At 37.3% G+C, this 499,802-nt stretch overlaps 4 protein-coding genes and 1 pseudogene across 10 annotated transcripts; 3 read left to right on the top strand and 2 right to left on the bottom strand.

The window, feature by feature from the left end:
* Nucleotides 1–5,031: 5,031 nt before the first annotated feature.
* On the top strand, nt 5,032–9,396 carry MARS2 (methionyl-tRNA synthetase 2, mitochondrial). Its single transcript, XM_026002599.2, has one exon. The coding sequence runs from the start codon at nt 5,109–5,111 to the stop codon at nt 6,888–6,890; it is 1,782 nt and encodes a 593-aa protein (XP_025858384.1). The 5' UTR covers nt 5,032–5,108; the 3' UTR covers nt 6,891–9,396.
* A 14,245-nt stretch (nt 9,397–23,641) lies between these two features.
* On the bottom strand, nt 23,642–72,641 carry BOLL (boule homolog, RNA binding protein). Of its 2 annotated transcripts, XM_072741281.1 has the most exons (12): nt 72,489–72,641; nt 68,374–68,517; nt 65,600–65,691; nt 63,715–63,769; nt 61,700–61,775; nt 57,508–57,635; nt 52,347–52,418; nt 47,853–47,900; nt 46,933–47,061; nt 44,074–44,172; nt 26,421–26,516; nt 23,642–25,327 (listed from the first exon to the last, which is right to left on the bottom strand). In XM_072741281.1, the coding sequence occupies exons 1-11, from the start codon at nt 72,507–72,509 to the stop codon at nt 26,424–26,426; spliced, it is 957 nt and encodes a 318-aa protein (XP_072597382.1). In that variant the 5' UTR covers nt 72,510–72,641; the 3' UTR covers nt 23,642–25,327; nt 26,421–26,423. The 2 variants fall into 2 exon arrangements, with proteins under 2 accessions (XP_072597382.1, XP_025858263.2); XM_026002478.2 differs by lacking the exon at nt 26,421–26,516.
* An 18,006-nt stretch (nt 72,642–90,647) lies between these two features.
* Nucleotides 90,648–422,549, top strand: PLCL1 (phospholipase C like 1 (inactive)). Of its 6 annotated transcripts, none has more exons than XM_072741275.1 (6): nt 90,648–91,276; nt 347,392–349,866; nt 352,184–352,387; nt 370,011–370,086; nt 372,372–372,481; nt 420,907–422,549. In XM_072741275.1, the coding sequence occupies exons 1-6, from the start codon at nt 91,034–91,036 to the stop codon at nt 421,087–421,089; spliced, it is 3,291 nt and encodes a 1,096-aa protein (XP_072597376.1). In that variant the 5' UTR covers nt 90,648–91,033; the 3' UTR covers nt 421,090–422,549. The 6 variants fall into 6 exon arrangements, with proteins under 6 accessions (XP_072597376.1, XP_072597377.1, XP_072597380.1 ...); XM_072741276.1 differs by lacking the exon at nt 90,648–91,276 and adding an exon at nt 91,345–92,014; XM_072741279.1 differs by lacking the exon at nt 90,648–91,276 and adding an exon at nt 91,353–92,175.
* On the bottom strand, nt 407,407–410,146 carry LOC140596018 (tubulin alpha-1C chain). Its single transcript, XM_072743078.1, has one exon. The coding sequence runs from the start codon at nt 408,858–408,860 to the stop codon at nt 407,511–407,513; it is 1,350 nt and encodes a 449-aa protein (XP_072599179.1). The 5' UTR covers nt 408,861–410,146; the 3' UTR covers nt 407,407–407,510.
* Nucleotides 422,550–454,369: 31,820 nt separating the features above from the next.
* On the top strand, nt 454,370–499,173 carry LOC112922808 (large ribosomal subunit protein uL16-like; annotated as a pseudogene).
* Nucleotides 499,174–499,802: the final 629 nt, after the last annotated feature.

Here is a 499,802-nt window from a genome sequence, read left to right as displayed (position 1 = left end):
TTTCATATACCCATAAGAAACAATTAAACCCCCATAATTTTCAGAAAAGGATGCCATTTGCATTATCAATAAACTATGTCTATTGAATATAAGTAAGCCAGACTTCTATGTATAAAATTATAAAACTATTGAACAGCATTAGAGGCAGGTAAATGGAGAGATACATGATACATAGTCCTTTTTAGGAATATTAATATTGTAATTATCTCTCTAGTTAGCCCTTGACACCTGTTGTTGACTATAGATTTAATGCAATGGTGACCTAAGCCCAAACAAGTTTTTTTGTATGGAATCTCTCATTGATTTTAATATTTATGTGAAGGATAAAAAGACCAAGAATGTCTAATACTTTCCTTTCTTTTTCTTCCTTTCCTTCTTCCTTTCCTTTCTTTTTCTTTCTTTTTCTTTTCTTTCTTTTCCTCTTTCTTTTTCTCCTTCCTTCCTTTTTCTTTTCTTTTCTTTCTTTCTTCTTTCTTTCTCTTTTTCTTTTTCCTTCCTTCCTTCTTCTTTCTTCTCTTTCTTTTTCCTTCTTTCCTTCCTCTTTCTTTCTTTCTCTTTCCTCTTTCCTCTTTCTTTCTTTCTTTTTCTTTCTCTTTTTCCTTCCTTCCTTTTCTTTCTTTCTTTCTTTCTTTCTTTCTTTCTTTCTTTCTTTCTTTCTTTCTTTCTTTCTTTCTTTCTTTCTTTCTTTCTTTCTTTCTTTCTTTCTTTCTTTCTTTCTTTCTTTCTTTCTTTCTTTCTTTCTTTCTTTCTTTCTTTCTTTCTTTCTTTCTTTCTTCTCTCTCCCCCTCCCCCCCCCCCCCTCTTCCCTTTCTGTATAGAGCATGAGCAGGGGAAGGAGCATAGGGAGAGGGAGAAAGAGAGAATCTCAGCGTGGAGCTGGATGCAGGGCTCAATCTCAAGACCCTGAGATCATGACCTGAGTTGAAATCTAGAGTCAGATGCTTTATGACTGAGCCACCCAGCCATCCCTAAGCTACTTCTGAAGAAGAATAAGGAGGAGATATTAAGACTTTATATTAATATTTATTATAGAGCTGTAGTAATTAAATCTGTTTTAGCAAGGCATAGACAAATTAACCAATATAACAGAATGAAGATCCTAGAAACAAAAACCTGCATATGTGGAAATTTAATATATGATGGGAGTGGCATGACAAATCAATGGAGAAATGGAGCTGGGACAGTTGATCATCTATATGGGGATGAAACTGGATCCCCACCTTGTATCATACCTAAAAATTTCAATTTTACATTAAGTATTTAAACATCAAAACCAAAAATTTTAAGTTTTCATATGAAAATATGGATATTTATTTTGACATCAGAGTACTAAAAGGTATTTCTAAAGCAAAGAGATAATCAGAAAAATAGTCATAATGATTAATCATAAAATGACAATAACAAGATAATTTTTTTTAAAGATTCCATCTATTCATTCAAGAGAGACACACAGAGAGAGGCAGAGACATAGGCAGAGAGAGAAGCAGGCTTCTGAAGGGGAGGCCGATGTGGGACTCGATCCCAGGACCCTGGGACTACACCCCGAGCCAAAAGCAGATGCTCAACCACCCAGGTGTCCCTAAGATAAATTCTGATAAATTCTACTCTATTAAAATCAACAACTTCTGCTCATTAAGAAGTTTAATGTGAAGAGACAAGATACAGTTTGGTATATGATACTTGTAAAATATCAACCAATAAAGGAAGAGCATCAAGAATATATAAAAACCTTCTGAAAATAAAAAGCCACGTCAATAGAAAAACATACACAAAATACAAATAGTTGCTTCACAAAGAAATTTATATAGTTAATAAACACACAGAGATGCTTAACCTCACTTCTATGTAGATAACTGCAAATTAAGACCACAGTGAGATAACACTGTATTGTAGTAAGATACACATAAAATTCATCATTTTAGCTGTTTTTTAAAAAATATTTTATTTATTTATTCATGAGAGACACACAGAGAGAGAGGCAGACACAGTCAAGGGAGAAGCAGGCCCCATGCAGGGGGCCTGACATGGGACTTGATCCCGGGTCTCCAGGATCAGGCCTTGGGCTGAAGGTGGCGCTAAACCCCTGAGCCACCTGGGCCGCCCCATTTTAGCCATTTTAAAGTGTACAATTCAATGGCATTAAGTACATTCACAATATTGTATAATGGTCATCACTATCTAGTTCCAGATCTCTTTCATCACTCCCAAAACCCCATAACCTTTAAGCATTCAATCTCCATTCCAACTTTCCCCCAGCTCCTGGTATCTACTAATCTCCTTTCTATCTCTATGCATTTGTCTATTCTGGATATTTCATATAAATGGAATCTGCAATATTCAGTCTTTTGTGCCTGGTCTCTTTTATTCAGCATAACACTTTAAAGTTTTTTTTTTTTAACATTTTATTTTATTTTTTAAAAGATTTTATTTATTTATTTATTTATTATTTATTTATTTTCATGAAAGACACAGAAAGGGAGAGGCAGAGACACAGGCAGAGGGAGAAGCAGGCTCCGTGCAGGGAGCCTGATGTGGGACTTGATTCCAGGATCATGCCCTGAGCTGGAAGCAGACTCTCAACCGCTGAGCCACCCAGCTGCCCCCCCCCTTTTTTTTTTAACATTTTAATATTTACCTGTATGATAGCATTTATCAGTAATTCATTCCTTTTTATGGCTGAATAACATTCTATTATACGGATATACCGTATTTGTTTATTCATTCCTCAGATAATTGATGTTTGGGGTATTTCCATTTTTTAGCTATTGTGCATAATGTTTCTATGAACATTAGTGAGATAATATTTTATACTTATTTAACTGGCCAAAAATTAAGAAGTAGCTACTATCAAGTATTGGAAAGACCTCTTCAATGGTATGTTCCTGATGGGGATGTAAATTTGTTTAACCATGTTGGAAAACAACTTAGCATTATCTTGTGAAATTGAACTTTCATATCCTCTATGATCCAGCAATATCATTCCTAGATATATACCTAGAGAAACTTTAGCATGTAAGTACCAGGAGATTTATATAAGAGAGTTAATAGTAGTACTGTTTATTTATATATTTTTAAAAAGATTTTATTTATTTATTCATGAGAGAGAGAGAGAGGCAGAGACACAGGCAGAGAGAGATGCAGGCTTCATGCTGGGAGTCTGACGCAGGACTGGATCCTGGGTCTCCAGGACCGCACCCTGGGCCAAAGGCAGGCGCCAAACCTCTGAGCCACCCAGGAATCCCCGGTAGAACTGTTTATAAGAGCAAACAACTTGAACCACTCAGATGTCCATCGATAGCCATTTCTTTCAAGGAATCTGCTATAAAGAAAAGAAAAATAATGGAGCAGCAATGGGTACAGGAGAAAAGCTAGCATATTTGTATGCTAAAGAACTGACTCCATGGAAAGGAGGTGGGGGTGTTTGGAGAGTTACCAGAAAACTTCTTAGACTTTTAGCCTGGATTTGTCTATCTGGAAGGTGCTGTACATACCCTCCAGTTTTCAGCTTTACCCGTTCTTCACTTTCCCTTCTTAAACTGCTGGGTCAAATAGAGCATATCAATCAAACACTCAAAGACTATTTGCTATACCTATTGTGACTTACATAGAGAATTTGATTGCTCTACTTTCCATATCACCAGAGAAATCAGATCCAACTTACCAAATACTTCCATTCATAGATGATTATTATTCAGTAGTCAGAATGAAGTAACTAGACTTACAGAAAGAAACATGGATGAATCTTAGTAACAAAATGAGTGAAAATGGTTGGTGGAAGAAGATCCCATGTAGCAGGATATCCTTTTTTTAAACAATATGTTGCTTAGACATATTATATATGTGATAACACAAATACAAAAAGTACAGAATTTAGGACAATGATGACCTCTAGAAGGTCTGCAAGGAGAAAAGGAGAAAAGGAGCACAGGGCAGCCCCGGTGGCTCAGCGGTTTAGCGCCTTCAGCCCAGGGCGTGACCCCGGAGCCTGCTTCTCCCTCTGCCTGTGTCTCTGCCCCTCTCTGTGTCTCATGAATAAATAAATAAAATCTTTAAAAAACAAAAGGTGCACATAGATGGAAGTCACTGGTCATCTAGTTCAGTGGTTCTCACACTTCTCGCCATCACCTGCAGAGCTCACTAAGACCTGGACCGCCGAGCCCCACCCTCAGCGTAGGTGGGGGCCTGAGGCCTAAGAATGTGCATCTCTAACAAGGTCCCAGGTGCTGCTAATGCTGCTCTCGTGGAATCACAGTTAGGGAACCACTTCTAGTTGTTAGGTCGGGTTGCAGGTTCACAGGTATCGCACTGCATTTTCATTATTAAGTGAACACAGTATTTCAATGAAAAAAAAAAGAAAAAAAGGAAAAAGAAAAGGATGGGCGATCATAGACCAAACAGGAGAGTGTTTCCCGAACCTCAGATTAATAGTAATCTAATTCTGGGCTCCGGATGCACCCGCCCCGGCAGAGCCCGGGTTCCATCACTAAAAGCAAACGTGAGAAACCTGCAGGAGAACTGCGAGACCACCTGAATGGACAATCACTAACGAGTCCTCGGGGCAGTGGGGTCGAAGGCGGATTCCCCCTCGTCCGTGACAGCTCGCTGCACTTCCCCTCTCTGGATCTGACTCGACACGTAACACAGGTACCTCCTTCACCGATTCACCAAAAATTGTGTTCGGAGGGGACACCTCCCTTACTTGGCCGGTTCTCAGTCTGCCCTCGAGCGCGGTAGGTGATTACTTTTCCTCGCTCCCCCGCCCCCGGATCCACCGCTTCCGACCCCCACGCCGGCCGGGCGCCTGCAGAGCGTATCCCTGCCTCACCCCTCGCCCGCCGCAAAGGGCGCTGCGGAAGCCTCGGCGGCGCTCCCGACCTCTCCCGCGCCCTCCCGCCCGCGGCGCCTCCTCCCCGCGCCCTCCCGCCCGCGGCGCCCCCTCCCCGCGCCCTCCGGGACGCGCCCGCCCCCCCCCCCCCGCGCGCACACGCCGAGCGCCCCGCCTCATTGGCTGGCCCGCAGACCGGAAGCGGCCGCGCGCCCCGGCTGCGCATGCGCCCCTCACACGTGCGCCCCCACGCCGCCTCCGCCGCCGCGGCCCCGCCGGCATCATGCTGCGCGTTCGTGCCCTGCGGCTGCTCGGCCGCCGGCGGGCGAGCGGGGTCTCGGTCCTGGGGTCCTCCGGCCCGCGCCACTGCAGCTCGGGCCCTCTCGGTGTGCGCGACGATGCCCCTGGCGCCCGCGCCTTCTTCACGACACCCATTTTCTACGTGAACGCGGCGCCACACATCGGACACCTGTACTCGGCGCTGCTGGCGGACGCCCTGTGCCGCCACCGTCGCCTGCGAGTCCCCAGCGCGGCCGCCACGCGATTCTCCACTGGCACCGACGAGCACGGCTTGAAGATCCAACAGGCAGCGGCCGCCGCGGGCCTGGCCCCCGCCGAGCTTTGCGACCGAGTGTCTGCCCAGTTCCAGCAGCTTTTCCGGGAGGCTGGCGTCTCCTCCACCGACTTCGTCCGCACCACCGAGGCCCGGCACCGGGTCGCCGTGCAGCACTTCTGGGGCTTGCTGGAGGCCCGGGGTCTGCTTTACAAGGGGCTCTATGAGGGCTGGTATTGCGCCTCCGAAGAGTGCTTCCTGCCCGAGGCCAAGGTCACCCGGCAGCCGGGCCCGTCGGGGGATGCGTGTCCCGTGTCTCTGGAGAGTGGGCATCCCGTATCCTGGACCAAGGAAGAAAACTACATTTTCAGGCTTTCCCAGTTCCGAGAGCCGCTTCGGCGGTGGCTGCGGGACGACCCGCAGGCAGTCACTCCCGAGCCGTTTCGTCTCGCAGTTCTTCAGTGGCTGGAGGAGGAGCTGCCGGACCTGTCGGTCTCTCGAAGGAGCAGCCACTTGCACTGGGGCATTCCCGTGCCCGGGGACGATTCGCAGACCATCTACGTGTGGCTGGATGCCCTGGTCAACTACCTTACCGTAATTGGCTACCCCAACGCGGAGTTCAGAGCTTGGTGGCCAGCCACCTCTCATATCATAGGCAAGGACATTCTCAAATTCCATGCTATCTATTGGCCTGCGCTCCTCTTAGGGGCCGGCATGAGCCCACCTCATCGCATCTACGTCCACTCCCACTGGACGGTCTGTGGCCAAAAGATGTCCAAAAGCTTGGGTAACGTGGTGGATCCCAGGACTTGCCTCGATCGCTATACTGTGGATGGCTTCCGATACTTTCTTCTTCGGCAGGGCGTCCCCAACTGGGACTGTGATTACTATGATGAAAAGGTGGTTAAGTTGCTAGATTCAGAGCTGGCAGATGCTCTGGGAGGCCTTCTGAACCGGTGCACTGCCAACAGAATAAATCCTTCCGGGACCTACCCGGTTTTCTGCACCAACTGCTTTCCCCCTGCGCCAGGGGTGGCGGGGCCATCGGCTCGCGCTCAGGCTGAGGACTACGCCTTGGTGAACACAGTGGCCACCTTGCCCAGGCAGGTAGCCGAGCATTACGATAACTTCCAGATCTATAAGGCTCTGGAGGCCGTGTCCAGCTGTGTCCGGCAAACTAACGGCTTTGTCCAAAGGCACGCACCATGGAAGTTGAGCTGGGAGAGCCCAGTGGATGCCCCCTGGCTGGGTACCGTGCTTCATGTGGCCTTGGAATGTTTACGAGTCTTTGGAACTTTGCTCCAGCCTGTCACCCCAAGCCTAGCTGATAAGCTGCTATCCAGGTTGGGAGTCTCTGCCACAGAGAGGGGTCTTGGAGAGCTCATTTTCTTGCCTCGATTCTATGGATATCCATGTCCTTTTGAAGGGAGGAGGCTGGGACCTGAAACTGGGCTCTTGTTTCCAAGACTAGACCAGTCCAGGGCCTGGCTAGTAAAAGCCCATCGGACCTAGAAACTTAGTTCTTAATTGGCTTGTGATAAAAAGGCAAATGTGTTTCTTATTTTGCATTTTCAGGAAAGTTATACTAATGTTTTCTAAAGTGTTGCATCATATGAGCACATAAACCATGTCCCTGTGAAAAGAGGTTTGTCACCTTTCAGGTGCCTACCCCCCTACTCTTCAGTTTTCTGTACCCATTAACCACTATCCTTTGCACACCAATGTCTCTACGATGTCTCCAAGGTAAAGATGGGGAAGAGACAACTTTGCTGATACTATTCCTTCTCATTGTGCCTCCTTCCAAGCCACAGTTAATGTTATTTGCCCAGACTACCTCTTATGGCTTTTCATTAGCCTGGCCTCTGCTGGGCAAGTTAGTGGAGAGTGGGGGTTGGAGGCTCCCCTACCTCAGCTTTTACAGAGTAGACCAATTTTGTTATGTATATTGGGTTTCCTATTAAAAAGAGATTTTTTTTTTATTAAACCTTTAAAAGCCATTGTCCTCAACTAGATGGTTTTTGCCCATGTTTGTATTTTCAGTTCTTAAAACTGTAACTCTGTACTTTGTTAATAGTCTAATAGTTGTGCTTTGTAACATTATACGTCAACCAGTAGATGGCTCCAAAGTCTCAAATAATTACTTGACAATGACATTTCAGAATATTTAGAATAAATCAGTTTTCTGCTTTCTAATTATGCAGAATTTAAATTTAGAGAAAAATTTTTATTGCTTTTCTTAAAATAAGGGATAACTGTAGCCACTGCAGTTTCACACAAAGCAATAAAAAGATCAGAATCCTGTTTTTTTCACTACTGAAAAAGGACATTTCCTTTATTAATATTTAGTAATCTAATAAGTAAACTTACCAAATTTGTTTGGACCATCTGTGATAAATTATAAAGCTCTCGAGGTAGTTGGCATGTTAAAAATTTTAAACTTTAATAACATTAAGTTTACACATACGATTTAAGAAATCTGTAAATAGTTCAGAGTGGTTATATTTTTTTTATTTCTTATAATTATGTCACCACATACAGAATTTACTTTTTATTATTTCTTTTGGTCAATCAGAATCTATAATACAAGACAGACATTGTGTGAATAGTTATAAATGTTAATACATTTACTTTCAAGTACTTTTTACTTTTTTTTTTGCTTTCTTAAGTTATTAAAGTTTAAAAGTTTTTGAGTACCTTATTTAGATCTGTTCTGTTGAATTTGTTGAAGTGATGGTGAAGGGAGGAAATGATCAATGCTCCAGGAATCTCAAACTGGATTTAGGGATCTCTCCAAGCCTCCATAAGAGAACATCACAGAGAGATGTTAAGGTATCAATTTATACAATGACTACAACATAGTAAGCCAGCATTATATGTCATAGGTAATTGGACAGGTAGGCCAGAGTTTAAAAGGAGAACTTGCCTTGAAATATCCACGTTAAGCATGGTAGCAAGCAGAGAGGGCTTATTATGAGGTAAACTATTGTGCTGGTAGTTCCCCCAGATTTATTCTAGGTGCTACTATTCAGCTCCAGTTTCTTTTCATTAATCAATGTGGTGAGAGCACAACCACATTGTTGCTTGGAAACACTGCTTGGGAACATTGCTTAGGAAAGAATCCTTGAAGGCATTCTAAAGGGGAAGGACCATTTCAACAAATGTTCCTTCAGACCTTCCTTACTCTTCATAATGGAATCCTGGGCTTTCCACATGACATATTCTAGTTATCTGCTGGGATTAGTAGGGCTGATGACTCAGGCCTAGAAGGGAGAATAGTATCTGCTAGGGCTGGATAGAGCAGAGTGGTGAAAGAGATGAGATGTGTTTACGCGAATGAACAAAAACAGACTTGGAAAACCAGTGGAATGATAATAACCTCTGCCTTTGAAGTGCTCTTATAGCAGTCTTACTGAACTTATCATGAAAGGAGAGACACTCTTCCACTTGAATGTTCCTATGGTCTAGCGCTGGTCAATACACTGGACCTTGGCTTGCTGGGTGTAATGGAGTTCCTTTGTGCAGACTGTCATTTGTACAGACGTTTACCTGGCTACCAGAATATTTATGTTACCCAAGGGCATAAGAAAATAGAAGTATCAAAGAGGACAGGGCATAAATAACATAAAAGACCAGATACTTTGAGTGAGGAAGTGTGGATCTGAGTTACTCAGTAGAAGGTGAACCAGTTGGATTCTCTGTTGGAGGCAGGATAGGTAAAGCAAATAACCTTTGGCTACTTTGTTGATATGTTCAATTTGATCCAGCAGTTTAGGAATGGCAAGTGGAGGATAGATGAAACTTAAAACTGGAGTACATGTACTTCTCAGAGAGGACATCTTGTGGATCCTTTGACAGAAAGGTTAAGCGTCTGCCTTTGGCTCAGGTTGTGATCCCAGGGTCCTGGGATTGAGTCCTGCATGGGGTTCCCTGCTCCATGGGGAGCCTGCTTCTCCCTCTGTCTCTACCTCTCTCTCTCCCCCCCGTCTCTTTAATGAATAAATAAAATATTAAAAAAAAAGAATAGCTATTGAGAATTTTAGCCATACTTAGACTGTCAAAGTAAGGTGAGACAGAAGTACAGAAATTCTGTCCTTGGCTATTAATTGAATTTCACCATTTGGTTGATAGCACGGATTACTCACCATAGATTATTTAAAGTCTGCAGCTCCTCACTTAACAGGAAGGTATGAGATGTCAGGATGTTTCAGGAAACCAAGTGCACCATCTACAAGAAGAAAATTATAGCTCCAAGGAAAGGTGAGCCCTGTCTTCAAGTCATGAAGGATTTTTGGATGAAACATCTGCAGAGGACCTGGAAGACTCACTGGGTAAGCCGGAGGGACAGCTCTAGGAATAACTGAAGTAGATGATGCCACCTTTCTTAGTGTACAGTATGGGGAAAATGGTACTGTTCTCCTTATATACCATTCCTAAGGCCATGCCTTGTGCATGTACTCTTCATTAGTTGATAGTCACTGGTTTGTGGGATTTAAGATGAAGATGAGCCTTCAAAAATTAGTTTATGATTGACTGTTAAAGATTAGAATTTGTTCTTAGTAGAGTCCATAAAAATATGACCAATTACACATTTTTTCTTGATTAAAATATTTTAAATAGTGTAATAACTTTTAGTTTAGAAAACATTAAGATAATTTCAATAATTTGGCTTCCTTTGAACTAGCCTAGAAGAATCTTTTGGTTAAAAATTATAAATACTAAAAATATAAAGTTAATAAGAATGTTATACACTTTGGGTTAAATCACTAAAACAGTACAAATAGAATGCGTTTCTTTCAAGCCAGATAAAAAGAAATGTTAATACTCAATCCAACATAAGACAGGAAGGAGAAAAAAGGGCAAAGAAAAATGAAAAATATGGTAAAAGAAAACCTATAATAAGACAGTAGAAATAAGTATAATTACAAATATTTCAGAATTGTAATAAACATAGAATGAGCCTTCTGTCAAAAGACAGCAATGTTCATGCTTAGTTTTTTAATGCTTAAATTAAATAGTTATATGTACTTAGAAGGTATATACTTAGAAAATGAGACATGAAGAAACAACAGGCCAAAAGAAATGGCCAAAATAAACCAAAAGAAAGCTGGTATTGTAATATTAGTAGACAGTCTATATTGAGGGAAAACCATTACTAAAGATAAAGTGAGACTTAATATAAAAGGAGTAATGCACCAACAGGTTATAACACTTAGGAACTTGTATGATCTAACAACATATTCTCAAAAGGTAAAAGGGTAAAATTGAAAATAAGAAATGTTCAAGTCTGCAAAAAAAATGAAATCGCCATTCATGAGTTCAGAGAAGCCAGGCAATGAGGAAGTAAAAACTTACACTAGATGTTAGTACTTCAGTCTTTACTGCTCACTACCAAGTGTATCATTGATTACTGTTAAGTGTAGAAAAAAATAAAAATCTTATCGCAGGTATGGTTTTATGACTCTAAAACTTTGACTTTTTCCAAATATGCCTCTGTGAAAATAACTTGCTTTTTAAATAGAAATGCCAGCAAATATACCTATTCAGTAAATCTTCTCCCTTTGGATTATTAAAAGGGGAGAATCCCATGATCATTTTGCCAGATTTTTTCATTGTTCAGTAATAAAGGTGAAGGGAGAGAACCAGTGGTTCTATGTTCCTTGATTGTGTTCTCTCATCTTTTCCCATCAACTCTGAAGTATTTTTCTTTCTCTCCTTAGCTGATGAGAAGTTGGGGCACAGAGAGATTAAGTAATTTGGCTAAGGTTATAGCTTGTAAAACAGAAGAGCCTAGACTCAAACTTGTCTTGATGCCAGAGCTGCAGCACTAACACCACAATCAATCTCACTGAGTATACTAAGGGCACTGTATTATGGGGTTAGAGGAAGCAATATAATCAGAACCAAAGATCTGAAGACCTAAAGTCTAAGTAAGAACCCTTAATTGAAATAGAGCAATGAGTGTTTCAAAATGAGGAATTATTCTTGATCGCTAGATTATGAAATAGATGAGTGCCAAAACAGAAATTTAGAAAAAATACACCTTTATCATGAAATATGTTCTATTTCTCAGTTGCTTTCAGTAGTTTCCTTTATATCCTAAGCCTACTTATGTGTGCTGGTATAAATTGTTAAAATTTTAATAACTCTATAGTCTCTCTTTCTTTTTCCTTAAGATTACTTTCTTATTTCAGAACACTATTCCAAATTCTTGAATCCAACAATTCTCCTCTAAAGGGAAGTATACTATCGTAAATTTCTGAATCTAAGTATTTTGAAAGTATTTTACTAATAATGTAAGTACACATTAATCTCTAAACATGAAAACATATCAATATTCAAAAGTTTTATTTCAATTGACTATTATAGTAACAAAGCCAGAGAATTTTATTAGAGCTCATAAACACTGAAACTTTTTCATTTCATACATACAGTTTTAGTTTTAATACAAATGAACTTACGAAAAGACTCATCTATTTAACAATTTTAAGTTCTATGAATTTACTGAACATTTATTACTGTATTCTTACAACGTCTTTCCTAATAAGCCTGCAGAAACCAGATTATATGCCCTTTGACTCTAGTTATTACCAAAGCAAGTATCACCCCATTAGCTAATAGGCCACCTACTGAATAATTCCTGGTTAGTTATCTCATACACAAGTCAAGGCATGTTCTAATTCCCCCTAATTAGAGATTTTATTAGGAACTGCACAAAATGTCATATTTTACATTTTTAATGAAATGTAGGTATTAGGTTGGACATGGGCTACACCTTGAAGAAATGTGATAAAACCTATGTTTATATAGGTCTCTAAGCTATCATTTAAATTGTATTTTTAAAAATGTATAAAAAAGTATTAAAGTCCTTGCTAACTTGGGAGCCAAGAACACCTCCATCTTTTTTTTTTTTTTAAATAATTTCTTCAGAATTAGGTTTAAATCCAAGTTACAAAGTCCCAAGTTAGCAAGGCACGATGGGTGCCTTTTTGGTATTTTTTGCATGTAGAATATGACTTGTTAATCACACTGGTGTGTTATAAAAAATATATAGCATTTTTTAGGTTGTCCTTAAAAAATTACTTACTAAAGCAGTTTACAAGGGCTTTCACATTAAGCAAAGAATCTTCAATCCTGAATTTACTGCATTAACTTTTTATATTTAAATTTCTATAAAACTTATTTGCTGGAAACTCCCTACATTTTAAAAAAGTAAACCTTTTATTCCTCAGCTCAGTTTCATTTTATAACTCATCCCTGGAATGTAACTAAATAGAAATCAAGTAACAATGTATAAGAAGCCCATTTTGGTATTATAGAGAAGACTTTAAGCACAGAAATGAATTATTGATAATATGTATGGTTCATTGCACGAAAACTGATGGTTAGATTTTCACACCATTTAAAATATAGAAGGAGTATTTTTTGCTAAATATAAAGGAAAAAAATGTTTATGTCCATTATGACATTGTCTGACCTAGCTTTAAAAAATAATTATTAGTTAATAATCCTCAAACTAGAAAGATTTTTATTTAAATGTTGCCCACATAAAAATCAGCCTCTAGAAGGTAGTTAATTCATAACATTTTAAGTAAAATATTTTTGGATGTAACTGATGTCATTAAATTAGTTTTCTATCCTAAGGAGAATATATGGGACTTCTTCCTTTTTCCATAATCTATGGAGACCATCTAAAAGTAGAGCTATCCATTCTGGGGCACAAAACCCAATATAAATGTATAACTAACTGTGTATAGCTAAGTGTAAAAATTAGGAAATCAACCTGATCTCAGAAAAGCAAAGGAAAAGTAGCGAAAACTTACTGCCTAACATCAAGAGTGGTGAGAAGGAGACTACCAAGGTCAACCAAGTTATCAAAACCCATCATTGGTAAGTCTGTAGAGTTAGCTGTTTTAAATATTCATATGTGAAGGTAGGTTAAGTTTGAGCTCAAGAGTTTTAAATAATTCTCTAAAGATAGACACACAGGGCACAGGCATGAAAATCTAACTGGTAAACATAGGATTGTTGAATTTATTTTCATTTTTCCTTTGTCACAGACATTAGGATGTATGTGTTATTTTAATTGAAAACTGTTCTCACAAACAGTTGTATATAGCCTAAATAAAATAATCCTAAGGTTAACCTTAATGTCCAGCATTTGGATAGTACAGGAACAATTTACTTTATATTAGTATCTTTTAAAAATAATTTGCATAATCAGATACTAATAAAGATTTTAGAAAGTTTCTTTTATGTGTTGCTAAAAATATTTAAGTGGATATATTATATAATTTGCTTTGCTTTGGTACCAAAGTTAGACATGTTAAAAACAAAGACCTTAAATATGATTAGCAAGAAACACATTGAAATTATTAAAACCATCTCAAATTATTGATGTATACTTTAAAATTATTATCCTTTAGATGTTTTCTCCAAAACATCAAAGGAAAAAAATGCTTTTTTGGTAATACTTTTTGTGTTGCTTAAGCATTTCCTTTATATATTATCATTGGTCATTTCAGAATCTATGAGGCTAAAGATGAGGGTTTAGTCTCCATATCTCTGTCCATTTTGATATCCTAACTTGCAGCAAAAAAAAGGACGGGACGTTGGTAGTTAAAAGCTAGAACATTTACCTCTTAAAACCTATTACAGCTGTTTTTGCTATTATTGGTATCTTAAGTTCCCTATAAAATAAGAGCCAGATATCACAATTTAAGCATAACAGTGTTTGGGGGGTTTGTTGTTGTATATTAATGACTTTCATATTATCTCCATTTTTCTGTAATTTATATCTGGAGAGAAAAATAAAGTAGTCCCATCTTTATAGAGTTGAATTAATGTACTGTGAAAGTGCATCATGACCTTTTGGTTAAGTGTAAAACTGCCTAAAATAAATTAGCTAAGAAAAACACTTCAAATAGAAATCTTTCTCTGAAGGAAAATGCAGTTACTCTTGGATTCTTGAAACTTACAAAAGTTTCAGAAAAAATAATGCCTTGGTATATACCAAATAAGCCTGAATATCAAATATGGGATTAAAATGAAAATGCCAGACAAGTGGAGTATTAAATAGAATGTTTCATGATATTTTTGCCTACAGCTCTAATTATAGAATACTAGACATTAGCACATAGCATGTTACTTTCATAATAAAGGTAGCAAAATAAAATATTCTCAATAGCTGGAGTGGTCTTAGGATGTGCCAGAATAATTTATATAACTATGTTATTACATTTTATTTCTCTACATAGATATTTTAGCCCAGAAACATTTTGGCAATATACCCAAAAAGAAGATACATCAATGGATAATTCATTATTCTTTATGAGGCAAGATAAAAAAAATTAAGTTATAATTGGGTTATCTTCCTAACGTTATAGAAGGTTTTAATATATAATTCTTACTCTTTTCAACAGAAGTGCAAACTAGCTTTAGGTTTTGTAATAGACATGAAATCAAAATAGCGAAAAAAATAAGACTCTTTTCTAGTATTGTGCAATCAAATTTCAATAAATGCTAGATAAAATTACATGTAGTCCGTTTAATTGTTGCTTATTTATCTTACTTTTAATTGTTTTATTATTAATCCAGGCTTGTATATAAGGAATATAATGACATTAAGCAGGCAGCATTTAAAGAAAAGTTGGCATGGCCATTTTTAAATTTTAACCAAGTGTTGCATTTCTTAATCATAAAAAACTTATGTAAGAGCAGCCATAGCGTCTTTGTATTTAAAAGGTGAAATACGATGTTATGGGTTAAGTTCATTCAAAGTTAACGTTTTGAAAGCCTAGAAAACTCACAAACTAAGACCTGAATGAAAAGATAAAAAGGAATAACAATATTGTCACAGTGTTAAAGGAAAAAAATATGTATTGAATCTGACATGATATATGCAGCGAATGCTTATACCCCTTGCTGAGATGCTATAAGAACCCTTACACTTTTGGTGTGAATGACAAAAGAGGGTCAGAATAGATATAGAGATCTATTTAAGCACGTTTAAGAACAGTGTCTATCTACTCTGGTCATAGTAACTGGTATAAAATAAATGGTCATAATATGACAATTCCAGATATTATATATATAAATGATCTTTACATGTATTAATATCTGTCAAAATTTCTAATGTAAATCTAGAGTTTTATAAAAAAGTATTTTATGTAAGTAAAATATATACAAACTTAAATACAGCAAAGCCAAAATGATGTGGAAGCTACAATCCCATTATCTCCCCAGAAAGATAGTGTTTTTTAAAATTTGCTATATTACAACAAATGGCCTGTTGCTATGTATATTCTGTATATGCCGTGGTTATGTCTACAAATAATGAAACATCTGGAATAAATCTGAAAAATCCAAACACCAAAAATGTTTTTAAGTGCTTATTTACATTATCATGTTCATAAGATAGCCAGATAATGACAAAATTTTTCAAACTTTCTCAAGGTATTTGTTACTTTATAGAGTTATGACCTTTGTTCTCTTTGTTACAAGTTATAAGTCTGTTATTTAAATGTGTGTGAAATTAATAAAGGAAACCATGATTTTTATCCTGCACCTCCAATGTTCTGGCTACTAAGATTTCTTTAATGCCCTTAAGAAAGCTAAATCATCTTACATTAGGCACATCCAAACCCCATTTGTTACCAGACCGCACGTGGGGCCAGTTGTTTTCTATTATTGGATAAAATAGTTATCTAAGACTCTACTTAACAGAATCAGTAGAGGAAGATGGAGTAAGAATTGAATCCTCTGCTCTGAAATCTTTTCTAGGATGAGAGTGGGCTTCGAGAATATCGAGGTTTCAAACCTACAGATGAAGGCTGAGAAAAGCTGCTTCTCACGGAATATAACCTTGGTTCCTATTAAGAGATTTAAAGAAAATTAGGGTTTTAATGCATTTTAAATGGCTCTTATTTTACAATTAAGGGAAAGTTTTAGAAAATATTATTAACTGGGCCTCTATTCTGAGGAGAGGTGTGCTTTAGGAAATTCCCACTATAAATAGTGGGCTACCTTAAAACCTGTTGTATCCTTGGGCTATAACAAAGACTAACTACAAAGGGTCTGAGAATGGCCATATCTAATGGTATTTCTGAATTATTAGGTTATACTTTGTCATCCCTGAACTTTGGTAAAGATATGTTTCAAAGAGATTTATGTACTTAGTAATATATAAAATTAGTCAGATTTTATGATTGAGATAGCAACTATCCAGAGAAAATTGGAATTATTAAAACTGTCATATTAATAATACTATTTTGTCCTACTGTTAAGTAAAACATCCAATGAATAGACTCTTGTGTTCCAACAGATGATTTTTATTTGATCCACTGCTGAGCATAACGATAGAAGATACTGCTTTCCTCAAGGTAGTTAAGAATAGGAAACTTTCAGCTAAGATGTTTTTATTATGAGTAAATGCCTACTTCAGAGCCTCAGAGTTTAGCCAAATTCTTTTGCCTAAAAATCTCTTTTGTTCTATCTGCTTTAAATTGTCTGTGTCTGAATATTGTGATTTGAGAAGAATGCATTAATCAAGCTTGAGTTTATCTAATAAAGCTGATTAAAACTTTAGAAGTAGTATGAAGGCTAAATCAGTTGCCCAGCCTGAATCTGACTACAGAAATTTAATGCCAGTGTTCAAATACTTCTTCTAAAAACTTAAAAAGCAACTTACATAGTTAGGGGAGATGAACTGAAACTTCTAAGATAAAAGGTAAAATTTCTCTAAAGAGGCATGGTTGATTATATATTGTGCTTTCTGTGACATGGGCACAGATGTCACTCCACTGACCTAGCAAGACTCAGAGCATGTCTCCTAACAATGTAACAACTTGCCAAAGCTATAGAATAGGTGAATTATCAGGATTAAGTCATAAAAACAATAGGTAATTTTATGGCGTATCAAACCTAAATGCTTCTAAGGTTAAAAGTGTTTTTAAATTGTGGGGTTACACAGAGAGTTTATTCACATCACTTCAGGATAATTTGGGAAGGTACAAAATAGTCTAACCAGAAAAGAAACATAAGATAGAAGTTAAAAATAGTTAACAAAAACAGTGTTTGAGAAAATTCACTCCAGTGACATTAGGCGGTATGTAACCTTAGGCACTGTTAAAACTTTTAAGCTAAGGAGACTTTAGTGGGCAGTTATGATAATTATGCATTTATCTTAGAATCACACATTTTATCAGTATAAATAGTGGCATGAGTTTGGCCTCTGTATTAGGATGTAAAAAAAGAAAACTAGAATAGCCCTTTGTCAAAATAGCAAACAGTACATGGAGGGTCTGTACAAAGACTGATAAATGCCTACACTGCAGTTACTAGCAAGAAGAATGGAAAGAAGAAGAAAAGCAGCGAAAGGTTTGTTTTTGTTGGTGGGCTTTATGCTTCCAATAATACACGGAAATGTGTGATGTTCTCAAAATATAGAATAAATGGCACCACCTCTAGGTATCTGTTGATATCAGAGGGTTTTAAGTTTTCAGAGATAACTTGAAAGGCCCTTCTCATCTTGTATTTCCCAGAATACTGAAGTACACAGCACTTTTAAAGAACATTTCTGATTAACAGTCTAAAAAATTAAATTCTGTTCCCACTGTTTTGGTTAAGGAAATTGTTCATACTTCAGTTACTAGCTAAAAGCATGATTAAACAGTTTCATGTTTATCATAATTTACTTTAGATTTGAAATATTTTCTGATCCTGAGTCCCAGATGCTTAAGGGATTAGAATAGACATTTTGTGTCTAAGATGTAATTTGTATATGATTCAACAAAAAGTGGTCCATAACTCTTGGATTGGACAAAAATGATCTCCGAAAAGTTTTGTGTTCTTTGAGGATCTTCTCCCTCTCAGCTCCTTTAGTCTCTAGAAATCACTTGCCTCCCTACTGGTGAAATTTATTAGTAATCAAAAGTCTGGGTTCTGCCACTTAATAGGAATGTCATTTTGGGCAATTATCTCATTCTTTCTAAGCCTCACTTCTCTTATAAAAAGTTGCCTGATTATTTTATTTTTTATTTTTTTATTATTTATTTATTTATTTATTTATTTGCCTGATTATTTCTCACATATATCAAGTGGGCAAAATGAGATAATATGTGTGAAGAGCTTGTAAATTTTAACGTGCTATAAAAATGAGGTGTTATTTCTTGCTTTGAAATAATACAGTAAGCAAAAATGATAATTGAAGCAAGACTTTATAGCAAATTATCGACAGTTAATACAATTTTTATAAGGAATATTATAGACTTTAATCATTGAAGACAATGATCAAATCAAAGCTTTTCTTGAGAACTACTTAGTTATTATATAGCAAATTTAGTTACAAGGTTAAATTACCAATGTTTTAAGACTAATACCTTAATATAGTATTCCACAGTTTTAGTTTTTAGTTTTCAAGTTAATATGATTCTGTGATTTCATGTTTATAGCGTAGGGAAATAGGCTTAGACCTAAACACAATTCAATTTATATGTATATCAAAGTTTCAGTGGCTAAACCAGAAATAAAGCTTCAAGGAATAAAGTAATACAGGAAATCAGGCCTATCCCTTAAAGTTTAATCCCTTAAAGTTTAAACCCTTTCAGACTATACTTTTTGATCCCAATTTAATGTTACATTCATTTTGTAAAATATTAATAGTGTTACCAACATTTCAATTTCCCATGGACAGTGTAGGTTTATGCCTTTATTAGAATTTTATTTTTGAAAAACAGTCTGAATAGAATGATTTTATAGGTCTATTTATATGATGAACTTCTTTATTAGTTAAGAAGTGCATATTTCAAATATTATATCATTTTAATTATTTTTAGTGCCCCCTTTCAGTCTCAGGTATCCTGATTTAATGATGAATATATCATTCCTGCATATAGTAAAAACCTGGAGCAAAGATTAGAAGATCGAGAACTTTCTGACTTCTACAAAGAACAGAAGTGAAAGCAGAACTTCGTATGATTGTTAAGATGTCAGAGGACCTTGCGCATAGGTAAACAGCCTTGATTTCTATAAAGGTAATCAAATCAAGTCTGTCTGCTGCCCATCAGTGAAGTTAGGAGTGAGATTCAAGAGGAAATAAGTGCTGGAGAACAAGACTCCTTATTCTGATTCCAAATAACCATATTTCAGAAAAGGTTAGGCTAATATTCATATTGGGAGTTGGCAAATCTCTGAGTATGTATTTATTTCAGAGAAAAAATGCAGTTACATTCTTACACATGACCCTATTCAGGCAGACCCTAATTATAAGTTTGTCTTATAATAGAACGAGCTGTACTTTATTAACTATAGAGACAAGATTCTTTTGAAACTGCATGACCTGAGATTAAAGCATGTCAGTGAAAACTATATTGTTGGTTACTTTTACCTACAGATATGAATATATTTAATTTGAAAGATGTTTAATAAAGACCAAGTAGATGATTTATTTGAAGAAATGATCTTTAGAATGAATTTTAGATATTTTCCCAAATAATTTATCATTTAGAAGAAAATAGGAAAGCTGAATTTTTGTATTGGGTATACAACATTTAAGCAAAGGTGACAGTGATTTAGACAGTAGTTTTCAAGAAGCAAGTGATTAAATAAATGAGTTGTATAGTGTTAGGTTTATATACTAAATCAGAGAATCTTTAAAATAAGTTTTTAACTTCAAAAATACCAATCTGTTAAGTGCAATACAGAATGTCTGTATTTCATAATAATCTAGGGTTGTACCTATGAAATCTTTTGAGGAAACAGGATAGTCTTTTTGAAATCAAGAATAAGACACAGATGTACAAAAAAGACGTGTACTAGCTAAAATATTCTCTCTAGTTGTATCTGCTCTTTAGCAATTAGACACAGAAGTAACTCTCTGCCTGATTATCATCTTTTAAAATTTCATTTTATAATAATTATAATATATAAAGCAAAAGAAACTGAAGATTAAAAGGATATAACATTTCATGTTAAGCAAAAGCTATCTTGATTTTCTTTTTTCATACTTCCAAAATGCTCACTCTGTTATTGGAAATCACTGAGAAAAATGGAGCTTTAAGACTACCAATAAGCTCAGAAATGAAAGAAGGAAAAAGCTGTGAAAACCAAGGATGACACTCTCTTAAGCATGAACTAGCTGCTTTTAAGCTGGATTCCTTAAGTCAAAACCTCTTTCCCCACATTGCCTGATTTTTCTTTCAGGTTAGATTATACTGTTAGAAATTCTACCAAATTGGATTGTTTGGTTTAATGGGAATTCTCTTTTATCCTGTTCTTAGGCAAGTTGAGGCAAGGAAAGATCCTTTATTTCTCTCTTGCTTTTATTTCCAAAATCTGGAACTCAAGTTAATATTATTAGATTTTGTATTTAGTCCAGTGTAGATCTTTTGTAGGAATATCCTGTGAATTTCAACATCATTAAATATGGTTGGAATGGGGCAAACTCTCCAAAATTAAGTATACTTGATTGTATTTCTTTTCTTTTAGTTTAGAGCCACATTTGAAAATGAAACCAGAGATGACTGCATAATGACTACACAGTAAATACCTTTAAACCCTATCATTTTAAGTCCAAGAAAGTTAATTGAATTGGGTAGCTAAGAAAAGAATCAGGGTCTCTAAAAATTTGGAGAAATTCTATTCAAAATAGAAAGTAGAAGTACCTCAGAATGCTAATAGCCAGAATGGGGAAAAACCAGATGGAGGTCTTTCTCATTGTTAGCACACTTTTGTTATTGTTGTTGTTTTTTAATTGATTTAAACAAGAAGGAAATGGTAGTCAGAAAACAAGTTAGAAAGTAGATATTGAGATGAATAGACAGGGGATTCTTTCTAGATTGAAAGAGGTCAACTAGTAGGCTTAAGGGAATTCATGGGACATGAAGAGTAACAGTTTTGATTTTTAGCTTGGAATTTCCAAAAAGAACTTTTTATAGTACTGAAACCTATTATTGACAAAGATTTAGAGAAAATGCCACATAACTTGCTAATGGTAAGGGGAAGAAAATAAATCTTAAAAACTTTTGAGACATTTATTTTGAAGCTTAGATTTTAGAGCAGAAACTTGACTCTCCTTATAAAACAAAATAGCAAGAGAAAAAAAATTACCATCTTCTCAAAAGTGTTACTTTCCCCAAGAAATAAAAATTCTCTTAGGTATATTTTATCCTTTCTACTCCTTGAAGGAAGAAATGAGGAAAATATAAGTCTAATCAAAGGACATTCTTTTTAGAAATTCTCTCTTTAGGTCTGGAGGTATACCGGAATCTTGTAGGTATATCTCAAAGTACGGTGAGGATCTAGAACTCCCAAATTTTCTCTGATGTGGAATAAACACCAATAAATAAGAGGGTTGAAGTGAGGGAAAAAACTCTTAGTAGGGAAGGAAGGGGAGTGATTTAGTTCCTAGTAGATAGAGAGGCAGCTCCTCAAATCCTTGTTTTCCAAAGGAAAGAAGTACATCAAGACATTTATGACTCCTCTTTAGAGAAATACTAAATGACATTTACTCATGGGGTACATACCTTGACAGAAGTGCAAAACTGAGGTTAACAAATACTAACTTCATTAAGAAAATTATGTATCAAAATAATAGTAAAAAGTATTGGCTTCTTTTAACTAAGAAATACATATCAAATGTGGAAAACTGACAAATCAGTAGATGGAAAAATTTTTAATTACATGTCATAAAAATACGTCAGATGTCAACATGGTATTACTCACTAGCTTAAATAAAATTTTTAATGACTATTTATGTTCAGTCTGGCTTGATACTATCTTAGTTGATACTATTTTAAGCAGCATACCTAAAAAGAATGGTAAGACTAGAAAACCCTAATCTAATTTAAAATTGATGTCTGCTATTTTATTTTGCAGATCCTGACAGGTCAGAAAGTAGGTATCAAGATAACTGTATATAGAAAACTGAAGAAGGATTCTATCAAGTGGAAAGGCCAAAAATGACAATGTGTTTTGAATGGCACTTGATTTCTGAGACTAATCATGAGAATGCAGGAAATATTAAAAACTTTATGAAATACATAAAGCAAAGAGACAAAAACACATATAGCAGGTCCAACAAATAGCAATAACTGTAGCTGGCTAATCAGAGTGGTACTCAAAGTGGAAGGACAGAGCTGATAGTATATTTTTGGGAATTTACGCACAGGAATGAAAACACTGAAGAGAGTTGAAAGAAACAGCACCAATTCTGACGATTATGCCCATCATTTGGAAAATTTTGCTCCTTTCCCCAGAGTCTTTAGAGATTTCAGAATACATTTTAGTCAAAGTATAGATCTAGGGGCCAGCAATTTATTATTTTAACAATAGAGCATGTTGAAGCATGATATCAAGTTGGATTGGATGTCCCTGTAAAGTCTTTTCTAGTCCTTTGATTCTATATTTTAATACTATCTAAGCACTACTTCTGGAAAAGATATAAATTTTTTTTATGTATATGACCCTAATTCATTATTTTAGTTAAATATAGCATAAATCCATAAAACACATTCCCTACACCTAGGAGTTATGTATAAATTTGTTTGAAAATATTGTACTGCCATTATTGGCAGAAATGTATAAAGCAGTTTTAGAAACGAAATCATACCTCTTTTTCCTAAGCTATCTTCTGAAATCAGCTGACAGGAAAAGAAGTTAAGGTCTTAGTTTTCCAAGATCCTTTATCTTTTGATATGCTACCATCTTTCTGTCTTGATTGTATTAGAGATTTTGGGAAAACAGATTGCAAAGTTACTACTTTCTGATTGGTACATGTACTATTATTTATATTATCCATTTCACTAACACATTGAATTTCAGATATCTTCAGACTGGCCTTTCAAAATGGGAGCTAGGTAAATAAAAACTTTTCAAATTTATTTATGGAAGATATACTACAAAAAAGAAAAAATAAAATCGGCTTTACTTACTTTTTGTAAGAATTTTTACCCTTTCATTTCGTTTTTAGAAGTAACATGTAACATGTCTGGTCTATCAGGCTAGGCCATAAAGAAAGTTGATGACGTTCTCCATATATATAGGTTGACAATAAATTCTTCAGTTTTAATTAGCTTCTCAAAATAAAGCTAAATTCTAAGAAAATGTATATGTATGAATTATATATATGTATGTGTATATAATGTGAATATGTATATAATTTATACATTACATATATAAATATGTATAGTGTATGTGTGTATGCATATAATCTATACAGCTCTGTGGAAGAAACACACTTGGGTATCAATTATTATCAAAATTCCTTATCTAATAATACATCATTAACTTTTATTAACAGTCCAGGATTTGTTTAGCATCATGTTTAACATTTTGAAAATCAAAACAGTAACTTTTTTTGTTCTCAAGGACAGTGCTATTAAAAGATCTCTAACATCAGTGGTTAATAATGTTTACTTACAGAACAAAAACTTGAAATTTCTTTGTGGGACTTATTTATTTATGTTTCTAAAAACTGAGAATAATTAATGTACATGGGATACTTGTATGCTAGTATATAATCATATAGTCCTGCTCTACTCATGAAACCACTTGGATGGCAAACATATTCATTATGGTTTCAAAAAAACCACTCTCTTTGACTCACCAGGAAAATCTTTGGGATCTAAGTCCTCTCATTTCTGCTTCGCTGTTCAACATGTAATACATTTGGGGATGGAAAAGGGGAAAGGAAAGATAGATTTATTAGGGTAATGCCAATATTTATGGGTTTTCCTCTTCTTTCCTAAAATTAGGAAGTCAGTAAAAGAACTGCAAATGAATGTACAATGGATTTTTAAATATTACAGTAACTTTAGTGATTAAAAACACTTAACCTCTGTTCTGTAACTTTTGAACAGTGGCTTTTCCTTCCCACCTGTTTTCCAATTTTATAATAAGAATTAGCTTTAGAATCAGAATTTAAAGTTTTCTTTTGTTGTGAGAAATAATTTTGCTTTTTATGAAAATAATTATCTTTTTAAATATTAATAACATCTATAATTGAATATATTGGTAACTATAAGAAGAAAAGTTCAAAAGATTAAAGCATTCAGAGAACACCAAAATACAATGGAGTATCAGTCAGTGTTATGGAATCATGTCAGAGGTGAGCTCTTCTTTTATCAAAATAATTCTAGTAGGTGATCCATATTATATAAATTTTGATATCAAATGGCTTATAGGAAGGCTGCAGTGTTATCACAAATATGAGAGAAAAAGTTTAATGTAGTCAAATTAATCACATGAAAAAGTAAGAACACTGATCATGTTGAATTGTTTCTAATATTTGGAAAATGTTATAAAAAAAGAAGTATAAACATTACTCAAAGTTTGAAATCCATGGAAGAAGCAGAATTAAATAAGGAGTATCAGTAACAAATAAATAAAAACTTAGACAAAAGCATATTAAATGACAAGAATAGTAAGTAGTGGAATTGAATCATTAAGATCAAATGTACTTATCCTAAAACGCATGAAAGTATTAAAATTCTATTAGAAAGGCCTCATAAAAAAAAGGCCTCTCATCCCAAATATTAAAATAAATAGCAAATACTATTAAACATTACTTCTAAAGGACTGAAAGGAAAAGAAATAACACAAAGCAGAGAATATGAGACACCTCACTATTACCAATGTGGTTATTATTTATGGAATGGATTAAACATGTAGAAAATGTCACTACAGTTAGATTAACACATAAACAAACCAACATGCCACAACTACCTAAACAGTTTTGTAGAACAGCTGAAAAAGCAAATTTCATCAAATTTAGACAGCTTATAATGGAATAAATAAGTATGGCGAGGTATTAACTAACCCTAAGTGTCACAACGGGCAGCTTCTAGCCGGTTCGTTGAAGCTGTATCTCGGCCACACAAGGATCATTGGACAAGAAATCAGTTGAGCTGGACTAGAGCTGCCCAATTGTCTTAATAATGAATGCTCCACACTGTCTGTTAAGCAAAGAGAAAAAATACAGATCAGAAAGACTGAACAGGAAAGAAAAAGAACAAGTTAGGGTAGATAAATATAGGACATTAATGAACATTTACTCAATATTTGCAGAACATGTACACTAATTAGAGTGTTAAGAAGTGAGACACTAGAGATTAAGGAGGGCTCCAGAACTCAGGAAAGACGTGCTTCCTGCTCTCTGAGAGCTTACAATCTATTTTAGACAATCTCTAATCTAGTGTCACAGTACAATGCTTAGTATATAAAAATAAGGAACAGGTTAACACAGAAACAAGTGAGTTAAAACATTCCTTCTATTTTTGAAAACATTATTAGGTGAGTTTTAAAAACATGCTTTTAAAAGGGAGTGGGTTTGGCAGAAGGCTATTTAGAAAGCTGTTCAAAATCCAAAGGGTACCTTCAACCTGGCAATGGTAGGGAAGCCATATAATAGAGTAATTCCATGTATCTGTGTCATCCTGAGATTTCTTTGTGTGTGTGTTAAGATTTAGTTTGGGTCAAAGAAACACCTGGTTGCTACTATCTTTTTGGCACTTTGAGTGTTGGTCAGCTACTAATTTAGGTAACCAAGCTGTCCCATGACATATTTTTAAATTTTAGATAGGTTCAAAATTTTCCATATTTGTGCCAGTATCTCTAGAGAGCAGTATTGTCTGATAGAACTTGTTGATGCAAAAGTTCTATATCGATACTGTCAAATATGGTAGCCACTAGCCACACGGGGCTATTTAGCACTTAAAATGTGGCTAGTTGCACTTGAGGAACTGAGTTTTAAATTTCATTTAATTTGAATAAATTTAAAATTGAAATTGGCCTTATGTGGCAAGTGGTTACTATATGGGGGACAGTGTGACTCTAAGGGTTCAAGATCATCTCGTTTGTTAAACTCTAAAGACTGGGCTGGTTTTCTCTGGCTTGTTCAATACTGTCCAATACCACTCAGTATTGTTCATTGCTTTATTCTCAATATCCAGAATACTGGCTAGCACATGGAGGTACTCAATAAATATCTGGTAAACGAATCAAATTTTTGGTAATTATACAGCTATTCAAGCCTGGTTAGCTACTCACAGCTTATTGGCAATATGCTCTCGTACTCTCAGGAAAAATAGAGAAGTGAAGCCAAACTGTTCTATGTAAGTGGAATTGCTTGAAGACTTCATATGTCTAGAGAGAACAGGAGCAGTCTTGCTTCATTATAGCTCAAAGAAAAGAACTAGAAATAGTTGTATATAAATAATTAAGGTTGATAAATATGGGAATACTGAAGGAAGGATATAATATTTAATGGTAAGGAATTTGGAAAGGATGTGGATAACAGTTGATGAGGGTGATTAAGAAGGAAAAAGTTACTTCAGATTAAAAAAGACTAAATTCAGATTGTATTCATGACTGAAGGATGGAAACTGAGAGAACTCTTGAAGAAATCCATAGTAATCTGGTTAGGATATAATACAGCTTAAAAAGGATTTGGTAATGGAAAGACAAATGATATACTATTTTTATGAAGTTAGTGAGCTGAAAAAGGCACATAAAATAAGTAGACCATGAAGTATCAGAAAAATCATTGGTATTGTTTTGATTTTAGGAACATGAAGAGGTTTGGATTTTGAAAATAAAATGTAAAAAACTGTGTATTCCTGATTTTGAGTTAGAGGAGGGAGTGACCACTCATTCAGGTTTTTGTTGTTAAATTAGGAAGAGAATCAGAGCACTAAGGTCAGATTTCCTATTAAACACTATTAAAGTGCAGCAGAAAACAGGAAAACTCCCTTATAAAATAGTTTACAGGGCAAAGGGAATCATGCCAGGATTAGTAGTTGGTAAAAGAAAAATTATTATACTTTTAAAAGAGATACTGAAAACTCAAACTGAATGTAAGGAAAGAGAATGACATGTGAGAATTAATAAAATTTGAGCACAGGCTGTTGACAGTATTAAAGAGAATCTAAGAGGACAAGAACTAGGACAAGACCCTTGGAATTTGGCCAAGTCATCAAATCTTGGCAATAAATCTTACATGAGTAGTCTGAATAGGTAGGTCTCAATGCTGAAGGAACAATAATTTCATATGGAATGAAAAAGACACCCCTATGTTCTTCCTTCTTGCCTTTCCAAAACAGATAAATTTAAAATATCATTAGTGAAGTATGTAACATAATGAGCTTGTTATCATATATCCTTAAAGTAGGGGATGATGTTATCCAAAAAAAGTTTAGGAAACAATTGTGTAAGGGATTAAGATTTGATGAGTTCTTATGTTGTGAAAAAGAAGATGCTGATCCAAGTAATCTGTGTGCTAAGGGGAAAGAAAGAAGATTGAGTAAAATGAGAAAAAATGTCCAATTAGAGGAAATGATAGACTCAGAATGCAAGGGAATTAAATACTCAAACTCAGAATGGAAATACATTAACTAGATATGCAAATACAATGTGCCACACAATGAGATAGCTTTCCCCTCATAAAAGAAGCATACATTGGCTTAGAATACTGTATCATCTAATATCTGTCTTTGCACATTCATTAATAAATATCTCAAATTATCTTTAGCCACACTTATCCCCACAATGATTAACTGTTTTGGATGGTAAGAACTTATGCAAGACAAATTTAAATATTAAAGCAGTCCAGAGACCCAGGGTCAAAAACTCATGTTAGGTTAAAAATAGATTAAAAAGAAATAATTAAATATGGAAACATAGCAAAGCATTTGTACTGTATTTTACATTATACTTTACAAGAATGCCTGGGCTCAGCAATGGCTCACCCAAAAGTTGTGAAATTATGGCTTCAGGCCAAGTCTGGCCCATCTTTTGTTTCTGTAAATAAAGTTTTATTGGCACACAGTCAACTCATGGTTTATATTTTATCTGTGGTGGTTTTTATGCTACAAGTATCAAATAGTTGAGATAGAGACTGTGTACCCTCAAAGCTAAAAATATTTACTATGGGGCCCTTATATAAAGTTTGTTGACCTGACCCTGATTTAACCTGTTCAGGCTGCAAATAAATTTTCAGGCCAAGTACTTCTGATAATCTATGAAAGAAAACCTTAATGAGATGCCTTAAATTTAAAGAATGTATATACTCCACATTTTATGGAAATAAATGATCACCAACCTCAAATATATTGGATTCACTTTGATTAAATGGAAGTCAAAATCAGACATTACAAGCTTAATAGAAACCTTGAGAGAAACCAAGCTATTGAAACTAATGTTTTTGAGACTACAAAGAACAGGATTAACTAGGCACATGTTTAGATATATAAGATTAGAGAGTATCTGGGCACTAGTTACCAAAATGTTTAAGTTAAATCTTTAACTTACTCTATGTTTTACCATCAGAAATTGAGTTTTCTGTCTCTACAAAAGCACCAAAAACTATCCTGTAATATTGAAGTTTGTTTCTAATATTTTCAAGGCCTTGACTTTTTAACAGAGACTATTAGTGATTTTTAAATAGAAAACTACATTCGTTAGGATACTTGTAGAAAATTGTGTTTATTTAATGTGGTAAACTGTATTTGCAATGTCTGGTTGGTATTCCTTGTCAATCTTCTTCCTGTATGCTTATCTAGTTAGAATAGCCTCAACCAGGTAGAAGACTTAAAAGCTCTTACAATTAGGGACATGTGGCTAAAGACATTCCTCCCTGCAAAAATTTAAGTTAAAAATGAAATAAAGTGACTCTAACACAGAGGCAAACTTTTTGTTTTTTAATTTTTGTTTCTTCTCTAACATTATAGGTACAAGATAGATTTTCATAAATAGTTGCAAGAAGTTATGTTTTTGTGTATGTGTGCCATGGACTCCTTTGGCAGTATACAGAGGTATATGGAACCCCATTTCAGAACCATGTTTTTAAATGTAAAATATATAGTATTATAAAGGAAACAAGTTATACTTTAATACATTTTTATCCACAGTCTTTTTAGAGGGGTATCTTTGGACCAGATTAACTTTAAAACTCAATGCAGAATCTTAGTAACTCTTTTCCTTGAACTCAAATATTAAATGTGAATGATTGGAGGTGATTATTCTATAATACCATTATGAAATCAGTATGTAACTTTTTTGCTACAAAAGTTCATGACAACATAGAGACCCCACATAGTCAGCATTAACATTTCAACTATAAAAAGTGACATTAATATTCAGTTTGGCTGTCTTAATGCAAAATGAATTGCCATTTGTGTAGAAAACACAAAATTTCACCAATTATACATTGTAATGAGTAAATATAATATGTAATATGTGTATTATGTATAATACACATTATTTTTTAAAGAAGGTGTAAGTACAAAGAAAAGAATGTCACAATTATTACAGTATAATTATGGACTAATAGGAAATAATTATTGACAGTATTTCGATGTTTATTTTTATATGGGGCACATCCACAACTGATTATACTACTGAACATAGCAAATCAGTAATTAAAGAATAGATTAGAACCTGAGTACCTTAATAATTAAAAAAACCCAGGCTTTATTTTTTAGAACAGCTTTAAGTTCATAGCAAAAATAGGTCAGAAAAGTACAGAGTTACCATACACTCTCTAACCCCCCCCCGCCATACATGGGTAATCTCCTCCATTAATATCTGGCAGTCAGAATGGTGCATTTGTTACAACTGATGAACCTACACTGACACATCATACTTACATAATTACCCAAGGTCCATAGTTTACATTAGGATTTTCTCATGGTGTTATGCATTCTGTTCTATGGGTTTTGACAAATGTATAATGATGTGTATCCATCTTTATACTACCTAAAAATTCTCTACACTCTATTCACCCCTCTATTCCTCACCCCCTAGCAACCACTCACTTTTTCACTGTATCCATAGTTTTACCTTTTTCTAAATGTTACATAGTTGAAATCATATAGTACATAGTGTTTTCAGACTGGCTTCTTTCACCTAATAATATGTATTTAAGGTTCCTCCATGTCTTTCATGGCTTTATAGCATATTTCTTTTTATTGCTACATAATATTCCATTGTTTGGATGTACCACAATCTATTTATCCCATTCATTTACCAAAGGACATCTTGGTTGCTTCTAAGTTTGACAATTATGAATTAAGCTGCTATAAACATGTTTGCAGGTTTTTAAAAATTTTTTTATTTATTTATGATAGTCACAGAGAGAGAGAGAGAGAGAGAGAGAGAGAAAGGCAGAGACATAGGCAGAGGGAGAAGCAGGCTCCATGCACCGGGAGCCTGACGTGGGATTCGATCCCGGGTCTGCAGGATTGCGCCCTGGGCCAAAGGCAGGCGCTAAACCACTGCGCCACCCAGGGATCCCTGTTTGCAGGTTTTTGCTTGCACACTTGTTTTCATCTCATTGGGTGAATGTATGAAAGTGTGGTTAGATTCCATGGTAAGTATATGGTTAGTTTCATAATGAACTTCCAAACTGGTTGTACCATTTTGAGTTCTACCAGCAATGAATGAGAATTCCCATTGCTCTACATCCCTGTCAGCATTTGGTACTGTCAATGTTCTGGACTTTTGACATTGTAATAGGTGTGTAGTGGTATCTTGTTTTAATTTGCAATTCCCAGGATGCCTGAGTGGCTCAGTGTTGAATGTCTGCCTTTGGCTCAGGTTGTGATCCTGGAGTTCCAGGATCGAGTCCTGCATCAGGTTTTCTGTGGAGAGCCTGCCTCTCCCTCTGCCTGTGTCTCTGCCTCTGTCTCTCATGAATAAATAAAATCTTTATAAAAAAATTTTGCAATTCCCTAATGACATACAATGTTAAGTATCTTTTCATATGCTTATTTGCCATTCGTATATCTTCTTTGGTGAGGTGTCTATTAAGGCCTTAGCCCCATTTTTAAATCAGTTCATTATTGTTCAGTTTTAAGAATTTTCTGTATACTGTAACATTTATCAGATATATTTTTGTTTTCTCTCAATCTATGGCTTGTCTTTTCATTTTCTTGACACTGTATTTCACAGAGTTGAAGTTTTTAATTATAATGAAGCCCGACTTATCAATTATTTCTCTCATAAATCATGCCTTTGGTGTTGTATATGAAAAAGCCATTGGTGGGCTGCCTGGGTGGCTCAGTAGGTTAAGCGTCTGCCTTCAGGTCAGGTCATGATCCTGGAGTCTTGGGATCAAGCCCTGCATGGGGTACCTTGCTCAGTGGGGAGTCTGCTTCTCCCTCTACTTCTGCCCCTCCCCGCTGCTCATGCATGCTCGTACATTCACTCTTTCTCTCTCTCTCAAATGAATAAATAAAATCTTTAAAAAGTCATTGTCAAACTTATGGTCATTTAGGTTTTTCTCCTATGTTATTTTCTGGAGTTTTACAGTTCTGTGTTTTACATTTAGATCTGTGATCACCTTTGAACTAATTTTTGTGAGAAGTGTAACACCTGTGTCTAGATTTAGTTTTTTGTATGTGAAAGTCTGGTTGTTCCAGCATCATTTGTTGAAAATATTATCTTTTCTCCATTGTATTGCATTTGCTTCTCTGTCAAAAATTAGTTGACTACCTATGGGTCTATTTCTGGGCTCTCTATTCTGTTACATTGATTTATTTGTCTGTTCTTTTACTAATATCACATTGTCTTACTATAGCTTTATAGTGTCTTGAAGTTGAGTAGTATCAGTTCTCTGACTTTGTTCTTTTCCTTTAATACTGTGTTAGCTATTCTGGATCTTTTGCCTTTCTATATAAACTTTAAAATCTGTTTGTCAATATCCACAAAATAACATGCTGAAATTTTGACTGGGATTGTTTTGAACCTGTAGATAAAGTTGGGAAGAATGGACATCTTGACAATATGGTGTCTTCCTATCCATGCACATGGAATATTTCTCCATTTATTTAGTTCTTCTTTGATTTCATCAGAGTTTTGTAATTTTTGTCATCTAGACCTTGTACATATTTTGTTAGATTTATACCTAAATATTTCATTTTTTTTATTAATTGCTGGTAAGCAGAAAAGCAGTTGACTTTTGCATATTAACCTTATATCCTGCAGTCTTGTTATAAGTTGCTTTTACTTCCAGGAGTTTTTTTGTCAGTTCTTTTGGATTTTCTATGTAGATGATCATGTCATCTGCAAACAAAGGCAGTTTTATTTTTTCCTTCCCAATCTGTCGTACTTTTGTTTCCTTTTCTGGTCTTTCCGCATTAGCTACGACTTCTAGTACAATGTTGAAATGGAGAAATGCCTTGCCTTGCCTTGTTCCCCATTAATAATTTTACTACATTTAAAAATATAAAAAAAATAAAAATGTAGAAGTGGTACCTTTGAGTCCACTAAATGTTCACACATGAAAAATTTTTTAAAGATTTATTTTTCACGAGAGACATGGAGAGAGTGGCAGAGACATGGGCAGAGGGAGAAGCAGGCTCCTCACAGGGAGCTCCTCATGGGGATCTGAGCCGAAGTCAGATTCTTGGCTGAGCCACCCAGGCATCCCCAAATTTTTTAAATATAACATTACAAGTAACAGTTAAAATCAGGAAAAAATTAGGGGCTCAGGGCATGAGCAGAGCTGAATGTAACCTTGAGGGTGAAATACATTCATAGCACTTCAAATATTTTCAAATGTAATGTTTAATAAATGCTGATAAATTGAACTACTGAGAATGAGGTGTTACTTAAGGCTTGTCATATGGTAGAGTCCACATGACATGTCTATGCAAGGAGCAACTTATTTGATTTATTAATTAACTTATGGCCCATAATTTGTTTTAATCTGTCAGATTTGACAGTACATAGTAGTATGAGTCAGAAACAGTAATGAATAATTTTAATCCATTATAATTTAAAGTTTTTTATTTTAGGTATAGTTTCAATTTAATCTTCTAATTTGTCAGATTAGAAGGATAAACAAACTGATTTGATTTGGACTCCCTGCTTATTAAAGAAACTTTCTTAAAGAGCATTCAAGAAAGATTAAAAAATATATCAAAAGTCAAGACAGAAAGTGAAAATAAAGGAGTTGAGGTAATGTCCAGGTAGGATAAGCATTATGAAATAATGTAAAATGGTATTTATGAAAAAGTCAAAATTGATAGTATAAAATAGAAAATATAACCTATAAATATTTTTCAGGTAAAAATCATTTTGGCCAATTTTTAAAGTTGAGAGAGGAAGGATTTAAATAAACCTTGGTTAAAATTTCCTGAATGACATAAAAGTCTCTTCCTTAAAGGTTTACAAGATTAAATAGGAGACCTTTAGGTTAAGAACATTTCGCTGCAAAGAGAATGAAGGAAGATACGGAAATTTGAAATTTACAAATACTTTAAAATGTCACTAATGTGTTCATTCTAAGTTTTAAAGATAAGCAACAGACACACACTCTGTTGGGTGTTGTATGAAACAACACTGTTTCATGAAAGGTGTAACTAAAGTCTGAAGCACTCAAGAAAAAATGGCTAAAAAATTTCAATATATTTTATCTGATTTAGTTGTGTAACTCAAATTGATACAATCTTAAGTCTGACTAATGGAAAAGTAAGCAAAAATAACTGCTTTAATATACAAAGATATAGAAGACATTTCTAAGTGGACCACTAATGTACAGCATGGTGACTATAATTAATAATACCGTACTACATATTTGAAAGTTGCTATGAGAGTTGATCTTAAAAGTTCTGATTATAAGAAAGAAAATTTTAAGTATGTGAGGTTTTGGATGTTAACTAGACTTACTGTGATGATCATTTCATAATATATACATATGTTTTACAACAAACTAATATGTTATATGTTGATTATATCTCATTGCTATTCCTCTCACATATTACTTTTTTTTTTTTTAAGATTTTATTTATTTATTCATGAGAGAGAGAGAGAGGCAGAGACACAGACAGAGAGAGAAGCAGGCTCCATGCAGGGAGTCCCCTGATGTGGGACTCGATCTGGGGACTCCAGGACCACGCCCTGAGCCAAAGGCAGAGGCCCAACCGCTGAGCCATCCAGGCATCCCTTCACATATTACTTATTGTGTTGTTGTTCTCTGATGTTTTGTGGTTTTTGCCTTGAGATTTTCTCCCAAGGGTATCATCAGCTAAAGACGGTTGGTAATATTTAGATGGATGGAAAAAAAAAATAGAGGAATGGAGAGTGGTTGTAGCTCATGCTGTGGTTTGAGAAGGGGTGGGGACTGCCATGCCCAGGATATAGATCCCTTAAGGCATCATCATCTAGGCTGTAACAACTCTTTGTTGCCGTTTCAGTAGGCAACCTTGCTGACTGGGGTCAGTCTCTCAATACTTCTGCCTTGTACAATGCTCTCCTTTCATACATGTAACTCATCATAGTGAAAATGGCCAGTATATTTTATTGAATTTATAGAAATTTGTGTCTTAATTATTATCAACTTTTGTAAGTGTTAGAAAACATGTAGCTTTCTCTTTGTAAGGCATGAAATTCCTATGTATTATTCATTTATAGTATTTTTAGGTCTTATTTATGCAGATCTGAGTTATGATTATGATATTAAAATCTATCACAGCTGTGTTTCTTTCTCTTGGTTAATTTTCAGCAGTGTTTATATACATATTTTTTAAGTTTTTTATTTTTATTAAGTAATTTCTACACCCCAGATGGGGCTCAAATTCATGACCCTGAGATCAAGAGTTGCACTCTTTCAAATGAGCCAGCCAGGTGCCCCTACTTTATACTTTTGATGTTACATTATTACACTGACTTACTCATGTAATTAATGAAATGATTTTTAGAGAGATTTAGAGTGAGTGAGAGCTGGGAGATTGGGCAGAGGGAGAGTGAAAGAGAATCTTGAGCAGATTCCCCACTGAGTGGATAGCCTGACACAGGGCTCAATCTCACAAACCTGAGATCCTGACCTGAGCTGAAATCAAGAGTCATTCAACTGACTGAGCCATCCAGGTGCTCCTATTTTATTTTTTAAAGTTTTATTTAAGTAATCTCTGTACCGCCTGGATGGATCATACTCACAACTCCGAGATCAAGAGTGGCAGCTCCTCCAACTGAGCCAGCTCAGTTGTATATGTGTATATGTATACACATATACACACACATAAACACAAAAGATTTTACTTAATTATTCATGAGAGACACACAGAAAAAGAGGAAGAGACACAGGCAGAGGGAGAAGCAGGCTCCACACAGGAAGCCTGATGTGGCACTCGATCCCAGGACTATGGGATCACGCCCCGAGCCTCAACTGCTGAGCCACCCAGGTGTCCCATCCTACTTTATATTTCTGATGTCACATTATTAGACTTATTCATATTATATTTAACCTTTTTTCACAATCAACTGGACTTCTCTGTCTTGTTTAACGCTTTTTACTTTGAAATTTATTTTCTTATTAATATCATCCTGGTTTTTTTTCCCTATGCTGGTCACATTTGCCTGGTATATCTTGGCTGGAAACAATCTGGTGTTCATTGCATTTTTGAAGCTAATTTTTATTTTTATTATAGTATTTATATACCTAGTTTAAAAAATCAAATTGTGGTTAAAGGGTAAGGAAAAAAGGGCTTCAACACAGTCCTCCTCCCCTGCCACTCCACTCCTATTTCACCTTACTTTTTCAGAAATGGTCACATTCATTTGTATGAGTTGTTTCTTCTAGCATTTATTTCTGTATTTCTATCGTTATTAACTCAAAATTTCATTATCTAATGACTTCTTTATGATAGATAAGGACTTGACCTCTTATATTTCTTTTATTTCCTTGCCTATCCTCTTTATATCATAAGCTTTGCTTAAATTTATGTTAATTATTTTAATTATTATGCTTATGTAAATACTGTTCACTAATGAGCCAAGTGGTATATTATAATTATGTTTTCTTTCTTTTTTTTTTATGTTTTCTTTTTTTAAACAGTTTTGTTTTTTACTAATTGCTTCATGTCCCCTATTCATTCAATTTTCTTCAAATTTATGTTTAAGTCCCCCATATCTTTCAGTAGTTCTATAAGATACTTAATACAATTTACTACACAAATAAAAATTACTTCTACAGGGAATAATCCTGAATCTTGCTCTAATTCTAGACTGATTGTTCTCTTCATGCCGATACTTCTCTCTGTTGTCATCCTCAGAATTCCTATAGACTTTTTTTTAAAGATTTTATTTTATTTTTTTAAATATTTTTATTTACTTATTCATGACACACAGACAGGGAGAGAGAGGCAGAGACACAGGCAGAGGGACAAGTAGGCTCCATGCAAGGAGCCCGACGTGGGACTCGATCCCGGGTCTCCAGGATCAGGCCCTGGGCTGAAGGCAGGCACTAAACTGCTGAGCTACACGGGCTGCCCAAAGATTTATTTATTCATGAGAGACATGGAGAGAGGCAGAGATATAGGCAGAGGGAGAAGCAGGCTCCATGCAGGAAGCCCAATGTGGGACTCATTGGGCCCCATTCCAGGACCCCGGGATCATAACCTGAGCCAAAGGCAGATGCTCAACCACTGAGCCACCCAGGTGCCCCAGAATTCCTATAGCCTTTGCACTGTATTAGATGCCTGTCTTTTTGTTTTCTGTTTTTTTTTTCCTAGTTTATTCTCTTGTTTTGGTGAAATACATGTCTAGCAGCATCCTGAAAAAGGATACATGGGAAGTAAATTTTTTGAGACTCTACTGTATAAGACTATATTTTTTCATTTATACTTGTCTATTATAGTATCCTAGACTAAAATTTGCTTTTTTTTCCTTTTTTAAAAAAATATTTTATTTATTCATGAGAGACACAGAGAAAGAGAGAGAGAGAGGCAGAGACACAGGCAGAGGGAGAAGCAGGCTCCATGCAGGGAGCCCAATGTGGGACTCGATCCAGGGACTGCAGGATCATGCCCTAAGCCAGGCATCCCAAGATTAAAATTTTCATTAAATATTTTTAAAGCTTTGCCTCAGTGTTTTCTAGCTTCCAGTGTTGCTGATTCTTTGTATGTGACCTATTTTCTTGTTTTAGTTTTTTTTTTTTAATCTTTGCTATTCTGAAATTTCACAATAATGTCTGACTGTGAGTCTTTTGTGGCAAATGTGCCAAGTAATTGGTAGGCTCTTGTCCTTAACTTTCTAGGGGATTTTCTTGTGTTAACTTTTTGCTAATTTCCTCCAAACCATTTTCTTTTTCTGGAATTAATATTTAACTTCTTGAATTAATCTAATTAAAAAAAATTTTGATTAATCTTCTAATTTTATCTTTTTCTCTATTATTATTTACCTCTGTCTTTTTTTGTTCTATTTTCTCAAAAACTTCTGCCTATTATGTTTAACCCTTTCACATTTATTTCAGCTATCACATTAGTGGAAAAACTAGTAGAATTTGACTAATGTATACAGTTGAATTAAGAGGATCATATTTTTTTTAAGAGGATCATATTAATGCTCATTTCCTGTAGTGCCCTCCAGTCAAAGAACAGTAAGTAGGGTGAAAGATACACAGAAACTCTATTATTTTTTACAAATTTTCTGTAAACCTGAAATTACTTTAAAATACAAAAGTTAGGGGATCCCTGTGTGGCGCAGCGGTTTGGCGCCTGCCTTTGGCCCAGGGCGCGATCCTGGAGACCCGGGATCGAATCCCACATCGGGCTCCCGGTGCATGGAGCCTGCTTCTCCCTCTGCCTGTGTCTCTGCCTCTCTCTCTCTCTGTGTGTTACTATCATAAATAAATAAAAATTAAAAAAAAAATAAAAAAAATAAAATACAAAAGTTAAAGAAAGTTAAAGGGACCAATATGTTTGAGAAAAAATGAAGTGTTTGCCAGGATGTCTATGCATGGAACACTTCACATTAATTTTCTCTTATCTCTAAGAGGATATTAATTATATTATCTTTGATATTTTCTTCTGTTCCTGCATTAGATGTTTCTTTCTGTTTGTTATAGTTTCTTATTACGGAAGCTTTCTTCTAATGTGATTCCATGTCCATATTTAAGAGGGGGAAGCTCTAAAATCCTGATGGGAAGTTCTTTGTGCATGGATAGGTTTGTCAATGAACTTTACTGTTAGGGATTTCAGAAGACCAGCTAGGTTTTTCTTTTGGTAGAAAGTGTGCTTAGGTTAGAATCCTGGATCTTCCACTTATCAATTTACTTTTTATGCTTAAAGTGATCAAGGTTAATATTCCTAGCAATCAGATATACTGGCATCTTGTATCCCTTGAAATGATACACTGAGAAGGGCACATCACTTATGTGACATTCTTGCCCCAAGTGCATTAACTTCTATTTTTTTTAAAAAGATTTTATTCTTTTTAAAGTAATCTCTACACCAAATTTGGGGCTTAAACTTACAACTCTGACATCAAGAGTCGCATGCTCTACTGACTGAACCAGCTAGGTACCCCTGCATAACTTCTATTTAATCAAGAGAAAATACCAAACTCATATTGATGGATAGTCAACAAAATAATTGACCAGCACTTTTTAAAAGTTTCAGAGTCATGAAAGACAAAGAAAGACTAAATTTCATGAATTGGAGGAGAGTAAGGAGAGATCACAAACTAATATAACAGAAAAAGAACTGTTGTAGAAAAACTCGTGAAATTGAATAGATTTGTAGTTTAGTTAATATTATCAAAGCTAACTTTTGTTTGCTCTATAATTATATAAGTTGTTAAAATGAGGAGAAGGTGGATGAAGGGATACATAAATTATGTATTATTTTTTGCAACTTTTAAGTCTAAAATTATTTGAAAACAAATTATTGGAAAAAAAGTTTGAAACAAAAAAGACCAGGATATATGAAGGAGGGTAATGGATATTTACCAGAATATTTATACATGGATTGCCTCTCATTAATTTTGCTTGAAGGATGGTGAATCCTTTTTGACTTATATATTCAAAACAAATCAAGGGTGTTTTTGTTTTACTATTAAAATTTCTGCTCATTCTTTTTCAGTTTTTTTTCTGTATTCTTTTTGAGAATTACTTTATTTTTGGTTGGACTTGTCTCTTCTCTCTAGTGTAGTATTTTATCTCTTAGCATTTCATCTTTCATGTTTTCTTCTGTATTCTGGAAGATTTTTTAAAAATTGTTTCTACATCAAGGATTTGTTTTTATGTAGTAATTACTGGTCCTTTATAGCAAAAACAAATTTAATTTTTTTCATCATATCAACAGTTTCACACAGTGTTTTCTTACACTGGCCACCAACCATTTCATCTTTCCTGTTTTTCAGTCTGTAATTACTGGAAATACAGGATGTGTTTTCACAGGTTCAAGTTTTGTCTTAAATACATGTTCTTAATACAAATATCCATATGTATGCTATTTATCCTTGCCTTCAATGTAGTGCCATATGCAAAAATATTTTCATGGGACCTATACAGTGTAACACTTTTCTGTTTAGCTTGTCCTTGAATGGAGATCTGTCCATGACAATTCTGAAAGATTAATTTCATGAGTTCTTGATTCCTCTTACTGTCCTCCATCCCTGTTAGGCTTATAGCAAGAAAGGGGCTTGATACACACAGAGCCTATGCAATTTCTAGTGCCTCCCTTGGTGAGTTTTTTTGCTCCTGCTGCCAAGTTCCTTATTGAGTAAAATAATTTATTGTGCAAAATCTGAGACTACCTATAGTTTGACTATGTACAGTGCATGAAAATTTATATCCTCCTGTATGCCCAGAGCTGCAAGTACAGACTTCCTGTTTCTGCCCTCTAGAATACAGTGCTTTACAATTGTTGGCCTTTACTCTGAGGAGTTGCTGAATATGTGGGAATTTTAGTTTCTAAATTGCTTTATAAGAAGTGTTAATGATAGTGAAATGAGATGGTTAGGAAGAAGATAGTAGTAGAATGTTTTTGTAAAGATAGTGCCAATTTTTAGTTTAAGTGTATATTATGATAGGTCAAATCCTTTTTAATTTACTTTTGAATCACAGTGTTTTTCTAAAGGGTAAGATATAATAGGTAAATAGCTGTGTTTTTCATTCAAGTCAAATTGGTGCTTTAATTAGAAGAAATTCCTGGCAAGAAGTTAAATATTATCCTTAATATCAAATATTTTCATGAATAGCTATTATACATTGGAGTTAAATAAACATTTAACTTAAAGGTTAACTTCAAATTATAATTTCCCCAGTTTCCAGTATCTCAATTAATCCTAAGAACAAATTTAGTAGATAGTTATATTAATACAAAAATGGAAAAACACTATAAAACAGAAACACTATAATTTTCCACTTATACCATTTCTTTTAAAGATTTTATTTATTTATTCATGAGAGACACAGAGAGAGGCAGAGATAGAAGCAGGTTCCACGCAGGAAGCCCAATGTGGGACTCGATGCTGGGACTCCGGGATCATGCCCTGAACTAAAGGCAGATGCTCAACAACTGAGCCACCCAGGCATCCCCACTTATACCATTCTTACCTAGGGGTTTGATACTGATCTTAAAAGCATGACAGTTCAAATGTCCAGATCTACAAAGATTTTCCTTTTGTTCCTTCCTGTAGTCTAACTCAATGGGCTTTACTTTGATATTCTGTGATTTGCTTTATTGACCTCTAAATTTAATTCTATATAAGATGTGACTCTACTGAATTAAAAAAAAATGATACTCTAACTAATACCGTATTTCATCCAATAGATTCTATATTGGTCAACTTTACAATAGATATAGCTGATTTAACAGTATAGTAGTATGCCTGACAGCTGATGAATAGTTTGTGACAGTCTTTTACAGCAGTTAGACTTGTGCTCTGAGCTCTGAATAAGGTCTCTATTTTATTGATTAGATTTGATGCTCAAGATAATTTGGACATCTGAAATTGCTACTTTGGAATATATCCAATAACACCCTTAAAATTATAATCATTAGAGTTTAAAAATGACATATACTTATAAAAACAATATGTTCAAATTATTTTAAGGAATATTTCCACCTTTCAATTTTAACTCACCAAGGTATTTGGTATACCATGGAAAATCTGCATAGTAAAAACAAAGGCTAATATTTCAAATGTCAATATTTTAATATTAGTCTACTTCAATATGTTTTAAGGAAAAGATCATCTCCTGAAGATGTAACAGTTATATATCAAGACTTCTATAATACACATGTACTATAAACAAAGGTAGATAATTTTCCACACAATAAAACTTGGTATATTAAAGCATTTCTATAGGGTTATATAGTTTTAGTAAACTATAGAAGTGGTTTTGGAGTTTCTGTCCCTGAGTGGGGTAGCATTTTCTGTTGAGAGCCATCAAATCACCTAAAAAAATTACTGAGTACAAAATACATAGGGCATTAGATCTTAAAATATAAAAACAGGAAATCTAAAACTTTATACGATAGCCCCGTGTTCCAGTTTTGACTTTGAAAGTTTACTGAATTTTTTTCTCATCTCTAACAAAGAGGACTTGTTTTTTTCCCCTGCCCCTCTCAACATGACATCTCTACATTAAAAATAAAACGCTAGGGATTCCTGGGTAACTCAGTGGTTGAGCGTCTGCCTTTGGCTCAGGGCGTGATCCTGCAGTCCCGGGATCAAGTCCCACATCGGGCTTCCTGCATGGAGCCTGCTTCTCCCTCTGTCTATGTCTCTGCCTCTCTCTCTTTCTCTGTGTCTCTCATGAATAAATAAATAAAATCTTTAAAATAAATAAAACATTAAATTCCACTGATACTGAGACATATATTTTTTCATATTTCAAAACCTCTGAATAGGGATACGTTTACAATTGATGGCAATATTTTTCTTTTATAGTGATAAATAATGGCGTGTCTTATAATCCATGATGTTGCAGATTCAATGAAATCTGATATTACGGTTGTGAGAGACGTGATGGGCTAGTTTAGCACAGTTCATAGCTCTTCAACTCTTCCCTATTCTTTAAATCTTCCCTATTCTTTAAATCTTAACTCAGCTAGGACTAAAATATTCCCTATGATGTATCCCATAGGATAACCAGGATATTTATAACCCTTCCCTTAATGAGACAGATTAAGTTCCAAATTGAAATAAGTCAGTAGTTTCGTTCCCTTTAGGTTTGCAGTATGGTAGAGCAAAGATTTGTGTTAGGACAGAAGGGGCATTTCTCTAGATTTGAAGACAGAGGTTAATGGTTCCAGTTGTAAGCTTATATGCACAAAGAAAGATATCTATTTATACCTCTGTTATGATTGGTATTCAACGTAATGTGTATTTTCTATATGACTAAATTAAAGAGTAAGATAGCAATTTCATTGTATAATTTCTGTCATTTCCTACTCATAGATTTAAGAAAATGTAGAAAGTGTTTGTTCTTAACTACAGGAATTAAACTTTACATTAAGAATGTGTAGCATTTGGGTGCAGTGGCGGCAGTCACTTAAGTGTCTCTCTTTGGTTCAGGTCCTGATCCCAGGATCTAGGGATCAAGCCCCTGCACTGGGCTCCCTGCTCAATGGGGTGCCTGCTCCTCCTTCCTACTTGTGCTCTCTCTCTCTCTCTGATAAATAAAATCTTAGAAAAAAAGGAACGTGCAACATTAACATTTTTTGAAAATTTGTCCGATCCTAGTACCACTTCATCCTCTATTGGAATCATTCAAGTAGTACAACTGCAATCATTTATATTTATATATTTGATCTATATAATTAGTACTTATTTAATATGGCAAAGCTCTTTCAACTATTCCTAGAGAAGTATATTTGGAGAAAATGTTAACATCAGAGAAAGTCTGTTTTAGAAGATTTTTATACTATAATAATTCTCTATACATAACATTAGGAACACTCTAGGCTGTGATACTAGGTCAAATTATGGTTTTATTTCATGTGTGCAGTACAGTGGTAATAGCAGTGAAGGAATTCAGTATATAGTGATGGGATAAGGACATATGAGAGAGTGGGGAGGCTCCTTAAAGTAGACTGTCTTGGTATTGAGTTCCAATACATGGGACGGGTCAGAATAAATATGAGTGTGAAATAGCTCATCTCCCTCATTTTATTATAGAGTATGCCTACTTTCCTTACCAAAGTACGCGGAAGCAAGATTCATATTACCATTGCAATAGTTAATCAATCTGTGGTTCTTACAGATATAGTTCCATTTCCCCCAAGTAATGATGAAGAGCTTCACTATGAAACTAGGTCATAAGGGAATAAGCAGAATTCCCTGCTACACAGTAGAGAGCTGAAATATATTGAATATATACATAGATCTAACTAGATTCCCACTCTGGCTCCATCTGATTTAAGATGTACAAACGCAATTCCCAAACTGGAAGAATAGAATGTTAACTCTTTTCATCTCCCCATAAATGCTATATGCCATTAACACAACCAAAATCTAAGTATATGAAATATCTAGGCAAATTCACTGAGAACAAAAGTTGAGTAGAGGGTACCAGGGACTGGTGGGAGAAAAGAATGGGAAGTTATTGCTTAATGGTACAGATTTTCTATTTGGGGCAATGAAAAAGTGTGGAAATATAGTGGTAATGGTTTCACAGCATTGTGGATGTAATTAATTGGGTATACACTTAAAACTGGCAAATTATAAATTATATATATTTTATACTAAATAAAACATTTTTGACAATGTGTGGTATATAACTTATTCAAAACTAATTGTAGAAATTATAGTTAATTTAGAATTGTACATTCTTCACATGAAAGAATTCACTAATTCTGTTCTTCTGATCACAAATGTGATATATTGAAAATTATTTCTCTTCGGAAAAGAAATTTGAAAAGCTTGAAATATGACTGAAAAAAATAATGAAAAATCAAAACAAACTTCTTACTTTAATTGGTTCAGGCTGCATCACAGGTGCAGGCATAGCGATGGCACTTGGAGCATAAACTTGGTGATATGTTGCTTGAACTCCATGATCAGAATAAGGCTGTTAGAAAAAAAGGGAAAAAACTTTCATTTATTAGTTCAAAATATTTATTCAGCTTTGCAATGTACTAGGCATTCTGCTACACAATGGAGGAACACAAATGAAAAACATGTTCTCTATCTTTAATTAATTTACAGACTTATAAGGGACAGTTGAGTGGTCAAAATTACCATTAGTCTTCTGAAACATATATAGAAGAAAAGATTTGAAGAATTAGGAAAAGAAGGTGGAAATAGTACGTGCAAAGACAACTAAGAACACACCTCACAGGGCCCCTGGGAGGCTCAGTGGGTTAGGCACCTGACTCTTTTTTTCTTTTTAAAGATTTATTTATTTATTTATGATAGACATAGAGAGAAAGAGAGGCAGAGACACAGGAGGAGGGAGAAGCAGGCTCCATGCCGGGAGCCCAACGCGGAACTTGATCCCGGGACTCCAGGATCGCGCCCTGGGCCAAAGGCAGGCGCCAAACCACTGAGCCACCCAGGGATCCCCAGGCACCTGACTCTTGATTTCAGTTCAGGTCATGATCTCAAGATTGTGAGATCAAGCCCCAAGTTGGGCTTTGAGCTCAGTGCGGAGTTTGCTTGTCCCTCTCCCTCTGCTCCTCCTCCCAATCTCATTCTCTCTCTCTTTCTCTCTCACTCTCAAATAAGTAAGTACAATCTTTGGAAAAAAAAAAACACATCTCATATCACAAGACATGCAGGATTATGTTCAAGGGAGAAAATCAGGTTGGCTTCAGAATTCTTTATGGCTTACACTTAACACCAGAAAAGAGTAGACTAGAAGTTCTATAAGAAAATAGTTAAGAGTTGAATTTGGTTCCCTCAAAATATATGTTAAAGTCTAACCTCTGGTATATCAGAGTGTGACCTGATTTGTAGACATGATATTTACAGAGGTAATCAAGTTAAAGTATGGTCATTATGGTAGAACTTTATTTATTCATGAGAGACCCAGAGAGAAAGGCAGAGACACAGGCAGAGGGAGAAGCAGGCTCCATGCAGGGAGCCCGATGTGGGACTCAACCCCGGGTCTCCAGGATCACAACCTGGGCTGAAAGCAGCGCTAAACCGCTGAGCCACCTGGGCTGCCCATTATGCCAATCCAGTATGTTTGCTATTCTTACAAAATTGAGAAATTTGGACAGCCACAGAGATAGAAAAGATAATGTGATGACAGAGAGAGAAGATGGCCACCTGCAAGCTAAGAAAAGAAGCCTGAAACAGATGCTTCCCTCATTGGTCCAGAACCAATCCTGCCAGCACCTTGATCTTCAACTCTGGTCTCTAGAACTGGGAGACATAAATGTTTGTTATTTGTTGTTTACCTGTATACAGTTAGTGGTACTTTGTTCTGGCAGTATGATGCTGCTATTTTATAGCTAGTGTAACTGTCTTTCAGATGTATAGACAACAATGTTGAACAAACAGGCATATAAGAACTCAGAGAATATAGCACCTGCAAGCTTTCTTTAACAGAGAGTACTTTGCAGATTCAGTTAAGCAAGTAATGAATGGAGGGTGCGATGAAACAGAGAAATCTTGGCTTTCCAATTGTGGAAATTAATATTCAAGGACAACATCATAATGTTATAAACCTTAGCAATGTAAAAAAATAATATAATATACTCTAATTGGGAGGTGGATGCTAATTTTCTAATTTTTTACAATACTGATTAAAAACATACCTGTACAGATTCTGGCATATAGATGCCAAGGTAAGTAAGGGTTTGGGAGCGTAATTTAAAGACACTAAAGATGACATTTGTAATTTGTAGTTATAAAGTATTTTTTAAAAAGAATTATTTATTTGAAGGAGGGAAGGGCAGAAAGAAACTCCAGAAGACTCCCAACTGTGTGCCAAGCATGACAGCGGCCTGATCCCATGACCTTGAGATCATGACCTAGCTGAAATCAAGAGTTGGATGCTTAACCAACTGAGCCACACAGGCACTCCATAAAGTATTTTTGATTTACATATTTGAAGGGAGAAGTGTTTAGTATTTTTTTGAAGTTTTATATGCTTTTGACAGAATGTTAGTAATAATACAGATTGATAGGCAAAGGAGAAGAAAGAAGTTATTTGGTATCTTTTGGTATCTTATTCTTTCAAGGAAATCAAGTCAGAGATTAGCCTAGTATAGTGAACAGTTGGTTTTAGAAATGTTCAGAACTAGGGCACCTGGGTGGGCTCAGTGGTTGAGCATCTGCCTCTGGCTCAGGGCATGATCCTGGGGTCCTGGGGTCCTGGGATCAAGTCCTGTATCAGGCTCTCACACGGGGCCTGCTTCTCCCTCTGCCTGTGTCTCTGCCTCTGTCTGTGTGTCTCTCATGAATAAATAAATAAAATCTTTTAAAAAAATGTTCAGAACTACTTAATAAAGAAGTCCAAGATGAAGCATTCTTAGATACTATAAAAATGGGAAGAAGTGTGAAAAAAAATCAAAGAAAAAACGTTCAGTTTCCATGAGGATCTTAAACAAATATTCTTAGAAAAAGAAAAAGAAGGGATGACTGGGTGGCTCAGCAGTTGGGCATCTGCCTTCAGCTCAGGGCGTGGTCTGGGGATTGAGTCGCACATTGGGCTCCCTGTGAGGAGCCTGCTTCTCCCTCTATGTCTCTGCCATTCTCTCTCTCTCACTCATGACTAAATAAAATCATTATTTTTTAAAAATAAAATCTTAAAAAAAAAGAAAAAGAAATAAATGTTAGAATGAGATAGTTACAGATAAATTACCTTGAGACTAATACATACCTCTGGAACTGAAGCTTCCATCAGAGACAGTGGAGGAGGGACACATCCACCATCTTGTGCAATTTCCACTGGTTGATAGATAACCTCAGAAGGTTGCAGGTATAAGAATGGAGCAGTAGAGGCAGGAGACTAGAACACAGAACCATATTTCTAATTAAAATATGATTAGTTATTTCAATTAAACCAAATGTGACTTACAGATGACAAAAAATATTTGTTTCATATTTTGCTGGAAGTTCTTTTCCAGAAATAGCATAGAAGTGTCTTAGCAACAAACAAGGAACTCTTAGTTGTTATAAATCCCAATTGTGTAGATGTAATTAAAGAACTTTGTCACTGGTAAATATTAAAAAGTTCTTAGTGCTTCAGAATTTTTTATAAATTCAGAAAATAGTTACATTAAGATCACTATTACAGGTTATAATAATGTAACTTACAGTATTTGAGTTGTCATAAACATCTATTCTCAGCTTTGTGACTTCACATGGAAGTTGGAAATGTCATTAAATAGTCTTTTTGGTGGTATACTCTTTGTATCAAAAGTTGAGAGATGGGATATTCACTGAGGAGCACAAGTCAACCTGAAGCAAAATCTGAAGTACAACTGGAAAAATGCTACATTTTCCCATAATAGTAAAAAGTAATTTTTCATGTTTATGTAAGTACTCACTTTTTAATAAAATGCTTTCACTTACATGATCTCATGTGATCTTCACCAAGATCAGGTAAAGAAATTTACAAAGGTATGGTATCATCACTTCCATTTTACAAATGAGGAAGCTAAGAAATAGAGTGATTAAATGAACTGCTAAAGCCATCACAGTTACTAAATAGAAAAGGAATATCTCAAATCTAGTTCTCCTGACTTTAATATTCATACAGTCTTCACAAAAATACAATGAAAAAAAGTTAATATTTACCTGAGGAACACCCCACTGCCACTGTCCTGGTAGATACTGTGCAGGGGCCTAAAATGAAAAACAAAAACAAAAACCCCACCCAAATTATAAACAAGGGTCAAAAGTAGATATCTATATGCAAAAGAGTGAAGCTAGATCCTTAAACCTCAAATTATATACAAAAAGAACTCAAATTGGGTTAAAGACCTAAAGAGCTAAAACTATAAAACTCTTATAAGAAAGTATGTGTAAATCTAGGTGGGTCTGAATTAGGCAATTAAAAAATTTATGACATGAAAAGCACAAGCAACAAAGCAACAAAAGAAAAGAGATTGAACTTGATCAAAATGAGAAACTTTTGTGCTACAAATACCATCAAAGAAGTGAAAATAAACTCAAAGAATGGGAGAAAACATTTATAAATTATTTATCTGATAAGTAACTTGTATCTACAATATATAAAGAACTGTTATAACTCAATAATAAAAAGACAATCCAAATTTAAAAATGGGTAAAGGATATGAATAGATATTTCTCAAGATATATAAAAGAGGCTAATAAGCATACATAAAGATGTTCAACATCATTAGCCTCAGCTTATGGAAATCAGTGTGATACCACTTTTATCCACTGTATCCACTAGGACAGCTAATCAAAAAGGTAGATGATAAGTGTTGATAAGGTTGTGGAGAAATTAGAATCCTCATATACTGCTGGAGTGAGTATATAATGGTGCAGCCTTTTCAGAAAACCGTATGACACTTCTTGAAAACTTTAAATATTATAGATACCATATGACTCAGTGATTCTACTCCCAGGTAATAAGGCCTAAAATAAATGAAAACTTATGTCCACATAAAAATTTGTACAGGAATGATCACAGCAGTATTATTTATAACAGACAAAAAGTGGAAACATCCCAAATGTCTGTCATCTGATGAAAATATAAAATGTGTTATATCTATACAATGGAATGTTATTCAGCTATACAAAGGAATGAAATATGATATATGCCACCATGGATAAATCATGAAAGCATTATGCTAAGTGAAAGAATCCAGTCACAACCACTTATGGTAGATTACATTTATATGAAGTGTTCAGAATAAGCAAACCTGCAAAGAGAGAAAGTAGACTACTACTTTCTAAAAGAGGAGTGACTACTAATGGGTGAGTTTTTGGTGGGAGGAGGGGTTAATTAAAATATTCTAATACTGGGCAGCCCCAGTGGCTCAGCAGTTTAGGCCACCTTCAGTCCAGTGTGTGATCCTGGAGACCTGGGATCGAGACCCACGTCAGGCTCCCTGTGTAAAGCCTGCTTCTCCCTCTGCCTCTCTTTCTGTGTCTCTCATGAATAAATAAAATCTTAAAAAAAAAAAGTTCTAATATTAATGTAATATGGTTGTAAAACTTTGAATTTAGTAAAAAACACTATTGCACATTTTAAAAAGCTGAATTGAATGCTACATAAATCATGTATAAAAAAAGCTATTATTTAAATAAAAGGTCAAATTTTTAAAAACTTATTGTAAGATGACAATATATCAAACTTTTTAAGGATTTTATTTATTTATTTATGAGAGATACAGAAAGAGAGACAGAGACACAGGCAGAAGGAGAAGCAGGCTCCCTGTGGGGAGCCCAATGTGGGACTCAACCTCCCAGGACTCCAGGATCAAGCCCTGAGCCAAAGGCAAATGCTCAACTACTGAGTCACCCAGGTGTCCCTCAAACTTTTGTTTTTTAAACTAGTTGTATTATTTTAAATAACAAATGCTTTATTCTTTAGTTATTTTCCATTTTTAATAGTCTTTTTTCATTATAAAGTCAAACAGAAAAAAGTAAGAAGATGCCATGGACTTATCATCTAAACCAAATCCCTGTTAATTTACTGCTTACTATTTAAGTTGTTAATGGATAACATCACTGTATTTTATGACCAAGATAATGTGAAGCCTAACCTTCAAAAAGGCAAGATAATAATCAATCTCTTAATATTATAATAAATATTATAAAATAAAATGATTTAAATATAGTTTTTAGATAAATGAGATCTCTCCTTAGTAAGTGAGAAATATGGAGATAAATACTAATTAATTAGACCATGCCATTACCTGATTTGACTAATAAAAACTGATAAAGCTACACAACCTTAGAATTTGTAAAAAGAAAGAGCAAGGGAAGATTCTTATCCAAGAGGCAGAATGATGAATATATACCTAAAAAGAAATATGTGAAATGAAATGATTTTTTATATTACAAAATATTATTATATTATAAATTGGTACCAAAATCTTTCCTGAGTAATATCTAGGTAACATACTTCGAATTTAAAAATTTGTGTTGGGATCCCTGGGTGGCGCAGCGGTTTGGCGCCTGCCTTTGGCCCAGGGCGCGATCCTGGAGACCCGGGATCGAATCCCACATCAGGCTCCCGGTGCATGGAGCTTGCTTCTCCCTCTGCCTGTGTCTCTGCCTCTCTCTCTCTCTGTGACTATCATAAATAAATAAAAATTAAAAAAAAAAATAAAGTGGATTTTCCTTTAAAAAAAAAATAAAAAAAATAAAAATTTGTGTTAAGCAGAACACCAGAGTCAAAGTATAAAATTAAACTGTATTAAAAACTTTTAAGAATGTATTTGGTATGTCAAGTGAGCTATAGCTGTATGTAATTAATTAATGATTGATGAAGGAGGAGTTGGACTCAATGGGGCAAGGGCAGAAAGCAACTCTATATTCTTTCTCACCCCTTGATACTTTAAAAGCACTGTGTTGAGCTGTTCTTCCTTGTCCCAGGATAAAAAGTAGGACAGATCACTTTTTGGGGTGTGGCAGTTTCCCAGTGATGACTCTCTAGATAGGTAGTTTACTGGATTCTTTGGTGATCTCCCTGCTGAGAACTTTTAGCTGCAGTTCTAGTCCTTGATTCTAGAAGTTTACTTTACTCAGGTTCTTTCTTTATTGGGATCACCCTAACGTTTTTTTGAAAAGGGTCTCTTCTGTGAAGTTCCCATCTTGCTCTTGGGACACATAAACCTTCGCTTGTTTTGAGTAGAAATTCAGCACATTCTGACTGTAGTATTCTCGCTAGTCTGCCTCCAGAGACTAGTCCAGTTTCTTCTTTGGAATTTTAAAATAATTAATTTGTTCCCCCTGCCAACCCTCCACCTGTCTCTTTGGACTTTTTTAGGAGAGGTCAGGTCTAAGAGTACCATCTCACAAATTTCAGGGGACAAACATTAAGCTTTCTTAGTCATTCTCTGATGTCTTCTTTACCTGGCTGAGAAGAAGGGCACATACCATAACATTCTACTCTCTTGCAATCTCATCCTCCACTCATGTGTGCTCAAGGTAGGCAATAAGCTAAGGGTCCCCCAACTGGTTTCACAATATTTGGCTCATCTTATTAAAAAGGTCTGGTATCTAACATTCCATCTTTGGAGCTTCTGCTGAATTTGGAGGCAGCTTAGGGAAAGTGATACCACATATATATTTTAAATATATATCATTAAGTTGTTTTCATCTTTAATAAGTGAAGGAAACACTTTAGATAGCTTTATATTTAGCCTGGTAATAAGATTTACAAATTTATTTACAAATAATATAATAATAATATATAATATACATTAATATATAATCATATAATAAACTTAAATTCTGTTTAGAGTTTAAATACCACCATCCCCCCAAAACCCAGTCTAATACTCAAAAGAAGTCCAGTAAACTTCATATTCCATGTGGGTCTATTTTAAAAGTTCAAAAAGAAAAAAAGGAAACAAATAAATTATCTTTCACTATTCAGGGGTAGGAAAGAATGTGATTTTATTTGTGAATGCTATAGATCAGAGGTTGGCAAACTTCTTCTATAAAGGGCCAGTGTAAATATTTTAAGCTTTGGAGATCATAATATCTTTGTTTCAACTACTGAACTCTGCCATTGTAGTACAAAAGCAGCGTAGACAGTATGTAGACAGATATTCTTTATTTACAAAACACCAAAGTGGCCTGGCGTTATGGCTCATTTATCCCTAGTCACCCACAAGAATTAATGAAGAATGCTGGTTATCTAAACAGGTTGTCATAATATAAACCCATAATATATTACTTATTTTAATATAGATTATGTTAAATACAATAGCAAGAAAGTGACATACTGTTAACAATAAGATTAAAAAATCAGCCTGTGATTTTTTATGTGTTATCTGTATGTTGCTTTGGGAATTGTTTTTTTTTTTTTTTTTTTTTGGGAATTGTTTCTAAAAACTTTTTAGATTAAACCTTAGCCAGGGGAGCAAAACTGACATTACATTTGATTAAACAGAATCAAACATTCCATCTTCTTGTATGGTATTGTTTAGTTCCCCATAATAAAAGGAAAAAAAAAAAAACACTGCTATCAGGGCTTAACTATCTCTTTTTAGTTACCAGAGCATTTGCATGAGAAAGAATACAATGAAATTTACTTGAAAAGACTGATGGTATTAAAGAGAATTTTCATTATAATTTCATGTTTACCTGGTAGTGGTATGCAGGTTGCTGATAAACTGGCTGAGCTACCATCACAGGAGAACTAGATATAGAACGCGACTAGAAGAGGAAAAAAAATTGAAAAATCATTTTAGGCCTAGGCAAAATTCTTTAAAATAGTTTATTATGAAATTTATCTCAAATTGTTACCTAAACTCAGTCGAGTCATGGTCTCTAATTGGAAATATCATTTTTCTATCTCTTAATTGATATTATTACCAATTCCACTTAAATGTACTAAAATCATCACAGTATTGTACTTTTTTTTGGTTTCATATCCATGGTAATGCTAAAACAATACCAGAAAAGTTGCTTATAGTCCAAAGATTATGAAAACATAGTTCTAAGAGAATATTTAAAAGATAAGGCAGGTGGACTTAAGGTGACACTGCCTGTTTCCATCATGAGACCAGTAGTAGAAAATGTTTACATAACACAGAACTAAATAATCATATCTGATTTTGCCACTGATTTCTCACTGCTTACAAAAAATTAAATCCTACTCCTTTATTATAATTAAGGCAAATACATTACTTATTGAAACATTTATCAAATTCCATTTTATTAATTTGACATTTAAATGAGTTAATCACCCAATAAACTCCAAGTGATTTCTCTATGTTTGAAGTACATATAACACTTTATTATTCAGAGTACTAGAGTAAACCCCAAAATAGATTATTTAAAACCAAACCATTAATAAAGCAAGCAAATTGTAGGATAAGTAAAATGAACTTTAACGATAGCAATTAAAATTCAATTTCTAATTTTTTAAAAGATTTTATTTATCTGAGAGAGAGAGTAAGTGAGAGACAGCATGAGAAGGGGGAGGGGCAAAGGGAGAGGGAGAAGCAGACTGCCTGCTCAGCAGGACCATCCCAGGACCTTGTGGGGCTTGATCCCAGGACTCTGGGATCATGACCCGAGCAGAAGGCACATGCGTAACTGACTGAGCCACCCAGGCTCCCCTAAAATTCAATTTCTAACATGGAATCTACTTTATTTTGTTTTAATGTTCACTCCCTCTCCACCCCCTCGAAAAATGAAGTATCATGGTTTTCTGTACAATTTTCAGATTATCAAATGCTAATAGAATTATACCACAGATTAATATTGGAAAAGAATAATGTAATTTACTATATTAATTATTTGATTTCTATTAATAGATTAAAGGAGGAAAAAAATCTCAGCAGAAAAAGATTGGGATGCTGGATGGCTCAGCGGTTGAGCGTCTGCCTTTGGTTCAGGGCCTGATCCTGGAGTCCCGGGATTGAGTTCCGTATCGGGCTCCCTGCATGGAGCTTGCTTCTCCCTCTGCCTGTGTCTCTGCCTCTCCCTCTCATGAAGAAATAAATAAAATTAAAAAAAGATATAGGAAAAGATTTATTAAAATTCAATACCTTTTCATGTTGAATTCAATAGTCTTACTGTTACCAAACAGAATATGAAATAACTTCCTTAATTGATTAGGGGCAGTAATTCTCAATCAGGTGTGACTTTGCCCCCCTAGGGAATATTTGGCAATACTTTAGGTTTTTATAGATATAGGGAGGCTAGGACATGCTAACATCCTACCATGTACAGGGCTGCCTCCAAAAACACAGTATCATCTGGCTCAAAATGCCAATAGTACTGAAGTTGAGAAACCCTGGTTAAGTCTAAGATTACCTTCCAAAACCTAAAGTGTATGTATGTATAGGTATATATGTGTATATATATATACATAAAGCTTAATTGTGAATCCGTGAACTTGTTTCCTTTTTCAAGAACAAGATCATGTTATTGTATAAATACTACAGCAGAGACAATGCTAGTGTAATAACTCAATGGGGAAAAATGAGAAAAGAGCAGAAAGAAACAGAAGTATACTCAATCATAAAAGATTATCTAGATGAAGGTTACTGATAGAATGTTAACACTAAAAAAAGCATTATTACATACCGGTCACAATCTATTAGGAAGTATGATTTAAAAAAACACCATTCATAAAAGCAACAAAAACCACAGAGTACCTAAGAATAAATCTAATAAAAGACATGCTAAGCTATTTTACGGAAAAAGAAAATTTTACTGACAGATTGAAATAAAAGAGCTAAATAAATGTTTGTGGATGGTAAAATTCAGTATTATACCCAAATTAATCTTCATATTTAATGCAATTCTAATAAAAACCCAACAAAAGATTTTCACAGAATTGAACAAGCTGGATTATAAAATTTATATTTATAAAAGTAAAGACTTAAGGATAGATGAAAGACTCCTGAAGAAAAAAGTGACAGGGCTGCCCTATCAGATTTTAGCATTCTTTCTAAAGCAACAGGAATTAAAACAGAATTGGCAGGGCAAAAAAATACACCAACAGAACAGAATAAAGAGCCCATAAGACACCCTCCCTCCAGTGTGGAATTACACAGAGGAATCATCAAAACAGTGAAAGACGATGGATTAGTCAATACATGAGCTTCAGATTTAAACTCTAGATGTGAAAAACTGAAACACTACAGTATTTTAAAGATAAAATATATGGGATGCCTGGTGGCTCAGTAGCTGGGCGCCTGCCTTTGGCTCAGGTCATGATCCCGGGATCTGGGATCGAGTTCCGCATCAGGCTCCCTGCAGGGAGCCTGCTTTTCCCTCTGCTTGTGTCTCTGCCTCTCTCTCTCTCTCTCTCTCTGTCTCTCAGGAATAAATAAATAAATCTTTAACAAAATATAGAATATCTATAATAAGGGAGTGGTTTTTTTAAATTTAATTTTTAAATCTTTTTTTGGAAGTGTTTTGTTTTAAAAACTAGAGACCCAGGGATGCCTGAGTGGCTCAGTGGTTGACCGTCTGCCTTCAGCTCAGAGCATGATCCTGGAGTCTGGGGATTGAGCCTGGGATCAAGTCAGGCATCCAGCTCCCTGCAGGAAGCTGGCTTCTCCCTCTGCCTATGTCTCTGCCTCTCTCTCTGTGTCTCTCATGAATAAATAAAATCTAAAAACAAAAACAAAAACAAAACAAGAGACCAAAAAATGAAACCATAAAGGGAAAACATTAATACATTTGTTAACATTAGAACAAAGAAAAAGTATATGACAAAAAAATCCTGTAAAGTTAACAGACAAGCCACATACCAGAAGAACTCACAAAATTCAAATAATTACTTCAAGAGAAAGAAAATTCGAATAAAAAAAGATAAAGGATAAAGGATATGAAAAGGCCCCTCACAGAAGAAAGTGGAATGGTCAATAAATACATGAAATATGTTCAATCTTAACCAATGACTAAAAAATTAAAAAATACTATTTCATAATAATATTGGTAAAAATTTAAAATTAAAGGGTTGGCAGATTATGGGGAAATTGGAGCTCTCATAAACTGTTGGCTAAAGTGTAAACTGGTATACTTTGGAAAGCCATTTGGAAAATTTAGTCAAAGATGTATATATTTTATATGTGAAATTCTACTTCAATGCATATATTGAAGCCCTAGATCAAGATAGGGGAATAGAAAAATTTTCCAGTGGTACATGGGCATGAATAGGTTTAGAAGTATGAATTTTTATTTTCTTTTCTTTTTTTTTAATTTTTTATTTATTTATGATAGTCACAGAGAGACAGAGAATGTCAGAGACACAGGCAGAGGGAGAAGCAGGCTCCATGCACCGGGAGCCCGATGTGGGATTTGATCCCAGGTCTCCAGGATCGCGCCCTGGGCCAAAGGCAGGCGCCAAACTGCTGCGCCACCCAGGGATCCCCAGAAGTATGAATTTTTAGATCCTAAATTTCAACATGTACTCCTACTTGATTTGATCTGTCTGTGAATGTATCTGTGTATCATGTGTCTGTGTTTTTATTACTCCCCTTTCACAATTGCCCTTCTCCTTCATGATGAAAGGCACATTTATCACTCATTTTGGATTGGTTATAATACTTTATTTGGGAATATAAATGCCAATAGAGCATCAAACAAATAGACAATTCAAGAAGACAATGCCCTTGAGACATGAGAGAAGCAATGCAAAAAGAGCTTGTATAAGAAATACTAAAGGGGAGGGGTGCCTGGGTGGCTCAGTGGTTGAGTGTCTGCCTTTGGCTCAGGGCATGATCCCGGTCCTGGGATTGAGTCCCACGTCGGGCTCCCTGTTAGGAGCCTGCTTCTCCCTCTGCCTGTGTCTCTGTTTCTCTCTCTGTGTGTCTCTCATGAATAAATAAATAAAATCTTAAAAAAAAGAAATATTAAAGGGGAGATGGTCTCTTATTTCACTAACATGATGGTTACAGGAATACATAACTCATTTAACTGAACTTAAATGTAATTAATTAAAATAATTAAAAGTCAACATTTTCTAATAGAGTCTAATAGAAATGACTTAATAGAAATGAAAACTTTGATTAATTTTATTTGGCTGACTTACTTTTGTTAATAGAGTTCTAAAGCAGACATTTTCCATCCTTTTATTTGAGGTATAACTGACATATAACATTATATTAATTTTAGGTAAACAACATGCAGAATATATAATATTCCTAAGTTATTTAAAATTATGATAAATTTCAGATATCAACTTAAAAATGAGTATTCATAATTTTTCAGAAAATTTTTAGAGGATATACAAGTAAAAAACTTTGAAGACTACCTTCCTAGATAAATTCTCACATAATACATACAAGATCTGGATTCACTGTAGTCTTGATTACAGAAAAAACTTAAAATGTCCATCAATAGAGTAATATACACTCATACAGTAGAATATTGTAAAATATTAAAATAAGTGAGTTAGATATACTAGGATCAACGTGGTTTAATCTAAAAAACATAATGTTGAATAGAAAAACTAGATTTACATCATGTTTAAAAATCACCAAAAGTAATGCATTTGTAGTAAAAACATAAAATGATAGGAAAGATATTCTGGCTATTTCTGAGGAGAAAGAGGGTAAGAAAATGGGGGCAAGGAGACTTTACCTGAATTTCTCACATTTCCCTCTATTAAAAGAACTTAAGTAAACATGGTAAAATGTTAACATTTATTAAATTTAAGTGGCAGCTACATGGCTATTATATTATTATTTGTACTTGCCTGTGATTGAAATATTTCAGAAATAAATATTTTTTAAAAACCAACAGAATAGATGGAAACCCTGTTAAGATGAAAATTACTTACAGGCCAAGGTGGTGGGACAGAAGTTACCTCTGGAGTATGAAAATAAGCAACACCATTATGATAAGTGTAAGGATATCCAGTTGAAGTTGTTAGATACATTGTTCCAGCTGCTGGCATTATACTGGAACCTAAAGCAAAGATTAATAATAATTAAAATGCTCAATTTAACTTTTATTTTATTTTATTTTTTAATGTTTATTTATTTATGATAGTCACAGAGAGAGAGAGAGAGAGGCAGAGACACAGGCAGAGGGAGAAGCAGGCTCCATGCACCGGGAGCCCGACGTGGGATTCGATCCCGGGTCTCCAGGATCGCGCCCTGGGCCAAAGGCAGGCACCAAACCACTGCGCCACCCAGGGATCCCTCAATTTAACTTTTAGAAAGGTAATTTCTGAACAGTTAAAAATGTTTATCTTAGCACACCTCTATAGTTACAGTAAAAATTGAATGTTGCAAATTAAAAAATTCTATATGTTAAAGTATTTACAAAATATCTTTTTAAACTCACTTAGAGCTTTTATTAGCTTAAAATGAATTAAAAAAAGAAGTTCAATAAAGAATACTAAAAATTCACCAGTTTAGATTTTAATAGCAATGTAATCAAACACCAGGCTTAACAATTTAAATTATCACCAAGGTCATTATTTTTACAAATATAAACTATATATAAGGCTAACTGAAGACTATACACAATGTAATGAAGTTCCTAAGATCCTAGTAAGACTTTTTTTTTATTTTATTTTATTTATTTATTTTTTTATTTTTTTTCTAGTAAGACTTTTTATTTGTAAAAGGCCAAAGATGATGAAGGCAGTGAAGTTGGAAAAGATTACACACTTTCCTGAATACATTTTGGTTCCATCCTACAAATTCTTTGGATCCTACTATCGCAAGCATTCACTGATGCTATGACTCTTTTATTCTGTAGCCTCCCTTTGCTACAACTGCTGCTATTGCAAACATGACCACAAATCTTGTGGCTAGTTCTGGGTCCTCATATCTTCTCTCAGATCAAGTTATATATATATATATATATATCCCTTCCTCCCCGCAAATTAAAAAAATATATTTTTTTGTTAGTGGAACACTTGAAAAATTTATATAAGCCAAATCAAATTAAGTACTTTACCAGCAAGTTTATATAAACCACTGGAACTGGCAATCTTCTTTCCACTATACCAATAATTCTCAAATTTTAACCTACTACACTAGAATCACCTAGATAGTTTATTAGGATACAAATTCCAAGGCCACATTCAGGAAGTCTGGAATAGGACCTGAGGATCTGCATTTTGACAGATTCTAAGTGAACTCTTACTGTCTGCAAACCACACTCTGAGTAGCACTGGCCTACCACTTTAAGCAGCACTACTGCATCTGAGCTTTTATATTTTCACTATATTTCATCTATATTGTTACTGCTTATGTTTGTGATTCTTAATTCCATCCTTTTAAGAATGTGATGAAAGCCATGGAGCCTTTTCTCAGAGATATATACATTCAAACAAAATTCTGCACACAATTCAGGAGGTTTATAGATTTTCTTCCAAAGGTAATCAAGGAACCAAAGGTTTATTTAAATAAATAGATTTTGAGTCAGTACTATTACAAAGCATTGAACTTGGCTGGTGATACAGCCAAAAAGAAAAAAGAAAAAAACTGAACATACCATGTGGAAGATAGGTTCTAGTGGAGAGAATAGTTATTAGCTAATTACATACAATTTTGATAAATACATTAAGAGATAGAGCAGATTATTACACTGGGTAGTATGTACATTCCCGCTGTGTTTAATTTGTGAAGAAATGATGTTTAGACTGAGCTTTAAAAAATGATTGAGGGGCTGAGTCAGTTAAGTGTCTGACTCTTGATCTCAGCTCAAATCCTGATCTCAGGGTTGTGAGTTCAACCCCACATTGGGCTCCACGGAGGGTGTAGGCTTATTGAAAATAAAAATGATTGGGATGGAAATGTGATGGCAAAGAGCGTTCTAGGTAAAGAAAAATAATACATATCGAGTATGGTATACTGTGAACTGAGAGAAGGCTAAAGTATCTGAAGAAAAGGAAAGAGCAGGGGTGCTTGAGTGGCTCAGTCAGTTAACTATCTGCCTTAGGCTCAGGTCATGATCTCTGGGTCCTGGGATCAAACACTTATCGGGCTCCCTGCTCCATGGGCATCCTTCTCTCTGTTCCTCTGCCTGCTGCTCCCCCTGCTTGTGCTCTGTCAGATAAATAAATAAAATCTTAAAAAAAAGAAAAAAGAAAACAGAAAAAGGGCAGCTCTGGTGGCCCAACGGTTTAGTACCACCTTCAGTCCAGGGCGTGATTCTGGAGACCCGGGATCGAGTCCCACGTCAGGCACCTTGCATGGAGCCTGCTTCTCCCTCTGTCTGTGTCTCTGCCTCTCTCTGTGTCTCTCATGAATAAAAAAATAAAATCTTAAAAAAAAAAGAAAAGGAAAGAACAGCTCAAAATAAGCAGAGAATAATATAAAATGTACACTTCTGAAAGATCACTCCGGCTGCCTTGATGGGTGAGGGGTTACCAAGAATGGATTCAGAAAGACCAGTTAGGAGGCTCTTCCAAGTAATCAAGGCAAGCAAAATGGGTAGCTAGGATTAGAATGTTGGTAATGGAGATGGAAAAAGTAATAGATTTGAGAAAAAATTGAGATAAAAATTCCCCATATTTTGTTTCTTTTTTAAAAAAACATTTATTTATTAATGAGAGAGAGAGAGAGAGAGAGAGAGGCAGAGACACAGGAGTAGGGAGAAGCAGGCTCCATCCCGGGAGCCCGACACAGAACTCGATCCTGGGACTCCAGGATCGCGTCCTGGGCCAAAGGCAGGCGCCAAACCGCTGAGCCACCCAGGGATCCCATTTCCCATATTTTGTAAATCTACTTTTATACCTAATATTTATTTGCAGAAAAGTATAAAGAGCTTTGCAATCAACGTATCCTGGATTTGAAGGCTAACGTTACCATTTGGTTAAGTTATTTAACCCTATACTTCTCAAATTTACTCTTTGTTTGCTTTTAGCCAAAGCAACTTGTAGGTTGTAGTATGAACATTACTACTTATATCTACTGCTGGTAAAATAGAACTGTTATTACATGTTACATTTAACCCTGGGAACTAACAAGAAGTATTAACATACTGAGGATACTTCAGCTATCTTCTAAATTAACAAATAACTAAGTCAGAATTAAACTTGACTGTTAACCTCTAAGTCAAAAATAGAACAGTCTAAATGAATATAACTATCAATTTGTTAATATACAATAACCACCTTATGTTTTAAGCATCCCAGTAGACACTAGGACAGTTAGAAATAAGAAAATTTAGTTACTAATTTTATGTATCTCCTACTAGCCAAAAACTATTATAGAATTTGGTAAATATTTAGGTAATAAGCTAACTCTAAGGATGCCTAATATAATAAATAGGAAGAGTGAGAAAAAAAAAGTAGAGTTGAAAGCATTACAGAAGTTTGAAGAAGACACATAACTCTGACAATTCTTAAAGCTTTAGGAATTGTTCCCTCTGATAATTATGACACAACTATTTGGGCTACAGTACCTACCATGCAACTAGAGTTTCTGATATCAGTTCTATATTTTTACTTTCAGTATTTTACATTTCTGATTTCAAATTACTTTTCTAATTAGAAACATTTCTAATTACTCCTTTTTTTTTTTTTTTTAAATTCTTGAGAGATAGAGCCAGAGACACAGGCAGAGACAGAGCCAGAGACACAGGCAGAGGGAGAAGCAGGCTCCATGCACCGGGAGCCCGACGTGGGATTCGATCCCGGGTCTCCAGGATCGCGCCCTGGGCCAAAGGCAGGCGCCAAACCGCTGCGCCACCCAGGGATCCCGTCTAATTACTTCTAATCATCTTTGCAATTTTAAAATTTATTTTTATTGTAGAAGAGTTTTCCTTTAAAGATGTAACTATATGATAATATATATAAACACCATTATTTATGTAAGATTTTCTCTGCCCCCCCCAAAATCTAACATATATTTATTTGTGGTAAGAAATATTCATTTGATCACCAATTTTGCTAAAATAACTTTATTAAATGAAAGAAGCCTGATATTTTAATGAAGTTCTAGAAAAAGTCTAATATTTCAAAAAAGAACCATGTGAAAACATTGAAAAATACATTAGTTATCAATACATACGAGGGATTCCTACTTGTTGCTTTCTTATTGCTGGACCAATGTTCAATTTCTTATCCTTATAATTAAGTTTTTCAGCCTAAAATAAGAAAAAGAATTATTATCTCAGTATTACTGTTTTATAAAATCAATAATGAAAAATTAGTGAGAAATGATTTTTAAAATTCAGACTATAATAGTTTTTGAAAGCAGCTAGGAATATTGGAAAGGGCAAAGTCTTTGGCTATTAAAAGATCTGGATTTGAATCTTGGTTCCAAAGCTCTGACCCTAGTTCTTTAATTGGAATACAGTCAATCCTTTATTCATAGATCCCATATTTGGGAATTCATCTATTCACTAAAATATTTGTAGTCCCAAAACCAACACTTGTAGCAATTTAGTGGTTATTGGTGGACATGAGCAGAGAGGTGAGAAGTTGAATTGCCTGACATACATAGTCCCAGGCTGAGGTCAAATAAGGCAATGCTATGCTATGTCTTCATGTTTCAGCTCTTAAACAAGAGTTTGTTTCATGTTCTGTTTAGTACCATGTGTTTTTTTGCATTTTATGTTGGTGTGTTATTTTTATGTTTTATGTTGATTTTGTTACTTTTTAAAAAAAATCTGGGCTATTTAAAATGGCCCTCAAGTGTAGTGTTGAAGTGCTGTCTAGTGTTTATAAGCACAAGAAGATTGTCATTTGCCTTATGGAGAAGATATGTTTTAGATGGGCTTCATTCAAGCTCGAGTTATAGTGGTGTTGGCCAGGAGTTCAATGTTAATAAATCAACAATATATATTTAACAATGTCCTTAAACAGAAAAACACATAAGAAAAGTCATGTACTGATCGGTTGATAAAAATAATGTAACCAGAAACTTGTGGGAACCTAGTCTTGTACTTTTCTAGGAGCAATAGTCCAATATTTGCAATTAAGTGTTCATGGTGACTTTATAGTACATAACTACTAGGAATAATGAGGATCAGCTGCATGTGATTTAATAGTGTACAATTCAAACTCTATTTTTTCCTAAAAAAATTAAATGTAACATTTGCCAAATATAAAGTTATTACACAGAACTGCAGGCTATAGACTTTTTCTATGAATGTTGTTAGTTTATATAAAGTTTTTCAGAGGAGGAAAATAATCTCAGATAATTTCACTCTAGGAATCCATGTGTGTAGTGTTTTTAGGAATTCCAAGTACTGTTAACACTTCAGAAAAGATATTCCCAACTTCCTAGTTTAAACAAATAAAGGAAAAAAACATTACAACTTTACAAACATAATTATGTAATGATTTGGAATTTTTTTTTGTAGATAAAATTTAACCTTTTTTTAAATCTTTTTTTTTAAAAGATTTATTTATTTATTTGTCCATGATAGACACACACAGAGAGAGAGAGAGAGAGAGAGAGAGAGAGAGAGAGAGGCAGAGACACAGGCAGAGCGAGAAGCAGGCTCCATGCCGGGAGCCTGACATGGAACTCAGTCCCGGGTCTCCAGGATCAGGCCCTGGGCCTAAGGCAAGCATTAAACCGCTGAGCCACCCAGGGATCCCCCCTTTTTAAATTTTTAAGTAATCTCTATACCCAGTGTGGAGCTCAAACCTCAAGATCAAGAGTCACACACTCTACCAACTGAGTTAGCCAGGAGCCCCTGTTTAATCCTTTTTTAATTCAATTTTTTTGGAGACCAATGTCAATCTTGAGATGCAAATAAGTTAAAATTTTTTTTCTAAGGACACCTGGGTAGCTTATGGTTGAGGGTCTGCCTTTGGCTCAGGGTGTGATCCCAGGATCTGGGGATTGAGTCCTGCATTGGGCTCCCTGCAGGGACTCTGCTTCTCCCTCTGCCTGTGTGTCTCTGCCTTTCTCTCTGTGTCTCTCATGAATAAATAAATAAATAAAATCTTAATTTTTTTTTTTTTTGGTAATCGATCACTGTACTAGAACACTAACAATAAAAAAAAAAATCCTAAAGGATTAGTTTCAAAGAAGTTCCAAAGAATGGAGTTAAATACATTAAGAGATCTTACCTCTTGTAAAATTTTTTGTGCATCTTCTTGTGTTTCAAAAGTGACAAAACCATACCTAAATAAATATATTAATTATTTTCTTAGCACATTACATTAGAGTTATATTAAGATTAAATTTCTTTTTCTTTTAAGGATGGGCCACTGTAGGAATAAGCAGTTTTCTCTGGTGCACTAGCATGCAAAATTTAAGAGAATCATTCAGGGCTTAACACTGTCCCCTCCTCTCAGAGACACTAAAATTAAACAACAACAACAAAAAACCTCAAGATATCTTGAAACAGTTTCAGATCTGAGCTATATACAAGGCAGGAAAACATGAAGGATTCATGTTCTACCTACAAATTAGGATGCAATAAATTTTAGTACAGAGCAATAATCACCTTTTAAAATAACAGAAATTTAGCTTAAATAGGAATGAGAGTAAGAAAAAAACTTAAAAATTTCAACACAATGCAATTTTTTATATTGGTAAATGAATGACAGATATATTATTTATTGTTAGCACATATAAACTGATAATGCAATTACTAATATTTCTCAAATATAAATCAATAAAAAATATGTACATACCAGATTTCATATCTACTTCTCGTGTATAATTATTACCTTCAGAGTACAATTCATATGATGTTCAAGATACAAATACACTGTGTATGCAACATCCAAAAAGCCAACATAGACAAAAAGATATGAAAGAAATAAAGAGAATATCCCCCACCCCCCACAGCATAATTTCTACTTAGACGATTTAAGGAAACTATAGTAGTGTTAAATATCTTGACTGCTATTTTGATTTTTAATTATTATATAAAAAGTTTACTTTTTTAACAAAGGCATTTCTTATTTTTTCTATTTGCCCAAACATTAAACAAGGGATAAGGAAATATTTTTACGCTAATTTTTTTTTGGTAGAACACATACACCACCCAGTGGAAAAGGCATAAAATACAGTTACATGTCAATGTGTTTTTCAATGGTTAAAAAATGGAGATTACCAAAATATTGCAAATTCTATTAACCAAATACAAGAGGTACAATCTCACTTCATCCTATTTGTCAGTCTGAGGAAGTATCTCAATTGTTTAAAAATAAACTTTCTGCAGGATCTCATCTCTTCCAAAGTGCTTATCTGACATACTTAAATGTTGTTTCCCACTAGTATAATTTTCTATCCACCTCACTGATCCTTTCTCTTATGTCTATAAATATGTATGTCCTGCCTCTCTCTCAAGAAATCAAACACAATCCTTCACTGATCTCTACTATCTTACCCATTTTCTTTAACTTTGCTGTCAAACTTCTTAAGTGAGTAGACTATGTAAACTACCTCTTCTCTGAAATTTGGCTTTTGCATATAACAATCCACTGAAACAGCTCTAAGGTCTTTAGTTACTTGTAGCCAAATACTACCAATTTCTTCTCAATTTTCATTTGAAACCTAACTAGGTATCTGAACCAAAACCTACAGACATTTTTTGTGTCCATTTTTTTTTTCAAATAAAGCTCTCTCTAGGCTAAAGCAAGCATACAAATCCAAAAGTATCTGATTTCTTTAGCTTCTGATTCCTTAGCTACCAGATATTACTCAACATTAATAGCTTGCTACCTAACACTGAATGGTCCCTCAGCCCATGCAAGAAAAACTTCCTAACAAATTAAGGATTATTATAGTGTTCCCCTCCTCCTTCAAAATACACACACACACACACACACACACACACACACACACACACACACAAAATGGGAGATTAAACGTAGGAGGAAAAGAAGAGGGCATGAAATTCTCTTTTGAAAAAATGGAATCATAGTAAGTTATCATGCAAAACCTAGTAATCCAATAAAAATACAATTGTTAATTCTATGTACTTTCTATAGTGATACTAACCCTTTGGACACTCCAGCTCTGTCATTTACAATCTTCACTTCTTTTACAGACCCATACTGGGAAAAAAATTTTCTTAAATCATTTTCATTTGTCTAATGGCATAAAAGGAAAACACAAAAAATATTTTTAATTGCTAAAAAATGAAACAAGTCTTATGCTTGTTTTGGAGACAGAAAAGATTATAAGCAATAGTAATGTGAATATAAGAATGCCTCTTAGCATAAAAACAGTACATAAACCACTAAATTATTAAAATCAATGTAAATATATTGCTTTATGCTGTAACTATGTTGTTAAACTATTACAATCAATAAAAAACTTTTCAGTTGAATTACTTTAAAGCCACAAAGAAAGTCCACTAATATTTAAAGAAATTCTTGTTGGTTAGTTTTTAAAAAATAATTTGAATTGGGCATGGCTGTAACTATAGTAAGGGCATATTGCTATTGGTTCTTATGGCTCAGAGAGCCCATGATTGTGGCAGTGGAACTAGGATGTTCCATATATCCTAGTTGAGGCATATATCAGTCCCTCTATTTTAATAAGCAGTCTCCAGGAAGAGTAAGGTCTAAGGAAAGGAATATATTTCCAAAAGTACTTGAACTAAGTTTGTGATACCAATAAAGTGGTTACAAGATTTAAAGGTTTTAAGATAGTTTATGTACTCAATATACATTTCAGCTAAATGACATTATGATATTCAAAATAAAAATCTGAGTCATTATTAAACTATAATGTATAAGATATCTACAAAGATGGTTTTAATTGAAATAGTCTCTCAATAGACTCATATCATCTTTTCCTAGAGTATTCACACTAAATTCATTGCTATTTCATTTTCTAGCACAGGTATAATTACTTCATGGGGGACTTTAAATGTCTTTAGAAAAAAAATTTCTTTATATACTCAGAAAAAGACATGCCCAATAGCAGGAGGCTATGCCTCCTGAGTTCCACTGTTCCCTTACTACTTACATCATCAGCTATTAGTTGGTAATGTAAAGCTGCTAAACTGACTGATGACAAATACTAAGTTAATCTCAGAATAACTAAATACCTCTTATTTCAATAAACTTAAAATGGAATCAATGCCAGAATAAGAATTTCTATTAGATATTTAAAAACAAATTAATTTGGGACACCTGAGTGGCTCAGCGGTTGAGCGCCTGTCTTCGGCTCAGGGCGTGATCCTGGAATCCCAGGATCAAGTCCTGCATCAGGTTCCCTGCATGGAGCCTGTTTTTCTCTCTGCCTATGTTTCTGCCTCTCTCTCTCTCTGTGTCTCTCATGAATTAATAAAATCTTAAAAAATAAAATAAAAACAAATTAATTCAAACTATTCTCTGATAGAAGAATCACTAGTTCAGTTTTGTAGCTCTACTTCTTAGTTGAAAAGTAAGGAGACAGAAAGATGATTAAGTATTATAAGAAGGATGTACAATAAGCTTCTAAAAAGTTTTAAAGTTTTAAAAAGTTTGACACAGCTTGTTACTACAGTAAACTATTTCCTTGTTGTCATTTGTCTAAGTATTAGGGAGGGAAACCTAGCAAATACCTGAAATCTGTCACTGCATTTTTAACAATGGCCTCCAAAGTTCATAATGTAGCTGATAGAATTCAGTAACCTAGAATAACCTAGCCATACAAATGTTTTGATTTAATGAGGATTTATTTTAAAAATATACTGTTTGTAATATAAATTCTGAACAAGAATACTAGAATATTTTCCATAGAAACAAAATCTTTTTTAAAATAAACATTTCATTAGAAATCATTTTTATTTTTAGTGAACCAACCACATACTTAAGAACCATTATTCTGACAAATACAGTGAGTGTAACATTTCTCTTGAACAGAAAAAAAGTAATTTCACCCTAATTGTGGAAGACTGATTACAGATAGGGAAATAGTAATAAATTTTGTACCCTAATGGCAAAAGGATATTTTTAAATTAAAAAAGGTAACTATCCCTGTAATTTCCAGTACATAAAATGGAAGCTTGGAAATCCTATAGATCCACTTGGAAGTAAGGATATTCTACTTAAAATAGCCATGCAGGCCTTTCCTCTAAGTGTTTACTTCCACCTCTGAAATGGTGCTGCAAAACATCTAACAACAACAAACTAAGCCTCTCTGAAAGAATGAAATGGCTGATTACATAATTAAAATACATTAATGTTAAGATGCTTTATTCTGATAAGGTTACAGGCCTTTTTTTGGTGACCAAATTCTAAATTAGGTGGCAGAAAGCAATCTGTGAAAGATGGAAGTTAAGGAGATCACTCAGTAGGAACCTGAGTAGAGTAGAGCTGAGCTCTACTCAGTACCTCACTGAGTAGAGCTGGGATAAACAAACAGGATTTCATAGGACTAAGTTTTGTGTTTTTTTTTTAAATATTGAGTCTTTTTTGAAAATTATAAACATGATTATTTGATCTATTGGAATACTATGTAATAAAGTATAATTAATGTGGTATGGTGAAGAATATGAAACTATGAGTCAGAATACTGAAGTTCTAGTCTTCACTGTCACTAAGAAGCTAGGAGCCTACAGATATGTCAATGAGCCTCAATTTCCTTGTATGTGAAACTGGACAATTACATACGTTCTATTTAACCTACATTGTTATTGAAAAGATTTTTATAGTAAGACAATGTGAAACGTACTAATAATTATGCAATTAGTAAATATTTTTGTAGTTGTACAAAGTATTTGAGAAATAAAATAACTTCTATTGCAAAAAATACACTACGTTGCATGCATAAATAGGTACCTTAAAGTCAATTCCTCCTACAAAGATGCGATTAGGGATCACTGTTCCGTATCTTGGGGCACTTGTTGGGTTATTCAAAGGCACAGGTGACACAGGATTAGGGGATGGAGATAATGAATCTGTTTGCGTCTGATTTGATGTTTGCTGTAAAATAAAATTCTTTTAAATTTTTAGCATTGGGTATAAGTTTTGATGCAGGCTGAAAACATATATCTTTCAAAAAGATGAGTCACTTAGGCAAAATGTGATATTTTAGACTTTAATTTTATTCTAATATGAAAATTATAGTTAGAACTAATAACCCTTTGGAGCAACAAAAATATGGGAAATATAGAATCTATTCCACTACAGAGAAAATCTTAAATATATTATTTAAATATACTTATGTTAATTGTTTATTAAATATATTATTTAAATAGTATAAATACTAAGGACATTAAACTCAAAAAAGAAGTTTGAGAAAAAGAAAAGCAGACTCAGACAGCTGGGAACTGGCTTGGTTCTGGTGTTGTTAGGAGTTGGCCTGGAACTCACAGTAAGATTGTGGTGTTCTCTTGTTAACAGACTCGAGGCAAAGTTACTCTGTGATTGTGATGGATCACAATAAAAACAAGATCACTCCATGGTCATGGCTGAACCCTGCATTGTCCAAACCACAAGCATGACTAAACACCGCTCTATCCTGGCTGATACATGTAACTACTCCTTCTTTATCAATCATAGGTTTGGCCTCAATGTATTTTTCTTACCTTCTAAATAAGAATTAACAGACCCAATCCTAAAATTACTCCCACTTTCTGACAATATGAATTTCAGAGTAAAGCCCTTCTTCCCTAAATGCTAAGAAGAGCTTTATACAAGCCTAAATCCCATAGTGAGTTCTTTTCTAACACCCTCTTATGGAGAGGCTCCAGGGTATAGCTCTTCCTTGTGGCAACAATTCAATAGACTCAACTTTACTTAACTACAGGTATGCTCCTGGTAGTCTTTGGTCAAGGGCACTGACAAATTAATACATTCTGACATTCAAGTTCACCATTATCTAGCTCTAAAGTCAAAGTTTTAAATGCACTTGTCAATTTGAACTGACTTCATAAAAAAAGAAATGTATATACCTGTAACTCATAGGTATAAATCTGTATACCAAAGAACTGAGCTCAGTACATATATGTTCACAATTCTAAGTTGGGGGCCTAATTTAGATTTTAATAAATATATATTAACATATAAGCCTTTGTACAATGGCCAGACGGTAGACTCAACATATATCTGAAAAAAACAAGACTTGAGAATTTTGAAGAGAAACCAGTTAAAGCACTTGCTAATTACTTTCCTTCTGGGCACACTTAAAAAAGACTTCTGAGACAGTCTAATATACTAAATGAGTGCTTCAAAAAGCTTGAAGTCCATAATTTCAATTCTCTGAGAAACAAATACATGAAAATGAATCTCTAACTTAGATAATGGACTTCTTTTTCATATTTGCTCTCCTCTCTCACTTCATTGGCCAATAAAAAAACCCTAATCCCTAAATTAGCCTCTGTAAGATATACAGAGAAACGACTGGGCCAGTAGTGACTACGGGGCTGTACGCTGGACTTTACTGGGCTCTATCCTGCGTCTAGTATTAAGGGGGGACAAACAACACATATTCCCTAATAAGGGAGATCATAAAAACACCTATTAAGCCACAGAAAAGTTATCACATTTAATAATTGCTATGCTGCCGTTTCCCACTAAAGAAACTGGGAATCCAATCTTAACAGCATCCTCTCTAGGCATTTGGAGGTTATTTGTAACTTCAGTCACAAATAGTGACTCTGTGGTGCAGAGAATGGATAATTTGATGCTTAGGTTTATTTTTCAAGTGGGATTTGCATTGCTAGATGTAATAGTACAGCTCTAGTAGTTGTACTTGTCCGTTTAGAGAGTGTAGAATTTATGTATTTGCAAAATTAAAAAAATCAGCCTCTATGAAATTTTCTTCTTAAAAACAAAACAAGTTCAACAGATGAACTTGTTTGTCCTCCAATTTTTTAAAATAAAAGTTAATTCCATTATAATAGAGAGATGACATGAACAGAAGTGAACAGAGTGCTTTATTTCCAATCTTGAGAAACTAGTTCAATGATACCGAGAAAGGAAAAACATCAACTTTTTTTTTTCAACCCATTCACTTCATTTTCCAGTTTCTAAGGCTCCTGCTGTACTGTGGGTTCCAACTGCCTTATTTTTCTCCTTACCACCTATCACTTTCCAACATGCTATATTATTTACTTGTGTTTATACTGTCTATCCCCTTCCACTACAGTCCAACGTTTTACACGGGAAGGGATTTTTTTTGCCTGCGGTGTTCCCTGCGCATCTGAAGTAGAGCCTTCTTAGCAGGTGTTCAACAAATATTCGTTGAACACGTGGATAAATGGATGAATCATTTACCCCTTGCTCATATCACAACCATTAGGCTTAAGAAAACGATATGAAAACAGCCTAGGACGTTATTCAAGGTTAGCAGTAACAAGGCTCAAGCAGAAGCAACATCTCAATTCCTTAGAGAAGGTGAGCGATGAAAAGCGCATAGTGAAATAAATCAATCGGAGAAGGACAAACATTATATGGTCTCATTCATTTGGGGAATATAAAAAATAGTGAAAGGGAATAAAGGGGAAAGGAGAAAAAATGAGTGGGAAATATCAGAAAGGGAGACAGAACATGAGAGACTCCTAACTCTGGGAAACGAACTAGGGGTGGTGGAAGGGGAGGTGGGCGGGGCGTGGGGGTGACTGGGTGACGGGCACTGAGGGGGGCACTTGACGGGATGAGCACTGGGTGTTATTCTGTATGTTGGCAAACTGAACACCAATAAAAAATAAATTAAAAAAAAGAAAGAAAGAAAAGCGCTTAGGTAGGTGCTGTTATTTGGTCAGGAATGGGTAGGAAGTCTAGCAAAACTTCCAGCACCAGTTTATTAACAATTTCCTCTAGGGGCGCCCGGGTGGCTCAGTGGTTGAGCGTCTGCCTTTGGCTCAGGTCGTGACACCCCGGGGCCCCGGGATCGAGTCCCCCATCGGGCTTCCCGCAGGGAGCCTGCTTCTCCCTCCGCCTGTGTCTCTCATGAATAATAATAATGATAATAATAATTCCTGTGAGGTGATGTGCCCTCACGGACTTCTTCCCCTGAGGATGAACCTCGCAACCCATCGTCCACTGTGCCGACGAGGACGACAGGAAGAGGGCAGGCTAACCGTCGCGGTCACGGCCTCGGCGCTCCTTCCCCTCCGAGGCCAGCAAGCTGAGGCGCTGGGGCATACGGCCGCGGCGACAACTTCCTCGGGTTCTCTGGGGTCATCGTGGGCTTGGGGACCGACGCGAGGATCCCCCCCCTCCCCACCAAAGTGCGGGAGGGAAAAGAAGGCCAGCCAGCGAGAAATTTTGCCCCGCAATCCCGCCAGCAGCGGTGGCGGGAACCCTCAACGGCACCGACCCGGCGTCGGCCTCGAGCGCCGTCAGCCCCCCCCCGCCCGCACGTGGCGCGCGCTGATTGGCTGCCAGCGGGGCGCGGGGCGGGGCTCCGCGGCGCCTGCGTGCGCGCCCTCCCCCCCTCCGCTCCTCAGGCCTTGGCCCGCGCCCGCTCCTACCCCGCCAGGCCCTGAGGGGCCCCGGGCCGTCGCGGGCCACGGTGCCCCCCATCCCCGGGGTCTCTCAGGCCTTCTGGTCCCCACCGGCCCGTCGGGGGGGGCGTGGCGTCGGCCGCCCTGACGACCCCTCGCTGTCGGCGGCGGGGCGGAGTCAGGCCGGAGCGAGCGTCGAGGACGCCGCGGAGCCCGATTCCGGCGGGAAAGCTGTTTCTCCGGCGCAGCCCGGCCTGGCGCACGGGCCGCGCCCCCGCCGCCTCCCGAGGCCTCCCGAGGCCCCCCGGGCCGCGCGGTCCCGCCTCCCCGACGCCGCGCACGGCCGGCCGGGCCTGCAGGCGGCGTGCCCTGTGCCCTCCGCGGTGGCCGACGGGGCGTCCCGGCCGCGTTCCTCGTCCACAGCCCCGCGGCCCCTCAGGGAGGGCGTCCACGCCGCCGCTGCCCCTGCGGCCCGGGGCCGGGGGGCGGGGGCGCCGTACTCACCGCTCCGCTCTCGGGCTCCATCTTCCTCCGCGCGCTTCACAGCCGCGGCAGGGGCCCGGGGACCCGAAGTTTGAAAGCGTCTTCACACCAAGGAAGCAACCCCGCGCTTCCCGACGGACGCTCCCCCTGGCGGCGACGGCGGCCGCGGCAGCTGCAGGGGCGCAGGCTCGGACCCGGGGCCTGAACCCGCCACCCGGGGGGTGGGGAGGGGCAGGCGACGTCGCCGCGGGCGGGCGCCGCAAGCCGGGGAGCGGCGCGGGCGGGCGGCTTCGGCCGCGGCCCGGGGTCGCCGAGCGGGGCCGTCGGGGGGGCGGGCGTGTGGGGTGCGGACGAGGGCTTGGCCCTGCCTTCGGGCGGCCGCGCAGGGCACCATGCGCCGCCCGCCTGGCCTCCTCTGCGCTGCGGGGCAGAGCCGGCTGTGGGCCGGGCGCCTGCGAGAGGTGGACGTGCCCTCGGGCTTTGCTGAGGAGCAGGAGGCCGGCGGGGTGGGGGGGGCGGCTTCGGGAGGCGGGCGCCCGCAGACGAGGGCGGCTTCCACAGCCCGGCTCCGACCCCCGGCCCGACGCGCCGACCGCGGGGACTCCGCGCTGCACCTGCTGTCGCCGTCAGTCAGCGCGGGCGGGCGGGCGGGCGGGGCCCCGGGCGGTGAGCGCCGAGCGCCTGGCCCGCCGCGGCCCGGGCTGCCGGGGCCTGGGGCCCGCCGCGCCGGGAGAGCGCCCCGGGGAGGACCTGGAAGGCCGCGGAGACACACTGACCTCGCGGACCGCCCGTCCCGGCGGTGGCTGGTCCACGCGCGAGCCCGCTGCTCGGCCGCCGCGGGGTCAGCAGCTCAGGCCCCGACGCCTCACGGGGTCGCCCCGGCCGCAGTTCGGGGCTTAGCCGTTTGGACACGTTCTCCTTAAAAAGCAGCAGCAACTGTCGTGACTTCTGTCCTGTCAGCACTTTGACGTCTCAGGCTGATTTTACTTCAGAGATGAAGACTTAAAAGGATGCAGTGACTTTTAATCTTCTCAGAGATGAGATCTTTATATCATTTACCGAAAGTAAAAATAGGAAATGTAATTTCTTTTTCTTTTTTTGGGGGGGGGGGCACGGTTCAGCTAAAGCCCCCTAAAAGTCCTTATACATTTGTACGTGCAATTTAAGCTCAGTTCCGGCTTTGGTTTCTGTGAAAACAATACAGACCTATTCAAATTAATACATTCCAGAGCGGAATGATTTCACCGTTCGATAACATTAGAACTGAACTTAGAGTGGTTTTTGTTTTGTTGTGTTTTGTTGTTGTTGTTGTTGTTGCTTTTTAGTACTAGTAAGAGTGGATTTGAATAGCTATTACCATCTTCTCTTTTGTTCAAGTCTTTTTTGACTGCAAACCTTTATTTTTAAAGACTTCACCATCGTAGGTGTTCAGCCTGTGACACAAATCGATCAACCCGATTTAGGGAACATTGACTATATTTCAAGACCCATAATGGTAATTCTCTGTTCAGCTTTTAACTCTTTTAATTCCTTTTTTTTTTTTTTTTAAAGATTTTACTTATTCATGAGAGACACAGAGAGAGTCAGAGACACCGGCAGAGGGAGAAGCAGGCTCCATGCAGAGAGCCGGAAGGGGGACTTGATTCCCAAGTCTCCAGGATCAGGCCCTAGACTAAAGGGAGGCGCTAAACCACTGAGCCACCTGGGCTGCCCAACTCTTTTAATTCTTAAAGCAAAAAGCATTTTTGGTTTTAAAACTTGAGTAAATCACATGAAAGTATACGACTCAACTTCTAGACATTTGTAGTGTTCCTATTATGTGTAGTACCTAATGCTGTATGTTATGGGAGGTAAAGAAGATGAACAAGATCAAATCCTCATCTTGAGTTTTTTTTTTTCCAACCTAGAAGGGGAGAAAGGACTAATGGCTCAAAATAATAATTATAGCTAGCTATAATTCATAAGACACAAGCAGAATAGGTTAAACGATATATGAACTGTGATCAAAGACCTGTAGGAGCTCAGAGGACAGCATCGTGGAGTACAACATCCAGGGCTGGGTAAGGGCACCACCAGGCTGAAATTCTGATCTGGATGGGAAGGTGAGAGGAACGATATTGAGCCCCCTTCTCATCTACCCAGGCGCTAGACTAGGCACAGTCTTTTTTAGTCTCCTTAGTTACCATTCTTTCTCTCCCAAAGTCTGAGCCTTAGAGAGGTAAGAGGGACTCGTGTAGTTCCATTGCTAGTAACTGGGAGATGCAGTTTTCAAAACCTTATACTATTGGGCTCCATTGCCCTGGCATGTGCCTTCTGCCATGTTATTTATACTGTGGTAATAATGACTTAAGAGTTTTATTCTAGGGCAGCCCAGGTGGCTCAGCAGGTTAGCGCCGCCTTCTGCCCAGGGCGTGATCCTGGAAACCTGGGATCAAGTCCCACGTTGGGCTCCATGCATGGAGCCTGCTTCTCCCTCTGCCTGTGTCTCTGCCTCTCTCTCTCTGTGTGTCTCTCATGAATAAATAAATATAATTTTTTTAAAAAAGAAAAACCATTTCTAAAAAAAAAAAGTTTTATTCTAGAGACCTTTGCAAATAGATGACCACTGATGGCTATTGAGTCACGAAGTTAAATAATCAGAGCCAAATTTTAGGAAGATGTCCTCAGACCAGAGAACAGTTTTTAAAAGACAGGAAACAGAAAACTGAATTAGGAGCATACTGCTCTAGTGAAAAATAACAGAGGACCTAAACAGAAGTGGCAGCTGTAAGAATAAAATACTGGGAAAGGGTTAAGGAGAAACCAGAGAACTGAGACTCTTGGACATAGTGATGACGGGGAGGGATTGGCGAGGATGGTTTTAGAAGTCTCAAGTTTCAAATCCTGGAGATGTCATTGACAAAGATAAATATAAAAGTGCAACACATAACAAATTGCAAACCTAATATCCCGTTTGTTTATATTTTGTGCTGGTATCCCAACGTCTCTCATCTTTTTCCTTCACAAGTCTGTTAAGAGCATAGTTCTTGTTTCAGGGATTTACCGAACCCTGCCCTCCTTCTTGCTTGCGTTCCCTTACTGGCAGTTCTTCCACTGCTGCCCCTTGAGTTTTCCAGCCACAGACTCTAACTCCTGATATCTATTTTAGGCAGTCCTTTTCTCAATAATCCTTTGGATATGTTCTCTAGATAACCATTTGTGGGCTTCCTGTGAACCAGGCTTTACTTTAAGGGAGGGGATATGGCAGTGATTAAGACCTGGTTCTTGCTCTCCAGTAACCTGTGGTCTAGTGCAAGAAGGAGCTAAGTAAATAGAAAGTTTATACGCTCAATGTGCTAAGTGTAGCAATAGAAGAGTTGCCAGGTGCAGAGACAGCTCGGATCAGGGAGTGACTTGGTAGATAAAGCAACAAGAAAAGACATGTTTAAAAGATGCCTCTGTTCCCATTTTATTTCTCTTGTGTCTATGTCTATTAACATATTGTATTTTGGAGGATGATCAGATGCTTTCTTTTTCTCTATGATGATTGGATATTTGAAATAGAAGAGGTGAGGGATTAGACTTTTAAAAATCTGTCTTAAAGAAGCAGAGTCCAGTTTAGATCTCCGTTTCCTTTACAGAATGTAATACATTTAGAGAGGATGTTACAGAGATGGTCTAGACTGGAACCGTAACTGATTTATTAGAAAATTCATTATAAAATTGTTTTACTTGGTTATGCTGTTTATTCTGAGCGATTACTTAGATGCAGGAGTATACAATATAGAACCAACTATGCAGCATAAGGTAGGACCTCAGTAAATGTTTATAGAATAGAGACTAAATGAACAGGCAACTCTCACCCCACCCTTCATTTTATCCCCATCCCTTACCATTTTGCTCTTACTTCTGGAATAAGAATGAAAAACAGTCATCATCAGAGAATCTTTTTCTTGATTCACTCACACAAATATGGTTTAATAATTATACATGTTTTCAGTTGCTTTTCAGGGGAAGACCTTTTGTTTGGAACATCCCACTTGCAAAGTCCTTTGAACATTCTCAGATATCGCCTTAAGAGCAAACAGTAGCACCATATACAAAAATAAGACGTGCAGCAAGACTTCACTTCAAGAGTGATTGCCCAGAATATATTGTCCACTTGTGGACTCAGTCCTGCAGTGTTTGCCTTGGCTTGCCCCTTTATTTTACCCTTACCTGCTGTTACCTTTGAACTACCAACGGCCGTTTTTGTTTTTTGTTTTTTAAGATTTATTTGAGAGGGAGAGAGGGGGAGCATGAGCAAGGGGAGGAGCAAACAGAGAAGCAGACTCCCTGCTGAGCAGGGAGCCCAACACAGGGCTCCATCCCAGGACCGAGGGATCGTGACCTGAGCGGAAGGCGGACACTTACCCAGCTAAGCCACCCAGGTACTCACCCCCGACCTTTTAAAGATTTTTTAATTGATGTAACTGTTGTTTTTTTTTTAGCTTCTTTCCATTCTTACTCATTTTTAGATGTTATCTTTCTTGGAGGAAAATGTTTTCTATGACCTTCTTAGAGTTCCTGGCTGGGTCTGAAAATTAAACTGGCAAAGATTAACAGGAGAAAAGCATACAAATTTTACTGAATTTTTACATGTACATGAGGACCTTCCTAAGGAAATGAAGACCTAAGAACTGACCAGAGCAGGAAGCTTTTATACCTTTTAGACAAAGAAACAATACATTTATGAGTAATTGCTAAGATGAAGGACTTTAAGCTAGAGATAGTAAATGGTAAAGAAGTAACTAGGAAGATAAGGGTTAATTTAACAAAAGGTAAGTTTGCAGATTCCTTTGGTGCCCTGTCTTGGGGCTGGTAAGAGTCTGTATCCAGTAAAAGAATTTATTTCCTGCCTTTAGGCACAAAAGGGGGAACTTTTTCTGTATTCACTGCTTCTTAATTGCCTTCAACTGAAAATCATTAGTATGTCAAAGAGGCATATTTTGGGGTGACATATCCTGGTTTCCTTCAGATGCATGAGGTATCTGAAGTACTATCATGACACCTCTTAATTCATTTTTCTCCCACCCATAGGCATCTTGGCAATGCTTCATGTTCTTAGTGCCCTCCTATCCATGATGTTTCAAACATCTTTGTGTAAATATTCTTTTAATTGTCACTTGTCCACTCCTCCAGCAACTATGTTGTTTTTGAGTAGTGGGCAATTATTGCCTTGGTACACTCTGATCTTTTGAATCTAAGAAAGGCTGCATGTAGTGTTACATGGATTACTCAATACAGAAGGGTGTTGGGCCAAAGGAGCTAGCTGGGATGAAATCCAGCCCTTGCTGCTCCACTCATAGAACCATGTAGCCACAGGCCCCTCCATTCAAAGGGAGTGCTTTTTTTCTAATTCATAGAAAGATGCTGAATGGGCCAGTAGCAGCCCTGCCTAAACATAGCTCCTGTACTGTAAGATGGTGTCAAGAAACCCTGGTTTATATTCATCATATTTTACTATCATATTCTCAGATATCACTAACTGCTTGACATTTGGAAAAATATTCATCTTGGTGAATTTTGGAAGTGGGTTCCTTGGGAAACAGACTCTGAGATTTGCATGCAGAAATTTTGGGGAATCTGAGCTTGGGAAGAGTACCTGAGAAGAGTGAGGGAAGCAAGACTGGGCAGAAGAAATTGAATTGTGATTTTTGCAACAGACTCTCAAAGTCTAGGATGACCTTCGGAGTTGTCCCTAGAGACCAGGGTCCCTTCCCCCAGTGCCATACCTGCTCCTTCCCCCATACTTTCTATCCTCATCCACCTATCTATAGACTTTGGGTGCAGGCTGCTCCCAGACAGGAGTCTGGACTTTGGACAAGATGACTCTCTTTGGTTGAGGCCAATTTCTGGAGAGGAACTTAGCTGAGAACAGCCCGCACTCCTAGCATCTGGTGAAACAATGGCTTGGTCTTGAAAGGGGAATTGGGCCAACCACAGCACCTACAAAAGTGAGTTCATAACCATCAAATGACTTTTTCTCTACAATAGGATTAATTATTGAATTCAAATTAATTGAATTTAGTTTGCTTTTGGTTGAAGGAAAACATGACAAAAACAGAACAACTCCAGGAAAAATTCAAACTTGTTTTTTTCTTAAAGAAGGCATCTCAGATTACAGGAAGGATGATCTCAGGAGCACAGATCTGGTAACTAAGATTGTGATACTAAAAGTTTAGGTTGCATATTGTGTTTAATGATTGCAGGCTAGAGAACAACTTTCTTTTTTTCTTTTTTAAAGATTTTATTTATTTATTCATGAGACACACACACACACACAGAGAGAGAGACAGGCAGAGACATAGGCAGAGGGAGAAGCAGGCTCCATGCAGGGAGCCCGATGTTGGGACTTGATCCTAGGTCTCCAGGATCAGGCCCTGGGCTGAAGGCGGCGCTAAACCACTGAGCCACCTGGGCTGCCCAGAAAACAAATTTCTATGAGTTTGCCCTCTTTTGATTCTATGCTCAAGAAAATATCCATATTGGTCATTATGGAGGAAATATAATTAAAATGCAAAATCTTTTCCCAACTCAGGAAACCTCTCCATGAGGGTAATAAAGACAGAAACCAGTTTCATCATTGAATAAGCATGGACTCTGTGGTGCACGTCACAGGCAATCCACTAAAAAATTGCAAAGACACAACAAAGAAAGGAGTCTCACCCACTTATATTGCCAAGTAGACACAACCTGTTACATCACACGTAGATTAGTTCATTCTAATCTCACCTGGTGATTGTGGAGTCACCATCTTATTGGCTTTATAGAGAAGAAAAATAAATCTCATATCTTTATAAAAGGAGGTGGTTTTGCAAACTGGAGTAAGGCAAACACCAAAGTTAGGCTCTTAACTTCTTACTGAAACCAGGAAATAGGGGAACTATCTCCCTTGACGCTTTCATTTCAAAAAAATTTTTCCCCAAAATTTAAATTCTTGTTAGTTAACATATAGTATAATATTCAGGAGTAGAATTTAGTGGTTCATCACTTACATATAACACCAAGTGCTCATCATAACAAGTGCCCTCCTTAACACCCATCACCCATTTAGCCCATCCCCTGCCCACCTCCCTCCATCAATCCTATTTGTTCACTATCATTAAGAGTCTCTTATGGTTTGCTTCCCTCTCTCTCTCTCTCTCTTTTTTTCCCTTCCCATATGTTCATCTGTTTTGTTTCCTAAATTCCACATATGAGTGAAATCATATGGTATTTGTCTTTCTCTGACTGACTTATTTTGCTTAGCATAATACAGTCTAGCTCCATCCATGTGGTTGCAAATGGCAAGATTTCATTGATTTTTTTTAAGGTTTTATTTATTTGACAGAGCAGAGCAGGGGGGAGGGACAGAGAGAGAGGGAGAAGCAGACTCCCCACTAAGCAGCGAACCCAACTTGGGGCTCCATCCCAGGACCCTGGGATCATGACCTGAGTGGGAGACAGAAGCTTAACTAGCTGAGCCACTCAGGCACCCCAATTTCATTCTTTATGATGGTCAAGTAATAGTCCATTGTATATATACACCACATCTTCTTTATCCATTCATCAGTGTGTGGACACTTGGGCTCTTTCCATAGTTTGTCTATTGTTTTGTTTGTTTTTATTTATTTATTTTAGAGATTTTATTTATTCATGAGAGACAGAGAGAGAGAGAGAGGGAGAGACACAGGCAGAGGAAGATGCAGGCTCCCTGTGGGGAGCCCGACATGGGACTCGATCCTGGGACCCCGGGATCACACCATGAGCCCAAGGCAGACACTCAACCACTGAGCCACCCAGGCGTCCCTGTTTGTTTGTTTTTAAAGTAGGTTCCATACCCAGTGTGGAGCCCAATATGGAGCTTGAGCTCATGACCTTGAGATTGAGATCTGAGCTGAGATCAAGAGTTAGCCTTAAATTTTTTTTTTAAATTTATTTGAGAGAGAGAGTGTGTGCACAAGCACATGAGAACATAGGAGCAAGGAGTGGGCTACAGGGAGGGGGAGAATCTCAAGCCAAATCCAAGCACAGCATGGAGCCTAACCTAGGTCATGATCTCACAACCCTGATCTGAAATCAATTCTTAGGCACTTAGCCTACTGAACCACCTAGCTGTTCCTAGTTTGGCTGTTGTTGATAATGTTGCTATAAACATCAGAGTGCATGTACCCCTTCAAATCTGTATATTTGTATCCTTTGGGTAAATACCTAGTAGTACAATTGCTGGATTGTAGCTAAGTTCTATTTTTAACTTTTTGAGGAATCTCCATACTGTTTTCCCGAGTGGCTGCACCGGTTTGCATTCCCACCAACAGTGTAAGAGCATTTCCCTTTCACCATATCCTTGTGAACACCTCTTGTCTCCTTGTTAATTTTAGCCATTTTGACAGGTGTGAGGTGGTATGTCATTGTGGTTTTGATTTGTATTTCCCTGATGATGACTGATGTTGAGCATCCAGCCATCTGGATGTCTTATTTAGAAAAATGTCTGTTGATATCTTCTGCCCATTTCTTAACTGGATTATTTGATTTTGTGGGTGATGGGTTTGATAAGGAAAAAGATAGTTTTTGAAGAGACATTCCTAAGTTGTGAGACTGGCAAGAGACCTTCTTAGCCCTAAAGACTTATTTACATTTGAAAAGAACAGAGAAAGAAATTCTGGGGGTGGTCTGCTTAAGGTTGGATCTCCTTGAAGCACTGAAAAATTTGAGAAGCATCCAAAATTCAAAGTTATTATTTAAACATCTGGAGTAGGAAGAGAAGTGGAATAGCCAGAAAGGAAGCCAGGGATATAAACAAGAGCCATTGGCCACATGTGCCAAAAAGCCTAGACCCTATTCAGCTGGTACTGGGAAGCCAATAAAGCTTCATAGTGGGGAGTCAGACTTGTATTTTAGGTAAATCCTTCTAGCTATGATGTGAAGGGAGTATGAATATTAGAACATAATATGGTATCAGATCAGAAGAGATAACCCAGAAGTAGACTGAAATACACGTGAGAATTTAACATATGACAAGAGGGATAATTCAGTTCGGCAAGAAAAGATTAATGAAGAAAATAAAAGTGGCCCACCATCTTATTTTTTAAAAAATTTATATAAATGTTTGTATACACATATAAACTAAATTCAAAAATAAAGTATAGAAAGGCCAAATACGGGGATCCCTCGGTGGCTCAGCGGTTTGGCGCCTGCCTTCGGCCCAGGGCGTGATCCTGGAGTCCCGGGATCGAGTCCCGCGTTGGGCTCCCAGCATGGAGCCTGCTTCTCCCTCTGCCTGTGTCTCTGCCTCTCTCTCTCTCTCTATCTGAATAAATAAATAAAATCTAAAAAAAATATATTTAAAAAAAGAGAAAGGCCAAATACTTTAATGTTAAAAAAAAGTCTTGCAAGAAAAGGTAGGAGATTACATGTAAAACCTAGAGGTCTGAAAGTATTCCTTTTTTTTTTTTTTTTTTTTTAAGGATTTTATCTATTTATCTGACAGAGAGAGGGAGAGAGAGAGCGTGAGTACACAAGCAGCAGAGTGGCAGGCAAAGAGACAGGGAGAAGCAGGCTGATACGGGCTCCATCCCAGGATTCTGGGATCGCAACCTGAGCCAAAGGCAGACGCCCAACCAACTGAGCTACCTAGGCGCCCCTTGGAAAGTACAATAGATACCATAATGTCCATAAACAATAGTTTGGAAAAAATATTAAGGCTGATGACATAACAAGGATAACATCTATAATGTACTGGTTGGGTTCTCTGAGAAGCATGTGGAATTAGAGGTGAAAGATTTATTGGAAGTAACACTAGTGGAGGGAAAAGGGAGAAGCAGGATTGGGCAGGAGGAGTTCAGATACAGACTTGACAAAAACAGCAGGTGTAAAATATGTCTCCCTACCTCATTTTTTAGTAAATCAAACAAAGACACACACACTTTCTCTACACACGTGCATGAACACACACATGATTGTACACCGAAGCTGAAGAACTGCTTTAACCTGGCAACTTAGGTTGTTAATTTGAGTTACCTTGAAAGAAGTGGGAGGGTTAATGTGGGTGGAGGAGGAAAGGAGTGTTCAAGACAAGTAAAAGAAAAAATTATACCAAAAGAAGCATGCATTGATCACATTTATGGTGTCATTTCTAAACCTAGCAAGAAAGGCAGAATCAGAGCCTTACATAAGCTTATAGGAAAGAAATAAATGAGAAACATATATCACAGAAATAGAAATAACTATACATAGTTTTTGAATAGCCAAAAACATTTTTAGCTTTTACTAGTTTAGTAGATGCCAGGAATGTTTATTTGCTATATAAATCAAGTAGTATCTGGCCATATGGACCAACAACATGCTTGTAGAAAGCATAGAGCTTTCAGTAAACTTATGTATCTGTATCTGTTAGGAGAGGCTCGGTTATACTATAGTAACAGATGATCCCCAATTTGAGGGGTTTACCAAAGAGGTAGCTTTTTTGCTCATGTTACACATCCATTGTAGATTGACTTGAGCTCTGCCTGTGCCATTTTCACTTAGGATCTAGCTTCTACCTGATGACCAATTAATCGTGGCAGAGGAAAATGAGATCATGGCTAAGCATACACTGGCTCTTGAAGCTTCTGTTCATCTTTCATTGGCTAAAGCAAATCACATGACTGACCCTGCTGTCAACTGATTGAGGAGGCATAAACCCTGCTGCAGGGAGGATTAGTAAGCATCCCTGTGAGTATGAAGGTTGTCTTTAAAACAAAGAGTGTTAATGAAATATTTCCATGTGAGTCATACCTAATGGATATCATTAATGGCTGGTGAGTAAGGAGAATTAATAAATAAGAGGAATGCCTGGGTGGCTCAGTCAGTTGAGTGGCTCTTCATTTTGGCTGAGGTCATGGCTCAGCATCCTGGGATTGAGCTCTGAGTTGGGCTCTGCTCTCAGTGGGGAATCTGCTGGAGGATTCTCCCTTTCCCTCTGCCCCTTCCCTGACTTGCCCACATGCTCGCCCTCTCTCTTTCTAAAATGGATAAATCTTTAAAAGGGAGGGAGTTACCTGGGTGGCTCAGTTAAGTGTCTGCCTTCAGCTCAGGTCATGATCCTAGGGTCCTGGGATCACATCCCAAATGGGGCTCCTTGCTCAGCAAGGAGTCTGCTTCTCCCTCTCTCTCTGCCTGCCCCCCCCCCCCCCCATGCTCTCTCTCTCTCTCAAATAAATCTTTAAAAAAAAGATGAGAAGTAAGAAGAGTGCTTGGTTGGCTCGGTTGGAAGAGCATGCCACTCTTGATTTCAGGGTTGTAAGTTCAAGCTCTACCTTTGGTGTAGAAATTATGCAAGAAAGAAAGAAAAGAAAAGAAAGAAATTTTAAGATGAGAAGTAAGAGAAAATACTTTTTCTAATGCTATTTTTTCTCATCTACTGAGTGTACAGATAAGAAGTACTCCTTTTGATTTTAGTTTCAATTACAGATCATACATCATTCTTTACATTTTCAGTGAACAACAAAAACCTCTTTATTTTTAAAGATTTATTTATTTATTTATTTATTTATTTATTTATTTATTTATGAGAGAGAGAGAGAGAGAGAGAGAGAAGGGAGGGACACAGAGGGAGAAGCAGGCTCCATGCAAGGATCCTGATGTGGGACTCAATCCTAGGTCTCCAGGATCACCCCCTGAGCCAAAGGCAGACGCCCAACCGCTGAGCCACCCAGGCATCCCAACAAAAACCTGTTTAATCCATATTTTGAAGATAGGAAAAATTATATGGAAAAGATAAGATTCTATTATATTCACATATTTTATTTTTCTGATGTTTAAAATTATAGCTGTATGTTTATGAGAAATATAACATCTATCAAAAATCAGAAAAAATAGCCTTTCCTTTAGATAGTCCAAAAATAATGATGTTTAGTTTTTTTTCCTAGAGCTTAAGTATAGCTCATAAGGAATCTTCCAAATAAACTCTATATGCAGTTATCAGTTTAGTTACTAAAATTTCATTTTGGTTAGGAAAAAAATTTAAAGAAAGCTCTGTAACCTCTCATTATACTAAATGTAGTATTGTATAATACTTGTTGCTTATTATCCTACTTCACAGTTTCAGTTATATTTCAGTTCTTTGCTGCTGCTTAATATTTTAGGTGATTCCTGAAACATGCCTTTCTCCTCTCTTAATCTTTCAAAAACAATTGTGACATCATCTGAACAGTTTCACCAGTACATTTTATATAGAGCAGAGAATGGCAAACATCCCAAGTACAGTTCAGCAGCTGTTGCTCCTCTACTATGGGTAAGGGAAGAAGCAGTCATATCCATGGTGACCTATATGAGTCAGTGAGGATGGGAATGGGGGGGATTCTCACAGGGGTTAATGACCAAGGAAATGCTAGCGATCCAGTTTTCACAAGACATTTGGCCTCAAATGGATTTTTTTTAAAGGATTCATTTTTATGGCTTTTCATTTTGTAAAGCAGACAAACTTGCATTGTGCTTAATGAAGGAGCTATGTCCCTGAAAACTTGGAACTAAAAACACCTTGCAGAAGAGACCATACTTTATTCTCATGTTGTACTTTAATTTAGATTATGCATTACAATATTGTGTTTATTTAAATATTACACTCTGCTTCTTCCTCCCAAAAGATTTGAGGTAGAATGCAACACAAGCCTATCAGTAAGGTTAACAAACTAGATATAAGGCAGATACATCACAAGCAAAGGGAATGCAGTAGGGAAAGAAATATGACTCATTTTCTTCCATGGGTCCTAAGAGGTTAAAAAAGCATTAATAAGCCTATGTCTTGGTATAAAATGGAGGAAAATTCCTACCACATGCAGATGAATTAGATTATATTTACTTCTGCATTGTAAATGTCAGGCATTGGGAATATGTTTCATTTGATGAGGTTGCTACTATAACTTCATACCTGGAAGAGATCCAAGTTGCCAAATAAAATAGAGAAAGAAGAGAAACAAGTTTTCATGTGGGTCTCACTGGTGCCATTCCAGTGGTAGGTATCATAAATGCCTCTGTGGTTCTGCATTAGTGTGGACCATAATGATGCCATGAACTCCATCTTCCCAATCTATGTCAAAGTCCCTTAATACATAGAAAATAAATCAACACTGACTGCCTGTTTTATTTTATTATTATTATTTTTTTAACACTGTTTATTTTAGGGGTACCTGGGTGGCTCAGTTGGTTGGGTGTCTGCCTTTAGCCCAGGTCATGATCTCAGGTCCTGGGATCAGGCCCCACATGAGGCTCTCTGCTTAGCAGGGAGTCTGCTGCTTCTTCTCCCTCTGTGATATCTCTTGCTCTCTCTTAAATGAATAAAAACAAAATCTTAGAAAAAACCTGCCTATTTAAAAGAGACATTTGCCTTGCACATACAGACTGTTCTTGAATGATTGGCCTGGGACTCCCAATCCTGTATCTTAGCCTTAGAGTCCCAAAGGGGTAGTGTTAATGGACACCCAGGTATCCTGCTCTCCTGCAGGTAGTAGAGGATTTACAACATGGGAAAGAAGCAGCAGTCTTCGGACATTGAAGAACATTGGCTGTAATTAAAGATTTCTTAAATGTATTGTCTTTCAGTACTTTGAAGATTTTTTCACCTGGGGTTCTAGATCTGTTCTAAACAATTTGTAACTTCTCATTTTATAGCACCACTATCATGGTATGGATTACTTGTACTTTTAAATAAAATTAGTTTACGTTGTGTTTTACTGAAACTTCCTACTTAATTGCTAACATAAGGGACAAAAGAATACCTTTGAAGAAAAAAAAACTTGAATTTTAAGAGGGCATATTTAATTTTGCTTACCTTTTAGTGAAGTCATTTTTTTAAAGGTTTTATTTATTCATTCATGAAAGACACACACACACACACACACACACACACACACAGAGAGAGAGAGAGAGAGAGAGAGAGAGAGAGAGGCAGAAACACAGGCAGAGGGAGAAGCAGGCTCCATGCAGGGAGCCCGATGTGGGACTCGATCTTGGGACTCCAGGATCACACCCTGGGCCAAAGGCAGGCGCTAAACCACTAAGCCACCCAGGGACCCCCCTGAATTCTTACATATTTATTCTACTCTAATATTTATACCACAAATTATCCTACAAATTGTTTTCCTGAACTAGCAATTGAAATGATTACAATGTGTATTGAGAGTGTTATGACTGAATGTAAGGATATATATGACTCAGTTGAAAACTGCCATAGTCATGTTCAATGCATCTTTGAACTTATCAGGAGAACAGGCTTTTAACATCAAAATATTCTTTCTTACACATATGTGAACACAGGGATAAATCCATCAGCTCTACACTCCATCAAGATGACATAGAGGTAATGCTGATGTTAAAAGGAGAGGTTGTATGCAGAATGTGGTCCTAGATCTGCAGGAGTGGCTCTTCAGAATGGGTGAAGTCTCCAGGACTTCACTGGACTTCCACCATAGGAGAGCCTCATGTGGCAGGAAGAGCACAAACTTTGAAGTCACTGACTGGGATATTCAGTCCTGGTTCCATCACTTCCTTTTGACTCTAACTCTAAGCAAGCTAATTGACCCTTTTGGTCCTTAGTTTCCTTATCTGTAAAGTGGAGAACAGAATACTTTATAGAGGATTATCTGGTATATAGAAAGCAGTTATCAGTTCTCTACCCCAACTCTGATTTTCTGGTAGTGAATGGAAAGTCTTAATATTTTCACAGATTCTTCTTAGGCCCAGAGTTCTGGGGTGACTTCCATGGGCTGGAAGAACTACATTGACATATCTGGCCATTGATTCTGGGCTAGGTATTTTCAGGTTTGCTGGACCTGGTTAGGTTCCCATCAGTTGTCTTTCAGTGTAATTCTCAATTTCAAGTTACTCCAATATATAGGCGTCCTTCTACTTTTGCAGTTGCTTGCTTTGGGTCTGCTCTGATTTCTGCCCTAGGAAAGAATTCTAGAATCCCAGAAGATGAGAAGTCCTATAGTGTAGGCAGTGACAGAGTCACTTAAAAAAATCAGTTTTAGGGGATCCCTGGGTGGCGCAGCAGTTTAGCGCCTGCCTTTGGCCCAGGGCGCAATCCTGGAGACCCGGGATCGAGTCCCACGTCGGGCTCCCAGTGCATGTAGCCTGCTTCTCCCTCCTCCTGTGTCTCTGCCTCTCTCTCATCTCTCTCTGTGTGACTATCATAAAAAAAAAAAATCAGTTTAAAAAAAATTTAGTCAGGGGATTGCAAAGGTGAATACTCTGTTCCTAAGTATTTATCGAGCACCTACTTTGTGCCAGGCATGGCTCTGGAAGCTGGAGATAAAGCAATGAACAGGTCTTTTGCACATGGAGATTACATTCTCCATTTTAGTGAAGCAGAGATAGGAGGTCAGTATGATAGAATATATAAGTTAAACAATTCCATGGGGAGGATAGTTTATTCATGGGGATAAAATCCTATGAGAAAGCAAAACAATAACATGAGTAACATGGTATGGTTGAAGGAGCAACTTGAGATTTGTGGTAGTGACATTTGAACTAGTAATTCATTACTCTTATTCACGTCCCTTCCCCTTCTTCCTACTGCAGCTTCCAATTTGTCAGTCAAGTATTGCTGCCTTATTTGGTGAGAGGTTGAGAGGCAAGAATTGGGGTGATATTAATTTAGAAAGGGGGGATTATTAATGGAGGGGTAGGAATGTGCCTATGGCTGCTAACTTAACCAAATCTGGTTAAACCTTTATGTCCTGGGTGTGGGGCCAGAGTAGAATCTGTCCCCAGTTAGGAGCAGATTCAATGGGTGGCTCTTTTTTCTTTTTAACTGCAAATATGAATATCAGGAAAAGCCTACTGAGCTTATCCTAGAAGACAATAGTATGAAAGACTTGTTAGATTAGGGCCCAACTATTTTCTCAAAGCAGAATGAATTATATAATAGCTTTTATGAACAGATGCTCACAACAAAGGATTTAGTACGAGGTGTGTGTGTGTGTGTGTGTGTGTGTGTGTGTGAGAGAGAGAGAGAGAGAGAGAGAGAGAGAGAAGCTAAGACTGTGTGTGTGTGTGTGTGTGTGTGTTTGTCTTCATATGAGGGGGAGAGAAAAGCCTGCCAAGGGACAGAAGAGATAAAAGTTCAACTGGATAGCATCTAGTTGAAACAAAAAATTTTGTGCACTTATATGCTATATTTTTTTTGGCAGCTTCTTCCTCTTCTTTTGCTTCTTCTTTTTTGAATATCACTTACCTTAAATGTTAGTAAGGTGACACTAATTTTAATACTTTAAAAAATTATCAGAATTGTATATACAAACCTGTAAAATGGGACGTCTTTGTAGATGATATTAACAATATTCTAGAACACAATAATGAGTAAGATAACTGCCATTTACATTTCTTGGAGGACAACCCAAGAATGGGATTTTTATGAGGGTAACAAAGAAAAATTAAGCTCTGAAAGTAAACATATAAAGACAAAAGTAAAATATAGAAATAGTTGAATATTAAAGAAAAAATGATAGCCTACAATAGGTTATTTTTGTGAGGATAGCAAGTAAAGATATTTCCTGTACAAGAGGTAAGGATTCCCTGAACTAATGGAAATGAAGGACATGTATGGTTGTTTTAAGTCTGGGGGTCCCTTTTACTTTCTTCTGCTAGTAATAAAGGCAGATCACTTGAAAAGGTAACTTTGAGTTTCCCTTCCTGTCTTTTACCCATGAGAGAAGAGAGCATTTACTATTACAGATGCAGTTCTTAGAATCTCACTAGAGGGTGGTGTTGGTTCTAAAACCAGACATTGCTAATCTATAGTACATTCATTACAGGGCTGCATTCAATAACAAAAGGTAAACTTGAGCTTTCTGAATTTTACCTACAGGTAACATCAAAGCTGAAACCCCCCCAAGGGCCTTATCCTTTCTTCCATGCTTGCCACCTCAGAGGAGAGAGATAAAGTAGCTGAGATTACAGGAGGAGTTAGTGGTGGGTTCTAATTTGAGCTCCTGCACTAAGTAGTAGACAAGAAACCAAAGCTTCCCAGGCCTTTATTTCATTTGTAAATGATGCCCTAGATGCCCTAGATGATCCCTAAATCTTTTTGTGTCTCTGAAATTCAAACAAATTCTGAGTTTAAAAGGCTGAAGATTTCTTTTTTTTTTTTTTTAAGGCTGAAGATTTCTGATGTTCTTGGCCCAAAGGAACAGGTATCAACTCAAATTATCAAATTATTACTAATTAAAATATAATTTAATGTTATAAGTAAGGTTTAATATAGATTCGGATATTAAAAAGCCTTTAAACTCAGTTATCATCCTCTGTCCTACTAGAGAACCCCAGAGCCATCCTTTTTTTTTTTTAATATATCTACCTGAGTATGCTGTGATACTGCATTATCCAAAGATTTCCCTTTTCTTGGTTTAGTAACTTGCTGGAATGGAGCAAAATACGTTTACATAGGATTATCTAGAGAAAGGGGGTTGAACCATTATCACGTAGGGATGTTTTAGGATAGAAACTAACTTCTCCGCCTCATCCTGTAGTTAACCAACTTCCATCATATGTTTGCTCTGCTAGGAGTCACTCTCCAGAGGGATTTAAGTTGGTTTAGTTGTCTGTTACCCTCGCCTCTTTTATCTGATTCCCTTTCCTTGTTCCGTTCATTCACATTGCAGAGTGAACCGAAGATGGTCATTTTATGAAACCTGACTCGAAATGATTCAACTCCATGGCCCCAGGAAGCCCTGGTTTATCTCTACAAGGACTTGACCTCAAAGGGTAGGCGCGAGAGCCTGCAAACCCCCGATGGTGCGAAGCTGCGCCCTGTGGCCTCAAACACGTTGACGACTGGGGCTCGACACCCCGTTCCTCCAAATTGCTTTGCCTGGCCCACGGCTTCCCGCCCCCGGGTTTGGGTGCCCCCCGGGCTCCTCCCGGACACCCGGACTTCCCCGAGTGTGCACGGAGCGCCCGCGCTCGCCCCTTCGCTGGGTCCCCGAGCCGCGCCGGGCCGGCTCCCGCTGGCGGAGCACATCCTTCCCCGCTCCGCGCCCGGGCACACCCCTTGGCGGTGGGGATTGGTCGGGCCGACCCCTCCTCGGCGGCGCCGGGCTCCTAAGAGGCTCAGACGCCTGCCAATCCCCACGGGCTGTCAAAACAAGTCTTCCCCCTCTGTCACCGCGCAGCGGAGCGGAGGCCGCCGCACTTCCTGGGGCCGTCCGCGGGCAGGTGGCGGGGGCGCGGGCGCGGGGCGCGGGGCGCGGGCGCGGTGGGGCCGGCCTCCGAGCCGCGGGATCGGGCGCCGGTGCCCTTTGTCTGGCGCGGAGCGGGCGCTCGCCCCGCGTGCCGGCCCCTCCCTCTCCTTTCCGCCGCTGCCCGCTGGCGCCCGCGTCTCCTTCCCGGTTCCCGCCGCCGCGCCCCCGCGGACCGCCGGCCTCCCGGACCCGAGCGATGCCGCCTCTGCGCAAAGTTGCCGCCGCCGCCGCCGCCGCCGCCGCCGCGGGGCGCTGAGCAGAGTCCGGCAGGGCCGCCTCCGGGCGGGGAGCGCGGGGCGCCGGGGAGCGCGGGGCGCCGGGGCCGGACTCCGCGGCTCGCCGGCCATGGCCCAGGGCGCGGCGGGCAGGGAGGGTCCCGCGCCGCCCGACGCGGCCGCGGGCGAAGACGACCCCCGAGGGGGTCCGGACGCCGCCTGCGGGGAGGGCGTGGCTGCGGCCGCCGGGGGCCGCTGGAGGGACCGCCGCAGCGGGGTCGCGCTGCCCGGCGCTGCGGGGGCCGCGGCTGACAGCGAGGCGGGCCTCCTGGAGGCGGCGCGCGCGACCCCCCGGCGCAGCAGCATCATCAAGGTGAGTGAGGCCGAGCCGCCCGGGCGGGGCTGCGGGGCCCGTGGCGCGGGGATCCGCGCGGGGTGCGCGGTGCCGGGGGCATCGCCGGGGGCATCGCCGGCTCCGCAGCGTCCCCCCGCCCCCCCTCGCCAGACCTTCCTTCCTTCCCCGCCCGGAGGTTCCCAGACCCAGCTCTGGGCCGGGAGAAGAGAAGTCACTTTTTCTCCCCCGCCCCTGACAGCAGAGGAAAAGTTCCGCTCTGCGTCTCTGCGTTTTGATGGATGCTTTCCCTCATTTTCTCTGAAAGCTTCACTAAACCGTTGGCGGAAGGAGGAAGGAAGGATTCAGCGTAAATGCTGACCACGGGATGATTGTGCCCCGCTCCCCAGAGGAAGGGTAGCTGCCCCCCCACCTCCGGGCCCCCTCCCCCCGCGCAGTCTAGGAAATGCACGGTTCACCCACGGACCGACGCGCCCGAACAGCCCCCTCCCCAAGCCAGAATAACCCTCTAGACGCAAAAGGTCCCGAAACCCGGACAAGTGTGAACTTTCCCGGTAGACAGTTTTCAGGGGACCCTCCGGCCAAGTGAAGAGTGACGGTGGAGGATAGTTTCTGCAGTGCAGAAGGCGTCGGCGGGAGGCAGTCCGTGCCCCAAGCAGCATCCCAGGTCTTTGTGGTTGCCACTGCATGCGGGGAGAAGGCTTCCCCACCCCTCAACCACCAGACAAGATTTCTCCTCCTCTACTTGGCAAGAAACTTGTAAGCCTTTTCTTTCCCTTATCTCTTTCTGCCTTCCTTCCACTTGGGGCTTGCTTCCTGTTAGAGATTTCATCTTTTGGGTGCATGACATGTGGTAAGGTATCCTGGAAGTCAGAACTCGCCCACAGGCGTTGGAAAAGGGCCTCTTAACATAAACGAATGTGAGTAATCCTGTGCATATGAGATTAAAGTTGATTTTGGTAGTCAGTATGAAACTATATATATGGGTGTGTGTGTATGTGTGTGTGTGTGTATCTAGACAGCCAAAGATGATGCTGAAAGATGGACTTGAAGCTACTTACTACTTTCAATTTACTTGGTGTGCCTGTACATTCAAGACCCTTGTTCAAGGTGAAGCTGTGTAACAAGCCTCATAATGCATGTCTCTTTCTCAAGCTCAAACTCCCCTTGGCAGTGTGGGAAGACTGTGCCCACAGTACATCCACCCAGCTCCAAGTATTGTCTAAGCTTTTCCCCAACACTGACACATGGAAGTTTAAAACCAACAGGAAGATTTCTATATAAAAAGAAGAGTGGGTGGTAGTTGCAAATGACTTGTAGTAGTTTTTGTTATTTTGTGCCTTTAGATTATGTGAAAAGGAGTGTGCTATTCTGGGTGTGAATTTGGATAAAAAGGAAACGATCACTTTTTCTTCTTTTAACCCACAGGTCAGAAAGCATATTATTTTGAGGTCCTGTGTGCGTGAAAACAAACACAGCAAGATAATTTAAAATATACCATCATAAAAAGCAGTGGGGGAAAAAAATAAAAAATAAAAAGCAGTGGGCTCTATAGTGTTGTAAAAAATAAAAGTAACAGAGTGTAAGGAATATACAAATTCTTGCAACTAAATTTGCAATTTTTATTTATTTATTATTTTTAAAAGATTTTATTTATTTTTTCATTCATGACACACACCCACACACACACACACACACACACACACACAGGCAGAGACACAGACAGAGGGTGAGGGTGAAGCAGGCTCCATGCAGGGAGCCCGTTGCAGGATTTGATCCCAGGTCTCCAGGGCAGCGCTAAACTGCTGAGCCACGGGGCTGTCCTAAATTTGCAATTTTTAAATTGCATTATGTGCTGGTTTATATTCTCAAAAAGGCCCTTGCTGAGTAATTGTGCCTCTTTTGTTTTAAAGTTTATTTTTGTGGCAAAAAAGAAGGAGGCAACAGATTATCAGCTTGATCTCTCCCCATCTGATAGTAAAATAAACATGTAATAAATGGCCTTTATAATGAAAGATACTAGAAAATTACCAAATTGTTATTATTTTAAATTAGATTTTATTGAAAAAGTAATATAAGCATATGATAAAAAAAAATGTTGCAAGGGAGCATGAAAGGAAGACTCCCAGCTACTCCACACTCCCACTTACATAGACCACCCCCATAGCTGTTAACACTTTCTTAAGTATCTCTCCAGAAATATTCCATGCATATGAAAGCATATATATCTGTATATATATCTATGGTGAGCTATCGATCTTCTTGATTTATACAATAAAATTTTAACTTAAGTTTACAGGCCTCATATTTTCAAATTTGTTCCAAATGTTTTTTGATTCCTAGTGGGTTGTTCAAATCATTGTGATATGTCAGCTAATCTTTAGGAATAACCTGGAAGGTCATTGATGGGCATGGGTCCTTAGGGTCTGTTTTTAGAGGCCTTCATTCCCTTCCAGTGAGGAAAGAAGCAGGAGATGGGGTTCTGTTCCACACCACCTCTGACATCAAGGACCTTTCTGAGGACATCTTCAATCTGCTGCCCCATGGTTAGTCTACTCTAGCAAAATAAAAAGGAGAGTCTCTAAAAAGGTGTAGATCATATAGGAAATATGTAGCACCTGTTCTATATTGAAAGAAAAATGCCTTCTTCCGAGTTTGGCCGAAGATTCTTTTTATTTGCATTAAAACATACACAGAAAAGAAAGGCTTTAGTACATTTTATGTTAATCAAACTATTAAATGCTGTTCCAAATAGCCTTAGTATAGTGATAATTCATATTCATGATCATAACTGTGAGCCACTGAAAGATTGTGAAATCATCAAATATTATTTTCAGCTCAATTTAAGGTATTACTTCTATTCTAATTATTTTACTGCTAATTCTCTATTAACTTGAATATTAGACAAATCAGAATAGTCCATTCCTCTATCATGCCAGGAAACAGACTATCTTGTATATTAATAAAAGAAATGTCTTATATATTAATAAAAAGGATGTTTTCAGTAAGTTTGCCCTCTCTAATTTGTGAAAGCATGATTTTAGTTGAGAAAACAATTTTATTCTGAGCTAATGAAAACAATAACAATGTTTATCTTTACACATCTTTGTAAGGTCTTCTTTCTACTATAGTTGCGTTTCTTCCCTTATATGCCAGGTCCTAGGTTTTAAAAAATTTAATAGGAGACTTAAACTAGATTTTCTGGGGATCCCTGGGTGGCTCAGCGGTTTGGCACCTGCCTTTGGCCCAGGGTGCCATCCTGGAGTCCCGGGATCGATTCCCACGTCGGGCTCTCGGCATGGAGCCTGCTTCTCCCTCCTGTGTCTCTGCCTCTCTCTCTCTCTCTCTCTCTCTGTATGTCTATCATAAATAAATAAATAAATCTTAAAAAAAAAAACTAGGTTTTTTTTAATCCATCAATTTTTTTCCCTGTGTTTTTCCACGTGGTTATTTTTGATAGCGTTGACACTGACAAATGCTGCATGTTTTTGGTAAGTGCATTGTTGTATACCACAATATTGCAATAGACTGCATCTTAATTGCTTCTTGATGACTTGTGGTTTAAAATGACAAGTTAGTTACATGCAAGACTGGTAACATCTAACAATTATGTACTACTCTGCATATGAATATATTTCTGTTTAAGAGATTAGACCTTTTTTCTACCTAATATTTGACGTCAACCTTATAGGTTTAAAATATTTAACACTTTAGATTGTAGTTTATGGCTTTTTAACTCTGTGATGCTTTGGAAATTGGAAGCAGTGTAGCTCATTCCATATACTAGATAATGGGAACTGGGATACAAACATGTTTTCAGAATAGCAGTTGATTTTTCCTCCATTATATGCAACATATTGAAGGGTTCTACTTTTTTTGCTTTCAATTCTACGTAAGTATGAATTCTCTAGAAGAAATCATCATTTGGGTCTCATGGACATAGGTGTGTGGGATAAAGATGGGAGCTGGGAACGAGGTGCCAATACCTGCACTAAAGCAGCTAAAGTAATTGTTTTGGGGTGTTTTTTTGTGTCATTTTATGTCGTGGGCAATTCTCAAAACAACATTTTGTCATGTTTGTTATGGGGCTGGTGGAGTGTGTTTCTGAGCCAAAACTTCGAAGATATGTCTTGAGTACCTGTTGACACATGTCAACATTATGATTCTCTTCAGCGGGCAAGATGAATTGTATTCATATTTATCAAGTACCATTTACTATGAGTCAGGTGCTAAACTAGGAGTTTTTATACATTATGTCACTTAATCCTCACAATAAACCCTCTATAGGATTCATACCGACGTTGCTTAACGCCAGAACTTGTGCTCTTACGCTCTCAGAGGCAGGAAGTCCACAATCCGTGAATACTTTCAATTCACAATCTATGAATACAGTATGAACATTTAAGAGAGTGACGGAAGAGTCTGATTCTTGGGCCCTATGGCTTGGGAGAGAAATTAACCTTTCTTTGCTACCATACTTCCCAACCCAGAACACCTCGAAAAAGATGGCTCCAGGAATGGATGGCAAACCTTTCTGTCTTTGGTCATTTTGTGAGGCCAGCACTGTATTTTAAAAGGCAGAGCAATTTGGCAGATGTCCTATTTGTCATCAATAAATGGAGGCCACATCTGTTGTTTTACGCCAGACCACTTCTCCCATGCCCCTATATACAGTCAGGTTTGTGAGGGAGTGTATTCTCTTTTAGACTGATAGAGAAAGGGAAAAAAATACCTGGGGCATAGGAATCTGTAGTATTCTAGGAGAGTGAGGAAATGGGGAGTTGGAGCTCTGAAAGTATTTTGTATGACAGTTGTGAAGGGTAAGTAAGTATGATTGAAAAATAAAAATTTTAGACACACTATAAGTTAAATAGGCTTCTGTAAATTGGCTTGGGAATTAATCAGCATTGATAGACTTTTTTTTTTTGCCTGTAGAAATATGTGTTAAAAGTTCCAAGTAGCCAAGTTATGGAAATGTGTGTTAAAAGTTCTCAAATAACCAAATTATGGATAAATTTTGGAAAAACATCCTGATTGCACAGTGGAGCTGGCCAGCCTTTACAATGAATATGCCCTGGTGCCTTCAGTTGGGGGTGTTCCTAAGGTATGATTCAGCTATATAAATAGCGTTGAACTTCTTAGTTTGATCTGGTTTATTATCCCAGCAACTTCAGTCACAGTGTTTACTTTCTCTGAAATTGCCATAGAAACATGGACACATTTCACTTTAGAAGTGGTTGCCTTTCATTGTGGTGCCTTTCTGATCTGATTTCTTATAATACCTCTTAAGAGCATTAGGAATAAATTTTAGATAAAGAGCTTTGTCCTATTTTGATGAAAGATTTTAGAAGCACCTGCCAGTTAGTGTTTGCTATTGCTATCAGAATTTACACTATTTGTTTTCTTTCTTGGAAAATGTTTTAAGTTTCAAAAAATGTAAGCTAATGACATAGGCATTGAGAGGTGACGTATACATTGCAATTTAGACTAAATAGTTTTTTTCTCAGCCTTTTTCATTTTATAGTAAAGAAATTAGTAATTAAATTTTGTACTGTAAAATGTCAATTGAACACAATTGCCAGATAACACTTCAGGCACAGCAGGGTGTTATGAAAAAACATTCAGAAAACCCAACCTTACCTTTAGTGCGAATGAACAAATAATCCATTATTGCTTCTAGGTGGTGCTGGAGCAAGTGGTCAGGCAGTGGAACAGGGAGTAGCTCAGTCTGCTCTGCTCCTCCATCACTTTTGTTCAGCTTGAATAACTGTGAACATTAAATATAATTCATTTTCAGGAGCAATGTCCAAACTGATATATATATATCAGTTTCAAGTATACTATGTATGTATACATATATATATATATATATATATATATATATATGATTGTACATTAAAACATGCCAACTTAAAATGACTAAACAGGGGATCCCTGAGTGGCTCAGTGGTTTAGTGCCTACCTTTGGCCCAGGGCATGATCCTGGAGTCCCGGGATCGAGTCCCGTGTCGGGATCGGCATGGAGTCTGCTTCTCCCTCTGCCTGTGTCTCTGCCCCCCCCCCCCGTGTCTATCATGAATGAATGAATAAATAAATAAAATCTTTAAAAATAAATAAATAAGATGACTAAACAGCAGTAAGAGGCAGGAGAAACTTTGTGTTTGTCGATGGGGTCTCAGCACCAGTAAATGAACCATTGGTAATTAGATGGGAAATGAGAAAAATTTGATTGAACTTTCTATCTAAATTGAAAATAGGAAATCAGTACACCTTATTATAGTGAAACCCATAAGTTCTATAAAATCTTATATTTTGATAAGTGTTTTTAGTAATGTCAAAATGGTTTATTTGTAGTTTTATTGAATCTTATTTATCTCTGTATTCTAGTTCCTATAATAGAGTATAATAGACAAAATTTATTGTGATTATTGAGTATGCTAAAGTTATAATGAAAATTAGCACTAAATAGTCAACTTCTATAACAATAATTTTTGTCTTATTTTTAGTTGTCACCAACCGTACTGTGTATTTCAGCTAACACTTGATGACAACAAAATCATAGTATGGCAAAATATTGGAATAGTTTCTTGGATTTAAAATCAAATTTGATTTGTCATTTTATTTGTAACATCTTATGTGGGTGGGTTTAAGAGAGATATAATCTAGTTTATTTTCAACCATACCATTTTAACTCACTTCATTAATAATTAATCTAGCATTACTTTGAGAAAAGTGAGATTATACATGGTGAATAGAAAGGAATCATTATATTATCATTAACACTACAGGAAGAAGAAAGGCAGTTTAAATTTGAAGACAGTACAGTCCCTCTAAAGCAAAACAAAACAACCTAAAAATCAAAGTATTTTAGAAAGTATGCTTAGCTTCCAAAGATCTCTTAATTTGTATTTGTAAATTTACAAGAGTGTATAGCGATTACAGGCAAGGATGTTGTGTTTTTCCTTAACAATACAACTTTGTATTCGAAGTATTAAAACATCCTTGAAAGATGATATCTGCTTTGTTAATTTCTTTCATACAGACCTGTTCAAGAGCCCTTTAAAGGATGCTGTCTGTATTAAACTAAGCATGGGCAATATGCATAAGTTGGCGAACTTGTATTATTGTGTGGTACAATGCGATGGTTAGAAATGATTGTGAGATTGTATACAGAACACCTTCTCTGTGAGGTGTTGAGGGAGATAAATGCACAAAGAAGGCAAAAGAGACAATACCAAGATTTCAAGGCAGAACTCTAAGACATTGAACCGGATCACCTTGTCGGGGCTTGCCCCTAAGATACAAGTGATTTCAGATAGCCTGTGTGCTGAAAATCCACACCCCACATCCCAGATCTGACAGTCAATGATGAGGTTGGGCTGCTCAGGAGCACAACTCTTAGGGCCAGAGTCAGCAGTGGGAGAATGTGTTCCCTCTGAAGCCTCACTTGAGTCAGGCTGGGTTAGGGTTGCGCTCAGAAATAGGGCATCAGTGTTGGAAGAACGTGTGCAAACTGCACTGTTCTGATCCCCTTCGCGTCAATCCTCGTTGTTGGATTAAGGGCAGAGACAGGACACCACGGTATGTGCACTCTGACCTTTCTCTCCTTTGAAAGCTTCACTTCCATAAAACATAGTCCGACATAGTCCTTGGACTTGCAGTTTTCTTAATTATCAGGACTAATTTTTGGAGGAGGAGGTAAGGGAGGAGGGCATAGGAGTTTGTGCTCCCCCTAGGGGTTGACGGGTAAGATGCAAAGACCTCTTCAGCATTTGGTGAGCTGTTTTGAAATATTTTTTTTCCAAAGATTTTATTTATTTATTCATGAGAAGCACAGAGAGAGAGGCAGAGACACAGGCAGAGAGAGAGAGGGAGAACCAGGCTCCATGCAGGGAGCCCGACGTGGGACTCTATCCCGGGTCTCCAGGATCAGGCCCTGGGCTGAAGGTGGCGCTAAACGGCTGAGCCACTTGGGCTGCCCTTGAAATATTTTGGAATGATTGACTCTATGCTATAATTAACTATTACGTATTTAGAAATTTTATTAATAATTAAATATATTTGTTTTTACATTTAATCTAATAGATAAAACATCTTGAAGAGATTTTCCTATAGAGATATTTTCTTTATAATATTAGCAAAAACTTTTATAACTTCTATTATAGTCTGACATTCTAAGCACTAAATGTGTGTTAAATTTAGTCAAACCTCACAATAACGATGAGAGGGGTGTTTTTTATTATTATCTCCATTTTTATAGATGGAGAGATAAGTGACATGCCCAAGGTCACATAGTTAGCAAATGGCCAAGCTAAGAAATAGACTCAAATAGTCTAGCTCTAAAGGTTGCTTTAATCTTTATGTTATACTTCCTCTTAAATAATACTGATTTAATCCTCAGCCCCTGGGGATGGAATGGGAGACATTTTATGCTTACCTTGAAAACTAAGCTTAGCTGACAAATCTAAAGAAGTGATTCTGAAGATAGTTTTGGGAGGCTCTTAAGGATTATTTGAATCATTTTTTTTAGTACATTTTTAAACTTCCGTAACCTTTCATGTGAAATACCTTTACATGACTTTACATTAGTATTGTGCTCCACCTTACCTTGAGAGGAGTGGAATTCCTATTAGCATTTTACTCTTTGACCAGAATTAGCATCTTTATCACGAGACAGAGTTTATGATCCAACTTTGGTATAAATTACACAGGCTAAGGATGGATTGTTACTTAATCACTGCAACTTGATATCATTGCAGTTTATTTTATAGTTTGATAGTTTTGTCTTCTAGCATCAATAAATCAATAAGGAATATTTGAGTTTCTAACTCAAAGAAGTTGCAATTTTGTTAAGTGGTAGTGTTTATGATGTTGTATGATTGAGATTTCCTTCCAATTACATTTGAAGTAAGTATAGTTCCTCACACATAGGAGAAGCTTGGCAAATATTTGTGGAATTCCATTAAACTGAAAGTCTGTGTAATCATGTAATTTGGGGGAGGGTTTAGAAATTCCAAAGTCAATATGTGGGAAATTCAAATACATGATTATGTCAAGAAATTACTGTGCTTATGGCTGCTTTATTGTGTTAAAGGTAATGAGTCTATTTTGCTGTTTAGAGATCTAGTACAATGACCAGATGGTACCCAGAGGTTTGTCCCCATCACTTGGAAACTGGCTAGATATTAAAAGCATAGTCAGCTCTTTTGTTGAAACACTCATATGTTAGCGTTTATTATTTATACACAGTTAAATTATTATTATTTTTAAAGGTTTTATTTATTTGAGAAAAAGAGAGAGAGAGCACAAGGTGGGAGGAAGGAGCAGAGGGAGAAGGACAAGCAGACTCCACACTGAATGTGGAGCCCAATGTAGGGCTCAATCCCAAGACCCTAAGATCATGACCTGAGCTGAAATCAAGATTTGGCTGCTGCTTAACAGACTGAGCCACCCAGGTGCCCTGGTGTCTTTTATTGAAGACATTGGCCTTTGTCTTTTTCTTTCTCTTTCTTTTTCAGTTGCAGCATTTGCACTGTAAGATAATTTGTCATGCTCTCTTAAAGTGGATTTTTTTTGAAAGAAAAAAATAAGGCTTTCCCCAAACACCTGAAACTTAAAAGAAATATTTTTCCTATACTTTCTCATGTTCAGTAAGTATAGTATCAAGCTAGTTGTGTGATAAATGCAGTGGAGTGCACATGATGTGTATATGTGTGTACACACTTGTGTTAGATACAGTGAAAGTCCGAAGCCTCAATAGCAGATGACATTTTGATCCTATAGCTGTCTGTCCTACGTCTGAAGTTATCCAGAGATGTGTGTCACAAAAGTAGCTGCAAGGGCTATGAGAAGTCATACTCAGAAGTGTTAACAGTTAAGCTTGACCAGACGTTGAGATTTCTGGAGTTTGCCAGAAAAGAGAAAACTAAGGATCAGGGTGTGTTAAAGGGGAATAGAGTCAGATGGACCATATTTATAAATGGACAGGATAAATGGCTTAAAAAATGTCTCTTTACCTGGATCACTCTGCCAGAAGTTGCACATTTGGGAATTCAGGTTTTTTTGGATTTTGATGCTTTCTGGAGAGCCTTTTAACTAATTAACACCTCATACCTCAACACACCTAACCGTAATTGGTGGGCACAAAGCACTTTGAGCTGAGATTCCTGGGAAGGATCTAGGAAGGATTGGTCTAGGTTTTTGATCAAAATACTTGGCATTAAGGATAAGTTTTGTCTGCTTTGCTGATTTTCTAGCCTGAGCCCCAGGAAAGTCCGAGGAAATTCTTCATTGTTGCACCCTCAGCATGACAGTTTCACCACTACAGAGAAATGGCTTCTGATGAAAAGGCCTAATATAGAAGTTAGTGTAACCAGATAGAAGTAGCGGGGAGTGCTGGAATTAACTATTATAGCTTAAGACAAAAGGTCTGATGTTTTACAGCTTCAGGGGACCACAAACTGTTGTGTTCAGCCATTAGCCCTGTTCTTATAGAGAAGTGGCTTTCACTACTGCCCTTGCCCCAGGCTAAATGGGGGGACGACTGAGAGGGAGGAAGTAATCTTAGAGCTGAGTTATGGTTCCTGAAGAGCCTCTTCCTTTCACCTTCCTCATTGTTAGGGGTAAGAGCTCATGACCTTTGCTGAGGCTGAGAAAGGACTGGAGAGAATGTGTAATGGTGGTAGCATCCAACATCTCCCTCTCTACCAAGTCTACAAATAAGTTGGGACTGGTGCTTATCTCCTCTCTAGAAGGTACTGAGTCCCTCTTTGGAAGGGACTATCAGAGCCCCTAATGCTGTTCTGGGTGTGAAGAAAGGGGACACTATAGAAGATGGCCAGGCCTCTTGCTGGTGCCCCACCCAAAGAAGCCATTTGGGGTAGAGGGACTTTTAACAAAATGCTAGGACAGGGGCTGGGTGAGGGGTAAGAGGAGAGGTCAGTATCCAAGCCAGACCTCTAATGCCAGGATAATGAATATGCAGGAAAGAAGGAGACTGTGGAGAACCAGCAACTCTAGAGAGTCTGTATTTGGATGCCTGCCTCACAGAGAAAGCCACAGGTCAGTTTAGTATTAACCTGAGGAGCAGAGAAAACCAACCCAGTGAGGCCTGCAACATCCTTCTGGGACTACTTTTGGGAAGACCTGGACCTCTCCTATCCCTCTTCCAGCTGAGCTCTAGGAGGGAAGTGCAGAGAGGAAGAGAAATGGAGAAGTGGGTAGAGTAGACCAACCCCCAGGTCCAGTCACTATAACCACCATTCTAGCTTGCCTTGTGGGTAATAGGGTAAGGAGGAGACTTTGAATTGAACATGAAATTGACGTTTTAAAATGAATAGGACTGAGTTTTTAAGAACTTGAAAGAACCCTTCTAATAATTGAGAGAGACAAACAATATGGAGTCTGAGTGAGCTATTGGTAATAATCAGAGTATCCAGAGGAAAAGAAGACCCAAGATGGTATAGTTGGGAGAAACCAGTTGTGGGAAAAAGAAAACTCACATTTAAAGTCTTAAGAATTTGAGATTGCTTAATTATCAATGACATCATTATAGAGTTGGAGACCTTACAGATCATTCTCTAAATTTACCCCTTCATTTACTAAGCATGGCTGTCCACCAACTCCCCCATATATCCAGGGCACCATCATAGAGAACAGTTTGTGATACCATGTATACGGAATGGAGGATTCTTTAAAGATTTCATGGTATAGAACGATAACAGGTACTAATATTGTCAAGATCTTACATAACCTTTAATTCTTACCTTTAATTCTTCTGATAGCCTGATAAGACACAGCTATCATAATTTTAACCTTAGAGATGAGGAAGCTGAGGCTCTGAGAGGTGTGGAAACTTGTTTTAGGTCTCAAGCTATTAAGGTGGGTGGGAGGACAGATTTTTTTTTTGTCCCTATTTTCTTTTATTCAACAAACCTGCAAATTTCCAAAAAAAACCAAACCAAAACAAAACAAAAAAAACAGTGATTTAAGAACATATTGATCTGGTTGGAATGGGGCCAGGCAGAAAACAAAGTTAAGGCGGTTCAACCTTGCATTGTTCTGCAATAAAAGCAACCACCATTTATTGAGCTAGGTGCACATACATCATTTCATTTAAGTTGGAATTCAGAGGGATCTAAAAAACAGTAATAAATCAAAGGTGATTGTTTTGGCACACGTCCTAGATTGAGAGTTTGGGGTTCTTACTCATCCAAATGTACATTTTAGAAACCCTAAATATATAGCTGCTGCAAGAAATTACCACAAGCTTAGCGGCTTCAAACAACACCAATTTATTATCGTATAGTTCTAGAGGTCTGAATTCTGAAATGTGCCTCACTTGGTTAATATCGAGGTATCGTCAGGGCTATGTTCCTTTTAGGAAATTCTTGGGAAAATCTGTTTTCTTGATCTTTGTAGGTGTCTAGAATCTGCCTCCTTTTTTTGGGATCATGGACTCTTCTATCTTCAAAACTAGTGCTGGCTGGTAGAGTCTTTCTCACAGCATCTACCTTAATTTTGATTTTCTGCCTGTCCCCATCTAATTCTTGTGCCTCCCTTTTCCACATTAGAGGATCCTTGGGATTACATTAGGCTGGCTAACCCAGATAATCCATGGTAATCTTCCTCTTTTAAAGTTGGTTGATGAGCAACCGTAATTCCATCTGTAGTGTTAATTCCCCTTTGCCATAGAAACAAATGTATTCACAGGTTCTGGAGAATAGAACATGGAAATCTTTGGGGGCCAGGATTCTATCACATTCTAGTTTCATAACTAGGTAATGGCTATAGTGACGATTTTCTCCAATTTCAGATGAATTCTATGATTCCTTAAACAAAATGACAATTTGTTAACAAATATGAATTGTCCATTGTGTTAAGAGTTGGGATTTTGATAGTTTATTTTATTTAAAAAATATTTTATTTATTTGAGAGAGAGAGAGAGAGAGTGTGCTCACACGTGTGGTCAGGCACACAAGCAGTGGGGAGGGGCAGGGTGAGGAGAAGGAGAAGCAGACTCCCCATTCAGCAGGGAACCAGATGCTCAGGGCTCAATCCCAGGACCCATAAACCCCCAGGGATTATGACCTGAGCCAAAGGCAGATGCTTAACCAACTGAGTCACCCAGGTGCCCCTTGATATCAGTTTTAAAGAAAAACAACTAGTTTATGGATTTTAGGAACATTTCATTTCTAAATGCATCTGTAGTTTTACATGATCTACGTTTTTATGCCTTAATATAGAACTTTAATAGAAAATCAAACTGAAAGAATCCTTAGAATTTACTTAGTTGAATCCACCTCTTTGCAGATTTGGAAACTGAGACTTAGGTTACATACTTCCTCGAACCATAAAATAAATTGATAGAGAACTGCTTTTTATGATCTTACAAGATTTAAAAAAAAGAGGATTCACATTTCTGAGTTTATTCTGAATATATCCTTCACAACAGGGGCACCTGGATGGCTCAGTCTATTAAGCATCTGACTTCAGCTCAGGTTATGATCTCAGGGTCCTGAGACTGAGCTCTGTGTTCAGCTTCCTGCTCAGTGTGGTAGTCTACTTGTCCCTCTGCCCCTCCTCCCACTTGGGCTCACTCTCTCTCCCAAATAAATAAATAAAATCTTTAAAATATATATATTTATATCCTTCATAACAACTGAAGGACAATTTCCAGGTTCTCACAACATTCTTGCATGTTTGATTTGATTCTGAGTAGAATGTAGCTCTGAAACTCTCTGAGGAAAATAGATACCACTGATCTATATATTTGGGCAAATGTTCACCTCTACCCTCACTGTTAAAAGTATAAAACTTCCCAAATCATAATTGGTGAAAAAGGGATGACGTTGCAGGCAGAGGAAGATTTTCTTTGGTGAAGATGGGGGTAGTTTTGTTAGGGAATGAGACTTTATTTAATTTTCCTTTAAGAGGATGTTGATGAGTCCTGGTGGCTAGTTTGTAAAATCAACTATTTATTTTACCTTTTTCAACTTTAGTGAGTTCCACTAGAAGAATTACATTGTGGGCAGCCCAGGTGGCTCAGCGGTTTAGCGCCGACTTCAGCCCAGGGCCTGATCCTGGAGACCCGGGATGGTGTCCCATGTTGGGCTCCCTGCGTGGAGCCTGCTTCTCCCTCTGCCTGTGTCTCTGTGTCTCTCTCTTTTCTGTGTCTCTCATGAATAAATAAATAAATAATCCTAAAAAAAAAAAAAAGAATCACATTGTAGAAGTTACTTGTAAGACCTATACAAAGCACATACTTACCTGAGCCTTGGGTCATTATTTTCTGTAGATTGTCAGTGTAAGTACTGCCCATGTGGTAATGTAAAGTGTTAAAATAAGAATAAAGTTTACAGTCTCTTTAGTGCTGCATATATTAAAGTGTAATTTCCATGTAAGCTTACAACATAGAGAACCAATTGCTATCTGGTTTTATGGATAATAAGATCAACTGATGGAATGTTTTCTATTGTATAAAGCCTGTTAAAAGCCAGAAGAGAGAAGGGTACTCTCCTTTGACTTTGGGATCAATTGAGGACATAAAATGTTTATGTAATGGATATGGTGGCATTAAACAAGATTTAAAAAGTTGGCATTATAATATAAGAAATTCCTGGATGTAGATATTAGATATTTACTTACATAAAACAAAAACACTGCACAGGATATTTTTGTTGTTCTGAACTCCTTCAAGAAAAGTCTGGAGGAAACCAAACTGTGGCTTAAGTCCTTTAATAATTATGACTAATATCTTACTATCTTTAAAACATTTTTTTAACAAAGTACAAAACGTTGCTCTGAGGCTTCTTATGGACATAAAAGCTTAACTTTGTGTTTATCTGATTATGTCTTAAATCTTTCTGAACTCTAATTCATGGTTTTGATTTTGATTTTTAATTTTTGGAAAACAGTTGGAAATGGTTTGAATATTGTAAAGATCAAGTAGATGACTAAGGTAGATTATTTGTTTTATTCTTATAGGGATCTCGGTGCTATGACCTTCAAGGGACTATCTTTGTAATTTTTTTTCAAGTGTTTTTTTCTTCTATCACTTGGGTCTTTTCCTTCCTAAACTATTCTGTTTCCAGCTTTCAAAAAGTGTACCATTGGTGGTGGTACCCAGCCCTTGAAAGTACTGCTTGCTTTAAATGGTTGGCTTGATATACACCAGAATTTAAAATTTCACTCTAAAAAGCTTTATTAAAGGTAGAATTTAGCTGAGAATATTGTATTGAGAATATTGTACACAGATCTCTGAGCCTTTGAAATTAAGGAGTTCACTCTCCATATTTATAAATAGTTTTTCATTTCATTTCATTTATTTTTGTTTAGGAAGCTAAGTTGCTCTAACAAAGAGATCCAAACATATAGTGGCTTTTTTTTTTTAAACAACTTTATTTAAAAAAAAATTTTTTTTAAATTTATTTATGATAGGCACACAGTGAGAGAGAGAGGCAGAGACATAGGCAGAGGGAGAAGGAGGCTCCATGCACTGGGAGCCCGACATGGGATTCGATCCCGGGTCTCCAGGATCGTGCCCTGGGCCAAAGGCAGGTGCTAAACCGCTGCGCCACCCAGGGATCCCCAAACATATAGTGGCTTAAACAAGATGGTAGTTTATTTCTCTAATAGGTAACATTCCACCAGTAGGCAGACTATAAATCAGGTAAGCAGCTGTGCTCCATAAAGGAATTTAGGAATCCAGATTCTTTTGTCTTCTTTTTGGGCCATCCCCTTGGCATGTTTGTTTTCTTGTACCTTTGATTAAACTGTCTCACCACCACCATATCCCCCTTCTAGCCCATAGGAAGGAGGAAAACAAAGATGGAGGGCAAGTAGCTTTTCTAAAGGAAGTGATCTGTAAGCTGCACATGTCACTTCTACTCATATCCCATTGGCCCATTATTGATATGGCCATAACCCCAGCTACAAAAGACTGGGAAATGCTAGTCTCTACATAGGTGGCTGTGTGTCTCAGCTTAAAGTTTAAGAGATTTTTATTAGTAAAATAAAGAAGTTTTGTTAAGGTTAAAAGAATTAGTTATATATATATTATATATATATAAAATAAATATGTATATATATTTATTTATTCCAGTCGTGGAATATATATGTATATTTTAATGCTTTCTTTTTTTTTCCTTAAAGGTTTTATTTAATTGTTCATGACACACACACACACACACACACACACACACACACACAGAGGCAGAGACAGGCAGAGGGAGAAGCAGGCTCCCTGTGGGGAACCCGATGCGGGACTCGATACCAGGACCCTGGAATCATGCCCTGAGATGAAGGCAGATGCTCAACCACTGAGCCACCTAGGCATCCCAGTCATGGAATATATTTTTAACTTGGAGAAGGAATCATAGTGTTTTGTAATATGAGGGAGTTCAACATTTCTGTAATATGTTTTTGGATTCACATTGTTTGATTTGGTTAGGGCAACTGCTGAGAAAATAACTCATGTGCATAACACCACATTTCCATACCTGTATGAACCAGTTAACTTCAAAATTGTGTCTCACAGAGATGGACTGCACTTTTTATTGACTCACAAATGTATACCATATGTGAATCATAGAGAAACTCCAAACAAGAGCAGTACAGTATGTCTTGAAAAACTACTATGTGCCCCACACTGTGGGAAAGAATCTAATGGAGTATCTTCAGTGAGCCTTTGGAGGTTGTCATGTGCAGTTAACCACAGTAGAGCTGGAACCTCTGTAGATGGGTAGATATTGGCCTCCAGGCAGTAGGGAGCTCCCTCACTCACAGGGGAGCCAATTTCATTTTCAGGTGACTGTCGTTTGAAAATATTCATATGTTGAGCCCAAATAAAATTCCTTTCTGATGCATTTCCTTGTCAGTATGATTTCTATCTCAGTAGCTAGATTAATTTTAATTAATTAATTTTAATTTAATTAATTTAACTAATCTCAGTAGCTAGATTAAGTTTAATCTATCTCAATAGCTAGTTTAAGTTTAATTACTTATGTGACAACTTTTGACATATTTGAAAGGAGTATCCCATACTCCCACCATAATATAATCCCTGACATTTATCGAGTTCTTAACAGGTCTAAGTGTTCTAAGCATTTTACATGTATTAACTGACTTAAGTCTCACTGGGGTTATGAATTAGGGACTGTCTACTCCATTTCATTGATGAGGAATTTGAGGTATAGAAAAGTTAAATAACTTGCCCAGATTAACACAGCAAGTAAGTGATGTACTCTTCTTTATCAGTATTTTAAAACTTTGTTCTTCTGAGGAAGAAAACCCACCCATATTTCATTGATATAAGTTCAGCAAGTTGTCTTTGTATTCTAGAGGCTTTGCTCCTGAATTTGAGAGGATCTGATGGGTTGACTAAACACAGGCTGGCTATGGCAGCTCCATTAAATTTAATATGCTGTGGAAAGCCATTGTAATTTTCTTAAATGGGGGGAGGAGTAATTGGTTAAAAAAAAAAGTAGTTAAGGAAGATTTCCTTAATAGCTATGTGAAACAATGGAGATGAATTATGGATTAAGAGAGTGGCTAAAAGTTTCCAGAATTAGGTGCTAAGTCCAGGAGGTAATGTAGCACTACCTTTAAAGGGGTAGATTCTAGAATTAGACTACTAGAATTGGAATCCTGATTCTTTGTTTATGAACTATGTGATGTCAGGCAGGTTACCTAATCTCTTTGACCCTCAGCTTTACCACTGTAACAGAACCTACCTTGTAGGGTGGTTGGGCAGATGAAGTGAGAGAATTTATATAGAGTGCTTAGCTAAGTGGTTGGCACATGGTAGATAGTCAACAAATGTTAGTTATCATTTAGAAATGGAAAAGAAAATCTGAGACTAGTATTGAAGTAGGAATTGTCATGAATTTTCAGAGATATACAGGAATCAGTAAGTAAAAGTAATTCCTAAGATTCTGATCATGGAAGTCTTTGAATAGAGTGGTTTTTTTTTTTTTTTTTTTTTTTTTTTTACTATATATTTCTTTTTTTTTTTTTTTAAGATTTTATTTATTTGAGGGACAGAGAGCAAGGCAGGGGGAGTGGCAGAGGGAGAGGGAAATGAGGCTCCTCACTGAGTTGGGAGCCCGATGTGAGGCTCGATCTCAGGACCCTGGGATCACGACCTGAACCAAATGCAGATGCTCAACTGACTAAGCCACCCAGCTGCCCTGAGAGTGGTATTTTTGAGTTGTGGAGCAAAACTTGTCTTTAGCTGTTGTATAAAATCTAATTGGGTTTGGGATGATCTCCTTTCTAAAGTGTTGGGGACTCCAGTGTCTCTGCTCATGGTCTTTGGTGTTGTAGAGATTGGTTGTCATTGATTTTTCTCTGATTTCTTGCAGCATTACAAAGAAGAGTGCACAGAAACTTTGATTTTGGTTTATGTAGTTATTAAAGAAAATAAAGTTTCCCATCCCTACCAAAAAAATTCTGTAAACCAACCAGCAGTATTTGTAATTGTTATTTTCTTTGCTCCTTCTGATAAACAATTGTGCAGTTTTTGCTAGAGGGTCAAGTTTGTGCAAAGATGGGTTTCAACTTCCACAAATTCTAGAGTGAAAGAATGAGCATTTGTGAGTTTAGCGTAGCTCTGTTTATTTCAGCAAATGATTTTTTAAGTGCCTGCTGCATTTGACACACTGCTGTGTGCTCAGTTTTGATCATTCTCTTAGCTAAAATCTCATCTTAAGAACCGTATATAATAGAGCTTTTTTTTTTCTTGCTTCAAGTCGATTTAAAATTTAGAAAAAGCCCCCATAACCCCCACCTTGGCACTAACTCAGCCTTAAGGGACACCTAAGACTTAGTAAAGGTATGCATTAGAAATAGCTTCCTATTAATTTAGCTGAACTGGTTTCACCTTATGATTCAACTAAATCTGCTTTATATTGAACAAAAGACCTCTCATGGATAATTACTTCGAGTCTTTTTATTCTCGGAATGAGGCACATTTTGGGAAAGTTTGTGAATACATACAAAATGTGAATGAAAACTTGACTACGTATTAAGAAAATCATGTCTGACTCAGACTCAGGTTTTCTGTTGTTTTTCATGTTTGACTGTGAATTCCTTAAAAGCAAGAACTCTTCCAAGCTGTTTGGTTTGTGGTCCTTAGAAGGGTATAATATGCAAAGTATAATGCTTTGTAAAGATGGAGACTTTAAATAAATAATGACCAATCTTTAAATAAATCCTTAAAATTAAGGAAAGGAGTGAACTATAACGTTGGCAGCTATTGCTCAATTTATTATGAGTAATAGTATGGTTAGGGGCAGTGCTGTTTGTTTTTGTTTCTGAAGCCTTTTCAAGCAAGGCTGCTAAGAATCCACAGGACTTTTCCCCTCATCTTCTGTCTTAGGTGTTGCCACCTGCCAGGTTCTTATAGGTGAGGTGCAAGTTAGATTAGAAGAGGATATATAACATTTTCTGTCTCTCTCCTTATACTTATTAGATTTAAACCATAGCTTATTTTATAATTATTGTCTTTTTTGTATCATGTTTTTTATTTTTTTATTTTATTTTATTTTTTTTTAATTTTTTTTTAAAATTTTTATTTATTTATGATAGTCACAGAGAGATAGAGAGAGAGGCAGAGACACAGGCAGAGGGAGAAGCAGGCTCCATGCACCGGGAGCCCGACGTGGGATTCGATCCCGGGTCTCCAGGATCGCGCCCTGGGCCAAAGGCAGGCGCCAAACCGCGGCGCCACCCAGGGATCCCTCATGTTTTTTATTTTTATTGAGATACAACTGACATGTAATATATTAGTTTCAGGTATACAACATAATGATTTGATATTTGGGTATAGTGTGAAATGATCACCACAATAAAGTTTGACTAACATCCATCACCACACAGTTACAATTTTTTTCTTGTGATGAGAACTTTTAAGTTCTACTTTCTTAGCAACTTTCCAATATACAATACAGTGTTATTAACTATAGTCACTATGCTGGAAAGTATATCCCCAGCACTTAGTTATTTTATAACTGGAAGTTTGTATCTTTTGACCACCTTTACCCATTTAACCTACCCTCAACACTGTACCTCTGGCAACCAACAATCTGTTTTCTGTATCTCTGACTTTGATATTTTTTAAGATTCCATATATAAGTGAGAGATTTTTCTTTCTCTATCTGACTTGATTTACTTTACATAATGCCCTCAGGGTCTCCATCCATGTTATTAAAAATGACATGGCTTCCTTTTTTAACAATGGCTGAATGAGATATATTTTATTTATATCTATATTTCTATATATACCTATATATATCTATATGTCACTTTTTTAAATCCATTCATCCATTGATGGGCACTTAGGTTGTTTCCATGTCTTACCTGCTGTAAATAATGCTTCAAAAAACACGGAGGTGCATGTATCTCTTTGAGTTAGTGTTTTCATTTCTTTTAGATAAATACTCAGAAATGAATTGCTGGATCCACTGCTTCCTTTATTAAGGCATCCTGGGTATTTGGAATTTTAGCTAGAATCCATGTACAAACCAATGAATTCAATCTGGAAGTTTGTAGTAAGAACTAAAGATAATATATTGCTGCTGAATGACCTTGGGCTCAAAGTAGACCTATCAGTAAACTTAATTGAGGAGCCAGTGTTTCTGGAAATTTAAAGGCTGTAAACTCTTTTAGTAGAACATATAAGCACTATTATTTAAGCTTATCAGCTATTACCTTGATTTTGGCAGAAGGAAATCAATTAGAACCTATATTATAAACACTGGGAAATTATAGCATCCTTAGTTTATTATTATTAGTCTCATCTTGCCAACTTTGACAAGAGAGATCACGTTAGATTTTTTTTTTCTTGTGTCCTCTATAGCTCCTACTAAGCATTAGGCACAGTCTTGGTTTATTTCTCTCCCAGACTGAATCAAGATCACTTACTCTATTCTATATTCCCGAAAGAATTCTTTACCTGAGTTACACAGTCTACTATTGCTGGATTCACTTTATTTAAAAGGAACTTAAATCTTTGGGAGTCAGCTTGGGTGGGGAAGGGGACAGAGACTTGAGAATTTGATCTGGGATCCCGGAATCTCAGCTTTGCTACTTAAAAATTGTGTGTTCATGAGCAAGTTTTAAAACTTTTTCTAAGCCTCAGTTTCTTCTTTGTTAAAATGGTAGTTATGAAGTGAAATAAGTCTATCAGAGTAAGACAGTTATGATATGATCTCATTCATATGTAGAGTTTAAGAAACAAAACAGTATCATAGGGGAAGTGAGGAAAAAATAAAACAAGATGAAATCAGAGAGGGAGACAAACCATAAGAAATTCTTAATTGTAGGAAACAAACAGGGTTGCTGGAAGGGAGAGAGATGGGGATATGGGGTAAATGAATGATGAACATTAAGGAGGGCACATGATGTAATGAGCGCTGGCTGTTATATAAGACTGATGAATGACTGACCTCTACTACCTCTGAAACCAATAATATATTATATATGAATTAATTGAATTTAAACAAAATTTAAAGAAAAGAAAAAAATGGGAGTTATGACGCCTGTTCTTCAAGTTTGCTATAAGGCCTGTAGATGAGGGTTGCAAAGTCTATATAGATATATTTAAGATATATTTTAGGCTGTACCTAAAAAAAAGGAGGACTTGACAAGACATTTAACTAGCAGCTTCTTTAAGAAAAATATGACCATTGGGTAGTAATGAAAAGTCTATAATTCTTTTTTTTTAAAAGATTTTATTTGTTTATTCATAAGAGATACAGAAAGAAGCAGAGACATAAGCAGAGGGAGAAGCAGGCTCCCTGCAGAGAGCCCACTGTGGGACTTGATTCCAGGACCCTGGGATCATGACCTGAGCCAAAGGCAGATGCTCAACCACTGAGCCACCCAGGCACCCGAAAAGTCTATAATTCTATAAACTTTACAGCACATTTTATATGCTTTACTGGCAGCTGTGGTATTTCTTCTGTCTTTTCACTCACACTAGCAGTGTGCTAGTGTTCTAAGAAGCAATCCTGTGCAATCCGATGGTCTGCCACCATCTCTTGATCAAACCATGTATGACATTTATTCAGTCAAATTATACTTCTGTTATCATTAGATGCTTTCCCCACAATAATTTAAATTAATGTGTGCGAATATGGGCCATGTCTGACATCCGAGCCCTGCCACCTACACCTCATTCTGTGAGTTACAACTAAAATAAAAACGAAAGTAATTCTTTTGGTAATTATATATAAAGAGATTTCTTGGTTGTGACAAATTTTGTCTCTTTTGTTCAAATATTGAAAATTAATTTGATATATAATACTACATATGCCAGGGTGGGGGATGTGGGTCTAGTGTCTCATTATTCAATGTTTTATGTTATTGTATCTTTAAATATATAATTAATATCTCTGCTGTGGTGCCAAGGCCACCGAAATTTGACTTTTCTAACAGCCTTTTTGGCAATGCCCATCAATTTTTTTCATGCTATGATACATTTGGCAAAGTTACTTTTAATGATTGATTCATTCAACTGTTCATTGATACTTCTGCTATTTGTGATAAGAATATACTTTGTAATAGAAATTCAAAGGTGATGATGGGAGACATGCTTTGTACCCAATTTATTAAAACTAGATCTCATCTAGAAAATAAGTGCTTTGAAAGGGGTTTAGATCTGAACTCCAAGCTATGTACTTAAAAATGCTTATTGAACAAACGAATGTATTAGCCCCATATATCAGTTTGCTGGATATTTCCACAATCTCCAGATTTCCCCTTTTCTGTGTTCCGCATATACCTAGGTGCCCTTCTAGCAATCTGGACATGATCTTTGTTTCCTTCTTCTCTCTCCTCTAACATCCAATTTGTTATGTTTCTTTGGTTCTACCTCCTGAATGGTTCTCACTGCTACTCCAGTTTCAGCTGCTTCCACACTTGGCTTCACTACAGCATCTTTTTAGCTAGCTTTTTTGCCCCACCCACCTTCTTTTCCCTGATCCATTCATCATAATAGTGGTAGAGTCTCATTTCTAAAAGGCAGATCTCGTTGTATCATATTCCTGCTGAAACTTTTTGTTAACTTCCCACTGCCCTCAGAATAAAGTACAAATTTCTTTATACGGTTCAAGAGGCCAGGTACAATGTGGATCCTGTTAATTTTTCCACTCCATCTCCTACTATGTCCTACCTCTCACATTCTACTCTATGAGATGACAGTATATTAGAGACCACAGTGCCCAGCTCATAGCGCGCTCAATATACATTAGCTATTCTTTGCCTTCTCTGAAAGTGGCACGACTGGGAAAAAAATGATTTTAGGAGCATTAAACCAGGGAGATTGGGAGGGACAGAAGCTCAGAATTGAGAAGAGGGTTTAATCAAATAGGCTAGGTGCTGGCCACTAAATGGATAATGGATACTGTGATAGAGATTAAGAAATTATTAAATCCATTAAACTTTTGAAAAGCATTTTTGGGGTTGATTTTGAAAAATAATTTAGTGTAGCATATAAAAAGGACTTTGTTGGATCTTACAATTTATTGTTTCCTGAGATTATAATCTAGTTTAGCAAAGTTGCCAGGTATTCACTCTTCAAGATTTACATTGTTTTCCAGTGTCCCCAAATGGTTACAGTTCTGTTTGTTAAGTGTTTAGTTGGCTACAGAATTTCCTTAAATTGTGATTTTTAGTCAATGGAATATGATGACTCACAGGGAATGTAACTGTTTTCTTAGTTTACTGATCTTTATCTTTATGTGGTCAAAAGTCTATGATTCTATTAGTCTCACAGATTACCAAATGTGTTTGTGTGTAAGGGAGGAAATAAAATGTAATTTGGTTAACATTCTGTGTCTAGCATGACAAATATTAATAACATGAGGTTGAATCATGATTTAAAGATAGAGACAAGTTTTTCACTACTGTTATTCTGTAGTCCTGCTATACTTTGGATTGAATGTGTTTAATGATCAAAATTACCTTTGAGTTCAAAACTTAAGAAAATTGTCAGTAAAACAACCCATTTTATTTAATATCTTTGAATTTTTAAATTAGATTCAAAGTTTTAATTTTTTGCTAATTCAATATCTTTGACTAAGTAGAATTGTTTATCCAGCATGAGATTTAAAAATTCTTATGATTAGATGACTGTCATTTAACAATTGAGTATGGATCTTTTTCTTTTTTTGAGTATGGATTTTTGTAAAACATTTAGTAATGGTAATTTGGAAGTTTATAATAAATCTTTTAAAACTTCTCATAACTTTACAATGTCAGGGCCCTTTGTAAAATTATCTAAATAGTGATGTGAATTGCACTTTTATGGACAGAAAATTGATTACCAAGATCAATTTTATAATTATGTACATAAATCCATAATTGAATATTCCAGTCTTTACTATTTGGGTAAAAGCTATTATGCTGTTTTAAGAAGTGTATCAAGAGTAGATGGAAATAGAATGTCTTTAACTGTCCTAAAACAATTCTATAAATGATTATCACTTTCTTTCAAAAGTTAGGAATCCTATTGAACTCATTTCAGTTCTTTACAGTCTGCCAGCTGATTGTATAATTACATGCCATATAGCACAAAGCATGATTTATGAGACTATTTTTTTAGTGTACTTACTAAATAGTAGAATAAAAAATAGAAAGCATAGTATTAGTAGAAATACTATAGGTAGGGTTGTGAGACAAAATTTAGGAGGGTCAGTTAAATTTGAGTTTCAGATAAATAACAAATAATTTTTCAGGATAAGTTTGTTCTTTGCAAAAATTACTCATTATTTATCAAAAATTCAAATTTAGTTGGATGTCCTGCATTTTTATTTGTTAAAACTGGCAACTCTAGCTGTAGGTGATTAGGTAAAATATAGGTAATGGCAAAAGAACAGCTTTTCTAATGGAACAGAATTTTTCCATAAAGTTCCTCCAAAATCAAATAAAGACAATTTGGTCACCCAACTGGTAAGTCAATTTAGAGCTTGGATTTGAACCCAGGGACTTAGCAAGAGCCATGCTCTATCACTGCCTTTCATATAGTACTGTTTATATTAGTGAAATTAAAAATAATTCTGATATTCCACTTCATTTTATCCTTTATTATTTTGAAGTTTAGCATCATTAAGGCCATTAAAACACATATTTTATTTTATATTGAGAAATTAATTTAGTTAATAAATTGAATTATTTTCTTTTCTAAAGTTAAGTATTTTTGACTTGAGAATTTCCAAGAAACATGTAGATTGTTGCTATTCTAAGTGGTGTTCATTAGTTTAACCAAATGTTTTTGTTTGCTGTATGATTAATAGTGCTTTGCTTTTAATTTTCGTGTTAAGACTGAATTATTGTGCTAAGACTGAATTACTATATTTGCACCAAGCAACTGGGAAGCAGCCATGATTTGGAGCTGCACACTGTTTTGCTTGTTTCTTTAGCTTGGCTGGCCTCTGCCTCTTCTGCTGTAGCCATCAATCATCCAGTTCTCCTTCCATGCTATAGGACAGGTTTGTTTTTTTCCCGTGAGTGACAGTGGTTGCCTTTTATGACTTAGTGCTCATTAATAATTAGGTAGGTACCATATATGAGATCTCAGAATAATTCATGATCTACATTCATTCATTTATAAATATAAATGCATAAAATCTAACAGTCATAAAATTTTGAAACTTGAAATTCTTAAATACAGAGATGAAAACATTGCAAGATGTGTTAGTTAAAAATAAATTCTTGAGGAGTACCTGGTGGCACAGTCAGTTAAGCAACCGATTCTTGCTTTCGGCTGGGATTATGATCTCGGTCTTAATATCAAGCCTCAGGTTAGGTTCCGTGCTCAGTATGAAGTCTACCTAAGACTCTCTCTCTCCCTCTGCCCCCACTACCACCTGCTCTCTCTTTCTAAAATAAATAAATAAATCTTTAAAAAATAAGCTCTTGAGAGTGATCGAAATGATTTAGTTCTAATTTTCATTTTTTAACTTTTTTTTTTGACTGCCAGAGAATCTTTCCTCATAAGGACATTCAACAGTAATGCTGATTTAGAATTTTAAATGTAGAGAAGGAGACACTTTGATTAGTTAATAGAAAAACAAACTAGGAACTATTTAGAAAGATAATAAAGGGCTTTCTTACTAATTAAGTTAACACACTGATACTAGACTACAGCAATAAATGGACTCTTTTTCCAAGTTTTCCTTCTTAGTCTACATTTTATATTTTAAAAACAAACCTTATGAAAGAACTTAACAAATTTTAATTAGTTAATTAATTAATTAATTTGTATATATATATTTTGGAGTTCAATTTGCCAACATATAATATAACACCCACTGCTCATCCCATCAAGTGCCCCCCTCAGTGCCTGAGAACTTAACAGATTTTAATGAGTGGTATGAAAAGCATCAGTGACAGTGATAACAATATTTGCATTTAAAAATGTTTATCATTATTTTTTATGGTGATAAGATATACATAACATTAATTCACCATTTTAGCCATTTTGAAATTCACAGTTCAGTAGCATTAAGTGCATTCACATTATTGTGCAACCATCACCACTGTCCATCTTCTGAATTTTCTCATCATTCCAGATGGAAACTCTTCACCCATTAATTGATAACTCCCCATTCCCTTCTGCCTTCAGCCCCTGACCACCACCCTTCTGCTTTCTTTCTTCTTCTTCTTTTTTTCTTTTATATTTTATTTAAATTCAATTTGCCAACAACTCTTCTACCTTCTGTCTCTATGATTTTGTGAAGGTCTTTCTTAATAGTGTTAAAAATCGATACCCACTATTAAGAGGAGGTGCATAAGAAGATGGGAAAAATCTGGGACTGGAGTCAAACCCTTTCTGCCATTTTTCCAGTTTGTCATCTGGATCAAATTATCTGACTTCTCTGGGGATCAGCTTCCTCACCTCTAAAATGGAACTAGTGGGGCACCTGGGTGGCTCAGTCAGTTGAGCATCTGACTCTTGATTTTGGCTCAGGTCATGATCTTGGGGTTCTGATATTAAAGTCTGCATTGGCCTTCATGCTCAGTGTGGAGTCCACTTGTCCCCTCTCCCTCTGCTCCTCCTCCCACTTGTGCTCTCTCTCTTAAATAGAAATCTAAAAAAAAAAAAAAAAAAAAAGAACTAGTAATTTATTATGCTGTTGAGGGGGCAAAGATGAGGTAATGTATGTAAAGCATTTGGCTCATAATAGGCATTTAATAAATAGTATTATCACATATATAGCATGCTCTTAAAATATTAAACTCATTTCATTTACTAGCTTTCTGCAAGAGCTAGTAAAAAATAGTTTAATGTTAGGGTATGATGAATTCAAATCCATCTGGTTTCTATATGTTAGAAATGACTTTTTTTTTTTTTTTTTTTTTTTTACCTTGGAAAGTAGAAATTGCAAATGATTGCATTTCACAAATTTAGGTCTTATTTTTTATTTTTAAAGATTTTATTTATTTATTCATGAGAGACACAGAGAGAGAGAAGCGCAGAGACACAGGCAGAGGGAGAAGCAGGCTCCATGCAGGGAGCCCAATGTGGGACTCGATCCCGGGTCTCTAGGATTAGGCCCTGGGCTGAAGTCAGCGCTAAACCCCTGAGCTACCCAGGTTCCCACGAATTTAAGTTTTAAACAGTGTTTTGATTTATCTATAGAAATAAAATTTTTTATTTATTGCTAGTAGAGAAGTAAATAGTGATTTAACTTAGGAATTTTCACCAGTTTTTTTTTTTTTTTAAATCATTCTCTATTTTTCCTATTCAAATTATCCTGTTTGAAAACAGAAAGAAAACAGTCTATGTTCTTTCGTCCTGTTTACTATTTGTCATTTCTTAGAGCATACAGAGGAAATAAGAGATTTAACTTCAGTTTGCCAAATTTTGTTAGCTCTGGTAAAGATTTATAAAATAGTTCCTTTGTATTGCAGGAATCAAATATGTTAAACTCCCCAAATAATCAAGTTATATATACTAGGCAAATTTTTATATTGTTAAGTTACATATTTAACCATTTTTGATTTGACCATTGACAAGTATTTACTTAACACCTTAAAAAAAAACCTATTTATTTATTTTAGAGGGGTGAGGAGGGGCAAAGGGAGAGGGAGAGAGAAAATCTCCCTCCTAGGGAGGAACCCTACATGGGGCTTGATCCCACCACCTTGAGACCATGATGCAAAACAAAACCAAGAGTCAATGCCCACCACTGATTTTTATCTGAATCACCACTGAATTACCCAGGTGCTCTTACTTAGCATCTTTTTGTGAAAGAGTTAGGGAGTGGTTTCTTTTAAAAAAATTGATTTTTTAAGATATAAATTCAATTTGCCAACATATAGTATAACAACCAGTGCTCATCATACCACATTCCCTCCTTAGTGCTGATAACCCAGTTACCCCATCCTCCACCCACTTCCTCTTCTGCAACCCTTTGTTTCCCAGAGTCAGTAGTCTCTAATGGTTTGTGTTTCTCACTAATTTTTTCCCCACTCAGTTTCTCCCCTGCCCTTCCTTTATGTTTCCTTTCACTGTTTTGTATTCCTCATATGTGGACATTGCTGCTATGAACATTGGGGTGCAGGTGTCCCACCATTTCACTACATCTGTATCTTTGGGGTAAATACCTAGTAGTACAACCCCCTGGGTCATAGGTTAGCTCAATTTTTAACTTCTTGAGGAACCTCCATACTGTTTTCCAGAGTGGCTGCACCAGCTTGCATTCCCACCAACAGTGCAAGAGGATTCCCCTTTCTCCACATCCTTGCCAACATTTGTTGTTTCTTGTCTTGTTAATTTTAGCTATTTTCACTGGTGTAAAGTGGTATCTCATTGTGGTTTTGATTTTTATTTCCTGATGACAAGTGATGTGGACCATTTTGTCATATGCTTGTTGGTCATGTGTAGGTCTTCTTTGGAGAAATATTTGTTCATGTCTTCTGCCCATTTCTTGACTGAATTATTTGGTTTTTGGGTGTTGACTTTGATAAATTCTTTATAGATCTTGGATGCTAGCTCTTTATCAGATATGTCATTTACAAATATCTTTTCTCGTTCTGTTGGTTGCCTTTTAGTTTTGTTCACTATTTCCTTTGCTGTGCGACAGCTTTTTATCTTGATGAAGTCCTAATAATTCACTTTTGCTTCCCTTGCCTTTAGAGACGTGTCTTGTAAGAAGTTGCTGTGGCTGAGGTCAAAAAGGTTGCTGCTCGTGTTCTCTAGGATTTTGATGGATTCCTGTCTCACATTTAGATTTTTCATGCATTTGAGTTTATCTTTGTGTACGGTTTAAGAGAAAGGTCCAGTTTCATTCTTCTGCATATAGCTGTCCAATTTAAGGAGTGGTTTCTATGAAAGACTTAAAAAAAGTTTAAATTATGATCTCTTCCATCAAAGAGTTTACAATCTCCTTGGAAGGGGAGGCTGCCCGTGCATTAAAGTTTAAGGTTGTAGTTCAATAATAAGTTCAGGACCATGAGTTTTGAGAGAAAGATGACAATTTAGGGTGTACTCACATTGTATCTGCATTGAAGATAGAATATCCTAATTTAAATGAGGCCCTGGGCCTCATGACAAAAGATGGGAGAGGTAGCTACCTAAAGGGTTTATACACATTAATGAAAGAAATGCAACATTGACACAATTTGCAAATCTCACTCCCTAAATAATAATAAATGTATTTTAAATCTTCAACAAATTGATCCAGTTTAAGCTTTACTTCTCTCTGTGGTCTCCACTTGCTTTTTTTTTTTTTTAAATCACTGGCTTCTTTTTTTTTTTTTTTTAAATCACTGGCTTCTTAAAGGTAGAAGAATCTTTGTTTGAAAGGCATCAGGAATATATTAAGATTGCACCTCAAACTCAGCCCACTTCAGGCCATATATCTTCATCACTTCCTCTGGACAGATGGATGCCAAAAATCCAATTTGGCTGCATTAAGGGGGGAATATAAGTATGGGAAATGGAGAGACAGAATTGACTCAGGTGGATGGAAAGGCTTTCAGTAGTGTCCAGGGGATGAACCATTGAATCAACTGAGTGGAGAATTTCAATACGCAAAGTTAGAGGGTGGCATAGTCAGTTAAAATTAGACGGCTGGAAAATTTTAGGGATTTTATTTCAAAAGTTTGTATCATTTAGTCCATATTGAAAATGGAAGAAAACAGGCATCCTATGTATGTATGTATGTATTATTTAATTTTTTTTCTTTTTTTTAGGTAGACTCTGTACCTAATTTGGGGTTTGAACTCATGACCCTGAAATTGAGAGTTGCATGGATGCTCTACAGATGGAGCCAGCCAGGCACCCTCATCCTAATTAGAATATTATGCAATTTAGGATCACCAAGGAAGGGAAAGAGTAGCAATATTTCTGTTTGAAATTGAGGGCTTCTTTATCCAATTACCTTTTTCAAAGATTGTTATAATCTGACTTTTTCAAAGAACAAAATGTCATTAGTAAATTGAATAGCCATGGAATTAGCAATTCTTGTATTCTTAAATTTGTATATGATGCATAAGGTTTCTTTCCTCAGTGGCTTAAACTGGCAGGTTAAGTTAAAGATGAAAACACCTAATATGGAAACTGGTGTTAGAGGAGGCAGCTTATTTCTGAAGAAGCCCACCCCAGGGTCTGTGAATTTTTAAGTTCTATTGTTACTTGCAGTGCTGGCCAGCCATGTTTCAGGATTTTAGTTTCCTGTGGCTATCTCAAGAGACAGTTTGATAAACTGCCTTTCGCTTTCCTCACTTAGATGGGAGGGCCCGTGTGATTCGACATTTGAAGAGCTTTTAGCTTCTCAGAAGAAAAGCACTTAAGCAACTAATGAATCATAGGAGTCCTAATGTTTTCATTGTTAATATTTAAATTTTACTTCCTAGAGGCAGGAAAATCTAGATAGTAGTTATTTTCTCAGTTTTAGTCTTGGGAAAGGAGGAAGTTGAAATTTTCAGGAATTGAATGACTTTGTACCTTGAGAAGTATTGGATCACAAAGAACATGAACATGTTCTCAGTTTCTTTAAGAAAAAAATTCATGAATTGAAAAACTCTTAAGAAGCCTTCTGTTTATACTAAATACTTCTATACCATTAGAACCTACATCTGGGGACACTGTTCATGGAAATATAAACATGGACATCACAGAATGATTGAAATTTGACTTTAATGGATGAGAAGCAGTGGAGTTTCTACTGGATACCCTTTCCAATTTATAGGGGAGGTTGGAGTTGGTAGCCTAAGAACTGACTTGGTTCTACATGGATATGTCAGTAACATGAGCCAGAATGGGTCACATCCTAGTCCACAGTAGAAACAATGGTTCAGTTGTAATTGACCCAAGAATAGTTTTTTTTCTCTGATTCATCTAAAAAGGCCACTTTGAGAATTGTCTTAGGAACCTACTTTATCTCAGAAATATGACAACTAATAAAATTGTAAAAAGGAACAATTCACTGTTTTAGTTCATATACATTTAAGTAGAAAACTATTCAGTGTTAAAAGTATTGCCTTATATATCCACTCTATTCAATTTGAATCCCTAATGTTGTCAATTTTTATAAAAGATATGTTGAATACCACATTATCTCTTCTTATATCTATTTTTCAAGACAGTCTTTTTCAACACTACACCTAAATACATAAAAATAAAAAACATTTCTAACACAGATTTTTTATTTATTATCTACCTGTCAGTAGTGTACAAAATATTAAAAACTTTGAAAAGAACCATGAGAAATAGTCCAGACTCAGAGTTCATGTCAAACAAATTTTACACTCTAAATAATTTTAACAAGCTACATTAATATCACATGCAAGAATATAGTGCATTATGGAGTAAAATGTTGTTTAAAGAAACAGGTTTTGTATTTCATATCTTTAGGGAATCCTTTGAGCCAGTTAGACTATTCAGAAAAATTACCCATCTATTATTTTTAAAAAATTGCATTAGTATGTTCCAAAGCTGCATTTATTTTCCTTTTTTTTTTGTTTTAACTTTTGTAAAGTACAACTAGAAATACCTATTAGAGATGAATTCTAGGAAAATAAATGTAAACAGAAATACAGCCTGAATTTATTTTTCTTCTTTATAAGAATTGTTTAAAGCCTGGCAGCAGAAGACTGTTGTCTATATAAAGCATTATAGTAAAAATGCACGGTTATCTCTAAATACAAAATACTCTAGTTTCTTTTTCTTTTCTTTTTTTTTTTTTTTTTTTTTTTGAGAGGGAAAGAAGGGGTAGAGGGAGAAAGAGGGAATCTTAAGTAGGTTCCAGGCCCAGTGTGGAGCCCAACATAGGGCCCAATCTCACTACTCTGAGATCATGACTTGAACAGAAATCAAGAGTCTGACCCTTAACTGACTGAGCCACCAAGGTGCCCCAGAAAAGAATGTATCTTATGAAGGGTAAATGAAGTAGTTGGCTAGAAAGGAAGGGAAATTTCCTTATTTCACTCTGAAACTTGGCTGCATTTGAAGAACAGAGCTTGAAATTTTGGGATGTTTTAAAGACAGTTTGGTTCACTGTCTTTGGAAATTTTTCTGCAATTTACTTTCCCCGTATCACATCAGTAAGGTACTTCACCTTCAGAGATTTTACAAAACCTCACTGCTTGATTAAAATGCAGATAGCAACCTTTTGGTGAGAAAATATTTTCAATTTTGTCAGCTTTGGAGATCTGTCCATATACAGCATAGGTGAGATAAAATATGTTTTCTAATCTCAATTTTTATATAGTCTTGTTCATGAACTTCTGTTTGCCAACTGAAGCCCACTCTTTTAAGCTACTTTGCTTTGTGTGTTATGGGAAGACTTAGAGTGGGTAAGTAAGATATTGTCATGGCTCAAGCTTCTCAAACTTGTCTTGATGAAATGGAGAGTCCCACTCTTAGCCATCTTCTAGCAGGATGAAGAAACTCTCCTAAAATGTATGCAAAGTAAGGAAGGATAGGATAGAGCCACATGTATATATCTGAGTCCAAAGACCATTTATAGATAGGTAGGTTGGTAGCTAGCTAACTACAAAATGTATAGATCTTTGGATCTATATGGATGGATATAGAGCTAGAGATATATAGATGTATAGATGTAGATATACATATAGATACATAACTCTGTTCAGCTCAAGACAGATAGATGAGTGTTTAGGTGCTGCATATATAGGTTATAAGAGATTAAAAAGCTAGTCAATTTTATGGCTTTGCTTTCAGATTTGAACCATTTAATATTTGCAGAAATTTCATAAGATAAAAAATCAAGATATAGGGAAAAATAACATAGGAGCTCTAAATTCCTTCCTTTGAGTATATAATTTTGTCAGGAAAATGACAAATATGAATAAGATGGTATCCCCTAGGCCTCAAGTACAGAGGTCAAATCCAGTAAAAAGGTCAGGATAATTGGGATAAAAGATAAGATTTTGTGATGCATGAGTGCCTCACAATTTAGAACATAATTGTCTCTGAATTTAGTTTGACATTGGTAAGAAAGAAGTAGTGTAAATGTTTAGGGTAAAAAAGAAAAATTGTACAAATATAGTGGTTGGATGATAAATGTTAGAAGGCAGACCCATATACAGATGATAGACCCTCAAAGATGTTTTATGAGTTTAATATATTGATGATGAAAAATGAACCCTGTTCTTTAGGGAAGGATCTGGGGAATTGTGCAGTTGTACTGCTGGTATAAGACTTGTGGCTTCTTTTCCACATTTTATAACTATGAAGTAGAGGGTTGGGTCATTGAGCAAATGTGTGTTCTTTGGTTTGCATGAATGGTATGTACTTTGAATTCTCAAAATAGAACTCCAGTTTATTTTCTCAGTAGTCCCAATGAGAAAAGCTATATTTCTTAAATATGGTCAGAAAGCACTTGGGGAGGAATGTTTACTGTAGGAACCTGTGATTGTCTGCAGGCACCAGCATAAATATGTTTCCATTCCTGAGCCCAGGGGGATAATCTCATTACTAAGCCTGTGCAACATTCAAGTCAGTTTATTTCCTAATGCTTGTTTTAATATTGTAAAAGCAACAAGTGAACATGAAAAAAAAGTTATATAATATAATAGGGTATATAAGGAATAGTGAGCCCCAGATCCCCAACACCCTGGAGGCAATCACTGTTACCAGCTTCTAATGGTCTTTCACATAACGGATGTTTTATTTTCAGAGTGAGAATGGTTTTTCTCTTACCTTGGGACAGCATGAAGGTACCTATAGTTCCCCAGCAATGCAGTCAGTAAATGATCTTTAACTTTTCTTTCAACTTTGAAACCTGAGTTTTGAGGAGCAGGATTAAGCACTCTGATCAAAGCAAGAGATACTTGAAGTTCTGTGAAGACACATCTCCACTGATACTGACATTTGGAAGAACTAAACTTAATAGTCATTTTTCTCCTCCCATCAAAACATGGGCATTTAATGGTTTGGTTCTAATTATATTTTTTCATTTTAAAATAAAAATTTGAGACCACATCTCCCTACTTATAAGCCTCTCTCTCCATTGTACTTGTGCTGAAATGACAAGCTGCGTTTAAGACAGTAGAAAGGTTGGCAGTGTCTGTCTTAGAATAAGCTTTCACATGCAGCTTCAAACACCTTTGTGGTTAGGGTTGTATTTTGACAGTTGCTAGGTAGCTTGAATCAGAGAGTGCAGCTGTGCAATTTAAGATGATTTTTCTTATTCCAGCCTCTAAAGAGAGCTAAATGAAATGAAACTATAATCAGACTTCTAAAGTGTTGAGGTTAGCCAAATATTTGGAACCCACATGATAGAATGAAATAGATGAGTTCTACTAAAGCACACATATATATTAAAGTATACCAGGGAATTTAAGTCAGATCAATGTAGGTGGGCTCAGTGTACACAGATGAATTTCTGAACTGTTTCATTGAAAAGAAAACACTGGGTTTGGGAGGTGCAGACCTCTTGGCCCAGGTGAGGGCTTGGCATTCATTCATTAACCACAAAATTCTACACGAACATGCTGTTTATGATGAAGAGTTGCAGAGAGAGACTAAGATTTCTGAAGAGTAGAAGAAAATGTAGAAATCCAACTTACCTGGTAAAATGTGAACAATATAGAATTTGAAACTTAGATATGGATTCCTGGGAAAGAGGTAAAAGAGAGCTTGTTGAAACTTTCCTGTTCTGAGGGTTTTCTTATGTTGGTAAGAAGGAGGCTGAGGTATGTGTGATGTAAAGAGGGACAAGCATTTGTTACAAACTGTAATAAACTGCTGTTGGAGAACAGTGTTCACAAAAGAAACAGAGAAGGAAAATAAACAAAAACTTTGTGGAAAGTTATCCAAGGCAGATCCTGGAGAAGGGCAGATGGAGAAAATAAACCAGAATACATGGCTATGGAAACAGACAAGGTCAAGACTTGTTAAGGCAAGTGGCACTGTCAAGCCAGCTAGCAGGTGTTGTGTTGCTGTGTGGAAATTGCTTTAGGACTGATTCTTGTGATGGTGTTTGGAAAGCCAGACCCTTTACCTGGAGAAATAAAAGGCCATGAAGATAGTAGAAATACTGCTTGCCCTGGAGATAGAGCAGGAAATCAAGAGAAGAAACATTCCCTTCTTTAACTAGAGGGAATGGTCCTTGCAGCCAACCTAAATACTTGCAGATCTGTACGTCTCTGATAGACTTCGCAAAGTATCCTTTATGTCATAGGTGCTTGACTAAGTTGATGCTAAAGATTTGGTATTGAGGGAATTGAAGGGTAGGCCAGGCTCTGTTCCCAAGGCCACAGTCCACAGAGTATAACTCTCCTCCCTGCTGCCTTTAATCCCCGGATGATAGTAGCAGGCAAGAAGAGTAGCAAATGCAGGGAACAGTAGGTTTGCAGTACTGTTGGCATTCTGGCATTAGCATGGTTTAAAATCTACAAGGAAACAATAATAGAAAATAAAATAGCTCTTCTGAGGGGGAGGGTCTTTCTTAAACTTTGCCTTGAATTTTAAAGGGACATTTACTGATCTCGATCAAGATAATTATGGGATGTCTAGTTGATTCAGAGTAATGGAATTTTAAAAATATGTCAGTATTGCTTCCCTCCTCCCCCAGTTATAAGAATGATTAATGCTTAATGCATGAGATTTAGAGAAACTTGATAGTAACAAGTGGCATTTTAAAGTAAAATATTCTTTTCTTAAAATATTCCATAGTGGGGGCGGGGAATGGGTTGAGGGGAAGATGCTTCACATTGAGGGGTTCAAGAGGGTTCAAAGAGATCAGACACATTTTAGGATGTGTAGAACTGGCCTTAAGTTAGGTCCACCAAATGTAGAAATATCTACCAAAGAAAGATCTCTCTGGGGAGGTCATTAAAATGAGAGTTAGATCATCATTTGAGAAGCTGGTTCAAGTTTGCTCACTGCTCCCAAAGTGCCACTGACTGTTTAATAAGCACAGATCTGACATTACTTTCTCATCCAAATTTTCATTGCTTCCATTCAACACAAATGTGCATGAGCATATTGGCCACCAGGAAACCTGGCCCACTTATCAGGTAGTGGCATTCCCCTGGGCAGGTAATTTAACTTTTCTGAGGCTTAGCAGTTTCTTTATTAGCAGTGTGACAGCATAGAATCAGATTTTCTCCAAGGTCCCATTCTGCTCTAAGCCTTTTGTTCTAAGGTATTGATCTCATTCTCTCTCTGTTTCACCCCATCATTTCCCTTGCCTTTAATGTAATTAAACTATTCTCAGTTCACATGGTGAGTCAAGTGCTTTTCTGAACATATGAACTTAAGGAGTGCAGGAATGATTTGAGAAAGTGTAAATCTGGCCTGGAATCTAGAACAGGCAATTGTCAAGTTGTCTTAATGCATATGTGTACGTTTGTGTGACATAGAGAATGCATACAGAAGATGTGAACTGATGAGCCAGCTTACAATTTTTAGTGATATTTGGAATGAGAAAGATTAAGATTGTGTAGTACTTGATGCGAATATGGGTCTTATAAAGATAATAAACCAGAAAGCCGTACGTACTTCAGAAGAGCTACTTTATTGCTTATACTTTTCTCTCCCAATCTGATCCTGAAGAAGATAAATCATACTGTCTATACAACAGCCATACTTAGCTACTCAAGGTCTTTGTTTCATATGACTATAACTTTTGTTATATGGAGATAGGGTTTCTGGGAACTTCAGACTTTGGGGCGGGGCAGTTCTTAACATAGAAATAAAACAAAAAATTCAGTACATATATTTTTGGTAATGAAGTGGCTTATGAATATCATGGAATAACCAGCCTACAACCTGAAGAGTTTTTTCTACTGGACACTAATGGAAGTATTGTTTAACGAGTTGCAAAGGAAAATAATGTTATGCTTGGCTGCAGGGGTCTTTATTTGAAGACATATATGAAACAATTGGTGTTTATGAGAAAATGTGGTGCCTGAACCACCATGTTTAATGTCGTTGCTCTGGGAAATGTTTTCCATGATCCAAGTAATAACAAGAAAGACTTTTCCAATGATATCTAAAATATGGGTACAACTGAGAGGAGGGAGAGGAGATAAGAATGGAGGAAAGTGGTGCAAAGCAGCAGAGACAGTGGGGGAGAAAACACAGTGGCTTCAGGGGGAGACACTTTGTCTTTCACCCCTCACCTCGTGGGCCTGATACAGAAAAAGGCCTCTCAGGGGAAGCCAGAAAAGTAGGAAGGTACAGCTTTGGATGAAGTTCAAGGGACCTTTAAATCTACACAAGGTGAAAAAGGAGAACTGGCACTTGGCTTCTTTCACCTGACTCCCTTTTCCCAAGTTCTGATGATTACATATTAAGAGAATTTCTGCTCTAATCTGAGGTGTGAAAAATCGCTCATGGGCTGGCACTTGGATTTGCCATTAATAGTGAAAGGTGAATGTAGAACAACTTCCAAATGACTTTTCTCTCATGTGTAAATAAGGATAGTTGGCATTTGATTTTGCTGTGTATTTGAATCTGTAGCAAATGCAGTGAATGAATTCAGTGATGGCTTTGGCCATGTTTTTGATGTACTGGGTGGTGAAAGTTGGAGGTAAGAGACATAACTGTATGCAGAATGAGGGCAACAGTGTCATTCAAGGGAGTGTACCTCTTAATTCCTGGCAATCTCTGCTGCATAGCTGCAATGTGGGAAGGTAAGGGAGGGAGCAGAGAGGATGACAGGGAGATGGCACCACAGAGTACACAAGCCTACCTAGCTCAACAAACTGACACATCAGCTGGAGACTACATAGTTCTGGCTCTAGATTGTCATGGGATTATATATTGGTTTACCACCTTTCTAACTATTGTCTGTTTATTATACCTTTTGAATAAATCTTCATACATGTAGGGATTAAAAGATATGTGGCCCTTAATATGCTCATTCATCTGCATTGATGGTAGATTAAGAGATGAAAGTCTGTAATATGCTTTAAAAAAAAGATTTTTAATTATTTATTTGAGAGAAAGAGCACTAGAGAGAGAGAGATAGAGAGCAAGCCCGAGTGGGGGTCAGAGGAAGAGGGAGAAGCAGGCTCCCTGCTCAGATCTCAAGACCCTGACTTGAGCCAAACAGACACTTAACCCACTGAGCCACTAAGGTGTCCCTGTAACTATCCTTTTAAAACAGTTTGCTTTCAGGATTAATGCGTCCCATTGCTTCTTTTCATTTATAAATTTTATCTTTGCATTGACTGATTTTTCTTCAATATTCAGATACATGCAGAGATGTTGTAAGTGTAAGTCACTGATAGTGTTATGATTCTAAGGTAGTGGGATTGTTGGTAGCTTTGGCCCAAACTCTTTAAAAGTCTTTTATTTTGGCCTTGAGGATGAAACTAGATAGCCTCTCTAGGAAACAGAGCTATGCTTGAGTTCCAGTGCAAACACTAGGAGAAATGCTTAAAAAAAAATCCTTTAAAAAAGTTGTGGTAATGGAATATTACTCAGCCATTAGAAATGACAAATATCCACCATTTGCTTTGACGTGGATGGAACTGGAGGGTATTATGCTGAGTGAAAGAAGTCAATCGGAGAAGGACAAACATTGTATGGTCTCATTCATTTGGGGAATATAAAAAATAGTGAAAGGGAATAAAGGGGAAAGGAGAAAAAATAAGTGGGAAATATCAGAAAGGGAGACAGAACATGAAAGACTCCTAACTCTGGGAAACGAATTAGGGGTGGTGGAAGGGGAGGTGGGTGGGCGGTGGGGGTGACTGGGTGACGGGCACTGAGGTGGGCACTTGACAGGATGAGCACTGGGTATTATTCTATATGCTGGCAAATTGAACACCAATAAAAAATAAATTTATATAAAAAATAAAAAAGTTGTAAAATATATGTAACAAAATTTGCAATTTTTTTTTTACTATTTGTAATGTATAATTCTATAACATTTAGTGTATTCATATTGTGGCATAACCATTAACACCATCCATCTCTAAAACTTTTTCATCTTCCCTACCTAAACTTCTGTGCCCATTAAACAGTAGCTCCCCATCTCCTCCAGTCACTGGCAACCACCCTTCTGTTTTCATTCTTAATGAATTTAACTACTCTACATACTTCATATAAGTAGAATCATAAAATATTTGTCCTTTTGTGACTGGCTCATTTCACTTAGCAAAATGTCTTCAGGGTTCATCCATGTTATAGCATATATCAGAATTTCCTTCTTTCTTAAGGATGAATGAATTCCATTCTAGGTAGGTATCACATTTTGTTTATCCATTCATCTGTTGATGGGCATGGGTTGTTGTTTTCCATCTTTTGGCTATTGTGAACAATGCTGTTGTGGACATGGATTTATCAGTATCTTTTCAGGTCTTTGCTTTCAATTATTTTGCATATCTATACTCAGAAGTGAAATTGCTGGATCATATGGAAATTGCATATCTAATTTTCTGAGGCACTGCCTGACTTTGCTTGGGCTGCTATACAGAATGTTATCGGCTGGGTAGCTTACAAACAATAGAAGTTCATTTCTCACCATTCTAGCAGCTGGGAGTCTGAGAAAATGGTGCTAGCTAGTTTGAGATCATGGTTGACTCTCATGAGAGCCCTCTTCCTAGTTGCAGACACCCATCTTCTTACTGTATTCTCACATGGTGGAAGGGGAGAGAGAGAGAGTTCTCTGGTTCTCTTTTATAAAGGGCCTTGTCCTCATCCGTAAGGCCTTTACTTCATTACATAATTAATTCCCAAAGGCTCACCTCCAAATACCATTGGGGGTGAGGATTTCAACATATGGACTTTGGAGAAACACAAGCATTCAGTTCATGACACAGTCTTACTATTTCCTAAGACCAATTTTAATTTCTCCAAGCCTCACTTTCTCATTTGTAAAATAGAAATAATAATAATCCCTTCTCTGAAGTAGAATAAGAGGATTAGAGACAATGTAGATGAAATTTAAGCATCATTTCTTGCCTCAGGAGACTAGAGCAACAAAACATGTATCTTCTGCCCAAACTTTGCTGTTTCTCACCTGTCTTTGTTCTTGCTGCCCCTCTATGGATACCCTCTCTTGATGACTCCCTCCCACTTACCCATAAGACTAGCTCAGGGACTGCCTTGTCCAGAAAGTTGCCCTGCTTCTCCTGGAGCTATATTGTACGCTCCCTTTCATGCTTTTATACTCTATAATAATGTAAAACTCTACCTACTTTTTTGTGTAAGGATTGTCTCTTCCTTCTTCCATCTCCTGTTTGTAGCTTCATTTAATGCTTATGGAAATATTTACTATGTGCTCAGTGGTAGGGATCTAGTAGTGATGAACACATATAGAATCTTTCTGCAGGGAGCTCCATCTGGTTTCTCAAGGTGTGGTCTAAAAGACTACCTGCATCAGAATCACTTGGAAATTTGGGTGACCTACTCTGGGCCCTGGTATCTGAAATGTTAACATTTGTCTTGGATGGCTTCTGTGAACATTGGCCTGTAAGCTGGGAGATTGCATTAGTGTAGGCATCGTTAGCTCATCGTTAGCTCTGAGCACAAAAAATATTTGTTGCAGAAGTAGGGTATTCTGAACTGAAATGAAGTTGTAGCAACACGGGCTCCTTATGGGTCCTGCAATAGGCATGGCTAACCGCAGTATGGGGTGGGGGTGAACTCTACTTTTTTCCCAGCAATGAAGTATCAAGTCAGTCCAGGAGTTCTAAACAGTTATTGATTTCTTGCTGAGTGGGGCTTCTCTCTGCCTCAGCTTAGTCTCTAGGAGATTTCCTCAAGGAAGGAGATGGGTCATGTTTACCTTAAATTACCGCAGTTTCATGCCAGTTTTTTAAATGCTAATGTTTCTTTAGTTCCCAGGAAAAAAATCTTTTCAAATTAGCTTTTATTAAGGGTTGCAGTGCTTGAAAGGGTGTATTGTGCAAGAGTTTGAAATTAAGTTCTCTGAATGTCATAATTTATGTTAACATTTATATATGCAGAAGTAGTTTATACGCACAGAATATAAAAACTTGTATACTGGGATGACACTAGTATACTAGGACTTGTAGACTATACTTTTTTTTGCTGAAGTGTAGAAGAGATAGATTTATTTTTGAACATAAGTGTGAAGGAGAAAAGGTGGGTAGATATGAATTATTTAAGGGCCTGAAATCACTAGCAGTCAAGATCTACTTGAGTAAATTATGGAGTGGCTCAATTGGATGGCTTGACACTTCTTTTGGTATTAATAAAATGCTATGCTTTCCTCCTTCTTTGGTTTCTTGGTTTAGAGCTTAAGTTAAATACCATCCTGAAAATTACTTGTGTTTGAGATAAAGACAGAATTTTTGCAGCCAGTCTTCTGGTCATTGTGAAATATTCTTTTGAATAACAGAATTGGTCAGGCACTAGGATAAATATCCCTATGGTAGCCACGGCCCTCTTTCAGCTAATATCCTGGGAGCAAATAACTTAATAAAGACTCATAACTATTCAGGTCAGTAAACTGATTTCCTCATTTAGTTTAAGGAAAATACGGAAAGAATTTTGATAAACTGAGCATTGGACTAAGAGAATAAGCTCTTTCCTTGCATCAGTGCTTCTGATTGGCGCCTGGCATTAGTTTCCTCTCATCTGAAATGCTTACCCTTTCTTCTCTAACTAAATCTACTCTTCACATTAGCTTTGTCTTCTTTCCCAACGTGGCTTTTTTTTTTTTTTTTTTTTTCCAGAGCTGAAGCCACTTAATCTATACATGTCAGTTCTGCCATATTTTAGGTTTTAGTAACGGTCCTGTTCTTAATCAGGGGTTTAGTTTGCTTGTTTACAAGAAATCAACCTTCCATTGGCTTTGCTATGATTTTATCTGATTCTGATAATAGACATTTTTCTTATTCTTTGTGATAAAAACTTCTCTGTTATTGCCTTCCCTTCACCTTATCTGGTAGCCTAGTTATGCTGGGCCTGGATTCCTACTTGTTTTCTCTGGAACTGCCTAGTTGGCTGGTTTTAATTTACCTGCTAACACATCTTGCTAATGCCAAGAGCTTTCGTTACTCAGACCTTATCTAACTCTACTGGTTGCCTACATAGGCTTGGCACTTGATGTCCTTCATCCAAGGACAAAATATCTTCCTACCTGGGTGAGTCTACTTAGTCTTTGTGTCCTAGCCTTCCTTAATATGGCCCATTCTGCTTGTGCTGAGTTCTGATTTGGAGAACCATTCAGTGGTGAAATTATCAACATCTGTGCTTTTGATCACTGGACTGTAAATGTCCTGGTTAACCTCTGTGTCTCAGCCAGTTGTTCAAATGTGCCATTTGAGCCCAATAAAATAATGTCATTTTAGAATGTTCCTCAAGGGTATCTGTTTTAGCCTGCCTACCTCTTTTTGACCTAAAATAGAATTCAGCCACATCTGAGCAAGGATCACCAATAATTTTCTCCCATTGCATAAGCCTTACCTTCTAATGTGATTCTGAACTCACCTTTAAAAGCACAGCAGGAAATTTTGATTTGTTTGTTTAGCAGATCATATCGATCCTAGAGAAAATATACATATGCATAGCATTTTGTATATATTAGGAGTTCACGGACCCCTTAGAGGTTAATAGGTGCTGCCCCATAGGACACAGTAATGCTGTGATGTAACTTTCCCTTACTCTCATGGTGGTCGTATAAACCATGTAAAGGCAATCTATAAATGAGATGAAAATGGATTTTCCTGATTAAAGGCCTCTCTTGGGTGAAAAAAAAAATGAGATAAAGTTGAAATAACTTAGAGGAGAATGATGCTAACATTTCTGTAGCATTATGGGTTCTTGGATTTATGCCGTTTGGCTTGTTTTACTACAGTGATAGTTTTATGAATGTTACTTTTTAAAAACAATCTCTCAAAAGCTACATATGCATGGAAGGAATGTGAAAAAAATAAGGAAAGCACTTATTGTGAACAGAATGTTATTGTCAAAACATTTTTCATTTATTGTATGTATGCAGTTACAAATTATATAAAAATGAATTTTGGCTAGGAACCAAAGACCATATTTTATTTAAATCATTTGGAATTTTATTAAAATTTAGATCTGAAATATTTTAATTGGAAGTTGAAGAATTATGGCTAGCCCAGTGGTTTATATAATGCATTAGATACGAAAACCTCTTTAAAGGACATTTCACTGATTTGTTGCCAAGTTTCTATAACCAACCTATAGATAAAGGTAAAATGAGCTCTTATTTCACCTTTATTTGCAGTATTTGTGACTTAGCATTTATTATCTACATTATTCTGTTCTTTAAACTACTTATTGAAATACATTTTGTTAAGGCTGTTTGAAGTTTTTTTCAAAGTGGTTCAACTTTGAGAAGATTGTATATTTAGAATCCCCATACTTTAAAAATATTTCTTGAGGATTGAACACTTTTTTAAAAAGACCACACTGATAAGGATAAAGGAGAAAGTCAGAGTAGATTCATAGAATTTTACAGCTGAGGGGACCAGAAAGGTCACCTGGACCAACTGTTTCAGGTGGAGACTCAGAGATGGCTTGTGGCTAGTTGAAGTCTCTGATTCCTCCTTGCATTCTTTGTGCTACACCAGGCTGCCTGGCACTCTCACTCTTCACTTACCACCAGTACAACCTCTGTGGATAACTTCAGCTATTTTCCTCAGAAGCTTCATTTTTCTCCCAAGGTTAAACCTTATGCAGAGAGTATGTTCTCTGATACAAATAGGTACATTGAATAAACTACTGCATAACTGGCAATCAGGACTTCTGACCTTGACACCAAGGTGCAAAACAAATGATCAGCTGATTGGATTAGCTTAGTGAGGTTAAAAGCTAGGAATTCTGCACAAACAGCCTATGTAAATGTTAGAGGAGAAGAGATCTGGTTTCCAGGTTGCAGTAATGATTCACCAGTTTCCTAGTGGAGGTCATTTGAAAGGAAGGGGAGCAGTGATGGCTATAGCTGGACAAAGAAAGATTAGAAGTTATTAAAAGCTGGCTTCACTTAGGGCTTATACTACATAGGCAAGTTTAGATATATTCTTGTAGGAACCTGATATAAATAGACCAGGCATGATGAGACCTTGCTAGGAAATGAATAAAAAAAGTACAGTGGCAAGGGTATATACCTGATAGGAGAGCGAGATAGCTGTACTTAATGTTTTTGGCATTATATAATCTTGCCTATGAGGAAGTTGGCATATAGTGAAAGAGATCCTGAAAGAAAGGGAGTTAAAAGTGTCCCTGATTTAGGGCATTCATTCTGCAGTTGATTCATCTAATCAGAGAAGTAGGTAGAAGCCAAGTCCTCCTGCCCCTGCTTCATAGGGCTGTTGAGCATACTTAATGGGATGAGAAATACTTAGATGAGCTCTTTCAGAGAACTTCCATTTCCATGGGGATACACTTGGGGATACTGAAGTAGAAGTGTTTTCAATTGATATAGAACTTGGTGTGGAGTAGATCACAAGGTAAAAATGAAAACATATAGTACAAAGAGCTCATGTTTTGGAAACAGGAATCTGAGCTCAGATCCTGGTTCTTTAGCTCACCATCTGTGGGCCCTAAGACAAGTGACAGCCACTCAGAGTCGTAGCTCTTCTTTTGTAAAATGGATTAGTAACCTTAACTATTGAAATGAATTTCCTATGAAATTACTGAAGCTTAGTTGATGAAGTCACCCGGAAAGAGCACTAGCCATGTGTTCCCTTGCCATATGTTTTTATTAAGCCCCTTTCCATTCTTTTTTTTTTTTTTTTAAGCCCCTTTCCATTCTGATTTCTTCCCTATCACATTCCTCTTGTGTGAGGTGGCATTGAAGTACCATGGACATTTTTGGATTTAGTGCTACATGTTTATATCCTTTGTATTTATAATTTTGTATTATTTTCTTATTTTTGTATCATGTGTACTATTTTTCTTAAGGAGAACATTCCAAATTGGATAGACTTTATGCCTCACAAAACCTGGGTCTGCTCTGGTTCACATCATAGGATTCATACTAAGATTAAATGAAATAAGCATGTAAAGCACCGTATCAGTTATTTCTTGTTAAAAACAACCCACCTCCCAAATTTAGTGGCTTATAACAACAACAGTTTGCCACAATTCTGTTGCTCAACACTTTGACTTGGGCTTCAGTTTGGTTCTTCTGCTGGTCTTTCCTGGGCTCAATGCTGTGGTAGCAGTCATTGGTAGCTTGGTAGTGACTGGATGACCTAAGATGGCTTCACTCAAATGTCTGGTGGTTGTCTGGCTGACAGTCCAATTATCTTGTTTCTCCCCTGGGGCCCTGCTAGCTCAGAGGTGTTCATTGGCATAGCATTCCAAGAGAGAAAGAGTCAATGCTGCAAGGTCTACAGCTATTGCAGAGCTACTTGTGCTGCATTTGGCTTGTGAAAGCAAGTCACAAGGTCATCCAGATTTAAGGGGTGGAGAAATAGACTCTACTTTTTGATAGAAGGAGTGCAAAGAATATGTGGCCATTTTTAATCTACCACAAACTTTGTGCCTCAAATAGAAGGTGCTGATTTATTTAGCTTTCTTTTTTTCTTCTCTTTCAACATCACTTCTTATTTCTGCTAAAGTAAATAAACATGAATTCGAGAGAGGTTTCCAGGGAAGAAGAGAAAAATAAATAAAGCTTCCACCAAAAGGAGAAAAAATGAGTGGGAAATATCAGAAAGGGAGACAGAACATGAGAGACTCCTAACTCTGGGAAACGAATTAGGGGTGGTAGAAGGGGAGGTGGGCAGCGGGTGGGGGTGACTGGGTGATGGACACTGAGGGGGAGCACTTGATGGGATGAGCACTGGGTGTTATTCTATATGTTGGTAAATTGAACACCAATAAAAAATAAATTAAAAAAATAAAGCTTCCACCAATGTGTCTGAGATTTAATTTTATATATTCTTTTCCCCCAGTTTTATTGAGATATAATTGATATGCAGCACAGTTAAGTTTAGAGTAAACAGCATAAGGGTTCGACTTACATATATCATCATGAAATGAATACCAATAAGTTTAGTTAATATTCATCATCTCATATGAGATATATATGTGTGTATATTAAAAAATATATATTTTTCCCCTTGTGATAAGAACTCTTAGAGTTTCTTTTCTTTTAAGATTTTATTTATTTTTTTCAAAGAGAGAGAGAGTGTGTGTGTGTGAATGGGGGGGAGGGGCAGAGGAGGAGGGAGAGGAAGAGGGAAAGAATCCCAAGCAGACTTAGCACTGAGCACGGAGCGCAGAGCCTGATGCTGCATTCAACTTCATGACCCTAAGATCATGTTGGCCAAAACCAACAGCTGGATGCTTAACCAAATGAGCCAACCACATAGCCCTAGAATTTATTTTCTTTTTTCTTTTTTTTAATTTTTTAAATTTTTATTTATTTATGATAGTCACAGAGAGAGAGAGAGAGAGAGAGAGAGAGAGAGAGGCAGAGACACAGGCAGGCGCTAAACTGCTGCACCACCCAGGGTTCCCTAGAATTTATTTTCTTAATAACTTTCCTATGTATCACATAGCAGTGTTAACTATAGTCATCATGTTGCACATTAGATCCCTAATACTAATTTTTCATATAACTGGAAGTTTGTGCTTTTTGACCATCTTCATTCAATTCCCCCTCCCTGTAAATTTGTAATCTATTTAAATTAAATAGAATTTTAATCTATTCATGCCTTTAAAAAAATAAAATGCTTAGAATTTTTATGGTATTTTAATAACATTTATATAGGACATTAAATGTCTTGCCTTTTTTCAGTGTATATAAAAGAATTTTCTAAAGAAAGCTTAGTTTTGTAATGAAAGTGTATTAATAATTGAAAATACAGAAAAAGAGATGTATTCATCAGTTTATTAATAAAACTTATGACACTCTTCTAATTTGGTGGAATTGTATACCTGGCATTAAAATAATCCAATAAAACATGGCACCTGGGTGGCTCAAGTAAGTTAAGTGGCTGAATTTTGATTTTGGCTCAGGTTGTGATCTTATGGTCCTGGGATCAAGTCCCAAGTCGGGCTCCATGCTCAGCAGGAAGTCTGTTTGAGATTCTCTCTCTCCTTTTTCCTCTACCTCTCCACCCTGCTCTCTCTCCATGTAAAATCAATCAACCAACATCAATCTTAAAAAAAGAGCAATCCAGTAAAGCTAAATTCTGGGATTTTCCTCTGTAAATGATAATTATCTGCTTATCGAGTAATTAAACCAATTGGTCTAATGATAGATGAGTTACATGCTGTGTTTAATGATTAAGCAGCATCTACAACTTTTAAAAGCCTGTTAAATGGTTATGAGAGTCAACCAGGGCCTCCTGATGATGTATGATCATAATAATTATCATCACAACTAAAAACAATCATTTGGAGAATGAGTTTGAAGCACTTGTTCTTTATATAGTTGAAAATAATAAATGTTTCTCTTATGAATACTAACTTGACTTTATGACTAATGAAGAGATAGTAATGAGTGAAAAGAGATACAGAAATGAAAGGAAAAGGAGGTATAATCTATTAGTTGTCTTTAGTTTCTTAAATTGCAAAGGACAGAAAATGAAAAAGGGAAATGGCTTATTCAGGTGAGTCAAGAAGATGTTTAGGTGGAGCTGGGTGCAGGGGACCTCGTAGGAAATCAGGACCCAGTTTTTCTCTCTCCATGATTTGTGTCTCCTTCATCTGTGTTGGTGTCATTGCAGGCTTGATGTGGGAACAATTTGGCTATAGTAGTTTAAATCCCTGTATCCTTTTAGGTTTAAGTACAGTGGAAAAGAGTGGGTTGTTTAAGAAAAGTCCCTGAGATGAGCTCTGATGAGTTGCGCTGGGTTTGGCATGAGTCACACATCTGTCCATCCCCAGACAAACTTGTATGGCTGGGAGGATGGAATATATTAATTATTTCAGGCCTCTCATGCTTCACATGCTTTGCTTTTGGGACTCATTCCAACAGCACAGACTGAGGCTGAGAAAGAGTATATCCTAAACAACAACTGGGGGCTGTTGCTGGAACTAAGATGAAACTATGATGGCAAGCCAACCATAACTAAAATCTATTATAAATGTTATGCACATATTCCCGGCAAATAGTAGAAGCTCCATAATATGTTTTGAATTAGAGATAGCTGTAAGCAAAGGATATTTTAGGTACTTTTTTGTGTAGTTATTTTGCTTTCATACCTCTGCTAAGTAGATACAGATAAAAATTTGCACTTTTTTCACCAAGCATTTATTAATGACTATGTTCCTTCCACCTGGTTATTTAGCAATAATAGTGTTCCTATTTGATGGATAGAAGACACTGTGCATGATAAAGAGGCTTGATACAATTTCTAAAATGCAGTATTGGACGAATTGAGACAAAAATGTTTTCTCCATCAGGAAATTTTGTAAACTGTTTAGAAAATACTCAAAATAGATAACTATGTTTATTTTATTGGCACAAATAAATTTTTAAAGATTGTGACAGTTTAGTCTGATACCAGATAGATATATGGGATATGTTATCGAATGCCTTTGGGAAGCTTATCATATGATACAATTTATAGAAGTTTTGGACACAACTTATTAGAATAGTTATTATAATTTATTTTAGCTATTGGTAAAATTCAAGTCAGACATGAATTAGCTTCTGCCAGCTTGGGTTATTTAAAATGTTTAGAACTTTATATCATAAGGTATCATGATTTTGCCTCTTATATTGTCACAGATTAGTGTGTAAATAGGTGGTCATATGCTTATCACCTAAGCCAGGAGATTTTTGTGAATGAAAGGAGAAAATTTCACAGGGAGGCCAAGTAAAATCTAGACAAACCATGGCGTATAGTTACCTTATGTATAACCAATATAATTTTTATTAACTGTAAACTGAATATTAAAATCTATATTCAGGGCACATCAAGAGGAAAACAACTTGTTATGTCAAAGGAACCCCCATAAAACTATCAGCAGATTTTTCAGCAGAAACTTTTTTAAAAAAAGATTTTATTTATTTATGATAGACAGAGAGAGAGAGAGAGAGAGAGAGAGAGAGGCAGAGGGAGAAGCAGGCTCCATGCCAGGAGCCGGACGTGGGATTCCATCCTGGGTCTCTAGGATCATGTCCTGGGCAGAAGGCAGGCGCTTAACCACTGAGCCACCCGGGGATCCCGAAGTATTCAGCAGAAACTTTGTATGGCAGAAAGAAGTGGCATGATGTATTCAAAGTGCTGAAAGAAAAAAACAGCCAACCAAGAACACTCTACTTGGCAAGGTTATCATTCAGAAATGGAAGAGGGAGAAAGAGGGGCAGCCTGGGGTAGCTCAGCAATTTAGCTCTGCCTTCAGTCCAGGGCCTGATCCTGGAGATCCGGGATCAAGTCCCATGTCAGGCTCCCTGCCTGGAGCCTGTTTCTCTCTCTGCCTCTGTCTCTGCCTCTTTCTCTCATGAATATATAAATAAAATCTTAAAAAAAAAAAAAGAGGGAGAAAGAGTATTCTAGATAAGCAAAAATTAAGAAAGTTTATCACCACTAAACCGGCCTTACAAAAAATGTTAAAGGGACTTTTTTAAGTTGAAAAGAAAGGGTGGTAATTAGTAACAAGAATACATATGAAAGAATAAATCTCACTGGAAAGGGTTGAAAGACAAAAGTAATAAAAATAACTATAATTACAGTAATTAGTTAAGGGGTGCACAAGATAAAAAGATTTGATACGTGACATTAAAAATATAAAACATGGAGGGGGTGATAATAATGTTGACTTTACAGTGGGATCAAACTTAAGTTGTTATCAACTTAAAATAGACTGTTATAGATATAAGCTGTTATATGTAAGCCTCATAGTAACCACAAAGCAAAAACCCATAATAAATACACAAAAGCTAAAGAGAAGGGAAGATAAGCATAAAGAAAGTTATTAAACTGCAAAGGAAGAAAGCAAGAGAAGACAAAAGGAACACAGAGGAACTAAAAAAATGGTCAAAAATTTTAACAAAATAGCAATAAATACATACCCATCAATAATTACTTTAAATGCAAATGGACTAAATTCTCCAATCAAAAGGCATAGTAGCTGAATGTATAAAAAACAAGACCAAAAAAAAAAAAAAGACCTATCAATATGCTGCCTACAAGAGACTCACTTTATTTTTATTTTATTTTTTTTAAGGTTTTATTTATTTATTCATGAGAGACAGAGAGAGAGACAGAGAGAGAGAGAGAGGCAGAGACATAGGCAGAGGGAGAAGCAGGCTGTCCATGGTGAGCCCAATGTGGGACTTGATCCTGGGACCATGGATCACGCCCTGAGCTAAAGGCAGGTGCTCAACTGCTGAGCCACCCAGCATCTCAAGAGACTCAATTTAGATGTAAGTACAAACACAGAATGAAAGTGAAGGGATGGAAAAAGATATTCCATGAAAATGTCAACAAAAAGAAAATTGGAGTAGCTATACTTATACCAGACAAAATAGATTTTCAGACAAAGACAATAATAGACAAAGATCATTACATAATGATAAAGTGGTCATTCCAATAAGAAGATATAGCATTCGTAAATATTTGCACACATCATATATAAAACAAAAGTTAACAGATCTGAAGGGAGAAATAGACAGCAATATACTACTAGGAGACTTTAATGTCCCACTTCCATCAATGGATAGATCATCCAGACAAGATCAATAAGGAAACATCAGCCTTAAATGACACATTAGACCTGATGACCTTAGCAGATATTTACAGAATATTACTTCCAAAGCAGCCAAATGAATATTCTTCTCAAGTGCAGCATAAGGAACATTTTTCCAAGATAGATCATATGGTAGGCCATAAAACAAACTTTAATAAAATTTAAAAGGATTGAAATCATATTAAATATCTTTTCTGACTACATTGGTATAAAATAGAAATTAATGACATGAAGAAAACTGAAAAATTCACAAATATGTGGAGATTAAACAATGTGCCATGAAACAACCAAAAGATCAAAGAAGAAATCAAAAGGGAAATAAAAACATATCTTGAGAAAATGAAAATGGGAATGTAGTGTACTAAAATTTATGGGGTGAAGGAAAAGCAGTTCTGAGAGGCAAATTCATAGCATCTATACCTACTTCAAGAAACAAGAAAAGTCTCAAATTAACAAGCTAACTTTACAAGGAACTAGAAAAAGACTAAAAATGCTCAAAGTTAGTAGAAGGAAGGAAATAACAAAGATTAGAGCAGAGATAAATGAAATAGAGACTAAAAAGACAATAGAAAAGAAAATGAAAGTAAAAGCTTTAAAAAGATAAACAATTATTTTTTTGTTTAAAAATTATGTATAAATAAACCTTTAAGTAGACACTCATCAAGAAAAAAAAGAAGACTCAGATAAAAAAAGTCAAATACAAGAGATGTTACAACTGGTACAAAGGATCATGAGATTACCATGAACAATTGTATGCTAACAAATTGGACAACTTAGAAGAAATGGATAAATTCCTAGTAACATACAACCTATGAAGACCAGATCATGATGAAATATCAAATCTGAACAGACCAATTACTAAATCAATTATTAAAAAGCAAACCAATTACTAAATGAGGAGAGTGAACCAGTAATCAAAAACTTTTCAATAAATAGATGTCCAGAACTAGATATTTTGCTGGTGAATTCTACCAAACATTCAAAGAGTTAATACCAATTCTTCTCAAACTCTCATAAGTATTAGAAAAACAGAGAACTCTTCCAAATTCATTTTTTTGAGGCCAGTATTACCCCGATATCAGAACCAGACAAGGATGATACAAGAAAAGAATATCCAATATCCCTGATGAATATAGATGCAAAAAACCCTCAACAGAATATTAGCAAACTGAATTTGCTAATACATTAAAAGGATCATATACAATTATCAAGTGGGATTTATTCCAGGGATGCAAGGATGGTCCAGCATTTGCAAATTAGTCAATATGATACACCCCATTAACAAAATGAAGGCTAATAATCATATGATCATTTTGATAGACACAAAAAAGCTTTTGTTAAGATCAACACCTATTTATGATAAAAAATTTTCATAAAATTTTCAACAAACTATATATAGGGGATGTACTTCAGTGTAATATAAAGGTTATATATAACAAGACTACTGCTAGCATCATACTCACTGATGAAAAGGCGAAAGCTTTTCCTATATGATCAGGAATAAGACAAAGATGCCCACTCTTCCCACTTTATCCAACATAGTTTTGGAAGTCCTAGCTAGAGCAATTAGGCAAGCAAAAGAAATAAAAGCATTCAAATTGAAAAGGAAAAAGTAAACGTGCCACTACTTGCAGATGATATGATATTGTATGTGGAAAACCCTAAAAACTCCATCAGAACTAATATATTCAGTAAAGTTGAAGGTACAAAATTAATACCTCCAAAGTTGGTAGCATTTTTATTAAATAATAATGAACTGTCAGAGAAATTAAGAAAATAATCGCATCAAAAAGAATAAAATACCTAGGAATACATTTAACCAAGGAGGCGAAAGACCTGTATATTGAAAACTACAAGACACCAATGAAAGAAATGGAAGGGGCACTTGGATGGCTCAATTGGTTAAGCGTCTACCTTCAGCTCAGGTATTGATCTTAGGGTTTGGGGATTAAACCTCTGCTGAGCAGGGAGTCCCCTTCACCCTCTCCCTCTGCTCCTCCCCACTGCTCATACCCTCTCTCTCTCTCTCAAATAAATAAATAAAATCTTTAAAAAAGAAAAAAATTGAAGAAGACATAAAAAAATGAAACATTCTGTGTTTATGGATTAGAGGAATAAATATTATCAAAATTCCCATACTACCCAGAGCAATCAAATTCCAATAGTATTTTTCACAGAAATAGAACAAATAGTCCTAGAATTGTTTTGGAACCATAAAAGTTCTTGAATAGCGAAAGGAATCTTGAAAAACAACATCATGCTCAGTGATTTCAAACTATATTACAAAGCTATGGTAATTAAAATAGTGTGGCATTGGCATAAAAGGATGGTCTCTTCAATAAGTAAAGCTGAGAAACATGCAAAAGTATGAAACTAAATCACTATCTTACACCATACACAAAAATGAACTCAAAATGGATTAAAGACTCGAATGTAAGACCTGAAACCATGAAACTCTTAAAAGAAAACATAGGTGGTATGCTCCTTGACCTAAGTCTTGGTGGGCTTTTTGAATCTGATATAAAAGGAATGCAAAAATAAACAAGCAGGGTTATATCAAACCAAAAAGCTTTAGCACAGCCAAAGAAAGAATCAATGAAATTGGAAGGCAACCTATTGGTTGGGAGAAAATATTTGGAAATTGTATATCTAATAAGGGGCTAATAACGAAAATATATAAAGAACTCATACCAAACAATCTGATTAAAAATTAGCAGAAAATAGACTTTTTCCCAAAGAAAATATGCAGTTGGCCAACAGGTACGTGATAAGGTATTTTGAATCATTAATCACCAGGAAAAATTAAATCAAAACCACAATGAAATATCACCTCATACCTGTTAGAATGGCTAGACAAGAAATAACAAAGTTTGGTAAGGATGTGGAGAAAATTAAACCCATGCAGGTGGGAATGTAAAATTGGTGCATCTTCTTATGGGAAATAGTATGTAGGTTCCTTAAAAAATAAATTTGAACTGCAGTATAATCCAGAAATTCCACTTCTAGTATTTATCTGAAGAAAATGAATACACTACTTCAAGAAGATATATGCTCATTATTCATTTTATCTCCCATGTTCACTGCAGCATTATTTCTAAAACCAAGTTATGGAAATAATCTAAGGGTCCATTGATAGATGAATGGATAAAGACATTAAATCTTGCCATTTGTGATAACATGGATGGACCTTGAGGGCATTATGCTAAGTAAAATAAGTCATACAGGGAAAGATGAATTGATATATATATATATATATATATAAACACACATGACTGTCAGAGTTGACAGGTGTTGGTGGGTGGGAGAAATGGGTTAATTTTTTTTTTAGTTTTTAAAACTTTTTTTTAAAAAAGGAAGAAGGGCACTTGATGCAATGAGCACTGGGCATTATACTACATGTTGGCAAATTGAATTTAAATTAAAAAATATTTAAAAAAATAAAAAAATAAAAATTGATAAATTGGACTTCATCAAAATGGATAAATTTGTGCATCAAAAGATACCATTAGAGAAAATGAAAAGAGAAGTCATTGGCTTAGAGAAAATATTGGCAAATCACATTTTTTATAAAGGATTTGTATCCATAATATACAGAGAACTAATTAAATGGATCAGTTTTATGATCTGTAAATTACATCTTAATAGTTTAAAAATAGTGCACTCAAAATATCCATATGAGAGACAGTGTCAGAGTACTTTTTTATTCCACAAAGCACTCTAATAAGTGAGCTGTTAGTCATGTGACATTTTGGCATGGACTGTTTTTCCTTTAAGAAATATTGATATTTTACACTTACAGATTGTGATAGTGTTGGAAGTCCTTCTTTCTGCATTTTCTGGCGGAGAACTTAGTAAGATGAAGAATTTGTTTTTTGAGTGACAGATTTAGTTCTCCAACTATGTCCCTGGTCACTTACTAGATTAACTTGAATTGCACTAGGTAAATGATGAGAGTAATGCCTGATAAACACCTCTTGATAACCTAATTGATGATACCTCAGTAAGGCAGTGGAGGTTGGCAGAACACTGAGAGGTCTGCTACTGCTGTCCCCTTGGCCCTGCCAATATCAATGTCACACAGAAATTGTCTTTCCTACATCCTTGTCTCTCTGGGTGGCATTTGATTTTTTAGTATCTTGGTAATGGCCAAAGAATGAAGACAACAAATCTCATATTAACTTTTTTTCCCTTTTTTTGTTGCTCTGTTTCTGTTGTTTCTGTGTGTGTGTGTTTTTTTTTTTTTAAAGAATGGAGTGTCTTTGTTATATATGATCTGTTCTACTATAATAATTTAGTAATATTAAGTAGTGTGAATTCTTATGTCAATAACATTTTTAAAAGCCATAAAAGCGTGTTAAAACCTAGCAATTACAGAAACGGTTGGGATCTTCCTTGTGAAAGTACAGTGCACATAGTACTTATCTTCTAAGTCAGTTGTGTGCTCTTAACACTAATTGCACCTTGATCTGGGCCACTTTACATTAAGCCATTTTATTTAAAGTTAGTTGGATCTTGAGCCCACTGCACAGAGACCCTTTAATTCTGTATAATGACTTGCACTTTAGTGCTCAATCAGTGCTAGATTCAAGGTAATAAGCAGGACGCTTTTTTTTTTTTTTTTTTTGTAATTGAGAATCTAAGGTAGAGCAAGATAAGAGGTTTATTGAAGGGTAGGATTCATAATAAAATCCAAGATTGCTGTTGCCCATTGTAGTGCTCTGCTGGGAGGAGACCTCTTCTAGGCCTGTTGTCTTCAGGGAAACTGGAGAAACTAGCATGGGAGATAGGTCAAACATTTATAAAGGTGAGTTACAGGTAGATTATTTTAAGGGGCATTTCTTAGCACAAGAGAAATTCCAACTAGATTCTGATTTTCCTTTTTAAACTATCAAAAAAAAAAAAAAAAACAACCAAACAAACCCCATCACCAAGACTAGCTTTAAAAAATTAAAAAGCAGGGATCCCTGGGTGGCGCAGCGGTTTGGCGCCTGCCTTTGGCCCAGGGCGCGATCCTGGAGATCCGGGATCGAATCCCACATCAGGCTCCCGGTGCATGGCGCCTGCTTCTCCCTCTGCCTGTGTCTCTGCCTCTCTCTCTCTCTCTGTGACTATCATTAAAAAAAAAAATTAAAAAGCAAACCTAACTTCTTGTGAAATGTTTGACAAGATATATACCTACCCATATCTTTTCTAGCTTTAAACGCACACACACACACACACACACACACAGACATACACATATTTTACATTTATCTCATGAATCCATCTGGAATTTACTTTGTAGTATAATATGAATTAGTTATATAAATTAACCTTCCTCCAAATAGTTAAATGTTAGCCACATACTATAAGGAAGGATCCATCCTTCTGTACTGATTTGAAAAAGCAAGATGTATGTTAATTTTTTTATGTGTAGTAAATGTACTACTACTTGTTGCTAGGGTTCCATTGATTTTCCCACCTTTTCTACTAAAAATTGACTATTATCCCAGTTTTGAAAAGGAGGTCTTTTCTTTTGTGGTATGGTTGGTGGGGAGAGTGAGGGTTTTAGGGTGATCAAAGGTTGAACCCCAGTTATTCCCTCTGATGAGTGAGGGAGGTTCCCCATCTGTAAAATGGAAATAATAGTTACCTGTCTACCTTGCAGGATACTTGAAAATCAAGGACGATTTTGTTAAATGCTTAGTATGTAGGTATTATTCTTATACTACTTTTCCTAAGATACTGCTCAGTCACCTCCAGGAGATTCCTTTTTGTCTTCTCTGTTTGGCTTACAAGGATCCATCAGTCTGGCCCTCCTCTATGCCTATGACTCTCCATCGTTTATTTAGCACATTATCTTGCCATGTGGCAGGCATGTGCCAGGCACCATAAGTGACAAAAGAAGGCAAATGAGACCTCTACTTTTGTGGAACTTAGCTTTTAGTAGTGTAGTTGGATTAGCTTAATTAAGAATATTTCCAATTGGGCTGAATACCACAGAGAGACAAAACAGCATTTTATGCTAGGGGTGGTTGACATCTGAGCTAAGATCTGAATGAAGAGAAGAGGGAGACTTGCCAAGTTCAGGAAAGAGTAGTCCAGGCAGACAAACAGGAGGCACAAAGGACTGAGGCAGGAACAAAAATCAGACCAGAGGGACTGGAACAGAGGCAGTGATAGGAAAAAGCAAGCAAACAAACAACATAGAGATGGGACTCAGAAACAGAGGGGCCAGATCATGTAACTTCCCGATCTGTATCCCAGTTCCCTTTCAGAGAATCTCCTGGCAGACCTCTACCCTGTCATGCCCCCTAGAGGCCTTTGCTCATGCTGCTTTCCCTTTTACTGAAATGTTTTCTATTTTGTTTCCAAATTCTATCCATTCTTAAAAGCCTGGCTTAGGTCTTATCTTCTCTCATTTTGAATGAACGTAGCCCAGCTGGCCTCTTTTCTCTGAGTTCCTCTTGCTCTTTTGGCTGTATTCATAGTTTTTTTTTTTTTTTTTTAGATTTTATTTATTTATTCATGAGAGACACACAGAGAGAGTCAGGACACAGGCAGAGGGAGAAGCAGGCTCCATGCAGGGAGCCCGACGTGGGACTTGATCCGGTGTCCCCAGTATCACACCCTGGGCTGAAGGCGGCGCTAAACCACTGAGCCACTGGGGCTGCCCTGTATTCATAGTTTTTTATGTGGTTTTCCCCTTCCTCCCTCACCCTCACCCCCACCTGCTAAATTGTGATCTCTCTTAGGGTAGAGAGAGTCATCTAATCTTTCTTTTGTGTTCCTCTGTAAATGTTTGATATAATATTGGGAATCCATTGGACACATCACTGATATTCTAGATAGAAACAGGATCAGTGAACACTTCTTGAATTTACCCTACTTAAATCTTCAAAAACAATTTTGACAAAAAAAAACCTCCAAATATAGATGGAAAGCTCTAATGAGCACATTAAAATAAATGAATCATATCAATGGAACCAAACTTCATGCTTCAAATGATATATTTTAATATTTAAAATATTTATTGTAGATGAACATGAGCAAAATTGAATAGCTAGGCAGAAATTTATGATAGCTTTTCTTAGATTCAACACTAAAAATATCTTGAACATTTGCGTTGGCTGAAAATGTTCTGAAAAAAGCTTCAGTTTTCATTACTTTTTTAAAAAAAGGATTAGTTCTATTTCCCAGTACTTTCACATTGAATTAATCTGTCACTCATTCTAGTGGACAAATAAACGTAGCTAATTTACAGGAGTGTTGTGACAAATGCTGCTGGCCCCTACACTTATCTCTGGGCTCTTTCGCTCTGCTGTGGTGGGCTACCAGCTGTCAGGATCTGCTTCTCTGGGTCTGAGAGTTGCCCTCCCCTCCATCCCGAAGGACAGTTTGTCCATGGTCAGCAGGTTGGTTCTGAGGAATTAATACTCCTCTTCCTCAGCAGGCCTCATCCTGTAACTCTCTAGGGCTAGCATAATGAGATAATCCTGAGACTGTGTTTTGCACCATTTCCCCAGGGAATTCACCTCTAGGCACCCACCATCATAGCTGATTTGAAAGCTCACCCTTTATTGAGTGCCTTTTCTTCCTTTTCTCTCTTCCCACTTCCCTGTCATTGTTCCCTATACCTCCAAATAAATAATTTGCACTTGAACCCTTGTCTTGTGGTCTGCTTCTGGAGAAACTAAACTAAATCACAACATTATACATCACTGTGATCACACTTCCAAGCACCTTCTAGATTAACCCTGTGGAGTGCATGGTTCATGAGTTCTCAAGTGTTTTACATAAAAGCCATTGTTCTTAAAGCAAAAGAAGGCCTTGAAGGATCAATAGTTCACACTAATGGATTGGAGGAGTTATCTAGTGTGACCCAAGATGCATTAGCAAAAACAGGAAATCTGATCTTTGGAAGAAGCTTCTGCCCTGACCCTGGAGAGTAAGTCCAGTTAGAGTGATGAACCTTCCTTACACTGTCAACATTGCTTTGGATTTGTTGTGGAGCTAGTAGTCCAGGAAGGAGGATTTTTGCAATGACCTCTTTCACTCTTGTTATTTCCCTCCTTGCTTGACTGATGTTGGCAACAATCTCATCTTATTATTTATTCCTAAATTCTTCTCAGTGCTAAATACATAGATAGTGGATACTTGTTGATCAATGGGCTGCTACATGCTGAACACTGTGCCTTCAGGAACTATATCAAATTCTGTTATGTCAGTTACTCTTAGCATCTGTGGTTCTCTTTTGGATGATAAAGCTGATGGTCTTTGTTGCTATTATATTATAGAACATTGTCAGATATTCCATTTTTTCTTCAAAGAGTCCTGGCAAGATTAGCTTCTAATTATTTTTGAAAACTAGAGATGAAATAGTAGTGAAATAAGTACTACTTCTGACATTTTGTTTCAACTCTCATTAGTTCTATGCAAAGTCTTTTGAGTGGGAACCTATATATGCTAAGGAAATCTTCCAGCTTTCCACGGCAGCAGCCTGGCCAGCTGGTCCTGACACACCCCAGTCTGCACCTTGCTGTTCTGACCCTGGTTTGCTGGAATGCCTAGGGCAGTAGTTAGGTGAAAACTGTCATACTCTCCTCTGCTCTGCTTCGGGATTTCCGGCATGGCTCACCATCCCCAACCAGACATCCCATCAACAATTCTTTAAAGATGTCACTGTCAGACTGATCTCACAGAAATATTCACTGAGTATTTGAGAATTACTATATGCCGTAAATTGCTTTTCTCAGTTTGGAGTCATACCTCTTTAACTGCTCTTAATCGTCTTAGTGACAACTGGATGAGTGTACTGTATACTTTAAACGTGACAATGATTGATCCTATAAGTAAAATACCAAATGACAGTTGAAAAAGGGGCAAGGAATTTTATAATTGAGAAGCCTCTCCACCTCATTACCACTGCATTATTCATTAGAAATGAGTATAGTCTTAGTTATTATAACTCCTTCTGGAAGTTCTGTGAACCTTTTGTGTCCAGTCAAAACTCTATACTCTCATATGCTTATGGATATTGCTTCAAGCTAAACAATGTTCATATATATATATATTTCCACTTAAATACGTTGTTAGGCGTTTACTGGCAAGTAAGCTGATTATGGCAGCATCTGTCTTATCAGCTGTTGCTTATCCAGCAACCTCAACTAGATGGAATGTAGCCAAGGAATAGGTAGGAAGCTGAATTTGTCTTGTGAGATGACCTAAGAGGTATCTCAGTGTCTATGCAATGCCTATTCTTGCATACTTTATTTGCTAAAAAGCCCTTTGAAGACCTCCATGCAAAGTCTGTTCTTTTGTATTTTTTGTGTTTTTAATTTTTAAATTTTAAGTCTAATAAACATACAGAATTATATTAGTTTTAGGTGTACAATATAGTGATTTGACAATTCTGTACATTACTCAGTACTCATTAAGATTTGTACTCTTATTTCCTTCCCTTATTCACCCAACCCCCTCACCTATCTCCATTCTAGTAACCATGAGTTTGTTCTCTAGAGTTGGTTTGTCTCTTTTTTTCTTTGTTCATTTATTTTGTTTCTTAAATTCTACCTATGAATGAAATCATATGGTACTTGTCTTTCTCTGACCGACTTATTTCACTTAGCATAATACCCTCTAGATCCATCTGTGTTATGGCAAATGGCAAGCTTTCATTGTTTTAATGGCTAAGTAATATTCTATTGTATGCTTACACCACATATTCCTTATCCATTGATCTATCGATGGACATTTGGATTGCTTCCATAATTTGGCTGTTGTAACTAATGCTGCAATAAACATAGGGGCGCATGTATCTTTTCAAATTAGTGTTTTCATTTTCTTTGGGCAACTGCCCAGTAGTGGAATTACTGGATCATGGGTTAGTTCCATTTTTAACTTTTTGAGGAACCTCCCTACTGTTTTCCACAGTGGCTACATCAGTTTACATTCCCACCAACAGTACATAATGGTTCCTTTTTCTCTACAAGCTCACCAACATTTGTTGTTTCTTAGGTTTTTGATTTTAGCCATTCTGACAGGTGTGAGGTGATAGCTCATTGTGGTTTTGATTTGCATTTCCCTGATGATGAGTGATATTGAGCATCCTTTCATGTGTCTGTTGGTCTTCAGTATGTCTTCTCTGGAGAAATGTCTGTTTATGTCTTCTGCCCATTTTTAAATTGGATTATTTGTTTTTTGGGTGTTGAGTTGTATAGGTTCTTTATATATTTTGGATACTAACCCTTTATCAGATACATCATTTGCAAATTTCTCCCAGTCAGTTTGCTGGCTTGTAGTTTTGTTGATTGTTTCCTTTGCTGTGCAGAAGTTTTTTATTTTGATGTACTAATAGTTTATTTTTGCTTTTGTTTCACTTACCTCAGGAGGTATATCTAGAAAAATGTTGTTATGGCCAATGTTAGAGAAATTGCTGCATGTGCTGTCTTCTAGGATATTTATGGTTTCAGGTCTCACATTGAGATCCTTGATCCATTTCAAGTTTATTTTTGTGTATGCTGTACAAAAGTCTTATTTTTTATTTTACATATTATTTTAACAGGTGTGGCTTAATTAAATCATTTTCAGATTAGTAGCAAATGAGAAGAGGGTGAAGAGACTACCAGAGAAAAACACTAAGAAATTATACTTTGTTAATATTTAAACTAGCTTGTTAAATTTAGTGGAAGAAGGCATTTTAGTTGAATGTAATTGTAAAACTGGTAACAATTGTGTTAGAAAGCTTTTAACTGACCATTTATTGCATGCCTGTTAATGTGCCAAGCAATGCCATGCACTCTTTTTTTGGGGGGGGGGGAATGCAACAAATCACATCCCAGGCCGCAGGCGTCGCTAAACCGCTGTGCTACTGGGGCTGCCCCCCGCCATGCACTCTTTACTAATCTTTTCTCTTTGTCTTTGAGATAGACCTTATTACCATTTAAAAAAATAAGAAAACTGAGGCTCTTAGGAGTGACATGATTTGCTCAAAGCCAAGGAGTAAGTGACCAAGCCAGAATTAAAACTAGAACTGTCTGATTTAAAATCCTCAATTGCTTCTGCCATACCAGGTTGCTTCCATATGGAACATTTCCCTGCTGTACTTAATGGAATTATTGTTTTAAGAGAAATATACTCCTTAGAGGGACTTAATAGTAACCTCCTGTGAGCCTCCTGAATTTACATCTTGTCTTTTCTGCCCCTGAATGGATATGTAGAAATCTTGATTATTTTGGTTTATATTGGTATAAACAACTTTCCTAGTGTGTGTAGATTTAATTAGCGACTTTAATAATACTGTTTCTGGCCTGAGACCTGATGCTTTTTTGACTCATGGAGGCATATACTTGCTCTTTCAATGTTTGTTGTGGGGGATCCTGTGAAGGAAGGAGCATCCAGAAAAGCATCAGAACCCTTTTCAAGATAATTGGGCCATGGGGACTGGTTGTATGGTGATTAAAGATAACCGATAGTGATGTAAATGTAATTTCTTTGCTGAGCCATCACTGACTCAGAGAGCAAAGTAACGGAGACAGGTGTGACTGATAGAAGTTTTGATGTTACCCTAACGTTTGGTTTTAATCCCTCCCCAGCTCTTAATACTATTGATTTTTATCTGTCATGTGAAAACAGTGGTGACAACCTATAGTACAAGGTATGCTGCAACAGTAAGTTTCATGGTGCGACTTACATAATTCAGAGATCACATGAAAGAAAGCCACATTATTTTCTAGCTCTTATCTGATTTAGTATAAAGATTGGGAACGTACATCTTTTTCATGGTGTTATTTATCAGAAATCATAAGAGGTAGAAACCAAACTTTGTCAAACATGAAAGGTAATAACAATTACTGTGTGGCTGGGAGGCTAAGTGCTATAGAGCTTTTGTTTCGTTTCTCTCTGGAGTTAACTGGTTTTAATACTTCTAGTGAACTTCAGCTAAAAATGAGTTTTTTTTTTTTTTAAAGCTAATTAGAGTTGGTTTGTGCCAGAATTAGAATCAGTAAAGCATGAAGAAAATGAAGAAATTGAAGTAAACCTAAGAGGATGTCTTCCTGTTTCTGGAATCTTTGATCTGCTGTGAATTCTGATGTGGTCACTTACTACCATCAATCCATTTGATTCCAGAGGGATTCCATGCAAGAAGCAGCCAAGCACACACAGGCTCCAAACCTCTATCGTGAGCCAGATTGACCTTGTGTTTTGATTTTAGCATAAAAGTTCGGCTAGAGTTCTATTTCAGTTATTTATCTTGTTTTTCCTTTTTCTGGAGTTACAGCCCCACCTTTGACCTGTTGAATCAGAATCTCTTAGTTTAGTGCCTAGAAATGTCCATATTAAATATAATCCCCAGGTGAGTCTCATGGATGTTTGAGAACTACTGCATAGGCCTCCTAAGTATGAGAGCACCTCCCATATATGTGGCACACTTTTAAGCTTCAGAGAATGTTACTCTATTTGTTGGGAGGGAGGAATGAGAGAAAAGTGTCAACCTGAAACATGGAGCACTTTGAACTTCTCTATTTTATTTCCAAACAGAATATTTCCAAATATTTAAGCCCAACTGCCTTGGACTAATTGTGTGTTGTTAAGATTCATATTTTCCTTGTGCTGATAGAGTTCTTTCTCTTCAGGTATGGGATTGAGATGGGGTGGATGGGAATGACACTTCCTAGAACAGAGATTCCTAAACACTATTAAAAAAAGAAAAAGACCAGCTGCCCCTATGCCCTTCCCCCTTTCTCATTCTGATCATTCTGATTCATTATATCCAGTAACTGATTCAAATGCTTCCCCTTGGTTAAGACCTGTCTTAGTCTATCTGAACTGCTATAACAAAGTACCACGCACTAGGTGGCTTATAAACAGCAGAAATTTATTTCTCACAGTTTTGGAGGCTCAGAAGCCCAAGATCGAGTTGTTAGCAGATTTTGGGTCTGTTGAGAGCCCTTTTCCTGATTTTCAGATAGCCATCTTCTCTCTGTACCTCACATGGCAGATAGAAAGCAAGAGAGCTCTCTGGGGTCCTTTTTATAAGGTCACTAATCTCATTCCTGAAGGATTCACCTTTATGACTCATATAATCTTAATTACATCTCAAAGGTCCCATCTCCTAACTCCATCACGTTGGTGGGGAGGCTTTTAACATATGAATTTGTGGGGAGCACAAACATTCAGTCCATAGTAGAGCTGTTTTTCTAGAGATTGGAGTGTGTGACCAAGAGTGAACATGTTGTATTTGCATAAAATTCCATGTTTGGGGCACCAGGGTGGCTCAGTTGATTAAGCGTCTGACTCTTGATTTTGGCTCACGTCATGATCTCAGGGTTCTGGGATCAAGCCCCAAGTGGGGCTCCATGCTCAGGTGGGAATCTGCTTGAGATTCTCCTCCTCTGTCTCCCCTCTCTGGGGCACTCTCTCTCTTCCTCAAATAAATCTGAAAAAAAAAAAAAATTCCATGTTTGGGCTTGTGCTGGAGTTGGGAGTACTTTCCTGGATCTACCATAAAACAAAGAGGTTTGGTACTTATCCTCAAGTAGGAATGAGGAGATGCATTCAAACTTCTGGATTCTAATTTAGACTTATTCTGGAGACTTAGTTTGAGGGATGTAAATGGACTTTGGTGCTACAAACTCACTGGCTTAACCCCAAGCAGATCTCATGTTCAAGCTGCGAAAAAAAATTCCTGGCCTTCGCCATAGCCCTGGCTTCAGATGTCTCTTGGACTCATTCTCAGAAAGATGGTAATAAAAAGAGGGGGCAATGTAGCCTCCTGAGGCCAGAGGGAATAGGATAGGGCAGAGGTTCTCCTATGCTTATGGGTATGAGAATCACCTGGGCAGCTTGGTAAAATGGATTCCCAGACACCAACTTTTATCTCCTGAGGGTAGTGTGTTATTTTCCCAGGGCTGCCATAACATATTAACTGCAAACTTGGTGGCTTAAAACAGTTTATTCTTTTACAGTTTTGGAGGCTGAAATCAAGATGTTAGCAGGGTTGGTTCCTTCTGAAGGCTCTGAGAGAATCTGTCCTGTGCCTTTCTCTTAGCTTCTGGTGGCACCTGGTAATCCTTCATGTTCTTTGGCTTGTAGATGCATCACCCCAATCTCTGCCTCTAACTTCACATTCCTTCTCCGTTGTGTGTCTTCTGTGCTTTTCTTCTAAGGACCATAGTTCTTGAATTTACATCCCCCCACTTACCTCAACCCAGGATAGTCTCATTTTGAGATCCTTAAATAATTCTTTCTGCAAAAACCCTTTTCCCAATTAAGGTCACATCATATCTTCTGGGTAGACGTATCTTTTGGTAGACATATTATTATTCAACCCACTATAGGTAATGTCTAGGAACCTGCATTTAAACAAATCTCTTATTTTTTTAAAGATTTTATTTATAAATGAGAGACACAGAGAGGAAGAGTCAGAGACAGAGGCAGAGGGAGAAGCAGATTCCCTGTGGGGAACCCAATGTGGGACCTGATCCTGGGACTCCGGGATCATGACCTGAACCGAAGGCAGACTCAACCACTGAGCCACCCAGGCATCCCTACATAAATTTCTTAGTGATTCTGACACAGATGGTTTGAAGAGTACATTTTGAGAAACAGTGGGGTGGGCATGCCAGTCTCTGGGGTTGCCCAGAATGGATTCTTTTGCACCATAAACTCTTGAAAGAGCAAATTGTTTTTATAATTTTCTATGATAGTAGCTGCCAGTTATTATTATTAAAATATTTTATTTATGTATGTATTTATTTTAGAGATTGTGAGCTGGGGGAGGGGCAAAGGGAGAGAGAGAGAGAATCTCAAGCAGATTCCCAGCTGATCTCAGAGCCCGACATGGGGCTAGATCTCAGGACCCTGAGATCATGACCTGAGCCGAAACCAAGAGTCAGTTGCTCATCTGAGCCACCCATGTGCCACAGTAGCTGCTGATCATTGAGTACTGTTAAATACTTCAATGTACATGATTTTGTTTAATATTCACAATACCCTGAGAGAGATATTATGGTCTCATTTCAAATGGTTAAGGAACTGGCAGCCATTTACAATAGTAAGTGACAGTGTGAGGATTTGAACCCAGTTTTTTTCTGATAGCTAAGCTAGAACACTGAACCACTTTGCGATGCAATTTCTAAACACTATTCGTTTTAGGGATAATCCCCCCAGGAAACCTTTGGACTCTTCACACCCTCTGATCTCAAACAACATAAAACAGAAACAAGAAAATCTACAACCTAAATTAAGTTAGGCGATCTCCTTAGTGGCTCCCTCCTCCAGTGCTCTGCAGAAGACTCTGATCAGTCTGGTTGTAACCACTCAGCTGATAAGACAACTGGGACTGCAATGCAGATGTGTGTGATGACGAAATCTGTGCTCTCTCCTGTGTACAACATCACCCACCACCCCACAAAGGCCTGAGAAGCTCTTTAGCCAATCAACCCAGTGACCTTTCTAAGTACTTGCCTTCGATAGGTGACAGGCTGGGACTGATACTTAGCTTCTCTGACTTCTTGTTTGCTCAGCTGTGGTTGCAGATTTATTGCTGTCAGTACTAAATTCCAGTCTGGGTTAAAAAGATTTTGTGAACAACTCTTTGACTAATATTTACAATGCAAGAAGACATAAAATTAAAAAAAAAGCCAGTTGACTTGAAATAATTTCTTAGGTTTTTCCACCTGGCCCAATCCAAGAACTTTCTGCTTAGTTCATCTGGTTCTTTGGTGACCTTAGTTTAGTTTAGGTGGCAGATTTCCTGCTCCATGCAAATAGAGGAAATTCTTTGAGTTAAATAGAGCAAAATCAGCATAATGCCAATCACCTATCTAATTCCTTTATGCTGAGTCTGGAAGGCATTTGGGATCTCAAATCTCTTTGCCTGACTATTTCCTCCTACCTTCCCCATTTATATTCTCCATCTCAGTCTTTGTTTTACCTCTTCAAACTGTTCTAGACATCAATGTCAACCATATGTTTATATCAAACATATGATTGGCATCCCTTGTTAGAGGAGGTATTGCACCCTACTGGTTAAGGGCCATGGCACAAATCCAGGTTTGTATTCTAGCTTTACTATTTACTAGCTTGTGACCTTGGGCAGGTGATTGAACCTCTTTAAGCTTTAGGTTTCCCATCTGAGAAATAGGGACAATGATAATGATGGTGATAGTATTAATACCTACCTCACAGGATGATTGAGAAGATTAGATGAGGTAATCCTTATAGAGTTCTTGGCACATAATAAGCTCTCAAGTGTTAGATACTTTTGTAATGACAATTATTATAATAATTGTTATTTTGTTGTTGCTTGTGGTCCAAACTCTGCTTTCTCTATTCTGGTTAAAACATATATAAAATGAACTTGAAAAAATATTTCTCATAATAGGAAAGAAGTAAATGACTGTAGGATGATAGACTGGGTACAGTTATTTGGAAATAATGAACAGGCTCTTAATAGGTGGCAGCACAATTCTAGTGGACCTCACATATGTAAACTCATTTAATTATCATAGTATGGTAAGAACTGTTATTATTACTCCTTTTTCCTAATGAGGAAACAAACACAGAGAGATCATATAACTTGTTTAAAACTTCTACAATGTACCATGTTACTGTAACTCCACTGGTTCAACAGAATAATAGAGGAGACACTTCCAAATCAGTTATTTTTGTTATAGAATTGTTCAGTGTGGAGCTATGTTTATTCAATAAAAATTATTCACAACAACAAAATTATTCCAAAAACTTTTCTGTTAATACACACATCACAAACACATGTCCTTTGGGAGTATGGGTAATAAGCTTTGATATCTTAACCTCTAGGTAGGAACCTACAGGCACAGAGTGATCTTTTCTCTCTGGTGGCTGTTGAGGTCACATATCCACCATGAACTCCATGTGCCTGTGGCCAGTGGGCAGTATGGACCCTGTAGTAAAACTGTGCCATCAAGCTTTGGTGGTCAAGTTCCTAAATTGTGGTGGAGAACTCCCTTGCTTGGAGAGGCTCTTTTGGGCTGTTGCTGCTCACAACCAGGCTATAATTGGCCTCTGCAAAGTAGCAAGCATGTGGGCTCTGCTACCCCACCCCCCCCACCCATCTGCCTGTGAGGTTTACGCATATGCAAATAATGGAACCCTTATTTGTGGCTATCCCTGGGACTTATGAGTCACAACTCATGCTTCCATATGGTCTACGATGTCACACAGCCAGGGGTGGGGATGGGGGAGTAGAGCATTCAGATTCAGGCAGTTTCTCTTCATTACCTCTGTACCTTACCACTGTATCAGACCACCTTCCTTGAATGGGAAAATCTGAAAAAAGTAAAACAAATTAAAGGCCTGAAATTGGTGTTTCAATCTTTGCTAGATTCATGGCACACCACAATCAAGGCTTAAGTTGTGATGCAAAACATTCTGGGCAAGACTTCCCTAGATTGAAAAAAATAAAAACATATCTTTGAAGTTCAATGGCTTAGCATTTCTAGCTGTTTACTTATTTATTTCTCGTTGCTCTCCCACCCTAGTTCATTTTCATACTCAATTGTTAACTGATAACACTTTCTTCTTATAGGAAACAATATTTGTATTTTCTAGCATTGACGTGAGTAACACGATACAGTTAATGGTATCTAGAATGAGGTTCTGTAATCAAAATATAAGCATAATTTCAAAGCAGGCTTTTGAAATTTCACTTAAAATTTTTTTTGCCCTCCTCAAAGATGAAAATAAATGGATAAACCATGTATTTATTGATTTATCCAATCATACTTCATTCAGTGGGGAAAGGAAACTAGGTTTCTGAATATTGCAATTTGAAGACTGAGAAAATAACTTATGAAAATGCATCAAAGAAAAAAGTAACATAATAGTTAAAGTTTAGAATTTTTAGGATATATAGATAAATAAAAGAAGAAAATAAAATAATACTCTCTTTACCCAGAGAAAACCATTGTTAACCTTGGTTTTTAAAATGAAATGATTTTTTTAAATTACTATTTATTACAAGAAAATGTATTAACAGAAAATGAGATTATCTGTTTAGGCTAACCATGATAAATTTTTCAAAAGAGGTCTGAATCCTACAAATCACTAAAACATTTAAGAAAAATCTTATCTGAAATTTTATTTTATTTTATTTTTATTTTTAAAAAATATTTTATTTATTTATTTATTCATGAGAGATACAGAGACACAGGCAGAGGGAGAAGTAGGCTCCATGCAGGGAGCCTGACATGGGACTCGATCTGGGGTCTCCAGGATCAGGCCCTGGACTGAAGGCGGCGCTAAACTGTTGAGCCACTTGGGCTGCCCCTTATCTGAAATTTTAAAAAACAAAAGCAAAGCAAATTAAATATTAAATGTTTCTTACAGACTGTTTTAGACTTAGATCAAGTTAATGATTCAATAATTATATTTTTATGTTATGTAGCATAATTTTGTGTTGGGATAATTTGCTGAATTTGTTGGGATGATATGCTGAAGTTTCCTATACATTTATAGTACATGGTGTATTTGTGCCTACTTTCTAAGATTTGGAATATAATTTTATTTATTGAAATTTATAACAGTCAAAATGGTAGTCTTTAACAGTAGAATAAATAAATAATGGCTTGTATTATTATATGGAATGTTATGCAGCAATGAGAATAAGTAAACTGTTGCCTTGCAGAACAACATGGATAAATCTCACAAATATAATGTTGTCTGAAAGAAGCCAAATGTACTGTATGATTATATATATGTAAAGTTCAAAAAAAGGTATAACTAAACTACAGTTGGGATAATCAGGATAGTTAGGAAGTCAAGTATAGTTAGGAAATCAGTATATTTGCTATTTTGGGGGAGGCAGAAGGGGTTTAGTGATTGGGAAAGGCAGAGGGGAACATCAAAATGATTAATTTGTTGACCTAGGTGATGCTCACCTAAGTATATTTACTTTTAAAAATAACTCATTAAATTTCATTTACATTTTGTGTACTTTGCTTATGTATGATATACTTCAATATAAAAATGTAAATAATTATTAAAGAAGTCATATTTATTTGGTGTCTACTCTTTGCTAGCTAAATAACATTTAATCTTCATATCATTTCCTCAGGGAAACTGATCTACTTTATTGTTATTCATTTGTGGTTTCCAAGAATGCTTGGAGTTAAAAAAAAAAAAAAGCAGAGCTGCTATTTGTTTTTTCTCTATTATGATAAAATTTCCAACTTATTTAAATATTTTCAGATAGTTGATAAATTTTATTAATTCTTTTGCACAGCAGATGTGTGAGATAGGCTGGTATTGCTGTCTCCATTGTTCAGATAAGGAAACTAGACACAGGGAGGATGAATGTTTGGCCAAAGCCTGGAGTTGGAATGCAGTTCTTTTGACATTTCTCTGTGCTGTCTGATTATAGAGCTCTGCTACAGTCATAGATATCTCAGAATTTCAAAAAACCTTGGACTCTCAGGAAAAAAAGATTTCCATGAGCATGTACAAGCACTAACTCTAAAAATAATTTTGCAGATTAAATTTACATTTGTGTTGAAGGATAATGCCTAAGCACACTGCAGGTGTGGGGAAGGTACTGACTGATTCAGCAAACATTTCTGAGCACACGGGGATTGTGCCCACCTTTGAGAGGAACAGACCCAGGGGTATGACCATAATACAATTGATAAGTGAAATGGTGGAGGTCTGCACAGGACTTTGGGGACCTAGGAGGAAGGGCCAGTAACCAGCTTCATATGAAGAGTATCTGGGGAGTTTTTTGAAGGAGAGGATGCTTGAATCTAATCTTAAATATATGAAGTTATATTTAAAACTAGCTAGATCAATTAGATTTCCTACATTTCTGCCTTGTGATATTTCCAGTTCTCAATTTTAGGAAACTTTAGATTCTCAGAGTACATACATATTTCTGAATTTGAAACACCAGATTGAATTTTCAAAAATGGCAGCTGGAAGGTAAGCTCCTTGTTAACACTTTATCTCATAGGATCCAGCAACATTAAGACTGTTGTGAAGCTGGTTTTTTAAAGACTTAATTTTTTAAAGCAGTTTTAGATTCATAGCACAAGTGAGAGGAAGATACAGAGTTCCCATTTATCCCCTTCCCCAAGACTTGCACAGCCTCCCCTGTGATCAAAATCCCCCACCAGGGTAATATATTTGTTACAATTGATGAGCCTATATTGACACATCATAATCATCCAAAGTTCATAGTTAACATTAGGGTTCACTCTTGGTGTTGTACGTTCTCTGGGTTTGTACAAATCTGTAATGACATGTATCCATCATTATAGTATCATGTGTTTTCACTGCCGTAAAAATCCTGTGTCCTGTGAGAGGGGCTATTTTTGGTAGGAGTAATTTCTTTAGTTTTATACCATATTTGCTTTATTTGTCAGCAAATCTAAAGTGCTGAGCTATTAGGTTCAATGTTATTCAGATGTTTTATTTCAGCCAAATTCTAATGCCGTCAAATCATACATATTAAAATTTAACTGCAAATAAATTCAGTTGAGCTGCATAGTGCCTTTATGGTAATAATTTTTAAAAATAAGCTATGCCATGGATTTCATTTATAGGCATTTAAATGAGCTTAAAGTTCCCAGGTGAGGGGAGGGAAATTTGTGTATATAACATATTGCCAAAACAGGCAAGTTTGACATTTTTGTTTTTCAAATCTGATGTCTATATCTTCTTGTTGTTTTTATTAGATTCAGTATATGATCTCTTGTTTGTAAACTAAGGTCAGACCTAACCAAATCTCAGCAATGAGATTCAGTTACAGAAGGAAAATATAATAGCATCAAAACTTTTATTCAGAAGTATTATTTTGCATTTCCCAATAGACATATTCATATATTGCTAATGTTATTAACTAAGGTGTCTTTCTAAAATATTTTGTAATTGTTGCTAGTGAGATAATAAACAGGTAATTCCTTAAATCCTGTTTCTTTTTTAGTAGTAGTGCCTTGAAAGTTCAGGTGGGAAACAGGAGGGTATTTGTGATAAAGCAGAAGAGGACTTTTGAGGACTGTGTTTATTCATGGATTTTGAAAGTTGATTATACCATTTAAAAAAGAATGGAAAATATTGCCCCATCTTACATGTTAGATGAGGGAAATATCTTTTGACAGTGATATTCTTACACTTTGTACCTTTCCACTTCACTTATATATTTGTAACAATCTACTAATGGAAAAGGAAAAGCACTTATTTAATAGATTCCAGGTTGTCTCTTTAATTCCTGAATCTGCAAATAAAAAAAGTATACATTTAGCAAGTGAATGGTAACCCATTCTTAGCTAATACAATAACCTAATTTATCTGCTTAGGCCTGACTGGTTTAAAAATGTAATTCTCATACATGAAATATATATAAACAAGAGAAAAATGCATGCAAATACACTGCCTTAATTTCTTAGAGCATATCTCGAAGCAAATGTTCTTGGGAGGCAAGTGTAAGTTAAACAGAAATGAAATTATAGTGATTTTACAGTGGAGTTCTTAAATGAGGGCCTTTGGGTGGATTTCGTCAAGGGATCCTTGAATATTTTAAAATTTTATGCAAAATGTGGAAAATCAAAGCATTTTTTTTAAGGGACAGGGTGAGTCCTCTGGTTTTATCAGGTTCTTTAGTTAAGAACCATTGGTTAAATCAAAGTGAGCACTGTGTGTTTATTAGAAATAGTGGGTAAATAATTGGAAAATATAACAAGCCTGTAAAATACATCTATATATATGGCAACAAAGATGAAAGGTGCTTATATTTCTGGGAATGCAATAAAATGATGCCTATGTTATTAAAATGTTTGCATAGATTACTCTTGGTTGAGATGTAAAATTTTATTTTCCTCTGTGCCATGTTGTCTTGTTCTGTAAACAGTGAGAAATAACATTGTTTATTATCAGAGCTGTATGTAAGTTGAAGTTTGAGCTTTTTTTTTTTTTGGTTTATTCTTCTTCTGTTACCCCACTTTGCTTGTACCGCATCATGGACTGAATGATGAATAAATCAAGAGTGACCTTTTAGCAGCAAGCATTTTATTTGTTAGTAAGAATGAGCTTATTAGATTTTGAATGTAACCGGTTGCTTCATACCTCTGAGAACAATTTGCAGCTATTAAGTACATTTTGCTTTTTGTTAAGAGCAAAGACAACTGTAATTAAGGTCAGTCTATCTTTTGGGATATAAATGTGTTTTAATGGATTTCCATTTTCTTGGGTACATACAAACACGATATCTTTTAATTTAATGATGGAAGCACTTCAGAAATGATTTGTAATCCTGGATCTATGAAAAAAAAAAGTGTGTTTATGTGTATAAAATTTGTTGAAAAAATTATGGCAGAAAAGTAGTGTCTCCTTTAGGATCAAATTAAAATCTCCAAAGCATCTTTAATCCTCCTCTGACTAGACTCCCACAGTGATCTCCAAGACTGTGCATTACCAAGTTGGCGGAGGGAGAATCAAGGAAATATTTTACTTCTTTTCTTCTCCATAGTTTCCCTGAGATCTTAAACTGGCAGCCAGCTGGCTGAATCTGCCCACAGACTTGTTTTATTTGGCCCATGCAGTGCTTTTAAAAATTTTTTGCCAACATTTTAATAGGAAGGTTTCACATACTAATCTGCATTTCTGGCTTGTTTTGAGAAATCTGAAGATAAGAGAACAATTGGCTAGAGCTGAAGGGCAGCCAGCCCTCCACCGCCTGGGCCACAGTCTCCTTCTGTAGGTCTTTCAAGAGCCCCCTATTCCATCTGACAATGTACTTGTACAGTTATTTGCCTGCTGTACTGCTGAAAGCATCTGAATTTGAGACTGGTCTTAGGCTGCCTTTGAGATCACCTTAGTTTTCTGATAATAACCAGGTTTTAGGTAGCAACTATCTTCTTAATCCTTGAGAGCCTTATTATTTATTGTGTAACCTTGACATCTGGCCATCAAATCTAATAATTTTCAGGTTCAAAGCATTTTTCCTAATTTGGGTATAGGATGGGCAGTTAGTACAGATAAAGAGAACATAAATGCCTAAAATGATTATCTTCCCTAACAAACATCCAATTTCTGTTGTTGTTGTCTACCAAAACCGGTTGGATACTGTAATTTTAGTAGTGCTGTAACTAAATTGTGCTTGTTGGTTTTGGAATTTCATCATGAGTTTTTTTTCTTTTTGGCATTATGAAAAACAGTTGAATCATTTGAAAGGCACTGAAGCATGTAGATTTCCTAGGACATTATAATTTCTTTATGCTTTAAAGTACAATGAACGGAATCTTGAAAATTTAATAGATTTTTTTTGGTTGTCTCTTTAATTGATGAGGCTGCAAATTTCTAATTTCTAAACTTTCAGTTATTTTGGTCAAAATGAAGGGGTAGGCAAATCAGGCACCCTTTCTTTCCAATTCTTCCAAATAACTCTTTGTGGTGAAGATAGAGAAATCTTGCTAGAACTCATATTTAGCTTATTGGAAGACTAGCCTTTAGCTTGTTATCTAAGGTCTATGCAAACCATTTAAAAAATTTAAAAATCCCAGTAAATTCTGAAGTTTAGTTAAGATAAAGGGGCTGAAACATGAAGTGTTTAGTAGGATAATGAATGTAAAGGTAATTAGTATTTAATTTTTAAAAGAAAAATAAAAAACTTTATAAGTGTAGTAACTCAACTCCTTCAAAACAATTTGGTTTTTATACACTGCTAGACTAACAATGCTGTAGAAGCATAATAGCATAAATACCCAGGATTTGAATGTAAGGTTGGGTATTACATTAAATGTCTTCTAATGAAAGAAAGAACTATTATTCAACTTTAGGAATAAAAGGTCCACAGAATTATGAATGTCCAAATCAATAACATTTTTTTAGATCTATAAATCACTTTGACAATACTTATATGTGAACAGAAGTGATTTAATGATTATGAAAATAAGTGTCTTGAGTTTTTTCCTTTTTTTTTCTTTTGTTTCTCATATGGTCAGCCAAGGGACTTTGAGCAAGCCACTTTAACTTGCTAAATTTCCCTCAATAGTGAAATTTTTGGATATGTGGTAGAATGTTCTGAGTTCAACTTATATTATTTCTGTGATTTTTTTAGACTGACCGGAGGACACATCTATTTTTTTTTAAGATTTTATTTATTTATTCATGAGAGACACAGAGAGAGAGGCAGAGACACAGGCAGAGGGAGAAGCAGGCTGCTCGCAGGGAGCCCGACGGGGGACTCGATCCCGGGACTCAAGGATCACGCTGTGGGCCAAAGGCAAGGGCTAAGCCGCTGAGCCACCCAAGCATCCCCGAGGATGCATCTATTTTTATACGCAAAGTTAAAACAAGATACCTTAAGAGAGTTGAATTATTTTTACTGCTTTTTCACTCTTTAAACTTTTATTATTGTTTTATTGTCTTCAGATGATCTAATATACAGTCAAAACCAGAAGGAAAACATTGAATTCCTTTCCTAATCTATTAGGAGAAAGCAATCTACTCCAAAAGAACTAGAGATGAGACTGTGTCTGGTTAAGGTTTTATCTAGCACTTCTGGGGTTTAGCATGAAAAACATTTGTATACAGAAGGAAAACGGAACATTTATAATCTTGTTCTAGTTTATCCTGCAAGGACTAAAGGCATAGACTTTATCCTCAGAGAGCTTAAATATCCTTGAAAGTCACCCATATTGCTCCCTTCTGGGAACATCACCTGGGAATATATTCAAAGGCTGGGAATCATGATCAAAGGCAAACATGTACCAGTGCCTGACAGTTTTTATGACATTCCTATAGGTGCCTTATTAGTGCCTGATGATTTACTGGTTGGAGTAGAACCATATCTGGTTTATTTATTTATGCTGGTTTATTTCTTTAAATTATGCACATCTGAAAATGTCTAAAAGTACAGAAGTATACCTTTCAGAGGTAAGTCATTCAGAATCTGGAGCTATAATAGGAAATTTTAGATTGCTAGAGTACCCTGTGGTTCTCCTTCAGAATTATTGGATTAATGATTCTCTGCCAGTCTGTGAGCTCCCCAAAGGCAAGGACTGTGCTTATCTCTGCAGAACCTCCAACTCCTAACACATTTCTTAGCATATAGAAAATGCTTGCTGTATCTTTTCTGCATGACAAGTGACTGGGCAATCAGCTGCTAGAGATTCTGTTGCTCCAATGTGTAGGTCTTAGCACCCTGTGGGAAACTGTGACTTTAGGAGAGACAGAGGTTAACTCAACAATCATGCAAATAAACATAAAATTCTTGCCTTACTAATCAGATTTGTTCTCTTTTATAAGGGGGGCAGCCCTCTTGGTTTTGCAAGCAGAGCACAATTTGTGAAATAGCCCATGATTTTCAGCCCTAGGTGGTGTCTCTCTCTCTCTCTTTTTTTTTTATAAGGCATCTAGTTTGGACTAGTTTCATGGCTTTTTGCTGTATACCACTGCATTGCAGCAGTCTGACTAGAAGAAAGAGCAGTGCCTCTTGTGTGTGTGCATGTTTGTGTGTGTACAAAACCTAGTTTTCCATATCACTCTGCCACCAACCGTGTGATCTTGGCAAATCACTTAACCTTTAGGCTTCAGAGTCACAATTCTCTGGGGTGTTGTCTTGATTTTAAAATGTCAGGCTTCAGATTCATAACTGCTATGGCCCCTTTAAATTCCAGTTGCCTGCTCAAATGCATGAATTCATGTTTCTATTAGTCTGCATGCTCCTGGAGGCCAGAGGCTGTCTTACACATTTTTTTTTGTGTGTGTGTATTTAAATTTTTTTTAATTATAGAGAATTTTTAACACACACAGAAGCAGACAGATCAGCTTAAGGAACCCCCTAGAATTCATCACCCAGCTCCAATAATTTATCCATAATTTTATGGTCATTCCTGTCCCATCATGCCCCATTCTCTTACTCTCCTGTATTTAGGAGCAAGTCTTAGATATATGTTATTTAATCTGTAAATATTTCATTTTTGTGCGTTTTGTCTTTCAGGCATCTAACACAGAACCTTATACACATTAGACAACAACATGATAAAATTTGAATAAATGAATGAGAGGGGCCTGGGAAAGGGGAAGAATTTAGGCTTCCCAACTTACACCCAAAATTCTACATATTTTAAACATTTAATCAAATCTGTTAACTTTCAGTTTCTCAGAGTAGAGGAGGAGAAGCTAAGGCTTCCAGTTTGGAAATCCTTATGTGGCTAGGATATTAAAGGGTTTTTTTTTTTTTTTTCCTACCTATTTCAGGTAATTACCCCTCCCCTCCATGCTCTAAGAAGTCAAGATACATGCTAAAGATCAGCAAACGCCATCCAACTTTACAGGTGCATCCTGAGGAACTGTCTTAGCAGTAGTAGATGATACAGCCTAAAGGCCAGACTGTGATGGTCTAATTCATCAGGGACTTCAAAATTCATAGGAAGGACTTGACCCAGCTACTTCTCTGTATTTTACATTTTCTATTACCTATTTCCCAAGCTTTCTATATCTACTTTGTAGCAGCCTCTTTACCCCCTTTCTTTTCATTACTTTCCTAACAATGCTCAAGTCCCCGTGGGAGTTTCAGAGCATTGGATTAGGCACAATACATTTTAGCCAAAGTATGTGTGCTTGCTTTGGATGTATTACTCTCAAATGTGTAGGCAATGTAGTTTATATAACACCATGAATAAAACAAAAGAATAAAAAAGTCAAAGTGAAAAATATCTCTTTAGTATACACTGAAGGACTTGACAAGAATGTTCATAGTAGCATTTATAATACTTAAAACTGCAAATAATTCAAATATCCATTAACAGAATGGATAAATGGAATACTATGCAGTAATGAAAAAGAATAAGCTATGGCTATCTGGAACAATGTGAATGGTTTTTACAGCTAGAAATTTAAGGGAAAGATTATATATTGTGTTGTTCCATTTCTAATCAGGGAAAGTGAATCTGTGGAATCAGAAGTGAGGATAGTAGTTAACTTTATAGGAGGATAGATGATGACTGGAAGGTCATGGGGAAGATTCTGAGTACTGGAAATGTCCCATCACCTGGCCTGGGTGGTGGTCACACAAATATGCTCACTTTGTAAAATTTCATCAAGCTGTCCATTGAAGATCTGTATACTTCATAGTATGTATATTGTACTTCAGTGTAAAAGTAAAAGAAAAAACCTTTTCTTTTGACTACTTAAGGAACATCTAAAGTCTAAGCCAGTCATCTGACCTTATAAGAAACAAGATTTGCCTCACTTATTGATTTCTCTCTTTTATAGAACAAAATTGGTAGATTGAGACTGAGGAAGAAGTGATAGATGCATAATGTTTTTACTGTACAAAAACATTTATTTCTCTGCTTCACGAGATAATCGTCAATAAACTGTGAAACTGTTGTCAAGATGAACTGCTAGTCAGATCTGTTGGTGTTGGGACCTCTGGAGACCCTATTAGTATTATCTTACAAGGGGCATTATTAATGAGTCGTGTAAGAGAAGGTCCTGGCTTAGTATTGGAGTATGGATTAGAATCCAGAATTACCTCAGTATGGTGAGAAAAATTCAGAATGAAGTTCAGCATATATTTAACTGCAAGACAGAGCTTAAATATATGTACCATTCAGATAGCATAAATAAAAGTAGCATTTTATTTTTATTTATTTATTTTTTTAATACATTTATTTTTTATTGGTGTTCAATTTGTCAACATACAGAATAACATCCAGTGCTCATCCCATCAAGTGCCCACCTCAGTGCCCGCCACCCAGTAAAAGTAGCATTTTTTTTAAATTTTTTTTTTAAATTTTTATTTATTTATGATAGTCACAGAGAGAGAGAGAGAGAGGCAGAGACACAGGCAGAGGGAGAAACAGGCTCCATGCACCGGGAGCCTGATGTGGGATTTGATCCCGGGTCTCCAGGATCGCGCCCTGGGTCAAAGGCAGGCGCCAAACCGCTGCGCCACCCAGGGATCCCTAAAAGTAGCATTTTAATACAATAGAAATAAATCTAGAGCCAAGTGGATCAGGTGAATATCGTTAAAAATACATTGCCTTTAATAAAAGAGTAAAGCTAGCATGATACAATACTGACATGTAAATAGTGACACTTTTTATATGTTTATATATCAGACTGAATAGGGCTATATTGGGTTACCATGTGCACAACTGATCCTAGACATGATTGTGCTATTGAAACATTTTACTCTGGTGCTTTCTCTCTCCTTTTTTCAGTAGAGGATGATATAGTGTTAAAATATGAACTTTGAAGTGAGACTGCCTTTGATTTAAATCACCTCTATCTCAAGTTGTTTGACTTTGGGTAAATAACTACTTTGACATTTATTTTTCTCATCCTTAAAATGGGACTCTACCTAACAGGGATATTTAATAGGCATATGATATCTATCTTTATATCATTTAGGATTTTGTTTGGCTGCATGATCAGAAAACTCAAAATAATTGTTTTTTTTTTTTAAAGATTTTATTTATTTATTCATGAGAGACAGAGAGAGAGAGAGGCAGAGACATAGGCAGAGGGAGAAGCAAGCTCCCCACAGGCAGCCTGATGCGGGACTCCATTCCAGAACTCTGGGATCATGCCCTGAGCTGAAGGCAGACACTCAACTGCTGAGCCACCCAGGTGTCCTAAAACTCAAAATAATTGTAAGCACGCAATAATTTAATTGCACCTACAAGAAGCCCGGAGATAGGTAGTCTAGCACTGGTATGTCCACTCCCTGAAGTCACCAGAAAGTTAAGCTCCATTTAAATTCTTTAATCTCGGGATCCCTGGGTGGCGCAGCGGTTTGGCGCCTGCCTTTGGCCCAGGGCGCGATCCTGGAGACCCGGGATCGAATCCCACATCAGGCTCCCGGTGCATGGAGCTTGCTTCTCCCTCTGCCTATGTCTCTGCCTCTCTCTCTCTCTCTCTCTCTGTATGACTACATAAATAAATAATAAAAAAAAAATTAAAAAAAAATAAATTCTTTAATCTGCTCTTCTCCATGTGTGAGTTCCATTCTGAGGGTTACCTAATGACTTAGATAGGTACTGGATCTCTAGCCATCTTCCTCATTATAGGCAGCAAGAAGGGATGTGGAGCATAGAGCAAAAAAAGGTATAATTTTCAGCTGAGCTATCTTATAGTTGTCCTAGGAGTCCTATAAATACTTCTACTTATTTCTTATTGGCCAGAATTTAGCTACATAATATTACTTAGCAGTAGAAAGAGGATGGGAAATGTGATTTTTGAATGAAATGAAATTGGGGTTTGATTGCTTAGGAAGAAGTAAAAAGTGCATTTTGGGTGGTAATTAGGGGTCTCAGCCACAGTGTTCAAATAGAACACCTCTCCCCTGCTCTCCCTATCTGTAAATGGTACCACCATCTACCAGATAGCTCAGTCTGAGAATCTGGGATTAATTCAACTTATTCCCCATACCCCAATTATCACCAGTTCCCACAGCTCTGAAATATATCCTGAAATATGAATTTTCTCTCCATCTCCACTATAAAACCCACAATTTAAGTCACCATTATCTCTCATCTAGGTTCTTTCAGTTACTTTCTGACTGGTCTTTTAGCTTCTTGTCTTGATTCTCTACGGAATATTGTCTGCCCAATAAACAGAATTATTCTTCTCAAAAAATAAATGAGATCATATCCTCCTGCATAAAGCCCTCTAGTAGCTTTCCATCCCAATAAAAATGTCACCTTCTTATCTTGTCCTACAAGGCCTTACACAGTTTGGCCTCTGCCTCTCTACACTCATTATCTACTTCTCCTCCCTAGGTTCTCATGCTCCAATCATCATGGCCACCTCTCTGTCCTTTGAAATGTACCAAGTATGTGCTATCTCAGACTTTTGCCCCAAGACATTCTTCCCCATTTTTGCATGGCCAGTTCCTTTCTACAGTTTGAGTCTCAGCTCAAATATCCCTCCCTCAAATAGGTCTTCACTATTTTAAGTAGTTTTTTCTAGTCCGTGTTGATCATCCTCTGTAACACTACCTAATTATATTTAATTCAGTGCTTGATGTGTACCTCCACCCCGGTCAGCTAACTAGACAAAATATGTGGTCACGTGCTGAATTGACCATGGTGTGGGGAAAGAAGCACTCTCACACACCATCAGTGGAGAGTGCTTTGGTTAAAACCTGTTTGAAGGTATCCCTGGGTGGCGCAGCGGTTTAGCGCCTGCCTTTGGCCCAGGGCGCGATCCTGGAGACCTGGGATCAAATCCCATGTTGGGCTCCCGGTGCATGGAGCCTGTTTCTCCCTCTGCCTGTGTCTCTGCCTCTCTCTCTCTCTCTCTCTCTCTCTCTCTCTGTGTGTGTGACTATCATAAATAAATAAAAATAAAAAAATAAAACCTGTTTGAAGTTTTACAGTATCTATTAGAACTAAAAACTATAGCTTCATGAGAGCAAATCAGTTCTGAGGATTAAGTCACAAAACATTTGATTCCGGTTTTTATTCTCCTTTCTTCTTCATCCCCTATTTGGGTTCTCCTCTGCTAAGAGGCTAACATATATCCCTTAAAGTCAAATTCCTTAAACTGGTGTATCCAGGTTTTTGGAACAAAGCCTCAGGCCCAACCTAATATATCTTCCTGGAATATCAATTTAGTTAATTAATTAATTAAAGATTTTATTTATTTATTCATGAGAGGCACACAGAGAGAGGCAGAGACATAGGCAGATGGAAAAGCAGGCTCCATGCAGGGAGCCTGACGTGGGACATGATCCCAGAACTCCGGGATCACGCCCTGCACCAAAGACAGACACTCAACCACTGAGCCTGGAATATCAATTTTATTTGAAGGATTATGAGAAAACAATATTTTTTATTAAAAGATAGTACAGACATATTAATAGTTTGAGGGCCTTCCAGGTCTTTGGAGGACTGAGCTCAGGATCTTTGACATTAGCGGCAATTTAGTGGCGAGGTTCAAGAAACACTGCTTTAAGGTTACCTCTTGGGTGGATATTTGTATTTTAATACATTATTCTTTAATGCATCGTGAAGTGTGTATTGAGGAATTGTGCTTGCTGAGTCTAGCAGTAGGTTCTGGGCAATAAAAAGTGTTCCTGAACTGTGCATTTATATTTTCCCTTCAGTTGGCAAAATGCTTTAACATACATTATTTTATCTAATTGGATTTTTACCTCAACCAAGTTGAGTATAAGCATGGAAGCTGCCTGTAGCCCACAAATAACCACCAGGCATGCAAAGATTTAGACACTCCAAATAGTATTATATTTTAAAATAACTGAAATGTAAATCTTGCTCCCAAATCAGACTCCTGAATGCTCATTTTCCTTCTCTATAGGGAATGTCTTAGGAATCTTTCTAGAAATATTTTAAGCATTCACACCCATGTTTTAGGGTATGATTTCCTCACATTCTGTTTTCATATACAAAGGAGAAGTATACAATAGTGTTCTGCCTTTTTTATTTTAAAGAGTAGTGTTTTACATTGGAGTATAGTGTTCTACTATATGAGGTGCACAAAATGTTTAATTACTTTTGATAATTTAATTACTTCTGGATATTTGGATTGTCTTCAGTATTTTGCTGCAAGAGCCAATTTCTCAGGAACATCTTTTATGTGATGAATATTTTTTTCCTTTGCCCACATAAATAAAATAAATAATAAATAAATTCCTAGGAGTAGAATTATTGTGTCACAGATCGTATATTTTTAGTTTTGCTAACTACTGTAAAATGGCCCTTCAGAGAGGTTTTAATCAGTGCATTCCCCACCGATGGTATAGGGGAACAACTTTTTCCCTACACCATGATCATTTTAGCACATGACTAATTTTTAAAGTTTTATTATTGAGAAAGTGAGAAAAAAGTTGTTTGCTTGCATTTATTTAATTGACTGAGATTGAGCCTTTTTACTTAAAATATTTCAAAGTTATTTGCTTTGAATTTTTGTGGTAAACTCTGGTTATCTTTCTTTCCTACTATCCTAATTTTCTAATGAGTTGTTTTTTTTTCTTTTTTAAAAATTTTATAGGCTACAATGTATATTACAGATAGGAAATTAATGCTTTTCTGTCATATAGGTTTTAACTGTGGTGCTTATGAGCAACCATCTACTTTAAATTAGGTGAAAATGTGCTTCATTTGAAACATTACGGATTTATGAACTTGCAGAATGTCACAAAGAGAGCAAGAGATTTAGAAGGAACGGTCAGGAGGTTGAGACATGAATCTGGTGCTTCCTAGACTTATGACCTTGGACAGTTAATGTCAGGGAGTCTCAGTTTCTTCAACTATAGAGTGGGGATGATTATAATACTTAATCATAGAGTCATGAAGATTTGGTTATGCATATGGAAGTGCTCCATAAATATACTAAACGAATGTTAGCTTTTATTACTGATTTGATAACCAAGCTGTTTTGTACATTGGAATATAATATTTGGGTAAATGGAATTTCTGCCTTCAGTTATTATTATTATTTTTTTTTGGAAAACAAAACTAATTATCATTGTATTTCAGATATTTTTCTGCTGTTAGCTCATCTCATGATTCCTGCTGATTTAATAGTGAGGGAGGCCGTTTTTTTCCTCTAGTTATGGGAGTAGGAAAAAATATGGTTTAATAATGCTAATGAGTTATAAAGGATGATACTAATATTGAAAGGTGAAATAGAGTGGTAGAATTGTATCTTCTTTCCTTTTTAAAATTTTAGTGGGAAAAATCTGCTAAAATGCAGTTCTTTTATTTGTAGCTTTCATATAAAAATACAGTATTTGCAGGTTAGATATGTGTAGAGAGAATATATAGAATTAGAGCTTAAAAAGTTTTGGTCGAGAAAGAACTTAGACATCATCTAGGCCAATGCCTGTTTTTATAGATGAGGAAGTCAGGAATTCTGAGAAGCAAATGAACTAGCTGAGTCATGTGGTCACTGCGGAGCAAAAGGGAAGAACTCATTGTCTCCTTTCTCTTTACTTGGAGGCCCTTTCACTATCTTACGGTATTTTGGACCTATAGGTTACATGTCTGTGTGTTTGGGGTTTATAACAATGGCTGTACTTCTAAACTTGTTAAAAGAGCAGCCATGTTTCTTGAACCTCAGGGGTAGTGAGTTATAGTCATATTTTGCCTTTTTTGGTGAGATCATTTTGAACTAGGTTAAAAACCAAGCTGACTTTTAAAAATTCTTATATTTCAATTTATACTGAATTTTAATATTCTAGCAAGCCCCTGAAGGTTTTTTTCCTGTTTATTTTATGTTTTCATGGAGTCAGGACATTTTAGGAGAACCCAAATAAGAAATGGTTCAAGTAATTAAGCTATAACAATACATATTTTTCTGTTGATATTATGCAAACAGAATGTATATTTAAAGCATTTGAAATTAATGGAAACTGTAATAAAATCCTAGTAATGACTAACAAAATTATTATTTTTTCTTTGCAAATCTTCACTTTGCTTTTGTTTTAGGTTAAATGTTGAAATTAATGAAAAAAATACCAGATTGACATGTTCTTCCTATTGTTGGAGGTGTGACTTTAATTTATTTTAGTTATTTTTCTTTAAACCATCTTTATTTCATGCAAGATATTAATTGAAATGAATTTTATTTATAGGTTTTCCTTATAGTAGAGGAGAAAAGGTTGGAGGCATCCCTTTACCCTGCACACCCAGCCTTCTTATAGCAGAAGCAATTTGGTGATAGTAGCTGAAAGTCATTGACATCAGCTAGCACATCCAGTTTTGGTATCATGCTAAATAAAATAAAACATAGTATTTAACAAATTCCTCTTGGACAGTGAACATTCTGAAAAGTGAGAAAGAGCCAACAGGGAAGTGAGATGGGGTTGGAAGCTGGTTTTCACAACTGAAAAAATTGACAACAGTTTCTTTATGTTGAGACTAATTGATATTGTCAAAATTGTTTCCCCTGGAAGGCACAGTTTTTATTAGGAAAGTGTTATGTAATATTAAATATTTTTCTAAATCCCAGATAATAGGAGGAACATTGGTGAGAGCCAGGTGCTAAGGACTACCCATTTCCTACTTTCTCCTTCTTAGCAACAACATTGCCAACCGTCGAATCATTGCCAACCTTTGGAAATCCCTGTCCTTGGAAGGTGAATAAGTGAAGCTATCATTTACTATAATAACATTCATTCCACAAGCACTTAAAATGGGAATAGCTTTAAGAAATGTAGAAAAGTTATGCATGCTAATTGTAAGAAGTCCAAATCATAGATATAAAGAAGAAAACAATGTCATTCATAATCCCACCACTCAGAGATAACCACTGTTAGCATTTTGGTGTAGATTTTTCCCATCATTTAATACTGATTTTCGCAATTTGCCTTTTTTTGCTATATATATCCTGGGTATGCTTCCAATCAATTAGTAATCAGTGTCATCATTTTTAATGAATACCTAGCATTCCACTGCATGATTGTACTATAATTAATTTAGGTATTTTCCAAATGATGGAATCTAAGGTTGTTTCAGTTTTTCTTTTTTTCCTAGTATAAATAATGCTGCAGTAAATCAGCAAATATTGAATACTTACTCTGTCAGACAGCTGGAAGTTGGGGATATGAGGATACATGGTACATGTTTCCTACATTCAGGAACTCAAAGGGGAAACACGTAATTGCAATACTTTGTAAGGTGGGCAATAGCACAGCTGTGTATGGGACCAGTGTTGGTACTGAGGATGGAGTGATTCCCTCTTCTTGGATGTATCAGGAAGAGAGATGTAGGATGACAGGAGGGGCAAATGTTTCCCAAGAATCACCTTGGAGAACTGGTGAAGATTGCTCCTTTCCAGTTCTATTCCCTAGAGGATGTGATTCGGAAGGTCAAGGGTGCAGCCCCAGGTGGTTCTGTTGCAGGTGGTCTCTTGACACGTTGTGAAATAAGCATAGAGCACGTGAAGGGGTTAACATGGAACACGGAGTTGGAAAGGGGTTTGCTGTCAGATGACAGAGGACTTTGGCTGTAGAACTAAGGGCTTTAGGCTATTTGTTAGGTGATGTGAAGTCGCTGAAGGTTTTGAGTGTCCTTATTAGAACTGTGTTTTAGGTAAACTAATCTGATAGAATATTATGAAAGTGTTTTCCCAGCTTCTTGTGTAGAGGTAATGAATTATTCTTGGTTTCCTGGTTATTTTTATCAATAATAAATCAGAGCTAAATGCTGGCTGGGCAGGGATCAGTGTTTCTCAAATTTTAATGTGTCTAAGATTCACCTGGAGTCTTGTTAAAATGTAGGTTCCTAATCAGTACGTTGGATGGGGAAGTGCACAGAGATTATGCTTTTCCTACAAGCTCCCAGGTGATCTAACAAGCCATGATCTCTGGGCTATATGTTAGTGTAGAAGATGTGTTCAGGGAGGGTTTTTAGTGCAGTGAAGATTTCCATTTTAGTCTTTACATGTGAGTGTGCCCTATGATTTTAGGACTTCAATAAGTTCACTTTGCAGTCTGTCATGGTAACAGCCCCAACAGTTATATTTCAATTGAACCCCTTTATCAATGCAAGTAACTTCCTGTTTACTCAAAATGTACTACATGAAAGCTTCCGTGTAGAACCAACCAATATATGTATTTAACCCAGTCAATTTTTGAGATAAATATTAAGCTTTTCAAATAACAGGAAAATACTATTGAGCTTTCACAGATCCAGTGGTTTGAAGTTGGTTACTTGTACTGAGTCACAAAGCCTTTGTTGCTTATCTCTCGATATAGTTGTTCCTTAATCAAATTCAACCAACAGATGAACTGAAGAGTAGGATTTAAAAGATCTGTAACTTTAGAATGCCTCTTTTGTTTGCTAGACTATACTTATTCCCTCTGTCATTGGGTTTGAACCCTTTCTGGTGTACAGACGCTGTTGGCTAGAGGTACCATAAATATCTTCTAGGGAAGAGAAATTTAAAAACCTATTAAGTAGTATCTTGTTTAGTGCTCAGTAAACTCAGTGCCATAGTATATTTGCTATAGAATTTGAGCGTAGAGGAGATGGCAACTAGATATATACAAGGATCATACAACTTTTACATTCACATAGCACTTTAGGATTTATTCAGAGTCAAGCCCTTCATTTGATCCCTGTAACAATCATGTGCGATTGGCAGGGCAGGCATTATTATGCCCATTTTACAAATGTGAGAAGATGGAGAGGTGAAGTGATCTGCCTAAGGTCAAAAGCAAGCCATGGTCAATGCCTAGTTTAGAGTTCAGTGTATTATCCATCTCAATATGCAAAACACAAACTCAAAGTAGGTTAGATGCTTAAATGCTCTAGGTTAGTTGGGCTTTAGGTGGTTACTTACCACTGACACTTTATCTATTAGAGAAATGTTCAACTCACAGCAATAGAAAGCTTGACTTATGGTGGCTTAAATAAATAGAGGTTCAATGTTTTCATATAATAAGAAGCCTGGAGATAGGCAGTTATTGGTGCTAGTTCTGCTTTTGAATGATCCAGACTCTTTCTTTTTGTTCTGCTGTTCTTGTACTCATGGACTTTTGTTCTCATGCTTGTCTCATAGTTGCAAGATGGTTGTTCCAGCTTTGGGTGGAAAGGGGTTGGAGTGTGTGCAGTGGGTGTGGGAGAGTGGATGCTAACTTCATCCATTTCTTTTCAGGAAAGCACACAGATGCCCAGAAATTCTACCAGTTGACTTCTATTTAAGTTGACCAGAGAGCTGGCCCATGACCTTGAGTCTTATCAGGGGATAGAGACCTTGAGTTCCCTAAAAGTCAATGTTTAGCTTTGTCAACCTTAAGAGTAGAGACAGATAGGGCAGCCCCGGTGGCGGTGGCACAGTGGTTTAGCGCCACCTGTAGCCCAGGGTGTGATCCTGGAGACCTGGGATCGAGTCCCACGTCAGGCAGGCTTCCTGCATGGAGCCTGCTTCTCCCCCTGCCTGTGTCTCTGCCTCTCTCTCTCTCTCTCTCTGTGTGTGTCTCTCATGAATAAATAAATAAAATCTTAAAAAAAAAAAAGGAGTAGAGACAGACAAAGGAGAAAGTTACTTGGCAATGGTGTTGAGTGAGTTAGCCTACAGTGTCTGTCCCAAGCTTATTGTAATTCCTTTTGGAGCGGAGAACATTGAGTGAACATCCCTATACATTCTTGCCACTGCATGAATTTTGTGATATGTGCTTCTGGGTGGTAGGCAGCTTTTTCCTGATCACCTCCAGAGAAAGTCAAATTTAAATAACATCCACTTCATTTTTGTTGTTGTTGTTGTTGTTGTTGTTGTAATTACATCGAGTGGGGGTATGTGTGGGAGGGTGGGTTGTTTATCTCTGCCTAGTGGTTCTTTGCTTGCATATCTATTTCATGAGATTATTTGTGAGATAGTTACACATCTACTTTATCATCCTTTGTAAACATTTGTTTTCTGCATGCTTGTAAATTAATAAAGAATTGGAATTAAAATGTGTTTGCCATTTCTAGGAATGGTTATGTAGGATCAGCAGATCTTGGATTGTGTTGTTTGCCTAGGACCACTTTATGAGGAAGCACCGGCCTGTTGATGAAGCTACCTTAAATTGTAGCAAAGTGATAGCAGTTTACTTTTCCTATGTTTGTGGAGTAGAAGGAGAAGGTTTGGACTAGTGTTATAATTCCAATCACCTCTGGAACCACACTGTTGTCACTTTTCAAGTGAGGTAACACTGTTCACTAGAAGCTATGAGGATTTGTGGAGTGATACATGTGACTGGCAGCACCACAATACTGAGTTAGAACAGGTGTTTGTTGTCCCCTTTCTCTTTCTAAAGCGTTTTTTTTTTTTAATTTTTATTTATTTATGATAGTCACAGAGAGAGAGAGAGGCAGAGACACAGGCAGAGGGAGAAGCAGGCTCCATGCACCGGGAGCCTGATGTGGGATTCGATCCCGGGTCCCCAGGATCACGCCCTGAGCCAAAGGCAGGCGCTAAGCCGCTGCGCCACCCAGGGATCCCCCCCCTTTCTCTTTCTAGTTCCTTGTGTTCACTAAAACATCCTGGCTTGTTAAACTTGGAAGCAATTAGAGGCGCCTGGGTGGCTCAGTTGGTTAAGCATCTGAATCTCAATTTCGGCTCAGGTTATGATCTCAGCATTGTGAGATGGAGCTCAGAGTTAGGTTCTACAATGGGTGTAGAGCCTGCTTAAGATTCTCTCTCTCTCCCTCTGCCCTTCTCCCCCTGCAACTCTCTCCCTTTCTAAAATAAATAAATAAAAAAATAAAAAACTTGGAAGCAGTTTATCTATTTCCCTTGATAAAAAGGGTTAGTGTTTGTTTCTTACAGAAAGGGGAAGTAATTTAGAACTTTTGGCCCAGTGGACTTCCCTTATGATTCAATATGCAGCAATCCTGTCTAATGAAAGAAAGGCAAGTACCCAATTAAGTTATCATAGAGTTATCATGTTGGATAAAGGATACTCTCTAGCCAGGATAAAAGTGTGCCCTCAAAATGGAATCCATGCAGTCTTTCCCTTTCTTTCTTTCTTTCTTTCTTTCTTTCTTTCTTTCTTTCTTTCTTTCTTCTTTTTTTTTTTTTTAGATTTTATTTATTAGAGAGAGAATGAGAGAGAGAGCAAGAGCACACACACAAGTGTGAGGGGTGGGGGGAGGGCCAGAAAGAGAAGGAGGGAGACAAGTAGACTCCCCGATGGGCAGGGAGCCTGACATGGGGCTCAATCCCAGGACCCTGAGATCATGGCCTGAGCTGAAGGCAGACACTTAACTGACTGAGCCACCAAGGCACACTGCTACCCTTTTTCCCCTTCATTGTACCACATAAGCTAACTTGAGTCAGAGAAAGTAAAAAATGCCATTCTAGTATCCTTTAGAAAGGAAACAACTAATTTGAATGTGTGAGTCTGAAGGAGGAATAGAGGTAAATCAAAGATCATTTTAATTTTTATTTTTGTTGCATATTTTTCGTATATATGTAACCAAATTTTCATATTTAGAAATTCATCTCATTCTTGAAGTCAATGAGGGCTACTTTCTGAGGCAGTGGTTTTGCGATATTTATAAAGCAAGTTATAGAACGTAATTAAATGGTGCCATCACTTTGGTTTCCTGGTTTCAGTGGGCATTTTGGAAAATTTCATTATTTTTGAACAGTGTACTTTGAAAACATTTTTTTTACACAACTTTGGTAAACAACCAATAAACACTTCAGTAATAGGTTGGATCATACCATACAAAAGTCATTTGTATTTAGTAGAATCAAAGTGTAAGACTTTGTAGTTTAGTGTCATAGAATGATCATGAGAACAACATGTGAAATATGGACAGTGAGTGAGAAGGCATAAAGAAAAATGAAATATGTCAGTGAGCTGTAAGGTGTGGTAGCTTAAAGCTTGTTGGAACCATAGTCTGCAATTCCTATTCATTTGGTCATCTCTTGGTGATACTGCCAGAAACAACAAGGTATTTTTTTTTTTCAATAATTGCTGGTCTTTTACAAGAATTATATATCACCCTTTGTTTTTTACAGGCCAGAATGCATTCTTGAAATGGCTAGCTGAGATTAGAATGTTAAATTTGAGGAACAGAAGAAATCAAAATAGGTCTAAAAAAATGGAACCTATGAGTTTGATCTAGTTGTCTAGGCTTCACCGAATGAAGTGAGGCAGATTATAAATTATACACTGTTGGAGGCATTTGCATTCTGCTCACATTCTGAATTTGAAATTGTTGGCAGTTATTATTTTATCTGGTGTTCAAATACATACTAAAATTAACCCAGTGTAGTATATACTTTAAAACTCTTAATCTGATTTAAAAAACCCTTTATTATGGGGCATGCTAGATATATGCATAAATGAGTAGAATAGTATAAATAAAACATAAAGAGAACCATGTAGTGAACACTCATGCATTCATCCCCCAGCTTCAACAATTTACAGCCAACTCATGACCTACCTTGTTTCATCTACTCCTTCCACTCCCCGCTTTTCCCAATCCAGATTATTTTGAAGCAAATCATATCATTTCATCCATAAATATTTCAGTATACTTACTGAAATATATTATATATATTATATTTCAATATAATATATAAATTCAGTATATTTCAGTATAAATATAATATATATTTAAGTATATGGATGAAATGATATGCTAATTTATACTACAGATAAAGACTATTCTCAATGTTAAACAGTTTAAAATGGGTTTTTCATATGGTAGACGTGTAATACATGAGAATGACACTTAACATCAAACCTATTAAATTTCACATCCACGTGGTTTTCACGCATCTGTGTCCAAGCTTATTTTCTGCAAACTACCACTTTTGCTGCTTAATGTTTGGTGGTCTTTGTGTAGATATAATTTATTGAAAATGTTAAAACAGCTTTCACTTTTTTCCTTTCATTGGTGACTTTTTTTCCAGATGGAAATTTTTGTCTCTGCTGAATAGTTGATCTTGTTTTATATGGAAATATTATCTCTGAGAATGGTTCCACATGACCTCTGATTACTCTCCAACAGTGTTCTTCTGTCTTGAAACCACCTCCTGTATTTGAGAGCAGATGGAAAGGAGATAAAAACCCCTAAATTTAAGATTTGGGATTTTAAAAAGACATGCTATTTTAACTTGGAAAACTGTATATTGCTTTCAATATTTTCTGATCAAACTACAAATAAAAGTTGAACATTTTCATAATGACACTTTTAGAGACGGGATTATGACCCTCTTTTTCTTGGTTAATTCTGTTATGTGCAATATATAGTTGTGTTGGATTAGAGGATTTGATTTGACATGGATAGATTTGCAGATTATCATGTGAGGACCTACATTATCATGAAGTTTTCTTTTTGTAGAGAAGAGTGGAGGCACTCTTGTGTGTTTGTGTTTCAGGTTGTGGTTTCTGGCATCAAACTACCCAGAGTTTGAATATTTGCTTCACCAAGTAACAGCCATATGGACTTGCCTCAGTCATATGACTTCTCATAACCTCAGTTTCCTAATCTGTAATATTGAGATAATAAAAATACCTCCTATATTTTTCGCATATGGGTTGAATGAGATAAAAACAAACTAAAAATATCGTTAATTTTGGCTTAAATTAAATAAAAATATTTAAAAAAAAATTTTTTTTTTTTAATTTATTTATGATAGTCACAGAGAGACAGAGAGAAAGGCAGAGACATAGGCAGAGGGAGAAGCAGGCTCCATGCACCGGGAGCCTGACGTGGGATTCGATCCCGGGTCTCCAGGATCACGCCCTGGGCCAAAGGCAAGTGCCAAACCACTGCGCCACCCAGGGATCCCTTAAATAAAAATATTTATTTGTTAATGCTATAATTACTTGTTGAAAGATCTAAAACAAAAAGATGTTAAAACATAAGGATTATTGGTTTCTCTAGATGTCAGGTGAAGGTGCATTATAGGTTTAAAAGTAGTAAGAAGCAGGGATGTCTGGGTAGCTTAGTCGGTTGAGCATCTGACTCTTGATTTTGGCTCGGGTCATGATCTCAGGGTCCTGGGATTGAGCCCCATAGTAGGTTCCCTACTCAGCTTGGGATTTTCTTCTCTCTTTCCCTCTGTCCTTCCTCATCCACCCCCGCCACTCCCGCCACTCACTCTCTCTCTTTCTAAATAAATAAAATCTTTTTTTTAAAACGATGGATAAGGAAGATAGAGTATATTTTAAAAAAGATTATATTTATATGAGAGAGAGAGAGCAAGCACAGAGGGAGAGGGAGAAGCAGGCTCCCCAGTGAGCAGACAGCCCAACATGGGGCTCAATACCAGGACACTGAGATCATGACCTAAGCTGAAGGCAGTGGCTTAACTGACTGAGCTACCCAAGCATTCTTAAATAAATAAAAGCTTAAAAAAAGTAGTAAGAGGCAATTGAATATATTATGAATATATATGTGAGAATATATTATGTGATAAGTTCTGTATACTTCAGATCTGTGATTTCTTTTGCTCTGATATACAGCATATACAATGTTGCTTTCAGAAACATGTCATGGGAGTTGAAGCTCTTCTTTGTCATCTTAGAAGTGGCCCTGGTTTGCCTTAAATATCATTTAAATTCATTTAAGAAGCTCTTAAACATGTTTATATTTTCGGTTTGTGCCATGTGTTCTTGTAATGAGTTCAACAGGTTGACCATCTGTCTGCAGAACAGCCAGGAACTTCAGCTGAAAAGGTTTCTGTCCACTTTGAGGAGGTACAGCTTAAGCTAGCTGCAGTGTTCTGGTATTTGCTCCCTTGGGAATAGGGCTTGCTATCCTACTCAGAACCCCCAGCCTTTGATTAAGTAGAATTTCAGTTCTTGGCCAGCTTGTGGGTCCTTGAGACCTTTAGTCTTCGCCATGGGCTATGTTTTACCATGGGCTAGGATACCAGGCCCAAGGGCTTCAATAGGTCAGAGAACTGTACAACATGCTGAAACAGGGAAGCACTACTGAAACAGAAAGTGGAGAGATACCTACCTGCTTCATGGAGTTGCCAGATCCCATTCTTGGGTCCTGTGAACTTATAGCTCGTCATTCTCTAAGTATACTTTGTTTTATTTTTGTCAGGTTGGCATTTCACACCCCAGAGATGCTTACTGTGTCATTTGCAAAATTTGAAACATCAGATTACTCAGTCTCTTCTAGTCCATTTATAAAATGTACAGCGAGGCTGGTCTTGGCATCACTCCGAGAACCCTCATGTTTTGCCTTTCTTCCATCTGAGAAGTACCTGTTCACCCACAACACTGTGCTCTGTTCCTGTTTCATGTTCCTGTTAGAACATTTCCCATATATCCATAATTTATTAAAATAAGATTTGTTTGTGTGTGTGTGTGTGTGTGTGTGTGTGTTTCCTTGTTCTTTGATTCAACCATCCTGGGCTTAAATCTGAGCTCTGGCACTTAAAATTGGTCACATTTACCTCTCTCAGCTTCTGTTTCCTCAACCATAACATAAGTATAATAATAGTACCTACTTCATGAAATTTTATATAGCACACATGGCACTGCAAAGTGTTCAGCACAGTGCCTGCCATCCTTTATGGACTCACAAAAATATTACAAATCTTGTTACAGTCATCATCACACCAACATAGCCTTTTTTTGACCCAAATAATGCAACACATTTCTATCTCCTTTTGGTTTTATTCCTATTTGCTCTTCAATATTTATTGAGTGTTTAATGGACAGCTCCAGGATTGTTTTCTAGGCCCTGAGAATAATGTTGAGCAAAACAGAGTCTCCACTAAAGTCAAGCTTTTGCTTCCACTACTTTGGTAAAATTACATCAACTAACAACTCCAGCAAGCTTCCCCCCCCCCCCCCCCCCAAGATGTGCAGGATTCTTTGATCCTGCTTTTATTTGATGTGTTCTAATATATTAAACTGTTAATTATTCCCTTCTTTAAATTCTCTTCCTTTGAATGCTTTAATATCCTATTTTCTTTTGATTCCCTTCTTAACTTTCTGACTCTTCTCTTTGACTTTGGATCTAATTTCTTCACCTTTTTAAAATTATTCCCTAGGTTTCTGTTCCTGATTTATTTTCTTCTACCTTTCTTTTCTCAGAGATTATAAACTGGTGTCCTGTTTATAAATCCAGTATGCTTTTGTGCTTTTTTGGCCTGAACAGAATTTCAAAAAGAACTTTTAAAATGAGTTGTTAACTTTCAAAAATTGAGAGATTTCATATAACAATTTGAACTTTGAAAAATTTAAATTCATTTGCTTTTGAAGAAAGAACATCTCATTTCCCCCCCAGTAGCTCCTAGTACTATTTACATGTTATGAGACTAACATATTTTTCCTTACACCTGATGTTCTGTAGGCATCACAGACTCAATCTGTTCAAAATTGAACTCATTATATATTTTATTTTTCATGTGTATTATATATATTTCTCCCAGGAATATTCTTCTAGGTTTTTGTGAGGTATGCTTCCCCACTTTACTCTCCATCATGCTACTGCAAATAGCACTTTCTAGTTTCTTACCCTGCTTCACTTTTCTTTATAGCCCCAAACACCTTCTGATATACATATGTCTATTATCTGTCTCCCCCACTGAAATGTAAGCTCACTGAGAGTAAGAACTGTGTTTTGATCTTCGCTATATTCCTAGCACCTAGAGTAGTGAATGCCATATAGTAAGTAGCTGATAAATATGCACTGTGTGAATAAATCAGTGCAAAAGAGTTTACTGACTTTGCAGAGGAAATGTTTTAGAATGTATTAAGTAGGACATTAATTCTTAATACATCTTAGAATGTATTAAGTTTAAGTGAAATGGAGCTAAAGATCATGATTGCTTTTGTAAGAGGCGTAAAGCAAATACGGATTACCATGAAATAGAATGGACTCTTGGAGGACATGAAGTAAATCTTATTTGGGGAAATTTAGAAAATAATGAGAAAAAGGAATGGGGCAGGCAATTTAGTTTTATTCATTTGAATACATTGTCCAAGAGTATAAATATTCAGAAACATTTTAGTGCTGAAGATGCTATGGCTCTCATGAGTACGTGAAAGAACAAACAGTCCTTGGATCTTGGGATCATTGTCTAACTTAGCTCTGATATGAAATCTCTGAAGAATCTGAGCAAGATAAATTGAGCAATTGGTGTCTCATTTCAGTTTTTAATACTACCTCTTAGTCTCCTGTGCTCTTAATTGGTAAGTTTTTATTTCTCACTCAACTAATATTTATTAGTTGCTCACAAAGTGAAAGGGTTGCCATAGATGACTTTTTTCAAAACCAGAAAATGCTTAATTTTCAACAACCAGTAGAACCTAAGGGCAGGCAAATGCTTGTTTGAAGTGCAAGCGAAAGTTGATTGAAGTGCGGATATCCAGTCCTCACATTCAAAGTTTCCACATCCATAGTGATTTTTCTCTGCAGATTATAAACATTTTTCTTAGCCTTTTATTGCTAATCTCTCTTTTACTCCACTTTGTCAGCTGGAATTGAGAAAAATTCTCTAGAGAAACAGAAAAATTGATTAGGTGTATACACATTCAGATGTGATGTCTTTGGGCAATGAATCTGTGATTGACAGGTAATTTACCCAATAAGGATATGTATTTCTAAAGTGTATACCTTTCATGGTAGGGACTATAGACAATAGTAATTAAGTTTTTACTAATCAGAATCTCGAAATGGTACATGAGACTTGGCAATATATATAATCATTATTAGTCAATACCAGTTGAAGGCTCATTGTGCATGAGACATTATAAGATATATATAGTTGAGTAAGAAATAAGTTTATAATCTAGCAGAATGGATAAAGCAAATATACAATTTATTCATACCAAAATAAATGAATAAAATAGAAGTTGATGAGGCACACAAGACAAAGGGGTTCCTACTAGTCAGGATTTAAAAAAGGCAAGAGAGGGATCCTGGGTGGCTCAGCAGTTTAGTGCTGCCTTCAGCCCAGGGTGTGATCCTGGAGACCCGGGATCAAGTCCGAAGTCGGGCTCCCTGCGTGGAGCCTGCTTCTCCCTCTGCCTGTGTCTCCGCCTTTCTCTCTCTGTGTGTGTCTCATGAACAAATAAATAAAAATCTTTTAGAAAAATAAATTAAAAAGGCAAGAGGGAGGAAGTGATGTTGTACTGGATCTTGAATAAGATTTTCTGATGAATTGATTGGCAAACCATATGAGCAGAGGCATGGAAGTGGAAAATTATGAGCCATGTTAGGCAACAGCAATGATCCAGAAGAGGCAGAAGGGGATGCAGTTGAGAGCCAGGGTGGAATATTTGCCTGTGATAAGAAAGAAGGATACTTCCAGGGTTCCTGGGTGGCTCAGTTGGTTAAGCTCTGCCTTTTGCTTAGGTCATGATCCCAGAGTCCTGGAATTAAGCCCCACATGGGGCTCCTTAATCTTGTGCCCCTCCCCACTGGACTCATGCCCTCCCTTTCTCTCTCCCCCTCTCAAATAAATAAATAAAATCTTTAAAAAAATAAAAGAAAGAAATATACTTCCAATTTAGAGAGAGAAACAAAGACCTACTGGGTCAATCTTAAGAGTCATTTGAGGTAGAGGAGTTAGACCTCATTATATTAGGGGGTAAGGTCATCTGTTGAGAAGGAGAGGGATGGATGTTATCTTCAGATCCATTTATTCCAAGAACTTTTCTTCAGAGACATGTTTTGGGAGGTTATGGTCTTGTCCAAGGAGACCATTTATATAGGAAACTAGAGACCAGGTTTTATGATTTCCACTCCAAGTATTTCTTGGCAAAGGTCAAAATCCCCCAAAGACCTATATACTGAAAATAATTTTCTAAGTTAAGCATTTCTCATCAAATAAGTAATTTTGATCTGAGAATGTGATAATTCCGGCTATAAAAGAAATCAGATGAACCCTTATAAATATCTCTTCTTAGAGGAAAACAAAGGAGATTTATTGCTTTCAACTGAAAGACCACAACAGAAGCACTGTGTGCTAAATAAGGACAGCCTCTGGCTATGGCTCAGGAGACTACTGGGGTCCACTAAGTAGCCCCATTTTCTTTATTATCACATTGTTTTTGTAGGCCTGGTATCTAATTATCCTGGCACAACTAAGAAAGAAAACTATTACTCTTGTGCATCTGTGGACCCTGAAATGGATAGTTTTAAACAATGTCTTCATTTTGATTATTTTTGAGGGTTTTGCATAGTTGGAAATTACAGAGGCAAAATGGTTTGGGGTCATTGATGCCACTTCATAATCCAAGGATGAGGTGATAACATCAGTAGTTCGTGGGCTTTAGGCAGTGTGGCAAGTTTGGGGTTGACAGATGTCTGTCTTGTCTTTCTTTCTTTCTTTCTTTCTTTCTTTCTTTCTTTCTTTCTTTCTTTCTTTTCTTTCTTTCCTTCCAATTTTTAAAAAGGGTTTTATTTATTTACTCATTTGAGAGAGAGGGTGTGCATGCATCCATGGGGTAGGGAGGGCAGAAGGAGAGGGAGAAAGAATCTCAAGCGTACTCTGTGCTGAGTATAGAGCCCAATGACATGGGGCTTAATCTCACAACCCTGAGATCATGACCTGAGCTGAAATTAAGAGTCAGAGGCCTAACCAATTGAGCCACCCAGGTGCCCTGAAGCTGTCATTTCAAGTGTGAATGCAACATTGCATCACTGGCAACACAAGAGGCCTTAGAAGAGAAAAAAGAGTTAAGGGTATAGAGGAACAAGTTTCAGTAGACAATATATCCCTCTTCTTTATCTCTAGCAGAGAACAGCTCTCCAATGGTTTTATAATCTAAGGATTATTTGCACAGATATAAAAGTGAACTTGCTGGGATGAAGAGCAGAATGGATTTACCATCCTTATCATTTAAAAATGGCAAATGTCAGGCTTCCATGTGCAAGCATGTGTGTGCTAAGAGACGGAAAATCTCCTTCTGATATTCTTTGGGCCAGCAAATGGGGAAAAAATTGGATTAAGTCCGGGGAATGAACCATTCTGATTCTAAGTGAGCAGAGACTCTGCAAGAGGTTGTTTTAGGTTTTGAGATTTCCCAACTAGGATTTCAGTTATGAGATTTAGTTTCAGAGACAGACCTTAGCATCGAGGGCAGGAGAGTTCTGATTTTGGCATTGTGTTACTACTGATCTAGAGGGAACTATATTTTGCACAGAATTCATGTCTAAAATCTATTGATATAGTTCTTGAGATTTTACAGGATGTGGGGCAGTTGATCTAAACAAACCATTTATGGAAAGTACCCAAAAGAAATTTTGGTTGATTAATGGGCCAATTGATGTTAGCTTGTTTTGATACAATTTTCCCCCCTTAATATTAGTTTTTATTAGTTAGGAGAAGTCATAATAATTCTCTAACTCATGCTTTGGAGTCTTTTCTTAAAGGACCAGGTCACAAATATTTTATGATTTATAGGCCATATGGTGTCTATTCCAACTACTTAATGCTAGCTAGTCTTTTAATGCAAAAGCAACCACAGGCAATATGCAAACAAATGAAATTAGTTATGTTCTTTTTTTTAAAAGATTTTATTTATTTATTCATGAGAGACACACAGAAAGAGGGAGAGGCAGAGACAGGGAGAGACAGAAGCAGTCTCCATGCAGGGAGCCCGACGTGGGACTCCATCCTGGGACTCCAGGATCATGCCCTGGACTGAAGGCAGGCGCTTAACCACTGAGGCACCCAAGTGTCCCTGGACTTAGTTATGTTCTAATAAATCTTTATTTTTCAAAGCAGATGGTGGCCATAGTTTGGTGACTGTTGCTCTAGTCCAAAGACTATTTTACCAAGTCCCAGAAGTATCTGGCTAAAGGTTACACAATGGCAGAATTGGGGCAGAAATTTAGACATCTCTTTTTCTACTCCATTAAAAATTTGAGAATTGGTTTTAATTTTTAAGTAATTACAAAAGAATATTCACTGGATGCATAGAAGGTATAAAGAATAATGACAAAATGAACATCTGTGTTACTATCACAAAGTCATTTTAAAAAGGAGGACATTACCACTTCCTTTGAAGCTCTGTGTGTGCCTCTCCTTCCCTCCCTTTTTTCTCTCTACCCCGGAGGTATTCACTTGCCTGAATTTGGTGTTTTTTTATTCATTTGTTTTTCTTCATGGTTTTATCCATATATTTATATCCTTTTTGTGGTGTTTAAAAGTCATTCTTAGATCGGTTTTTTTCCATTTCTCTTGTGTTCAGAAGATAGCCAAATCTTGCTTAGTGAATAGCTGCACATTTCTCTTTGGGTTTATTCTTGGTAATATGCTGAGAAGGTCCAGGAAGCCAGAGTAGAGTACCTACATTATTTGATTTTAATTCATTTCATGGCCAAATTTTGGATTTCTTCTGCCACAATGGAGAACGTCACGGGCTGACAGACAAGTGTAGGAGTTTAGTGGCTGTCTACTCCCACCCTCCTTCCTGAGGAAATTGCTGTGGTAAATCAGGGCTGTTTCTAGGAATGGCAGGGTCTATTTAGTCTGACAGTGATTTTATTTTTGAACTAAATGTGTATGATAGTACCATAACTTTTCCAAGTTATAAGACTCAGAGAAATTTTTTTATGAAAAGTTTTTTGTGGCACATAATGAAAAAAGTCAATCTCAAGAATAATATTTGATCAACAATAAAAAATATAACTAGTGCTATTTATACGTATTAGATATGTGAACATTAGCTATTAGAATATGACTTAGATGGATACATTTCCTTGCTTTCTAAGAACCCAAAACTTTTCCAGAATTTAATTTTTTCAGTACATACTTTTGATGACTTTGTATGAAAGCATTTTGTAATCTACTTATACAAATGCTCTTCTTTCTTTCTTTCTTTCTTTCTTTCTTTCTTTCTTTCTTTCTTTCTTTCTTTCTTCTTTCTCTTTCTTTCTTTCTTTCTTTCTTTCTTTCTTTCTTTCTTTCTTCTCTTATACATCTGTAGATAATTTATCTGGTGCTCTATAGGTTATTCCAAAGGATAGTGAAAAATTTGAGCCAATTCATCCACATATCTTTGTCTGTCTGGTCCCTCTGTGAGATGACTGGTTGGTGGGTTATATCTCTGACCATGGCATGGGATGAAAAGAGCTGGGATTTTGCTGTGAGAGGTTGGTACCATTCTCTAATGTCTCTCTCAGTTATCTTAAAATATCTTTTTCAGATTGCCACCCCAGTTGCTACTTCCCTAGACTATCATTTCATATTTCAATTACTCTAATACCTTCCTGTCTGGCATGCTCACTTCTTTATCAATGGTTCTCAGTTCTGGCTGCATATTGGAATCACCTGAGGTTTAAAAAAATAGTAATGCCTCATCCATCCTGCAGTGATTTTGATTTAATTGGTCTGGGGTATGGTCTGGGCAAATTAAAATCATATTACATTAAAAAAATAAAATCATATTACATTTTTAAAAGGTCTCTAGATGAGTCTAAAGAGCAGCTAAGGATGAGAGTCATTGCTCCAGTACAAGAGGGTTATCTGTTTTAACCTATCATTTGATGTAAGAGATGTTTGGGTGGGGAAATGGATAGAACTTGGGGAGTGATAACATGTTTAGGATTAGGAAGAGTGAGGTGCATAGGACATTGCTTAGGTTTTAAGCTAGTTCAATGGATGAATGATGCTAACATTTACTGATATAGCAAAAATCGGCATGGTTCTTAGGAGAGAAAATGATGATTCAGTTTTGGATTGAGAATTTGAGCAACCCATGAGACATCCATTTGGAGATAAGAAAGAATATCTAAAATGTATGACCTGACCAATATTGGAATAGGGGTTTATTCTTTATTGCTAAATTTATTAAATATTCCTTGCCAGATGTTTATCAACTTCTGCTCAAATATTTCTAGCAATAGAGAATGAATTGCCAATTCTTTGTAAAATAATTCAGAAATCCTTCCTTATACTGGACCCAAATCTGCCTTGCTCCTAACCTCTATCCAGTAATCCTGTCTTTCCTTTGGAGCTATTCATAAAGAGAAAGTCCACTTTCTCTTCCATGCCTCAGAAGAAATTTATTCTCAAATGTTCTTTTCCTTGTGCTCAAGGTTACCAGTTCCTCACTTAATATGCTTGAAATAGCCATACTCTCTAGTAAACCTTCTTACCAAGTCAGCTAAAACATGAATGTTAGTTAAATACATTAAACTTGATTAGTAAAGGAAATAAACATTTCTCGATCAGTCTTCACCTAGTGGCATATCATAACTCTTTAAAAAAAACCCTCAATATATTCTTGCAGCATAGAAGAGGTGATACTTCTCTGAAATACATGTTTTTCTCTCTTTCTATACTCCATTACATTTAGAAAAATAATTGGATTTAAAGATAGAAAATTTATGTAAAATATGTTATACTTTGTTGAATAAGAGATCACTTTTAACTATCTTAAGAATTTATCTCAGTGTGGAAAAATATTTGACCTCGTTGTTTCAGGAGTGAAGATAGTGGTCATTTAAAAGTCTGTAAAGTTATAGAAAAGCATAGTCACTTAAAAGAAGGCCAAACATGAGATTTTTGCTCTTCCTCTTGTGGAAGATTTAATCTTCAAGGATTAATGTGGCATTCAGTTTCCCACTGCTTCTATTCCAGAAGGTATGCATGCACACATTTGGATAAGTGATCTCCCTTTTCTTCCCTTGGAAACTGTTTTGAGCTTGGAATTTGCTGTTTAGATCATGATTCATACGTCAGGGAAGAATTAGAGAGTCTCCTTTAGGTACTTGGCAAAGCCAGGACATGTTTCCATATATAGATGAAAAAAACCTTTGTCGCCCATTCTGGCTTGAGAGAATGTTATTAAAAGTTCATTCCTGAGTTCTTTTTTGCCAAGGAATAGCAGTGGACACTGAAAATTTTGTGCCTGGAAGAGTTAAGATTTGCTCCAACACAGAGGCCTGGCTGTGTGTTCTGAGAACCTTCCCTAGGTGTCCTCGGTCACTCTCTTCAAAGCACTTATGTGTACATCTGTGGGTGGCAGTTGTTGATTCTTTCCTGGCCCACTTCCTACTCATAGCTCTGGGGAAGCCCCATGAGAAGGCTTTACAGAGATGAATCAAGGCAGTGCCTAATCTCCTGAGTCATGGCCAGAGGCTCCTCACTTACTCTCTGAGGATGGGATCTGTTTACCTCAGAGTTGCTTCTCTGAGAGGATATTTGGAATTTTGGATAGTGGCCTGGAATTTTGGAGAGTGGAGTTCTCTAGGGAAAAGTTGTGCTGGTAGCAGTCAGCTTATAAAGTTTATACTGTCTGCCCTTTGATAAGGGTCATATGATGTAGTAAATATTCTTTGGGAAAATGAAAAATCCAGTAGATCTTCAGTCCTGGCTTTGCGCATACTGTGACCTCCAGGCATCAGTATGGGGAAATGAGAAGGGACCTCTCTTTATACCTTTTCTTCCAAATCCACCTACTGTGGTAGGTCCTTTGTAGGTAAGCTTGGTCCTTATGCAAAGTATAGAGCTTTGGTCAAAGTTACTTTGCTTCTTTGGACTTGTTTTCCTCTCTGTAAAAAGGGCTTAACAGAGCCTATTACACACGGTTTTAGGTGAGGATTACAGGATATTAGGTGGGTTAATGTATATGAAGTGGTTAGTAAATCTTCTTAGGAAAGCAAGTGTTTTTAGTCAACAGAGTATGAACTTTGGAACCATTCACATTTGGGTTCTATTCTGTTCTGCTCTTCCCTGGCTGCTTGATCTCTAACTAAAGACACCCAAGCATTTACATCCTATAATCCCCACCTTCATGTATGTAAAACTGTATCATACTCAGAGAGCTATTTCAAGATTTAAGTGGACCATCTTGTCCTTCTTACTTGGGCAGCACTTAAAGGACTCTGAACAAATGTCAGCTCCATCTCTTACTCCCTTCTCCAAAGGCCTTTCCCAACTCTTCCCTCTTCCCCCCTATTTCTTGTCTTGCCCTTTCAGTTTTTTGTTTTCATTTTTGTTAATGATCTTGCTTCATAATTTCTTTTATTCTGTTTCTTACTGCAAGTCTGCCTCTTCTCTACTTGATGCCAATTACTTGGAAAAGGAATCTTCATCTCTTTGTTTCAGTAGGCCTTAGATATTAAACCACATCTTTCTTCCCAGCAACCTGGAAAAAATCCCCTTAAATTCTCTTAAACTTGAATTCCAGCTTAAGCCAGAGTTAATTTTTTTTTATTTTTTATTTATTTATTTTTTTTCAGAGTTAATTTCTAAATCTTTCCTATCAAGTCAAATATCCTGCAATAAATCACTAGGGAAGTAAATAGCTTTGTGTTCAATGTAATATGTTTTACATTTGGTATTTACTTGTAAGTCCAGTAACTTTGTGTCTTCATTGTTGGTCTGCAAAATTTTAAGAGAGAAGTTAGAATAAAGACTATCAAGAAATAAAAGCTTTGCATTTTAATGTAAAATTAATGGACATGGTGTTCATTTAAAACAAACTAAGCTTGCACACATTGTAAAATGAATCCTAATCCAGAATGTTGGTGTCTTGAGTACAATGCACCTTATTTGAAAGCCTCAAGAACACATATTTGTGATATTGATTCACTGGTTTTATTAATAATAGTTTAGCAATTTGGAAAAGAGAAACATCTGAGAGAATATAAAAAAAATCAAATTTTTGTCAAGAATGAAAAAAAATCAGATTTTCTTAGAGTAAGTTTTCTTAAACACCCTCGAGCTTAAATACAGTTTAGAACTGCATGGCGCAATATATTTTATTTGCCTTTTGAAGATCATTCAGTGCTTGCAGATATCATGAGTATTAGGTAGGTGAAATTTGGGAGTTCCTGATACTGTTTATCATGCCCCTCTTCCTCCTCTTCTTTCTCTTATATTCTACTTAATTTGTGTGGAATGCAAAATATTCTAAGTCTGGTATCTGAACACTTTTAGAATCTAATATTGATTGGAACAATAATAGTTTTCAGTAAGATGTTGGGCATTTGCTCAATGACCTGTAACACAGCCTGTGCCTTTGTCCCAGGCTCCAGTATCTGCTGCCTCTGAGTCCCTGCCAGAACACACAGAGAAGCATTCCAGACCCCCCTAGAATGCATTCCTTGAATGCATAGCAATCTCTGGAAAGTTATGCTTTTGAAGAAAATGGAGGGAGGTGTTACAACTTCATACATCCTAACTGTTCTAGGGTTATTTCCTACTACCAGAGCCTTCAGGGGCCTCATTGAAAATTAATGTGAATTACACCATTGGACACTGCTACAGGGAATGTTGAAGCTATATTCATTCCCTTGGTATCACATGAAGTGATATTGAAGAAGAAGGTTCTGTCTGTGAACTATCAACTTGGTTTTCTGACTAGACAAGGAATATTAAAATCTTTCTCTCTTTCCCTGAACCTTCAGATTTCAGTTTGGGAAAGGTCCTTTGACTTTAACAATGTAAGCTTAAATATGCTGAAGTGAAATGTTGGGATCAAAGCTAAAACTGTGTGCTTTGGCATAAAGGATAGAAAGTGAACAGCTTTCCCTAGGGTGTGACTTCATGGGTCTTCCTCAATCTTTCCTTCTGGAGTCAAAGGTAGCTGTTGGTTACTAGGCAAAAAATGCCTAGTAACTGGGAAGGCTTTTGTGTATATGTTAATCATATTTGGTGCTCTCATTGCCACTTTGCCAAGTTGGAGTCCCATACCCTAATGTGATTGCTAATTATGTTCTCTATCAGTGATATTCAGCTGTAGAAAAGGCTGCTTCATGGAGCTCTTTTAGCATAAATGCAAGTGAAATAAAAGCGGGAACAAACAGCAGCTGGTTTACAAGGCTGTTGCAAACTGACCTAAAACAATTGTTATGGAGGACTACTAGGGTCTTTTTGATAGATAGCAGCTAATAGTTAGGGATAAGCACAAGTTAGCTTCTCCACTATATTACCTTACCAGGTTACAAGGAAAGTAAGACTTAACTAAATCCCATCACACACAGAGACAAGTTTTAGGTAAACATTTATTACACAACTTGTTCAAACTTGTTGATGGAGTTGTGAGTAATCAGGGAAGAAATGCTTTGTCCACACATCGCATGACAGCTTTACTCAAGGTAAAAAAGACAATATTCTAGGGACAGGATTCAGTTAACTCCTTCCTAGAATCTTCCAAACTTATGCCTGGACACAGGATTGTTTACGGATCAGCCTTCAATGCCACCTTGGAGGGTGAAGATGAAGAGTCTTTGGGTTCCTATGCCCTTTCCATGCAAGGGTGCAGAGTGTCTCCTATACTTTTTAACCCACCCATTCATATGTCTTGAATGTATTGAATTTTACCAATGACATTTTAAACACTCATTACATTAAATAATAGGCCATTTTTTAAACTTATGAATCCTCATTTCTAACATTTATTATGCTTATTAGTAAAGCCTCTAGTTATGACCAGATGTAAAGAGATTGGAAGATTGTTAGCTAACCTTTCCAGGAGTGTGAGTCCCTGATTAAGGTAACTGAGACACTTTAGCTTAAGTTAATTTGCACATTCATAATGTTAAAGCATTCAAGAGTAAATTACAACCCTTGTGAAATGGGGTATAAAGAAAAAGGGAAAAGTGAATAAAAGTAAATATCTGATTTATATTTTTGTCCAAATGTATAGTCCTATTTGCTGTTATATTATATTTTTATGTAGACACATGTCCTTAGCACATGAAAGAGATTGATATTGTGAAACAGATTTATTAAATAAGAGCCCTGTATGTCTCAGGGCTGTATTAAGTCACTTAATTCAATAAATATTTATTGAGTACCTACTCTGTGCAGGGGATAGAGATGAAAGGGGCAGTTCTTGCTCTCAGCCCATTTTTACTGGTACAGATAGGGTCAGGATGTAAGGCAATTGCTGCACAATTCCAGAAGGTACCACTTGGTATTTATTTATTTATTTTTAAAGATTTTATTTATTTGAGAGAGAGAGAGACAGGGAGAGCTTGAGTGGGGGGGAGGGGCAGAGAGAAAGGGACAAGCAGACTACCTGCTGAGCTAATAGTTAGGGGCTACTTGCCTGATGGGGCTTGATTCCAGGGGTTTGTTCCTAGGACCCTGAGATCATGACCTGAGCTGAAGTCAGACACTTAACTGACTGAGTGATCCAGGCACCCCAAGGAGACACCACTTGTTATAAATGAACAATGGGCATTGATGTAGTATCTGGGAGGAGCAATACGGTGGCTGAGCAGAGCTTGTTGTTTCTTTCTAAAGTAACCTGGAACATGACTCATCTTGTTGAAAGTAAGAGTTGGATAAAGGAGCATTTGTTTAAAACATTGTCAGGACATGGATCTCATCCCAAGGAGCCAAAATACCATTTAGAGTTCCAGAGATCCTGAATTCTTGTTTTGTCTATACTCCTTAGCTTACAGTTCAGGTAAGAACAATCCCATCTTCTTAATGAGATTGAACTGATTAATAAACTTGGAGCACAGAAGGGGTTTAATCTCCAACTAATTTGTTTTTTTTTTTTAAATCTTTGGAAACAATAATGATTCACGTGATTAAAGCTAATCTTAAGGATCATCCAGTAAAAAAAATGTCATGGCAGCTTCAACAATGCAATATAAAGTAGCAGGATTTGTATGTACACAAGTCCATTTTACAGAAAGCCAAGAAGTCTGAATCTTACTTCCTGATGGTACTTAAATGGAAAATGTGTTCAGGAGGGATTTTTAAGTGTCAAGTGTGAAATAAAGAGGAGAAATAGAAGACACTCTTTCCAGGAACTCTGTGAATAGAGGGAAGTTTTTACCCAAACTCAACATTTTACTTTCTAGAGGGAGATTAAAAAGGAAAAAAAAGTTCCTGTGATGGTAGTATATGAAATGCCCAGGTGAGTGGTGCTGAAGAGTGAAGTAGAAGTAGGTAGAGCATCTTTTTTTTTTTTTTTAATTTATTTATTTATTCATGATAGACAGAGAGAGAGAGGCAGAAACACAGGCAGAGGGAAAAGCAGGCTCCATGCCAGGAGCCTGACATGGGACTCGATCCGGGGGCTCCAGGATTGCGCCCTGGGCCAAAGGCAGGCGCCAAACTGCTGAGCCACCCGGGGATCCCCAAGTATCTTTCTTCTTAATAGCATGTGCTCCTTATAATAGTGGCTGGCTAATCCTCAGTGAGGATTTCAGACAGCCTAAAATTGATTTCTAGCTCAACAGCATTCACTTCCATGAGGTGCTGACACCCTTCTTGTGTCTGATAAGGGGGTGATTTCCCCTTCAACTCAAAGCTCCACCTCAGATGGCTAGAGGGACTTGATGTTGGGGAGGCTGGGAGGTATACAGGAGTCGTTCTTTTGCCAGTGACAGGTTTCTGAGGTATCTTAGATGCTGTAATTTTTAGAATTAGCATAAGGTTTTTCAGAGGACAATGGAGAAATGGCTAAATTGGTATCAAACAATAGAGCAGTTTTCGTTGCTGTAGCTGAGGAACCTTGTAGGTATAGATCTGTGCTGCTTGTGGTTATATAACTTTATTATAGCATGAATAAGACTAAAATTTCTTTGTTAAGTCACTAGAAGATGAGAAGTTCTTACATTTGATTGCTTAGGTTTGAATCTTGGCTACACCTATTTACTAGCTTAATGATCTTAGGGAAGGAGATCCCTGGGTGGCTCAGTGGTTTGGCGCCTGCCTTTGGCCCAGGGCATGATCCTGGAGTCCCGGGATCGAGTCCCATGTCAGGCTCCGTGCATGGAGCCTGTTTCTCTCTCTGCCTGTGTCTCTGCCTCTCTCTTTCTCTCTATGTCTATCATGAATAAATAGATAAATAAATCTTTTAAAAAAATGATCTTAGGGAAGCCCCTTAACCTCTCTATGTTTAAATATCCTCATGTGTAAAATGAGGATAATAATGTCTATGATGTAATATTGTGATATCATTGTGATGATGAATTAATATATGCCATCCTTCGACACAAAGTTAATAACAACTGGGTTCTTGTTTACCCTTTGGTCTTTTTGGTTCTTTAACTCAAAATTTGTTATTGGTCTTGCAAATTATATTTTTTAATGTAAAGAGTAAGTACAATGTTGTTGAGAATAGTATAGCTAATCATACAGGGTAGTGTTGTAGAAACAGATGTTCCACTGACTGTCTCAGAATGCTCCCTGGGAGGCTCACTTGTATCATCTTTCCTGCTAGTGCTTTTTATGTTGAGTAGTTTATGGAACATGAAGAAAGTGGATACCACAGGCTAGTATGAGATGCTGCATCGGTGACAGGCAGAGGACAGAGCACCTGAGGAAGATGGAAATTTCTTTCTTGGAATTGGAAATTTTTATTCTTTTTCTAGCTCCTGAAATAGTATCCTTATCTTTCAAAAAACTATTATTAACCAAATGACTGCTTTACTTGTAACATTTCTGCTAAGTGGAGTAATTGAAGTTAATGAAATGACTATAAAATAGAACAAGTATACAATAAAATATGATAAAGTATCTAATGTTGTTCACATAGGTCATGCATATTCAAACTATTATAGTTATTATGGATAGTGTATAGTATAAAAAGATACAGCTGCTATGGTCTTGTGCCCTCTAGAAGGATATATGTATATATCTAAGAGTAAAATGAGTTGGCATATTTTCTATAAATTTCTTGCGTCCGTTTTCCAAAAGTGGAGGAATATCCAACATTATTTGCAAGCCAATTTAATGTTCATTGCAGACCAAAGCTTGTAAGCCCTTCGTAGTTTGATTTATGGACAGTTTAATTTCCAGCTTAATGAAAAAGAATATAGAAATGAAATTGAGGGTATATTTATGCCTTTAGTATCTAGTGATTATATTTCTTCTGAAAAGTTGGTTTATATTGAATGATAGCAAGTGTCATAGTCCATTTGGGTGGCTAGACGAGAATCCCATAAACGAGGTGGCTTACAAACAACAGTTCTGGAAGCTAGGAGGTCCAAGATTCAAGGTGTCAGCAGATTTGATGTCGGTAAAAGGCAGCTTCCTGCTTCATAGAAAGCTGTCTTCTTGCTGTAACCTCACAAGGCAAAGGGGTCAGGGAGCTCTTTGCAGCCTCTTTCATAAGGGCAGTAGCCGATTGATGAGGACTTTGCCCTCAAGACTTAATTACCTTTGAAAGGCATTCCTACAAATATCATCACATTGGGTGTTAGGTTTCAACATATGAATTTTAGAGGGGCACTCAGATTATGTTAGGTATCTATCTTTCGAGTGTTATAATGGCATAGAACCTATGAAATATAAATGTAAGAGGCACATTTAGTAATAGGATTTAGTAATTTCAAAGTTTGGGAGGACAAAAAGCTTTTAGAGGTGGTAAGAATGCCTTGATCATCAATATTGGCATGCAGAAAATGTAGTCATATTTAATTCTTACAGATGTAAGCTTCTAATAAAGGCAATTTAATTAAATAGGTAAAAGTGAAAATAAAAATATAAGTAAGAAATTTTTAAAAGATTTTATTATTTACTCATGAGAGACACACAGAGATAGGCAGAGACATAGGCAGAGGGAGAAGCAGGCTCCTTGCAGGGAGCCTGTGGTGGGCCTAGATCCCAGGACCCTGGGACCATGCCCAAAAGCAGACACCCAACCACTGAGCCACCCAGGCATCTCTAAAATTTTAATAAATAAACAAACAAATATTCCTTTAGCTTATGCTTGGAGAAGCACACCGGTACTTACCAACCATAATCTCCATTTTTGTCACTTAATTTTTATGCATGCTACACTCTTGTTCTCACTTGTGTACTTTTGATCATACTATCTCTCCACAAGAAATGCACTTCTTGGAGCTTAAGGTCTAATAGAAATTGTGTATCTGTTCCAAAATATCAGCTGACTTCTCTGGCCCACACTGATCTTAGAATTTGTACAAATGTTGTAGTTGGTATTTTATAACTTAACAGTTATGCAGTCTTGCATTATTATAGCTGTATTTTATGTTTCTGTATCTTTTCCCCTTTGCATTTGGGCTTTGTTATTTAAGGAAAGCACTCTATACAGAATTCTGGACACTGATAGAGATATCAAGTGCAGGGAGATGGATAAATTCTTAATTGCTGGGAATCAAAAACAGTTATATTACAAAGATCTTTTCAGGTGAATCTTCATTGGTATTGACAGTGAAGGGAGCTCTGATATATTTATCTCTGATATATTCACCTTCTAGATTTGAGTTAATTTTGGTCATGGTAAATTCTAGTAACAAGAGAAGCAGCTAAAATATATGTAGTGCTTACTACATATGTGAAGTATGTTATATGAAGTATGTTACACACATTACTCCATTTAGTTCTCACAGCAACCCCATGAATGATACAATTTCAAAGCCACACTGCCAAGCACTATGCTGACCTGACTCTCACCATGGGACAGGTGGCTCTGTTAAACAAACATGTGGGGTAAAAGTAGAAAAATATTATTCATATAATAAGGATCTAAATGGTTGACTGAAAATTCTGAGCACTTACAGATTAAACATTTAGGGTTCCCACAATAATTGGGGGTGATCTGGAATTGAAAACAGTATAAAGTGAAGGGAATACAAGTTTCTAGCTCTGGTTTTCTTACCAATTTGTTGAATAAATTACAGCAGTAGGCCATCCTGACATGTAGCAAAAAACAGCTATTTTTAAGATGGAAAAAGTGGCTTATAAATAAAAAGATTAAGAATGTGTCTTGATTTTTTTCTGATAGACTTTTGTGAATAGTGATATAATTTTTAATAATCTTAACTCATAAAAAATGAAATTATGCATGTACTGGCTAGGAAATTATGAACAATGCATGCAGTTTCCTTCACTGAAAACATTTAAGCATTTAGGAAAAAGCCTGCAAATATTTAAATGATAAAGTAAAAAGTATAAATTTAAATGATAAAGTAAAAAGTATAATAAAATTTTCAGCGTTTGAAACATTTGTTTATATGCTATAAAAGTATGTTGGGGAAGTTTTAAAAATCAGTGGGATTTGGGATGCCTCCGTGGCTCAATGGTTGAGCATCTGCCTTTGGCTCAGGGCATGATCTTGGAGTTCCAGGATCGAGTCCCACATCCGGCTCCCTGCATGGAGCCTGCTTCTTCCTCTGCCTGTGTCTCTGCCTCTTTCTGTGTGTCTCTCACGAATAAATAAATAAAATCTTTTTAAAAAATCAGTGGGATTAAAAAATCAGTTAGCTTGAATTTTGGGTGGGGTAGCTAAGTTCTAGCCAGTGGATTGCTTAGTTAATCATCAGTGTTTAGCTTCTGGGAAGAAACTTCTTCCCAAGTGAGTACAGTAGACTCTTGGCTTTCCCAGATTTAAATTTTCAGTTTCCAGTATTTTGGAATGGATCTTAAATTCTGCAATGCATTGATTTATAACTGTCAAATTGTAAATATGACATTGAGAATGCAAGGCTGGTGTGTTTGAGCCTCTCACAGCCAAGGAGAGTCTGTACCCACATTTTTCAAGTGTGTATTTTTTTAAAGGATTTTATTTATTTATTTGAAAGAGAGACACAGAGACAGAGACAGAGAGAGAGAGAATGAGCACAAATGGGGAGAGGGTGCAGAGGGAGAGGGAGAGGCAGGCTCCCCTCTGAGCAGGGAGCCCGATGTGGGGCTTGATCTCAAGACTCCGGGATCATGACCTAAGTTGAAGGCAGACCCTTAACTGAGTGAACCACCTAAGTGCCACTCAAGTGTGTATTTTATAGAGGAAATCATATGATCTTTTGGTAATTACAGAAGCCCAAGTATATCCATCACTAATGGTAATGGTCTACTAATTCTACTTAAGTTACATTTTTTTCCATTCACTCACACCATCATTCATTCTCTCACTTATCTGCTCACAGAGACCTCTTCTGTACTTGCAAAACCTCCTGCCAAACCTTTCCTACACCTTTGCCGTTATTCTCGTCTCATTTTGATACCTCTTCTAATCAATTATCTGATTTTCCTGCTCAGTCTCAAATGCTCTTAAGTATAATATTTAAAGTTGTTTCTTTCCTAGCACATCCATCTTCTTTTCTTCTGTATTCCAAACATGTTCTGAATCAAAGTCAATCTTATTTTGAAAGTCATCTTTCATTGTATTCTAATTGTATTGTCTGCCTGTTATGGCTTTTGGTTTGTCTTTGCTTTCTTTCTCATTTTCATGAATCCTGTTTTCTCTTTCATCTTTATGGATCCTTATTTGCTGCTTTACAATATGTGTGAACTTCCTATTCATAGCATGTCAGCAAATAACTTGTCAAACTTCCATGGGCATTTAGTGATTTTTTTTTTAACCCCTCAGGAGTATATGGAGTAAACAGTATCAGGACATCAGTGGTACAGAGCCCCCAAACAACCCCTGTGGGAGAGGTCAGAGTTGCCCTCAGATCCTGCAATGAAAACTTAGGAATAAGTGGTGGCATCTGAAGAAGGCATCAGAACATATCAAGCATAGGCTGAGCCCACTTCTGGATCTTGCACTGCCATTTTACCTTTCCTAAATGAAATAATGGATTTCTGTATTCTGATCATATTTTCTTCTTTTAGGACCTTCCCATGTTACATTCTTCATCTCTTTGTGCAATGTTTCCCATATGTCAGCCATTCATAATCACATATTTTGTTATAAGCTTCCAGACTCAAATTTTAATTAGCTTGATATCTTAAAAATTTGTCTGAACTAAATATATCTGTATGAAATTTCTCTTTCTAATCATGATCACAAATAAAAAAACTCATTATCAATTGCCATAAACATAAACAAGATGGAAAGAAAATGTTCTTTTTATATATACTATTATTGGCTTGTGTAATTGCTAAACCTTAGCTTATTCTCTTTTTATTGAAAAGGGAGAGCAGGAAGTGTTCTGGCTATCACTTGCTGCAAAACAAACCACCCCAAATTTGGTGGCTTAAAGTAACATTTTATTACTACCTTTCAGGGTTTTGTGGGTTGACTCAGGTCATCTAATTGTTCTCACTTGGTGGTCTCTCATGTGGTTTCCCTCAGCAGCTGGGGGAAGAGTCTTCTGAAGGTTTGACTGGGATGGATGTCATGATGGTTCTCTCATTCAGAGGGCAATAGATGTTGCCTGTTTCCTGAGACGACTTCTGGGATTGTTTACTGCAGCACATACACATTGCTTCTTTATGTGGTGTGTCCTTCTCACACATGACAGCTAAGTTCCAAGAGTAAGCGTCCAGAGAGGTCTAGGTGGACATTCTGGGGCTTCTTATGACCTAGCCTTTGAAGTCCTCTAATACCTTAGTCACTTTATCTTGGTTAAGAAGCCACTAAGGCCAGTCTAGATTCAAGAAGAATGGCAAATTATCTTTAATCTACCACAGCTACTGTTAGAGTGGTTTTAAACTGGCACCAAACTGAGATGTTCCCCATGATGTAATCAGAACTGAAAGTGAACCAAAAGGGGGAATGGCTTTCTTCCTGTGTAATTCAATGTTATTTAATTCTGACTCCATTTATCACCTAAACTCATCTTGATGTGCCATTGGCAGTAAGCCCTCCCCACTTTCCTCTCTGTGTCTCTTCTCTTTGCATTTCTCATTCTGAGAGTAACCTTCTGCCTTTTGCTAATGCTAGTAATATAAAGAAGAAAGGTAGAAGGCCAAAAGGAGCATTATAATGAACAAAATTACCTTTTTCAAGGCAGACATCCAGATATTATGTAAGTCAACTTGAAGAGTGTCTTTACAAAAATTCTGGAGAAACAGCTACAATAATTTCTAGAAGTAGAAATTTTTCTGGCTCATTGGAAAGACTGTTTGAGAGGAGGATTCTCAGTAGACAACTTTCTTTGTGGGTCAGACTTCTGACTCAAATGTGTATGTGTGAAATATTAATATTTTTCCCCAGGGGATAGGTGGTATGGTTTTGTTTCTAAGATAAAATGGTTTGAGTACCAACATCTGTTTATTATGGAAATTTTTAAGGTTGTGCAGTTTGTTGGAAATAATAACCCAAACAAACACTTATAATCAGCATTAGTGAAGTTATGGCAAGCTCTTGTGAAAATTGATAAACAAATAAAGTGTAGTTTTTTCTCTTTTAGGAAAAGTACATAAAAGGACCTGTTTTTTGAGAAATGCAGAAGCTGTTAAGCTTAAATTTGGAATCAAAGTCATTTATACCGATTGAATATGAGATTGATGGTATGAGATTTTTTTTTGAATTGGTATATTGCTCTATATCTACATCTATGTTATTATGTGCATATATTTCAGCTAAAAATACACAAATTCAGAACTTTCCTCTCATGTAAGTGTCAGTTTTTCCTTTAGCATTGCTCAATAAAGACATTGAATGATATATTAATTCATTTTGAACAAGCAATTTTTTTCTAATTTACATTATCATTCAGCACAAATGGCCTAACTGTCAAGGTTAAATCTCCTTGGCTCTGAACTCAATGACATTAAGCAAGTAAATGTTTATTTGGTATTAAGCCTTAACTGTAAAGAGATGTTAGGAGCTTCCAGGCAGTTTCTGATACAGAACTTCTCTTGACCCCATTAGATATTTAAAAGCAAGATAGATACTAGCTGGTGCTTGAGATATGTTTTAGATAAATATTTGAGATGTTCTGAGTGAAATCCAGGCTAACATTGTCACTGTTATAGTTTTTAGCTCTGAAGATATCTGATGGATTATTTTTTGAAAGTTGTTAAGCACTGATAGGGAACTCTCTTTTCCTCTCTTAAATTATACTAGATCCCACAGTTTAAAAAGTATTTATGGGCACAATATGACAAAGTGTAAATTATGGAAATGTTTCTTTGAACTTTCTTTTTTGCGTGTGTGTTAAAGCACTGATGAGTCACTGTCTCTACTTTTGCTTAACTTCAAGATTAAATTCATTCATAAACATGATATTTATAAAGAGTTGTTAATAGCTTCAATGTTAAAACAGTAAATGAAATAAAGGATCCACAATTATGTACACATCCGGGTGCAATAACATTAAAAAATATATCTAGAAAAATAGCTGGAGAAAGTATACCAGAATATCCATAGTCATTGTCTTAATATATTTAGATGTTATCTTTTCCCTTTGGTGATGTTTTTTCTTTATGCTTTTCTTTAATTTTAACTTTTCTGGAATGAGAACATTTTTGCACGGGCATGTGTCAAATAACTAAATGAGATACTATAATCACTAATGTTTATTATTCAGCTTTATTTTTTATTTTATTTTTAATTTCTTTCTTTCTTTCTTTCTTTCTTTCTTTCTTTCTTTCTTTCTTTCTTTCTTTCTTATAGTCACACACAGAGAGAGAGAGAGGCAGAGACACAGGCAGAGGGAGAAGCAGGCTCCATGCACCGGGAGCCCGATGTGGGATTCGATCCCGGGTGTCCAGGATTATGCCCTGGGCCAAAGGCAGGCGCCAAACTGCTGCGCCACCCAAGGATCCCTATTATTCAGCTTTAATATTAGTTTTACAATTAGGTTCATGAATAAAAAATTAAAGAAAATGTTTCCAGGTCAGTCATTTTCTGGCTTCATTTGTGCTGTAGTGACAATTATTATACATACTTCTCTCCTTTTAGTTTTATACATTTACATTAGTGGTATTATGAATACTCCAGGGGGAAACAGCTCCACCTTCCAGGTGATGAAGCAGTATGTTCCTCTACTGATAAATGGAGATGCTTCCTCTCTTTTATTCTTGGTTCTGTGGCTACAAAGGCTCCCATTTTTCACTTGGAAATGATGCATCTCTGTTATGAACAGACTAGCAGGAGTGGCCTGGGCCATTTCTGTGACTCCAGTAGCTCACTGGGATCCTCAGCAAAAATTATTTTCTTACTCTTGTTAGCTTTCAGGAGCTTCAGAAGTTTAGGTAGAAGGAATGTGAGTGATTGAAGGATATTTTATAGGAATAGTCAAAGGCTGAGCATTTTATACATTTTGATTCTGTAGTATAGGACAGGAAAACTATGCATTTGGATTCTAGGCAGATGCAAATTCTCATGAATAACCATGGAAAAGGTAAAAACAGTGGTAGGTAGCTAGCAGAATAAATGATACACAATACTTTTTCCATGTGCTTTTTCCATCTCTGTTTCTCATTCTTCGACTTGTATCATCTCTCATCCTTTCTCTAGTCTGTCATATGAGGCTACAGAATAATGGAAAAAAGAGAAAACAATATACCTAATGCCAGTTACTGAATCAAACTTATTGCCTAAAGTTGTTTTTTTTTCCCCCCTGTAATAAACGTGTCTCGTTGAGTAAGAAAGAAGAGGAAGTCATTCCCGGGGTGGGGGGAGATCTACATGGAAGAGTGTACACTAGTTTGGCAAATGACTACTAGTCATAGAACTTTGGGAATAAATAAAAATTAATTACTACTGCTTTAGGTAAAAGCAGTAAAAGTAACTGAAAGTAGCTTGCAATGGAATATGTGCCACTTGGTTTCCTTTAACCAGATTATGCTTTTATAAAGAGAAGACAATGGCCTTTTAGAGTATAAGACTTACCACATATCCCAAAGCAACATTTAAAAAGAGATGCTTTTGAAAATATCAAAGAGAATCTTTAATTACTACATTGCTTCAAGAAGCCATACAATTTTGGTTGTTAGAAACACTAGTCCAATAGAGTAGAAACACTACTCCAACTTTTCTTCACAAAGTAGAATACATGCAAACTATGTGACTGAACTAAACCTCAGATGTTTTGCAGTTGAGCTATTTGGTGTGGTATATTGAGAGAAAGATTTTTGGATTCTTTTTTATTTAATGACTTTGTATGAAAAATAAAGGGTTAAAATTAAAATGAAATAACTGAGGCTTTTATTTTCCTTCCTAATAGTTTATTGTGTAAAGAGACTCTCTTTTCCTACTATGTTTTCTCCTTTGATACTTTTCATCTCCCTGCAAGCTTAAGAAAGGTGATGTATGTTTATCAATTTGTATCAAACATCTGCTTGTATCAGTGGACAGGCCTGCTGAGCTGTAAAGTAAGGACATTGAAATTTCTGAATTCTGTAATCCAGTAGGTCATTTGCCTCCATAATTTTTAGAAAACCATTTTTCACTACCAGAACATGTCTTGAGGGGCATTTGCTGTTTTATTAATTGCAGTTGTAACTCACAGAAATTCTTATATACGGAGAAGGATGGGTAAAGTTCTTCAGAGTTCTCCAAAGCCCTGGAAAGGGCTTATTTGGTTTATTGTACCTTCTGTTATCTCCTTTTCTATAAAGGTAGCCTGCTGAATTGTGTAGAAAGTTACTCTTTATGATATTCATGCTTTATTCTGTATCAAAGCTCTGAGAGAGCAGATGCTGTGGACATCAGGGTTATGAGGGACAGGTTGTCTGGGGTGGCAGGAAGGTAATGAGGGGTTAGGGCTAAGTCACATTCTGTGCTTGCTCTTTTAGATTTAACATGGATAAATTCTGACTGGAATGAAAATAAGTGCCACCTTGACAGGTAAATGAAAGTGGGTGATGTCTCGGAAGGCAGTGTCTATTGCCAGCAGCCACGCCTGGGCTCTCTTTGTCCCTCTAAAAGTGTTGAGAACAGGCCTGTGGAAGTAATTTTCATTATAGTCTTCCCTGTTGCCCCACTCCCTGCAGAGCAGCAGTCTGGAGTAGTTGCTGTTATTCATACTACTCAGAGGATATATTCTTTTTTTTAAAAAAAAAAAAAAAGAAGATAAAGTCATACACCTGGTCTAGAATTACAGGGGACTTAGCTGTTGCTGTGGGCAGCACCTTATAAGGCTGGTCCTTAATGATGTCATCAATTTCTCCACCCAAATTTCACCCATTCTTGTCCCTTTCATGGCAGAAGCTATCAATACCTTGACACAAATGGTCCTGATGGAGTTTGTCTTCCTGTTTAGAGATGGCGTTATTGAGTGTGATTTCAGGGGTATTAGAATGGACTTCTTGCCCTCCTCCAACTAACCTACCTACCAACCAACTACAAATCAACTCACCAACCAATCTTTTTACCATGGGACAGAGCCCTTTAGTCCCAGGTTTAAAGCCACTGTGAAGTATAAACAACTATGGTAAAATTGTTTCTTGAATGTTTCTATTATTATAAGGTCAGTTGAATAAGGCAGGGGAAACGGAGATGTTAAAGATGTTCAGGGAGGGGATCCCTGGGTGGCGCAGCGGTTTGGCGCCTGCCTTTGGCCCAGGGCGCGATCCTGGAGACCCGGGATCGAATCCCACGTCGGGCTCCCGGTGCGTGGAGCCTGTTTCTCCCTCTGCCTGTGTCTCTGCCTCTCTCTGTCTCTGTATGACTATCAAAAATAAATAATTAAAAAATATTAAAAAAAAAAATAAAAAAAAAAATAAAGATGTTCAGGGAAATTACTGAAGCTACAGAGCTGTGGTCACTTTATGTGTATATTCCCAATTTTATTTATGGCAAGACTATTAAATATCCTTCATGGATCAAAACTGGGTTATTTTAGAATAAATTCTCTTGAATGTTGAATGAGTAAGACATGCATGACCAAAGGATCCAAAATATTTCCAAGTTCTTCGTTTAAGCCTTCTGGGAGCCTCCTCATACTTCCTCTGTTTGACCCTTGCTACTCATACAGGGCCCTTCAATAGTCACTCATTACACAAAGTCACAATCTGATGATATGTGACTAGTTTCAGTGCTGCGGTCCTGTGGAAGGGGATTGTCCTGAGAACTTTAGTATTTTTTTTTTAGCTTGTGATGGTTTAGGAATTGCTATTCTGAGACATCTCTTTGCCATACCAGACACAGTTATTCTCCATTTCTAGATACTTTTGGCTTTCTTGATAACTCACTGTTGTGTGTGTGTGTGTGTGTGTGTGTGTGTGTTGTGTGTGTGCAGAAATGTGTTTTTAATATAGCTGATAATTCAAGAGCTATTCCTTAGTCACCTACTATGATGAAGACACTATTCCAGGCACTGCAGGGATTCAGAGTGAGAAATAGAGACTGTGGCCTGGAGTTAATATTACAGTGGGGTGAGGAGATGGGGTTTGGGATGAAGAAATAGATGACAGTATATTAAGCATTTTTTTGTATTAAAGGAAAGGAAGATCCCATCTACTAGGGATGGCTCATGATTTTCTCTGGTCTGCTGGTTTGTTTTGTTTATGCTTTCTCCTTCTTTGATGAGACTTGGGATCAATCTGTAAAAAGTAAAAAATTAATAAAGGGAGTATTTTAAAGTACCTGCTCCTAGGAACAAAGCAAGTATGAGTGGAGAGTTACTGGCTCTTTAAAGGGTTTGCCCTTGACTTAAAAGAGAGCTTTTAAAAAATTCAGTGAATGGGGTGGGCACCATTTCTTAGCTGATTCTTAATTATTCAGGAGCTCATTATCTAAGTTGCCCTCTTTTTTTCCTCCTTTTATTTTTGCCTCTCATCTGATCTTCATGTCCCTTTTATATATTAATTCCTCCATTGCTGGTAGGAAGGAGAATAAAAAGATTAATTACAAACCTCTAGGTAGATTTGTTAGGAAAAAGCTCTGATGTTTGGGCAAAATGAGGGTAATTGGTAAATTGACTATTCTGCTTCATCATCATCATGGATAATGATTGATGGAAACTGATGGAACTGGGCCTGCTGAATGCCTTAAAATCAAGGTGTAGGAGGAAGGTTCTTGACAGTTCATAATTTTCCCTTATTTTATATATTGTCCCACTAGCCTGCATTATATAATGATTTTGTAAAGTCTTTATGGTTTTGTTTTTTGAGTGCAGTATTTAAATTTCAGTCTAAAATAAACTTCCTGGAAGAGTAAGCTGGGTTAAAATGGTTATAGCTGCAAGGATACATGCTGTGAGATGCTTCCAGAAATCTATAAGGCAAATATGAGAGTATTTTTGGATTTACTGCACCTTAGCCAATTAGCATTTATGGCAGCTGTCATTTAATGTTAGTGGCCTGTAGTTAAATGATGAATACTTTAAAATGAACTGTTTATGGTTCCTTCTCTTATCTCAAGATAAGTGGTTTGGCTTGCTAGAATCCCTGCTAGGATATAAATGGACAATGGACAGGAAGTGGTCTTTCAAGGGATTCCTTTCCTTAGCTCTTTTAAAAGTAGTGTTAGCCAGGGATAATAAGATAAAATGCTTAATGGATCTCTGAACCTACTTTCAATGAGTTCATGGAAGTTTATAAATGTGCAGCTGGGGAGTCTTCTTTAGAGCCAAGAAGATTACCTTTGACTTTGTGAAGGCAGCACATCCACATCCACAACACCTTTCCCATAACCACAGCAGTCAAGTCAGAAGTTTTTCTTTCTCTTTCTTATATTCAAAAGCATGATTAACTAGCTCCTTGTATTGATTGTGGTCACTAAGCACCCTATGATGTTCTCTGCCATTCTGGCATCTAAATATTACAAAGATTGTTTGGATAAAGACATTTTAGAAATAAGCTTTAGACATAGAATTTTGAAAATGCACATAAAATATACACAATTACAATGAGAGATTAAATAGAAATCAATCAATGTTTGATACAAGGATTAAAGAATTTATTAAAAGTCAATTAACTCCAAACAGAAAAGGCTGTAAAATAAAATCAATAGAAAGATCAAAAGAATTATGATTTTTCCTTGTGGAGGAATGGTTGACTTGGCCCTCCATAGTGTTCCTTATGGTTGACTTGGCCCTCCATAGTGTTCCTTAAGAATTTAAGATGGTATTTGGATGGCTGTACTTGTTTTGCACATTGTACTTGGAATGGGTTGGACAATGATTCCAAGGCGATGATGAATAGAGAGGTTACTTTCAAATTACCTCTGGAATAAACTTGTTTCAATTTCAGACTTATCCCTTCAACTCTGATGTGACAGCTCCATGTTTATGTCTCACAGATATCTCAAATTTTACGTTTGAATTTCTTGATTTTCTCCTAGAAATATGCATCTCTTCTCATCCTCATGAGTAAATAATGCCTCTATCTTCTTAAAACCTTGGGAGCCATCTTTGATGACTCCCTCCACATTTAGTGTGCATCATCAGTTCACCTTGATTGCACTTCCAAAGTGTACCTTTAAAAAAAAAGTTTTCATTTAAATTCTAGTTAATTAACATACAGTATAATATTGGTTTCAAGTGTACATATAGTGATTCAACATTACTATACAACATTCAGTGCTTATCACAAGTGCACTCCTTAATCTTCATCAACTATTTAACCCAACACCCCAAAGTGTACCTTTATTCCACCAACTTCCCAATCCCACCTCCAAGCCAACAACTCCTAAGCCTGGACTTCTGTAGTTACCTCTTAACTGATTTTATAATTTCCATGTTTTACTGTTTTTTTTTAATTTAATTTTTATTTTTCAAAATGTATAGTTGGTGGGATCTGTTCATGTATGTATCTTTACCAGCAGATGGGCCATCTTCATCTTGGTGTTTCTGGTGTAAATTACTTGAGCTCTGTGCTTTGAAACCAGTTTACAGGGCACCTGGGTGGCTCAATCAGGTAAGCATCTGTCTTCGGCTCAGGTCATGGGATGGAGCCCCACACTGGGCTCCCTACTCAGTGGGAGCCTGCTTCTCCCTCTCCTGCTCCCCCTGCTTGTGCTTTCTCTCTCTGTGTCAAATAAATAAATAAATAAATAAATTTTTTTTTTAGATTTTTTTTATTGGAGTTCAATTTGCTAACAAATAAATAAAATATTAAAAAAAAAATAAGTCTTTCACTAAGAAGCTCCTGTCAGGCTGTCCTGGCCTGGGGACCTTGAATCTTTAGTCTCTCAGATCAGCTAGGGTTATAAGCTTAGAGTTGGGAATTTCCTTATAGAGTTTGTCATATGTTGCTTTGTTAAAGGAACCAGGTTATTGAGCTTGTCCTGAACTTTGCCTTTGGATCACTTCTTCTTTTTTTTTTTTTTATTTTTTTTTTATTTTTATTTATTTATTTATTTATGATAGGCACACAGTGAGAGAGAGAGAGAGGCAGAGACACAGGCAGAGTGAGAAGCAGGCTCCATGCACCGGGAGCCCGACGTGGGATTCGATCCCGGGTCTCCAGGATCGCGCCCTGGGCCAAAGGCAGGCGCCAAACCGCTGCGCCACCCAGGGATCCCTGGATCACTTCTTCTTTTGGTTCTTACCACCCTATTTGTTCACTGGGTCTTTGTCTTTTTTGCCGGACTTTCTGCATCTTTCTTTTTCTTGTTGTCCTTGTTGTTGGGTGACATTGTGAAGCTCAGAGAGCAGTGGCCACACCTGTAGCCTTGCTAAGATGTCAGACAAAAAGAAAGCTAACTTCCATGTTTTTCTTTCTTCAAACTCTTCTCCACACAATGGTTAGAACTAGATGAGCCACATTACTGTATTGTGGTATTTCCAAAATGGAGTGTTTCAACCAAGGTAAACATTTAATTCTCTCTCAAGTAATAATAAATCTAGGTGAGAGTTTTCAGCGAATGGTCTGTTCTAATATTTTCAAGACATGGTTTCTACTTTGAGCCCCAGATTCCAGTTATATCTTACCAGCAGGTAGGAGGGAGAGGGCTAGCGGAATACAAACCTTGTTCTTTTAGGAAGACTGCCTAGGAGCTTGGAGCATTTATGTAACTTCCTGAAGGTCACAGAGCTATTTGATGACAGAGCTGATTGGATCCGAGATTTGTGTGTAACTCAGAAGCTGTGAGACCACTCTTAGGGGGAAAGAAAACGTATAGCAGTTACACTCCAAATTAACATTAAACCTGTTAAAATTCGTATTTTGAAATAATTATGTAAAGTTTTGAATTATTTAGAGTATGGCACTATTAAGAGTGAAGAGATAAAGAGAAATAAGAATACTTGAAAACTGTGTCTGTGGATGATAGGAAATAAATATATCACCACCATAAGGAAAAAATATTCCCTTTCTGCTAATGATGTTGGAAACAGGTGAGAAAGGGTCTCTCTTGTGGGTGCTCTTAACTGTGTAGAGCAAAGTCCTCAATAAAATTAAAAACTTAATTTTCAATTCAATTTCTCGGCTATTTTCACTGAATATCTTTAGTAGCAAGGTGTTACAAAGTGTCAGTAGCTGGTCTCTCAAGTTAACATCAAGTAGAGAACAAGTGAAGTCAGACTTCATGATACCTAAAGCAATGGCCTCAACCCTAGATGCTGATCCCTGGCTATATCCATGCCTATGAAATCAGAATTCTGGGGGTGGACCCTATATTAGTTCACTAGGACTGCCATCACAAAGCATCACAGTCGAAGTGGTTCACAATTATTTGTTTATTTTTTATGATTTATAAATCATAAATGATTCTCTCATGATTCTGGAGGCTAGAAGTCAGAGATCAACGTGTCTGAAGGTTGGTTTCTTCTGAGGCCTCTCTTCTTGGCTTGTAGATGGTAGTCCTTTCCTTCCTGTTCCATCACATGGTCTTCCCTCTGTACCTGTCTGTATCCTAATATCCTCTTCTTCACTTTCTTCTCTATTTTTATAGAGATTTTGGCCTACCTCCATGACTTCATTTTACCTCTTTAAAGAACTCATCTCTAAGTATAGTCACATTCTGAGGTACTAGGTATAGGACTTCAACATATGAATTTTGAAGGGATACAATTCAGCTCAAAACAGGACCAAAGAACCATTGTTTTTAACCCCTATCCCCAAGTGGTTCCAAGGTGCAGCCAAATTGGACAGTGGCCTATATAGGATTCTCAAACCTAGCTCCATTAGAATCACCTGGGTAGCTTTAAGAAAGTAAAAAATACCCACACTTAGGCATGACTCTTAGAGGTTTGATTTGATCTGTGTGGGATGCAGTATTGTTAGTTTCTAAAAGCTCCCTGGTAACGTAAATATGAGGCTGGGTTTGAACACCACTGTCCTAATGGTTGTATTTCTTACCTGTGTAAATGAAAGCATATTTCTTACTCCTCTAAATTTTTTCTTTGAAAACTCATAAGAAACACAACTCCTTTTTTCTTTTTTTAAGAGTTAATTTATGTATTCATGAGAGACACAGAGAGAGACACAGAGAGAGAGACAGGCAGAGGGAGAAGCAAGCTCCCTGCAGGGAGCCCGATGCGGGACTTGATCCCGGGACTCTTAGATCAAGAGCCGAGCCAAAGGCAGACACACAACTGCTGAGCCATCTAGGCGTTCCCACAAACTCCTTTTTTTTTTTTTTTAAATGAAAGATGTGTATTCAACAAAATAGTATTCAGTTCTAAAAAAAGAGCTAAGCACTTCTAAGGTGGTATAGCTTCAAATGTCAAGCATGGGTTTTGCAATATAATTTTGCATTAGACTTATTGTTTTTCTGCTTAGTGAAAATAAATCAAAGCTACTTGGGCATATCACGCAGAAAGCCAATGAAGTTAGATAACTTACTTAATGATTAAGTTGACTAAGGTGTCAAAACTTTTAGTGAGGAATTTTTTTAATGTAACTTTTTTAGGTCACAGAATTTCCCTTTCAGCAAATGGAAAGTTTATTAAAATTTTTTTTTTATTATTGAAGTATAGTTGACATATAATGTTATATTAGTTTCAGGTGTACAACTTAGTGATTTGACAATTCTATATATTGTTCAATGCTTACCACAATAAGTGTAGTCAACAGCTGTCACCATACGTTATTAAAATATTATTGATCATATTCCCAATGCTGTATTTTCATCTCCATGACTTATTTATTTTATTAACTGGAAGTTTATACCTCTTAATCACTTTTACCTATTACAAGTGAGGAAATTTCTTGATTAAAGAAACGATGTTTTTCAGTTTTCAGAAGGAGGCTGGATTTTCCTCTCCAGATAATATCAAAATCTGATAGAAATTCATTGATTTAATCAGGCCAATTTCTGTATTTTGAAATGAAGCCACTTATGTAGTATTTTTCATTACATCTTGACAACAACTGGCTGCTTCCCAGAATGCAGTACTGTGGCAGAGATTATTTTATGAAATCATGGATCAGCTGCCTTTGTAACTTGCTATAATTGATTATGTGTACATTTCTTCACTCTCTGGGCTTAAAAAAGAAGGCTACACTTAGATAGGAAACAGTATTATTGTTTCATTGATAAAAGACCATTTCTATCATGCTCTGTTACACTGCCTTTCCTATTGTGCCTTAATGATATTTTTGGTTTCAGTTTATTTTGAAACTTGTTTTTATATACTATAATTTCTATTTTGACTGAATTACTGAATTAGAAGCAGTATTTAAGATCATAAAAACATCAGTTGAATTATATAAATATACTGTTCCAGGAGAGTGGTTGATTTTTATTTTTCCTTTCTCTCTGTTGATTTTTGACAGATCTGAGGAAGTGAGCTTTTAACTAAAACAAAACAAGCAAGAAAAACCCCTACAATTATTACAAATGTGCAGCACTTAATGACTTTCTAAAATTGTGGAGTACCCATGTCTTGCTGAAACTACAAGAATTCCAGGGGCTGAGATTAAACTAGACCCAAGTATATCAATAAGCATAGGTACCTCATTTAAGAACACTTAAGAATGCAGTCCTAGAAATTCATTATCAAAGCCCCCAGATGGGGGAACCAAATAGTATATTTTTCTCTTACTCAAACTGAGGCCTAACCTGGGACACAGGTGTCCATGCAGAGTGTGGTAGTGCTTTTGTTAATGAAGGGAGCTACTTCTGGTTAAAAACTGATTGAATAAAAAAAAAAAAGAGAAATGAGGTTTTGTGTTTCAGTTGTTTTGTTTTGTTTTTTGTTTTCTGTTGTTGTTGTTGTGTTTCAGTTTTAATCATTTTTACCATGGAACTGGGAGATGAGATTTGGTCAGCAGCTCAATGCGGCTGTAATTCTCAGTTGTTGTGTGGATTATTAGCCCTCACAGTTCTGTTTTCTCTCTCTCTGCCTTTTGCTGTTGGAGGAAATAACAAAACCTCATAGATATGGCACCTGGCAAACATTTGCACTTTGGCTTCACTCGTGCCTTTAATCTTGTTTAATCTGTATCTTGTGGATCACCATCCAGTGGCTTCCAGATTTAACTACTCATAAAGATGTCATAGGAAGCCTTCAAAAATTGATCCTCAGTTTCATCCTAGATCTATTGAATCAGAGTTTCTGAGGATGAGGATGCAGAATCTTTGTTTGGCTCTCCTCCTGGGTGATTGCTGGTGTGGCCAGGTTTTCAGTGATCCAGGAATGGTCTCTGGGGGCTTCTACTGGTCTGTTCCTGGAGAATGTTTGTTCACAATTCCTTCCACTCTTCTAAGTTTTCAGTCCTAGCTTCCTTCTCGGAAGATGACTGGGTTCTTCCTTTCACTCAAAAGTAAGGCCATTCTGAAAATATCCCTCATGTTCCCTTTTGTTTACCTCAGAAACATGTCTCTAGTTATTGTCTTGCTTTGAATTTCACAGGAAAGAGCTCTCTGGTCAAAAAGTAAAAAAGTAAACTCTTGCTTTTCAGCAAGAGTCAAAAAGTAAACTCTTGCTTTTCAGTTTATACATTTTCATCTTTTTTTTTTTTTTTTTTTTAAGATTTTATTTATTTGAGAGAGAGCTTGAGCAGGGGAAAGGAAGAGGGGAGAGAGAGGGAGATATACATTTCATTTCCCTCAGCAGGGAGACCAATTTGGGATTCAATCCCAGGACCCTGAGGTCATGATCTGAGCTAAAGCCAGACATTAACAGACTGAGCCACCCAGGTGCCCCTATCCATTTTCATCTTTAATTTCCCTTCACACCACCATCTAACTTTTTTCTCTTCTCTTCTCTTCTCTTCTCTTCTCTTCTCTTCTCTTCTCTTCTCTTCTTTCTCTTCTTTCTCTTCTCCTCGCTTTCTCTCTCTTAATTGCATCATTTCTCTTTGCCTTTGAACAACATAGATTTCCCCTATCTGGAAAATTCTTCCCCCCATGTCCCCTGATACCACTGAGTTTCTCGGTCTTTTCCCCCACCAAAATTCCAGAAAGAACGATGTGTTTCTTCCTTACCACTAAGCTTTTGGGCTCTTGTTTTTACCACTCTAAACCTGCCCCCCCCCCCCAGTAATTTCCTCTAATTATGAAATAAATTTTCTTTTCTAGAAGTTAGATTGACATTTCAAAGCAGGAAATAAAAAGTATGAAGAAAACTATAAAGAGAAATTTTTTCCCATCTTTAGAAAAGAAATTGGAAATACAAAAAGGATACATAAATTTTATCTATTATGAACATTTGATGAGTAAATATGGTTATCCCAGTGAAGATTCTGACCTCCCCCAAAAGATAAGTTTGGGAGATAAATCAGTTTTTTTTTAATTAAAAAAAATTTTTTTAAAGATTTTATTTATTTACTCATGAGAGACACACAGAGAGAGGTGGGGACATAGGCAGAAGGAGAAGCAGGCCTCCTGCAGGGAGCCTGATGCAGGACTCCACCCCAGGACTCCTAGATCAAGAGCCTAGCCAAAGGCAGATGCTCAACCACTGAGCCGCCCAGATGCCCCTAAATCTGTCTTAATTTATCCTTGACATAGTTATCACAAGTACTCTTGTCTAATGATCCATAATTAAGGCTTTGACTATAGTACCTGATGATAAATACTCAGTTTACTACAGGATGTTTTAAATAGATCTCTCCTGATTTGGAATTTTTTTTTGTCTTGTTACAGTGCAGGAATCTCATTCTTACTAGAATATCAATAATTACCACAGTCTCTGGAGTTGCCCATAATTTATAAACTATTTTATTTTTCTTTATTTTTTAATTATTTAAATTAAATATCATGGTGAAAGTATTATATGAAAATGTTTAAGTCAAATATTCTTATAGAGCATATATCAAAAAAAATATTCTTGTTTCTCTTCTCTTACTGCCGTGTTTCACTTACTAGAAGACTGCTTCAATGTTTTTAGCTATTTGTTCTGGCATTTACTTCCTTATTTGAAAATAATATGCCTCTTGATTAATCATTTCTATTAGGCTGTATGAGGATCTTTACTTATTTATACCTACTTCCTCTTTAGGTTCAAAATCCTACCTAAATTGCAGTTATTTCCAAGTGTGCCCTGCTCTGAAATGTAAATACATGTAGTAAACACTACAAAGCTGCACTATATAATTTGGTTTATGTAGTAAAGTAAAAAAACTTTACTTCCTCGTATATAATTTATTATGTCTAAATGTGTAGTTATATCTTTCCCCAGTATCTTCTTATGACTATGTAAATGTTTTCCACAGTTGAATGATCTGTATGACTGTATTTCTTTTCTCTTTTTTTGTTGTTATTTTTAGCTGGGGTTAATAATTGCCTTATTTTCCCCCCTTTAATGTTCTTGGATGCTATGTCTTCCAATACCCTCTAACAGTTCTGCAAAATATCCCTCAGTACAGTATTCTATATGGTCAAGCAGCCAGATAATTTGCGAATTTCCTTTTTCTCCTGCTTCTTAGAGCCCTCTGCCTCCTGCTCCAGTGTGCACTGAGTTCACAGGGCTTGAGGCACAGCTGTCACTCTGGGAATGCCCACTGCCTCTCTTCATGTTTCTTAAATCCATGTCCTCTTCCTTTTTGGTTTATTTTTTGGTTTGGGTAAGGCATAACTTGTAGTGACTTCTTGAAAAAGTGTGTTTGGGAAATTAATTTTTAGACTTTGCATGTCTAAGTGAACTAGTTCACTGTAAGATGATCAGACGAGTTAGCTAGATCCTTTGTTGAGGGGCCTACTCACCCACAAAGTATCATTATACATAAATCTTTTCTCTTGAGCAGTTTAGTTTCACCAGAGAAGGATCCTCAATCTCTTGTCAAGGGGAATGCATCAGGAGGGTGATGTTTGGAGTTAAAGGAATTCTGTGGTCATTTACAGATTTTCACATGTTACACTTACTTTTAGCATTGTACCTTTCACTTGCCCTCTTTCGTGACTGCTGTGCCATTGTTCCCGTTTACTGGAAAATCAACATCAGATTTCTAGTGGGTGATGAAGGTTAGGACTTGGGAGCTGTTGTGTGCTGGTAAATGTTTAACAACTAGCTCTCTAAAAAAACAAAACAAAACTCTGATTTGTAGCATTTGCCAGCTTCTCCAAATATTCACACTATAGTTGATTTCAAACTACCAACATGAGGTCGCTGCAGAGTTCACTCTTGCAAGCTGGTACAAACCAGCTGCAGGCCACCAGTGATTGAGAGTCTAAAAATCCCTTCATTTTAGCAACTACTTTCATCTTTAAAGTACCCAGCATCTCCATTTCGTAAGCATTTCTAGGGGCAAATTGGCTTGCTTTTTGTAGTCATTGGCTTGACTTTTCTCCTCTTTGCTAAAATGTTTCCTCCATCTGCTTTCCATCTTCAAATGTTGGATTATAGTCACTTCTTCATTTCACTAAAGCTGGAGTTTGTGTTTTTGTTCCCTGTCGTCTTTGTGGTTTCAGAATTTTGAGAGCAGAAGGGAGCAAAAATGCCTTACTTTGCCATCATGAAACCAAAAATTCTACTCATTTTTCTAAATAAAAACTAGAGTTACAAAATGACACCTGTTGTTGTTAATATTGTGAATGATTTTGTCTAAATCTTTAAGAATCTAACATATAGTAAAAGATGCTAAGAAGTAATTTTTGACTTTGCTACATAGACCACATTATTCAGTGCAACTCTGTAGGATGTACATTTCAGATCAAGGCATGCTTGGAAATTACAACAATTTGTGGTGGGGATTTGAACTTAAACGATGTGAAGGAATGTGGGTTAGTGGAGATATAGATCAAGTATTGAGTAACCTTGTGTTGGACCCTCATAGGTCCTTTATCAGATATTGTAGCCAAAGGCAATATTGAATTCTGAGGAAGGTAATTTTGGAGGGAGGTTGGGTGAGGGTGGGGATGGGGCATGTCTATTCAATTTTTAGATTGGAATTAGAAACATAGAATGTTCTAATATAAACTGTGTACATCTTGGGTTGTTAATACCAAAAACATCCTGTTGTTTTTTTCTATTCTGTGATCAATAATGATCTGCAAGACAGGATAACATAGTGGTTAAGGCATAGAATTCTCAGTGCTTCTGTCTCAGAGTACGCCTCTGCCAGATGCTTGTCATGGGACTTTGAGCAGATTTCTTCATCTCTTGGTGCCTCATCTTTTTCATCTGTAAAATTAAGATAGGAATAGAAACTCCTTATGGGCTTGTTTGGAGGATCAAGTAAATTAACATATTTAAGGCAAAGCGTGTAAAGCATGGTATGTGTTCAATAAATGGTAGTTATTGTTACTATTGTAATTGGTACTAGTGATAACCAAATTGGCATTGGCTAATACCTATTTAATAGGAAACCCTGTCTCTCATGATTCCTGGGACACAGAGTCTTTAAGCAGTGATAGTGGTGGGAGCAGCAGCAGCAGCAACAGCATCAACAGCCCGGACAGGACAGGCGGGCCAGAGAGCAGCTTGAACCACACGGCTGCTGAGTTCGGCCCTCACACCCCTCAGCCTGTTCCCGAGCAGTCTGCACTGTGCCAAGGCCCTTACTTCCACATCAACCAGACCCTGAAGGAGGCCCACTTTCATAGCCTACAGCACCGAGGACGGCCTCCAACATCAAGTGCTGGTAGTTTCTTGCCTTCTGTGAAGGGACAGCGCTGTGCAGATTTGATATTTCAACTTATGATGTTTTAAAAAATTGCACAAAAATATGCCTGTTGGCTTTTCAGTCTATATTTGAAATAACAGGTTAACAGGCAGTTGTTTACTTGTGGTTTTGCTGCACTATTCCAATTTCAAAGGGGCTTTGAAGCAATTTTTTATAGGATTCTTTTGAGGGTGAGTATCGAATCCATGTCAAGGTAATGGTATGAGGAAATCTCATCTGCGTGTTGAATCCATAGTTTGTCCAGTTCAGATAGATTTCCATATCTGTCAATTAGAAATTCTACTTTATGTATAAAAAGGCCTTTTAAAAATGCGGGATCTACAATCTTTTAAATTCAATAAACTAGTAAAGAGTAAAAAAAAGTAATTATTAATTACCTATTAATTACTTATTAAATATACATTAATATACATTAATGTCACATTAAAGTCATAATGCACACACATTTAAAAAATTATTTATTTATTCATGAGAGACACAGAGAGAGGCAGAGACATAGGCAGAGGGACAAGCAGGCTCCCTGCAAGGAGCCTTATGGGAAACTTGATCCCAGAACCTCGGGATCACAACTCAGGCACACACTCAACCACTGAGCCACTCAGGCTTCCCATAATGCACACACCTCTTACTGGAATGTGTTATTATGTTATCCATATTTCTTTGTAGCTTCATCACCCTTCCAATAATTTAGTAGAAATTCAGCACCTACTATGTATAATTTTACTCTGCTCAATGCTGAGGTTATAGTTTCCCAAATAAACTTATTCTTTGGATAAAAAATATTAGAAACTTTCCTCATTCTTTAAAAAAAAATTCTAATTAAAAAATATTTTATTTATTTATTTGAGAGACAGAGACAGCAAGTGAGAGCATGAGCAGTGAGGAGGAGAAAAGGGAGAGGGAGAAGCAGGCTCCCCACTGAGCAGGAAACCCAACGTGGGGCTATATCCCAGGACCCAGAGATCATGACCTGAGCGAAAGGCAGATGCTTAAATCAACTGAGCCACCCAGTTGCCCCAGAACCTTTCCTCATTCTTCACACCAAAATAAACTTGGGATGGATCAAAGAGTTAAACCGAAAAAAAAAAAAAAATAGAGCCACAGAAGTATGGTATGGGTGAATATTTCACCGTGTTTGGCATAGATGAAACTTTTGGATTTATTGACATAAAATCAGAAACATCAACGCAAAAATGGGTACATTTTACTAAATAAAATTTAAGTTGTGACCGAGGGAGGAATCATCAAAACAAAGTCAAGACTGAAGTGCAAACTGGGAAAAATAATGACAGCACATATAATACTCAAGAGTAAATTTAATTACCAATTAACTGGAAAATGGCAAACAGCCTAAAAGACAACTACAAGAACAGGCTATTCACAGAAAAAGATGTTACAAATGTAAAGATCTTCAAAGTTCTTCACTAAAATTTAAAGAAATTTATTTTTATTTTTTAAAAAGATTTTATTTATTTATTCATGAGAGACACAGAGAGAAGCAGAGACACAGGCAGAGGGAGAAGCAGGCTCCATGCAGAGCCCAATATGGGACTCAATCCCAGGTCTCCAGGATTGCCCCCGGGGCTGAAGGCAGCACTAACCCGCCAAGCCACCTGGGCTGCCCATATTTTAAAGAAACTTGAATCAAACAAAAGATATTTTTCATTTATTGGAAATGGTGGTGTGGTTAGGGTGGGAGGAGACACACGTAGGTAGAGAAAGCCACCATTTCCAGGTCCTGAGGCAAGGGAGATTATCCTTTGGAGGTGGGATTGTTTTGGTTCAGCCCCCTCCTTGTCTCTGCTTTCAATACACCTTCTTGAATGCTCTTTCCTTGCCGTTTTGTTTCCTTGGAAAAATGTCTTGGCAGGTTACCTGAGACTTAATGAGGCCTTCCAGCTGTGCATTAGTCATACATAGCAATTACTTCACATTCATATGAGCCAAGCATGTTCAACATTTCAAAAACTCCCCTTCTGAAGAGCTAGAGTTAGCTGGCATGTGGCCATTTGGTTTGATTTTGATATTGTTTTCTGAGACCTGCTGCTGTAGATCCCTGTATACATCTTCCTCTGGGGCCCTGATTCTAGAAGAAAACAAATAAAACCCTTAGAGCTTCTGGGGGAGAAAGGGACTAGACTGGTTTGTTTGTAGGTTCAATTATTCAATAAATATTTATTGAGTACTTCCTATGTGTCAGATGCTATTCTAATCATTGGGCATATAAGAGTGAATGTAAGTTTCCATGAAGCTTATTCTGGGTGGGGGGAGGGACAGGCAGTTTAAAAAATTATATAGAAATTTCAGAAGACTGCTGTGAAGAAGGTAAAGTCAAGTAATAAAGAGTAGAACAGTGGAGGTGGTCATATAAATATATACATATGTATATACATTACATACACACACAACAGTGCTTCTCAAACTTTAGTGCGCATCAGAATCACGTGTAAGACTTATTAAAATATTGAGATTGCTGTGCTCTCTCCCTCAGAGTTTCTGATTTAATAGGGCCCTGATATAGGGCCTGGGAATTTACTTTTTTTTTTTTTTTTTTTTGGAATTTACATTTTTAAAAGTTTTCAGGTGCTGTTGTTGTAGAGACCACACCTTGAAAACCAATGGGGTAGGTTATTAGGTGGTCTCAGAAAGCCACCAAAGAGGTAATTCATATATCTGGGTAGAGACTTAAATGATGAGAAGGAACCAGTGAGATGAAAATAGTCAGTGCTTGGGGAGTGGAGGATGGGAATCAACAGCTTTCCAGATAAAGGAGAGAAACTGTGGTTTGAAGAAAGCAGAGAAGCCAGTGAGGCTACTAATGAATGGAGAGGACAAGGACAAGAGATGAAATCAGAGAGGAAGACACAAGGAAGACCCATGGAGAGCAGAGGTCCTCTACTCTGAAAGCACTCTTAAAAATAACAACAAACCAATGTGGAATCCACCTCCAGAGACTCTGATTTGATTAATCTGGGTGACACTTAGGTATTTTTAAAAGCTCTTTATGTGTTTCTGATGAGCAGCCAAAACTGAGGATGATGGATATAGGCCTTTTATAACTGTGTAAAGTTAAGATTTTATTTCAGGTGTGATGGGAAGCCATTGAGAAGTAGAGGACACACCTGGGTTTAGTTTCTAGATGCTGGAATGGATTTCATAAGGGGTTAAGAATGAATGAGGAGACCAGTCAGAAAATGTTATAATTGTTCAGGTTAAAAGTGATGTAAGCTTTGTTTAGGCAGTCACAGTGGGTATGGTGAAAAATGGGATTTCGAGTAGAACAGAAGGGACTTGCTGGTGGATTGGATATGAAAGGAGGAGAGTGGGAGTATCAACTATCATTCTAAGGTCACCTTTCAACTTGATAAAAGATGACACCACCATTAACTGTGAACACTGGGATAGAAACAGCTTTGGGGAGAAATAAAAAAGCTTTTATTTTGGTTTTGTTAACTCAAAGATGGTCTTTAAGAACAATGAAGACCCAGATGTTTTTTAGGGAAAGAAAGTGGGAATGATGCCCTGCCCCTTTGACAGGCCTGTTGTGATAGCTGGCTAGGATAGGATTATTGTTCATGTAGATTTCACATGCTTATTGGAAATGGTAACCTCTCATGAAATGTGTGGCTTTTTAAATGGGTAATCACAATCATGGCAGGAGCTTTTTAGAAAACTTGTGTGCTTGAGCTGGTGGGCCCATGGTAGGCACTCAACTAATTCAAAATATTTTTTGAATTAATTAATGAATGAGTGAGTGAACTGGGGACTTTTATATATCAAGCCTGTTTATAATTTTGGTGGGTGATGTGTCTTCAGATTACATTATGTAGGGAATATCAAATATCCAGCGGTTAAAAATTATGTCCTAATTAGATTATCATAAAATGTTTAACCAGTCAAATAAATCCAAAAGGGCAGAAGGTTTTTGGTGTAAACTGTGTTGAATTCCTTGTGATACCCAAGGCAAAGGGATAGTAAGTTGGATCTCCTAAGACCTGTCTGGAATTCTAATTCCATGTCTCCTTGTCTTTTTGCTTTTTCTCATGAGCTGGTGTCATCTGTGGTTTTAGCAGGATCAGACCAGATATGGAACCTAATTTCACAGAAGGATCTCCTGCTTTTCTGTATGCCAGAGTGAGGACAGGTTTCAGGGGCAAGAATTCCTATAAGCCAGCTTGATGCAGTGTCCAATGTGGGATCATACAGGACTTACCTAATATTTCAAAGATGATCAACATTTGCCTTTTCTGATGAATCAAAAGTCAGAATTTATTTCTGAAAAGGAGAGTCAGTTCCCAGAAATAGAGAAATCAGAGAAGAAGCTGAGAATGGTTGCCAGACTGTATTTAGATGCCCAAACTTGTGAATGAGCATGTGGAGCCAGTCACTCCCTAGTTTAGGCTGCCCTGTTCCTAAATCATGGGATGGAGAGCTGCCTAAACTCATTTTTCCTTATTAGCTCCATTCAGGGACAAATGATTTTACTTCAGTCTTGTAAAATGTGAGTTAGAAGTTAAATCCATATCTTAATAACTATCATCCAAGTTCTTCTGAAGGGTGGGAAAAACTGTTTGTAAAAATAGCTTGATAATTCACTTAGAGGCACAAAGTGAAATGGGGGAACATTTGGAGGCTAGACCCAAGGTTGCAGGGGAGAAAGGGTAAGTTAACATCCTGCCGTAAGGAAGGGAGTTGGTTGTGCTCTTTCCAAGGAGGTAAACAGAGAAAGTAGAGGAGAGAGAAGCTTGCAAGTGCCACAAAGCTAGGTGAAGGGACCTGTGGAAATAGTCTAGTGGTAGGATTGCCAAAAGGTAAGAAGAAATGCTCAATGTTCAATTTGAAATTGTTTGCTTTGCCCTTGTATAAACTCTTTTTATATCTCTCTTTAAATAATTGACAAAGTCTCTCATATACATGGAAGTTTTATGTGAGTGGGGTAATGGATGGGGAATCTCAAGAAAGTGTGAGTTTGGCATTGGGTCTAATGGTGGAGGACAGACAAGGCTGGGGAAACAGGAGTTGAACTGAACTTGAGAATGCAAGTTCGGGCCCACCCTTACCCTCTACAGACCTAAGGAATCTTCAGAAATTTTGGACAGGGCTTTGGTGGGAGACTCAAACCCGAGGTGACTCTTGAGTTGTAAAATTTTGGATAGCAAAGATGATTTCTCTTGGAAAATCTAGGGTTCATGCTCTTTTAAAGTGATTCCAGCCCCAGTGGCTCTTCTTCAGCTTGACTAGATGGTTCATTAAACCCATGCTCCTGACTCTTGGGTTTTTTTCACTATCTACTTTTCCAACTGGTATAGTCTCCCTTATCTGATCTCCCTTTGTTTTTGGATCTGGTTCTCCTTTTCTTGCTCTTGTGGTCTTGTGGGAGATCAATTCTTCAGTTCTGTGTCTGGGGAGGGAACTATTGTACCCTGTCCAGCACCTGAACCTGGAAGATCACCCAGGAAGGGAGGTCAGACATGATTAATATTCTGGAAATTGTACATGTGTAGACATTTGTTTTCCAAAGATCATGTATACCATCATCACATGGATTTAAACAGGTAAGGATTTATGGCTTATCAAGTGATATTAAAAAATCATTTCACTTAAAAGAGGAAGAAGACAACAAAAGATTCATTATTAGCCATCGTGTAAACACCAGAACCAGTTCCTTGAAAATATTTTGTGTACTGCAGACATCAAAATCAGCATGTATGTTTTTGGAGGAAATAATTAAAAATGCTAATATGAGATAATTTAAAAATATTAATATTTCTACTGAGTCTATTTTGCTACTTCAGCATTTGCTAAATAGAAGCAGGCAGCATTGTAAGCTAGGAAAGTGTTTTATATGTGGATACTGACCTTTTGACTTTACCAGTTGCTTAATATTCTCCTATAATGAAATTGTTTCCAGTAATAAAATTGCATTGCAAAAACTTCTTAGGTTATCTGAGGCCAAAATTAGACACCTAGAATAACAAGAAAATAATTCTTGCCTTAAGGGCTGCTCTAGACAAGAGAAGCACGATTGTGAAATCATTGTAAATGCATTTCTTCCTGTAGAATTTGCTACTTTAGGAGGTTCATTGTGTTTCAGCTCAGAGTCTAGAGGTGGGAATGGTAGAAATAGTGAGCTGAGATCAGGGATACAATAGGGTACCTGACTTGATGGCTGTATAATTTATGGCCCATTATTAAATTTAGTAAAGGTTTAGGGGATCCCTGGGTGGCTCAGTGGTTTAGCGCCTGCCTTTGGCCCAGGGTGCGATCTTGGAGTGCCGGGATCAAGTCCGGCGTCCAGCTCCCACCATGGAGCCAGCTTCTCCCTCTGCCTGTGTCTCTGCCTCTCTCTCTCTCTCTATCATAAATAAATAAATAAATATTAAAAAAATAAATTTAGTAAAGGTTTAGTAACAAAATGAACAAACATATATATTTTCATACCGGCTGATTGTTAAAATAAAAATTGCACATAAATACCTGTAGTAGATCGTCTTTGTAGTCTATCCAGCAGTAGTCTCAGTCCTTCTTTGGGAGCAGTGTCTCCTTGCCTTTGGTAATGGCTCAAGCTTCCAGTGGGTACTGCCTCTTTCTTTATATGACTCTCACCAACTCCATCATTTCTCTATTATCACCACACTTCACACAGTGGACTGGTCAGTAGTGAGCTTCTGACTCAAGCTGGTCCTTTTCCTGAAATTTTCAAATGAATAAGGAAAGAGTTCCTTTGGGCTGAGGAATTTAAAAAGTATGAAACCCGAGAGCTTCTGATAGCCAGGTTGCTTCCCATAGAAGGAAACTAATCTACAGTAAAAGGGTCAGACTGTGGAGAGAAGCCTACTTCTTGCAGTTTGAGTGTTTAGTCCCTTTAATAACATAGGTAGGAACTTTAGTTTGATTCCTATATATTTTCACTCTGCTTAAGCTGATCTAGGCTTGGTCTCTGTCACTTAGCAAAAAGAATTCTGGTGAACACACAGGCACTGTACACAGGAAAGATGTTTTATTAAAAGCTGGAAGGCTGGCATCAAAGTAACTCTGAGGTTTATAATCCTCTGAATTGGTTGCTTGTTGGGCATGACTGAAGAACATGGACTTAGGTTGGTAGAAGTCCCTTTGATTAAGTGATTGTTTTCTGATAAATATTTAATAATCCACAAGGCCAGTCAAGAGACATAAAGACTAAGTAGTCTCTTTTGGTTGGTTCGGACAGTTGTCCAAACTCATTTTGTGATGAGTGTTCATGATAAAGTTACTGGGACTGATAGGACACTCTCACTGTGTCCCCTGCCTGAGCAAATAGGTCCTTTCTGAAGCTTGAGTCCAGACAGCCTTGGAGTATACACTTGGGGTTGTTTATTGGCAATATAGTCAAGTAGTGAAGTTTTATGTCCTGTCTTAAACCTTCCCAGGTCTAAGTCCATACTCTCTTGCTGATCAGCCAAAGAATTTGATAAACTGCTCTCTACTGAAGTGAAATTTATTGGTAATGGCTTATTTTATTTCCCTTTCCAGTTAGTGTTTAGCTTTTACTTCAGTGAATTTAACGTATGATAGTAAGAGGAGGGGAGAAGACTTTTTGTGTGTGTGTGTGTGTGTGTGGAAGCAGCACCCAATTAACGGTCGGAGAAACCATTAAACTGATCATTGCTGAAATTTTGCCTAGTGGTGAGCCTCTCATAGAGCATAACCACTCTTGGTAAATAGTATTTTATATCATATATGTATTCTGATAGGATCCTACATTATTGCTTTTATGTGAATTAATCGTATTTCTACATGGTATAGTCATATGTACCATTTGTAGAGAACCACCATGTGCTAGATACTGCTGGTGCTTTTAGACACTTTATCTCATTGAATTCAATCCTCAGAACAGTGTTATTTTATAGGAGAGGAAAACTAAGCACAGAGAAGTTAAGGAGCTTGGCTAAGGTCATACATCTAATGAGAGGGCATAACTCAGAGGACACTCATCAATGTGTTTTTTGTATTGGACTCCTTGCCTGATGAGTTACCACCTTACCTGGCTTTTTAGGTGGGGAGTGGGTGGTGGTTGCCATGGTAATCCCAAGGAAGAAGAAGTCCTCTGACATCTTGCATGGATCATGATCTAACCCAGCTGTGGAAGAGTCTTGATATGAAGTAAGAATCACTAACTCCTACACAGAGAATGCAGATTGATCATCTTCTATTTGGATCAGAGGCTAATTCCTTGGGGTTATTGGGAATTATTAGGTGGTACCTTAGGATGAGTGAATTACTGACTGAGAACTTATGGGTCTCTTAATAACTTCTTATGATTCTGATTCCTACAGGTATGTTAGAGATAGTTCATACCTGAAAGTTAGAAATGGACTAGAATTATACTCTAGCTTAATATGTTAATATGTCAATAATCAGCATACTTCATTTTAGAATCATCTGGGTTAAATTACTGATATTCTACTAAATTCAATTAGATCTATGAGGATCAAAATCTTTTCTATGTGTTTTATTATATTTTCTAAGTGTTTTTAATAACACTGTGTGTATTCCAGAGTTTTACTTTTATTTTTTAAATGTTGTCCTATTTTTGCTAACTTCCTAAGTAGACACCAATGCCATAGTAGGATAAACCTGAGTGAATCTTGATTGGTCCACAACCTGGATATAGTACACAACTCCAGGAGGGTACAAAATTGAAGCTATTTTACTGTTTGTGTGCCTGGTCTTTTATTTTTCTGCCTTGTGTCCCAGTACATGCACTGGAGCTGGTACCCCATCATTTGGGTACATGAGTAGTTAGAACCAAAGGCCTATAAGAAAGCTTTGCTGTACCAGCTGTAGAACCTTGATCCTCATTTTTCTTAACCTTAGAATGAGATGACTGAGAGAAATGATCAGCAGATTTCACTCCAACTGAAAAGCTGGAATTTTCTAATGCTGGAGAATTAGAGATTTGTTTTCTGGTATCTGATCACAAAGCCTTTTGGAAGTAGAATAAAACACCACAAATTATGTTATTCACTGTGTTGGGATAGAAATTGAAGACAGGAAGGTCTGCAGAGAGTCTCAACTTAGTTTCTCAGATGGCTTGCCCCACGTTTCCTTCAAAATGATGGGGAAAGATTTTAATCTTATTGTATTTTTACATGTGTGGTTTCTTTAATGAGCAATCAACATAGTGTTAAGAACTATGTGGTAGGGATCCCTGAGTGGCGCAGTGGTTTGGCGCCTGCCTTTGGCCCAGGGCGCGATCCTGGAGACCCGGGATCGAATCCCACGTCGGGCTCCCGGTACATGGAGCCTGCTTCTCCCTCTGCCTGTGTCTCTGCCTCTCTCTCTCTCTCTCTCTCTCTCTCTCTGTGACTATCATAAATAAATAAAGAAAAAAAAAGAACTATGTGGTAATTTACAATTATTCTGTAGCATCATGTAATATATTTGCATCTTGGGAATAAAGGTTTTAGAGAAATTTTTTGGCTAAAGTATGATTACATTTGGAAAGGAGAAGCTTTATAAGTGATAATAGCTCCAGACTTCTATGAATTTTATGTTTAAGTTCATTTATGGCAGGGACTGTTTTTGGTGTTCTGCAATGAGCACTGTGCTTGGTCTTTCTATATGGCAATTATGGGAGAACTTCTGACAGGTGATAATGGTGATTTAGTTTAATTTAGAGGCTATAAAGGTATTGAAAGAAATTTTCTCTTTTCCTTCTCAAGCCTACACCCATTACCTTAATTTAAACATTTATCATCACTCTTCTGGATTATTGTAGGAGTCACCTTGCTTTTCTTCTGGTTCTCACCCTTTTCTAAATACTACTTTGTACTGGATAGAGCAAACCAGCTACAATCAGATTAAAGCCTTAAGTGGCTTCCTACTGTCTAGCAAATAAAACCCAAACACTGTAGCTTAGCAGCTAAGATCCATGATAGTCAGGTGGGATTCCAGCCTTGTCCCCTATAACCCCCCCGCCAGTACTCTCTGTGTCCTAGTGGATTAGACTACTTGCTTTACTTGGTTGTTCTGTTTTTTTGTCCACAGGCATTTGCTTGTGCCTCTTCTTTATATATTGGCGTCCTTCCATCTTATAATTAAGTCAAGCTTCAACTATCTCAGAAACCCTTAAATCCATTCATTCTTTCTAATTCCACATCCATTAAAGTAATTTTTCTTTCCTTTAACTCAGCTAGAATACTGAAACTTAAACATTATTATTATTCCTTTGTGTTAGTGTTGTTATATGCATATTCTTTATGTTATGCCCTTTGACTGGATTCTAACTTTTGGGGACAGAGACCATCTTTTGTTTTGTTTTGGTTTCATTTTGTTTTTTCCTTAAATAGTACCTTGCACAGGATTGGCCTTGGTAACTGCTAGTTGAATGGGCTAATGGATGAAGAGTCCTGGTAAAATCCCTTCTCTTGCTGCTTCTTTCTTTGATTTAGAAATCTCTCACTAATGTGGAGTTGGTGAGTTTTGTGTGATACTGGGTACCTGTAGGTGTGTTAGTCTGCCCTTAGGCAGATAAATTGTAACTACTGTTATTCTCGTCCTGAATCTACTCCTCAGATTGCTGATGTTCTCCTATTTTCAGATCATTGCCTCTACAGAGAATAGCCACTTTACTCTTGGCCTATCTGCCTCTGCTCAACCAGGAGACTCCCTCCTGGAGAGTCCTTCCTCCTGATTTAGGTGCTCAATGGAATAATAACAGTTTTTATACCCAAAGCTTTATTTGGCCCACATCCTTATTTTCTTGGACATATTCCCTCTCTTCTAAGTCAAATCCTATAGTAATTGTTGGTTTCCCTTATTTTTATTTTTCACCTTCAACCAATCCCTTAATTGTGCCACATAGGTTCTGCAAAATATTTTCCATGTTTTAAGTTGTCCTAAAGCAAATCCAATCTGTTAAGAGAAGATTTTTGACCTTCTCAAACACAAAGAGACTCAATTTTTTTCAGTTCTAAATGATCAAAAAGACTCCCATGTCTGGCCTTTCTCAATTTTCTCTCATACGGCTTCCCTTTACTTATATACTAGCTTCTGTATTTGGGTAGGTTCAGTTTATTAGCTGATAACTGCTCTCTGATTAAGAGTTTGATGGGATAAAAGACTAAAATTCAGGTGAATTGAACTTTTTTGGGGGAAGGGGCATGGGGATTCCCTTAACTATTGAGTCCGAATTATTTCTAGCTTGCTTTTTACACTACTGTATGTATATTTTTCTTTAGATATTATCATGAGAATTTGTTAGTGTAAGAATGTTGGATCAAAGCTGTTATGTTAGTGTTAAAATTTAATTCAAGAAATAAGTTATTTTGAAAAAATATAAGGGAAGCTGTTGAGCTACAGGCTGGTGAGCTAAAACATAAATAAATAAACATCAACCCTTACAGAAATAGAGAAAATATCAGTGGATTGCAGAAAGACCATACTACCTAAGAATATTTCTGTCTTCACACTACATGGTGCACATATACAGCAGACTCTCTGTTATCTTGTATAGTCAAATGTGGTATTCAGGCTGTTCAAATGTTTTAATCTCCAGAAAGTTACTGTAAATATTATACACAAATCACCAAATTACAAAGAATTTATGTAAAACGAAATACTTGGCATCTAACCACTTTGATCTTTGCTTTAGAAAGTACTTCAAGATCTTGAAGTGCCACTGTGATCATCACCATAAATATTAATTGACATGATACTGAAATTGTGCCAAAACACCTGTAATGAGAGAGTTTAGTAGTAATAGCTGCCATTTTTTAAATGCTAATTACGTGTAAGTGTTCACAACCTTTCTTTGTTCAATCCTCACATCATCTCTATAACTGGCCCAAGGTCACTCATATAGCTAATAAGTGGTGGGGTTGGGCTTCAAACCCAGGAAATATGCCTCCAGAATCCGTTTTTTAACCACTAATCTGTATTGCCTCTTAATTACTACAGTGTTTTCAAATTTTGGTGTGCATAGGAATAATTTTAGGGAACTTCCAAGATGCAGATTCTTGGGCCCCAATGCAAGAGACCTGGATTCTATAGATCTGGATCTAGGCCCAGGAATCTGCATACAAGCAAGCATCTACATGATTCTATCTCAGGTTTTTATAATGTACATTAACACAATAAACATATCTGTAATGTCTTACACTCTACCAGGATTATTGCTCTAGTGTACAGTATACTGGAATATATTCTAGATGGAGTTAGAACATTTCTTCCCACCATCTGCCCCCAAACTAGTTATGTGACTTTGGCTAAATCATTCGTGTTAGTCAGGATTATTATGGAGGCTGGTGATTCTAAAATCTGTAGTGTGGACTAGCAGGCTTGGGACCCAGAAGAGCTGATAGTATAGATAAAGTCCAAAAGTAATCTTCTGGAGAATCTTCCAGAACTCTTCTGAAGTCTTCTGGCTCAGAGAGACCAGTCTTTTTTTTTTCAGGCCCTTAAATTGCATAAGTCCCATTCACATTATGGAGGGCTTAACCTGCTTTACCTCAAATTCACAGATTTAAATGTTAATCTCATCCTAAAATGCCCTCCAAGTTGACACATAAAATTAAACATCATATTACTCAATTTCTCTGGGTTCCATAGGTAAAATCTCTTTGGTAAAATCATCAGGGAATTGAGACAGGTGATCATAACTATATAAGAGTCTCCAAATAGGTGACAAATGGGACACACCCTGACAGCTGATGGCTTTAGTTTGATTCACCCAGAGTTATCTTAGCCAGTACTTTTTAAAATTTGAATTACTGGGCAGCCTGGGTGGCTCAGCGTTTTAATGAGACCTTCAGCCCAGGGTATGATCCTGGAGACCTGGGATTGAGTCCCATGTTGGGCTCCCTGCATGGAGCCTGCTTCTGTCTCTGCCTCTCTCTCTCTCTCTCTCTCTCTCTCTGTGTGTGTCTCTCATGAGTAAATAAATAAAATCTTAAAAAAAAATTGAATTACTGGTTAATTTACTGTGTTTTCTTCTTCTTCTTCTTCTTCTTCTTCTTCTTCTTCTTCTTCTTCTTCTTCTTTTTTTTAATCAATGATTTGGCAACATTGCATAGCTACAGTGTAGCTGAGTGGCAGATGTCATTTGTAGGGGGGTTTGCTACCTCTGTGTATCTCACTCCCTGTGTCTCACTGAGTCCATGACTTTTCTTTCTGTGAGCTGCTGAGCCCCTAAAGGCATTTGAGTTTTTGACCACTGCCTTCCTAGCTACTAAACATTTGTGGCAGCTCCACCTCCCTGATTAAAAATGACAAAGGGAGAAGTAGGATTTCTGAAACATGAAAGCTTATGCCAGGAAGTCACTATTTCTTCAATGTGTGCAGTATGGTTTATCAGCTCTCCTAGGGTTACCTTCTCTGGGCTCCTCAGATCACTTACCTCTTTTGAAATAACAACAGGAATGCTTTTACATTCTAGTACATCTTCTTGGTAGGAGATGATTGAAATTGTGAAGTGGGTTCTTCAGTCATGGAATGGGGTCAACCAGATTAAAAAGATGGAGGAACATTGATGTAAAAAGAGAACCTGCTACTTTTGTATGGAGTTGAAATAGTTCAAGAAGCAGTTTCAAATGTGAGGGTTGTTTTTCCTATAGCAAGACTGACTTTATAGGAAAATAGAATGAGCAGTTGTTTAATAGTAAGATTTCAAAGGTAAAATAGCCTTATAGCTTCCCCAGTTGCTCTCTGAATGCTGAAATTCAACCAGGACAAAGCCTTTTATTTCACAATGGGAAAGAAAGCAGAGACCTTTGAGAAGAGTAACACAGGGCCTAAGGAACAGAGTGGTGATATTAGATCCATATTGCAAATACATTTTGATGGGGGACTAGGGAAGAGGTGAAGCCCAGGGGCCGTGTAGGTCTGAAAATAGTTGAGGAAAAAAGAGTAAAGAATTTACTTTACTGACTACTTAGTATGGCTAGCCCAGCCACATATTTTTTTTTTTTCCAAGTAAACATGCCTATGGTTATTTTTTTTGACAAAATATGTATAAATTGCCTTCAGGACCTTGAAAATTAATTCCATCAGGCATATGGTTTGCAAACATGCTCTCCTTTTCTGTGTTTAAAAAAATGTGTTTCAGATATATAGCATTATTATAGTTTCTCTAGAAGTCATCCTTCATAAAAGTAATTCAGGAATGTTAGATTCTTTGTCAGTTTCTTGGCAAACAGTGTTCGATTATATATTCATGCTCTTCCATAGGATGCACAATTTTAGAAGTATTCTGGAATGTTTCCAAATTTTATTTTGGAACATAGCATTTGGTTATCTTTATTAATCCAATCAATAATAGTTTATAATAGTCTTAAATGTGTTAGCTGTAAATCACTGCTATATTCCATTCAGCAAGAGTGTTTTGCTGTTCCGTTTCCCAGAGTATATATTCGAATATTGACTTTTGTGTGCCAGGGTTTTTTTTTTTTTTTCCTCTGATACTTGGATTGCTGTGGATAATTTGTAAGATCATTCAGAGAGAGAATGCCTAGGTTTTAGTGTCTAATGTTAGATTTTCCACTTGGGAGGCATATGGCTTGTCTCTAGATTTTCCATTCTTAGAATTTCCTATTACTTTTCCTTTCTATTAATTTTGAACATATTAAGGTCATCATTTACTCTAGCCAGTTGCTTATTTTCCTCTTGAATAGATTTGTAGGTTTCTTATTTTTAAATCCACCTAGTAGTTTATTTCTAACTCCTTTTTCCTTAAGTTATAGGAAGAGAAATATTATACTTAGCAAAAGTTTTATGCTTCCTATGCTGTCTTTTGGAGTAATTTTAGTAAATTACTGACTGTAGCTCTTAGAAGATTGCTTATTATGCCATTCTGTTAGGAACTGTAGTCTTGTTTGGCTTAGAGACAAAATAAGCTTAGGGCTATGGCAATTTTTTCCCTCCGAGCAGATAATAGTCGCTATATGAGAGGTGGTTTGTAAATGAAACTTCAGACTTCAGAGGTTTATTTCTGATCTTCAAGAATAGGTGAAAATGGTACTTTCTCTTGGCTCAAAGGCTTGGATACTTCCTCCCTTTTCAATTCAGGTAAATGTTGGAAAGTAGGAAAAATATATTGTATTTTGGACAAATAAATAGATGGACTTGGAGGAAAACTGTATTTGTCAAAAGTAGCCATTTTATTATAATTGGAAACATGAATAAGTTGTATTTGAATAACAGAAGTGATTAAACTGTCCTTGGAATTTATATGGCATAGTATCTGGTAAAGTTTTTCTTTATTCTTTTTTTTTTAAAGATTTTATTTATTTATTAATGAGAGACAGATTGAGAGAGGGGCAGAGACATAGGCAGAGGGAGAAGCAGGCTCCATGCAGGGGCCCAATGTGGGACTCGATCCCAGAACTCCGGGATCACACCCTGAGCCAAAGGCAGGTGCTCAACCACTGAGCCACCCAGCCTTAAGTGTTTCTTTTTAAATGAGGGAAAAATAAACTGTAAAAGACTCCATGTTCTCAGAATAGCTTGCAGATTTTGCTTATAATACCTTTATTTTCCTTCTCGTCCTCCTTCTCCTCTTAAAGATATATAAACATAAAATAAAAAATGGTATGTGTATTGATAGGTAGGGTGTCAGTGGAAAGACCACCTACTGGCCCCACGAGCAGACTGCTGAAGCTCAAGATCTACCACATGCAGTTTGAGGCATTTAAAGAGAAGTAATATACATATGGTTTTTCTGTGTTAACCACTTGATTAATCACAGGTTGGGTTATCCATGGTGGTTTTCAAATCTCTTCGTTAGTTTTTTTTCTTCAACTAAGAGTTCTTCTGAACCGCAGGTCATTGTGTGCTGACTAATGCCATCTGATTTCTTATACCAGGCTAGGCCTTCGAGTAGTGTCAGTCTGGGGCAGAACCAAACCTGGAAGAGGAGGTTGTTGGTCTAGCGTGGCAACTAGAGGGGCAGAGAGCTGTCGAAACTCAGGGAGGATTGGTCCTTGCAGCCTTGGGAAAGCCTGCTTTCCTACCGTGGGGGTGACTCTCCCTTTATGTTAGAGGTTTTGTTCATTTTCTGTTCACTCACTGATAACGGTCCTAAGTTTAGAAGTAACTTGGGTATCGTTAGATACATACTGACAACTGGAATACATTCTAAGCTGAGTAGTTAGAACTGAAATAGTCTGCTCAAAGGTAGAATACGGTTTTCCATTTCGTTTGTTAATTAACTTGGGGGGTTTCTTTAGTGATTCTCTGATGATTTGCATACATATTCATTAACTACTTGACAGTTCAAAGTTGGTCAGAAAAGCTATGTCTCCCTCATGATCCTAATGAAAAGGTAAGAAAGCCACAGGAAAAATTATGTCTTCTCGCTTGGCTTATTTTTTAATACTAATACAATGTCAGTGCTCTTTAAATGCTGAACTTTGTAATGCATATGTACTCTGAATTATTTTGTTCAATAGAGAGAAGCAGTGGAAAAAAATTATATGCTTCCTCATGTAGCTCAAAGGCCTGATCCATCAGAGCTGTAAAAATTAGTCATCTTGGGTGACTTTCAGTTCCTCCCTATTCTTGTAAGGCTGACTCTCTTCCATACACTAATATTCTCTAACAGCTTCCCGCTGGCAATGTGTGTCTGGCTAAGTAACTTCTAGTAATGTAGCCATTGTTGAGCTTAATTGTCTTTCACTTATTATTCTAGTGTCATTCTATTACATTAAGATAATTTACAAGTCTACTTTGCCTATGTAGATATTGCTTTAGAACATTACATTGTGCTCTAGAATTTCAAGGCTCTGAAATTATTTTCTACTTTTTTAAGAATCCCAAAATCAAGTTGTTTTTTGTTATTTTTAAAAATTTCACAAGTAAATTGAATTAAGTTGGATGGACCTCTGTCTTGGGAGAGCTAAACCTAAGTGGTCACATAAAATTCAGACTATGGAGGCCTCAGGAGGCTAATTTTGAGGTTCCAGCAAGGTGAAAGCGTAGCATAGAATTATCAGAGACCTCCTAATAATGATAATAATGAGAACAGCTGTCGTTTGGGGGGTACTTATTAGGTTTTGGACTCTTTATATATATTATCCTAAGGTAATCAATTGGGAAAGTAGGATACAATTCAAATTCCTTTTCTTTGCATAGAAGAGCTTTCAGCATATCATAGCAGCAACTTAGCTTTCTAGTTTTAGTTTCCATTCCTCTGCAATCAATTATCTTATCTGGTCAGAAAGGTCTATTTTTGGTTTCCTACAAACATACCTTGCATTTTTTTGGAAAAAAGTTTTATTCACATCAATTCACATAACCAAGCAATCCACCTATTTAAAGTGTACAACTTGGGGCTCCAGGGTGGCTCAGTTGGTTAAGTGTCTGCCTTCGGCTCCAGTCATAATCCCAGATTCCTGGGCTTGAACCCGGCATTGGGCTCCCTTACTTACCGGGGAGTCTGCTTCTCCCTCTCCCTCTCAAATAAATAAATAAATAAACAAACAAAATCTTTAAAAAAAGTGTATAACTCAATTTTTTTTTAGTATATTTATAGAGTTATGTAACCATCAGCACAATTTTAGAATATTCTTGTTACCACCTCCCAAAAAACCTCATACTCATTAAGCAGTCATTCCCTTTCCCTCCTCTACCTACCCTTCTATAAGCTACTGGTCTACTGTCAGTCTCTATAGCTTTGCTTAGTCCTGTCATTTTTGTTTTTTTTAAAGATTTATTTATTTATTTATTCACGATAGAGAGAGAGGGAGGGAGAGAGAGAGAGAGAGAGAGAGAGAAAGAGGCAGAGACACAGGCAGAGGGAGGAGCAGGCTCCATGCAGAGAGCCCGTCGCAGGACCCGATCCTGGGACTCCAGGACTGTGCCCTGGGTCAAAGGCAGGTGCCAAATGCCGAGCCACCCGGGGATTCCCAGTCCGGTCATTTTGAGTAAATGCAACCATACCATATGTGGTCTTTTGTGATTGACTTCTTTCACTTAACATGTTTTCAAAGTTAATCCATGTTGTAGCATGTGCTATAATTCATTTCTTTTTATTGCTAAATAATATTTTATTGTATGGATATACAGTATTTTTAACCCATTCATCAGTTGATGAACACATAGTTTGTTTCTACTTTTTAGGTATTATGAATGTGCTACTATGAATATTTATGTTCAGGTTTCTGTGAATACATGTTTTCATTTTTCTTGGGTATATACTTACAAGTATAAATCCTGGGTCATATATGGTAACTCTGTGGTTAACCTTTTGAGGAAGTATGAAACTGTTTTCCACAGCAGCTACACCACTTTACATTCTCACCAGCAGTTCATGAGGGTTCTAATTTCTCCATGCTCTTGCCATTATTATTATCTGTTTTTTTATTATATCCATGCTAATGGGTGTGAAATGGTATCACATGGTGGTTTTGATTTGTATTTCCCTGGTGTCTAATGATGTTAAGCATCTTTCCATATGCTTATTGATCATTTGTATATATTCTTTGGAGAAATATATATTCATATCCTTCATATCCTTTACCATTCTTCAAAATGGATTTGTGTTTATATTTTTGTTTATATTATTGAGTTATGAGTTCTTTATGTATTCTAAATAAAAGTCCCTAATCACTTATATAAGTTTCAATATTTTCTCTCCTTGTGGGTTGTCATTTCAGTTTCTTAATGATGAAACACAAAGGTTTTTAATTTTTAATGAAATCCATTATGTCTATTTTTTTCTTTTTTTAATGTGCCTCTATTATCATAATTAAAAAGCCATTGTCTAATCCGGGGTCATGAAGATTTACCCCTCTATTTTCTTCTAAGAATATTATAGTTTTGTCTCTTACAGTTATGTCTTTTATCCATTTTGAACTATTTGTGTGTGTGTGTGTGTGTGTGTGTGTGTGTGTAAGGGATGGGGAGGAAGGCAGAAAGGGTCAGAGAGGAGAGAGAATCCTAGGCAGGCTCCACACCCAGCACAGAGCTTGACACAGGGCTCCATCTCACAACCCTGAGATTATGACCTAAACCAAAATCAAGAGTTGGATGCTTAACCAACTGAGTCACTTAGGCACCCCACTAATTTTTGTGTATAGAGTGAGTTAGGGGTCTAATGTCATTCTTTTGCATATGGATATCCAGTTTTTTTCAGCACAGTCTTGCATTTTTGAACTTCTATTTATTCCCATAGTCTCTTCTTCTTCTTGGCTGTGAAATCCTTTGAGTCAGCTACCTTTTGCTTCCTATGAGTCCTTTGACCACCTTAATTTAAATTGATTTTTCTCCTTTAAATTGTTATCTTTTCATGGGTATGTACCTTTTCTCTCTGTATAACTAGAGCACAAAACTATATCTTATACCCTCTGTGACCTACAAAGTATCAACTGATCAGTGTCCCTTAATGCCATTGTCGAAGTCAGAGGAAGACTGGAAGAGTGATGGGCTTTGGTCCTATAGTTTTGACATTCTTAGTTGTTTCATATGTGATTATGTTTGAGTTGCAGGAGATTATCAGAGATGTTATAGCTAATTCATGTTGATATTTTGTAGATTCTTATGACCTTACTGACAGTTATGTTAAGTACATTATAAATTCTAGCATCTACTGCACTTTAAGAACAAACAATATTGGCATTTATATAAAGCTTTCAGGATTTGGTAAATAATTGTCCAATATTTGCTTTTGGTGTGAAAGTAATTTGGGAATAAGGTTTCTTTTTCATGACAAATTCTATGTGTTATTATGAATATCTAGTATACTTTTACCTTAAATGATTGACAGAATGAGACACAGTTTTTGTAACACTGTAGACTGGTGAATAATATTCTGCCCATTGGTATTATTTTGTTTTTTTCTTTTTTTTTAAATAAAGATTTTACTCATTTATTTGAGAGATGCAGAGGTAGTGACAGACATAGTGAGAGAGAACAAGAACGGGAGGAGATGGAGAAGCAGGCTCTCTGTAAAGCAGGGAACCAGATGTGGGGCTCGATCCCAGGACTCTGGGATCATGACCTGAGCCAAAGGCAGACTAACCAACTGAGCCACCCAAGCTCCCCAGTATTGTTTTTTTTTCCTGAATTATACATTGGTGACCCTTCCATTTCCAGGTTTAATAAAGAAATGTCTGCCAATTTGGTTCCTCTATGAGGATGTGGTTTGGGGAATAAGGTGGTATTTCATGAGAAATTCTGTCGGTTGTTTTGCATATCTAATATGCTCCCTTTAGTGATTGATAGAATGGGATGTGTCATGCACATATGGCAAATCAGTATATTTTACAAGGTGTACTTGTCTTTTTCTGAGACTTACAATACTGAACCACCCACCTTTACAGAAACATGAGGACAGGCTTTCTTTTCTTTCAAAGATTATTTATTTATTTATTCATGAGAGACACAAAGAGGCAGAGACACAGGCAGAGGGTGAAGCAGGCTCCATGCAAGGAGCCCAATGTGCGACTCGATCCCGGGACTCCAGGATCATGCCCTGAGCTGAAGGCAAACACTCAACTGCTGAGCCACCCAGGCGTCCCGAGGACAGGTTTTCCATGAGATAGTCTTGGGAAGGTGACATCTACAAGTTCTACGTTCCTTGATACTTTAAAATCCAGGAATCTCACAACTCCATAATATATGAAATACTCCTAGATATAGCTAGCTCCTTTCCAAATGGCCAGGGGAGCCTAGAAGAGCAAAAGAGAAGGTCTCTCAACCAAACAGTCTCTCAATAATGTCACAAGATTTTTTTGCTTAGGAAATTGAAGTTGTCCTTTTGATACTATGGCTTTTCATTGCATTTCTTGTTCTGCTGGAGGTTTCTAGAACATAGTGCAGTGTTAGTAACTGCAGATTACTTCTTTCCTTACTCCTTCTCGAAGATATTAGAATGACTTGGGTGATCTGATGGTTGGTTCAGAGACGGTTGTTTTATTATTTCAGAGTGAGTGGTTTAAAAAGACAATTTACACAGAATTACCCTCAAAGTGCATGTGTGAGTTTAGTATATGTTGTACTCTGCATTTTTACAGGATGTGTGCAGTGGCAATTTGTACCCTATAATAGAGATGAGGTATCTGGTTTCTCAAGGCTAGCCTCTGAGTTAATTAGATGGAACTGTCTTCCAGATGTGTCAGATAGTTCCAGGCAAATAGTAACTATTTATAGTTGCTTCTCCATTGGTGCCAGAAGTAACTTTGTTTTCTCCTGAGTTCCCTCTGCATTTATCTGTCTCTTGCTGCTCTCATCACCTTCCACCCCCTGTTGTAGCTTAGCTCTAGCTATCTACCTTATCTCCTTGCTTCCTTTTCACATAGTTTGACTCATGATGTTCACTTAATAGATGTGGTAATCAGTGGTGTTGGACAGCAAATATTCCAGCTCTTAGCTTTCTGGGCAGTTGATAGGATTACACTTCCCACCACCTTTGGCTACGTGACTTGCTTTGGCATAGAAGTAATGCATGTCACTTTCAGGGGAAAGCTTTTTTTTTTTTTTTTTTTTTAGGGGAAAGCTTTTAATAGCCAGTGTTCAACTCTACTTTTCCTTCCTCTTAACTGTGATTGTGTGATAGGATGAAATCTGAGATGCCAAATGACTTCCAAGACCAGAGGCCCCTGAGGACCTGCAAAAAACATGTAGTTTGAGTAATAAATATACTTTTAATGCTTTAAATAGCTGAGATGTTGGGGTTGTTTATACACATCATAACCTAGCTTGTTTTGACAAATGCACTAAACATGTACTTCCAATATGATAGACACCAGCTATCAAAATTTTGAAATAGAGCTTGTCCAGTTAGATGTACCATGTGCATGAGACACATACTGAATTTTGAAGAGACTTGGTATGAAAAAAAGTATGTAAAATATTCTATTAGTAATTTTAAAATGTGGTTTACGTGTTGAAATGATATTTTGGGTTTAGTGGGTTAAATAAAATATATTATTAACATTTATTCCACTTGTTGCCTTTTTAAGAGGTTATACATGTGATTGCATTATCTTTTTGTTGGAAAGTGCTGCACTGAACCATAAACTTATTGAAGACAGGAGCTCTATCTTTCACCCTTGCTCTCCTATGACATTGTACAGTATCTGGGGGTATGGGATATGTTAAATAAATAAAAGGTTAATGAGTGAACTATGTATAGTTCACTCCATTTATATTTAGTTTAACATTAAAAAATAATGCTATCTTCATCATGAAGCTTATTTGTATTTTTCTGTCTAATAATTTCCTCTTTTAGTTCCTTTAGCTAAAGAATAAAAATACTCAATATTTTTAAACCATCAGAAAATTGAATGCTATGCTATGCTTTTGTGTTGTTTGTGTTAATGTTAATGTTTTAAAATGTTTCACACTGCAAAAATCTGGGGATTATGGCCTAATAAAAATTTGAGCATGGTTAATCCTAATGGCCAGCATTTTTTTTATCATTGTAAAAATAACCAAGTAGTCCTGTTTGTGTAGTCATATTGTGACCTTTATTTATTTGCCAATGTCATCCATTTCTGTTATTTATATAATGGTTTTGCCCTTTGTATGAGGCCTTATGCTACAAATCAAAAGGAAATAAGGAGAAACAGAGACCCTTAGGACCTTCTGCAATATCAAATGTGAATGACTCCTCATATGAGGAAGCAAGGCTTTTAGGTTCTAGATGAATGAGACAGAAAGCAAAATAGGTAGTGAAAGGAGCCCTCAAAATAACATGTCTTGGGGTGTCTGAGTGGCTCAATAGGCAATAGTCTGTCTTTAGCTCAGGCCATGATTTCAGGGTCCTGGGATTGAGCCTTGTATCGGGGCTCCCTGCTCAGCGGAGACTCTGCTTCTCCTTCTCCCTCTCTGCCCTTCCTCCCTGCTTATTCTCTCTCACTCTCGCTCTCTCTCTCTCTCACTCAAATAAATAAGTAAATAAAAATCTTTATAGAAAAAAGTAACATGACTTCAAAAAAAAAAGGGGAGCATAGGGAATATACTCAGTGATATTGTAATAGCATTGTATGGTGACAGATGGTAACTACACTTGCAGTGAGCATAGCATAATTTAGATTTAGGCTTAAACATAGATGTATCAAATCACTATGTTGTATACCTGAAACTAATGTAACATTGTGTGTCAACTATACTTCAACAAACAAACAATCAAAAAATAAGCTGAGACTTTTAGGGGAAAAAAGTGAGTGGAGGAAGCACAAAGTAACAAATATGGTGGAAAAAATAAGCACTTAATAAATTATAGATCTTGGCATAAGATTGTATGAACCTAGAGGGAATTATGGAAGGACATATACTAGGCTGTTCCATTGGCTAAGGAGGCACAGGGGAAGGAGAGATAGATGCCTCCATCAAAAGACTGTAGAATAAGCAAGGACTTGTCCACAAACCAACTTATAAATAATTTGCACAAAATCCTATGTTATGTGTGCATGCATAAAAAGACATACGATAGAGCAGTTACCAAAATATTAGTGATAATTCTCTTTCCAGGTGGTGGTTGAATTTCAGATAATTTTACTTTCTTTGTTATACATTTGACTTTTTTCCCAAGTGGGCATTTTGTATAATCAGTAAATAATCTGATTTAATATATGACAAAGTTTTAAGTTTAGCACAAAGTTTAAGGATCCAATCAGAAGTTGTCTCTATTATTTGTATTCTATTGAAATGACTGGCTAGTGATTATAAATTAAAAAAAGAAGTGATTAGAAATGTATTAAGTGAATGTATTCATTTTGGTTACCAGGGACTCTTTTAAATGCACCTATTAATAAGTGTGGTAGCCTCTTCCATGAGTTAGGCTTCAATTTCCTTCCTAACTGACAAAGTGCAATAGTTGGTTCAGATTATCTTATCTGAAAGTGAACAAATCTTCAGAAAGAAAGAAAATGCTTTTGTCAGATTATAAAGGACTTGGGAATTATGCCATGAGGGCACATGCTGAGTAATGTCAGTTCTTGAGGCAGGGTGCCAAGTTTTGTCAAAGAAAGGCAAATATGGGGTTTGTTTCGCAATATCTGGAAATTTTGGAACTCTAATTTCTTGGAAAATCTTTCCAAGATAAATTTGGTGTGAAACCATTCTACTTCAAAAAATTACATATAACAAGAGGAAAGTAAAAACAAAGTGCAACAAGATGTTAGATGAGAAAAGGAGGTTTTTCTTCCCCCAAAGAGATTGTGACCTTGTTGAATTCAATTATGCATCTGACAACCTCATAGGAAACATCTTCGTAAGGTTAATTTTGCTGAAACTCGTGAGCAAGGACAAAGTAAAAAAAAAAAAAAAAAGCCTATCAGTTCACTTTTCCTCATCTTTAAAAGTGTACAAAAGATGAGGTGTTATGTATTTCAATAGCATTCTGAATCTCTGGGTGATATTGAGCAAGTCATTGAAATTTTCTGGGTCCCATTTTTCTCATTTGTCTTATATGGAGGATTTGGATTGTAAAACCTACTATGTTTTCTCCTAGGTTTTATTTTTAAAAATATATTGAAACTATTTTTATGATTTTTGACATATTTATATACTATTTGATATATATCAGTAATTTTTTTTTTTTTTTTTTTTTTTTTTACATTAAGATCTGGTTCTTCTAAGATGTGAAAAGCATTGTGGGTGAGTTTATAGCATTGCCTAGAACTATGACTTCCCCCAAAGTCTCTGAATTTTCCACAAACTTTGAAAGCCTTTGCTTGGTTGCTACAGGGTCATGGTCATTGACAGGAAAAATCCAACCAATACAAGATGGCTATACAGACTTGGAGACTCAGAAATATTCACTCCATCTCAGGATAAGTATCCCTTGCCCTCAAGTCTTCTTGGAGCCACCCTATTGATGGTGACTTTGCCTGTCTTGGGTGGGAAATTTGCTCAGGTTCTTGAAGAAACACAGTCTGGGCCTTTTTATCAGGCAAGTTCCAGCTGCTCTGAGAGGTTCCTAACCAGAATAGTACATGTAGGTGTGTATGGCTTCTATGAAGCCATAGAAGGCAGTAAGTGCGTTTTGCTCTAGAACCATTTCTTTCCATTCCTCATCATCAGTTTTAGAGCTGGTAGGAGTCAATCCAGCAGATTTTTGAACTTTTGAATTGAAGATAAATTCCAGGTGGCCTTGAGACTTGACTGTCTGCAGTAGGGTATCTTAAGCCTGTCTGATGTGTTTACCATACTCCAATTGAGGAAAAGTTTTGTATGGTTTATTCATTAATTCTACATTATTGAGTGTCTACCAAATGCCATCTTGGTGACACCAAAATGAAAAAACAAAACAGGATAATTCAATAGAGAAAGGCTAGGAGATACTAAATAAGGGACTAATTAAGACAGCTTCATTGAGGAAATAACATTTTTTCCTTGGTGAAAAGGAGCCAGCCATAGAAAGGTCTGCTGTTAGAATATTTCAGGCAGAAGGAGTAGCCTCTGGAAAGGTGGGGATAAGCTTCATATATTCAAAGAACAGAAAGAAGGCCAGTATGGCCAGAGTGCAGCGTGCTGGAGAGAATGATAGGATTAAGGTCACAGAGGTGGGCCGGTATGAGGTCAGGTAAACCTTGTAGGGAAAAGTTTGGATTTCCTTGTAAGAGCATTGCAAGGGTTTAAGCAAGAGAAGGATATCATCTGATTTGTACTTTTCTTGCTTCTTCTGGCTGTTTGGTGAAGAATGGGTGATTGAAATAGTATGGAGGAGGATTAGGGAGTTAGTAATCCAGTGATGCATTTAAAAGATGATGGTGACTCAGACAATTGAAAAGGAGAGAAATGTCATGGCTTTGGGACATATTCTAGGGGAGAGTTCATGGGGCTTGTTAATGGATGCTTATAGGAGAATAAGACAAAGCACAAATCAAGGATGATTCCTGTGTTTTAGGCTTGAATAACTGGGTGGTTGGTGGTTCCGTTTACTGAGGATGAGACGACCTGGAGAGAGAGTGGTTTGGAAGCATATAAAGTGTTCTGTTTTTGCTGTTAAACTTGAGCTGCCCATTAAATATTGAAAGGGTGATGTCACAGAGGTTGCTTGGACTCCCATGGAAAAGCCCAGACTGGAGATTTAAATTTGGGAATCATTGGCATTGACTTAGTATGAATTGTGAAAAGCTAGATAAAATTATAAGCCAGCCCTGTAATTTATCTTGAGTGTGTGCTACTTTCAGTTAGGAAAAAAAAAATCTTTTATAGAATGATATGATAATTATTACTTATTGCTTAGGCTTTTTGTAATAGTAGATTATCAGACAATTAGAGTAACCACATCACTTTTATCTGATAATTAGAGTTAATTAGCAAGTACTGATAATAGGCTGACTCACTGAATAAACAAAATACAGAGCACAGTTGGTCTCTGTAATCATGTGAGTCAAGTTCCTCTTCATGTCTTTATAAGCTCAGAGTTGCTGAATTCTTGAGAATTCAGAATTTTCATTGGTAAGCCAATGGCTTTATTGTTTAATAACATTGTGTACTTCAGGAGAAATGCTTTTGGGGTAATTCTTACCACCCTGCCCCCCCCACCATCTGAACTCTACCTTTGAAAGCTCTTTGTACCTGCAGGCCTAGAGGCTTGCAAGCTAGCTGTGATAATAGAGATGCCTCACTGTATTGAGTGTCCACTAAATGTCTGTCATGACGCTGGGTGTTTTGTGTAGGCTAGCTTGAAATTTTATTAGACGCCCTGCAATGTTGGCTTTTTTTTTTTTTTTCTATTTTAGTGGTGAGTAAACAAAAGCTTAAGGTCACATAGCTAGTAAGTGGCAGAGTCGAGATTCACCACTAGGTCTGGTTCCAAACAATTTACAATTGTTATTCTACCAAGTTTTTCAGCTACCAAAATTTCCCTTATTCTCCTAGCGCTGTTTTTCCCTACCAACTCTTTTATATCTTTCTAGCCAACTACCCAGTTAGCTACCACCCACGTTTCTCTTTTTAAAAATGGTCACTGGAGATGCACATGCCCACTCTCTGATACTTCTGCTTTCTATCTATAGATTTCAGCGCCTGCCGTACCTGCTTTCTCCTCAACCATGCCCTTTTTCTACACTCTGGAATTCTGTGAGTTAAGCAAACCTCACATTCTTTAACCTTTCCCTTCAACATTTCCCTATACTCTTGCCAAAATTGAATCTTGGCCTTATTTTAAGTTATAAGTTCCTTAGCCAAATTCGTCACTAGCGGTCACTTCTTCCACTTTCTCTGGTTCTCAGATGGAGGAGCAGGGGTCAGCAAATTTCCTGCTTCCCATCATACCCAGACTATTGTTTGCTCATTGTTTCTCAAGAACTTGTGTTTTGAACTGTACTCTATCATTGTATACCACAGTTTTCCTATCTTGTATTCAACTCACACCTCCTGCATGCTTGTCACCCCGTTGAGAACCTGTTTTTGCTGACTTCTCTCATTCTTCTAGCATCTGAAGAACCTGATAATTTATCTGCTGTTCTAGTCCCTGTCTCCACAGATCTTTGGCCTCTAGACCTTAAGCAACTTTATGACACTCTTGCTCCTTATAGACACCGCTGCACTTGTCATCTGAAATGATCTTCTCAGATCATTGGTTATGGTTTTACCTCTTTTCAATCTTCTCTCCTATTGAATCTTGGCTGTATTCTCATTGTAACAGCTCCTTGCCCTCTCTGTTGCCTGGACATGTCACGTTGGCCTCACCTGCCTTCCTATCCAAATGGACCTTTTGGTCCACCATGTAAACTCAGGGCTTGCTAGCTTCATGGCCTTCAGTTTCTGGTTCCCATGTCTTATTTTACTGGCTCTGCAAATCTATAATTCTGAGTAGACTCCACCATCTGATTTTGATACTCCTGCTCTCATATAACTGAGCTAAAAAAAAAAAAAAAAGTCAAACCCTTATTTTTTTTTTCAGTAAGAAAAATTCATTATAACATTTTAGCACATAGTCAAGAGTGTCACGGTTGGTTAAATCAGTGATTCAGAACAACATCGAAGACCTGGGATCTTTCCATTCTCCCCTAACCTGTTGCTCCTATTAGGTTAGCTTCAGTCTAACTGGTTATCTTTATGATTACAGCACAGCTGCTGCAGTTTTGAGGGCCAGAGAGAAATAGCACTTAGCAGAAAAATCGGTCTGATTGATCTTGCCACAATTATCAACCTACTATTAGACCTATGGCTCCATTGCAATCTCACTGCTGATTAGTTCCCACATATGTTCCCCACTGGGACTAGTCTGAGTTTTTTCCAATCCCAATCCAATCAAGCCCCACCCATTTTCTTTTTTTTTTTTGCCTCAAAATTTTCTCCCTTATCTGTTCTATTGCCAGTACCATTTGGCCCTTTCCATTTCACTTCATTTTACCTACCCCTGATAAGTGACTCTTCCTGAAGCACGGTGCTGAGTATGTTACCTTTTTCAACCCCTCGCAATGAATCCCTCAAATTCAGATTCCTTTGTGTGACATTCAAGGTCCATTACGACCTGACCCTATACTACATTTTCAATCTTAACTTCCATTACTCCTGTTCATGTACCCAATGAGCCAATCAGACTGAAAATTCCTGATTATTCCTTCAATGCTCCCAGTTTTTTCCACCTCTATTTTTGTTCCCTTTTTCTGAAGAATATCCTCTCGACTCTGCAAATGAAATTACCACACACTTAAATGAAATTACTACACATACTACTATACACACTAACTCCAGTGTCCTTACTGTAAAAGCTTTTCTGATTTCTCTCATTCCCAGCAAGAAATTGTAGTCTTTTCTGAATTTTGAAGTTGATTATTTTTGGTCATTATTTTGTATGATTATTTTTACATACTTCCATATTAATTGCCCCATAGCCCCAGTTTTCAATATTTCTCACTAATATTATTTGAACAGTTCTTCAAGTGTTTGGTGTTTGCTTGTTTTAGTTGTTGTTTAGACTTTTTTTCTGGCCTCTGATCCTAGTATCTGTTATGTGCTTAAAGGACATCCGGCTTTGGGGCCCTCTGGGACTGTACATAATTTTGCCTGGAAAAAGCCCAAAACACTATAATGAAAATTGTTCCCCTGGGTATTTAGTTCTATTGATATGAGGTTGTTTGTGTCTTTTCAGTATTTATTGATGATTTTATTTATTTATTTGAGAGAGATAGAGAGAAAGGAGCAGAGGGAGAGGGACAAACAGACTTCATGCTGAGAGTGGAGCCCAACACAGGGCTGCATCCCACGAGTCTAAGATCATGACCCTGAGAAAGCAAGAGTCAGATGCTCAACTGACTAAGCACCGAGGTGCCCCTGTTTTTACAGTTTTAATATAATACAGTGTTTTAACTAAAAAAAAAAAAAATATATATATATATATATATATATCAAAAAAGATTTAAACAAGATTAAAACAAGTATTATCAAGTTAACATTGAGGTGCCCAGTTTTTTAAAAACATCACTTAACTGTATTGATCTTGCCTTTAAAATGTCTGTGAAATCAATTTCCTTCTCTCCATTCTCACTGCTGGTGCCTCATTTCTGATGCTCACCACCTCTCTCTGCCACTAGCTTCTTACACTGCTGTCTACAGAAGAGTTGTCTCCAGCCCAAACAAATCTGGTGATGCTGCTTCTCTGCCTATACACATTTTCTGATTCTCCGTTGCTTCTAGAAGTTAGTCCAAATTCACTTGTGAGACTTTAAATTCCCTTTAGATTCCCAATTGCCTTCCTTATGATCTTCTGAGGTCTGAAATACCCTCCTCATTTCTTACCCTTGCCAATTCCCATCGATCACTTAAGGCCAGCTCGAATATCATCTTGTCCGTGAGACTTTTCCTGCCATCCTTAGAGACTCGTTCCTTTTCTGTACCATATATTCATTTCATTCATCTGTTGAAATCCAGGTGGTGACAAATGCTGGTATATAACACATGTCTTTATTTTATTGTATTTTTTAAAAAACAATATTTCAAGTTTTTATTAAAATTCTAGTAGCTAACATGTAGTATAATATTAGTTCCCATCGAATTTAGTGATTCCTCACTTATGTATAACACCCAGTCTTTAAATATGGTCTATATGAGGCTGTAAAGAGGAAAGTACAAGAAAATGACGGCATAGAAGGAATGGAGGGGATCAAATTTGAAAACCCCCCAATGTATTAGAAAGAAATACTTAGTGCCTGATTAGATGTGGTGAAATGCAGAAAGTGGAAGAAGATAGAATAATCCTTAGATTTCTGTCTTGAGTGATGAAGTGGGTATATGAACATCCATAGAGATAGGAAATAAAAGGATAGAGCAGGCCAGGTGGGTAGTGTGAGTTTAGTGTTGATGTACCTTTAAGATTTCTGAGTGGACATGTTCAGCACACAATAAAAGATGTGGATTAAGAGCTCAGGTGAAATAAATTTTTGGTTTGGGGAGTTCCAACAAACAGAAGACAGGTGATGGCTGGGCAGGGTCATTTCTGAACTTACCAGGTACTTGCTTTATACCTGTCTTTTGTTTCCATACTGTATTAGAATATAATTATCTTTTGGTATGATTTGGTTCCTTCATGGAGACACAGACTTATTAATCTATCTGATATCCTATGTGATATCACATTCTTTTGAACATAAAAATTTCATTTAACATGAGAGAATGAATATATGAGTTCATTCAGTTGTGCCTTAATCATGAGTGAGAGAAAAATGTAATCAAGTTATTTAGTAAATAATTTACTGAGCACCTTCTATGTACTGGGCAGTGTCCTAGACACTGGAAATACAGCAGTGAAAATGACAGTGGGGGGACAATAAGAAAGTAAATAAACAAGCCAATAATTGGTAATAGCTAATACCACAGAGTTTTTATTATGTGTCAGGCCCTGTTCTCAGCACTTATCATGAATTTAAAATGTTAATCCTCACAAAATCCTATAAGGCAGTTGTTAATAAATTCTATGAGGGGAATTAAATAGAATAGTACAGAAGCAAGTGACTCAGGGTGGTTAGAATGGTCAGAGAAGGCTCTCTGAGGTTACATTTGAGCTGAACTGTGAAGGAGCCAGCCATCAGAAGATCTGGAGGGAGGATATTCTATGCACGGTGCAAGTAAATTAAAAACCTTATTATTTTTTAGTGTTAAAAGAACAAAAACTTTTCTTAAGCATTGAAGTTACATTCACTAACCTTCAAATACACTACATCTCCATCCACCTACAATCAATCAAACCAGGAGTAATTCTTTCTGTACAATGTAAGGTTTGGGTAAATGATCTTCCAAGGTACATTAAATCACCTGCTCAACTCCTGTGGGTGGGAATTGCGGAATTATGTCTTACCTTTCTAAACACTAATGTATGACAAAGATGATCAGGGAAATTATAGGAAAACAAATGTAGAGAAATGATTCTGATTTTAAAGTAGACTAAGTTTGGAAACACTTGTAACAAAAACAAAAATCATCGAGGTATGTCTGCTTTACTTGCTCAGATACATTCTTAATGAGAAAGTTATCAAGAACATACTGATAAGCCATCCCTTCTTAAATTTATCTTTTCCCTCAGCTATCTAGGTATTTTTTGCAAAGAAATCATATTGACACATAACTTTAACTTCTTGTCAACCATTTAGAGCAACTCTGAAGACTAGTTGTTGGAAATATCTTTTATTTTCCTTCCTGCTCTCAGATAGATTTTTAAAAAGATTTTATTTTTTTGATGGACACCAAGGCTCCTTCCACAGTTTGGCTATTGTGGACTTTGCTGCTATAAACATTGGGGTGCAGGTGTCTCAGTCTTTCACTCCATCTGTATCTTTGGGGTAAATCCCCAGCAGTGCAATTGCTGGGTCATAGAGTAGTTCTATTTTTAACTCTTTGAGGAACCTCCACACAGTTTTCCAGAGTGGCTGCACCAGTTCACATTCCTACCAACATTACAAGAGGGTTCCCCTTTCTCCACATCCTCTCCAACATTGTTGTTTCCTGTCTTGTTAATTTTCACCATTCTCACTGGTGTGAGGGGGTATCTCATTGTGGTTTTGATTTGTATTTCCCTGATGGCAAGTGATCCAGAGCGTTTTCTCATTGCTTGTTGGCCATGTGTTTGTCTTCTTTGGTGAAATTTCTGTTCATGGATAAAAAAGATGTGGTCTATGTATACAAAGGAATATTCCTCAGCCAATAGAAACAATGAATACCCACCATTTGCTTCAACTTGGATAGAAGTGGAGGGTATTATGCTGAGTGAAGTAAGTTAATCAGAGAAGGACAAACATTATATAGTTTCATTCATGTGGAGAATATAAAAAAGTAGTGAAAGGGATTAAAGGGGAAAGGATAGAAAAATGACTGGGAAATATCAGAGAGGGAGACAAACCATGAGAGACTCCTAACTCTGGGAAACGAACAAGGGGTAGTGGAAGGGGAGGTGGGCAGGGGGGATGGGGTGACTGGGTGACAGGCACTTGGGGGGGCACTTGACAGGATGAGCACTGGGTATTATACTATATGTTGGCAAATCAAACTCCAGTAAAAAATATTTTTAAAATACTTTATTTTTTTATTTTTGAGGTGGGAGGAGGCAGATGGGGAGGGAGACGGGAAGGGGGAGGCACAAGCAGACTCCCTGCTGAGTGCAGAGTCCAACTTGCAGCTTCATCTCAGGAACCTGAGACCATGACCTGAGCCGGATCGGATACTTAACTGACTGAGCCAACCAGGCCCTCCTCAGATAGAGTTTTTGATAAGACCATGATGACTAAAAGCAGACAGGAAGTTCATCAAGGGCCTGAAATGTGTCTGTTCCAGAAAGGAGATTCCACTTTCCAAAATGAATTTATCTATAATAATCAGTAAAATAAATCTATGTGTTAAGACCTCACAAATGAGAGACATGATGAAAATGTGAAAATGTGAAAAAAACTGAGAAGAGATACTCTAATCCAGTTGCCTCAGTTTATGGGGAAAGATCAACTCTTTCCAATATTCCAAAGTCACAGCCTTGAAGTAATGGAATTCTGGATAGCATGTCTTGGTAGGCTTTCAAGTTTACCTAGAATTTTGTATTTATGATCTTATTTAGAGATTTTGATAATTTTAAATAAGAGGCTTTGTAATACAGTTATAAATTTTATATTTAATTATATTATTTTGTGTTAAGGAACAATTGTTTAATTTATATGGGCAGTTTGTATTCACTATGGGTAAGTAAAGCTGCATGCTATTCTATTTGGCTTACCAAATTGATAAAACAATTGATTTTTGTCTGAATTTTTATTAAAAGTGATGTGCTTTGATCGGTAGAATTTGCACATATATTAGTCAGTTTGGGCTGCCATAACCAAATGACATAGTCTGGATGACTTAAACAACAGAAATTTGTTTTCTTACTGTTCTGGAGGCTGGAAATCTAAGGTTAATGTTCTAGCAGGGTTGGTGTCTTGTCAGAGCTCTCTCTTTGGGTTGCAGATGGTTGCCTTCCCTCTGTGTGTTCACATGGTGTTTGGTGTGTGCATGTGGAGAAAATAAGCAAGTGAGCTTTCTGATGTCTTTTCTTATAAGGACACTGATCATCTGGGATGAGACCCCACCCTTATGGTCTCATTTAATCTTAATTCCTTAAAAGCTCTATCTCCAAATGTAGTTACAGTGGAGTTAAGGCCTCAACATAGTAATTTGGGTGGAAGAGCACAAACTTTCAGTCCATAGCATATATAGAAGTCTAAAACTTCTATGCAAAGTAAAAAGGCGATGAACATTAAGATACTCTGTATATTTCTACTGCCATTGTGGCTTCCTATTTTCACATTTTTTCCACTTATATTGATGGCCAAACATTTTGCAAATTTAAGTGCATAATGTCAGAGAATAGTTAGGAATTTGCTGAAGGACAATAGGGACAGTGATACTTTTAACTGTCTTTAAACCTCCCCCATGAAAACAACCTAAATTCAAGGGATGAATGAATGAAGAAAATGTAGTATATACATATGATGGAATATTGTTCAGCCTTTAAAGAAAAAGGAAATCATGCCATATGTGACAATATGGATGGATCTAGAAGACATTATACTAAATGAAATAAACTAGTCACAAAGGACAAATACTACATGATTCCATTTATATAAGGTATCTAAAATAGTTAGATTTGTAGAAGCAGAGAGTAGAATAGTGGTTGCCAAGGGTTGGGGGGGGGGGTGCAATGGGGAATTGCTATTCAATGGGTATAAAGTTTCAGTTATACAAAGTAAGTAAGTTCTAGAGATCTGTTGTACATTATGCCTGTAGTTAACAATATTATATTATACACTTAAAATTTTTTTAGGAAGATAGATCCCATGTTAACTGTTCTTATCACAATAATAATAAAAATCTCTTCCCTGTGCTTTTTAGAAATTCAACTTTTTCTAATTTTTAATTTCTTTCTTTTGTCTGTTTCATTGGGTGCTTGGCCAACTCTTGGAATTCTCCTGCAGTTTAGTCCACATTTTATTTCTTGAATTGTATAGGTTTATAAATATAGACACAATCTATAGTTTATAGTCTACCATATATAATTTATAGCTTATAGATCTTTAAAGTTTGAAAACTACTGATCAGGGATCCCTGGGTGGCGCAGAGGTTTAGCGCCTGCCTTTGGCCCAGGGCGCGATCTTGGAGATCAGGGATCGAATTCCACGTCGGGCTCCCGGTGCATGGAGCCTGCTTCTCCCTCTGCCTCTCTCTCTCTCACTGTGTGCCTATCATAAATAAATAAAAAATTTAAAAAAAAAAAGAAAACTACTGATAATTATGGGGCTCTTACATGTATAAACTTTCATATACCACTTTATATATTAAGTGAACCTTACCATTGTTGTGTTTCCTTTTGTGATATAAATGTGAGGTAGCCTGAGCTGTTGAGAAGGTAGCTGTGATCCAGATGACTGGATACTACAGTATATATACAGGATACTACAAGTGAGGATAGGAGCCTTGCATGCATGACCTTGCTTCCATCCTTACCTACAAGTCAACTGTTTCTCTTAAGAAGAGCCTCAACAATTTTTAAAAAATTTTATTTGAATTCAATTAATTAACAAATAATGTCTCAAAAACTTGTTGATCCAATCCTTTTAAATATCAGTATTTCTTCATTGGTTGTTTTATTCGTCTAAACTTTAAGGTATGATCTTTCTTTTAGATAAGTGGCTGCTTAATTTTAAGGAGGAAATATAAATAATTGGTTCACAAATTTGCCATTGTCTAAAAAAGATTTTATTGAGAGAGAGAGAGAGAGAGAGAGAGAGAGAAAGCAGGCACTCACAAGAGGGAGGGTAGGGGAAGGGCAGAGGGAGAGGGAGTGAAAGAATCCCAAGCAGTTTTCATGCTGAGCTCAGAGCCCAATGCCAGGCTCAATCTCAGAATCCTGAGATCATGACCTGAGCTGAAATCAAGATTCAACCAAATGTGGGGCAACCTAGGTGCCTCAAAAATTAACCATTTTTGATAGAATGAATTTTAGTTCATCATTTAAAATATTTTCCTTCCTCATTACACTGCTGTTCAAATGAGGTAAGGAGGGGTGTGATTATTTGTAATGTTAATCATGTCTTGGGTTTGTAAATTGGCTTGCTGAGGAGCTTTTTGCAAGAGTGAACTTATTTCATTTAAAGTATGATTATATATATAGGTTAAGGGGATCCCTGGGTGGCTCAGTGGTTTGGCGCCTGCCTTTGGCCCAGGGCGTGATCCTGGAGTCCCAGAATCGAGTTCCATGTCGGGCTCCCGGCATGGAGCCTGCTTCTCCCTCCTCCTGTGTCTCTGCCTCTCTCTCTCTCTATGTCTATCATAAATAAATAAATAAATAAATCTTTAAAAAAAAAAAGAAAGAAAGAAAAACACCCAAATATATAAGTTAATATATTTTTTTCATTTATTTGAAATTTACTTAGCAATATCAGGTTGTTTGAGGTGGAAATAAGCATTTTCTGTGAAAGGCTTATTGGCACGGAACCTGGCATATGAAGGGACAGAATTAATGTTAGTTGTCGTTTTTACTCTTATTATTGCCAGACTCTGTGTTAGGCACTGAAGATAGAAGATAAAAGGCCACCATTTCAATGGGATGGGCCTGTAGGGATGGAGATGGAGTTACCATTGTTCTCTGAAAATAGATTTTTGGCTGTTTTGTAGGTTGGATCCAGAGCCTTCTGGATCCACTTTTAAATAATACACAGATCTGTGAAATTCACAAAGGATTACAGAGGATGAATAAAATGTGATATTTTCACCATGACATAGCATTAAACACCAGCATTCTCTAGTTAAAAAGTTCGACTATGTTTCTCAGGGTTTTGATTTTGTTATCGGTTGCATCTTCCCTGTCCCTTCAAGGGGAACATAACTAAAAGACAACTACCAGTGGTATTTATGTTAAGCTTCATCTAGTTGGTTATCAAAGCACAAATCTTGCTTTGCTGAAGGACTTTTTAGATTTGTTTTTATTAGTGTAGTGATTAAGCAGATCTGTGGAAAATGGGTACTTTCCAATTTCTTGAAAGTCTAAACATGTTTTAATGGTTTGTTTCAACATGTTTTACTTTCTATGTTTCAGTAGCTTAAGGCGTATTACTGATTAGAAGACAAAGAAACTCTTTCAAATTACTTTATTAATTTTACATCTACCACTTATGGTAATTTATAGTTAGAAAAATTTGGTTATTTTAAAAAGATTTGAAACTAATTTTTCTTAGCATCTAAAATGGTAATGTTCAGATGTGTTAGGAAACTTTCAACAAAAACTGGCTCTGATTTCCAAGGAAGTTAGGGTACATTACTTCCTTAGAAATCAAAGCCAATAGTTGGAGTTTACAAATGATGAACTAAAATCGATTGAAAACATTTTCAATATTAAGAAAACATATTTTAAAAATCTATTTAAATAAATTTTACCAGTTCCTCAATAGAAAGTGTATCATGTTCACGCTTTCTTCTTGCTAAATATTTGGATTTTTTAATAATGGGGTTCTTCCCTTTTAATGGTTGTCTCCTGGGTGGTCCATAATACTGACTTTGTTAGATTTACGAAATTGATTTGTATTTCAAACTTAAGTGCAAAAAAAAGCAAAACATGTTTCTAGTGACACTGTTTATAGGAAGAAGGCCCAGTGAAAATACCAGAAAAGTGATTTATCTAGAAAAATTAGAAGTGGTCCTGTTATTACTTCATTGGCTTCTTCCACAAAAGAGTTTGTAAATAAAATTTTATAGGGCTAATTGAAAAGAAAAGAATAGTGAATGGAATCCAGTTTTAGTATTCCTGTTTTATTAAAGCATGGCTCATTTCAGCTAAATTTTTTAAAATACCCATTTTCATTATGAACATTCTTTAATGAAAGTTTAATGAGTATCCATATCTCAGATTAGCTCAGGAATTTTTAGAGGCATTCACATGGGCAGCTGAGTGCTTTGGTGGAAGGGTGAGATAGGGTCAGAGAAACCTAGGATGACATCCTGGCTCTATGACCTACTGGCAATGTAACTTTGAACCAGTTGATTAAACTTGCTACATCTCAGTTTCTTCACTTATAAAATGGGGAGCAAAATAACTGCCTTTTAAGGTTGCTTTGAGAAGAAAGTGAAATCCACTATCTTGCAGTGTTTTGTTAGTTTTACTTGGCATTGTTTTTCATAAAAATAGTTCTTCCAAAGTTTGTTATGGGGGCACCTGGGTGGCTCAGTCAGTTAAGCATCTGCCTTCAGCTCACATCATGATGCCAGGGTCCTGGGGTCGAGCCCTGCATCAGGCTCCCTGTTTAGTGGAGAGTCTGCTTCTCCCTCTCTCTCTGTTCCTCCCCACCCCACTCATACTCTGTCTCCCAAATAAAAAAAGTTTAATATTATCCGATATTGGCTATAACTCAAAGAATGAAGAAAATATTCTAAGCTAGTGGTTGGCCAACCATTGTTTTATGCCATTTTGGTAACTATAGTTTCATTGCAGCATAACCACATCCATTCGTTCATTTAGGTCTAGTCCATGGCTGCTTTTGCACTAGCAAAGCAGTGTAGTCGCAGCAGAGACACTGTGGCCCATAAAGCCTGCAATCTTTACTTTCTGATCTTTTACAGAAAGTTTGCCAACCCCGGATCTAAGCTGTTGTCAGGGGATTACTTAATTGATATTATGAAGTGTCATGGTTTGGGCAAGTGGGAGGATCTACTTTAAGTGAGGTGCCATGGGGAGTAGACTATAGTATTACTTGACTATTCCCAGGGTTAACCAGAGAAGTCTAAGGATTATCTGTGATTAGTGGTGAGATCTCCTGGAACAGTTGGAAATAACAAATCCAAACCCGACCAAAGGGGATTTGGGTGGAACTGAAACTTTTCTCATGATTCAGTTTCAGAGTAGGGAGAACTAGAGACTGATATCAGATCTCACTGTATTGTGTCCTTTATCAGAACATTTCTATGAAAATCGTTCAGAGCTCTGGTTACACAGTTTGGATTCAGTCATTCTCAACAGATCCTTGTGTATCATTCTAAGACATAAATTTCAAGATTGCTGCCAGATATCTGAGACCCTGAATTGAGTAGATTTTGCCTGGTTATTGGAGTAGATCCTCCAAGTGCTAGAGTGAGCCAAAGTAGGTAAATCTGTTTCTGCTACTTATTACTGAAAGGTTTGAAACCACATTCCACTTAATAATTCTAATAGATTTAACATCAGAACAATTGTTGGCCTCTACTGGAAATTCTGATAAGTATGTTTCATTTTTCACAATAAATTATACTCAGCTACTCTCAAAATCTGTTTTTTTTTCTCCTAAATTGAACTTTGAAAAGTCAGACAATACAATAATCACTCCTGAAAGCTGCCTTAGAGTTTATAAAGTGCTTCCATTTTCACAATCGTACTCAAATATTACCATCACCATTCATGTTAGAAGGACTGGAATGATCCCTCTTTTGCAGATGATGAAAACTTCAAGCCCCAGGGAGTTAAGCCACTTGCCCAAAGCCATACAGCACTGAAGGGTGTAGGAGGGCCTTGGATGTGTCTTCTCACTTCATATTCTGTGTTGGCTCTAGCATGTCACTTTTGTCTCATGTTCCTTCTCAGCCAAGTATTTATTTACCTATTGAAAAACAAGTAAAGTATAAGATCTCATTAGTTTACAAAAGAGACATCTAGAAAAGAGAACAGAGAGAATTTTATATTAGGAATAAAAAAAGATCATCGAACCCAATGTTGTGAACAGTTGGCCCATAGGTCCCATTTGGCCTAGATGGACTTGGCTTAGCCTCTATCATATTCGCCTATACATGGTTTTATTATAAAAAATATATGGAATTAGCTATTGACTAATAATATAAATCAGTCCCAATTTCCAGCTTCTTTAGACAAGTTGCACAATGTGGCCATACTGGGTCCACATACCTATGTAGCAGTAGGCTGGATTTAAATGCTGAAACACTTGCCCTTTTTGGAGTGGGCATCTGCTTTCTAGTTTCCATCTGTCTCTTACTCCCTCTTGTCTTTCCAGCCATACCCTGCTTCAATCATTTATAGTACTTATGTGGCTCAAGTAGACATTTGAATGTGTGACCACTGGTCTAGACTAGAATATTTAAGTGAATAAAGACATTAAATTTGAAGTAGTAAGGTAATTTACACCAAGATTAGACCTTGTTTTTCTCAGATAGAGCCCTTGGGCTCTCTGGCATCATGCTTTTTAGTAAATTAATAGTGTTTAGTAGAGGGTCTACTATATATTTTAGATTTATGCTGTATGAGCCAGATTTCAAATATTTTATGTGGTTTGTAGCTTTCAGGTCAAAAAACATGGTCATGCAAATTGAATGAATGAAGTTTATTGTCTTAAATTGGAGAAGTTTGTTAGAAGGTGCATTTTTTTAAATTGAAGTATAATTGACATATAGTGTTATATTAGTTTCAGATATATAACAAATTGGTGTGATATTTTACACATTGTGAAATAATCACCACAATAAGTCTAGCTACCATCTGTGGAGGATGCATTTAGAATGGATTTGGTAGAGACTGAGTTTCAGTTTTAGAAGAAGTATGTTTTTTCCTTGTGTGTGATGGAAGCATCATCAGGCATGTGATAAATGCCTCCTTTGTGGAAGGCCTCATGCTGGGCAATAGTGTATGTTAAAGAGAAACAGGGAAGAGAGGCAACTGTAGGTAATCATAATTGTGGGTATATGCCGAGAGACTAGAAAGGGAAGTATAGGCTGGGGCAGCCTGGCACACTATCACAGGAGGAATCTGCAGAGGCTGAGTGTATGCGGTTTAAAGGAATTGAAGTGAGAGCTATGCAGTGATAAGAAAGGATGTCAGGTATACAAATAGGTTGAGTGAAGCACAATGTTTATCATTTGTTTTTTCTGAAGTGTAATTTCTAGGATGGATTATATAGCTTAAATCAAAAAGGATAAATTATATTTTATTGAGCAAAGCTACTAACTGGGGGACTTGCCAAAAACAACTATAATAAACAAAGAATAGTTGACATTTTTCTTTTGAATGAACCTTTAAAATCCATAAAACAAATGTTAGATGAATACATTTCCAGATAGCTATGATTGCTGTTCTTGTTGTTATTCATTCACTCAATAATTGTTTATGACAACTTGAGATGTGTAGGGACCCATACTAAGTAGTGGGGAATATTCAAAGATGGAATCATTAGTCCCTGCCTTTGAGTTGCTCTCAATCTAGTCAGGAAAAATTTTATGTAAGACAAGCCCACAAGAGTCCACGTTTTGGCCATTTAGGGAAAGAGACACCACTTCTCCTGGCTTGACCTGGAGACTTTCTAAGGGATGAGGACTAGGGATTTGAACTAGACCTTGAAGGATGAGAAGGATTTGAAATACCAAAGAAATGGTAGAAACTGCTTTTTTTTTTTTTTTTGGATTTATTTATTTGAAGAGTGAGAGAAAGATGAGGGAGGGGCAATGGGGGAGAAGGAGAAGAGAATCCTAAGTAGACTCCACACTGAGTGCAGAGCATGAAGCCTGATGTGGGGCTCCATCTCAAGACTCCAAGATCACAACCTGAGCTGAAACCAAGAGTGGGATGCTTAACTGACTGTGCCACCCAGGCACCTTGGTAGAAGCTTCTTTAGAGAGGGATAGTGGCAGAACAGAGGCCTGGTGGCAGAGCACTAGAGGAAGACAAATGTGACAGAAGTAGGTGAACTTCCTGGCAGAGTGGAAGAGAGAGGGACAAGTCTTGACTCTCAGGCTAGAAACTTGCCTTTTGAAGATATGGTTTCCATAGTTGACCAAGGGAGCTCAGTGCCAATATCATGGAATACATTAAACAGTGTTTGGAAAGGAATAGCTCTAGGTAGAGTTTTGTAAAATGCCTTTGTTAATAGTTGCAGTTTACAAGACAATTTGCTCGGGAGAGAATCCAAACCTTCCCAAGGAGAAATAACTCCCCAGACTCTCATTTGGAGTTCACTTGGAGACTCTCCAAGGCATAACATAGGATCTGCAGAGACCAGTGTACTACACCAGAGGCAAGTGTACAGGGGAATGCCTGTCAGGAGCAGATTATAGTTGGAGAATCCTATTTTGCTAAAGACAATACTGAATTTGGAATGTTATTTTATTTTTAGTTTCTGTATATGCCTATGGGAGTCACCTTATATTGGAGTCCTTATAAAGCCTCTCATGTTACAGGGCACTCACTCAATTATCTTATTTGGAACAGCAAAGTACTATTTGGGGAAGATACATTACACTGCAATGACCTCAATCAGTGCTATTTTTATTTGCTCATAGAGGTATGCTGACGTGATGGGTAAAAGAGGAGGCAAGGAAATTTAATACACTTTCTGTTATTATTCCTGGAGGCAAGAGTTTGCAATGGCAGGTGCTGGATGTGATTTTAAATGTGCCTTTTAAAGCCATATAGTAGGTATTTATGTTGTGGACACCACAAATATACACCCTCAGGACAAAAGGAAAACAGCTCCCTAACTTAATATGACTGTGAACTCATGGCTTGTAATAAAATTTCCAGCAGGAATAGATTCAGAAAATGTTATTTCTCTAGCATTGAGACAGATGTGAAGATGTGCTTTGGAAAACTTTGATGTCTTAAAGTGTGGGTAGAAATGGAGAGTCTGGATAAAATTGTTTCATGAAATTTGCAACATTCCAAAATTAACATTTAATTTTATAGGATGTATGTTTTAAAATATGACCAATTAAATTAATCATGTAACCATTAGGCTTGAACAAGTATTAATCATGGAGGGTCATCATAAAGCAAATGAATTTTGTCACTTACTGTTCTTTTCAATTTATTTTGTGCTCCTATTCCTTGTTCTTGTTTGAAGTTTAGAGGTAGCCTGTGACTCTTCCAGTCATTTTGACTTCCCCTGGAAGTTCATGAAACACAATCTCTGTTTAGTAACTAGTATGTCCAATCCAATCCCAGACCTCACATTTTATTGAAGTTAAAGCCCCCCCACCCCCCACCCCTGCGCCCCGACGCCCTGCAGGGCTGCTGCAGACTGTTCACGGTAGTGGGAGATTGCTGAGAAGCTTCTCTTTCCTACTCCATGCTTCTATTTCTTCTCTTCTCCTACTTGCTAACCTTGAAGCACAGTGGGGTATGTAATCAGAGAGAAAAGGTTGGAGCAGGAAAGTACTCATTATCTTCTGTGGGTTCTGGAAATCTCTCCATCACTGGAGATCACTCATCTGTAATTTTCTCACATGGTAAAAGCATTTCTTCAGGCTGGTCGTGCAAGCTGTTTTGGTCATCTGAACTTCTGGCTATACCCCTATAGTTAGTTCCTTTTGTTGAGGCCCCTCATCTGCTTACAAGTTTGATCATTTTGAAGTATACAGGTCTGTGGCTTTGAATACATTCACTGTGGTGCCAGTAATTACCACCATCTTTCCAGAACTTTTTCATCTTTCCAAGTTGAAACTGTGTACCTGTTAAACACTAACTCCATCTCGCCACAATTGTACTTTCTGTCTCTGTGAATTTGATGATTGTAGATACCTCATACAAGAAGAACCATAATATATTTGGCTTTTTGCAACTGGCTTATTTCAGTTAGCATAACGTCCTCAAGGTTTATTTATGGTGTAGAATGTGATAGAATTTTCTTCCTTTTTAAGGCTGAATAATATGCTATATTGTATGTATATACCACATTTTGTTTATCTATTCATCTGTTGATGGACACTTTGGTTGTTTCCTCCTTTTGTCTGTTATGAATAATCCTGCCATGAATATGGGTATAGAAATACCTGTTCAACTCTCTGCTTTCACTTTTTTAAAAAAAGATTTTTTAAATTTATTTTAGAGAGAGAGAGAAGAGAGACTGAGCACAGCAGAGGGAGTAGACTCCCCACTGAGCAGGGAGCCTGACATGGGGCTCTATCCCAGGACCCTGGAGTCATGACCTGAGCCAAAGGCAGATGGTTAATCGACTGAGCCACCCAGGAGCCCCAGGCTTTCACTTTTCTGAGTATATGTTCATATGTAGAATTGCTGGAAAATGTGGTAATTCTGAGTTCAAGTTTTTGAGGAACTGCCATCCTGTCTTCCACATTTTACTTTGTGCACCAGTAATGCACAAGGGGTTCCCAACACTTGTTTTTTTTCTGTTTTTACTGTTTTTGTTGTTTGATAATAGCCGTCCTAATGGATGTGAAGTGGTATCACACGGTGGTTTTATTTTTTGATTTGCAGTTCCATAGTGACTAGTGATGTCAACATCTTTTAATGGCCATTTGTATATCCTCCTTGAAAAAATGTCCTTTGTGTCCTTTGCCCAATTTTGACTTGGGCTGTTTGTGTTTTTGTTGTTGAGCATAAGCATCCTTAGATAGGAATGAAGGTGACCTCATGCTGGCCCCTGGGTGCTGTATCATCAAGATCTGAGAAGGACCTAGAAGGCACACTCCAATGGAGGGACCCAGGAATATTTGGTGGGGTGTGGGCGGGTTTATGGCACACCAATAAAGGATGTGAAACACCCCTTGTTAATGATGTAGAGCCATTATTGCCCCTGGGCCTGGGGGACAAAAGGGAGGAGCAATGACAGCCTGGAGAGAGCTGTATCCACAGGAGAAGACTCCCAGAAGGAGTTATGGGCTTCACTTGAGCCTGCAGTTAACTTTCAGCCAGTAGGCAGGTAAATAGGGAAATAAATAGCTCATCTTCTCCCTCTTCCCTTGCTCTGATTTCTTGCTGGTACCTTTTATTGACCAACCCTATCTTCTTGAAGCCTGGTTGATGCAGTCCACAGAGGTCAACCCTCAGGGCACAGAGAAGGATGGTTAAAGGTGGAGGCTGGATCTAAATTGGTAAACAAGATATCCAGCCTGTGTGTGGAGTTCCCATTTGGTCCTCAGGACCTTCTCCCTATCTTTGGAATGCGATGACTTCTCAGACCACAACCCCTCCTTTGCTGCCTCTGGCTGCTTCAGCCAACCTCTTGCCCTCCTAATTCTCAGGTGTGTGAGTCGGTTGCTATCCCACCACATCCAGGAAACATATGTTGCTGTAAGTAATTCTATCGAAGCTGTTCATCCTAAACTTGAGGAAAGGGACAAGTCCTTACCTGGCCCCTCCCTCTTGTGAGGAGGAAGTGGCTCTCAGCACACCAGTAGTTTTCTTCAGATATTCTCCTTTACTTTCTAATCACTTGCCTTTTATTCCCTCCATGTGGGTGTGGAAAAGAGGTAAAAGCCATGAAACTGCAGGTCTTGCACAGTGATCTCATACCTCATTCTGGAATATATTAGCTTCAGATACTGGAACTGAATTAGTTTCTTTCTTTCTTTCTTTCTTTCTTTCTTTCTTTCTTTCTTTCTTTCTTTCTTTCTTTTCTTCTTTTTTTTTCCTTAGAGAGAAAGAGAAAGAGAGATAGTGCAAGCAGCAGGGGAGGAACAGAGGGAGAGAGAGAGAGAGAAAGAGAGAGAGAGGGGGAGAGAGAGAGAGAGAGAGAGAGAATCTCAAGCAGACTCCCCCTGAGCACAGAGCCTGGTGCTGGGCTTGATCTCATCACACAAGAGCATGACCTGAGCCAGAATGAAGGGTCAGGGGCTTAACCAACTGAGCCACCCAAGTGCCCCCTACTTAGTTCTATTTTAACATCCATTACAAACATTGTGTGCAATATTTATTCCTAAAAGTTTGTATATTTGGGAGGCACCTGGGTGGTGCAGTCAGTTAAAGTGTTTGACTTTTGGTTTCAGCTTGGGTCATGATCTTGCGGTAGTGAGATTGAGCCCCAAGCTGGGTTCCACACTCAGTGAGGAGTCTGCTTGAGATTCTCTCCTTCTCCCTCTGTCCCTACACCCTGTGCTTGTACATAACACTCTCTCTCTTTTTCTCTAAAAATAAATATCTTTTTAAAACGTTTGTATATTTGGGTTAGTGTAAATGCATTTTCCTCAAGTCCTTTCAGTGGGCAATGAGAAAGACTGCTTTAAATTTGGGCTCACTTTATACTTGGGGATATAGGATATGTTTTCTTTGGAAGCTTTTCTGGTGGAAACACACAGATCAATTAGGATAGCTCATAATTTCCATGAATTTACCCAAGTGTTATTTGGCTTCGAAAAGCTAAAACCTAAATTAAGTATATCAAAAAAGATTTCAAATTTAATAAGGTAAACTAAATTAAATTCAAGATAAAGTACCTAAGTTAAAGATAAAGTTCATACTAAAAATAGTCTTCAGTTCCTAGTAAGTTCGATAAAGAAGCTTAATTGGAGAGGATCCCTGGGTGGCTCAGCAGTTTAGTGCCACCTTCAGCCCAGGGCATGATCCTGGAGCCCCAGGATCGAGTCCCACATTGGGCTCCCTGCATGAAGCCTGCTTCTCCCTCTGCCTGTGTCTCTGCCTCTCTCTCTTTCTCTGTGTTTCTCATAAATAAATAAATAAAATCTTAAAAAAAAAGGAATCTTTCTTGGAATAAATAATTTTTCATCTGATTTGTTTATATTTTTAATTTGTTCTAATTGTGAAGGCCAAATTTTTGAATTTGTTTTAGACTGAGCTTTAAGCCATTTTCTTTTTCCTGTATATATTCACTCAAAGCAGATATATGCTGGGAACTGGTTTCCTCATCCAGGCAGAACACTACTGGAGAAGAGTATTTATCATCTGCATTCAGAAACAAGATATTATGCTGTCATTTCTCAAAACATCCTTTTAATACTTGTCCCATAATTTTCAGATTTTAAATGAGTTCAGTAGAACTCTGAAGACTTAACTTGTGACCTCTATTTATGACTTTAATAAATTACAAATACTGAGTTTTGTTTTTCTGGTGCAAATGTGTTGTCACTGTGCTCTGTTTGCACTCATAACTGCAGCCTTCTTAGTCACTGTTTCATGTGCTGTCGTTTTAGGTAAAGGCTTTCCTGTTCTCTCTTGTGAGTCTTCTAAGAACAGACCCAGTGGTTCCAGGGAGTGCGAGGGGGAGGGGACATAGATGGATAGGTGGAGCATGGGCATTTTTAGGGCAGTGAAACTATTCTTTATGATACTGTAATGGTGGATATATGATGTTATGTATTTGCCAAAATCTGCAGAACTATACAGCACAAAGAATGAACCCTAATGTGAACTACGGACTTTAGTTAATAATAATGTATAAATATGGGTTTGTGTACCACACCTTGGTAAGTGTACTACACTCATGCTAATAATAGGTGGAGCTATGTGTGGGTAAGGGAATATATGGGAACTCTACTTGCTGTATATTTTTCAGTAGATCTAAAACTGTTCCCAGAAAAGTCTGTTAATTAAAAAAAAATTGCCTGTGAAGATCAGTTATGTGTGTAGCACTTTTGCAGAATCTCTTTGGTGAGCTTACTCTTTTCAGGCTTATATAATACAGTTAAAAGAAAAAAAAAGACACTCCTCTCAAAGAAAAATAATCAGTTGAACAAATCAGTAGTTATCAGAATGCAGGCTGAAGTACATCCTGTTTTTCTAACTCCTCCGATTTACTAGTAAAGCAACCCAAATTGAATGGAGGGAGGATGTTGCTTGCTTTTAAGGCTGCATTAATGCTATTAGGGTCTCATTAGAACACTGGAAGAGTCTTCAATACATACACCAGATTCTAGCACTGAGAGAGGGAGGGAGAGAGAGAGAGAGAGACAGACAGACAGACAGACAGAGGGAGTGATAGAGAGAGAGGCTGTCTTATTGCTTATTCTATTACCTTCAGGAGACTCAATTGTAAAATACTCTTAGTGTGGCTATTTATGCTCAGTGAATACCAAATACCCGCTCTGTGCCAGGCCATTCCCACTTCCTCTCTTTTTTGGTCCGGATATGGCAGCTGAGTAGTTTCTTGTGGTCTGCCGAGGTCAGCTTCTAATAATTTGAAGAGATAGGTGATGAGTTTCCCTTCTTAGCCTGCAGCTGAGCTGTGTCCTTTGATATGTCACACGCTTCCAGTTCTGAAACAATGTGTAATAGAAATGGTCATTTGTTAATGGAGCTTGTTCTCAGCACTGGATGATCTTCTTGGTTCACACACAAGAGGCCTTTCCTTGACTCTGCACATGCTGACTGTTTCGGATAGACTATTCCAGTAGGCTAGCGACTTGAATCTCTTCAGTTCTATGTGTGAAGGGGCTACCTGGTTTCTTTAATTTAGTCAAGTTGGATTGAATCTGGTACATTATAGGTTTGAGAAAGCATGCCATTCCTGATCTTCATTTCCCATTTCATGAACCTTCGGAGTGGAGCCATCAGAGAGAAAAAACAAAAACAAAAACAGAACAAAGATAGCCTTGCATTAGTCTGATGAGGTCGTGCCCCATGTGATCAAATTTCAGGAGCTGCAAGAAGGGTCCCTTTGCTCTCCCCAAAGTACACTGAAGGCTGGTTCCTTTAATTTTTATAATTAATAATGCATTGAGTAACACTAGATCAAGGATTGTCTTGTGTTAAAATATAAATATTTCATGCGTGTTACTCTTATCAGTCATAGTCTTTATAATGAATGAACTGCTAAAGAGCTCAGATATTGATAAGGCAAATGGAGGAGAAAGTGTGAGGGTTTGGTGGCCTGACTTGGGTGGGAGAGGTGGAGAGTGACACCGAGGGACACAAGAAATGAAAACTGAGGCCAGAGGAGAAACACTGTGGGTTTAGTTTTTCCCTGGGAGTTTTCTCGAGAGGAATTGAGTAGGGTTTGTGCATATTGTATGGGAAATTGTGTGTGTGTGTGTGTGTGTGTGTGTGGTGTGAGAGAGAGAGAGAGAAAGAGAGACAGAGAGAAAGAGAGAGGGAGGTGATATGTCAAGGGTATGGTGGCAAAATTGGGATAGGAACTGGCAGCTTTGTTATGGAATATACTTACGTGAGACTGTTTTGTCACAGTCATACCTGTAGGTGTGAATTTATATAGCTACATGCCTCTTTAATTTGGACCCATGGAAATGTACAGAATTATAATTCCAACTGTACAGAATTCTATAGATTAAAGCATAGGGCATTGCTACCTTAAAGGGATCCATAACAAAGAAATACCCAGTCTGTTCCTTTCTCAATTTATACTTCAAATACTGAAAGTATAATTTCCAATAACTTTTGACCTGTCATTAAATTGATGACAATTTTATGCTGCAGTAGAAGCTTTTTGTGCACCTATAGTGTTTCTTAAATCACTTACAAGAAAGGTGGTACCAGAGTAGTTAAAGAGTGAGGCTTTGATTTTGTGCCAGTTCAGTACATTATCATTGCAATGCTTTGCACTCCACAGATTCTTGTGAGTGCAGAGATGTCTGCTTGGTTTGGAGTTTTAGAAGAAAAAACTGAGATTCAGTGTAGCATTAAGAATATTCCCTTCTCCCCCAGGCCAACTTAGTGAACCCCAAGTTGAAAAAGTAATGCTATAATAGCAGTATGTACTTATCAGAAGTACTTTGACATTTAATATCCATTTGTGGGGTCCTGTGTGGTCATGGAGGCCTAACATATTGCATTTTGAAGGGATCAAAGGAGTCATATGATTTAAACCCTCACTTTTTGAATGAGGAAACTGATGCCCACGGGTACTAAGTGACTTTTTCAAGGTCACAGTACTGGTGACCTAGAGAACAACCAGCTATCACCTTTTTTACTTTCAGTTTTTATTTTGGAGATTTTATTAAAAAGGACCATTCAAATTTTCTTTTAAGCCCATATTTATGAGATCTTAATGTTCTAATTTGGTTATTCATTTGAAAATATTTATTAATCTTCTATTATGTGCTGGGCACTGAGCTAGGTACAGAATCTATATATAGTGATAAAAAAATATACATGGTTTCTGCATGGTGGCTACAGTTGACTTACGGTTATTTACCTTGTTAGAATATAAATCACCATAGTAAATTATTATGCTGATAGCTTACTATATACCAGGCACTAAGTTACCCAAATGTAAAAGCAGGAGCTGAGTGCCATATACATCCTCTTATTTATTTAACTCTAAGAGAACTCTAAAATAGAGACTCCTCTAACACTAACCACAAGGGGTCAGTGAGATCAGACTGCACAGGCATGATGGGTGGTAGAGAAGGCTGAGTCACTTTTGCTCTTCAAAGACCATGAACTGACAGTTAGAAGACTGGGGTAGTAATAATTGAGCTACGTAAGCCAATTATTAACTTAGTTAAGCTAATTAACTTTTCAGAGCCTTAAGTTTCCTATAGACCTAGTAAACTTTATTACTAAAACTTGAGTTTTGAAGGTAGAAGGATGTGGTTTGAGTTCTGGTTTTTCTGTTTATCAGCTGTGTAACCAACTCACAGAGGAATAATAGTTTCCTTACACTTTTTAAAATTATATTTTATTTATTTATTAGAAAGAGAGAGAGAGAAAGAGAGAGCATGCATGAGCAGGAAGAGGGACAAAGAGAGGGTGAAAAGCAGACTCCCCACTGAGCAGGGAACCTGATGTGGGGCTTAATCCCAGGGCTCTGGGATCATGACCTGAAGAAGGCAGGCACTTAACTGATTGAGCCTCCTGAATGTCCCTCCTAACAGAGTTGTTTAAAAGGTAAAAATGATGTAGCCTACATAAAGTATGTGATGTTTATTCCTGTGATTGCCATGCAGACAGAGGATGGGAAAGGATACCGCAAACAATGAAGCATCAATGTTACACTGCTATTAAGGAGTAGTTTTTGAAGTATATATAGTTATTTTAATATAAATTTTCTTTAAAATTTAACATATGTACAGAAAAATATACACATCCTTAGAGTGCAATTCAATGAATTTTTACAAAGTAAACATACCCATGTAATCAGAACCCAGATGATGAAATAGGACATCCTAGAAGCCCCTCTGGCACCTTTGTTACCTCAACACAAAAATAATTATCCTGACTTCTAACGCCATAGATTAGTTTTTCCTATTTTTGGAATTTTTTTAAATAAATGGAATCATATAGAATGTTCTCTTTCGTTTCAGGCTTCTTTTGCTCCCATTGTGTTTGAGAGGTTAATTAATTTTTTTCCATGTAGTTGTAGTTCATGGCTTTAGAGTATTCTGTTTTATGAATTATACCAACCACAATTTATGTATACATTCTTCAGTCGATGGACATGAGAGTTGTTTCTCATCTGGGGCTTTTATGAATAGTGCTGCCTTGGTCATTTTTATACATGTTTTTTGAGAACATATATGTGAATTTTTGTTGCATATGTATCTTGGAGTGAAATTGCTGGGTGAATGGGGTTACAGATGTTTGGTTTTAAGGGATACTGACAAATAATTTTCCCAAGTCTTGGTACCAATTGACACTTCCACAAATAGAGTATTTTTAATATCAGTAAAATTCTGTTAAATTCATAGTAAGATTTTACAAAAATACAGTTTGACTCATGTGAAACATGGATATATGGTTTTTTCTTCTGTTGACATTTTATGTTCTCAGATTATGTGCAACAGATCCTTACTTCTATTAACTTAGCTTGTGGGGACAGAGTTGTTACTGGAAAGCTCGACATGCACCTGGACTTAGAGGAATCTGAACTCTGTAGCTCTAGAAAGGTTATAGGAAAGCTCAATGGCCAGGCTGTGGGATCTTGAATGTTTTGCTCTTTGAGCTTGCTCCTAATGGGCAAATGAATGAATAATAGTGATGTTCCTTAGGGAACCCAGGCATGAGAACCATTCTTGAAACTACCACCTTTTGGAGTTACTTTCTGGAATCCTTTATTGATTCAGTGGGTTTAGTTATAATGTGGGACATGATAAACAAAAACTTATACTCTTGCTTCTAGCTTTTAGACTCTCTACTCGTGAAGACCAATCTATTTCATCTCATCCACCTTCTAATATTACAGGTAATTTCCCCTGGGTATTTTCTTGGCCCAACTATGCTTAATATTTTTTAGCCAATGCCCACTCTGTCTAAGTGGTTTGCAGAAAAATATATGGCCTATGCAAATAACTTCTTACTTTACACTCTTTATACATATCTTTGCAAGTATTTCCATAGCGGTTTTGAACTGCAGGTGAAGCCATTACAGAAGTGTTGTGGTTGGAAAAGGTTGGGCTTCTGATGAGTTCAAGTTGTTTAGACCTCTTTCCACCACAGGCACACAACTGAAGATCTTCATTGGAGAATCCATTAACAGGAACTTGACCTAGTCTGTGGCTTAATTTATATGTGTGATACTTTCCTGAAAGTTAAGTGATTAATATTAGTTAGTGCATACAAAGGACCAGAAAATCTTGTCTAATAAGTTATTAAACTGACCGGGTAATTAAAAATTAGAACTAAAATGTCATTTAACTGCTGTATTCCTATAAATTAAATTAAACTGTAAGCATTATTTAAGGCAATGTAATATATTTAGCATTCTTTTAAAAAGCAAGTCTGGAAGCTAGGCCTATTTCTATAAATGTTCTGCTCAGTAGCCTTTTGTGGAAACAGTAGATTTTAAACATTTGGTTCATTTAAATTACTCTTCATTTTGCTTTCAAGAAAGATTGAGAAAGTTTACAGGGAAGTTTAGTGGATTAGTCATTCAATTTCTTGATGGATCATTCACATGTACCAATGCCAGAGAACATTTAAGTGATTAAAATGTTCTGAATGAATTTGTCATTTGAGAGTACTCTTTGAATAATGTCTGTATTATATTGAATGTATCCTACTGATATTTTTTAGGCTTGTTTCCAATATTTCTCCATAAGAGGCTCTGGCTGACTTATCCAGAGACTATGTCTAAATCAAGTGCATTATCTTTTGGTTAAAGAACCTTTATGGTTCTTGAAAAAAATGCAGAAATTTAATAGTCAGTAGTGTTTTTAAAATCTAGGGTGGTCATGTTTAAATGATAAATTTAAGAATAAGATGATTAATTTTGCAACTTTTCCTGACATCAAAAGTTAAATATCGGAGAGGATAGATTGTTTGAAAAAAAAAAACAACCCTAATAGTTAAAACCCAAGTATTTAAACATATATAAGTCTCAGTCTCGTATACCAACAACTAAACTTACAGCATTATTTACCAGCATAAGCATCTCCTGCATCTTTTTGTATGGGACTTTTCTTGAGTAAGAGCAGATTTGCCATGTCAGAATGATTATTTGAAATCTAAGTTCTTTCCAACTTCAGATTCATAGAAAGGTCCAGTTTAGCCAGTGCACATAAAAGTACTTACTGCTCAATTAGCTGCAAAACATGAAACGAAATCATGAGGCCATTAACACGTCTAGAAATAGTCCTTTTCTAGCCTTCATTTCCTAAGATAGCTCAGTGAAAATAAAATATTCAGATAAGATAGGGTAGGGAGGAGAGTTTTAAAGTTATTTTCTTTTTAAACTTTCCTTCCTTGCCACCCTCACTTTAACCTCTTTATTTTCCCTTCTTCTCCCTTCACATTCATGATCTTCCTACTGCTAAGTGATGTGAAGGGCACACTTATCCCTGCATATGCAGTGAATGAAAAAGATGAGAACTTATAGCAAACCCACCACCAGATTTCAAAGGTGAAACTGTACTTCTTGTGCAAGGGTTTAATGTGACCTGCAGCAGAAAGTACCCACTGTTGGGGAAGTCTTGAGAGAGTGAAGAGGAGTCTTTGTTTATACCCAGAGAGTCCCTCTAGGTGAATATTCAAGAAAGCTCTGTATTTTCTTCATTCTTTTTTTTCTTTATTACAGAATATTTATTGACTGCCTAACTTATGTTAGACTCTAAGCTAGGTCCTGGGGTCCTATCTGAAAGATTAAAATGTTGAAGTGGAGGCAAAGGCAGACATTAATTAAAGATTCATACAGATATTAGCATACACAATGTGTTGGAAAGTGTGTGGTGTCGTGAGAGTGTGTAGCAGGTGTGGCAGGTGGTCAGGGAAGTCCAAGACTGGTTAACTGGGCAAAAGAGGCAGAGAAAAAGGCCTCAGGTGCATGCCCTACGGAGGGGAAGTCCAGGCTGGTGGCTAGGAAAGTGGATTGTCACACACAGCTATGCCAGAAGATGTGGAGGACTGAGGGCCTGTTTTCAGCTGGGCAGACATTACAGATTTCTGCAACTCAGACTGTTCCTTTTCTATTAAGATGTGTATATCCACATTTGTATAACACAGCCCATATGTGTATATAAAAGCTGCTTAATAAATACTTATTAAAATAGGGGAGCTGATTAAGGCACTTAGGCCAATAGTTGAAGGATGCTTGACACATTCAGAGATGATTCCTGGCTGTCTAGAAAAGAATCTTTTAAACAAAAAAGAAGAGAGAGGCAGTTTAACAGTTTCTCTCTTTCAAAAGAAGTAACATAAAAGGACTGGGGTTGCTAATAGTGGGAGTGAAATGTCTCATGACAGAAAACATGAGAAAATAAAGTTAGTGATGTTATGATTCAGAAGTAAATTATCAGCATTATTGTTAACAGTGATAATGACATCGATTTTATGAAGATGAGCACTTCTTTTCTCCCTTTAAATATCAAGGGGTGTGTGGGTCTGAATGTGTGTAAGTGCATACTTGAGGTCAAATTAAATTTTGGTAAAAGAGGGTAGGGTGGCTAGTTAGTACATGAAATATAAAATACCTATAAATTTGGATTTCAAGTGAGCAAAGAATAACTTTAATATATATATATCCCAGTCACCCTACAAGATGGGTCTTTTCTTCTAAGAACTTTGAGAATAAGTGGTTCATTTCTCCATGTTTTAAACCATTGCATATACAATATTTATATTTATGTTTTTTTATATTTATGTTTATTCTAAGTTCATTCCTACCACATATATTTTTAGAATCTTAATTTTCCCAATAGTCTGGAAACTTTGGTGAGGGTGTAATAATATGATGGAAAATCCCTTTCTTAGGAAGCCTGCTGACCTATAGTCCAGATTCTGCTTCCTTGTTCTAGGCTTCTGTTTCTTCAAGAATGAGGCTGCAACATTTTGCTGAGTGTGGTGCTCTTTGAAGCATTGAAACTGAGGGCTGCCTTTGCTGCAAAGGCCCCACAGAATGATCATTAATTTGCCTTTTAGAAACTGAATTACGACCCCAAAGACTCTTATGAGCTTTGAAAGACATCTGTTGCTTCTTAGGAAGATCTTCGGTGAGCAGTGGAAACCCCTATTGCTTTGCAATAGCAAGCAGACAGTTCATGTGTGTAGATACCATGAAAGAGAAATAGATAAATGAAGATAAAGATTAGAAGATAACCTACACAAATGAAAACAGTTGTTGCTTTGGATGGCAAGGTTTTAAAATGTTCCTAAATATTGATGATGATAATGATGATGTTGATAAATGAAGAAAATAGAATCAGATTAAGACACGTAGAAACAGCTATACAGTGCATAACAATCTGTTTTTCTAAAGAGGAGAGTAAAAATTTAAAAGCTGGGATGTTGCTATGAGGATTGATGTGTCAGATGAAACACTGTCTCTATAAAAATGTTTTATCAGCCATGATCTATTTATACCCCTACAATTTAAAGGCAACACATTATTAGAATTAATAAATGCCCTAAAATCAGCAAAATTTTTTTGCTTTAAATGTTAGGACATTTTGATTGAAAATGCTAAACCATCAAAGCCAACAAGTAGTATTAAAGATCAGCTGGGCTCTTTTTATTTTGGTAAGGCTCAGAGAAGGGAAATGATTTGTTTTAAGGTCACCTTGCTGATAAGAACCTGGTATAGAATCCAGATTTCCAGATTAAGCTCTCTAGTTCTCTTCCTCCTTCACTTGGCTATATCAGTTTTGAAGTTTCCACTATGGGCCTCAAATCTGTGTTGTTGAAACTGTCATATAAGGAACCGGTTATTTAGCATATTCTACATATAACACAGATTATAGTCCAAAGAGATTACATGGTATATTGGTCTCCTATAACTGTTGTAATGGATTATCATTGACTTGGTGAGTTAAAAAAATAAAAATTTATTTTCCCAAAGCTCTAGAAGCCAGATGTCTGAAGTCAAGGTGTCAGTGGGGCTATAGTCCCTCCAGGTGTTAGGGAGGAGAATCCATTGCTTGCCTCTCCCAGCTTCTGGTGGCTGTTGGCCTTTCTTGACTTGTGGCGTCATCACTTCAAGCTCTGACTGTCTTCACATTGCCTTCTCTGTGTGTGTTTTATCCCCTTCAGCTTCTCTCTTATAAGGATATTTGTGATAGCATTTGGGGCCCAACAAAAATAATCTAGGATGATCTCCTGATCTCAATAACCTTAATCTTTTCATATCTGCAAAAACTACCATACAAGGTAATATTCACAGGTTCCAGAGGACTGATATCTTTTGGGGGTCACCATTCAGTCAGTCCACTATGCACAGTAAGTAAATAAAAGTCCTTGGAAACTAGAAATTGAACCAAAAAATGTCCTAAATCCCTCTCATTCATCTGTATTCCCTTCTGATAACTTACTGTTTAAGTATGTTACAAAGTGATTTTGGAGGTCAAAACCCATAAAGAATAGCTGGAATTACCAGTCGCAACAGTGACAACTAATATGCATGGATGTAATTCAATACCTGCATTAAAAATACTAAACTTGCAATATTACAGACAAAAAGGAACTCATTGATAATGAATTTCACTGAAATGGTGCAAAGAAAAGATGTTAATTAAATATCATTATTTCTCAAAGTAAAAGAAACCATCGTATTAGTGGAATGTTAGCCTTCTCTTTTATGAGTCAGTTATACCAATTTCATCAAAAACCTTAAAAAAATACGTTTAGCACCTGGATGTACTCAAGATTTGTGTAACTGTTTTTCATCAGGTAGTTGTTTAAAGTTCAAATTGCATTCCTCATCCTTCACAACCGTTGGTATTTTCTAATTTTTTTATAATTACACCCTGCCTCCAAGAACCATATGGAGTGGCTTATCATGAAAAATTGATAAATTTTTCCATAAAATTGGAAATAAAATTTCAAAAGTTGTAGAGGAAAAGGGAAATAAATATGCCTCCCCAACCCGGGCTAATACATTCATTAAGAACGAGTGCTAATACTTATTTCTAAGCTTCCTGGCAGCCAAGACAAAAAGGATCTCCAATAATATAACTTAATACTTGTTATTTGTGTTTACTTTTACTGCTTCTCCCCATCTGAAGCTGAGACTGTTATAGAAATGTTAATGATCACCTCCAGTATTAGTTATTATCTCCAGAGACAAAGTTATGTTTTGATTTATAATCACAATGAACTCTGCCCATTTTTATGTACTGGTTTGAGATTTTATGTAGTTATATTAAAAAAACAATATGTGATAGTAAGTACTATGCCTAAATGACACTGTTATCATCATCCTTTAACTGTGAACATTTTATTAGGATTGGTGCTTTTCCCTTAAGGTCTTTCTTTGTTTCCAGTTGAATCCCATTAATTGACTCAAGTCACCTTTCAAGCACCTGGAGACTCGACTCATATCTACTACCACATTTATAAGTATTACACTGGGAAGTCATTTGCTGTTTTATTCAACCATAGCTTAACCACAAATCTGTTGACTTTCACTAAGAAAATCTGAGAAAGCATTCCATAGGTAGTCTGAACTGCAGACAAATTAGACAAATTATAAATAAATGAGTAAGGGAGCTGTGAGAATGTGAAGGAAATAAATCATGATTGAATACCAGTAAACTAGCCTATGTATCATTTTACATAACTGAGCCAAATTAAAACAATGCTTTGTGGAAGCATTAAATTTTTCTCTTTTAAGGCTGAATATCATGAGGATTTGGCTTAATAGAATTACTAATTTTCAGATGAATGGTTCACACCTCTATTGAGATCTTAATGTTATTTGTGGCCAGTTGAGCATATGAGACTGTGAAGCAGTGAACTCTGCTTTCTTTTGTGGCCATAGCTTTCACCTCTAATTCCTCTGGCTTGTTTCAACCTGTGTATCAGCTCCCAGGCTGAACTAGGTGAAAGAATGTTGATGGATCATCACGTCTAGAACAGCATCTCAGAGCATATTTCACATCAACAATTGGTTAACAAAGTAAGCTCTTTAATTTTATAGGAAGCACGCAGTTTACTATAATGAACTGGTATGCTACCTATGAGGACATGCTCTGGCTTCATGATTCGTTGGCTATCTTAGAAAAGCTTGGGTTTGAAAGAAAAGTGCTATCTGTTTCAAAGTAATGGAAGTTCTTAGGGTTTACATATAGTTTATTAGTTAAGAGCTCAGCTCTGGCTTAAGTGTGAGATTGCTTGAGTTCAAATTCGAGTTGCTCAATTTACCATCTGTGTGACTATGGCCAAATTAGTTCCCTAATTATCAGTGTACTCATCTATAAAATAGGAACAGTGATTGGACCACAGTATACGGGTTCTGATTAGAATATGTGCTACTCTGTGTGAAACAATGATGAGCACAGTGTCTGGCATATGAGAAACTCTCAAAGGTATTAGCTCTTTTTGTTATTTTTGTTGTTGATCTATCTTCATTATTATCATGTGGAAAATTTTGTGCTGATTAGTAAGTGATACTGGATTTTTTTAGAGAAGGTGTGACAGCATCTGTAGTGAGTATGTAAGCAATTCTTGCGGTTTTCCAAGTGCTTAATTCATTTAAATGAAAGAGTCATGAGTTAGTTCAAATGTACAAGCAGATTAATCTTTGCATATAATTCACTTAATACCAGCTCCTAGATGTGTCAGTTGTCTTAATCTTGATATCTGGAAAGTATATAGAGTGAGGGGCTACCTGTGCAAATTGCTTTTCTTTTTATTTTATCAATTCTGAAAATATAAGTTGATTACAGGAATTTCTTTCCCCCAAAGATTTCTGAACCTCATGCAATTTTGTATAGCTGTAACCCATAAAGTTATCCTTACTGCTTTTTCTGGGGTAGTCACTGAGTCATTTTGTTTCAGGGTTTCAGAATTTATCTGCTTTACCCTTGGCTTTGCGTGTTCAGAGATTCAGAAGAAAACGAAATGAAGAGACTCTCTGATTTCCACCCCACTAGAAGCAGGGAAACCCCCCTGCCCCCCAGAGTGACAAGATGTCCATCTTGTTTTCCTTTTATTTCATCAAATCTGAAACCTTGGAGAGATTATAGCTCATGTTGGAATCTTACTGATCTTGTGTGCCTCTCTCTCTCTCTTCTTATCTTATCTGTGTCATTTGTTTTAGTTGCACACAGAGGAGTTAAATAGGACAAAAGCAGAGTAAAAAGTGTTTTTGGAAGATATATTTATAAGAGAGGGAAATGGTAACTACTTAGTAAAAGAAAACATATCATGTAACTTAATTATTCACAAATTCTTGGCAATTTAAATAATCACTTGAAAAATCATAAAGCAGGGATGCCTCTGTGGCTCAGTTGGTAAAGCTTTCAACTCTTAATTTCAGCTCAGGTCCAAGATCAAGCCCCGAGTCAAGCTCTATGCTAGGCATGGAGCCTGGTTAAGATTCCCTCTCTCCCTCTCCCTCTGCCCCTTCCCCTCCAATAAATAAATAAAATATTTTTAAAAAATAAAGGAAAAATCAGAAAGCAAAATTTATGTAGCTTAAATCTAGTTAGTTTATAGTAAATCTTTTTGGTTATGGTGAACAATCAGTTAACAGCTGTTAAGAAATAACTAAGTAAGAGATACACAGATTGTGTTTCTTGGTGTGGAAATAATTTACTTATTCAATGAATATTTATTGAGTGGGCTAGGTACTCTTTTAAAGCTATTGTTTTTAAAAAGATTTTATTTATTTGAGAGAGAGAGAGAGAGTACATGAGCATAGGAGAGAGGCAGAGAGGGGGGAAGCAAGCTCCCCTACTCAGCAGGGAGCCTGACATGGGGCCGGATCCCAGGACCCTGGGATCATGACCTGTGTCAGAGGCAGATGCTCAATGGACTGAACCACCCAGGGGCCCCTAGATACTCTTTTAAACACAGGTGATACAAATGGCAAATAGAACAGTGTGTAGTTCAATGGGGGAAACAGATCGTTCTAAGTTAATAAATAAATAAATATATATGTAATTCTCTCTTTGAAGGGAGACTTATCTTACAACTTTACCTGACATGATCTTTCAAGATTATAATGGATTTTTGTGTTGGAAAACATTTATGTGAAATGTACAAATGAGTCTGACATGTGGATTAAATTCTTTTTTTAACTTTTGAAATTGCTACTATCCTGTATAATATCAAGTAAAATAGTGACACAAATGCCTTGCTCAGTGGGGAAGCAGATGCTGCTGGGGAGGAACAGATGAATAGTTCCAGTTGGTAGCAGCACATTTGAAGTTCTGGTTGATCAATGGAGTCTTTCACTTCTAGGGTCAAGGTGGTAACAGCCAATTAATAGGAGAGCAGGCTGGGAAAAGAATAAAAGATCTGCATGCTAATGTTACTCGAAAAGCAAACCGGTTATGTGTGAGAAAATTGTTCTCCTCGGACTTGAAAGCACTAAAAATTTGCTCCCCCTGGAGCTTTCTTGAATACTCCTCCCTTCAAGTCTCACATGGCTATCTCCTTCTAAGAAAGCCTTTTATAAACTGCAATGCTCTGTGCCACAGTGAACACCAAAGGCAATGGCCTAGTAGAGATGTTTTGGGGTCCTAGGTCATTCTGAATTTAAATTCCAGTTACCATTCTTTTTGGCTGTGTCACTTGAACAAGTTATTTAACTTCCTCAGTCAACAGCTTCCTGGACTCTAAAATGGGGGAGAAGAAAACCTCCCTTCTAGGATTGCGTGAGGAATAACGAGGTGGCCATAGATAAGGTACCCTGTCTGGCACTTAGTTGGTGCTATTTCACTCTCGAGGCTTAACTCCGAAAGCACTTGAGGTTACACAGCTTCGTGTGAGGTTATTTCGTGTTGTTTCATCTGTAGGTTTTATTTTCCCATAATGTGCTGAGAATCTTGAGGGCAGGAAACCTATTTCATGCTTCCTTTCTACCTTCATTGCATCTTGCAGAGTCCTCAGCATCAAGTCAACACTTAATTGATGTTTATATTGCCACTTCTGGGCTGTCTTTTGAAAAGTTGCTTAAAATTAAGGACCCTAAGGATGCCTGGGTGACTCAGTGGTTGAGTGTCTGCTTTGGGCTTAGGGTGTGAACCAGGGGTCCTAGGATCAAGTCCTGGATCGGGCTCCCCCATAGGGAGCCTGCTTCTCCCTCTGCCTATGTCTCTGCCTCCCTCTGCCTATGTTTCTCTGTGTCTCTCATGAATAAATAAATAAAATCTTTAAAGCCTTGGAGGGCATGGACAGTGCTACTCTTCCCACTGTGCTTACAGATTTCAGTGGGGGTTGGTGATAGGGGAAAGCCAATGGCACCACGTGACATCAACTCTTAAGATTATGATGGGGAGTAGGAAAAGAAAATGTGCCAGATTGTTTGAGAATCTCTATGTATAGCCAAAATTGCATAACGTATTTTATTATGATTAAAACCACAATGAAGTGTGTAATATCTATTTAGCATGCTCCAAAACACAATGGGAATTCACCTTCATCAAGAACAATAGTTATGGGGCCAAGACCTTGGATTCTGACCAATGTTAAACATCTGCTTCCTCCTGAGACAGTCTGGAACTATCTTGTGATAGTTAGAACTGGGCTTGGGAGCAAAGGGCTTGGTTTTAGTTCTGTCCAAGGAAACCCAGGTTGGCTGAACATATAGGGTGGCAATGCCCTTGTTCCACTAAATCGGCAGAGACCATATTGTGTCCTAAGATGGGGTTTTTCCAGGCTCTCTAGGCAGCACTGTAGTTATTTACCATAATAAAGGAATCTAAGAAAAACTTCTATATGGTAGACCCTAGATACCTTTTTAAAATAATGATAGGGAGGGGAGGAGATGTTCTCTTTGTATATCTCTTTGTAGCCCTAAGGGTTGCTTGGCTTTATTCTAGCACAACGTAAAGATACGGACAGACCCCTGTGATATGTAGTCATATTGGCTCTAAGGAAATTTTTGCATCTGGCAATAGGGACAGATAATAGTTTTCTTCTCTTTAATGTTTTAGGGAATAACATAGTTGTCCAAAATGCTAAACTTTATTTTGCAAAGTTATAACCCAAAACAGATTTTAAAGTTGATATATATTCCCTGGTCAGACATTCATTCATTCAATAGTAAACATTTATTTAAGTGTACACATATGCTGCTCTAGATTGTGTGGGAGTTTTAAGGATTAAGAGGTTATATTTTTGCCACTTAAGACATTACAATTGGGCAGCCTGGATGGCTCAGCGGTTTAGTGCTGCCTTCAGTCCAGGGCATGATCCTGGGGATCCAGGATCGAGTCCCACGTCGGGCTCCCTACATGGAGCCTGCTTTTCCCTCTGCCTCTATCTCTGCCTCTCTCTCTCTCTGTCTGTCTCTCATGAATAAATAAATAAAATAAAATAAGACATTAAAATTATTATATATACATTATAACTTCATACCTTGAAGCAATTGATGGTTAAGAATTACTACAATGAGGGACACCTGGGTGGCTCAGTCAGTTTAGTGGCTGCCTTTGGCTCAGGTAATGACCTTGGTGTCCTGGGATAAGGCCCCACGTCAGGCTCCCTGCTCTGCATGGGAGCCTACTTCTCCCTCTCCCTCTGCCCCCTGCCTGCTTGTGCTGTCTCTCTCTCCCTCTGTGTCAAATAAATAAATAAATAAATAAATAAATAAATAAATAAATAAAATCTTTAAAAGAATAACCACTACAATGAGTGGTAAATATGTTTATACTGATATCTCCTTTATAATGATCTCATGGGACATCATGACAAATTCTGATTAGATGGACTTCTCTAATTCGCTTAATTCCATTATTCCTAGAGGCTTTATCATAATTTCCAATGATAGGACCATAAACAACAGGACCACTAAATACAGGTTTTTTAAAAATTTATTTTTTATTGGTGTTCAATTTGCCAACATATAGAATAATACCCAGTGCTCATCCCATCAAGTGCCCCCCTCAGTGCCCGTCACCCAGTCACCCCCACCCGCCACCCACCTCCCTTTCTACCACCCCTTGTTCCTTTCCCAGAGTTAGGAGTCTCTCATGTTCTGTCTCCCTTTCTGATATTTCCCACTCAAAACCTCCCTAATCTTTTTTTCTTTTTTAAGATTTTATTTATTTATTCATGAGAGACCTACAGAAAGAGGCAGAGACATAGGCAGAGGGAGAAGCAGGCTTCATGCAGGGAGCCCGATGTGGGACTCCATCCTGGGTCTCCAGGATCAGGCCCTGGGCTGAAGGCGGCACTAAACTGCTGAGCCACCCGGACTGCCCTAAATACAGGTTTTGTGGTTCTTTTAATCCTTAGGATATTTTCCACTAGGGTGTATAGTCAAATTTGTCGGTATTTTAAATTCCAATTGATACACAATTAGATTCATTTATTTCAGTGTGTTTTTTATTTCTAAGAATTCCCTTATTTTTTTGCTTTTGACTTAACCTAGTTTTTTACTGATCTAAAATTTGTACATTGTCCTGTAATCAAAATTATAATACCAGGTACATTTAGAGAAATCATTCCTATCCACTCTCTACACTTACTTAAAAAACTTATTTTTAAAATTAATTTTTATTTTATTTTGTTTGTTTAGTTTGTTTCCTTTTGTAAATAAAAGCAAATGTATACACATACATATAAAAATAAAAGGTAAATATATAAATATATATATTCATAAATCCCTTTCCATTGTTACACAAGCATAGAATATTTTTTTTTTTTTTTTTACAAGCATAGAATATTAGACACAGTCTTTTGGTCTTTGCTTTTTTCACCTAACAATAAAATCTTAACATCACTCCATTTCTTTTTACAGTTGCACAGTACCACATTATGTGGTTACCTAATATTTTATTCATTAGGTTGCCTATTGACAGACATATGGCTTGTCATATCAGACTTTAAATAATATTTCCCAAGCAGGAAAGGAAATAGGCTCATCAGCTGATCAGATTGTCTATCTTGTAGATATATTTCTCATTGCATACAAATACTTAATGAATCTATGTGAGTTGGAATATCATTTTTTTCAGTTTTGGCATAACCCTGAGGAAAACACTGGAGTCTCCCCTAGACTTTTGCACCCAGTGCAACTAGCTACCAAGACACAATGCCCTACAGAGGACTTACTCTGGAGAGTTTGGGAAAATTCTGTATAAATTAAGAACCCAGAAGAAAGTGTCTGGGGTTTGTGATTCTCACTTAGGACTTCTCTTTTCTGAAAATCTGAAAAATGTTAGATTATGAATTTTTAAAATAGTGTATAATAAACTGTTTAGGTGACTTGTTCTGGAGTAATTGACCAAAAGTTTTATTCACATTGAAAATAAAGTTTATCAAATGTATGATGAGGTCATTTGCTGTTTGGTTTTTTTTTTTTTTTAATTTTTTTTTATTATTTATTTATGATAGTCACAGAGAGAGAGAGAGAGAGAGAGAGAGGCAGAGACATAGGCAGAGGGAGAAGCAGGCTCCATGCACTGGGAGCCCGACGTGGGATTGGATCCCGGGTCTCCAGGATCGCGCCCTGGGCCAAAGGCAGGCGCCGAACCGCTGCGCCACCCAGGGATCCCCCTGCTGTTTGGTTTTGTTTATAAGGCTAGCATTAGAATTATTATTATTTTTAATTTTTATTATTTTTTTTTAAAGGGAAAGAGAGGAGAAGGGGGCAGGGAGGGACAGAGGCAGGGATAGAGAGAGAAACTTAAGCAGGCTCTCCACCCAGCACAGAGCCAAGACGGCGTAGATGGGGGGAGGGCGGCTAGATCTCATGCCCCTGAGGTCATGACCTAAACTGAAACCAGGGGTCAGTTGCTTAATTGACTGAATCACCTAAGCACCCTAAAGTCTTTTAAAACCTTCCCTGGGCAGTTCTGAGATCTTAGTGGAGGTGACCATGTGGGTGGTGGCATGTGTGTTGGTTTCATGGACTCATGCAGTGTTTGCCACAGTGTCCTCTTGGGAACAAATATATATCTGGGAACAGAGTTCTTTATAGCAAGGTTTCTCTATATTAATAACATATATATATGGGACTTCTCAAGATGGATATAAAATGCTGCTTTTACAAACTTTTTTCTTTATGGAGATTTTTTTTTTATGGATCGCATTTCAGAAAAGTTGAATGTAATCCTTAAGCTTTTTATAGTTATGAATGATTTAGAGAGTGAGATGGAGGGAGAGACAATCAATTGAACAAGATAGCTATCATTCCTGTGTTACAGGGGATGAAACAGAGGCTCAATTGTTAGCAATGTGCCTGTCACAGATGGAAGACACTTCTTTGGATTGCATGTTGGTTCATCACCATATGTCAAGATTTGAAGAAATAAAATATCTGGAAAGAGTTTAGTAATTTTCTTAAAGATGTCAGTTGCTGTGTCTAATGTAAAGTTTTTCTACTCTCACTAGGACTTTTTATTTTAAGAGTGAAAAATTTGGGCAGCCCCATTGGCTCAGCGGTTTAGCACTGCCTACAGCCCAGGGCGTGATCCTGGAGTCCTGGTATCGAGTCCCACTTCGGGCTCCCTGCATGGAGCCTGCTTCTCCCTCTGCCTGTGTCTCTGCCTCTCCCTGTGGGTCTCTCATGAATAAATAAATAAAATCTTTAAAAAAGAAAAAAGAGTGAAAAATTTTTCAGGCCATGTATGATTTCAGTGGGAATGGGATTGAGATTGCCACTGGCCTTCCTTTTTCTACATGGGATTTTAGATGAATGTACACAACATCAGATGGTAGTTCCTGTGCTTCAGATGCCTTGTAATTAAAACCCTGATAGGAGGACTTACCCTGTTTTCAATTTAGTAGAAAGAAGAAATTATTTTTATCCTTTAAACGGTTTCTTTTTGTCACTCTGAGTATTTTCAATTCCTTATTTGTTTTCCCTCTGACCAGAGTAAAACTAGTTATCCCTCATGTGACACTAGAAGAGAGAAGAGTCATAGTCATTTTCTTACACATAAATGTTCTCTACCTCATATCTCTGTTGACCTTTTTCTATTTAGGGAGAAGGATCTTAATTGCCTGCTTCTCACCAAGTTCCTTAGTGTTTGATGTGCAGAATTGTTATAAAAGCAAATTTGAAATTTCATGGGATTATTTTCTTTGATTGAAGTAATGGGCTTCTAATGTGGCTTCTACTTGGCCTGTTCATACAAACTGTTTTATCTTGGAATTTCCTTTTGCTTTTTACAGAATATACATTTTAAGTGTATTCTAAGAGAAGAGATGACAAGCAAATATACAGTGATTTTCAAACATTCCAAAATTGGATACCATTAGATTTAGATGAATTGAATAAATAAATGAAAAAACAAATGAATGGCAATTTTTAAAAAGATTTTATTTATATGAGAGAGAGAGAGCATGAGCAGGAGGAGGAGCAGAGGGAGAGGGAGAAGCAGACACTCTGCTGAGCAAGGAGCCTTATATGGGGCTCCAACCCAGGACCCTGAGATGATGACCTGTGCCGAAGGCAGACAATTAACCGACTGGGCCTCCCCTGAATGACAGTTTTTAACTTGGTATATTTACAGCATAGCAATGGAGGAGTAACTAGCTGTACTTTGTTATTCACACCATCGTCATGAAATTTAGCTGGTGTTGAACTCTCTAATTGCTGAGACTAAGGCTAAGTCATCTTCCTGAAGACTTTCTCTCGGTCAGAAGGTGATTCTTCCTGTCTGATTTTCTGATGGTTCTCACAACTGAATTATTTCTGGCATGTTCCATTGCTTACTTCATGTCATCGTAAAGGTCCAACACTAAAAAAAGTCAGATTGATTTTTGTCTTTTCAAGTTCAGAAATTGTAATTGTTCTAGAGCATAATTTAAAGGTTTTCACAAACACATAACAATTGTTCTACTAGATGGCATCACTAGAAATTATGTTTTTCCTGTAGTGAGGATGAGAATTGCATTCTCTTTGGGACATAAATTGCTTCGGTGGCAGGCATTTTTGTGTGTTCTTATTATTGTACCTTCGAGGAACAACCAGAGCACCGGGACAAACAATATTTGGGACAAATGATATAGGGATATAGCATGTGGGCTAGTAGCTACACTTGGCATTACCAAATGGAGGCTTGACATCACCAGATGGACCCCTTGGTCTGGTATAGGCTAGTGGAAGCCCTCTGCAGCCCATGCTGGAGTGGCTTCCAGCTTTGTCCCTTTGCCTCATGCTTTTGTTGAGCTAGAGAATGGCAAACACTGCCTGGTGATGGTGCTGTTCTCTCACTCTGTCCTCCAAAGCTTTGGATCCCAGAATTATTAATAACTAAAAGGCTTTCCTCAAACTGGGAGAAGAAAGATAAAAGAAGTTCAGAAGGGAGCAGAGAAGATAGTAACAGTTTTTAGTAGCTTTCCCCTTTTTGTGTGGAATCCATGTGGTTATTGAATGTGTGTACAGATGCAATGTACTAGCAATAATATGATGGTAAGAGTAGTAGTTATCACTTTTTGGACGCTTACTATGTGTCTGACACACATAGTAACTGTCTTAATTCATTATTGTAGTTGACTTCTTGAGTGCTCTATGAGATCAGCGCGCTGTTATTCTTACTGCAGCTTAAAAATTTTTTTTTTTTAATTTTTTTAATTTATTTATGATAGTCACAGAGAGAGAGAGAGAGGCAGAGACACAGGCGGAGGGAGAAGCAGGCTCCATGCACCGGGAGCCCGACGTGGGATTCGATCCCGGGTCTCCAGGATCGCGCCCTGGGCCAAAGGCAGGCGCCAAACCGCTGCGCCACCCAGGGATCCCCTTACTGCAGCTTAGAGAGGTTAGTGTAGCAATTTAGCCACACTTATAGTTGGTGTGCTGCAAAGGTATTTTTTGAAAAGAAAAGAAAAGCATTTTCTTCTCTATTTTCTCTGCTTTGACCCAGGAAGCATGACAGGTACCTGTACACGAACTAGTGAGTGTTGTTATGGAGAACGTAGACTTCCCGTGTTCATAGGGCAGATGGGTCTGCCAAAGATTTCCTCATTTGCTGCATTTTACATTTTGTTCAAAGATTCAAATTAGCAAACTTAAGTAGAATATCATTTCCTTAATAAGGTGCCCTAAAATATATTTGAACAAAAGACTGTATATAATACCTTAGTTGCTTTAGTGATGTAGTGTTAAATATATATTTTCCACTTTTTGTGATTGCATCATTGTTGAATTTTTTAAAAAATATTTTTTTTAACAAAATAAATCAATATAGTATTTTGGGATTGGCTCATTTCCTGCGGTGCAGTTATCAGAATATTTTGCGTAAATGAGTATTTAGTTTAAAACAAACATTTTTAGTATTTTCATTGGTTGTTTTTAAATTATGATGTCTTTAGAAATATCAGCAATGTTAAAGGAAGGGGAAGTTTTATATTTATCAACTTTAAGGATTAACCATCCAGCAGCATTTTTTTTAGCTCTTCTTATACATCACTTTTGGCTTATATTATTGTTATTCATATCTATGTCTTCCCCCGCCCCGAACTAGAAGCTCTTTGTATCCCATTTCATGGGCCTTCAATAATATTTGTATCACAAATGACTGAATATTTACTTGTTACTATTAAACTTGGTTCTCTTAATATGTTGAGTGACAATCAGAAACTGATGATAATTATTATATCAAATAATTTGAGAGCACAAATCCTATGGCATTGTTTTATAAGGATGGTACCTATAGATTTCAGTTATCTCTTATTCTTTGGGCATGTACATGAATCCATAAAATTCAGTTGGAGGTGAAGCTTATTTCTGCATGTGTATTTAGAGAGACAAAATATTGATTCTCGTCCATGGAAAAAAAAAGAAAAGTTAATGACTAAAATTTCTTTGTGATCTCTATGACAGCTTTATCACCCATGTCTTCAAAAAACCTAATTATTTTCTAAGAACAAATCTGTGTGCTAACAGACTGTGAAAAACTATCACTTGCTTTTCTTTCCTTTTCTTTTTTTAAACCAAAAGCCAGAAGAAGTCAGCCTTTAAATATTTGGATATTTTTCTCTGAGATACGGCAGTACTAGGCAAACACAGTGGCATTAACATTTCTAAAGCAGGCTCAAAATAAATGAGATTAAAAAAAAAAAAAAGCCAAACTCGACCCCTATGTGAATTGTCATTTTAATTAAAGCTTCTGTGTGTCATCAGTGACAGGAGATTGCCCCAGAAAGATAAAGTAAGACAAGTAAGACTGTGTCTGCCTTTGGCTTTCTTGATGGCAAGAGGAGTGTGAAAGAAACCAAATAGCCAGATAAATTTGCCATTACATTAAAGAAATAAGTTGCTAAGCATGAGGTGAACCACATTATTAATAGATTAACACCCTTTTCTTTAGATTATTACATTTCCTAATCTAACTTATGGGTGGATCTCTTGGTTTGGGGGTTTAAGCTAGTGTGTGCTAGACTCCTCTAACACAGGCTGTTTTATGGAGATAAAGGAATCTGGAAACAGAAATCACTTTTCTTTTGGCTTTTGATTTGAAATTTTATTTATTCACCTTAGTACAAGGTTGTGAGATCAAATAAGAACATACTTGAAAGAACTTTGTAAAATGTAAACTATTACCTGTTATTATCTTAATTATTATATCTGTACAACAAAGTAAAATGCCTGTTTATTTTAACCCCTCCTTCTAACCCACGTTGCTCTACTAGGAAATAGGGAATTTTCTTTGGGGAGTCAGTTTAAAAACTAAGAACTGGGACTTGAGGTTTGCTGCTCAAAGAGTCTTAGCCCCAAATTTTACAAAATCAAATAAACACAGGGTGAGTGACATCATTCCTCTCAGCTTTTGGGCTAAGTTGAAAATGTGTTTTATTATAGACTAGGTAAAATTTAACTCTTGTTAGTGGAGAACAGAAGAATAATTTTAGCAATGAGCAGAGCACCTGGGTGGCTCAGTTGATTAACCATTTGCCTTCAGCTCAGATCATGATCTCAGGGTCTTGGGACAGAACCCTAGAATCAGGCTCCGTGCTCAATGGGGAGCCTGCTTCTCCTCCCTCTGTCTCCTCCCCATTCCTCATGCTTTGTCTCCATCTCTCTCTCTCTCTCTCTCTCTCAAATAAATAAATGAAATCTGGGACCCAGAACCCAAAAAACAAAAATAAATAAATAAATAAATAAATAAATAAATAAATAAATAAATTAAAATTAAAATTAAAATTAAAAAAATAAAAATTTAAAAAATTTAAACAAAATAAATGAAATCTTAAAAAAAATAGTGTTGAAGACAAACCTATAATCTGAACCTCAGAGATAAAATGTAATCAGAGAGGCACTGAAGACTATTGGGTGCACTTAGCACATAAAAATACCAGAAGCAGCATTAGCATCTTTTGGGGCCTTATCTTAATTAAACCTGAAATGACTTTGGTGGCTGCCAGTTCTCCCCATAAAGGCTCACTCCCCTGCTGCAGGGAGAGCCACACTTTCCAAAGAAATGCCCCTTCACCAGAGGGAACCTAGTCAGTGGGGTCTGGCTTCAAGCTTGCTCTGCTTGAGAGCACCATGAAGATGGAGATTCAGAGACAGCAGGTGTTCTTAAGTGAGACACATTGTATGGATACTCTTTTCTCATAGGAGCCACCACAATGTAAACCCTTTGAGGATGGCGTCTCAGTTGCTGTATTCCCATCGTGCACTCCCACATTTCTCATATTCACAACATAGACGCGGTTGCATGAATGAGTACTGTTATCCCCACACTGCCAGAATCTAGAACTCTCTATCCAATGTCATCTTGCTTATTTTTGTGCAACACTGGAAATCACTCCTTTCCTCTGTGACACTTTCCTTTTTTGCTGATTCTCCTTTTACATGGTGTATTGCCACTTCTTTCTGTGTCCTAGTCCCAACTGCCTCATGCTAGCTATTTCCTATGATTCTGTTCCAGCCCTCTTCTCTAGAATCTGTCTATGCATTAGCATCACCTAGGAGTCCCCCTACTGCCCTGACCCCCCAATAACACTTGTGTGTGTGTGTGTGTGTGTGTGTGTGTTGCATACTTCTGTGAAATGTTTGCAAGTTACAGACTTAATGTCCCTTTATACCTCAGTGTATATTTCTAAAACCAGAGACATTATTTTACATAACAATGATCAGAATCAGAAATTAACATTAATAAAACTACTAACTAACCTATAGACTTCATTCAAATTTTGTCAGTTGTTCCACTAATGGCCTTCATACCAAAAGGAAAAAAAAAAAAAAAAACCCGCAACAAATTTTGTGGTCTAGGAATTCAGTCCAGGATCACAAGTTGTGTTGTGCTCTCATTTTTTTGTATTTTTTCTCTTTTAATTTGGAGCAGTTATTCAGTATTTCTTTGTTTTTCATGACCTTGACATTTTTGAAGTGCACAGGCCAGTTATTTTGGGTTTGTCTGATGTTTCCTAATGATTAGATTTAGATTATATATTTTTGGCAGGAATATCACAGAAATGATGTGCTCTTTTTAATGTCTTCTCTCAGGGGCACATGATATCTACTTGTGACATTGTGGTCACTTAGTTAATGTGGTGTCTGTCATATATCTGTGCTATAACATTATTCTTTTCCTTTTAAAATTAATAACTAAGTTATGGGGAGATACTTTGAAACTATGAAAATAAATATGTATTATGGATAACGAGGGTCAGGTTTCTTGTTGTTGGAAAAGGGAATTACAAACATGGAAAGGTAGAAGTCTAGAATGAACCCATGTGATGTTGGATTGGGTTAGAGGTAATGGTATGAACTCTTGGTTTTATATCTATTTAGATATGTCTGTCTATCCATCCATTCATCCATTCATCCTCCTAGATCTATCCTCTGAGAGATAAGGAGGCAATAGTAGCTCAGTAACAATGGGCACAACTAGTACTATATTTTGTTTTCCAAATACCATTCTTCAATAAAAATGGACCAAAAAAAGAACAAGATAAGCCTAGCACAGCTTGTTTTACCAGAAAGTAAGGAAGTGAGCAAAGAATGATGAAGGCATGTCAGAAGGCCAAAGAGCCAGCTTGAAGGGCTAACTCCCACTGAATGTAAAAATAAATGATAGTAAACAGAGAGAATAAAAAAAAAGAATTTATGAGTCCATACCTAAGCAAACAAATAAATGAGAAAGGAAAGTTATTCCTTATAATAGAATTCCAACAAGTAAATGTAGAAGGAATGATTGTGTGAAAAATCACCATTTGTCAGCTACCATAGTAATTCATTGAGATAAGAATCATCAGTAGATTCTTCCCACTTTTAATAATGTTAGATATGCTCTTCCTGACTCCCCCCCCACCCATTTAGCCCACGTATTCAGCATACAATTATGTCAAACCTGTTCTTAAACTGGCCTTCCCTCTGCCTATCCTGCCATGGGCCCGAATATCTAAGACCAAAAATACCCTGCTTTCCCACTATTGATTAATAACTTATCCCATTCTTTAGGCTTTCCAAGAAAACATTTAGCTCTTATTATATCAGTCCGTATCAGGATGAGAGCTAGAGAAATTCCCTGAAACATCTTCCCCTGACAACTAATGCAGGTGCATTTCAAACACGCTATTGGTAAAATCCAGATAGGTAGGAGAGGGCTACCTGTCTGGAAAGCAGCTAAAAGAGAATCTGTTGCAGGCAAATAAAACTTTTTGGGTCTAATCCTATATCATAGGATAGATTGGTAGGCAATTTCTTTGGCCTTGGAGAAAGGTGTTGAGAATTGACCTAAGTTGATGGTCATTCACAGCCTAAGGTTTTTAAAAATTTTGTTTTGTTTTTCTTTTTCCTTTTTTCCCCTTGGTTCATTAATTCAGAAGAGATTTGAGATTATTATTATCTATTCCTGCAAATTTGGCTATCATATATAATAAAAGTAAGTCTCAGACTAAATACTGCTGCAGAGAAACATTTACCAGCAAGCAAGCAAAAAGCAGTCTATATGGCTTGTTTTAGGACTTGTTAGTCATAGTTCCACTACTTTGCATAAAGCTCACTTCATGAAGATAGGGCAAGATTCAGAAGCTGAATTCTGTTACCCTTATCACAACTATTGGGCAACCTCAAATCTTTTTAAACCAACACATGGATATGGGGCCACTTAGAGATCAAGCCTCAGGTCCATCCTCATGGGAAAGAATTTCTTTGGGTCCTTATATTCTGTTCACACTAAAGTAGAGAGTGTTTCTAAAATACTTTTGCTACTCCACTATTCTTAACTATCTTTGATTTTGTTTATGAGAGTCTGTTTCTAGATTCTAAAAATTAATAAGCCATTAGTTTCACCAAGTAAAATATATTGCTAACATTCATTACACTGATGATCAAAGTCTTAGGTGTTAATATAGACAATAGGAGTAATTATACTGTAATAAAAATACAGATAATAAAAGTTCTTATAATAGTTGCTTCTGGGAGTGTTGCCTTTCTGATTAGATATGGGCTGAATGTGGAATCTTGCTTAGAGCAACCTACTACCGCAGAGTAAAAACTTGAACTAAGTAGCATGCACCCAATATCACACTGCTCGTGCTGAAATTTTAAAAATAAATTACCCAAGTTGTAATAGAACTGGAGAAGGAGGAGATGGTCTAAGCACCACAGTGTACCTAGGAATCCTAGTCCCAAGAGGTTTCTGATGAAAGCAAAGTCCTTAGTCAAATTGATCAAATGTTTTGGGAGAAACCTACATTCTGTAGTATCATCTTGGAAGTGCACATTAGCTGTTCAGAGGTCAATGTCCTGCAATAAAGGAACCTGCTTAGCTCTGTTTGATTCTGCATTTCCCAAACTTGGTTGACCACAGAGTCCTTTTGTTCCCTGCTCCCCTGAAATTAGTTTTCCATAGGACATACTTTAGAAAACACTGCTCTAGAGATTATAGAAAAAGCTTTCTTAACCAACATCCACTCAACTGACATGCTCGTTCTAAAATTTGAGATTAGCAGTTTCCTCTCTAACATGCTGTCCCATCACTGGAGTTGTATGCTTACAAAGAGTCAATTGATTTTTCCCAAAACCTGTTTATTCCATTTGTACTTGTAATCACAATTACATAACTTAATTAAATATTACATAATCCTGTGACTTGTGAGTGTAAATATAAAGAGTTATTGTTTCTTCAAAAAATAAATTGAATACTTCAGAAAGACGCAGTAAAGGGGAATTGCTGAAAGTTGTTAAATTACATGGTAGGAGGGCAACTAGAAGATTTGGGAAAAATAATAAAAAAGGATTTTTTTAGATTGCTTTGCAAGTATCTATTGAATTACTGATGCGTTTTAAAGACACTGAAATGTGTCATTATTCAAGAAAGATTAAGTGGAGAACCCGAGTTAGTGGAACCATACTCAAAGCCTTACACTTAAATAAAATATCTAAGGTACATATGTACTGATTTTTATTGTTTCCTGTTTTTAATGAATTGTTTGATTAAGTGACTAATTATAGGTCCTGTGGATGTCAGATTAAAGGGCTGTGTCCCAGAGAGAGAGAACTGAAGAGGAGACTTCACAAAGAAAGTGTGTATATACTCTGTAGTATGTTTTTAAATGTTTGACACAGATTTTGTTCATGTTTCTCAAGCCAGGCTCAGTTGTCTTTGGAACTTATGCCACTCTTTATCTGCTGTCTTTGTTTTTTTGTTTTTGCTTTTGTTTTGGCTTTATTATAAATCTACGGGATTGCTTAGTATCCATAACACCATTTATAAATGAGGGTTAAAATTTTAATTTCTCTCTGGAAGTTAGCCATACATATACACATGTGCATCATTTTGAGTTCTGTCCTCTGCTTTTGGTTTTGTGCCTGGGAAAAAATTTTATTTATTCCTAGAATATTTTTCAGTATGATTTTATAGTAAAAGTTCTTGAAAGAATGTGCAATAAATTACATTTGCTTTCTATCTGGGTTCTCTTAGGCTTGGTCCCATGGCAGCCTATAATTTAAAGTTAGGGTTGTGTTGCTATCTAAGAACTTTTAGAATCTGTCCTCATATATGCTATGTAAACAAAACAATTATTCTATTGTGGACCAATTTTTTCTTTTGAAATGCATAATACAACAATCGTTTTTCAGGTTTAATTAGGGCTGTGTTTATATAAAAATCTGTAGTTTATAAAAGCAATGAAGCTAAAACGAAATGGGGAAAAATAAAGAGAATGTTGCCTGATTCTTTTAAAGTACAAAAAGGGAGGGGGATTCAGATGAATTTTGAATTCACTCAATTTTTTTTATCTTTTTTTTTCCCTACAAACACCAGACACAGAGCCATAAAATAGTAATTTGTCAAACTACCTATTAAGCTGGTATTTGAATATGAAAGGAATATTTCTACCCAGTGTAGTATTGCTTTTTTGAAACATTAGAAGCCCTAATATATTAGGGTGGTAATTGAATGAGTGCTTAAAAAAAAAAAACTCTGTGTACTTCATTATGATACATTTCTTGTACATTTTTAAGGTGGTAACCATGTCAGGATGTAGAGGGATCAAATTGAGGTGTAAAGCCATAGATTTTCACCCTGAAGAAGAGTAGTAGTTGGCATGAATGTAATTGTTTTAGATTCAACATGGAAAAATTGTTCTAAACTTTAGTGATCTACATGCTCATATTTTATGCTGAGCAGCATGAATTATTTGCTATCAATGCCTATAGACATTTTGGAAGCCTTGTTGATGTTTTGTTGAAATCTTGTAGTTAGTGATATAATTTTCTATTAAACCCTTTGTGGGATTGATACATAATGACTACTCAGCATTTGTGTATTATTGTAACAATGGAATCTTTTCTTATTTCTCATCTGCCTCCATCTACTGTTTTATTTTGTAAGGAGAGATGACTTATATTTTTGTGCTATTGTAATTGAATTCTTGAACCACCTTCTTGGGGGGTTTTCATGTTTCTGATCCTTTTTGTCATGGTTACCTGATTTTTTTTTTGCTTCTTTGGGGTCAATATATAGGATCACAATAATACTTTCAGGAACTTGGGGGGCTATTATTATGTTAGGAAGGTAGACATTTTAAATGTTAAATCATATCACTCATTCAGTAAACATTTATGAGTCAAGCAACTGCTAAGAACTAGAGATACTAAGATAAATGAGAACATTTTCTGAATGTTTATTTTCTCAATACTCCTTTTTCAGTTGTTACTTCCTAGAAAATGTATAGTAAGTACTATATAAAAATAAAATGGAAATAGAGAACGGAGGTTGTTTGCTAGGATGGGCAAACATACCTTTTGATCTACATGAAAAACATAGGCATGATGTTGAGAATGGAGTTAAGGAAAGAGAGTGGACATTGTATCCTAAAGAGTGCTCCAAGAGTAATATTTTCAGTAATATTTCTTTTAGGTGTACTTTAAAAAAATCTTATTTTGTAATAGAAGTCGCAAAACATGCTTATGTTCTCAGCATAGAGAGCTAGTTAGGAGTATTGGGGAAAATATAAGCAAAACAGGATAGGATTTTTATCGGGTGAGCATTTACTTGTTTGAAAACCTGGCTTTTGGGCTTCATGTTTTGGACAATCAGCATAGTAGTCTTTTTCAGTGATTATTTCACAGGAAGTAGTATTTGCAGCTTTTGCTCTCTTGAGAATGCAACTGTAATACTCTCACATGATGTTGAGAGCAATGAAGGTAGGGAAAGGAAGCCTCTTTTCACCTTTGCTCCAAAGTCTATCACTGGGTCTTCCTTGGCCTAGTAGAGACAGAGGGGAAACAGAGAAGAACCTAGTGCCCAGCAATGATGCAGTGCATCCAGACTATTCCTGCCTGGTGGTGGGGGGTGGGGGGGGGGAGGTGGAATTTCACTTTCTGGCAAGGACCCAAGGAGATTTGTGAGCCTTCCTATGAATTGTTTTCTTTTCCCAACTTCTGAAAGAATGTCTTCATTCAGGCCAAGAGAAATGATGCAAATGTCACACATCTTTCTATTCTGCAGGCTCCATGATGAGTGGAATGTGGTAAAGCTGCTGGTTTTCTAGTTGGAGGGAACATTTTAGGTTATCTGCTCAGTAAACAGGATAAGGAGAGGACAACAAGCAAATTAGAAGGACTATTTAAAACCCTAGTCGGTAGGGAGGTGGGGGATTTGTGTCTCTTGCATAAGTTGTGCCTGATTTGAAATCTTACTACACTCCCAAAGCGGCTCTGTGGCTGGCCGCAGTGTTAGGTGGAGATCTTTTAATCCCCACACAGATCAGCATCTCTCTAAAATAAATCACTTGACTTTTTTCTGCCTAACTTTGCAGGGGATGCCTTAGAAGACTAACTCTCAGATTTGAAATGTCTGTGGACTGCTTCTCTCTCTACTTGACAATTTTGAATTTTACTTAGCTGAGCTGGTCTTTTTTAGTTTTCTCAGAGGAAATGGATTATATTTTGCTACTGAAGTGCAAATATAATCATTGTTATTTTCTTGTCTTGTGGAGTATATTTTGACTGAAATAAGTAGATAATGTACTGTTTTCAAAGTGCCAACCATAGTGGTTTTTTTAACATTAAGTAATTCGGGTATTGTTCTTTCTAGGCAATTATAATTTTTTTTAAGCCACTCAGTAATTTACTAAGTACATACATTTTCAGCACTATGCAAGGAACTGGGACATACAAAAGAAATCTGAGGCACAGTTCATATCGTCAGGTAGGTTATACTATTTGTAGAGAAATGAAACAAAGCCAGAGGAAACAACATTAAATGTTTAACTGTGTAGTACTCTCTATAGGAACCACGTGCAAATAAAAAATGAATATAGATGAACGAATGAATGAATTGAAAAAGTGTTCATTCAAGGAAGAAATTCACTTCTTCCTTGACGCAATGTGGACGCAATGTGTCGTAGAATAGATGGGATATGAGCAGAGCTGCAACTGATGAATAGGATTTGACAGGTAGGGAGAAGTGGAGGAAAAGATGTTCCAGGTAACGAGAGCAAAAGTCAGAAAATGGAAGTGAGCATGGCATGGCATATGTTTGGGACAATGAGACTGGCTCAGTCTCAGGATGACTAGAGGACAAGATTGTATGTAGGAGGAATAAAAAAATAGAGTGTCTCCCCTTATTTCTTGATGAACCTGAATTTTATGTCTACCCCCAAGCAATGAACATGATTGCTCTAATCCACTCAAGACAACTCCATTCCTTACTTTCCCATCCTCCTTTGCAGATAGGAAAGCTCTGTGACCTTATTTTGGCCAAACTGAAGAATGCTGATGGTATTTCTGGAAATGTTTTTGCTCTCTTGGTAAAATGTTGGAACTCTCTTTTCCCCTCTTCCTATACCTGAATGAAGATGCAGAGCCTAGGGTCATGCAGCAACTCTGGGTACTGTGAGGAAGAGGCTGAGATATTGCCTCTGACACTGCTGAACTGCTATAGCCTTACTAACAGTTCTCTACTTCTGGACTTCCTGTTATGTGAGAAAAACCAATGTCTGTTTATATAAAACACTCTAAGTCATGGGTTTTAAAAATTATTTGCAGTGTTTTACTATTACTTTAAGAAGGTTAATCTGTAATAGTGTGTAAGGTGAATTGGAAGGGGGTAAGAACTGAGGTTGTTATCATAGCACTATGAGCCTTAGGTAGAGAGGTTTTGGATAAGACTCATGGGAAGGGGAGTAGGAAAGAGGCAGACATCTCAGAGAAGAAGCAAAAAGATTCAGCACAGATTCAATGAAGGAGATAAGAAGCCACATAACTTTGAAGTTTCTAAACAGGAAGATAAGTGGGATGGTCATACAGCTTTAGGGATAGGCAAATGATGATAAAGATAAATTCTCTTTTAAGGCATGTTGAGTTTTAGATAATGATGGAACATCCAAGTAGAAGTGTTCTATAAATATTTAGAAATAGAGCATTTGAATTCAGGTGAGTCTGTAGAGTGCCTGTGACCTTGGCATGGACAGAGACAAAAGCATTAAATTATGCCTCCAATTGTGAGTTGAGAGGAAGAAAAGTTAGCTGTATAAAAATGGAGACCGAGAGAGGAGATAACACAGGGTTAGAAGATTGAACAGGGTGCAGTGTCGTCATAGCAAAGGGTACTTAGTGGGCACCAATGAATGCATATTGCAGAGATGAATGAAGTTGCCATCAGTATCCAATGCCCTAGAGAAGTCAAGGAAGATGAGGTCTGAGGAGAGAAGTGAATCTAGTGAAAGTAAGACAACAATGATTTCGAAGATTTCCTAGAGAGGAGTTTCTAAAGACTTGAGAACCATATATCAGCTGCATAGTTCTGCAAAGAACATGGGGAAGGAAGAGGCTAGAAGCTGAAGGTGGTAGAAAAAGATCATCTATGAAGGATTTGGGAATTGGGAAGGGCTGGTACTTGCAGGGGTAGAAGCCTTAGCAAAAGATGATTTTAAAAGGAGTGAAAACCAAGAGGGAAGAAGTTAGTGGAAAGGTCCAAACACACAGCAAAGGTAAGGGCCATAGTTGGTACTGGAAAGAGATTTTAGTTTCAGGGAGGTTCACACTCTCTTCTGAAGTTGGAGGCAAGGACAACAAGGGATCTGTGGAAACTAGTAAAGGGAAACAAATACACTTGGGTGTATCTGTCTCCACAGGGTTGATGAAGTCAGGTCTTAGGAGCTGGGCTGGTGCAGGAACAAAGTGGTGGGAGGTCCTGGGAGAGGCCAAGTCTGGAGCACCTATTATGAGGACCTGTGTTAAAGAGGCATTCGTGCAAAGATCAATAGGCCTAACCTAAGTGAGATGGCAACAGTCTGGCAAGGGCAAGGCTGCATCATTTTGGGTCTCTATCTGCCTCAAGCAAGACCATAGCAGAGAACTGGGAGCCCAGGAAGAGGTCCAGCATCGGGTGAGGGAGTAGTGAAGAGGAGGGAATCCAGAACAGTGTTTCTGGGGAAGGAGGACAGTGAGAACTCTAGTGTGTCAGGAAGAGGATCTCCAGAGGACAGAGAACAGATCTGAGGGGGAAGTGGCCGAGTAAGGGGGTGGCCTGAGAAGAGTAAATGCAGATCTCAGACTGGGAGCAGGACCTGGAGATGGTGAGACCCAGGCATTGCCTTTTAGTAGTTGGACACTCGTTACACTTGTAACACCTGTGATTTGTTACAAGTAGAGATTTAATTCTTCCTCTAATTTTTTTTGAGAAAACGCTTAAGCAAAATTATATGGCATTTATTAAAAAATATACTAGTGTACTACTGACTTAGAAATACAATTTGTGCTGAGTGTAAGTTAGGCACAAATCTATGGGCTTTATGTCACTTTGGTGAGACTTCCCAAATATGAAATAAAAAGCTATCTATATTCTAATTCTGACAATATTTTACCCATCCACATACTCAACGGTACTCCTGCTGGACTCAGCCTTGGATTTCCAACAGTGTTTGTTGAGAAACCTGCCATCCATTCACAGCAGCTTCTACTAATCTCTGTGAAGCACAATTTTGAAATGTCTTTAAAAAAAGAAGTATTCTACCTTAATAAAATGGCAGATGGTGTGTTGCATGATTTCCTAACCGGTGTTACTTCTACACTGTAATTGAACTATATAAAGAACTTTGCTCTCAACTCAGGAGGAATCCTGTGAAACTTGAGTTTTTGTTAACTTATAAAAGGATCACTTCTGTATGTTGGGATTGATTTTCATACATGTGTTTTATAGCTTAGTTTTATTATACAGAAACTGCACATAAATGATAAGAGATCAAAGTGATAGATACAAACTGTAAGGGCTATTGTAGGTCTTTATATTCTTATTTTCTTCTGATTTTTAAAAGTGCAGCATTATCATGGTAGAAAATTTTTAAAATAGAGAAAAGGCAAAAGGAAGTAAAAATTGCTCCAACTTCTGGGAGGTAACCACTATTAGCTTATTTTTCAGGGGTGGGAGGCTGCACCGTTCCCCGCCCCACCCCCCAGCTCTGAAACGGATTGTATGAAACATAATTTTGTTTCCTACTCCAGGAGGCCAATTCACTTCTATTTTAGTTTCATTTTCTGAAAACTCTCAGGTCAGCGAGAAAAGGTGTTAGAAGGAAGTAGCATGCAACAGAAGAGTTAGCAGAAGGCATAATGTCTGTGGGAGATAGAGAGGCTGACTAATTTGTGACCTCCACTAATTTTCTACTCAGAAAAATGTGGTTGCACTGTGTAAAGTCTTCATTGCCCCTAATCTTTAGAAGATAATGATTTAACCCTATTATGATTCACACTGTATTCTTTTCAGAATTAACTCTAAGTATTGAAAAAAAATCTTAGTTTTCTACTTCAATTATAATTATTTACTTACAGCTCAAAATGGATGAATTAATTCTGGGTGAGAAGTCCTTCTTTTTTGTCAGGTTATTTTCCTTTTAATATTATATATAGCTTTTGTATTATGTTTTCTAATGGAAATCAAATGTTCATTAGAGTGAATCAACTAACTATTCAAGTCAGATTTGCTTTAATCTTCCAGTGTTTATTTGGTTTTATTTAATATTATAGTTTTATGAGGGTTATAAATCATAGGAATATAGAGAATATGAAACATACTGCATTCTTTTTTTTTTTTTTTCATACTGCATTCTTTTAGACAGAAAGTTAAACTGTAATTTGGATATACTATCCTAATTTTACTACATAGGATATTTTTACTGTTTCTTTAACTGTGGAAATATTTGGTGTGTCAGTTCATCTTGCTTTATAGAATTTTCATTTTGAAGTGGACATCGAAAAGGAATAATTAGTTTGCATTAATTTATATTTAATATAAGCACTTGAGAAGTAACCAAAAAGTAGGAGAGAAGGGAGATGGAAATGCATTCTGGAGTAATGAAATTATAATTACCAGAAGTCTTTGGTCAACCAAAGATTCAAATGTTAATCTTTAATAAATAGACATTAAAAAAATAGACATTTATATAGGAATTGATTTCTTTGGACTCAGATGAAACATAAAAACAATTGAAAGATGTTAATTATAGTACATAATCAATTATTTGAGTTTAGCTATTATTATTTCTGTAATAAAAAACCCAGGAATAAGGTGGGATACAAGGGGGCACAAAAATCTTGGACGCGAGCCCTACTAGGGCATAAATGTATCACTTAATTTCCCAGAGATCGTCTCAAGGTGTATATATCTTATCATTTTCAATTTCAATTTAGTGACCAGTCAAAAACTTCTTGTTGGGTTGACTTTGAATTACAGGAGTGACTGGTGGAGTGTTAGTATATCATTTGTCTCTTTTGGTGTTGTCATAGTTTAAGTTTGAGATCAGTAAACTATGGCCTGCAGGCCTAGTCCAGCCTGCCTTTTGTTTTTGTAAATAAAGTTTAATTGGAACACAGCCACACTCATTTGTTTATGTATTATTCATACTGCAATGGCAGAGTTAAGTAGTTTCAACAAAATGTATAAGGACCACAAAGCTTGAAATATTGACTATCTAGTATTTTACTGAAAAAGTTTGCCAGCTCCTAGTTTTTTTTTTTTTTAAAGATTTTATTTATTTATTCATGAGAGACACATGGAGAGAGAGGCAGAGACACAGGCAGAGGGAGAAGCAGGCCCCATGCAGGGACCCCGACATGAGACTCCATCCCAGATCTCCAGGATCACGCCCTGGGCTGAAGGCGGCGCTAAACCGCTGGGCCACTGGGGCTGCCCGCCAACTCCTAGTTTAAGTCAAACTTTTCCCTTCTGGTATTCTTCATACCTGATATCATACTATTGTTTACAAGTCAATATGGACTAAATTACCAAGATGCTAAGGAAAATCAGAAAAGAAACAAAAAGCCTATTGCCTGCCTTGGAGAACTTTTCAGACAAGACACATAAGAAATAACCAGAGAAAAATATGACACTTTATAATCAAGGGCTAAATTGTGTAACAGTAGCAAAAAACCCCCTCCTACATTCTATAGCCTAAATATATGTGCATTGAAAGTCATTTCAATCTGGATCAATCAGAGCCAGAGTTCTCAAAATTATGATGTGAGCACGCTAATATTTAAGGGCATTTTTTGACTTCATGCTTAGAAATGGGAGCACTAACTTTTTGCCACACAGTTATATGGTTGGATGTAGGTTAATCAGAGTTCTAAAAGAGTCTGCAGCTTTTCTAGAAATTGCAGGGTCTGGAAGGATGATCTTCAGTATAGGCTAGGACAGAGGTATTTGCTCCAGGATAGTTCTGTGATCAGTGTTGAGAGATGCCCTCACGAGGGGCAGAACATAATGTTTATAAGGATCTAGGTAGAGGGTCACCTGGGTGGCTCAGTGGTTGAGCGTCTGCCTTCAGCTTGGGTCATGATCCTGGGGTCCTGGGATGGAGTCCCCACAAGAGTTCCCCGCAGGAAGCCTGCTTCTCCCTTTGCCTGTGTCTCTGCCTCTCTTTCTCTGTGTGTCTCTCATGAATAAATAAATAAAATCTTTTTTTTTTTTTTAAAGACATAGGTACAAAGGCTCAGGATCAAAATATAGCAGGTTTGCATCTTCAAGGTTTAAATGGAGCTGAGAGAAATAACCTGACACACAAACAAACATAAGTTGGGGCACCAGAAGTGATTATAAATTGGTGTGAACTTACATAGTCGCATGAGCAACACAAGATGATATATTTATAATTTGTTTCATTTATTTTTAGTTTTGTACTTTGACTCTCTTGCACTGTAATAAAGCAGGTCCCGGTTTTAAACAGTGAAGCATTTCTGTTCAATACTGAAATGGCTATTACAGGAGGTTAAAGTCGGAGAGAAAGATATCCACTCACCTTGTATAACTCTTCCATGTGAATGTTAGCAGATTGAGAACTTTCTATGGTAGAACCATTTTGTCACACTATGCCAAATATAAAATGCCATAAAAATAAAAAAGAAAGGAGAGATCAAGCTAGGAAAAATGTGATGAAAAATATTGGATTGATCTGTTTTGGAGAAAAGTGTGAATTTGGTTTGACAGAGAAACAGGACGATAACTCTGGGATTTGAATGAGCATGGCTTGTGTGGAAGAAGAGCTTGGATGGGGTGAATGGTTTATGCCTTGAGTTAGACTAGTGGAGTAGCAAGAAGGCTGGGAAGAGGTGGGGTGGGTGATAGATCATACAGGAACTAAGGTGCCATTTTGCTCAGCCCGGTTTCTATGATTCCACTGTAATATGGGGTTGAGTGTTTAATGCTCAGAAGCATCACTTGAAGTCTAGCAAGAGGGTCAAGTAGTGTGAGCAGGTCTATCTGGTTTGGGGATCCCTGGGATTGTTTTGTCGGCCCTGGGTTGTAACTGATGGCAAATCACATTCCTACAGAGGAGGAACATCAGTGACTAAACTATGACAGCATAAATTCTCAGGTAGCTCCTGTAGCTCCTGGTCCTCTGCTTTAAACTTTTTCCAGAAGAATATAGAATGTAAATAATAAATAAATAAAATTGCTTCCTGCTTTTATTTCACTGTAGATGTAGTTGGGAATCTCTCCTTTTGAGAGCAATCACAGAGAAAAAGAAAACAAAACAAAGATAGGACCCTTTCCCTCATTTTCTCAAGTGGACTTTCCTGATAAGTGTTGCCTTTTTTAATGAAGAGCAAGCTTTTCAAAGTAGTTTAACCATAAATTCTCCTAACGGGGAGGGGTGCTGTCCAGCATCCCAGGGCATGGCGGTGGAGTTGGCTGAGGCTACAGAAGCAGCAGGTGCTTACTGGTCCAGAAATGCCCTGCTCATTAGGCCTGCTGTAAATCACAGCATCCTTCACGCCTTTTGAGTGAAACTTGGCACCTCCAGTTTACTACTCTGTGGTGGTCACACCGACCCTGACTGCAAAAATATTAATAGATGGCACTTTCCACTGAACAATGAAATTGGGCATGCCTGTGTCAGTAATGATGGATTGGGAGCCTAAAAAATTCTGCAGAGAGGAGAGTAAGAGGGCGCCAAGGAAGCTGTCTTTTTGTAAGTAAAGACCGGTAAATAGAAAGAGTTGATGGGCACATCTATCACCCACAGTGTCACTGTATCCTGGAAGAACGTGTATGAAAGCCTGGGTTTCAAGGGCTGGTTAGGGAGGGCAAGGATTGAGGTTTGTGACTTGTAAGTTGGCCTCCCGTCGTGTTCAGTCTGATGTGGAAAAGGTTCTGGCTCCCAATAGCCTGGTTGAGCTGTGGAAATAACTCCCGCTTAATATCCCGGGCCTCTGTCTGCCAATGCTTGTTTGTTTTCCTTCCTTTTTCTTCATGGTTGTTATTGTATGTAGACAATGGTAGATGAGATTTGAGACTTAGGAAAATAGACCTTATAAAAAGAAGGAAAGAAAGAAAGAAAGAAAGAAAGAAAGAAAGAAAGAAAGAAAAGAAAAAAAAGAAGAAAGAAAGAAAGAAAGAAAAGAAAGAAAGAAAGAAAGAAAGAAAGAAAGAAAGAAAAAGTAACTCTTTTGAGGTCCAATAGCATGACTAATATTAAAGACCCTTTCTCCCTCCTGCATCCCTGGGAGGTGGTGGGTTGTGGGGAGTAAATGGCAAAGAAGAAAAAGAAAAGGAAAGGAAATGTGTTTTCTATGTGACTGTATAAAATTAATATCTAATAAAGGTATCATTTTGGGAACCTTTGGAGTGATAAAAAGAAGAGAATAAAACACTTAATAGAACTCTTTCTGTTTAAAGCTGAATTTATATTTATTTATTTAGTTATCTATTTATTTGCCACCTTTATTGGATATGCCTTATTCCTATTATGCCTATGGGCTAGTTTACAAGCAAGGAGGAAAGGGCCACTTAAACTATTGCATTAAAACTGAACTTTAAAAGATTGTTTTGTCTGATGTGTGCCATGAGAAGAAATGTAAGTCTCAAAGCATTCCTTTGATTTCAGTGGTGGTATTTAAGACTTACATATGTCTGGGATGCCTGGGTGGCTCAGCGGTTGAGTGTCTGCCTTCTGCCCAGGGCGTGATCCTGGAGTCCTGGTATCGAGTCCCACATCGGGCTCCCTGCATGGAGCCTGCTTCTCCCTCTGCCTGTGTCTTTGCCTCTCTCTGTGTGTCTCTCATGAATAAATAAATAAAATTCTTAAAAAAAAAACTTACATATACCAAATATTATTCACCTGCCCAGTTTGACTGCTATGAAATGATCTGGAGCTAAAACTTCTTCTCTTTACCCTTTTCCCCTAAAGAGCCTGTCTTCTTAAACCATTTTGCTCTCATTCACCTCTTCTTCCCTAATTCTTCCTTTATTTTCTGTCTATGCTAACAAGATCTGGAAACTCTCTCTTAAGAGGTTTCTATGATCCTAGATTATGCAGTTTGTTACCCAGTCAACACCTTTGTGAGCTACTTTTGATTTTCTGAAATTGGTTTTCTTCAAATAGTTTTATATGAAAGCGCTACACAATATAATTATTTGAAGGGGGAAGTTTTAACATGGTACAACCACAATGCAGAGTGGAAATTAAGCTGAATGAGTGCTATATCTTTCAAGTTCAAATTGCTAGATTTTTCTGGCTTGAACACAAAATGAAATAAAATTGAAGGATCAGGGATGACAAGAAAACTATGAGGAGAAGAAAGTCATTGGGAAGGGCACTGAAATATGGATAACAAGAGGAACAGAGTGGTCTTCACATTGATGGAAAGGAAAGGCATTCCATGTATAATATGGAAACCTTATACATAGAGCAGATTTTTAAAATTTTGCAATAATTTTATTTTTTATTTTATTTTGTGTTTTTTTTTTGCAATAATTTTAGATGAATAGAAAACTTGCAAAGATAGTATAGATAGTTGTATGCTGGGTATGCCCTTTACCCAGCCCTCCCTGATGTTAACATCTTAGAGTTTTGTATTTTTAATGGTTATGATAGACATGAGTCTATGGTTTATTGATGTCATTATTTTCTTATATTATTAGGAAAAAATTAGAAATACTGAATTTTCTACTCAAAACTTCATATTTTTGTTTACACTTTAAGACTGAATAATAGCTTTTGGGGCTCCTGAGGCTCACGGGGGTGGTCTGTGAGATTTTGGGAGGGAGAATTATCTTTTTCACTCCATGACAAATCTGCCCCAGGTTTTCCACAAGAGTGAAGTGGGTGAGCTTTGTTTTAGGCCCCTCATCCCTCTATTTTATACCTCTTCCTTTGGTTAATGGTAGAGCTCTTCCTCAGTTCCATAGTTTAATGGAGGCTCTCTGGATCCTTAGAAGGCTCAGCGGTTTAGCGTCTACCTTCCGCCCAGGGCGTGATCCTGGGGTCCCGGGATCAAATCCCAAATCAGGCTCCCTGCATGGAGTCTGTTTCTCCCTCTGTCTGTGTCCCTGCCTCTCTCTCTCTCTCTCTCTCTCTCTCTCTCTCTCATGAATAAATAAAATCTTTAAGAAAAAAACGTTAAAAAAAATAAACAGAGGCTCAACATCTCTTCTTTCTCCATTGTCAAAATCTGCGCTTAGGAAAGACTCCCAACTGCATTCATATCAAGACAAATTAACAAAATAAAACAAAACACAATAAAATGTGGTAACAGCTTAAAGAGACTATCCTTCCTCAGGGTTATTTACATCTTAGCAGGAATGCCAAGTTTTATGCCCAAGCTTCCCAAATTTCTGTATGTTGCCATGACATCAAGTCCTTGAAAGTTGCTTCTACTGGAACATTTTTTTGGGGAAAATTTCATTTTTATATTAAAATGCACATGAGGGATGCCTGGGTGGCTCAGTGGTTGAGTGTCTGCTTTTGGCTCAGGGGATGATCCCAGAGTCCCCGGATCGAGTCCCACATCAGGCTCCCCATAGGGAGTCCGCTTTTCCCTCTGCCTGTGTCTCTGCCTCTCTGTCTGTGTCTCTCATGAATAAATAAATAAAATCTTTAAAAAATTTTTTTAAATGCACATGAAATTATGGTAGAGTATAGTAGACTGCATAATTCATGCAGTTTTTAAAGTAAAATTTGTCTTCAAGTGGGACTCTGGTAGCTTCTAAGAGTGTACAGACCCTAGAGGTAATTCACTCTGCCTTGAATTAACTCTATTGGGTTGAAAAGAAAAATTGAAAAAGCTACTGCCTTATACTAACTGATCTAAACTTTGGAAGGGAAATTTAGCACCAACCAGTACAGGTTCCCCAGGCTCTTATAATTCATCTTCCCTTTTGATGAACATTTGAAGAAGATATACACATACTCAGAGTCTGATTAACCCTCTCTTACTGGATATCCTTGAATGTGTATATTTCTGCATTTGATAAACATTTTTAGACAAACAAACAGATGAAAAGTTGGAGTATTATTTTGCAGTATGAGGCCTTTCATGTGTCTCCTGAAATCCCACCCTGGAAGTACTCACTTATTCCAGGAAAACCAAGCACTACTAATCAATCCCTCTGGGCCTTGGCCTGGCAGGGGAGAAGGGATTGGCCAGTGCACAAAATGACTTATGATGTTGGGGGCCTCTCAGTAAGATGCAGTACCTCACTCTTCATTCTTAGCATGGGGAAGATGTGTACCTTGAGATGATGGTTGTAGTGTCTATTTATTATTTAGAAGTAATCAAATACTGTATCCCATTTCATGGTATGCATGTTATAGCTGAAGAACAGCCAGCAAGAGAAGGCAGCAAAAAAGGATGGGGAAGAAAAAGGAGTTTAGAGTTGGAGAGATCAAGGCTCAAAACTTGGCCACACCTTTTGACCCCAGGTGTGGTGGCGCTTATCCTCATTCATTTCCACACTATGGAAAATGAAGAGTATGTCATCCGCTCATGAGCTGGTGGTCTTGGCCTTTTTGTTATCAGAGTTATTCCTTATTTTCCATTCCTCTACTCTTCATAGCAGAAAGTTCATTCCCTGCAGGCTGATTTCTCAGCTCAGATTCCAGCCAGGGGGAGGCACTGGTGAGAGATGAGGGTGTTGCATCTGTGTTTGCCTCATAGCTCCAGCTTCTGCAGGACAGGCGCATTGTGTTTCTAGCTTCTTCCATGACTTTGGCCCTTGGTGCTGGGAGCACGACTTCCTGCTTTTGTCTTTCCAGCCAGGAGTTTGCTAATTTCTCCCTGGGTTGCCTCCTTGTTCACTCTTGGCTTCTCAGTTCTGGCATTTGTGTATCCAATTCTTTCTATTAAATTCCCTCTTCGGAAACATTTAATGCTTTCTATTTATCTCATTAGATGGACCCTTACTGATACAGCCAATTGCAGCAATCTCTGAGCTGAGGGGAGCTTCGGCTGTTTGTGATAGCAATAGAAGACAAGGAGAGATGTGCCAAAGGGGGAAGGACAAAGCAGTGACCGACTGGCTAAGAGAGGTGAAGTTCAGGAGAAATCAGGCAGTTCAGGTAATGGTGACTGCCACTGATGGAGCTAGGCCATTGGAGAGGGAGCTCCTTGTGGATCGAAGCTATGGGTTTGGTATAGAGCACATTAGAGAAGAAACTTCACTCTGCCTGTCACCCGTAACTGGGCTGCAGCTGCAGGAGAATTATATGGACTTGTCTTTCTCTCTTGGGAAAGAGTAAAGGGAGAAGTTGAGAGGGAAGAGAGAACTGTTTGTGGCCCAAAAGGGAATGCCCTCTAGCACCTTGCTGAGCCTAGACTGTAGCTCTCCACCATCAGGACTCCAGGCCTACCCCTGTAAGCTTTTCAGGGAGTAGAGCAGGAGGTTGGGTGCTCAGAACCCATTTTCTGCTAGTGGGGCAGCAGCTCTTCCCCAAAGGGACCTGAGATGAGCAGGCTTTTCCTCTTGCCAGTGCAGCATTTGCAAGAGGAGTACTGTGGGAGGAGATAAAAATTGACTTCCAAATGGTCTGCAGAAATCAGGAGACATTTTTGGGACCAACTTTTAGGTCCAAACGCAACAATCTAAACAACAGATACTTGAGTTGTGATTTCCCTGTGGGTTAAGATAGTTCATAGTGGGGACAGTCAGCATTGCTGCAGCAGGCTGGAATCCACTTCCTCACTGTGCTAGGGCATTATGGAAAAGGATCTCTGAGGAAGATAACTGAGTTCGCATCTTCAGGAACAATGTCTAGATATATTAAGAAATGACCTCAGATAAAAAAAACAAACATAAAATCATTCTGGCAAATCAGAAAGAGCACATTACGTGGCATTCATGATGTGTTTTATATGTGCATGGGGAAGAAAAGAGTCTAATAAATGAAGACAAACAGGAAGCCTTTCCCAAACTCTCTTCCCAGATACTTTTCAGTCACGTTGCCCAGGTCGAAGGTTCTGGGAAGAAACAGCTAGTACTCTGACCTGCCTTTTGCAAATATAACGTTTCCTGTTTTGTAGGAACTTGGGGCTGAAAAATGCATAAACCAATTGATTTAAACTCAAACTCACAATAGGCACAAACCTCAAGAACTACTGGTTGAAACTTTGTGTGTGTGTGTGTGTGTGTGTGTGTGTGTGTGAGAGAGAGAGAGAGAGACAGAGAGAGAGAGAGAGAAAGAGAGAGAGAGAGGGAGGGAGAGACAGAGAGGGGGATAGGGATTCCAGATGTCCTTGGACTATCACATTATATCTAAATTTCAGGTAATCTTCAATTAATTGAATAATTGATTTAATTAAATATTAAATGCATCAATATTTTATATTTTCCCAAACTAACCTTTTATTGTCTATGGTCTTTTTTTAAATTCTGAGTGAATTCTGGTTTGGCTGACGAGAACCATTTATGTTATGTCCTTTAGAATATGATGAGGTGAAGCATGGCTCTCCTTGGATTGATGTTCACATTAATAAAGCCTTTTATTCACAACAACTTAACATAAAATTAAAATCAACTGCTGACCTCAGGGAGTAAGAAGATTTTTTTCTGATAAGGATTGTAGAGCCACCTTTACATTTCTTCCTTTCCTTTTTAATAAATGATGAAAGCTGCGGTGTTGTCCTCAAATCACATTTATTTATAGTGATAAGGATGAAGCTAATCCCTGTTTCATCACTCTGATCAGCAGTCACACAAACACAATGGAACCTGACATGCTGGCAGCCTCTGCTTGTTACAGCTTTCCAACCAACCTCCAAGCTCATGGCTGGAAGTCAAATGGGGTAGGCTGGTTCCAAGTAAGAAAGAAAAATAATTGGCTTTGGAGATAAAAGGATTATTAAAATTTCTGTATGAAATTTCTACCACCTCTGGGTTTCCGATGGAATGGGAGTTATACTAGGATGCTTCGGTTTCAATTTTGAAATTAAAAGCATTCAAAGAAATGGAGAAAATTATTACGGGCAACAACAACCACTTCAATAACGCTTCCTTGTCTTCATGCTGTTTACCCCATTATTAATGACCTACTAATTAAAAAACAAAATAACTAGAAAAAATCTAGTAACAAAGTTTTTCATCAGGTAAGTTTTTTGGCTAAACAATTTATTCCTATCCTTACGATATCAAGCTGTTTCCCCACCCAAAGGGGACTGGTGAGTTGTTTTAAATTGCTGTAGACACCAGGGGAAAAGCATAATGCCTTGTTTGAAACATCAGTGAGGACAAAGGCAACTTTTCTGGCCATCTGGTCTTTAGAAACAAACACTCTGCAGTCCAACAGACTCAAGCTGAACTGTTCAATGATCTCTTCTTTGATCTACGCTTGAATGTCAAGTCATCTTTGCCATGTGATCTTGGGCAGGTTGCTTCATCTTGCTAAGCCTCAGTTTCTCCATCTGCAAAACAGGGATAATGAAACTACTGTGAAGACCTGTCTCGAGGGAAAAATAAGGAAATGCAAGTGAAGAGCTTCCATAATAGGGAGCCTTGCACATACTAAGATTCAAACCATAGTAGTTGTTTTTGTTTGTTTTTAAAAATTAATACTATTTGCTTTTGTGACTATTAGCATTCGACAGTCTGCTTATTGTGTTACTAAAGTTTGCCTTTGTAGAGCCATCCCTGCGTGATGGTTGAGATCTGACAGATTGTATAGAATTGTGGAAGTGTTGGGGGTTGCTGACTTTCATTTGGACCCTTGGATATCACATTGGGCACCTCTCTAGCTTTAGCAGCCATGGCAAGAAATAAATTCCATTTCAATCAATGCTACTCACAATCCTTGATTTGGGCTTTTTGAATAAAAATAGGATTTTATGCTTGAGGATATAACACCCTTTGAGCTGCTGAGTGAGACTGCACCTGACTTGTGTGGGTGCTGTGGTGAAAATCCTGGGGGGCTTTGCCTTTCATTATATTTTTAATAAAACTTAGCAAGCAGCAGAATTAAACTTGTGAATCATCTTAACAACTACTTTTTTTAATGGAGATGAGCCTTTTTATCTCGTAGTAGTTAAAACTTTGTGGTTCTAAGTTAGGATCCTGGATGTGATTGTATTCCTCTCAAATATTATTAAGAATTCATTTTACAATGGAAAGGCTTGTAACAGGAGCAGTCAGGGGAACAAGGCATTCCAGGCTTTTGGTGGCATTGAGTTGAAGGAAGGGATGAGCTGGTTGGGATGTGGGCTAGGATGTGGTCCCTAGTGTGGGTTCAGGTAGAGAGGAAACTATCCATTTTTTACTGTGTACTAGAGCTTTGCCTATATTTTTTCTTGTAGTCTTCCCAGTGCTCTTTGAGGCAAGTGTTATCAGGCCCATTTCATAAGCTCAGAAAGATGATTTGTCCAGGATCACATAATGAAAAGCAGTATTAAAAAGGAAAATACCAGTTTTGGTTACACAGCATATTCTGTGAAAACCTATGAAGGTGTATATTTGTAATTTGTGCAGTTTTTTGCATATATGCCACATATGTTTCAATAAAAAGTTACTTATTGAAACAAATAGGTTTGCCTGGCTCAAATTCTCTGCTCTTTTCTCTCTATTGTGCCGTTTCCAAAGAAGCATATGATGGATGGAACCCCAAGGAATTTCCTCCATCAGTTACAGCTGGTTGTAGCCAGAAATAGTGCTGGCCTTATTAACTAGAACTGGCCTTGAAAGATTTGGATATTTCCAAGGAAAGATACACTCGGAGAAGGGCAGTTTCCTAAAACTGAGGCTGCATATATGTTAGACTTAGAATGTTGAATGATGCTCTCGAAAATGCACCGAGCTTGTTGTAGAGTCGTTCATAATAGTGAGAAATGAGGGGGAAAAAAATCCCTGAAATTTCCATCAAACAGGAATTCAATAAATAAATACTATGTGGTCTTAAAAACCGCATATTTTGAATGATGCTTATGGTGTGTGGTGGAGTGGAAAACGGTTATGAAACTTTCATATACATTAGGATGGCCTTTTTGTAACTTTTTTGTTCGTGTGTGTGTATATATATATATATATATATATATATATATATATATAAAAATGTCTGGAAAGTTGTTTGCTAAAATACCAATAGTAGTATCTCTGCATTTTGTATTATTTGTCAAATTTTACTTTCCTTTTTACATCTTTCTATATTGTTTTTCTACAATTCTATAAACAGAAAATTTGTTTTAATTTTTAATAAAATAATACTTTAAGCAAAGACTGCATCTGAATTAAGCATATCCCTTCTCAAGTTGTCTACTGTGAAGGAGGAAACAGTTTACTATATGAGTTCTGACACATTAAAACAATATTATATTGCCTTATAATCAAACCAGAGAAGAGCATTTCTAGGAGTAAAAAGAGCCATTTTGTAAGATCAAACACATGCAATTACCAGCCTGCTTGGCTTGTTTAAGCTTTTAAAAATATCAAAAATAATAAACTATTTTAATTATATTTTATATAAACAGGATGTTTTACCTCCGTCTACCAGAAATTATGAAAAATAGTTGTTTTACCTACTCAAATATATGTCTTCTATGGCTCAGTTTTAAAAATTCTCCATTCTCTTTAGATTTTAGTGCAATGGTCAAAACATATGATTGCTTTGTTTTGTTTTATCCCATTTTATTTCATTCTAGTGACTTTCTTCCTTCAATTAGGCCATCTAAAGACAAAATTGAAATCATAAAGCTTACATATTCATGCAAAAAAATAATAGAGTAAGATAGGACTTTCTTTTTTGTCTTTTTCTTAAAAAGTTTCAAGAAACTAGCATAAGAGAACCCTAAGTACATGTCCCTATGACTGTCCTTAAATATATGGAAGATCATTACCTATAAACCCCAACACAAACTGAGATCTGGCCCAGTTCAGATAATTACTACCCTCTGAACAATTAGCAGTCTTGACAACATTCTCTCCTTTTGGATAAGTAGGACCCCCAAACTGGAATATTCTCTCTCGCACTTATCTGAATTTATTGATTAGAAACCAACTCAAGCCTTTTGGGCTATAGCAAGCTCTGTCTTTTGAACACATATAACTATGAAAGTGCACAACATGACCTTAAAAAATTCTGTTTGCAAATTGATATGTGTGAAAAGACTTAGAATGTGTAAAAAAAAAAAAAAGAAAAAAACCAAAGGTTTGTATTTAACAAATCTTAGTTACTAAAAAGGATGTATGAAGAATTAAGAATTTTTTTTTCTGGACAATCTAACAGTTTAGTTTCTGTATAGTACCAGTAAAATTGACTTTCTTTTGGTATTCTTAAAAAAATTATTATTGAAGTAGAATTGACATACAATTTTATATTAGCTTCAGGTGTACAACATAGTGATTTGACAATCTATGCATTACTCAGTGCTCACCACGATAAGTGTGGTCACCATCTGTCATCATACAATATTATTACAACATTAGTGATTATATTCCCTATGCTGTACTTTTCATCTCCATGATATATTTGTTTTAAACTGGAGGTTTACACCTTTTATCTATTTCATTCATTCATTCCTCCACCTACCTCCTTTCTGGCAATCACCAGTTTGTCTTCTGTATTTGAGAGTCTGGTTTTTTGTTTGTTTGTGTGTTTGTTTATTTGTTTTGTTTTTTATATTCCACATACAAGTGAAATCATTTGGTATTTGTTTGTCTCTGCCTGGCTTATTTCACTTAGTGTAATACCCTTTAGGTCCATCCATGTTGCCACAAATGGCAAGATTTCATTCCTTTTTATGGCTGAGTAATATTCCATTATTATATATTATATAATTTATAGTATTCCATTATATACAGACATACACAGCACATCTTCTTTATCCATTCATTTGTTGATGGACACTTGAGTTGCTTCCGTATCTTGGCTATTGTAAATAATGCTGCAATAAACAAGGATGCATATATCTTTTTCAATTAGTTTTCCTTCAAGTAAATAGTCATGGAATTACTGTATCATATGGTAATTCTATTTCTTAGTTCTTTGAGGAACCTCAATACTGTTTTCTACAATGGCTCAATTTTGAATGTATCAATTTACATTCCCATCAATAGTACATAAGGGTTCCCTTTACTCCACATTCTTGCAACACTTATAATTTCTTCTCTTTTTTTTTTCTCTTTAAAAATCTAGCTGTTTAGTTTCTGTGTGGTACCAGTAAAGTTGATTTTTATATTGTATTTTTTACATATCACGAGGTAGGAAAATGTTCTTAGATATGACTGTGTGACAGGCATCATCTCTTTTGCCTAAACAAGGCATTTTGTTTGGGGAGAAATGAGTATTTTGCTTACCAGAGAAAGAAGAAACCCCAAAGAGTCTATGTATGTAGTTGGAAAAAAGTAGCTTTAACTTTGAGGGAGGAGAAATTTGAGAGAGGCTGGGGAAGGTGGGGTAGGAGCCAATGAAACAGCTGTCAGTTAATGCCTCTACTTCCTCTGCCCGGGACACATACTTAGAATCTTAAGTAAAATCATGAAGTTTATTTATGTGTGGATTTCAGAGGAATTTGGGTAAGGTTCTGAATTCTCTGTGTTGCAGAAACTTTCTAGAATAGAGGTAACCCAGGCAAACAGCAGCATAGCAGAATTCATGTTGTAGGAGCTCCAGAAATGCATGCTGTCAGGAGAGCTTTGGGCTGTCAGGGGCTGTAGAAATGAATTCAGACTGTGCTAAGCCCTATTTCTGAGGGTGTCAGTTTTGAAGAGCTGGGAAAAGGTGTCTGCTCGTGATGTTACAGTCAGGGGCTGTACCCTCCTGATGTATATACGCAGGAGTGATGTGCCACTAACAGCTCAGAAATCTCTGATATCCTATTATTTTTTAAAAGAGCACTAATTAACTTTTTTTTTTTTTTTTTTTTTTTTACCTCTGTTTCCTTAAAAATGAAAAAGATCAAGAGTGCCTGGATGGCTCAGTTGGTTAGGCCTTCAGTTCGGGTTACTATCCTGGGGTCCTGGAATCAAGCCCTCACATCAGGCTCCCTGCTCATCCGTCTGTCTGACCCCCCTCTTACGGACTCTCTCTCTCTCTCTCTCTTTCTCTTCCTTTTTCGTGCATGTGCTCTCTCTCAGGTAAATACATAAAATCTTAAAAAAAAAAAAAAAAGGAGAAATCAGAGATTACCATTCCACTTAAAATGCACAAAGTGGTCTGTCAGTTTATTTCCTGCCATCTTTACAACAGAAAGTGTGTTAATTTTAAGCAACTAGCTAAGTGTAATGGATTCAAGTCCAATATTCAGCAGAAAATTCATTATCTAATTTTGATAACAATGCATGGATTAGTGAGTTGAACTTGTTTCTGTGTAAATCACTACAGATGTTAAATTTAGCATAGACATAGAAACTCCTGAGTCTGGAGGCTGCAGATTATAATGTTCAACACTCCCACTCAAATGAGCTACTTGTTGAGTTGGTCTCAGATGTTGAGCTACAACAGCAGCTGTGGATGAGTCTGACCACCTCAGTCCTAGAGTTCACCATCATGCTGTCAGTTTGTCCAGGAAGATGGATGAACATATATACATGCTTTTGAAATCTTGATGGAATCCATTCTTTTCTTCCTCTTCACCCCCAGACTTTCCTGTAGAACTTTTTGATTAATCCGTTTCAGATTATGTTATGAAAATAAATAGGTTGAATTGATTAGAGCTTTTTACCTTTACATTGCCTTTTTTTAAGTTGAGTTTATTGTTGTAAAATAAAAATATAAAATAGTCTTTCTCATGTCACCTTCTTTTAAAGTACCATTAGGTAAAATGAACATAAAGAATGTTAATAGGATTGTTTCAGGATTAATGCACCAATATTGATGTAGCAAACATTGGGGTTATTAGCAGAAAGCATTTAGCAACACTACTGAGTATAGAAGACTCAGACGCACTTTTGAAAATATATCATTAGCTTTATGGAACTTTCCATTTAACTTTCTTAGTAAGCTACTTCGGATTTAAATGAGTCACAATTGGAAGTAAGGACTGCAGATTCAACCCAGTAAGTGTAATGAGTAGCACTGGAAATGTCCCATTGTGGATCTCTAGTTCCGTCTGAGTGTGAAAAAAAAAAGATTATGGGTAATTATAATTAGGAATTCAGTGTGTAGCAGTGGATTAGGTGTGAAAGGAATGACTGCTGAAACCCACTGATAATGGTGGTGGTGGGGGTACGGTATAAGGAATGTGAAAATTTCACCTGGAATTGATGAGGCACATTTTGTTAATTAGTGACTCTCAATGTGTTTATATCCTATTAGTGAATTTCTGTTATTCCTTGAATACTGGAAAATGGTGGGCTGTGAATAATGCGTCCTAGTAGAATTTATACTACTTATACATATTAAGGGGATATTACTCATTCACATTCTCTGTAATACCTCCTTCCCCCACAGTGAAGGATGGTGTGGGGGGAGCAAGTCCCAATGAAGAGGGGATGAGTGAAAAGGGACCTAGGGGAAATTGGTGAAACTGCCTTCACTACTGGCCTCAGGGAGAGTGGGAAATATTGGTTTGGGAACTATCAAATCTTTCCTTTCTTTCAAATGCATTATTAGGTTAATAGATATGTGATTATTACTTTTCCCACCCCATACATAATCGTGATACAGAGAGAAGGTATTTTATTCTGTCTGCCATGGTAGTGGGTAGAATTTAATAAATGACAGCTCTTTTCTTTATATGAGTACATTTAAGAGCAAAACCCCATTAACCAAAAATCTGAATTATCCAAAACATGGTGAGACCCTGGAGCCTATTGCTCAGGAAATAAAAGTGGAGATTTAAAATAAGCCCCACACAGCCCTTCACGTTGTTTATTTATAATAAAGTTTGCCTCATTTACAGAAAACTATATTTTTGTGTATGTGAAATGGCAAAGGTTATCCTTTCCGGTAAGTTGTCTGCATTAGGAAAAAAAACAAACAAGTTTTAGCTACACTAGAAGAACTCCAGATTTATGTAAGACTGTTGCCATGGATTCTTTCTTAGAGCAAGAAATCCTTTATAACACATATAAAAACCCTTTATTAACTTCTCTGCATTTGGATGGATATTGGGCTTTTCTCAAAGTTGCCTGAAATTATATGTAGCTATTAATCTCTGGAACTCTGAAATTGTATTAACTCTCCAGAACTGCTAAAGTAGTATTTCCTAACATTTTTCAAATGGTGACTCACTATCACCTTTCTTAATTTCTTCTTCTTCCTGAATAGTAGAATTTAAAATGCTGGAAAAAACATGGTTTCAATATACAGATATTCTTAACATGGAATTATCACATAATTATCTGTAATACTGACTTTTTAAAAATAAGTGTACAGAAGGTCAGTAACCTGATTTGGTGCAGTGTTTTCAGATTTCCCTGACTGGAAGAATCACTTGAGGTAGTGGTTGGATATCATTTGTTAAAAATATATATTCCTGGAACCTACCTCAGTCCTACTGAATCAGATGGGGAGGACCTTGGAATATATTATTCAAATGAATGATCTTAGGAGATTCTTGTGGTCAGGTAAGATTAGGACCAATGGTATTATGTAGTAAAACTTTAGGGTGCATCAGAATCAACTCTGTCTTATTAAAATCCAGATTTCTGGACTCCACCCCTGATTCAGTGGGTCTGGGTTGAAGCCTGAAAAATCTGCATTTTTGGTAAATTCCCTGGTGATGCTGTTACTGCTGGTTCAGGCACCATGCTTTGAGAACCACCGATGCAGTGGAAAGAATGTAGATTTAAGACCAGATACACCGGATCCCTGGGTGGCGCAGCGGTTTAGCGCCTGCCTTTGGCCCAGGGCGCGATCCTGGAGACCCAGGATCGAATCCCACATCGGGCTCCCAGTGCATGGAGCCTGCTTCTCCCTCTGCCTGTGTCTCTGCCTCTCTCTCTCTCTCTCTCACTGTGTGCCTATCATAAATAAATAAAAATTAAAAAAAAAAAAAAAAAAAAAAAAGACCAGATACACCTAGGTTCCACTCATATTTGTTAGCTAGGAAGCATTAGTATAGCTAAGTTAAAAACTTTTAGCTTTTTTTTCTTCTTTCTCTATTTTCATTTTTTTGCATATACTTAAATAAATTTATATATACACAAGTGTATATATAAATACATACATATAATGCTGGAAGTGTGCTATAAGGTACTCTGGTTAAATATGGAATGCACATAAAAATAGAGATGAAAGCAGAAAGGAGAGTAAGAGGAGGCTGTAAATGGGTAAGAAGGAGGGTGAGTAATTGCTGTGTGCTGGAATAACCAGATCCTAGTAAAACAACATAATCTGAATCGAACTCAAGACTACAAAGTACATCTACTAAAAGTCAAGCTAACTTAGCTTTATGAGATGACAAAGGTCACTTGGCTATATGAATTTGATAGCATTGATTAATTTGAATGCTTTGTCTGAATCATTACTGCAGAGATTCTGTAAGATCAGTTACTGAAGAGAAGAAAATAATGTTGAAATGGAGAAACCAATCATCAGAGAGCTGTTTCCCATGTCAGTGAAGGAAAAAATCATTGCAACCTGCTCCCCTTGTACAGAGAACTAATGACATTTGTAAATTTAGCTGTGTTCTAAGAAAGCAGTATAGTCATCACATTCAGAGTGCAAACACCATTTTAAAAATAAGGATATTTAAAAAAAATAAGGATATTTTGTTCCATAGATTTTCATGGAGCTTAAACATTTAAGAAGTATATTTTTTTCTTATGCTATGAGAAATAAAAGTCAATTTGAGTGTTAGAGCCCAAAGTTCATACAGAAGCTATATATGAAGATAGTGTTTTCATGGAATTGAACTCCTGGAGAAGGTGTAAAGAAAAGAAGAACCAGGAGTCAGATGCTTGGGTTCAAATTTTGCCTCTTCCTCTTAGGCAGGGCCCCAGCACAGTGCTTTGCCCTCGTAAATGCTCAGTAAGTTAGCTAATTAATAACCATAGATGCAGCTATGGAATTTCTATAAGTTTTTATCCCACAAATAATTTATCAAGTGCTGCCACAGTGCCAGGCCTTGTCCCAGGTACTGAGGACATTTACTCTCAGGGAGCTTTGGGAGACAGGCAATGATCTTGTAAATAAGAAAGTTGCTATAATAATCTTAGAGGCTAAGGATGGAGCAATGAGAAAAACAAATATAAAGTTCCTTTCTTTGCAAATTTCTATTACATTACCTTATGTTTAAGTTTGTTCACATTTTTGGGCTCAGGACAGGCATAGATTTCCTGATTAGAATTTCCTGCTTAACCATCAGACTGAATTCCTTATGATTTAATAGAGGTTATTTGCAGCTTAAGAAAAACTGTTCATTTCTGTCCTCTGCTAGGCATTAATAGTTTTTGTCCATATCACCAGAGCAAGTAACAGTGAACTTCATTTGTTTTACTGTCTGTTTGATGTGACTGTAATTTAAGGCAGCTACAATTAAAATACTACAACTAGAATTCTAAGACTTATCTTCATTTTATTAGGGATTTTATTTATAATTTAGTAACTTTCAGTTTATCGAGGATAGATTGATTACAAAAATCTAGGAAGCTTTTGATTCCTACTAACCTCATCATTTTTCTAGTGTTATGTTTGAAAATTTAAGTGAAATTTGTTTCCTGGGGCCAAAAGGAGTGCTATATTAGTCTTGCTGAAATATGCCAAAATTGTATCCATTGTTAACTGTGACTCATGAATGATTGTACTTCCTTCTATAGTGATGTGGGAGACAAAGGCAGAAGAAAAAAATATTAAATTTCCTTACTCTCTACAGCCAATTGACAAGTTCTTAAAACAGGCAGAGTGACATTCCTCTAGGGACTCAGCTATCTCATGTTGATAGGTTGCTAAGGGCAAGAGGCAATCTTAGCTGGACCCCCAGGACCCTGCAAGTCTACCTTAACATATAAAAATTCCTTTGGAAACCTCTTTTGTCTCTACCCTCCAAGATACATGTTGGCAGTCATCCCCCAAGTGTATGACCCATCGATATATATCTGAAGGATCTCACGACTGAGTTTTTAGTAAACAGTAATAAATGACCTTTTCCTAACAATAGCTAGCCCCCTAGGATTCAGGAAACCTTGTTTCCAAAATACCTGGGAGGATTACATTCTCCCCAGCCCTCTCTCAACTTGAAAAGTATAGAATGGGCCACTCCTTGTGACCCAAGTGCAGCTCTTTCTGCCTGTAGGTCCTGTCCCTGTGCTTCAATAAAACCACCTTTCTGCACCAAAGACGACTCAAGAATTCTTTCTTGGCCCTTGGCTTCTTTCCTACGTCATATAAGATTGTAGCTAATTTAAAGAAAAAATTGGATAAAAGTCTTTATGTTTTATAGACAAGAGAGCACCTATTTGCCCTCAGGCATGAGTTGTTGGATCAAATCATTGCAGGAGACTGGTACAGGGAAGATTATGGAGGCAGAATCATTAATGGTCTGGGAAGATTTCTTTCTGGCCCAGGGACCAATACCAGTTTTTCTGTGACACATAGAAAACACTGCTCTGAAGTGTATTCACCCGGTGGATTTTTAGCATGATCACTAACATACTTTAAGTAGATAGATTTACTTGTGGACATGAATATTGAAAACTAACAGAGCCCCGTGGAAGCCCTAAAATCAGAGGGCAAAAGCTGCATAGTGATAACAAGAAAATACAATACTAAAAACATTAAAATTTAATGTAGATATGAAAAAAAATTGATAGAGAACAATTTAGGGTTGCAGTGATACTTGGGCCAACTCAGCATGTAAGTTAGATGCAAAACCAGTATCATAAAAGAAGTACCACATGTAGGAACCTTGAGGCCTCTTCACTGTCTTTAGCACTGGTCTGACCACTAATGATTTGTCCAGGTAAATAAAATACCTGTTCAGAAGGAATCTGCACAGATAATTAAAACTTCTGAAAATAAGATCCATGAGGAAAATGATATTATTTTTGAAATGCAAATAGAAGTCTGAGAGGCAGCAAAGATTTCTTCTTAAATGATGTATATATGCATGCACACGTGTTAGAGTTTCGTAATACAGAATGAGGTTTGGTGGGTGAAGTCCAGAGCCAGCAACCAAGAAATAATTCTTGAGACATCTTTGGTGCAAAATGGTGGTTTTATTAAAGTATGGGGATGGGACTCATGGCTAAAAAGAGGGGTTGTGAGAGGTGGCTGATTATATATATATACCTAGCAGTTGGGGGAGGTAGGGAGAAGGAGGGTTTTCTAAAGAACTTTCATATGGTCCTCAAAGAGAATCTACAAGATACCGGAGTCTTTGCCTTTGTCAAGTTAAGGTTGTTTTCCCCTCTATCAAGGCATTAACTTCAAGACAGTTGGGAGCTTCCTGGAGGAATGTCACACTTGTCCCACCCCAGAGTAGGGGGCGGGGGAGTTGCAGGATGTCAGCTCTTGTGCTTAGTCCTCAGCTTGCCTTCTGCTCATCACACTTGCATATAGGAAACTTCTTTAGAAAGCGTCTAATTTCAGTTTTAGAAAGAGTCCAACGGTACTCTCAATCCAGGGTTGGTAAGACTAATCACTTTTCTAGTCCAAATGAATAAGAAAGTCAGAAAGAGCTATTTCAATCTTGATAATGTAATTCTCATGGAATTCTCTCTAATAATTGTTTGATAAATGTCAATTCAATGAAATGACTTTTACATTTAGAATCTGGGTAAAAGGGGATCCCTGGGTGGCGCAGTGGTTTGGCGCTTGCCTTTGGCCCAGGGCGCGATCCTGGAGACCCGGGATCGAATCCCACATCAGGCTCCCGGTGCATGGAGCCTGCTTCTCCCTCTGCCTATGTCTCTGCCTCTCTCTCTCTCTCTCTCTCTGTGACTATCATAAATAAATAAACATTAAAAAAAAAAATTAAAAAAAAAAAAGAAAAAAAGAATCTCGGTAAAAAAAAATACCATTTTTTCAGAGTAGTTTTTAAAAAATCTTTCTCAAATATGTGGCTTGTCAATGACTCATTATTTTGTCACCCTAGTAATATGTTTCCTTTGTCATTCAAAAACGGTTTTATTGCTTGGCTTTATGCAAGGATGTTGATTGAGCACCTGCAAATGTTTGCTTTATTGGCATTAATGTTTTCACTGACAATGAATTACTGCATCTGTTTGTGTCTGTTAAATAATTTAATAGAATTTATAGAGCCTGTTTTCTGTTGGCTAAACTGTAAGCAAGTATCAGTCTCTGTCTCATCTTGGATACATTTGAAAGAAAGCCATCCTCTTAATTTGTCTTTTGTCTTTTTAGATGTTGATAAGATACTGAGTGATCATATATCATTTTTGCATTTAAGTTGAATGTCTTTAATTCAGACTTTATTATTTTTTAAAAGATTTTATTTATTTATTCATGAGAGACAGAGAGAGAGAGAGAGGTGGAGACACAGATAGAGAGCAAAGCAGGCTCCTCACAGGGAGCCCGATGTGGGACTCAGTCCCCGAACTGGAATCACGCCCTGAGCCAAAGGCAGATGCTCAACCACTGAGCCACCCAGGTGTCCCTAATTCAAACTTTAGACAAGGGGAAGACAGTTACATAGAAAAACTAAGAATAAGGTACAGAGGTTTCTCCCACAAATGCATAGCCTCCCAACACACTGGTATATTTGTTACAATCTGTGAACCTACATTGACACATCATCACTCAAAGTCCAGAGTTTACTTAGGGTTCACTCTTAGTATTGTACATTCTATGGGTTTAGACATGTGTATAATGACATATATCATTGTAGTATCATACAGAGTATTTTCACTTCCCTGAAAAATCTGTCTTCTGTGTTTTCATCCTTTCCTCCACCTCCAACCACTGGCAACCACTGATCTTTTTACTGTCTCCATAGTTTTGCCTTTACTAAAACATCTTTATAGTTGAGATCGTATAGCATGTAGCCCCCACAGATTGACTTCTTTCACTTAGTAATATACATTTTTAAGGTTCCTCCATGTTTTTTCATGGCTTGATCATTTCTTTTTAGTGATGAATAATATTCCATTGTCTGGATGTATCATGGTTTTACTCATCCATTCGTCTACTGAAGGACATTTTGGTTGCCTTCAAATCTTGGCAATTGAATAAAACTGCTCTGAATATCTATGTGCAGATTTTTGTGTGGACATAAGTTTTCAAATCCTTTGGGTGAATACCAAACGGGGGGATGGTGAGCCCAAGATCATATGGTGAGGTGTTTAGCTTTGTAATAAACTGTCAAAATGTCTCCCAAAGTGGCCAATACCATTTTGTATTCCCTCTCATCAGCAGTGAGTGGGAGTTCCTGTCATTCCACATCCTTATTAGCATTTGGTGTTGTCAGTATTCTAGATTTTGGCCATTCTAATAGGTGTGTAGTGGTATCTCATTGTTGTTTTAATTTGCATTTCCCTGTTGACATATGATGTGGAGCATGTTCTTATGTGCTTACTTTTCATCTGTATATCTTTGGTGAGATGTCTGTTAAGGTCTTTGACCCATTTTTTAATAGGTTATTTGTTGTTTTTTTTTTTAATTGACTTTTAAGAGATCTTTGTATTATTTGGGTAACAGTCCTGTATCAGATGTGTCTTTTGCAAATATTTTCTCTCAGGCTGTAGCTTGTCTTCTCATTCTCTTATATTACTTTTGTTTTTTTAAAATGGCTTATTTGTTTGTATTATATAACAGTAAAAATTGAATTAAATTGCTAACTATACTAAATATCAAAAGCTTAAGTAGGATTACTGAAAATTTCAAAGAATTTGATTTATTTAGTGGAAATCCTAAGATTAGTGATATCAGCATAGATTCCTGATAATCAGCAGCCAAATGGATCCTCAGCAATGTCTGACAATCATTTCTCTAGTGAGTTATTCTCCCTTTCACCACAAGGATTATTACTCTGTATCAGTCAGGATGCCTCTGCTTTCAAGTGTCAACAATCCAACTTATACATTCACATTTTTTGTACTGGAGGTATTGGCTCAGAAACTGATGTCTGAATTCAGGGCAACAAAAAGTCATCAAGATCTCTTTTTCTTTCCATCTTTGACTTCTGATTTTCTCAGGTTTGCTTCCCAGATGTGATTAAGGTGGATTCTAGTAGTTCCAGACTTATATCCTACCATGTTAGGAGCCCCAGTGAAAAAGTGTGCTTTCTTTCCCCCGGGGCTGCTTCTTTTCCAGTGGTTTCATTGAAAGTTCTGGGACTGGGTTTCACTGGGTTGATGCAAAGACTAATGCAAGGGTGATGAATGCTTCAGTTGGCCAAACCTTGGCCAACATTCCCACAGCAGGATCTAGGTCGGTGGTGGAAGTCATGGGGATGGGAAGAGGAGGGGAGACTTGTGTCAGTTCTATCTCAAGACCATAGACTAAGAATGGGGAAAGGTGATTCCCTAAGGAAGTCACTATTAATAGAAGTGTGAATGGAGGATGAACCAGCAAGAACAACTGAAGATACTTTTTCTTTACTCTTGTCAAATCTTATTTTTCTCTATCTTCTTCTCTATCCTCAACTAATGATTTTGCCTTATTCTTTAAAGATAAAATAGAAACTACAGATGTGAATTCCCCTATTTTACCACCCTTCATTCCTCCCATCTACTTATTTCTGCAGTCATCCTCTTTTTCCCTTTCGTCACAAGGGAGGAAGGATTTCTATTATGAGAGCTATTCTGTGCATATTAGTGCCAGATCATCTTTTCCATCTCTTCTCAGTTATCCTTCTCCCACTCTCCCATTGTCCTTTTCTTCAATTGTTCTCTCTTTCTTTCCCCTTAGTACAATAGCAAAAACAAACAAAAACCCCTTTGATTCCTCTCTCTCTCCAGCCATTGTTCTGTTTCTTCATTGCCCTCCTCAATCAGACTCTTATATTCTCCACACATTCATTCTTCAAGCTACTGCTTTCCACCTTCTATATCCACCACTCCACTAATACTGCACTAAGATCACCAATAGCATTCATAGTATCATATCCATTGGACAGACATCTTCATCGTGTGAGGCTCCTTACTAGCATTCTCTTCAGCTGCCTACCCCTTCCTTCTTGCAATGTTCTGTTCTCATGGCTGTCGTGACAACATACTCTTCTGGTTTCCTCCTGCTGCTTTGGCTTTCATTATCTATCTTCTTCGTAAGCTTTTCTTCTTCTAACCGATCTCAAAATGTACTGTCACAAAGGTCAGTGTTAGATACGTTTCTCTTTTTATTTTGTCTTTATAAGTTATCTCATCTAGTCCTATGGCTTCAGATACCACAGATAACCCAACCGTTCCCAGCGCCCAGATTTCTATCTTGAAGCCAGATGTCTATCCCGAGATGTAGTCCCATTTTGCAACTGCATTCTCAACACCTCCAGAGCCACTCACAGATCTGCTCCTTCTCTAGTCTGGTCTACTTCTACAAATGGCTCCTCCAGCCTTTCAACTGCTCAAACCAGAGATCTGGGGAGTCATTCTTAGTGGCCCCATCTCCCTGTCCCCAGTGCTTCCAGTCCACTTCCAGTAAGTCTTCAAATAAAACCATTTCTCTTATTCCCACCTTAGGTCAGTATACTCTGGTTTCTTGTGTTTCACCATCTGGGAGAGATGCGCCGTAATAGTTCTGTATTCCAAATCCATTCTCCAACAGCTAGAGATACTTTTTTAAGTAAGAACTTTCACCTCTTTGACATGAAATCTCTATAGAATACATTCCAGATTTTTTTAGAAATGGCTTTCATAGCCTCACCTGATCTGCCTCCTGCCTGACCCTCCAGCTTGATTTCATTCTTGTCCTTCTGCCATTGGGTTTGCTTCAGAGGCCTGCCATTAGTACAGTTACTTTAGGATCTTCCTTTGTTTTTCTTCTGTACAGAATGTTCTTCCCACACTATTTGCCTGGCAATTTGCCTAGTTTAAATGTTAGTTCCTCAGGAGACCTAAGGGACCCCGGTCCGAACTAAATTAGCCCCCCCTTACCTAAAATATTTTCTTTCAGTGCATTTCTTACAGTCTTTAATTTCATGTTTGTATGATTGTCCTTTGATATATCTTTCTACTACGAGCGACATCGCAGTATACCTACCTAGGTGAGTGGCTGCCTGCTTACCTAGATGAGTGCCTGGCACAAAATTGTGGCTTTATAAATGTATATTGAAAAGAACTTAAAATATTCCAAAATTATGAAGAATTTTCCACACCATATTCTCTTTTTTTTTAGAGGCCTTTCTGCCAAGTAACATAGCACTTTTGGGAAGAAATAACTAGAATAAGTGGCATTCCCCTTTATTCAACATTCAGTGAGGAAAAAATAGCTAGAGTTGTAAAATTTGCATTCCTGACCATGGTGTAGGGTGAGAAGATACTCTGGGAATGAGAAAAATATAGTAGTAAAAGGCAGAGGTAGTGTGAACTTACAGAAGTAAATTCAACCAGGAATAGGAATATCTGGGTTTTGCATCCAGCTCTGCCACTGATTTATATCTTTTTGGAAAGTTATTCAGTCTCTTTGTGTCCTGGATTTTCTCATCTCTAAAATCTTGTGGAGATCTCATGAAAAAATGAATGTGGACACCCTTTGAAAAGTATAAAGCTTCTTAGAAATGTGAGAGGCTCTTACTCTCCTTATTTTGATTTTCATTTATGAACATAAAGTAACTTTACTTGGAGGTTGTTAAAACAATAATGAACTTAGTCACTGTCATTGATGGGACTAGGTGTTCCTTTCTCTCAATTTATAAAAGTTATTGTGAAAAAACCACCTAGGGATGATAACATGAAAGTGAGTGAGTGTAGTGAATTCATTATGGATTTCTTTTGTAATTCTTTCCTGATAGCAGTGCTAATTAAATTTAAATATGTTGGGGTGTCAAGTTTCTTTTTCTAAGAGATTAATTACAGATTAGTCTCACAGCTATTTGTAAATTACCATGCTTTTTCATTGTAAAATGTTTAGAAAAAAATGCTGTTTTAGGAAAATGGTTATAGATTATAAATGATTTTATTAAGTACTTTATTTCCCTGTCATTCTACCAGTTTTATTATAATAATATATGATTTAATGTCCTTTTCCACTGATAATTTATTTTTTTATTTTTTAAAAATTTTTTTTTTTTTTTTTAATTTATGATAGTCACACACAGAGAGAGAGAGAGAGGCAGAGACACAGGCAGAGGGAGAAGCAGGCTCCATGCACCGGGAGCCCGACGTGGGATTCGATCCCGGGTCTCCAGGATCGCGCCCTGGGCCAAAGGCAGGCGCCAAACCGCTGCGCCACCCAGGGATCCCTCCACTGATAATTTAAATGAGAACTAAGAGATGAAACATTATTTTGAAACAAGTTTAATTTAATTCACTCAGCACGGTTTGGAATTTTTGCTGCCTGTGATCCTTTTATGATTAAATACTAAAGAAAAATCTGTAATGTGAATACTTTTATTTCTTCACCATGGGATTCACACTCCCTGGGATAAATCCTTTTCAGAGAACATTAGTAGACATATTAGAAATTTATCCTCTCAGGAGTTGTACCAGTTTCATCAATGAATGGGAATTTAAAGTCCTTTAGTAAGACTAATGGCCTAATATACAATAATGACAACAAAACTCCCACACAATTCAAACTGTCTTTTAAATATCTTTGTGTTTAAACAAATTGATGGCCTAGAGATCAGTATGTGTTAATACAGAGTCCTGCAAATGCTGTGATGTTCATCTTGTTTTTAAAACTGCTGAGATGAGCAAGTCTAAGTATTTCAAATTTTACAGGGTTGTGTAAACTCTCAGTGCCAAGAAAACAAGCCACCTGGCAGTTTTTTTAAACAGTGAGCCAATACTTAAGATATGCACCAGAATTCACTGTTAGCATGTCAACTGAATTTGGCTCAGATTTACATGGGATATGACAGCATTTTTATTCTAGTTACCATTTCTTATTTTCTTATGATTATATTCTCATGCTGCAAATTATATTCTCATGAAGTAATTTCTAGTGGTAATTGAGCAGATTTAGTGTACTTTAATATATTGACAACCATTATATTTCCTGAAAGTGCAAAAATGACCCAGAAAAATACTGTTTCAAGTGCCATTCAAGATAGAATATTGAGTTCATTAGTTGAATTTCCTAAGTTCACAAGGTAATGTAGGGAGTTAAGTATAGTTGGTAGAAGATGTTCTAAGTGGTAAGGATGGACAGACATTACTCTATGCATTGGGATAAGAAATCTCTATTACAGAAGAGATTTTATAGCTGTGAGTTAGGTTACAAATGAAAGATTTTGTGCACTGGGATATGTTTTCTGAAGATAGGAGAGTGTGTTAAAGAGGACAGAATGTAAAGGTAAATTTGGAGTCACATATCCAGAAAAGAAAATAGAGGGTTAGGCTAAGGCTAGTTATGGAGAATTTTGAAGGCTACACTTTGTACTTGATGAAAATGGTTGACATTTTTATAATTAGTATGTGTGCTTTGAAGGATTAAAGTTCTTGTAACCTATATGGAATTCCTGCTGAATGTGTTTCTTTGAAATGTATTTAAGTCCTAATTTAATACAGCAGATTTGAATCTCATTATTGGTGGAGTGCATTTAATTGAAATCAAATTGATTTAAACAACTAGTCAGGAAATCTCAGTTTAATTTCTTTTCTTTCTCTGGGAACATTCATCTACTTACATCCATTCTCAAAGCTTAGAGGTAGCAAAAGTTTAAGAGGAGACATACTATACATTCTCATTTAAATTGATTAAGTAGTTATGAGACTAATTTCATAGATATATTATAAATTTTATTGTTTTGGACATTCTTTCCACCAAGGCTAGTTAAAGTCAGTAGTTCTAAATGTAAGATTTTAAAGTAATTTCCAAATCAAATGTTTATCAGGATACTTAAAGGATATTTTATTATACTGTAATAGGGATACATTGACCAATCCCAAGAATAGTAAACATTTAAAATGTTATATTTAACTAAAATGACATTGGTATAATATTTTAATAAAAATATTTTAATAAAAATAAAAACACATGCACTTTGAAATTGTAACCATTTTAGCTATACCTCAAATAAGTCTGAAGATAGTTATCAGTAATTATCTCTACAAAGTATAACTTTCTGATAATGAATGAGGCAATTATAAGACTGATTCTATGGAAATATCTTTAACATGTTTCCTCATAATATATGCTAATATATGTTAATTTCAAATAATTTGAGCAATACAGAGAACACTAATTCCATAATTTTGCTCATTTTCTCCTAGAGATAACTACTACTATCATTGGAATATATTCTTTCAGATTTACCATTTATAATTAATGAGATCTCATACTACATGTACTTTTTATAATACCTACTTTTTAAGTACACAACACACACACACACACACACACAGATTTACCATTTTAAGATTTCTAGATCTATGTCATCCATTAATAGTACTGCATATAATCCTGTGGCATTAATGTACCATAATTTATTTTGCCAGTCCTTACTGAGGATAGGAATTTATTAGTTTACTTGTAATTTTTTAATATTAGCAACAGAGTGGCATCGAACAGCCTTGTGCTTATATCTTTGTTTTTGTACTTATATCATTTGTTCAAATATTTTAAGATAAATTTTTGAAAATAATATTGCTAGATCAAAGTAGATGCATCCTTAACATTTTATTTTATTTTTACTTTTTAAAAAGATTTTATTTATTTATTCATGAGAGACAGAGAGAGAGAGAGAGAGAGAGAGAGGCATAGACAGAAGCAGGCCCATGCAGGGAGCCTGACCTGGGACTTGATCCTGGGTCTCCAGGATCACGCCCTGGGCTGAAGGCAGCACTAAACCACTGAGCCACCTGGGATACCCCATTCTTAACATTTTAAAACATATTGCCACATTACCTTGCAGAAAAATTGTACCAATTTTTATTAAATTTAACATTGAAAATTCCCATTTTCCCATTACCTTACATTTTTTAAGCTTTGATAATTTTACAGGAAAAAATAATAATTTTGTTATTTCATAGCATATTTTTATGAAATGCATTTGAACCTTTTTTCATACAATTTTGATGCAGTCATATTTTGTGAATTTATCTTTTCCAAAATTAGTTTGTGAACACTTTATGTAAATTAAGAAAGATTTAGCAAATATTTTGCATTTTGTGGATTTTTTTTTTTTAATTTGGACATGGTTTTAAGTTTTTATGTGATCAGTTTTTATCAGTGCTTTCCTATGTGGTATCTGGCCTTGAATATTTTTTAAGTAGAGATTTTTCTCCACTCCAAAATTATACAAATATATGGTTACATTTTTTTTCTAGTACTTACATGTTTTATTTAATCTTTAATCCTTATAAAATTATTTTTTAGTCTGTCATAAAAGGAGAATCTAGGGGTTTTTTGTTGTTGTTCAAATGGGTAGTGAATTTTTTCAACATTAATAATTAAATAATACTGTTGCCTTTGTTATTTGAAATGCCACTTTTACCTCTACCTCTTGGAACAATCCACTGCTTTTTATAACAATTTTTTTTGGTATTTATCTGCTAATTAGTGGAATTTTACCAATCTTATCTTTCAAGTAAGTATTTTTTATGTTTTCATTTATTTGATCCTTCTTTTTTGACTTTAAGTGAAATAAAATTATACATATCTTTACACATATTTTGTTAAAATTGTTCTTGGCTGTATTATAATATCTGTTATTAATTCGAGTAGGAGTCCCTTCACCTCTACCCACCCATGGTATTACATTTAGAAGCAGGCTGATGTATGAGACAGCTATTAAGATTTATTCATTTATTTAGAGAGAGAGAGGATGAATGGGATGGGCAAAGGGAGAGAGAGAATGTCAAGTAGACTCTGTGCTGAGTGTGGAGCCTGACTTGGGGCTCAATCTTGCCACCCCAAGATCTTGACCTGACCTGAAACCAAGTGTTGGCGGCTTAACCAACTACACCACCCAAGTGCCCCTAATTTTTTAATATTTACATTTTATTTTGATATCATCACTTTTATTAGTTATGATAATTTTTCAGTTGATAATTTTGGATTTTCTAGGTAAATAATTATAATCTCTGCAAATAATAATGATCTTTTACCTCCTTTACAATATTTTACATTTAATTTCTTATCCTTGTCTTATTCCTTTGACTTAAGTATCCAAAATTATGTTCACATATAGAACAAATGGTAGGTTTTTTATTTTGTTTCTTTTTTGTTTTAAAGAGAATGCTTCTAAATTTTTACCAGTTGGTATGATATTTCCTCCAGGATTCTGGAATAAGATTTTGGTCATGTTAAAGAAGTTTTCTTCTCTTTTCATTTTATAAAGAATTTTGCTGGGAATTAATGTTGTATTTTATCAATTGCCTTTTGGAGAACTTATAGGTAAATCCTATTGGTTTTTCTCTTTTAACCTATTTATTTATTGAAGTACATTGGTGGAGTATCTAATGTTGATCCATTCTTACAATCCTGGAATAAACCTGACTTTTTGAAGGATTTATAGCTCTTTTAATATATTGCCTTTACTTATATTCTTAACTGAGATGTAACTAAAATTCTCTGTTTTGCAATATTATGCTTTTCAAAGCGATTTAGCATGCTTTATTTCCTTTGATCTTTGAGATAGCTCTATGATTTAGGCTAGGAATTATATTCTTTTGACAAATAAAAACAATAGACATAGAACTTTTGTACAATGTCATGTAAATAGGTGGGGATGGTGAGAGTAAAATCCATTAGTCCCCAACCCAATGCTTTGGGGAGAAGGAATTTAATTATTTCAGCAATTTCTATCAATAAAATATGGACTCTGAGTTTTATTGTCATAAATAAAAACTATCCTTACACTGTTTTCTTTTACATTTTTCTAAATTAAGAAAATCATTTGTCTCATTTTGACCAAGGTTGCCCTCACTAGGTATCAGTGTGGTGGGCGGTTGTAGGATGGTGGGAGGAAGCATTTATCCTAAGAGTCTCTGTGTTGAGAATATGCATTCTCTGAGATCTGTCATCTGTTTGTTGCACATGGACAGATGTTGACATTCAGTTAATCAGAGTCATACAATAAGGATTAAAGTGTTAGATGGTTTTAACCTATTGCGGAAGTTATGGATAAAACTTGAAACCTTTAATCAGATTCATCTTGATGTTCAGGTCAAGTTGGCTGTTTGAGCCAAAGCTTTTATATCTCTAAGGTCATTAATCCTGAAGGACATATTCTATTAGCACTACAAGAGAGAAAAGGCATTAAGGATATGTTTTTACATTGCATTGGGTCAAGAGAATTTCTATTTATTTGTGGTTCATGGATCTACCTTGTAAAAAGTTTAGGGATTTCTTTTAGGTATTTATTACAGAAAAAATATTCAATTGGGAAGTTTAAAGTAATTTAAATGTAAGTTTTAGAACCTGTAAAGACAATACAAGTGCAAGAAATGGTCTATTTGTTAATATATACGTATATTTATTAAATGGCAGGCTAGACTTCTCCAGTCCAGGAAAATTTGATTTAGTTTATAAATGAATTGTTTTTTAAGTTTGAATAGAATTGTAGTTTTATTAAATTGACATTTAATCTCCATGTCCCAAGTCATACAAATTTATAAAATGTTTTTAAAAAATAAATTCAGTGTTTTTAAATTTCCTGTAAGATTTTTTTCTTACTGAGAAATGTACATGTATCTATTACTATATAGTACAGTGGCACTGATTCCATTTCTAAGAAATATTTTTAATAGTTATGTTTTACACATACCCTAATTAGAATTTATAGATGATATATATATACTCTGAAATCTTGTCCTCACCAAATATTGCACAAAAAACTATGAATTCCTGGAAATTGGTCGTTTTTAGAATTCTATTTTTGTTAATAAAACTTTAAGCTCTGAAGCAAGGCTGATTATATCTCTTATTTCCATTTAAACTGAAGATAACTCAAAAAAAAAGAAACTAAGATAACTCTAAATGATTTTCTTTTTTTTTTAGAATTAAGAAATAATTGGCATATAACATTTTATTAGTTTTAGGTGTACAACATAATGATTTGAAATGTGTGTATTTATGAAATGATTACTAGAATAAGTTTACTTAACATCCATCACCACATAGTTACAATTTTTTCTTGTGATGAGAACTTTTAAGATCTATTCTTCTAGCAACTTTCAAATTCTGAATGATTTTTTAATTTTTATAAATCTGTTTCTGAAACTCTACTAACACTATGATAAAGTGGTAGAACTCAATAGTATTGAAATATACTTTTCACTTTTAATTATACTTTATTCAAATTTAGATGATTAAAGGAAATGCCAAAGTGACTAAAAATCAATGTAAATAATACATTGGTGTCTAATATTTGATGGTAAATATAAGCATTAAACACTGAAAAGTGAAAAGTCACAATGAAGGACAAACTATTCTGTGAACTGGTTATTTAGCACCAAAAGAAAAATAGAAAATTTGGTCAGGAACATTTTTGAAATGGGCTCTATTTAAGAATGTTCCATTCCTGTTGATATTTTGATTTTTCAGGTAAAGTAGTATAAGTAAATATGCAATGTTAGAATGAAAAAATCATGCATGCATAATTATGCATTCAAAATTATGCATTCAAAATTATGTATAGATTTGGTTTTTTGTTTTTTATATATATATTTTTTTATATGTATAGATTTGAAGGCCTACCTTATTTATCAATTTCTGATGGTTACCTTAATAAAGCATCAAGTTTTATGTTTATACCTATGAAATAATAATAATTACATTTAATGTCTATAATAATACACTGAAAGCAATGCATTACATACAGGTATTAAAAGAATACATTTACTTATTCTTCATTACAGAGGATTAATTTAGGGACCATGACATACTGTTGTCCATAAAGAGCACCTCCCATGAATCCTGTCACCAGAAACAACAAAGTCTCCCCTGGCATAAGTTCAGCCAGATTCTCAGGCCCTGCTGTGTGGGGAGTCTCGCGAGAAAGCACAGAATCCTATCTCAGTCTTCAGGCCCACTTGGTTCTTGGCATTGATGAATTGTAAATGTATTTTTTTTAGTGTGAGGTGGACATCTGTCTTCAGGGACAGGACTAATAGCAGCATGTCATTCCTGGGAGGCCACTGAATAATTGTTAGGTAACCTTTATTGGTGTCTACTTCACTTTGTTCATATTGGCACTTCTGAGGCACAGTAATATATTCTCTTGGGATTTAAAATAAACAAAATCATGTATTGCGTGTGGCAATTGGGGTTCGTTGAAAAAGGTCATGCTTTTGACTAGAAAAATGGGAGTGTTAATGTTCCTTGTAACTGTGTACAAAGTAGTGGATTGTGAAGGTTACAAGCAGAGATCGGTAAGATTTAAGTGAGAAACAAGGCCTTTTCCATGGCAACAGTTGACACTATAAAGGAACATCTATGCTTGTGGACTTGAGGGGAAATAAGAATTGAGAATAGAAAGTCTGTCAGTCAGTGAGGTTTCACAACAACCAACCTCAGGGTTTGTGCCCTAATGCTGTTAGGGAAAACAGAAATGGCAGCAATCAATGAAACTATAGGACGAATTGAATGTTGGAGACATGGACATGTCCAGATAACCAGCTGTTACCTGTCCGGTTTCCCTGTGGCCAGGTCTCCTCATCTACATGGACTTAATTTCCATACAGGTGAAAAATATTCTAACAGGTGAAATAGTCTTTGATTTTTATCTGTCACTGTTGATCTGCAATGAACAGTCAATAATTTTTATTGGGTTTTAATGATTTTGCTTCTTGAGTGAATCACAGAGATGAAGCATAGAGTAGAAGGTCAAGCAAAAGTAATTCTTCACCTTTACTGTTGATGAATACACATCATATCAGTAGGTTTATTTATAAAATAAAATAACATTTTAGTTTTTTAAAGATTTTATTTATTTATTCATGAGAGACACAGAGAGAGAGAGGCAGAGACACAGGCAGAGGGAGAAGCAGGCTCCATGCAGGGAGCCTGATGTGGGACTTGATCCCGGGTCTCCAGAATCTCATCCTGGGCCGAAGGCGATGCTAAACCGCTGAGCCACCCGGGCTGCCCAAATAAATAACATTTTAAATATGTAAATCAGGATATGGTATTCTTTATATTGTGATGCAAAGAGGATATTATGGTGTTATTTATCATTATCAAAAATCTTATCATTTTTTGAATCAATTTCTTCCCAGCTTTTGTTAAAGATTTCAAACCAAAGCCTTGTTATTTTGAGACAAACATTATTGTCTAGAGGAGGACAAAGAAACCTTTGTCTCAAAAATGAAAATGATAGAATGTGACTCAAAATTAGCATTAAGCTAATTTTGCAATTCCAGTTATTTTAGCAGACATTATAAAATTATTAATCTACTGAAAATCTGGTACTATTGTCATTAATAATTTGCTTTACAGTGTGACTATTAGCAATTACAGTAGTGCCCCCTTAATCCTCCAGTGGATGCCAGAAGCCACAGATAGTACTGAACCCTATAGATAACTGCGCTTTTTCCTAATACATACATACCTATGTTATCATAGTTTGGTTTATAAATTAGGCACAGTAAGAGATGAGCAATCATAACTAATAATAAAACAATTGTGACAACATACTGTTATGAAAGCTATGTAAATGTGGTCTCTTAAAATATCTTATTGTACTACTCACCCCTCTTCTTTCTGTGATGATGTGCGGTAATAAAATGTCTATATGATGAGATGAAGTGAGATGAATGATGGAGGCACTGTGAGGTGGTGTTTGGCTACTATTGACCTTCTGACAAAAGGTCAGAAGGAGGATCATTTACTTCTATATTGTGGTTAACTGAAACTGTGGAAAGTGAAACTGCAGATAAGGTGGGGGGTGGGGGGTAGGGGGACACCCTACTAGGGAGCATGGCAACAGGATCTTGGTGTCACTAAGCCCACTGATGCCATCTTCTGGGTTCCTGCAGCAAACTTTTACAAGCCACACTTAGTGGCAAGGTCTTTCTAGCACATCTAGGAATAATGGATGCTCTTCCATCTAGGAAGAGCTGTGTAATTTAAAATTATATTGAGGTTCCATGTGGAAGTTGTATTCGTTTTCTTGTTAAATGGCAATGCTTTTAGTATTATTTTGCCTAAGATCAGCTTTATAGATTTTGAACATTTCAAAGTTTAGTTTGCCTCTTGTCTGCTTTTAATTATCTCAGTAAAGGCTCTAGTGTTAAAGATATAATTTAACTATATATAATTACTATAGTACTTCTGTTTAATATTGCCCTTGTTGACTCTTTTTCCCCTTCCTGGTCTTGGTTATCAAACATTCTTGATGGTATTTAAAGCTGCTATTTATTTATTTACTTATTTATTTATTGTTTGGGGATTTTACCTATTTATTTAGTAATCTCCATACCCAACGCGGGGCTCAAAACCACAATTGTGAGATCAGAGTTGCATGCTCTACTGACTAAGCCAGCCAGGCACCCCTGTTTTTGTTTATTAAGAAGCGTTGCGTTGTTGTATGCTTTTCTCTAATTACCAAATTTGATAATTTTTGTCAGTGTTCTGCTAACTTTATCATTTATAAAAACTTGTACATTAAAAAAGTGATTGAAAGAAGGCATTTATTCCAGGCAATGTTAGTTTGGGGATTAATTATTTTTCTAAGAACCAGCCACTAGGACAATGCCTAGCACATAGGAGGTACATGAAATTTCTATAAGCTAATGCCCTATTTTGAAGTAATACACAGGACACGGATAATAAGAGTCATACTTGCAGAAAAGCCTGGATAGAAACCATGCAGCCAAAGAGCTTGAGATAATTTTTATTGAGTCATTTCTTAATGAGTTCTGAATGAATGACTGCAGTGATATTTAGAACAGTGGAACCTTCCTCTGGTCTCAAAACAAATCAATGGTACTGAGAACCTACCCTGAAATGGACTCTCTACACTCTGCCCACGTTTGCCTACAGAATATCACTTATTTTTACTTTCAGGTGAGAAGAGTCATATAAGAGAAGATGTCATTTTTTTAAAAATAGAAGATATCGTTTTTCAGAATATTTAGATTGTCACTGGCTTCCTATAATTCAACTAGTTTTCTATCCCTGCCACAGTGTATACATATCAGAGTGGGTTTCCTAAAGAAGATAGCTTTAGTTTAGTGTATTTTGTTAAATGAATCACCTTTTATAAATGAAATACATGTTAAATACAGACATAAAACTTAATTTGGCAAGAGATATGTGCCTGCATAAGTTAGCATTGCCTTTAATAGATTCTGTTGAATTATAAGGTGTTGTAGAGAATTAATGTTTTCTTTATGGATAATAAAACAGCTATTCCACTTATCAGCGAGGCATAGGGAGCCACCAGGGAGAGCCAATGGTACACAGAGCTTGGGTTAGGCTTCAGCCACTTCTCAGCAGTGATATCAGGACCTTTATCCCCACTGTACCACACACATAGTGACTTAAGGTGGGTCACATGATATTAATCATAAGTAAGTCATGTCACCGGTTGGTGACTTTACATTACACAATATGTGAGTTTACTGTGAGAAAATAACTTCGGAAACTTTAATGTGGATTGAATGGTATGATTCTACAGTTGCAACCTTCCCTTACCTGAAACTTGAAGGTAACAGGTAGAATGAGGATACCACCTCCCCAACTTCTTAGAGTTTTGTGTAAAGAGTTAGGCCTTGTATGTGGAGAGTGTGTTTTCTCTAGACTGCCTAATTGCCAAACGTGGATGTAGATTTGGGCATTGGCCTATTGGACGGGATATATTTTATATATATATATTAGATAACATGTATATATTAGACCTGATTTCCATTTCTTGAACTATCACCAATACAAGTTAATAAAGCCAGCATTTTTGAGAATAGCCTTCTTCTGGTGATCACTCTTGGCCTCTGCATGCTGTTCTAGTCTCATTTGGAGCCACTCTACCCCCAACTTTTGCTAGAGTCATCCTGGCCTTCTTTCTTATCAAAGAACATTTATACCTGCTCCTCTCCTTCCCTGAAAACCTTTGCTCTCACCCTTGTCACTGTCCTCACCATCTTAAAGGCAACATAGAACATTCTCTCATCAGTTACCAGCAGAGATTTGAATAGCTAAATCCAGTAAGCCATCTTAACATCTTATTTTCCAGCACTCACTCCTTTAATTAAGTCTGTTCTTTGGCTTCTTTGAGAGGTCATGCTCCTGGTTCTCTTATCCCTCAACCTTTATATTTTAAGTCTTCTTCTCTGCCCAGTCTTTTCATCTAGATGTCCCATAGTCATCTAAAATTCCAGGGCAGTCCGGGTGGCTCAGGGGTTTAGCGCTGCCTTCAGCCCAGGGCCTGATCCTGGAGACCTGCGATAGAGCCCCACGTCGGGCTCCCTGCATAGAGCCTGCTTCTCTCTCTGCCTGTGTCTCTGCCTCTCTCTCTCTCTCTCTCTCTGTGTCCCTTATGAATAAATAAATAAAGTCTTAAAAAAAATAAAATTCCACCTTGGCCCAAAGTAAACTCTGTGTTGCTCCCATTTCACCTCTCCTGGTAGTCCATATCTCAGTAATATTTCTACTCACCTCTCAATCAAACCAAAAACCTAGGAGTCATCCTAGACCCAGTCAAAGGTTTTTTATTTTACCTCCTATTTTTTTGATATTTCTCACCTCTCTCCATTCCTTTTTCTAGTAATCTACTTCAAGCAATCATGGTCTCTTTCTTTAATGAGTCAGCAGTCACCTATAACACCATCCTCAGTGTCATCATCTAGTGCACATCCAGAGTGATCTCTTTAAGATAAAAATTAAACTTTATCAGTTTCTTCAAAACTCTACAATGTGCTAGTCCCTAGAATGTAGTAGGCATACGCTTTACTGTTTGTTAAATGAATGAATGAAGACTAGAAACCTGGGGCCTCTCAATATCCAAGGTTGGGGCTCATTTGGATTCTAGATTATATTGTCCACAATCCTTGGAAGGTTTCATGTATCTACCAGATCTTTTTTCTGACTTTGGTTGGAAGTTCATAAAACTAAAATGAACAGTATAGTGTTAAGAGTTCATAGGTTGTCTATAAGAACAAGATAGAAACCCTGTGGTGAAAATAAGATATATGTGCCTATATTTTTGCTTACCTTTTAATTATAATCTATTAAACTTTTATATAAAGACTTTATTAAGAGAGCTCTTCAAAAATAAGTGTTTTACCCTCATACAAAAAGAGAAAAATGAATGTCACTTTAGTGTATCTGTATCTATAGAGCTGGATTTCTGCATTAGGAAAAAAAGCTTCCTTCTAATTAATTTGACAACTGATGTTTGATTGTTAATCTTTAAGGTTTGTAAATTTGTTCTGTTTTAACAAAGAACCATTTTGAGCTGTTCATTTAAAAACAACCTGCCAAAAAAGGGAAAAGAATATATGATGATATAATTTGATATTTAAACATGCTCATCAGGTGAGAGGTAGAAAAACGTAGATATGTTTCCTTTACTCTTAAATTTATATTACAATGCTTTAGTACACTCTATTTTGTGTGGTAAAATTTATATAACATAAAATTTTCTACTTTAACCATTTTAAAATGTACAGCCCTGTGGCATTAGGTACACTCACATTATTGTATTGCTTTAGTATACTTTTTTCTAAAATTATTATATTGAAATAATTCAATAGTTCCATTATTAAGACCCAAAAATGGTTGCACTGAATAAGCTAAGTTGCCTCTGCAGCTCATCAATGTGTTACTGAAGAAAAATGATTTAATTTGTTGAGTGTTTGTTAAGGAACTTGCAGTATATCCAGCCTTATTGGGGTCAGAGGACAAATGCCAATGGGAACTTATGGAAACAAGTTTATTAATTTGGCTTATTTGAACCTTTTTTTCTAATTTTAGTTTAATAAAACATATTTAGGGATCTATAGAGCTTTTACTGCTGTGTAAGAATCTCATTTAATCATGATTGGTATCCTAGTTCTAATACTGGATACACAGCAATGTTGTTAGAAAATAATGAAAAATTTTAAAAAATAAAAACAACATTTGGCCATTTTCTCCTAGTATTTTGATATTATTTCAAAGACTAGAAATCAACCTTACATCATGAAATTAGATAGAAATTATGTTTATGATATGAATATATTAGAAACAATGCTCATAAGCATATCAATGTTTTGTATTGCCTTAATAAAAGAATAAAACATTTGCCTACTACTTTGCTAGTTTATGGGACTCTTCTTGATTCTGACAATTAAGTCGTTTAAGAAGACAGTAGATCCCAAATGTAAAGTTTTATCTTATCTTAAATGTTCAGAGACCATATAAACATAATTTGGTTTATTCATTTCATTATTTAAGTTGTTTAAATGTGTTCCCTTCCTGTGAAATGATAATTTGGAAACTTGAACATAGAATGCTAGGCAATAGAAAGGATTGAGTTCAATGCCTGACTAATTCTTGCACCCTGCTGGAAGAGGAGGCTAAACTTTAATTTAGGGGACAGAAGAGTCATAATGTGCTATCCAACAAACAAATTTTGTAAGCTGCTTTCAGAGAAATTTTGAGGGTAATAAGCACTTTAGCCTCTTCCCTTCATCCCAGAGTAAAGAAATTTAGCTTTAAAATAAATGAAAAGTCCTCATATTTTATAATAATCTCCTTATAATAATCACCTTATGACCAGAGGAGTCAATTCAATTATCTAATGAGCCAGAAGATGACAAGAGCACACTCGAACTAACAACAAACTTTGGTTTTCTTGGAAAGTGCCAAAAGCACCTGTCTTTCCAGTATATAGATAACTGCAGTGGATTTTTTTCTCATTCCATCATCACATATTTTTTGTATTTATCAGCAAGAAGATCTATCACCAACACTTCAAATTTTTTCATTTGGGAATATCTCTTGTCTGTTTGCCTGAACAGTCCCCCCTTTCCACACTAACCTGCCAAGATCTCGAGTGGAACAGAAATGTGGAGGTGTAGGGTTCGACAAAGAGGCCATGGTTGTGATGAAGCTCAGAAGGAGATTTGGAGTTGCCCATCTTCCCTGTCCACTCAGTACAATTCCCAGCCCCCTCCCCTCTCAACTTCTCAGAGCTAATGTATAGCATGACCACTGGGGGAAAACAAACAAACAAACAAACAAAAAACCAGACTTGGAGAAATATCAGAGTCCTGAAACTTTTCAAGCATATTTTGAATAGAAATAATCCTGGCTCTAGTCAACATCAGATAAATGAATTATTTTTCATATGTGCTTTGGCCAATTTTTGGCTCATTTGGGGGCTTATAGTAACTTCGGAGTTTGTCCTTCATGAGATGACAACCTAAGATTATATCTTTTCTGCTGGTTACAAGTTTTAAGGCATTTTGGGATAAGTTTTGTAATCATGTGGAAATTGGGGGTCAAAGCAGGATATAAGCATTTTGGAGCAGGTCAATTCTTTCCTAGGCTAGATAGAAAACATTTATCTCGGGATCCCTGGGTGGCGCAGCGGTTTGGCGCCTGCCTTTGGCCCAGGGCGCGATCCTGGAGACCCGGGATTGAATCCCACGTCGGGCTCCCGGTGCATGGAGCCTGCTTCTCTCTCTGCCTGTATCTCTGCCTCTCTCTCTCTCTCTCTCTCTCTCTGTGACTATCATAAATAAATAAAAGTTAAAAAAAGAAAAAAAAAAAAAGAAAACATTTATCTCTTGAAGGCTTATCTTACTAAGAGAGATTGTCTTGATTTAAGGAGATATTACCATAGATAAGAGAGGCTTGTAAGAAAAAACTTTTCTGATAGCAGTACTTTTGTTCTTGTGAACAGTGGCTCAAGCCAAGAGTGAAGTGTTAAGACTGTGAAGGTTGGTATGGTACCATATATAGATACAAGAACTATATACATGCATTTACAGCAACACTAATTTCCCACTTAAGGTTTGTTAGAAACTATTAGAGGTTTTATGATTCTATTGACAGTAATCCTACTTGGAACATGATCTGCTTTATATAAAAATAATTTTTTTGTGAAAGGTCTCATTAGCTTAAAATTTGCCTAGTCAAATGGTAGCTTTAAAAGCTGAGTCACAGTCTAATTTACTATCACAATTCGCAGTTTCCCTCTTTATTTTACTTGGTAGATTAATCCCATCTCAGCAGTGCTATTAGGTGCCTGCCTTTATAGTGTGGGGAAATACACACATATGTCTGAAATTTGTGAGCATGTGGGTTGTGATGAATTTAAATGTGTCCTAATAGTGCAACTGCATATAAACAGCTGCAGATTTATACTTGTTTTTTAACTTAAGGATGAGGAATTTGACTACTATGGGATAATTAAAAATAACAACTCTCTGGTAAAGTAAGAGCTAAATTGTTAAATGCCAGGCCATCAAGAAACAATATTCTGTAATCTGTACAGATTTTTTTTATTCTACAAATAAATTGAGTAATTTATATTTTTGTCACTTGAAGATCAGATATATTTTTCAGTTAATGAATCATCCCACCGACATCCTATAACTAAAGCAAATTTTGTTTTCTTTTCATGGGCAAGGTTTTAGTCAATTGAATAATAAATCATCTTGCCTTTTCCTGAATCACAGAATAGGGAGGCTCTTCTAGTCAAGATCACAATTAAATAAGGCCTTGGAGGAGAAATTCAGCACCCTGTTTTGAAAGAATGTCAGTGAAGGAGACAACCAGACTACTTTGGTCAAACTTTTCGGTGCTTAAAATAGTAATATCATGTGTCTGTTTTAAAATATTTTCAGTTTATCACTGAAGATTTGTCTTAAATGCTCAGAGGTCAAGAATGAATCAACTTCTTGATAACCCCCCAAATTCTGGTCAGGTCCTACAGTGACTAGGTGTATGAAGAAATGTTCCTCTTCTTTCAAAAAGATTAACCTTATAAGCACTTACAGTATACAAAGAATATTCATGTACACTTTCTTTTGAGTCTCTCAGCAGCACTATTATATACAAGGATTATTGATTCCTGTTTAAAAGCAGAAATTAAGATTCAGAGAGGCTAAATGACTTACCCGAGGTCATATATCTACTGAGGGGAATAATCACAGTTTGAGACTAGTTATTTTTGCATAAGGACAATGATTTTTACATTCCACACTTTGCTGCCTCTTCAAAATGCTTATAAAATCAAGCACTGTACACATGCATTAAGGTGTTTTTGCAAAATTTGTTCCTGGGAGAATTATCTGAATTGATGATCTGGCTGGGAACATGATTAACTTTAATCTATACTTTCAGAGGAAAGTATAAAAAATATCCAGTTTTAAGTGGCATTGGTCAGATGTTCAGTGTAAATGAATTGGAAGTGATAAGTAGAGAGGGTAGTCTGGGACTAAGATGACATCTACTAACTTATGAATATAAAGACGAGACTTGTAATTTGGGAAACACAGTATGTGAGAAGGCCTAGATACACCCAAGAAGGAAACAGCCACAAGAAATAATTAACCTGCTTAAGTCACACTAATCTGAACAGAGAAAGTTTAATGCCCTGTCAGAACTGTAGTTTGGTGAAGGGCAAAATGGGAGGACACAGGGAGTCTGTGAGACTAGGATCCAACGACACTTCAAGAGAGGGATAAAAGGTAAGGTGGAGGTGGTCTCTGTGAAATTCTATGGCAAAAGACTTGGAAATTTATTTTACATTGGAAGAACTCAAAAGTTAGTGGAACATTCAAATTTCTCTTTGGTTCTATGCTGTGGCTGCTAATAGCATTATACCAAAATGCAGGTTTCAATTCTCATAAGGTTCATCCAAACTGTTTACATTAGTCTGAAAATTTGCTCCAGTTAGAGTCATTTGTCTGCTGTTAGTTTCCAGTCTGACTTTCAAGATACATTCTTCAAAATACTTTGGGGAAAAAAAAGTGACTTTTAGTTAAGTATGTTGTCCTTTTTGATGTAAAGCTTATGAAGGTAAAAATCTTTTATTTGAACTAGTTTTATTTTATTTATTTATTTTAAAAAATATTTTATTTATATATTTGACACAGAGAGAGAATAGTGTTCAAGCAGGGGGAGCAGCAGGCAGAGGGAGAAGGAGAAGCAGCCCCCCCGCCCCCCGCCCACCACATGGAGCAGGGAGCCCAATGTGGTCTCCATCCCAGGACCGTGGGATCATGACCTGAGTGGAAGGCAGATGCTTAACTGACTGAGCCACCCAGGTGCCCCTTGAATTGGTTTTAAGTATAAAACTTAAACTGTTGCTAAGTATAAATAAGGAAAACTTTAAAGAAATCTACCATTTATTCTTTCACATATCTGTAGGGATTTGAGTTAGGTTGTCAAAGTACCAACACATAGAAGTTCTTAAGAAATCTGCTTTAATGAACAAATGAGTGATCTGCCATTAACTTAATAGTAGATTTTATTTCAAAGAACGCTAGGCATTTGAAAAATAAGTTTATTTTCTGAACCTAATAATACCGATTTTCTCAGCAAGTTTTCTTTTCTGGGATAATGAAAGTGTGAATTTTAGGCTAGCCTTCAGGTCCAAATCACCATAATATCTCAATGGAGTCTGAGGATTTCATAGAGTGTTACTGAATTTGTCTATTTTTCTAAGGAATATTGAATAACTATTTTCAAATTATTTTACAGGATCCTTCAAACCAAAAATGTGGTGGAAGAAAGAAAACAGTGTCTTTCAGCAGCATGCCCTCGGAAAAGAAAATTAGCAGTGCGAGTGACTGCATCAGCTTCATGCAAGCTGGCTGTGAACTGAAGAAGGTCCGGCCAAATTCTCGTATTTATAACCGATTTTTCACTCTGGACACAGACCTCCAAGCTCTTCGCTGGGAACCTTCCAAGAAAGACCTTGAGAAAGCTAAGCTTGACATTTCCGCTATAAAAGAGATCAGACTGGGGAAGAACACAGAAACATTTAGAAACAATGGCCTCGCTGACCAGATTTGTGAGGACTGTGCCTTTTCCATACTCCATGGGGAAAACTATGAGTCTCTGGACCTAGTTGCCAATTCAGCAGACGTAGCAAACATCTGGGTGTCAGGTTTACGGTACCTGGTTTCTCGAAGTAAGCAACCCCTAGACTTTATGGAGGGCAATCAGAACACACCAAGATTCATGTGGTTGAAAACGGTGTTTGAGGCAGCAGATATCGATGGGAATGGGATTATGTTGGAAGACACCTCTGTAGAGTTAATAAAACAGCTCAACCCTACCCTGAAGGAATCCAAGATCAGGTTAAAGTTTAAAGAAATCCAGAAGAGCAAAGAAAAACTAACCACACGAGTGACAGAAGAGGAATTTTGTGAAGCTTTCTGTGAACTCTGCACCAGGCCAGAAGTATATTTCTTACTGGTACAGATATCTAAAAACAAAGAATATTTGGATGCCAACGATCTCATGCTCTTTTTAGAAGCTGAGCAAGGAGTCACCCATATTACTGAGGATATGTGCTTAGACATTATTCGGAGATACGAACTTTCCGAAGAGGGACGTCAAAAAGGGTTTCTTGCAATTGATGGCTTTACCCAGTATCTGTTGTCACCAGAATGTGACATTTTTGATCCTGAGCAGAAAAAGGTTGCTCAAGATATGACCCAGCCATTATCTCACTACTACATCAATGCATCCCACAACACCTATCTCATAGAAGACCAGTTCAGGGGCCCGGCTGATATTAATGGATATGTTAGAGCTTTGAAAATGGGCTGTCGTAGCATCGAACTTGATGTCAGTGATGGTTCAGACAATGAACCGATCCTTTGTAATCGAAATAATGTGACAACACACCTTTCCTTTCGAAGTGTCATAGAGGTGATAAATAAATTTGCCTTTGTTGCTTCTGAGTACCCACTCATTCTTTGTTTGGGAAATCACTGCTCCCTACCACAGCAGAAGATAATGGTTCAACAGATGAAAATGGTCTTTGGCGATAAGCTCTATGTAGAGGCGCCTTTGTCATCAGAAACCTACCTCCCATCACCAGAAAAATTGAAAAGAATGATTATTGTGAAAGGAAAGAAATTGCCTTCTGACCCGGATGTTTTAGAAGGAGAAGTAACAGATGAAGATGAAGAAGCAGAAATGTCTCGAAGGCTGTCGGTAGATTACAATGGTGAGCAGAAACAAATCTTGCTGTGTAAGGAGCTCTCTGATTTGGTATCTATCTGCAAGTCTGTTCAGTATAGGGATTTTGAACTGTCTATGAAGAGCCAAAACTATTGGGAAATGTGTTCATTTAGTGAAACAGAGGCCAGCCGAATTGCAAATGAATACCCAGAGGATTTTGTAAATTATAATAAGAGGTTCTTATCAAGGGTCTATCCAAGTGCCATGAGGATTGATTCCAGTAACTTGAATCCACAGGACTTTTGGAATTGTGGCTGTCAGATTGTGGCAATGAATTTTCAGACTCCAGGTCCAATGATGGATCTTCACACAGGCTGGTTTCTTCAAAATGGAGGATGTGGTTATGTTCTACGGCCATCCATCATGCGGGATGAAGTTTCTTACTTCAGTGCAAACACAAAGGGCATTGTACCTGGGGTGTCTCCTCTAGCTCTTCATATCAAGATCATCAGTGGTCAGAATTTTCCAAAGCCCAAGGGAGCTTGTGCCAAAGGAGATGTCATAGATCCCTACGTTTGTATAGAGATACATGGAATTCCAGCAGATTGTTCAGAACAAAGAACTAAAACTGTCCAGCAGAACAGTGATAACCCTATTTTTGATGAAACTTTTGAGTTTCAAGTAAACCTACCTGAGCTGGCCATGATTCGTTTTGTTGTTCTGGATGATGACTACATTGGGGATGAGTTTATAGGACAATATACAATACCATTTGAATGTTTGCAGCCTGGATATCGGCACGTGCCCCTGCGCTCTTTTGTGGGTGACATCATGGAACATGTAACCCTTTTTGTCCATATAGCAATAACTAATCGAAGTGGAGGAGGAAAGGCACAGAAGCGCAGCCTGTCAGTGAGAATGGGGAAGAAAGTTCGAGAATATACCATGCTCAGGAATATCGGCCTTAAGACCATAGATGACATCTTTAAAATAGCAGTTCATCCCTTACGAGAAGCCATAGATATGAGAGAAAATATGCAGGTAGGAAAAATCCCAAGCTCTTCTTTCCTGCTTTTACTTCTTACAGCCCCTCCCTCACCAATGCATGTTGCGTTTTACTAGTGATCTGACTCCTCAAAAAATTATCAGAAAAGTTGTGTAAACCCATCTACCTTTGAATTAAGTGTTGCCTGTGATAAAGCAGATACATTTTATGTATCAAATTGTGAATGAACATTGGGTTAAATTTAGCCTGAACCAAACCAGTTAATATAAATGCTTTATATATCCATTAAATATCCCTGCCATATAACCAATATGGGGTTGTGTATATGAAACAATGTGGAAAAAATAGAATGTAAAACAATACATATGTGCAATATATAAAACATTATATATACAAACAGACAATAGTAATTACAAGTATATATGTAAAATCTGCAGATATGAACATGAAAGGGAATTTGAAGTCATATAAACAAATATAATGCCTATTAGGTTATTTTAGTTGTTTAAGTGAATGACAACAATAATAAATCGCTCCCCACCAGAGGAAACACAACTAACCAACCAATATTCAGCATTTGAACTTGTTGAAAACTATGTCATCTTCTCTAAGAAACGTGGTTTAATTGGAGGAACATGGATTCCAGCTTAAACTCTATCCCCTTGTGATCTTGAGCAAATTATTTCAGATATCTGATCATCAGTTTTCTCCACATGTGGTAAGAAAAATACTAATACATCACAGAATTATTATCAGAATTAAATGACAATATATGTAAATTGCCCACTCCTGGCATGTGGAGATTCAACATTAATTTCCTTCCCTTCGTTAATGCTTATATTCAGACAATATCTTTCTTCGATATTATAGAATATAGTTATTCTAGGCTCATGTTACTGAGAAACAATCAAACAACAAATACTAAGTTCCTGCAATATGCAAAAGAGGTGTTGGTTGGCAGAAGAAGTAGCAGTCTAGGTATGAGAACAGAACAAGAGAGGAATATTTTTCAATGCAATTTATTTGCTCCTTTAGCTAATATTTTAATAGTAATTTTCACCAAAGGACCACACTTTCAAGATAGAAAACAAGCTTGAAGAAGTTAAGCGATTTCCCAAATATTGCAGTTAGTAAGTAGGAATATTGGGCTTTAAATCCAGAAGTGCCTGCTACCAAAACTCATGATCATTCATGGTTTTTAGTCATGTGGTACTGAACCTCAAACCCATCATTTGGTGAAGACTATATTTTTACATTTTTTCACAGAGAAATTCCAGAATGGACCTGAAATCAATTTTAAATAGCTAAAGTGGTAGGAAACAGTATGGTACATAAATCACACATTAATACTTAGATTGTAAGCAATTTTTTTTGAAGTGGTTGCTTTGGCCACTATTTTAAAAATAGGCTCCAAATATTAGCATCTTCTAACTTTTTCTGACATATTCAAAACTATTATAAACCCCTGTTAGATTACTTATACATCATTTCTGCATCTTACTTTATATATTACAAGTAGATTTTATTTCTCTGTAATTCTTGAAATATATCCTTCACGCATATTATGTGTTTAAAATACACAGTAAAAAGAGTTGGTTATGATAAAGTTTTTCCAGGTAATGCTGATAATTTATATCATCTCAACCTAAAGTTTCTTGGGTTAAGGATTATTTGAACCCTAATCAGTAGAGAAATGAAATACCATCATTGTTGCTAAATTCATTCGACATCTAATAGGTACGGCTCACTGTTAATAAGACATAAAATAGTTATAATTTCTATGTCAAATGAATTTTAAAAGGCTGTAACATGGACAAATGTAGCTCTACATGAAATTTGCTTTAGTACGTGCATCCGTCAGGTACATTTCTGATGGGATGACAGAGAAATACCATTGCTGGTTAGTCAGATGCAGGGTGGTGAGTAATAGCAGCCTGCTACCTTGAAGGGAAAAGCCGAAAGGAGATGTACTCCAGTGTATAATCACTGACATGTTTTTATAATCATCATGATACAAATTGAATAAGATATTCACAACCAGCCAATGCTAATTCATGTGACTACTCCAGCACTCTGTTTTGAAAAGCACCATGTAGCCGTGGTTCACAATCAGCTTTGCTTTATGGCATATTTGTGGCAGTTGCTAAAAACTGACAAAGTATAATAGTGAATTGGTTCTGTGTGTTATCGTAGTGCACATTACACTTCTGGTTGATTATAATCCAGTTTCCTTCAAATTACATATTATTGGAGGGTATACCTTTAATGAATATACTTTCGTGTAAATCTAGAAGTGCTGGGGGTGATGTGTCATGTGGTCAGAAGTTTAATTCCATGTTTTCTTCCCCACAGAATGCCATAGTGTCTATTAAGGAACTGTGTGGACTTCCTCCAATTGCCAGTCTGAAGCAGTGCCTGTTGACCCTGTCGTCTCGGCTCATCACCAGTGACAATACCCCTACGGTCTCTCTTGTGATGAAAGACAACTTTCCTTATCTGGAGCCTCTGGGGGCAATTCCAGATGTGCAGAAAAAAATGTTGGCTGCTTATGACCTGGTAGGAAATTGTGATCCTATATTTCTTATCTGTGTGTGGGGGGAAATCATCTGGTGGGGGCTTTTCTGTGGAACTCTAATGAAAAAATAAGATTGGGAGTGGCAGGCGGAGCCAGCCCACCCAGCTTCCCTTAAGCCCCAGTGAAGACGGCTGAGGCAATGCTTTGAATCCAGAGCCCCACAGATTATAAACAGAAATTCTCTGCATTAGCAAGGAATGAATTATCAAGTCTTTAAAAATGTACACAATTTTTCATCATCTAAATGACTGTGGCCTGCAACATAACCATTTAATTGTATTCCTATAGGAAATGAACATAGGCTTCTCAGTGCTGTCTTATGATGTTTGAGACAAAATATTTCTCTAGAATTTATGTTTCTTTTTTTAAAATTTTATTTATTTATGTGAAAAGGAGAGAGAGAGACAGAGAGAGCATACAAGCGGCAAGCAGAGGGAGAAGGAGAAGCAGACTCCTCACCCAGCAGAGAGCCCAATGTGAGGCTTGATCCCAGTACACTGGGGTCATGACCTGAGCCGAAGGCAGATGCTTAATGGACTGAGCCACCCAGATGCCCCTGGAATTTATATTTCTTTTTTAATTAATTAATTAATGATAGACATAGAGAGAGAGGCAGAGACACAAGAGGAGGGAGAAGCAGGCTCCATGCTGGGAGCCCAATGTGGGACTTGATTCCGGGACTCCAGGATCGCGCCCTGTGCCAAAGGCAGACGCTAAACCGCTGAGCCACCCAGGGATCCTCTGGAATTTATATTTCTAAGCTAATACCATTAAATGATTTTCTGAATATATAATGTAACTTATGTATTAATTAAATTTAAGAATAATTATATTTTTGCATCTCCTAATTCCATAAAAAATTAAGGAGCAAATGAAAATCTGGAAAAATTTGTAACATAAATACCAGATAAAGTATAACTATCCTTAAAATAGAAAGTGCACCTAAAAATCAGTAAGAAGGGGTGTCTTGGTGGCTCATTTGGTCAAGCAGCCAACTCCTGATTTCAGCTCGGGTCATGATCTCATGGTCCTGGGTTCAGGCTCCATACTCAGAGTAGAGTCTGCTTCAGAATTCTTCCTCTGTCTCTCTGGTGCTCACCTCCCTCCCTCCCCCCCCCCCCCCACTTGCTCGTTCTCTCTTCTCTCTCAAATAAATAAATCTTTGAAGAAAAAAAATCATTAAGAAAAATAATATGGGGCAAAAATCTTATATCAATTAGGTTTAAGTATAGCTTCATAAAACAAATGATGTAACACAATCATGGCTTAAAAATACAGTTTTACTCTTTCAAATAAAAATCTGGAGACAAGCTTTCCAGTATAAAACTTCTGTAAAGTTCTTAGGAACCTAGATTCCCTCTAGCTTTCTGCTCTACCATCCCTATAGTGCAATCCTTATCCTCATGGTCCAAATGGCTACTGAAACTCCCACCATAACACCTGCATTCCAACCATCAAGAATGATGAAGAGGAAAAGAGGGCATATCATCTGCCTTTAAGGACATTTCTCTGAAATAGCAAAGATAATTTTTGCTTATATTTCATCAGCCTAGAGTTAATATACAGCCACACTTAGCTGCAAAAGAGAATGGAAAATATCTTTATTTCAAGGGGGTGTGTGCCCAACTAAAAATGATCTCTTCTGTTACTAAGAAATAGAGAGAGGAGAGTTATTAAGAGGATAACAAATATTCTTTCCTTCAGATGTGAACAGGCAATTCATGTATCTTTACTCTCCTAAAAATAAACAATGAAAATCTAAAAACATATTTAACCTTAAAATAAGTCTTTAATTAGAGATATTACAGACATGTAGTGAAATATTCCCTCTCTCATTGGCACTAAAAATAATAGTACCTCTAATAGAGAATTTAAGGTAATGTGTACCCTCATCCATCTACCTCTACTATGAAAATAAATTACTATGATTTTAGGGGAGAGAAATTTGGCAATAAAATTTAAAATGTTTATCCCATTTGGTTTATGTATATCTTTTCTGGGGTTTATTATAAGGCAATAGTGATATACATAAACGTTTATGTTTAATAATGTCAGCATAGAACTAGTAGTTAAATAAAATATAGTAAACCAATATTATGGACTCTTTAAAAGCCATTAAAATCATGTATCAGAAGAATATTTAATGGTATGGAAAACTTCTCATAACATATTTTTTGAAAAAGTCCAGTTACAAAAAATATATTTGCTATAGGATTTAAATCATATTTCTATGTATATACACACCTAAAATGTTAGAATATTAACAGTGATTGTTTTTAAATAAGGGGAATGAACTTAATTTTCTTGTGTATGCTTTTCTAATTTTTATTTTCTATTTGCAACACTCTTTACAATGAATCCAACTAATTTGCATAGTTGAATACAGAAATAAATGTTAAGCAAGAAAACATAACATTATGTTATTTTTAAAAAAACTAGAGGAAAGACATAAGGGATAAACATCCTACAATTGAAAAAGAAAAGAAAAAAACATAGGATGCATTCTGCTTCTAAATGATTATACCTCGTATAAACTGTACTCCATGGTTGCTGGGGGAAAAGTTCACCTATTACCTGTATCTCGTTTTTCATGAAATCAATTTTTTCATCATAAAAGTAGGGACTGAAAGCTATTTAGTGAATAGATATAATTGCCACCTAAGAGGTGAAATTAGGGTACTAGTTGCCATAGAGACAGACAGTTGAAATCACTTATTCCTCCAATTCTCTGTGAAGCTAAGAAAGAAAAATTATTCATTGGCAGGGGAGGCTGGTCCCCTGGAGCTAGATTTGGAATAAGCAGAAAAGCACCTGGATTGTATTTGGCCAATTTCCATTTCACATCCCCAAAGGTCCAATGCTGTTTGGGTTTTTCAGTTTTATCTGCTGGAGCTAAATTTGGTCATCAGCCTTTCCTCATTTGTATTTTTAAAATGCAGTTTGTAATTACAGGCATAGCATGGTTTTCCAAAGCTTAAGTAAGAGGCTACAGTAGAAAGCAGAAATACGGGGATCCCTGGGTGGCTCAGAGGTTTAGAGCTACCTTCGGCCCAGGGCATGATCCTGGAGCCCTGGGATTGAGTCCCACATCGGGCTCCCTGCATGGATCCTGCTTCTCCCTCTGCCTGTGTCTCTGCCTCTATCTCTCTGTATCTCCCATGAATAAATAAATAAAATTAAAAAAAAAAAAGGAAGCAGATATACTTTCAAAGGTATCTTCGTTTATAGTTCTCTATGGAAATGATTTTTCATTTTGGTAGGGAACTGAGTGTAAATACCCCTGTACCAAATGGCAAACTCTGCAGACCTTGCAAGGGATTGAAAACTCTTTTGACGGTGCTGTTGGGTTATTTCTTTTAGGCAGGGAAGTGGGTAGGAACTTAAACAAGTAATGATGATATTGGCCTTGAATGTAAAAACATCATTTTTACTTTCGAGGATTTGCATTGCGTTGGTTGGCATCTACAATGTTCTTGATATATCAGTGTTCAATATTTATTTTAAAGAAGACTTCTAAGATATTCTGCAGATCGAGTAATGGTATTAAAAACAAAAATTGGATCATGTTACTTTCCTGCTCAAAATCCTGCAGTAGCTTCCTATAAAATAAAATTGGAACTCCTTACTGTGGTCTATGGGGTCATTTATGATCTGGCCTTGGACACCTGTCTCACTGACCTTTTCCAACCTCTCCTGCCTCTCCCAGCCTCACCCCCCTGACTCTCTCTTCTCTTTACTCCCCTGCCCACCAGCCACATGGACTTTCTTCCTTTCTTCAGTTAGATCAAGTTTGTTCCCATCTCTGGGGTATTTTATTTGTGGTTCCCTCTGCCTGGAATGTTCTGTTACATGAATAGTTGCTTCCTCTTTCTTAATTCTTAGCTCAAATGTCGGGTCCTCAGAGAAGTCTTCCCTAACCACTGTCCCCACCTGTCACTCAATCACATAACCTTGTTTTATTTCCATCATTCTACTTAGCAGTGTTGAAAGATATTTTGCTTGACTTTTTGTTTAATCTCTGTCCTCCTTTCCCCTTCAATTTAAATGTGTACTCCATGAGGGCATAGACCCTGTCTGTCTTGCTTACTACTGTCATCTCTCACATTTACAACAGTGCTGGCATGTACTATGTTACCAATTAATGTTAGCTGAATAAAAAGCAAATAGAAGCATTTATTGTTGGTGAAAATAGTGTTGTTCCGATGCCATAATTGAGGTGTTATGGTAAATCTTAAAATCTCCTTTGTTTTATTTCTATGAAACCACACTTACCAAACTGTTCCCTGCCTTAAACATACAGTAAAAAAAAAAAAAAAAAAAAACAAACCCATATAGATTGAGGTAGACCTATGAAGACAGTAAGATGAAGGGGCCAGAGATGGGTGGGCAGGGTGGGGTGAGGGAGGGAAGGATGAATAGGTGGCGCACAGAGGATTTTAGCACACTGAAACTATTCTATATGATATTGTATAGTGAATACATGTCATGCGTTTGTGGAAGCCCATAAAATGTATAATACAAAGAGTTAACCCTAATGTAAACTATGGGCTTCTGCTAGTAACACTATATCAATATTGGCTCATCAATTGTAGCAAATGTATCATGCTGAAGAAGGATGTTAATAGGAAAACTGGGCTTAGATGGTTTATGAGAATTTTTCATACTTTCAGTTCAGTTTTTATGTAAACCCCAAATTCTCATAAAAATAAAGACTAAAAAATTTCCTTATGGACTATTAATAATGATAATAAAAAAATACTTGCATGACTAAGGCAGAAAACAAATCCAAGGTGGTGGTGGTGATGGTGATTGTGGTGGTGGTAGTGAAGGGGGCAGGTATCCCAAGATGAGCAACTTGTATGTTCAACTCAAATCACTTAAATATTTAGATTTCCCCAAAATGGTAATGAACTGCATAGATGCTATCTACAGGACACATTGTAACCACTAAAAAAAATACAGAATATATTTAGAATAAGAAAAGACCTGAAGTCATTTATGAACCTGATGATAACACTTGGCTTATTTCAGTATCAAATGAAATGAATCAGGCAACTAGTAACCTCCATTTATTGAAAGCCAACCTGAGTGTATCAAACTATACTACTTGTCAACAGGAAATAAAGTGAAAATATTTTAGAAAACATTGACCCTGAGTTCATCTGCACAGATTTTTTTTTTGCTAAATTTAGCTTTTCCCTAATGACCTGAGATAGTTTTCTTCCTCACCAAACACTGTCTAATTTAATATTTGGAAATATTTCCTCTTGAGGGTCTTAAAAATTTAGTCTTAAAAGTCATTCTAGTATTAATGTTGCAATCACAATTCTATTATAAAATCTGTTGATATCGAGAAACCAAACATCAAATATACCATAGTAGTGTGGACTTCTTTCAGAGATTTCAGAAGATAACCTTCCCCCTATTCCATATTCCATTTAAAACACATGTTTTCTATCTGCTCGATGATACTTGGGATTTCAAAATTACCATAAATTCCTTTGGGTGAAGACTTTTAATTTTTTTTAAATGCAAAAAAAAAATCTCCATGAATAATAGCACATTAGATTATCAGTAATTTATTTTATTTATTTAAAAAAATTTTTTTTTTAAAATTTTTATTTATTTATGATAGTCATACAGAGAGAAAGAGAGAGGCAGAGACACAGGCAGAGGGAGAAGCAGGCTCCATGCGCCGGGAGCCTGATGTGGGATTCGATCCCGGGTCTCCAGGATCGCGCCCTGGGCCAAAGGCAGGCACCAAACCGCTGCGCCACCCAGGGATCCCTTTTTTTAAATTTTTATTTATTTATGATAGTCACAGAGAGAGAGAGAGAGAGAGAGAGAGAGAGAGAGACAGGCAGAGGGAGAAGCAGGCTCCATGCACCGGGAGCCCGACGTGGGATTCGATCCCGGGTCTCCAGGATCACGCCCTGGGCCAAAGGCAGGCGCCAAACCGCTGCGCCACCCAGGGATCCCCAGATTATCAGTAATTTATAGCTTTGAATGAATTTAACGGATCCTGTACTACCTGGGATTTTTACCAGGAAGAGGGAAAAGGAAGAGATCTCAATGACAGAGTGTTCCCCAAGTCTGGGTTTGGTGAGGGGGAGGTTGCTCAAAGAATTACGATTTTTCCTGAGAACATACTGTCTGCAATCTCCCTTCATACTTTGAATAGGGATGCAGCTATGTAAATGCCTGCCTGACATTCAGGGCGGCAGAAGCAAAGGTGACTTTCCTGATATCAGCTGCATGTCCCGGCCAGAAGTGGGATATGACACCTTCTGAAAAGCATTAAAGCACACTGGGAAGATTAGTCAGTAAGTCAGGCAAGTAGAATAAGTCCTAAAAGCTGAAGATGGAATTGATGCCTTCTTCCTGGACTAAAGACACACAGCGGAGGCCTGTTGGCATTAGGCTTGCTGTAATACCATTTTGGTGGCTCTATATGGTCCTTAAGATGGTTTTTCAGAAATTATACCAAGAATTTCATTTAAAACCAGAACACCAATTCTAAATGACCTGTCCCTTTATTGCACTGATTTTTTTCCCACCAGGTCTTTGAAAGCGCAAGCTTCACTTCCCCATTCTGAATTTTCACTTTTTCTAAGAAAGTATCCAGTGAAATAGGCAATGTAGTCATAGAGTCACTGCCCAGTCTTTGAGGGTTGCTAATGCAGTTACATTTGCAATTCAATATTAGTGAGATCCATTGTTTATTTCCTCATATTTTTTCTCATATGTATCCATTTTCTTTTTCTTCTTTCTTTCTTTCTTTCTTTCTTCTTTCTTTCTTTCTTTCTTTCTTTCTTTCTTTCTTTCTTCTTTCTTTCTTTCTTCTTTCTTTCTTCTTTCTTTCTTTCTTTCTTTCTTTCTTTCTTTCTTTCTTTCTTTCTTTCTTTCTTTCTTCTTTCTTTCTTTCTTCTTTCTTCTTTCTGATGTCTTTGCTAATTCCTTTTCTTTTTCCATTCTATAGCACCCAGCATGCCTTCCTAGCCTTAATTTTCCCTCTCCATCAATCCAAGTCCAGACTTTTGTCCTAATTTCTCACAAAATTGACATTAAGATTCATTTATTGAGCTTACTCATAACAGTCAATACATATCATATATAAAGAGCTTTAGTAGATTTTGTGCAGTACGAGATGAATGAACAGAGGCAGGTATCAGCACACATAGCCACAAGTAAAGCATGACAGCTCTTTTACTCAAGACAAACATAAGTAAAATGAGATGGGAGCATGTATATTTTTGCTTGTCAAACAACACTTTCTCTTTTAATATATCACTTTGTATATATGTCATTAGGCTTTCAATTAGTCAACTCAACAAATATGTTTTGGACACGTTACTGTACAAGGTGCTAGGGGGAAGAAATGGTCTGAATAAAAATTTCTGTCTTTGAGGAACAAGAAGTCCTGATAGGAAGGCAGGACTTACACCTAAAAAGGGCAGGAACAAAGACGTACAACGTGCAGATAGTGGAGCAGAGAATGTTTTATGTCCTCAGCTGGGCAGAGTCTAAGAACCTTGAGTGCTATATGGACTGTCCACAGTATATTACACACCCATTCCCACTTCATGCTCAGCAGAATTTTATTTGCAAGAATTTTTTTTTTTTTAATTCTGTCTCTCTAGAATTTTTTTTATTTTCACTCACCTCCTCCTTCTCTAATGAGGCCTCACAAAGGTGGTTCAGAACCTTCTGGCATTTCTGTCCAGTGTCTGCTCCAGCGCACAAGGCAGGTGATTCAATGTTCCACGGTCTTGTTACTTTTGGGCAGCTCATTTGCACATTCTCAGGTTATGATAGAACCTTCATAAGCAGTAGCAGATGCATGTGAGAAGTCCCTATTTGCAATAATTTTAAAAGGAAAATACTGTCTAATCTTTATATAACTTTTTTCTTTAGATAGCTGAATTTTTACTTTTTAAATGATCTCATCTGTCTACTCTTTCATGCATCATCAATATTTTTGCTTAACATATTTGGGCTTTTTTAGTGTTTTAAATTAATGTGAAAACTTTTCTATAATTAGTGTTTTGAAAGCGCTTTAAATTATGTGAAAACTTTTCTATAATTAGTGTTTTGAATACAACATTCAGGGGTAGAATAGTTACAGGAGATTGCAACTGTAAAAAATAAACACAAAGTGTTCTCTGAAGGTGACTTCTATGCTGAATTATTTAACATTAACATAAAAGTTAAATCTTTACTATGGTAAGAGCAACAGATTTTCTGGAGATAAAAGAGAAATCAAAACAATCTAGAGAACATGGGTTAAGGGTTATTTAATCTTTTACTAAGTCAGTTGGGGGTATGCTTTGAAGAGCAGTTGATTATGTTAGCATGACCAGGATACTAGTGAAAAGAACTAATTCCTATCTTTAATCACTCTTGTAATGGAATCAGTACACTGGCAGTTATCAATTAAACCAACCATATTGGGTTGGACTAAACAGATTCTTTCTGTCAGTGTTTTAAAGATATATTGAAGCTCAGGATAGGAAAAAGTTGTGGTGTGTCTACAGTCTCCCCATGCAGTTTGGCTTATTGAAATCAATTCAAGTTGAAATTAGTAAGTAATAGAAACTCTCTATCACTCTCTCATTGTGAAGTTTGTGTTGAACTTTATACTAGTTTTCATTTCAAAAAGTATGTTGGCTTGTATAGTAGTGGAACACACACACACAAAAACCCAGCCTGCTGACAGGTGCCAAAATAGAGCTGGTTATTTATAAACGAGATATCATACGCTTAGTGCATTGAAATTTCTTCTACTCATGGGTGTGGCAATGTCTTCTGGTACATTTTTTTGTATGTTGTGAATCTTGAAGGTTGGCCACATTTCCACTTGGTACCAGAGTCCTAAGAACACTGGACATCAGAAGTGCATCAACAAGCTGGCTGCATCACAGCCTTCTTCTCTGTGGTCCATGCGTCTTCAAAGTTCACTTTGCATTTCTGAATACTCAGGCAAAAATTCTGGAGATGGTTCACCATGGTTAATAACCTGATAATTTTACATATTAACTAAAGGTTAATCATAGTGGGGTAAAAATGAATATTCTAATGATTATTCAAGATATAGTTGAGAACTCTGTCTTGGAAATAGAACAACTATAGAAAAGAAAAGGTGAAATGATCCCTTTATGCAGAAAGCAGCTCACTGAAGTAGATCTTACCAGTATCATAGATGTGGAGACAAATGTCCTTTTGCCTGTTCTGTGTGAATTCTCTAGTCCTGTGCCATCATAAATCAAGCATGGAAATATGACTCAGAGATTTTCCTGGGACAGAAAATACTTTTTTGCATACATCAATACATCATCATACGTCAGATGCCGTGGACTTCCAGTGAGCTTGCAAATGTTCTGACCTTATGTGTGTACCGTTTCACCGAAAACTAACAGTCTCAATAGGATTAATTTTGCTTAAAAGCAAAAGATGCCGATTTATTAGTAGTCCATCTGATTTAAAGTATTAAAAATTAAAGGACATTAAAAATTAAAGGATATTATGTTCATTCTAGCTGGCAGATATGCATGTAACAGCAATCAGATTTTAAAAGGTATTGAGTTTGGTAAAATTTAGGTCTTATTTTAAATTATCTAGAGAACCAAAAACTAAAACCCAGTGTTTCTCTTGGAAGGAAGGTACGAGTTTGATTATTTTAGTCTTCTTAAAAGGAGAGAATAAAATAGATTTAGAGCAGATTGACATATTCTTAAGTGATTAACTTTCCAAATTAGATAACACCTTCCTGAAAGAACAGTGGATGCCACTGAATACATTTCTTTCTAGGTTTGATAGGAAGAATATCTATGTGGTTGATGCCTTTTGCAAATTAGACAGAAGGAGAAGCAGTCTGGACAAAATGTATTTTTATTATACTTGGCAAATTTTACTTTATTAATGTTTATCACTGACTTATACTTCCAATAGAAATTCTATACTTTAATATAATATTAGTATCACAATGCAACTCGTAGCATAGACCTGTTCCTATTTCACTGACCAGCTCTTTGGTTTTAGGAAAGCTCATTTGGGGCTCAGTTTTTTCTTTTATGAAATGGGGTTTTCTGTGATAGGTGATCCTTATGGTGATTTCTAAATATAAAGTTCTGTGGTTCTAGGAATTTGGATATAATCAGGAGAAAATTGGAATCTGTGGAAGGTTTATGAGTCATGTTATGAACAAAAGTTCATCTCTTCAGTACCATTCAATAGTTACATTGACTCAGCAATGATCCTAGGCAATTAAATTCTCTATTGAGAAGAGCTGTAAGGATACTTTATTCACACAGATTGGACACTTTAATCCATCTCTGAGTAAAAGCAGTAACGCTTCAGTAAAATTTTTATTTTAAATAAATGATTTTGATCTTAACTGACAACTTTACATACCCCTGTTCAGGACACACCGAATGCTTAAAGTCATGCTAATCTTTATCTGAGTAAGTCCTCTATTCTTTTAGATTCAAAGTCATGGTATGGAAATAAGATCCATTAGGAGATACTCATGTGACAGAGTTAAAGAAAAGCTCTTTGTATTACTACAACAAGCAAGACAACTGGGAGCTGAGACTGAGACATCAGATATGTAAATCCAGGACACTCCCAGATTCTATCAATCCAGTCAACCTCGCTTTGGCTGGTTTAGTACACTGACTACCCAGCTGGAGGATTATACGAGGATATGCTTCTCACCTTCTCTCCTTGGCTTTTGCGCTTTATATTTCATTCCTGTCAGGATCTGTAGAGAACTAGGAAGGAGATTAAACACAAATCAACCATTTTTCCTTCCTTACATCTTAGATAAGCCTGGGGGAGAGGCTGTTGATTTAAACGTGGTTTGGAATTATTGGTGTATTTTGGCCATCCATCTTATTTGTTTTCTCTACAACTGCTAATAATTGAAAGTTGACTGCAGAAAATAGAATAAAATTATTTTTCTAAGTACAGTGGAAACTGTTACCATAGAGAAGATGATCAAAAGCCCTCATGAGAAAAGTCCAAATGAATAGTGACTTTAAGTTCTGGGAATATTAATGATGAGTATTTCAGAGTAATAATTATGAATTTTTTTACTAAAGGATTTCAGGTTATCGTCTAAGGAATCTCATAGGGATGCTCTTCTATGCTGAAGGTTAAATCACACTTGACTATCTCTTTACAAAATGATCTATTAGACAAGGGGAAAAACAACTTCTTACACTATGGTGTTAACAAATATTTACTTGGGAGGTTTTGAAGAGAACTTGAACATTGTTGAATGTTTTGGTCCTGAATTTAGTTTACCTTAAATAAGTAGTGAAGTTTTTATTTTTTAAAAAGATTTATTTAGTTATTTGAGAGAGAAAGAGAGAGAGACTGAGTGAGTGTGAGCAGGGAGGATGATAGCAGAAGAGGGAGAGAAAGTCAAGCAGACTACTCACTGAGTACAGAGCTGGATGCAGACTTGATGCCACAACCCTGAGACCATGACCTGAACCAAAACCAAGAGTCAGAGGCTCAACTGACTGAGGCACACAGGTGCCCCCGTAATCAAGTTTAAAAATTCATTAACTTTCTGATATTTGAGTAATGTATTTTCTATAGGTATAATTCTCTTAAAAGCTTTGTGTTTATTTGAAAGGGAACTCAGAACATTAAGATTATAGAAAAATGGAGAAGTCTAGACAAAAGACTAGAGATAAAAATAAAAATAAGAATTCCAAAAGACAGGGATGCCCAGGTGCCTCAGTGGTTGAGCTTCTGCCTCCGGCTTAGGGTATGATCTTGGGGTTCTGGGATCCAGTCCACATTGAGCTCCCTGCATGGAGCCCACTTCTCCCTCTATCTATGTCTCTGCCTCTCTGTGTGTCTTTCTTGAATAAATAAATAAAATCTTAAAAAAAAAAAAAAAAGAATTCCGAAAGACAGAGGTGCCTGGATGGCATAGTCGGTTAAATGTCTGACTCTTTTTTGGCTCAAGTTGTGATCTCAGGGTAATGAGATCACACTCAGCATGGAGTTTGTTTAGACTTTCTCTCCCTCTTTTACTGCCTCTACCCTTCCCCCCATAAATAAATAAATCTTAAGAAAAAAAAAAAAAAAGAGTTCCAGGGACGCCTGGGTGGCTCAGTGGTTGAGCATCTGTCTTTGGCTCAGGGCCTGATCCCAGATTCCCGGATCAGGTCCTGCATCGGGCTCCTTGCGTGGTGTCTGCTTCTCCTCCCTCTGCCTATGTCTCTGCCCTTCTTTCTGTGTTTCTCATGAATAAATAAATAAAATCTTAAAAAAAAGAAGAGTTCTAAAAGATAATTCTAGGTTTGAGAAGTAATCAATAATAAATAAAATACCGTATTGTGTGTACACGTGTGGGTAATCAATATGTAGAAGAAATAAATGTCACACAGTAAAATAGAGAAAAGGTGATTATATAAATAAATGATGAATCTATGAATATAGGTAACTAAGTTCCTGATCTACTGAAATTACAATTTACTGGGGAAATGAAGGGTGAGAGATAACATAAGTAGATAATTAATTGTAATTTGAAATAGAAAATAGAAAATAAGAAATTTTGTAAGTGGATTAAAAACATAGAATATTCTTGAAATTTGGAGGTGAGAGGGAAAGGGAAAGGGAAATCAGGACACCAATGGAAGAGAGGCACTGATATGAGTTTTGAGGCTGGTAGGATTTTGACCAGGCTTAAGAAGACTTCTCTAATAGAAAGAAGTGTGTAGAAGGATGAACAAGGTGCTTGGAGAAGCATGATTCACATAAGGTCCTAGGAGAATTGGGAAGCCAGAGAGGGGGAAGCTCCTGGGGCAAATGGGAAGACGTGAATTCTGGGTTAGAAAAATTTTACTTCACACAATAGGCAAAGGAGAAAACGAGAAAGCCAGGAAGTAACTAGTGCTATGCTTTTGGAAGATGATTCTGGAAATGGTATTTAGAAGGAGTAGTGTCGGAAGAACCAGAACCTGCCAGTAGCTGAGCAGGGATTCAAAGCCATCTCTGAGTGCCTCCAAGGATGCTTTGTGAGCACTTGGAGAAAATAGGAGATATTTCATTTTTTGGCAGGAGGAGGCGTTAGAATGGGAGAATTAAATGGAAGAGAACATATTTTTGAAGGTGATGATTGAGCTACAATATAAGTTGAAAGATGGTCCAGAGAGTGTGAAGAAAGGCTTTTAAACCAGGAATGCTGTGACAAAAGAAGGAAACAAAGGGTGACTGACAAAATAGGGGGAGCTCACCTTCAGGATGCATGAGGCAAAGAGAATGTTGGAGATTGGAACTTGGAATTCTGGATGAGACAGAGAATGCTGGAAATTACAGTACAGGTATCTGGTAGTCTAAGCATCTCCGCCTTATTTGTTCTCCACAAATAGCAAAGGGGTGATTAAAGGAGTAAATGAGGGGTTTAGTGATAAAAGTATGGGTAAGCATTAGACAAGCAACACTGGATGGTGATCACCCCAGGAAGAGTAACAGCGGAAATCTGTCATCACTCCCAGGCCCAAAGAGGAAGGTGAGGGAGCTATTCCTGGTGCTCAATAACATCTGTACCTGGTAGAGATACAGCTCACTTGACAGGAGCTGTGGCCTTGTAAGGAGGAAGCTATGGAGCCACAGTCCAGCAGGGAGCGAATGGTCAAGGGAATAACTACCCTAAACCTTATCTCCTCCTGCCTCCTGCCCATGATCCATTGCTGATGAGTCCTCTTGGCCAGTCCCAACAGAAGTCAGAGGTGAGAGAGCCTGCTTGATGTTGCTCACAGAGACCAGCCTCCCCAGCATGGAACATGGCAGAGAGTACATCTGGAGGGGTGAATAGAGAGGATCCAACACAGGCAACTCCTCAGTAAAAATTTGAGAGTGTATTCATTCATAAATGATATAAACTTACTAACATACCAATTTATACACTATAAAACAAATCAAGAATAGAAATTAGCATTGGATTTTAAGTTTTACTTACAGATAATAAAAATAAATCTTTTTGCTCTTCCAATGTAATTGAATACATTGATTTAATCCATTGTCATGGTTTTCCCTTGTCTGTGTTGCTGAGGAAGAAATCATGATGTGAGTAGAATCGAGGAGCTGCTCTGCCATCTTCACATTTTTGCTGTGCTTGGATAATCTTCATTTTCTTCTCAGGAATCCATATTGGGGAAGTTTAGTTTATTTAGGACCAGATAATATAAATTACAGGCATATGTAATTTGGAATATTCTGGAAGAAACTAATAAATGAGTAATGCTGTTATCCCTTCTTCCATGCAGAATTCCCTTCTTCCTTGTCTTATCTCACCACATTAGGGACACATGATCTTGACTTGGCAAGGGGCAAGGGGCAGGGTCAATCTGTAAAGCTTAATTTCCATTCTAATTTTACGGATAAATAAACCTGAGTAGAAGTCCTCATTGTTTCTCCTCACACCTCCAAGGATTATTTTGTGCTCCTTGCCCCAGAGTACATGTACCTCCCTACTTTGGAAACTACCATTATAGACTGTTGGAAGTATAAATCTGGAATTTAGGAGAGAAGCCAGGGTTGGGGACACTGGCCTTGAAATGATCTTCATGAGTACAATATTTCATTGCTCTAGGAATGGATGAAATTACTAAGAGGAGTCAAAATGGTGAAAGGAAAAAATGGAGAGATGAGGCTTAGCAGCTCAAACAGTTCCTACATGTATGGATATAAAAAAGGTGAAACAGGTAGTACAGGAGTCAGAGAAAGAGTAAAGCTGAAAATGAAACAGGGTCCCAGAAATCAAAAAGGAAGGCCGACCACAGGTGTCAACTGCTGAGTTGGGAATGAATGAGGACAGAGGATGGACCAGGGTGTAGTTGATGATGAGGCCAAAGTTAAACTTTGAAGGTCTTGATGGAAACTTGCTTGAGTCAAAGCAATGAGTATGGGCTAATTTTACAAAGGGAGGATTAATGGCCAGTAGAATAAGTTGTTATTGTTTGCTTGCTCTCCATACATGGAGAAGGGAAAAAAAACAGGAGAGAGGTAGAGATTTTGGATAAAAAAAAGAAGGGGTCATTAGTAATGGGTTTGTGAGGGAAGTAGTGGAAGCAGAAGTGAATGTCTAGGTAGAAGAGGTAGCCACAGCAAAGAAAACACTTCCTTCTCAGATTATTATAAAGAGGGTATGGTGTTTTGGGATGAAGGAAGTATATTCCTTTTTTGCTCAAAAGTGAGGAGACACCTAGTAAAATACTGCAAAGAAAATAGTCTACAAATCAATAGGTAGAGGGTTTTTTTTAAATTAAAGAATATATTCTCTACTGAGAGCAAAACCAAGAGAAATGAGTGTTAAGATGTCAGTCAAGATATTATTAAAGGAAATCAAAAGAAATTATCAAAGGGAATTATCAATCCTATTATTATATTGAGTTTTTCTTATAAAAGGATAAATTTGAATCTGTTTGAAATAGATTGATTATGGGCATTCCCTCATGTTTTTTTTTTTTTTTTTTTTCTGAAAGGCTGGGCCAGGTGACTTTGAAAATGCTATAGTTCAGGCTTGAAAGACTGCATGTCTGTGAAGGCATGCATTCTCTCACGGAGCTTGGCCAGGCCAGACAAAGTTAGAGGAGTGCTATTTTTTCATGAAAGTAAGTGGGGTTTTAATTCCAGCTCAATAATTAGTTCTATTTTTAAGACAATCTTAACTCTTGTAAGTCTTCATTTCTTTTCTTTTTTTTTTCTTACTTTTCCTTTCTTTTCTTTCTTTTTTTCTTTTTTCTTTTCTTTTCTTTTTTTTACAAAATTAAGGGAGTGGTCATGATACCTAAGATTCTTTTGGTCTTATAATTAAATTATTCTAAAAAATGTGTATTACCTATTTTGCTTATGTTAAAATCACAAAATGTGTCCGTTATTTATGAGTATTTCCCTTGCTTGAATTTCATAAAAACATTTTGTCTACTACTTAACTATTGCAATATCTGATAACTTTTGAAAGTATAATAAAACTCAGTTGATGTTACATGCATGGATGCTAAGCTTAGAAAAGACTAGATGGCCCTCATATTAAATCTTTCTCCGCTTGTAAGTTTCATTCACTTGGAAGCTGTAGTAAGTCAGGCTACTGTTAGGCATTTCGTAAGGTGTTATTCACTAACTTTCCACTTCATCTTGGGAGTTGAAAGTGTTAATGCAGTTAAAATGTGTGACCCAGTCTAGACCTTCTTGGATATCTGCTTTTATGGTTTTGGTGGTCGATTTGACCCTCCAAATAACTTACTTTAAATTACCACTTTAGGCAGAAAATATGAGTAATTCAATTTTGTTTGGTTGAATTAATTATCATATTTCATTCATCCATTTGATTAGACTTCCCTGCTAGACTCTGAACTCCACGGAGATAGAAATGTGTCTGTTTTTGCTCCTTAATGCATCACACTCCTTGTACTTACTACAGTGCTTACACATAGTGCCTTCTTAGTAAATATTTATTAAATGAATGAATAATATGATTTTACTTCTGTGGAGTTGTTAGGCACTAAAAAATTTGTGATTCAATACTCTTTTCCATTTAAAAATTTGTAGCCATAAACCACTTTATATTTTTCAGTGATTGTACAAGACTACAATCTGTTTGATAGCATTTAATTACGAAAAACGTCTTACCCAAGACCTTTATATCCACTTTGGATTCTGCCTTGAACTCCTTTCAGAATATTCAGACAGACAAAACAGAACAGCCAGATGGAATGGGGCAACACTTATTGGGAATAGAAGAGTGGCTGGAAATTCAAGAAGTATTAGTTTGTCTAATGGTTGCTTTTCTTCAGGCACTTCAAGAGAGCCACAATCCCTTGTCATCCTGATTACAACTTCTTTACCAATTATCATCTTCCCTCTTCTTCACATACAGATTTTTCTTTTCTCCATCTCATCAGCAGTTGTCTTATTTCCCCTATTTCATTTAGTCTATTAATTATTTCTTGGACACTTTTGTTTTCTACCCAAAGGTAAAGAGCAGAGATCACCATTTCAGTGTTATTGCCTACAATTTCTGTTAAATTGGTGGCTCTGAAATCTGACCCATTCCTCATTCTTGCCAATGGAGCAAGAGCCCTTTTAGAGGGAGAACCAGACCTCCACCAGCTTTGGCCCACCCAAATGCAAGCGTCTAACTTCACTGATGTGTTCAGTTATCCTTTAGGTCATCACTAGGTGATTCCCTATTCTGATTCTTGTTGCTATTATTCCAGTACCATTTGCCTTGGTATTGCTGTAACTTTCGGAGTGAGGGAGTAGAAAAGAGGTGTTCATAAATGTGATCTGGGACTTAATGAATGTGTATACATTTATTTAACAGTTACTTGGCATCCATGTGTGCCAAGTGTGTCACATGACTGAAGTAAGTATAAGGTAGGTGACTCTCACGTTAGTCTAGCTAGAATGGATGGCGGTTGGGACAGACCCCAGTTATCCTTCCATCTCCTATCTCTTGTGGTTAAGACCATGGTTCCCCATTATTGGTAGCATTAGGTGTATCTCTGTATGCTGTCCTTCCAATGGGCCAGTTTAAGGACTTCTAACAACCACCTTTTTTTTGTTTTGTTTATTTTGTGACAGATGATTCAAGAGAGCCGATTTCTCATAGAAATGGCAGATACAGTCCAGGAAAAGATTGTGCAGTGTCAGAAATCAGGTAATCCCCATACTTTGCCCCCCTTTCTTTAGAAACTTAATGATAATTTTTGGTAGTTTTTAAAGTTTCTGTTGTTACTCTTAAAATTCAAATATTTTATGCCATAGTTAATACTTTTGAAGTGAATGTAAGTCTTTGTTTAGTACAGAAGAAATTGAGGTGACAATAGGTGGGCTGTATGTATATAGGGGGTAGTGTCTAACAATGTTTAGAGAGGTAAAGGGTTCTGAATCTACTTTTGTAGTTTGCAAGTCTGTCAAAACCTTTTACTATACATTGTCCCTTTAGGACCCCTCATTTTTATAATTCGAGCCATAATCCTATTAATGTCCTAGGCTTTTGCCTCATTTATTAGTCATTATTTTAGATTTATTCTTTCTTTAAGGATGGGATGGGCCACATAGCTATGACGGCACCCCTCTATTTATTTATATTACCTTCATCCATACTCTGTACTTTAATATTTCTTGGATCTATATTCTCCTGGATTCCTATGCACAATGATCATGATGAGGAAGATGACAATAGTGACAATTGCTTTATATATTTGCACATAATATTCTGTGCACACATACTGTTACTTAGTCCTCTTAACTCTGCAAGGTAATCACCATTGTATCCAATTTACAGATGAGCCATCTGAAATTCTGAGAGATTGAGTGAATCACTTGAGATCCCATATCAACACAGGGTAGAGCTGACCTTTGATCCCAAACTAGACTTTAAAAATGGTGCTCTTCACTGACTGGTCCACAGGCTTAAATGTTTCTGTTGACAGCACAAAAATAATACCACATACTTATATAATGCTCTTCTATGCCAGACACTACTTTAAAAGCTTTATATGTGTTGACTCATTTAATCTTTACCACAGTCCTTTGAGGGGACACACTCTTTTTATCACCATTTCACTAGTAAGGAAACTGGATTGCAGAGTTTCAAGGTCTTGCTCATGCTTATGTAGCTAGTAAGTAGTGGAGCCAGAGTGTAAGCCCAACCCCCAAATCATGCTCTTACCATGTGCTATATTTGTTATACTAACACCAGAAAGGTTAATGTGGCTTTTAGCTGCATTAATAAAAGTAAAGTAACTAGACAAGGAGGGTGGTGGTAAATCCCCACCCTGTGTGGGCTGCTTCAAGCCCAATGTGAGTATGGTGTTCCTGGATGCAGATCCCGACAAGCTCAACTCCAGTAAACTATGCAATGTAGAGGCTTTGCCTGGATGTCATCTTTAAAGGAGAGACATTGTTAGTAAAGCTGAAACATGCTAGAATCTTTAATCTGGAGAAAAGACTCTGGTGGAATTTATCTAATATCTTTCTTCAAGTGCTAAAGGGCTGTACAGTGGAAAAAGGATTAGACTTAGCTGGTCTGGGTCTAGCTAGCATGAAGGGGTAAAGGTTCCAGGGAGAGAGACTTTGGCTTGATATCACTCATAGCTTTCCAAAGATGTCATAAACTGTCCAGAAGAAAGTGTCATTCCCATCTGAGGATGATGACATTTTTTTAATAGTATTCAAGATTAAGAAATGGTTCAGCTAAAAATAACTTTAAGGCCATTACCAAATCTGAAGTACTTAGGTGTTTCCAGGAACACATTTATAAAACATATTTTTATTTTTACCCAACATTTATTGATTAACATTGTTATCCATATGGACTCCAGGGTCTACTGTCAAGTCATACAGATGGTTTATGTGGAAAAATAAAATAAGTGCATCTATCACATATAGTTACCTGTCACACATTGTCACACATTACACCATTTCACATAAAAACCAGGTAGAGGGACACCTGGGTGGCTCAGTGGTTGAGCGTGTCTGCCTTTGGCTCAGGGCGTGATCCTGGAGTTTGGGATTGAGTCCCACATCGGGCTCCCCATAGGGAGCCTGCTTCTCCCTCTGCCTCTATCTCTGCCGCTCTCTGTGTCTCTCATGAATAAATAAATAAAATCTTAAAAAAAAAAAAAAAACCCAGGTAGAAGACAAACAAGACACATGTAAGCTATCAGAAGAATTTGGTTCTTAACCTCCTAAAAAGGAGGTTTATGTCTTTATCTATAGCTCCTGTCTGTTTAAAATGTAATTTGATATAATGAATTGATTATTGTTAGTTTGCCCCTAAGGATAACCATTGGTGGGGATGAATAAGATGTAAGGGAGCATTTGAGTCAGGGATTTCAAAATTATGAGAGAAGGACAGGAATGGGGAATTTTTCATAATAAAATGCCTATTTTTATGAAACTTATACTAAGAATTCTGGTATGTTCTTTTTTTAAAAGGGATGGAATTCCATGAGGAACTTCATAATCTAGGGGCAAAAGAAGGCTTGAAAGGAAGAAAACTCAACAAGGCAACTGAGAGCTTTGCTTGGAACATTACAGTATTGAAGGTAAATGAAATTCCCAGGTACCCTCTTTGCCTTTATTTTTCTCCTGCTCATCTCTCCAATGTGCAGAGAGGCATCAGTGGTTAAATGCAGTGATTGGAATTTTGAAGTAATATGTGGCCTAATCACCAGGTTCATGCTCTAAGTGATGGGGAGATTGACATACTTTTCACCATAATAGGGCAAATGAGGTTTGTGGTAGAGGCAGAGGACAGGGCGACCTAATTCTACCACCCGGTGTTTTTACTCACATGAATGCTTCTGCTCAAGTCAATATAGCTGTTCTTGTTTGTGAAAAGAATAATGCCAAATGTTGTGGGAGAAGAATCCAGCACAAATGATTTGGAAGAGCTTTAGAATACAGAATATCTGGAGCCATTTCGGATTATTTTATTTTAAGAGCAGTCTCTATAAATACATTTATTTTTGCAAGTAGCTTTGGAAGTCAGTTTCTTGAGATTATGATTTGCTCTGCTGAAAATTAATTTTAGGATTTTGAAGTAAAGATGCCACTTTTCATATTTTCTTATGTGAAAGGAACGATGATTTAGGCAGTTGGAGTAATTTATTCCTGACAGTGTGTTGGGAAGAAAACAGCCATAAACAAAATTAATCATTGCTGATGTTTAAAGAGCACCTACTATGTGCCATATACTGTTTTACAATCTTTGTATAAGTTAACATTATAAGACAGATAACAATTCAATACTATTATTATTATTATATTTTAAGGATTTTATTTGAGCACATGCTCCTACACATGAGTGAGGGGAAGGACAGAGGGAGAAGGAGAAGCAGACTCCCTGCTGAGCAGGGTAACTCAATACAGGGCTTGATCCCAAGACCTTGGGATGATGACCTGAGCCGAAGGTAGACACTTAATGAACTGAGCCACCCAGGTGCCCCCCAATACTATTATTATTCTTATTTTATATGTGAAAAAACTGAGGCATTAAAAACATAGGTATAGGGCAGCCCAGGTGGCTCAGCGGTTTAGTGCCACCTTTAGCCCAGGACGTGATCCTGGAGACCCAGAATCGAGTACCGCGTTGGGCCCCCTGCATGGAGTCTGTTTCTCCCTCTGTCTATGTCTCTGCCTCTCTCTTTCTCTCTCTCTCTCTTTCTCTCTCTGTGTGTCTCTCATGAATAAATAAATAAAATCTTAAAAACAAAAACAAAAACAAAAATTGTAGGTATATTACTCAAGACTGCACTGCTAGTAAATGATGGAGGTGGGGTTTGAACCCAGGCAGCCTGGCGCCAAAGACATATTTAACTTACTCTGTTGAAAAATACGTTTATGTGAAAGTGCTAGGTGAACTGAAAGATATAAATGTTTATTAAAAATTCAGTTCACAAATATTTGTTAACCTCCCCTATGTATTGGGCTCTGTGCTCTGCATTGAGGATTCACGGAGAACAAAAGAAGTATAGTCCCTGACCTCATGAATTAACAGTCTGGGGGCAAGGAGTGGGGTAGTGGGAAATAGGCATCATTTGCTTAATGAGCAGGGAAGACCTATAGCATTAATGTAAGGTGAGGTTATTTTATAATGTCGGAGTAAGCATGGCAGCGTGAATACTGATACCAAACACTTTCTGGTCAGCAGATATTCATGTGAGTTTGTAATATGCCAATCACTGAGAAAGGTGCTATGGTTACAAATAATAAAAGAGGAATACTTGGGCCTCTAGGACTAGTCTGCAAAGAGAGACAGATCTATAACTAATAATAGCCATCAGTTATTCAGTACTTAATATGTGACAAGCACACATGGCTATGTAGTTTATATACATTTTCCCTTTCCTCTTTGCGATAACCGACTGACCTTGCAGTGACTCCTGCTGACCCTGGTATGACTCTCTCCATCTCACAGATGAGGAAATTGAGGCTTAGCCAGGTTTAAGCTTCTTGCCATCAGCTAGTAAATGGCAAAGCTGAGATTTTAACTCATTCCCATGTTTCTACACTATACTGTCCTCTTGCCTCCTGTAAAACTCAATCCATGTGACTGAGTCTAGGCAGCCTTGATCAGGGGTGCAGCAGATTCTTTGTGCGGATTGCCAGAGAGCTCTGAGGTTTTAGCCAAGTTATATAATCCCTCTGTGGGTTGACAATAACATTAGTGTGACAATAATATTAATTCCCTGGGTTTGGTGAGAATCAAATGAGGTAATACATACAAAATATCTAAGTCAAAGTGCATAAAACTAGACACTATATATAGACACACATATACGCTATTACTTTTGCCAGGTGAGGATGACCATTGGAGGAACAAGTTTGTTGTTGTTGTTTCTTATTTTATTTTTTAAAAAATTGAATTTAATTAATTTTTATATTGAGATATAATTTCTTGTTTCTTTATTAACCTGTGACTTAAGCCCATTCAGTGTTTTCTGAGGTTTGTTTCTATGTTTGTTTGATTTAGTGACAGAGGCAGATTGGTAGATGGGGCTGAGCAAATGCTGTACATACACATCATTCTAAGACAGACTTTTTGAAACATGACCAGTATTCTACTATTATAGCTCATGTACTAGCTGCTGGTATTTTAGCTTGAGTGCTAGGAGCCTAAACAAGAATAGTGAATTTTTCCAAAAATTTTAATATTTCTTTTCCCTTATTACATTTTGTGGGCTTGTTAATGAGGTGCTCTTTCCACAATTGCTGAACAAATGAACGTCTTGGATTTTTTTTTTCTTTTCTTTCTTTCTTTTTTTTTTTTTTTTTCAGAGAGAGAGAATACAGGGACAGAGGGGGAGGGAGAGAGAATCCCAAGCAGGCTCCATGCCCAGTTCAGAGCCTGCCTCAGATCATGAATGACGTGAGCTGGAATCAAGAGTCAGACACTTAACTGACTAAGCCACCATGATGCCCCTGGAATTTTAATTTTTAGCCGAGGGACAGAGGCTGGGCTCCTTTGGAGACTGTGTAGTCTCATAGTGCCTCTCTGAGACCTCCCTTTATATCTTGTATCTTGAATGCGAAGCTCTTAGTTCCTGCTTTATTCTCCAGCCTTCCTGTTCATTTTCCAAGCTCCTAACATCTTTCAGTAAATGCTCATTTTCTTAAGTTTCCTAGATTCAATTGACATTGCTTACAACTGGTTGAATGAGTATAAGCAAACTTGTAATACATAATCACTGCATTAGTAAAATATGGCAGGGCTCACTATAATATTGCACATTGCCAACTGAAAAGGTTTCCTTACATACAATTTATGTAAGTATTCTCCACTATCTAGGGAAAGGGAGTGGGGATTGATTAATATTGGTTGAGTATGTGGGTTCATGTAACTAAACATATTTTATTCCAATGTACTTTCCAACAAGTGAGGGAGAAGCTAGAAAATAATGACAAATGTGCTCCTAGGGAAGTAGATGGGGAGCAAGGAGTGGTGGGAAGGGGCACTAGCTTTAAAGCAAATTTAACTGAGACTAAAAAATAAATTCTTTAGTTTGTTTCCTGCAATTCAGTATTACATCGATCTGGTAATAAATGACAGGGAAACTATAGAAAAAATTGCAGAGACCATGATGAATAGCTCTATAATATAATGAATATGAATTATACGTAGTGTCCAAATTTTCCAAGCCAGAAGTGAGGATCTTGGATCCATCAAGAAGGCTGAAATCAAGATGATCCTGGAAGCTCTCATCCATGGTTTTCTTTTTTTTTTTTTTCCCTTCCATTAATATTTTAGCACCATACCTGGGTCCAGAGGAGGAACTTGCTTAGCAGATCTTTTGCATTTCCCCACACTTTAATATGCCAATAGCCAACTATAACATGCTCCTCCTAAACCTTCCTTTCTCTTTCATTGCTGAGAACAAAATCAAACTCCTTAAATAGCCATTGTGTTTATTTGGGGTGGTATGATGATACAAGTCTCAATGACTCAGTTTTCAGTATATTTTCCAGATAATCATTGGACCAAGATAGCTCCTTCTCATCCTACCCTCACACATTAAGGGTTCCTTCCATCTGTCTTTTCTTCATGCTGTCTTTCAGAAATGAGTTTTATTTGGTTACTAACATAATATTAAAATCTTACAATGGGAAATTTGCCTGTTCTTTAAGTCTTCTAGAAAGAGATGCTACAACTTCACTTGCTTAGTTAACCTATTGTAGTAAATTGTTATTAATTTTGGAGGTGTTTCACTCAGGAGAGTTTTGAAGATCTTTTGGAGGGGAGATATGAATTTATACCATATCACTGATAAAACATGATGTGTTATGAAGTGGAATTCATTTACATCCTTGGATTCCATCCAGAGTGACTTGACTTCTCAAGTATAAAAAGAACTTCATTGTAAGGCGGTTACATCTACAAAACTGAAATTAGAAAGAACCCATGAGTAGCATTTTTAGTGAGTTTTCCCAATATATATTTTTCTAACTTGGCCTGTTGGCTATTTTAAAGAATGAAATTCCATTATTTTTACATTTTTAAAAGTTTGACAAAAAATCAATTTTAGTAGGCTGGAGATGTGTCAAGTAGAGATATATAAAAACTAATATTGAAAAAAGTATAACTAGTAAACATTTTATTGTAAAGGAAAAGTTATGAAGGTAGGTGGTCACTAGAGCTTAAAAAGGAATAAAAAATTAGGACGTGGTTAACTTCTTATTTATTCATAAATTTCATTGATTACTAGTTGAATGACATGTATTAAATAAGTTATGAATGAATAATTACTTCCTCAATGAGCACTTCTATTAATTGATATGTATTTATACTTTCCCTAGATAGATTTCTAGCTTATAATTTAATGCATTCCAGTTAATGCCATAAAAAAAACAGGTTTGTATTTATAGGCTTATATTCAGTAGATATGACTAATATTTTTTTGCCTAAATTTTTGGCTTTTTATTACTGTTTAAGCCTTTGCTTCCTCTGCTTTTATCTTGGCAACATTTTCATTTTCCTTGGGAAGAGCAGAGGCTGAAGGTTTTCACTTCTTGGGTACTTATGTTTCTAATGCAGGCAGATTATCTTATTTGGTCCCTAAATTTCAGGCTCTCACATCCCTGGGGAATCTTGCTGCATAAGGGAAATTAAATGGATGTCGGTATGGTCATAAGCTTTTTACCAGAGCCTGCAAACCCTCTTGAAGTCTTTGCTCATTGTTGAGAGACAGAAGGGAAACAAGAGGATGTTTTATTAGAAAAGAAGTATGAGGAGAGGCATCCATCTCTGAGAGATTGAATGACGGCAGGAATGGGGTCATCCTCACCTGAATGACCATGGATATTTTAAATCATTCTTTGTGACTCTGTGTGTGTGTGTGTGTGTGTGTGTATGTGTGTGTGTATCAAGTCAAGATCTTCTGGGGCAGCCCGGGTGGCTCAGCAGTTTAGCACTGCCTTCCGCCCAGGGCGAGATCCTGGAAACCCGGGATCAAGTCCCACGTTGGGCTCCCTGCATGGAGCCTGCTTCTCCCTCTGCCTGTGTCTCTGCCTCTCTCTGTCTTTCATGAATAAATAAATAAAATCTTAAAAAAAAAAAAAACCCAGGATCTTCTGGCAGCCATAGTAACTGTGCCCTTGGAGGCTGCTCTGAGGTTGTATAAAGAAGAAACACATTCAGTGTCCTCTATGTTGTCTATTGAAAACTTCTCTAATGGTGTTTCTAGCAGCTGCTGGCTGTTGTAGTAGAAGCTGAAGAAAGGCTAATTTTTTTCCTGAGGCAACTCTTTCAGAAAAGAATGGCAATTTATGAAGTCTGAAGAAACAGACCCCCAATGACAAGAATGTATTAATAATAAATTATTCTTTGTATTGATATTACTATGAATTGTTAAGAAACATAAAGCAAAGAGATTAAGACTATAGACTCTGAAGCCAGACATTTTCTAGCAGTGTGACCTTGGAAAAATCTCCTTTTGCCTCTATGCTTCTGAGTCAATTGTGATAGATTGTGCTGTGGAGATAAAAAGCAATGACAACATCAGTGGCTTGAAACAATAGCTTATTTCTTGCCTGCACTGTATGTCCATCACAAGACATACACAGTGAGTATCGCTTAGAAATTCAGGCTAATAGAAGCTCTGTCTAATGATTCTACAGCCCTAGAGGTAGGGAAACACAAATAGGTTTTAGATATTTCTGCCAAGTAGTGTCATGTGTTCCTTCTATTTACATTTGAGTGGCCAGAGCAAGTCACATGGTCAAAGCTGACTTCAATGGAGTGGGACAGGTGTATACTTCCTTAAGGAAAGGGAACAGATTTCGGTGACTATAGTGAGGTTCCTAAATTACACCCATCTCATAGGGTTATGTGAGGATTAATTGAGTATTTATAAAGTGATGTACAGCATATAAAAAGTGCTATATAATTGTGATTTTATAATTGTGATTTTTAATTAATAATTAGCATTCACCACTTACAATAAACAGCTAAGTGATTTTCATACATCTTAAGTAATTTTAAGGGTAACCCTGTAAAGCTGCTGTTACTACACCCATTTTATAGATAAGAGAACTAAGACTTGAGACGTTAAATAACATTTGTATTGGCAGATGGGTATTGAGCGATAGGGCAAGGATCTAAACCCAGAGCCCATGCTGTCAGCCAACTATGCCATACTGTCAGAATATTGATAACAGTATAATATATTAACTGAGGGCTTTCTCTGTATCAAGCATTATACTAAGTGTTCGTATTTATTATCTTATAGGAGTAAGTGTTCAGATAACATAAGAATTCCAACACCTTGGCAGTGTATTCCTACAGCGCAGAAAGGTACATTGAAAGAATGTAGCTTTGGACCAACTATTCTTGTTCTGATACATTCACCTAGCAACTCTTCTCAACTTAGCTCCCCAAGTATGATTTCTGGTGGAGATAGAATGGATCCACAGAGTGACATAACTAGTCCTATCTGCTGGGAAGTCACATTTCTCTTTGTAAATGAGTCAGTTAACTTCCTTTTTTACCAATGCGTCTTCTGTGAGCTTGAACAGTGTGAATCAGCTCCCCAGGGCCCGATCACTCTCGAGCCATTGGATGTAATTGAGCCCTTGGACAGATACCATTGAGATTAGGAAAGCAAAACAAAATAACAAAAATACCAAAGCAGAGGGCTCAACCCTGGACCCACCCTGAGAACCCAGCCAACCTCCTCCTGTTTCTCTTGGACAGCTACACTGTTCACCGGCTTTCAGTCTAGATGTTGCCAGCCTCCACAACTTGATGAGGTAGAGGAAGTTTCAGAGCTGTGCCTGCAGCAAGAGCTTTGTAAAGGCCATCCTCCTTTTCATATTCCTTCCTCAACCCACTCAATTCTACCTCTTAGATGCTCAGTCTACCCTTGATCACTTAAGCAGTTAGAGCGGAAGTCTTGGAATCTTCTTTCTTTGAATAATAACAACCTGAGATGATTTAGAAATGAGAGGTTAAGTCCCTATAGGCAAATTCCTCAGGCTTTTACTGGGAAGAAAGGAAACTGACAGGCAAAATTGAAGAGCCTTTAAGTCACCAATCCTGAAAAGTGAACTTTCAAAGGGTTTTAAACAAAACTTTTAATTCTGAATGAAGAGACTATACACACACAGACACACACACACACAGCTTTTAATTCTGGTAAGTCTAAAGAAAGTATTTTCTAGTAATATGTATAAAGTAACAAAATTTTGGGCTGTGAGTTCCCATTTTATTATAGAATTAACTATCTAAGAGTTTAGACCTATACGAAGTTGGATATGAGTCTAAAAATCTGCAACTAGTATAATTTTTTTAAAAATTAGATTATGTTTTTCACCTAAAGATGAGATCAGATTTTATGATAGCTAGAGTCCTTATAGGTCTTCACATTTTCATCATTATATGTTATTTTCAATCTTTTTCTGTGCTTAACTACATTACATTGCTTAAGCTACACTGATCCTTTTGTCACTAAACCTGTCAATAGTGTAATCTTTCTACTTATATACCTCCTGCTTTATGTCTTATTCCACTTCCTTTGTTTTGTTTTTAACCTATGGCAGCACAAAACCCTAATTACACTAAGTTTCTCTTCTCACTTCACACACTCTCATTGTAATCTTCCCCACTGACATATTTTCCATTCCTGATTGCTCTTTCCAAGTAAGGTGATCTATACTTACCATCTTTTGAGAATTTTTGTTTTCTGAAGTTTTTAAAATTGTGCTGAAATGCATAGAACATAAAATCTACCATCTTAACCATTTTTAAGCATACAGTTCAATAGTATTAAATACATTCATAGTGTTGTGCAACCATCACCACCATCCATGCCCATAACGCTTCTCATTTTGTAAAACTGAAACTTGGGATCTATTAAAAACTAACGTGGCCCCTGAAAACCACCATTCTACTTTCTGGTTCTATGATTTTTTTCATTACTCTAAGTACCTCATATAAGTGGAATTATTCAGTATTTGTCTTTTTTTTGTGACTGGCTTATTTCACTTAGTACAATGTCCTCAAGTTTCAGACGTGTTGTAATACATGTCATAAATTCCTTCTTTGATACAGCTGAATAATATTCCATTGTATATAAATACATTTTGGGTGTTTTACATTTACTTATATTTTTATTTATTTTGTTTCTTATTTTAATTCCAGTATAGTTAACGTACAGTATTATATTAGTTTCAGGTGTACAATATAGTAATTCAACTATCCTATTCTATATTCAGTCTCATCAAGAAAGTGTACTCTTTAATCTCCTTTACCTATTTCACCCATTCCTACACCAACCTCCCCCTAACCCTCCGTTTGTTCTCTATAGGTAAGAGTCTGCTTTTTGAATTGTCTCTTTTTCTTTGTTTTGTTTCTTCCACGTATGAGTGAAATCATGTGGCATTTATCTTTCTCTGACTCATTTTGCTTAGCATTATTCTCTCTAGATCCATTTCATGCCATTGTTAATAAAAAGATTTCATTCTTATTTATGGCTAAATAATATTCCAGTGTGTGTGTGTGTGTGTGTGTGTGTGTGTGTGTGTGTAATATCTTCTCTATTTATCTAATGAACAGTTGGGCTGCTTCCATAATTTGGCTATTGTAAATAATCCTGCGATAAACATAGGGATGCATATATATTTTTCAAATTAGTATTTTCATTTTCTTTGGATAAATGCCCAAGAGTGGAATTACTGGATAATAGGGTACTTTTATTTTTAATTTTTGAGAAAACTCCATACTGTTTTCTACAGTGACTGCACCTGTTTCATTCCCACCAACAGTGCATAAGGGTTCCTTTTCCTCTACATCCTGTCAACAGTTGTTGTTTCCTGTGTTTTTGATTTCAACCATTCTGACAAGGGTGAGGTAGCATCTCATTGTGGTTTTGACTTGTATTTCCCTTATGATGAGTGATGTTGAGTATCTTTTAATGTGTCTGTTGGCCATTTGTGTCTTTGGAGATTGATTTGCAAATATTGAATCACCCTTGCATCTCAGAAATAAATCCCACTTGATAGTGGTGAATTATTATTTTTAAGGTATTGCTGGATTTAGCTTGCTAATATTTTTCTGAGGATTTTTGTATCTGTGTTCATGGGAAATGTTGGCCCATACTTTTCTTTTTCTTTCTTTCTTTCTTTCTTTCTTTCTTTCTTTCTTTCTTTCTTTCCTTCCTTCCTTCCTTCCTTCCTTCCTTCCTGCCTTCCTTCCTTCCTTCCTTCTTTTTGTGTCTTTACCTGGTTTTGATATCAGGGTAATGCTGGCCTCATAAAATGAATTTGGAAGCTATCCTTCCTCTTCTATTTTTTGGAATAGTTTGAGAAGAATAGATTTTGATTGTCTTTAAATGTTTCATAGAATTCACCTGTGAAGCCATCTGGTCCTGGACTTTCATTAGGAGTTTTTTGATTACTGCTTCAATTTCATTGCTGGTCTGTTCAAATTGTCTATTTCTTCCTGATTCAGTTTTGGGACACTATCTGTTTTTAGGAATTTTTTTCATTTTTTTTCTATGTTGTCCAATTTGTTGGCATATAATTTTCATAATATTCTCTTACAATGCTTTGTATTTCTGTGGTATCAATTGTTATTTCTCCTGTTTCTTTCTGCTTTTGTTTATTTGAGTCCTTTCTCTCTTTATTTCTTTCCTTTTTTTGTTGAGTTTGGCTAAATATTTATCAATTCTGTTGATTTCTTTAAAGAGCCAGTTCCTAGTTTCATCAATCTATTCTATTGTTTTTACTTCAATTTCATTTATTTCTGCTCTAATCTTTATTTTTTTTCCTTCCTTTTACTGGTTTTGAGTTTGATTTGTTCTTCTTTTTCTAGATCTTTAAGGTGGAGGATTAAGTTGTTTATTTGAGATATTTCTTGCTTCTTAGGTAGGCCTGTATTGCCATAAGCTTCTCTCTTAGAACCACTTTGCTGCATCCCAAAGATTTTGGACCATAGTGTTTTCATTTTCATTCATATCCATGTATTTTTTTCATTTCCTATTTGATCTTGATTGACCCATTTATTGTTTCACTAAATGTTATTTAACCTATGTATATTTATGCTCTTACAGAGTTTATCATTGTGGATGATTTCTAGTATCATTGTGTGTGATCAGAAAAGATGAGTGGTATGACTTCAATCTTCGAATTTGTTGAGACCTGTTTTATGACCCTGTATGTGATCTATTCTGTAGAATGTTCCATGTGCACTTGAAAAGAATGTATATTCTGCTGTTTTAGGATGGAATATTCTTAATATATCTACTAGATCCATTTGGTCCAATGGGTCATTCAAAGCTCTTATTTCCTTGTTGATTTTCTGTTTGGATGACCTATCAATTGATATAAGTGAGTAGTTAAAATGCCCTACTATTACTGTATTACTATTGGTTAGTTCCTTTATGTTTGTTGTTAACTGCTTTATGTATTTCGGTGCTCCAATGTTGGGTGCAGAAATATTTATAATTATTATATCTTGTTGTTGGATTGTTCCCTTTATGATTATATAGTGCTCATCTTTGTCTTTTGTTATGGTTTTTGTTTTAAAGTCTATTTTGTTCAATATAAGTATTGCTACCCCAGATTTCTTTCATTCCATTTGCATGATAAATGTTTTTCCATCCCCACTTTCAATCTATATGTGTGTAAAGGGGTCTCAAATGGGTCTCGTGTAGGCAACTATAGATGGGTTTTGGCTTTTTACTCATTCCATCACTCTGTGTCATTTGATTGGAATATTTAGTCCATTTACATTCAGAGTAATTATTGTTAGTATTTATTGCCATTTTGTTACTTGTTTTAGTAGTTCTTCTCTGTTCCTTTCTTATCTTGGTCTCTTCTCTCACAACTAGTTGCTTTCTTTAATGATATCCATGGATTCTTTTCTTAATTTTTTAAATGTCTATTTGTTTTTTATTTGTGGTTACCATTTGGTTTGTGTATAACATCTTTTGCATATAGCAGTCTATATTAAGTTGATGTTGCTTAAGTTTGAACCCATTCTTTATTCTTCTCTCCATCAGTTTTTATAATATGCTGTCATACTTTACATCCTTTTATTTTATGAGTCCCTTGACTGATTTTTATAGATTTATTTAATTTTATTGGTTTTGTGCTTCTTACTTACTCCTATTTATGGCTTTTCCTTTCCTCTCAAAGAGTCTCCTTGAACAGTTCTTGTAGGTCTGGTTTAGTTTTCATGAATTACTTTGTCTAGGAAACTATCTCTGCTATATTCTGAATGATAGTCTTACTGGATAGAGTATTATGGACTGCAGGTTTTTTACCTTTAGCACTTTGAATATGTCTTGTAGGTCTGCTTTAGTTTCATGAATTCTTTTAACTTTTGTTTGTCTAGGAAACTATCTCTGCTTCTATTCTGAATGATAGCCTTACTGGATAGAATATTATGGGCTGCAGTTTGTTTTTTTTTTTTCCTTTAGCACTTGAATATATCATATCACTTACTTCTGGCTTGCAAAATTTCTTTTTTTTTAAAGATTTATTTATTTATTCATGAAAGACACAGAGAGAAGCAGAGACATAGGCAGAGGGAGAAGCAGGCTCCTCTAAGGGAGCCTGATGTGGGACTCGATCCCAGATCCCAGGATCATGCCCTGAGCTGAAGACAGACGCTCAACTGCTGAGCCACCCAGGTGTCCTTGGCTTGCAAAATTTCTGCTGAAAAATCAGCTTATAGTCTTACGGGGTCCCATCTATGTAATTGTTTTCTTTTCTCTTGCTATTTTGTAAATTCTCTCTTTATCACCACTTTTTGACATTTTAATTACTATATGTCTTGGTGTGGGCCTCCTTGGGTTGATTTTATTGGGGGCTACTGTGCTCTGGATCTGGATTTCTGTTTCATTTCCCAGATTTGGAGAGTTTTCAGCTATCATTTCTTTAAATAAGTTTTTGCAAAATTTTCTCTCTCTTCTCCTTCTGGGATCCCTGTAATGTGAATGTTATTATGCTTGATGGTATTGCTGAATTCCCTGAGTCTATTTTCATTTTGTGTTATTTTTTTGTCTCTCATCTTTCCATCTAGATTGCTTTCCATTTCTCTGTCCTCTAGGTCACTAATCTGTTCTTCTGCCTCCTCTTGTCCATTTATTCCATCTAGTGCATTTTTAATTTTAGTTATTGAGTTCTTCATCTCTGACTGGTTCTTTTTTATGTTCTGTCTCTTTGTTGAGGGTCTCACTGAGATCCTCCACTTTTTTTTCAAGTCCAGTGAGTATCTTTATGACATTACTTTAAATTCTCTATCAGGCATATTACTTATCTCCATTTTGCTTAAGTCTCTTGCTATGATTTTGTCCTGTTCTTTTATTTGGGACACATTCCTGTGTCTTCTCATTTTGTCTAATTCTCTCTGTCTGTATGTTTGTGTTAGGAAAGCCAGTTATGTCTCCTGTTCTTGCAAGTAGTAGCCTTATGAAGTCCTTACTTAGTACTCTGCAGTGTCCCCTATTCACCAGAACCTGGCACCTCAGGGCTGTCTTTTATGTGTGTTGTGTGCATCCTGCTATTGTGGCTGAGCCACTTTTTTCTTCAGTCCAGTCATCTGCAATTGTCCTCTTTGCCCACTGTGGGCAGAGCTTTGTCCTTGAGTTGTCAATGGGCCAGTCTGGGGCTGCTTTGGGCTTAAGCTGTGTCAGGCCAAGCATTAGTGCTTTCCCTGTGTTGTGGCCTTAGAATCTTTTGTTGGTAGGTGGGGCCTGCAGTAAGACTGGATATCTGCCACTAGCCTAGTACTGGAGCTGCAATCTCACTGATGTATGTGGTTATCCTTCTGTCTCCCTGAGGCAGGCATTACATGGAGTGGTACTGGCCCCTGTTGGGGCTGTTTGCACAGTGCCAGGCTGTGGCACCGCCTTGGTTGAGTTCAACTAAAAGCAAATTTGAGGGAGTAAAGCTGCAGAAACACACAGGGGCAAGGTGGCAGTGTTAGTAAGGTTTGTGCTGCTGTTTTGTGGGAGGAGACCTGTAGCAGAAGCCTGAATGGAGGAGGTGTGTCTGCAGGGGAATGCAGGGATGGGGTGTACTATTAGCAAGTTCGATAAGGAGTGTTGGCTCCATGCTGGTTCCCATTACAGGACTGTGTGTGTAGTTTGTGTAGTGAGGGAGGGAAAGGGCTAACTCCTTTGTTCCTAGAGACATCTCCTCACATCCCTGCCCCTTCCATTACATGTTCCGAGATTAGTAAACAAATCTCCCTCCCATATACCCCAGGCATTGTTCAAAATGATGCTTCTATGCTAAAGCTCTGTGAGGCTGTTTGTTATACTGTCTCTTTAAGGGCAGGGACTCAGTTTTCTATTGTCCTCCCAACTCCCTATGATCCTGCTAATTTTTAAAGTTCTAGGTTTTAAGTCCCACTGATTCTTAGAACTCATGAAATTTGGCCTCTCTGACTTTGAAAGGGAAATGTTATAGGTGTCTTCCTGTGTGGGTTCCCCACTGTGAGTCTGTTTCTTTCCCCTACCCATGCCCATGGCTTCCCCTGCCCTCCCCCGTCGATAGACCTAGGGCTCCATGTAGCTCCTGATGACATCTCTGCCCTTCCTGCCCTCTTCTGTGCAGGCTTTTCTCTATATTTAGCTGTGGAGAGTTTGTCCTGCCAGGTCCTGAAAGTCTTCAGGTCTTTTTTTTCGGTTATTTACACTGATATGAATAACATCTAGTTGTATCCATGGGATCATGTGAGTTTAGGTTCTTCTTACTCTGCCATTTTCCCTGGAAGTCCTATAAATACCACATTCTCCTTATCCATTCATCTGTTGATGGACACTTGGACTCTTTCATGTTTTAGCTTTTTGTGAGTAATGCTGCTATAAACATGGATGTACAAATATCTCTTTGAGACCCTGATTTCAATTTTTTCAATTCCTTGGGACCTAGAAATGGGGGAATTATTGATAATATGGTAAGTCTGTGTTTAATTTTTTTGAGGAACCATCATACTGTTTTTTACATTGGCTGTACTATTTTACATTCCCACCAAAAGTGCACAAGAGTTCAAATTTCTTTTCTTTCTTTCTTTCTTTCTTTTTTTCTTCCTTCCTTCCTTCCTTCCTTCCTTCCTTCCTTCCTTCCTTCCTTTCTTTGTTCTTTCTTTCTTTCTTTCCTTTCTTTTCTTTCTCCCTTTCTTCCTTTCTTATAGTAGCCTCCCCTCCCAATAGGTGTGAGGTGGTATCTTATTGTAGTTTTTTTGGTTTGCATTTTTCTAATGATTAGTGATGCTGAATATTTTTTCATGTGCTTATTGGTTATCTATGTATCTTTGGAAAAATATATATTCGAGTCCTTTGCCCATTTTTGAATTGAATTGTTGCTGCTTTTTTTTTTTTCATTTTGAATTTTAGACATTCTCTACATATTCAGGACATTAATCCTTTATCACATTTATGATTTGCAAATATTTATTTCATTCTGTGGGTTGCTTTTTACTTTGAAGATATTATATTTTGATGCACAAAGTTGAAAATTTTTCATGAAATATAATTTGTTTATTTTTTCTTTTGTTGTCTATGTCTTTGGTGTCATATAAGAAGAAATCATTACCATAAGAATGGTAGACATAAGAAATCATTACCAAATGTAATGTGTGAAACTTTGCCCTATGTTTTTTCCTAAAACTTTTACAGTTTAGGTCTTACATTCAGGTATTTTCCATTTTGAGTTAATTTTTTTATATGTTGCTACGTAAATGTCCAACTTAATTCTTTTGCATGTGGATATCCAGTTTTTCTAACAGCATTTGCAGCAAAAACTATCCTTTTCCCATTGAATGGTCTTGATAACCTTGTCAAAAATCATTGGATCATATATGTGAGGGTTTCTTTCTGGGCCATCTATTCTATTCTATTCTATTCTATTCTATTCTATTCTATTCGTCTATATGTCTGAGTTTATGCCAATACCACACTATTTTGATTATGGTAAATTTGTAGGTAGTATTAAAATTAGGAATGAGGAGTGCCTGCCTATCTCAGTTGAAAGAGTGTGTGATATTGGTTTTGGGTTTGTGAGTTCGAGCTCCACATTGGGTGTAAAGATTACTTAAATAAATAAATAAAAACCTTAAAAAAATAAAATCAGGAAGTATGAATTTTCTAGCTTTGTTTTCCTTTTCAAGATTGTTTTGGCTATTCAGTCTCTTGAGATTCCACATGAATTTTAGGATGGGTTTTTCTATTTCTAGAAAATCATCATTGGGATTTTGATAGGGATTGCTTTGAATATGTAGATTGGTTTTGGTAGTGTTGCCATCTTAATAACATTGTCTTCCTGTTAGGAATTTTTGCAAGCAGAATGATCTCTTATCCATTCTTGGCATTTTGCAAGGCTGCCCTATAGTGAAAATACTCAAAAAATATTATAGAGGGTCTGATAATTGAATTCAGTTTATAATTCAGAATTCTCCTACTCTGGAAATGTGTGATATATCTGTTAAACTCTATAGGTTAAGTTTTCTCTAGTAAAAAGTAAATTGTATAGCAAGCACCGCATAACTAATTACCACTTCAAGTTATACCTATCTGTCTGTTCATCTGTCTAGCCAGCTAGCTATGTATCCATCTGGTCAAAAACATACCTAACAACCTAAATAATTTCTTGTATTATTAGGTTAAGTGTGCCTCAAAGCTAATGAAAGGAATGTTGTATATTGACCTAGTCTATATCTTCTTTAGGCTATATTAATTTTTCAAATTTTTGTTTTATTTTTTAATTTATTAAATTTTTTTTGCCAGTTAAATGTCTCAAAAATAATGTTTGAATATTGGCAAGTAGTTATGATATTTGTCATCCTGAAAATATTTGGTGACTGCAGTTGGAAAGGACAAAATTGTGATGATGATAACATTGGTTTTCTGATTCTAGTGGTAACTGGTTCAGTCTCACTGAACCTAGCAAACCACAGACTCACCTTAATCTCAACCAGATGCCTTATAATGCACACCATTTATCATCGGGAAGAAGGTGACAGGTGAGATAGAATGAATGGATTACTACTAGAAAAACAACAGTAATCATATGTCAATACCATTTTTATACATAAAAGAAAATATTATTAGGCCCTGTGAAGTGAAGAGTATATGTTTAGAAGCTTACCATCTATTCCTGGGATTTTATAGGCTAAGTTTGATATATTTATACCCAGATTAGATACTTGAAAAGATGTTTCAGACACATTCTAGAGCCTTGTTTTTTTGTTTTTTTTTTTGATTTATTAGAATAAAGACCTTCTTATTCCATCTCAAGATGCTGATTTAATTTATTTTGACTTTAACATTTATAGATAAGAAGGTACAAAGCATAAACAAGTCTTCTAATCCATAAATTAGCAAACTGTAATTGTTTGTTTTGTTTCAGTAAAACCACATTCATCCATTCAATAAATAACTATAAGCCCTTACTGGGTGCTAGGGTTCATACCTGGGAATATACTAGTGAAAAAAAAAACATGGTCCCTGGTCTCATGGAGTTGACAGACTAGTGAGAGAGGCAATAATAAATGATCACACCCTAAATATTAAAATTTTCACTGTGATAAGTGCCGTGGAGAAGTTGCATGGCATTATGAGAATGTGTGATGGGATTTGACCTAACATTAGAGGTTATGGAGGTCTTCCATGAGGAAGTATCATCTGAGCAGAAAGTGTTTTTAGCTTTTCATCGATGCCAAAACTCTGCCATGTATCTTGATACTTGAGTATGATTGCCAAAACAATCTGAAAATAACAATGAAAATAAAATACATCAAAATGAAGACATGCTGCATCTCCTCAGCTTGGTCTTAAGAGTCCTAAAATGTCTGCCTCACTCATTTAATTACCACTCATTAGCATCATAGCTAATTTGTTATTATATCAAATCTGGTCATGAGTCATATTGTCAATTATAAGTGAATTTAATCACCCATCTTCTAAAATAATAATCTGCAGCAACATTCTATGTTTATGTGCATCCATAACATTTATTTGACAAATTGTAGTTGCTGAGGATGTTGAAAAGTTGGTTTTTGAGAGTTTTCTATAATATAAAGCTGAAAAGATACAGAAGGAGAATTATATAATGTATAATATTAGCTGCATTGGTGTTAGAAAAAAATAGTAAATTTTTTTAAAACAGAGTTTAATTAATGTGTCTATAATAATAAAAAAAGTCATAAATGTAAAGCATTATTTCAAACAACTCTTGTTCCAAAGTATAGGACAGTTCAGATGGAATGTTAATGCTTCTCAGCAATAAGCAGGCTGGTTCATGGTGTCCAGATTTCTGCCTTGGGTGGCTGCATCCCAGCTGTGCTGCCCAGGAGTTTAGTAGAGATAAAAGCTAGGCTGTTGACATGATTATGGAAGCACAGACCACTTTACTTTATCTCCAGTGGAACTAAATTTAGTGTCTCTCAGAGGTACATTTTTTTTTCCAGATGAAAGCTGCATTTTATAATGATTTTGAATAATTCAAAAGTGTCAGTATCCTAATGAATAGATGCATCATAGACCAGAGGACTTGGTTCCAACTTGTGAGGCTTTGGAACATCTTATTTTAACCAGAGGAAAACTTTCTTTAGAGAAAATTTGTTTCTTTCACAGTCTTTGTCTATGGTGAGTTTTAGCTAAGACGAGTTTGATATAAATGGAAAAGAAATTGATAACCGAAGGGTTTCATTCTAGTTTCTTATAACCCTTCTGGTTTTTCAGACTCAAGCTCTTCTTCTTTTCATGTCACTCCAGGGAGAAGACGGGATGCATCTAATTTCCTTAGTCTTATTTCACATCAGAGCAACATGAGCTCACTTTTCTGAATGTATACGCAAGTGTGGTGTGTAAATTGTCATGTAAAAACAAATCCAGATTTAGGTAAAGAGAGATCTTATTTGAAAGGATTATTGCAGTATGAGGAAGGGCACCATTGAAAATACATAGGGCGAATGTTTCTTTCATAAAATCTGTAAGCTTCTCAAAGGTCAGGCAAAGAGGATTTTTTTTTTTTTTTTTTTTGCCCTGAAGAAGCAAACAAGGCTAGAAAGAACCAAGTATGGGGAGTGAGTGACTGGGTATGTGATCCTAAGAGATTTTTTAAGGGGCTATTTGCCAGCTCAGGCTGGGGGAGGGGTTAAGTTCAAGGGCCTGGAAGAAGTAGAGAAGCCTAACTAAAGTTTGGGTGAATCAGGGAGGCAGGTATTTTGTCCAGATTGGTTAGGGGGTTTAAATAGCTCAGCTAATCATTTCTGAAAGGGAACTGGGAAGGTCTGTGTCTGGCCTTGGGATAGGTAAACAAGGGGGGGTACCTATGAATCTTATCTAACTCATAATGGGGAATAGTGGTTATTTGCAGTAAACTACTTCCTGGAACACAAAATGGTGGGGGATTTCTTAATGTCTGTTTTCCAGGAGCACAGGGCTCAGGTTAAGTTTAACATTATCAGTATACATACCTATGTATATAAGTATGCATATAAAAATAATATACATGTTTATGTATATATATACATATACATATCTGTAAATGTAAACATGTAAAGAACAATTTCGGTTAAGAATAATAAAATTAGGTATTACTCTTTTAAAGCCACATTGAAAAGGTCACGATGGGTAGTAAGAATATTTCTTTCAGTCCAGAGGTGGTTATTTTCCAATTTAATTAGACTTCCTTTATTTCAAGGAGATTCAGTATGTTCAAATATACACCATGTATGAGATTACATACTGAAAGTAACAGACGAGCAGGGAGGGAGTGGATGATGAGGGGAGCCTTTTTTCCCTCCTTATTTCCCATTTCTTGTAAAACAATTTTGTATTGTTAATCACTCCCCATTTATTTATGATACTTTAAGCATTGTAATAGATGAAAGCACCTATTCATCAAAGCAGAATAATTAGGAACAGAATTTTCCTTTTAAGGAAAAATTCATGACTTTATGAAAAGATTAGTTATAGATTTTTTTGAAAAAGAAACCCCTTTGGATTTTTAAAAGTAAGTTTAGATTCATAAAAAAATTACACAAAACTGTTCAGAAAACTGTTTGAATCAGGCAAGAAACTTTCATCATTATCAGTATCAGTATAATTATGTTAGTACTTTGAAAGAAAGTAACTTCTGGAAGGAAAAGACTATCACAAAACTATGAGTTAGAATTGAGTCTTAAACTTTTGCGTTATCAGATGATTTTATGGAAAGTTATAAAATCATTAAGTAGAAGCTGCTTGCTTTCAGAGACAACCAAGACTATAGGTTTCTTTCTCACTGAAGAGAATCCTTGGGTATGTAGCAAGATACACCCCCTCATGATTTGGTTTGTAAATCTGCCAGGACAAAGCTCTGTGTTCTAAAAATAGCCAAACTCTGAGTATTTGTTTAAAAGATACTATTCTCAATGGACTTTTGAGTCAATGGACTTAGGGATGGAAAGTTCTTAAATTGTTTCAATGTATTCCAGAATAAAAAAGATTGCAGTCCAGATATGTCAGAGGTATCCCTTAATCATCTAGAATATTTTAGATTTCCCAGCTGTTACTAAGCAACTGGCATTATGGAACGATGAGAATAAAACTGGTTTGTGGACCCTGTTGCCTGAGACATATTAATCTCTTGGGCCAAAAAGAAGTTTCTGATCAATTACTAACAACTCTAGTTTCAGAAAGTTGAGCTTTTTTTTTTCTTAAACATGCATTAAAGGATGTATTTTTCATAAACATTTAAAATGTACTAGATATCCTAAAATTCTGGGCTGGGTTTCAGCACTTAATTCTGATTGCCTTGGGTCGGAAATGTGGGTCTGTCTCACTGTAATTTTGTTTCTCTAGATTTAGTTGAGCTTCACTTTTCTTTTTTCTTTTTTTTTAGGCAAAAATATATAGAGAGGAAAGGTTGAATGTTTTAGAGAGTTACTTGTATTCTCTGTTGGTACATTATTACATCAGTAGTTTATTCCTTCACATTGAATGGATGAGTACATTTTGAACATCTGATAGAATAGTCATGTTGACACTTGAGAGCTATAGACAGTTTATTTGCTGGTGAAATCATGGCTGGTTGCACACCACTTCCTCCATTCCCTTACCTTCCAGATGGTTCTTTACACTTATTATACACACTGCAGGAAGTGGTTCCTTTGTTTATTGTGGATTTGGTATCAACCAAGAAGCTAATGTCTAAGGCTGCAAAAAAATGAAGTTGGCATGTAAATGCTTGTGTGTATGAAAAGTATGTTTTAATAGTAACTATGTCCTAATATTAAATCTGAATAAATGAGACTAAAGATTCTTAACAATGTATATTGTGTATCCTCTGAGTCAGCTCATGGAGTCTTTTCATGTAATCTGAAACCAGAGAGGGAAAAAAGCCAGCAACTTCCTTCCTGTTCCCTTTTATCTATAATACATTTTTGCCTGGAGAGGAAGAATGTCATTGAAAGGAACAATTATATGTATATATAGTGTGTGGTTGTGTGCTGTGTTATAGCATAGCCCTGGTTCTTATATTAAACAATTCACTTATTAACCCTTCTCATTCTAAGTTCTGCAAATAATACATGAAGATATAATAATAATAACATCGAAGAAGTGATGTCTTCCTCTGAATATTTTGCTATTACAAACTATTCTCAGTTGTTCTTGTGAAAATCATAGAAATGTACAACAATATAATAGTTATAAGCACTGCCAGGGTAGAAATTCCATTTCTGAATTCTGGAAAGTACTGTCTCAGCCTCAAAATTGCAGTTAAATCACTCAGACTGTATCATTTCTGTCATTATCCTTCGCTTAATAACCACCAACTTACAGATTGTTGGTTTTGTCTCAGAAAGTATAATTTTGTCCTAGAACTTCCTCTCTGGTCAGAAGGAGAGGGAGTAAATAGTGGAGTGATTACCCCTGTCCTTATTCTTTAAATAACTGCTCCTGGGAAGGTCATTTCCTTTGGCTCCTTTGTCAAGGATACCCAGAAAGAGTTTTTATAGGAGACCTTGAACTACAGCTGACCTTGATAATTTATTATTTGAGACTTTATGGATTTCATTGAAGTTAAACATCAATACACCAAAATTATCTTACTGGAGCTCATGATTAGACATTTCTACACTAATGCCATTTCTTTTTTGCAATACAAAGTTTAACAATCTGATCCCTTAATTGGCCAGAGTTGCCACATACCACCATGTGAGTTGTGCACTACACAGCTCTGGGTGGGGTTGGGAGGGGGTTTCCTTTGCACCTGTGTGAATGGTGCCCCCTGGATTTGTCATATAAGCTCCATGAAATTGTCAGTTTAAGTATTATTCTATCTCTAGCCTTGTATTTTCCATGAAGTTTTTTGGGAGTGTCGTTAGGTATTTATTACTTATGTTAATTATAATTATTGTCTACCACAGTGATTTTCTCTGCTAAGGTTTATTCTTAAGTCTTTAGTAATTTCAAAAGGATCCATGTTCAGTGGTGTGTCTTCTTGTGAGTCTGTCATTTATTGATATAGTGGAGCATGATAGAGACACTTAACAATCCAGAGTGTTGTAGATATGAGAGAAGGAAAAGTTCATCTGTAGCTTAGCTAGATTTTAGTTAGATCTTAACTTTGGTTTTAACAGTCAAACTTAGTTGATTCAGTTTATAACTCCAGATGACAGGAACAGAAGACATTGGGAAAATAACACTCCAATCTGCTTTTCAAGTCTAATACAAGCTTCTTGGGAAAGAAAATTTAATTAAGATTTTTTAGTCTTCAGAAAAAGAAAAAAAAAGGCTTTGGAAAAAAATTTAAGAGGATTGAAAAATAAATGAATAAAATCTTTTTAGTAGCCCAAGTAGAGTGAGATAAATGTTTTATTGTTTTTCTGTCAGCTATAATAAAATTCTAAGCTCTTGGCCTGGATAAGAGGATCCTGTGATGCACCCTTTGCTTAGCTCTGTACCTTCACAACTCACCCACCCTCCCACAGTTCTGTGGTTCCTGGAACACATCGGGTAGTTTCGGGATTCCATGCTTTCACAGATCCTGTTCCTGCTGATTGTAATGTTCTTCCCCTCCTCAGTCACCTAAGTAGCCCCTCCTCATTGCTCAAATCCAGCATTTGTCATCTATTACCTTTGTAGGGAAGCTTTTCCTGCTCTTTTCTTTCCATGTGCTCCAACCCCAATTCTCATCAAAACCAGAAAGTCTCCTTTTTGGTGCTATATCTGTAGCTTTTTTAAAAAATATTTTATTTATTAATTTGAGACAGATTCCAAGAGAAAGAACATGAGCGGGGGGGAGGGGCAGAGGGAGAGAGCGAAGCAGACTCACTGCTGAGCAAGGAGCCCGATGTGGGGCTCAATTCCAGAACCTGAGATCATGACCTGAACTGAAGGTAGAAACCCAACCACCTGAGCCACCAGGATGCCCCAGTATATCTGTACATTTTCATCCTGTGTTCCCAACCCTCACTATGTCGTAATGATTTTTTTCCATGTCTTTTTTCTTCTTATGAGCTTGTACTCCTTCTTATGAGATTGTGGGGACTGTACCTTAGCACAGTGCTGAGCTTAAACTAAGAAAACAGGATTACAGGGACGCCTGCGTAGCTCAGCGGCTGAGCGTCTGCCTTCAGCTGAGGGTGTGATCCTCCGTCCTGGGATCCACATGGAGGTGCCTGCGAGGAGCCTGCATCTCCCTCTGCCTGTGTCTCTGCCTCTCTCTCTGTCTCTCATGAGTAAATAAATAAAGTCTTGGAAAAAAACAAACAAACAAACCAACAGGATTACAGAAACTAAGCAATTTGTTCAGTATAGCATAACTCAGTTAGAAGTGGAGGGGCGCCTGGGTGCCTTCCTTCCTTCCTCCTCTGCCTCTGGGGAGTTTCATTCTCCCTGGTCTAAACTTACCCAGGCTCATCTTTTCCTACCAGGGTTTTCTGTCTAAACAGAATATAAGCAGGCACCTATGTGCACTAAACTGGTACATTGGTTTTAGCTTTTACTCTAAGTAAGCTCAATGCCTAACTTTATTTTTTCATCCTACTGATATCCACCTTTTGTCTTTCAGGCAATTAGTTGAATGTTTCTCAGGGATGTTTATAGAGTTGCACAGTTTTCCAGACCCCTGCCTCAGCTCTTTCTAACTACTTTCCTCAGTATACACAGTGTGTGTGCAGTATGTGCATAAGTACACAAATATTCTGAGTATTTCTTGTATATAATATTTGGTGGCCCTATGTACATTTTACCAATCTATTTTTTATTGTTACAGTAGAAACAGCACTTGGTATGTGCTCAAGATGTGTTGTTTAACTGAATATTTTGAATATAAGCCTAGAAAAGAATATTAAAAATTGCCCTGGTGCAGTAACTAACACTTTTGTCATTATTGCTTTTAGTTTCTTGTAAGAGGACTGAAAAAGATACTGTGATTCTCTTCAGGTTTCTTGTCTTTTTTCTCCAGCATGGTTCAGATATCATTAACATTCCAAGTCACTGAACTTTAGAACATTTATATGATCTTTTTTTTAAGATCCGGGTAACTTTCATCCTTGACTTCCTTCCTCCCTTTGTGAATCATCACCATCTTCATCACTGTCGCTTTTTAAATATTTATCAGGAGCTCATCATATACTTAGCGCTATAAATATATGAAAATGCCTTGAGAGTTCCCTCTCCTCCCTAGAATTCACTTGCCAAATAGGCAAGCCTTTTCCCTTTGGTCTTAGTTACACTTCTGGAAAAATCCTCTCATGTTGAGATCATCATTATTTGTATTCAATAATTTAGAAAATTATTGAAAAACAACTTGTATACACCAAAAAGAGATGGGCATTTTAGGGAAAATGAGAATATTCAAGTGTTTGGCTGATTAGAATTGATGAATTTGATTCTCTTTCAAATATTTTAAATACAGAGTGCACTTTAGCAACAGCCACAGATAGCAATAGCTAACAGATATAAAATGTTTATTCTTTGCTGGCCAGTGTTTAAGTGCTTCACACTTATTAAACCATTAAATTTTTATTTATTTATTTATTTTAATCTTTTTTTTTAAATTTTTATTTATTTATGATAGTCACACACACACACAGAGAGAGAGAGAGAGAGAGAGAGAGAGAAAGGCAGAGACACAGGCAGAGGGAGAAGCAGGCTCCATGCAGGGAGCCCAATGTGGGATTTGATCCCGGGTCTCCAGGATTGCGCCCTGGGCCAAAGGCAGGCGCTAAACCTCTGCACCACCCAGGGATCCCTTATTAAACCATTTAATTGTAATAACAGCCATAGGATATAGGTACTATTAATATTTCTGATTTGTATATCAGAAAACTGATGGACATAAAAGTTAGGTATTAGCTAAACATTAAGAAGGTCAACTAGGTAATGAGTGGTAGAGCCAGAATTGAAATCCAGGCAGTGTGGACCTGGAGTCCTCATCCATAGAATGATGAGACTATCCTACCTGTTACATGGCTATTTCATGTATATTATATAAAAAAGCTTATTGATGATGGTAAAGCCATACTTTATAATGCTAATTAAAGTCTGAAGCCTACAAATATATAAATGCAGAGGGGGTCTACAGATGGGCATAGAAGTGTTTGTCACTCTTTGTACAATAGGCAAACCATCCCAAAATTTTAAACAGAGGTTTCTAGTGTGGCTGGATGTAGATAGTAGGTTAATTTGAGACACAGATTGGAACTTTGGGAGAGAGGTGACTGTTATGGGCTAGACTGTGTTCACCTAAAACTCTTGTGTTAAAGTCATAACGCCCAGTACTTCAGAATGTGACTGTATTTGGAGATAGTGTCCTTAAAGAGGTAGTTAAATCACAATGAGGTACTTAGTATGGGCCCTAATCCAACATGACTAGGGTCTTTATAAGAAGGGGAGATTAAACACACACACACACACACACACACACACAAGAAAGTTGATGTGAAGACACAGGGAGAAGAAGGCTATCCATCAGCCAGGAAGAGAGGCCCAGAAGAAACCAACCTTGCCCACACCTTGATAACAGATTCTAGCCTCCAGAATTGTGAGAAGATAAACTTCTGCTATTTAATCTGCTTGATTATTCCTGTGATACTTTGTTATAGCAGCCCTAGCAAACTTGCACAGTGACTGTCTTAGTTTGTGCTACCATAACAAGAATACCATAAAATGAATGGCCTAATCAATGCACATTTATATCTCGCAGTACTAGGGGCTGGGAAGCCTGAGGGTGTCAGAAGGTCAGGTTTTGGTGACAACCATCTTCCTGATTTCCTCACATAATGGAGAGAGAGTGAGCTTGAGTTCTTTATTCCCTTAAAATAGCACCAATCTCAACCCCTGTGACCTCATTTATACCTAACTACCTCCCAAAGTCTTCACTTCCAAATACCATCACACTGGGGATTCAACATATCAGTTTTGGAGGGACACAAACATTCAGTCTGTAGCAGTGACCCAGGATGAAAAGGATTGAAAACTAAAGTTTGAGGAGTTTCCTAATATAAAATCTGCCAAGGGGAAGAAAGAAATCCAGTTTTCTATTGATTGTTGGCTGAAAAATATAATTTAATTTGTATACATTTTTATGTGAAGTGGGGCATACATGGTCACATGACTTGTTCTTATGTGGGCAGTTAGGATGGTCTCCTTAGTGATGTGGTTAGAAGAATTCTATCAGCCTACATCTCTTACCAGATATATCCATTATACACCACTGGCTCCTGTCTCCTCTAGAAATACCTGTTGCCACTCCACTTGACCTTGGAATTGCTGTTAGCATCATGACCAGTCCTTTGGTTATTTTCTCCAGAAAATTCTTGTTTATAAAAGGGCCTGAGTAAAAGGTAGTGGCAATAGATTGGTTATAAAAGGATGGGTTAGTTTTTGGGTGAATTGGTGTTCCTTGATAGAGTTAAAAAGTTGGACAAGATTTTGCCGGGAGTGGATGTCAGTGGTCCTGAGAAATTCTAGGCTGAGGCAAATGCGTATTCAGTGGCACCTAATTTATTCTTTCATTCAACAAATGCTTTGGATCCCTGCTTTAGGCAAGACCTTGTGCTAAGCTGCTGGGAATATAGCTGGGTACATGATGGACGCAGCCATTGCACTCAAGGAGTGAGTGTTCTTATGCGAGATGCAGATGTTAAAAAGTGCAAGCTATAATTAGTTATTAAATTGTAATTGTGGCAAGTGCTATGTCAGGAAAGAGGTTGGAAAGAGTAAAAGATAATTTTACTTAATTCATTACATCGCTGAAGTTTGGCATCATTTGTAGCCTGTGCTGTCCAACATGGAAAAACTAGCTATGGATGTCTATTAAAATAAAAATAACTAAAATTAAATAAAATTATATATTCAGTCCTCCAGGGGCCCTAGTCACATTTCAAGTGCTCATAGCCACATGTGGCTGGTGATTTCCATATTGGGCAGCAGAGATATAGAGTAGTTTCATCATTGCAGAAATTTTCTTTGGCAAACACTGTCTGGGCTATAGAGGTATACCAGAATTATGAAGTAAAAAAGGGAATTCTTAACTGTTAATTCCTTAGAGACTGGAAGATATATACATCTACCAAAATAGTCCTTTTGTACTTTTGGCTGCAGGCCACAGTACAAATCTCATCTTAGTCTGGCCTTCAAAATGAGAAATGGGACTTCATTTTAAACGATGGGCAGATTTCTTTTCCCCTTCGTATTATGAACATGGAGGTTTTGCATTCTTTGAGTACTCATTTTTGTATTTATGAGCAATTTATCCATAGAAGCTAAGGGGTTTTTATATTTTTCTTTTTATTAAAAAAAAAACACCCTGACTATAGAAAATAAACATCCTGTGGCAGAGAGATATGAAGAGCTCTGGAGACTGTTACTTTAAAATAGGACAGCAACACTCGGACTCTCCACAGCTGGGGGAGTTCATCTCAGCGTCAGTACAGTTAGTCTCCGTTTCTCCAAGTACAAGAGAAAAGAGGAAAGAATCCTATGTGGGCAGAGAGGAAGAAAATCAGCTGTGCTGGTTTAATACCCTTGAAGTGGATGTTAGTGGAAGACTTTATTAAAATATGCGACCTGAAGCTGAGGATTAGAACAAATAATATATCATGGTGGGGGATGTGCTTTTGCTGCCACACCTAAAGGTCACCCTTTGAAGGCAGCTGAGCCTGCTGCCAGGATCCATTGATTCCTCTCTAGTACTGAAACGTCTCCTGGCAGGTGTCAGCCTGGCTGCTCCAACGCATAGATATGGAAAGTTACAGAGTAGGGAATTGTGGCCCATGGGATCCCGCTAGTGGATGGTTAGAATGCTTCAGTGTTTGTTCCAAATAGACATTATGTGAATGTTTACTTAAGCAGCATAACAAATATGGCCACATGAAACAAACAAATAGTGACAAACAGATATATTCCTTAGAGAGATAGAGCCTCTCAAGTCTTTAGGGTGACAGAGTTATAAAATCCTGCCTAGGTGTATACAATTCCTTTAATTTGCCTCTAGTGAGGTTGCTATCTTGTTAAGTAGGTCAGTTCCCTTAACCAGGTGCTTTCATTCTTCTTCTATTAGTTTTCACTTACCTCTATGCTCCAGCCATGGCAACCCTCTGCAGTTCTCCCAATATCCATATCTGGTGGTCTTTGCTGCTGTCTGAGGTGATTTTGCTCAGAGGCGAATTGTTTGGATTTTTTTTCCCTCCAAGTTTCTCAGAAAACAAGGACATATGGAAAAAAGTGGTGGTAAAATGATCTGCTCCCCCAGCCATGAGGATTCCCCAAGGAGCTGCATGAAGGGAGCCATCCCTTCCTCGGCCCTTCTCTCATTTCCAACTGAGTCTCAAACTTGAGGGGTTAACATTCATTCTGCACGGTTAGCAAATTAAAAAATGATAGAACTGTTTCCTAGGAAGGTTGGCAAGTGAAGGAAGCTGGTTTTTACTGCTGTTAAGGTGAATGCGTGTGTGTATGTGTGTGTGTGTATTCTTAGTCCCTTTGTGCACTCATAGTTGTAAAACTGACTTTCACCCTTTCCTCTTTTATTTCTGGTAGATGTTTCAGGCAAAGCAGGATGGGAGAAGGGCTAAAGGAAGTATCTATGGGGTGTACTGATTCAGTGTCCCTTCAATCCATATATCTTCCTTACTGTGAATATCCATAAATGGACAGTGGTAACATTTATCCCGTGCTGAATCATGCTAACAACCCCTATCACGTGTAGAGGAAAGATCTTTATGTCTTTTAACTATCAACAGATTACTTGAACCCTAGAACTTTAGGCCATATTACATAGAATTGTATATATTTCTACTTTCCAAATAACAAGTATAAAGATACCGCCTTATACATGTAAGAGGCATTGATAGGTTAACCTATTTATTTTTTATTATAGAAAATAACTTTAGTTATCATTTTTTTCTCCTTTCACCAAATTGTAAAAGCAAATGGCTAGATTTTTTTTTTTTTTTTTTTTTTTTTGGCCTTTCAGGAGGCATGATTAGTTCAGATTTCACTAAGATATTTTCCTTCTGTGAAAATCATTCTCTACTATGCGAACTTATACAGGTCGGTGATACACTGATGGTTTTTGATGATTTCCTTAAGTTTTCAGAATGTCTTTGAGGACACTTTTACATACTTAGCGTGACCGAGGTGCAAATTTACATGGAGGCAGAAGAATTGACCAGACTGTTTTGGAAGGCCGCTTCTAACAATTGGAGCACAAGCTTTTTGTGGACAGTCAGGAACTCCCTCCCTAAGCCCGAAACAGGGGAGCCACCTGGTGGGCAATGTGAGAATTCTTCATTTTCTAGACGTAGCCATAAATTCATGCACTATGATATCCTTGCTTTTTAATTTTTAAATTTACATAGATTTACTTATATGTTTAAATTACCATGCTTTACATTTTTAATGGATGAGTAACTTTCCCACCTCATACCAATAGAAGGGCTCTAAAGTAAGGAGAAAGAGTATTAGGATACTAGCAAAATCGACTTAGAAGATCAATCCAAGAAGTAGAGGCTTTTAGGAATTCCATTTCATATTTTGTCTTTTTCCTTTCACAATTCATTGCTCAGCATGTGTTTATACATATAAAATGGCTTTTATGAAAGACTTTCAGCTCCCCTCCAGCTACCCTACTTCCTATCTCTCTCTTCGCCTACACAGCCAAACTTCTTAACTAGGTTGTTTACACTTGCTGAATCCACTTCCTTACCTCCCACACAGTCCTTAGCCAACTTTAATCTATCTTTCCTCTGACACTCCATTAAAACATTCTCACCAAGGTCACCAGTCACCTTCTTGTCACGAAATCTTGTGGACAGTTTTTAGCTTATTTTCCTTGACCACTTGGGAACATTCTGGATGGCTGGCCACCCCTCCTTCTTGCATCTGCTTCTCCTGGTCTTCCTATTACATCTCTGATGCTTTCTTCCCAGAGGTTTCCACAAGTTTCCTTTCCTCTGTTCAGCTGCTAAATACTGGTGTTTCTTAGGGTTCTAGCCTAGGCTCTCTTCTCACTCCATCCTTTCTCCTTGACTCACAGTGTCCATGCAAATGGTTTTCATTACCCTTACTCTGTTGTCAAATCCCAAATGTGTATCGTTGGTCCATGGGTCTCTCTTTATCTCTAGAAAACCTCCATTTGCCACCCCTCCCTTTCTGTTACCCTCCAGGCATCACACTGGCGAGGTCTCTTCTCAAGTTGTTCATCTCCATGCACATCTGCCACTTGCCTCAGAGACATCACTGGTATCTCTACTTGAGTGAATGAATGGATGAATGAAAGAATGAATGACAATCTGGAGTTATCCATGCGAGCATCCTGGGAGTTATTCTTGATCTTTTTCCTAAACCTCCACCTCTAAGCTATTAGCAAATATTGTTGGGTCAACCTCTGAAATATCTCTCTGAGTGATCTCCATTCCCATAGCTTAGTTCTCTTCATTTATCACTTGAGTTAGTGAAAAGTCTTTCCTCTCCCATATACTCTGCCCCCCTCTGCAGTGCAGCAGCTGAGGTAACCTTTCTAAACAGAAGTCTGGCCATGGCCACTCTGTATGCTTAAAGCCCCTCCAAGGTTTCCCATGGTGCCTACTGCAAATTTCCTAACTACTACCCCTGTGGAGCTCTTTGTGATCTCTTTCCTCTCTAGCTTCACCTCTCATTGCCTTCCTCTTCCGTGGGCTCCTTCAGCCACGGGGAAAATTTTCCAGTTCCTCGGTGGCACCAGCTGGACTTTCATGCTGAGCAGTTACAGGAACTGTCCCCTCTGTTTCAAAGGAGTGTCTTTGGAGTGGGAGGGGGTTGGGGGGACACTGTATCTGTGCTTCAGGTATGAGCTCAGGTACCCAGTTGTCAGGACACCTTTTCTCTAACCCCTCCATCTCCGGCAGGGTTAGACATCTCTGCCATGTGCTTTCCACAGTGCTCTGTTGTTCCTCTATCATAACACTTTCATTGCTTCCTTATCTCCTTCCTGCTAGATGGTCTCTTATTTAAAATAATTAAATGATGAATTTTAACACAGCAATTTTAATCTGAGCCCTAATTAATAAATGACAGACTTTCAGTATATAAGGTGAGCTCAAAGAACATTTCATCCAACCCCCTTCTTTAATAAAAAAGGAAACTGTCACCCACAGGAGTTAGCAGTGATATTTCCAAGGTCACACAGCCAGTTCCTAATTTGTTCATCATTCTTTCCACTGCAGACATCAGCCACATCACTGTCCTTTTTATCCTTGTGACTGATTCTGGCTTTCTCTGTGAGAAGCTTAGAAAGCTGTAGCTGGGACAAAAGCATGATTTAAACACTATTTTCCCTTGATTATCAACCATTCATGGTGTTAAAACTGTAACAGGCCTGGCACTTCTCATTTAAATGTGTTTTTGTTGTTGGTGGTGATGGTGATTTTTTTTTTTCTTCTTTTTTTACCTGAGTTACAGGGAACAGGGACTCATTGAAGCTTTCTCAGGTGAGAAGCATATATGTGGCAAGGCAGGAAACATGTCTCCTGAGGAGAGAAGCCACAGAATGGGCAGCCTCACAGAAACTTGGGCTGCAAGACCATTGCAATCCAAGCAGGCTTTAGGGGACCGGGATTTTTTCCTCTCTTAGGAGCAAGAATTGTAGATTTTTTTTCGAGCATGGTGGCCCTGGAAATGCTCAGCTCTCTCCCTTTCTTGTTTTCCTCTGTGTATTTTCTAGCACCTCTTTCTGACTAAGGCTCTTTGAATGTCCCAGGTCACCTTCTGAGAGCGTTAATCTGATTGCTTTCACTAATTGCCATCATTGCTGCCTGGAGTCAGGCTAGCTCACAGGTCACTGGCCAGCTATTAACTGGCCAGCACTCTTGAGCTGTGTGTGAATGCTCCGTCCAGCTAGCTGTGGCCAGAGGCAGGCTCTGATAGTAGGGTAGGGCCATCCCACCTCAAGGTCACCCTGGGGCTACTTTCTTTAGCAAGGGTCTGTGCGCTTGGACAGGATCACACAAAGCTTGTCCTGTATTTCCTACGTGGTATAATTTAAAGTTCACCCAAAAATGTGTGCGGTTTTTTGGTCTGCATATCGAAGGCCTAAAAAATATTGCTACTGAAATATCGGAATTGAATATGAATGCTCTCTCCCACTAGTTTTTGACGTTTGATTTTCACAGTTATCTAGGGAGAAATATGAGGCCTGGATAGGATGAGTATTTAGGGAGGTGTCAGCCTGGCACTCATAAAACTGAATGGGCTGGTGAACGTATGATGAATTTTTCCAGGCGTATATATTTATAAAGTTGATTTAAAAATAAGAATGTAAGAGTGATGGTGTCTGGCATTCTGAAGAAATGTTTTGACAGGTGTATGTGATGATTTAATGGTGCATTTTCCAGAAGGTGGACAGGGTGATGCTGTGGAAATGTGTGTCTTTCAGGAAAGTGAGATTCACTGCTGTGAACTTGCTGTTGAGTCTCTCTGTGTGCTCTGCCGCTCAGGCTTTTACTCTAACGTCACATAGCTGGATCATTATTTTCAGAGGCGCTAATAATGTGTGAACCTTGATTGGATTCTGGATTTTAAAAAGCTATTAAAGATATTTTGGGACATTTGGGAAAGGGAAACTTTAACATGCACTTCATATCAGATGAAATTGCTGAATGAGTGCTAATTTCGTTCGGGTAATAATAGTGGATGACTATGTCCTTATTTTCATGATATGCCTACTAAGATATTTAGGGTGATATATATATATATATGATCAATTAAGCCAAAATGACATAGTATGAACAGTTGGTAAATATAGATACTACTATTTCAACTTTTGTGTGGTGTAATTTTAAAAATAAACGACATGTTGGAGCAAAATATCTTGCTAGTAGTTTCGTGTTGTAGATGGCTTGAGTTTGAGATCTGAAACTTGAGGGAGTCTCAGATCAGGGAAAACAAGTCTTGACATTTCCTTGGTGTATTGGTAGTCTGGTGTTTAACCAAACGCGCAGCTGGATATGAGGCAACAACAATGAACACCTCATTACTGACCAAATCTCCAATCAGTCATTGTGGAGGGAGCCAAGCTGGCCACTCCTTGATTTAACTACTAATAAGAAAAAGCCATTTCATCTGATAGCTGCCTTACCTTCATTAATTAAAAAATGACCTGTTGGGTGGAACATGCAGGGCAGTTGTCCCTTTATGAATTTCTAGCTAATAGCTATTTGGCCACTGCCATGGACACAAGTTAGGACTCATGCCAGTGTAACTGGGTGCCTACAGGGCTGCAGGATGGGTTACCCTGCACACACCACGGAACGTTCCTAAAGGGGACAATTTCAGACTATTTAAAAGTGTTATGACTTTGCAGAGAATAAAGATGTCCTTGGTAAAAGGACACATCTAAACCACATGCAGTATGGCCATCAGTGGGCTGCAGGGAATGCCATGCACATAGAAGGCTGTGTGACGGTGCCCCTAGAATTGTGCAGCCCAAGACCAGATGTCACAAAATATCACTTGCTTGATGAAATTCTCCACACCGTGGGGGTGATTAAGCAGCTAAAGCCACTTTGTGATCAGGTCATTTGGTGGCCTGTTGTTATTACATCTACACTCTTATTCTCACATTTTTGCAGATATTTTTTTTTTTTGGATAGTTGAAGTAGTCAATAGTTTAAGCAACATAATCCGTAATTTCTTACAGTGAAACTATACCAAGCAAATAGAATGCATTTTTAAAAGTATTCTTTTAGTACTAGGAACTGTGCCTATAGTCTTTGTCTGCTTTGGGGTCTGAAGCATCCTACATCTTTCAAATTGCCATAAATGATCTTTTTGCAATGGAAAGAGTGTGAGCTTGCCAAGTGGAGGTTTTCTGTAGAAACTCCTTCTGTGTTTGGCCCAAAGCACTCAAGACATGTGAATTCGGCTTTCAGGGTCATTTATTATCCCATGAAAGTTAATTTGAGATATTGGAACTTTTAAATAGTAATTTTTTTTTTTGTGCTGATGACCATCCATTACTGAAATTTCATTTGAAATGCAATTAATTACTTTGTCACCTTGCTAAAGGTTGATACTAATCCTCTGTCCTCTCTTATTAGATTTGTTGACGTAGAAGCAAATGATCACAATAATGGGAAGGAAAGAGCAGAGAGCAGGGCAACCAACAGGCACTGGATTCTTACTGTTTTATTGAATAGTTCTTTTGTCAAAATGACTGCAACAGAATTCTCAGGATACCAGTATCATCACACAAACCTAAATTCATGAAGTGTTCTGCACTTGAGTCATATTTTTAAAGTTTAGCTCAGGGGCTTCTATTATTCAGCTCACTGGTGTTGAAACAATTTTGTTGACATTTTCTGTAAGTGGATTAGGCTCACAGTCATTTGCCCAAAGCAGACAGATGGCTTCTTAACCAGAACACCCTTGCAGGAACCTATCTTATGGTATCTTCAGAAATATAATGGGTCTGTCACAAAAGATAATGTTTGTCATTAATTTCTTTTGGTGACAGATGATTTCAGTTCATTTTTACTTTCTCATCTGCCTTAAATAAAATGGCTGTTTAACATTTCTTATTCCAATAGTGAGCAATGAATGCTTTGGTGTTTTACACTGAGCAATATTATAAACTCTAAATTATGAACAAGAAAACCAGAATTTGCAGGGGAGAGGATGACACATCCTTGGGTCTACCAAGGAAAATTGCCTCATCAATGGAATTATTACTCTTTTAATTTTAATCATTGTGGGATTTTTCACAGGTTATCAATCCTAAATTTTATTCTCGGTAACTGTTTATTCCCTCCATTTTGTCAACTTGTCTTTTTTTAAGTTTCAAAGTTTTTTTTGTTTCCTCTCATTTTGTAATGTGGAGTACAGTAGACATCTATAACATTGTCATTATTAATAGCATTTACTGAAACTTTAGAATTTTCTGTTTATAGAATAATTTTAGTAGCTAACCATCAGTAGGATTTGCCACATATTATTCTAAAGAATTCACACGTATTATCTCTCTTAATCTTGTTTTTTTTTTTTTTTTTAAATAGAAACATCACTTTTATTGACAAGTTAGGACCACAACAGACAGCTTCCACAACAGAAATAAGACAGTCCCAAGACAATGGAGTGTAAAATCGTAGCAGACAGGTTAATACTCTTCACCCTCATCCTCTCCCTCAGCACTATCTGCTCCAACCTCCTCATAATCCTTCTCCAGGGCAGCCATGTCCTCACGGGCCTCAGAAAACTCTCCTTCCTCCATGCCCTCACCCACATACCAGTGAACAAAGGCACGCTTGGCATACATCAGGTCAAACTTGTGGTCCAGGCGAGCCCAGGCCTCAGCAATGGCTGTGGTGTTGCTCAGCATGCACACAGCTCGCTGTACTTTGGCCAGGTCTCCACCGGGTACCACAGTGGGAGGCTGGTAGTTAATGCCCACTTTGAAGCCAGTGGGGCACCAGTCCACAAACTGGATGCTGCGCTTGGTCTTGATGGTGGCAATGGCAGCATTGACATCTTTGGGAACCACGTCGCCACGGTACAACAGGCAGCAAGCCATGTATTTACCATGGCGAGGGTCACATTTCACCATCTGGTTGGCTGGCTCAAAGCATGCATTGGTGATCTCTGCTACGGTAAGCTGTTCATGGTAGGCTTTCTCAGCAGAGATGACAGGGGCATATGTGGCCAGAGGGAAGTGGATGCGGGGATAGGGCACCAGGTTGGTCTGGAACTCCGTCAGATCCACATTCAGGGCTCCATCAAATCTGAGGGAAGCCGTGATGGAGGACACAATCTGGCTAATAAGGCGGTTAAGGTTAGTGTAGGTTGGGCGCTCAATATCGAGGTTTCTACGACAGATGTCATAGATGGCCTCGTTGTCTACCATGAAGGCACAATCAGAGTGCTCCAGGGTGGTGTGGGTAGTGAGGATGGAGTTGTAGGGCTCTACTACAGCTGTGGACACCTGGGGGGCAGGGTAGATGGAGAACTCTAGCTTGGACTTCTTGCTATAATCGACAGAGAGACGTTCCATCAGCAGGGAGGTGAACCCAGAACCAGTTCCCCCTCCAAAGCTGTGGAAAACCAAGAAGCCCTGAAGACCCGTGCACTGGTCAGCCAGCTTCCGAATTCGGTCCAAGACAAGGTCAATGATCTCCTTGCCAATGGTGTAGTGCCCTCGGGCATAGTTATTGGCAGCATCTTCCTTGCCTGTGATGAGCTGCTCAGGGTGGAAGAGCTGGCGGTAGGTGCCAGTGCGAACTTCATCAATGACTGTGGGCTCCAGGTCTACAAACACTGCCCTGGGCACATGCTTGCCAGCGCCCGTCTCACTGAAGAAGGTGTTGAAGGAGTCATCTCCTCCCCCAATGGTCTTGTCACTTGGCATCTGGCCATCGGGCTGAATGCCATGTTCCAGGCAATAGAGCTCCCAGCAGGCATTGCCGATCTGGACACCTGCCTGGCCAACGTGGATGGAGATGCACTCACGCATGACTGAGACTTCAAGGGCTCCTTGGGGCTGGAGGCGGCGAGGGGACGGCGACAAGTTTCTCCCACTAACAGACTTCCAAGGAGTCCGGGGGAGAAGTGGTACTCTCTCTTAATCTTGTAATAAGTCCAGAGATGAGTACAATTTTGGAAGCCATTTTATGGATGAAGAAACTGAGGCACCATGTGACCCTGGTCAAGGTCAAAAGCTGATAAGTGGTGGAGCCCCGGATTTGAATCTAGGTAGTCCAACAGCACGATCTGGAGTGCTGAGTCACATTATACACAGAGTCACATTATACACTGACCAGAAGAGCAATATGGTTACAATTCAAAGCCTCTGGGCCAAATTGTTATTATATGAACAAAATATGAAATCCTTAGAGTCCTGTGTATTTTTTATGACTTCTAGAATTCTGGCTCTGCTGCCAGTTTGTGTGTGCTGCCATCTTGGTCAGCCAATATGGGAGGTTTTTAGGAGCTTGTGGATACTGCAAGGAGAATCAGAATCCCAGGGTTCTGTGAACTACAAGTCCTCACATTAATGACATCCTTTAAAATGTTCAGCTGGTGCCTGTAATGAATTCAATTCTTCTATAATCATCATTTTGGATCTGATCTATTGGGGCTTATGATATCTTTAAAAGGAAAACCAATCATCTTCTCCACACTTCTCCCCCTCATCAATCTTCTACCATTGCTTTTGTATTTCACTTTTCTGAAAATTGAACTCAGATCAAAATCATTAAATTCTTTTAAACTCTGAACCCACATTCAAGGCAAAAATTGTAAATTAAAGTATCACACAAAGGAGGTATTTATGTATGGGATATTCAGGGGGTTTTATCAAAGGATAAAAAATGACTTTATTTATTCATGAGAGACACAGAGAGAGAGAGGCAGAGACATAGGGAGAGGGAGAAGCAGGCTCCCCATGGGGAGCCCCATGCAGGACTCAATCCCAGGACTCTGGGGTAACGACGTGAGCAGAAGGCAGTTGCTCAACCACTGAGCCACCCAGGCATTCCTCAAAGGATTTTTTCTTCTTTAAACCAAATAGAACTTATGCTATTTTTTCTTCTCTCCATTTCTAAGATCTATTAGGTGACATGTGCAGCATATTGTGTAATGCAACTAAATGCAAAGAAAAATAACACACTGAAGAAAAAGCAACTGTTGCTCTGGGGAGCAGGCCGTATTAGTTATTTCCTTCATGCTTTTTTCCTGTGTGAGCCTGGGCACTATAGTCACTTAGCTTTCCTTAGTCCATTTCTTCACCTGTAAAGTTGAAAAAAATCATGCCTGATTCTCAAATAACTAAAAAATATGAGATAATTGCTAAGAACTCTTGCTTAGCAGAACAAAAAGACACTGTCACTAAATAATACTTTATGCATATTTTCCACTATCATTTTTTTTTTCAGTATAAATTTAAAGGAAACAAAATACATTCTAAGTAGGTAAAATATAAGGACAAATGGGCTGCATTTGGCTCTTTGGTGCTGTGCCACAAAGGCAGTAACCTTCCAGCGTGTTCTCCCGTAGTACCTCTATCTGTATCAGTAAGACTGTAGGAGGACTGAGGACTCAAGGCAAGCATCACAAGATCCTTATATCATATTTCACTGATTATAAGATGCCAAAAAAAGACGAAGATGCTTTTCTGTCTTCCAAATTGTTGCTCATTTGTCACTTGGACAGGAGAGCCTTACCCGACCCCCTAGACTACATGTTCTCACCACATCACATTCCTTTAAGCACATGGCACAACTTGTGGTTACGCATAGTTTTATTTTTGTGGTTTTTTAAAATTTATGCTTGTATCCCTAACTAGACCTCGGTTCTATGTGGGTTCAATGTGGGCATCTGTGCTCACCATCTTACCTGGAGTCCAGCCCTGTAGTTCTTAACGAGGGCAGTACTGCCCTCTCGAGGGCACTTTGGAAAATTGTGGAGGTGATGGAAGAATTCTCTAGGGACAGTTAGTGGAAACAGCCAGGAATGCTGGATTTTTAAATTATTTTTGACAAGTCATGGCATCCCACAGTGGCCTGAGGAGTAGAAGCTGATATTATAAATCACACAAAAAAAATCTTTTGAGATACCTTTGAAGACTTGGCAGCTTTGGTGGGGTGTATGGATATTCATTTCCTCACTTGTGGGATTATCACACTTTTTCTCCATGGTGAGAATCTGTACTTGTCTTGGCATGTTATCCCTATCTTAATTAAGGTTATTTCCTTTCTTCTTTTATTATATGCAAATAAGTGTGGCCTGTTGCCATTATTTGTTTTCATATTAGTGTCTATCTGGTACAACTGCATTGTTATTCTTCTGTCTTCTTTGTGTGCGTGGAATGGCATCTGATCTCTTTATTTCTCTTTTGAATTTAAGCGAATTCATATTAAGTAAGTACAGGCCACTGCCTACTTCATTGTGGTTTCTTGTATGACGGCCTGGGCATTCACATGTTGCAAAATACATGTTATTTTGTTTTAGATTACCATTCCTTTATTTCTCTTTAACAGTATAGTTAGGATACTGTATTTACTTAATTTTTAATATATATAATCAGCTTATATTATTTTTGACTTTTATGTATGGATCCTAAAGGGAGCCTTACAAAATATTTGTTTTAAAGGGCCTCGGTTTTGATAGGGTTGAGAACCACAGGTCAAGACAAAGTCTGGTATATGGAATCCGTTGAGTAAATATTTGCGTGATGAATAGATAGATGAGTAAAGCAAAAATGAAGACCTAAATTCTCATGATAACTAAAGGAAACCACCACTGTTCCTAAACCAAAGAAGGATGTAGATATGTCTTGGTTCATACATATATACCCTCAGAACAATATACAACAGGGACAACAAATGAGATTTGGAAATATTAAATTCTATACTTATTTATTTTTAAAGATTTTATTTATTTATTCATGAGAGATACAGAGAGAGAGAGAGGCAGAGACATAGGCAGAGGGAGAGGCAGGCTGCCTGTGGGGATCCCCGTGTGGGACTCCCAGGGTCCTGGGATCATGACCTGAGGCAAAGGCAGACGCTCAACCACTGAGCCACCCAGATGTCCCAAATTCTATACATTTTTTAAAAAGATTTTATTTTTAAGTAATCTCTATACCCAACATGGGCTCAAACTTAAAACCCTGAGATTAAGAGTTGCATGCTCCATGGACTGAGCCAGTCAGGTGCCCCAATACTTCTTTTTAAGCTCTGGTCAAGAAGTGTATCTCGCTGTAATACGTTTTATTAATTAATGCGATCTTACCCATCGCTAATGGTATCTGTTGTCAGCACTGTTGTTACTGGATTGTTATTAATATATTGTTATTATTTTTCAGCTTTATTGAGATATAATTAATATGTAACATTGTGTAAGTTTAAGGAATATATATATATAAAGGAATATATATATATAAAGGAATATATATATATAAAGGAATATATATGTATATATATTTCTTTACCATAGAAAGTTAGTTAACACATTCATCACTTCATAAGATTGCCTTCTTTTTTGCAGTGAGAATGTTTAAGATCTACTTTCTTAGCACCTTCCAAGTGTACAATACAGTATTATTAACTATAGTCACCATGCTGTACATTAAATTTCCAGAACTTACTCATCTTGTAATTGAAAGTTTGTACCTTTTGACCAGCTTCACCCATTTTCCCTTTCCCTTGCCCCTGGCAACCATTAAACTATGGTTGTTTCTATGAATTCTGTCTTTTTGGATTACACATAAAATAGATCATCTAGTATTTGTCTTTCTCTGACTTATTTCATTTAGTATAATGCCCTTTAAATGAATCCATGTTGTTGAAAATGGCAAGTTTACCTTCTTTCTCAAGGCTGAATAATATTGCATTATATATATATAATATATAATATTCATGAGAATATTATATATATAATGCATCTTTTAAAATGTTATTGGATGCTACACATATTATATAGGTATATGTTAAAGATGTATGTATATATATTAAAGAAGATGGCTAGATATATGTATACATATATATTTATCTATTCATTTGTTTGATGGACACTTAAATTGTTTCCCTGTCTTGGCTATTATAAATAATGCTGTAATGTACATGGTGACATGAATATCTCTTCAAGATCCTGATTTCATTGCCTTTGGATATATACCTGGGAGTGGAATTGTTGGATTGTATAGTAGTTCTATTTTTAATATTTTTGAGGAATCTCCATACTGTTTTACCCAATGGCTGCACCAATTTACATTTCCAGCAATAACAAAGGTGCCCTTTTCTCTACATCTTTGCCAGTGCTGGTTATCGCTTGTCTTTTTAATAATAGTCATTCTGACAGCTGTAAGGTGGTTTTGATTTGCATTTCCCTGATGATTAAGGATGTTGAGCACTTTTTCATGTACCCATTGGCCTTGTTTGGAAAAATATTTGTATGCCTTGTTTGGAAAAATATTTATTTAGGCCTTTTGCCCATTTTTAATTGTATTTGTTATTTTTTGTTATTGAGTTGTTAAATATTTTGAGTTGTTATATATACATGTATATATATTGAGTCACTTATGTATTTTGGATATCAACCTCTTATTAGATGGTTTGCAAATATTTTCTCTCATTCAGTAGATTGCCTTTCATCTTGTTGATGGTTTCTCTTGCTGTGAAGAAGCTTTTTAGTTTCATACAGTCCCATTTATTTATTTTGGCTCTAGTTTATGCTTTTGATGCTATACTATCTCAATTACTGTAGTTTTGTAGTATATTTTAAAATCAGGAAGTGTGATGCCTCCAGCTTTGTTCTTCTTTTTCATGATTACTTTGGCTATTTTCAGTCTTTTGTGGTTACATACGAATTTGAGAATTGTATTTTACTTTCTGTGAAAAACGTGAGTAGAATTTTGATAGTGATTGCATTGAATCTATAGATGACGTTGGGTAGCATGCATATTATAATATTAATTCTTCTGATCCATAAACATGAGATATCTTTCCTTTCATTTGTGTCTTCTTCAATTTCTTTTATCAGTATCTTGTAGCTTTCAGTATGCAGATCTTTCACCTTCTTGGTTAAATTTAAGTATTTTAGTGTTTTTGATGTTATTGTAAATTGGATTGTTTTCTTTATTTCTTTTTCTGATCATTTATTGTAACTGATAAACACAACTGATTTTTGTATGTTGATTTTGTATCCTGCAACTTTACCCAATCCATTTATTAGTTCTAACAGTTATTTGGTGTAGTCTTTAGGGCTTTCCATATATAAGATTAGGTCATCTGTAATTAGATACAGTTTTACTATTCTCTTTCCGATTTAGATACTCTTTCTTTCTCTCTATTTATCTCTCTTTTCCTTCCTTCCTTCCTTCCTTCCTTCCTTCCTTCCTTCCTTCCTTCCTTCTTTCTTTCTTTTCTGCTTAACTGCTCTGGCTAGGATTTACAGTACTATGGTCAATAAAAATAGTGGGAATGGGCATCCTATCTTGTTTCTGATCTTATAAGAAAAGCTTTCAACCTTTCACCATTGACTGTGATGTTACTTGTGGTCTTGTCATATGTGGCCTGAATTATGTTGAGGTATGTTCCTTCTATACTCAGTTTGTTGAGTTTTTATCATGAAAGGATGTTGAATTTTGTCAAATGACTTTATGCATCTACTGAGATGATCATGATTTTTATCTTCATTCTATTACTATGATGTAATTATAATTATTAGTGAGTAGTATTTAAATAATGTTAAACTACTTCACTTGTATATATACTAAACAACACAAAGATGGTTTCTTCCATATTAAAAATTACTTTAAAAAAAAACATGGTCAATGCAAAGGCTTTCTGCTTAAGACACAGTTAGTTACCATTTTGAAGTGAAATAAGGTTCTGTATTCCTTCAACATTCACATTAGTCAAGATTTCCTGATGAGAAAGCTATTGCAACAATGCAGGATGTTATTTGAAAAAGAAATGGGGAAAAAGATTTTATTTGAAAGGTCTTAAAACATAAGTTCTCAGATTTAACTTTCAAATGTAATTTTCAGTATGTTGAATTTCAACAGATTATACCTTCAAATTTTTTGTAGCCTTTTGTATAGTTGCGCTTATTAAACATGTAATTCTGCTTTATTTTGCAATGTTATCTTCTCTTTGGTATTAAATTATTCTCAAAATTTCTTGGAAATATCTTCTACATTTCATGAACTAGTCTCACTTCAGAATTAGATTCTCGGATATTAAAAAGACTTATTCAAAAAAAAAAAAGAGACTTTTTCCTGTTCTGTTTCCACAGTCTTTAGAAACATTTGATTAATTGGAGTTTATAACCAATACTAAAATTAATCAGTCACAAAACTAATTTAAAAACCTGAAAAAAGTAAAAACCTGAACTTTATATAAGATTATAAACTATAATGGGTCAGGAGAACATGTCCAATGTAGTCCCCTTTCTGTTCCTTTAAGAATGAAATAATTTGATTGCATTATGTAATAAAGATTTGAAAACAGTGTCAACTTGTTTTGAGTTCAGAGTTTTAGGCAAAGAGTAACATAAAAGCTCAATTAAGCCAATGTTCTTAGAACAAAACTGTCTACAATTATTCATCCATATTTCTTGAGAACTCAGAGTTAAAATCCAACTTTTTAACTGGTGAGTAGAATGCGGTTGGAATATTTGGTTGCCAAGGTATTGAAAAATAATAAATCTGACTGTTGATAATTAAATGCAATGGAAACTTCTATTTTGATGCAATTAAGGTATTTTTTCTATAATCTAAGAGACACTTTTGTGCCCTATAACTCTTGTTCCCATCTTGTTTACATTCCCTACATAGCGAGGCTTTTGTTCTGGAGAGCAAGAATTCTAGGCCGTCTTTGCAGAGCTTTACCCAATTATTCTAGAAATGTCACATCAAGAGAAATAATATCTGCCATGACTTTACCACCAAGTTTTTGATCTGCTATTTTAATTTCTCAAATAAAGAACATTGTAGTAGTTATTTCCACTTATTTAGAGCAGAACATTTAACCTCTTCAGATAATACTGATATTCCCAAAAAGCATGGTTTTTGAACTAGTAAGATGGTAGTAGAGCACGACCCACCATGACATGGTAGCTGGAACAAATAAAGAGCTGCTAATTCCACCACGCTGTCTGTGGCTGACTTTTACTGCAGTATTGTTCATAGCCATTGACATTAGCTGTAGGTGTGGACTCTTACATGAAAGTACATCAGGAGAATCAATCTGCCATTGAATATGTGCTGAAAAATTACATTCGAGTCTGCCTGGAGACAGAGCTACATTTGTTTATGTGTATAGGTCTGTATATGTGAGGGTATATCCATTCCCAGAGTCTCAGTTAGCTTCTTTAAATATTTGTGGTGTGCCCTGAACAACCCACGCATTTCCTTCACACGTGACAAGGACACCAGTCATGACACTAGTCCTGCTCTTTTATGCACTAATAATACAAGGGATAGTGCAGTTCATGGGAAAAATGGGTGTGAGGGAGTCGTGGATGTCTTTTGTAAGTGACTCTGCCAGATTGTAGTCAAAATTACCTTTAAACAATGCTGGGCAGGGAGGGAGCTGCCTTTCTTAGTAGAGGAATTATAAAAATCTTGAATGTCTTTTGATAGATTGTTCAATAAGTTTTCAATAAATGTTAGCTTCTGTGTAGGGTTGTGATAGTATTTTATTGTCAGCAATAAAGTTAGTAGTAATAAAACTTGTGATATTGTACAGCAACCCCATTTACAGTCTAAATTGCATCAGATATTTCTTGATTTCTAGATAATGTATTTTAATTGCAATCTAATGCAGTTGCAAGGATTTGATTATGACTACTTAATCTCTCTTTTTAAAAAATTTATTAATCATCACTGATTTTTAGATTCAAAATATCTATAGTGACCTCTCTGGTTTTCTGTGATGTCAAGAGTTACTCTTTAAATGTGCTGGGATTTCCATGGATTCTTAATTTTGGAAGCCAAATTGTGGTGACTGAGTTGGTGGCCATTGGCCTTGAGACTTTTGATAGTCCTGTTGTCCCATCAGCGTCAGTCTGCCTGAAATGCCCTCTATTACATTTGCTTTTCTTTGGGTTAAAGCAGTCCTCGTTTTTTTGTTTTTTTTTTGTTTTTTTTTTTTTTCTGAACCATCCCTAACATCAGTGGAGAGAAACTACAAATTGCCACGAGATTGCTAGAATATTGAAACGTTGGCAGCAGCTTGACATTTCTTTCAAGTCAAGTGTCAATGATCACATCGTACATTAATTTTACATTCCAGGCCATAACAATCCCAGAGATATTTTAATATCCAAGAAGTGTTTCAATTTATATAATACCAACTAAAATTCTCTTCTCTTCTTCTCTTCCAAGACCTCTATTTGAGGAGAATTTTTGAGCGTATTCTTTAGAAATGCCTGTTAGAATTCTCCTTAAATACACACTACACACTAATCCCTTTAAATTGATTAGCTAATCTGAATACCTGATACGTCTTGTAGGAAATGATATATAGGACAAAGATGTTTGACAGAGGAGATACCATATAAGCTGGCTTGTTAGGAGTTTGAGAAGGAATATAGCAGAGAAGAAAGAGGGGTGCTCGTTGGCCAGGGGAAGTTGCTGCACATAAAATGGGAGAAAGCACTAGAAAGGAGTACCAGCATGGGGGTCATTAACAATAAACTTCACTCTTTTGCCTACTGTGAGTCTTTCCTGGATCTTATATCCTAATAGGGAGGACTCAAGGAGTGGGTTCCTTGAGCCACAGAACAGAAAGATGACCTTTATTCTTGCTTCTTTAAAAAACAGAAAACAAAATTTTTACATAAGTGCTTCGATATAAAATGTAAAAACTCAAAAGTAAAATTAGTCTTTCATTTGTTTTCTTCTATTAGCTAACAATTGAGTTTCTCTTTCAATTTCTTTTCTGCCTGTACCATTCAGCCAGGACGTGTTGTCTCCTGGCTATCAGGAGATGATGTAGTTGTGTTTTCGTGCTCTGGCACAAACTGTTTTCTCCAATTGGCCATTGTTTTCTGGAGAGATTGACTTCTGTGTACCAGAACGGGTGCAGTCTGGCATTTGGGCCTGGATGCCACCTCTCAGAACTGACGAGATGACATTTTGGCTGATTAATTAGATATGTTTCATAACCCGCTGCAGGGAAAGGGATATGAGAGCATTACATATTAGTGGCATCAAGCTTGATATTTTTGCATGTTTTGCTCTTGCAGTTAGGAAAGATGCCAACTTTGCTTCTGTTGCAATTTTAAAATGCTTAAGGAAACTTTCAAAACTAAAAGGAAAGCAATCTCTTAAAAGTAACACTGAAAATGAGTGTAGATATGATCTTTTTATTAATGCAGTTTGGTTTTTAAAGGAATCTTTCAATTTGTACAGTAGCAATATACATATCTCTGTCAAACAGACTCTTGCAGCTGCATTTAAAACAGATTAGTACAATTTATATGTTAACCTATGTACAGTACCAAGATACTCATTGTAATAGACTGTGATACCTGCTTTTTGCATCATCTTATAGCAGAGTTTATTTGTGATTATTTAAATTACACACAACTCTTCAACATATTTTCTTTAATCTTTAAAACTGTGAGGAAGGCAGAAGGTTATTTTCATGTTTACAGAATAGCAAATGGCCCAGGGAGAAATTGCTGGAGCAAAGAGCAAAACTAAGATAGTCTGACTTGGGTCCTTGCCAGCGTGTCCTTGGTGTACCTGGTCTTCCTAACTCTAGATACCACCTCTGAGTTCTCTCAAACTGTGCCACGTGAGCAATGATTATCTTTATATCTGTGTTGTTTTCATGGGTAACAATGAATGGGAGGCTTTAATGTGCTTTGTAGAGAGCACACGATTTTCCTGGAAGAGATGCCATATCATGTGGTATTTAAGACTACAGACTCTGGAGCCAACTGTTGGACTTTTCTTAAGCCCCAGCTCTACCACTCTGCAGCTGCATGACTCTGGGAAAGGTGACCACCCTGGACCTTAGCTCTTTTTTAAAAATTTTAATCAGTAAATCGAGAATAGGAAAAGTGCCTATATCTTCATTGGGTTGCTCTGACAGTTGAATGAATGAATATACGTAAAGCACACACACACACAAAAAGACTCCCTGGGCAGAGTAAGCACTTTATGTGTACTATCATTATTAAAGCATTGCATTTTTACAGAGTGAATGTGACTTTGTTTTTCAGTGTCCAAAGGGAACTTATTACGTCTGCACTGTTCAGAACTGACTCCCCAAATTCTGCTGGCATAGTGAATATTTTTCCCTTGAAAGATCCATCTCTATCTGACAGAGTGTTCATTTCTTAGTCTTTAGTCTTAGTCTAAATTATAAAAATGGTGTAGGAAGTAGAGCAGTGAATCGAAGTAGAGCATTGGGACTTTAGTCCCAGCTGAGTCATTTACCAGCTGTGACCTTGGGTCAGTCGCTAAACCTCATCAGGCTCTGCCTCTTTTCTCCTCGAGAGAAGGCTAGACGATAAAACTTCCAAATCTACTTATAAAATCCCTTTTCTGTGATTGAGGTGATGGGGGTAAGTATACTTTAACGAAATGTTAGGCAAACCCATCCTGATGCATCCCGCTAAGTTAAAGCCTATTATCAGAGGATTTAGCTGTTATTACGTAGGTAGGATTGGCAAGTACCTGAGTAGGTTTTGAGGAATGAAATATTCTAAGGCATTTTTTAACACAAATTTCCTCAGAGGCAAAACCATTTATCAAATTAAATAGTGTATCATGGAGCACGTTGGATAAAATAGGTGACTTATCCTTTTGCTGAGTCTCTGCTTTGTGGAGGAACTCTCCAGCAATCAGTGTAAACCCCACATCCTGCACATTGTCCTCTGCAGTTCGGGGTTCCTTTACCACTGCAGTGAGAATGGAGAGGGGAGAGAAGAAGGACTGTCTCCTCTTCTGTCTGTGCTGGGGAGGAACAGGTTCTGGTTGCCCCGTACTTGGTCCTTTGGGCCCCAGGGCCGGTATCAGCTTATATACTTCACCATTTTAAAAAAAATATATATTTTATTTACTTATTGGAGAGAGAGAGGGGGGGGGGGGAGAGAGAGAGAGAGAGAGAGAGAGAATATGAGAATGGAGGAGGGGCAGAGGGAGAAAAAAAGAGAGAAATAGACTTCCTGCTGAGTAGGGAGCCTGACCCGGGGCTCCATCCCATGACCCTGGGATCATGACCTGAGCCAAAGGCAGATGCTTAACCAACTGAACCACCCAGGCACTACATACTTAATCATTATTAATGAAGAACTAAAATAAGGAATAAAAATAAGGAGAAAAAATCTTCCTCAAGCACTGATGTTACTGACAGCTGATGATTTCCTGTGATCCTCATATGCTTTTTGTTTTGATTGAGCCTCTAGAGCCTCTTTTTCTCCATCAGCCAGATGGGAACATTGTCTTTAAGGTGATGGAAAAGACAGAAGGAATGTGGGTAATAATAATTTATTAAAAGGCAGATTGCAAGGGTAACCCAGTATATAAAACCCCAGCTTACCAAGCATAACAGTGTGTGATTTACTTTACAGAAGATGTTTTACTTTTTACGTTCCTGTACACCGAGTGGCTGATTTAATTTTCAGTTCTTTGAAGGAAAGCTTCTTTCCTCGCTTTCTCCCAAGCCTGGGAATGCTGGGCCTGGGTGGGACAGGAGTCGCAGCAGTGTGCAAAGTCTCAGACCAAGATGAGGGAAGAGTGCACCGTCCTGGGGAATGCAGAGGAGGGCCCCCTGAGGTTGTTTCTTACTATAGGAATCTCAAGAGGCTACCGGCAGCCACAGAACTGATGGGGAAGGCTCAGGTTGAGGTCCTTGGCTTAAAGAGCAAAGACCCTGGACAGTGCTACTAAAGAACTTGGGGATAATCCTTGAAAAAGTGAGCTCTGAGGGTCTGGGTCCATTTTCTTACTGAGCAGCCGCACTTAATATATAGAGTGATGTCACTCAGGATATGCCTGGTCCATAACTTTCTTCTTTGGTGTATATTTCTACTGTTTGTAGGGCCAAGGAGATCTGTTGAAGAACGCCAAGAATGAAGCTGTAGAAAACATGAAGCAGATCCAGCTGGCATGCTTGTCTTGTGGACTTAGTAAAGCACCCAGCAGTGGTGCAGAAGCCAAGAGCAAACGCAGCCTGGAAGCCATAGAGGAGAAGGAGAGTGGCGAGGAGAATGGGAAGCTGTGACCCTGAGCAGTACTGACACGCTCACCCATCCTTCCCTTTGAGGACTCTGGTTTTTCTTTCTGGTTTTCTTTCTTTAAGCTTTTTAGAAGTTCACAAAAAGATGCCCTCTATAAGGTGTTGGACATAGAGAGATATTTTCACAATGTCAGTATTTTAATGTAGTTAATTTATCTAAGTTAAAACCTTTAGTAGCAGTGTTTAAAAATCTGAGATGTATGTACATACCCATGTATGGTTGTGGGTGGGAGTGTGTGTGTATGTGTGTGTGTGAGAAGACAAAGAAAGAAGAAGGAAAGAAACAAAGAAAGAAGAAAGAAAGCAAGAGTGACAGTGAGAGAGAGAAAAAGATTGAGAAAGATTGTGATCCTATGAAAATCTATTCTATGTTGCATTATTCATTTAGTAAGTTATTACTTTATCATTTTGGGGCAAATTTGTTAATCTGAAATTCTAAAGAGCACTTACTATAACTGGTTGCTGTGTTTAATTTTACTTCTCTACTTTTGTCATTTAATTTAGAGATCTTAACATAGGTTATTATCAAAGGAAGCCAAATTTACCAATGCATAGATGTTTTGATAGATTAAATGTAGATTAGAAAAATTCCTAAGAATCACAGTAGAAATAAAAGTGACTAAAAGGTAAACAAGTGATCAGAATTTCTGAGGTCAGCAAAATCATTTCTTCAGTTGAAAACTCTTTAAACTATTTATTAAATAAAATAACTTTTTAGAAAGTTGTTTTCTAGTTGTTTAATAAACACATATGATTTCAATGGAAAAGCTGATCATAAATGAATTTATACCCACCTCTGTGGAACTTTGAAACACAGTGAGAGCTCTGTTGTAATTAGGATTTTGATGTGACATTACTTTCAGTCATTCTTACAAACTGGGAGTCTAGCATTCATTTTTTAAATGCACATGAGCAGTTAGGAGGCTTGTCTTTGATTAAATATAATTTATTGTACTAAATTTGAATTTAAAGACATCATTCAAACAATGCCACATTATCATGCTGAGCTGATACAAATTCTGTGGATCAGATAACATGTTTGTGATGATTTAAGAACTAACTGATTACAAATAAGATATGGTTTTAATACATGAACAAAAACACACAAAAGAAGCAAACTTAATTAGGGTACATTTATAATTGCATCTAGATAATTTTTACCCTAATATCTTCATAAAGTACTTGAGTGTAATATGTTTGTTACCTCCAGAAGAACTAAATGTTCTATGGTTATGAAAATATATTTATTTAAAACATTGCTTTTATTTTGAAAAGCTTCTTAATTAATTTGATTAACAAATACGCTAGTTTTGGGGGAACCTAGGGAAGTAATTGTTGACATTTTGCAAATATAAGCATCTTCTATAGCTACCGTGTTATTTCTGACTTCTTAACACTATTATGTTCATGTTGCACATTACTGAAAGTAAAGATATGAAACAACACTTTTATTGTTTTCTTTTATTGTCACTTCATTGAAAAGACAAAAAATAATGAAAATAATGAAATATAATGATATTATATTAAAAATGTCTCAAAGGGTATGGTATTTCCATGGACCAAATATGATGAAATATCTCCTTGGGTTTCAAACGGGGAATTTGGGGAGACACATGAGCTCATTGTAAGACAGGTTTCCAATGGTGCTATGATCACCTAAAAAAACTTCTTTACCCTCCATTAGACTTAACCTACACAGTAAAAGGAATAGTGGAATGCAGGTATCTAACCTCCTTATGATAAAAAGGAGATGATAGAGACCCACTTTACGTGAGCCAATTGGTTGGTTTTACCTGTGGACCTCTTCACCTCCCTGAATTCTATTTAGAGAAGTCTGTGCCATTACTGGTGGTACGGAGAGGTGGGAAGAGAAGGTAAAGGGTGAAAGCTCTAAAAGAATATTATTAATTTCTTTACTTGAGAGTCAAAGCCAATTCTTAAAAGTGTCTTCCCTAGTTCATTCCGTTTGTTCTGGAGCTCCACTCACATTTAGGAACTTGCCCAAATGTTCTTGAACTGGTTTTGTTTTTAGCTTAAATAAGTTGAATTTGGGAAATAAAAAAAAAAAAAAGTATGCTTGAGAGTGATATGGGTTCCACATCATCTAACGCTACTTCTGACAAGGTTGTCTGCTATTCTCTACTCCACTGCATTGAGTTTGATTGTTAGCCAGCGAGTGAGGGGTGGGGCAGGGTGCAGCTTTAGATTTTGACAATGGTCTTGCCTCTGGATAGAATAATAAAAACATATAAAACTTTTTACATTATTACATCCTACCAGTGTCTGTCTTCTTTCCAGCCTTGTGGTGCAGTAGAAAAATCTTCTGTCTGTCCACTTAACTTTTGACAATGCTAGGAAGATAATGGTAGATATTAATTCCATTTTTGTTTATTAATGTTTATATTACCAGGGAGATTTGAAGCATGGATGGTATATACTATCACTGACAGAGCCACCAATATAGTAAATGGAAGAATCGACTTTGGATTCTCATTTGTCTGATTCTATGTGCGAAGATTATTTGTTCAGTGGTTTTGATTTTTAATTTAATTCTCAAAATTTTAAACTAACCACAAATGAAAAGAACTTTATTGTATTATTTGATAATAAAATACTAATGATCAATATAAACATGTAAAAACAGAGATATGTAAAAAAAACCACCCACTATTAACATTTAGATTTATACCTCTTCAGACACTTCAGAGTTTATGCACATATCTAAATATGCTTTGATTTTTTAAAAGATTTTATTTATTTATTCGTGAGAGACACAGAGAGAGAGAGAGGGAAGCAGAGACACAGGCAGAGGGAGAAGCAGGCTCCATGCAGGGAACCTGATGTAGGACTCCTTCCGGGAACCTGGGATCACGCTCTGAACTGAAGCCAGATGCTCAACTATTGAGCCACCCAGGCGTTCCAATATGCTTTGATTTTTAAGAAAATTGGGGTCACATTATATAAAGTGTTTCTGTAATAATCTTTTTACACAATAAAGACAATACACCATGAATCTCTGTCAGTAAGTAAATATGTACATTGGAGTTCTTAGCCTTTGAATTGAATCTAGTCTAGTAATAATGTATTTTATTTGGCCACTAAATCTTTAAAAAAAAATTAAATAGTAGACAGCTTTTAAAAATCAGGAATTTTGACATAAAGATCTAATTTTCTCCTTCTTCTAAAGGAGTGAGTATTCTGATGATACTAGACACACTTCCACCCCACCCCACTTCTTACTTATCAATTCCTGTTGGGTATCTTCTGGAATTTTTATTGGTATTACATTGAATGGATATATTATTCTGGGTAGTTTGAACATATTCACATTATTGAATATTCCAATCCATATGTGAGGTATATTACTCCATTTACTCAGGACTTATTTAATTTGTCTTAATATAGTCTTATAGGTTTCTTTATAAAGGTCTTGCACATCCTTCAGTAGATTTATTCCTAGATATGTGATATTTTCCATGCTATTAGAAATAGTATCAGTTTAAAATCTAAATTTCCAAATTGTGGTATGTAGAAACTATATTAGATTGTTTTATAATGATCATGTATCAATATAAAGTGAACTTGCTAAACTACTTATTGATTTTAATTATTTATTTATTATTTTGGATTTTATAGGTACATAATCATGTCATCTGCAAATAATGACAGTTTTGCCTTTTTCTCCTTGACAGTTTTGCCTTTTTCTCCTGATCCTTATGCATTTTACTTATGTGTTTTATCTGTTTTTCTTGATTTGTAGAACTGGTTAAAATCTCCAGTATAATATTCAATAGAAGTGATGTTAGTAAACATCCTTTCTCATTCCCAGTCCCAGAGGAGTTTTGCAGTATTTCATCATTATTTATGATGTTTACTCTAGATTTTGGTAGATTCCATTGGGGGATTTAAAATTTTTTAAATATAATTTTTGCCATTTATATGTAGATAAAACTATAAAATCTTTGGAAGAAAATATAGGAGAAAATTTTGTGATCCTGGGTTAAGACTATGAATTTTAGATATGACACCAAAAACATGAGTAACAAAGGAAGAAATAAGATTGAGCTTCATCAAAATTAAAAACTTTTGTACTTCAAATGACACCATCAAGAAAGTGAAAAGACAATTAATAGAATGAGTTTACAACTTGTATGTCTAATAAAGGACTGCCATCCAGGATACATAAAGAATCACTACAACATCATAAAAAGACAACCCAGTTTTAAAAATAGACAAAAGATCTGAATAGACATTTCTTCAGAAAAGATATACAGATGGGCAATAAGCACATGGAAAGATGCTCAACATCATTGATCATCACAATGAGATACCACTTCTCATCCACCAGGATAGCTACAATAAAAAGATGACAGATAGTAACAAGTGCTAGTGAGGATGTAGAGAAAATAGAACCATCATACCCTATTAGTAGAAATGTTAAATGGTTCAGCTGCTTTGGAAAAGAGCCTGGCACTTCATCAAAAGATTAAACATAGAGTTACTATGTGACCAGCAGTTCTACTTCTAGGCATATACCCAAGAAAAATGAAAATATATGTCCACAATTGGTCATAGCAGCATTATTCAGAATAGCCAAAAAGTGGAAACAATTCAAGTGTCCATCAACTGATGAAAGGATAAAAAAGATAGTGTATCCACAAAATGGGTTATTCAACAATAAAAAGGAATGTAGTACTGATATGTTACAACATGAATGCATCTTGAAAACATTATGCTAAGTTAAGGAAGCCAGGCACAAAGGGTACATATTGTATAATTCAATTTGTATGAAATGTCCATAATAGGAAAATTTGTGAAGATGAAAAATACTAGTTGTTGTCAGAGGCTGGGAAGAGGTAGGATGGGGAATGACTGCTGATGGGTATGTGGTTTCTTTTTGGGGTGATGAAATGTTCTGGAGGTAGATACTGATGATGGTTGCACAGCTTTGTGAATATGCTAAAAACTACTGTTAAAAAGGGTGAACTTTATGCTGTGTAAAGTATCAGTGAAAGAGTTACTTAAAAAAAAAAGAAACATAGAAAAGAGAGTTTACATAATGAGCTGAGCACCAGTGAACAGTGAAATAACTCCAAGAAATCTAACACATATGAAATTGGAGCACGAGGGTGGGGGGTGGGCAGGAAAAATATTTGAAGAAATAATGTCTGAGAAAATTCTTACTTCTAGTGAAAATTATAAGCCACAGATCTAAGAACCTTAAAAAAATCCCAAGGACCAGAAACATGAAGTAAACAACCAAGACATACTATAATAAAATTATTCAAAAGTATTGATACTAAGAAAATCTTAAAGTAGACAGTGAAATAAGGCATGTATGTATAGTACATAGAAAATTAGAAAGAGGAGCATTATTTAGCTTAAACCATGTAAGTGACATGACAATGGAGCAACTTTATATACTAAAAGAGAAGCAAAAACTTAATTCCAGAATTCTATGCTTAGGGAAATTGCCATTAAAAAATAAATGTGATATAAAGAATCTCAAAAGATGAAAGAATTTATCACCAGCACACTTGCAGTACAAGAAATGTTAAAGGAAGTTACAACTTTGTTAAGTGATCATTTATTAAGTAGACTTCCAAGGTGTTGCATCCCTCCACAGAAGGCCACAAGGGAATCTAAGTAGAGAAGTCTATTACTCACAAGTGTTGGAAAATGTATGTGGCATCCCCTTAATAAGGGACCATGAGGAGGTCAAGGCAGGGTGCAGGCGGGAGGAAAGAGGGAGACCCAGTGTACATGTCTTTATTTTCGGTATCAGGTAGCGAGCTTTGGGGTTCTTGGGCTAAGGCTGGATTGGCCAATTCAAAAGAGGGGTTTTGGTAAGCTTTGTGGGGGGTTTTATCTACAGGGCACACAAAAGAAGGCTCTGGAAGGTGAAGAGACTGTTTATCATGAGGGTGGTTTGGGGGAATTATATCAGGAACATGTATTTACTTAGAACTCTGTGGGCTGCTCTCTGGAGCATGCATTCAAGAAAGGGGCTAGTGACAGTTCAAGGCCCCCACAGGCCTCCTGGCCACACAAAGTGGATGCTGAGGCAGCACTATTATGGAGTGGTTTGACTAAACTTTCAATAGAATTTCTCCAGACTGAAGGAAATGACACCAGATGAAAATATGGATCTACACAAAGGAATAAAGAACCCTGGCAATAGGAACTACAGAGGTAAATAGATCAAAAAGTGTATTACTTAAATCTCAAAAAGAAAAATGACTATCTAAATGAAAAATAGCAAGGTAATATGAAATTTGTAAAAGATATAAAAGGAAAATGTATGATGAGATTAACAGCACATTGATAGAGAGAAGGGCTCCAGTACTATGTGTGAAATAGTATGATACCACTTGAAGGCAGATTGTGATAAAGAGCGTACTCTAAACTGTAAATCAACTACTCAGGCAAGAAAGCGAAGAGCAATAACTAGTAAGCCAACCGAGGAGCTAAAATTGAATCAGAAGAATATTTTTTTAAAGATTTATTTATTTATTCATGATAGACATAGAGAGAGAAAGAGAGGCAGGAAGAGGGAGAAGCAGGCTCCATGCCGGGAGCCTGACGTGGGACTCGATCCTGGGACTCCAGGATCGTGCCCTGGGCCAAAGGTGGGCGTTAAACCACTGAGCCACCCAGGGATCCCAGAAGAATATGGGAATTTGGAATTAATTTGGGAATTAATTAATTAAGAATATGGGATTAATTTGGGAATTAATCCCAAAGCAGGCAGAAATAGAAAAGGAAACAAGAAAGAAAGAAAGAAAGAAAGAAAGAAAGAAAGAAAGAAAGAAAAAAGAAAGAAAGAAAGAAGAAAGGAAGAAAGAAAGAAAGAAAGAAAGAAAGAAAGAAAGAAAGAAAGAAGAGATGGAGAAAAAAACAACTAGCAACTTGATTCTCTTAAAGGCTAACCATGTCAGTAATCACATTAAATGTAATTATATAAATAAAATTGTCAGATTGGATAAAATAAGACTAAGCAGTATGCTGTCTATAAGAAACACACCTCAAATAGAAGGACACAAGCAGGTTAAAAGTAAATAGATGGGAAAGATATATCATGCTAAACATGAATCAAAAGAAAACTGGAATGGCTATATTAATATCAGATGAAGTAGATTTCAGAGCAAAGAATGATACCAGGGAAACAGAGAGCCATTTCATAGTGATTAAGGAGTCACTTCATCAAGAAGATGCAACGATTCTAAATGCTTATGTACCCAAAATCAGTACTTCAAAATATGTGAGGCAAAAACTGATAGAATTGCCAGAAGAAATGCACAATCATATGATTTTAGGCATATTTTTCAATACACTTTCCTTAATAATTGATAGATCAAATAGAAAATAAATATGGAATTAGAAGATTTAAATAAAATCATCAACTACCTTGACATAATTGACATGCGACACTGCAATCAACAATGGCAGCATACACGCTTATTTCAAGTGTACAGGAATATCTACCAAGGGGACCATTTTCTGGGTCATAAAACAAGTCTCAATAAATTTAAAAGGATTAGCATTATACAAAGTGTGTTCCCTGACTACAAAGAAATGACGTTAGCAATCAATAATGGAAAGACCTTTGGAAAATCTCCCAATATTTGAAAACTAAATGAAGCACTTTTAAATAATTCATTAGTCAAAAAAGAAATAAAAAAGGAACTCAGAAGGTATTTTGAACATAAGTGACAAATCATCAAACTTCATGGAACAACACTAGAGCCATTCTTAGGGGGAAATTTATAGCAGTTAATATCTGCACTAGAAAAGAAGGGAATATGAAAAGTTTAGGCCTGTGAATTCTACAACTTCCTTGGAAGACACAAACTGCCAAACCTCAAAATAATTATAACAAGTAAAAGAGGTTAGACAAAAAGTACGTACTGCATATCCAATAATATAAATGTTTGGAAGTGCAAACTAATGAATCGTGACTGATCAGTGGTCACCTGGGGACAGTGGGGGTGTGGGGGCTCAAAGTGGCACAAGGACACTTTCAGGGAGGGTGTATATGTTCATTATCTTGGCTGTGGTGATGGTTTCACATGTTATACATAAAACAAAATGTAATTAAATTGTATGCTTTAAATAATAGAGTTTGTTGTATGACATTATACCTCAATAAAGCAAATATCTCTAAATTAATAATAATTTTGAGGCAGCTATACTTATTTTCATTTACAAGTTAATTTTAACACTGCCTGCATGTTTGCTTTTTTTTTTTCCTTGATGTTCAGGACTTTGTATATTTTCAGATAATCAATTTTATTTTTATTTGGGAAATAGTGAGCTCGTAGAGTTAGGAGCCTTTTTAGCTTATAAATGCTTTATTTTTGCATTTTCCAGCATGTGTTGTGTGTACATATGTGTGTTTAGGAACATATTTGCTTTTGTCAATGCTTTAGTCTCTTTAGGAACAGCATTTGGCCTTATCATCATCAGATCTTTTCTTCTTCTTTTCTCTAATCATGATACTTTTCTGCACTTTTCTGCGAATCCTGGGAGGGCTTTTTGTGACTTTCCTTTACAAAAAAAAAAAAAAAAAATCCATATTGTATATTGTCGATACTGCTGCTTAATATTTGATCACATTTTTCATTTCAAAGCATTTCTTTTTTTATCTTATCCAGCTCTTTATTTAAATTCCTGCTTGGCTTTCAGACAGCTTTCCCCCTTATGATCTATCTTCTGATCCCATATTTTTTTTTTTTAAGATTTGATTTATTTATTCATGAGAGAGACAGAGAGGGAGGTAGAGACATAGACAGAGGGAGAAGCAGGCTCCATGCAGGGAGCCTGACGTGGGACTGGATCCCAGGACCCCGGGATCACACCTTGAGTCAAAGGCAGATTCCTCAACCACTGAGGCACCCAGGCGTCCCTGATCCCATATTTAATAGTTAGCACTTGCCCTATGTTCTATGTGCCACATGCTAGGAGCTGACATGCGTCAGCTCATTTAGTTCTCAAAACTTAGAGATCGATATTATTTCCAGTAGAAGGGAAACCAGGGCTGAGAGACTGTTCAGTTATCCATTGCTGCATAACCAACTGCCCCCAAACCTCCCCATTTAGAGAATGGAGCCCATTCATTTTGTTCCCCTATCTGCAATTTAGGTAGGTCTTAAATGGGGGGTACCCATCTCTGTCCTACTCGGTGTCAATTGGGATGATTTGAAGGCCAGGGGCTGGAATCATTTGAAGACCCGTTCTCACCCAGGGCCAGGAGTTGGTGCTGGCTGAGACCTCAGCTGGAAGACTTACAAAGAGCCTCAGCACGTGGCCTGGGCTTTCTCACGGGGTGGGTGTCCCTTGAGAGAGCCAGCCAGGACAAAGCCATATCACCTTTTATGACCTAGCTTTGTAAGTCACGCAGCACCATTTCTACCACATTATATACAGTCATATTGATTTACTTTTCCTATTACTCTTGCCATATTTTAGTCAAACTTTTTTTTTTTTTTAGAGAAATGACATGACCTTATTCTTCGCATTTAGCTTGGGTGTTACTAAAATGCTTACTTAAAATTCAAGTGAATAACTAAATTTTTTGTCTTAACCTGAAGGACCTAATGTTACTTATTTATTGATCTGGTTATCTTAGAGTAAAGGACTTGAGACTAAGTCAAATCTCAAGTGCTCCTAATGAGAAAACAACTTATGGTAATAAAAATGAATGGTTTGACATGGTTTATGGATTTCACTCCTAAGTGGTACAGTGCTTTGTTTTGCAACAGTATTATGTTTTTGTGAGAGGCTTTATAATCCTCATTTGGCGTTTGGGGAAACCCAGACATATTTCTTCGTCTATGGGACCCTAGGAGTTCTACTTACTGGCTCTTGATTTGGTGACTTTTCATTCCTCTACAGCTATTTAGCAGTACCTTGTCAATAAGATAAAGTAACTGGAATAGAAACTCATCCAAAATATGTGTAGTTCATAGTCAATTTCAGCTTAAAGCCAAGGAAGCTCCAAGGATGCAATGGAGGGGATTTCTTTTTTTTTCTTTTTTGCATATTTTCACTACGGTGAACAGGTTATTGGCATCCTGGTGGCATGAGGCATAAGTGGACTTTCAGGCTCTAAATCCTTTCTAAACTCCTTTAATTTCCCCAGGCCATAATCTGAGTGTATATTTGGATATGTTGGAATATATATGAATATATATTAATATATGTATTTTGTTTGGAGATTGGCAGATTTGATGCTGGCATGTTGACATTTGGTGTTTGCAGTTGTCTATTTACAGATATGCCATACCAATATTGTCATCTCTTCCATAGTCTCTTTACAAAATATAATGTATAAATGCTTCGATGTTAGGGTCACGAAAACATACTAACAACTCCTGGCACAATGCTTAATAGTCCTTTTTATCTGTCTGTTACTTATGCAGCCACGGACTTCAGCATTTCTTAACAAGGAATTCATAATTACTTGTTGGGTAAAACAAGCCATTGACATAGGAAAGAATAACAGTAGCTTTTATAAGAATATTGTACAGCACTTCTTATCTCTAAGGAAAGCAATGTGACACAGCTGAATGGAAAAGAATGCTGTTCAAATAAAATCTCAAGGGCACTGTAACTGTTCAGTGGCTAGAAATTTCGCTCAGTAGCTAATATTAATGTCCTATATTCTTAAAGTTCCCTTTATCTGTTTCACTTAGATGTAGTGGCTGCTAGTCAGCACATATGGTATAAATAATTGGACCTTGCAAGCTGGAGAGGCCAGATTTTAGGTTTTCTGTACAGTGTTCTTCATCAGTGAACCCATATCCAAGACACCATGGGTTCTGGTTTTCCTTTATAAAACCCGGTACTGCCAGGAGAGTGTAGATATCCTACCACTTTGGTGAGAAGGCCTGAATAACACATTGGGTTTGCAATATTCTAGCCTCCTTGTCATCATATGTGGGGCAAGTTGCAGGGCACAGTACCTGTGAGGACCTTTATTCCTTCTGGTGGAGCAATGGGGGGACACAGGGGAAAAGGTCTCTCTCTCTGCGGCAGTCTTCCCGCTGCTTTCCCACCACCCCCTGGAATGGATGTTTTCCTGTGTTTCCATGATCTGTTCATCGATTCCCTCCTGAGCTCAGATTTTCAATTAGCCTCTCATGTAAGAGAAATACTAAGCTTTTTGGAAAATTTTTAAAAATCTCACTCACGGGCATCACACAAAAATAAATCATCTAATACTCTGGGTTTGCTCCTCCACCAAGTCAAATCCACTTTTCCCCTTGTACTATTTTCATTTGATTTGGCTCTTTCAAGCATTCATATTTCTAACTGGTTAATTCTTCTATTTTGCAGAGAAGCCGTGTCTTGGAGCCCGCTCCATGGGCCAGACAGCAGTCCACCCTTCATTGTGAAAACAAAGGGCTTTCACACATTGAAACTGTGCATTTTAGCAGTTGCCAGGTTAGGAGGATTTGCTTTTCCTTTTTTTATTTTTAGTTGAAATATCACAATGGATTTCTTTACTATCAACTAATTTCTCTTTCCTAGCAATTCAATTTAGTCACGAGGAGGAATTCGACATGACAATTTAAGGAATTATAAGTCTACTCTTTAAAAAATCAAATTGTAAAAGAATATGCCTTTTAAATCAGTTTCTATGTTTGTTCATTTGTTAACGGTGTAGAGTTTACCCTAATTTTTAAGTAGAGAACATTTTGACACCTATGCGATTTCAAAAAAAATTCTGAGTAAAGAAAATTTTTTTCATTAATTCTTTCTTGAACAGTTTCTAAATAATCGTGAAAATATATATTACAGAGATAGAATAAAGCTTTATGGATTATGAGTTCGTTTTTCAGTCAGTGACAAATAGATTAGGTTCTTTCCTCAAGGTATGTGCAAGGAATTATAAAACGGCAATGCATCTCTGCTGTGATGTACAGAATAATGTTCATTTCCTTCTATAGGTATAAACAAGCCTGCAGTTATTTTATGCCTTGATGACTAGGAGAGGTTTAGAGTCAAATTATCACATAAGAAAGTTTTGATTTCTCAACCCCCACCCCCTCTTACCACCTGTTCTTTCTTCATTCTTTTGGCTCATTCTGGACGGCATCGCTGCCTCCCCAGCGTGTTGCCCCAAATCCCAGAGAGCCATCGCCATTCCATGCTTTCCCCCACACCCTTCTATCCAGTCTATCACCAACTCCTCTCACCAGCTCCATCCAAAATTCTGAATCTTCCTGCTTCCTTTTACCTCTATCACCTACCATCCACCATTGCCTTGCCAGGATTATTGAAATAGCTCCCAACTAGACACTTTAGTCTCTTTTTCTCTACAGTAGTCAGAATTCATGAAAAAAAATACATGTATGTGTATGCCTGCATGTGTGCATGTGTATACATGCATTTGTGTCTACATATATATGACACACATATATGATATACAGATTTTTTTTTTAATTTTTTTTTTAATTTTTATTTATTTATGATAGTCACAGAGAGAGAGAGAGAGAGGCAGAGACATAGGCAGAGGGAGAAGCAGGCTCCATGCACCGGGAGCCTGATGTGGGATTCGATCCCGGGTCTCCAGGATCGCGCCCTGGGCCAAAGGCAAGCGCCAAACCACTGCGCCACCCAGGGATCCCCGATATACAGATTATTATATATATAATTGATTTAATTGTGCTTCGTGTCTGTTTAAAACCCTCAAACAGATTCTGATTGCGCTTTGAATCCAAACTCACAGGCGTGACCCTTATGATCTATCTGTAAGGTCTGACCCTGCCTCCCCACTGGCTCTGATGGACTGTGTCCCTGTTTGTGCCCCGCCCCCCCAAGTCATGTGTTGAAGCCCTGATGCCCAGTGCGATAGTACGAGGAGGTGGGTCCTTGGGAGCTAAGTAGGCTCAGATGAGATCATGAGGGTAGAGCCCCCATGATAGGACTGTGTTTTTATTTATTTGTTTATATTTTATTTTCTATTTAGGAGTGTTTTTTTAGAAGAAAAAGGGACTAGAGCTCAGTCTTTTCCACCATGTGAAAACACAGCAGGAAAACACCTGCAGACTAGGAAGAGGGTCCTCACCAGGAACCAAACTGGCTGGAACCTTGATTGTGGACTTCCCAGCCTCCAGACCTGGGACAAGTAATTGCCCATGGTCTAAGCCACCCATTATATGGCATTTGTTCTAGTAGCCTGAGCTAAGACCCTGCCTTATCTCCTGCCCACTCCTCTGCCAGTATATTTCTACGTCCAATCCACAAAGCTTATTGCACTGGATTTTTCTTCCAGTGGCTGGTTGGTGTTTTTCATGTTATTTTGGACTCAAATGTCATCTTTTCAGAAAGACCTTCTCTGACCACACAATCTGAAGTAGTGTCCCCAAGTATTCTCTGGCTCATCACGGTTTATATATATGCATATGAATATATATTTTTTTTATTTGAGAGAGAAGAGAGTGCATGCAAGTGAGGGGGAGGGGCAGACTGAGAGAGAGGGAGAGAATCTTAAGCAGTTTCCATACTCAGTGTGGCACTGATGCTCTGATGCGGGGCTCCATCTCATGACTCTGAGATTGTGACCTGAGCAGAAATCAGGAGTCGGACACTTACCCCACTGAGCCACCCATGTGTCCCACTATTTATACTTTTTGAGCATTGTGTTTATTTGCTGATTTCTTTGTTATTATCAGCCTTCTCTAAGGAAAACATAAACACTGTAGGACATGGACCTTACCTGTCTTACCGCTATATGCCTGGCTTCTAGCACAATGTCTGGCACATAGAAAACAGCTTATAAATATCTGTTTCATGAAGGTTATAAGGCAACTGGCACGACATAATAAATTAATTAACAGAAATTGCATAGGAAAGATCATGTATACTTTGCTTCAGGAAAATCTTTGAATGCTTCTAAAGGATTCATACTGGAATTCTTTTATCTTCCCTGAGATCTTCTTTAAGGCCCAGTAATTCTGCATTTTAAAACTAAACTTCTCAAACCCTCTTCTGTTTCTGTATAGCCTATCTCTGTGAAAAGAAGACTGATCTTTTATGACCTGAGTTCAATACAGTAGGCTGTTCCTTCTATAATAAGAGTAGATGGTGTTTTTCATGTTTATTTAATCAAAATAATATAATCTCCTTTCTCTTGTTTTTGGACTTGGTACATTGGAATAATGTGAACATTAGTGAATGTTAGGAAGCTAATTTACTTTAATTGGCTGTAAGAGTTAGCTCTGGGTTTCCAGATAACTTGGGCAAAAAATGTGACCGAGTGAATACGAAAGCTTTCATGTAAAGCAGAGAAAGGTAATTCATTAGTAGAAAAAAATTCACGGCTCTGAACCAAACAAAAATATGATTCAATACTATTTTGAATATCTATTATGTATTAGGTACATTTATTGAGTGCATTATTGAACACCTATATTGTCCTACTGGGCACCGCATTTCACTGATCTCAGGCACCATAAATTGTAAGATGCACCACTATTCTATGTACTGCTTAGAAATAAACAAATCCTGTCAATTTGACAATTGTATAACATCAATTAAAAGGCACATTCTGAATAAAAAGGTAAAAATTATGGGTAAAGCTATTCTCGGAGAGTTTATAGTCAAATAGGGAAAACAGAGATAAATAAGGTAATAAATAGTTTGATAAAGCAACAATAAAAATATATGCAAAGAACTTTTTCTTCCTGGTGGTTCACTTCTCTTCCCTGGAATCTGCTTCTAAAGAAACTACCTACACACAAGTTCTGTCTCAGTCACTGATTTGCAGGGAACCCAGAATAAGCTAGTTGGTATCAGGATTAGGTTTACAGAGTGGACCTTCAGGATGTTATTCTAGAACAATCACTACTAGCCAAATAGCAACAAGTATCTATTGCTGGTGGTAAGTGGAGGATTCCTCACGATAACCTGCGGCATGCTGAAGGATCATAGTAAAAAAGAGTCACTTGCTGTAGATTAGGATGGGATACAGATGGGAAGTGAAGCAGTTGTTAGTAAAATAGTTAGCACCTGAATGGTATGGGGTATTGGCAAATGGATTATGGCACTGGCTGGGGAAATCTTCAAGAACAAAAAAAACAGGCTCAGTTTAGCCATTGTCTACTCAGAGTGAACCATAACAGTCAAAGGTCCTTCACAGCAGCACTTAAAGAGATTTTCTGCTCATGAGACCACAGAGAAGACTGAGTTGAAAATCACGCCTCTACAGGAGAGCAGAGACTGAACGCGCAGGTGGGCCAGGTTTCCTATACAAACATGAGAGCCCTGATAAGGACCACTTGGCATGGGAACAGATGGGTGGATGGGTTCAAAGAAACTTGAAACTCCAGATCCTTCTTTTTTTTTTTTCTTTTTTTTAATTTTTTTTATTTATTTATGATAGTCACAGAGAGAGAGAGAGGCAGAGACACAGGCAGAGGGAGAAGCAGGCTCCATGCACCGGGAGCCCGACGTGGGATTCGATCCCGGGTCTCCAGGATCGCGCCCTGGGCCAAAGGCAGGCGCCAAACCGCTGCGCCACCCAGGGATCCCTCCAGATCCTTCTGAACTCTGGGCCAGCAGGCGTAGCTTCTTCCTCTTGGTATAGGGTGGAAGAAAGCTGCCCTCCCTTTCCAGGAGTCTGTTCAAAGACCTGACCCGAGGACGATGCCTTGAAAGAAGACACTTGCCACCCTTCTCAGAGCCGCCCTTGCCCGGCCTTGTTCCTCTAGCCCAGTAAGTAAAGGAAGGCCTCTCTGTAGCTCAAGGCGGGAAGTGAGTTCTCTGAGAGACCATAGTTTACACACATTAGATCCAGCACAGCTAGGAGGTATAGTTCTATCTATACATATTTATTTATCTAATTTTTAAAAGATCTTTTTTGTTTGAGAGGGAGAGAGGGAGAGACAGAAAGCATGAGTAGGAGGGAGGAGCCGAGGGACAACAGACTCCCTGGTGAGCCTAGAGATGGATGTAAGCTCCATCCCAGGGCCCAGAGATCATGACCTGAGCCAAAGTCAGATGCTTAACTGACTAAGCCACTCGGGCACCCCTCCAGCCATACTTATTTAAATAAATCTGAAACCATGTCATATTCTTTATAGCAAAGTATTTAATATCTATGTTCTAAGTAGAGGCTTATAGAATAATAATATATCAGGTTGACCATAAGAACTTTTGTCATCTTTACAGGTCAAAAATGGTTGAAGATTGGGAGTTTGGGCTGTTTCTACATGATATCTGGAAAGGATGAGCTTTCCTAAGAAGTGCAGGCTGGTGACGGGGTAGGGGGAGTTGGCCAGCGATAGCCCGGTCTTACAAACAAAGCTGTCCTTTGATGGTCTCTTGCACAGCCACCATGGGCTATGGAGCAGGCTTTCATCTTGACCTAGGAACATGGTTTCATGGTAAAGAATAGAGACAAGACGAGTCACAATGGCTTTGGTTTCTATTGCAGCAGGACCAGTCAGCTAAGTCCTTGGGAGCTTATTTGAAGTCCAAATTAGGACAAAATGCACTTGCAGGTCGGCAATGATGTCACTACTCTGGGACTTACAGGTACTATGATCAAGTGAACCACAAAGTTTAATGCTACTTCTCTGTGGCATAGTGACATGCAAATGAGAGGTCTCCTGGCATCTTTTTTTTAAAATAAATTTATTTTTATTGGTGTTCAATTTGCCAACATATAGAATAACACCCAGTGCTCATCCCGTCAAATGCCCACTTCAGTGCCCATCACCCAGTCACCCCCACGCCCCGCCCACCTCCCCTTCCACCACTCCTAGTTCGTTTCCCAGAGTTAGGAGTCTCTCATGTTCTGTCTCCCTTTCTGATATTTCCCACTTATTTTTTTCTCCTTTCCCCTTTATTCCCTTTCACTATTTTTTATATTTCCCAAATGAATGGGTCTCCTGGCATCTTGAGAGTTCTTGTTACCTGCTGCCTTATACTTCAGGATTTAATGGTATTAAAATTTAGGTGGTCTGTTGTTGTTTTCTCTCATTTTGCTTTTCTGCAGTTTGTGTACCAGCTAAAACTAACAATAACTTCTGAGCCACATAATGGAGTACTGCTGTATTCTTTACATCTTGAGTTTTCCCTTACCCAGAGTTTTACCAGGTAAATCTATGAAAATGAGGTTGGTGTCTAAAAGGCATGCTTTCCACTTAGCTCCTGTGGCCCTGGGAAATGTCATAGAATTTTTGTACTCATTTCCATGGCAACAGGCAACTCTATCACCAAGGACACTACTAGCTTTTTTCTTTAAGAAGGTTTGCTCTATATTTGAGATTGAAAGCCATCTTCTTTATTAATATTTATTTTTGGATGCATTGTGATGCAGTATGACTACTGAGATGACTGTTGCATATACTTGAGACGGGAAGGCAAACAATGCCTCTTCACTAAGGAAGTATCTGTGATTGGTATTGTATAGTGTGATTGTGATTGTATAGTGAGGCAGAAGAGACACAAAAGGAAGGGAGAAAGAAAATAACAAGTTAAACTGTAAATGGAATACACAAACCTACACACATATGCTCACACACACATCAACAACAACATGGACACCGTAGTATAATAAAGAACTACTCTGCATATGTAAGCTTCGAAATGGAAGGGTTTATTTTCAGCCATCTTGACTGTAGAACTCGTGTTGGACATGAAAACCATCATCGGTGGTGTCTTTTTCACTGAGTGCCTGTGCTATAAGGGATAATGGCAAGGGTCACTGGGGCATGACTTCTTCTGTGGATCCCCATTATTTTATCACATTTTCTATGATGTGACATGAGGGAAGCAAATTAGTGGAGACATCACTAGATATAATCCATTAAAAGATTCTATTCCTTAGCTTGTGAAATGGAAACAAATATAAAAGGTGCACAGAAGAGAGCCTTAAAAAATAATCGATGCCTCTCCCACCCCCAGAGGCTAGTTTAGCATAAAACTCACCTGTAAAAAGATTTCTACATGATTTCAATGTATGACCAAGACTGACTAAGCTAATCACCTTAGAGGTCATTAGCATTTTATTTGATAAGGAATTGTTTCATTTCAGAACAGTGGCATAATGTGAAGGGCAGGTTTGGGCCTGTTTAGGTTGACTGTCTCTCATGTATTAGTGTCCCAAGGAGGCTGTAACAAAATACTACAAATTGGGTGGCTTAAGACAACAGAAATTTATTCTCTTGTAGTTCTGGAGGCTGGAACTTTGAAATCAAGGCTTCTAACAATCTCTGGCATTCCTTGGCTTGTAGCTGCATCACTTTACCTCTGTCCTTATGTGGCACCAGTCACTGGGTTTAAGGCCCGCCATAAATCTGGGATGATTTCGCCTCACAATTCTTAACAAACTTTATCTGTGAAGACCCTATTGCCAAATAAGCTCACATTCTGAGGTTATGGGTAGCCATGAATACTGGGAGACGTTATTCAATTATTATACTCAGCAACTGACACCTGGAGGCACTAGTCATTCTTAGTGAGAAAAACGGTGCCCATATGTGTTGGGAGAAGATTGGCACAGAATGGTAGGAGCAGGTGGGAACAGGTGTCCAAGAGGCAGGTTTTCTGGGGGCCCTGACAAAACACAGGCAGGTCCTGAGGAAGGTTTCTAGGAGAACTTCTGGGGGATTCTAAGTAAGAAACAGGAGTTATGGAAATCCTTTTTGTCTCTCAAGACAATTAGTCATTTATGTGTAATAGTATAGGAAGGCTTGTCTTTCTGTTTGTTCAAGTTGGTTCAGTAGGAGTTCACTGGATATTTGTTTTTTTGTAGGCATAATGTCTACAGGCTTTGGGTGCATTGATAAAAAGCTGCGGGCTTACTGGTTGTAGGATTTGACCACCTGGAGTGTGAAGTAAGCTTGTCTCCTGCCAGAGGAGCTACAAAGGCTTATGGGGATACCAGTTGTCAGTTAATGACAAGAGTTTTAAGCAGAAAAGAAATAATAAACAAAGGAAATGGGCAAAGGTTTTGACTAGGCAAAGAGAACCACCCCAAGGGTTTGAGCTTAACAGTTGCAGGAGTTTCCATCTCCAAAGGATGGACCACATGGAGACATGATAGCCCTTGTTGCCCCAGAATATAAGAACAACTCACAGGTGTTGGTAAGTGGGAAGAAATCAGTTACTGTCCCCAGGCAGAAGAGCTGTTCCTGGGGACAAGTTTTTGCTGGAAGGTAATGGAGGCGGAGATGGTGAAATTGCCGGGGTTGTTTGGAAGCACAGAGTCATCCACAGGGTTGATAGTATAGAGACAAACTCAACAAGGCATAACTTCACAATTGGCAACTAAGGTTAGATAACTAACTGAAGCAATGTTTCAGGGGGCTTTCCATTGATGGCCTGGTAAACCTCAGATATGGATCAATTGTGTCTGGGTCTAATGCTTAAAAAATTTGCTTTTAACGTTTCAGAAAGAAAAAAAATAGCTCAATGCAACTTCTTTTAGAGAAGTTATTCTTTTATATGGTTATCTAGAAATTAAATATAGATTGCTTTTATGTACCTGTGACTTTCTCATCAATTTCAAGTCACTCACAGTTAAGAAAATACCCTAATCTATCCATATGTACCATGGTTCCAGGTATTTCTCTCCACCTTCCTATCGCTTTATATCTTTGTGCTTGGACGATGCCTTACAGCCTTTGCTGAGCCTATTCACCTGTACATGTATTCCTATTTGCCTATAATGGCCTCCTTGTTAGAGAGGAGACTAAACCAAATGAAATAGCTTAAGATAATGGCGTTAGGTCACATTGTACAGGCTTTTCCATTAATGTTATTTAATTACCATATCAGGTTTCAGAGTTGGTAGTGATTATATTTTCTTCCTAATTAAAATAAGCTCAGGAAAGTGTAGTGAAAGGATCTGGCCCAATTTATTTTGGAAATTTTTTGTTGAATAACCTCAAAAGACTTTCTAACTGTTGGATATGCAAGGTGGGGGCACTTTGAAGGTTGACTATAACTGGTGGGGGTACTTTCTTTGTACTCTAGTCTGTTGCAATGTCTGTAGAGGTCAGGATGTTTCTCCAGGCTCCTCAGCTTGTGGATACAAATGGAGACCACTATAAGTAAAACAACCCATATCCTTCTGCCTCTTGTCCTATTGGTTGACATAGGATCTGTAGTCCCACTTTGGAAACCTCACTCAGTTATTTCTGGGAGCCTCAGGGAGCTTCATACATGTTCACAAACCCTATTTTCATATAGTCTCCCATTCTGACTGTTCTTCAAGAATTTGTTCTTGGGGAGTACCAGGTGACCCAGTTATTGGAATGACAGTACTGTCACAATAGTGCACACAGTGGTTCTATTAATTTGGTATGGATTTCCTTCTGGAGCAAAACTTAGTTTGAGTGGTAGAAGTTCAGATTTCTTCATCCAAAAGTATTTTGGCTGGTTTAAGACGTGTTCTATGCTGTAAGGTGCTACATGTCTGTATGAATTTCCTAAACCCAGTAATTCATTCAATATATGATATTTTCTTATCTGAAATACAATTAAAAGAAAAACTTATTTGTCTTCTTTAATTTAAAACAAAGAATAAACTCAACCTTTTAGATGGTGGTATCTGAAGCCAGGTTGAATTTTATATCTGGAGGAAAGGAGCTAAAAATCCAGCTGTTGATTTTTGTGCCTGTTTTTCTTAGTTATCCTCTTGAAGTTCAGTTAATAACTTTCTGTTATGCTACTAAAGGGATTTCTGGAACTGTGATGTCACATTGTAAATTTTCTTGTTTCAAAGTCCTTTTATTTATATTTGATCTTTATTAGGTCCCCCTGGAATAGAGAGAACCATGGTATTAGCCTCCTTTTGTATATGAAGACCCAGATGTGCAGGAATGCACTTGAACATCCAACATCATGAAGCTTGCGTGAGATGAAATCAGATTTTGCATCCAGATCTTCTGGTTCCAAATCTGACACTTTTCCTTAGGTGGCCTTTAGTGGGTGGGAACAAGCGTCCTTTTTCCTTTGTACTCAATATTTGGGCATTCTTTCTATGGGGATAGCAAGATTTGGTTGCTATTGATAGGTTGGCACACAAAGGAGGACACATGGCAATCTTGGTCTCCGTTCAGGGCTCTCTGACGAAGGAAAGAAACTATGAGACATATGAGCAGATATTCAACATCACTCATCATCAGGGAAATGCGAATCAAAACTACAATGCAGTACTACCTTCTACCAGTCAGAATGACTAAAATAAAAAAAAAAAACACAGGAAACATAAAAGGTTGGTGATGTGGGGAAAAAACCCTCTCCTACACTGTTGGTGGGAATGAAAACTGGTACAGCCACTGGGAAAAGCAGTGTGAAGTTTCCTCAGAAAGTTAAAAATAGAACTACCTACAATCCAATGATTTACACTACTAGCCCCCCCCCCCCAAATGCAAAAACAATTCAAAGGGATACATGCACCCCTAGGTATTATTTGCAATAGCCAAGATAAAGAAGCAGCCCAAGTGTCCATTGATTAATGAATATGTAGTGTAATATATATATACAGTGGAATATTATTCAGCCATAAAAAATAGAATCTTGCCATTTACAACAAGGATGGAACTAGAGGGTATAATGCCAAGTGAAATAAGCCAGAGAAAGACAAATGCCATATAATTTCACTCATATATGAATTTAAGAAACAGATGAGCAAAGGAGAAAAAAAGAAAAAGACAAACCAAGAAACACTCTTCATTATAGAGAATGGACTGATGTTTACCAGAGGGGAGGTGTTGGGGGGGGGGCATGGGTGAAATAGGTGATGGGGGTAGTGGAGTGCACCTCTTGTGATGAGCACCTGGTGTTGTATAGAAGTGTTGAATCACTATATTGTACACCTGAAGATAATATTACACTATAGGTTAACTACAGAAAACCCCTAACTTTGAGAGCCTACCGTGTACCGAACATCAAACAGTTCTCCACAGCTGCCCTATGAAGTAGATCTTCTCACTGTTACAGATTCAAACAGGTTTAAGTAACTTGTCCAAGTCAGAACTGAGATCCAGCATTTCTTGTTCTTTCCATTATATCACAGTTGCCTCGTCTATGTGTTTAGAGAGAATTGGACAATAAAGGGATAAAGGAAACAAGTCATGGGAAAAAAAATACTGTCCTCAGGACGACAGTAGATAGTAGGGTCTTAATGTGTGTATGAACCTTATAAATCGTGAGGCTGGCCTGATTCCTCGGTGGAGGGGGCACTCCTGTACCATGTGACTTAAGAATCCCTGACAGATTTCTAAACAGTCTTAAAAATGTTTCCCCCACAAACATGCTGGGGACTGTCCTGGAATCCTTTTTCAAATCCATATGCTTCTGGAAGGATAATTTACAGTAGGGTTAATTTGCTTCACAGAGATTAGGAAAGGGACCTTGTGGCTCTCTGCCATGCACTCTCCAAGGTGGTCAAGGATAAAAACCACACAGCCAGTGTGTTGGAAAACAGTTGGTGTGTGGGAGCCGACCAGAGGTAGATTAGGTTAAGAGTGGGCCCAACAGAGGAAGAGGGGCATTAGCTGCTGGGGCCCCAAGGCCCTGTGTGAAAGAGATGAACAACTGAGAGAAGAGGTACCAGAGGCCTAGTTTTGCTTATTTTACCATTTATTCTAGTGCGAATCCTATTTAGACTTGTCCCTGACTTAATTTCCATGGAAATTCTAGAAGTGTTCCTTCATCATTAAAAGCAATGCATTTTATTGTCATAGACCAGAATTTCAAACATTCTGTGAATTCTGATTCATTATTTCTCCACTCGATAAACAGGATCACTCAGCAGCAAAACATTATCACTTGATTAATAAAAGCCTACTCCTGACAGTTCACTTTTGAGAAATACCACCTCATAATTACTTGTTCCTTTTCTTGATTCAGTAGCATACTAACATTTTGCTATTGATATTTGGCAGACTCTTGCTACCGCCACAACTGTTCCCTGAAATTCTCCTATTGTTAATCACATTCCTGCTGCTCCTGCAGACACTCATTTTAAGCTCACAGCACCATAAATAGGATTCTCAGCCCCTGCTGGCTGCCTCATTATCTTCTTCCAGTTTTTTTTTTTTTTACTGCGTTGCACCTACAACTGGTCGAGCATACACATAATTAATGTTTAGTTCTCTGCTTTCTCAGTCTGAATACAATATGCAGTTTCCTCCTAATACGTATGTGGTTTTACTTTTTAATTTTTAGCTAGCTCTTAAACCTGCCACCCACCATCATCTTGCACAAGGTGACAAAGCTTGGAAACCTTGGCCAGTGTGTGAAAAACAAGAGAACTTAGTGACATTGATCTGTCTGTAATTCTAGGACCCCATTTCTTTTCCCAAGTCTGGAGTTTCCTGCCTAGCCAAAGGGCAGAAGAGACTACACTTATATTTTGCATCCTGATTTTAAAAATAATTTTAAAAATTAGATATATAACTATATTAAGCCATACCCACTCTAAGAGGATCAGGTGTGGACAGGACGGCAGCATGCAGCCATCAGCTCATGCAGGGTTAGCTGCAGTTGTAGAGAGTGTCAGCCGCTGTCACACCCTTTCCTGATCACACCGCAGCTAATGAGTGAGCCCGGCAGAAGCACAAATCGCCAACCATCTGGGCTTGACTCGCGGCCTCTCTGGGGAAAGGACACTCTAGAGAACTCCTCCAAGTCTGCCTCTGTCACATTTGATCCCCCCCGCACCCCCCCAACATACCCAGTCTTGCCTCTTCCCCCTTGCCTTTCACAGGTGTTATCTCAGCACCTGCTTCCCAAGACTCCAACCCATGATGGACACTATTTTAAATAAGTTCTACGCTCTTCTGGTTCCTTGAAGTTTCAGAAGGAGAGGTGCCCAGGTGTCTCTTTGACTTCTGAGAAGCTCCACCCAGGCCAGGTTGGGGCAGCCAGGGTGGATGGGGCAGCTGACCCCAGATGAGGGCAAACACTGTAGGTCCGTTCTCAGGGAGGCCTGTGGCTCTGGCTCGGACTTCTGCTGGAGGAGTGCTGTGAAGAGGCAGCTTTTGTCTTCCTCGGGAGACCTACCCTCCAGGTTAGAGCCTTGGAGATGAAAGGACTGCAGGCTGTTTATAGCCTGAGATCAGTTGTTGGGGCTTTGCATGCTGTACCTCCTTCTGGTCTCCACAGGGGAGCTAGAGCAGTGGTTAAAGTATGGGTGTTGTACTAAGGTGGGTCTGGGCTTTTAGTAGCTTTATGGAGATATAATTGGCATATAACAAACTACACATTTAAAGTGTTTGACCAGATAGATACCCACCCATGAAATAATTATTTCAGCATAATTATTTTGAAATCCATTGATGTCGTTGACCGTGCCAGTCATGCATTCCTTTGTACTGCAGAGTAAAATTTTATTGTGCGGATTTACCATAGTTTGTTTACCATTCACACTGACAGACATTTGAATTTCCAGGTTTTTGTTTGTTTTTTCAAGTATAAATAAAGCTGCTATGAACATTTGCGTGCAGGTTTTTGTGTTGCATTTGTGTTGGTTTCTCCAGGAAGAGATCCCCAAACTTTATAAGAGGACAGATAATTTAGGCCTTTCTGGATGTTTAATCTCTGTTGCAATTCCTCATTTCTGCCATTGAAGTATGAGAAAAGCCATTATCTACATGAATGAATGGCTGCATTCCAATAAAGCTTTATTTACAAAAACACAAAACTCTTGCTCTAGGCTAAATACGTAAAAGTGAGACTGATGGATCATATGGAAAGTGTATGTTTAACTTTTAAAAATCTGCCAAACTCTTTTCAAGAAAGGCTCACTTATTTTTGCAATCTCACTAGGAACATACAAGAGTTCTGGTTGTTCCTAATCTTCAGTGTTTAAAATTGGGTAGTGTGAGTCCTCCAACTCTGTTGCTTATCAAAATGACTTTGGCTGTGACAATGGCTTTGTCTTCCAACATGCATTTTAGAATTGGTTTGCCTGCATCTGAAAAAAACTTCCGGGATTTTGGTTGGAATTACATTTAATACATCAATCAGCTTGGGAAAAATTGACATCTTAACTATGTTGACTCTCACAATCTATGAAGATGTGTTTCATATTTATTGAGGTTATCGTTGATTTATTTCAGTGGCATTTTATAGTTTCCCACATATGCCACACATAATTTGTTAGATTTATACTTAAGTGTTTCATTTTTTTTTTTTTTGGAGCTAATGTAAGTAAAACATTTTTTTTTTGAATTTTCCATTTCATTGCTAATGTATAGAAGTATGATTTTTTTTTTGTATATTGATTTTGTATCCTGTGACCTTGATGCGCTTGTTCTAGGAGCTTTGTTGTACCTTCCTAGGGATTGTCTGTGCCATAACAATTATGTTAACCACATATAGGGATTTCTTTTTCATGCCTTATTGCATTGCCTAGGTTGCCCAGTATGATGCTGGAAAGGAGTAGGTAACAGACATGTGTGCCTTGTTCCTCTTCTTAGAAAGCACTGAGGGTTTGACCATTAAGAGTTATGTTGGCTGTAGGTTTCTTTGGTAGATGAGTTTTATTAGATTAAGGAAGTTCCCTTTTATTCCTAGTTTGTGGAATTTTTTGTTGTTTTAATCATGAATGCATGTTGGATTTTTCAAATGCATTTTCTGAATCAACTGGTAATTTTTTTTTAAAGATCTTATTTATGACAGAAAGAGAGGGTATGTGTGTAACCAAGCACACAAGCAGGAGGAGGTGCAAAAGGAGAGGGAGAAGGAGGCTCCCGCTAAGCAGAGAGCCTGATATGGGGCTCCATCCCAGGACCCTGGGATCATGACCTGAGCCAAAGGCAGATATCTAACTGACTGAGCCACCCAGGCACCCCTCAATTTGTATCATCATGTGATTTTTCTTTTTATTCAGTTAGTACAATGGCTTATGTTAATTTTTGTGATGTTGAACCAACCATGCATTTCTGAGATACACCCCTCAGTTGTGACGTATTATTATTTCTACATATTGCTGGATTTAATTAGCTAATATTTTATTGAGGATTTTGGCATCTATGTTCATGAGGCAGAATGACTTATAGTTGTCTTTTTTTTGTACTATCTTCATCTAGTTTGGCAATGCTGCCTCAGAATATGAATTATTTTCTTGAAGAAATTGCATAGCATTGGTGTTATTCACTTTCATTTTTGGAAGATATTTTCACTGGGTAAAGAATTCCAGGTCCTTCTCCACCCCCTTTCTTCTATTAGTACTTTGGAAACATTGCTTTACTGTTTTCTAACTTATATTGTTTCCCACAAGAAATATACTACGACTCTCTTTGTTTCTCCTTACATATCTTTTAAATTATGTGTGCTTTTAAGATTTTTATTTACCACTAGTTTTGAGAATTTGATTATGATGTGCCTTGTTAAATTTTCTTCATGTTTCTTTTCCTCTTTTCCGTTCCTTTCCTTTTCTTTTTTCTTTCTTTCTTTCTTTTTTTTTTTTTTTTTTTTTTTGAGTGGGAAGACGGGAGGGGCAGAGGGAGAGATGGAGGAGAGGGAGAACCTTAAGCAGGCTCTGTGCTCAGCCAGACACTCCATCTCACAACCCAGAGGTCATGAGCTGAGCCGAAATCAAGAATTGGATGCTTTACCGGCTAACCACCCAAGCACCCCTTTTCATCTTTCTTTTGCTTGAAATTTGTTGAGCTTCTTGATCTGTCGAGTTATAGTTTTCATGAAATGTGGAAAAAATTTGACCATTATGTTTTAAAATATTTTCTGTGTCTTTCTGCCCTTTTAGGATACTAATTATCCATATATCTAGCTCCTTGAAGTTGCCCCACAGTTCATGGATGCTCTGCTCATTTTGGGGGGGTCTTTTTTTTCCTCTCAGTATTTCATTTTGGATAGTTTATATTGCTATATCTCCCTGTTCAGTAATTTTTGCCTTATGGTGACTAACCTGATGTTAATGCCATCAGTGTGGTTTTCATCTCAGACACCTCTTAAATATTCAGATTCAGTCATCTTTACATCTTCCATGTCTTAACATGTTTAACCTTTCCTCTAATTTACTGGATATATAGAATACAATTCTAATAATAGTTATGGTACAGTAACAATAATAAAATAATACAATGCTATTGTTTTACTGTCCTTATCTGCTATTTATCATCCATATAATGTATGAGCTCGTTTTGGTTTTTCTTCCTATGGTTGTAGTTTTTTGGTGCTTTATATGCCTGGCAATTTTTTATTGGATGCCAGATACTGTGTATTATCTTAGTGGGTGCCAGACACTTTGTATTCCTTTAAATATTATGCAATATTTATTCTGCAATATTTTGCAATGCAGTTACTTAGAAACCCTTTGATGTTTTGTGCCTTGCTTTTAAGCTTTGTTAGAGCATTTAGTCAGGGATTATATTTTCCCTGCTACTTTAGGCAAGAAATTTAGTTCTCTAAGAAATGCTCCATGAATTATGAGGTTTTCTACTTTGTTGGGAGCAGACACTGTTCTTGATTCTGTGTGTGATCTCTGGACACTGTTCCCACCAATCATTTGCATATCTGCCACTCCCCACGCCCCTCATCTCACCCTTGCCAGATTTAGGTAGTTCCCTCAAATGCATGTGCTCGTTAGTCATCAACTGAACAGTTGGGGGATTCCTCTGCAAATTCTGGGGTTCTCTCTCTGTGTGGCTATCACCTGTCTAGTACTCTGTCCTATAAACATAAGCAATATGGGGTCCTCATAGATTAATTCTATATCCTTAACTCAGGGAGATCACTGTGTTTTGCTTGGACTTTTCCTCCCATCATAGTCTGGAAATTTTTCCAAGGAGTAAAGTTAGATATTTATATGGCCCATGTCTTTTATTTCCTGTGTCCCAGAGGTCATTATTCTTTGTTGCCTGATGTGTAATATAATGGGAGGATTAGTTTCATGTATTTTGTTTATTTTTTATAGTTGTTTCATGCATGAAAATAAATTTAATCTGTTACTTCATACTGGCCAGAAGTTCAAGTTGGAGATGAGAAAATAGATGAATAGAGCCTGCAACTTTGCTCAATCTTGAATCCTTCCATACCCTTAGATGTGGAATTGAAAGACTTGTGGAAATAGCCTCTGGCCCATATTCTATGGGAACACATGTCTAGTTGAGTTTGGCAAGTGCCAGCTCTCCTGCAGTTTATAACTTTCCCACTTGGCCTTTTGCCGTAGCTGTGATGTTGACTTTTTATCTCTGTGGCGTGGCTGCCGGGCTATATTCCTATTCAGGGGTGACATAGGTACATGCTGTTGCTGACAGCCCTGTAAGGTGAGTAGATTCTTACTTTGAGTAGACTTCATTTTTATTAGGATGTAAGGCTCTACCTTCTACTTTGGGTTAATATTTTCATAATTTCCACGTAGAGTAGATCATGGATGCTCTGACTCTATAACAATAAATCTCCAAAAATGCAGCAATAAATCTTGCAAAAAACTGGTTTACACCATAAAGAGGCATAATTTAAAGTAGAAAATATGGTGGTACTCTCTCTGGTCTATGAGGGAGGTACCCTGGACCTTGTCCCCTTATATGAACACAAGTGACCACGTTTCCCTCCTTCTCTGGGTACCAACCTCAGGTCCTTCGGTAATAGACACTGGCTGTTCTTGTGGCCCAGGATGACAGTAAGTGTCCTGGAACATGTCTTTAACTGCTCTTTCAGGATTGCACAGGGTACCCATTAGCTAAAGAGCAATGTTGTAATTGTGACAAATTTACACAAGAACTCTAGGAAAAAGGTGGAGGGATGGAGGAAACAAGAACAGCAGGGTGCTCTGCTATGGCTGTCATAAAGTATCAGACTAAATACAGTGGATTAAACATTAGAAATATATTTTCTTATGGCTGTAGAGGCTAGGAATCCAATACCAAAGTGCTGGGAGGTTTGGTTTCTCCCAAGACCTCTCTCCTTGGTTTGCAGGTGGCCATCTGCTCTGTATGTCCTTACATGGCTTTTGTCTGCGTGAGGGTAGCCCTGGTCTCTGCTGTGTCCTGATCTCTTCTTCCTATAAGGACACCTTTAGATTGGGTTAGGGCTCACCTTAAGGACTTTAATTTAACTTAACTACCTTTTTGAAGGCCGAGTCTCAAACATAGTCACTGAGGTATAGGAGGTTAGGGCTTCAACATGTGAATTTGGGGGAGATGCAGTTCAGTCCTTAATAAACAAGAGTGTTGATCTTTGTGATTCCATCTGATGGGTACACGGAAGTTCATTACATATTTCTACTTTTGCATTACGTTTGAAAATTTTCATAGTGAAGAATTAAAATACTAAGAAAGTTAAAGGGACTTGAGCTTACCTGGGGAAGAATTGTGCCCAAACAAGTATTTCTTTGTGTATTTATTCATGAAAACATTGCTTTCCTACTTATTGTCCTTTTGTGACACGGTCGACACATACGTGCACACCCACGTGCGCGCGCGCACACACACACACACACACACACACATGTTGTAACCTTGAGCATCCTGAATTCTTGGAGCACAGTCCCTTCTATCCTCTTCCAGGACAATATCTCAACTACTATAAGGCTCTCCTAGACAACATAATAAAAATGGTAATTAGCAATTGTATAGGGTTTTGAAAAGGGATTGCACACGTTTCTCACATACTTCCCATTTGAGCCCCTGAGAGGCAGGCAGTATGAGTGATTTTATCCCCTAAGTAGGGATGAGGGAAGGAGTGTCTGGGTCAGTGTCTTGCAGTGCCCGACCAGGCATCCACTCTTCTGGTGCCAGCCGCAATGGCTTCCCATGGGGCTGTTGCCTTTGAGAGAGACCAAGGAGTTAGAACTTCATATTACTTTGCTCTCTATTGCAAGAAACTGTGGTTGAATGATGATACCTCTGGAAATGGCCCTTTTAAAACTGCTTCCAGGTTTTGTTAAATGTTACTACTTCAAATTGGCATGTTAATCTATCAATATCAAAACCGACTTTCATGTTTAGCTGATTGTGTTTAATACCCGAAATGCTGAACCTTAAGATGGTTTTGCCCTTTTGGAAAGACTGAATTTATGACATGGACACACAGGACAATTTTATGCTGTGTAGTATATTTTGCTTTTTAATGCAACAGGCCCTTTAAGTATCACCTTTTTTAGGAATACTGCTTTTTCAGGTCTATTAATTATCTTGATATGAACTGAAATACTGTTCATTTCAAGAGAAGGCTAGGCTATAAATTAGGAAAATCTTCTCTGTGAACTTTTTACCTTCATTTCTTTCCTTTTATATATCCTTTCATCATTTTCGTTAGGAAACAATTTATATGTACTGCAAGAATTCAGAATGATTTTTTTCCCCATGGACTAGAATACCAAATTCTGCTTTCTCAGATAACATGTGCAATATCTCTCAAATAACATGAGAACTATTAGAAAAAGAAAAGCTGTTTTTCTCCTTCCTGTGGACTCTTTTCACTTCCCATCACCCATCCCAGGAAGGAGAGACCAACCTTGAGGGGGCTCCTAGAGCCTGAGCCCCTCTGGTGCTTGTCTCCACCTTGACTTCATTTGCTGGTTGGAATAAATAGTCTAAGGGTTGGGGCGCCTGGCTAGTTCAGTCAGTAGGGCATACAACTATTGACATTGAGGTTGTAAGTTTGAGCCCCACATAGGGTATAGGGATTACTTAAAAATAAAATATTTAAAAACCAAAACAAGCTAGTTTAAGGGTTTCTATATCATTGATGGATTAGCCTGGATTTCTCTAGAGAAAGATGAGTTTGATGGTTAGAGTGGAGAGACCCAAGGTCCAGAAAGTCACTCTCAGAGAATAGGGAGAAAATGTGGCCTGAGGATTCCAAGTGGTAACACTATGCCCAACTTGTATGCAGGGGTCTCGTAAGGGATGGCTGGACAATGGCTGTGGCCCTGGATGCTACACGTTGAGGGCAGCAGTGAGGGTCACTGTGGCCAAGCCTGCTGTTGAAGAGAGCTGTGGGAGGCAGTGCCTCCGTGTGCTCAGATTACAGGACTTGAGGGATAACAATAGGCCAGGCACAACATAGCAGTGTTGGGTAACAGGGGGAATGACAGCAATGATGACAACCACCATAAACTACCAAGTCCCAGTTCTGTTATGTCCTATTCATTCACTTATTTATTGTCCTCTGCTTAGTTTCTTATTATTTGTGGTGTGTGTAATAAATGGTTCAATGACTTTTTCTGGGGACTATTAAATCTCCCAGATTCTTTTTTAAAATTTTATTTATTCATGAGAAACACACAGAGAGAAGCAGAGGGAGAAGCAGGCTCCTGCAGGGAGCCCAATGTTGGACTCGATCTCAGGACCCCAGGATCATGACCTGAGCCAAAGGCAGACCTTCAGCTGTTGGGCCACACAGGAGCCGCTCTCCCAGATTCTTAAATGATGCCAAATCATCCCTGGTTCCAGTTTCTTGCCATCCTCTGCTTCCTGTTTGTGTCTCAGACTTTGGCAGCATCCTCCTTTTATTCCCCCCAGAAGACACCTGTGTACAAAGAAATTTATTCATAGCTTCTAGATCTTTGTATCATTTGGAATGCTTTTGGCTGTGTTCTATTTTTCTGTTGCTGCTTAACAAAAATCCCTGGAAAACTTAGTATTTTAAAATTTATTATCTCTCAAGGTTCTGGTTGATAGGATTCAGCCGAGTGGTTCTTGTTTAAGATCTTTCATGTGGTTACAGCGAGATGACCACTTTGGCTGGAGTCATCTGAAGCTTGATGGCTAAGCAATAGGAAACTAATATAAGAAAGAAGACAAGTAATTATAATGCAAAGTAGAAAAAGTTATGTAACAGTTTTAGAGCACTTTACATGTAGTTCAAAGGCCTTTCCCTGTTATCTCATGCACTGGTACATTAACTACATCCTGAGTTTTAACTAGACAACTATACAAGGGTACATGGTGGCTAGATTAAGAAAGACATTTATAGGAGAGACTATTATTGAAGGAAGAATGTGATTTCTGTGATTGTAAAAGATAGAAGGAAGGACTCTCCATTCTGAGGGAACAGCATAGACAAAAATTCCAGACCATGAGTGTAGGGTAAGAGGAAAATGGTCTAGGAACTAGAATAAGGGATACCCAGAAGACTGTAAGAAGGGAATAGTTTATGAAATAGAAGAAATTTTATAAGACTTAATCATTGGAGAAAGACATAAACCTATTTATTCACAGTTTGGAAGTCTTGGCTAAGTATGGCTTGTTCAGAGCAAAACACCTGTCTGTGAACCTTGTCTTCATACCTGTGCCTTTGATCATATTACTGAGTTGGGAAATCTACTTGTTATTCAAAATGGCAACAACTACTCCTGGCTGGAAAGAGTTGCTTTCTCTCAGTTCATCAGGAACAGGTTCTTGTTATTAGAGATCTAGAGTTAGATACTAAGCCCAGTATATGAGGTGAAAATCATGAAATGTCAAATAACCTTTGAAAATCCCTTGGGAAAATACCATGGTGGGGATCAACATACCATCTCTTACAGGCTCAACAAAGTGGTTCTATAACTGAGATCCAGGTCAAGTGTCTGTGTTTAGACGACTTACTGTACCAAAAAATAAAAACAAAACAAACTCTGCATGTTTGAATAGAAAAGCTCAGCAAGATGTTCATATCATGGGAGGCACTTGGGCACCAAGTGGCCAAGGGAACAATGGATTCACAGTCCCACTTGGGGAAGGTCAGTAGGTGGAAAGCTACGTAGCTATTTCTCATTCTTGTTCTCTCGCTCTCATTCCCTCTAACATCATACTTGCCCCTTGTGGAGCAGAAATAAGTGGATATTGAACATGTAGATGATTATTCACCTACTGGTGGCAGGGACCATCCTTCCCTTTTGGAGAGCCTGGGCTGAATAGCTGGAGGAGAAATTTGGAAGACTCCTCATGTCCCCACATCTTGAGTCTGGCAAGCGGCCAGCTTCCCTTCCTTTCTGCCCTGTTCTGGTTCCTTTTCAGAGTCAACGGTGAGTGGCAGACTGAAGGTAACTCTAGTCCCCAAATGGGCCAGCTGCCAAGTGGCCACTAGAGACCCAAACACTGCTTCCCAGTTGACAAGCACTTACTGAACTCTTTGTGGCAGGGACACTGGAAAACAGGACTGAGTTACAAACCACGTCTCAACCAGAAACCAAGAGTTTAACCCCTGTCCTCATTCTTTGCACCTTATGACACACATAAAAAATTATGTCTGCCTCACGTGCTTGTAGTGTGCTGTGTGGTAGCTCCCGGTAGATTGCTTTCATATAAAGCTATCAGCAAACTACGAATTCTTGAAGTAAGGAGACATGCAGAAGGATCATGACAAAAATATTTGGAAAGCACAGTTTCAAGTGTTATATAAATTTGGGGCCACACGAGGAGTAAGTGGTGGCATGAAGAGTGGCAGTGGTGGCATGAGGAGTGGTGGCAGCTGCACGAGGAGCCGCTACCCGGTTGGGCCTGCCTAACCCCCTCCATCTCTTGCCTGTGGCTGCTGAGGTCAACATGTGCTGCTCTCGCCACAGGTCGGGGCCAGGCTGCACACACAGCTCCACAGAGCCACCCAGGGGAGGCGTGGGACAGTCCCAGTGTGGGTGGAGTGGGGTGCGCTCTGCTCTCTAAGTGGCAGGGATTGTGGGGACCCTGGCCCATGCAAGCCCACCGCAGTCATGCTCTGCATTGTCTGTTCTGGGGCCTTGCATGCTGGGACCCCATCCCCCGCAGTTCTCTACTCATAGCCTGACTTGGTGCATGGCTGCAGGCGCCCCCAAGTCCCTGGTGTCCAGCCTCATTGACTCACGTGCTACCCCCTGCACTGCCATGTGCCAGAGCAATTGGAGGGTGGCAAGACTGCACCGTCACCCTAGCGTGCAGGTGCCCAGGTGGAGTGGCAGGAGGTTAGGTCAAATCCTCCCTTCCCTGACGACCTTGCCGTGTCATGGGCCCTGCTTGGTCAGCAGCCTAGATAAGTACCTATAGTGCTTACTATTTAGTTTAACCCCATACAGATCCTATGGGGTAGGTACTATTATACCCATTTTATTTATGGGAAAACCAAGGCACTGAGAAGGCAAGAGCCTTATCCAGAGTAACACAGCCATTAGTTACTAGTGGAGGCAGAATTTGACACCGGAAGGTCATCCGTAGGATTCTGGAATAGATTTTAAATCCATCATGTAATCATTTATTAGGGTAATGTTAGTCTCAGAAAATGGGTTTGGAAGTGTTCCCTCCTCTTCAATTTTTTGGAATAGTTTTAGAAGGACAAAGATGATTTCTTATTTCAATGTTTGGTGGAATTTACCTGTGAAACCATCTGCTCTTGGACTTTTGTTTGTTGGGCGGTTTTGGTTACAGATTCAATCTCCTTACTAGAAATTGATCTATTCGTATTTGCTATTTCTTCATGATTTGGTCTTGGAAAATAGTGTGTTTCCATGAATTTATCCATTTCATCTAGGTTATCCAATTTGTTGTAGCTTTGTTGTAGATTCCAATCAAGATCAATCACTGTCCCTTCCAAAGCAATCAAGCGACCATCCCTTAAAGGATGGTGTCATACTGGGGACTTAGTGTAAGGTTCTATTGATGGCAACTGGCCACTTAGCTGATGCAGCCTCGGAGCCTGTGCCATTGGGCACCTCAGTGCTGCCACAAGGGTACCTAAGAGAAGTAGTCACAACAGTTGGGATGGATGAATACACAGGCCCTAGAAACACTGATTTGGTAAGCTCATTGGGCTTACTGAGTTGTTCTAGTGTGTGCTGTACCCCTGGGCCCCTAGAAACGTGCGCTAGTTTGGTAAGCTCTTAAATCTTCACTGAGTTCATCTTTTATTCTGAGGATTGTGCATGTTTTACTGACATCTGGGACACTTGCCGTTTTGGCTCAGCTTGGTTGACCTGCTATATTTGTAGAGTGGACTAATGTGAAGTTCATGGACCTATCTAGGCAGATAGGATACCTTTGAACTATGTTTTGACTCATGTTATGGTCCACTGTAGAGTCCATGCAATGTACACTTGAACATGCATTTTATAATTATTAGGCTTAATGTTGTATAAATATATTGTTATATGATTGGATGTTCCATTCTGTATCACTATATATATCACTGTATCATTTATATCTATATATCACCATTGATATTTTTTCTAGGTTCTCTATTCATTACTGAACAGAGTATTAATCTTTCCATTTATAAATGTGCATTGAATCTGCCATGTTTTTTAAAATGTATCTTGGGCAGCCCCGGTGGTGCAGCGGTTTAGTGCCACCTGCAGCCCAGGGCGTGATCCTGGAGACCCGGGATCGAGTCCCACATCGGGCTCCCTGCATGGAGCCTGCTTCTCCCTCCTCCTGTGTCTCTGCCTCTCTCTCTCTCTGTGTCTCTCATGAATAAATAAAATCTTAAAAAAATTATCTTATATTTCTATAATTAGATTCATAGCCATTTAGGATATATAGATATAGATATAGATATAGATATAGATATACACACACATATACATGTATATATGAATTATATATATATATATATATATATATATATATATATATATATAAATTAACCATTTTATGATTCTGATAGATTTCCTATTTGTGCTATACTCTTTAAGTCAACTTTGATATTTAGGTAACATCATATTTCTTATGCTTAGTGTTTGCTTATTCAGCTCCTTTTACATTCCACGTAGCTCTTTGTATAACAGGCAGACTCTTGAGACCTCAAAGTGGTTGGGTCGTACCTGTTTATCCATCTGACAATCTCTGCCTTTTACACAGAATGTTTAGTCCCCTTACTTTTAATGTCACTATTTATATAGTTGGGTTTGATTCACCTATTTGCAATGTGTTCTTAGTGGTACTACATGGTTTTGGTTTTCTCTTTCTCCTTTCCCTAACTTCTTTGGAGTCAATTATGTTTTATTATTCTGTCTTCATAGACTTTTTAGTTGCATCTCCTTATATTACTTTTTAGTGGTTTTCTTGGGGATGATCATGTGCACATTAACTTATTAAGTTTGCTTAGATTTACCATTGTATGATTCCAAGTAAAATGTTAGCACAATAGTGAAATTCCATTTATTCTCTATCCCTGGTGGTATTGTTTTTGTAAATTTTACATCTGTTTGTGAAATAGACCCTAAAATATAAAAATGTTAGAATGTTTTAAAATCATTTAAATTTGTCCTCATTCTAAAAAACGTGCAATCATCAATACCTTGTGGCACATCCATTACCTATTTACCTGGTTTCATCCTCACATTTTCTTCAAAAATCCCACCTACAAACAACCCTGTAAATTTTAGGGAAGGAGAAACATTGAGAATTCATGCCATCCTCAGCCTCCAGGCTGGGTATTGTCCTAATTGTCTTAAAGCACCCTGTGGCCCATCTCAATGGTGGGCTTTGGTGTTTGTTGTCTTTACGGATTGTTTACCTTTAGTTCTTTTAGTCTCATGGTAGGGCTGGTGAAACCAGCTCAGACATACCTCAGGCCCTCCTGTCTCTTTCTCCCATCTGCATCTCACCTTCACCTCTACCCTCTTCCCCACTGTAGGGTTTCAGTCCTTGGCTATCTTTGCTACTTTGCAGGACCAGTGACCCTAGTGGTGGGTACACATTCTTGGGGGATTGAGCATGGGAAGATTAATGTCTCTGTGAGTGGGAAGATATTAGGAGGCAAAGCCTCTGCCTTCAAGATAAAGAATCCTTTATCTTTCATTTCTTTCCATGACAGTTGGGACATTGCACTACAGTGTTGCAAGCCAAGACTACTTCCAGGTTTTCTTCTGCCTTTCTTGTGGTGCCTGCTTTCAGAAGTGAGGGAATGATTGAGATTCTCCTTCAGTCATTCATGTCTGTTTCCATTGATGCTACAGTCTGAGCAATAAATAACTCTTGGCTTTCTCTCTGTCAGCTTTCCCAATATCCTCTGCCTTTTAGCACATCTACAGTTGCCTCTGGTCCAAGTTACTAGAAAGAGAATTCCTCAGCATTCTAGGTTCCCCTCAGAACTTATTCTTATTTTAAAATCACATGCCCGATGCTGCTGCTATAGTTGAGTGTATCATACTTTCTTATTTGGATTATTGTAGTAGCTTTTTATGTGGCCTTCCTCTCATTAGCCTTAATTTTCTCTGCACCAAGCTATCAGCCTAATTTGGCTTTCAGAAAGGGAAATCTGATCAAATCATACCCCTGCTTGAAATTCCTCATCAACTTGCCCCATTTGTAAGATAAAGGCTTCCCCCATGTAAATCTCTATTCAAATGCCCTATCACCAAGGCTTTTCCTTACCACCCTAGCTCAGATAGCACCTATCCCTCACTTTGCATCTCCTTATCCTGGCTTATTTTCCTTCTCATTATATGCCACCTTATATAAGTTTATCGTCAGCTTCCACTAGGATGTGAACTTCATTAAATGTTTCTGTCTCTATTTACTGCTACGTGTCGGCTTGTAGCAGGTGTTCAATAAATTGTTGATTGTTAAATGTAGAGTGAAAATAAGATAAAAATATTTTTCACAATCCATTTGACACATCAAAATTCTCTAGCCCTGCTCTCTATCAACATCCCTCCACCTCCCTCCCCATACTTGCTATCTTCTGCATGGAGAATATGCCATGCCCTTTTGGATATCTACAGCATGGGGCAGATTTTTCTTTTTTACTGGGCTTGTCTTCTTCAGCATCTCCAATCAAACAAATTTGGAATCCCTTCCCATCATTCAAGATGAAGTCCAAACATAACCTCATCTCTAAACACCTTCCTCAGCCTGCTCCACAGCCCCCAGCTAAGCACCCTCACTTCTCCCACCAGCCCAGAATACATCTTCTTCTAATACTCCTTCCTCTCTCATCCTTTGGCATTTGGAGCAGAGTTCTCTTTTGACACGAAACATGCAGTTACCTGTTTATTTGGAAGGCAGCAGAGAGTTCTGGTTATGAGTATGGAATCTAGACTTGCATTGCTAAGGTTTAAATGATGGCTTCAAGATTTACTGTGACTTCAGTCTTGTTGCTTAGTTTCTAACTGTGTTAATCTATTAAAATGAGGGGCATCCTGGGTGGCTCAGTGGTTTAGCACCACCTTCGGCCCAGGGCGTGATCCTGGGGACCCGGGATCAAGTCCCATGTTGGGCTCCCCGCATGGAGCCTGCTTGTCCCTCTGCCTCTGTCTGTGCCTCTTTCTCTCTCTGTGTTTCTCATGAATGAATAAATAAAAATCTTTTTAAAAAATCTATTAAGATGAGAAGAGTAATGGTAGCTATATAGACAGAAGGGTATGGTACATAGTAGGCACTCAATTAATGCTATCATTGATGATGATGGTGTTATTCTCCATGACTGTGAGTACATTGTGAGCAAAAAAAAAAAAAATTTCTGGTGTTTAGCTATGTCTCTATCTTCAAGGAAACTCATCAGTATTCTTTATTTCTCTCTTTTACTTTATTCTCCTCCCCCTCCTCTCCTTTCCCCCCTTTCTTTTTAGCACAGACTATTATTTAGTATCTATTATGATCAGCCACCATGTTAGATACTACCCACATATATATAAAAGGAATTCTATTATAGTGCAAAAGGTATGTTGATAGAGGTAGAAACGAAGTTTGGTGCTTCGGGAATTGTCTGTGGATGAACTGCATGAGCTAAGTCTTGAAGCACAACTAGAATATAGACTGAAATCATTTAGAAAGTGATAACTACATTATTTTGTAATAACTATTTAAAGGGCATACTTATCATGAGGGAGCAAAAATACCATAGGCAAATAAAATTTCATTTTTAATATCTTGGGTCTCTAAAGAAATCTAATATTATTATAACTTAAGTCCCACTAATTCTGAGGTATTGGAATTTTTTTGGAATTTATTTTTGATTCTACTTATGACTAACTTCAGACAAACTTTTTAGCAGCCAAAGGATGAACTGGAACTTCTGGTTCTTGTTCTTCCCTCATTTTCTTTGTCCTTGTACCCATTCTTATTCCCCAATCTAGCCCTCAACTTACTTTATCCAAGTAGTTTTGTCATCTTTAGAAAATATATTCTGTAGTCTCTTAATTAAAACCTTTAATAATTCATTTTTATTTCTCACATCCTTACCAAGTACACATTTTTAAACCTACTCTGGATTGTTCCATAAGAAGAATAACTTCCATAAAAAGATAACTCAATATCTTTTGTGTATGTGATAGAAAAAGCACAGAGAGTAATGTCTCTGCCTCTTATTTGTAGTCTGATATGTTGACGTCTCTGAACATTGATTTCCTTATTTGAAAATTTGGGCTACACACACTTAACCTCACAGAATTTGTTTATTAGAAAAGTAAATCTACTCAGAAACATGAAGTGCTTAGCACAGGTACCTGACTCAGAAGGCAAGCAATTAATGAAGGCTTAAACTCTCAGGGACTATGGAGAACTTAACATCATGCCTCAGAATGGTGGTGATAGCTCTTTATTCTTCTTATAGAATAGATGACTTAGTTTTATTAACTCTTTCTAATCTAGCCTCATTCCAACCTTCCTTCTTCCCAACTTGCTTTAATAATAATGTCAGAAACTTTTACACAGGCCTAGAGGGGAGGAGGAAAGCATGTTCATAAAAGCCCAAAGGGTCTTTCAGTAAAGGATGGGCCCTAATTGTGTTGTTCTCTCACCTATGATGTTACTTAACTGCTATTTTTGAAGAACAGGCATCATATCTTATTTGAATTCCTCATTACCTTCACCTCATTTTTGCAGCGGGACATAGAATAGTAACTACAGTGCCTGGCCACACATAATGTTTTAGGTCCCTGTGGCGGTAGGAGTGTACTGATAGGGTATCTCATGAATATAGTATCACTTCAGCCTTTTCATTGGTGGGAATGCTGCATGTGGGGAAATCAAAACTGGAAGGAGGGCAAAGCAATGCTGCTCGAGTCTGTCTCTATTTCTTCCTTACTTGTTTACTAGTTAGATTTTAGGGAGAGAGAGAATAAGGAGGAAACAAACGGAAAGGTGCCAGGAGACAGGTTGTTCTAGAAGCATTTCTACAGATATGAAAAGGAGGGAATGAGTAAAATGAAATAAAGCTGCCAAGAGAGCTGAGGTATTTGTCCCATCTCTAGTCCCAGAGTCGTCACACCCTAGGACACATAGCAAAGGAAGGAAACTTGCCCTTCCATGATCAGATCTCTCTGATGTAGATAGCCAAAATATTTCAGTGTATTATTCCCTCTTAATTCACTGCTAGAATCACAGGTTCTTAATAATTCACTCTAAATAGGTGTAGAATGTCAATGATATTATACTGATGCAGTGAATTTAGCAGGGCTATAGATGAAGGAAATTTGCAGAAGTAATTAACAAAGTTGGATCACAAAGCTCCTATTATTACTGTAAAAATTGTGGCTGGGCAACCAATGCCAAGGAGATAACCTTGTGTTGTCTGTTGTATACATAAGCGGGTCTGGACTAACAGTGTCTTCAGGTGTTTAGGTATTAGTAAGAATTCTTTTGGAAAGAGCAAAATGTACTCTCAGTTCTGTAGCACAAAGAACAAACATGTAGAGCCAAATAATTGAGATCTATTTTCTCAAAATTTTCATTGCTGAGGTGGAGCCTACTGGTAGTTATCCACTAAACTGTCTTTTTGACTTGAGCACATGGTTGGACCACATTTCTCAGATTTTCTTACACTTAGGTGTACCCATGTGACTAAGGTATAATAATGGAATGTGACTGGGAGTAAATGTTCACTTCACCTAGAACTCAAGGCAGTGGGCAATACTCCTCTAGGTGTTCTTTGTCCCTTCTCTATGTTCCCCTCTTCTCTGTGATGGTCAGTTCTGTGCGTCAACTGGGCTAAACTATCATCCATACTTATTCAATACAACACAAATCTAGGTGTTGCTGTAAAGGTATTTTGTAGATGTGATTAATATCTGAGTTGACTTTAAATTAAAGAGACTATCGTCAAGATGGGATCCAATCAGTTGAAAGGCTTTAAGAGCAGAATTGATATTGTCCTGAGGAAGAAGAAATTCTATCTGGGAACTGAAGCTTCAATTTCTGCCTGAGAATATCCAGCCTGCCCTTCCAGAGAGCCTGCTCTATGGATTTTGAACTTGCCAAGCCATAATCACATAAGCCAATCCCTTGCAATAAATCTCTTAATATGTATTTATTCACTTGGTTCTATTTTTTTCTGTTGGAATCCTGACTGGTACATCCTGTATATTCTTTTCTCCCATATGTTCCCTTCTCTTTCATGTTCTCTTCTTTTCCCACTGGCTTGAACCCATAGTGATCCAATTTTGACCATGTGATAGTGACACTATCCCCAAGAGTAGAGAAGATAAGTATGAGCAGAAGGATTTGGGCTCTTGAGTGTCCACATGGAGAACCACCCTAACAATCTGGACAACCCACATCAGGACTGTTATACGAGGGAAATAAATGTTTTTGTTCTTTAAGCCATTCTCTTTATAAGTCTCCTTCTTATACCTACCTACCTTTTATCCTAACTACTTGATTACTATTTCAAAAGTACTGTTGTTTTGGGGGTTCTTATTTATGCATATTAATGTGACTGAACTTGGATATCAGTCTTTATCTAGGATATTCATGTAGATATTGTCTATGGTCAAACTTAGTCTGTCAGACATTCAACAAATATTGAATGCTAACGTACACCAAATGGTCTGGAAATACAGCAGCATAAAAATTAGATGGTGGCAGTGCCATCACTGAGCTCACTAGTAGAAGACAGTAACAGAAGGAAGTGCAGAGTCTATAATTTGTTCAAGGAACAGAAAGATGCTTGGTATGGTAGAGGACGGAATATGACACAGGATGGGCTTGGAGAGAGATGCAAGAAACAGATAATATATGGCCTCTTAAGCCATATTAAGGAATTTGGGCTTTATCCTCAGAATATTGAAAGAGTAATGGCTATATTTGCATTTTTCAAAGATCAGTCTGGTTGTACTGTGGAGAATGAAGAAAAGCAAGAATACAAGTAAGAAAAGCAATTAAGAGACTGTGGTAGTAATCTAGCCTGGTCATGATACCTGGAATAAGTGGTGGCAGCTGGCATAGAGAAAAATTGGTTTGATTCCAGAGATCACTTGATGATTGGCTCTGCTCAATACAGGATAGAATGGACTCAACATTGGCAGAGTTCCCTTTGAACTGAATTTTTAATCCCTTTTAATTAAGTGGATGAGATAGTCACAGAGAGATCAGAGCTGGAGGAGGAGTTTAGGAGGTGAGGGGGAGGGAAAGAAGATGATTAGCTTGCTTTGTATCTGATTGGGTTTGACAAAGCTACAGAACCAGTTAGGTGCGTGTGTCTGTATTAAGGTAAATAATATTAGCTGTTGACACAGGCAACCCCTTAGTAGTTTAAGCACAAGAAAGTTTATTTCTCTCTCACTTAAAAGTACAATGTGAATTGCAGAGGTGGAACGAAATCTGCTCTGTAAAATAATTTAGACTTTTCATCTAGGACTTTCTTCCAGATGCCTGACATTCTTTCATTCACCTGACAGAATGAGTATTGCATGTGGGCGGGTGTGGGGGGGCGGGGGAGTTTATAGGCTAGCCCTACAAGTGGAAAATATCACTTCCTCTCATTCTTGCTGCCTAGAACCCACCACATAATCGGTTTGAACTGCAAATGTGGTTAAAAATTACATCCTAGCTCACTGTTCATAAAGAACAGGAGAATATAGATATTGTTGAACATCTGTAGTCTCTAGCAAGGTTTCTGAATTTCAGAAAGATGGGGTGGAAGATACACAGTCATTTAGCTAAAATTTAGTATTTAAAATAATGGATGCAGAAGAGATTACCAATGTAAAATATGTGGAATGGGCAGAGGGATAAAATGTTGAAAAATATTAACCTAGAAAACAAAGAGAATGCATATGAGAAACTGAAAAGGAAAGCTAGAGAGGTTGGAGTGTAGTATTATGAAATCTAAGTGTAAAAGAGCATTTCTAAAAAAAAAAAAAGCCTCTATTTCGCACCTGTAAAAAATACATATATAAATTTCTAGGAGGAAATGGTCATCAGTGTCAAAGGATTTTCTAAAGTATAAGGTATGGATTAAGGAGCACAGTCAACTCCTTGGCAAGAGGTGTTAGGAGTGGAAACTATATTTCAGTAGGTAGCAGAATGGTTGGGAGATTATAAGGCCGAAGCAGTGAAGACAGATTAGTGAGCTCTTTCTAGAGATAAAAGCAGTGAACACATAGAAAATACTTTCAAAAAACTGTGATATGGTGACTTACGATATAAAAAATACATATTTATTTTTTGTCTTTGTTCCTGGCATAGAACTCCTAAATTTGGATTTTAGGAATTGGGAATTGGAATTTCCCATGTGATGTGACAAATGAAGGTGTCTCTTGTTAGGTTAATGAGGTGACTTTTGAACTGTACCTAGGATGGGTGCTGGTTGCCAGGAGAACCTACCACAGTGATTGAAGGGTTGGAAATTTCACCCTACTCCCATCCTTCTCTGAGTTCTGTGAGCTGTTTTTGTGAATTAATTGAGCCCAAGGAGGGGGATCATTGACTTCCAATCTATAGCAAGTTGGTCAGAAGCACGGGTGACAGCCTGGACTTGTGATTGGCATCTGAGGTATTGAGAGGCAGTTTTATGGGATTGAGCCCTTAACCTGTGGGATCTAACGATATCAATAGGTAGATAGTATCAGAATTGAATTGAGAACTGCTTGGTGTGGGGGGCAAAACCTGCATGTTGTCATGGTGGCCAGCATCCTAATACCAGTTACAATGGTATTAAATGGTAATATATTTAACAGAATTTATTCAGTCCTCTATTTTTATTCTCCATTTGCAGTGTTTTATATGTATCTAGAGAGCTTTGATTTATTGAAAGGTACACAATTTAAGCTGGCTCATTCAGAACCAAATCTGTAAATTTTGTGGAATTCCTGGAAAAGAGTGGCTCTTTTTTTTTTTTTTAAGAGGATAACAGAGGCTGTCGGATATAAGCTTGGAACTCCATGTCATGAGTGGAAGACTTGCCTTGGCACAAGGTTAATACAGAAGAAGCAGAGCTGAGAGAGAGAATGTAAGACTTGTTAACTGAAACCTGGTATTTGAGGTCCTGGATCCATCCAACAAATCTACTCTTGAGTTGTTCAGTTATATAGGTCAATACTTTCTATTTTATTCCCCCTTAAACTAATTTGAATCGAACTTATGCCACTTGGAATCAAAAGATCTTCATTTATAAATGCCTCAATAAGATTTGGTGGATATAAATCAAGGACAAAGGTGGAAGGGAATGTTTTCCTTTCTGAAAAGAATTACAACTTGTCTGTTAGAGAGCTTGCTTTGTGTATTGCCAGTGTAGGCTGATTTAAAGGAACAACAATAAAAATCACCTTTCGCCTTCAAATTACCACTGTACTAGCCTATTTTGGATATGTGATATTCTATGATTAGGGATTTATTACTGTTATTATTTTAAGGTTGTACTTTCCAAATGTATTTTATATTTTTATTTCACTTCACTATTGTATTTTGTTAGGTTAAATCATTACTTTTGGTTTCCATTTTATCCATTCTGCTGTTTGTTTGTTTATTTATTTATTTATTTTTGTTTATATTTTAACAGATGAAGTGTCTTGAAATGAACCTGCATAGGAGTCTAGTGTGTAAAACAAATGAGAAGAGAGGTACTTTGGTGCCTGAGAGAATTAGAAGGCCTAAAACACCTCTATCTACACCTGGAGCTCCATAAGATATAGTTTGAAAAATACTGATTAAGGCTCTGAGATTTTTTAGTTTGCTTCCCTTCCTATCTTCCCTTCTCTTCCCTTTGTCTGAATCAGATAAACATGTTTTTAAAATCCATAGATTTTAAAGATAGGTTTGAAATAAAGGGGAATAGATTAGAACTAAAAATAAGTTTGAAATCAATGAGAAAATTACTTATTATTACTACCTTCCCCAGAAACCATTCTGGGTCTTATTTAGGCACACTCCTGGTCCTACTCCCTGATGAAGAAACCACTCTGAATGTTCTTAACTATTGCTGCTGATATTACTTCTTCATTTTTAAATGAAATGCTTAAATTGCCACTTCTTTTGGTGGTTAATTCTAGATACCATTTGTGGAATTCTAGTAGACAAGAATTTAGCTTTTATGTAACTTCTAGTTTTTTTATGTATCATCACAATGTAGTTACAGCACAATTAATTATTCATTAGCCCGTATTTATTTGAATTATTTTGGCTATTTAATATTAGTCCCTGCTAGTCAGATACTGAACTGTTATGTTTTTCATAACTCTTTGCTTTTCCTGGACTTAACTGCTTCAACTTTTTTCATTTGCTTAGTTTTCAAAACATACCTATTACTAGTTAGCCCCCCAATTTAAGTAGATCTGTTAGCTCCTGTCAACACAAATTTCCAAATGGTCAATTAAAATAAAAGCTTTCATTTCTCTCTCTCTCTCCCACTCTCCTGCCACCTGCTTTCTCCCTCCAGAGCCCTCCTCTCTTCTCTTCCATTCTATAGTGGATGCTCTTAGGGCTTGTTGCATAGTTATCTTGGGATTTCCCTCATCATCATTTAGAATGATCTCTTCTGATTAACTGTGTTTAATTCTCTTATATACTGGATGTCATATTTTTCCTCTTCCATATTCATTTGATTTGCTGCACAGCTTCCTGGGAGTTCCTCTGTAAGAAGTGCATTGAAACTAATTTACAGAAGTTTTTGCATGTCTGAGGATATTTTTATTCTGTTATTGAGAATTTGGCTAAGTATAGAATTTTAAGTTTAAAATAATTTCCCTCAGGCTTTTGGCATTGTTTCCTTGTCTTCTAGCTTCTAGAGTTGGTAATTAAAAGTTTGAATAGACTTGCTCTTTCCTTGGGGAAATATTTAGAATCTTCTTTCTGTGTAGGTCATTTTCTCAGAGGAGAATTCTTCAATCCCTCCTGCCCGCTGGAATTCTCCAAGTAGAATAACTGAAAGACCTAACGTGTATAAAGGAGTGGGTCTCTTACTCAGATTCCCCTCACAATCCTCCCGATTTCCACACTTTGTATATCCATCTTTCATGGTTTTTTGTTACATGGCTTAAGAGCAAAATCTCCTGGTGAGTGAGGAATGAGATCTGGAGTTTCAGTAACTCCATGTATACTGACTTTCAACCAGTCCCTCTGGTTAGGGTCAAGTCTCTTCTCCCACCCCTTTCCTGGTACTCGAAGTTCTTAGCTTTTCAGGGGTGTGGACTGGGGGATCAGTTTGCCTCCTTAGTATTCCCCTCTACTAAACTGGTTAGATATGTTGTGTTAATTTGGTCATCCCTCCATTTGTTTACTATCTTTTAAACCCCACTGTCATCTCTAGTTCATTGTTACTTTCTCCCTTATTTTGTGGATTGGTCCACTTTGAATGTTTTATTCTGCTATTCAATGGAATTTTGGAAAGAAAAGAGATAAATCTACCATGTTTACTTGAAATGGTATCATCTCCTGGAATTTTGAATCCCTCTGCAAAGGGTAGCATATTTTGGTCATGTTTGTTTGCAAGCACCATGGTCCAATCATAACTTATTTAAGCAAATACTACTATTGCTAGTAATAGGAAGATTTATTAGAAAGTTTCAGGATTCTAGCAGGAAATAGAATTCATCCAGATGGCTCAAATGAAAGGAATGCTTAGAGAGGTATGGGAAGAGTTGAAGAAATAAGCAAGGGATGGTGAGATAACCAGATACAAGTAACAGTGGGAAACTAGTATCACCTCTAGGGCTAAAGGCAGAAGGGAGAAAATAGTGTTACTAGAACTTGCTGAGAGTTGAAATCTTCTTCTTTTTCTTTTTTCTTTCTTTCTTTTTTTTTTTTTTTTGAGAGTTGAAATCTTAAGGGAGGGATTGCCTAGTAGGAATTATAGTTGGGGAGGCGTGTGGCTACTAGCAGAAGGCACCAAATCATAGAGAGTAGGGAAGAAATACTCTGGCTTCTCTTCTCTCTACCCTTTGATGACCTGCAAGTGCCTCCACTGGCCAACTCCAATGGATGCCAGGCACCAAGACAACCAGAGTGATGCACTGTGTCTTGGTAAGTTCCTGGAGCCGGGGTCAGGTAAGAGAAGGCAGGGAAGATGTGAGGAAAGTGGAGTAAGTCCAGTACCAAAGGACAATAGAGTACTTTATAGAATCAATGAAACCTGCCATATTTCATGAAGAGTGGGAACCCAGCCAATTTCAGGAAATTTAGAGCTTCATTGAACTTTATTGCTCATGTTTGATGTTGATATTATTCAGTTCCTAATAACCTTAGTCTCCATATCCTTTTAGTTCAAATTCAGGCAAAGATTCTTATTGGCCATGAGCCAGCCAGTCTAGTCTCTTTCTTGTCAAGTGTCACCTATGATCTAATTGACTGTGCCAAGAGCTTTTATATCTTATACTATGGATATATGGTGGTAGTAGTCCAATCCCTTGGGTAAGAAGGCAGTTTAGAGAGAAGACCATGGCTGGAAAGGCATCCCAAAAGGTATTAGCTACTCAATTATAGGAATAATTATTCTATATTGCGTGAAGTCACTACATGCCATAAGAGTTCTCTTCTTTGAACAGAGGGGAAGATGGTTAATTTTAGGCCCTGCAACTAAAAGTCAGGAATAAAATAAAGTACTAATGTATGTGTGGAAGTGGTGACAATATCATCGTCTAATTCTCAACCAGGGTTATTGTTAAGGGCATGTAGGCAGTACACAGGGTGCACCTTCAGGCACCACCCTTCTGCTGTAATGTGAGTAGTTCTCTCCTGGAAATCTGCAAAGTGGCAACCTTGCTCTCAACTTTGCTTATGGAATTATTCTATAAAATTACTTGCTTGGCATTTAATAAATTTTGTGCTACAAGGCTGGAGCCATCGTGGAACCAAGTCTTATCTCTCTCCATGTCTACAACCCATGGAAAGTGGTGGAGCCAAACGGAGCCTGAGGTAGCTTGATAGGGGGAATGTGCATAAAGCAACACCAAAGGCAGCAGAACATATATGAGAGGTTTCAAGGGCCAGCTATCTGGGAAAAACAATACTACTGAAATGCTAATTGGGAGATTTCCTGTGGTAGATGAAGCACTATTATACTCCTAGCTATTGGCTACATACTACCTGTGTGAAAGAGAGAAAATCCATAAGAGATTATTTGGTGACTGATCATTTTAGTCAAATTATGTGGGAAAGTCTGTTTGGCTTGTTAGACTCTAAGAGTGATAATAGGATTTTAAAAAATACTGTAGAGCAAAAAACCAAACAAAAAACCACACACACACACACACACAAAAAACCAACAACAACCACCAAAAAACCATAGAGTGTGATACCCAGCCCAAAAGTGTCAGCATCTCTTGGGAACTTAAACATGCAAATTCCTGGGGCACCTGCATGGCTCAGTTGGTTAAGCCTCGGACCCTTGATTTTGGCTCAGGTCCTGGTCTCAGGGTGGTGGGACCAGCCCCCATGTGGAGCCCCCTGGTTGGGCACCCCCGGTGGAGCCCCGCATCTGGCCCCCGTCCAGGACAGTCTGGAGATTCTGTGCCTCCGCCTCTCCTCCTACTTGCACGCACGCACACACGCACACACACACACGCACACTCTTTCAAATAATTCTTTTGAAAAATGCAAATTCCTGGCGGGTGAGAGTTTGAGAATCACACTGCATCAGAATCGCTGACAGATTGTTAAAACCCAGCTTGTTGCCTGTCTCTGCACCCCCTTTCCCCTTGCTGATTTTAGCAGGTCTGGATTGGGGCTCAGGATCTATGATTGGAGAGAAGTTTTTTTAAAAAAATAGTTTCCTATTTTTTCTTAAGTTTGGTAAATATATTAGGAAAAGGTTTTTGGACTAGTGAAACAGCATGTGTTTCATATAACCCTTAGGAGGACACTTCGCAGACAGTCAGACTGTCTACATCAAAATACAAAGATTCTAAATTTGGCAGGATTTCTCCTTTCTAATACTATTTGCTTTGGGATAGTGAAGTCTTAAGAAATATTTTATAAAGTATTAACCCAGAAATGATTTCAAGAATCCTTAGAGTTTGTTTCAGATTTAGAAGAAAAATAAGACCCTGTGTATTACACATGTAAATAGCATTCTAATTAACTGCATTTGAGGAGTGATTTCTAATGAGCATAAAATAAACAACCAAGTTCATATTTCAGTGTCATTTGAGAATCTTCTGTCAGTATCCTAGAAAAACAGGAAGGAAAAGAGAAAATGTAGGGCACCTGGGTGGCTCAATGGTTGAGCATCTGCCTCCAGCTCAGGGCGTGATCCTGGGGTCCTGAGATCAAGTCCCGCATTGGGATCCTGACTGGGAGCCTGCTTCTCCCTCTGCCTACATCTCTGCCTCTTTCTTTGTGTCTCTCATGAATAAATAAATAAAATCTTTAAAAAAGACAGAGAGAAAATGCTTGATCTATCTTATGAAATTGTTTCTCCATTCTTTCATGTTTTAAAGCTTGTTCACAGGCTCAGAAACTGCTATTTATATGCATTAGAGGACTGTGTAGGTACTAACCCAGATGCATCAAGTCAGTGAAATGACTTTGGAAAAACATCAATTAGTCCGTTAGGACATTGGGTATTACCACAGCATCCATTACTAGATGGCTCTAATATCACAGTAGATACAAGATTTATGTTTAGTGGTCATTGAGAACAGCCATGACACACATTTTCCTCTCTTTCATAATTTAATTACTGTCACCACATATTATCATCAGCCATTACCACAGATTCCAGAGTATGGAAAGTCATTGGAGCTAGAGTGGAGGAGCCAAGTAAAACACCTGCAAGGGATTTCAAAAGTGATTACAGTTTGGTTGCTATATTTTGAGTGAGAAATGCAGATGATGAAGCAAAGAAGCATCTGTTCTTTTTCCTTCTGGCTCCATGCAGTACCGTGCCGTGCATTTGCCTTGTGACTTCAATCAGCCCCCCTCCTGTGGAGCATGCCGTACTTCATACATATGGTCACTCAACAAATACTTATGACTTATAAATATTTACTAAAGAGAGTATGATCAGTGTCTGTTAGCAACAGTTTTTGGAGCAGATGCTGTTTTCGGAACGTGGCAGTCATCACATGGATGACAAGAACATAACATTGCTATGTTAACACCTGACAATTGTGATTCTTCTCCAGTTCTTTTTTTTTTTAAAATTATTTATTTATTTATTTATTCATGAGAGACACACACACAGAGAGAGAGAGAGAGAGAGAGGGGCAGAGACACAGGCAGAGGGAGAAGCAGGCTCCATGCAGGGAGCCTGACATGGGACTCGATCCTGGACCTCCAGGATCACACCCCGGGCCGAAGGCGGCGCTAAACTGCTGAGCCACCAGGGCTTCCTTCTTCTCCAGTTCTTAAGGAGATTTCACGTATAATATTTTATGTCACCCTAGTCCCAGTCCTGGGATTAGGACAGAAAGCAATGATCTCCTTAGTAAAATAATATAAACCAGTGACTTGACCAAGGTCTCAGCACTACTGAGTAGTGTTGTGGGCACTGCAGGTTTTTATTCTCAAATTCAGCATTTAAGATTTAAAACAAATTATAGAAGCAATGCTGTTAGGGTTCGATGTTATCATTTTTTTTTCTTTGTAGAATTGAGTTTCCCTTTTCAGTTTGGCAAATAAGGACAGAATATTTTCCCCCAAATGCTCTCCAAACCCACCACATTAATAGAGGTGAGAGAAGCCTAGCCCAAAGTCTAGGCCCGCTACAGGTGTTGGGGCCCCTGGGCAGCAGGTGCGGTGCTCAGGGGCTCACTGCAGCCATCCTGGGGGGCCTTCCCGCCTCCAGCTTCTTGGTTCTCTTCACTAGTCCCTGCTTCTCTAGTCCTGGTGAATGGAATGTGTTGTTGCTATAAAACAATGTGCTCTCTTTGCAAAGCTAGCTTTAAATGCTGCTCCCTCCTTGCTTAGATGTTGAATATTGCTGTTTCTGTCTGGAAAGGGACTGCCAAAAATGCCTGTAGGAATAGGAACACAGCATAGATCCCATAGAGCCGTATGGCTGTTGGTTTTGCTGGAGAGGAATCTGAGAAGCTTCTTGAAGATTCCTGAAATTCCATTGTTAGTTTTACATAAGCTAAAGTAAAACTAGACAAAGAGTATTCAATTTTAGCTTGGACTGTGTAAAATAAAACAGAATAAACAGACATGATTCAAGGTTTTCCTTGAGGTGCCTGCAAGTCTTGCACAAAGTCTATTGGTGTAAATAAAGTCATATTTGTACCTCGTGCTGTAGATAGGTTATATTTCTAAACATTTGTATATATAGCTCAAAGGAGATAGTGTGTGTTTATTTTTTAAGAAGCTTTATTTTTAACACCACTTTACTGACCGTGAAACGTGTTAGACGCTAAAGTTGTATTTTAAGCAAAAGAAGGGGAGGGGGGGAGACAAAAAAACCCTGCCCCAAACTGTTTATCCCACGATGGAAATGTAGATCGCTCTTTGTAGCTCCTGACAAGCTATATCCAAGGCATTCTTCTCAAGGTGGACAATGATGTGGTGTTTTTAATGATGACAGGGAATAGAAATTTTTCTATTTAGTTTAAGTGTAAATGGATTTATTACAGGTTAATAAACAGTTGGTAGAATTGCTAAGAAGGTTAAAAACTGAGCCTCAAAGAATTGTTTTAATGGCGCAAAGGCCAACAAGAAACTACAGAGCTGTAGAGCTGCTGGTGCCAAAAATCAAGGTTCCCAACCACGACCAGGAGGCCGGTGGGGTCAGGAAGCTCTGGCCGCAGAAACAGGCATCTTTAGGACACTGTGGGCAGGACCAGGGGAAGCAGCAGAGTCCCAAGCTCTGGCTCCCTGCTGCCATGCAAATGTCATGAAAGTACTAGATCCAGAGTACTAGCTGCAAGGGGGCCTGGGAATGTGATTTCTTTTCTTTCTTGATTCCTTTCTTGATTTCTTTCTTTCTTGATTTCTAGCATAAAAAGAATATACATCCACTACATGTTACCTATCTGCTTCCTTAGTATGGGCACTGAGATTGCTTGCTTTCTTCAACTATGTTAACTGCAATGAAACTTATTTTGGATTATGAGATGTGATATCTTCTCTGGGATCTATCCCTAGAGGTGGGATCACATGGTTCTAGTATGTGTGCACACTGTCTTTAAACAGAGTGCTGCCAGAGTATTACTGCCAGAATAGTTTCATCTAGCAAAAGTTTAATGTATAAATAACTTTACATTATACATACTATCAAATATGAATACTTTTTACTTTCAAGGAAGAACCTCATATATAAGGGCAAACGAGGATCTTTAAGTATGTCTGAAATAGCATAATAGAAGATAAATTGGTAGGAACACTTTGGTGAAATTCTATTTGCTTTCATAAAAATGGGCTGTAGCGTGGGGCAGTAGAGTGCACCACAGGCCCTGGATTAGACAAAACTTAGATCCTACGTGTAGGACTCTAGGCAAACTCCTTCACTCTCTATGACCCTCCTGTCTTTGATCATCCCCCAAATGGTGGCCGCAATAATAAGAACATTGTTGAAGAATTGGAGTTAATGGATAAGAAGCAATCAGGACAACGCCTGGCACATAGTCCTCGTGCAGGAAACATTAATTATTATTCCGAAGAACACCTATGGATTCATCCCTACGGCAGCTCATATATATCGCCCACATGAATGAATTTTGTGGCAAACAGAGGCCTAGATCGGAGACTACCAATAACTAAGTTCCCTCAGGCTAGGCCCTAGGCAGTGCTGGAGGAGTTATAGAGTGAAAGATTTCCCTTGTTGCTCCTTTTTTCATTTGTTTAAAGATTTATTTTAGAGAAAGGGGATGAGTGGGGGAAGGGGCAAATGGAGAGGAGAGGATCCTCAAGCAGATTCCCCACTGAGCATGGAGCCCCATATGGTCTTGATCTCATGTCTCTGAGGTCATGACCTGAGCCCAAAACAAGAGTCGGATGCTTACCCAACTGGGCTGCCCAGTTGGTGGCTTTGATCCCCCTTTTGCTCCTTTGAGAGCCTCAGAACGTAAAGGAGATAGAGCACACATGCATTTTAATTTTTTTAGCTTTGTGGATGGCCATGGAGAAGCACCCAGAGAAGGGAGCAGGGTGCAGGAGCGCCACTTGATAGCTTCCTCTCGGGGTTAAGTGGGCCTGCCTTTACCCACCCACACCAAACTGCATTTCCTTTCAACATAGCTTACCACATCGCACTGTAATCTATGTTCTGATTTTAGGGACGACCAAATAGATTTGCTCAATCACTTGGCCGTGCCCATGCTTGAATTTCAGCTGGCATTTATTTGTTGCATGATTTCTGTATCAGTTCAGGTACAGTCAGCAGGTAGAGACCTGACCGACTACTTGAACAGAGTGCATTTAGTCTAGAGACTTGTTAAGTAGGTATGAAGGTGCAAACTGTGTAGGTGACCAGGCACAAAGAGAATGCTGACGCATCTCTGAGGGAGCCACTGCAGGAAGCAGCCACCAGGCTTCCGAAGCCCGAGCTGGGGTCCCCAGGTTGCAATGACTGAGGGGGCGAGCAGAGGTGCGACTCAGGTGGCTGGAAGGTTGCTGCTCAGCCATCGCTGGTGCTGGTGTCCCTGAGGAGGGGTGATGAGGCTGGCCCTGTGGGGGTTGGAAGCACCACCAGCTGCCTGGGGCTGCTGGGACCATGCTGGAAGGAACTGCTTGGCCAGGCGAAGAGTGTTGCTGGGGTGACCCTGGGACTGCAAGTGTACCAAAGTCCTAAGGGTCAGGGCCGAGCAAGTTCTTACCCCCTTCTCCAGCCCATCACGCTCCATCTAGTGCCCCTCCCCCCCATTGACCGAGCTTAATGGAGTTCATGGGCAAAGCAGAAAGTGGATTTACAGTCACAGTCCCATTTGCCTGAAACAGGGTAAAAGTGTGGGTTTGGAGCTGAATGGCAACAGCATAATACCAGACATATTCCTTAAAACACTTTGTGTTACATTTAAAAACACTAGGATCCATGTCCATATGCCCATCCACAGATAAATGGATTTACGAAGTGTGGCATGCACCTTCAGTGGAGTATTGCTCGGTGGGAAAAGAAGATAGAGCTCCTGCCAGAAGCTACTACATGGGTGACTCTTGGGGACATTATGCTGAGTGAAATGAGCCAGTCACAGAAGGACAAACACTATATGATTCCACGTATGTGAAGTATCTAAAGGAGTCAAACAGAAACAAAGAATGGCGATTGCCAGGGAGGGATTGGGGGGGGGGGGGGAAGGGAGAAATTGGGAACATTTGTTTAACGGAAATAGAGTTTGCTTTGCAGACATGACAAAGTTCTAGAGCTCCGTTGCACAACAATGCGAGTTAACTTAATACTACTGTACACTTAAAAGTGATGATTAAGATGGTAAATTTTATGTGGTTTTACCACAACTAAAATTTTTAAAAAATATTTGAGGATGATTAAGAAATTCAGATCCATTAAAAACTGGCTATTTCGAAGACATTTTAGGCCTCTTCACAAATTTCTTAGCGTAATTTTGACATTTTTCCACATTACTTTGTGGAGAATCCTTGATCCTTATCCCATATTGCAGTGGGATGATCTTTGATCTCTTCATTGTTACATAAAGAATAATCAGAACACAAACGATAAAAGCAAGCAACTATTTATGAAATATGATTGCAAAATAAGACCATCATCTTGCGAAAAGACTCTGCTCTACAGCTGCTTTTAAGATCCTATATCAATAGAATGGTCCAAAGTAAAACAAATTGTTTAGGAAACCAGCAAAAACATTTTAGTTAGGTTTATAGGACACAGTGAAATTTCTTTGTTGAAATCCTGTGTAGTGGAGCCAGGTTTATACTGTTCCATGGTCCATTCTCTGTTAAATTGCCTGCTGGAGCCAATCTTTGCCATGCTGCCTCATAAACTTTTACAGTAAATATTCCATTATTGGACACTGGGGTGGAGAGTGATGGAAGGGAATGTAATTGTTTTAGCTTTAAATTTACCCTTGTTCGAATTCGTCTTTGACATCCAGCACAAGAGCAGCCTGTAAGTCATGAAGGCTTTCACCTCTCGAGGCTGGATTGCATTTAAACCATTCCAGACAGATGAGGGAAATGCCCCTTAGGAGAAGGGAAAAGCAATCCCACAACCCCTCTTAGTAACTCATCCCCTGTTTGACAAATCTTGCCACTGGGGTCTTTGTAGTTAGCTTGAGTCTCATCTGCTGCAATACCCCCCCCCCCCTTTCTGGTTACATCATTAATGGAGATTGGAACCAGCTGGCCTCCTTGTTCTGTGTAAGGGGCTTTTATAGATGCAAAAGTGATTATGCAGTTTCTCTTAAGCTACTTTGCTGAACAATGCTGTCTTCTAATTTTGCCCCATAAATTTTATTTTTCACATCTCTCAGTGATCTTTCTGATGCACCTCCGAATCTTTTGCAGCTTACCATACTGTTCTAAAATTGTGGAATTCCGGTTTTCAAGGAACTCTAATACATTTCTAAGCATTTTTGAGATTAATGGAAGGATTATTCATTCCTATACAATATTCACTTTAAAAATAAATATCATCGTTGAATCACTTCCTAAATCTTTGTGGTTTTCCTGACAGAAAGGAAAAACATCACTTTCACCACTTGCTGCAAAGCTATTAGCCCTCATCAGGTCAGGTGGAAAATCAGCTTCTCTTTGAGAGATTTTTAATCTATATGGAAAATAAGACAGATTATAAAAAATAGAGAAATATGTATGGGTGTAAATGAGGATCAACCAGGGTGAGTGTGTGAGAGGCTTTCCTCATATCACAAAGATATTTTGCTATTATTTTCTTAAAATAGAATGAACACAAAGAAAATTGAAAACACCTAAAATCACACAATTTTGAGGTATCAGGACTTAACACAGTAGTGACCATCTTTCTGTGTTTTTCTTTATATTTTCACATGTTTAAAATTTATCTTAAATGCAATCATGTTATTTTTTTGCATTTTTAAAAGCATTTTTTCTGTATGCATTCTTCAAATGCTCTCCTTCCACCCTCCAAATAATTAATGTCTTATTCCTCTAGTCCTTTCTCATTGACATGTAATCACATTTGAGTAATTATTTAAAGGCTAGTAATTGTTTTAGAAAAAACTGCATAGTCTTTTATATACCTTGCTTTCCTCACTAAAAAAATGTTTATAGAAATTTCTACCAGGCAACACATATAGATTTAACTCATTTATTTCCTTGGCTGCATAATAGTATAGCACTCAATTCAACTCCTCCCTCATGAGTGTAATATTCTTTAGTTGCTATATCAGGTTAGATCTACCGAATGTGGTTCCATAGCTATTAGTATATCAGAACAGGACCAAAGAAGGCATTAAATGAAAGTAGATTATACATCTTACACAGAAATCTAGAGAAAGAATTACAAAGAAAAAAGCAGAAGGAAGAAATTATTAAGGATAGAAACAGAAACTAGTGAATTAGAATATAAAATAAAAAGAAGTCCAAAAGTGGTTCTTTGAGGAAAAAATCAGCGAAATTGATAAACCATTGGCCAGACTAACAAAGAAATTATAGAGGAAACTTGAATACGTAGAATTGGAAGTCACAGGATAGAGGTTCAGAAAAAGAAAGCTTTAAAAAATTATAAAGGACTGCTTTGAACAATTTTCTGCAAATAAATAAAATGCATAATTTTCTGGTGTAATACAATTTTCCAGTAGATGTGGAATACGTAAATAGAACAACTAACAGAGATGAAATAGAAAAATCAAAGATCACTCCCCGAAAAAGCCCAGATGGCTTAACATGGGAATTTACTAAAACTTTAAAGATCAGTTTATCCTGATAGTATTTAAACGATTCCAGAGCATGGTTTAAAAACAAATCTTCCAAATTCTTTCTATAAAGTATATTGGTCTCAAAACCCAACAAACTTTTGTATACTTGAAATTAATGTAACATTGTATGTCAATAGACAGAATTTGCACCAAAAATAAAAATGGTCAGTTTTATTATGATGATCAAATTAAAATATTCTAAATAAACTATTAATTTATTAGTCCATTAATAAAACCGTATGACCAAATGAAGTTGTTTTCCTGCAATGTAAAAGCTCAGCATTAGAAAATCAACTTATTTCATCATCATTTTACTAGAAATAAGGAGAAAAATCATATCCATTCCAAAGGAAAATTTGACAAAATTCAACCATAGTTCAATAAAAGAGAAAATGGTAGATACCTTTCAAACGAGGTAAGATACCCCCACCTAAAGCTAGTTTTACTAGATGGGCAAGCATTAAAGGATTTACTGCTAAAATGACAAGGAAGGCAAACCTATCCATGCTATGTGGAAGGTGGTAGACAATGAATTTGGACATGACAAAGTAATTAGAGGTATAAGAAATAAAATTATCTCTATTTGCAGATGACATGATTGCATATCTGGATAGCCCAAAAGAATAAATGGGAAAGCTACTATAAATGAAATAACTTAATGAAGTAGCAACTTATGATATTATCATATAAAAATTAAGCTAAAATCAGTTCTACAGGAGAATATATATTAATGTTCAACAACATTTTGGTAGTGCCACTCTGGATTCTAGAAGACCTCATTTTCCAGAAGAGTTTTCAGGAAGTGCTGATGGGAATAATATTCATTCTGCTATTACATGTTCACAAAAGATTTTCTGTGGGCTTCATACTTCAAGGTCAGTTTGGATATAAATTACATGGCTCACTTTTTCTCTTTTTTAAAGATGTATTTATTTTAGAGAGAAAGTGTGCATGTGAGTGTGGGGAGGAGGAGAAGGAGAGAGAAAACAACTCAAGCAGACTCCCTGCTGAGCGCAGAGCCCCATTCAGGGCTTGACTCTGACCCTGAGATCATGACCTAATGGCTCACATTTTCTTGAGCAATTTTGATATTTTACTCAGTTTTCTCCTGGCATAAACTATTGCTATTGTAAACTATAATGTCAAACTGATTTTTTTCTTCCCTTCTAAGTGACTTGGTCTGTTTGTCTAAACACCTTCCCTTTTCTTTTTCAGATGTTGACTAGTTTTACTAGACAATGTTTTGATATCAACTGCCTGGTTTAATCTTTTTCAGGTATGCAAAATGCCCTCTAATTATGTAGATTCAATTTTTCTTCTATTTCAGGAAACTCATTTAATTGCAGATCTCTTGGTGACTCTTGTGTATGTGCTGAAGTTTCCTTGCCTTTCTTCTATACCCCTTTCTGTCAAATATTTTTTAAAAATTTTTTTCTCCTTTTCCCTTTTTCTTTTCTTAAGGATTTATTTATTTATTTGAGAGAGAAAACATGCACGCACGAGCACAAGCTGGGGAAGGGGCAGAGGCAGGGAAAGAATACACAAGCAGACTTCCTGCTGAATGAGGAGCTCTACTGCAGGGCTTGATCCCAGGACCCTGAGATTACGACCTGACCTGAGGTTAAGAGTTGGCCTCTTAACCGACTGAGCCACCCAGGTACCCCTTCTTTGTGGTTCTTAAAATTTTCTTCTTCTACTCTATGTTTTATATGCCATTATTATTTGCGCTTGTGTATGTCTTGATTTCTGACATGCTTCATTACTAGTAGTTCTCATTTTTCTTTCTTTTATCACTTCTCTTTTGCCCAAGCATATCATTTTTAAGATTTGAAAAACTGATTTATGATTATGATTATGATGCTGTTCTTTTATAGCTTCTATAATTGTCTTAAATTCTTTTAATGCTTTAGAATGTCATAAATATATTTATATCTGTATGTGTATTTCTGAATGCCTTTATTGTTTGTTACAGTATTATTCTGCTCTTACATCACTTTCTGCATATAATAACTTTATAGGAAATTGAATTGCATTTTTTTGCTAGCATTTAAATGAGATATGATTTCTTGAGATTCTCAGGAAGGAAGGACAAGAAGTCAGTATAGTTTGCCTAGAGAGTTCAGGGGTCTCTTTTGTTTTTATCATGAAACATTTAAAATACGACGACCTTGTACTTCCTGAGAACTGTTGCCTTTCCCCCTTTCTTCCCTCTGGCACCTCTGCTCTTGCTATATCTACTATTGGTGTCCCGCTGCTGTTATAACCCACTCATTGTTCTGGATGGCCCATGGACAGAGCCAATCCACGCTCTTGGTGGGGTTATAGGTTCTCCTAAGATTCAAATGCGACTCTCATTTAAACCTTGATTTGAGCCGTCAGTCCTCTAGTTCTCTTCTAGAAGGTCTTTTGTTTAGTGCTATCTTCCTCTCCATAAATTGGCTGCTGACACTCAGCTCTCTTCTCAGCGCCTGCCAATCCCATGGTCCTGGGGTGTGGGGGCAGATGGAGACCAGTTGGGTTTGGAGTGGCATGGGTAACTTTCTTAGTTCCTCTACCTGTTTATACCTGTCCTCATTGCTCTGGGAGATCCAGGTGCTTCTCTTGATGCATTACCCTCTCTCCAGTATCTGTGTTTTAACTCTGGTTAGGATCAGGAGTAGTTTTTTTCCTACTCAGCTCCAGCTTCTCAAAATTTGTGCTCAACACCTTTTTGGTCTTTTAAAAGATCTGCTTCTTACAACAGAAGATCTGGTTTTTCTATTTTAACTTACCCCTCCTAGCAAGATCGCTCCTGCTAGGCATTTGATAATATTTAAAATTAGTCTACCTGAATTTTTTCCCCATGCTGCATCTCTCTCCCCTCAAGAGCAGCACATATGAAAAACTGTCATTGTGTTTGCCTAAGTGCTTGGGGAGAGGATAATGAATATAAAAAAGTGTGTCATGGAGGTTGTCCCACATCTGATCTGGGACAGAGCTTCTGTGTGATGTAGTTCACAGAAAGAAAAAATAACATTCCTGATAAAATGGTTAAGCCATTTCCTGAGGAATTTTAATGGGATTGAAACTTATTCTGGGAACCCAGTCACCTACATACCCAGCTGATAGCTGTTAAGAATTTAATAAGCTTTACCAACCATTCTTTTCTTTCTGATTTGAGCCAACCAATGATAATGTAACCCTATGCTTTTCAGCCAGAGGCAATTTTGCCTCCTAGGGAACAGTTGGCAATGTCTGAGAACATTTTTCGTTGTCACAACCAGGTGAGGTGAGTAGGGTTTGCTACTAGCATCTAGTGTGTAGAGCCCAGGATACTGCCAAATATCCTGTAATGCACAGGACAGCCCCCCAAATGAAGAATCGTCAGCCCAAAATGTCTGTAGTGTTAAAGCTTGAGAAACATTGGTCTAGCCATTTTCTTTTCCAATAAATTCCTTAGTGAATCTTTGAGTTAGTCTGTTCTAGGACTTTCCTCTAGAAACAAGACTGAGTAAAAATTTTATATATTCTCATGACTCATTTGTTTAAAGACTTTTGTGTGATTTTTTAAACAAGGGAGGACAAACCTCAGTTAATTCCTAAAAATGTCATTCCACTATAATGGGTGTCAGGCAGCTGAGACATGATCTGGGGTTCATGGGTACATAATTCCCAGACCAGGCAGGAAACCTCAGTCTTTTTCTTTAAACAGGGGTCAGAGCTGATAATAAACTGGCACAGACTCGATTTGCTGTGCAGATGTTGACTGTTGAGACCAAGCCCAGCAGTATGTTCACTACTATCTCCTCTAATTCTTAAGTTCCTAATTCAGCTTGGCCCACAGCCCACTGACTTGCCTCCTAGTTGCCTGGGTGCTAGAATTTATTATTTTGTTCTCTAGCACTTATTTTCAACAGCACTTCTCCATTGCCTGTCTTTCCTGTCACCAAGGAGACACTGCTCTGTGGACATTGCCTTTCTTTCTGAAGAAAGAAATGAGCTTGTAGAAAGGAGCCTTCTTTGCCTCTTCCACTACCCGGAAAGTCAAAGAGGAAGATCAGTTTGTGATATAGGGAGTAGGGGAGTGGGAAAACCCAAGTACATGCTCATCTTGCCTGTGATGGATGCAGAGAGCACACAAGATGTCTTGTGTGGAAAAGTGCAGCCATCTGAGATTTGCCAAATACCTAGGAGAGGAGTGAATGTACCAGATCTTAATTTTTGCAAGGCAGATGGAGGTATTGGTAATAACATCCAGGTTCAAAAGAGGAAGAAGGCAAAGAGAAAAAGAAAACTCTACAGTTGTTAGAGATTTTGTAGGATCTTTTTGCTCTGTATTTTCATGTGAAAGAGAAAATGTTTTTTTAATGACAGTTCACCTAGCAGAGACACTGTGTCTAAAGAAAACCAATATAGTTTTCTTTCTAGAAGTAAAAAAAAATAGGAAGATAATAAGAGCCAAATATTCATGTATTCAAGGGTATGTAATGTTGGTATGGAAGCTGGGGAGAAACATATTTTAACAAGGAAATAATTTCCTTTAAAACAATGGCTTAAATGTACTTGAGGAAAAGTGAGGACATTAAAAAAAAGTATGAAATTCTGAAAATACACATTCCACTAGACCTCTTCTTCCACATAATTCTCAACTGAAAAATTAGACATTGCTAGGTATTCACAATTAGTACTTTGTGCTGTTGGCTCACATCTTGTAGTTTTATTTTTTTAGTAATAACAGACTACTGATTTTCTTCCAAGGACTTTCAAACCAGTAAGTGCATAAATTCCGGCCAAAACTGCCTGTAATCATCTAAAAATTCTCCTTTGTCCCAGCCAGCGGGCTCCCCTTCAATTTGCCTCTGATGCCTCTGCTCACTTCTCAACACACTTCCCTTCACTTTTTTTTTTTTTTAGAATAAAAATCTTGGTATTCTTTCTGAAACAATAATTCAATAATTTGGGCTACATTCGTAAGTCTTAGTTACCTTTAGGGTTTTTCTAAAGAATTATTAGACCCAACCCAAACTTCCAAGTCACCCATGAAGGTGTTATCATGATATAGCAGCATCATGGACTTGAAGGAGCGCATGTTCCTATCGTGTTTCTTAAGGTGGGAGGTGTTTTTGTAACAGAGAAACTAGGATATCTGACTCCATTCATGAAAAAAATGGCAGCCACATGAGCCAAATGAAAGCAAGGCCATTACCCCCCTAAAATGCAGTCTGGTACCTGGCACTGAGGTCAACAAGAGAGTGTAGCATCTGCTCTCAGGGGACTTGCATCTAATGGGTAACACCAGGGTATTGTAACAGTGTGAAATGTATTTGAAAGAGGAAATAGAGGGCTTTAAATGACTTATAAGGGAACTGGGACTCTTTTGAGAAAAGAGACCTCTAAGCTGAACACCAAAGTGACCACCCTTCTCAGTTTGTCCATCATGAAAATGAAGAAAGTAATGTAGTGAAGGGCCATTGGGTACAGCGGGACTTGGGCTAAGACCAAGATTTATCTGTGTAGTGTGTATGTGTGTGCGCCTAAATCGTAATATGGACATGTAACTAAAAATTAACAAAACTGAAATAAGGGCAAAACCCCTGTGGAGAAGTGGGTAAATGGTTTACCCTTCTTGAACCCCACTCTCTTCCTGTGTGGATGAAAAAGTCTTACACTGCTGCCCCCCAGCAGGCCAAGTACACCTGGCTTCCTTTAGTCCACCTTTTGAGTAGGAATTATTGTTAAACAAAACAGCCTTTCTAAGGTGTCTAAAGTTAACAACTAGAAAATTCCTATTAGTCTTTGTTTTGAAGAGAGGCAGAGAACCTATGATATTCACTTCACACTTGGTTTGTGTGTGTGTAAATTAAATTATAATTTCAGCATAGTTAACCTACAGTGTTATATTAGTTTCAGGTGTACAATATAGTAATTTATCAATTCTATACATTACTCAGTGCTCATCTTGATACTCTTAATCCTTTACACCTATTACACTCATCCCCCTACCCAACTCCCCTCTGGTAGCCATTAGTTCTTTGTACTTAAAAGTCTGTGGGGTTTTTTTATGTCTTTTTTTCTTTATTTGTTTTTTTTTTTTCTTAAATTACACATGAGTGAAATCTCATATTTGCTATTTGTCTTTCTCTGACTTCCTTAACTTAGCATTATACTCTTTAGATGCATCAATGTTGTTGTAAATGACAAGATTTCATTCTTTAAAATTGTGGCAGAGTAATATTCCATTATAAATATATATATACACCACTTCTTTTTATCCACTCATTTATCCACAGACACTTGGGTTGCTTCCATGTCTTGGCTATCGTAAATAATCCTGCCTATATTGTAAATATAAGTGTGCATACACCTTTTCAAAGTGTTTTCATTTTCTTTGGGTAAATACCCAGTAGTGGAACTACTGGAGCATATGATAATTCTATTTTTAATTTTTTGAGGAAACTTCATACCGTTTTCCACAGTGGCTAATACTTTGCATTCCTACCAACAGTGTGTGATTGATCCTTTTCCTCCATATCTTTGCCAACACTTGTTGATTCTTGTGTTTTGATTCTAACTATTCTGATAAATGTGAGGTAGTATCTCACTGTAGTTTTGATTTGCACTTCCCTGATGATGAATTATGTTGAGCATCTTTTCCTGTGTCTGTTGGCAATATATGTGTTGTCTTTGAAGAAATGTCTGTGCGTGTCTTCTGCCTATTTTTTAACTGGCTGATTTGGGGGTTTTGGGGGTTGAGTTGTATAAGTTCTTCATATATTTTATGAATACTAACCTTCATCAGATATGTCATTTGCAAATATGTTCTCCCATTTAGTAGGTTGCCCTGTAATTTCGTTGATTGTTTCCTTTGCTGTGCAGAAGCGTCTTATTTTGATGTAGTCCCACTAGTTTATTTTTGCTTTTGTTTCTCTTGCCTCAGGAGACCTATCTAGAAAAATGTTGTTATAGCCAATGTCAGAGAAATTATCGCATGTTCTCTCTTCCAGGATTTTTATGATTTTAGATCTTACATTTAGGTCTTTAATCCATTTTGAGTCTATATTTGTGTATGGTGAAAGAAAGTGAGGCAGTTTCATTGTTTTGCATGTCATTGTCCAGTTTTTCTTACACCATTTGGTGAAGAGACTTTTTCTCATTGTAAATTGACTCCTTTGTTGAAGATTAATTGCATATATACTTATGGGTTTATTTCTAGGCTCTCTGTTCTATTGATCTGTATCTTTTTTTGTGTGCCATACTGTTTTAGTAACTATAGTTTTATAATACAACTTGAAGTCTAGGATTATGATATCTATAGTTTTGCCCTTTTTCAAGATTGGTTTGGCTATTCTGGGTCTTTTGTGGTTCCATACAAATTTAGGATTATGTGTTTTAGTTCTGCATTTTGACAGGGATTGAATTAAATCTGAAGATTGCTTTGGGAAGTATGGACATTTTATCAATATTTGTTCTTATAATTCATGAGCATGGAATATCTATTTATTTGGGTCATCTTCACTTATTCCTTCATCAGTGTTTTACAGTTTTCAGAGTAGAGGTCTTTCAGCTCCTTGGTGAAGTTAATTCTTAGGTATTTAATTCTTTTGGTGCAATTGTAAATAGGATTGTTTTCTTGATTTCTCTTTATTCTTTTCTTAAAGGTTTATTTATTTATTTTAGAAAGAGAGAGACTTTGTGTGTGTTGGTGGGGAGGGGCAGAGAGAGAGAGTGAGATATAAGCAGACTCCCCATTGGGCACAGAGCTCTGTGTAAGGGGTCGATCCCAGGACCCTGAGATCATGACCTGAGCAAAAACCAAGAGTTGGACACTTAACTGACTGAGCCACCCAGGCACCCCAATTTCTCTTTCTGGTCCTTCATTATTAATTTATAGGAATGCAACAGATTTCCATGTAATGACTTTATATCCTATAACATTACTGAATTCTATCAGTCCTAGTAGTTTTTTTTTTTTTGATGGAGTCTTTAGGATTTTCTGTATATAGTATCATATCATTTGCAAATAGTGGAAGTTTTCCTTCTTACTTACCAATTTGGATGCCTTTTATTTCTTTTTCTTGTCTAATTGCTGTGGCTAGGATGTCTCGTACTATATTGAGTAAAAGTGGAGATCCTTGTTTTGTTCCTGATCTTAGGGGAAAAGCTCCATTTTTCACCTTTGAGTATGATGTTACCTATGGGTTTTTCAGATATGGCCTTAATTATGTTGAGTTATGTTTTCTCTAAACCTACTATATTGAGGGTTTTTTTTTTTATCATGAGTGGATGTTGTACTTTGTCAAATGCTTTTTCTACACTCATTGAAATGATCATATGGTTTTATCCTTTCTCTCATTGATGTATCATGTTGATTGATTTGAAATATTGAACCATCTTTGCATCCCAGAAATAAATCATACTTGATTGTTGAGAATGATTATTTTTAAGGTCTTGCTGGATTCAGCTTGCTAATATTTTGCTGAGTATACAAATATTTTTGTATCTATGTTCATCTATTTTTTTAAAGATTTTATTTATTTATGAGAGACACACACACACAGAGAGAGGCAGAGACACAGGCAGAGGGAGAAGCAGGCTCCCTGTGAGGAGTCTGTTGTGGAACTTGATCCCAGGACCCAGGGATCACGACCTAAGCCAAAGGCAGATGCTCAACCACTGAGCCACCCAGATATCCCTCATCTATTGATAGATATGTATTTATTGCCATTTTTTACTTGTTTTGTAGTTGTTTTTGTGGTTTTTCTCTGATCTTTTTTGTCATGTTCTCTTTCATGGTTTGTTGGCTTTCTTTAGTGATATATTCCTTTCTCTTTATTCTTTGCATTTCTATTACTGGTTTTTTTATTTGTGCTTACCATTTGGTTTTTATATAATACCTTCTGTATATAGCAGTCAATATTAAGTTGATGATTGCTTTAATGTGAACCCTTTCTTTATTCTTTCCCCTCCCCATTTTAGGATATGGTATCATATTTCACATCTTTTTATTTGTGAATCGCTTGACAGATTTTTACAGATATACTTATTTTTACTACTTTTGTGCTTCTAACTTTTTATACTTATAGTCTCTCCACTTAAAGAGTCCCTTTTAATAATTTTTGTAGGGCTGGTTTAGTGATCTTGAAGTCCTTTAGTTTTTGTCTGAGAAATTCTGTATCTGCCCTTCTATTCTGAATGATAGCCTTATTGAATAGAATATTGTTGGCTGCAGATTTTTCCACTTAGCACTTTGAATATATCATGCCATTTTCTTCTGACTTGCAAAACTTCTCCTGAAAAATCCACTGATAGCTTTACAGGGTTTTCCTTGTATATAACAGTCATCTGCTTCTTTAAAACAAATTTGTTTTATCACTACTTTTTGCCATTTTAACTATTGTATGTCTTGTTATGGTCCTCCTTGGGTTGATTTTGTTGGAGGAGACCTGTGCCTCCTGAATCTAGATTTGTGTTTCCTTCCCCAGATTGAGGAATTTTTCAGGAATTACTTTTTCAATAAATTTTTGGTCCCCTTTTCTCTCTCTTCTTCTGAGTTCCCTATAATACCAATGTTATTATGCTTGATGGGGTCATTGAGTTCTCTAAGTCTCTTCTCATTTTGTATAATTCCTTTTTCTCTCATTTGCTCAACTTGATTACTTTCCATTATTCTGTTTTCTAGGTCATTAATTAGTTCCTCTGCTTCCTCTGCCATTCCATCAAGTGTATTTTTAATTTCATCAATTTTATTCTTCATCACTAGTTCTTTTTTTTTTTTTTTTTTTTTAGATTTTTTTTTTATTCATGAGAGACAGAGAGAGAGGCAGAGACAGGCAGAGGGAGAAGCAGGCTCCATGCAGGGAGCCTGATGTGGGACTCAATCCCCAGTCTCCAGGATCACACCTTGGGCTGAAGGCAGTGCTAAACTGCTGAGCCACCCCAGCTGCCCACAAGTTATTTTTTATCTCTTTGTAATGGTCTCACTGATGTCCTCCACTCTTTTCCTAAGTCCACTGAGTATCTTACGATCATTACTTTAAATTCTCTATTTGGCATGTTACTTATGTCTGTTTCACTTAGGTCTTTTGCTGTGGTTTTGTTCTCTTTATTTGGGAAATATTCCTCTCTCTCTCCATTTTGTTTATCTCTCTGTTTCTTTGTGTTAGGAAAGTCAGCTATGTTGACTGCTCTTGAATGTAATGGCTTTATGAAGAAGAGGTCCTGTAGTGCCCTGCAGTTCAGTGTCCCTTATCCCCCAGGACCTGGTGCTTCAGGGAGTGTCTCCTATTTGTGTTGCCTGTGCCCTGCTATTGAGTCCTGGACACTTTCTTTTTTTTTTTTTTTCAATACAGTTGTCTTCAGTGGTTCTCTTTGCCTGTTGTGGGCAGTGTTTGGTCCCCAGCCAGGTGAAGCACATTTTGAAGTCCTTCAGATGGTCTGGTTGGGAAATAAAGATTGTGTTGCCAGAATGAAGATCCTATAAAACAACATGAGATGAAGTGTTGGTGGGGCTTGTGCTGGTCTTCTGGGGGAGGGCCTTGTGGCGCCAGAACTGAGGTAAGTGTGATTGGGAACGGTGGATCTGCTGAAGTGCTGGGCCAGACCTTGGTGTAAGCAAGTTAAGTAGTGAATGTTTGCACTGTGCTGGTTCCTGCAGGTGGCTGTGTGTTTATGCTGGGGGCTGGGGAAGGAAAATGGTGCCCACCAGCTCCTTTGTTCCTGGAGGGGTCTCCCCATGATCCCTGTTTCTTTGGGTCATGCTCTGAGATGAGTAAGTAACTCTCCCTTCCATCTGCCCTAGACATTTTTCAAACTGTTGCTTCCATGCTGTATCTCTGCTGGCTTTTTGACATGAGGTCTCTTTAAGAGTGAGAACTCCACTTCTTAACACCATCTCAGCTCTCCCAGAGCAGAACCAACCAATTTAAAAAAATTCAATTCTTTAATTCCCGCTGGTTGTAAGAACTCATGAGATTTGGCCCCTCTTGTTTTCAAATCCAGATATTATGGGGATTCATCTTTTCTATGTAGTCCCCCCAGTGTCATAGTCCATAGTCCATTTTTCTCCCTTCTCTGCACCATTGGCTCTCTCTCCACTGTGAATGACCATGGTCTGTTTCACTTCCAAACTGCATCTTCCCCCTTACTTCTTTGGTGCACTCTCTTCTCTACCTTTAGTTGTGGGATCTGTTCTGGCAGTCTTTTCTGGGTCACATGTTCTGGCAGTCTTTTCACATCACCTATGCTGATGTGAGGGTTACTAGTTGTATCTGTGGGATGAGATGAACATATGGTCTTTCTACTTTCCACCTTTCTGTCTCCTCCCGTCCATCTAGTGTATGTTTTATTTCAGTTATTAAGTTATTAATCTCTGATTGATTCTTTTACGTCCTCCCTTTGTTGAGGGTCTCACTGAGGTTCTACACTCTTTTCTCAAGTCCAGTGAGTATCTTTATAACCTTTATTTTAAATTCTCTATCGGGCATATTACTTATCTCCATTTTGTTTAGTTCTCTTGCTATGATTTTGTCCTATTCTTTTATTTAGGACATGTTCCTCTGTTTCTTCATTTTGTCTAACTGTCTGTTTCTATATGTTAGGAATGTTTGCTATGTCTTCCACAGCAGTGTCCCCTGTTCCCTAGAATCTGGTGCTTCTGGAATGTCTCTTGTGTGTTGCATGCACCCTACTGTTGTGGCTGAGCTGCTTTTGCCTTCAGTCCTGTTGTCTGCAATGGCTTTCTTTACCTGTTGTGGGGAGCATTGGGTCTCTGTGTTGTTGGTGGGCTAGTCTTGGGTTCGAGTTGAGTTAGACTAGGCATTTGCCTGAGATGTAGTAGCATTAAACTGAAGGGCGTTTTTCCTGTGTTGTGCCCTGAGAAATTTTTGTTGGTGTGTGCAGCCTGCAGTCAGACCATGAGTCTACCCCCAACCCACTGGTAGGGCCTTAGACTGGTGTGTGTGTGATTATCTTCCCCTCTCCACACTGTAGGAGTTACTTTAGGGTAGTGCTGGCCCCTTTCAAAGCTGCTTGCACTCTGCCAGACTGATGGCACCACTTTGGATCAGCTCCAGATCGGACCAAGACATGCCAGTTTGGAGGGGGCAGACCTGCAGAAGTACACAGGGCAGGGTGAGTGGTGTTGGCAATTTAGTTGGAGTGTTGTTATTTGGTGAGTTCCCACAGTGTCTATGTGTCTAGGCTGATGGTGGGGGTGGAGAGAAATGGCAATTGCCAGCAAATTTTTTTCCTGGAGAAGGCTCTCAAAGATCCTTGACCCTCTAGCACATGCTCTGAGATTAGTGAACACATTTTCCTCTTGTATACCCCGGGCATTTATTCAAAGTACTGCTCCTTTGCTGTATCTCCATGGGGTTGTTTTTTGTCCTGTCTTTTTAAGAGCAGAGACTCAGTTTCCTCTCACCCTCTCTGCTCTCCCAGATCTGAGCCTGCTGATTTTGAGTTCCAGGTATTAAACTCCACTGATTATAAGAACTTGTGAAATTCACCTCCACTGGTTTTCAAAGCTAAATGTTATGGGGATTTATCTTCCCCCTGCAGGCTCTCCATGTCTGGGATGCCTGGGGTATCTCTTTCCCCTCTCCATGCTTATGGCATCCGTCCTTCCTATAGATAGTCCTACAGGTCCATTTGGTTCCCCAGTATATTTCTGCCCTTCCTGCCCTCTTTACTGTGGCCCCTTTTCTAAGTCTAGCTATGGAGAATCTGGTCTGCCAGTCTTGGGGTTGTTTTCTGGGTTCTTTACACTGATGTGGGTGTTATCTAGTATCTGTGGCGCAAGGTAAGCTTAGGACCCTCCTGCTGTGCCATTTCTCCCAGAAGGCTTCCATATATATAAATATTAAGAAGCACTTTCAGAAATAATTCCTGGTTTTCTCTGGATTGTGATATTCAACTCTGGCCTCAGTTAACAAGTAGGTATGACTGTGGATGCTCCAGGTCTACGTGAGACCGATTCACACACAATTTCCAGGCATGAGGCTCTCATACCAGTTATTAAACACACTCATCTGGTAATTTTAATGGCAGCAAAGATTGATGTACATGGTACCAGGGAGTTGGATTCCAGGAAAATTTACTTTAAGTTCATTTAGTTTCTTAGCCTCTCAAGAGGCATTTGGGAGTGTGTTTTGGGTTTTAGTAGTTTTTTATGTCTCCTGGACAGGCAAACAGGCGGCTGGCATCTGCAGGTGGTAGGCAGGGCCATGTAATTATAAAAATGCTGGGAGTGGCAAAAGCTCCCATAAAGAGCCCTCCAGTATCTTTCCTGTCTTCCCTTCTGCCTCTAGTATCATGGGGGTCCTCATGGGCATTTGGAAGCTTGGACATGCAGTGTAACCCCTCATCCTCTCTGTTCTCCCGTGCAATATGGTGTCTTCTTTTAGTACATTAAAGGAACCTTTGTCTACCAGCATCTTTCTGTCACTTGCTTACTGCCAACCTCATAATAATCCTGCAAGTCTACTCTCACAGATAAAGTATTTGAACCATTAGAACTGTGGTAGAAAGAGATTTTCTTCCTTTTAACGACTCTTTTACTTCTCTTTCTTACCCCTGGAGGACATGGGAGCCTTGCTAAGAGTAAGAAGTCAGTTGTTAACACAATATATTTATGTTTTATGAGAATTAAACGATTTAAACTATAAATTATTTATGAGAGGGAGCTAATAATAGCAAAAAGACTTGTTTATCCTTATAAATATTCTACTCTGAAGAATCTGACTTTATTTCGTATGATGGATTACACATACATGCCTTCCAGACACATGGGCATAAGTAACAATACTGAAGATTTTTATGAAAGCAGTAGTGATTTGTTGGCTAAATATTTGAAATAATTATTTCCATTTTTAACACATAATTCTTAAAAATAACTTTTAGTCTCAGAATAACTTCCATGATACATATTTATTGAAAGAAAATCAGAAAATACAATTAAGCAGAAAAAAATGAAACAATTATAATCTAGAAAAAAATGACCAACATTCTTCCACGTAAATGGCCTGCTAGAAGCATCTTTATAAAGGAACATTTGCACACGTAATTATTGACAAGTTCTTTGTACCAGGCCTCAACTAATTTCTTTCTTTATATAAAGGATGGGATGACCACTGTAGACAGTACTCCTTGTTTTCCCCCATTACCACATCATCTGGCTATCATTGGGGCTTAGCAAATGAGAAGCCCTTCATGAGTTTGGAGGCAGGAAGAAAGGGGAAGCTGGGGTTTTTATCTCCCTCTCTGTGCCTTGAAGCAACAGCTCCTCCAGTTTCTGTGTGTCAGGGCTGTTAATGTCCTAGTTTCTATCAACTGACATTGGCCTTTGGGCTGTACTATCACCACTTTTCCCTTTGTCCTTCTTGTATAGGGTCTGGATAGTGGCTTCCTGCTCTTGCTAATCTGTCATCTCATCGTCCTGTGATTTCTCAGCTCTTTCATCTCCTGCATATCCAGTTCTCTGATTTAAATCCCCACCATTTTACACGCTAGTGTGGTTCTTGTGCACCTGGCTGGATGCTGATGGATGCAGGCTGATAGTAATATAAAAAGAAAATTTACATTCATCTAGGAGGTATCAGAATTGAATGCTGTATTTCATCACAACTGGTTCTGTTTGAAGTTGATTAAAGCCTATGACTTTTGACCCTTACTGGAACTAACTGAAGACACTGATCAGTGAGCTGTGGTGCTTATTGTTGCCAACCCTTTACAGGCAGCAGAGTTGTTCCATCCTATCCAGAGAACTAATTTTCAATGCTAAATTAGTGTATGTATTGTGAAAACTTATTATTTTTTTTTAAGCATTTAAAACCCCTCACTCTCCTCAATCAGCACACTGCTCAGTGATTTCTTTACTACTTTAGGATCCCTCACATGGTTAAGATTATAGACACAACTTGGTTTTTTATTTTTTTTCTTTTTAAGCTCTGTAATCTTTGTTTTATTGTTTGACACTAAAATACTATTTTACAAGATACTTTTTCCTCTGCTCAATATTTTTTTGGGGGGTCTGCTCAATATTTTATGATTTGTCAAATGTATTTTTAATGTTTCAATGCCATAATTTCTGCAACATTGTTAAACATTGAGTTTGTTTCCACATTTTTTGCTTGCTGTGATTAACACTTTAACAGTTAAATATCTGAAACTATTTTCAATTATTCAATTTGTAAACTTTTTGAACAACTCTTCACTAAAGGCTTCAAATTACTTCTCAGTTGAGATGCAAGCTGCAGAGAAAGCCACACACAGCAGAGAATAACAGGGAGTCAGAGTCACAATGTCAACTCTGAAATCTCATCTTCTACACTTCTACTCATGCAAGTCAAGACTCTTACTTATAAAGACAGGTTGGGGATCCCTGGGTGGCGCAGCGGTTTGGCGCCTGCCTTTGGCCCAGGGCGCGATCCTGGAGATCCGGGATCGAATGTCACATCGGGCTCCCGGTGCATGGAGCCTGCTTCTCCCTCTGCCTGTGTCTCTGCCTCTCTCTCTATCTCTCTGTGACTATCATAAATAAATAAAAATTTAAAAATAAATAAATAAATAAATAAAGACAGGTTGAATGAAGTTTTCTGTTATTTCTTGCTCAAAGCATCCTAATTTGTAGAGTAAATTAGCAAAATAAGTACTAGAGTAAGTGTTATGAGTTCTAATGTTTAAAAATAAGAGAAAGAAAACAAGAAAAACCTAAGTGACTATGTCTGCCAATTTTCAACAGTTTTCTGACACACACAAAAAAACCGAGAGACACACTGATTCAGAATAGATATATCTATTTTTAAGAAGAGTGGTTCCAGCATAGATGTTTGTTGATATTTTTATTTATGTTGACAAATAAGATGAAAGTGAAATAGCTTTGATGTATTTTAGAGCTTCATTGATTCGTCAAAGAGATAAGAGACTTTTTGCTGACTTGGGTTATAGTTGTAGAATACTGCAAGAATATTTCCTCAATTTGTGTGTGTGTGTGTGTGTGTATGTTCTTTACAATGTGATGGCTACACTGTATTATGATATGCCTTTAAATTTGATATATGTTAACATTTCATCTATCATGTTAAGTCCAGATCTCAGGTTAGCAAACCACAGCCTTTGGGCTCAATTTCACTCTTCCTGTTTTTGTAAAAAGTTTTATAGGAAACATAGCTGTGTCACTGATTTACTTATTGTGTGTGGCTGCTTTCTCACTACCACAGTTGTGTTGAATAGTTGTGACAGAGATCATGGGCTGCAAAGCCTAAAATACCTACTATCTGACCTTTTACAGAAAATATTTGCCAAATCTTGGTCTGGATGATCAACAAAAGAATAGATCAAACCCTGATTTACCTAGTAGGACAGCTGAAGTCAATAGCCACATCTCCCGTCTCCTGGTTGGTGTACTTCCATTGTCCCATACCAGCAGCCTCTGCCTCTCCCTGTCATGTTGTCCCTTCTTATACTGATGAGCTGACACTGGTCAAATCTGGGAATTTGGAGGAAGAAGGGGAAACATTTTTCAACTCCAAGTTAGTCTGTTTAAAAGGCATTTGCTTTAATAGCTAGTCCAGTGTTCCAAGTGCTACTGATTTTACTATTTTATCTCTGATTTCATACTTTTATAAATAAAATATTTATTATTCATATCTCTTTACTGCTTTCTGAATAAATAATTACAAACTTTTTAGTTGGCTGTGAGCCATGCTACAGCATGGCCCAACAAGACTTGCAAAGATTTAGGATTTAAACAAGAATGTTATTGTGAAGCTATACATAATAAGAGATCTTTGGGCTATTGAAGCCACAGGTAGTTTGCTGCCACTGGAGAGGCCAATGGTTGAGACTTGGCTTTAGTAATCTCAGTATGTCTCATCTGCAAAGAATTACCAGCGATGCTTGTTAAAATGTAGATTTTACACATAAAATGTAAATTTACACAGGCTCACTGAATCAGAACTTGTGGGACATGGGGCCTGTAAACTTCTAGCAAGTATGTTTGATCAAATACTAAGAAATTATTGTGACCTTCCATGAGACATTGAACTGTCTTTGGACTTTATTTGTAAAATGAAGGGCTTGGGTTCTATGATTTTATGCAATATGTTAAGATTGGTTGTTCTCTTGTAGTGCAGGAGACTCTAATGTAAAGGAGGCAAGAGTGATAATTATGCCTTTAACTCTGTTGTTTGTTTAAAAATACATGCACACAGGGCACCTGGGTGGCACAGTCAGGTAAGAGGCTGACTCTTGATTTCAGCTCAGGTCATGATCTTAGGGTCCTCGGATCGAGCCCCTGTGTCGGGCTCCATACTTAGTACAGAATGTGCTTCAGGATTCTCTCTCTCCCCTCTGTTTGCTCACTCTCTTTCTCTTGCTCATGAAGAAATAAATCTTTTTTTTTTTTTTTTAATACCCGTATCCCTCTGTGCTGTAAGCATTCAAACAGAGGCATTTCTCTTGCCATGTATTTTTGGCAATGGAAAGCATTTGTGGCGGGCTACTATTTATACCCAGCCTATTGGGCATCAAATGGAACATCCAGACATGTTCTGGAAAAGAAGATCTTCCCTGCACCTGGTGCATTAGCTGAGGGAACAGTGGGAAGGCCTCATGGGGTTCCATAAAGATGGAGTGTGCTTCAGATGTTGTGCTCAAGGTTGTCACAGTGAACCCTGCAGGTGGCCTGCTTTAACTGCACCAGGGGAAGATCCTTACAAAAGATCTCTGCTGCCAATGATGAGTCAGATTGGTGGCATGGGAAATAACACAGAGACTCTCACCTTGTGTTTACTGACCAATTTCTACTCTTCCCCCCCCCCCCCCCACCATGGGAACTTCACAAGTTTCTCGGTGGCCAAAAGTTTGGTGGTTTCTATAAATACTTCAAGGTCAGAGAGAGTAGAAAGGTATCCACAAATTAATGTCATGGTAGCTAAGAAGCAAAAGTTGAACTACATAATGACACGACATTATGTTCCTGTTGTAATATTTCCAAATAGATTAAATTGCCTCTTTAATGTCTTTGTAGTACAATGTGGGTCATCTTGTCAAGTCATCTTTTATAGAACATTTAATTTATATGTTTCACTTTTTGCTGCTTAGGCCTGTACAACCTCCTCTTCTATCCCGGCTGTTTTCCTGGATATTTTAGCAGGAACACCTTAACTCGGATATGACAAAACTTCTGTCCGCCTGCCAATGGAAAATCAGTTGCCACAAGGAAGACATGTGGTAGAGGAAAGCAGGAAAGAACTTGGACTCTTAGATTGCTCTTAAATTACTGCCAGCTTGCACTCAAACTTTTCCAGACACAGACTATGGAAAAGACTTGGTGTGTGTTCTTGCTGATGAGCATTTCACAACATAGTCTCCGCGTACCACGCCTGCATCCATGCAGATTGAAGCAAAGTCTGGTGGCCAATGGTTAATAGGCCACCACCTACCTTTCCTCCAGTCACATGAATACTTCTCTGTTCTCTCTTCATTAAGATTCAGAGAATTCAAGATGAAGATAGAATGAATCCTGAGACCCTAAAAAGGAAAAAACTTCCAGATAGAAAAAAACTTTCTAAAGTAGTGTTAAAATTAGGAGCGGTTTCTAAATCATAATCTCTAAAACAAACTAGGTACATTAGTTTGCTAGGGCTGCCATAACAAAATACCACAGACTAAATGGCTTAGCAACAGGAATTTTCCTCACAGTTGTGGAACCTGTGAGGTCCACAACTGAGGTGTCAGGTTTGGAGTTTCCTGCAGCCTCTCTCCTCAACTTGCAGATGAATGCTTGCCTACTCACAGTGTCCTTACATGGTCTTTTCTCTGTGCATAGTGCATCCATGGTCTTCTCTTTTGGGGTGTTCAAATTTCCTCCTCTTATAAGGACACCAGTTAGACGGAATTAAAGCCCAGTCTATCTGCCTTACATTAACTTAATCACTTCTGTAAAGGCACAATCTCCAAATATAGTCACATTTAGAGGTAGTGGAGGTTAGGGCTCCAACAAATAAATTTTGGGGAACACAATTTAGCTCATTACACCAACTCAGATTAATTCATGAAATTAATGAAAAGGTTTAGCACAGAAAAATTTTAATTTTCTAATAATACCTGATTTTTTTTTTTTGGCTTTGCTAATAAGCAGGATTAGAAAAATAAGCTTGTTAGGAAAAAATTTTTTTTTACCCTGGTCCCATGGGGCTGCATTTGTTGACAGATGTCACCTTTACCCCTTTGGTTCAATGAGTTTCCTTTTTACAGCTTTTCTAGAATAATTGGAAGTGATGCCCCTGCATCCAGTAAATGTTCTTTTGTCTCACCTCAGCTGTCCTTTCCTGTGGTTACACCTTAACACCACATTCACGGTGTGACTTCATCCACATCATGAACGAACACCGCTGAAATCTTTACTCCTTGCATTCACAAGTCAATTGTAGGCATCCCATTCAGCAGTTCTTTGACCTCATGAGGCCTTTAGCCCATTGACCTTATCTCATTAACAATCTTCTCTTCTACCTCTCCCGGGTCTTCTCTTCCTTTCCCATCCAACTTAAGATTCTAAGACCCATCACTACAATTACCTTCTTTCCCTTTCTCCCTCCAGGGTTGATAGGGTATAGTCCTGGTGAAACCAAGTCCTACAGCTTCCCCCCTAGCAGCTGTAGAAAAGTACAATTTTTTTTCGATTGCTCTCACGTCAGAGTCCTAGCGTGTGATAGAAAGAATAATCCTCCTCACCTAAGATGCTCATGTCTCAAAGCAGATTCACAGAAGGTGATGTGATGACCAAGGCAGAAGCAGAGTAGGAGGTGTGACAATGGAAACAGAGGTCAGAGAGAGAGAGAGAGATTTGATGCTACACTACTGGCTTTGAAGGTGGGGGAAGGGAACCATGATCAAAGAATGCAGGCGGCCTCTAGAAGCCGAAAAATGCAAGGAAATAGATTTTCTCCTATAGCCTCCAGAAGGAGTGTGGCCTTGGTGATACCTTGATTTTAGCCCAGTGAACTCCCATTTCAGAGTTCTGACTTCTAGCATTTAAGGTAATAAATTTGTGTTGTCCTAAGCTACCAAGTGATTGATAATTTGTTAAAGCAGCAATAAGAAACCAATATAAACCTCAAATGGCCCCTGAACACTGTGTCACATTTGTACCTCCCAGTGTGCTTGCTTTCCTATTCTCCAAAATAGGAGCTCTTCCTACCCTAGCAGCTAACATTGCCTTGTATTTCATTGAGAGCCTGACTCCTATTATGATCAATATATGTATTTACTTGCTCAACTACTTGTATAAAATCAATATCCCAACTACATTGCTACCTCCTTGATCCTGTCACATCTTTGGCCTCTGGCCATGCCGATATCTTCAAGGAAAAGAGAACGAAGAGAAAGAGAAAATCAACATCCTATTTTCCAATGTTAGCTGACTATCTGTGCTATGACGTATCTGTAGTTTGTAAATTGAAGCTTTTTTATATTTATACCCAAAGAACTACTCCTGCTTTAATATTTAAAACTTGTTTTTTTAAAAAAATAAAATTATAGCCCAAATAACTGGTGGTTTTGTGTAAAAGAATTCCTTCCCAAACAAAGACATTACAAAAAATGTGGATATAACCTCTTCTCTTCCTTTGGGCCCCCACAGATGTGTTACCATGTCTAGTGTTACCAATATTGTAAGAACAAACCATATCCAAAGTCCCCCTTCTGCAGAGATGTCCCTGATGCCAAGATATACATCTTTAACCTGGGATGGAAGAAGGCAGAAGTGAATGATTGCCCATACCATGGCCATGTGGTGTCAGGTGAATATCAGCAGCTCTCTTTTAAAGCCCTGGATGCTTCCTTTGTCTGTGTCAACAAGTACATGGTGAAAAGTTATGGTAAATACGGCTTTCACATCCAAGTTCGGCTCCACCCCTTCTACGTCATCCATGTCAAGATGTTGTGCTGGAACTGATGGGCTACAAAGAGGTATGTGGGGTGCCTTCAGAAAGCCCTATGGTACAGTGGCCAGCATCCATATTGACCAAGTCGTTATGTCCATCCACATTAAGCTGCAGAACAAGGAATATGTAGTTGAAGCCCTATACAGGACCAAGTTCAAGTTCCCTGGTCACTAGAAAATGACATCACTTTACTAAGTATAATGTTGATGAATTTGAAGACAGGGTAGCTGAAAAGTGACTCATCCCAAATACATGCCTAATCATGGCCTCCTAGACAAATGGCAGGTGCTAGACTCATGAGAACCTTGACACTACCCCCTGCTTATTCATGCCTACTGATAAATCCTATTTCTTATAAAAAAAAATATATGGGTATAACCAAAGACTAATCAGTGACTTGAACTTTTTACCATAATGATAAGCATAAGTCAATACTATACCTATGCTTGTTACCTTAATTCTGGGTTTTATGATTACTTTTAATCATAACCTAAACAATGTATTATGAATTTTTATGCATGGAGAATATATAAATGCATGTATGTAGTTTTAAAAGTAGATCAACACACATGTACATATATATGTGTGTGTATATCTCTATCTCTATACATATCTGTTTATTGTATACGTATATTGATTGAGAGAGAAACTTTCAAGATCTCTGTGTTTCTTCCTCATGGCAACCTTACTTTTGTCCAAGTTAATCACAGTCCTGAAATTTAGGTTAATGTTTTCCTTGCTTTTCTTTATAGTTTTACCACCTGTACAAAATGTGACCATACATCTAGTTTATCCGAGACAATCTTAGTTTGAGAATGTTGTCCCTGAGTAATTATTAATGATATTTCTTTTTACTCTCAAACATCCTATTTTGGATGATCTAAGTTGTATATGAACACAGACTTTATGTATAGATTGCTATTCATTGG

The sequence above is a fragment of the Vulpes vulpes genome, chromosome 16 (assembly GCF_048418805.1).
Source record: "Vulpes vulpes isolate BD-2025 chromosome 16, VulVul3, whole genome shotgun sequence".
In the NCBI taxonomy this organism is placed as follows: domain Eukaryota; kingdom Metazoa; phylum Chordata; class Mammalia; order Carnivora; family Canidae; genus Vulpes; species Vulpes vulpes.
The sequence above is the reverse complement of the archived record's forward strand: the minus strand, read 5'-3'. Positions and strand labels throughout refer to the sequence as shown.

What these genes read in the sequence shown, in the direction of transcription:
- BOLL (XM_072741281.1), bottom strand. Translation starts at nt 72,509, where the DNA reads ATGGAGCCCGAGAGCGGAGCG. An exon ending in AACCTGCATACCACTACCAG is followed by an intron (nt 47,901 to 52,346) that starts GTAAACATGAAA and finishes TTTTCATTTTAG; the next exon opens with GCCCCTGCACAGTATCTACC. An exon ending in TGCAGCCTGAACCAATTAAA is followed by an intron (nt 26,517 to 44,073) that starts GTAAGAAGTTTG and finishes TGTTCTCTCTAG; the next exon opens with ACATATGAAGTCTTCAAGCA.
- MARS2 (XM_026002599.2), top strand. Translation starts at nt 5,109, where the DNA reads ATGCTGCGCGTTCGTGCCCTGCGGCTGCTCGGCCGCCGGCGGGCGAGC.
- LOC140596018 (XM_072743078.1), bottom strand. Translation starts at nt 408,860, where the DNA reads ATGCGTGAGTGCATCTCCATCCACGTTGGCCAGGCAGGTGTCCAGATC.
- PLCL1 (XM_072741275.1), top strand. Translation starts at nt 91,034, where the DNA reads ATGGCCCAGGGCGCGGCGGGCAGGGAGGGTCCCGCGCCGCCCGACGCG. An exon ending in GGCGCAGCAGCATCATCAAG is followed by an intron (nt 91,277 to 347,391) that starts GTGAGTGAGGCC and finishes ATTATTTTACAG; the next exon opens with GATCCTTCAAACCAAAAATG. An exon ending in GGAACATTACAGTATTGAAG is followed by an intron (nt 372,482 to 420,906) that starts GTAAATGAAATT and finishes TACTGTTTGTAG; the next exon opens with GGCCAAGGAGATCTGTTGAA.